The sequence below is a fragment of the Pelodiscus sinensis genome, chromosome 27, assembly GCF_049634645.1.
Source record: "Pelodiscus sinensis isolate JC-2024 chromosome 27, ASM4963464v1, whole genome shotgun sequence".
Taxonomy (NCBI): Eukaryota; Metazoa; Chordata; order Testudines; family Trionychidae; genus Pelodiscus; species Pelodiscus sinensis.
In genome coordinates this window covers 3,116,521-3,681,164 of record NC_134737.1, presented here as the reverse complement: position 1 = coordinate 3,681,164, position 564,644 = coordinate 3,116,521, and the positions used below count along the sequence as shown (strand labels likewise).

At 46.1% G+C, this 564,644-nt stretch overlaps 15 protein-coding genes and 1 long non-coding RNA gene across 49 annotated transcripts; 8 read left to right on the top strand and 8 right to left on the bottom strand.

Moving 5' to 3' along the window:
• The first annotated feature begins 129,017 nt into the window (after positions 1-129,017).
• CAMK1G (calcium/calmodulin dependent protein kinase IG) lies at positions 129,018-257,153 on the top strand. Of its 5 annotated transcripts, XM_075910044.1 has the most exons (15): positions 129,018-129,077; positions 131,800-131,904; positions 156,218-156,445; positions 227,496-227,613; positions 240,542-240,670; positions 241,740-241,814; positions 245,379-245,517; positions 246,397-246,520; positions 249,242-249,317; positions 249,727-249,839; positions 251,122-251,200; positions 251,842-251,929; positions 253,347-253,762; positions 254,307-254,435; positions 256,508-257,153. In XM_075910044.1, the coding sequence occupies exons 3-14, from the start codon at positions 156,349-156,351 to the stop codon at positions 254,395-254,397; spliced, it is 1,545 nt and encodes a 514-aa protein (XP_075766159.1). In that variant the 5' UTR covers positions 129,018-129,077; positions 131,800-131,904; positions 156,218-156,348; the 3' UTR covers positions 254,398-254,435; positions 256,508-257,153. The 5 variants fall into 5 exon arrangements, with proteins under 5 accessions (XP_075766159.1, XP_075766161.1, XP_075766160.1 ...); XM_075910046.1 differs by lacking the exons at positions 129,018-129,077; positions 131,800-131,904; positions 156,218-156,445 and adding exons at positions 200,785-201,029; positions 201,883-202,070; XM_075910045.1 differs by lacking the exons at positions 129,018-129,077; positions 131,800-131,904; positions 156,218-156,445 and adding an exon at positions 200,785-202,070.
• On the bottom strand, positions 231,624-241,949 carry LOC142820879 (uncharacterized). Its single transcript, XR_012897830.1, has 4 exons — positions 241,801-241,949; positions 234,448-234,622; positions 234,009-234,157; positions 231,624-231,755 (listed from the first exon to the last, which is right to left on the bottom strand). It is a non-coding gene; the product is annotated as an uncharacterized LOC142820879 (long non-coding RNA).
• Positions 257,154-258,072: 919 nt separating the features above from the next.
• Positions 258,073-391,069, bottom strand: LAMB3 (laminin subunit beta 3). Of its 8 annotated transcripts, XM_075910038.1 has the most exons (26): positions 391,052-391,069; positions 312,588-312,722; positions 311,678-311,742; positions 310,735-310,889; positions 293,224-293,338; positions 291,947-292,020; positions 291,025-291,216; positions 289,273-289,336; positions 288,625-288,806; positions 286,730-286,850; positions 285,577-285,765; positions 285,311-285,466; positions 282,138-282,326; positions 281,872-282,027; positions 280,879-281,075; positions 277,779-277,890; positions 276,374-276,746; positions 274,422-274,579; positions 272,558-272,766; positions 270,449-270,652; positions 269,093-269,237; positions 265,707-265,914; positions 264,221-264,362; positions 262,932-263,108; positions 260,751-260,904; positions 258,073-258,592 (listed from the first exon to the last, which is right to left on the bottom strand). In XM_075910038.1, exons 3-26 carry the CDS (start codon positions 311,724-311,726, stop codon positions 258,459-258,461), a joined length of 3,855 nt encoding a protein of 1,284 aa, XP_075766153.1. In that variant the 5' UTR covers positions 311,727-311,742; positions 312,588-312,722; positions 391,052-391,069; the 3' UTR covers positions 258,073-258,458. The 8 variants fall into 8 exon arrangements, with proteins under 8 accessions (XP_075766153.1, XP_025038229.2, XP_075766150.1 ...); XM_025182444.2 differs by lacking the exon at positions 391,052-391,069 and having other exon boundaries at positions 282,138-282,329; XM_075910035.1 differs by lacking the exons at positions 312,588-312,722; positions 391,052-391,069 and adding an exon at positions 312,259-312,300 and having other exon boundaries at positions 282,138-282,329.
• On the top strand, positions 328,380-329,546 carry G0S2 (G0/G1 switch 2). Its single transcript, XM_075910087.1, has 2 exons — positions 328,380-328,537; positions 328,950-329,546. Exon 2 carries the CDS (start codon positions 328,970-328,972, stop codon positions 329,276-329,278), a length of 309 nt encoding a protein of 102 aa, XP_075766202.1. The 5' UTR covers positions 328,380-328,537; positions 328,950-328,969; the 3' UTR covers positions 329,279-329,546.
• Positions 341,584-354,140, top strand: LOC102459148 (11-beta-hydroxysteroid dehydrogenase 1-like). Of its 2 annotated transcripts, XR_012897829.1 has the most exons (8): positions 341,584-341,774; positions 341,866-341,957; positions 342,660-342,790; positions 343,433-343,544; positions 345,195-345,380; positions 346,516-346,659; positions 349,525-349,801; positions 354,042-354,140. XR_012897829.1 is itself a non-coding variant. In XM_075910050.1 (6 exons), the coding sequence occupies exons 1-6, from the start codon at positions 341,870-341,872 to the stop codon at positions 349,743-349,745; spliced, it is 882 nt and encodes a 293-aa protein (XP_075766165.1). In that variant the 5' UTR covers positions 341,585-341,869; the 3' UTR covers positions 349,746-350,598. The 2 variants fall into 2 exon arrangements, 1 of the variants encoding a protein (XP_075766165.1); XM_075910050.1 differs by lacking the exon at positions 354,042-354,140 and having other exon boundaries at positions 341,585-341,957; positions 349,525-350,598.
• HSD11B1 (hydroxysteroid 11-beta dehydrogenase 1) lies at positions 354,176-364,713 on the top strand. 3 transcript variants are annotated; one of them, XM_006118760.4, is made up of 7 exons: positions 354,176-354,314; positions 355,939-356,027; positions 357,059-357,189; positions 359,320-359,431; positions 360,606-360,791; positions 361,710-361,853; positions 363,024-364,713. In XM_006118760.4, the coding sequence occupies exons 2-7, from the start codon at positions 355,943-355,945 to the stop codon at positions 363,242-363,244; spliced, it is 879 nt and encodes a 292-aa protein (XP_006118822.1). In that variant the 5' UTR covers positions 354,176-354,314; positions 355,939-355,942; the 3' UTR covers positions 363,245-364,713. The 3 variants fall into 3 exon arrangements, with proteins under 3 accessions (XP_006118822.1, XP_006118820.1, XP_006118821.1); XM_006118758.4 differs by lacking the exon at positions 354,176-354,314 and adding an exon at positions 355,684-355,820; XM_006118759.4 differs by lacking the exon at positions 354,176-354,314 and adding an exon at positions 355,768-355,824.
• On the top strand, positions 367,095-392,888 carry TRAF3IP3 (TRAF3 interacting protein 3). Of its 4 annotated transcripts, none has more exons than XR_012897828.1 (16): positions 367,107-367,421; positions 372,789-373,200; positions 374,414-374,549; positions 376,131-376,188; positions 376,470-376,494; positions 377,006-377,035; positions 377,579-377,674; positions 383,165-383,236; positions 384,324-384,464; positions 385,142-385,279; positions 385,958-386,093; positions 386,972-387,034; positions 387,520-387,634; positions 388,690-388,749; positions 389,335-389,483; positions 392,075-392,188. XR_012897828.1 is itself a non-coding variant. In XM_006118763.3 (16 exons), the coding sequence occupies exons 2-16, from the start codon at positions 372,856-372,858 to the stop codon at positions 392,749-392,751; spliced, it is 1,647 nt and encodes a 548-aa protein (XP_006118825.2). In that variant the 5' UTR covers positions 367,118-367,421; positions 372,789-372,855; the 3' UTR covers positions 392,752-392,888. The 4 variants fall into 4 exon arrangements, 3 of the variants coding, with proteins under 3 accessions (XP_075766158.1, XP_075766157.1, XP_006118825.2); XM_006118763.3 differs by lacking the exon at positions 387,520-387,634 and adding an exon at positions 392,668-392,888 and having other exon boundaries at positions 367,118-367,421; XM_075910042.1 differs by lacking the exon at positions 392,075-392,188 and having other exon boundaries at positions 367,105-367,421; positions 389,335-392,068.
• Positions 392,889-392,895: 7 nt separating this feature from the next.
• Positions 392,896-396,441, bottom strand: C27H1orf74 (chromosome 27 C1orf74 homolog). Of its 6 annotated transcripts, none has more exons than XM_075910053.1 (2): positions 396,422-396,441; positions 392,896-395,092 (listed from the first exon to the last, which is right to left on the bottom strand). In XM_075910053.1, exon 2 carries the CDS (start codon positions 394,960-394,962, stop codon positions 394,162-394,164), a length of 801 nt encoding a protein of 266 aa, XP_075766168.1. In that variant the 5' UTR covers positions 394,963-395,092; positions 396,422-396,441; the 3' UTR covers positions 392,896-394,161. The 6 variants fall into 6 exon arrangements, with proteins under 6 accessions (XP_075766168.1, XP_075766169.1, XP_025038234.1 ...); XM_075910054.1 differs by lacking the exon at positions 396,422-396,441 and adding an exon at positions 395,959-396,256 and having other exon boundaries at positions 392,896-395,082; XM_025182449.2 differs by lacking the exon at positions 396,422-396,441 and adding an exon at positions 395,817-396,255.
• A 5,102-nt stretch (positions 396,442-401,543) lies between these two features.
• Positions 401,544-419,987, bottom strand: IRF6 (interferon regulatory factor 6). Of its 3 annotated transcripts, XM_075910049.1 has the most exons (9): positions 419,915-419,987; positions 416,330-416,380; positions 414,447-414,623; positions 412,493-412,697; positions 410,582-410,704; positions 404,386-404,532; positions 403,745-404,137; positions 402,916-403,034; positions 401,544-402,172 (listed from the first exon to the last, which is right to left on the bottom strand). In XM_075910049.1, the coding sequence occupies exons 3-9, from the start codon at positions 414,618-414,620 to the stop codon at positions 401,951-401,953; spliced, it is 1,383 nt and encodes a 460-aa protein (XP_075766164.1). In that variant the 5' UTR covers positions 414,621-414,623; positions 416,330-416,380; positions 419,915-419,987; the 3' UTR covers positions 401,544-401,950. The 3 variants fall into 3 exon arrangements, with proteins under 3 accessions (XP_075766164.1, XP_075766162.1, XP_025038231.2); XM_075910047.1 differs by lacking the exons at positions 416,330-416,380; positions 419,915-419,987 and adding an exon at positions 414,758-415,638; XM_025182446.2 differs by lacking the exons at positions 416,330-416,380; positions 419,915-419,987 and adding an exon at positions 414,817-415,638.
• A 20,203-nt stretch (positions 419,988-440,190) lies between these two features.
• On the bottom strand, positions 440,191-455,510 carry GUCA1A (guanylate cyclase activator 1A). Of its 6 annotated transcripts, none has more exons than XM_006118766.4 (5): positions 455,324-455,510; positions 450,187-451,098; positions 445,096-445,245; positions 444,323-444,413; positions 440,191-443,764 (listed from the first exon to the last, which is right to left on the bottom strand). In XM_006118766.4, the coding sequence occupies exons 2-5, from the start codon at positions 450,382-450,384 to the stop codon at positions 443,604-443,606; spliced, it is 600 nt and encodes a 199-aa protein (XP_006118828.1). In that variant the 5' UTR covers positions 450,385-451,098; positions 455,324-455,510; the 3' UTR covers positions 440,191-443,603. The 6 variants fall into 6 exon arrangements, with proteins under 6 accessions (XP_006118828.1, XP_025038236.1, XP_075766171.1 ...); XM_025182451.2 differs by having other exon boundaries at positions 450,187-450,734; XM_075910056.1 differs by having other exon boundaries at positions 450,187-450,710.
• Positions 455,511-455,664: 154 nt separating this feature from the next.
• On the bottom strand, positions 455,665-466,215 carry CIMIP3 (ciliary microtubule inner protein 3). The gene is made up of 2 exons (XM_075910058.1): positions 466,043-466,215; positions 455,665-456,086 (listed from the first exon to the last, which is right to left on the bottom strand). Exons 1-2 carry the CDS (start codon positions 466,082-466,084, stop codon positions 455,670-455,672), a joined length of 459 nt encoding a protein of 152 aa, XP_075766173.1. The 5' UTR covers positions 466,085-466,215; the 3' UTR covers positions 455,665-455,669.
• Positions 466,216-473,133: 6,918 nt separating this feature from the next.
• Positions 473,134-504,816, top strand: LOC102461299 (uncharacterized protein C6orf132). Of its 5 annotated transcripts, none has more exons than XR_012897879.1 (7): positions 473,134-473,402; positions 481,346-481,461; positions 491,850-491,925; positions 492,876-496,044; positions 497,469-497,560; positions 501,133-501,282; positions 504,280-504,816. XR_012897879.1 is itself a non-coding variant. In XM_014571377.3 (6 exons), exons 1-6 carry the CDS (start codon positions 473,267-473,269, stop codon positions 497,692-497,694), a joined length of 3,600 nt encoding a protein of 1,199 aa, XP_014426863.2. In that variant the 5' UTR covers positions 473,134-473,266; the 3' UTR covers positions 497,695-497,828. The 5 variants fall into 5 exon arrangements, 2 of the variants coding, with proteins under 2 accessions (XP_014426863.2, XP_014426862.2); XR_012897881.1 differs by lacking the exon at positions 504,280-504,816 and adding an exon at positions 497,684-497,762 and having other exon boundaries at positions 501,133-501,204; XR_012897880.1 differs by lacking the exon at positions 504,280-504,816 and having other exon boundaries at positions 497,469-497,762; positions 501,133-501,203.
• A 282-nt stretch (positions 504,817-505,098) lies between these two features.
• On the bottom strand, positions 505,099-512,033 carry WDR77 (WD repeat domain 77). The gene is made up of 10 exons (XM_075910305.1): positions 511,751-512,033; positions 510,623-510,808; positions 509,334-509,475; positions 509,197-509,246; positions 508,444-508,514; positions 507,233-507,287; positions 506,915-506,986; positions 506,692-506,800; positions 506,067-506,135; positions 505,099-505,556 (listed from the first exon to the last, which is right to left on the bottom strand). Exons 1-10 carry the CDS (start codon positions 511,857-511,859, stop codon positions 505,403-505,405), a joined length of 1,017 nt encoding a protein of 338 aa, XP_075766420.1. The 5' UTR covers positions 511,860-512,033; the 3' UTR covers positions 505,099-505,402.
• Positions 512,034-512,093: 60 nt separating this feature from the next.
• ATP5PB (ATP synthase peripheral stalk-membrane subunit b) lies at positions 512,094-519,391 on the top strand. Its single transcript, XM_075910306.1, has 7 exons — positions 512,094-512,210; positions 512,300-512,342; positions 513,840-513,985; positions 514,862-515,025; positions 516,711-516,836; positions 518,355-518,534; positions 519,219-519,391. The coding sequence occupies exons 1-7, from the start codon at positions 512,183-512,185 to the stop codon at positions 519,288-519,290; spliced, it is 759 nt and encodes a 252-aa protein (XP_075766421.1). The 5' UTR covers positions 512,094-512,182; the 3' UTR covers positions 519,291-519,391.
• Positions 519,392-519,543: 152 nt separating this feature from the next.
• On the top strand, positions 519,544-535,775 carry LOC102461537 (uncharacterized). The gene is made up of 6 exons (XM_006118768.4): positions 519,544-521,690; positions 525,243-525,294; positions 525,724-525,853; positions 533,251-533,345; positions 534,454-534,533; positions 535,528-535,775. The coding sequence occupies exons 2-6, from the start codon at positions 525,258-525,260 to the stop codon at positions 535,576-535,578; spliced, it is 393 nt and encodes a 130-aa protein (XP_006118830.2). The 5' UTR covers positions 519,544-521,690; positions 525,243-525,257; the 3' UTR covers positions 535,579-535,775.
• An 8,231-nt stretch (positions 535,776-544,006) lies between these two features.
• ADORA3 (adenosine A3 receptor) lies at positions 544,007-549,900 on the bottom strand. The gene is made up of 2 exons (XM_006118822.4): positions 549,056-549,900; positions 544,007-545,437 (listed from the first exon to the last, which is right to left on the bottom strand). Exons 1-2 carry the CDS (start codon positions 549,403-549,405, stop codon positions 544,807-544,809), a joined length of 981 nt encoding a protein of 326 aa, XP_006118884.2. The 5' UTR covers positions 549,406-549,900; the 3' UTR covers positions 544,007-544,806.
• Between the last annotated feature and the right edge of the window lie 14,744 nt (positions 549,901-564,644).

Below are 564,644 nucleotides of genomic sequence, written 5' to 3'. Positions count from 1 at the left end.
TAGCCTAAGGAGTTAACACTGCAAGAGGTAATCTTGCCGGCAGATTGCCTCCAACATTATGCATACGAGATACCTGTTCCCTAGGCTTTCTCCACTTTACAGACATGCCCTGATCAATGCCAGCCTGTGCGCTATCAGACAAACAACATGCTCACCCAGTTGCAAGCCCTGGCAAAATCCAGCTCTGAACCGTAAGCAGCGCATTCCCGCTTCCCTGCTGCAGAGCAGTTTCCTTTCATGTTCAGTGGCGGAAAAGTGGTTTACTAACCTCCCTCCCTCCGTTGTTGGCCCTAGGGGAGGCACTGAGCATTTCCATCCTGCCTACCCAAGACATTATCGCAGTAGGTTAGGGGGAGGTGCCAGGCATGCAAAGCGGCCGCCTTGACAGAAATACATTGGAATTTACATAAGTAGCCTCCTGGCTGAGTCCAGGGTCTTGCCCTTGCAGGATGAAGCTGCACGTGAGCAGGGACATGACAGTGCTTAGCTTATCTACACTCCTGGCCATTCAGAACTCACAGTCCTCCCTGCCATATCCTCAACCAATTAATGGCCATCATCATCATGATCAATGCTATTGATGAAGTAGGGTCCAGAAAGGATCTATCGCAGGCGTTTCCCAACCACTAATGACAATGGCAACAATTTTGATTTGGCAAAGTACATACGTGCCTGACTTGAAACACATGACTGAAATGGGATTGCGGACGTTCTTAAAATTAGGCTGCTGCTTAAGTACCTTGCTTAATTGTGACTGATATGAATGAGTATCCTTTCCTCTTACCCAGTTACATTTCTGCCCTCCCATCATATGTCTGAATGGTTATCCATAACACACCTCCATGAGCCATCTATACAGCTCCTAAGGGAACACCGGGAGGACAGATTCTTATTCAAGTTTCATGAGGCTTGGTTTATTTTGTTCCCTTGGTCTTCATTATTTTTCTTCTTGGATCATGAAGTTGGCAGGCTGGGAGAGCAGCTCTGTTTGTATCAAAGCGCTCTCCCCAAACACGGGTGTTTGTGTAGGCTCACCGCTTGCCCGTCGCAATCCCCTAAAAGGCCGTGCATCTCAAACTACCCTCCGGCCCCGATGCTTTCATTTTATATACCGTCTGCTCTTCCTTTGCTCGTTCCCTTCTCTTACTGCCCATAAAAATCATTTTGCAGCAGCACTCGGCACTAGTGATGGGTAAGCCTAACACAGCATCGTAGAAATTACAGAGGCTAGAGATTGATTAGATCATCTAGTCCATCCCCACTGGCCCCATGGACCGTGTACGATTGCTCCCTGAAGGACGCTTACCGATGCTTTATCCCATTCTCTGACATGCACTAGCATTGACAGTTGTCTAGTAATCTGGAGTCAGATTTCCCAACAGAGGCTTCTAGCTTCCATTGCACATGGATTCCAGGCATCAGCTTCATCCTGCTAGTGAGCTATTATTAAGGCATGGTACCTTATACCTCATCTCTGGTAGCAGTCCCCACGGAAGTTAAAAACCACGCCGTGCACTTTGACAGGCTAGAAGAGATTAATGTGTTGGCCTGGCCAGCTTCTTTCTCTCTCTGAATGAAATGGTATCTGATGCCAAGCCTTCCTTATCTATGTATCTATCTACCTACCTACACACCCATGTGCCCATCACTGTAGTATCTAAGCAACTAATGATGAGATGTGTTACACTGTGGAGGAGCTCCCCAATGGTATTGGTGGAAGCCCAATCACTGCAGTAGTCTAAAAGTAGATGAGAACAGAAGACTAGCTATATAGATAATCTCATTTTGTACAGCAATGCAGTCTAGATAAGTCTGATAAGGCTCTACTTTTGGAGGACTAAATTTCCCAGACTGATTCTCCTCTGACATACATTGCTGATGTAGATAGTTGCAGAGGGGTCACCGTGTTAGTCTGTAACTTTAAAAACCATGAGCAGTCCTGTTGTACTTTAGGGCATGTCTACACTGGGGAGTTATTTTGAAATAACTCCCTTTATTTTGAAATAACAAGGTGAGCGTCCACACTGAGGGGGCATGAGGGGGTCACTCACCACCGTAGCGGGGATCCGTCGTTTGTCCCCGGAATCAGCCCATTCCGCCTGCCCAGGCCTCCGCTCACGGGCGTTTCCCCTCTGGAACCCTTCCGTTCACATGTGTCTCTTCACCACACTGCCCTCCGGCAGTGCCCAAGTCACTCGCTCTGAGCCCCCCTTCCGGGGGTTTGGTGTCTCTCCAGCAGGCCTGTCCGCAGGCCTAGCAGGCTGGCCGGTTGGCTGTCCGAGCGCCCTGGCCCAGCCTAACTCTCTAGCCCTACCCTAGCTCCAGAGAGCGTCCTGCTCCCTCGGCAGCCAGGCTCACGGCCTTGCCGCAGGCCTAGCAGGCTGTCCAAGCGCCCTGGCCCAGCCTGACTCTCTAGCCCTGCCCTAGCTCCAGAGAGCGTCCTGCTCCCTCAGCAGCCAGGCTCACACTGGCTTGGCTGACGCAGCCCTTCCCTTTTATAGCCCCCAGCTGGGCCTTAATTGGCCAATGCCGCCCAGCTGGGCTGAACTCCCTGGGCCTGCTCCAGGCTGGGGTTTGGCTCTTAAAGGGCCAGTACAGGGCAGCTGCCCTGTTACACACACTACCAAGACTGTTATTTCAAAATAATGGGCTTGTTATTTCAAAATAACAACTCCTGCTTGTGAAGAGGAATAAGCTTATTTTGAAATAGATATTTCAGGAGTTATTATTTCAAAATAACCTGGTAGTGTAGACATTGCCTCTGACACTAATACATTTATTAGTTCATGAGCTTTTGTGGGTAAAACCACAAAAAGCTTCATTAGATGAGTTGGAGTGGAAATTACAGAATCCAAAGTATAAATAACAGCAAAAGCAGTTCCCTGTCAATTGCAGGACCAGGGTTAATGAAGCTAATTAAGTCGAGCTGGATGCATCTCATTCATAGCATGTGATGTGGAAATGCAAATATCAAAGGCAGGGAAATTGCCTTTGTAGTGCATTAACATTTATTCAAGCCTAAGTTGATAGTGTTGAACTTGTAAATGATCTCCAGTTCAAATGTCTCCCTCTCTAATCAAGTCATAAAATTCTTTTGTGGAAGAATGGCTACTTTAAAATCCACTACTGAATATCCAGGGAGGTTAAAATATTCCCCTACAGGTTTATGTGTGTCACCATTCCTGATGTCTGATTTGTGTCCATTTGTCCTTTGGTGTAGACATTGTCCAGTTTGGCCAATACAAATGGCACAGGGTGATGTAGATGAGCATTAATTCCACTGATGTCTATGGAATTATACCAGTGAGCATTGGGCTCTGTAGCACTTAGCTGCACCAAGAACTGGGAGACTACAAGTCATGTAGCATCAATATTCACAAACAAGAGGCACAAACTAAGCAGGAAAAGCAGAGTGCTGGGGTCAGAGTCCCTTCAAAGCAGGAGGGATACCAACTGCCAAAGTTGGAGAAGGCAGTCCTTGACATACTAAAGAGGACACCTAAAATACCAATCCAACTGGTGAAGGGGCTTGCAAGAGTTAAAAAAAAATCACAAGTTTAACAATTACAGACCCACTTCATGAAAGGGGACTTGAGAGGGGCAAGCAGAATGCAATCAATGGAAAAATCAGAATACAAACTGGCAGCAGAAGTGGCAATATGTGTGATTAGCACCTGGAAAGGGCTTGCAAACTGCTTCTCATTTACATGCAGTGAAATAGACTCCTCTAGCTCAGAAGGGTTCGCTTTCGCCCAACGTAATTATCCCCATGTGGATAATTGATCCTACAGCAGGCTTTTCTCATTTGTAACGAACTGTGGAGATGAGAGCCTCCCAGTTACCCAACCATCAGGGTTGAGAGGTAAGTGTGAGTGTGCTCTTATTGGGACAGTTCCGCTGGTGATTATACTACATAGGAACGGGGCAGAAAATTCCCCTACCATCAGTGTGTCAAGAAATAGTCATTCACATTTAAAATGTGCCAGTCCTGCCATGGATGCATGCTAAATACTAGGCAAAAATTATATTTTACCCCTCACCCTTGCACAATTAATTAAGCTTTATGGCAGCCTATGGGGGATATAACTGGTAGGATACAGATGGATAAACTGAGGCACACCATGGTAAAGGAAAACGTCCAATGTCATAAACCTAGTTAATTGACAGAGAGAGAGACAGACAGACAGAGTGAGGGACAGAGATAGAAGGAGACTAATAGATTCATCCAGCTAGTCTGGGGCACATCGTCAGGAGTCCTAATGTGTAGGAATCTGCAGTTTTGCACAGTTCCGTAATTAAAGAAACACATCATCTGTTGTTATTAAATTTCATTTTCTCTTTTTAATCCACTGGTTAATTTAATAGACTCATAGAAATGGGGAAGAGTTCTCAAGAAATTACCTTGTCTATCCCTCATCCCTGATTAAGTACCCCTAGATAATCCTTGCCAGATGTTTGTCTAACCTCTTCTTAAAAACCACCTGTGATGGGGAATATGGTCCACTGAGTGCATCCTTTAAGGCTATGTCTAGACTGGCCCCTTCTCCGGAAAAGTCATGCTAATTTCTAACTTTGGAATAGGGAAATCCGCGGGGGATTTAAATATCCCCCGCGGGATTTAAATAAACATGTCCGCCGCTTTTTCCCAGCTTGGGGAAAAGCCGGAAAAAAGCGTCTAGACTGGCGCGATCCTCCAGAAAGGTAGGAATAAGAGATCCTCCGGAAAAGGGCTTTATTCCAGATGATAGCGCCAGTCTAGACGCTTTTTTCCGGCTTTTCCCCAAGCCGGAAAAAAAGCGGCGGACATGTTTATTTAAATCCTGCGGAGGATATTTAAATCCCTCGCGGATTTCCCTATTCCAAAGTTAGAAATTAGCATGCCTCTTCCGGAGAAGGGGCCAGTCTAGACATAGCCTTAATGTTTTAGGTTATCAACATTTCCAGTGAACTCAAAGGCTATGTCTACACAACCAGGTTATTTCAAAATAATAACTCCCGAAATAACTATTTCGAAATAATCTTATTCCTCTTCACAAACAGGAGTTATTATTATAAAATAACAAGCCCCTTATTTTGAAATAGCAGGCTTGGTAGTGTGGATGCTCACCTTGTTATTTCAAAATAACTCCCCAGTGTAGACATGCCCAAAGAGGGTAAAAATCCATATAAAGGGAAAGAGGATGAAAGTTACAAATTGTTTCAGTCAAAGCTGTGGAAAACTCGGTGGATTCCCTAGATTGCTTTTTCTGTGTGTGAATATTTGCTCATGGTGTGCACATAAAAAGGTCCCTAAAGGATCTTGCTTCCAATAATTTCCCTCTGTTTCAGTTCTAATGTACAAAAGCTTTAACTCCTGGGACAGGATGAGATCCCCTTAAGGACTCTCAAGTTTCGTATTGATTCTTTCTCTATTGAATTTGTTGCTTTGGGAAACACAAGGACATAAAGAAAAACAATAAATAACAAACTGTTTAATTTAAATACCATTTGTAGTAAAAGTTTAAAAAAACACAAACGGGAAAGAAACTGAGACAATGATTTTTGTTTGAATAAGATCATAATATGTGAAACATGCAGTATAAACCGACAAGGGAAGAAGATCGTTGTTTGAATAACACCAATATAAACATAGATGCATAGAAATTGGCAAGGGAAATGGAAGATCCAAGCCCTGAATCATGTTGATACACCAATAAATATCATAGAAACCAGAAAGAAATTGAGAGTGGATGATTGCTTGTGAAATGTTTAGAGATACTATTTGCTCAACATTATTGAGGGGAAGAAAATGTGAGTCTAGTGCACCTTGCTTGCTTTCTAAGCTCATGTTTCTTCCATTATTCATTTTCCTTTTTATTTTCCCTTGGATCATCGTGAAGACACAGCATTTTGCTTAGTGCTAATGAGATTTGCATTGCAAACACCTTTATAATAATTATTCCGTCTTGTTAAGGGGCCACATTCATCCCCAATGTAGATAAAAATACATTTGAGTTTCTAGGGTTGTCTAATTCCATGCACATAGAATGCAGCACTGTCTATCCTCACTCCTAGTCCGTGGTGGTCTGTTTTTGGACAGAGAATTCCTACAACACAAATGGGGGTCATTCAGTCACCTTTTAATGGGAGTGAGGCATCTAGCTAACCTCTGTGACTTTGACAATCTCCACCTTTGCCTTTGATTGGAAATAATCAATCAATCACTAGTACAATCACATAATGTACCACTTACCATTAAGGGTGTAGACTTTTCCTAAAGCGAGAAGCATTAGCCACAGAATTCCCCGTGGTGCTAATGAGATTTGAATTGCTAACATCTTTATAGTAATTATCCCATCTTTTTATCTGGGGAGCTCTACGTGTTTTACAAATATGAATAAACTGATCCTTGCAAAGTTCCTGTGAGAAGCACAATGGACGATAATGGGGAAAACTGAGGCATGGGGTGATACAGGAATTTTACCAGTGACCCTGAAAACACCTGTGGCTGCGGTGAAGTTCTGAATTGTATTCCTCTCTTTTATCCATCCTTAAATTGAGATTAACGGTCACTCTTTATATGAAAGTTCCAATTGTAAATGGCTTACAAAGCATTAATAAATTATTAACTGATGTTAAAAGCATGAGATAGATATTAGCCGGCATTATAGACAATTATAAGCACATCAGTAGGAGGTGTTACAGATAGTAATAATCCACAACTACAAGCGATCTATTGAGCGGTTGGAATATATACCAAATGAATGAATCATTTATATAAACATCTATTAACTCTTTATGAACTTTTCATAAATGGGAGATTAATATAAAGCCTGACAAAAATATGGCCAATTTTGAATAGTCAAATGCTGCCATTTTATTAAAAAGTACTGTAACAATTGATTATGCAAAATCAATTATTGATCATCAATAGAGCACTAAGTGATGTATAATAAGCATTTGAAAAATGAATTTAGCTAAAGATTTTACCAGCAATAAAGGCTACATGAGCAATAGCTGCATAATTACATTTTATGAATACAGGAAACCTGTAAGGAATGCGTTGAGATTTAATTGACATTTAACAAGATAACTACAGCAAGTTAATTAGAAATTATCTGCTAAAAATGTGAATTAACTTTAAATAATATTTTAGCTTGCTGCAGTATAACTAATGTCTTGTTATATGCCAATGAAATGCCTAAATGAAATAGTTCTTTCACTTTGGGCCTTTCTAATTCATTTCCCACAAAATAAAGCTTGATTGTCAACTCCTTATTTGGTCTCTTTTTTGGTATAAAAGGGATGAGTTGATTTGCTTAGCAAAAGCCTCATTTTAGGTTCTCCCAAACTTGGTTTAAATAAAAATTCTCCCATGTCTATCATTGTGCAAAGCTATTGTTGCATTTAACCTCAGTTTTGCATTTGGGTTTGAATTCAGAGTAAAAGTGTGAAGTATGGCACAGCCATCACTGGATTCCAAGCAAAACGATGCATCAGAGATTCTAACAGCTAGTAAGGGATGGAGTGTGTAGAATAAAACCACTCACATTCTACCAGTATTATATTGTCAGCTGACAGCTGAAACATAAAATACATGGCAGGTTCATGGCACAACCCCATTCTTTTTACATTCTTTAGGGGCTGCAAACAGGATATACAACTAGCTTAATCAGCCAGCACCATAAGGATGTTCTGGGGCAGGCAGGGGTTTGGGTGGAGTGCCTGGCTTCCCAGCAGTCTTGAGTCAGTGACAAAATCTCTAAGGGTATGTCTACACTACAAAGTTAATTCGAACTAACGGATTTTAGTTCGAATTAACTTTGATAGGCGCTACACTAACGCTCCGTTAGTTCGAACTTAATTCGAACTAGCGGAGCGCTTAGTTCGAACTAGGTAAACCTCATTCTACGAAGACTAAGCCTAGTTCGAACTTACTAGTTCGAATTAAGGGGTGTGTAGCCCCTTAATTCGAACTAGTGGGAGACTAGTTAGTTCGATTTAGAGCTGTCCTGTAGACATACCCTAAAGTATCACCATGGTGCTGTGGATCAGACATTGGATGAGGAGTCAGGAACCTGAAGGGTTTTTTTCTGGCACCAGCTGTTGACCTACTATGTGATCTTGGGGAAGCCTGTTTACCTCCATTTGTTGCTTTTCTCCCACACTCTCCACTATGTCTTGTCAACATTGGAAAAACAGGAGGGGTTTTATTTTTTTCTGTTGTCTCCAGGGAAAACAGTGGCTTGAATAAGCCAAACAGGATTTGATCCAGAAAGGGGATTGTCAGAGGGTGCATTTACATTGCAACATAACCCTAGGCTTTCAACTAACACTCAAGCCTAACTCCTCTTCCATCTTCGTATAAATTGCAACCTGGTTCCAAGGACCCCGTGGGGGTGGAAGGGCTGAGTCTGGGTCAAACTGGGATCAAGCATTCAAGCCCTATTGCTTTGCAATGTAGACACTGCCCCACTGGGCCTGTGCTCTGTCCACCAGAAGTATTCCACAATCCCACAAGATCAATTTCTTTCTCAAGAGAAGCTTAGGGGAAAGTCACATTTTCCCACACTGCACCATGACCAAACGGCTTACGTGACCACATTTTTGGAGGATGCTGACAAGTCTGGAATGTGAGGGTTTGGACTGAGGCTATTATAATACAGTATGTATGTTGGAACCCAGGTATTAATAGTTCCTCACCTGGAGTGTCCAAAAAGTGTAGAATCTGAGGCTTTAGGTTAGCAAACCCAGGGTCTACTAACTCAAGTACTACTAACCCTGCTCTGAAAATGCAATGCAGAAATGCCCAACGAGATGAAGAGAAGAATTTCAAAGGCACAAGGGGCAGTTATATGCTATGGAAAAATCAATAGACGTGGAGTACCTCATTTCTATTTCTGCCTTTGAAAATCTCCCCCTGAGTTTTCATGCTGCCCTAGAAGGTTGCTCTTAACAAATCAAGATAGACTAATAAAAGGGAAATGCAGTTAATCATCCCCAAGCAGTGCATGGAACTGGAACACCCCAACCGCTAAATTTTAACAAGCATCCCAAAACAAAATCACAATGGTCTTATTTACAACATGCCTTCTGCTTCCTAGCCAGTCTGACTTTCTCTCTCCCTTTTCAGAGCTAGATTCCTGTGCCTTAGACTGTTGTTTTTTATCTGCTTCCTGGCCTTGGGAGATGACTTATTTGCCAGTTTGCTACAGCTATATCTGCAGTGGGGCTTTAAGACTGGTTCAGGGCTGTTCAACTTTGGAAGCCCCGGGGGCCACAATGATATTCACAGCACACGCCGAGGGCTGCAACTTAAGTGTGGTTGCATATATGTGCAAATATACACAAATAGCTTCTTTCACACTGACGGGCATGAATACAAAGATTAAGGCAAGGCTACACAACACACAGGCCCCATTTAAGTCTGTTCTGCTGTTATTAATAAAATGCAATATTTACTCTAATTCCATCCATATGACAGCATCTTTAGTGAGCAATGACTATTAAAATGCATATCAACAGACTATTAAAATGCATATTGACTACTTTTTTGTTTTGGCTCCCACCAGTGGGCTGCGTGTTGAGACCCATGTAAATCCAAATTGCACCGTGGGCCACAAACAAGTGGGCCGCAGGTTGCATGTGGTCCATGGGACAGATGCTGAGTAGTCCTGCTCTAGCTAGTTCTTCCAAAAGAGTCTGATGGACATGGCTCAGGTGCAGATTCCCTGATATGGCAGAAGCAGTAACGATCCTTTAATATGTTTCAGAACGCAGCCAAACTCTCTCGGAAATCCTCCCCATGTAGTTCTAGTGAATGACTGACAGTATGGGGGTCACGGTAATTGGGTTCTCTCCCATGTCCCCCACTGAAGTTTTGGATGCTTTGATCAATTTTCCTGTGAAAGTCCTTTAAGGAAACTCAAGCAGATAGTGATGCAGGTTCCCATTTTTCCTTTTCACTTTTTCTTGGTCAGCCAAGATTGATTTTTCTGCGTGACTGGGGGAGGTCTAAGGTTAAAAGGTAAAAGGGTAGATTCCCCTTAAAATGTAATATATATATATATATATATATATATATATAGTATCACCTCGGACCCAGCTTACAGCTGCATGGATATTCAAACGATTTCCCACCGGCAAATGGAACAGATGTGAACTTGGTGGTTCTGAACTCATGATGGCTCAGTATTATTGAACAAGCAATACAAACTGTATATGTTTGTATTCATCATCACAATCAGTGTAGACTGAGAATTTTCTACCACCACCGGGTAAGTAAATGGACCAAATTCTGCTCAGCAAAACTATCAGCACCATTGAAATGACTCCTCGGTCCAAGCCCAAGGTGGTGGGTTGCCCTTAGTGACTGGTAGACTTCCAAGGGTTCAGAGAAGCATGCTAAAGAAATGGAAGTTTATTCCAATCACTCTGATCAGACAAACAGATCTGGAAGTCCAGGACTGTATTCACCATCATTGCTTGATTTATAAAACACCTGGAATCAGATTGTCCTAGATCTTAACCCTGATTAATGAGATGTGACTTGCAACAGCTCCAGAAAATGCCTTCTATCTGCAGTTGGTCAGGAAATTAAAGTCCAGTTCAACAGTGTTGACTTAGCCATAGTGAACTATGTATTCGTGTCCTCCAGGCTGCACTGTATTATACCTATGAGTAGATCTGAGTGAATTGTTGATAATAAAGTTTGGTAGCAGTTTTAAAAAAAAATCTAGGAAAAAAATCCACATGGGTGTAACTGAACCTGAAGACTATGTCTACACTTCAGGCTTCCTGTGCAAAAACTGTTTTGAAGAACTCTTGCGCAAAAGGTCTTGTGCAAGAGCACATCCACAGAGCCACATGCTTTTGTGCAAGAGCGTCCATGGCAGTGTGGATGCTGTCTTGCACAAGAAAGCTCTGATCGCCATTTTAGTCATAGGGGTTTCTTCTACAAGACACCCCTGTTGCCCATCCACACTGCCTTCTTGTACAAGAGCTCTTGTTCAAGAGGGCTTATTCCTTGTAGAGAGAGGAATAACTCTTGTGCAAGAAGCCCTCTGTTCCGACACTTTACTGTACATTTACTTGCACAACAATGCGCGTGCAGTGTAGAAAAGCTGCTGTTGCAATGTGTGAAAGCCTACCTGCTGAGCAATGCAATTCATTGTGGGAACATCAGTCTGCTCCAGTCAGTGCATTGGCTTCCTGCTGAATATCAGATGCAAAGACTAGGTGGCTCCTAGCCAGCAGCCCGGCAGGGCCCTGAGGCAAACTCCCTGTCTGCCACAGTCCCAGGCTGCTCAAAATGACTGGCTGCTCCTTGTGGCGCTCTGCTCCAGGCACCAGAGGGAGAGGGAGGCTTTGCATACTGCCCCTCCTTCCAGCAAAATCTCTCAGCTCCCGTTGGCTGTTTTCTGGCCAATAGGAGATGGAGATTTTGCTGGGAGGACAGAGGCAGTGCTCGAAGTTTCTCCCTACCACTGGAACTCAGAGCAGGAAGCAGCCAGTCTCTTAAAATAGCATGGGGTGGCTCTGACGTGGCTGGCTGCTCTGTTCCTGATGATTCTGACAGGGCTTCCTGCAAGCCAGATCCAGTGGCTTGGTGGGCCAGACTCAGCCTGTGGGCCATATCTTGGCCACTCTGGGCTCACAGGGAACACTGTGTGGATGGGCAGCAGGGATTATCTCAAGAAATTTCTCTCTCTTTCCATGGACAAGGCTCTAATGCTAGCTACATGAGAACATTTCCCAAGAACAATGGAACTAGCCATGTCAAGAGGGATACTAGTTGAAGCAAAGACAAAGGTCCAGATCCTCAAATCATTGTAAAATAAAGTTAATGGCACTACTCCAGTGTATGTCCACTGAAAATCTATCCCAGAGACTTCTTGGCAGGTGAGGTTTAGCTGTGGAATTCCCTCACATGAGAGCTGAGAGTGATCACAAACCCACACTGCTTTCAAGAAAAAACAGCAAGACCTGGAGAGTGAACTTGGGAGTAAATAATACTGGGGACAGAAAACGTCTTTTTTTGTACTAAACCTTCAAAAAGGCTTAGGCTGGGGTTTGAGCTTGATTTTTTAGCTCAAGTTGGCAGCCTGCTTCATCCAAACCTCTTCCTGTCTCCCTACCTACAATTCTTCTACATGAAAGGAAAATCAGAGTGCTGCAGACCAGCCAAACCTTTGCTTACTAGCAGTACCCGTTCTCCTCACTTTCTCAGCAAAGACATCTTTTTTTAGCCTGTTATGTTGGCCTGGATTGAGTAGAACTGGTTGGCTTATTCACCAAAAAGATTTGAACTGATAAAATCCATCATATTTCTTTGAATAAATTATTTGCATATAAATGTTTTCATTATTCAACCATTTCAGATGGCCCATTAGCATTCAGTGAATAATATATCAGCAGCGTTTTCCATCAGTCACCAAATATATTATTTGCAAATAAATTTGTTCATTATTCTACCTGCTTTAGCTCTAAGCACACTTCTTGGAGAACAGTGGCTCCCTGGAATAGCAAATAAGCGCAGGGAGCAGTTTGAAGGGCTGTGTTCTGATCTTTCTTACTCTAGTGTGAATCTGAATTAGCATCATGCAAATCAGTGGCCTTTCTCCACATTTACACACATATAACTGAAATCAGAATGTTGTCCAAAGTGTTCCCATTTGTTGAAGGCAGCACAACATTTCTCAAGACTCAGAGGGTTAGCCGTGTTGGGGTGTGTCTACACAACAGGGCTTAACTCAAAATAAGGTACGCAAATTGAGCTACGTCAATTGCGTAGCTTATTTCAAAATAGCCCATTTCAAAATTGGGTGTGTCTACACAGCACTTATTTCGAAACAGAGCGCTCTTCCTCTGACTCCCTTATTCCTTGTACAATGAGGGTTACAGGAATCGGGAGTAAGAAGTCCTCCAGCTTCACAGTATTTTGACACTATTTCGAAATAACTGCCTGCTGTGTAGACGTGGACGAAGTTATTTCGGAATCGCACTAGTTATTTCAAAATAGTGTTGCAGTGCAGATGTACCCTTGGTTGGTAGCTTTAAAAACAACAAGTAATCCTGTGGCACCTTAGAGACTAACAAAAATATATAGAATATCATGTATTTTCGTGGGCAAAACCCACTTCTTCCACAAGATCATCTCATCTGAAGAAGTGGGTTGTGCCCACAAAAGCTTATCATACTATATATATTTTTATTAGTCTCTAAGGAGCCACAGGATTCCTCATTCTTTTTAATATTTCTCAAGGCACTCAGAACATAGTCCAAGCCAATAGCTTAATAATAATCAGCTTAGTTTTCCAGCCCACAAAATTTGAACTCCCTTCAAGGAATCTCTAATTTAAGCAAAGACTCAGCTCCTGGATTTTTTTCAGGGAGAGAATGTTCGTGTAAGGGCTTCCCACATATCTCCTTTTCTTCCCTAGCCAGTCAGCCCTATTTCCATGCCCTTTCAGACATAATACATTCAAATAAAGGCAGAAAGTGACAATGTAAGTCTCATTTGTACCTGGGCTGAGGAGGATAAAGTCAGTTAGAACTAAATGAAGACTGCACTTGTGTCAATTTTTAAGGAATAATTGAGAAGACACACACGAGAGTTTGCTGCTCTTTCCCACCCTCCTAACAAGGGAGGGCTCTTTTGTCAGGCAGCACAAAAAGTTGCTCTCATTAGAACAACTCATCTTTTTCTGAAACACCGCTCAGGATTCATGGTCTGACTCATATGCTGGTGCCTTTCAGAGAGACGAAAACACAGAACGTAAGCCTTCATTTCCAGAGGGGTAATTATCAAAGCACCACGATCCCCTTACTGATGTCTGCCATGGAATGGTACAGGAGTTGGTCCCAGTGTGTTGTTAATACAAATCCTCCCCTGGCTGCCTCATAATATTGCTAGTACAAATAATTGGTAATTTACGCAGATGAACAAATCAGACACACTGTAATTGTAGGAGGGGGGGAACAGAACAATAACGTTAAGGTAAGTAATTGACTCAGTATCACATATTGTTCCCCCAATGAGCCTTTCTTCCTCCCCAGCGTAATTGTGTAATGACATTTATGGGTAATAGGCTTGTGACATTATAAATGACACTTCTGTCAGGATTGTCAGGCTGTGACAGCCGCAGTGACAGCTCCAGTGAGATATTAATCACCTCTGAGGCTTGAAAGTTGCTCATTTATTGCTGCCAAATAAGATCTTGCTATGGAAATGGAAATACTTCCCCCCTTCTCCCCACTTCCTCCCTAAGGGGTATCTCCCCTAAAGACCATCCAGAGAAAGGATTTCTGAATCATGGATTGCAGCCGTTTGAATGCCCAGCGACTCAAGAAGAAGATGATATTCCCTGGCATGATGGAGTGACCTATTCAGTGCACTTAGCCTGCTCTGGGCTGTCAATGGAGAAGTCACTGTGTAGGGAGGGGAGAGCACATGCACTGATAAAGCTGGAAAACTTAGCACGTGGCACAGATAAAGCTGGAAAGCAGATCACTTTTTCAATGCACTTTTGTAGTGTGGATGCTCTCTTTTGGAAGTTTTCAGACCTCTTCTGAAAGAAGCCTGTAGTCTAGATGTAGCCACTTTATTGACTCCAACTACATTATTTACATAGCTGGAGTTGTGACACTAAATCTAACCTTCTGGGTCTAGACTGGGCCTTAGGCCTTACACAAGGAGGTTCAGGACCCTGTGAGGTCTAGTCTAGCAGGTGCTGAGTGCTTGTGCCTCTCACTGAAACCCACTCTGAGTACAAGCTTGCTCAGGGAGAGAATTGCTTTTTGTTTTCTCCTTTCCCCATCCTCATATACTACCCCCTTGCACGGGCCTGGTTCACAGAGTCAAGGAATTGGTCAAGGAATTGGCTGTGATAACTCAAGCTCAAGCAGTAACACTGCAAATAAAGGACTCAGTTCATACCGGCTTCAATATTTCGAATGATTGCTTCCCTAGGAGCTTAACAAGACATGCCCTCCCAATTCCATCTTATACCGGGCCAAAAAGGAGAGAAAGGGGTGCACCTTATGTTCAACTTACAATGAGATATATTTACTCTTGACACCTGGTGGATTTCAAGGAGCAGTTTAGTCGCCCCTGGATGTGACGTTGATTTCTGTTTTACTTTCGTGCGGCTAATGAGCAAAGTAAAGCATTTTGCAGCCGTAACAGGACAATCCGGACTTCTGGTGCTCTGAAAGACTTCAGTGGTAATTATTCTCATAATATGCACGTAAGATTAGATTGCCAGTGTAACGTATATTTTGTTTCAGCCGCAATGACAGTGAAATCTACAAACAGACTCAGCTTAACCGAGTGTGACTGCAATAGAATCATTCCACAACTCTAATTAAATTACATAATGTTCTAGGTGGAAGTTTGTGTGCTGGAGATGAAAGAATGAAGGTCTGAACAATCCACAAAATCACAACATGCATATTTCAGCACTGGGATTCTTTTTGGCGGGGAGGAATAAACAGAAGTTATTTCACTTGTGTCTTTCAATGTTATTTGAAACTCAGTCGCACGATTCTCCTATATTTAATCCGACGTTTATTTTCTCATTCACAGAAAAGGAGGAGGAAGGAGCTCAAAGGGGAAAATACGGCCTGAATACAGAGAAGTGGTAATAACGGCCTGTATTCCCTTAGCAAGACCATCATCCACTCCTACAAATACTCCTTTCAAACCCTCACAATGTTTCTGAGAGGTAGGTTGAGATCCAGACCCCATGTTACAATGCAGGGAGCTAAATCTCAGAGACAGGGCATGGCTTGTGTTTGGATCATGGTACAGAATCTCTGGCAGAGATACATAATAAAACCGAGCAGCCCTAAGTACTAATGCACCCTGCTCTAGTTACGTGTCCCCAATATCCTTCCAGTGCTCAGAACAAAACCCAGGCATCCCGATTCCCAGTGCCAGTCCTGCTTTAACCACTAGCCATCATCCAAAATGCAATCAAAGTCGGGTCTCTTTTCCAAACTATTCTTCAGAGGGACAAATGCCTGGATTCCAACTTTGCATCATAAGTACAATTAAATAACATTTCTGTACTTCTCCAAAGCATTCCTGGCCCAGCCTGAACTCACTGTTGATTCCACTGAAGAGGTTACAATAGAATGCAGAGCTGAAATTGCCATGAGATTCTTTTCCTATCTTTACTCACGTCCAGGTTCGCCCATATATCCACTTTAACTCATTATGTCCTAAATGTCTCTGATATAGTGCCCACACGAGGGTGATTAGGGGCATATCTACTGCATAGATCACCAGAGCATGTTGAACCAACAGATGGTAGTTGGATAAATCAAGGTGTTTTCTTTTCATACTTGATATGTGAACAGACAGAGCAATGATAGAGGTTCCAGAAACAGCATCTGCAGTTTGTTTTCAAAATTGTTCAGGGTAATGTCTCTTCTGCCCTGCTGGATCCATTAGTCATTTTCCTGAGATTAATTGATACAACTAGTACTGTGACCTGTTCTTAGTTAGACAAAGGTACTGGTTTTCAGCATACACCCGTGCTTTACTTTCTAATTCAGATTGGCCAGCTAGTAACACCTTGTTTGAATATGCCTCATTAATAAAACCATCAATGGTGGATCAGACTCAGGGCCAGACTTTCTCCTCCTGTAAATCATCACTCCTGATGTCAACAGAACACAATAATTCATACCAGGGGAGGAATTAGCCTGGAGATCCTGATCCCCGTTAAATTCAATGTACAGAGCTTTTGTGGCCATGTGGCATTTCTGGATTTAGTACCAGTCGTACATCCAGCCTCGTTGTCTCCCCACACCTTATTTTAGCACCCTGGCACCTGATTGCCAATCACAGCACCTTTGGATATCATGTTGTGTTCCATCTCATGTATTAGAGATCCACCACAGGGCAAATCCAAGCATGGGCCATCATTTAACAGGGTTGAAAAAAGAGCTAGATAGATTCATGGAGGTTAGGTCCATCAATAGCTAGACTGTCAGGCCCAACGGGTAGTGATCAAAGGCTCGCTGTCAGGTTGGCGGTCGGTTTCTAGTGGAGTGCCCCAAGGATCTGTTTTAGAACTAGTTTTGTTCAAGAACATCTTCTGGCAAGGAGTTCCAAAGGTTGACTGTATGTTGTATGAAGAAAAACTACCTTTTGTTTGTTTTAAACCTGCTACCTATTAATTTCATTTGGTGACCCCTAGTTCTTGTGTTATGGAAAGGAGTAAAAAACTCTTTCGTTATTTACTTTCTCCATACCAGTCATGATTTTATAGAGCCTATAGAGTTCATATCAGAGGAGTAGCCGTGTTAGTCTGAATCTGCAAAAGCAGCGAGGAGTCCTGTGGCGCCTTATAGACTCTCCGAAGTGTTGGAGCATAAGCTTTTCGTGGGCAAAGACAAAAGTGGGTCTTTGCATCTGACGAAGTGGGTCTTTGCCCACGAAAGCTTACGTTCCAACACTTCAGTTAGTCTATAAGGTGCCACAGGACTCCTCGCCACTTTTATAGAGTTCATAGATGCTGATACCAGACTTGCTTCATTTGGCTATATTTGGAGCTTTGGTGAGAGAACTAATTCAATTTGCTGGAACTGATGCTATGATCAAAGTTAAAAAATCAACATTTAGGATGGGATTTTTCAAATATGCCTATGGGAGTTATTTAAATATATTACTAGTGTTAACCAAATCCTCCTGACTTTCAATGGGAGTTAAGCTCTTTGCTGCCCTTTATGCCACTGAAAAGCCGAGCCTTAGGGTTTCATTAATAGAATAGTGGATTTTAAGGCCAGCATGGGCAATTATGACTATCTAGTCTGACATTCTGCTTAACACAGGTGAGATAATTTCATCCAGTGATCCCTGTGCCAAGCCCAATATGGGTACGTCCACATAGCAGCGTTATTTTGGAATAACTGATGTTATCCAAAATAACAGAGTACACGTTTGCACTACAAGCCTTTATTTCTAAATAATGTTGAGCAGGAGGACTTCTTACTCCAACTTGTGGTGACCCTTATGTCACGAGGAGTAAGGGAAGTCGAAGGAAGAGTGTTTGATGACAAGTTGTTTGATGACAGGGTGACTGTACATAGATGTGTGCCCTCCATTTGCAGGTGAGTTTGTACTTGGCAGGGCTTGGCTGCACCTCTGTAGCCACAGCCTGTGCTACTGAGTCCCTACTGTTCTTTATATGTGTGCTGGCTTTCATTGAGCTGCAATGAGTATGGGTACACAAGCAGGAAAACTCACATCCCCAGCTCACAGTGTAGACATAGTTAAAATCATGATGGAATGCAAATGTGCTCCTAACTCACCTAGGATTTTTTTTTTAATTCATATTCCTTCTGCTCCAGATTACAGGAGAAAATCCAGAATAACTCCACTGGCCTCAAGTTCAGCCCATGTCAAATTCAAGACCAATTTCACCTTAGCGTAAGCATGGAGGGAGCAAGGGCAACTTCCATGGAGGATTTGGAGCTGAATTTAATTGTGACATAACCCAAAAAGCGAGCTCTCCTAACAATGCGGCTGCAAATCGGTGAGAAAACAGATCTGAGTCATAAGGCAACGGAACTTTCATTGATTTAGCATGCAGCAGATGGGCAAAGCAAGAATCACAAGACCACTGAATGTTCAATATTGCAACCTGCAATGATATTGAGTAGCGCCTCCTCATGAAACTGGTCCTGTTTCTGTGATCTGCTTTTAGATCGTGCAGAAAATGGCTTCCGTGTATTTCCCCCCAGGAGCCTCTGACTTCAAGGGAACCACTCAGTGAAGACATTTCTGACTCAGAGGGTTACTTCTGCAGGGAAGCAGATTGAGTTTATGCATACGGAGCTCAGAGCAGTTAAGGGCTGCAAACAGCCTGCATTCATGCTGTCAGTTGCAGGACTGGGCCCTAAGTTAGGGCTGGATACTAGTGCTCTGGCTCATCTTCATGAGTAACTAATTCTGCAAGAGGGCCCAAACCTGGTCTACACCTGGACATAGCTCAGGGGCATGAAAACCTCCCGGAGTGCCATAACTATTCCAGCCTAACCCTGGGAGAGATGCAGATGAGTCAATGGAAGAATGCTTATCAAAGTAGCTGCTGTCACTCAAGGAGCGGGTGTTGCTAAAGCAATGGAAGACCCCCTTCTATCACTGTAGATTGTGGCTACACCCTGGGGTTGGGCTGGCATAGCTACTTCTGGGGGACAACTCAGAGAACCAGGTTTCTACTCCAAGGGATTGATTCTCATTTACAGAGGAACCGCTTTATGCTACTTTAGGAAGCATAAAACCCTTAGAAATCATAGTCATTTACACTTCCTTTAAGTCTGCTTTAGACTGCATCAACATGCAACTCAGGTGTAAAAGGAGAATTAGAAGCAAAGCAAATCAGGGCTGCAGAAGCTGGGCCTTACAGGTCATGCATACTTGCATCATACAAGTGCTAAATAGCATTAGGCTTTGTCTACAGTAGCACTTTGGACTGCAAAACTTTTGCTGGTTAGAGTGTAAAAACCACACTCCTAACCAAGGTTCCTCCAAGTTTTTCCATCCTTGGGTGGAACAAATTTTGTTATATGCACTGATGAATGTGCAGATGTGCACCACCAATAGAAACACGTGTTGTCCACTATGAGGGGCTCTGCTAATCCGCAGGGCAGCACCTGAATCTAAGCTGGGCAGCCACCCAAGCGCTCAGCTTACAGGGAACACTGCCCCTAGCCAAAATAAATTTCACCAACAAAACTGTCAGTGTGGACAGCGCAAAGTCCTCAGGAGACACTCTCCTCCGACCGTAGTTACCACCTGTCATCGGGGGTGGTTTAATTATGCGTGGAAGAGAGCTTCTTAGGCACCCAAATTCCATAAGAATTGGGCTGAGTCACTTAAATTCCTTTAAAAATTCCACTCATCATCATCACTATGTTGTTACTAATTATTAATTATTAATTATTATTATTATTATTATTTATTATTATTAGTAGTATTATATCCCAGGCTACCGGGATTGATTCAGCTAATGGACAAACAAGTGTAGATCTAGAGAAGTGAATGGACAGGCTAAAGAGAGCAGGCTCGCAGGAGAATAAACAAGCCCAGCCTGTCTTTTGGCAGCAAATGATAAAAGATATCTAGCTGTCCTGGCTCTAAGGAGCCAGTGGAGGGGTGCTAATGCATCACCAGATACAGTTGAAAAGCTTACAACAATCTGGTTATATTTTTTAATCATCTTGCATTTTAGACCCTTAAAGTACAAATATGGATTTCAAACATATCAAGGGAACAAATTAACTTAGAAAAATGGCCACACTTTCCAAGGTTGCACCTGCCATGAAATTGCTCCAAGTTTGCATTTTCCCTTGGTCTCCCGTGTGTCATTACAGCAGATTGATCGCCCTCCTCTCCCCAGCAACTCCCCCATTAGAGGGTTATTGTATGGAAATTAATGGGCGGCTAGAAACATTTCTTTTGCAGCTGCAGTGGTAGGAGTCAAATTTGATTAAGGGCTTGAAACCCAGCAGACTGGAGTGTTCTCTTTGGTTTAGTTCCCTCTTTTATTATCACTGGTGTCAAGCTTTGTTGTGGTAGCCGTTCCCCTGCCACTCATACTGCAGCCTGCTGTAATAATGGAGGTTATTATTTTTATGCGTCCATCTATTTATTTTAAATATACATGGCCAGCTGCTCATTTACATAATGTCCCTTTGTAACACCTTCCAGTAGGTATGAATGTAATTGGAAGTCACTTTAAGACCCCTTTGCACTGGTAGAGTGTTCTAAAGGGGCAGAGGGTTAAACGAGCACCAGGCACATGAATACATCTCAGTTCAATTATCCTATTAACAGTAATATTTAAAGTAACCTGTGATGCAGACCAACTTTCTCTCTCATGCACCACGCCATTTCTTACCTGTCCAGTTTGATTCAGTTTCAGTTGTCAGTTGGAAAAACAGCACGCATAGCCCCGGTCTGCACTAGGGAGTTATTTTGCATATGTCTACACTGGAAGGATATTTTGGGATACCAGAGGTATACCAAAATACAGGTGGCCCCTGACTTGCGACACACTTGGTTCCCGGGGAAGCGTTGCAAGTTGGGAGCATTGTAACTTGAACCCTCATTTACGATAGGCGGGCCAAGGATATAAGTCAGGGGGTTTTGGCCCCTTCCACACTTACAAAAGTGGTTGTAAGTGTGGGGGGTCATAACTCGGGTAGTCAGAAGTCAGGGGTACTCCGAGTCTTTTGAACATATCTACTATTGTGAAATATAGCAGACCAGCTATTTCAGCATCCCTGTAAATCTCTTTCCCTGAGAGATAAGGGATATCTCAAAATAGTGTGTTATCTCAAAATTTGGTACTGTGTAGATACACCAAATTTTGAAATAGAATTGAAATAAGACACACAATTTACGTAGTGCAAATTGCATATCTTATTTTGAGCTAAGGGTGCAGTGTAGACACACTCTTTGAAATAACTCCCCTTATTTCGAAATAACAAGCAGAGCGTCCACACTACCAAACCTTTTATTTCGAAATAACAGGCCGGTTATTTCGAATTAGTAACTCCTGATTTCCAGAAAGAATAATGCTTATTTTGAAATGACGGTAGCATGGATGCTCTGCTGCTGCTATTTTGGAATAACTATTCCCCAGAATCATTCAAAGTACAGATTGTACTTTCCTTGATTCCCTGGTTGGGCAACATTCGTGGTCTCGCACCAACCACAGATGTTCCCAGAACACAGAGCTCAGGAACTGGGCGGTCTGGTGGTGAGATAGGAGCACCGTAGGGGGCACCAGTGACTCAGCTGGGAGTGCAGAATGTGTGTGTGGTATGTGGAGCTGGACAGGTGGCACAGGAGGGAGTTCTGGCCCCAGAGGCAATGGTGGTGCTCTGGCCCTAGCTGCAGAGCTAGGTGGCTGTGGAGCTCTGGCTGTGGCACTCCAGCCCCGGCAGCAGTGGTACGGCAGCATCTAGAGAGTACTGGGGAAGCAGTGGGGTTAGCCTGGAGGCAGCCCAGCCCAGGTCAGGAGAGGAGGGACCTCCCCTGGTCCAGCAAATCCCCTCGTTCGGAACCAGCAAGGTCCATTCTGTAATTACTCCCCAGTGCTTGCTGGAGCTCTAAGTCGAGGTAGCACATCCACATTACGGGAGCCAGCCTCGGGCTCATTTTGAGGCTTCCCTGCAGTGTGGATAACCTAGTTCAAAACAGTTATTTAGGGTATGTCTGCACTGCCACCCTAGTTGGAACTAGGGTGGCTAATGTAGGCATTCGAAGTTGCAAATGAAGCCCGGGATTTAAATATCCCGGGCTTCATTTGCATCTTGCCGGGCGCCGCCATTTTTAAATCCCCCTTAGTGCGGACTCCGTGCCCGCAGCTACACGCGGCACAGAGTAGGTAGTTTGAATTAGGCTCTCTAATTCGAACTACCGGTACACCCGGCAAGATGCAAATTTGCAACTTCGAATGCCTACATTAGCCACTCTAGTTCAAACTAGGGTGGCAGTGTGGACATACCCTCAGAGAGATATTATTTCAGAATAATTTCCTACTGTGGACATGCCCATACAGAATAGTTCTTCTGCCAAGGTGGACAGGGTGTGTGTGTGTGTGTGTGTGTGAGAGAGAGAGAGAGAGAGAGAGAGAGAGAGAGAGAGAATCAAAGCCACCATGGAAGCAGGGATGTAAAATGCCAGGCCAGCTAGAAGAGCAAAAGATTATATTCTGCTTTATTCATGCGCCAATTTTTCCTGGAAACAATGCATTGGGCAGGCCCACAAATGCAAGGAGGACTGTTTCTTTTAAACTGATTCCACCATCAATCACAAAGTCTTTGAAAACAATGAAACGTCACGCCATGCCAACTAGAATTACAATCTTGCCATTAAAAAAAACAACAGCAACAGGAATCATTCAGACGGCCTCTGGCATAGAGCGTGAGGGAGCAGGGCAGAGCTAGAGGGAGGCAGCTGTGTGCTTCTGACAGCCGGGCACTGGGGACTGGAACACCTGGGTTCCCTTCCCTGAGGATTCTGTATGTGACCTTTGATACGTCACTTAACTGGCCAGGCCTCAGCATGCTCAGGTGTAAAATGGACTCGATGAACAGAGCGTGTACCAAATCATCATCTGGTGTAAAGCGGTGCAGATCCATTGAGGTCACAGTTCACTGCCACCAAGAATCTCTCTGGGCCTTTCGGTTCTAGTGGAGAGAATTTGCAGCTTTAAGGCCTCACAGAATTTCTCATGTCCCTCAGCGACTGGGTCATCTGTTGTCCACCTTTACCCTCATTTTTAAAGCCCTGAGTGCTGATTTCTGTAGGTAATAGTTGATAGCACTGTAGTCTGAACTCTGCTGGTCATGAGCAATGTGACGCCGGTGAAGGCTCTGACAGCAAAGCCAACTAATAGAATAATGCCAGGCTGCTGGCTTTCATAAACCGTAAGGAAGAAAACTATCCTGGCCCCTCGTAGTGAACCTACAAGTTTCTTGCGGGCGGGGGAGCGATAAGAGACTGTCAAACCTGACAAGGAGAGTCTTCATCCAAGCCCTAAAGGCACTGTCTCTAATGGGACTGATTTTCTCCATGTGGAAGGTACAAATCTTCTCACAGCATTAAACAGGTGAGACTGCTTCGGAGGGGCGAGAGTTTGGAGGTCGAAGACCCTCTGCCCCATCCTGCACCAGTCAGCTAGATGTTCTGCCCTACTAATAATGCCAGCAAGGTAGCTGCCCTGGGCTTCCACACCACCCACATGTGCAGTAACACCTAGCTTCTGCTGTAAGCTTCCAACCCAGTTCCACTTCTCCCAGTCCCACTCCAGACTTCTTCCGCTTTGCTCCTTTCCCTGGAACCGTGTTGGAGACATGCTGCTTCTGAAGCACCAGGAAGAAACTCGCAATGATGGAAATGTATTTCTTTACAAAACAAAACAAAACAGAGACAAGCTGACCCAGCCTCCAGAAACTAAACTCTGGGATGAGACGGGAGGCCAGAATTAGAAATGCAAAGCTGAGTTTCACAGTTCCTGTTTGCCCATATTAACAATGTGCATTGCCATCCAGTTCATGGGCTGCACGTGGCCCAGCTAAGCTTGTGGGGCAGTATGTGTTGAAGATTGGGCGAATAATTTTTTTTTTTTTTTGCTAGCAGTTCCAAAAAATCTAATAGGAAAGGCTGTGTCTGCAGTAGGAGTTTATTTCAAATTCACTAAATATGACTTCTGGGCACCTGATTTTATAAAGTCAAACTTCCAGGTCCTTACTACGGGGAACAATGGAATGCAGTCTGAGGCGGGCTCCATTAATGTGGCTGTACTATCTCAGACTCAGAGACCCAAGAAGCATGCTGGGGAGCTGTGGGATTCCTCCCGGAGGCCAGTTAGTTTGAATTAGCAGCACTGGAGCATCCATACTAACGTTATTTTGGACTTACAAGTTCGGGAATAACGTTATTCCTCATGCAAAGCAGGAGTACAGAGTTCAACTTCCATGCCTTAGTTTGGAATAATGGGTATGGTAGTATGGACACATCCCTTACAGATTTGACCTTGGTGGGGAGGGGTATTTTGGACTAAGAGCCTAGTGTACACCAGGCCAAAGGGAGGGGCTGAACCAAATCTGAAATGGTCAGAATTGTTGATGAATTAAAAAAGTCCATTTTGGCTCAGTGCCACAGCAGGAATTCAAAGCTGGGCCTTCCCCATCCCCTGTGAGTGCCCTCGTCACTGAGCTAAAGCAAGGTGGTGACCATGGCAGCTGCAGCAGCACTTCCTCCTTCTCCTCTGGTGGCTTCGAGACTGGCCCAAACTGTGGCAAATGGCTTCAGGGGGATCAAAACTCCATTTTTCATCAAATGATCCAATTCACCTGAGAAAAGTTGCCTGGCTCTACCAAGAAGTTCCACAGCTCACCTCACCGGAGTCCAACATCTGGGAAATGCTGATGTTTGGAATTGAACCTGGGACCTCTGGAGCTTAGTGCATGATTCTCTGCTGCTTGAGAACTGGTGCTCAGCTAAGGCAGTACAGCAGTGTTTCTTAAACTGTGTTCCACGGTGGGGAACCAGTGTGCTGCGGAGAACAACAGAATTCAAAATAGCCACCCTTAAAGGGGCAGATGACTTTTTTTTTTTTTTTTTTGCTCCACAAAAAAATCCTTGGTGTTCCTCATAAAGAAAATTATTGTTTGGTGTTCCTCGGTCATAAAATGTTTAAGAAACACTGCTGTGGAGCAAACCCATTCTCTCTCTGTAACTGGACTAAGTGCCGCGACATGGCATGGCACATCACACCACACCACATGCAGTAGGTGTGTGGGTTACACTAGGCACCAACAACCACCCTCTAAAGTCTTTAGGGGTTGTGGACCTCAGAAAGCTGGCAGAGGGATCCTAACGGTGGTTTACTTAGGGCAGAACGAAAGCACCGCTGTTTTGGTAAAGCATGGAACCTTCTAAGTCTTTAGGCGCAGATGGCCTTATGTTTTGAGACTGGCTCCAGCTGTTCTCTCACAGACACTGCAAGCTTTTTTATCCTGCCTCCACTTTAAATTTATTTTGCCCCCGTTGGACTTTGCTCCCTTTCCACAATAGTTTTCAGCAAAGTTCAGAGCAGAAATCTTGCATGAACCATTGGCATCCCAGAATGGGTTGTCTAAATTATGTGCAAATAAACTTTGATGAGAAAAACTCAAGACCACTGGGGTTGCAGAGGACGAAGCCAGGAAGTGCCACCTAATGATGGCGAGTCAGCAAAATGCCACACTGTGCTGCATGCAGCGAGTCCATTATGGCATGGCACAAGTACCAGGCAGGTTGGAGGCACAGCATATGCAGAGTAATTGACTGGGAAATGTGTCAGGGACCTTGGTTGGGGAGAAGTCGCTGAGTGATGCTTTTTGGGAAAAAAGAATAAGTGATCATTTGCAGGATTCAGGAAACTGCTATTTCAATACCATTCATCAGGCAGCTGCAAAGTACATGATAGAGCAGCGGCAGTAATGTAGATTGGACGTCGCACATCTCTGAGGTCTCAATAGAGCTCTCACCAAAGCTCAGTTACCGCAGTAAAGCGGAGACATTCGGGGAAGGCAATATGAGCACACTGGTAAGGTGTTTCGCGAGCAGGTGTTTGGCTGAAGACCTGGCCGATGTTGTTCTTGTGCTGCCAAAGACAGGAAATGTCAAGAGCAACATTTATAACTTGGATACGAATATCAGGAAAAAATATACACAGAAAGGGAGCTATGAAAATCTGGTCACCAGTCAGCATGCTGCCACCTGCCTTTTATGCAGCAAATGAAAACAGTGACGGGAATAAAAAAGCTCTGGGTGAATGCAGATAAAACAGAAGGCCACTGCTGGCCAAGCTTATATCCTGGGAAATGAGTAGCCACCGAGAGGAGGATAGAATCCCAGATTGCCACACGACTGCTAAAGCTACAAAGCACAAGCAATGGGCAGATGATCGGCACTAATTTTATTATTAGCCTCCTTGGCTGCAACTGGCAGGGCTGTCAACAGCCTGCTCACTGCAGCATGAACAAGCTCCTGACACTTCAAATATGTTCCTCCCAGAACTTGTATGTCCACCTTTCTCTTGGTTCTGTGTGGGCACCCAACACAGCAATACCTGAGTGCAGTCCAAGGTTAATTAGACTGGTGAAGAGGGGCCACTACAGGACTTCATAGAGACTTTGGTTCTTTTCTCTTTCTGGGTTTTCAGGAAACTGTTTGAGGTAGTTTCTATTTTCCATTGTTGCCAGGAATGAAATCTGTGAGAAAAGATACTGAGGATACATCTACACTGCACACTTATTTCAAAATAAGCTGTTCCAGAATAATTATTCTGAAAAAGCTTATTTCAAAATTGCACATCTACACTGAAGGGAAGCCACAAAGGACTTCAAGAAGGACAAGTGCAGAGAATCCCAAGCACTGTGACAGGCTGGGGACTGACTGGCTAAGCAGCAGCTCGGCAGAAAAGGATCTGGGGATTACAGTGGATGAGAAGCTGGATATGAGTCAACAGTGTGCCCTTGTAGCTAAGAAGGCTAATGGAATATTAGGGTGCATTAGGAGGAGCATTACCAGCAGATCTAGAGAAGGGATTATTCCCCTTTATTTGGCTCTGGTGAGGCCACATCTGGAGTATTGTGTCCAATTCTGGACCCCCCACTATAGAAAGGATGTGGAGGCATTGGAGAGGGTCCAGCGGAGGGCAACCAAAATGATAAGAGGGCTCGAGCACATGACCTATGAGGAGAGACTGAGGGATTTGGGTTTTTTTAGTCTGCAGAAGGGAAGAGTGAGGGGGGATTTGATAGCAGCCTTCAACTTCCTGAAGGGAGGTTCCAAAGAGGATGGAGAGAGGCTGTTCTCAGTAGTGATTGGTGGCAGAACAAGGAGCAGTGGTCTCAAGTTACAGTGGGGGAGGTCTAGGTTGGATATTAGGAAAAACTATTTCCCTAGGTGGGTGGTGAAGCACTGGGATGGGTTCCCTAGGGAGGGGATGGAATCTCCATCCCTAGAGGTTTTTAAGTCTCTGCTTGACAAAGCCCTGGCTGGGTTGATTTAGTTGGGATTGGTCCTGCCTTGGGCAGGGGGCTGGACTTGATGACCTCGTGAGGTCTCTTCCAGCTCTATAATTCTAATTCTAAAATTAGTCCGAGGCAAGATTCCCTAATGTAGATGTCCTATCTCAATTTAGAAGCCCAGGAGCGTCTAATAAGTTAGAATGGATCTAGTGAGGGCTATTGCGAAATAGCAGCAGTGGAGCGTCTACACACGCCTTATTTTGAAATAGCTATTTTGGAATAGACATTATTCCTCATAGGATGAGGTTTACAGCTTTCAGAATAAGCCATTCATTATTTTGAAATTATTTCAATATAACAGAATGGCTGTGTAGACGCTCGTATTGTTATTTTGAAATAATGCTGGTTATCTTGAAATAACAGTGCAGTGTAGACTCACCCGGAGATCCACGTCTCTGTGGAGACCTGTACAAATACGATCAACAAAGCACAAACCACTGAGGGTACGTCTACACTGCACGCTTATTTCGAAATAAGCTATTTCAGAAGAAATACTCCGAAATAGCTTATTTCGAAATAGCATGTCTACACTACAGGGAAGCCACAAAATTAGTCAGAGGCAAGCTTCCCTAATGTGAATGGGCTACCTCGATTTAGAGCCCCAGAAGGTACTGGGGTGTAATTACTTTGAATGGCCCTGGGGAAGAGCTATTGAGAAATAGGAGCAGCGGAGCATCCACACTACAGCTATTCTAAAATAGCTATTTCCGAATAGGCATTATTTCTCATGGGATGAGGTTTACAGAAGTCAGAATAAGCCATCTGTTATTTCAAAGTAACGTAATTGCTGCATAGATGCTTGCATTGTTATTTCAGAATAACAGCCATTGTTCTGAAATAATGCTGCAGTGTAGACTCACGCGTGAATGTCCCAAAGCAAATCCTAGCTCAGCATCCACTAGTGGGACTCTAGGCTCAGATTTGTGTGGGCATTGAGTGTTATTCCAAAAATCTAACTAGGAATCTGGAAGGAGCATTCTGAGGACAAGTGAATAAGCAGCACCAGGAGGCCAAATCTGAAAACACCTGAAATGAGGAAGAGTCTGAAACACATTTGGAGTTTGCAGTTTGAACTCATCTCTGTCTGTAGTACCAGTATTACACTAACCTCTTCCCCAGTATTCTCTGGAATCAATTACAGCTGTGGTTGATTTCAGAAAACCATAGGTTTTTATGTCTCTTTTATATGAGACCATTCATTAAAGGGCTGCATGGCTTTTCCACGTTTATGCTCTTACATGGTTCCAGAACAGCTTCCAGAAATGTATTGAAAACAAAGACATCAATGAATTAATAAGTTCATTATTCCACAATCAATATTCAATTATATTGTTTCAATTTGGTGTGTATAACATTGAGAATGTTTCTGCATTTTCCATCTTGTTTAAAGTATTTGTTGAAATGGAGTGAGTGCAGAACAGCTATTGGGTTAAAACAGTTCAGTTAAAATTATTTTTAAGTAGTTTAATCCTATAAACATATTACATCTCGTAAAATTAATGCTGAGTCGGCTTGGTTTATCACCTCAGTCTCTTCACAGTCCATTGATTAACCAGATGCCAGGAGTAGTACATTCTCTTTACTGCTTTTTTATTTTACTGTAGCAATACCATTATCTGTTCAGTCCAAAGATTCTGATTAAGGCTTTTCCTGACAATTGCTTCCTCTTGGACTTCTTAGCATTTCTAGATAATTCTGCAATTGATCCTTTATAGGCATTTTCATTGCTTAAGGATAATAATACCCTAAAATATATACTCCTGTTCCAGGAAACATTCTTCTCATTAGCTAAGTATATTAAGCAATAAGGAAATCTCCTTTACCGCCTACAAAATAGCATTCTGTTATGTGACTCAAGCACAGGGTATGTTGCACAGCAGACACTAAGGCCTGGCCTACACTTAAAAATTAAACCAACCTAACCGTGTTGCTCAGGATTGTGAAAAAATGTTGCCCCGTGTATGACAAAGGCAGGTTGACCTGTTGCCCTGTGAAGATGTAGCAAAATTGGCAGAAGAATTCTTCCGTTGATGAAGCTACAGTGATGCAGGTCTGCCAATGTGATGAGGGGTGGGAGTAGAAAGGGGGCAACTGCCCAGGGGCATTGGTGGTGGCCGGAGCCCCGGGTCCTGGCTAGCAATGGAGGCTGCAGAGGGGGTGTGTATAGTGTTCTCCAGGTGGTACTGAAGGCTGCCAAATCCCAGCCCTGCCCCTCCCAGGGGCGCAGAACAGCCTCCCTCCCCACACATTGCCCATGGGCCCTTCAAGGCTGCACCTCCCCCGGAGAAATGGATTATTTAATTGCCTACTATGGTGGGAAACCCCCGTCTGTTGACATAGGCAGTGTCCACACTATGGCGCTACACCGGCAGTCCCATGTATGTGCCACTGTTGAGGTTGCAGAATAGCGGTATCCTAAGTGTTGCATGTCTGTCCCAAAGCTGCAGGTTCAAATAGTCCCCACCATGAGAACGTGCTGGAGTACCTTGCAAGGTGTTCATTCCTTAGGTCCTTAGAAAAGCCTCACCCAGAACATTCAAACAGATTTAGCTTTCTGTGATTTTATGCCACATTATGATAATTTCGAGGATCATTATCAACCTTACCATGATACTAAGACTCTTGGATGATCTGGTTTTTCTCTCCCCCTCCCCCCACACTACTGCAGGGGTGATAGCTCCCATGCTATGTATGCATGCCTTGTGCTTTACCATGATTCCTATGCAGAGCAGAATGTACATGCAATGCAGTGTCTTCCATCATGAACAATTCATAGAAAGAAGCTGAATTTCAGTGTATTCCTAGGTAGGGCATCCACAACTGCACGCAATGACATCTTGCTTTCAGCAGTACCAGTAACGATGTCCTTCCTATTCAAAACCTGGGAAACACTCATCCAAGTAGATTAGGATCCACCCCTTGCTAGATGACATCAGGATGAATTCTGTTCTCATTTAGATTGCTTGTAAATCAGACTCACCCTTCTGAAGTGAAGGAAGTTAATGGAATTACATGAGGGCCTTGTGACTAGGCAGATCTGTATTAGTTCAGTTAAATCAGTTTAGTTCAACAGATGCAAAAACCTGGGTGGACACTCTTCAATCAGTTTTAAAACTGCTTACATCAATTTAGATTATGTCAGTAAATAATCTACTTAAGACAAATTGATATAAGTCATTCACATGGAGGATTGCCCCAGGTTAACCAAACTACAGTAAAAATCCAATAGTCCGGCATCCAATAGTCCGGCACTCCTGATAACCTGGCATCAAAATGGCAAGAGCCTAGTGAGTGAGCTTTGGCAAAAAATGAGTCACAAGGTAACAGCGGCAGCAGCTGAACTGAGCGAAAAGCGTAAAAAAGGGTTAAAAAAACTAAAACATTACAGTATACTGTATACAGTATGTACAATAAAAAGGGTTAAGAACACTTTATATACAGTATATACTGTATACAGTATATACATAACCAGTTTATAGTACCTCTTGATACTCCAGCATATCTGATAATCCAGCACCACCTAGGTCCCATAGGTTCCGGATTATTGGAAGTCTACTGTACCTTGACTAAACCAGTGCAAATAAGTGCAAATGTATATATAGGCAAGGCTTAAGATGAGTGGATTTATTTTTGAATTATAGCTTTATAAATGAGACCAGATTGCAAATGTGTTGTTTGCAATCCATCTGAATATATAGTTTAAAATACATAAATAAAGTAAATGTTATTTTCACCACTAGGTCCATGAGAAAACCTTATATGTTAACTTGTATCTGAACTAAATGTCAGTTTCAATTTTTATTTTTATCCATTGCAACTAAACAAATTCTTAAATTCTAGTAGTATTTTTATTTCATTTATACTGATGATGGTATTTGTTTATTTTCTTCCTAGAAGGTGCCCTTCAGAGCAGAAAATTACCCTAACCCAAAGATCTTTATTACACATTAGGATTATGAATGTTATAAGCTCTCAGAACTTCTGTATATTAATAAAAGTCCTAATGGGCACAAGCTCCATTACAAATATAAGGGCTAATTAAAAATGCTTCCTTCATGCACAGGAGCAGTGGCAGTAGTGGAAAGAGAGAGGGAGAGATTACCAGCAATAAAAATTGAACAATCCAGGCTCCCTCACTGCTTCTGCCAAATACTATGGTTGAGGGTATGCAGGGCTCATTTAATTCTGGGATTCTTTTAACAGTTGTGGTCATCAAGTCTGCCTCTTTCCCAGTGTCATTGGCTAGAGTTGCAAGCAGTTTGTTGATGGGTGTGAGTGCTGGAGAAATAGGACAATATTGATGCATCAATGAGTGGGAGGAGTAGCCAAAGAACTTCTGAAATATTTGGGCTCCCTCAGAAAGATATTGCCTCTGTCTATAATCCAAAAACCCAGCAGCACAGTGGAAAATAACAATACTTGCACTATTAGTAAAAGCAGAGAAATAGAAGCCAAGACTCCAAGGTTTGGTCTTTTTACATTCTGCCCACCAAAGCTACCATGAATATTTGTCCCATCCCTGGCGTTGGGTGTTCGTTGCTCGATAAAATACGTTTGGTCCAAAATGAAGATAACTCTTAGGATTTTGGATATGAATACTTGCCACTGGAAATTTGCTCTTTTGGCAAAGGTCTCAGCCAGTAAACACAGTCATGGGAATATTCCTGGAGCATGGATGTAAACAAGATGCTAACTCAGCCAAAGACAGCTAGTTTAAGAATTGAAATAAATGTTCATGAGGTACTCGTAAGTGCACCACTCCTACTTTAAGAGAGTAAGTAACCTTGCTGAAAGCACCTTCTGCTTTAGCTCATTAGAACCATATTTAGTCTTCATTCCAAAAATTAAAGCCAAGTGAATTTTTCCTTGTGTCAGCTGTTTCCATAGAACCTGAAGAGGTGTATGCTTTTGACTAGATATGATGTGGAACTCAGGAGCTTACGTTTTCCTGAAGCTAAAACACATTGCAAAACTGTGAGTGAACCTACAGAAAGCAAGACAAGAAAAAAATGTATCACACAAATTCCAATGAGTTGAAAGTTCCACATTAGTGGTCACTAGATGAAATTAATAATCAGGAGGTTTAAAACAAGGAAGAGGAAATATTTCGTCACACAGTCAACCTGTGGAACTCCTTGCCAGAGGATGTTGTGAAGACCATGACTTTAACAAGGTTCAAAAAAGAACTAGATAAGTTCATGGAGGTTACGTCCATAAATGGCTAATAGCCTGGATGAATAGGGTTGGTATCCCTAGCCTCTATTTCCAGAAGCTGGGAATGGATGACAAGGAATGGATCACTTGATTACCTGTTCTGTTTATTCCATCTGGGGTACGTGGTATTGGCTGCTATGGAAAGACAGCATACTGGGCTAGATGAATATTTGGGTTTGTCCCAGTATTTCCATTCTTATCTTCTAATAATGGGAATCTAAAGCATTAATTTTTATCAAAGATGCTAGATCCCTCATTGGGCCATATGATGCACCTTGGTATACACCTTCTTCATGAAACCCCAACTTAAATGGGTTATTATTGGTTTGTGTTATATCACACATCCATAAAGACCTGAAGTGGTTAAACAAATGTAATCCACCTAGACGGCTCCTTTGCACGTGGTATCAAAACAGCAACCAAGGCAAAAGTCCCTTTCCACTTGGCTATAGCTATAAACTGAATCAGGATCCTGAGCACCATCAATTCTGAGCATTAGTCACTGAGCATGAGCTGTTTCTACCTAATTGTCTCTGAAACATTCCAAGCCAAATCTTTCTGGAGGCCTGAACTTGCAACCACCAAGGATATGGCAATACCAGCGATAAGTATAAAAACATAATGGGTTCTGATAGCTGGGCTGAAAATTAGCTTTAGGGTCTCCATGCATTGTTTTCTTAATGATGTGAAACATAATCGCCTCAACTGTAATAAAGATGAATTACTTTTTCATAAAATAATGAAACTCTGGTAAACACTCAAGGTTTAGCACTTAATTTATCCCCAGTGCTCATAGAGAGATTTTCTTTCCTACCCCATTTTTAATATTCTCAGCTATTAGATTTCAATAACCCACTCCGTAGCTATATGTGTGTCTCATTTCCCTGGACAGACAAAATAGGCTATAACTTCCTCTCAGTTAGAACACTAATGTTGTAATTTAGAACTTCTGTCAAAATGAAAGATCTTTCCAGGGATTTGTGGAGGGCCCATGGCAACACTTCAGCACAGGGCTGGATAATGAAGTTTTCATTATTAAATAAAGATATTTTAAGAATGTCATAACCCATAAATCCATTCTTCTATAATGCACGACTGCGTTACTTTGTTTATTTCGCATGCAAAGGCTCCCTCCCAGCTTTCCCCCTCTCCCCAGTTTTGGGCTACCTTGTGTTCTCTCTTAAGTTGCCATGGAGATGTATTGCAGTATCTCCTCCAGCAGCTCTGATGCCCGGTAGTGATTGGACGGGAAGAGCTAAGTGCCTGTGGGGAAGGCAGGGCTTATATTCTTTTGTTGGCAGATAGTCTAATACCCTGCAATTTAATGTTACCTTAAAGAAATGCTAATGTGAGTCAGAGGGTTCGGAAGCATTAGGAATGATTGAAAGGGATGCTTTCTAATGCTGAACGGTGCTTGGTGCGATGGCCCTTTTGTCTCTTCATGATGTGGCCAGATTGTGAGAGGCTACAGGGCACGTGCACAGTGTCAACCCCCTGGAGTTTTTCAGCCTCATCCTGGACAGTGGTCTCCATCACAATTCATCCCACCTTTGTTCTTGGGCTGACACCAAGCCTTTGTTCTTGGGCTGAAGGAGCAAAGCAGCCTGAAGCAGGGGTGGAAAAGGAAGAGGGGCTAAACCGTGGTTCCACGTGATGTTTTCGTTGGGTTTGGCACGGGAGGCAATGAACAGCACCTCTCTGTGTGAACTCTGCCCGGCTGAGGTTTGCGGGTAAAGGTAAAGTGGGTGCAAGAAGCAGCCTTTCTCTGTAGAGTGCTCCTTTGGAACCCATCAAGCAGCTGTAAATGCCCCGGGGGTTGGAGAACCCCCTGGGAGTATGCCTGCTAAGGGAGTTTTACAGTGAGGGCCACTAGAGTGATGACATAAACACAAAGAGCCGGGCCTTAAGCAGCAATGAGGGAAGACCCTGATTTGGAAGTTCCTCCTTTTCATAGAATCCCAGGGCTGGCAGAGACCTCAGGAGTCATCCAGTCCAATGCCCTGCCCAAAGCAGGACCAACCCCAACTCAATCATTCCAGACAGGGCTTGCTCAAGCTGGGACTTAAAAACCTTTAGGGATGGAGATTCCACCCCCTCCCTAGGGAACCCATCCCAATGCTTCCCCACCTTCCCAGGGAAATAGTTTTTCCTAATATCCAACCTAGACCTCTCCCACTGTAACTTGAGACCATTGCTCCTTGTTCTGCCACCACTGAGAACAGCCTCTCTCCATCCTCTCTGGAACCTCCTTTCAGGAAGATGAAGGCTGCTATCAAATCCCCCCTCACTCTTCTCTTCTGCAGACTAAACAAACCCAGATCCCTCAGCCTTTCCTCATAGGTCATGTGCTCTAGCCCCCTCATCATTTTGGTCGCCTTCCGCTGGACCCTCTCCAATGTGTCCACATCCTTTCTATAATTGAGGACCCAGAATTGGACGCAATACTCCAGATATGGCCTCATCAGTGCTGAATAAAGGGGAATAATCACTTCCCTAGACATGCTGGCGATGTTTCTCCTAATGCGTCCCAATATGCCGTTAGCCTTCTTGGCTACAAGGGTGCCCTGTTGACTCATATCCAGCCTCTCATCCATTCTAAGTCCCAGAACTGCTGCTTAACCAGTCAGTCCCTAGCCTGTAGCAGTGCTTGAGGGTCTTTTATTAAGGTCCTGGCTGCAACATAACTCTCTGGTAACTGTGGTGGACCAAATACTCTGTAACCACACCACAGATGAAATGGGGGCTTTTGAGAACAATGCAGGGACATGGCTTTCCTGGAAACCCACCAGGGTGGGCAGGCTCTGCCTCGCCCAAAGGGATGCAAAGAGCTACCTCTCCTCCCACCTCTTTGCAAACTCAACCTCTGTCAAGGGAGAATGTGGCTCCACATCTGAGAAGGGCCTGGAGAGAAGAACTGGAGGCCTTGGTGCTTGTGGGGATGACTTGGTGAAACTATGAGGAAGCAGAACTACAAGCACCATATCTACTTTGGCAGAGTTCAGCAAACAATCTGATAGGAAACTGCACTGTACAGTTATGGGTGTGTCTAGACTACAGGGTTTTGTCGACAAAAGTGGACTTTTGTCGACAAAACTATACCTGTATCTACACTACCGCTGAGTTCTGTCGACATAATGTCCAGTTTTGTCGACGGCGGTAAACCTCATTCTCTGAGGAATAACGCCTTTTGTCAACAGAGTTCTATCGACAGCAGGCGTTATTGCGTCTACACTGTCCTTCGCATCTACACTCTCATCTTTACAAAGCGGCTTGCTTTGTGGACAGAACTGGATGTAGTCTAGAGCTCTTTGTCGACAGAAGCTTTGTCAACAGTATCTGTTGACAAAGCCTCTGTCGACAAAAGCCTGTAGTCTAGACGTACCCTATGTGTTTACAGGAAGCTTTTGGCATTCATGGGGGATACATCTTTCAGAACACCATGAATGGCAAAATCTGTGAATACTGGGGGCAGAGGTGTTCCCAATACAAAATAACCACAGTTTCCATATAAAATGATGTAATAATGCAATAGATTAATGCAACGATGTAATAATGCAATAAACAGATGTAAATTCTAAAATTTCCCAGTACGGCATCACTGCAGCTTCAATTTCCTTTTCACTTTCAGGCTTCGTTTCTACCGTGCACTGAAAAAGCATCCTCACAGTGTGCCATGTGCTTGGGCTGGTGTGGCGCAGTGCCCTGCAAATATGTGAAACTATGGAAAGTGAAACCGTAAATGGCGAGGGCTTTCTGCATATGTAAAATAATCAGTCAATAGAAAAAGCGCCAGTAGATGGTGCTGAAAGATATGTGGCAGGAAGCCTGGATTTTATAGAACTTGCAAAAGTGGTTGTGGTATGCTATACATGGTTCTTCTATGAATCTCTTTATATCAGCTCTTGAAAGCAGAAAGTGCAGAAATTTTTCAAAATGAAAAAGCTTTTAATTGGAAAGTAGCCTTTTTTCAAACACATAACCATTCTCTAAAAATTATGGGTATTACTGAAGTTTTCCATTTTTCATGACATTTCCCACTATGTTCTTGTGAAAACAGTTACAAAGCTTTTCAGCCACATGTCACTACTTGGAATGAGGAGTATAGCTACTTCGGATTAGGAAGCCTAATCCGAACTAGCTACTCCGTGCCGTGTGTAGCCGCGCGGCACGGGGTTGGAACTAGCCGGCATTTAAAAATGGCGCCGGCCGGCTTCATGCAAATGAAGCCTGGGAAATTCAAATCCTGGGCTTCATTTGCAATTGCGGATGACTACATTTCCCCCGCTAGTTCGAACTAGCGGGGTAGTGTAGACATATCTTAGGAGACTATGGGTTTGTAAAGCACATTGAGATCTCCAGATGAAAAGTGCTCTCTAAGAGCTAGGTATTATTGTAAAACTCAAGCTAGCCAATTGGAGTCAACTAACAGGGGCAGTTGACACCTTGCCCTACAGCTAAAGAGCTCTGTGCTTCCTTATCATGTCACCGAAACATCCAGCATTTTCAAAAGTGCTATATTAAACACAGTAATTTAAAAAGCAAATGAGAGAGTAAATGACCAAGGACTTTCTTTGAACATTCATCATTTTTGCATTGTGCTCTAAGATTGTATCGCTCTATTTTAGGGTTCTATCTGATCATCCATTCATGTAGAATCTGAGTGTCTTCTATGTAAAATCAATAGCAAAAGCAAAACCCATATTGGACTTTTTCCTATACAAGTTCAAAATTCTGCTTGGAATATAGGAAATATTTGTGGGTGTGAGTGGGGAGGATTCGTGGCAAAACTTAAAGCTATGCATTCTGACGGGAGAAATTTAAACTGAAACTAAAAAAAAATAGTTCAGGAGGTTTTACTGCAGTAAAAATAAAATATTTTCCAGCACCTCAAATTCTTTTAGCTGGATCAGCTGGCATTAGTGTAGCCACTTTCTGACTTTCGAACACATTCAGGGGAGAAGATTATGAATGATTTTAAAAGACAGGTCTGCTCGCTTATCAGTTCTCTATATTAATTTCTGGAGTGAAAAACAACCCTTAAATGCTATCAGAACTTGAATTAATTGAAAACAAATCCACCTTCCCCCAGTGCTAAGCAAATAGGAAAGTTTTGTGTAATGGCACTAGTACTTCTGGTAGGAGTTTGCTAAGATTCCACTAATTAAAAAAAAATTCATTTGAAGATAGTTAATGGGTTCTGCATTTCAACAAAGCATTAGGAAGGCAATATTTATCTGAACTCGGGGGTCTGTGCTGATTGCTGCTCCATTAGTTGTGAATCAATTCACCGAAGAAAAATGTCCATTTCATTAGCACAAAAAAATAGTACTCATTGGCCACAAAATATATTTCCTGGAATTGCTGTGGGAGCCGGGACAACACTGTGCTGAGCTCAGAATGTTGGTGCAACCTGGGTGTTTTAACTGTGGCCATGAGAAAGCTAGATTCAGCCTGGGGTAACTTTATGGATTTTGCTGGAGCTATAGCAAGAGTATATTTGACCCAGGGCCTGATTTTCAGGAGTGATGAGCAATGTTCCTTCTAATCTTTTTTATCCATGTATGGATTTTTTTCCATTCATGTGCAGAGTAATTTTATGTGCACCAAGACATGTGCAAATGTGCACCACCATTAGAAACACAAAGCCGAGCTGTGAGTCCTCTGCTAATCAGCTGGGCAGCTTCTGAATGAGCTGTTGCACAAGTGTGCAGCGTACAGAGAACGTTGGCCCTGAGCATCTCCAGCTCTCACTGGCTTCTTCTGCAGTGCTCCACACTTCTAAGAATCGAGTCTTGCAGTACGTGGAAGTCTCTGCTTTTGGAGAGGGCAGTTTGAACCCAAGTACAACTGATGGCATCTGAAGCCATGGCCTTGGAAAAACTCAGCAGAAGTTTTTTTTATTCTCTTACCAATCACTTCTATGACAAAACCTGAGTGAAGATTGCCAAATGCAGGGTATATCGTCAGTCAAATCTGGATCCACATTTTGTATGCTCGTACAGTTGGGTGGAGAGTTACTACTGGAGTTTTCATTTGGCCGATTTTAACAATATTCTTTGTCAAATTAAATAGCTATCATCACCAATGATTCCCCATCATCTCCACCACAAGTAATAAAGATTCTGCAGGCCAAATTCTCTCAGTGCCTCTTGCCAAAGACAATAATGTGGTTATACCAGTGTCAGTAAGGGCACAACTTCACCTTGCAACTCAAAAGTACTAAACAATTCTGCTATGATACATGAGCCAGAATAAAATCCAGCTCACTTTCCTGTGGTTGCACTGACTCAGTTGGGCGAGCAAGAATCAATGCAATGATATTAAGGAAGCATTTTTTGCTACTCAAAGCAGCAGATGAAGCTAAGGAGATACTTTGAGTAAGAAGGTTCATAAGAGAGATGCCAGTGGAGAAAACATAAACGCGCACAAAATGTGCAAGATAATGCAGTTTTCTTCTTACTTGTTGATGGAGCAGTTGAACCAATTTCTAGCATGCAGCCTTGCTATAATATTCACTAATCATTTATGTTGTTATCTTTTTACATTATGAGCCATTTCTGTTCTTCTGTAGGTTTTTTTCCCTTTTTATCAGGGTTCTTTATTTTATTTTAAGCAATTTTAACCTCATTTCTGCAGTGCTGATAAAGTTGTTAGTTTGCACAAATTGGTTTCAATGACAATTTTGAGATGAAGATAATGTCAGCTTTCAGAAAGGAATCTGTAGGGTTCCAAACGAGCCTGAATTTTTGACCTTAAGTCCTCACAAGATAAAGCTGGAGAAGAGATAAAGGCTCAAGGCAAATTAGGACCAAAGGAAATGTAAGATTTAGATAAGTATCAGCAATGAAATCTTGCTTTCTTCTTCCTTTTTTTTTTTTTTAAACATGAGAGATAGTACAAACAGGCAAGAATTTCCCTAGGGAATAAAGGAGCCAATGGCTCTCTCTGGCCACTAGGTGTCTATATTGGTCCAAAATCATTGACAAGTGGAAAAGAGATCAGAGAAAGCTAGAAAAGAGATACTAGGTCATTGAGTGGATCAGCCTGAGATTGCTGGGGCCTGAGAACAAGGTAGATCCAAGACAGGACCTCTATTCCAGCATATCCCTGCATCACTCATAGGGTCCTCAGTCCTGAACTCACCTTTCTTTCTTTATGATATCAAAGTTCAGGCTCTTCTTGTTGCCTTCACTGGTGAATGTAATCAACATGGGGCTAGTGTCTCGCTGTGGCTTTGTCTAGACTACAACTTTTTTTCGGAAAAAGGTATGCAAAATGTGCTCTGCAATTTGTGTACCTTTTTCTGCTTTTTTTTTTTTTTTTTTTTGGAAGAGGCTTTTCCGAAATCTGACCTGTCTACACTGGGCCAAATGTCGGGGAAAAAAACCCTAATTCCCCGTGGAATGATTAAAACTGTGCTCCCAAAAGAGCGTGTCTGCTCTTCCACAAAGAAAAGCAGAAGAGCAAACGTGTTCCCTGGTTGTGGTGGAGATTTTTTGGGATATCTCCAGTATCTAGAAAAAATCCACACGGTCTAGACCAGTGGTGTGCAACCTGTGGGCTGTCCTCTCAAAGGGTCACAGCAGTGGGTCAGCCACCATTTTCTTTTCAGAGCTTGGCGGGGGTGGGGAGGGGCGGCTGGTAAGCAGAGCCCCGATTTATTTAAAGGGGCTGCAATCTTTTTTTTTTCCTCAACCAAAATTCCTGGGGCTTGCGCCGGGAAAAAGGTTGTGCACCACTAGTCTAGATGTACCCCTCGTGTTGGGGAAAGTTTATGGTGCTGGAATGCTAGGTGTCTGCCAAATACTGCTCTTGGAAGCTACTTATGAAAACTGATATATTAATGAAATCACTGGGTTCCAGGTTAATTCCCAGACTGTGAAGAGGACTATTTCCTGCTTTCAACTCAACTATAGCCAAAGCAATGTGAAAAATCATGTTTACTGGGGTATTTCTGCATAGACAATTGGCCAAGCCCAAGAAATACCTAGGCATGTGACAATTTAAAAAAAAATCAAAATTTCACCCACCTTTTTGGTAGCACTGTGTTAATTCAAAATTTCATCTGACTTTATAGAAAGCTGGGATCCTGCCTGCCATTATGAAATTCTGTTGACACTATTAGAGCCCTGGTCATAGAAGTGCAGTTTTATGGTGAGATGACTAAAGGCATCTTTTAACAGCCATTATCCCTAGCATAAGTCAAGTAGGGATGATACAGGTTGAACCTCTGTGGTCCGGGACTCTCTGGCAACAAGAGAGGCAGCCTCTAGCCACCGGAGGCAGGGAAGCCCCTGCCAGCCAGGAATGAAGAGCCCCCGCTGGCTGGGGATGTGGAGTCGCTGCCGACTGGAGGCGCAGAGCCTCTGTGGCCAGGAGAACAGAGACACTGCTGGCCGGGGGAAGGGATCCCCACCAGCTGGGGAAAGGGAGCCTGACTGAGGAAGGGTAGTAGGTGGGAGTGGAGCCCTGCCAGCAGCCAGGGACAGTGCACTTGCCGGGTGGTGGCCAAGAGGGCCCGAGGCCTGATCTCCCCCGGTCATCAAACTCCCTCCTTTGAGACCATCCAAGTCCTGAGAGTGCTGCATCAGGGAGGTCCAACTTGTATTGACTCTCCCATTGGAACATGCTAGTATCTTGTAATTCCCCCCCACACACACACACACACCGACTGTGAGTACCATTGGTGAGACCATCCATACACACATGCACAGAAACATCTGTAGACTTAGGGTAGGATTCTGATCTTATTCATGGCCATGAAAGAGTAAAACTGATGAAGTCAGTGGACACAGAAGTCACACAGTCAGAAACAAGCCATAGGCCATTATGAGTGGCTGATCACAGGCAGGCACGTGAAACCATGTTGAAACCTCAGCCAGGAAAAGCAAGGATGTGGAGAATCAGCCAGCTCCAGCTTGGAAGAAGAACATCAAGGAGCTAAGACATAATGCAGGATGATGGAGCCACAGCCAATTTGGCTATGACCACTTTGTGTAAGAAGGTTGAATTGCATCTGTCCAAAATGCACAGAAGAGCCAGTAGTGACCCAGAGAAGCAAGACTTTGACATTTTAATTGCTCCTCCTACTTTTCTAACATTTCTCCAACACCAGCATGTTTCTGTTCAGACACCATAAGTATAATAAACATTTTTAAAAACCCATTGATACAGTTTTCTTACTTTGCACTGATGTGAAATTACAAAAGGTACTGGAGAGGGAGGACAAAGAACGAATACAAAGAGACACTTTTCCACCTTTTCCTGGATACGGAATGTTGAGTAACTCATCCACCCCAGGCAAAAGCCAATTTTGGGGAAAACATGCCTCACCACTTTGTTAGGAGAAGCCTTTCTTCCAGGCTTCATTGTGAAAATTCCATATGAAATGTTCAGTAGTTGCAGCTGGCTAATTAAAGCAAAGCAATGAGACTCTGGGGGTAATAATTAAGCCTTGGTCAGAGTTCTGTGAATGCCACAGAACAGTATTTGCAAACATTTGTTTGAACACAAGCTGGAAATTAGTTTCAGTGATATACACAAACACTCTCTATTCACATATCCTGACCACTGATGCAATTGAGCTGTTGCTTTCAAGAGTATTTAGGGAAAGAATCATGAATACTCATGCAGACAGGTACTCCAATCTGAATATTCTCAAAACATTTGTTTGTTTCCATAAGTCCTGGTCAGAGTTCCCTGTAAGCTAGGAACTTGTGCAGCCTATCAGCAGAAATTCATATGCCACCCAGATGACTAGCAGAGCATTCACAGCAAAGCTTTTTGTTTTGTTTGGTGGTGCACATGCCTTGGCGCACATAAATAAAATGATTCTGCGCATGAATGAAAAACATCTGCATATGAATGGAAAAGTTTAAAGGAAACATTGGTCCTTGTATAGGTGACTTTTCAAATTGCACTCTTGCTAGCTATTTTTGGAATTGCGAATCATCCTATCAGTAAGGAAACCTAGACAATACCATGCTGAAAATTACAAAGATCGGTAGAGAGCATTGGGGGTTGTTGGAGGACACTAATAGAGTTTATTAGCATTTCCACTATAATTCTCAATCCAGCACTGTTTGGCTGTAATGAAGTCATTTAACATATTTCTCAAAGCTTTCTTTACATCACCCAATTTATTTAAAAGCCTTTTCAATTCGTCTCTGTGCAAGTAGCTGTTTATCCAAAGGCCACGGCAAACCTCTCCTTTATGGCACACACTGCTATTAATATTCTCTTTTGAATGATACCAAAACTTCTTTATCAGAAAGGACTGAACTTCATGTGCATTTGATGGTCCAAACTGCCACTGTCAAGTGCTGTAGCTACGTAACATATCAGCTGCCGCTGAGTGCCAGCTATTCTCTCGCCACAATGTGAGGGTTATGGGGAGGGAAAGGAAGAACTGGAGGTAAATCAGAGAACTCTGAGGGTACGTCTAGACTGTGGGAGCGGGGGCGTTCAGGATACCAGAGGTATCCCAAAAAACCTCGGCCGTGTCCAGGGAACATGTCTGTTCTTCTGCTTTTTTTTTGCGGAAGAGCAGATCCACTCTTTCAAAAGCCCTGTCTTCCTCGTTTCTATGAGGAAGAAGGGCTCTTCCCATTGTAGAAGAGCCAAATTTCAGAAAAGCCTCTTCTGAAAAAAAAAAAAAAAAGCGGAAAAAGGTGTAGTCTAGACATATCCCCATGGGAGTTCCCATATGGAAGTGCTAGAACAGTGATCCACAACGTGGTGCCCATGGGTGCCATGGCGCCCACCGGGACATTTATGTGTGCCTGCCTAGTGACCAGGGCCAGCCCGAGCCATTCTTGCGCCCCAGGCACCCGGCGCATGCGCGGCCTCCACCCTCAGGCGCCCGGTGGACCTAAAAGATTGGGGACCACTGTGCTAGAAAGTCAGCAGCAGCCTATACGGGTGGTGGGTCTGGGGGCTTCCCAGAGTGCTGAAGGTCAGAGATGGTGGAGGAGACCATGGTGGAGCTTTGTGTTACATAGTGTTTCTGCACGCTCCCAGTCAAGCTCCTACTCGCCACTTACTCTATAATCCCATCTCTCAGCCCAAACACCTTTGACAAGCTGGATCTTGAAAAAAAAAATAAATCCTGACAACATTTTTATTTGCATAAACATTATTCATCCGCTCTGTGCCATCTCCGTTGCTACAGAGTGCTGAGCCAAGGCAATTACTAAAAATGGATTGAATTTTGGTGGGAAGCATTCCTTTGCAATAGCTCTGGAAGGCAGAAGTACAAGCAGCAGAATGTGGGCATCAGCAATGAATTTTTTTTCTGTTGCATTAATGTTGCAGCCCCGACTTGTAGAAATGCTCGTAGTTAGCGGGGGAATCCTACATCCGGCACCCATTCAATTCTCTTAGTCACCCTACCAGCGAAGGAGAAAGCTGTGGACTTTTCTGATGTTATCATTTCTCCTCTAGATTGTAGACAGAGACCAAAAACTAATTTAAAAAAGCTATTGCTAGCCACTGAAGTTATATATTCCAGTGCTATCAATCACTGTTTCTGAATTAGGAGACAGCCATCCGCATTTTCTTTTGGGCTTCTGCTGACTTTGTTTCTAGAATATATACGCGTATGCACATTTACGTTGAGATACTAAGTTTATCTCTTGAAAAAGCACCACTTTCTTGGGCTTGGTAGTCCCTGTAGGAAAGCTGGCTAATAATATCTCCAAGTCTTTGAAGATAATTCATACACTGCTCAGTAGCTGTAATAATGTAGGTAAAAATTACAATATGATTCAAGCCCTACACATTAAAAACATTTGTATTTTATCAAACTAATAAATCAGACACGGATTGCAACTTCTGGCAGAATCTGGATAATTGGTGCAACTTCTCCTCCTGAAAACACAAAAGAAGGAGAGCACTTGAAAGAAGTCAATATATTAAAAATTATGGAATCAGCAGAGTTTGATGAACTTATCTGACATTCCAGGATTCACCCTTAGGTGTTTGACGTGTGTGAGAAATGAAGTTGCTCTGAAGTGACCTCTTTTTCTTTCTTTTTTAATGACTCCATTATTTCGCTAACATTATACAGAGCAATTTCTTTCTTAAAGTCTCTGGATTGTAGTCCTTGTCCTTTTGGGGAAGTCATTGTGTGTTGGCAAAAGTTTCATACCTGAATGAGATGTTTTTTACAGCAACTATCCATACTTGATTTATACATTTTTATCAGATAACTGCACCCTTATGTATACCAGTACACATGCATCTAACCAGGTTGCACACAGAGATTTTTTTTAATGGGTATTTTCACATGTTTGAGGGTGCATCCATTCTGCTTTCATCTAACCCCATATTTCCTTTCAAAAAATCAAAACAACTGCAACACAAGATAGTTGCTGTAATTCTGGTGATATTATACACAGGAAAAGGATGGTGTGAGTCTGGTTAGAAAAAGATCAAGAGTCCAACTTGCTGAATTATAGTTGCTAGGATCAGGTCTGTAAGCCTTCTAGAAATGCTTACCATATTTTGTGTTTTAGAAGCCACAAGAAAGCAGACAAATCAGTATGTATTGATGATTGTGTACAATCAGTAAACATTTGCCACTAGGGACACATGTGGTTTCTTAATCCTCACTCATTGTGTCATCTTGGACAACTGCTTATAGCTTAAGCTTCGATGTCTGTAAGTCGGGGATAGGGATAATTACCTGTTGTGAGCTTTATTTTGTATTTCTAAAATGTTCTGAGATCTGCAGATTAAAGTGACTATGAAGACAGTGATGAGTTAATAGATGGATGATAAATGTAGTGGACAAAATATAACAATTGTCAATGACAGTTCTTCTATGAGGATTACACATATATGGTACCTTCCTTCACTCCTTCCCAAGGTTATGGATTCAGTTTTTGTAAGTCAAAGTACCAAACAAAGGGGGGAATGCAATGGAGATTTACCTCCATTTAGCCAGGACTCGGGTATTGTGTGGAAAATGCTCCACACTTCTTCTACCTGAGAATTAGCCAGAGCGTAACTCCCAGACCTGCTCCTCCTAGGGAGATCTTCACTGTCAAGCTGATTGGTGATACATTTCAGTGAGTAGATTGCTGCAGGCAAGGGAGGAGAGAGATTTGTAAAGGAAGGAAGAAAGGAGATTAAACCCTGATCAAAATCTGTGGTTGTCTGTGCTGGGAAGGGGCGGGGGAAGGAATGAAAAGCACATGAGAAAACGGTAGCTGCAGTATGAAAATGAATGAAAAAGTAATAGGCCAAAAATCAGAAAGCTCTCTACCACTTTCCCATTTCTAGAACAGAACTTCACAGAGGTTCTGAAATGGCAGGATGTTCCCAGGTCTGGGTGGTGTGAACCACAACTGGGACCAGAATCAGACATGGTGAAGTACTGGGAGAAAAGCTCTACCCAACGTACATCTCGCTCAAGCAGAGTGGGGATATAAGAGACCCCTCTATTTTATATAGCTGCGCAGAGTCTAGAAGGGAATACAACAGGGGCCTGGTTTTTAGAAGTGCTGAAAAGCAAAACTCCACTGGAAGCCAATGAAAACTGTAGGCTCTGAATGCTTCTAATGAGACATTTTCACCACTGGAGGAAAGCCATAGGGTTTTGTGTTTATTTGCTCTCTGATGTTCCTCATTCTGAAAAAGGTTACGCAGTGGCAAGTGGCAACTTATTATCTTAATAATTTTTTGTGATCTAAAGGACACACCTGAAATCATATGCTGAATGACGCTGGAATTCCAAGAGAAACATCCGTATTGTGGCATTGTCACCGAAAGGGTGAATCAGAGTGATCGCGAGGCAGACAAATGACAGCTTTTGTGCATGGCTGCACATATTCATATCACAAAGGGACATTTATCAAATACTCGCTAAAATTAACTCAACCAAAAACTCACTGTGTTGTGAAGCTTCAGGGGGTAGCCTAGTTAGTCTGTACAGGATAAACTTAAAGAACAACCACTGGTCTGGTAGCACTTTATAGACTAACAAAACATGTCGACGGTATCATGAGCTTTCGTGGGCATAGCCCACTTCTTCAGATGACTGGAGGTTTTTTTCCTTGTCTCAGCCCATCATGTGGTCAGAGGAAACTGCACTAATCTTGAGGCATGAGCAGATCTTGCAAACATTGTCTCTCCTTTCTCTCAGTCATGAGATTCTTCAGAAATATCCTGCCTGGTTGTTATCTCTGGTGTGGTTTCATAGAGATCTTGGAGAGCCGGGTGGAACTGGAATGGATTAAGTTTTGCTCTGATTGTGGTGCAGTAATTTACAGAATGTTTAAAAGACAAAAATGCCATATTGCCCATGGGTAAAGACTTTTCACAAAAGAGTCTCTCCATATCTGACCTAAACCTCCCTTGCTGCAATCTAAGCCATTGCTTCTTATCCTGTCCTCAGAGATTAAAGAGAATATTTTTTTCTCCCTCCTTGTGGGCTGTGTCTAGACTGGCCAGTTTTTCCGGAAAATCAGCCGCTTTTCCGGAAAAACTTGCCAGCTGTCTACACTGGCCGCTTGAATTTCCGCAAAAGCACTGACTTCCTACTGTAAGAAATCAGTGCTTTTTGAGGAAGTACTTTGCTGCTCCCATTCGGGCAAAAGTCCCTTTTATGTAAAACTTTTGCGCAAAAGGGCCAGTGTAGACAGCAGAGATTTGTTTTCCGCAAAAAAGCCCCGACCACGAAAATGGCGATCAGGGCTTTTTGCGGAAAAGCGCATCTAGATTGCCCACAGATGCTTTTCCGCAAAAAGTGCTTTTGTGGAAAAGTGTCCTGCCAATCTAGACGCGCTTTTCTGAAAATGCTTTTAACGGAAAACTTTTCCGTTAAAAGCATTTCCGGAAAATCATGCCAGTGTAGACGCAGCCACTGGGTTTATGGTGCATTACAACCTTCTGTAACCCACTGAGAGGCCTTTATCCTATGACTGCAGAAGTGGTAACTGCTCACTCTGACTTGAACAGTCTCTTGAACATATGTTAACTCCTTTCGCTGTTCTACCTTGCATATACTCTGAGGACCTTTCCCAGATCGGAAGAACAGTTCTGTGCAAGCTTGAAAGCTTGTCTCTCTCATCTGCCTTCACTATTTAATAGACAAGCAATCATTTCATGTACAGGAGAATGATTTTCAAACCAGACCTCCATTTCTGAAAACAATTTCACATCCACAATTTTGGGCATGAAATTGAGCTTGGATTTTGCCCAGTCACCCCTGGCAGGTGCCAGATGGAAGCCTACTTTGAAAATCAGATCCATCACGACCCAAAAATATAGATAAGATGTTGCATAACCACAAGGACAGTGTGATGTAGCTTCGGAAGTCATGGGTCCAAATGGAATTGGCCCATGTTCCAGATGGAAGGAAGTTCTACCAAAAAGCCCAAATGAAATCCTGTGAACCTACACAACAACAACTAACTGCAGCTGCTGATCACCCGTAAGGGATTTCACACTGGGGAGGACATCACACAGTATCAATGAGAACTAAAAGAAAATAAACGATGTACCCTGTGAATATAGGAAGACAGTAAATCAAACAACAGCTCCAGGCTTGCTTCCAACTTCCAAAAAAGTGTGGGGTGAATTTTCATCTGACATATTCATTCAGCTCATTATAGAGACGGGTCAAAGAGCAAAAATAAGATCTAGAGAAGAGGTTGGATTTCAAACCATTCAGACACAGTGGATGTAAAAGTTCATTTCATGGGATCAAAAAAGAACTAGATCAATTCATGGAGGATAGGTCCACCAATGGCTGTTAGTCAGGATGACTAGGAATGATATCTCTGGCCTCTGTTTGTCAGAGGCTGGGAATGGATGACAAGTCGGGATCACTCGATGGTTCCCTGTTCTGATCATTAGCTCTGAAGCACCTGGCTTTGGCCACTGTCGGCAGACAGGGTACTGGGCTAGATGGACCTTTGGTCTGACCGAGTCTGGCCATTCCTATGCACAGAAAGTGTTGCTGGAACAACAGTGGAAATGCAGATGCTGAAGGTGAAACTCATGTATTTGAATTGTTTTGAGAGTGCCAAGACACACAGCATGGTGTCGCCCACTTCCACTAGTTCCAGGACCTATGTGCTCAAATATTATCTGGTTTGTGCTCTGTTTAGGAAAGGGGGGAGGGGATGGGGAATGGAAAAATCTAATGAAATAATAAATACAGAATACACTGCTCATGAAATACCCTACTTGAGCAACTGAGCTTTGGGGGAGGGAGGATCTTCTGACCTAATATTCGGCACCGGCAACACTATCTAAAAGAAAGCAATGTTTTTAGAAAGTTGACACCCTAGAGGGGAAAAATAAATCATGAGATTAAATTACAGCAGAGAAAGTCTTCCAAACTCTAATTACTTTTGCAATTTTCCCCTCAGCCAAATTGAATGGTTTCACACTGAAGTAATGCAAGAATGAATGGTATTATACAACACTACAGTTTTGCTTTGAATGTTGAGGGTCATTCAACCCCCCAACTTGGATTTGAAAGTGTACCTAAGCATAGACAGAATGAAAACAAAGCTAATTTTCACACAAGCTAGACAAACTGAAACCACCAGCAGTTTTCAACTCTTTTAACTTCAATTGCTTGACAACACTGTTGAAACGACTGCCTTTCAATTGAAATAATTATATTTAATGAGCTGTAATGAAGGTTTGGACCAATTTCAAATGGACTTTATTCAAGGCTTTTTTATCAGAATTCATCAAAAAAAGGGGGTGGTAATGCTGACGGTAAAATTGTGAACCTTTTCATAAAATGTCATGTCTGTTTTGCATCAGAACTGCGTTTTCTTTCCCACGTTTTGATTAATTCGTGATTCCACTTCTTTGCTGTAGTCTTCACCAATGGAATGTTGCAAACGGTACAGGTTCAACCTTTACAGTCCAGAGTTCTGTAGCCTGGGAATATCTGTGGTCCAGCATTCCCCGGAGGCTCCCGGGCTGGAACATTCATGGGAAAGAACAGCTCAGCAACTCCTCCCCTGCCTCCCAGAGTGCAACAAATACCTCATTTGCAGCACTCTAGCTCAGGGAGGGAGTGGGAGGAGAGGGAACGGGGGGGGGGGGGCGGATGCGCAGAAGAAGGGGCCGGGTGGTTATGGAGCCCCATGGCCAGGAGCACAGCCCTACAGCTGATGTTTGGGATCAAGAGAGCAGCCCTGCAGGGGCCAGCAGCAGGGCCTGGGAGTGCAGCCTGGGGGACACAAGGCTCCACAGCTGCCCTGCCTCTTCCCACAAGTGCCCTCCTGAAGTCTCCACTCTGTGAATGTCGGCTCCTCTGCTGCTGCCAGAGTGAATCCCTCAGCTGGCAGCAACAGAGGGTCAGGCATTGACCTCCCCTGGTCCAGCAGAGTCCCTGGTTGGTGACCGGTCGGGTCCCAAGGGTGCTAGACCAGGGAGGTACAACCTGTAGTAATGTAAATATACTGCCCGTAATCTAGTATGGCAATAGAGAATCCATCTCATTGATTAGAATCTTGATCTTTGCCTCGTGATTCTTTGTTAGCATAGGTGGGTGCTGAAAGTACTGCTCTCCAATGGAACACCTCTTTGCTTAACTCTACTAACCAGGGGGTTTCTACGGAGGACCAGTGGAGTCTTAGAAACATTGCTTGTGAGTTTCACCAGGAGAAATTCATTGAGCTGAACCTCTGCGGGGGTCTGCTTATGATGATTCCTGGAGTGATACTGAAACGTCTGTTGCTATCAAGAGAAAGGGAGGCGAGCGAAGGGCAGCAGCCTGCAATCCATTGGGAGCAGCTAGTTTAAAGCAGACACAAGAGACACAATGTATGGGAAATTCAGGCCCGATGATGCTCATGGCAGCAGCAGCACCTGGAGACCCCGGCCCTTTAAATTACCACTGGAGCATCGTGCAACACGCTCCAGGTGGCTCTAAGGGCTGGGGAGGGGCACTGTGGTCCAGGCAGTGCTGAGGGCTGATGGCCCCTGGCCATGCCCCTTCTACTCAAGGTCCCACCCATTCTGGGAATGCAGAGCCAGTCCCCCGCATACACGCCTTGCCCAGGGGCCTTGCGCGGCAGCCGGCTCCCCTGCTGAAATTAATAGGAAGCATTAACTGGGATCAGGTTTGCAAATGCAGAGTGTATTTTGGCAATTTAGAGTTCACACGACTCTCATTACAGTACTTCATCTGAGCGAGCACCTCAAGAGTGAGAACCAACTTTCTATATTTTACGTCAGACCAGTAATCAAGGCCAGGTTCCTCATCACTGAGTGGCACTACTGACTTCAATGGCATCACAGTAGGGATGAATTGAATATTCTGGGGTCAGTTCTCAGATGTTATGAAGTCAGCAGAGCTACACCAATCTGCAAAAGGCTATGAAAAGATTGGGCCCTTTAGCTTCGCATTTGGCCATTTCAGCCCATCGCTATGAGTACTTGAACAATTCCATAGTATCGAACACACAAATATGAGCATGACAGTCATTGGCAAATGGAAGCTGCTTACTAAAAAAGTTAACGAGCAAAATGAAAGTATTAATAGCCAATAAACGACACCGCTAATTTTCTGAGATGTCCGAAAGTGAGCGACAAGCAGCATATATACAGATCATTGGACCCAAGTCTGGAATGTGTCCCAGTCTAGATTAGGCCACACTTCTTCAACATCCCATGGTTTCACTACACTTCTTCCATGAAATCATAACTTTTAGTAGATAATCATCAGGATAAGTGGAAAAAACCTCTAGCTTTAATTCAGATCTTACATGAGAAGTAACAGAATTTTCTAATGTGTTTTTAAACGTTTTATTTAAATTCTAAGTGTTATATTACAGAGCAACATGATGGTATGAGAAAAAACACAGATTGTTCTTTCTAGTCATGCTAATTTTGTTTTAAACTACTTAGTTTGATAATGGGGTTTTATTAATATGTTTGATTTAACCATGCGATCCAGTTACTTAAGTGTATTTACAATGTGACTCTAAATAACACTGAATGCGCTTCATGGTGAGGTACCTTAATTGAGTTTATAGATGTGCTCTGAATTCATTATGGTTCGTAAACGGCTTATAAGTGCATGATGCAACAATAACTAAATATTTTCTAATAATCTTCAATAAAGACATCCTACGTGTTTCTTTTTCCAAAGGAGGTTTAGCTAAGTTCCTTTTTCTAGGTAATTTCTGCCCCTGCTCTTTGGATTATTGAGGTACAAAGAAGGTTTTATGAGACTGACTAGCATCTTATGGCATTCTTGGAAGGGGGTATGATACAACCAATGATGGGATGACCCCAATGCAAATGCCTACCTGAGTTAGGATAAACCATTCTGAGCCGAAATTTTCATTAGGACAGTTAAGGCCAGCTTTAACCAGGGCTAAAATGCAAATAGGCAAAAATCCTAATTTAAGGCAATTTGCTCTGTCTATGGTAGAAGTTCAGCCAATACCAAGTTCCCATTGATTTCAAAGGCAGGAAGGTTAAGCCTTGTATATAACTCACCAATGCTAGAGTTATATGGGATGTCTGGAAGAACACCTCCACATGAGAAGTCTTGTCCAGTCCCCAATGGATCAGCCAACCAGAGTCTTTCATTCTGCCTTAGTGCATCAGGGCCACTTCAATGCAGATTAATCTCTTAAAGGGGAGACAGGATTTGACACTCCCGCCCCCAAATGTATTTATAAAGTTGCTTTTGGTGGTGCTTAGCTTTTTTTTCAATGTAGACATCAGTAACTAGAGATTCTGCAAACTGACGTTTCTTACTCAGATGCTGCCAGGAGCCCTCCAGTCAGCTTGTTTCTATTGATCCCAGTTTCACTGGTGGCTTAAGAGAGAAGTCATTAAGTACCGGTAACGATTGCGTGCTAAAAGGATTACCTCTTAAAACCACAAGAATCAATGGGAAAATCATTCGGCTAAAAGTTCCATTGATAACTTAAGACCCTGAACACTCAATGGCATTGTTCATGGCCTTAACATCTCACATTTTTCTTTTTAATTATCTAGTGAATTAAAAACTTCTGAAATGACTTAATTACAAGATTTACGCTTCACTAAGGGTTCAGTTGTAATTATAGGTTGTTAGAATTTTTTTTAAATAAAATCTTAATTCCAAATAATTGAATCAAAAACATAACGATCATGATACAGGTTGAACCTCTTTAGTCCAGCACCCTCAGGACCTGACCAGTGCCAAATTAGAGAATTTGCAGAATCACAGCAGGTCAATATTGTCTAGAAGCATTATCAACACTGCCACTGCTTACTGGGCTCTTAGAAGGCATTTAGGGGTAAATAAGAGCTAAATAACAGCACAGAACACTGAGAACCAGGACTGGTGTCTGTAACAAACTTTAGGGGACCACGGGAAACTTGGCCACACACATGAAAAGTGGGCATCCAGCCAACTAAAATCATGCTGGACCATGGATGTTGCTGGACCAGAGAGTGGTGTACTAGCTGGGTTCAACCTGTTACAAAAACTAAAGTATTCTGCTTTGGTATCGAAATTTGCTTTATTGCCTTATATAAGGAGAATAAATAAGAAAACCTTGTTTCCTTAGATATTGTTAAAGTCTAAAAATGTTATTACCGTAGAACCTACAGCTTCTGACCAATGGCAAGCTCCCCCTCTGCTTCCCCCCCCCCCCAATTTGGCTAGGTGCTGTGCAGAAATATAATAACAAGGCAGTCCATGTCCCAAAGATCTTACAAAATATTCGGCCACTTGTAGGTCAAACAAAGTCAGGAGAAGACAGCATGCCAAAAAGTAAAATGTAGCATTTTCAACCTCTTTCCCATCCTTTGTCACTTGCTTTGTAGCCATCATGGGAGAAGTGATGTTTAAGACATTATTTAAAAAGGGACAAAGCTGTGGCTTGGTGGATTTTACAGGAAACTCCTCCCAAAGACAGAGGGCATCATGCTTGTGATGGTCTCTTGAAAGAATAAAGCTTCTTCAGACTGTAACGCTGCATGTTCATACACAGCCAAGTAGTTTTCTTTCTGACAGTTTTTTTTACTTGAACCTTTGTATTTCAAAGGACAGGACCACTTGAAATGAGGCATGCAAAGCAGAGGGAACACTGATGAGCAGAACAGAAACCATCCATTTTAAAAGGGTGACTCTGATCTGGAGATCTGTTTGAATTTCCTAGAGAGAGGATGATGAACGAAGCTCCAGAGGCTGCATGCATAGGTAAACAGCACAGATGTTCAGCAAAATGATCAAACCAACCACAGGAAAATACATATTTGAGAGGACCACAGCTGTCTACTCCTAGATGCCCCAGAAAAGAGAGTGGCATTATTTTGTGAGCAGCAGGTATGGAGTGAGATTGTTGTGGGATTTTTTTCTTCATCTCCCACTATTAAAGTGTGACTTTGTTTAATAGTAATTGATCGTTCTGATCCTGGGATTTTTTTTAAAACATGTCAGCATGACTTAAATCCTTCAGAGGCAGCCCTACAAAATTCTGGTATCTCCTACATGGGTATGTCTACACTTTGGAATTTGTTTTCCTGCTTGCTTTTAAAGCCTATCAACTCTTGTAGGAAAACTCCTTGGAGGACTGGAATGGGAGATCTATCAGCCCCCAGCAGAAGATACCTGCCCAAAGAGAACCTTTCTTCCACATGTGATAGGCCTGGGAGTTAAAAGGGTGCAAAACAGAAAAAGGAGAGGATTAAACAATCTAAATAAAAATCTCTCCCTGATCTCAGTTGCTCAAGTGTCAGTCTCTTGTGGAGTCATACAGGGCACTTGCTAACGGATCTAAAGGTGACAATATTATTACAAGGCAATTTCAAAAACCTGCTGGAGAGAGAAGCAGCAGAACTTGATTTCAGTCACAAGTCTGACACCTGCAATAGAGGTTTAAACAAAGATCTTAACTGGATGGGCTGCTACATTCCACACCCTAATGACATAAAAAGCCAAGCACCAGGTACTTAGAGTACTTAGCACCCTCTCCATCAGCCTCATTTACCATGGACTCTCTTGATGACAATATATACTTTTTCCCTCCTCATTCTCTCTTTCTCTGCTATTTATTTGTCCCCTGGACCTTTTAACTCCATTCATCTAAAGAAGTGGGTTGTGCCCGCAGAAGCTCATGATACCATCGACATCAGTGGTCCCCAATGCAGTGCCCGCGGGTGCCGTAATGCCCAACGGGGCATTTATGTGCGCCCGCCGAAACATCTGAGCTGCCCCCCCCCAGCGTGCAGCACATGCCCAGTGCCAGCCCCGGAAGCGTGATGCTTGGGTGGCCCCTGCCCCGGGCACGCAGCACATGCGCGGTGCCAGCCTTGGGCTCAGGGTGCGTGGTTGGCCCCACCCCTGGGTGTGCGGCGCATGCGTGGCCCACCCCCAGAAGCGCGGTGCATAAGCATCCCCGCCCCCGAACACCCAGCACGTGAACGGCCCGGCAGCCACAAAAGGTTGGGGACCACTGATCTACATTTTTGTTAGTCTCTAAGGTGCAGGACTATTGGTTGTTTTTTAAGTTTATTCCATTACAGGGTAACACAGCTACCCCTCTGAAACTTTTGAAATCTGTGTAGCTCTTTAGTCTTCCACAGGGCTGGCCCTACCAGGAGGCGAACTGAGGCGGCCGCCTCAGGTGCCAGACGGTGGGAAGGTGGGGCACCACGAGGACCCAGAGTGTAGAAAATTGTGTCTGCTGTAGGTGCATATGTAGGGAGCAGAGCAGTACCATGAGAGGAGTAGAACAGGAAGAAGGCAGAATAGAGACCTTTCAAAGTATGGGCCCAAGCGAGGGGGAACGGGGGTGTCATTTGAGCTCCCCGCCTCAGGTGCCAAAATGTTGTGGGCTGGCCCTGGTCCTCCAGCAAAAAATAGCAGTCATGATTTGCTGGATTTGATTTTCTTACTCATGCTAATGGAAACAAATATATTGTTCCTGATTTACCTCTATGTAAATGAGACAATAATTTAACATAATAATTGTAATTCAAAAAACCAAGAGAGACAAAGACAGAGAGAGAGAGAGAGAGAGAGAGAGAGAAATACCTTTCCTGGAAAATAAGCCTTTCAGGCCTTCTTTTTTCATAATAAATAAACAAAGAAGAGGCACCAACAGAATTGTTTTTCTTCGACACAGTTGTTTCACCTTTAGCAATGCCTCTGTTTTAGGTGGCTATAGGAAAGCGATGCGGGGACAGAAGCAAAATGAAAAACATTGGAAAAGAAATGGAAGGCCAGAGAAAAATAATAATGAGAAAAAAATGTCACATTAAAATTTCAGAGCAGCACCAGCTGCTGCTGCCTCTGCCTAGAGGTTGAATGGATCCAGACAATAGCTGAGGAAGCGTGTTGCTTCTTGTGAGCATTCCTGTGGCAGAGACAAGCCCAAACAACCACAGGAAAATTCCTTCCTCTTGCAAATCTTACCTCCCCGTGCCTCATTGTCTCTGACTTCGCTGTTTAAAAAAAATTAAAATGGAAATAAATAATACACAGGTGTTGCGAATGTGGCCATTTCCCTTTGCAAGGCTCAGAGCACAGCCTTTTAGATCTGAATAAAAGCGAAATGTGTGATGAGGCAACCCAGACCTCTGATACTATAGCAAGCTACAGCCCGATCCTTCTGCCATGAGTAATTCTTATTTCCAAGAGACCCCTCATGTATTTCAACTGCGCCATTAATGCAAAGGAGGAGTAGATTACAGGAGCCAAGGTTTACTCGCTCTTTGCTTCTTCTAGCCTCTGTAAAGAAAGTCAGCGAGGAGGGCGGAGAATGGGGAGTGTTTGCAAATCCTCATGAAAATATGAGGACAATAAAAATCAGACTGGACATTACTTCTAGTTGCAGCATTTGCTGTGTGATTCTGTACAGATGCTTTTGCTCTCCGCTTCTCTGCAGTGAGAAATAAATACATTTTGACTAGGGCTTTAAAGTCCCATTGAATCAGTTACAGTAACAGGTTAACTGCTGAACTGGGATCCCGCTGGTGGAGGGCCACACCTGTCCGGGTGGATTGGAGCAGGCCTCTGCTCATGGCAGAGTTACTTTTCTTTTCCATGTCTCTCTTGGCTTCTAAATTTGGAGCATGTGTATCATACTCCCATTTCGAGGCTAAATTTCCAGGCTGGTGTAATATGGTGGAGCTACAGCACTGGTGAATTTGTCCTTGCACAGATTTTACATGTAGCTTGTGGCACAGCATTTCACTGATGTGTGGAGACAGAATGCTGACATTGCTGGATGAACCACCATACACTTAGCGATTATGTGAGAAAGCATTTTCCAGATTCAGAACTTCAGTGAATAGTTGACTATAGATGTAGCAACAAGCTTTCCACCTGCATATAGCTTTATCAATTATAGTAGTAACAGGGGGTATGATCATTTTAAAAAACCCTTATAAATAACAATACATTATTTACACAATATTTTCACCATTTCAGCCATTTAGAGAAGTGGTTACCTTTTATGTAATTTTGGAATTTCACTGAAATATCAAATTTCAAATTTAAAGAAAAAAGCGTGGAAAATATAAATTTTCACTCCCCTTTTTTCATAATGTTTCTTAGCATGGAACCTAAGTATCATGGGGATGAGTACCTGGTAATAGTTACAGATAGAACATAAAGGTAGCAAAAGCAGATGATATGCAAAAAACCCACAAAATATCTATTTTGGTTCAATTCTATCCAGTGACCAAAAGTTAGGATGTTTATGAGAACTTTCCAAAATTCAGTAAGCTTATTTTGAAATTTGGCGCTGTCTAGACAGCGCCAAATTTCAAAATAAATCACTGTTCCAGTGTCTTCCCTAATCCTCGTGCAACGAGGTTTACAGGAAGCCAGAATAAAAAGCCTGTTATTTTGAAATAATGGGCTTCTTGTGTAGACAGCACAGAATGCTATTTTGGGATAACTGACGTTATCCCAAAATAGCACCGCTGTGTAGACATACCCTCATTCTTAGATAAAGCAATCATTTCAAGGTAAAGGAATGCCAATCCTTTTCCACCAAACAGTTGTAATCCTTTGTTACTACAGAAAAACTCTTCCCCTACCCTCTCCTAACAGATGGGCCCCAAGATAACCATAAATAGAGAATGTGAGTCAATGTAAGTCAAGAAGGGTGGATTTAGTATATTAGCTATATTATTACCTGTGTAATTTACACACACACAAATCTGGGTGTAATAATATATTAGCCATTACTCAAGGGGATTACAAACACCAGCTAACTTCAGAATGGCTTTCCTCCTGAAGTTTTCCAGAGAGTGAATTTCAAGCTTAGAAAGTCCATGAGGAAGTCTCTCCTTCAGCAGAGTGAATTCTTCTCTACATATTTCATGGCAAACTTGGCAGTTTGGAAAACTGGAAGTGGATTGTGCCCATGAAAGCTCATGGTACCATCTACATGTTTTGGGGGGCTATGACTATACTGTGCTCTCTTGCTCAAGAAAATATGCAAATGAGGTGAAGCAGTGAATATTACCAAGCCTCATTTGCATACTTAATGAGTCGCCATTTTGCTCAAGGGGCTTTTGCGCAAAAAGGAGCCATCCACGTGGTTCCTTTTCCCCCAAAATGCCCTCTTGGGCAAGAGTCATTCTGCCACTTTTTTTCAGGCAAAACGGCTCTTGTGCAAGAGGGGGGTTTTGCACAAAAAGGAGCAAAAATGGTGGTTCATTAAGTATGCAAAAGAGGCGAGGCAATATTCACCGCTTTGCCTCATTTGCATATTTTCTTCTGCAAGAGAGCGCAGTACTGTATAGATGTAGCCTCAGTCTTTAAGGAGCTACTAGAGTATTCGTAGTTTTTAAGTTTTTTGGGGGGATGGAAGTAAAGAATGCCAGGAGCAGTGGATAGATGGACACAAAAGGCTCAGTTCCACAGATCTCTCCTCGGATCTCCTTCCATCCTTCACATGCTGATCTGAGCTGACAAGAGATGAACAAGAGGCAAGATTTTGTTTTTGCCTTTTGCCTCTTATTACCTGCACAGAAGTTTAGAATGTACCCCCGGATGCTCATTCATTCCAGAATAGAATGAATAAGGATTTCCTTCTTCCTACATGAAGACCTCTGATGTCTGGCATGTGCTAACATCATGGGAATCTAAAGTTCCTGGTGACTATAGAGAGACACTGTCCAGTGAAACTCCTGATTGGGGCTGTTGGTAAAAAAAACATGGTCTGTAGCCCTTTCTCTCTAAGGCTGTGTCTAGACTGCAGTGTTTTTTCAAAAAAAAGTAGCCTTTTTTCGAAAAAACGTCACCTGCGTCTAGACTACAGCTGCGTTCTTTCGAAATTAAATTGAAAGAACGTGGCTTTTCTTTTGATAGTGGTAATCCTCATTTCACGAGGAAGAACGCCTTTTTTCGCAAGTGTTCTTTCGAAAAAAGGCATTCTTGAATGCAAACAGGGCTTTTTTGAAAGAGAGCATCCAGACTGCCTGGGTGCTCTCTTTTGAAAAAGCGGCTCACTTTTTCGAAAGAAGAGGTTGCAGTCTAGACGCTCTCTTTCGAAAGAGGCTTGCAGTCTAGATGTAGCCTAAGTGAGCCCCACCAGCATTCCTATGGACGTGATGTCTATTATCATAAGCGCATGAGCCCATTTTGGCCCACCATTTCAGTGCTAGCTCTGCCTGACTGTGCTTCTGGAAATTCTGCACAGCATCTGATCGCAGGGAGAATTATATTCTAGAATGGCCACTAGTGAGCAGCAAGCACAGCCCTAGGGAGCAGATGTCGGGCCAGACACTGTGGCCTCAGAGCAGCCGCCACCCCAGCCAGCACCAGGGAGCAGACACCAGCTAGGCTGCATGACCCTGGTCAGCCTTGGGGAGCCCCTCCACTCCTCCCAACCCTCTGCCCTGACTCCTGCACTCCCTTCCCCACCCTGAGCACTTTTGACTCCTCTCCTCCCACATCCTTGGCCCCCTGCCATGAAGAACTGGGTAAATCTAGTTGCTTTATATTTCTTTACACAACCTCACCCTACACACACAGCAAGAGGAAGCTCATAAAATGTCTGCTGATTCTTATGTTGCTTCAAAACCAAGAGGCTTGTAAATCATCTCTAAACAGGGTGCCTGATGCTTTTCTGCTTCTACCATGTATTATGTGAGAATTAATAAGTAATGGGACTTATGGGATGAAAATCAGGAAGATCCATAGGGCAGGTGATGGAGAGCATAATTTAACGGGTCAATGAAAAAGGACATTAAATCATGGCCAGATTATACTGGCATTCACCAAACGCTTTCCTCATATTGAAATGCCTTTCATAAAATATCGAAATTCCTTTCTTCAGTGACAAATGACGGCTCCTTCAAGCCAAAAGCAGTGAAGGCATTGGACCGGAGCTCTGTTTTTCGATTAATAGGACTGCTCCTTGCACCTTCAAAGTTCTGTCTGATCATACCTGAAAACTCTTTCCTGGAGGCATCCATTCTTAGGTAGGCTCACTTGTACTCTCCTTTTCTCTACAGCTTAGATTCAAACTTCCCAGGTTATGTCTTCCTCGCCAATGCCCGTCATTTTGCATACCAGACTAATATGGAGATCCATAGCTCTTCCATCCCCTGAATCCTTGGACCTGGCTTCCCCTCCTTCCATAGAAAGTCCAAGCTTTTGCTTTTACTTTGCAAGCATTCCACATTTCCAAATCCCACCTACACCTCAGCCGCCATATCCCATCTCCACCTACACGCCTTTCTGGTGTCCTGGCTTCTCCCCTTTGTTCATTTCACCGCTCAAGCCTCTCTTGATGTTGTGCCATGTCTCCCATCCAGTTAAAAATACACCCCCCATACACACGCACACTTCTTCAGCACAGCCTTCCACTCCCAATGGCCATGTGGCACTTCACGTGCCTTTGTGGCATTTGTTCATATTTATAGCCTCTTGTACCACCCTCCAGGCAGAAACTCTGTTCTCTAGTTTCCACTTTTGATTGACTGTAAGGACTCAGGGGCATACGAATGACATACAAGTGAACGTTTATGACAGCAATGCTAGACAGCATAGCATAGTACAATGTTTCTCAACCATGGAACCACACCGGTCCCTGAGCTCTCCCTGGCACAGTTTAAGAAGGCAGCAAGCAAAACCCTGGTATCATAAAGGTTGAAAAACACTGATTTAGTGGATAGGCTACAAGACTGGGAGCCAGATGACCTGAGCTTTAGTAACAACTCAGCCACTGATTTTTTAGGTGACCTTTGTCAAGTCACTTCACCCCTCTGGCTCTGTTGTCCCTCCTGTTCTTTGTCTAATATACTGTAGAGCTTTTCTGGATAGTGGGACCTGATATTTAGACCCCTCATCTAATATACATTTTAGGAAAGGCAAATCTACTTCAGCTGTTCCAGGTTATTCAGAGATGTAGACTTAGCATGATAGAATGACATAATAGAATGACATAATGCTTGGAAAGTCATATATCCATTTAAATGTGGTGTGGTATGAGAGTTAGGAGTATTATAGCATCAGTAGTACTTTATATTTTGGTGAGCACATTCACTTATATGATGTCTTATTCATTTTGTGAAATCCACCATTGTGCATTATGTTTACTTTCATAATAGTTCTTAGTAGGTGTGCAGGCCTCATGCTGGCCTTATGCACACAGGTGTATGCCACCTTAACGGACCTTCAGAAGATTTTCCCCCCTCAAAGAGTGGTACATGTGACAATGAAGAGGAGAAGAATCTAAAAGGTTTAGAGTAATGGAATTATGTATTTGCCTTTCAATGATGGATAGCTACTTTCAAATCCTTGCTCAGTTTACCAGTACTTGGAGGAAAAATTGCATAGGGTAAACAGATGAAAATTGATGTCCACTTAGGCATCAATAAGGAGATTTCAAACCACTGGTTTCCTGTGCAGATCATATTGTTAGTCTCAAACACATTATAGAACATCACCCCATGCAGACTGTAGATCCACAATGCTGTAGTTTTCCAGAATGTTTCTGACTTCATTCTGGAAAATGACAGAATTGTATGGATTATTACTTAAGGAAGAAAAGACCCAGCTTTTGGCAGACATAGCAAAACAAAATGGTTTATTCATCATCGAAGGGGAGACAAATATCCCAAAACAAAACAACAATCAGAGTAGACAGAGAAAAGTAGTTGTAGTAAGAAATTTTACCTCTCTAGGGAATGAGATGTGCAATGAAGGTGACATCGCACCAGCTATAAAGTAACACATGTCAAAAGCCACACACAGCTTTCATGAACTCAGAAATATTTGGAGAAGTAGCCTGATTGGCCCCGATACAAAAATACACGTCTTTAATACCCAGTGTCGTCTTCAAGTTGTCATTGTCAAGTCCAAGTTGAGTCTCAAGTCACTACAGTTCAAGTCTCAAGTCGAGTCTCGAGTCCCTAAAGTCACTTTCGAGTCAAGTCCCAAGTCGAGTCTCAAGAATTAATTTTAAAAATGTCAAGTTACTTTTGTACACGCCATCAATATTGGCATTTTCAGACAATTTTTTCACCAAGTTGATTTAACAAAATTAGCAAGTCTTAAGTCGAGTCTCAAGTCACGAACAATGAACTCGAGTTGAGTCTCAAGTCGAGTCACCTAGGCAACTTAAATCGGACTCAAGTTCAAGTCGTGGGACTCGAGTCAACAACTCTGGTAATACCAGCATCATGTCTGTCTTCCTTTATGAGCTAGTCATGGAAATCTACCATGAAAATTGGTAAGAAGATCAGCTTATTCCAAAGTAAATGCTTGTGGAAGATCTTGAGTGTCCATTGGACAGAATTTCTTGCAACCTCAGATATTCTAAGATAAACAAACCAACCTAAAGCATCAAACATGGTAAAAGGATGATGATGAACATATTTAGAGCTGACTTTAAATATGATACCAACACAATTTCCCCAGCAAGTGATAATATGGACACTGCTGGAGAAGAGGAAAAAAAGGAACTCTAGACAAACAATATGCAAAACAATAAAAAAAGATGCCAAATCCATCAACATGACACACAGAAGCCTGAACAGTCCTTCACAAAACTGAAATGAATGGTGGAAATTGGTGGATGCCCTAAGCACCTCACACCAGATCTACATTACGGGAGAAAGTTGACCTAAGATACGCAACTCCAGCTATGTGAATAGCATAGCTGAAGCTGACATGCATTAGGTCCAATTTCCACAAAGACCCCACTGTGGGAGGACAATGGGAGAAACTCTCCCATCAATTTTCCTTACTCCTCACCACCAGTGGAGTACCAGAGTTGATGGGAGTGCCATCAGCAGTTGATTTAGTGGGTCCTTACTAGACCTGCTAAATCAAACCCTGAGAAGATTGATCTCCACAGCACTGATTTCCCGGTAAGTGGAGAAAGCCCTGAAGGTGCAGAAGGAAAAAAGAAGAAGGAAGAGAAACAGATGTGTCAGATGTGGAGATGAAATACATAGGCTTCCTACCATACATGAGTTCTGAAACGTCCTGGGCCTAATTCTTCTCCTTGGGCTAGTTCCCCAGATGATGTAAATTAGCGTAACTATTGACTTCAATGCAGCTATGCTGATCTACAAAAGCTGAGAATCTGGCCCTTGACTTCAGTAAAGTTACTTTCCACTTCCACCTGTTTAAGTGCATAAAATCTACTTACACGCATTAGCACACAGCACATGCTGAAGTCTGGTGCAAAATGGCTTAGCACTAAAATTCTATCTTATATCACATCATTTCTTATTCCTATTTAAGCTCATGGTAAAAAGTATTTTTTGTCTCACAAAGAATTGTTTTGCATTTTTAGACCTGGGGGAATTAGACAGGGCTAAGCAATTACCAGGAGACTTCTATGAGTCGAATAGAATGGGACTGAATAAGCAGAAAGCCATACAATGCATTGCGATAAGGAAACTAAAGTTAGGGAAATGGCTAAAAGAGATAGTCTAGCCATTATCTGGGTGGCAGATGTTTAAAACTGTCAGTTCTAAAATACTAGGACGCCTTTATAAATCAACATTTCCTGTGGCCCATAGGGGAAGAAACCTGTCTCAGCTCACATCTTTTCATCTATTTATAGATATATTTTCTATTTGGATCCTTATTTGAATTGCACATTTGTAATAAAATTCAGGCATCTCCACTGCTGTCCGCATCGGCTGAAAGACTCCTGGAGATGGGAGGTACTAACGTTGAGATAAGCCATTGGAATTCAGAATCGAGAAGCATTTTGGTACCATATTAAGAGTGGAAAAGTGACAGAGAAACATTCATGGCTCTGGAAAAGGAGGGCCTAGATGCATTATGCCATGGACCCAATGGGTGCCACCAACCCATCGCCTGTCAGAACGTGAGCTTTAGGAATAACAATAATTTAACAGGAGATTCAGCCTCATAATTTGTACTGCCCCCTGGGGGTGAGTGAGTAGACTGAGCATGCACGGAGAGTGTGACAGAGAAATATAGAAACACGGCACTTAGAAATGGAAAGCTTGCCTTGGGATCATGCTAATAAACTAGAACCCAGCACCTCCAAGTGTGAGTTCCAGCTCTGCTGTTTCCTGGGTAAGCTCAGACAATCACACGCACATTGATTTCAATGGGAGTCAGTCACTTAAAGACCTTTGAGGATCTATGCTTCAGCTCCCCTTCTGTAAAACTGAGAATGGTACCATACATTTCTCCCTTCCTTTGACTACCATGACAATATAAATTGTAAGTTTTTCCAGGCAGGCGCTGTCTATGTATAGTGCCCACCACAAGCTGCCTGCTCTTGGCTGTAGTTTCTAGATGGTACTCTAGCAGAAATAATGAACTATAAAAACATGTAGAAGCTTTACCTATCAGCTAAACCACTACTGCACTTTGAGAGGGATCAGGGTCCAGATTCTGATCTCTATTCCACTAGTGTAAATGTAGAGCAACTCCTTTCAATCATGGATTTAAAAGTAGTCATTCTTCTACAAAGGTATTTTACCACCCAATTACAGAGAGAGACTGCCTAAGTGACACTGTCAACTTGGGCTTGAATAAAGATATTAACCAGTTAATGCACTACAAAGGCCATTTCCCTTGCCTTTGACATTCACATTTTCACACCAAAAGTTATGAATGGGATACACTTACTTAGCTTCATTAACATGGGTCCAACAATTGGCAGGTACTTCTTTTGCTGTTATAAATGTCTTGGATTCTGTTATTTCTACTCCAACTCAACTGATAAAGTGGGTTTTACCCAGGAAAGCTCATGATCTAATATATTTGTTAATTTTTAAGGTGCCACAGGACTACTTGTTGTTTTTAAAGTTACAGACTAACACAGCTACCCCTCTGAGACTTTTTTCCTCCCTGTTGTCTTTAGTTACTCCTGTTTTACAGTCACCAGATGAACAGAAATCATAATCTGGCACCAGAAGGATAAAGCTAAAATTGTATGGGTTCCGCTCTCTGAAAAGTCATCACCTCTAGGTATGAGGACAGTTCTCCTCAGCAGTTCATACAGGAGTTTATTGCAAATTGTCACTTTATATATAGAGGGAGAGTCAGAGAGAAAGAGAAGATTCTTTCTCCTTATTTGAAAAGAGACAAAAGCTGGGCCCTACAGGCAAATGTAATGAAAGATCATCCATCTCCACATCAAAATGAGTCAATGGCTTCCTATTATTATTTTATTCCAGAAGGGTCCGTGCAGGCAGAGGCTTGTTGAGGTCTCAGCATGAAAGTTATTCTGCTTCTTTGAAAGGGGCTGATTAATGTGAGATTGTGGATGAAGAGAAAGTGGCAGCAGACGAGACTCGAGAGGTGTGTGTGTCCTCACAACGTACGTGGAAGGGTGCAAAGAGTAGATCTATCCGTGCAAATATTACCAACATCACTGACAAAATGATGAACTTGGGGGCCCAACAGGGGATCTCACACCCATGTTCCCCAGTTGCTTTCACTAGCTCCTCCCAAACTGGGACCCCTCCTCCTTCCAAAGATGGTTTTATGTTGCAATGATTTATATAACCGCAGGAAAAGAGGAGGAGGAACTAGCAATGGAAGATGCTCCCATCCCACCCCACTGGAACTGGAAAACACCCACCAAAGAGAAATGAAAAAAAATCACATGATTTTTACTGGACACCCAAAAAAAGCACAATTTTTCCTACACAGATTTGCACCGTTCTCATGGAATTTCAGTTCCCAGACATAATGAGAGCTGTGTGGAACTTTCATGATGCAACCTCAAATGAGGCAAAAGGCAATTTTTTCCCACAACCTCAGTCCTAGGGCCCTATTCAGTGATGTACTGCTTCGCGATACAAATTAACTTAAATTTACTTAAGGCTACCTTGCATTGCCATCTAGCTACAAAGCAACCCGGGCCTATTGGCAAATGTTTGAGACACTGGGCCTGAATTTTGATTGAAATTGAAGCTAAGTTTCAACCGATCTTGGGACAGTTTATGGTTTCAGATGGCAAGTTCAGTTGACTCTAAGGCCATGTCTGTACTTACCATGCTGGAGATGGATCTTCTGGCATTTGATGTGGTGGGTCTAGTTAAGACCCCTTAAATCAAATGTTGAGGGCAGTACCAGCCATTACGGGTACTCCCAGCAGTTGTAAGGAGTAAGGGAAGCCAACAGGAATGTGTGCTCCCATTGGCCTCCCTCTGTGAAGACCGCGCCAATTTTGGCTTAAGGTAAGCTGACTCCTTTAGTATTGTACATAGCTGAAGTTGCGAACCTTAGACGGACCCGACCTTCCAGGTCTAGTGCATGCCTGGCCTTAGTCTGTGACACAAAGTGCAACTCAGGACTCTAAAAAAAATAACAGGAGGTTTTACAACGTGCTCCTTCACACCTTCCTCTGCTTCTTTTTAAGTCAGTTGCAGTTTAGCCCCAATGAAAACAGACCAGCGGTAATTTTCAACAGCCCCATTTTTCAACCGACTTTTGAAAATCCCATCGGATGTTTTTAATCAACAATGACCTTCCCCAGATTCTCGTGCTCTGCCTGAGGTTCCACAATTAGTAACATAACCATGGGGGATTTTATCTAGGAAACACAGGCCTTGCCAAAGAGCATCTGACCCTCATGAAGTCAGATGCTCGGCCAACCTTGCTCCCACTGTTGATCCTTAGAACTCAAAGCACTTTCCCTAAGAAGTCAGAATTGTGCGCCTTACACATGGGGAAACGGAAGAACAGCGCTAGGCAGTGACTTGCCCAATGTCACCCATCAGGCCAATGGCAGAGTCGGGAATACAACCAACGTGTCCTCTGACCCACTCCAGTGTTCTACCCAGTGCAGGTTGAACCTCTCTTGTCTGGGACACTGTGGTCTGGCAGGACCCTGGAGGTTGCTGGACCAGAGAGTCCCAGCTGGAGAAGTTGCCTGCAGCTGGGCATAGTTAGTTTGGTAGGCCAGTAGTCAACAGGGAGCCCAGCAAGCAGCCTGGCAATTGCCGAGCTAGTGGGCCCGAAGTGGAGCCCCATTGGAGGTAGGGAGCCCTGGCTGGTGGGCGTAGAGAGGGGCTCTGCTGGGGGCAGGAAGTTGCACCACTAGCCCACAGGGACAGCAGCTCTGATCAGAGCCTGTCTGGGGGCTGGCAGCCACAGCAGAGCCCCTACAGGGCTGGTGGGTGGGGTCAGAGCCCCGACAGTATTGCATGAACAGCAGAGCCTAGCAGGCAGGCAAGGGGCAGGTGTGCTGACGGGGCAGGATGGGAACCCCAGAGGCCTGACTTCCCCTGGTCTGGCAAACTCCCTTGTTCGGGCCTGCTCAGGTCCTGAGGTTGCTGGACCAGGAATGTTGAACCTGTAGATCACATGGCCCTTGAAAGGAATTCTGTCTTCTGTAGTAGTTCAGGACAGCAATACAGTAAATTCAGGACTCTCTGGTGTGGTGTTTTGACAGATCTCCTGCTCCGTCAGCAGGGACGACCCGTGGCTATAGGTGGACTCAGCCGCTGCCACCCGGGGCGCCTGAGGATCATGTCACGGCGGTGCCTGGAGCGCCCACCGATGACGTCAGTCCATTGATGGCCCTGCAGGCGGCAGTGCCGATCATGCATTCCTCGTGGGGCGCCAGCTGCCGCAACCGGCTTCGGGCCACTCCTGTCCATGCTCTCTTTCTTTCTCAAGGGAATTTGACATATCAGTTACATTTTTCTGAATGGGAGGCAACTAAGACATGAAAAAAATGTTTTGGGAGCAGAAATTCCCCCTGCAGAGATCCGATCCAAGGCCTATCCAGCATTTTAGCCCTTTTTAGCCCCTACTTTGAGGGCTTACATGGGACTTAATTGGTGCATTGGCTTTCCACAGTGTTTGAGTTTTAACCAAATGAGCATTTACAATTGTACAAAGCTGCACTAGAGGATGATGGATTTTTTTAGTTCCCTTCATTGCAGGCTTCAACAGATGCAACCGAAATAAAGTTCTTTCACTGGAGGGCAGAAGAAGACTTACAAGGATTTCATTTTAAAGCAAGTTATTTGTAAGGGTAGATCATCTATTATTGAGGATAAAACGCCGGGAGGAGAGCACTAAATGGCATCGCAGATATTAATGCTTTGTAAATTCTGCAGTTTCATTACTTTCCATGTTGAATATTGAGGCAGTAATATAGCATTAGGGGCTGTGACTGTCTATCTTTTCCTTGTTCTTGTAGGGTATTTTAAAAGGACTTTTAAAGGCCTGAATCATGAAATAGCTGGGCCTACATTTTCTATAAAGAACCTCAACATGGCACCTACATCTTTCTCTCACCTCTGGAATTTGTAGATTTAGGTCAATGAAAATTCCACTGACGAGTCTAAGGATAGAATTAAAGACTCATACGGTTAAGAAAACCAGCCACATTCTTCGGTCTTTCTGGCTATCTAAGAAAACGTGTAATGCCTCGGTCAGTGTACCTGAGTCCCTCTGGACCTGACCCACAGCAAATTACAGCTTGCTGTCTGAAGGACCTTTCAGCACAAGCTGTAGAGATCATGCTTTGATGCCTGGATGTCCCTGTTTTGCTTCTTGGTGTCCGGCAAAATGGTGATGGTCCCAAATACTCTGTACTGCCACACCTTTCATTCTCAGCTTGCTCGCTGGCCCAGAGTCTATTTCAGTGCCCTGGGAGACAAGGCCCCGATTCAGCAAAGCACTTAGACATGGATTTCAGTGCTTGGCTGAAGAGGGATGAGATTAAGTGCTGGAAGCTAAGCACCATGTCTGTGCTTTGCGGAGGACAGATATGGCTGCACCACAATTGCTACTGTGACGCTGTTGTATCATTCCGGCCCTGTCAATGGGAGCAGGGAGGGCAGAGAGAGCCATTGTTCTGGGGCCTGGTGATTCAAAAAAGCCCAGGGCTCCAGCTTCCACTGCCCTGGATCCTTTAAATCTCTACTGGAGCACCGCACAGCATGCTCCCGAGAGTTCTCAGGGCTGGCTGGAATGGGGGGCGGGCAGCATGATGTGCTCTGGGCTACACTGCTGGCTGCCCCAGCCCCGCCACTCTTGACTAAGTCCGATGCTTCCTACTTCGAAGAAAGGGAAGTTTCCACCAACCCAGCTCTCCAAGCGGCGATAGCTCAGTCAGCAGAAGAATCCTTCCACGGTTAAGCCGACCTCACTCCGTCACACAAGGTGTGGACATTATCACAGCCTTGAGACACATGGCTAAGTCCATTTCAGTTTCTACTGTGCGCCTGGCCTGAATCAGGGCTTGTGTGTGATCAGCGCTTGGACTGAAGAAAGGGAGTGGCTCTCGCTGTCCACCGAAGCAGCGTTTGCTTCCAAAAGAAGTCACTCCTGCTTTCTCAGAACTTGCAACCAACTCTCTGCCCAGAAGTCAACTGCAGAATAAGGGCCTTAGGTCACCAGTACAGATGGTTGCAAACTTGTGCAAAGGAATAAAGAGACTGCAAAATTGGAGGGAGGGAGATTTTATGCATAGAGATTTCTATGGCTTCCATCGCTAGAGTATGAAAACAACAGACCCCAGTAAAGATGTGTGAGTTATTGTGAATATTATTGTTAGTATCTACTGCCTATTTTTGAGCTCTATTGGGCTCTATTGCCTGCCTAGAAGACAATATGCACACATCTAGAAAGTGCACAGGGACAGCCCTCATTCTGTTATTCATATTCATGCTGACTTGCTTGTCTCCCTTGTTTAATTACAGTCTGTTATACAGATCTAAACACAGTCAAACTTTAATAAGGTCCTTAGGAGCAAAAAAAAAAAAATTAAAATAAATTACGGGGTGGTTGTTTTTTAATTAAACAGAGCATATTTATCATAACTGCAGAGGATGTATTAAACATAGGATTGCAGCTACGGTTTACATTTTTTTCCTCCTGTTTGGTTTAGCATTCATCACAAGCACAGTACAGCTTCTTAAAAGCAGCTATTATTGGACTTATTAAAAGTCTCGGCAATATTCATTTTAGGAAGATTTGGGAAGTAGGAATTAAAGCAGAAAATCTCTGGTAAATTACGTACTGAAATTATCTTTAAGAAAAATAAAAGCTGCTCTCTAAGATTCGAACTAACATTTCTCATTTCTGACCTGCAGAGATATTTTCTGATTTTTGCAGCAGAAGCTGGAGCCTACCACTTGATTTTTACAATCTCACGGAGAACAAATTTGCTTGGAGCTTTCATGATAAGTGGGGCTGAAATTTAGGAGTGTTATGATGCATTTTTACTGGGTGATTCCATTTTATTGCACTAACGTTTTTCTAAGGTGCTGTAACAATTGCCCATTGTTCTATCTTCAGTTTTCAGTGGGGCAAATCCAAATGAATTAGCAGGCTTATACTGAATCTGTCAAGAAGAGAAATATACTCCAGACCCCAGAGACTAAAGTTTATTGTGCCATCATCAGCATCTCACAGAAACTTTAACAGCAATTCACTCTTGCCACTGTTGATGGAGTTGCATGATCATAAGAAAATAAGCAATATACAGGGAAAACCTAATTGTAAAAAGTCTTGCACACACTCCAACCATGCTGGCATCTCTATACTGTGACTCTGGTGTTCCAATGGTATCAATCCAGAATAACTCCACTGACGTCCACAGAGTCACACCCTTGTCAAACCGATGTGAGTTCAGGATCAGATCCTATGTGTTCCTTACTGCTCTACCATGTGTAATGCTACCTTTTTTTTCCTGGGTGTGGTGGGGGGAGAAAGCTGCTATAGGGAGCACTTTCACCCTAAGAGAGTTAATGTGTCACTGTTATTAATGTAGCTTTAGAAGAACAGGACAAATTTACCTGCAACTACGTCTAACTGGGACACGGCATCCTCCAGATTCCATGTGCCTCTTGTCAACAGCTTCTTTTGTGCAACATTAAGTTTTGATTTGCCTTGGATCAGGTACATTTAACCTCCAGGTACAGCTGTCAGTTAGATTAGGGTGTGTGTATGTGTGCACGCGTGCTAATGTGTTTAAAAGGTGTTTAGAATAGGAACGGTAAGAAAATACAGTGAAGAGGGAGATTTACAATAGGGTTGGATATTTTCTGCTTATTTTCTCAGTTGAGGGTTTTTTTTTTTTTTTTTTTAAATCTTAAGTCCCTGTCTACATTTGAGCTAAGTCTGGGCAGGTCCCTTATGTCTGGAATGTACCTTAAAACAGCCTTATCTCTGGAAGTGATCATTAAATGGCAGGTGGTGGAGACCACTTTATTTATTTATTTCATTTCTCTCTCTCATGTTTTTCCCCCCCTCTGCCTCAGGCTATACTTTTCTGAATCTCAACCAAGAAACTTCTTGTGGCTCATGCACCTGGAATCTATACCTCTCAGTCACTGATGGATAGAGAAAAGAAAAAGAATAGAAAAGAAAAGATGAGAAGAAGCTGTAGCTAAGAAGGAAGACAAATGTCAGAAATATTTTAAACCTTTAAAGTTATTTAAAATTAATTTCCCTTCAGGTCACCTTGACACTCGTTCTTGATCTCAGAAAATTCCAACGGCATTTGAAACATATTAGCAATCACTGAGTAGGATGTTCCAAGCTGTGTTCTGTGATCATTGTTTTCAGAGCCCATGGAATGCCTGTGGTTTTTAAAATTCTGTCCTTAAGTGTCATGAAGGGAACAGTGGGTTGCTGAGCACACTTGGGAACTTGCCTCCAATTATTGGTGCCCAGAAATCTAACACTGAACAATTACAAAAACCTGGCCTGATGGGTGTTGGTTCAGAATTTGGTAATTGCAAGAGATGTTTAGGGGCATTTTAATTACATCTGAGATAAACGTTGCACTTCCATTTGGGGGGGGGGGAGCGGGGAGGAGGGCTTTGCCAAAATTCTCCCTGTCAGGCTTACTTTTCAGGTTTAAAGAGTCCAACAACAGAGGTCCACCTGTTTCTAAACCATGTTGAGGAGCAGTGGGTTTGGGCATGGATGTGTTTAAGCCTGGATTTGAAAATTCCCACCATGTTAAGAGCAATTAGAGCTGAGGTTTGGGGTTAGCATCTCCACTCAAAAATGGTATAAATGCAGGTCTGGCATGTCAAAAGAGATTATGTCCTGTGTAACCTCTTCGGTTAAATCAGGGGGTTTCCAACTTATTTTCTCATGATCCAGTTGAAGAAAATTGTCAATGCTGTGACCGAACAGAATATGACTGCAGTGTGGGCTCCGGGGTGGAGCTGAGAATGTGAGCTTTGGTGTATAGGAGGGGGCACTGGCTTTGGGGGGGGGGGGGGGTCAGGGCTGGGACAGGAGGGACCTGCTGCGACTGCTTCTGGGGCACAGTGCAGTCTGCAGTGCAGGACAGGCAGGGAGCTCACCTGATCCCCCTGTAGCAACAAGACCCAGCGCCCGACATTCCACCGCCCAGTACCAGGTCACATCCCCTAGTTTGAAAACCCCTGTGTTAAATCACTTCAAAGGCTGGTTATCTCCTGGCATAATTGCTCCATTGCCTGATCCTCTTTATAGGGTCATAATTAAAAAGGATAAATTATTCACAGAAGGCACCTAACCGGCTTATATGCTCTTGTCAATCACACTACACAGGCAAAGATACATCTTGAGATGCCTAAATATCTTTATGAATCTGGCCCATGATCCAGAAATGAACCAATTCTGTGCCATGTTCTATCTCCTTTGATGTACTGTGGCAGTACAAATCTGTCCTGCACTCAGACAATATTCAACCTAAAGTCTAGAGGGTTTTTTCAGCCCCTTTTTTGGTGGTGATTGCAACTTCTCATTTAAGTTTGCACCATCAACAGAGTAAACGCCATTTCGTTCATCTATGTCAGGGGAGCTCACATGGAGCTGAAATTATTTATCAAGGCTGACACACAAGGCCAGAATTTTCAGGAACAGTCATGTTAATCTGTAAGGCAAGTCCCTGAACCTAGCTGTACCATGCCTCAGTTTACCCAAATGAAATACACATACCATATTTGCCTACATCACGGTGGTGTTCATATTTGTAAAGTTCTTTGTATTTTGCAGTCCCCCCATCTGAGAGCTATTGCACAGCAGCTATTTGAACCATTGCAGCTCGTTAACAGCCTGTAACAACAGAACAAGTTAGGGTAGCCAGTGAAGAAGCTAGGAGTACGGGAGATGAATAAGGAGGCAGCATATAATTACCCCAAATGAGATTCGGTTAGGATGCTGGATTATCAGCAGTGCTTTTGTGCGTGAGACCTTCAATGGCTGCAGCTATTCTGGAGCTCTGCCTCAGACTCCAACAGAGCTGAAGGGACACTCAGCTAATCAAGCAAAATGTATGCCGAAGTCTGGATCTCAGGTTACCACTTTGCTGGAGCTCAGGTCATTATTAGAAATCCTGCACTCTGTCTCCATTGAATAGAGAGCCGTAGAAAGAGTGCCCAGCTCCCAACAAGGCAGCTGATGTAATCTCACCTGAGGCCAGACGACTTTCCAGTGGCATGCACGATAAATCCTATAAGTGCTGAAGTAAGTGAAGCAAGTAATTTAAGAACCAAAAGGATTCTTCTCCCACCTTCTAGCCACCTCTCAAGCATAAAACAAAGGAGCTGCTCACAGCCTTTTCCCCTGCAAGCACATTCATGAGGAAGAACTAACTTTAAGTGATGAAACAAAAGGAAAATCTATGCAGCACTTTAAAGACTAACAAAATGGTTTAATAGGTGATGAGCTTTCGTGGGCCAGACTCACTTCCTCAGATCATATTCTGGAAGGGAACTGGCATGACCGTATATACCAAAGGAATAAAAAAAGTGAACACCAGGGCTTTGTCTGCATTGGCACCCTTTTCCGTAAAAGGGATGCTAATGAGACACTTCGGAATTGCAAATGCCGCGGGGGATTTAAATATCCCCCGCGGCATTTGCATGAACATGGCTGCCACTTTTTTCCGGCTCGGGGTTTTGAAAGTAGGAATAAGGGATCTTCCGGAAAAGGGTTTATTTTCCACAAGATCCCATCTAGACTGGCGCTTTTCTCCGGCAAAACCCCGAGCCGGAAAAAAGCGGCAGCCATGTTCATGCAAATGCCGCGGGGGATATTTAAATCCCCTGCGGCATTTGCAATTCCGAAGTGTCTCATTAGTATCCCTTTTACGGAAAAGGGTGCCAATGTAGACACAGCCTTTATGTTTCTTTGAGGAGTCGCAGCTTCCTGCATGTATATTGAAGCTTCCTCATCCAGCTCCCTTTCCATCTGTCCTGGCAATCCAAAATCTGAGTTTTAAATAGAGGTGGTCAAATAACAGACATCAGAAATGTTGCTGTGATTTTAGAATCAATTAATGGGCTACATCTTTTTTAATTGTTCACCCAACTGTGGTTCCAGATTGCTGAGCCTTAGGAATTCCTCACATATCCTATTAGAATACAACTTTTCTTCTATATCAAGGCAAGTTGCATCTCTCTGTGAGGTCCGTGCCAGCTTGTTTATAAGTTAGAATAGCCTGGGGACTTCTCTATCTTGTGCCAGGTGGGTGTGGTCCCCAAGTGACTAAAACTGGTGGAGTGCAGCTCTCCTCCCCTTGCACATGTCTTCTATCAGGGCAGTTGGCATAGGAGAGGGTTATGCCAGCTTTGCACCAGCTAAAGAAATTCTCAAAAAAACCAGCTCCTTTTAGCCATTGGAGCAACCCAAAGGAGCTGGTCCTGTACTTCTATTTGTATCTCAAATGTATTTGGAGATGATTCTTCCTGGCTCTTTTCTCCCAGCACAAAAAAAGAGAAGTTTGCTGAAAAGTTTGTCAAATGATCCTCATTTTCTACCTTCACTCAGGTTCATAAGGAATTGTTTGGTGGGAAAGGGTATTTTTCATTCCCTAGATCACTGTTCCAGCCCATAGCAAGAGGTTGCGCCTGGCTAGGATTGCAACCAGACATTATAGACTAAACATGTCCCTGTGGAATTTCCTCATATTTTATTGTTTTGCTTCTAGTCTGAGACTTTTCCTACCTGTTTGCAGCCTGAACCATCATTCTGCAGTGAGATATAAAGTGCTATAAATATTGTGGATATAATCTCTAACAAAGCATTAGCAATGAAGTAACTGCCTAAATGGTGCTCCAGTGATTCTCAGGGGCATCTCTCCAATTTTGCTGCAGGATTGGAGTTTTCTATTGCATTGCAAACCAAAACTAGGTAACACTTCACCTGAACAAGGCCAGTAAAATGGGCAGGAAAGCTAGGGGTATGTGTTTAGTTGAGTCTTACACACAGAATCATTCCTTCTTTCCTTGTATTACTGCCAGCCCTGCTACTTTCTGACTTAGTCTTTAGCTTCTTTGGCTCATGTATGTATTGTTATCTTGAAGACATTTAGAGTTTGAGACAAGGGCTTGACCTTCAAATATTAGTGCACCATTGACTGCAATGAAGCAATGCTAATTTTCAAGCAGCTGTGAATCTCGCCGCATTTGTTCTTTAATCAATTCCTTCCCTTCTTTCTTATATTAAAACTTTGAGAATAAACTCAAAGGGTACGTCAACACCACAGAGCTATTTCGGGATCCTGAAAGGATCTATTCCGTGTCTATTGAAGCAGCCCGTTATTTCGAAATAGATTTTGAAATAACAGTCAGCTTGTCCTGACATCCCGGGAACCGTCATTAAGGGGAATTTCATAGCAGTGAATTATTTTGAAATTTGGTGCTGTGTAGACACACCCAAACTGATCTGCAGATCTGTCAGATGTCAAGCTGCCACATGTCACACATGGAATCAGGCTTCAAATTCATCCCAATGTTTGTAGCCAATCTTCAAACCAGGTGGGTTTGTGCAGAAACTGCAGGCAAGTTCTAAAAGTTTCGCTCTGCTTTCTAGTTACAACAGGAATTTGGGAAGAGAAATTCAAATCCAGGTAACTAATAATCTCCAAGCCAGGCAACTCATCACCCCATCTCTCCTTACAGAGGAACGACCTTTATTAGAAAGATACCAAACAAAAAATGATTTTTAATTTTATCAGGGAGACAAAGTCATTGCCAGAGACAGCCTCTGGCTAGATGAGATGATCAAGTCAAAAGGGAGAGCAGTGAAGCACTCACACAAATATGAAGCTAATATCTTTTTTACTCTTAGGGAAAGTGCTGTTCAATTTCTGGGGCTCCAGGCATGTACAGCTGGAGTGGAAATTTAAAGAAATTGCATCAACCTGGTTCCCTTCCCCACATCAAGGGCAAGACCCTTAGCTGTGAAAATCCGTTTAGTTCAATTGAACTAGGCTGATTTACACCGTCTGTGGAACCAGTCCCTAGTCTCAGACTGTAAAGTAAAAATACAAATGAAAATAAATCCCTTAAAAAACATTACCCACTCCCAACACTCAAGGAAAATAATAACAGAGCCTTAGAACAATGCTGTATACTTAATATCAGATTGTGCTATGTTCTGTGCAATGGAAAATTATGTGCATCTCTTATTATTGTTTTTTTTTTTAATTTTTAGCAAAACTAGATGCTTCCAGCAGTTTCTTTTAAAAAAAACGCATTAATTTGGATTAGCTCTCCAGAGTTTTCTTTTGGGCAAATGTTTGTTTAGATAAATTAAAAATTCAAAAGGAGGCAGTTCTGAGGCTTCTGATTCAAAAGTCCATCTCTCACCAACAAAATACTTAAGTGCGTGCTTTACTTCTCCTTTCACTTCAATGGCACTTTAGAATGGGCTTAATGTTAATCAAGCTTGTGTTGAAGAGGTTTTTTTTCTGAACTGGCTCCCAAGGATGTACATGCCACTAACATGCCCTATAAGAACAATAAGAGGGTTGTATTTTTCCCTACCCAGGTTTTCCTCAGAAGTAGAAACCCAGATAAATAAGTAATGAATGGGTTCACCTGGCTTGACCCTCAGTCAATGTGACCATGGTAACATTGAACGAAAGCAGCCCCTGTTTATGCGAGGCACAGAGTAACAGTTGCTGAAGGCTTTGCGGTATGTTCTGCACATGTTGCATGCCTGAAGCCCTGATGCCAACGAGAATGCCAAGCGCAGGATATGCCCTGTTCCAACCCAGCAGCTATTACCCAACATTATTCCATCTCCTCCAACCTCTGCAGGGAGCCCTGCAGCCTTACATGCTGTTTCTCCAGCCATTTGGGTACAAGGCGTGATAACGAGCCCCCCTCACCAGTCGACAAGATCCAGTGTTCCCCCCGGGGAATGATCATGCTGTAAATCACCTCAATGAGCTTTCCTCTGGGCCAGATTTCATTCACCTTCACAGGATGGCTTCCCACAGCCTGCGACCTTGCCAGGTTTTGCAAGTACAGACAGAGCACGGTTGGTGTGAGATTGTGAAACTGAATACACCTTTAAGACAGGGGGTGATGTCAGATTCCCCAGGCTGTGCCTGCTCCCTTCTCGGCAGTAATTCCCGGACAAAGCGTGTCCTTTCATGTTCACTGCCTAGACAAAGGAGGGAATTAATTCACAGGCTGTTTTTATTTCTCTGCTGGATAGGAGGGATGGGCAGCTGCTGTAAAGCGTGAGCAGTGGCACCGTGAGTTGGCGGAACACGAAGGAGTGTGGGGGAAGGGAAACTCTTGCACAATGGGTGGCAAATACTCAGAATACAAAATAAACTCAAGTAAGACCTCTAGGCAATTACAAATGAAGGGCTTTGCCCATGGAGTTAAACATTGTTGAGGGTAGACCCTCTTCTTGAATCACTGACGTGGCTCAGAAGATGACAAGCCACTCTGTGGGAGGGTGTTTACTTGGTCATGGAAGGTGCTCTGGTATTTAAGGGTAACCCGGTAAAAAACTGGACAGACTGATTAGAAAGAGAGACCCTGCCACCACTAGCTCAAATCAGATAAGATCAGCTGCAATTGGAAATGAGCGTTGGTCCCATTGTTCCATACGTGAAAACATTCCGAAGGGTGTCTGAATCCAATTCCCGATACACACAAAGTCCAGGATCCCATCTTGCTGACAGCCTCAAGAGAGAAGCTGGAGCCTCTCTCGGATCTCACTGCATTTACGCCAGGATAGCGCCAAAGACTTTAGTGCAATCACTGGTTATTTACGTCAACATTAGAGGGGTCTGAAGCAGGCCTCAGGTGTCCGACCTCCCCTGTCATCCTTGCAAGGAAGTTTGGTGCCAGGAGGTTTGTACTGGTTGGGCCTGCTGCTTCTCTTGCTCACACTGATTTAAATTTATCATAACCCAAGAGAGGGGAAAGGATTTACACCAGTTGTTAATGAGGCCGGAATCAGGTCAGGCCCAATGCTGGTACTTGCCCTGGGACAGAAGCCAGGGGACTTATCCTAACCCTCTGTGGATTTCTTGTCGAGGAAGGACACAGAGACAACAGAGATGGCTCCTGTAGCAGCCTCTTATGCCAGGGTGTACTCTGTGTTCTGCCCTGGTGTAGCCATTCCAAAGGGGCTGCAGTCCAGGGGTAAATTCTTTTGCTTCTGTCTGTGTGGTACAAGCTTAAGAAGCTCAACATTAGGCAGCTCACATTTCATGGTTGTTCTCATTGGGGGCAGCGGGAATTCTCTTGTTCTCAATGAGGGGAGGGGAGAATTATCCATTGTTCTCCCAGGGGGAAGAGAAACCTCCATTGCATTCAAGGAGGGAGAGGGGAAAGTATCCCTTGTTCTCAGAGGGAGAGGCTGAGTATTGGGAATTTTGAAAACCTTCCCCTGTTCTGGGTCCAAAGGAAGGATTTTGTTCCTTGGGGCTATCAATGCAGCATTTTCCAACTTGCCCGAACGAAAGTCAATGCAAAAAAAAAAAAAATGAAATGAAACGAGAGGCTTTTAGCTGTAAAACATCTCCATTTGCAGTCTGGTGCAGAGCAGTTCTGGGCTAGGCTGCAGGATGCAGTATGTATATTTATATTTAATATTGGCCCCTTACACGTCAAAAAAAAATAAATTGCTTCTCAGTGAGAACATGAAATACAAGATAATCTGTCAGGAAATGCAAGCTAACATCTGATTCAAAATCATTAATAGAACATTGGCAAGCTGGGATTACCAATAAAACCCCGCTAGATCAAGGCAGAATGGGGCTTGCAAACTGGCAACCTGTAACAACACAATCTCATGAGGTGCAGATTTTGCTGAGAGTTCGAAATCTTCAATTTTTAAAAAAGGCAAAGAGATCCTAATCAAACCTAAGCCTTGCCTCAGCCGTTACCGTATTATCATAAGCGCTGAGATGTCACCTTACAAAGGAGCCCATGGAAATATGCACTGCTACAGGGGGAAAAAAAAGCAGAATAGGAGCAGACTAAGGAATCCTTGTGGGGGAAGGATTCATCCTGGCATGGGCAAACAGAGTAGCTTGCAGTTCTTAAAGGGTTTTCTTTTCCCCAGGGTGCGGCCAAAGTTATATATGCAGTCAGAATGCTCCGCGTGGATATCCCCTGCAGCTATGCATCCCACAGAGGGTGCGGCATCAAATGAGGGAAAAAGAAAAATGGAGCCCAAATGACATATGGAAACAGAAGGTACCAGCAAATCAGACACATATTTGTTACTGTTCATAGGTGTGGCACATTTCACCATGATTCAGCAGAACACTTTCACATGTGCTTAACTTTAAGGCTGTGCTTCAGGGCTTGCCTACACAGTTTTTACATCCGTTGATACTAGAATGGTTAAAGCAAATCCTCACCCTCCCCCCCCCCCCCCCCCAATGCAGCAGCAGGCAATAAGTGGTCAAGGGGCTGCATGTGGTTTGCCAGGGTTAGGTGGGCCACCAATGCTTTGCTTACCACTGCATCCACAGGTATGGCTGGTTGCAGTTCCCATTGGCTGCAGATAGCCAATGGGAGCTGCAGGAAACAGCACACACCTGGGTAAATTAGAGCTAAAGAACAACACACAACTTTGTGGGACCACAGGAAACTTGGCCACACCCATGATAAGTGGCCATCCAGCTAACTAACATCCATGCCAGACCATGGATGTTGCCAGACCAGAGTGTGCTGGACTCGAGAGGTTCAACCTATATTGTCAGTGCAATTGTATTGGCAGCCAATAGCCATCTGATGGTCACTGAGGGTATGTCTACACTAGCCCCTTAGTACAAACTAGGGTGGCTAATGTAGGCATTCCAACTTGCAAATTTCAATATCCCGGGCTTCATTTGCATGTTCCCGGGCAGGCGTCATTTTTAAATCCCCTTAGTTTGAACTGACTGCCCGCAGCTACACGTGGCAGTCAGAAGTTAATCTGAACTAAGTCCTTAGTTCGAGTTAACTGTTATACCTCATTGCAGGAGGAGTAACAGTTAATCCGAACGAAGGTCTTAGTTCGGATTAACTTCTGACTGCCACGTGTAGCCACGGGCAGTCAGTTCAAACTAAGGGGATTTAAAAATGGCGCCCGCCCGGAACATGCAAATGAAGCCCGGGATATTTAAATCCTGGGCTTCATTTGCAAGTTCGAATGCCTACATTAGCCACCCTAGTTCGAACTAGGGGGCTAGTGTAGACATACCCTGATATCCCTGTCCCTGCAAAGCATGTGTGCTGGGGGCTGCATTTATCTTACTGGTAATAACCAAGAGATGGGTGGGCCTACAAACCAGGTAAGGTCCCTCACCACTGGAGAAGTCTCTTGTTGACCCACTACAGTAGCAACACAACCTTTTTCTCATGAGACACCAGCAAGCTTTAAACTTTCATGCTATGCCAGTAACGTGGTTACCATTCACTACTCCCATTTGTACGTGCCCAAAGGCTCACTGGCTGCGGGATGCTTAGTCACAAGAGAAGAATGAGGCCTCGAACGGAATTGTTGATTTAGACATTGCACGAGCTAACCTGGGTGTTCTCTGCAACACACACACTTCTGCACACAAATGCACCGTGCAGAGCGCTGCTCCTGACTGAGATTTTCACCCCTTTATCCTAGGTGTTCATAAAAGTATCCAGCACACTGAAAGGAGCGTGACAGTCCCAGGCGACAGCTGGTGCATCTTTATTTGGCCTCTGCTTGAACATGCTGCTCCTTTCGCACAAGGTGAGTCTAGAGAGGGCCACAGAACAAGTTGAAACAAGGCAAACCTGAATGAAGCAAAGGGAAGGGAGCGTTCCCAAAGGCGTGTCTTTGGAAGTGCTGCTCGGCTAAGCTAGCATGTGCCTTCATGTCTGTGAAAGGGAAGGGCTTGACTTACTCACTTCGTGTCAAGAGTTAGCTGAAGATTTGATGCTTGACATGCTAGGACAGATACAGGGAGCAGGCTTACAGGAAGATTTGTCACTGTTTGATGGGCACAAAATGGACGTATTGGAAAGAGGTTCCTCCCCCCCACAAAAAAATAACTCTGAAGGGAAAAGGTGGAATGCCACAAACAGGAAATAATGTCCCAGGTGAGAGGGGAGGCCATCTGGATCTGGATTGAAAAGAGACTGAATTGAACCAGGAATGAATTAATTACTAATTCATATTAACTATTATTAGTTATTATTAATTATTATAAGCTTCCCAGCTGATCTCAACATGGTCACTTCAGCAAGGCATGCTCTACAGCAGCTGGGGTCAGAGGGGCATGAATGTTCCATGCGCAGAGAATGTCAGGCAGCAATGCAATCAGTGACTAAGAGAGCTCCAGAAAACAGTGCTTGCACTTTTACATCTTCACACACCTCTATGATCCCTGGCGGTTTCCAGTCCATTTTCCAGACCGAAGGGATTCAGAAAAGTTCCAGATCAGCCTCTGAAAGCAAGGATACTTAACTGCACTAAATGGCACTGTTTCGCCTTTCTCCCTCACTAGGGTCGAGTTCTTACAATAGACATGCATTATGGAGTGGCAGTCCTCTGAAAAGGACAGCTGATGCCATGAACCAGTGTTTCTTGTAAGCTGTGTGCTTGGGCAAACGCTCAGGGGAGATTCAAAGGCTGCCCAATTGATTAGCACAGCGCTCGGCTCGATTTTTTTGTTTCGACTAGTGGTGCACATTCCCACATACCTGGGTGCACATACAACAATTGATTCTGCACATGGATGGAAAAGATTAGAAGGAATATTGGCCAGGATCCTGCCTGAGATTGCACACAAGGCGTGAAATTAAACGTGGTCGGCATTGTAGTTTTAAAAGTTCAGAGTGATTATTAGAATGACCTGGAAGGAGAGACACATGCACACATAATGATTGCACAATCCCCATGTGATGATATACATTACTTCATGGGAAAGTACATGTTCCTTAAGAAACAATAGCACGGTTACATTTACTCCTGGGAATGCTACTGTTTTATCGTCTCACAACTGAGTAATCCATTTGTCACTGGCTCAAGGCCCTAAATGGTTGCTCTTGAGTAAAAGCTGAGCCAGCAGAATTCTTATACTCTACCTGAGCCTAACTTAAACCTGGTTTTCAGTCCTGGGTGGTGCTCAGCCCTTGTGCTAACTTTCCACATGGGGATAAATCCCACCCAAAAGAGTAACTCTGGTGTAAGGGGACTGAGTGGTTCACAAGATGCTTAATGGTTAGATTCACCGGTAGGAATCCAGCCCAGTGAAGAAAGGTTAAAAGGTTAATTACTTCAATACTCAGTTAATTACTTGGGGTACGTCTACACTACAACGTTAATTCGAACTAACTTAGTTCGAATTAGCTTAGTTCGAATTAACTAATTCGAACTAACGGATCCAGACTAAAAAACTAGTTCGAATTAGCGTTTTGCTAATTCGAACTAGCATGTCCACATTAAGTGGACCCTGAACTGGGGTTAAGGATGGCCGGAAGCAGTGCCGGCAGGGCATCAGAGGAGGACTTAGAGCGTGGAGATACTGTCTCAGGCTAGCCGAGGGCTGTGATTAAAGGGTCCCGACCCCCACCCCGGACAGACAGTTCTCAGGGGTGCCCCGCTTGCAAAGCAGTCCTGGCTTGGATTGCCCGGACTACCCACACTGGGCACATCACAACACTTGGCCATCAGACCGGCTGCACTTGCCACAGGCTGCCATCTGGGGAGAGGGGGCAATAGGGGGGGCTGCAGGAGAGCTTCCATCCCCAGAAGCCCACAGAGCCAGCCCAGTCCTCCCCATTGGGGGCTCGTGCCCCATTCCTCCCTTACCTCCTTCCACTTACCCTTCCCTAGCCTCTCTTCTTGATGTACAAAATAAAGTACAATTGTGTTCAAAAATGGAATCTGTCTTTATTGAACAAAACTGGGGGAGACTGGGAAAAGGAGGTGAGAGAGGGGAAGAGAGAGGCTGGGAGAGGGGAGGGCAACTAAAATGATCAGGGGTTGGGAACAGGTCCCATATGAAGAGAGGCTAAAGAGACTGCGACTTTTCAGCTTAGAAAAGAGGAGACGGAGGGGGGACAGGATAGAGGTCTCTAAAAGCAGGAGTTGGGTGGAGAGGGTGCATACAGAAAAGTTCTTCATTAGTTCCCATAAAGAAGGACTAGAGGACACCAAAGGAAAGGAATGGGTAGCAGGCTTCAAACTAGTAACAGAAAGTTGTTCTTCACAAAGCAAAGAGTCAACTTGTGGAACTCCTTGCTGCAGGAGGCTGTGAAGGCTAGAACTAGAACAGAGTTTAAAGGGAAGTGAGATCAAGTCATGGAGGTTGCGTCCATGGTGTGGTATTAGCCAGGGGGTAGGAGTGGTGCCCCTGCCCAAGGTTTGTGGAAGGCTGGAGAGGGATGGCACGAGACAAATGGCTTGGTCACTGTCTTCGGTCCATCCCCTCCAGGGTCCCTAGGGTTGGCCGCTGGGTATTAAGTTATTACTCTGTGAAGCAAATTTAACATCAGTGGAGGGGTGCCCGCCTGTACCAGGGCTGAGGTTGTGCCTAAGGTGTGCACGCAACTATCTTGGGTCATCTCAGGGTTTTCTGCATTCGTCTCTCTGGCTGGGGACAGATGAACCTGGATCTCCTCCAACTGGGGGACATGCACCCCTCCCCCGGCTGTGCCCACGGACCTGCAGTGGCCACAGAGAGGTAATTCTCACCTGGCCCCAAGCTGCTGTGGTGAGAACAGGCTGGGGTTGTCCTCTCTTCCTGGGGCAACCTGCAGCCTGAACCCCCTCCTCCCTGCCCCAGCCCAGAGCAATGAAGCGTATACATTTTCATTATATTTTCCACACACAAAAAAAATTGACTTAAGGACCCACGCAATTCCAGGTATATCTATTATCATTATGAAACAAATTGACTGGAATAAAACCATTGTGTTTACATTTCAGTGTATAGTATTTAGAGTAGTATAAACAAGTCTCATGTGAAATTTATTTTTTGTATTGACTTCACTAGTGCTTCTTATGTAGCCTGTTGTACAACCAGACAAATATTTAGATGAGTTGATATACCCTGGAAGATCTGTGTAACCCTGGGTGAGAACCATAACCGTAGGCATGAATAGGGCAAGATTTATTAGGCTTTGCTGCTTCTGAAATCAACCCCAAAGATTGCAACATCCGCTTACTAATATGCCACTATGTTTGTACATTAGCCTGCTGTCTGCAAAGTTGGTTTAGGGGTGGGGGGTTGGTTTAATTGTGAAATCAAATATTCCATAATGGTGTATTCACACACTGAGCAGGATTGAACAAGATTGGCTTCTGGGGCAGAGGAGATTGGTAACAGGAAGGAAACTAGAATCCAACAATTTTGTTCAAATATTTAATTTTAAGTACAGGAAGCACAGTGCAAACATTTAAACAAGGAAGCTCTTGCTTTCCTTTTGTTTGTTTGTTTGTTTGTTTGTTTGCAGAAGCAAATATGCATTTCTTGGACTGAAAATGTGTGTTTGCTTGCAATGTTTTTACAGCGCCTTGTACAATGGGGCATGTATGCAGTCTAGTTGCAAGCACAAAATTATCAGGAACTCTGTGACTATTAGGTTCATCCAGCGACCTGTTCCTAAATAAAATCGTGGGTTTCAGAGGTGCTCGGTAGCTGCATTTCCTACTGTCCTGAGGGTGTTCAGGCAACCTTGGAAACCAGAACACTTAGCTAAGGTATCCAAATATGGCTTTAGAAGTGGGATTTTCAATAACACCTAGGGTCTTGTCTGCAGGAGATTATTTCCCATTTATCAAGTTCAACTGGGCACCTGATTTTGCATATGCAAAGTTCCATGTCCTCATTATGTGGAAGCATCAAATGTAGTTCCAGGCAGGCTCTGTTAATGGCGACATGCTAACTCAGACTCAGGGGAGCTGCAGGAGGCAAATCAGTTTGAATTAGTGGCACCGGAGCATCCACACTAATGTTATTTTGGACTTACAAGTCCAGAAATAGAATTATTCCTCATGAAAAGAAGGAGTAGAGAGTTCGATTTCCATGGCCCCTTATTCCAGAATAATGGGCTTGGTAGTGTGGATGCATCGCTTGCAAAATTCACTTGGGGAGGCTAATTTCAGACTAAGGTCCTAGTGTAGAACAAGCCTAAAAGAATTATTGAAAGTCAAGGGGAGCTGGGTGCCTATATCTCTTTCCCTTCCTGGATGCCTATCTTTAGGCACACACATACACCCACAAATGCAGATATATAAAAATTAGGCCTCTTTATATATACAGGGTCACCTTCACCCATCACCACAGATGCACACCAGCATAGCTCCATTGCTTTCAGATGATATACTTCTGATTTACGGCCAGCCTGAGTTCAGAATTAGGCCCCTACTGTTTTGAAAGCCACATGGGTTTATTACTCACAACTCTCACAGTAAACACAATTATGCCTTCAATCTACAGACTATTTGACAATCTAGCTATTTGACTCTCTCCTTAACCTACAGAAGCTATCAGATGTCTAAGGTACCTCTTATTGTGGTATCTAACTTCATCAGTGTTGCTCTAAAGAGTAGAATGGAAAATGTAATATTGCCTCCATATATTGCAGGTAATGTCTTTCTAAATAATCGAATTCTTCACTAAGTGACATTTTTTCTCTCTCTCTGTGTATGTTTATAAAGTATAAAGAATAACACCAATAGAGATGTACCAATATATTTGCTTGAATTACATCAAGTTCCTGAAATATTCTTTCTCCCGCTCGGTATTTCCCTGGTTATTTATTTTATTTGATTGGGCGCATAGCGCAGACGAGCCTGTGCATGTCTTGGAAAATGCAGGCAGTGCTCTCCAACTATAGCTGCATACCAGAGCAATATAGGACTCCTCAGAACGGCAGCTCATACAATACCAAATCATATTTTCAGGGACATAACTCAGGCATTAAAATTCCAATACCTAGTTTGTAGCACGCTGCAAAAATTGGTAAGTGGGATCAGTTTACTCGGGCATGCAGCTTCTTCGGAGTAACCTTCTCCAGGAGCGTTGGGGGAAAAAACAAATCACCATCAAGCAAGAAAACTCATCTTTTCTGCTTAAAAGGATGCTTGCTGTCAGGGCGGGTATCAGGAGCTCTGCACGCTCCAAACTGAAATTTGTATTTCATCTTACCAGTATTGGGTTGCGGCCAGACAACAGGGGTCAGCTTTAAGGTTTCATTTTTAAATCAGTGATTAGTTGCAGGACTATGCCCAGTGAATTCTTGTCAGGGGCTAAGACACAAAGACCAAAGTGTGTGTGATGGGTTTTCATTGGGAAGTATCTTATGAGTATCGGTGCTGGTTTGTAATGGTGAGGGTTGCTTAGGAAAGCTAGTCTGAATGAACAAGTCTCCTGGCATTCTATGTTCATTGATTAAGGACTGAGCTGGACCCACTAGTTTACTGTCATAACTTACTCATGGCATAGAGTCTGAGCTATGTCTACTGAATTGACATTTCAGGATTGCTTGTTAGGCCCGGTCTACACGCGGGGGCAAAGTTGAACTAAGATACGCAACATCAGCTATGAGAATAGCATAGCTGGCATCAACATACCTCAGTTTGACTTACTGCGGCATCCCCACTGTGTGGAGGTCAACAGGAGAAACTCTTCTGTCAACTTCCCTTACTCTTCCCAACCCAGTGGAGTATCAGAGTCAACAGGAGCGCAATCAGCAGTCGATTTAGAATGTCCTTGTTAGACCCACTAAATCAACCACCAGGAGATTGATCTCTGCAGTGTCGATCTCCTGGTAAGCAAAGACAAAGTCTTAGTCTGGTGGCTTATTTGGGAGTCGGCCACAAATGTTGGGCTGTGCATGGGGGTTTGTTGCAAAGCACATCGTTAGTTTGTTTTTGTAGGGTTGCTCACACTGCTGAGTTATGTGCTGTGATACTTATTCCAGGAGTGTGAGAGAGCCAGTGACAGATACAGAAGTAACATAGAATATTGCATTTTAATCAGTTTCTGTCCTACAAACACTGCAGTAAGTGGCAGAGTCCACATGGGCAACTGGATCATTATCATACACTCTAGTCATCACCCTCTTGAAAGGACAGAAAACAAAGGAATCCGTAAATAGTTAAACACAGTCATTCTGACTTCCCTGCACTTATAGAAAAGGAAAAGGCTCAACACCTTCTGAGCCCAGAGCACCATCCTACAATTAAGCTGCAACTAATCCTTAATTGTTTTGCTTGAAGATTGTTCATCTCTTTCCTTCCTGGCCGTCCCATCTGAGCTTCTTAACCCAGTCAATGCAATTGTTACCGCTATAGTCTCCTTTCCCTGAAGGTGGTTTGGGATGACAGAGCCAGTTGATGCACTAGGCTTGGAACTTTGGTCTCCCCGCAGGATTTGTTCTGCCACAATTTAGTGGGCACAAGGTGAGATTTTTAAATCAAAATATTTACACTAGTACAACTCCTTGTGTGGATACAGCCCCCTTCCCCTCCCTAAAGGGCACCTGGGGGGTGAGAGGCTTGGGGCTGAGGCAATCCCGGCCATCCACTTCCACCTACCTGTTGCTTCAGTCTCTTTTCTGTATAGTTTTATGCATTCTTACATTAATTGTGTTCATTTTTTTAATTGTATCCTTTGGTATATATGGTTGTGACTATTTTCTTCCACTATTTGATCTGGGGAAGTGGGTCTGGCCCACGAAAGCTCATCACCTAATAAACCATCTTGTTAGTCTTTAACGTGCTACATTGTCCTGTATTTTGCTTCGATATTTTCAGTGAGTTTCTACAGTGCTACTGGACCATGGTTGTTTTTTTAAGGTTTTTTTTTATCTTGGAGGAGTTCTGGTTACAAATCCCTGTACGAATGGGGGAGGGGGAAGCTTCAGCTCTCCTCCTCTCCCCCCTACCACTAGCCCCTTGCCTTGCTTAAATGATGATAAGAAGCTGCCTACTAAATTTGGTGGTCCTACCTCTTACCGTTTTGGTCAAGTTCTTGAACACACAGACTCGCAGACAGACACACACACGTGCAACAAACTCTCTCCCATATATAATAGACAACTGCATCATTGCTTGCAGGGCTCTACCGCTTCAGCAATTCCCGGTAAAGTCAAAGGAACATGGTTGTTGGATGGGCACAAGGCAGAAGCAAAGTTCAGTTATTCCATGTTCAGTTGCTCCTGTTTAACATTAGTCCATTTTCTCATAAGTCTTAGATCCCCAAACTATTTGTTTTTCATTGTTTCTCTATGTATAGAAATAAAAGAAAGGCCACCCATCCTATTTGTGAAACCAAGAAGCAATGAAAGGCAATACCCTTTAGTACAGAGGTGGGGAAACTTTTTTGGGCTGTGGGCCACTGACCCACAGAAAAATCAGTTGAGGCCAGACAGCATGGGCTCCTCAGTACTGAATGGGAGGGAGGGCTGAGTCTCGGGGGCTGGATACAGGCAAGCCAGGGGCAGGATCTGGCCTCCAGGCCTGAGGTTCCCCACTCCCGCTTTAGTGAGTTTTGAACCAGCCTGCTCCGTAGGGTGTGCTTGGAACCCGCAGCAGCTAGACTTCACGACAGTATGGCGGGAAGGCCAGTTACCAGTTTCCCACTTTGCTGCAGAAGCAAAAAGGTCCTTTCAAGGGTCTCGGCACCCCGCAGGCATGCTATTGAATGCAGTTTGGGTTTGCCGTCCTATAAACATTGGTGGGAAATATATTGCTAATGTGATGTGTCACCAGGATCATTTAACAAACCCAGAGGGCTTTGCGGAAACAAGGACATGTCACCTAGAAGGATTGGTGCAAAAGAGCAGGTGTTATGGCTTGCTGCCCTGTTCAGATGAATGGGGCCTTAGAAGAAGGTAATATACAGCTAGTCAAAATGTTTGATCCAAAATCTGTTTTCTACAAAAAATAACCTTCCCCACCATCAAAAAATAAACAATAAAAAAAACCCCAAATACCCATCCCTTTTCTTGGAATGTTGCATGTTTTTCAATACTTTCTGATTTTTTGACAATACATTTTTTAAGGCAGCATAATTTGGCGGGGAGGGCAATGCAGGCATTCCCCACGTATTTGGCAATTGTAAAGTGGGAACAAAGAGGAGAAAGTGAAAAATGGAACCCTCCCCCCAACTTTTTTGTCATTACAAAAATCGGAAAAAATCTTACTTTTTTACAAAAATTAATTTTTTAAAAAATTTCTCCGGGAACATGCTATCCGTGTCTAGTTAGTAATGAACAAGGGCTCGATTCTTTTTTACATCTTTTTCAAACTGGGAGTGGCTCTGCCGAAATCAGCATGAAGTCAGACCTGTGTGAAACTAGCATAACCAAGAGCCTGAGAAAGGAGCCGTTAAAATGTAGTGGAAATGTTAACATGGGTGATATTTATTTTATTTCTTAAGTATCCTTGTTGGGCATCCCCGCATGGGCTAAAACTGGTAGGAAGATAAAAAAGAAGCCTGATATTTCATAAACTCAATAAAAGCCTAATAGCAAGAATCTCTCGGACTCCTTTTACACAAACATATACAAGTTTGCACTGGGTTTAGTTACACAGGTGCAAACCTGAGTGTTGATGCTTTTAGTCAGGTTAGAAATGGCTCTCATTTTAACTCAGGTAATATTAAGATAAGCCATTTAAAAATAGATTTAAGAGCATCCACATCGGGTTTTGCACCTGCTAAACTAACGTGGGGCAATTTTGTTTGTAGAAAAGGACTAAGAGTAGTTGACAGATTAGCTGACATTGGTAAGAAAGGCATGAGAGTCACAAGATGTTCATAATTGCAGGACACTACTCTGAGGGTAGTACCCTCCCCCTCAGCAAACACAGAATCCCTGGGAGCATTAGTAGTGCAGGAGCTAGGCATAGGCCTTAAAGAGTAAATATAACAAATAAATTAAGGGGTTCTGTGACGTGGTTGACCAGGCCCCAAAGCCTCCTGCTGGAGGCTTTTGTAGCCTTGCCACACCTCAGGAAGCCATAGATATGTCCTCCAGGCAAGCTAGAGTAGTGCAAAGGAAGCAGCCAATCAGGGCCCAGCAAGCCGGTTAAAAAGGAGATGCTGGGCCAGCATGAGGGAGTTCCTCTTTGGCACTCAGCAGACTCAGAGTTGTCTGTAAGGCTGTTGTCACAAGGAGTGTGGGCACACACACTCACCAAAGGGGGCTGCTTGCATGAGTTGTGTGACACGGATTCACAGCTTCTTATACAGTATGTTCCCCACTGTCAGAGCAGCATCCCACGCTGGAGATTAACATGTGTGGAACTATTTTAAAAGTTTATAAAAGTCTGATCAATATTTTTGGCATGTCCAATGAACCAGCACCTAACATTTTTACCTTCATTATATTGAGCATTAGTTTTCATGTTGGCAAATATTCCATTGCAAATTTCACACTGTTTTGAGTAATAAATGAAAGGGGCTTAATTTTTAAAAGTAAGTTTCTTCATCCTATTGCTAAAGCGCCGATATGCCCAAATGGGTACCCAAACCAGAGATGTGATTGTCCCAGTGTAGAGTCACAGCTTCAAGCATCAGGATTGCAATACATTGTTGCGCTGAGCAGATGTATAGACCTTTCTATTCTTCTGCAGTCTGACTAACAAAGGACTTTCAGAAAGATGCACGGATTGTCAAAGATGATGACTGGTGTTAAATACGATTCCTCCAAAAGAAGAAAATAGCCAAACATGTTAACATGGAGGAGCAAGATTCATTTCTAAGCTGCAGAACCACCTGTATTAAGTAATGTCAACTCCAAGATATTTGCTTTCCGATGAGAAGGTGAAGTAAAAATGGAATGGGGAGAGGATGGCAAAAGGAGGTTTGTTTGATTGGTAGGAAGAGGAGCTTTCTCTGAATTTTGCAAACGAGCAATTATGGGAGAAGGTATTTTAAAAGAATAGATTTTGATGAAAATTGCAGCTGACTGATCTCTATAAATATCTTTTGGATGGAGTGTAAAAGTGATGATCCTGGTTATTTATAGCAATTAAATATCCATATTATTTTATTATATATAAGTGGAGGTATCAGAACTTGTGTCCTGAAAACATTCAAGCATGAAAAGTTGTTATTTTCCCCCTGCAGTTTCCAATGGATACAGTCATAAACAGATATATAGTGTTGCTAGATTTGCCCCATTCCTCCCAAGAGGTGGCCGCATTTCAGCAGGGGGTGGAGTGACCATGGGGTATCAGTTATTTAGAGCCGGGAAGCACTTTGGAATTCAGGATACTAGAGAAAAGATGAAGATGAAGACTCTCTTAGGATTGTTTGAAAACCCCAGCCTAATATTAATACTGTATTACCGTTTAATTACTTAACTGAAAGAATACCGCTCACATCCAAGCACTTGAAAAAACCTGAGATATCTTCATCTGTAATGCTACCTTATTTTACAATTATTGCTGCTCTCTGATTGTCTCCTTTCACTGATTTGTGTATTTATCTATGCCTGCGAGGTGGAGAGAACCTCAGGATTATATTGCCGAGGCTTTGCTCTCCAGTTTGCAGTTACTCTGTTTTTCTCTCCCTCGCTGCTTTGGGAGTCTGCCATGGCCACCCTCACAGAGCACACAAGCAGGTGGACAAATGCGCTGAGGGTTCCGCAGTCAAGATACTCGTTATAATCTTGAGCCGAGGACTCCTTGAGCTGTGCTCTTAGCCATGGCCTCTGCATGGACTGATATCATGCTTGCCAGCCCTGCAAAAGAACGGGCTGCAGTTCTCACCGCCAATTGCAGTTTTTCAGAAAACCCAGCGGAATGGTAGGGGATAATCCTACACTGGTCAATGAGGTAGATAGCATATGACCAAATACGTCTCCTCCATTCCTTCACGTCTAGGAGGGCTACATAATCTTCTCCTTGTGCATCTGGGGCATGTTGTAGGGGGAATAGTAAAGGGGGCTTGGCTACATTGCAGAACAATCAAGATATGCAGATTGTGCGAACGAACAATGAAATAACTAGAGCTTCCATCTACTGTTCATTTTCCAGAGATGTGACACAACCAGAATGCAAAGTGTGATGAGTCCAACTTACATTCCTGTTCCTGAACAGCAAGCTCCTTTATATCATAGCTTTTCTCCAGGCATAAATAAATTTGAGGGAACAAAGGTGGGGGGAAAGCCTCAAGTAATTACACTCCACCTGCTTGTGGACTGGATTTACAATGGGCAATTCCAAGAGATGTGGCCCTGAGCTTTTCTCTGCTGCGTTTGATGTCTCAAGCCTGCAGAAGAAGTAAATAATTTGATTCCATTTATTGGACAAATTTAGAGGTCAAACCTGACAAGCCTTCAAGACCACACAGGTTTTCTGCTCCCCAGCTGAACTGTGGAATGCGCCTGGGAGATAGAACTGGAGAAGAACTCTGACATACTTCTATCAGCAAATTTTGTAAACCCAGCAGTTTTATGATGTGTTGGCAGCTCATTCCCCTTAAACTACATATACTGAAAGCTTTACAGGATTGCTACTTAAAAGGGCTGGGGTGATAGAGTAAGACTGTGTTCTATTTTTCATTCTGCACCCATCACCAAAGTGTCAGTATTGGGCAGTGGTTGTAGTAAATTGTAACATGTATTTGCTTTTTATTTTACAGTAATAAAACAGGGATCTAATTTTGTAGACAAGACTGAAATCTGCTCACTTATACCCTGTGCAGTGGTCTAATTCAGTGGGGAATATGCCTTTCATTGGTTCAGACAGCTGTAACAAGTATAAAAGAGAGCCATGGAAAAACTGAGGATGAATATCAATAAAACTGTCGTAATGGTGAAAATCTCTCAAGAGAGGTTGTAGAAACTTCACTGCTCACCATCAGTTAGATCTCGACTAGATAAAGTATGGAAAATTCCACTTGGGCGAACATTGCTAGGGGAAAAAAACCCTTCCATAAATATGTATTCAAATTTGTAAATGAATTCATAGCGAAGTATTTATATCACTCCTTTTTCATTTGTCAAGAATATTCCAGCTGATGAATTTACTTGTAAGAAATGTTGCATTTTTAATAAACATTGCAGATCATGCACATTTTAAATTTGTAATCATGGATGGTCGTCACACTGAATACTCTGTTGTTAAGAATTATGCCCAAGCAATCAGGAAAAAGAAATATGTCATGTGACCTGTGTGCCTAATCAAAACAGCTTACATTTTGAATACCCAGTACACACAGTGAACAAAATAAAGACCAAGAATAACTGACTGGAATTTTTTGGTGAATAATTTTGAATAATGGGTAAATTCCAAACAAATCAGTTTATAATGCTCCATTATAAAACCAGCCTTTCATACAGTTAACACCTCCCTTACATCAAAAGCTAAGAATGGGATACTTACAGCCCACTCAGTTAGCCTCATTAGCACCCACACTACAATTGACAGGTAATTTTTTTATTATTCCCTTCTTTTTCTATTATAAAATCTGGGTTCCTGGTTTTTCCACTCCAGCTCATCTGAAGAAGTGGGTTTTGCCCACAAAAGCTCATGATGCGATAGATATATTTGCTAGTCTCTATGGTGCCACAGGACTACTCATTGTTTTTTAAGGTTATAAATTAACACAGCTACCCCTCTGAAGCAAATCAGTGTCTGTGAGAGGACAATTGAGAGATGAAAAAAAGAGGAGAAATTCACTGAAATAATAATTCATAGATTTATAGATTATAAGGCCAAAAGAGACCATGGTTATCCTCCAAACTGACCTCCTGTGTAACACAGGGCACGTTGCATTATGAATTATCCATACTTGCTCTATGGAGAATATGCATGTATTGATCTGACTCACCTAAAGCAGACAGATGTGCTTATAAAAAATCCTGAATAAACCTGTTCCCCGTATGTTTTTGCCAGTTGTAATGTTTAGTTCTGGGAAGTTTGGCCTGCAGATGACTCTCACATGTCAGTTGTGCAATTGTCCTTGTGTGGGAAAGGACTTTCTTACTCTTTCTTGCTATTTTGCACTGCAGTACAGCCCACAATTTGCTAGAAAATTTCCATACAAAGAAGGCCCCCTACCCCAAAAGACATTCTGTTGCACATTGTTATAATGCACTTCTGGAAGCACCTTCTTAAGCCATTTTCTCGCCCCAAACTGCTCTGCTCCCATGTAGGTGGATTTACAAAGCAGCTCGTTTTGTTCAATGCTGAGCTCTTTGAAAAGGTGCCCCAAAGTGTTGCAATGGGAACTCCTGACTACAGGGGACTTTTGAAAATCTTGCCCTCATTCCGATCTCTAATTGGGAGCAGAACTCTCCCTAAAATCTGAATGTCAACCACTTGAGAATCAGACCCTGTGCTTTTTGGAAAATCTGGCCCCTGGTGCTATGGACTTTGCAAATGCTCAAAAAAGATGGCCCCTGCTCTGAGAAGCTCACACAAGTTAGAGACTGACAGACAAGAAGACAGTGGTTACTAGGCTAAGGCTATGTCTACACTGTGTTTTTTTGCGGAAGAGGATAGGCAAATGGATGCTCATTTGCATACCTTCTTCCGATTCTTTTTGCAGAAGTTTTGCCACTAAAAATTCCCGTGTAGATGGGGCCATTTGTCGGAAAGCCTTCCTTTTTCATAAGATCCCTTATTCCTCAAAAATCAAGGTTTACAGTATCTTGCCAAAAAGGGTTTTTTCCCGACACATGGCCCCATTTGCACGGGACTTTTTAGCAGCAAAATCTCTTCCGCAAAAAGAATCGGAAGAAGATATGCAAATGAGTGTGCCATTTGCATATCCCCTTCTGCAAAAAAAAAACCCCACAGTGTAGACATAGCCTAAGAGGAACAGCAACTGGGAATTTATGCAAGAATGAATAAGAATCATTGCAAATAGAAAGGCAGAGGAGGAACACTTAAAAAGGGACCTAACTGAGGATATGTTAGGGATCTTGCAGATTTGCTCAGGGGGGTCGCATCAACAGCCAAAACAATTTTCTTCCAGACAAGCACTCGCTGGAATTCAAATGTGCACATGGCCATGCATTGGAACACTCGCTCTTCACGTCACAAAGCAGCATTTTGTCCGAGTTCTCTGTAAGCAGGGATCCTGGTGCCACTGCAGGTTGGCTCTTGCTGGGTTAATGAGCCTTTTGGAAAGATTAATCTACAGTCTTAATCCTGCAAGTGCTTGCTGGTCTAGGAAGCTGACCTGGATCCCGTGGAGGAACCCAAGAAAGGGGGGTGATGAACGCCTGCCACACAAGTCAATCAATGAGCCTTGTACAAGGTGATACTAATAAATGCATCTGCCACTCCTTTACAAGATTAGGCAACCTCTCTCTCTTGTCCTCCACTCACATCAGCACTTGGGGGCTTGATTGGAATCAAAGACCCATCTTCAGTGATCAGAAGGAGCGCTGGAATCATAGGGCTTGCTTTAGTCTTTCAAAGGGTGGAATTAAAAAGCCACTCCAAAGTTGATTTGGCTCTCTTTGAAAGGAGGCGGGGAGGGAGGGGAGGGAGAGGGGGAGGTTTGCTGTCAGACATGGAGAGCTGCATTTATGCCCCAAGGGGTGAAAGCTTTTGAGAGGTGGAGTCAGGTAAAGTGGTTCTGTTCTTCATTGGCTGATTCTGACAGGTAACCGGAGCCCTCTTTTACAGTAGTGTAAATAAAGTCTGAGGGACACCACCTTAAAATGGACAGAACTTTTCTTTTCCATCTCTTCTATTTCACACCAAAGTATCTTCCGTTGTTGTTTTTTTTTTAAGAAAACACTATTTCATTCATATCTGTTCCTCTTCTTACTTCTTCTCCCCCACCCCCATCTGCACCAAAACTTCTCTTTCTAAACCTACTCCTCTGCTTTCAGTCTGTCTAGATGGACAAGATAACTAAAGACGTAGCACATGCTTTCTAAAGGACTATTTATTTTCTATTTGTTTGTTTTATTTTCTCTGGGACGCTGTTTCAAAGGAGAAAAAAGGAAGAAAATCATAGTTTGATTATTTTTTTAATTTACGTATCCAGCATTTTATATTGCTTTTCTATCTCTTTCATTCTCACATTGCTTTATTTTGGTTTAAAGTTAAGTAAAGCTGTTTCCAGACTGACACTCTACTTAGTTTATCAATGGACAGGTGAGTGAACAATGCTATAATGTGTTCTGATATATCATACCAAACTCTGCTGCAAACTGTGAGAGTTCATTGGGTGGGTGAGGAGTTAATTTTTCCTGCAGCATTTTGGAAAGGTTTGGGAAGGAAGTTGGTTGTAAGTCCACATATCAGGAATACTGCTTATTTAGCTATTCCAAACAGCACAAACATTTGCCATTTTGCTCTTTGACAAACTGATGTCACTTGTCATTTTTTAAACATTCATAATGGGTGTTTTAAGTCAGATATAACAACTGGATTATACATAACAGCAAATGACAGATGTAGCTCTCTAGTAACCAAATTAGTTCCCAGGAGTTAAGAATGATGTTCAGCAGCATTTGACCTTTGGGGCAGTGTAACTCAATTAAAATCAACAGTGTCATACCAGTGCAAATTAATGCTAAATTTGGCCTATAGCCTAAACTAACGTATTGAGTTTTAATTTCAGTTTCTCACATGGGTTGATTTTTCCCCTTATTCGTATTTTAATAGTAAATATATTTGAATGTATTTTTAATTAAATTGTTTTAAAAGTATTTCCTTATATTACCAGAGATGTCGTGGTATAATATTAGCTTGAGAAAAAGTCAAAGATGTATGAGAATACTAGCCCTCAAGAATGCCTGTGTATCAATTTGTTATCTCTCTTTAAGGAGAAAAGGATTTAAAAGCAGTCTTGATTTGGTAATGTTTGTAAAATACTTTGACGTTGACAAAAAAGCTGAGTATTATCACTGATTCTGAAATATGAGACAGACAAATAATCTGGATTATTTCTTGAACTGTGGGATTTGCTGTTTGATTTTATGGAGCTAATGGGCTATGCATTTCAGAGTCACCTCTCCATGGGACCTATGTATCGTATTCCCACCAGAACGATTGACTACTATGCACAAGGATGGAAAGAAAAGACATCAGACCTTTTCACAGGCTTTTAAAAGCCGTGGGTCTTAAACTCTATGAATTGCTTTTGGCCATCTCTTAAAAGCAGAGCGCTTCCAGGGGTAACTCAAGTGGCCATACCATGAGAGGTTGGCACATTCTAACTCATTCATGTGTCTGTGCAAGTAACTCATAACAAACCCAGATAAGAAATCGTCCCTTTAAAACAGGTGGGGAATCTAAGGGCCAGGGACCAGATGCGGCCCCCGTCTTGCCAGAGTCCGGCCTCTAGAGCTTGGAGCTCCCCTCCCCACACACACACCATTGTGGAGCTCACGCTGGAACTCCGGCTTCCCCGGCATCCTCCCGCAGGGATGGAGCCCACAAAATTTACTAGCTTGGGCTCCCCTAGTCACTGGTGTGTGAGGGGAATGTGGGAAATGTCTTTCTCCTCAGTTGGGGCCATGCCAGTGAGGGTTTGGAGGTTTGGGGGGGGGGGGGGGGTTCTTCTCACTTTTGTGCAGCCCCTGGCTAATTTTTCTGTGGGTCAGTGGCCCCTGACACAAAAGAGGTTCCCCGATCCTGCCATCAGCAGCCATTTTCCTCTTTTCAGTGGCTGGACTGGTGTACATGTATTTAGCATGAAAGCGTGTTGCAAGAGAAGCAGGAATTGACCAGAGGCAGTAGGCTGAGATCAGCAAGCAAGAGAATGTGCATGAGATATAATAGTATTCCACAATGACCCCGGAATATTTATGGAACGTCACAGATGTTAGCACTTCTGAAAATTAGCCTACTAGGCTCCCAATTCATAAAAGTAATTAAGCCCAAACTTCACTTTAAGAACCAGCTTAAGTTTCGTTGAAGTATACTCACTTAAACACTTCCCTAAACTGGGGCCTTGGTTATAGACATCCCAGAAAACATCCAAACTCTCCTGGGAAACTCTGAACTTTTCAATGACTGGCTGCCTGTGAGCCTGATCCAAAGTCCTATGAAGGCAACACGGTTTTAGATCAGACCCTATAGCTTTTTCTCTCCATCTCTCTTTTGGTAAACAATTAAAGAAACTTTCACTCACTTTAAAGTTCAACCAAAGTATGCAGCACAGTCTCGTCTGACCTTTAGTTAAAGGCCCATCACTTTCAAGGAAGCAATGAATCTTTGATGTTCCCTAGGGTGTGTACATAAGACAGATTTCAACCTTAAATCTCAAAAAAAATTTCTGGGTCCAGCAAACCCCCAGATTTAAATGACACCATAACCTTTAATACACTGTGATTTGGCAATGTAAGATCTGTTGGAGGAGGGCCCCCAGAGCAGGTATATCCAGTTTTTTAATCACTGTTTTTAAATGTACGTTTCTTTTCACAACCACCTTCACTTTTATCTTCTAAACTGTTCCTGAAGGAAGCACTGGAGTGAGGCATTCTCTTTCTTAAGAGTTTGGTTTTTGGCTGGTTCCAAGGGCCCATCCGCACAAAGGGTTAATGTTCTGAAAGCCGAGCATGAGGTGTTTGCTGTGCCAAAGCCTGCCAGAACATGCCTGACAAAGACATTTCAAACAAGTCAGGATGGCGTGGAGGAATTTCAGCCGATAAGTCCTTGTTTAGGCCACCTTGTGCAGGGCTGAGCTAAAAGCTTTTTACATGTCTTGACAGAGCAGAGGGAGAGGCTTTCAACATGACAGCAGGTTTGTATTTAACAAAAAAAAAAAAAAAGGAAGAAAGAAAAAGGGCCCCCAAGCGGTTTGCTCCTTAAATCCCTGAATCAGCATCTATGTGGTTTGATAAATGCGGGAAAAACAAGCTCTGTTCGCTGTTTTTGTTTTTTCCCCAATCTAACAAAACATTTCAGTTAATCTCTAGGTTAAATCAACCTCTCTATTTTCTGAACCCCATATTTTCAGAAAGTTATGGGTCAAAATTTCTCAGTGCTTCCTAGGAGTACTTTTATTTTTGAATGGCATTCAGGTATCTAATTCCCTTCGGCAACGTTGAAATGTTCAAGCCTAATGTCACTGTAAATGCCTTCAAAGAAGGAGAGTAATTTTTCTGTTGTTGGGGGAGAGGAGGCATTGGGAAGTCCAGGCTTGGTTCCCGCTGCTGCCACCTGCTCGCTGTTGTGACCATGGGTAAGTCACTTAACCTCTCTGTACCTCACTTTCTCAGTCTGTGAAATGGAAATAATAATATATGTGCCTACCTCATCCAGATGCTCTCAGGATTAATTTAATTAACAGGATGTCTTCCCCCAGTGTTTTTAGTTCCTTAGGTGAAAAATTATATGAAAGCTTCCAATATTAATTCTGTAAGAGGTAGAAATCAGAACATTTCCAAAAGCGACAAAAAAGGTCCATTGGTGTTCAGTTCCTCTCTTTCAAAGAGACTTTGAAATGCCTCAATTGTACAGACACCGACCTTTCTTAAACTTAATCAAAATGACACGCTGAACACCCTCTGATTTTTTTTTCATGTAGATTCCAAACTTCTCGGGGCAGGGTGTTTGTTTTCCAAAAATTTTTATATAGCACCTAACACAAAGAGGATCTCATTCCTGATTAGGGCCGTTGAGCACCTCTGCAATATAAATAGTGCGTTTCACAGCTGTACTAAGATGTCAGCAGAAAACAGTGAAAGGCTGAAAGTATAGCAACCTCCGAACAAGAGTTGCTTTTCTTCCTGTGCTATCAAGCTCTACTTGATGGCAAAACCTCAAGCAATCAAGCTCCAATTCCTGTAGCAGCCTGTTTACAAATGAGACCATTTCTTCCTGTCACGATTAAAAGGAAGGATTTAGCATTAAGAGTTTAGGGCTTAGTTTTTCACTGTTGATAAAGATCTTAGAACAAAGGTGAATGTATAGAAGCAAATAACACCTGCACACATGGCTCAGTTTGTAAAGATTCATGAATTTTTAAGGTCAAAGGGACCGTTATGATTATTTAGGCTGACATCTTGCATATTACTGGCCCGAGATTCTTGCATGAAGGCCTTGATTTCTGGTTGAGCTAGAAAACATCATTTAGAAAGGCATCCCATCATGATTTAAAGATCTTCAAGTGATAGATTTTCCACCACATTCCTTGGTAAGTTGTTCTTAATATTACAGGTTATATCTACTGGTTACATGGACAACATGGTTATTTGCTAGATAGTCGTGGAATGGAAAATCACTGAGCTCAAGTCATAGCGACCTACAAAGGAACTGGTTGCAAAAGTTGCCTTCCTGCTATTATGTTCACGTATGTCACTTGAATGTTTCAACTGTACCTGCTATGTTTCTTTTTAATAATGTGTTCTGTGTTTGCCCAGCTTTCAGAGTGAGTTAAGAATGATCCATGAATTCTATTGTCCTTCATTCCACCGGAGTCTGTCTCATACCTAATCAGATTTCAGTGGCGTGAAGCACAAGAGACATGGAGCTGAATCAGCAACAAGAAGAAGGAGCACACTGACTCATAAGGAGGAAACGTAAGCAAACTGTCCAAACAAATATCAAGTGCCCTGGGAAACTGACAATGAAAGGAGAATTGCACCAAGCATCTTAATGAGCTGTTTATCCTTTGAAAGTCTCCAAAAATTATTTTGAAAGTGTATTTACAATCTGCATAGCATGTAAAGATTAAAAAGCCTGCAAAAGACCACAAGCTGCTTTCTTGAAAGCTTAAATGAGCCATTGGCAGGAAATTAAATCCTTATGTAGATAAATTAGATGGGTAACCCTGTTTCTTTCAGTGATCTTCCCTCTACAATGGCACATGCTTGCTAGGGAAACTGGAATGTGACTTTCCTTGGTGCACAATGCTGTGTGTTTTCTAAAGAGTCCTTCCCTTTGCAATCTACCTGCAACACCTGTTTCCATCTGATTTTGCCTGCAACGGCACCTTCAGAACCTGGCAACAATCTATTAAAAATGTTAGGCCCATTTATTTTGTAATAAAAGGAATGTAAATAAGATTTAAGTTGAAGTAGGTTTCGGATTCTTTAGTCGGTGTGTGTAATATATCTTTTATGATGTCATTGTAAATTCCTCAAAGGTTAATGCCGTTAAACATATCTGACACATAAAAATGTCACATCTACCACTAATCATTCACCAAGTATAATTGCCTTTTCATCGCTCTCTTCTCCCAGAGATGTATGCCCTTCCCCCCCCCTCAAAATTAAACTGAAGTCTGACAAATTTAAAACAAAAACTAATTATGTCCGTGCACCATTAAGACATATTTGCAAGGTTGGGTTTAGTGTTGGTTTCCAAGAATTTATCATTCTGCATTATGTCTTTGCTCTTTAAAAGCATTCAAAAACCTGCTTGCAGGTGGCACTCCTTACTAATCCCAAATACGGCAAGGGTTTTGTTGTTCAGCAAACTAACCCCAATGGCTACGGTAGAATAAAGTCAGGCTCTCAGAGTCAAAAGAAGGGTGACAACTCTCCAGAGGTTTGCAGTCACTTGTCAGAAGACTGGCTGTTAAGCAGAACTTCTACTCTGTCCAGGGACAGCACACAAAACAATCTCCCTCTTCATGCTAATTATTATTAAAGTCACAACAGATCCAAACTTGCAACATATTTTCAAGGCATATATACCGTGATCCTTCCTTTCCTTATACATGAATCTATAATTTCTTTTAAGTCCAAAATAGATCTTATGTTTAAGAGCACTTCAAACCAATAGTTGCACTCTCTTAGGCACTTATATACCCCCTCTAGTATCCAAACACCCAGTCTGCCTTGCATGTATCCTCACAGTGTCCCTAACTGATGATGATGAAGTGGTCTTTGTCCACAAAAGCCTATGCCCAAATAAATATGTTAGTCCTTAAACTGCCACAATAAATAACATAATCATTTCTATATTTTTAATTGTTCTGCTGGAGTCTACAACAGGGATATAATTAATAACAATAATGCTTCACTCTTTTCATCAGTAGCCACACCTGAAAGTACTTAATGAAACAGGGCAGGCTCAATATCCCCATTTTACAGACAGGGAAACTAAGGCACAGAGTCGGGACATGACTTGCTATTAGACACACACCCTAGGAAGGTGGCAAAGACAGGAGAAGAACCCAAGTGTCCTGAGTCTCCACTCTGGTTTCTATCCAATAGGAATGACTGTTTCCCTAGTTCTTTGTTACATCCTATTGTCTGGTTAGAAATCTCTGGATGTGATTTATCCTTTTTATTAAATCCTCCTGGAAGTATTTTCCTTTAAACGTGCAACTATTATAATTGCCAACAGACTGCAATGGTTACAGAAGTCCTTCTGCGGTTGTTTCTAATCAAGTGGTCACCCACTAGTCGATCGGGATCGATGGGTAGATCTTGGCACCTTTGACAGGTGACCCTGACTGGTTTGGCCAAGAGGTTATCAAGCCCAGTACTGCAGGTGCCCCTCCATCCAGACAGCTGCACACCTGCCCTTTGCCTTGGAGCTGTCCCCTCAGGAGCCTCCTGCTTGCTGTGCAAGGCAGGGGAGGGAGAGGAGGGCGCTGATGACAAGGTTTTCAGATGACCCCGTTTTCTTTCTCCACACAGTAGGGCAGGGAGCACAACAGGGCTTGGGATGGAGTTTGCTGGCTGCTTTTGGGAGTGGTGCAGGGCCAGGGCAGGTAAGCCTGTCTTAGCCCCACTGCACCACCACCCAGGAGCCATCTGAGGTAAGCAGTGCCCTGCTGGAGCCCACAACCTGAAACCCCGCCCCAGTCACGACCCCCTCCTGCACCCCAAGCTCCTGCATCCCCTGTATCCACACAGCCTCCCAGAGCCTGCCCCTAGAATCCCCTCCAGCACCCCAACCGCCTGCCCCAGGCTCAGCTCAGAGCGCCTCTCACACTCCTAATCCCTTAATCCAAGGCCAGAGCCTGCACCCCAGCCTGGGGAAAGTGAGGGAGAGTGGGGGAGGGAGGGAGGATGGAGGGAGCAGGGGCAGGAGCCCCAGAGAAGGGTCACAAAGGAGGCGGGGCCAGGGGATTTAGGTTTGAGGTAGATCTTGGATGGCACTTACATTCAAAAAGTGATCTTGTGCTTTAAAAGTTCGGAGACCTCTGTTCTAATCCCTTTCTCCAATCCAGTCCCTTTCCGCACAGCTAATTCCTGATCATTTTTTAAAAGAAACTATTCTACATTTGCATTACCCAGGAAACGCTTTTATTCAGGGCATCACAGCGAGGCTGAGATCTCAAAGAAACGTTCCTGGAACAGAGTCGGATGATGATTAATGAGGGAGTTGACAAGGATGTACTTGGCAATACATACCATTCCCTCTCCTTCCCCATTAGCTTGTTATGGAGACATAAAGGCAAAACATAAGGGCAAGTCTGATAGAGCCCACATGAGATGAAAGATGTGGAGCTGCCAGTCACTTATCAATGGGTGATAATGAAGTTATCTGTGAGGGAGCAATGAGCAGGATGTTGTACTAGGACTGAAGACCTAGAGCGGCTGTTCCCAGCAATGAGGTGTGGCCGGTGCCTGCAGGGACGACCAGGTGCAGACAGAGCCATCCAGAGGGGCAGAGACGGGGAACACAGGGCACCCAATTTCACAATTAAAATGTAGGAGTCACCTATGCCAGAAATACACAGCTGCAGCTGTGCGCCCTGGGACAGTCACTCCGCCACCCCTCCCTTCCAACCTCCCCCCCCCCCCCCAAGTCTCAGTTTTCCCTGTGTAAAATGGAGATGTGGACACTGGCCTTCCTTTGGAAAAAAAAATTGGCTTGTTCTACACTAGGGCTGTCGTCTGAAATTAGCCCCCCAAGGTCGATTTTGTAAGCGGTGCATCCACACTACCAAGCCCGTTGTTCTGGAATAAGGGGCCATGGAATTCAACCTCTGTACTCCTGCTTTTGATGAAATATAACGCTATTCCCGAACATGTAAGTCCAAAATAACAGTAGTGTGAATGTTCCAGTGCTGCTAAATCGAGCTAATTGACTTCCTGGGGCTCTGAGTCTGAGATAGCGTGTTCACATCAGCGAGGCCCGCCTCGGACTACATTTGATGCTTCCCCATTGTGAGGACACAGAACTCTGAATTTATAAAATCAGGTTCCCAGAAGTTGAACTTAATAAATTTGAAATAATCTAGTGTAGACATGGCCTTTGGGAAGCATGGATGCAAAGCTCTCAGTGTGAGTCAAGTAGCAGTAGCCAGGGGTTGGGGGTCCATTATATATCACGGATCAGTTTGTTCTTCCCACACATGAGGCTAAAACACACTGGCAAATAGCTTTCCATATATTAAAGCTGTGACTGTAATGAGACAGCTGACATAAACCAGTAGAGACATGCATCCTTATGGGTAACTCTTTGTCAATTTACTTGTGTAGTTAGTCAGACTCCTTTAATTTTGATGAAAGATGCTATATAAATGAAAGATCATTATCAAAGCGCACATGGCTTGCTGCTCACATGGATGTGACTCTAGAGACAAAAGAAGAGATCCCCACCTTCTTCTGCAAAGTAATAAACACCTGCTTATGGATTTTATAGCTACGGACCTATGGCAACTTGGCCTTGTTGATTGAAAACAAGAGGAAAAGCTGGCAGGCAGCATGCAGATTCAGTGCAGGGATCTATACACCGAAGTCCTGGGAGGAAATCCAGTAGGTCCAGAATTTCACCCTTAGCCTCCTTGTGTGTGTGATAAGCCAGTGCTCTGAGGGAACAGAGAACCTCTGTGAACCTGATTCTCCCATCATTCTTTCCCAGATCTCACACTGCCCTCACTGCCAGAAGCTGGGACTAGAGAAAGGAGAATGGATCACTTGAAATTGCTCTGTTCAGTTCACTCTCTCTGCGGCATCAGGCACCAGCCACTGTAAAAAGACAGCATACCAGGCTACATAGGCTATTCTTAGTACCACATGTTTGTACATCACTAAAAAGGCTAGGTTACTAGTGTGATTGTTACAGCATTTGGCTATGATCGATCTTCTGGAGATCAATCTTCGGAGTTTGATTTAATGGGTCTAGTTAAGACCCACTAAATCGAACTCATAGGGCACCACCACTGGCAGCCGGTACTCCTGCTCCTCTGAAGAGAAAGGGAAGCCAACAGAAGTGTTTGCTCCCATCAGCCTCCCGCTGTGGGGATGGAGAAGAAACTTGAATTAAAGCATGTTGATTCCAGCTATATAATCAACATAGCTGGAGTTGCATATCTTGATTTGACCTTACCCATTAGTGTATTCTTGTATTTGTTGCTTCTGCTGATGAGACTTGTGTCAAAGAGGCTTTGCCTTGACTGGAATCAGACATAAGCAATTCTGTTAATCAAGGCGTTGGTTCAAGTTTTCCCAGCCTTCAGAAGATCTGTCTGCTTAGTGCTGTGACTTTAAATAAGCCAGTAAAAAGCCTTTTCATTTTGCCCTGCATACATCTGCACAACGAAACATCCCCCTGCTTCTCAAAGGATACCCACCCGTATGTGCTTTCAGGCTCATTAAGGATGTCACTTGAATTTTAATTCAGTGCATAGCAGACCGTAGACTCTGGCACCAGCTCCTGCTGCCGTTTGGTGGAATCCAGCCCTGAACAGCATCTGTCACTGCAGCTGATGGAGGAGAGTGGGAGGGGGAAGAGGCCTTGACACTCAGCACTGGTTGCTCTTGAGTGTATTTTATTGAAGTGTTGATTTCTGACTTCCCCAGATCTAACGTCTCAGTCTGCACAATATCAAGGCAAAACAAAGCCAGCTGAAAGCATTTTGAAAAACCAGATCCTTCAGAGGAAGGTTACATGTTAGCCGAATCGGGGATTAGAAATGGTGCTCTCCTCCTCATTCTCTGCCATTCAGTCACCGAAAACCTATGTATCTCTGTTCAGTTAACGTGCTTTCCAGTGCTACGGTCCTTGGTGGAATGCAGCAGGTAGGTATTTGGCTACTGATGACTTGACACCACAAAGCCTCCTTTTCCCATTGATGGCATGTACTGCTCTAACGTGAATGAAGCTAGACCAATTTACAACATATAGACACCATGCAAAAGATAATCACCAGATCCTCCTCATCAATACAGAGTTAGGAAGAATGCTTACAACTGCACACACTTAGGGTGTGTCTAGACTACATGGCTCTGTCGATGAAGCCATGTAGATGAGGCAGGACGACAAAGGGAAATGAAGAGGCGATTTAAATAATCGCCACTTCATTTAAATAAAAATGGCCACCGTGCTGTGCCGATCAGCTGTTTGTCGGCACAGCGAGAAAGTCTAGATGGGGATCTGCCGACCCCAGAACCCTTCGTCAGCAGTGTGAAAGCAGGCTCTTTGCTGGCCAGGCCTCTTGCGCATATTGCCATTTGAGCAACAGGTCAACTTCCCCTTGATGGAAAATGTTTACACTATGTAACTTAAAAATCAGCAAAGAACAGGAACCGAAGCCAGACATGAAACGTTCATGTAAAGTTCGTGCTGGTTGTGCTGGCTCTGCCATGCCTGATAAGGCAGAAAGGGAAAAACAGGAAACCATCTCACCCCCCCTTACTCCTGTCACTTAACAGACAGGGTCTGCTAGCCTATCACAAAAAGCACGCGAAAGTTTTCTCTATAAAACAGCTTCCCCTCCTGTATCAAATTGAGGAATCCCGAATAAACATTGGAAGGCAGAATACGAGCCAGGTCTGAGGACTAATCACCCAAGGGCCACCTCCTGCTCACCGAACCAAATGAGTTCCTGTAGAGAGTAACGTATACAAAACATAACGTATGCCAAATATGTTGTTGCTATTGTTGTAGTTTGTGTGTCTGTGAATGTAAGTATCGTTATCTGAAATTGTTTCGAGGTATTGTTAAGTAGTAGTGTTAAGAGTTTTAGATAAATTATTAGTCTTATAAGTAAGACTGATGTAAATGTAACTGTTAATAATCCCTAGTCCCTTGTTAACAACTATCGGGATTTAGGAAAACCTCAGGGAATTTTCTTTACTGTATTTGTTTTGCTTATTAGTAATTCTAATAATTATTTGGTGCCTATGTATGTACAAAATTAATAAAATAATAATTTATACGTAGAAGTCCTTTAATAAAAGTTTAAAAGATATTTAGTAATAGTTTGCCTGTTTCTGCACCTCCCTAGGACTAGCCCCATTCCTGAACCTTTTACTTTATTCCACAAGCAGAACCTTTATGCCTTGTGAAACAGGCATAAATCGCCGCTTCATTACCCTTTTTCGAGTAAACTAATCTACATGGTTCCATCAATGGAGCCATGTAGTCTAGACGTACCCTTAGAATCAAAGGCCAGGTTGTCATAGAATCGTAAGGCTGGAAGGAACTGAGAGATCATTAAGTCCAGCCCCCCAAGAACCATCTTTTAGGCCATCCTTTTAACTACAGATTGAACCTCTTTAGTGCAGCACCCTCAAGACCTGACTGGTACCGAACCAGAGAATTTGCCAAACCACAGAAGGACGGTATTGTCTAGCGGCATTACCAGCACTTCCACTGCTTACTGGGCTCTTAGAAGACATTTAGGGGTAAATTAGAACTAAAGAACCGCACAGAACACTGAGAGCCAGGACTGGTGTCTGTAAACAAACTTTATGGGACTGCGGGAAACTTGGCCACACCCATGAAAAGTGGACATCTGGCTAACTAAATTCATACTGGATCACAGACATTGCCGGACTAGAGAGTGCCAGACTAGAGAGGTTCAACCTGTATTAGTTTATTACTGTATTCAAGTTCACTAAAGTAAAAACAATTCCATTCTACTATAACCCCTCAACTCCCTTTCCTATTCGCAGAGTAAGCGAATGGCCTGATCTCTAAATTAAACGTTACATTGTGCCTGGTGTTAACTTTTCACAGAGCGTTAGAGCAATGGGGGAGAGGGGAGGCTTGGATGAAAAGCCCTTTAGAAATCTAGATTTGATTGACAGACTGATTCAACCTAATTGCAGACATTCTCCTAATTGTACACTTAATTACTGACACTGTGGCAAAAGATTTCTGATGCAGCACCTGGAAGGCAACCTTACAAGTGCCAGTCAAACCCAGCTGCGCTAGATATCAGGGAGGGACTGAGAATTGCTTGGAGCTTGTAAGGGGAACAATCATAATATTTTAATAATATATCATTAGTGTTTCACACTCCCTCCACACACACACATGCACACATAGAGTCATAAGTCCCTTTGTAAGGAAGGAATCTAACACATGAGGAACAGGGAAGAAACAAAGGGTGCTAATTACGGAGATGTGACAATTAAATCCCTTTGGGGACTTTCTCTCTATTTGCAGTTCTGTAAGCTAGGGGGAGGTAGTGGACGATGTTTCTGGATGCAAAGCTACAGCTACTGGTATTATTTTAGCACCCTGAATCCAGAAGCTTTTCTGTACTAAGTGTGTAAGAACAGGGGTTGTTCAATGCGGTGTTGGCACAAAGGTCAAGCCAATTTTAGGCCATTAATGCTCATTCCTGCAAAACCATATGCATGGACATCAAGGCGACTGTGGAATAAAGCTAAGTCTGTGGCTACGTCTACACTGGCCCCTTTTCCGGAAGGGGCATGTAAATTTCACTAGTCGTCGTAGGGAAATCCGCGGGGGATTTAAATATCCCCCGCGGCATTTAAATAAAAATGTCCGCCGCTTTTTTCCGGCTTTTAAAAAAGCCGGAAAAGAGCGTCTACACTGGCCCCGATCCTCCGGAAAAAGTGCCCTTTTCCGGAGGGTCTTATTCCTACTTTGAAGACATTCTCCTAATTGTACACTTAATTACTGACACTGTGGCAAAAGATTTCTGATGCAAAAGATTTTCTGAAGTAGGAATAAGACCCTCCGGAAAAGGGCACTTTTTCCGGAGGATCGGGGCCAGTGTAGACGCTCTTTTCCGGCTTTTTTAAAAGCCGGAAAAAAGCGGCGGACATTTTTTTTAAATGCCGCGGGGGATATTTAAATCCCCCGCGGATTTCCCTACGACGACTAGTGAAATTTACATGCCCCTTCCGGAAAAGGGACCAGTGTAGACGTAGCCTGTGTGTTTCAGAAGGTAATAAGCACATACCTCGCTGAAAGCACACACGGTCCCACTGCAGTCAACAGAACTACTCATGTGCCTTAAGTTCACATGCCCAACCACAGTCCCATTCTTTCACCTACACCAGGCATGAGGAACCTTTTTGGAGTTGTGGGTGGCTGACCCATAGAAAAATCAGTCGGGGGCCACTCACAAGTGAGAAGCCAAAAAAAAAAGGATGTGCCCCCCAACTGAGAAGAAGAAAAAAGACACTCCCCGCATTCCCCTCACACACCAGAGCTTAGAGGAATCCAGCCTAGTAGATTTTGTGTGTTCCAGCCCCACAGTGCGGTGGCAGAGGGGCTACCCAGTGCTGGAAGTGGGGTGAGCCTGGGGGGCTGGGTCCAGGCAAGCCGGGGGCTGGATCCAACCGCCGGGCCTTAAGTTCCATCCCCCTGAAGGAAAAGCACAATTATCCTTAAAGTTATCCTTAAAGGTCTCTTTCTCAATGATTTAACACAAAACTTCTGCCTGGAGCTTTCTCCAGCCTCCCAACCTCCTACCTTCATGCTACAGTACACATAGGCTCACCAGGACCTGCTCCTGATACACACTGAAACAATTATATATTCCTCCCTTGTAGAGCTCTGATGCCTATGTGCCCAGCAAACCTCCATCCATGTGCCTTGTATACTGGAGTATGAAAGGAAGACAGAAGCAGCATGTCGGCCAGAGCTGCTGAATCACAAATTCAGTCTTAATGGCACGTACTTCTCAAGAGGGGTCGTGCTACCCAAAGCCGCTGTGTCTGAGTTATGAGGTGAAAACGCTGCGACTGAGCTCCAAAGGAAAGGCAAGAACACATAAAAATGCTAGGATCAAAGGGAGACAGAGTGAGCAAATGGGCTGAAACGAGGAGAAGATGCCATTTGCAAACACGGGGTCGAAATTGCAGAGATGTGGTTTATTCTCTCTGAATTCACTCTTTGCATCAAGAGGCACTCATAGCAGCTGTCTGCCCCCATCATTAATGGCCTTGTTAAACAGACACTGAAAAAATCGGCCAACCTCAAAACAAAGCAAGGATGGAGCTGCATTAACTGTGTTAGGACTCTATATGGATATTAGTGCCTTAAAAGAATGGATGTTTCTCAAAAACTGATCTGAACGCCAGGTCTTTTGGGTCTGGGAATATCACTGAAACTTACAAGATTCCGCCTTTGTCTTGGTTAGAAAAATTACCAGGCCAGTCCTTTGGTGCAAATTTTCATTACAAGCATGTCCCTTTTTCCAAATTTCATTTGATTTGCTTGGCTCCAGTGTGTGTTTTTTAAAACCACTTCTCAGGGGCATTAGTTTGGTCCATCTGCACCCAAATTCAATCAGCAAGTGACTGGTAATGCAGCCGCAGAGTTGAATCTAGCCATCCTTCACCCTGGCATGTGTCAGAGGAGTCTGTTAGCTGCTCTGTCCTATTCCAGCTGCCAACAATCATGCAGTGCCAGCAGCTGAGAAAATGGTTTGGCCTATGTTTGTGTAACATGACTCAGAACGCTGTGAATTTGACACAATTACTGTTAGCCATTCAGAAAATGTCTGGCTGGTGCTGCTGATCTCTTTCCTCTTCTGTTAATCTCTAGAGCAACAATTAGGCCTTTCCCGTGGGATGCGGGACACCCAGATTCGAAAACATGCTCTGGAACAGACCCGACAGATATTTTTTTTCAATTCATTAAAAATTCTGAAAAATTTCAGATTCACTTCAACATAACCTGATTCCCCTGCCCCCGCACACACACTTATTATTCAGAATTCCCACCAAATGGAACAATCCATTATTTAGCCAGCTGTAAGGCGGGTTTGCTGGATTTACATCAGCTCAAAGACGCTTCCTGCTAGGAGAACTCTCAGAAGGTCACATCTGGCTGCCTCCGATCTCTGCACTAACTGAGCAGAGCAATGCAAGAGAGCAGAAACTTAAAAGAAAACCTGGCCTTTTGATTTCAGGTTTACACTGGTGTAAATTAGAGGACAGGATGTGTGTAAGCCTCATTGACATTAAAGGGAGCTATTCATACCTTTTGTGCAGAAAGGTGAATAATGAGCGTATCCTATGGTACATTTACATTACTAAGATGGTCTCCTGCTGAGAGGAGCTTGCAAAATGAGCAGGTTTTGTTGTTGGCAGTTTCTCTAGATATAGAGTGCAACGTGTTAGTACTTCAGGGTAGGGGTTGCGTCTTTGCCTGTTTCTGTGAAGTGCACAGCACACTTTTTAGGGTCCTATAATGAGGTGGCACTCACCTCCCTCTAGTGCCCCCGTTAGGCCGAGTGCAGATTCCTGTATTGCTTCAGTTTCAGCCCTTTTGGCTACTCAGCCCTCTGGCTGAGTCATACTCCTGTGTGAGTCACTCAAAACCCCTTCCGGTGTACACCTTACCAGGGCCCATCTCAATGCCCACTGTAGAGTCCCTCAGTCTATTCCCTTATCTCAGTCTCAAAGTAGTCTATATTAGCTCTCCACACAGCGCTCTCTGGGGTGCTGCTGCTCCTTCAGTCACCCACTCACCCCTGGTCTTCATTCCTCCAAGGCTCCAGAGGTCACTGGGCTGACTCTGGCCCTGTAGCTTCTTTTTATAGGCCTTCCTGGCCCCTAATTGGCTGGTTTCTCTGCAGCCAGTCTAACCTCCTTGGAGGACTTCTCTATGCCCTTTTCTGGCCTCAAGGCCTGGTCCAGCCTGTCACAGGTACTTTAAAAATAAGTAATAAATCCTGTGAATCAGGAATGTCACCTTATATGCTAGTTGGCCCGAATAACGATGAAATGTTGTTGGAGGTCAGTTTTCTAGCACACAACACTAGTGGTTGTCTGAAAAGGGAAAGTATTTCCAGTGAAAATTTGCAAAAGAAAATTTGTTTCATCCTCTAGGGGTTTTTGTAGTAATTTTCCAATTTATTTACCAATCCACATTCCCCTGATAGTTTTTCATTTAAATTATTGGAGGTTTTTTTCTTCTAACCAAAATGTTTTGACCATCACCCATATGCTCTCATTATTATGGGCATGTCTACACTACAAAGATATTTTGAAATTACTTAAATCAACTTAGCTTTCAATTTAACAAAATTGAAATAGCGTGTCTTCACTACGGGGAAACCTCAAAATTAGTCTGAGGCAGGCTCATTAATGTGGATACGCTACCTCAATTTACAGCCCCAGGAAGCACTGGGGAGTAATTACTTCGAATTACTCTGGGAAGTAGTTATTTTGAAATTGCGGCACCGCAGTGTCCACCCTACTGCTATTTCGAAATAACAATTTCTAACTTAGGGTATGTCTACACTTGCTCCCCAGTTCGAACTAGGTATGGAAATGTAGCCAACCGAAATTGCTAAGGAAGCGGGGATTTAAATATCCCGCACTTCATTAGCATAATCTCGCCCGCGTGCTATTCCGCTCTCCAGATGATTCGAACCAGGCTGTTCCCTCTGGGCGGCCCGTGCTGGATGGGGAGTGCGGGGCCCAAACGACTGCTTGCACCGCTTGTTCCCCCGCGGTGACCCAGCTGAGCAGTGCAGAAGTCAGCCAAGTGCCACGGCGGAAGGGGAAAGGGGGCGGGGCCTGGCCATGTACGTCATCACCTCACCCCCCCTCCATGTCTTGTTGTGGCGCTTGTTTGACTTCTGTGCCGCTCAGCCGGGCCACCACAGGGAAGCCCAAATGGCTGCTTGCTGCCCTGCAGCGTATTGGCTGAGCGGCGCAGAAGTCAGCAGAGCACCACAGCGGGAGGCGAAGGGGGGCGGGGCGGTAATGTGCGGTGTGACAGCGGCTCCAGGCCCCGCCTCCTGGCCGTGAACGTCACTGCCCCCCTTCGCCTCCCACCGTGGCGCTCGGCTGACTTCTGCACTGCTCAGCTGGACCGCCGCATGGGAGCAAGTGGTGCAAGTGACCGTTTGGACTCGGCAGTCCCCCGAGTGAGAGGCAGGAGGGGAGGAGAAGAGAAAGAAAGAGACGGAGAGAGAGTCAGGAGGCAGAGGAGAGCTGAGAGAGAGAAGGAGGGAGGTAGTAGGAGGAGGAGAGAGAGAGAGAGAGACCAGAGGCTCAGGAGAGAAAACCGACGTGGAGGAGAGACCTGAAAATCCCGTCTTATGACAGGCTAATTGGCTAGTTTTGAAATAATGGGCTTGGTAGTGTGGATGCTCTGCTTATTCATATGACCGACTGGGTTATTTAAAATTAAAACCTGTGTAGCTACGTCTACACTGCAGAGTTTTTGCGCAAAACCGACTGTTTTTGCGCAAAAACTCGCGGAGTATCCACACTCTAAGCACCTTTTTGTTCAACTACATTTACAGTAAATCAGAAGAAGAGAGGGCTTCTTGCGCAATAGTTATTCCTCTTTGTAGGAGGAATAAGCCTTTTTGAGCAAGAGCTCTTGTGCAAAAAGTTGTGTGTGTGGACGGCAAACAGACTATCAAAAGAAGCACAGGCCCTTCTGTGAATGGCAATCAGAGCTTTCTTGTGAAAGAGTGTCCATGCAGTGTGGACACGCTCTTGCGCAAGAAGTTTTTGCAGAAGATCTCATCCACAACAACCTTCTTGTGCAAGAAGCCTGCAGTGTAGATGTAGCCCTAGTGTAGACCATGGCTATGGTAATGATGGACAGATTTTCAAAGGCACTCAGAAGCAAGCAGCACGCACACAAGTCATGTTGTGACCTACAGCTTGGTCCCACTTGTGGATGCAAAGCACTTTTGCAAGGCTGGCCTAAAGTACCTGTTCCGCTTATGTCCTTGACAGGCTTTTGTTAGATGAACAATGAGATGCAGAGAAATTGCTTCAATGCAACAAGCAACCACCCCTGCTTTCACACATTTATTCCATCCTATAAATAAACGAACAAAACCCTCTGCCAAAGTCGTGCGGGTAATTAGAAGTTTGCAAGAAGCAGAAATATCAGCACCACCACAATGATGGGGACAAACCCCCTCCACATTCCCTGATTATAAGCAAGGCACACGAAGTATAAATAATGTAGGGGAAGCATGTCAGCATCTGAAACAAAAGTCAGACAATTAAGCTCAAACATTTCTGAAAACGCTTTAGCCTGGATTACTAATGAATGATCAAGTGTCTTTAGAGAAAGGCATTCACACAATGTAATAAATTAAAACAACCTGTATTTTTTCTCACTTAATTTTGAGAGTAATTTTTATCTGTCCTCCAGAGCTCCCTAATCATTTGGAAAAGATAAAAATACAAGAATCGTGAAATGAATAAAACCATGGAGGAATATAATAATGAACCAGAAAAACATCTAACTTCTTCACTGCTGCCATGTATTAGTCAACAATATAAATTTACATGATCCGACTGGAAGATTCCCTGCTATGTGAATGAGAATAACTGTAAGAGGGTAGGAAAGAACAATATAATTTGATTGCTTTGCTAATGTGCAATTGTACTGGACATGTTTCGCACTGCTAGCAGACTTTTAGTAATGTGCCTAGATTTAATCAAACAAGCCAAGTAGTCCAGCTATTGTCCAAAATGATGCACCTGTATGCAATTAATGGCACATAGCACTTTCCATATATCATGGAGGTTTTATACCTGCCTCTGAGGCACCCCAAAAGGACACTAGGCTATAATCCATTCTGAAAAACTGTTCTGTTGATAGTCATTGTAAGGAAAATTAAAAGGGTCAGAGAGAGATTTGGCTAAGTTAGTGATACTCCAGTTTTTGAAGGCAATAGAGGTATGCTAATTTACACCAAAGGAGAGCTAGCCCATAATCTTTTCCCCCTCTTTAGATGACCCTCTTGAAATGATATATTTTTACATCTTCAGCTTTAAAAGTCAAACAAACATTTTGGCAAGGACAGATTGTTATTGCTACAGGCAGCCATCCAAAAGGGCTGCATTTTATACAAGAAAATGAATAATAGATCATGCCAAGAAGTATCAACAATCTACCAGACTTAGGAACAAGTATGGCATGCTCAACAGACATGGCCAAATTCTGCTCCCTGCTATTCTGGTGTGAAACTGGAGTTACTGCAATGATTTGCAAGTGGTTGCCAATTTTTCCAACTGGACAGACCCGTCACTGTTGGTGGCAATGACGTCCAATCCATCCGGTTGGAAACGTTGGGAAACTCAACTCACTCTAGCTTTACACAAGTGAAAATGGAAGCAGAGTTTGGCCCATGCTAGCCTGGAAGGAGCATTCATGTGAGCGCACACGTATAGATAGTTGGGGAAAGAATTAGCACAGGCCCAGAGGCTTTAAGGAGAGTCAGGGGCACTTGGTTTGTTGAGCTGGTAACAGATAAAGTTGCGCTAATGTGAGTAAACAGCAAAAATGAAGTAAGTGCAGTCCCTGTTCAGGTCCTGTCCTCACAATATTCTACTTCAGATGTAAATAGCTACAACTATCTAAGGGGTGCCCAGGGATGACTGAAACAGTTTGAATAAAACAAGAACCATCTTGAACTACTAGCCACTGATGGACTTATCCTTCATGGATTTATCTAGCTCTTTTTTGAACCCTGTTATAGTCTTGGCCTTCACAGTTCCGGCAAGGAGTTCCACAGGTTGTCTGTGTGTTGTTTTAAACCTGCTACCTATTAATTTTATGTGGTGACCCCAAATTTCTTGTGTTATGAATAAATAACTTCTTTATTCATTTTGTCCACACCGGTCATGATTTTATGGGCCACTATCATATACCCGCCTTCTACCTCTCTTTTCCAAGATGAAAAATCCCTTTTTTATTAATCTCTCATCATATGGCAGCCATTCCAACCCCCTAATCATGTTTGTTTGCCCTTTTCTGAACTTTTTCCAGTGCCAACATATCTTTTTTGAGGTAAGGGCACCCAGTATTCAAGATGTGGGCATGCCATGGATTTAGATAGAGGCAATAAGATATTCTCTGCCTGATTCTCTATGCCTTTTTTAATGATTCCCAAAATTCTGTTTTCTGCACACTGAGAGGATGTTTTCAGAGAACTATCCATAGTGACTCCAAGATCTCTCTCTCGAGTGGTAACAGCTACTTTAGTCCCCATCATTTTATATGCATACTTGGGATTACGTTTGTGAATATGTATTACTTTGCATTTATCAACATTAAATTTCATCTGCCATTTTGTTTATTCCTACCCTTTGTTTCCTGTCTTTTAACCAGTTACCAATCCATGAGAGGACCATCCCTCTTAACCCATGACAACTTACTTTGCTTAAGAGCTTTTGGTGAGAGACCTTGTCAAGGACTTTCTGGAAATCTAAGTACACTGGATTCCCCTTGTCCACAAACTTGTTGACCTCCTCAAAGAATTCCAGTAGATTAGTGAGGCATTATTTCCCTTTACAAAAACTGTGTTGACTTTCTCCCAACAGATTATGTTCATCTACGTGTCTGACAATTCTGTTCTTAATGATTGTTTCAACCAAATTGGCCTGAAGTTGGACTTACCATCTGGTAATTGCCAGGATTTCCTCTAGAGCCCATTTTAAAAATTGGCTTCACATTAGCTATCTGCTAGTCATTTGGCATAGCAATTGACTTAAAGGATACATTACAAACCATAATTAGTAGTTCTGCAATTTCACATCAGAACTCTTCAGGAGTGATAAGTGGGTTAAAGGTTGGCTGATTTACCTAAAGTACTGCTGTGGTTTTTAGTTCCTGGAGGAGAATACAATCATACATCATCCATTCACTATAACCTTGGACCCCAAAGATTCTGCGTGGGTTTGCAGCCTTAGTCACAGCTCCCCCATAAAGAAATGACACACAATCCCAACTCACAGCCACACACACACACACACTTTATACCATAAGGTCTTTCGAGAATATTGCGGAAATTGACATATGGGTGGCAGTGTTCGTAAAAAGCCTCCACTGCACATGCCACTGTGAAGGAGGGCAATGCGTTATCTAGTTTGTGTGCACAAGTGAATGGTAAACCTGAGCTGGGGTTTTGAGGACATTTTTGAAAATGTGAGCCAGTAAGTTTGATGTGTTTTGCTCCATTTGTTGTTGCTAGGCATGTAGGCAAAGGAAGTTTCCTTTTGACTCCCTTCCTTACTGCAGAAATCGCAGCCTCAAGTGGGATAAGGCAAAAGAGAGGATCAGTTTCTTTGCATCCAACCAAGACTTGCCCGTGAACTTCTGCAGCCAAGTGATGTATAATTTGATTTTCGAATTCAGTGGCAGTGTGGCTCTCCTGCCTCTCTGAACTTCAGGCTTTATAGTATGTGTTGTTTGATGGAGGCAGCCCCATAAATGTAATCAGTACAAAAGGCTGGTGCATAATTTCAAGCTATAAAAAAAAACTCCAACCAACATCCAGATTCAAGAGAAATTGTTTTACCTCCTCATAAATGCAATTTGCTCTAAACACCTGGAGTGTCGTTAATTTACCTATGACATGTTGCTACACTTAATTGCCTTTGACAATTAGTAACATTTCAACACCTCTTTTAATGGCCCAATTAGGAAAAATGCTTGTCTCATGTGCACTAGATAGGAGAAAATAGATGGGCAAAGTTCCAGTGCAAAACTCCTCTGCAGGTATTTTAATGGAGAGTTTAAAACAAAACAACAACTCCAAAACAAGCAATTCCAATTCTGTGTTTTACTCAAATTATAAAAAATGTTGTATTTGTTTCTCCTCTGGATTTGCCTCTCTCCATGAAGCACAATAACAACTAGCACTGTGAGCACTGCATTGTTAAATTAATTACAGGGAAAAGCGTTGAACATTTGCTTCTCTCCATTTCTTGCACTTAATGTTTTATCGATTACTTTTGTATACTAAACAAACAAAGTGCATTCTTTGTAAAATAAATCTTATCTCCCAACTGGCGCGGCAGGGTGGGCATATAAATGGAGAAAGCACCATTATTTGCAAGTGCACACGTGGCTGCCTCTCTAATAGAAATGTTTGTGAGAACAAAATCTTTTCCAAATCTCTGTGATTGAATCAGATTGTGGAGGCTGGCTGTATTCTGACTGCTCTGCTGTCCCAGAGATGAGCAGGTAACTCCATATGCTATTCCAAAGTAGACACAAATAGCTTGAGGCTGCTCTGTCTTTACACTGAAATTGCCTAGGAGCCACTCCAGTTGACTGAACGAGCTTATTTTGGTGTTAAGGCCGTATGATACAGACCACAGTCAGTCCCAATAGATAGTAATCCAAGTGTCTTTACTATCGTTTGTGTTATTCATCCCAGTTCTGTTCTGAGTCATGTTAACCAGGAGAAACACCTTCTCTTTCCTGTCTTTCCCTGAATCAGTTCTGCCCACGAATCTCATTGCACCTTGCCTAATACCTACCACCCATGACTGCACCATTGAAGTCAATGAAACCAGGTGGAAGAACATGTCTCTGGTGTTGGCTGGTGCGAGTGGTGCAGCCTGAAAGCACCCCCTTCCAGAGTGTTACGTGTGTGCCCCCATCTGACTTTTTGCTCCATTTTCGGTTGTCACCCAGATTCCGTGCCTCCCTGGGTGCTGTGACCATCATTTTAGGTTGCACCATCCCTCTTGAGTTGAGGGGACTTGGTGCCTGGGTACCTGGCCCTGAATGAGAAGCCACCAACAATAGCCATCAACAACTGGATGGCCCACTAGCTTTACCTTAGCGGGACGTACCAATGGAAGAATTGACTATTAAAGCTCTGCTCCCAGCTGCCCACAGAATATTGGAAAACTGAAAAACCCCAGGGCAAGCACAGGAAGGAGCAAGGTGCTAAAAACGGCTTTTAAAAGAGACACTCTCCCTAGCCCAGAAGACCATCCCAAGGAAGAGACTGTTGAAGCAAAAACACACTTCTTTTTGTTTAGGCTGCTAACAACTGATTGCTTTATTGATTAGTAAAGCAAAGTGAGCCAAACGTGGTCCCAGCAAAGTCGGGCCCAGTAAAGCTGGCTAATACAATTAATTTTAGTATTTTATACCCTTAACCAAACAAGTTTGACGTTAGGGCAAGAAATTAAAAAGAACTTTAAAAATGGTTTCTACAAGACGAAGGAGCAGAAGGCATGCAAGAGGGTTGAGAACCCCTGAAGGATGCTGACCAGAGCCCTTGGGCATGGTGAGAAAACTGAGGAAGGGGGCTACACGCCATGGTTAGCTGGTTTTGACTAGCTCTGTAATATTTGTGCTTTGTATCACTAAAACCTTTACAAAGCCTGCATATTCCTTTAAGTGGAGCACAGTCCCCAAAGAGTTAAATTATAAACCAGCATGCCCAAGCCAGTGGAGAAAGCATGCATGAGCTGCTGGGGAGACTTGGGAGACAGGGGTCAGCACTTGTTTTGGAGCACAGAGCAGCTTTCCAAGAAGGAACAAGAGACAGGGACTCTGTACCATGCATGAGAGGCTGGATTAAGCATCACAGTCTGGATGCTGCCGAGATGCATGCTTGGAAGCCTTTAGGAGCCAATGGCCAGGTGCAACACAGGGGAGAAATAAGCTAGATGTGTAATACACACATGCACATGTAACCAACACTGGCTGGATTTGAACTTGGGATTTCTGGAGCTGAGTATAGGAGCCTCGACCCTCTGAGCTAAAAGCCAGCGGATTTCCAGCCTATGCTGTAGAGGTCTCTTGATCTTAGCTGTTGCTGTGGTCTAGGTGCCACTGCATTGGTCAGTGAACCACACGAGGTGTGTGGGTTATACGCACGCACACACCAGTTTGCCATATAGACACACTCCTGGGTGGGCATAGAACAGACACCTGGGCATTTATATTGCTCCAGCTTCCTGATCCCCATACCGGTGTCCTCCATTGCAGCCTCATTCAGATGATCCCATGAGGTGTAAATTACTAACAAAGGTGACTGATGGTAGGTTCTCCCTTCTCTGCAAGCTTCACTACATGTGTCTGAAAAATGGAATGCCAAACTTTGGCCAGATGAATTGTGTTTTCAGGATAAACCTGGAGGAACTTAACTGATGCAAGTGGAGTGACTCTGGATTCACACCCATCCCTCAAAGAGCAGAAACTGGCCTAACAATAAAATTGTCCTGTCTTTACAGAATCTTGCTTTCCAGAAGGGGAAGCAACCTCATGACGACAGAGCTGAGCAATGAAGTGAATCACTGAAGCTATGCTGGGCCCTTATAATGAGTAACATCAATCACAAACCCACCATAGCAGGTATGGGGCAGGCATGAAGAGGGATTTCCAGCTAACGGGACATTCTCACTGCCACAATATATATAATGACAAGCAAACCGTCCCCTTCAAACATTGACATGCTCAAAATAAAACAAATTTTACAAGGACATTTGCCATAAGTATTTCCAGGTTCATACCCTAAGCCCGTGGTGGGCAACCTCCGGTCCGAGGACCACATGTGGCCTATCAGGGTTTTATATGTGGCCCACAAGGTATGTTGTTTATTGTTACCCAGGCACAGGCTTGGCAGATTCTTCTGGTTTCCCATCCATGTCATTTTTTTCCCTACTGGTGTTACTAACGTGACACGCACGTAGAGCAAGGGCACATGAAGTGAGATGTGTGCTGATCGTACATCATTGACTGTGAGAGCTGCATGTTCCTTCTGCATCCAATCGCAGCGCTGCTCTGGTACAATCGGCACACCCCGCATGTTCTAGGCGCACAAGCACAGTGAGCAACCCTGCCTGTCCCGGGAGAATGTTTTGGTTACAACGCTCTTGTGATCCACTGCGATGAAGAACGGCCACCCATGTGGCCCACTCACTAACTTAGCTTGCCCATCACTCGTTTTCCTGACTGATATCCAGCACAGGCATGTGGCCTCTCTGTTTTTTGATATTCTACAGTGGGCACCACATTCTGAGCCTGATGAGAGAGAGTCACAGAGGGGCCTACACCACATATTGCAGATCTGCTGTAATTGGGGATGCTCACATCTCAAAATAACTAGTATTGTTACTTATTCTCTGTTGTTTGCTTCGTTAGTACAAGCTCGGCAGGTACCTGGACAACTTTGCACGCCAGTGACTTAAAGCTTGTCTTTCAATTGTTGGCTTTCTATTTGATCATAAATGAACCACACTTGCGGAGATAGCTGACTCAAGGCTTTACAGAGCTGGACAGGTGTCTCTGTGTTTATTTTGATTTTGTCTGTTTGATTTCGCTTTAGCCTAAGGCAAGGCTCTGGGTGAAATTCACCACAGAAAAAAAGGAGACACACAATTCACACCAAGGCAGGTTATTTCTTTAAGAAATGTACTGGTTTGGTTCTAAGGGTAGAAATGGGTTTTGTTCTCAACGCAGGGAGAATAACAATGTTCCTGTAAACAAAGGTCCTAGTTCTGCTCTCGTTTACACAAGTTATCCACTGGTGTGTTGCCATAAGCGTCAGTGGAGTTATTTCTGATTTACACCCCCTAGTAAGCTGGAGGAAAAACAGATCCAAACTCACTCACCATAAAATTCCTTCGAACTGGCTTCTCAACAAGCAAATAAATAACTTAAAGGGAGTCTGGATGTTGGACAGGGTTTATGAATAAAACAATGTTTTATTAAGTTGCTATTAAATTTCAATTGACTAGCAATTGGAATACATAGGAGCAGACATATTCCTGAAAGTAATTGGTTTTCCACATCTGCCTCCCTTTCTAATTGGACTAATTACTGCGGTGTAGAATCATGTTCACTGCTCTCCAGAAATCAGGAAACCCTGATTTACAATGAGAGGAGGAGCAATTAGAGGGAATTAATTCATAAGGCAACATCTAAATAAATCATATTAAGAGAAGACAGCGGTACAATTATTGTGACTGGTGGAGAAACTTCACTCTCTAGCCTCACCCACAAAGCTCAGTCCTTCTAAGAATCTACCACGGCTTCTCCAGTTTCATGAAGCATGTACGACCGATTTTATTTGTAAGGCTTAATTGAGGCATAGTGTCAAAACCAATATGGCCTAGCACTCCTTCTGCTGAGAAAAACAATCAAATCCTTCACATCATGATGTTTGTCCTTTGCCTGAATTATATGTATGTTCAACTAATCTGGATAACAGATGCCAGCTGCAACTCCAAACTAGAGGCGTGTGAATTTTTAATAGATACATTTCCCCTCCCACCCCCACCAATACACTAACCACTCTCTCACAGAAAGCAGTCTGCACATTCTAGGTGATAGTTAACAAAGGCTATTAGCAAGGATAGCATGTTGAACCCCAGGATTTCAGATCATGATCCAGCCTCTTCTGTGAATAATTCATCTCCCTCTGTATGCACTTGCAGTCTGTGGTCCTACCATGTAGCTGGAGATCATACATCTCTCTGCTATTCTGGCAAGCAGTGAAAGGTACTCTGCCCAAGGTGATCTCCCCTTCATCTGCTTGTTATTATTAGTCTTACCCCTAGTGTCATTCCCATCAAGTCATTAGGGCCTTTGATGTTCTTCTCTCAAGCACCTCCTGCTAAGAATGATGCCTGCTTGGGTTTGTGTGTGTGTCAGCTCGCATCTGAAAAATACACAGTGCCTTGGATAGTTTTCTCTTTCTGACGGGCAAGTGATATTTCACAGATTCATAGATCGGAAATCCAGAAGGACTGATTATTATCCTCTAGTCTGACCGCCTATGTAAGAGGCAAGAGAGCGACCTCAAGATAATTTGTAGAGCACATGGTTCTAAAAAATTCTTATTTTGATTAAAAATGGTTAGTGATGAACAGTTCACCGCAGCCTTGGTAAGTGGCTTGAATAGTTAATTGCTCTCACTGTTAAAAAAGTCTGTCTTTGCAGTCTCAGTACGTCTAGCCTCAACTTCCAGACATCCATTCATGTTGTATCTTTCTCTACTAGATCGTAGGCATTATTAAATATTTGCTCCTCCTTTAGATATGTATAGACTGTGATCAAGTCACTCTTTCACCTTCTCTTTGTGCAGCTAAATAGACTGAGCTCCTTGAGTCTATTACTATCAGGCAGTTTTTCTATTCTTTAATCATTTCCATGGCTCTTCTCTGAGCCCTTTTTGATTTTTTCAACATACTTCTTGAGTTGTGGGCACCAAAACTGGTCACACTATTCCAGAAACAATTGCACTCATGCCAAATACTGAGGTCAAGCAACATCTCTGCTTCTACTCAAGCTTTGCCTGTTTATGCATTTTAGAATGGCATTCACCCTCTTGGCCCCCATGTGAAAAAGAGTTCTCAAATTTTTATGATTGATCCCAAAAATTCTGGGAATCTCTTACTGCAAAAGATTTCATAGTGGGATGAATCCTCTCCCTGGCTAAAATGCATCAATTTTCATAAAAGGGATTTTCCATTTTCCTGCCAGCTATGAGAGACTGTCCACTGTGCGTGAAATTATGTCCCAGAAGAACTCAGGGAAAAAACTTCCATTGATTTCAATGCAGTCAGGAGTAGCCCAAAGCCCTTTGGTGTGCCAGTAAAAGTCTGTATTCTGAGTGGGCAGCTGGGATTCCCCCCTTCTCCCCTCCTCCCCCCGCTTTTCTCTGGCTAGTTGTCTCCCCTGCCAGTTCAATAGTATGATCCGGCTGAAAGAAAGTACATTTCACCCTCCCTCTAAAAGTTTCCCCTGTCGTGGAGAGGAGAGTAAAATAGAATAATTGTATTAAAAGGCACTTCCTGCCTGGAGGAGAGTTGGAATGTTAGAGATCCAACTTTTCACTGTGTCATTCACCCTGCTTTTGTCTCTGTTGCTGTCCTTACAGTCATTTAATTCAGACAGTGTTCACATGGCCCTAAGTGCATCATAGAATCTTAGAAACCTAGAACTCCAGAACTGGAAGAGACCTCAAGAGGTGCCAGGGCCATGCATACAGTTGGCACAAAGGGGGCATTTATTTCTTTTCCATTGCTAGTAACGGCTGGTAGCTGGCCAGTTGCTGTGTTCACCAGGATGTGAGTGTTGTCAACATTTATCAGTGTGTTGGCTTCATTGGATAATCACTATATGAATTAATAGTGTGCAGGCCCATGCCAAAGACACCTGTTCCCTCTTAATGTTCAGCTCGTCAGGTTGTATTATATTGTGTCCCGTCACATATGTGAGCATGACAGGACCTAGCATAATATGCTGTTAGAGTTTATGTCTGCAATGTGACACATTATAAATCCCTCACATCGGAAAGCCAACCTTCACATGCCGACAATTATCCACTTTCAGCAGCTGCTCAATCCATGCGGACTCAGGGCGATAAATGGTGAGTTCAGACGAGTGGAAAGGTATCCATCTCAATTTGCCATGTGTGATGGGGTATGCATACCCCGCACTGGAGCAGGGGGAGTGAAAACCCTGTGGGCGGAGGAAGTCCCGCCCCTTCAACCAGACTGGGCATGCTCCAAGTGCTGGGGCAGCATAAAAGCAAGAGAAAAGCTCAGTCTTGGCTGGCCAGCGAAGGATGAGGACCTCCAGCCAGAGCTCCCGAGATGCAGCAGCCAGCGACCCAGACAGCGAGAATCAGAGTCCCAGGAGATGGCCGCTACGCGACCCCCATGGAATCCCAGGGAGAAGCCACTGCCAGGGAACTGAGACACCCAGCTGCTATGTGGGATGCTGACCTGCCAGAATCAATAGGAAGTGACCCAGGGAGGGTGCAGGAGCGGCCTCTCCCACGCAGGTATACTCGGCATGTTTCGGCCGGATTCCCCACCGAGGGAGTGGCAGACCGTTCTGCAACCCACAGGGCCCTGGGTTGGGATACGGTGGAGCAGGGTGGGCCTGGGTCCCCCTACCAGGTGCTTGCCCCAACACTACAGATTCTGGCCATACTGCCCAGAGACAAAGGCTGCATATAGCCCTTAGGCCATATCACCCTGAGGTAAGAGAAACTTACTGACTTTGGCCCTTAGGCCATACTTCCTTGGAGTAAGGGCTACTCTCAGATTCTGACCAATAGACCACACAGTCCTGAGAGAAGTGACAACATTATTAACTTGAGCCACTAAGCCTGACTACCCTAGATTGCAGGTGGATCTTTATGGACTATAGCGACTGCTGATGACCCTGTAGCTGACCAGATGGCATACGCACCCCAAAACATCCTCATCCCTGTTATGGGGTGTGCATACACTGCCACACCATGTCACTGCCATGGTAAATAAATACCATCATTTGTTATAGTGCTTGCTTGCTACTGTACAATTGGAACAGGGAGGAAGAAGGCATTAACACAAATTGTGGAAAAAAGCAAAACAAAAAAACAAAAAAACCCTCAAACCTTAAAACACAGCCCTGTAGCTGCATGGGTTAGTTTGACATTTGTATTTAGCGGCCTTAATTCTTGCCATTCTTATTTTTTTGTCATACAAGAGACCTCTCCTTCAGCCTTTTCCCCAGGATTATCATCCCTTTCAAGAAAGATGTGGAGAAATTGGGGCGAGTCCAGAGAAGAGCAAGAAAAATGATGAAAGAAAAGGAAGACATTGATGTCGGTCCATTCCTGGTTCTGAGATTACTGCCGGTTCTCCCACAACAAAACCCAGAGGGACTCCAAGTTTCTTATCTGACAGAACATCTACTGTACCACGTTGGTCGCCCATGGGCCTAGCTTGCCCAGTGGAGGGGGCCTAGGATCCTGCGGGGCTGCCTCCCAGATAGCCGCGCCAATGAAGCTAAGAGGAGCCGTGAGACCAACCAGGCTCAGTGAGGGGGATCTGAGGCCATTGGCCTTCCGGGTGGTTCACCAATTGAATTCCAGATTCACAGAGCGTAACACAATGTGCAGTCCTAGATCCCCACAAAGGAAAGGGTCTGCAGCCCCCTCTGGTTCCTGGGAATGGCTCAGGGCTTCTCATGTCTCTCCCCTCTGCCCTTCCCCAATAGAGGGAAAAGGGGTCTGGGTTTCCCCTCTGAAATGGGGGGTTAGTGTGGGTGCCTGGGCCCTCCCTCTCCATTGGGCACATGGCCCCATGCCTCACTCAGGATCCTCCAGGTGTTCGCGCAAAGGGCTCTGTGGTCTTAGGCAAAGGCCGGCCCTGCTCTCAGGCCTGGGACAGCTGCTGGTCGCAGAATCTCCCCTGCAGCCAGGACTCCTGTTGCACCTTCTGCATCGCCCCAGGTCAGTCTCTCGCTCTCTGTTGTCTCTTTCGGCGTGAGAAGGTGCATCCCCTGGGCACACGGAGAGGGCATGGGGCTCTGGTTCGCTCAGCTCAGTGTGGCGGTCGGTCCACTCCTCGTGCCCAGGAACCTAGAAATCCACTCGGTTCTCAGGCCCATCAGGGTTTTGGTCTGTTGGCTTCTTTGCCCCTTTCTGGGAGGTGTCCTGGATGACTCTCTGGCTGTCTTCTGACCGGAGTTCCTGTCTACTGCCTGATAACCGTCCTGCCAGTCTGCCTCCCAGCTCTTCGATTCTCCCCACTGCTGTTACCCGCCAGTCAGCAGTGGCTGGCAGTGCCTGAATTAACCCTTTGGTTTCTGAGCTAGTGCGCGGGAACATACACCCCATGACAGGCTCCCTGTGAAACGTCTCCTCCAGCTGGAGCAGGTTCTGCAGGGGCAGTGGGCAGTGAACAGTGGGCTCTACACCTCATCAGAAATGCCCCAAAACGTGCAGTCCCTGCAGAGCCCCATGCACCTGGCGAGAGGATGAGATGGGGTGGAGCTGGTGCATCTTGTTGGCCGTGATGTCCTCCTGTCTCAAGAGCAGCAGCACCTGTCAGAGTCTTGGATGCCCCCAGGAATCATGGAGGATGACATGTGACAGACACCCTGGGATGGACTCGTCATCTTCCTCTCTAGTGATCTGCACTGTCACACCCCTCCCACCCCACTGGAAGAGGAGCTCCTGCTTCCATTCCCTCCATCTCCCCATGACAGCTGTCCCTTAGCAGCTTCTCATTGTTGGATTTCTCTGTCTGGTGTTGGGAGCTGTGCTCTTCCTTTCCCATTGGGTTGCATCCCTGGCCCAACAGCATAGCAGGGGTACCTACATGGTAATGGGGAGGGGACCAGATCCTAAAGTGAGCAGGAGAGAAAGGAGACAGACAGGCTCAGTCTCGGAGGATCTGGCAAGTTTCGACAGGGCTCCCATCACCCAACGGGGGACAGTCTCAGGTGGGAGGTGGATCATTTCTCCAGGGGTCCCATTGGCTGGCTTCTGTCAGTGTCACTTCTATTGGGTCCCATTTCCCAGCTGGATTTCCTTCCCTCTTGTGTAGCAGCAGTTTGTAGAGCTGGTAAATCCCCTCCCTGGCCAGCTGACTCATGTCCCAGACTGGATCACAGTCACAGCTAAGCCACCAAATTCCCTGGTTGGGGACCTGTGCTAAGGTCCAAGAGAAGGGAAGAGAGGGGGCTGCATCAGTGTTCTCCTGTCCACTCCCAATATCCCTTGGGCCAGGAGTCTTTCTCCCCCAAGGGGCCCTGGAGCAAAGGGATGTGAGGATTTGCACCCCTCAGCTGCTCTAGGAGGACAAGAAGGGGCACAATTCGATGCAAGAATCTGGCTGGAACAGGGTTTGGAACATGGTCCCCTTAAAGGTCCAGGATAGAATCAGAGAATCTTAGGGCTGGAAGAGACCTCAGGGGTCACTGAGTCCAGCTCCCTGCTCAAAGCAGGACCAACCCCAACTCAATCATCCCAGCCAGGGCTTTGTCAAGCCAGGGTTTAAAAACCTCTAGGGATGGAGACTCCACCCCCTCCTTAGGGAACCCATCCCATGCTTCACCACCCTCCTAGGGAAATAGTTTTTCCTACTCTCCCACCTAGACCTCCCCCGCTGTAACTTGAGACCACTGCTCTTTGTTCTGCCATCTGTCATTACTGAGAACAGCCTCTCCCCATCCTCTTTGGAACCTCCCTTCAGGAAGTTGAAGGCTGCTCTCAAATCACCCTCCCTCTTCTCTTCTACAGACTAAATAGCCCAAATCCCTCAGCCGCTCCTCATAGGTCATGTGCTCCAGCCCCCAATAATTTGTGTTGCCCTCCGCTGGACTTTCTCCAGTGTGTCCACATCCTTTCTGTGATGGGAGCTGCAGAAAACCTGGGACTGACATTTCCCAGATGTAGTGCTTTTAATGAGGTACCTTCTGCATGTCTGACACATGGCATAAAACATGCTCCATTTTGGTGAGAGAGAAATTGCAGAAAAGTGGAGGTTTTTTTCTAGAAATAACTTACTTGGGTTCAGGGATTTGGCTGGAAGGGGACACACACACAGTGAGCGGGACATGGGACGTGCAGGGGAGGGGAGGGAAGACAGGAGGGAGATCGTGGGAAATGGTCAAAACCTGGCCAGGGCGTGGGCCCTAGGCAGGGGAATTACTGCCTCCCGAAGTGGAAGCTTCACCCTCCACCCCTGCTAGCAACTCCTATTCCAATGTACCTTTGTTTAACAAGGGGACTTAAACTCTCCAACATATGGAGACATAGATCTCTCTGTCTGCTCTGTCACAAGCATGTGGGGGAGGCTACATAAAAAATTACTGAACTTGTGGGGAGAGTGGGCAGGTTACTCCCCTTTCAGGCGTACCCTCCTGTGACAGGGCATCTGCCCCGCACTTGCCCTTTAAGGGCAAAACCCAGCCCTGAGTGAGGGCTGAGAGGGAAGCCCCAGTGAAGGCAATTATTGCTAATGAGGGCCCAGCTGGGGGCTGTATAAAGACGAGCTCCTGCAGGGAGAAGGGAGAGCAGGAGGGACCTGGTTGACTGAGAAGCAGGAGGCTTTCTGGAGGTAGTGCAGGGCTGGGGAAGGTAGGTAAAGCTGAGGGGGGGCTCTGGCCAGGCAAGCTCCCAGGCTTCAGGGCCTGAGGGTGTGAGGGCTGCAGAGAGGCAGCCAGGGTAGGCAAAGGTAGCAAGTCCACATACCCTTGCAAATGCTGAGTGGCCATGGCAGGCTGCAGTTTGCCCTGGAGGTGTGGGCTAGGTGAAAACTGGCAGTGGGTCACTGAGGCGAGGAGGGTCTAGGGGAGCTAGGTGTTCCCTGGGGGGCAGAACTGCATGTTCTCAGGCAGGGGAGGACCCTGGAGTGCAGACTGACAAACACCCCCTGGAAGGGGGGCTGAGAGACACTGGCGTGGGCACTGCCAGAGGGCAATGTTGGAGGGACACTGTGGTCCAAGAGGGGTCTGGACTGGAGAGTGAAGTGAGACCACAGGGAGACACCAGCCATGGGGAGGCAGTGCTACCAGCAGGTGGTGCCATGGTGATGTGATTCCAGGGTCTCTGTGATGCTTTTTTGCCCCCTCTAGGTACAGAGATCTCACCGGGGGGCTGTCCCTGAACTGTGCTGCCAGTGGGAGCAGCCAAACACACAGGTGCGTCTACACTGGCATGATTTTGTGCAAAAGTGGCTGCTTTTGTGCAAAAACTTGCCAGCTGTCTACACTGGCTACTTGAATTTGCGCAAGAACACTGACTTTGTAATGTACAAAACCAGAGAATACTTGCTCAAGGGGGCCAGTGTAGACAGGGAAGAATTGTTTTGTGCAAAAAAAAAAAAAAAAAAAAGCCCCGATGGCTAAAATGGCGATGGGGGCTTTCTTGTGCAAAATTGTGTCTAGACTGGACACGGATGCTTTTGCGCAAAAGCACTTTTTGCACAAAAGCATCCTTGCCAATCTAAATGCTCTTTTATGGAAATACTCTAATGGAAATGTTTTTCCGTTAAAAGTATTTCTGCAAAATCATGCCAGTCTAGATGTAGCCACAGTCTGTGTGTGTGTGGGGGGGGGGTCTTATGAGTAGGGACAGTAAGTCACAGGGGGGCACCATAGCCTCTCCCCCCTCCCCACACTGTGATTCCCCTGGGCTGGCATCTGTGCCTCAGTTTCCTTCTCTGAAATCACTTCATCTCCTGCTCCCACCCCCCAGGTGTTCACACCCTCCCCTGTCACCTAGATCCAGCCCTGATCCCATATTTCCCTTCCCCACCTCCAGACACCTGGCACTCCAGGCCTGATGTGATATCCCCTCATCTGCCTTCCCTCTCCTGCCCATGGCCCCTAGCAGGCCCCAGGCTGCCTGCACTTCATCCCAGAGGGGCCCAGCCCCAAAGTGCCTGGAGCCCTGATCGCCCCACTCTTCCCCCTCCCCCAATCTTTCTCAATCTTCCTCAGGACCCACCCCCTCCCCCAATCCCCACCATAGCCAGGCACCCCTGCCCAGGGGGAGGGCTCTCAGATGAGCAGAGGAAAGTGTCCACAGTGGCTTGTGGCAGAAGCATTGTGCCACGGCCTCCATCCCCCATCAGCCACTGCAGGGCCAGTGCCTGCTGTCCTATAGGGATGTCACTGTGTAGCTGAGTACATGATTAACCGATAAACCTGGGTCCATTGGTTTATCTTATTGACTAAATGAAATCTTTCCCCTTGCTGTCTCTGTAGCAGCAAAGGTGGGGGAGCAGGCTCCAACCCTCCCTCCTGTGCACTGCTCTCATAGAGAGGTGGCAGCACAGAGGGTGAGGGGGGCAGATGGGAGCCGGTACGTGCGGGAGGCTTTCAAGCCAGCCCCCTGTGCATGTCAGTTATCAGAGGTGGTGGTGTGGTCCCAGGCTCGCTGTGGACAGAGGCTGCTCTGTGGGATGCTGGTGCAGCCTCCGAGGCACAGCACAAGGTGACGATGGCTCCCCAGGAGTGGGACTGGGAGCACACTGGCAGCCAGCCCCAACCCCGGGAACTATCGAATAGTTGTGTAACCGATAACATTTTGTGCAGTTACACGACTATTCAATTAATGTTTAGGAGGATACTCTGGATCTCCTAGAGTGTTCTACCCATCAAGCACACAGGTGAGTGTGGCCTGCTCCCGAGGAACCCAGGGAGGAAAGGGGGTTACATATGTTTAGTAAAATCTACCTTTTACAGTTGAGAGAGTGCTGTTGTTTATTGAACCTGGGTGGTGTAATCCAATTGTGGAAGAAAATTGGCATGACCAATTGGTATATATGGTCATGCCAATTTTCTTCCACTATTTGATCTGAGGAAGTGGGTCTGGCCCACGAAAGCTCGTCACCTAATAAACCATCTTGTTAGTCTTTAAAGTGCTGCATAGTCCTGTCTTTTGCGTACAGATGTGGTTGCCTCATCTCAAAAAGATATCTTGCATTGGAAAAGGTTCAGAAAAGGGCATCAAAAATGAACAGAGGTTTGGAATGGTTTCCATATGAAGAGAGATGAAAGACTGGGACGTTTCTGCTTAGAAAAGAGGGATAGGATAGAAGTCTATAAAATCATGAGTGGTGTGGAAAAAGGGGGCAAATGACATATAAATAGACCCAAAATTTATTTATTTCTCTTTCATCTCAATATTTTAAGCCAGTCTTGTGTGGGTTGTTTTGGTTTTGGTTTTTATTTTTTTGTTTTAAATTTGACTCCTTTGAGGCTCATCTGCCTGAGGTTGGCCATGTTCCCAGGACCAAGAATTTTAAGTTCATGTAGCATCTATCGGAGGCTAAGTTTAATTTTTGCCATTCCAGGAAATTGAGGAGGCAGCAGCTGGCAGGAGACTACAGAGTTAGAAGAAGGTTGGCTAAGATCTGGCTGAGACAAGTGGCCTGGAGACACAATATTTTTATTCCTGGGTAAGTAACTGGATTTTTTTATACACAAGTATGTACAAACAAGTATCTGGCTTCTTAATGCCAGGGATGCTGATGTTTGGCAGACATACCATGCATCTGGGTTTTCCCGAACATGATCTCCTTGTATTCTTCCAGTCTCCACCCATGCAGATGTCTGAAATATGGCAAACTTCCCTGAGCATCTACAACGGCTTCCATAGAAGCTGTGGGAAAGAGTCCGCCAAGAACTACTGGCCATGGTAGAGCTTGGGGTTGTAGAGGAATCCCCTAGTGCAGCGTTTCTCTCACTGGGAGTCCCACCCCATAGGGGGTAGCAAGAGCAGTGCATGAGGGGTCATTTGTAGGGTCACCATACATTGGGATTTCTGGGCCATGACCTCTTTGTTAGTCCTTAGGTCTCTGTTCAGGTGGACTTGGGAACTAAGAAGGAATGTCCATTATTTCTATTTGACTTCCGAGCTGGGTGACCTACCAGAAGCCACTGCTCTGCTGCTGACCAGATGGAAGGCAGTTCCAGCCCAGCAGCAGTGCAGAAGGAAGGGTGCCAATACCATACTATGACACCCTTCCTTCTGTGCTGCTGCTGGCAGGGGACTGGATGCTTGGAGAGTGTCAATTGGAGAATTTCAGGTATTGCTGTGTAAAATGTCATATTATTCTAACAGACAGTGCAACCCCAGAGCAAGCTGCCTGTCCTGGGAGTGGCTGGCCTAATGGATAAAGGCATCAACCTCTGGAGGCTGGGTTTGTGGGTCCAAGCCCCACCTGTGCCTGCAGTGAGGGTTAAGGGCATAACTGGAAGATATGGCCATGCCTGAGGTTTAGTGGCCTAATAGGCAAATCATCAACATCTGGGGCTTGGGAGTGTGGGTTCAAGTCCTAACCCTGCCTAGACTCAAGCAAGCTAAGATGAGCTTTACAGCAGCAGTTGATTTATCTAGTACCGACATGATACATCAACTGTTGAGCACTCTCCAATACATTCTTATACTCTACCAATTCAAAACGAGTAGGTGGAGTCAAGGGGAGAGCATCAGATGTTAACATGCTGCTATGAAGATACTTCACAGCCTTTATTTTAGACTTCTAGCTGCAAAGGACTCTACATTCCTGTTCAAGGGTCAGTAACAATATTCCTCTATAGATCTCAAAGCACTAAGAAGATAAGCATCATTGTTACAAATGGAAGAACTATCACACAGGAAATGGCTTCCCTCAGTCCTGGAACAGCCACTGACTTAGTCTGACTTATGATCCAGTACCTTGCATACTGGGATACATTGGCTTGTTCTCATTAGCTACTTTGGAGTTATTTATACTTAGTCACTTGCTCCATCCTGATGACCACGCTCAGTTTCTTTACACAGATTAAGCTATTTAAAGTCAATTTCCCAATAATGATATTACAGGCAAGATATTACCTGCTTTGTTTTTTCCTCCTGGCTTCTTAATGGCTGAGGTTTACTGAAAAATTACATATTGCAGTGTAATTCAAAGGGAGTGCATCTTTCTGGAACATTGTGCTTAAAAAACAAAGGCGAGCTTTGTCAAGTCACTGATGTTCCCTTTTCACTGAAAAGCTTTCCATCTTACTTACAAATTATAGTGTTTTTCAATGCAAATGAACCACTAGAGAACTACTGCTTTTTCTTTACCCAGATTAGCAGGTCCCATTGACTAGACTGAGCAAATAAGCCAAACATAGCATCCGGATGCAATGAATATTAAAAATAACGAACCTGTTTAATTATTGTGATTGGTGAAGTATGAGCTTATTAAATGCTTCTGAATTGATGGGATTTGATGCATTTTTGCTTTCTGAATGCAGAGAGACTTTTTTCTGATCCTTAGTCTTACGATATACTCTTTGTTAAAATTAACTAAGGGGATGAAATGTAGCTACACATGCTCACATACCTCTGGGAAATATCTCGTGCTGGAGAAACAAATCATATGTGACAGAAAGTAGAGGCACTTGCTAGAAAACTGTGAATGAGAGCGCACAATCGACCAATTTCTGTGCAAATTACCTGGCTTGTTCCAGCTACTTAGAAAACAAATTTAACGTTAATTCAATTCTGCTCCCTCCACCCCCAGTGTGTCACTGAATTTATGTTCATCTTACAATGGAAGATGCATGCAGGAAAAGCCTAAGGTGCAGTAATAATCATAGTAATTGTTAAGTACATGGGAAATGCCAATCCCTGACCAAATGGTCCTTCTAGTCGAGTATTCTAGACTCCTTGATGGTGGTTTAATTTCATTTAATCCTTAGTATTGTGATGCTGAACATTCAATTCCAGTCCTCTTTGAAAACCAGCTCAGTGAGCCACGATGATACATTGTAGGAAATGGACACATCATCACTGGCCACACTAGAGATCACTCTTCTGGTGTTTGATTTAGTGCATCTAGTTAAGACCCACTAAATCAAACACTGAGGGCGCTCCAGTCAATGCCAGTCCTCCTCAGTTGTGAGGAGTAAGGAAAGCTGATGGAAGTGTTCACTCCTGTTGGCCTCCCTCTGTGAAGATGGCTCCAAGCTCGGCTCAAGGTAAGCCAACTCCAGCTATGTATCTTACGTAGCTGGAATTGCATACTTTGACCTGACTGTCAAGGTCTAGTATAGACCTGGTGCTGTGAGCATTTTGAGAGAAAACTATATGGCACTTTTCACCCAAAAGTCATGAAGCCTTTTACAGTAAAACTCCAATAGTCTGGCATCCAATAGTCCGGCACTCCTGATAGTCCGGCATCAAAATGGCAAGAGCCTAGTGAGTGAGCTTCGGCAAAAAATGTCACAAGGTAACAGCAGCAGCAGCTGAACTGAACACAAAGGGTAAAAAAGGCTTAAAAAAACTAAAACATTACAGTATACAGTATGTACAAGGGTTAAGAACACTTTATATACAGTATATAATCTATATAGTGTATGTATATATAAAACCAGCCTCCTGATAGTCTGGCATATCTGATAATCCGGCACCACTTAGGTCCCATAGGTTCTGGATTATTGGAAGTCTACTGTACTATGGAGAGTAAAATCAATTTACAAATGACTAACCTGAGGTTCAGGGAGGAGAACTGATTTACCCAAGGTCACCCAGCAAGGCAGTAGCAGAGCCAGAGACTCTATTCCAACGTTCTTTCCACTGGCTCTCACTTACTCCCCTGGCTTCAGGGGGTAGCCGAGTTAGTCTGGACAGGATAAACTTAAAATACAACACATGGGCTGTGTCTAGACTGGCACTTTTTCCGTAAAATCATCTGATTTTGCAGAAAAACTTGCCAGCTGTCTACACTGGCCGTTTGAATTTCCACAAGAACACTGATGATCTCGTGTAAGATCATCAGTGTTCTTGCGGAAATACTGTGCTGCTCCCATTCGGGCAAAAGCCCTCTTGCGCAAATCATTTGCGCAAGAGGGCCAGTGTAAACAGCACAGTAATGTTTTCCGCAAAAAAGCCCTGATCGTGAAAATGGTGATCGGGGTTTTTTTGCGGAAAACTGCGTCTAGATTGGCCATGGACACTTTTCTGCAAAAAGTGCTTTTGCGGAAAAGCATCCTGCCAATCTAGACGCGATTTTCCGCAAATGCTTTTAATGGAAAACTTTTCCGTTAAAAGCATTTGCGGAAAATCATGCCAGTGTAGACGTAGCCACGGTGTGGTAGCACTTTATAGACTAACAAATCATATAGATGGTATCATGAGCTTTCATGGGCACAGCCCTCTTGTTCAGATGACCCTAGCTAATTTGACTTGACAAAATTGTTCTAGAGAGCCTGTGTTCCTTTCTCATAGAACAGAATGAATTGGAGTGTTTGAAACCAGGACTTTAGTGCAGCTTACAACTAGGACAGTCGCTGACATTTAGATCTGAGTTCAAACTTCTTCCAAGTTCAGCGATGCTTAGAGCAGAGGACAGAAGGTGAAAAGGTTTCAAATACCTAGGAAAACCCTGTTTTTTTTCCCAAGGTACCTTCAGCTTCCATTGACCTCACTGGCCTCTGTATTTGTATCATATGCATCTTTATATCCTTCTGCGTATGGAAGCTAATTACTTTGAGGGGGGCTTCTGTCAGTCCTGAGCCCAATCTTGGGACCTTTTTTTCCCCATAGTACTTCTTTCTTCTTCTCTTCTGACTTTGACGGTGACTATCCTCAGAGAAAGGCACAGAGATGGGAACTGCACTTGGATTATACAGGTCCCATCACTGAATGTGATACGTTCAACCCCCTGCAGCAATTATTTCATGCTTCCTGATTCCCAACAGCATCTGTTTCTTCCTTGAAGACATCTTCTGCTTTAATTAGAGATCCTGGACTGTCTCAAGATGGAAGGGCAGGGAGGCCAATAAGCTCTTCTGGTCTGTCCCCTGGTTTGAACCTCTGTCTTTTAAACCACTGTAATGGCTATTGATGCCAGAAGATTACCTCTCTGCCCCTTGGTGTGTGCTCAGAAAGGTCAGGGTCCAATGGAGAGAATCAGGATTTTTGTGCCCCTGAACAGGGATTTCCACTCTGCTTCTTGAGGAGTTTCACATGTTTTGGCTCAGTCATTCTGCACCTGTTTGCCATCTTGTCTCCTGCGTTCTGCCAACTGCTTCAATTCCCTTGAGGAAGAAGCTGGAAGCACTGAAACACAAAATGCTGTGATAATTACATTGTCAACATCTTTCCTCCAACCAGCGTGAAGGCATGGTTAGGGATTAATCTGAATTCAACTGCTCCCGTATCTCCATAGCTTCTTGGAAGCGAACAAAATTAGCTACACCTATGAAATACGACAGGTGTTTCACGGTCGTCCCAAAGTGTGGTGTCCTGATATGGATAGGGAGAAGGGGTGTAAGGCAAGGCAATAACTGCTTCAAAGGCCCAAACTGAAGCATCTCTGGGCGCAGGGAAGATTTCTTCGTTATTTTTTGCAAAGATTTACAGAAGTGACTAGTGGTTTCACTGGGGATGCTTTAATGGAGCCTGGCTGTCAAACAGTGGGTGCTTCAGACATGGTTCCCCAAATCACTAGCCACTTCCAAACCTTTGCCTTTAATACTGAATATTTGAATCTTAGAATACTAGGACTGGAAGAGACCTCGGGAGGTCATTGAGTCCAGTCCCCTGCCCTCATGGCAGGACCAAATACTGTCTAGACCATCCCTGATAGACATTTATCTAACCTACTCTTCAATATCTCCAGAGATGGAGATTCCACAACCTCCCTAGGCAACTTATTCCAGTGTTTAACCACCCTGACAGGTGGGACATTTTTCCCTAATGTCCAACCTAAACCTCCCTTGCTGCAGTTGAAGCCCATTGCTTCTTGTTCTATCCTCAGAGGCCAAGGAGAACAATTTTTTTTTCTTCCTCCTCCTTGAGACACCCTTTTAGATACCGGAATCATTCTGTACACAAACAAAATAGAGGAAATGATGGTTCCGGAAGTCAGGAGTTCTGGGGTTTTGCTCTGGCCTGCCACCTGCTTTAGTAGCGGACCCTGGACAAATCACTTGAACTGAGACTCTGTGCCACCGTTCCCTTTTCTGTTAGTACAGGATGAATCCACATTAATCTGTGGAGAGACACTGGTTCTACGCCAGGATAACTGAGACCAAACCTGGCTGCAGTGGGGAGTTGCCCTGTTTTTAGGCAAGTGACTAACCTTGGGTGCCACCACAGTAGAGCAAAACCCCTAGCAGAATGGACAAAGCCAGTATTAGCCCTGGAGAAACCAACCCCTGCATGAAACTAGACCAACTTGCAGTGGTGCAAACAGCAGCCCTGCCTCTCTGCAGTAGGGATCTGTACTAGTACATCTGCACCAGCAACTGGCATAAGATACTCCCTATAGGCAAGGCCTGTGGCTATGATTTATCCTTGAGTTCCTTCCATATAAACAGGCTGCTGGGAAGGGGAGGGCAACTGCCCTGGGCCCTTTATATCACTGCTAGAGCCCCAGGTGGTGCACATCCCACCCCTTCTGCCTCAGGCCCCACCCCTTCCAGAAGCATGGAGCAGGCCTCCTCTCCCAACACACGTTGCCCTGGGGCCTGGCAATTCTGCCTGATTCCCTGCATAAGAAAGGCCAGGTGGGGTCAGACCAAAGGCCCACCTAACCCAGTGTCCTGTCTGCTGACAGTGGCCAATGCCAGGTGCCCGAGAGGGAATAAACAGAACAGGGAATCATCAAGTGATCCCTCCCCTGTGGCACATTCCGAGCCTCTGACAAACAGAGGCTAGGGACACTGTTCCTACCCATCCTGGCTAATAGACATTGATGGACATGAATTTTTCTAATTCTTTTTTTAACTCTGCTAAAGTCCTGGTCTTTATAACATCCTCTGGCAAGGAGTTCCCCAGGTTGACTGTGTGTTGTCTGAAGAAACAGATGCTGTTATAAATGGTTGTTGTTGGTATTATGGTAGTGCCTCAGAACCCCAGTAAACATTTCGATTTAAAACTGATGCACTGGTTTCAGTAAAACTGCTTCACTCTAGACAAAGCCTTAAACCATTGATCTTATTAATGCACTGTTCTTAATGACCATCTCCATGCTAAGCACTCTCGTGAATGTAGATCTAGGATCAACTTTGCTTTTATGTCATTTCTTAGTACACACACTACTCCATGCCCATTCTGTGCAGCATCCATTCTCGTATGATGATCAGATGGAGGGGGCTAGATCTCAGAAAAGTGAATAGAACTCCTCCTGCCCCACTCCTTTTAATGAAAATGTTAGTGTTGCAAAGAGTTTTATGAAAAATAACTCCTGATTATGCTCAGTGGATAATTTTCTGAACCTAAATAATATGTTCATCTCAAATTGCTGATGAAATACAGGAACCTTAGTCTAATCCTGAACCATGGAGATTAGATCAATGCATTAAAATAATGAGACACACTCTCGGAATAAGAATGTCTTTGTCTCTGAGTGCTCGGTAATATTCTACGCTCAAGGAGCAGTCAGACAGCAATTCTGTGAGCCGAGTGCTCCTTTGCTGACCTTTAGAGTTACATGCTGAATCACAGGAGTGCATGACAGCTGTTCTTGACACCTTACCATACAGATTTAAATAAGAGGGAGGATTCTCCATTCTTGGTGGCACATTTCGCCCACAGGGGGAATGAAGATTCCTCCTCTGGATTAAACCATTACCCTTGCAAGCAGGAACTACCAAAATTATTGAAATTCTAAGGGGAAGCTTGCGAAATATTATGATGCACATTTGTGATGTAAAGTCAGCTCAGGAGAAAGTTATGACGTCACATAATTTCAATCACGCTACTGTATGTAACACATGCTGGCTAAATGGGGTTAAACCAAAAATATATGAAATAATACGTATTTGGCTCCTATTACTATAGTGTTTTAGTGCTTTACAATCACTAATTGCAAAGTAAGGAAATATTACCCCCTTTACACCTGGGCACTAAGGCACGGGATAGGTTAATGGACTTGCCAAATATGACATAGAAAGTCTGTGGAAGATGTAGGAATTGAGCCCAAAACATATGAGTGACAACTGAGTGCCCTACTTTCTAGACATCCTTCCTACCCTATTGCCTCTTTTCATAGAATCATAGAATAATAGGACTGGAAGGGACCTCGAGAGGTCATCGAGTCCAGCCCCCCGCCCTCAAGGCAGGATCAAGCTCCGTCTACACCATCCCTGACAGATGTCTATCTAACCTGTTCTTAAATATCTCCAGAGGGAGATTCCACCACCTCCCTTGACAATTTATTCCAATATTTGACCACCCTGACAGGAATTTTTTCCTAATGTCCAATCTAAACCTCCCCTGCTGCACTTTAAGCCCATTACTCCTTGTCCTGTCCTCAGAAACCAAGCGGAACAAATTTTCGCCTTCCTCCTTGTGACACCCTTTTAGATATTTGAAAACCGCTATCATGTCCCCCCTTAATCTTCTTTTTTCCAAACTAAACAAGCCCAGTTCATGAAGCCTGGCTTCATAGGTCATGTTCTCTAAACCTTTAATCATTCTTGTCGCTCTTCTCTGTACCCTTTCCAATTTCTCCACATCTTTCTTGAAATGTGGTGCCCAGAACTGGACACAGTACTCCAGCTGAGGCCTAACTAGTGCAGAGTAGAGCGGCAGAATGACTTCACGAGTTTTGCTTACAACACACCTGTTGATACAACCTAGAATCATATTTGCTTTTTTTGCAACAGCATCACACTGTTGACTCATATTCAACTTGTGGTCCACTATGACCCCTAGATCCCTTTCCGCCATGCTCCTTCCTAGACAGTCGCTTCCCATCTTGTATGTATGGAACTGATTGTTCCTTCCTAAGTGGTGCACTTTGCATTTCTCTTTATTAAACCTCATCCTGTTTACCTCTGACCATTTCTCTAACTTGCTAAGGTCATTTTGAATTATGTCCCTATCCTCCAAAGAAGTTGCAACCCCACCCAGTTTGGTATCATCTGCAAACTTTTGTAGCTAAGCATCAAATATTTAAATTGCAAGTAGGGAATATCATGTAGGTAATGAGGAAGTCTCATCTCCCCATTGTAGAAAGCGGATGGACAGTCAGACTGATCTGAAATGGAATCCTTTCTTCTCTTGCCGGTGAGTGGACCTGTATAACTCATTTCTCAGTGCCTCCTTTTTTCAATCTTTAAAACAGGTGAATTCAAACCTTCTTCACAAGTATGGTGAGCGAGGTTTTGGCATATTGATTTGAAAGACCTCCCGTTCTGGGCGCCCATATTGAGGCATCTGAAAGAAGCGGAAAAAATGATGCTCCTTTAGAGTGTCTCTGGTTGAGTGCCCCAAATCACGGGTTACTTTTGAAAATCCTGGCCACTGTAACTCTTAATTAATTGTTGTGAAGTTCCATGGGATCCCTGATGAGCCAAATGCTATTATTTGAAAATATATAGTTATACAGAGAAAAGTATAGTGAATTTGGGGCAAATTTTTGCTGTAGCTTAAGAATGTTCAATACAATATACCTCATATCCACCACTAAGCTTCAATAAGAACTCATGTCATTACAGTTACTTGATCATTTCCACGGAGCAGAACATAATCAGGATTATCTCATTTATTCACATTTTTGTCTGACTTTTTTTTAAAAAAAAAGAGTAACCTCTATCAAAGGATATTTCTTTATACAGTTTTGTTTTATTTCTTCCATGTTAAAATGATCTCCTCCTCTACAGTGCATTTATTTGAAGGAAATACAAAGGAAATTCTAACATCAGCTCCTTCCTAATCAGCACCATTATCAAACAAGTCACATTTTGCCAGTTGAAAGTCAAACTGTTAGCAAGGTCAGCTTGTTCCCATATATGACTTGACACACACACACACATATATATTTAAACAGATGCTGCATGGGCTGTACTAAAGACAATTCTTCCCCTCAGGTACAGACTTAATTTGTAATTATGTTGACGGGAACAGAAGGGGATACCACTGTGATATCCCCATTCTCAGTGTAATGCAATATTCCACAGGAATAAAAAAGGTCTTATTCCTGGCCCTTTAAAATCATTTAAGTGCTGGTAAATGTAAACTTTGCCTGCAACTCTGAAGTTTCTTGATTTAGAACTAGGGATGTTCAACATAGGCACAGGAAAACCGGCGACATTCTATTATTTTGCTTGACTATCTATCTGAGATTTGTGTGTGTGTCTGAGTCCAAACTATGTGTCTGCCTATGAGTCTGTTTGTTCAAGAACTCTTCCTCAATAGTAAAAGCTAGGATCAGCAAGTTTGGTAGGTGGCTTCCTCTTATCCTGTGGAAGAAAACATTGTCCTCACTCTGCGTTTGTAAGCAACAAGTAGCCAGAGGCAGTTTTATTATGAGCTGCAGCAAGGGAAAAACTGTTTCGGATGGGGGGGAGCCTCCCCCTTCCGAGGCAGATCTTAAAATACAAGCAATTATGAAGCAGTTTATATACTGTCTATTAGATATAACAACAATAACAATTAGTCTCCTTCCCATTACAAACACCAATGGCTAACAGTTATTTAGTTCCACCCAGATGCTCCTTATCTCAAGGTCCCTACCAGAGTCAGCATTCTATCCTTTTCTCCGTATGGAGGCGAGAGGCAAAGGCAGCGTCTAATTACAGATCTCGCGTTGTCAGGCCACAGAATTAGCCTGACTCTTGTTAAGAAGACCAAGATGGCTGCACACAAATTCCCTTATTCCCTTTTCCTGCCTCCATATCCTAACTTAAAAGCAAAGTCAGACTTTGGTAGTGCCAGGAAAATGGGAAGTGGCTGGAATGGGATTGTTTTCCATAGCATGGAAATGGGAGGACAGAAAGAGAAGGCATGCGATACTCAAAGCGAACACCAAGGGAGTGGACAATTAAGTCTTTGTGTGTGTGTGTGTGTGTGTGTGTGTGTGTGTGTGGCTATAAGAAAGAGACTATAACTTACCACAGACATCCTATCCATAGTCTTAAATATGCTTCAAATGAATTGAAATTATAGAGATTTTGAAATGTGCCCATCAAGTGATCATGAAAGTGGCAACTAGCTTTCTGGCATGCAAGTATTTTACTGAATCCAATTAGAAATATATTCATGGTATATGTGTGTGCGAGGGAGAGTTATATTTACAAATAAAAGCAGCCAAGCCCAACATTGGATTGAAATTCTGTAAAAGTCCCTCTTCTTCCTTTTCTTCTATTCTATTTAAAATGATCCTTAACTGTTTGCCTTGATGCCCTGGAGTTCTAGGAAACAAAATGCAAATAATGTGACTGTTTTCCCAAGGAAGCAATTAAGAAACTGGGTTAATAAGAAATCAAGTTGTTTGTAAATTGTTACTATTTAAAATGGGCTCCAGGGAAATCACAATCAAATAGGACATTGCATTTCATGCAGACCTTTGCTAGCTGATCAGCTCCACCTGTGATGTAAATCAGATCAATTAAAAGTTATCCAGAGAAAATGACACGTGTTTTAATTTGCCATGTTTAGCCAGAGAAATTTTGTCATGTAACAATTAGTGTTGTCAAGGAGAACATGCTTTGTTTGTGAAGATGCAGAATGCTTGCTTGTGTTCACTGGAGGGTCAGGAAATGGGTGTATGTAACAGATTCTGACTCACTGCGGTGGCACTTCCTGCTGGTCACTTCAGGAATTAGCTCAGTCCAGCCTCAGAGTGCCCTCTCCTGGTGGTCTCACCCACCGTTGCCTTTTTGTCTGATCTCCACCAGTCATCCAGACCCACCTCCCTCCCAGACTGCAGCATCCTTCCCTCAGGGTCCTGCCCCGTAGCAGCACCCCCATCCTCTTGGATCTTCTCTTCCCAGGAAACCCCAACCTTCTATACCCACCTCAGTGACCCACTGCCAGACATTTAGGTCCTGCCTCGGGTGAACTGCACAGTCTGACACAGTCACTCATCATTGGCAAGGGGTGTGGGCCTGCTGCCTTCTGCTCTGGTTGCTCCTCTGCAGCCTAAGTACCTTTCTGGGCCCCTATAGTTGGGCCTTCAGCCTGGAGTTTATTCAGGTCTGAGTTCCCCTTGCTCACTCTGCCTTCTCTCAGTAATGCTCTGTCCAAGTTACCCTGCTCCTTTTGGGGTCTGGGAAGTAGGCTGTGTAAGCCTGCCCGAGGTACCTCGCTAACAGGCAGCTAGCACCCTCTCCCTCCAGAGACTGAGCAAGAGTGTGCTTCTCCTGGACAGCTATCTTTTTATACTGCCTTGCTGGGCTCTGATTGGCTGCCACAAGCCCTCTTCCAATTGGCTCCCAGCCTCAGCCCTCTCCCAAAGTTGTTTTCAGTACAGTGCGGGGCAACCAGAATGTACTTGAGTACAAGTGGCAAAAGCAGAGGAATGTGTTTTGATTGGGACTTGTCCACACTGTAGATTTATACCCATTATAGCCATTGGCAACCAGCTAACAGGATAGCTTTGCCAGTCAAAGAACCAATTCTGTACAAGCAAAGATGCTATTTGCACTGGTGATAGTTATGCTTTTCTGAGACCAAGGTACATTTAACTGGTGAAAGCCAGTGGCTTATGGAAATGCAAGTTGAAATGCCAAAACTGCAGTGATGATTAGCCAATGAAGGTTAAAAACAGCACAAATTATAAAATTTGCCATTATGACAAATCCTCTGTACCGGCCTGAGTCTCTTCTTGCTTACACTGTTTTCATAAGACTGTATTTCAATGATGCTTTTCTTAAATCCTGGCTCTTAAGACATTGTGAGCATTTCAGTCTCTATGTTCATTTTAAAATAGAATAAACTTCTAACCATCAGGGTTGTGCAGAATAACTTGAAAATGTGCCCCAAAGGCTCACAAATATGATTATTTTTAATCATGATTTTAAAGCCAGTTTTATGACTTTGGAGTTGGGTGCAAGAGGCTGTAGTTACCAATAAGTGCTATTGACTACTGTGCTTGTTTTTTTTGATGAGTTCACACAGAGGGTTTGTGTTGCATTTTTTTTTAACTGCAAGTATGTCTAACATCCAAGCTGTGCAAAACACTCAACACAAAAGTGCCTGGGCTGAGATGTTGTAACAAAATAAATGGTTGAGGGAAGTCGAGGCAGAATGGGGACACAGAAGGGTGGGGCTTGAAGTAGAGGAATTGCATGGAAGGCAGATACCAAACTAACACCTTGTTTTCTAATTGACTTTAGTTTTGTATTATTACTACAGTATGTGGTGTGTGTGTGTGTGTGTGTGTGTACACATATGGTATATTGTGCTATGTATTTATAGTGTCTGCAGAGTTGGGTTGATCTTAACATATAAAAGGTTCACGGGAACCACACTTTTTTATATATGAAAAAGCCTCTCTCCCACACAGAAATCAACAGAAGATTGTATTATCGCCATGACACATTCCTTTCCCGTTGCTTCCTCTCTCCTATAATTATTACAATTTGTTTCCTCTGATATTTCTGTAAAGCTTGACGAAACACTGAAGTTATGGTGAGCTACACAAAGGCCTCCTTTGCATACTAAAGACATTGTTATCACTTGACTAAATTTGGAAAAACATACCACTGTGAATGTCATTAGAGGTGAATTCCACTGCTTATTACAGGAGGGTGGTGACAAATAGGTGGAGGGAGGGTTATAAAACTGCTGCAAGCTTCCTTTCCAGTCTTGTCTATGTTCATTCTACTCCTCCTTGTCTCCTTCTACCTGTCTCAATGCCTTGATGATCCAAACAGCCAAGCACAGGAGTTGATTTCTTTCCAATGGCTGAAGTGATTCTTAAAGTTAGATTTTCAATGTGTTCATTGTTAAAAAAAAATGCAAAGACTCACCTTTGGCTCTCCGAAAAGCTTCTGGCTTAGAAAGGTTTTCTCTCCAAGTTTTCTGCTTGTTCAGTGATTACAGCAGGGGAGTGGAGGAACTGTGATGTGGCTTGGTGGCATGAAGATGCCTTTAAGAGGCAGAAATAGCCCTGAGGGAACATGATCCTGTAGTCAGAGAATTAGCTTGGTTTTCTGTAGATCTGGGTTGAAGTTATCGCTCTGTCACAGGCTTGTTGTGTGCTCATGGGCAAGGCATTCATTCTTTGTGCTTCAGTATCCCATCAGCAAAATAGGAAGAAAAATAGCCCTTTCCTACTTGACCAGGAGCACTGTGAGGATAAACATATTAGCTATACTTTGGTAATGGAGGACACATGAGTACTGTATCTAGACAAATAGATGCTCTGTGTAAAGTGGTTACAAGTATACCACAGAGCCAGTTCATCATTCCCTGAAGGCAGGCAGGGGGTCTGGATGGAATGTTCTGTACTTCAGCTCTTCTCTAAATCCCAAAGTTTAACCGAAACAATCAGTGTTCAGAATGATTCTTCCTGTGGGGATTTCAAAGTGGCACTGAAATCCATCACCCCATTTTCATCAGGTGCAGTGGCTTGTGTCACCCGCTGAGGTAAAAATAATGAGATGAGGAATAAAGAGAGAAAGATAACTTAGAACTTGAATCTCTTCCCTTTTGAATACTAAGCAGTGCCTTGATTTCCCCATGCGTCCGAAAAGCTTTATATTATGGGTCTATTGGTGGCAGCAACAGAAGGAACCTTGAAGGCCTTAAGTTAAATGATTGGAGTTTACAGCTGAGTAAAGGGAGGATGATTAATAGGGTTTTCTTTCAGCAGGCAGTAAATCTGAAACTCTGCTCTGAATATACCAGTTTGGCATGGAGGGGTTGGCACAAATAACTATCTCACTACTAAAAGTCTCAACAAGGGTGTACTGAGACATCTGTTGTCACCTTACTCCGACCTTGTGCTCCCCACTTCTGTCTTTCTCCACCTCTTCTCTCTTATAATGAGCCCCTGTCCTGAATTTCCCTATATTTTTGTCATGTGTACTAGGGGTGCTGTGTTTACACCAGGTGTGAATGTGCCCCCAACTTGCTGGGATCTAGCTCCCGAGGCTCAGGACTCCCCCCTCCCCCCAGCATTGGGAAGCCACCATTGGTCCTCCAGCCCCCCACCACCTCCCCTTGGGGCTGAAGCACTCAAAATCTACTAGCGGGGCCCCCCAAGGCTCCGGTGTGCGAGGGGAGTGTGGGGAGTGTCTTTCTCCTTCTCAGCTGGGGGACACGTCAGTGAGGGTTTGATTTTTTTTCCTTTGCTTCTCACTTGTGTGAGGCCCCCAACTGATTTTTCTGGCCCCCACCCAAAAAAGGATCCCACCCCTGGTTTACACCAATCCATGCCCCTAATATAGACCCACTTCAACCAGATTAATTGTTGCTTAAACTGGTTTTAGTTTTCACTGGTAAGTTACCATTTCTGTATTAGAGAGTTGCACTGATATAGCTAGATCCAGTTTAACGGATTAGATATAAAAGTGAGCAACTTTTGTACCACAGACAAAAACTAAGGCATGCGACTAAGCAAGCCATTAGCAGAAGGACCTGAGTAAAATCCTGGCCCCATTATTAAAGTAAATAGGAAACTCCTTTCCCCATCCACGCACTGTTTCTTTGCTATACTGTGATAGCAAGACAGTGAGTATGCAGGGGCAGGTAGTCTGCTCATCAGAGCAGAAGTGTCTACAACTGAACCCAGGAATGGTCCTAGCGTGCTACAGACTAACACCTTTTTGTGCACTGTGTCCAGATGTGCAGGTTCGAGGCCCCAAATGAGTGATTAATGTCTCCTGGGTCAGGGGAGGGTAACAGAGTTGTGGGGTGAAGGGAGGGCATATTGCTGGCATTCTTGCATTCATGGATCTGGATTTTGCATCTCTCTAAACACACTTGGTTGCTTTTTTGTCCATGCACCTGATGCAGTGGTTTTGACCCCTGAAAGCTCAGGCCCAAATAAATCTGTTAGGGTGCACTTACACAGCACCCTAAACTTGAAATCAGATACGCAATTAGCACTATACATATTGCATATCTTATTTTGAATCTATTTCAAAATAGCTCATTTTGAAATTTGGCGCATCTACACAGCACCAAATTTCGAAATAACGCGCTATTTAGAGCCATCCCTTAACCCTCGTGCAATGAGGTTTACCAGGATGCTGATATAGCATGCCCATTATTTCGAAAAAATATTTCAAAATAATGGGTAGCTTGTGTAGACGCAGAGTAGCTATTTCGGGATATCTTCAGTATCCATGCAGTGTAGATGTACCCTTTGTCTCTAAGCCCTGGTCTACACTAGGACCTTAGTCTGAAATAACCCTCCTGTTTGAATTAGCAAGCGGTGTATCCACATTACCAAGCCCATTATTTTGGAATAACAGACAATGGAATTTGAACTCTGTAGTCCAGCTTTTCATCAGGAATAACACTAATTATGAACTTGTAAGTTCAAATAACGGTAGTGTGGATGCTCCGGTGCTGCTAATTCAAACTAATTGGCCTCCAGGAGGCCTCCCGCAGCTCCCCAGCAGGCTTCCTGGGGCTATGAGTCTGAGGTAGCACGGCCACATTAAGGGAGCCTGCCCCAGACTACATTTGATGTGAGGACACACGAATTCGAATTTGTTAAATTGGGAGTTCTTAAGTTGAATTTAGTAATTTTGAAATAATTTCCTAGTGTAGACATGGCCTATGGTGCCACAGGACTCCTTGTTTTTGCAGATACAGACTAACATGGCAACTCCACTGAGACTTTGTTGCAAGACACAATCTGACATCCAGTGGGCTGCCACGAATCCAGCTAAAACCTGCCTCCTTGATAAGAGAAAGTCACACGCCCCAGCTCTGAGTGCTCTGGTCTTCATATAGCAAATCCCTTCCACACACATTCAACCTGAGACCTCCAAATTGTCCCACTGAAGTAAAGGAGCCAAAGTGCTCAACACCCACCAGGATTGAGACCTGAGTGAGTGAGCACAGAACCACTGAACACAATGATTAAGTACTAATTCATTCATACAGTGTCATAGGCAAGGATGATATTCATAACTCCTACACTTTTCTACATGATCCCTGCTCCCAAAGAACTCAATGGTAACAGTACAGGATAGTACCCTGTGCCTATCTTTTAGAGCATGTGAGCATTGTGAATTTCCTGATGCTCTTTTTCTTAGTCTTCCGTTTAGTTTCTCATAGAAGAGACCCTACGGGGCAGCTCTAAAACAGGTGAAAATCTCCCTTTCTCCTGCCCCCACCCCAAAAATGGGTGCAGTCAGTGTGATTACTCATATGGCCAAGGACAAAGACCAAAATTTACTCAAATTATTGAAATTTAATAAAGCATCTCAAATCAAAAAGCTAATAAACAGGGCAGTAGAACTACCAGTGATGCTGGCAATAATTTAGCAGAAATAACATAGAGTTCTTCATTAGATACTAACAATAATAATGACAAACGCGCAACATGTCCTGTCCTTTGGAATCCATCAAGTGTTTAATCATCTGCAAAAGTTCCCTTTCCTACACATGCTAAATATGCTGGGCCACGTTCTGCTCTCAGTTTACACTCGTGTAAATCTAGCATAAATCCACTAACTCTAATGAAGCTACTCCATTTACTTGCTATATCTGGCTGCAGAATCTGGCCTATGCATATATTTCTTTTAGTATTAGTAAGTTTTTATTTTTAAGCAGGAGAGGACTGTTGATAAATTGTATCATTAATTGCTTGGCCATACTTTGGTTCACTGTAAAAATTTATATGAGAATCCAAATAACCAACATGAGTTTGGTTTGTTGGTATGGTACAAGAAACAGAATTTATAGCTTGCTAATTTAAGAACAGTTTTGTGAAACGATGTTATATTCAGCCTACCCAGAAGATGTGCTTTTTAAGTTAAACATTTTAGCTAGTATTAATGATTTTATAGGTTATACACTTTCACATGTTACTAAAATTTTACCCATTCATTGTTTTTTTTTTTTATTTGTTTTGGGGAGGGGTTTTTATTTTTGGATACTCACATTTCAGATACTGGGCCATGCAGGTACTTTTCTAGCTTGTGCTAAGACACTGACCAAATGTATTTTGATTTTGAGTTATTTGCTTATATCAAATGATTACTTTAGCACAAGAATAAGGAAACAGGTTTATGGTATATGCCAGTTAAGGTTATAATCACTGTTACAATATTTGTATTTTGTGTGTGTGTGTGTGTGCGCGCGTGTGTGTATGCATATGCATAAATACAAACTTTCCAAACTTGCTTTCCTGTTGATAATTAGGCCATGTTATCTCAATGTCTGTCATGCTTCCTATGCTGACAAAAGAAGTCCTGGCATGTGCTAGGAGATACGCAACAGGGGATCAACACAGGGGTTCAGTTCAGTGCCTCTGAAGACATCAAGGGATGAAGAGCAGGTGACTGTAGTGCTGTTGTTCTCCCTGTCAGTCAGACAAACAGTTCATTTTGGTGAGCTTAGTTAAGATGAACTATAATGGGACTCAAAGATAAAGCCCTGAAGTAAGGACGAGGATGCTGTCTCCAAGAGGGAAACCTTCTGGGGCACCATTCACTACCAGAGCAGGGAACAGGCTGAAGAAACAGATCCAGAGACACTACAGGGGGCACCAAGATGTACCCCTGTTGAATGTTGTGAATGTGAAGGTGTTTGTGATCCGTACATAGGGTGTGTGACTCAACCTGACGGATGATTTGCCAAGAAAGCTTCAAACAGGGAGTACAGGCACATGCACTCGGCCAGAATGGGGCGCTCGCGAGAGGTGAGGGACACTCCATTATAGGGAGGTGCTGCTGACTGGGCGCTTGCCTGCAGCAATGCTCTCCCCCTCCTCGATTTGAAACAACTGAATTCTGATGACCTTCAAGGCACATGACAAAGTTGCAGAGAGATTTGACGCTTTGGGTTTCTTGCTGGGGAGGATGGTATCTTTAAAAGAGCACTGCTGTATATTTCTTAGCATTTCTAGCAGTCTTTATATACATAATTTAAAATACTGAGGTAAGTCACCTATAGCAACAGAAATGTTTTTAAGCATGGCCTTTATACATAGGGACTTTTGGTAATTTGGAGAATTATTTTTATACGTAAAACTGATTAAAATCTTTGAAAATATAAATATTCCCCCTTCGGCTGTCACAGGTTTGCAATTCCTTTGTTCTACAAGACAAAAGTAAACAATGCTACACTGACCTCCAGCGGAGGCCCAAGGAAAATGCATCCGGCCCTTGCCCTAAGGGAACGGAGAGCTTTTTGTTCCCAGTGACATGGAGCACGGACATTGCTGCATATGGGAGCACTGCAAAGGAAGTTACACCTGCGATTAGCTGAGATGATGCAGTAATAATATATTAAAACTAATGGTGTGAATGATCTCAAGCCATTACTTTCGACAGCAATGACAGCAAGAACACAAACAGAATCCAGGAAGCTGTTTGCACAAGACATTTCTATGATGGATAGGAGCATTGGGGCTGCTGTTGTAAAGTAGACAAGTTCTTTGATGCAGAGACACGTCTCATGTCTTGACTTGGTGCCAATGTGAAGAAAATTCAGCAGCACATAATGCGTTTGTAGGCCTAGGCTTGGACACCTGGCCATTTAGAAAGGTCTCATCTAGCAAGGGACAGTTCCGGGCTCTGGGTATATAGCCCATTTACTGGAAATAAATGCAGAGGAAGATACCCAGAGGCCTTCGTGTACTTGTCATTTAGTCCTTACTCAGGCAATTTCACAGTGAAGGTTTTAGGCTTTTGACTAGATCTAGGGTGCATAAAAATGTAATAATTAGCTCTAAGAATTCTTTTTTTGTTCAGTTTTTTCCATTTCCCTTCAGTAGTTGTAATGGATGATGTGTTCACAGGACAAAAGAGTTGTGACATCATTTATATATAGTACTTGCTATCTTGGGTGATATCCTTATTTTTTATTGCACATGTAGCCTATTTCATGATTTTGATGCACAATCTGTATGAAGGAATTGTCCCTGTCATACAAAACTGACTGGCAACCCTCTGCCTCGGATATACATCTGAGGGCATAATTCTAGGAGGCTTGAGGAAAACCTAGTTCTCAGAAAGTCTAGACGCTTCCATGAGATTTTTACAAAGGTCCCACAACATTCTAAGAGGTTTTTTAAAAAAATCTGCACACAGAATACCTGAAACAAAGGGAAAATTGTTTTACTCCAAATATTTTCCCTTTTGTCACTAGCAGCAAAACCAGCACCCCAACCACAGTACCCCCCCCCCCCCCCCGACCCTGGGCAGTTGCCTGCCCCTACATCTAGCCTTGATTCTAGATAAAATGCTACACCTGTTTGACAGCATGGGAATTAGATGTAGCCAGAGATTTTCAAGTTCTCACTTCTGAGGCTCTGAAGTGCATGGATATATATATAAAGGCCACCTCTTGATCTTTCGTCAATGTTTGATTACGTGTCCCAGAATTACACTTACATGTGTGGTCCCTGACAATGAAGGCTTCCCCATCTGCATTTGCAGTTCAAAGACTCTGCTCTCCCCTGCACAAGGCAGCCTAATTCCTCATAAAACAAACATAGGTCCTGGTGGTTCTTTGCCTTCTGTCAACACAAATCAAGGTCTTTTGCACTAGACTTGTTATTTGATCGTCATCTTATTCATGACTTTTGGAGACAGGCGTTGACTTCAAGGCATGGCTGGTCTAAGATTAATCTTCTCACTTTTCTTTTCTTCATGGAAAGTAGATCATTTCAAAATCAGAAGGGTCACCGCTATCACCGTCTGCTGTTGATGAATATGAGGAGAACTCTGTTGACACATTAGTAATGTTGGTGCTAGAAAGGATGCTAGATAGTAGGAAAGATGTATCAGTCATTAACAGAAAAGCCCCCGCTAAATGCACAGGAATGACCTTCAAATTAAAAAGACAAACAGCAGCAGAAGGGAGAAGTTCGGTCACATAATGTATGCGCTGGCTCTGATTGAGGAAGAATTCCCCTTTGCAGAAGTCAGAGGGTACTTCAGCACATGAGTCAAGTTAAGCTCAGGCTGAAATGCTTTCCTGACCTGAGGTCTCTCCCCTGATCGATCACTTAAGCCCCACCTCTGCCAGGCTACCCAAGCCAATGGAACCTTGCATCATTTCAGAGCCTCATGGAAGTCAATGTCTGGAACCTGAAGAAAAGTCCGTGCAGAAGTCTTTGAAAACTGGAGTCTTAGAGATGTATTTGCCTCAGAGTTTGTGCCATTCTTCTGGGGGAGCATGCCTCCAGGGCAAAAGACCCCTCTATAACCTGAAGCAGGTAGTGAGGAGTTATTTCTTAGATCAGAGTTAAGCAACTGTACGTCCTTTTGTCAGCCCCCATTTGGCTTGTTCAGCCGGTGCCTCGATATGTATTTTGTTAAGAGTCCGTCATTTTATGGCCCACCGCTCTGAATGGGCATAACTAGAGAAAGAACTTGAATTAAAACTAGATAGATGGACATACAGGCTGTGTCTAACTACATGGCTCCGTCGACGGAGCCATGTAGATGAGGGTTATAGGCAAAGGGAAATGAAGCGCCGTTATTCCTCGTGGGATGAGGTTTACCGGGGCTGCCGACAAAGGGCTTTGATGTCGGCAGGGGAACGTCCAGACTAGCGCGCTGAGTGGACAAACAGTTGATCAGCTGTTTGTTGGCTCAGCGCGGCAGCCATGTAAATTTAAATGAAGCGGCAATTATTTAAATCGCTGCTTCATTTCCCGTTGCCAAAACAACAAATCTACATGACTCCGTCGATGGAGCCATGTAGTTTAGACTTACCCACAGAGCCAACAGACCCGGGTTGTCAGCCGGTCAACAATGTGCCCTTGTAGCAAGAAGGCTAATGGCATTTTGGGGTTCATTAGAAGGAGCATTGCCAGCAGATGTAGGGCAGTGATTGTTCCCCTTTATTCGGCACTGGTGAGGCCACATCTGAAGTATTGTGTACAATTCCAGGGCCCCCACTACAGAAAGGATGTGGACACATTGGAGAAAGTCCAGCGGAGGGCAACACAAATGATCGGGGGCTGGAGCACATGACCAATGAGGAGAGGCTGAGGAATTTGGGCTTATTTAGTCTGCAGAAGCGAAGAGTGAGGGGGGATTTGATAGCAGCCTTCAACTTCCTGAAGGGAGGTTCCAAAGAGGATGGAGAGAGGCTGTTCTCAGTTGTAACAGACAGCAGATTGAGGAGCAATGGTCTCCAGTTGCAGTGGGGGAGGTCTAGGTTGGATATTAGGAAAAACTATTTCCCTAGGAGGGTGGGGAAGCACTGAGATGGGTTCCCTAGGGAGGGGGTGGAATCTCCATACTGAAAGGTTTTTAAGCCCCAACTAAAGCCCTGGCTGGGATGATTTAGTTGGGGTTGGACTCGGTGACCTCCTGAGGTCTCTTCTAGCCCTAGGAGTCTAGGATTCAGGTAGGACTGAACCTGTGACCTTAGCGGCTAGAGCCATGTGCCTTCACCGCATGACCTAAAGCTAATTGGCTCTCAGCTAAGGCTGCAGAGCAGACTTCACTCTCCCGTCCCAGTAGTCTCAGTGCCCCTGGGTTACAGAGAGCTAGCTACCGTGGTGATGGAACCCTCTGCAGTGAGTTGGCAGGAATGTAAAAATAGTTTAGGCTGGCGGAACTATTTTGGATGAAGCAAATGGCTTTCTATACCCACTGGATGCAATCAGAGCCTGGTATAATGTTTGGCAAATTCAGGTTTATTTTTGGACTTTCACATATTTATAAAATGCAGCTACTCCACTAGCTCTAGGTGGAATTGCCGCCATTCCATTGCTATTTTCTCATCCCGATATTCTCTACATTTCTGGGGTCCTCCCAGGGCCAGAAGCTGAGGGTCCAAAATATCAGGAGAGATCCTGTTCCTGGGAGATTTGTGGATCCCACAGATCAGATGGCACCTGATCCAATCGGCCATGAAGCCCATTGCAGACTTTGGTTTAGATAGGCACTGAGACTTAGTACAAAGAATGGGAAACCTCTGAATTGGCTGAATTGACCTATCACCTCTGTGAATGAGCATTCAAGTTCCACTATTAAGACTGCCAGCACTGCTCCTTGGTATTTCAAGGAGATGCTGTGCTATTGCTTCTGCCATCTGGATCTACACTTTCAAATAGTTCCTTTACTCCATGGGATTCATATGTAGAATTAACACAAGATGACGACATGCTGCAGCTCCTCCTGCATCGTGTTCTTGTGACACCATACAAAATGCCATGTGTTAACATTGCTTCTGCAAACTCAGGTGGAAACAAGATATTCCCATCCGTGATGCTGCTTACAGCGTCTCCCGTTGTGATAAGATCTGTCCGTGTGGGAATATTGCATCTCACAAAGAAAATAAAACCAATCTCTTTTCTTTTCTTTTCTTTTTTTGTAAGATTTCTGCTCCTCTTATAAGGAATCTCATTCTATTTCTTCCCAGGGAAAAAAAGTTAGGAATGTTATTTTTGGCCTGTTTCTTATTACAAGGAAAGGGAGAGCAGAGTAACTGGTCCATAAGAATCTGTTAATGTCCCTGGGCATCACTCCTTGTTGAAATAATGCTGCCCAGAAAGGCAATGCCTCCTCAGGCGGAGAGCACTAACAATACCGCAGCATCTCTACGTGCTACTGACGGCCCAGTATTAATGGAGGAGATCATATATTGGCTTGAATCAATATTTCCCTGGCTTAGTAAAGATCGCCATCCATCAGTTCCCCTTTCACTTGATAAAATCCTTCCGTGTCACTTTTACTTAGACTGATGAGATCACAATGCCCCTTTCCAGTGTGACTGATGGTGCCTGAATGAATAATTGATCCATAAATTACCACTTCTGGATCACAGGGATGAGATCCGTGGCTGCCAAGAACACTCCCCAAACACCACAATCATAAACAAAACCTGACGGTAATTAATTAAGGCTTAGTTTTGCCACCTTTACACGCGCTGAGCTGTACCTGACTCGATGAGTGGTGCAAACTCCCTTAAAGAAATCCATACAGCCATTCATTCAGCCTCATTTCAATCTCTCCTGAGATTTCCTTGCGCCAGCAGCCCTACAGAATGCTGCCGCGTGAGAGAAGTGAGGCAGGCGGGGAGGTACATGGTTCAGATAGTTCATCTGGGTGGAAATATGTTCATATTATTTCTGTCTCCACCTCTCCACATGTGCATTGATTTATGTCATGCGCCCATTGCATCTTATTGCTCGCTTAAGCCCCAACTTGTTCCATCAAGGCAGAACTCTTCCCCTTACAGCCGCCCAGCCCCTGCTGTTTTCACTGGGGCTTTGTGCGGGAGCAGGGACTTGTCTGCATGCAGTTTATAGCAGGATCTGGGTCCAAGACTAGAAACTCTTCAGTGCTGGGACTGTCTCTGCACTGAGCATGTGTTTGGAGACCTGGAGGGGAAAGTCGACCTAAGATACACAACTCCAGCTATCTTAATTGTGTAGCTGGAGCTGACATACCACTGCGGGAGGCAGATGGGAGCAAACGCTCCACTGGCTTCCCTTATTCCTTGCAGAAGGAGGAGTACTGGCTGCCAGTGGGGGCTACCCTCAGCATTCAATTTAGGGTCTACACTGGACCCGCTACATTGAATGCTAGAAGAGCAACCTCTGGAAGGTTGATCTCTGTAGTGTAGACATACACAGATTATATTCCTGGCTCTGGTACAGGCCTGCGGGGCCACAGTGGGAGGGAGGAGGTCATTTTACTTAGACTACAGACTGTTTCCCTATTTGCAAAATGGGGGTAGTAACATTTGAACTCCTTTTTAAGGTGATTGAGCTCTACTGATGTAAAGAACTAGGTAATATTGCTGTCATTGACTGTCTGTAGAGCACTTACCACTATGGGGTTCTAAATGGGTGTCTAGGGGCGACCGTACAAATCAGTATTAACAATAATTTCCCATGCCATTGCTTCTAGCTATTACACAGCTGCTGCAGCTTCCTTCTCTTTAAAGGACAGAAAGCAGTGTCAGAAGCCCGGGCAGCGGCAAGTCATCCAACTACAAAGAACAGTGGACGGAGGTTACAGGCTGATGGGCAGCATAACCAATGTGCCCCTCTTGCCTCATTTGCTGCTCATTGACATTGGAAAAGCTGGAAGCAAGCAGGGTGCCTGGAGAGACAGATGATGCAGCACAGCTTCAAGGTACCATGACTTGTTTTGAGTTGGCAGCGTGGCAGGGTTTGTTCTAAATGAGTTTGCTCCTGGCAATGAAATATGTGAGACAGGGCTCCAGGGGAAGAAAAGGTAGCAGGTCTCCATCACCAGGCCTCTGCTTCAACACCTTCTCTTCATCCATTTCCCACTCCCTTCTCCCCTGATGGCTACTTCTCTCTTGCTTCCCACCTTTCCCCCACTCCCTGTGACTCATTGGGAATGATGGGATACAATTGGGAGTCACAGGTTACAAGGTAACAATCTGAAGTTTAGCCTGGAAGCATGGGCCGGGGATGATCACTCAATAGGGGAAGGCAAACCTCAGCCCCACCCCATCTGCAACCTCCACCCTTGTGGAGTCTCACCATCCTATTGGGAGTGGTGACATCACCCTTCTTGACTAGCCAGGCAGCCGCACCATGGCCCCAGCTCTCCCGACCAACTGCAGAGCTGTGTCACCACCTGAGCATTCCCCTGCATCCAGAGAGCTGGGCAGCCATGTCATGAGTATGACTATTTGTATGAGTAATTGCTAGGGTTACAACTATGTTTTTTTTTTTTTCCCCAAAGTGTGTATTCTGCAGAAATGGATCAGGCCCTCAAAGAAATGTTAAAACAGTTCTCCAGTCTGATCCTCATCGCTTTGGGTACGTCTAGACTACAGGTTTTTGTCGACGGAGGCTTTGTTGACAGATACTGTCGACAAAGCTTCTGTTGACAAAGAGCATCTAGACTACATCCAGTTCTGTCGACAAAGCAAGCCGCTTTGTCGGCATGACAGTGTAGACGCAAAGGACAGTGTAGATGCAATAACGCCTTCTGTCAACAGAACTCTGTCAACAAAAGGCGTTATTCCTCGTAGAACGAGGTTTACTGCCGTCGACAAAACTGCCAACTTCTGTCGACATTATGTTGACAGAACTCAGCAGTAGTGTAAACGCAGGTATAGTTTTGTCGACAAAAGTCTGCTTTTGTCTACAAAACTCTGTAGTCTAGACACACCCTTTGAGCTTTCCTTCTTCTTCCTAAACCCTTGCCCTCCGAGTGGAACTAGAAAAAAAAATCCCTTTTTAAAGGTTTTTCCTTTAACCAAATTTGCAATCTTATATTTACAAGTCTATTATAAAATGGAAACAAACTAGGTTTTAGCTGCCATCTAGTGGAATTTTTATGCAGAGTACGTGGCATATTACTGTAGAATAGACTGTGGATGCAGTTATGTATGGTGCCACACTTCTTAATTCAAACAACAATAGAGAGACTAATTGGGAAAAATATTTGAAAAGTCATAACTCACAGCTGTTAGGTTTTAGCCACTGTTTCAGATAGCTCCTAGTGCAATTATTGTGCCATTAGAAGGCCATGCTAAAGGAATGGAGGAATTCCACTTCCATTTCTACCAGGAGGTTTGGGGTAAATTATGAATGTTTATGCCCTGGAATAAATTTTTTGTGGGGTGCCCAGCCCAGGACCACAATCTTTACTCATGTGAGACAGCACGGCAAGGATCAAGTCCTAACATCACTGTATCAACCCTGTTTAATTCAGATAGTAAATCTACGTTCATTCTCCTTTGTGAGCCTAACACTGACAGTTTGCTCAAGTGTGTGTGTGTGTGTGTGTGTGTGTGTGTGTGTGTGTGTGTATGAAATGAGCCACCTTTGCAAAGGGAAAAAGAAAAATGAACAGATGGTGGGAATTTTTCAAAGAGAAGCATGAAGTTATGTGGCTAACAATGAGCAAATCTGTGGAAATTGAAGGGAGAGTATATTAGCTATTGTGGAAAGTAAATGCCACCATTTCTAAATATAGTGCTATGTTTAATTAACTGAGAGGTAGAACTATTTAATGGGTTCTGGGCAGTGTACACTGTCCATGCCACGTGCTTTGTGACTAATACATAAAGAATGTAATGGGATAGCTCCAAGCATGTAATGCAGCATTATCGGGTTTTAGATTTGCTTCTTTTTATAGGCGTAATGAACAACGTTCCTTTTGATCTTTTCCATCCGTGTGTGGACTTTTTCCATCAATGTGCGGAATAAAGTTTTACATGCACTGAGCTTACTGGGAACATTGGTAATGAGCGTAAATCAGCCCAAGGAAGCAAATTGTCAATAAAAAATTAATAACATTGAGCAGGTACAATTCATAACTTGGAGACAGCTGGATCCAGAACCTGCTGACATCAGTTGGAGTCTTTGCTTGGACTGCAGGGGTGTTTGAATCCTACCCAAATGCTTACATTAGGGATAATTACCCCCATTTTTGCAGACGGGGAAACTCGGGCTTTTGGAGACACTCAGCTGTAACAAAGAGGACTGGGGTCGTGCCAGGAATGCAATCCAATCTGCTAGTCAACCGACGGTGCCTTTCATTCCACCGTGTTGCCTCTCACTATGGGATGTTGCCAGTGCTCACACCAGTCACTGAGCATGGATCTAATTTTTGCTTTACAGGTTGGACCACCCTGGTCCAGCAGCCTCGAGGCCTGATTGGTCCTGAACAAGGGAATTTGCTGGATCAGGAGAAGTCTCCTACCACCAGCTCCATAACTCACCACCCCTCCCTGCTGCTGGCTCTGCTTCTACTCCACATGACTCTGGCAGGGCTGCCGAACGCTCCCCCGTACCTTCGACCCTGCTGCCACCAGCTCTCCTGCCACAAGGCTCCTGGCACAGGGGTGCTCTGGTCCAGGGAGATCTCTGGGCCTGCCAGAGGCAGAGCCCGGATGTTGCTGGACCAGAGAGTTCTGGTGTAGGCAGTGCAACCTGTAGTAGCTTGCCATCTTCCTGTAGCCTGCTCTGCATCTGGGCACGGTGATAGGAAAGTGTTGCAAGACCCTTTTGTCTTTGCTTGGCCTGCCCTCCCTTGCGAAATCACATTTACAACTGTCCAAGATCTATTGTTTCACTGGAGGAACAAGACATGCACCAGCTTATAAATGTTCCCTAAAACCACAGTGGTTACCAGCGGACAACTCTCAAAAGCCAAGGCAGAGCAGTTTGTTTTACAATTAATGTGCGAGCTGCAAGCCCGTCTCCTTTTGTGCTCAAATAATTCAAGATTTTTAACGTGCTTTGTGGCATTCTAAAGGTCCAGCTATTACAAACCCCTCTCATTTTTATTGTCTACTCATTGTATAGTGAGTTCAGCCAAGACTTTTTGTAATCCAAGGAAAGATTTATCTATCCCAGGAGCATGGTTTGCTCTGCTGCTTCTATGGCTCCATTTGCTTCTATACATAGAAAAAAGGACCAATGTTCAGGGGACAAGGAGCAGTGTTACCTGTAAGTTGAGCATTTGGGTGGCCAACCATTCAGGTGATGACCAGGTGATTAGCAGAGCACCCACGGCTTCTACTGGTGGTGCACATCTGCACATGCCTTGGTGCATATAACAAAATTTATTCCCCACACAGATTTAAAAAAATGGAAGGAACCTTGACAAGAAGGTCCCTTTTAAAGCTTTGCATCTGAACTGGATCCAAAATCATCAGGGAGGGCTTGGGGCTGGTAAAATCCTCTCGCCAAAACTGAGTAGAACCTCTTTCTCATACTTTCTTGAGGCTGGTCCAAATTTTCTATCTAAAAGATTTTTTCAGTGGGAAATGGCTTTCCTGATAGGACTTATCTATTTCTTTCATTTTTCAGGTTTTCATTAAAAAATAAAAACCAAAAACATAAACCAAAACTTTTTTTGACAAATATCCTGAACAAATGTAAAAGAAAAAAATTGACAAAACAAAGCAAAACTTGTTTTCAGCAACAATTTTTATTGGGAGGAGAACCTACAAATATTTCCCAATGAGCTCTGAATCTCTATACATAGGCAAAAAGTCCAGCAGCTTTCAAATTATCACTGAGCATTTATGCTCAGTTTCTTCTCTCTTGTCCATACATTTTCTTACGTTATCCTCTTCCAAAAAAACAACTGTCTGGAGGGTTCATTCACCTTAATTTTTACATGGCCATTGCAGAATTCCCTCAGGACTTCATGGAGCATTAATGAATGACTGAATGAACAGAATTGCTCAACCACATGGAGCAAAACAATGCTAACCTCATGGGCTTCCCTGAGGTAGCAAAGATTAGATCAGTAAAAGATACTTCCTATGGCATAATGAACAGTTTCAGAGCAAAGGAATAGCTAGAAGAACTGGACTAGCTTGAAGGAGCTTTGGTAGAAAACCGCGGGAACTCCTAATTTCTGCATAGTTCCCAGGTTGCCCCATATAACAGTTCCTTAAGCTGCCTCATAATATGAGTTCAGGTATGAAATATGAGCATTAAAGACCCAGGAGCCTCTCAAGTTAGCTACCACTGATTGGTGGACATGAACTGAAGCTGTGCAAATACATGTCTGTGTGAGCACTTGAGGCACCTGACACCTGCGCTCTCTTGCTAGACTAGATTATCCCTGTCTGAGTGAGCAGGGGTTACAGTGAGCAGGGAGTTGCTGCCACTCTTTGTGGTCTGACAAATAAAAGCAGGACTCAGAGGCTTGACTCTAATCCTGCTTGGCAGCTAGACAAATAGGTTATGTCTACACTCGCTGCCCCTTCTTGCGCAATGCCGTTATTCCTGAAAATAATCAGCATAGCAGCATTGCACAAGAAGGTTTTTCTTGTGCATGAAGGGGCAGTGTAGACAGCTCCTTCTGGTGCAAGAGTCTCTTCTGCAAAAATGGTGACTCATTAGGTATGCAAATGAGGCTCGGTGATATTCCATGCTTAGCCTCATTCGCATATTTCTCGCGCAAGAAGCCGTGAGTGTAGACATAGCCATAGGGTACGTCTACACTACAAGGTTTTTGCGCAAAAACTGGAGTAGCGTCCACACCTCAAGCGCGCTATTGCGCAAGTAAATCAGCAGAAGAGAAAGCTTTTAGCAGTACGGTTATTCCTCTCCCCACAAGGTATAACTCCTTTTTGCGCAAGGGTTCTTGTGCAAAAAGGTAAGTGTGGGTGCTCCACAGGAAGAAAGAAACTCCTATGGGGAAAAAGCACAGGTGCTCTGATGGCCATTCTGTGAATGGCCATCAGAGCTTTCTTGTGCAAGAGCATCCATGCAGTGTGGACATTCTCTTGCACAAAAGCACATCGCTTTTGGGATGCGCTTTTGTGCAAGAAGTTTTTGCGGAAGATCCCCTGCAAAAGCCACAGGTGCTGGAATGAAGAGCGTGGGGGGTGCTGCAGCATCCCCTGCTTTGAAGGGGATTCCAATATATACAAGGATTACAATTTGGTTCAGTGGCTCCCAGCACCCCCACTATAAAAATTATGAGTGAGCAGGAGTTAGTGAGCGGGGAGTTGCCACTGGCTCCATACTTTGAAAAACCTGGCCCTTAATTCCCAAAACACTCCTGAGCACTAGGATGGCCAGCTAGTTTTAAACACAAAGGGCTTGTTTACACGATCTCCAGAGGGTCGATCTTCTCCGTCAATCTTCGAGAGTTTGATTTAGTGGGTCTAGTGTAGATCCCCAAATAGAAGGCTGAGGGCAGCCCCCACCAGTGTTCTGTACTTCTTATTCTGTGAGGAGTAAGGGAAGCCAACAGGAGCGTGTGCTCCCATCTGCCTCCCGCAGTGTAGACTCTGCAGCGGCTCAGTGTGAGGTAAGCCCAATCCAGCTATGCATTTTGAGTACTTGGATAGCGTGACTTAATCCGACCTGCCTGGTCTAGTGTAGACCAGACCCAAGAGTCCTCTTGCTCTGGTTCAGTGGTTCCAACCTAAGGACCCTGCAGCCCTGAGAAAGTTTGGAGTTTTTTTGCTTGAGCATCTGTCTACTTCTAGAGGACAAGAAATTTGGTTCCTGACAAAAGAAGGCCAAGTCAACACTGGCAAGTTAATGTGCAGGGGAATCCACCCCCGGCGCTGTAACTCTCGAGGTGTTCATGCTGGCACAGCACCGAGCGTGCGGTAGTTCGTCAGTGACTGCACGTAAAAAGTGTAGAGCTTGCTGCACTCTGCAGACAGCAGTCGGGAGCCGGTGTGGACACCGGGGTGTAGTTTTGTATTTTTACTGGCCTCCGGCACCCTTCCCACAATGCCCCTTCTTGCCTCTCTGGTCATCTGTTTGAACTCTACTGTCCTGCTCTCCAGAGACTCACCCTCAAACCCTCCCTTTGCCTTCTTTTTGAAATTGGAAAGTCCTGTTTGCTTGGGGACACCTGCTGTGTTCTCAGTGCATCTCCCCAGCTGGCCATGCCTGCTCTGCACACCAGGAAACCCTCCTGCTTGGAAACACAGGGGCGAGCTCAGCGCACAGTCCCGTGGAAGTGGCTTTCTGCCGCCACGGCTTGCCATTCCAGCCTTGCATGATGGTGCGATCCCACCCTTCAGTGCTTGTTTGCCAAGCCCAAAAGCAGTGCTCCACTGTGGGCTGCACCTCCGTAAAAGCCACAAGAAATCTCATGTCAGCTGCACGGACTCCCCATCATTACTTTGCCACTTGAGGAGCCACTCAACTGCCATGCCTGACGTGCTAGTGAGATCTGTCAGCATTTTCATCAGCAGCTGCAGATCCATTCCCACTGACTGGGGAGGCAGAGTGCCCAGCACAGAAGCCATTGAAAGATGGCACCCAATGCAGAAGGGGTTGCTAGGATATGAAGCGATGCACCATGGGGCATTGGGACAGGAACCAGGATGCCCCATGCCTCTCTGCAAGCCTCAGTGGCAGAAGAGGACAAGGTGCTCTCTGGGATAGCTGCCCAGAATGCTCTGCTCCGAAAGCTGCTGCAAGTGCCGTAAGCTGACTGTGTGGATGCCCAGCCATGTTTTCCCTGCTGCGCTCAGTGCGCTTTCCATCTGCCAGTGTAGACATGGCCGAAAAGCCAGCCCAAGAATTACATAAGGTTCACCAAGAAGGTTCAGCCCTCTTTATTTTCCATTGTCATTGACTCCCTGACTTGGCCAGCACCGGCAGGAAAAAAACTGAAATGCTGCAAGCAATATTATTCTCTTAGGACTGTTTCTCAAAGTGGTCCACAGATCCATTCTGCTAACTTGGCTGCTCCGGTTTGTGTATTTACCATGGATCTGTGGACCACTTTGAGAGAGACTGTTTTAGGATTGCAAATCATGTGTGATGAGACTCAAAAGATTCCAGCAGTTAAAATAAACTCCCAAACCTGGCCCACTGCTTAGACATTTGTTCATGCTCTAGCATCCTTTTGGGGAGGGGGCTGTAAAGGGGTAAATATAAATCAGAATATTGTTTAATATATCACAGCACTGAATGGTATTTTTTTCTCCAAGCACAAGCAGGCTTTCTCCTTTAAACAATGTCAGCCAAATGTGGCCCAGGTGCGGCCCAAATGACTTGAATGAAGTTGAATTTAGTCCTGCTGAGTTTAAATCTTGTGCACCTGCTTAGCAGTAGCCAAACACAGCTCTGTTGTAGCAACACCAATTTCAACAGGATGAATTTGGCTTCTCGGGTTTGTGTTTTTACTTGCTGTCTCTGCTTCTCCCCTTGTTTAAGTATGCAGAATACAAGGAAGCTTTTGGAACAAAGAACCATTCATTCACTGGGTGACTTCATTACTTTGCTAAATATCTTTACTGGATTTCACGTGATTCTCGGCACTCCTAATTGAATAGAATACTTCACCAACTTAACCTTCTAACAGGGGGTTTCAGTGATAGGATATTACACAGACTTTCACATTTCTTGGGAGGGGAGAAGGGATGGGAAGGGAAGAAAATTAAATTACTTTGCTTAGTGCTCTTAATTATCTGGAATAATTACCTCCAGCCAATTCTCAAACATAAACTTTCCAGAGATCTCAGTAGTGTAGTTGGGGTAAAGAAAAAGGAATTGAGTTTAAAAAAAAAAAAACCATTTTGGACATTATTTAGAAATACCTAATTAACCTTCTGAGTGAAGAATCCAATCAAAGCTTCTCCAATAGATTAATTATTAAAAGCCGCTAATGAGGAGAAGGCTTTTGAGTGCTCACTAACGTGCCACAAAGAGGTGTATATGTTTCTGTCTCCAAAGCACCATTCTGACATAGAACTGGATAGGCTAAATAGGGGAAAAGAGAACGAGACGGGGAAACATTATTATAATGGACTAAAAAAGGTGACTGGACTCACAGGGAGTATTTAGATACCTAACTGCCCTTTTATGTCCGAAGTCCAATCTTTAGGGTCTACTGACATTCACACCGGGTTAGCTACACAAAGGGGACTTAGACATTGCAATATTGAGTGTCACAACACCTACGCGCTAAGGCTACGTCTACACAACAAGTTTTCTCGGCAAAAAATATGCACATGAGGGGCTCATTTGCATGATTTGCAATCTCATTTGCATATTTTCTGCCAATCCATTTTTGTGTTGGGGTTTTTGCGCAAAAACAAGCTGTGTGGACAGTTTTCTTTTTGCGCTAAAACCCTTTTTTCCGCAAGATCCTTATGTCCCCAAAAAAGGAGGTATACCGATCTTGCAGGCAAAGGGGTTTTCGTGCAAAAAGAAAACATCTGCACGGCATGTTTTTGCGCAAAAACCCTTAGCACAAAACCGGACCGGCAGAAACTATGCAAATGAGATTGCAACTCATGCAAATGAGACCCTCATGTGCACATTTCTGGCCAAGAAAACTTGTAGTGTAGATGTAGCCTGTGTGCTTAGAAAATCACAGCTGGGATGTAGGTTCCCTGTATGAATGGGGAGAAATAGGCCCCACAATAACCATCGTGCTAGCCCACTGAGGGGAGACACCAGCTGTCCCTCTCAGAGATAGGCGACCAAGTCCTGGCAGCAAGGAGGCGCTTAATCCCATTTAGCCATCTACGAATGGGAGCCCACATCAGGGGGTATGTCTACACTACAAAGTTAATTCGAACTAACGGATGTTAGTTCGAATTAACTTTGATAGGCGCTACACTAGCGCTCCGCTAGTTCGAACTTAATTCAAACTAGCGGAGCGCTTAGTTCGAACTAGGTAAACCTCATTGCACGAGGACTAAACCTAGTTCGAACTTACTAGTTCGAATTAAGGGGTGTGTAGCCCCTTAATTAGAACAAGTGGGAGGCTAGCCCTCCCCAGCTTTCCCTAGTGGCCACTCTGGCCAACACCAGGGAAACTCTATTGCCCCCCTCCCGGCCCCGGACCCCTTATAGGGGCACGGGCTGGCTACGGTGCCCGTGCCAGGTGCAAGACTGCCAGCACCCAGCTAGCAGACCCTGCACCTGGCACAGCTCGAGCCAGCCACCCGATGCCCCCCAGCCCTCCCCCTCTTCCCGGGACCAGGCTGGCGGCTCTCGGGAGCCTGCCCAGGACCGCAAGAGGCGGGCACCCGCCTGGTCTAGTGCGGACATCGTGGACCTTGTCCACGACCTCCACACTAGGCACAGGAAAGTGGCCATCTAGGGCAGGAGAGCTGCCAGCCTGGCCACCCAGGAGCAGGTGTGCATGAAAATCAAGGTGGTCCACTGAGACCCCCGACCCTGAGCTTACTATGGCCGTACTGGGTCAGACCAAAGGTCCATCTAGCCCAGTAGCCTGTCTGCCGACAGCGGCCAATTCTAGAGACCCTGGAGGGGATGGACCGAAGACAGTGACCAAGCCATTTGTCTCGTGCCATCCATCTCCAGCCTTCCACAAACTTTGGGCAGCGACACCACTCCTACCCCCTGGCTAATACCACTCCATGGACCCAACCTCCATCACTTTATCTCACTTCTCTTTAAACTCTGTTCTAGCCTTCACAGCCTCCTGCAGCAAGGAGTTCCACAGGTTGACTCTGCTTTGTGAAGAACAACTTTCTGTTACTAGTTTGAAGCCTGCTACCCATTCCTTTCCTTTGGTGTCCTCTAGTCCTATTATGGGAACTAATGGAGAACTTTTCTTTATGCATCCTCTCCATACCACTCATGCTTTTATAGACCTCTATCCTATCCCCCCCTCAGTCTCCTCTTTTCTAAACTGAAAAGTCCCAGTCTCTTTAGCCTCTCTTCATATGGGACCTGTTCCAAACCTCTGATCATTTTAGTTGCCCTCCCCTCTCCCAGCCTCTCTTCCCCTCTCCCACCTCCTTTTCCCAGTCTCCCCGAGTTTTGTTCAATAAAGAGAGATTCTATTTTTGACCACACGTTTTCTTTATTTTGTACATCAGGAAGGGGGGCTAGGGAAGAGTAAGTGGAAGGAGGTGAGGGAGGAATGGGGTACGAGCCCCCGATGGGGAGGACTGGGCTGGCTCTGCGGGCTTCTGGGGGTGGAAGCTCTCCTGCAGCCCCCCAATTGCCCCCTTTCCTCAGATGTCAGCCTGCGGCAAGTGCAACCGCTCTGATGGCCAAGTGCTGTGATGTGCCCAGTGTGGGCACTCAGGGCACTCCAAGCCAGGACTGCTTTGCAAGCGGGGCACCCCTGAGAACTGTCTGTCCAGGGTGGGGGTTGGGTCCCTTTAAGCACAGCCCTCGGCTAGCCTGAGACAGCAGCTCCACGCTGTAAGTCCTCCTCTGATGCCCTGCCGGCACTGCTTCCGGCCATCCTTAAGCCCTGTTCAGGGTCCACTTAATGTGGACATGCTAGTTCGAATTTAGCAAAACGCTAATTTGAACTAGTTTTTTAGTCTGGATGCGTTAATTCGAACTAAGCTAATTCGAACTAACTAATTCGAACTAAGTTAGTTCAAATTTGCGCTGTAGTGTAGACATACCCCCTAGGGTGTCTTGAGGGAATGAGTTAGGCTGTTTTCTGTGGAGTGAGGTGGGACCTGTTTTATAGCTTTAAAGCCAGGGGTTAGATGACACGCTACAGGGGGAAGGGCGGTGTTCTGCGGCTGTGGGATCTATTTCTGTTCCTTTCTGGTCTCACAAATCTGGGCAGAGTTCCTCTGGGTAGCGCCTGCAGGCGCTGTCTGGGAGTCTGTGCAGTGTCCCGCTCCGGCTTCCTCGTTCCGAACCTGTGGACCCCCCCCCCCCCCCCACTCCTGTCCCAAGCATTCGTTTAGATCCTGAGTCCAGTGTCCTTCACGTCAGGCTGGGGGAGGGGGCTTTAGAAGGGGGCGGGCCCACCTCCCAGGTTTCCCAACAGGGCCTGTGGGGTGAGAGATCCAGGTTTAGTTCCCCCCCACATGCACCTTGGCATGGGGAAGAGAATTTCAGCTGGGGGTGATGGTCCTAACTCCTGTTGAAGCTGTTTCTCTGTGCACACAGCGTGCAAGAGCCATAGGACTCCCACCCCCCCAATAGCAATCTGAGCAATGCAAAGTGCTACTCCAAAACGTCCCTTACTCCTCGTGGAGGGACGTCGGAATAGTGAGTCTGTTATATTTCGAAATAACGGGCGTGCTTAAAGGACGTGGAATAGCTATTTCGGGATACCTCCGAAATAGCGCTGTAGTGTAGACGTAGCCTGATAGTCCAGGGCTGTCAGTCTCTATTCTCAGACACAACAGCTAGGGAAATAAATGTCAAACACTGCAAAGGTTTTTTTGCTTTATCTGAACTGTTTGTAAATGTAGGCTTTTAGCAATACAACTCCCCCCTCCCTCCACCCCCCATCCCTTGCCTAGACCTTTCATGGACACACTAAACCAAAAGAGAACGTTGCTTTATTTTCATGTTTGAATATCTTTGACAAGAACAATGCTTTCCAAATATCTAATAGGGCCACGCGCAGTGGGGTGTCCTAAATGTGATGCAAATTAATGTTCCCTATTTGGTACCGCTGAGCTAAAGCAACTCCATCTCATCCAAACCTGCATGAATCTGGATAGCTCAGTAATAATAAGTGAGAACTTGGGCAGATTCACCGCCGACTTTCGAAAGGGAGCTAATCAGGAGAGCAACACTTTAAATCAGGAATGGGAAAATACAGATTGGTTAGGGTAGGCATAGACAAGTGTCTAGACGGCATGTTGTCCCCGTGCAAATAAACAGAAATGTAAGAGGTCAAAGCAGGAAGTGAAGAGATGAGTGTGAATTTACAGGGAAAGTTAATTGAATTTTATTTTTCATTTGCAGAAGAGCGTGTGTTCAATAACTGACATGTGAAAAATCTCCAGGGGGGCCGGTGTTTCAGATGAAAGAGCTGTCACCAGGTGCAAACTGCTTTCCCTGCGAAAAACTGAGTCTTAGGACTGTACCAGGCCATGCAGACTGACTGGATATGCAAAATCATTTTTAGGCATTATGTTCTGAATAACACAAGCAACACAATGATCCTATTTAGTGCAGGCAGAGTTTTATTTTACGTCGACATTGGTCAGAACACTCACCAGCTGCAGGGAACTTGAGAAAACTTGACCACAACGCTCTGTTCACTTACAAATTATGCATCCTTTTCGAGTTCCATCAGGTTGTCATTTTCCACTGGTCGGTGGGAAGAATTGCTGCCTAACAATTAGGCAGCTGTTCCAGAAGTCAGGCCTTTGGGTTTTCTCAGCGATATCAGTCAAGTCACTTTCCTTCTTTGGTATTATTTTCCCTCTTGTGAAACAGGCTAATAACTAGTTCACAGGGATGTCAGTTAACATTTCAGACTCCTGCTCGAAGGTGCTAGGGAAGTACAGAGTCGAAGCAGTATGGTATAATTACTGCTAAGCACTGCTTCCACTGCATTGTGCCAAGGATGTTTATGTTTACTCTGTCTCCCTGCCAAACACACACATTTACTCCTGAAGATGTGTGTGTAGAGAACTCGGTGCCCTACCGATCATCCCCAAGGTAGATGAGTTTAAATGCAGGATCTGTGCTCTAGGGCTCCGTCAAAGCAAACAAAATGTTACCGCTAAATTGGCATCCCATCTGTTTCTGCAACAGGAGCATACAGGAGAAGGAATAAAGGTGAGTAATAGACACCCTGCAATGGATATCCCACCAATTCTGTGGCATGGGAAAAGGGGGGTTTCATTTTTCATTTTGTCTACTGCGGGGCTTTTTTTCCCCTTCAGAGAGCATGCTTGATGGTGTGGAAAGGCAAATGAACAAATATTGAACCTTGGAACATTAATAATTTACAAATGAGCTATGGCAGATAAACTGGGTGTTCCCACCAGAATGCCTAAATGCAAGTGAGTTTCTGATCTGAATGACTTGCAGCGAGGGAATGGCACAAAACCGAACACCCCTGCCCCACACTGCCCCTTCACTGAGGGCCCCCCACTACCTGTTTGCACCATCCCCTCTTGCTCTACCCTATCCTCACTCACTTTCACCTGGTTGAGCAGTGGGGGGCCAGGGAGGGCTCCAGCTGGCCATGCAAACTCTGAGGGGGAGCCAAGGATGAGAGGTTTGGGGTGTAGGATGGGGTGTGGGCTACATCTGGGGAGGTGGGCTCTGGGGTAGGGCAGGGATGAGGAACTTGGGGTGTAGGAGGAAGCTCAGGGCTGGGACAGAGAATTGGGTGTGAGGGGTGCAGGCTCCAGGCAGGAGCTTGGACGCAGGAGGGGAATGCAGGCTGGGGCTGGGGTACAGGAAGAGGATTGGGGGTTCAGGGTGCTTATTGCAGCTCTCAAGAAGCAGCCATCAGGTCTCTGCAGCCCCCTAGGCCATGGTGAGCCATCAAGAAGACTCCCCATGCTACCCTCACATGTATAGGCACTGCTGCTGCAACTCCCATTGGTTGCTGTTCTGGGCCAATAGGAACTGCAGAGGTGGTGCCTTCAGGTGCAAGGATAGCGGACCCAAGGGCAGTATGCAGAGCCTCCCAGGCCACTCCTGGGCCTATGCACACAGGGACCTGGCAGCCCACTTCTGGGAGCCATGTAGAGGTGAGGCAGGAGGGAGCCTCCCTCAGGCCCGGGCACCCAAAGCAGCCCTGACCAGACTATTAATGGGCTGGTAGATGGTGCTGGCTGGGGCTGCCAGGGCATTCAGCTGGGCATTCTGGCTGAAATCAGGACACCTGGCAACCCTATTTGCAAGCTAGACTAGCTGATTATCTAGGCAGATGGTGTGTGTATATCTCAGGGGGCATAGTTGGTACCATGTATCAGTCCTAGTCCCATGGCAAAGAGAGCACTTCCAATCTTTGTTCCTCTTGTCCGAGTACTAAGCGCTGTTCTGAGGCAGGTGGTTTGCCCACAAAGCACATGTTGTGTAACTCAAGAAACTGTAATGAAGTGATAGAGATGTAGCCGTGTTAGTCTGGGGTAGTTGAAGCAAAATGCAGGACAATGTAGCACTTTAAAGACTAACAAGATGGTTTATTAGATGATGAGCTTTCGTGGGCCAGACCCACTTCCTCAGATCAAGTAGTGGAAGAAAGTAGTCACAACCATATATACCAAAGGATACAATTAAAGGATACAATTATACCAAAAAAATTATATATTTTTTTCATCATTTTTTTTAATTGTATCCTTTGGTATATATGGTTGTGACTACTTTCTTCCACTATTTGATCTGAGGAAGTGGGTCTGGCCCACGAAAGCTCATCACCTAATAAACCATCTTGTTAGTCTTTAAAGTGCTACATTGTCCTGCATTTTGTAATGAAGTGAAAGATTGAGCCAGCAAAACATTCAGTACCTGGGAAAGTTCGGCTCACATGGGGAGTAGGCAGTGAGCAATGGAAAGAATCTGCTTAGAGTTTCACTACATTTCAAGCAAAAATAACCAGCGAGCACCTGGCTGATGTCTCTGCTTCATCTGCATCCAAAAATAACAACACCAAGAAGAAGAGGAATTAATTTGGGGACAGCTAAAAAGGTGCCAGTCTGACAATAGCGGAAGTTAATGTACTCGCAGGCAGCCACTTTTCAAGTGAAATGCAGCAACTGTTTAGAAGTTCACGGCATCATGACACCCTCTCAAATGTTATAAGCAAAGCTGCTGTTGTGGAACTTCATTGAGCTCAGGCCAGGACCACACACAGTGATTGGTGAAATTGTGTCATCTGAAGAAATGGGTTGCATCCATGAAAGCTCATGATACCATCTGCATGTTTGGTTAGTCTTTAAGGCGCTACTAGTCTGTTTGTTTTTTAAGTTTTTCTTGTTACAGACTAACTTGGGGTTGGTCCTGCCTTGGGCAGGGGGCTGGACTTGACCTCCTGAGGTCTCTTCCAGTTCTATGATTCTATGAACATGGCTGCCCTTCTGAAGCTGGTGAAATTGGGTGAGCCTTGGAGACATGTCTGAAGAATGTGTGGAGGAGGAAGGAGATAAATCTGTGGGGAGCGTCCCCTGATCACTATGACATGTCTGCTCACAATGGACACTGGTAAACCCACATGGGTGTACAGCTCAATGAGAAAGACTGGGGGCAGAGGAAGCTGCGTGTGGCAGTACATATAATCACACAGAGGGTGATCAAAATGAAAAATGCCTCTGAGACACAGTATTCGGTACACCTTCACTCTGCTACACCAGGCCCACACTCAGAAGGGGCTGGTAATGACTACACAGTGGGGGCCCACAAATAGGTTTGGGGCCGGGCCCCACAAAACATCAATGCAGCCCTGGCTGGAGCCTGGGTTGTAGGACTCACTGAGATGGGAAAGGCATGAAGCTCAGGCTGCAAACTGAGTGTGGAAGTCTACACAACACTGAAGCAGCCCTACTAGCACAAGTCAGCTGGCCTGGGCCACCATGGGTTTTTCTGGGCAGTGCACACACCCCCATAACTGGAGGAGGCAGTTTTGGCAGGCAGAAGATAATTAGCTGAGTCAATGCCCTGGACAAACTCCAAATCCTGAACAGTATCAATAAATCTTTCCAGGATGATATGTCATCTGGAGGATGTTGCCTTCATGAACAGAGTGCCCCTTAACACCTAGCAAGAGCTATTTCTGAATCAGAAGAAAGAATACCATCTAGTGTTCAAGCCACAAAGAGCACTTCCTCTCACATTTACACTTTCCTTTAAAGGTCTCTGATTCAAGCAATGACCCTGTCTGATCCCCGTTTAATTTATTTTAGAGCTTAGGGTCAGAGCCAAACCTCACTGAAATTAAAGAGAGTTTTTCCATCCTCCACAAATGGGTTTTCGTATCCAGCCTGTACACTGATCACAGTACAAGCTGTCATTTGTTATAACATGATAATACAGCAATAGCCAGAAAGCACACCGCAATTCCATTCACTTTGACACCCGAGACAGCCTAAATTCCATCCCATTAGAGCAGTTTGATTAGTGACATGCCATTTCCTATGTCATTCCCTTAACAAGAACATATTAAAAACCATCTTTCATATCAAAGGATTTAATAATCCGATGTACACTACTTCTAGCAAAGTTAACTAATCATAGTGGAAGGAGAAAATATTCTTCTGCATGAAAGATGCATCTGCCCAAATGTGTATGTTAAGTGTGACTAATGCCTTCTCCAATCTAAGCTTTATGAAGAATAGGCAAATTATATATAATAAATTGTGAACTCTTTATTTATTGGAATCTAAAGTCCTATAACTCACTGCAGATGATGAGGAAGAATCTTGGGCAATAATTTAAGCAAAGGTGACAAAAGAGATTCTGTGTTGGATGAAAAAGCTCAGCTCAGTAAAACTTATTTTATTAGAAAAATAAACAGAAAGCATTTGAGCCAGAGGAAAACTAATAATGTGATAGGGAAAGAAATTTCAGCCTAGTGAAATATGTGGAAGTCTCTAAAATGTGAATGTTGCACATAGTATAATCTCAAAAATTCATTAGTTTGTATCAAGTTCACTCAGTGTTAACCCTTCAGAGGCCTTCTTTTTCCATTTTATACTACTTTTGCCCTACAAACTCAGCCAGATTCTTCTGTTTTAGCAAGCCCTGAACCCTGTACCTATCTCCAGATTCAATAATCTTGGAGTCTTTAGCAAGATCTACTTTACAATATGCACCAACAGGAAGCTTGAGTCATAAAAATAAATAGGTTGGAATGTTCACATTAAAACTGCACTTGCACAAACACGTGTAATATCGGGGGTTCTGGGGAACACTGCTGAGAGTGTCAACTCAGGGTTTCCACTTAGAGCAGTGTTTCCCAATTTTTGTTTTCTCGAGCAAAAAAAAAAGCTTCTGTGAGTCTGCTCTGTCTCTTTAAGAGAGGGTGGGGGCGTGTCAGCTCTTCATGGAACCCTTGCTTTCACTTGGGGTTCTGCAGAACACCAGTTAGGAAACACTGGCTTAGAGATAGGGCTCCCTACAGCCCTTGGGATCTGACCGGTGCCGAACCAGAGAATCTGCCAAACTACAGGACGTCAATGTCGTCTAGTAGCAATACCAACACTTCCACTGCTTGCTGGGATGTTAGGAGATATTTAGGGGAAAATTGGAGCTAACTCACAGCACAGAACCCTGAGAGCCAGGACTGGTGGCTGCAAACAAACTTTATGGGACCACGGGAAACTTGGCCACACCCAAGATAAGTGGACATCTGGCTAACTATGCTGGACCGTGGATGTTGCCAGACTAGAAAGTGCCATATTAGAGAGATTCAACCTACAGCTTTATTCACTAGTACTTCTTTCAAAGCAGGTTGATCAAACCTCATGTTGCTGCCTTCCAGAAGCAAATATTTGAAATACAAGTCCATATCCCATACTCCTAACTTCAAATACAAAAACGGTACATGCATATGAATAGTATAAACAGAATCAGCAAATCATACGCTTTTTATAGACATTGCACTTGGGACCTATTGTACAAGATTTATTGCAAACATATAACCGTGGTTACAACGATGACTTATATGTACATATTACAACCCAATAACATCACAATGTGTACCCAGTTTGCCAGGGTTTGTGAATCTTTCAATTATGGTATGGCTTAGATCAGACTTAAGCAAAAACTTCTGCATTATTTTAGAATAAATCCAAGTAAAAGAGCATGTTTTTGGCCTTGTTTTCCTTTCAGTAATCTGAGTAGTATGAACCTGATGGAACTTGTGGAACTAAAAAGAAACTAACCTGAATAGTTCCGAAGAAAATATACTAAATTTGTGTACTATACTTTCTGAGAACTCTTTATATTGAGAATATTAGCAGTCATTTGCTGTAAATCTGCTGTACCACTGGCTTTTATCATTCCATGCACAAAGATCAGAATCCTATGAAACTTCTTAGCTATAAATAATACATCTGCTTCTGATTTTTCTCCCTCTAAGGTGGCATCACAGATGGTCCTTCTCTTTTGTATCTTATACCTTGGTAAGGAGGCTCCACAAAGATAGCCTTTCTTCCCCAATGCCAGCCTTCTCAGAATGGATACTTAAAAGCGATTCTTATACTTTTGCAATATAAATAATAAACGGATTTCATTCTGAGTGGAATTCAGCAGCAACAGATGACTCAAATAATGCATCAGAATAAGGCAGGTGGTCTCTTGGCTGGCATCTCAAAGCTGATGTGCATCTTTTATGAGGACAGAGGTGTCCTTCTTAGAAAACCTATTGGTATAAATCTCAGCTCCTTAGAAGTTCTAGCACTTGGCAATGCCGTTAGAAGGCCTTGTAACACAGGCCTTGATCGTGAAATGTGGCAGGAAGAAGGATGGATTTATGAATTTGTGTGAATGACCCTAGCTCTTGTTTTTATTTTCAAACCTGCATGTTAATTTCAATGTGGCACAATTTGTTTACTGCCAGCCTTGCCAAAAGAAAGTTCTGGGATATCTCTGGATGCTGGGGAGTGGAATATTTGTTCTGAAATATCTCCAAGCCCACTTCATCATCTGCCTAGTATTAGGACTAAACCTTCTGCGACCTTTTTAAACCTAATCGGTATACTGAGTGGAGGCTTGTCTTTACTACACGGTGTATTGATGCTGCAGCATTTGATTTAGTGTGTCTGCTTAGATGTGATGAATTGACCTCCAAGTGCTCTCCCATCTACTTCAGTAGTCCAGCAGGATGAGAAGAGTAGCTGAAGTCGATGGGACAGCAGCTCAGTAATGGGGCGAGGCCCTAAGGACAAAAGGGCCATAGATAAGTCCTCCAAGAGGCTAGAGAGAGTCTGGAGGAACCAGCCAATCAAGGGCCAGGGTGGCCTACAAGAGGAACTGCAAAGCTCAGCAGTAGTCAGTGTAGGGCAGTGTTGAAGGAGAACAGCATTCAAGGCTGGCTGAGGAATTTGTCTCCAGGAGGGGAAGCCATGGAAGCACCACTCTCTCTGGGTGGAGAAAGAGACTGAGGGGAAACAAACTGAGACACAGACTTGGAGACACCTGCAGAGAGCACTGGGATGGGTTCCTGTTCAGCATGTAACCCAGAAGGGGTTTGTGATTTCACACAAGGCTCTGGGACTCGGCTGGAGGGCTGAGTAGCTGGAAGGCTGAAGAGTGAAGGCAATGCAGGAACCCGCACACGGCCCACATGAGGCATTTGTGGGAGAGGAGTGCCGACCAAGCCCCAGCTGACCTTACTGCGGGAGATACTGCGGTAAGTACATGGACTTCAACTAATAGGGTTACCAGATGGTTTCAGAAAAAATACTGAACCAAACAAAAAAGCCAGGAAAAAATTTGTCAAAAAAAAAAAAAAAAAAAAAAAAAACCCCAAACAAAACACCGTGGCCCCTTTAAAAACGCGTTGTGAGGCTTTTTGGCCCTAACAGGCTGCTGGCAGATGCCTGCCATCTTGCCTCCCTGCACCGGGCTGGACAGCTCCCCGGTAAGCACTAAGGTTGCCAGGCTGCCTGGGATTTTTGCCACCTGATCAGGAAAAAAGCAGAAAGTACCGGACATTTTAGGTGTCCGATATTTTCTGAATTTTTTTACCAGACAGGAGGCAAAAATAACAGACTGTCCAGTTCAATACTGGACACCTGGCAACCCTACATGTAGCTGAGGTTGCACAGGTTAGATCAACCGGAGGGGGAGGCTTAGTGCAGACTAGGCCTGAGTTCCAGTTTCCAAAAGCATTGCTCTTGCCCCTTTTGCATGCAGTTTGTGAGCTTTGTGTCCTATGCTACTGACTCCGAATTGTTCAGCTGTGTGTCACAGCACAGGAGGAAGGGCCCTGTGCTTTCAGCAGTGGGGAGGGGGTGGGTGAGGGGGAGCAGGACTTGCTGTCAATCTGCATCCCCACATGACCATGGTTTGTACAGCAGAATGACAATGGAACAGTTCTAGATCATCCATGGATTTGCTACACTGGTGTGAGACTGGAACTGAGCTCTTGTGAATGCCACGTGATGCTGACAATTAAGAAACTGCCTCTAAAGACATGTAATACATTGGTGAGTGGAGCTGGCAGCATGCCATTGTCCTCTAACTGATCCACTGTGTGTCAGCAGCTTGTTACTGCTGAAAACTATTGGAGATTCTCCGTTGAGCTCAAGTGGCAGGATTCTGTGCTATTAGAGAGGCAGGACAGTCTGCATTCTATCTTCAGTGTTGCTGTGAATTCATGGGCAGTACAGACACCACCCTTAACTTCCTAAGTGGATCTCGTCTATTGCAGAATCTTTAGCCACAGTGAAAAGCAATTTACTGCCAGTGTCCGCCTTTCAATATCATAAATAATGGCTGGAAAATCCATCATTTAATGAACTATTTTTTTTCCAATGTTCTGCAACATTCCTGTTCATTTTGGTTTTTCTTCTCTAGCCGACAACATTAAGGTCTGATGTTTTGCTTCCCTATGGATAGAAATCCCAGTGATATTCACATCATGTTTTTATCATTTCTCCTGCCCACATTCAGTTACTCCTAGCTGCTTACAAAGCTTGCATTTTCAAAGGGAGAGAGAAGTATTTAAGAGGTCAGTGTCTATTATCCACTTACACAATGTAATTTAAAGTGATGTCAGGTCACCTTAATATGTACAGTCATTATCTGACTTATATATTGTCAAATTTTATAGGAGAGAGCCAGAAAGCTTATTGCAGGAAAGTGAGAGGTGTTGATTTAAGCGTATAGCTTGTCTAAAGCTGATTCACTGCTCTTAAGGATAACGACATTCTCTTTAAACAGTATGAAAAGATCATTGAAACAGACTGGCATGTATTCCTTATGCTTTTGCAGATGTGTTAGCTGCCAGCAAGTATCCTATGACAATTCCCAAATAGTCAGAGAAGAGAGATTCTGATTTATTACCTACATCTACTGATAGCTGTGGGTGTAGGCAGTATTGTGGCAAGCGTGTTGGCCCCATGACATTATAGAGACAAGGAGGGTGACAACAGAAACAGGTCCAATAAAAGATAAAGATTGAACCTCTCTAGTCTGGCACCCTGGGGACCTGACCGGTGCCAAACCAGAAAATTTGCCAAACCACAGGAGTTCAATATTGTCTAGCAGCATCACCAACACTTCCACTGCTTGCTGGGCTCTTAGAAGACATGTAGGGGTAAAGTAGAGCTAAATTACTGCATAGAACACTGAGAGCCAGGACTGGGGGCTGTAAACAAACTTTATGGGACTGCGGGAAACTTGGTCACACCCAAAATATGTAAGAATGGCCATACTGGGTCAGGCCAAAGGTCTATCCATCCCAGTATCCTGTCTACTGACTGGCCAATGCCAGATGCCCCAGAGGGAGTGAACAGAGCATGCAATAATCACATGATCCCTCTTCTGTCTTCCATTTCCAGACAAACAGAGGCTAGGGACACCATTCCTACCCATCCTGGCTAATAGCCATTGATGGACGTAACCTCCATGAATCAATCTAGCTCTTTTGTGAACCCTGTTAAATTCCTAGTCTTCACAACATCCTCTGGCAAGGAGTTCCACAGGTTGATTGTGTGCTGCATGAAGACTTCCTTTTGTTTGTTTTAAACTTGCTACCTATTAATTTGAATTGGTAACCCCTAGTTCTTTTATTGTGGGAATAAGTAAATAACTTTTCCTTATTCACTTTTTCCCCACCAGTCATGATTTTATAGAACTCTATCATATCCCTACTTTGTCTCCTGTCTTCTAAGCTGAAAAGTCCAAGCCTTTTTAATCTCTCTTCATATGGGACCCATTCCAAGCCACTCATCATTTTAGTTGCCCTTTTCTGAACCTTTTTCAATGCCAATATATCTTTTTTAAGATAGGGTGACTATATCTGTATGCAGTTTTCAAGATGTGGGCCTACCAGGGTTTTATAGAGGCAATAAGATATTTTCTGTCTTATTCTCTATCCCTTTTTAAATTATTCCTAACATTGTTCGGTTTTTTTTTGACTGCTGCTGCACATTGAGCGGATGTTTTCAGAGAACTATCCACGATGACTCCAAGATCTCTCTCTTAAGTAGTTGTAGCCAAATTAGTCCCTATCATATTGTATGTATAGTTGGGATTATTTTTTCCAATGTGCATTGCTTTACATTTATCAGCATTACATTTCAAATGCCATTTTGTTGTCCAATCACTTAGTTTGGTAAGATCTTTCTGAAGCTCTTCACGGTCTGCTTTGATCTTAACTATCTTGAGCAGTTTAGTAATAATAACAATAAGTAGACATCTGGCTAACTAAGTAGCTTATGTGAACCTCCCCAGAGGTGGCTGCATTTCATTACCAAGGTGCTCTTATATGTTGGCATATGTCATGCTCCCTGGAAATCAAGGATGCCATTCAAATTGGCTTGGGAGAATTACATTTTTTTATATAATTTTGAGGGATAATATTTATGGTTACTTTACAACTTTTTTCACAATTAATTTCAAAATTGCTGGAAATTATGAGGTAGTATCAGACAATAGGAGGATAAGGCAATTATTTAATGACTGTAGATGTGGAGATTCAAAAAGTTAAAACTTTTATAACCATTAAAACACAAATTTCCATCATTGCATGTCAAAATATACCAAGTAAACATTCTTCAACCAAATACAGGTTGAACCTGTCTAATCCAGGACTCTGTTCTATCAACATCCATGGTCCGGCATGATTTTAGTTAGCTGGATGCCCATTTATCATGGATGTGGCCAAGTTTCCCGCAGTCCCATAAAGTATGACAACCACCAATCCTATCTCTCAGTGTTCTTTAGCTCTAATTTCCCCCTAAATGTCTTCTGTGAGACCAGCAAGCAATGGAGGTGCTGGTAATGTTGCTAAGCGTAAACATGGTTTTTATGCTTTACCTATTTATTTCCTTCTGCCAATACAGTAAAACTGTGTAACAACACTAACTCTTCGTTATGAAGCCTGGGCCAGGTGTAGGCTTATATAGGGTGTATCGGTACAGTCAGACATTTTTAAGCAGCATTGCAAGCTTTGTTCTGTTAATTCACCTCAGCAAAATAAAAAGGGACCCACTTGCTACAAAATTGACCTACTATAGGGCAAATGATGATGGCAAATTCTCTGGTTTGGCAGCAGTCACGTCCTGAGGGTGCTGGACTAGAGAGGTTCAACCTGCATAACAAGTTTGCAAGCAGCATTTGTCTTACTTTGGTCTATTTGTACATTTCAGTAATTATCAATGAAAATATCTGTTAGTCACAAAATGATGTTTGTCAACCCTTACCAATTAAAAATCTCATCTTTCTAAGACTACATATGCATGTAAAAATAATATGATTACAACATAGAAATAAGGCACAGATTTTTAACAGTGAAAGTAATGAACCGTTTGAAGAATTTATCCAAGGTCATGGTGCATTGTTTTTGGATTTTTTTTAAAGATCGGATCTAGTTCAAAAGGAATTATTCTGGAGATGTTCTGTGGCCTATATTGTACTGGAGGTCAGACTAGATGACCATAAATGTATCTTCTACCCGTGAAATCTATTCATCATGTCTTATGGTAGAGCTAGAAAGTTAATCCAGAGTTGGCAATGATCAACTTTCATTTGTCTTGCCTCTGCATTTGGATGCAGGATTAGGAGACTTTACGTTACTACTGTGAATGCCTCTCCCATATGGATGCAAGAGGCAGTCTCAAAACAACTGGATTCGTTTTATTACACTGTGTTAGAATTCCAGGCATTTTAAACATTTTGCCCTACTTTGCCCATGTTCAGATCTGTGATCATCGTAAATTCCTGCCCGCTAACCTCATCCCCTGCAGATTTTGGTGTTAGGGCTGGTGATAGGATTTCCCCCCTCCCTTTTTCCATTTTGAGATTTAGATTTAAGGTGACAGTGTTGTTTTTTCTACCTCTTTTAAAGCCAGGCATGCCCTCTCTCTATTATTAATTCCTAAAAGATTTACCCAGCTTTGCTCAGGTCCTTAACTCAATTAATTTTTGCTTTTTTGGAAAACAAAATGAAGATGTCCAGGCTTCATTTGAATCATTGCTCTGAGGTAGGGTGGGAGAGGCAGGGTTCAGTCTGCAGGCTGCGTGGGGGAGAGAGGACAACCCCAGCCCTCACTCATTGCAGCAGCTTGGGGCCAGGTGAGAAGCACCTCTCCATAGCCACTGCAGCTCCAGCGGGCACAGACTGGGGTGGGGTACATGTTCCCTGGCTGGGGCAGGTCCAATGACTCTCATCCAGCTGCTCATCTACTGTAATCCCAAGGTCCTTTTCTGCAGAACTTCCGCTTAGTCAGTCAATCCCCAGCCTGAAGCAGCTCATGTTCTTGTTGAACCTCCTCAGATTCATTTTGGTCCAGTCCTCCAATTTATGTAGGTCCTTCTACACCCTCCAGCATATCTACCTTTCTCCAACTTAGGCTATGTCTAGTCTGCAGGCTTCTTTCGGAAGAACCTTTTTTTGGAAGAGATCTTTTGACAAAGCTTCTTCCAAAAGAGTGTCCACACACAAAAGTGCATCGAAAAAGTGATCTGCTTTTTTGAAAGATAGCGTTCACACTGAATGGATGCTATCTCGCATGTAAGCTGTGATTACTATGGATGGAGGGGCCACCAGAGCACCTGTGCTTTTTCCTCTTTCCTCTTCTTTTGAAAGGATTCCCTCTTCCTCATCCACACGCACCTTCCTGTGAAAGAGCTCTTTTGGAAAAAGGCTTCTTCCTCGTAGAAAGAGGATTACCAACACCAGAAAAACCCCTCTGTTCTTTCAATTTACTTTCAGAAGAATGTGATTGCAGTGTGGACGTAACTCAGGTTTTGTCGGAAAAACAGCCATTTTTCTGACAAAACTCTGTAATGTAGATATACCTAGAGTACCATCTGAGAACTTGTTGAGGGTACAATCCATTGCCTCACCCAGATCATTAATGAAGATGTTGAACAAAACATTAACACATTGAAATTAGGGACCAGCAGACTTATTTTTCAGCAATGTGTTGAACTCAACAGTATAGACACAAGAATGCTGGTTAATCAGGGGAGATCTTCTCTACTTGGTGATACAGAGTAAATAGTGGTATTTAACATAATGCACCATTGTGTACAAAAGTACCAAACAGGTTAATTTGCTTTATATAAAAGTAATTTTCCTGCTGAAGTTTAGAAGAAGCTGTAAGAGCTGCTTTCTGGACTGAAATATTCTTCTGTGTAAACTCTGTATTGAAAGGGACATGTGAATTTGGCCCTAATCTTTTATAGTTCTCGGAATAAATGTTCAGAATTATAACAGGGTTGAAATTTCTCATGTATCCAGGTTGGGGAGCAGGAGAGCAAGCAATCTCACAGATAGGCAGGTCATGGGAGAGCAACATTTCTAAGAAAAACATCACACTATGGATTGGAGACAATAGATAAATGTAGCTTGCAACTAGATTCAGGGCCACTTCACAAGCTTTGAGTACATCAGCTTTAAGAATGAATTAATCCTCCACCTGTTGCAACAATATGAGAAAAATCTTAGGAAAGGTGTGCAGTGCTGGGTTTATTCAGTCTTGACCCAAGACTAAATTATTTACTTTTCAACAGCTGATAGTTTTGCCTAGACCAAGGGTCTCAAACTCACGGCCCACAGGCCATTATGGGCTGGAACATATTCTCAATCCAGCCTGGGAGACCACCACAGGGAGTGCAAGGGGATGACCAATGACTGTGGTTGATCCTCTCTCCCCACCCCGTGCCAGGCCATCAACTAATATCCAAGGCCATTTTCCTCAGAGGGGCAGGATGCAAAGAGGGGAGAGGGCAGGGCACTAGCAGGAAGGGATGTGGATTGGGGGACAGGTTCGGACATGCCCCACCCCCCAGACTGCTGGGTGTCCTGGGCTCGATTGTGAATATTCTTTGGCCCGTAGATGCCCCACACGCCATAAGTCTGAGACCCATGGTCCAGGTGAAAGAATACATTGGTAGCCAAATACAAATCTGGGCTGATTTTTTTTATCTTTGGTTATCTGACTCCATTTATATCCTGTTGCTAGTGATATGGAATAAATCTGACTAACTCAGTCAGAGAGAGATTTGTTTTTGCTGTTCTTTGCTTTTCTCAGAACACTAGAACTGGAAGGGACCTTGAAAGATCATCAAATCCAGCCCCCTGCCCTCCTGGCAGGACCAAGCACTATCTAGATCAGGGCCAACCCATTCAACAAAGCGAGCTGAAGCAACGGCGGACAAAATGCTAAGACCCGCACGAGAATTTTTTTGAGCAATTTTTGTTAAGCAAAAAAAAAGGACGCTGACCCTTTAAAAGAAAAAGACAAGGGTTTGTGGCCACATCAGGCTCCTGTCAGCCGCCATTTTGAATCACTGCACCGGATGGCTCCCCTGCCCCAGTGAGCACAGGGAGCTGGGGGCCAGGGACCATTAGGTGCAGGGGCAGCTTCGCAAACTGCGGGGGAGGCTTTGCGAGCTGCACTTTAAGGGGGGGAAGAGCCACATGCGTCTTGCAAGCCGCGGGTTGGCCATCCCAAGCTAGATCATCCCTGATAGATGTTTGTCTAACCTGCTCTTAAATATCTCCAGCGATGGAGATTCCAAAACCTCCCTCGGCAGTTTATTCCAGTATTTAACCACCCTGACCACTTTACTATACATAAATGAATTGGAGCGCTCTCAGTAAGGACAGGCAGTGTGGGGTAGTATGATGAATAACCCAGGCTACGTCCAGACAGCGGCGCTATTTCAGGATACTGGAAGTATCCCAAAACAGCAAGTTTTTCCTAATGTCCAACCTAAATTTCCCTTGCTGCAGTCTAAGCCCATTGCTTCCTGTCCTATCCTCGGAGGTCAAGGAGTACAATTTTTCTCCCTCCTCCTTGTAACACCCTTTTACTTACAGCTTTGCCTACGCTTAATCCTGTTTATTTGCAGCTCACAAATATGCAAGTACCTCACAAATGAAACCATCCACCCAGCACTCTTGTGAGGTACAGAAGTATTATCCATATCCCCAGTTTTGAAATCTTGGAATAAATGTCTTGTAGAGCTAGGAACAGAATCCACCTCTCCTGAATCAGTCCAGCGCCTTAGCCATAAGTCCCTCCTCATTTTCTCTTGCTGAAATTTTCAGTCTTGTGTCTGAATGTCTCTCCTTCTATTAATATCTCCCTTTTGGGGTAAGGGATTGGGGGGCATTTAACAAAAATAACATTGTGCCATGTTACTCTTGCAAACCAAACCCTGTCCCTCTGTTAGCAGCCAGAACACTCTCTCAGGCTCTTGCAATAAACATACAGAACAGGAGTAAGTATAAGAAAAGGCCACATGCTGTCATTAGCCATGACAATAATGAAAAGCCTTTATGTTGACAGAGGCTAGTTCAGTTTGCAGTTCAAATGGTGTATCCTTCAGAGAAGATGCTGTGGGTACATTGTCAAACCCTCATTCTGATCATTGTGATTTAGCTTGCAAAAATAATATGCAGCAGTGCACACCCTTGAGTGAATCTCTAATTTTTAGGACTGAGGGTGCATCTACACAGCACCCCTACCTCAAAATAAGCTATGCAATCCTCGAAATAAAGCACTATTCCGACAAGTCCCTTAACTCTCGTGGAATGAGGGTTACAGGGATGCTGGAATAGCATACCTGTTATTTTGAAATATATTGTGAAATAACATGCGCATTTAGAGACTTGAAATTGCTATTTTGGGATACTTCTAGTATCCCAAAATAGCGCCGCTGTCTAGACGTAGCCTGAGTTATTCATCATACTATCCCACACTGTGTGTCCTTGCTGAGAGTGCTCTAATTCATTTATGTATAGTAAGGTGGTCAGGGTGGTTAAACACTGGAATAAATTTCCTTGGGAGGCAGTGGAATCTCCATCATTGGAGATTTGAAAGAACAGGTTAGACAGACACCTGTCAGGGATGATCTAGATGGTGCTTGGTCCTGCCGTGAGGGCAGGGGCCTGGACTCGATGACCTCTCGAGGTTCCTTCCAGTTATAAACACATTGCACCTGATACCATGTTATACTTTATACAGTCTGGATCCAGAAGACACATATTAGCAAACCAGGAGGTTTTCGAGAGTGAGGGTGATAAGTGAAAGAATATTTAATATGTGCATGACTTGACTTTATATCTTATCACAGAATGAAATGGCAAGTGATTCTAAATGAGAAAGAAAGGAGACCGGTAATGATAAAATGGTTTGCTACTTTACGAGTGTGGTATAAAGACATGTCTAATGAATATAGGCAAAGTGAGCATAATGGTAATTGACCTCTGTGACAGGGCGCTTGTCCTGCACTGGCCCTTTAAGGGCAAACCCAGCCTGGAGCAGGGGCTGGAGTTTAGCCCCAGCTGAGGCCTCCTTAGCTGATTAAGGCCCAGCTGGGCCTTAATCTAAGAGGATGGGCTGCTGCTCTGAGCAGAGATCAGTGAGAGCCTGGCTGCTGGGGGAGTAGGAGGCTCCCTGGAGCTAGAACAGTGCAGGGACTGGGCTCTGGCCAAGCAAGCTCCCAGACTGCAGGGCCTGAAGCACGACCCACTGAAGAAACAACAACCCCCGGAAGGGGAGCTCAGAGACTGACATGGGCAGTGCCGGAGGGCAGTGTCCTGAAGAGGATGCCGTGGCCTAGAGGGGAGAGGGGAGACACCACCAGAAGGAAGGCATCCATCTGGCCAGAAGGAGCTAATTCCCAGGACAGACCACTGGTGGCGCTGTGGTGGTGAGTGAGCCCCCTTGTAACCTCAAACATAGATTGGAAACGGAAATAGATGCTGGTATAAATTGTTACATACGTGTTCAGATTTTAACTTTATTCATGTGTCAAAAAGGTTCCTTGTTGTGTGGGCTGATAATGGAAAATACATTCAGAGAAAGTTCCCTCTTTTGGACAGAGCACCATCTGAGGTTTAAAATTGCCTCCAAAGATGTACACAGGTAACACTTTGTTTTCCCCGCTGGCCTCATTCAATTTCATGGCAGACACAAGCCAACAGAACCTCTGAATGAAGCACGCAGAACACAGCAGAAACTGAAGATGCCCCCTCTCTGTTCATGCTGGCATGCGTGGCTGTTTTTGTTTGTCTGTTGCCAGTGTGACATTGACATAGACACCCTCTGTTTTTGTTTGGTTTCTTGATCTGCTCTTTTGTCCCTGCTCCTGACAAAAAGGTTCTACTGAGAATGAAATCAGCAGTTCAGAGGCAAAGCCCCTGCATGCACTTTCACGAGTACGTGAGTGGAAATAAACCAGCATGTGCTGGACTGCAGCATTCACTCCCATGATCTATCCTATTTAAAAAATACCATGAGCGTAATGCATGGATCACCATATTGTGATATGGTGCCTTCTGGGTTGGACACACACTGTGACATATTTTCATGTGTCACACCAATCATTTCTGCTTGGGCTTCACTGGGGCATACAAACTAGGCTGTTACATGTAGGAAATAATGTATATTCTGGCCTATGCACACCTTAGGACTATGATGGGATGAGTCATCATGTCTGTTTTTCACCATCTCGATCAAGGATTATTGTGCTCTCGTCAAACAATAAAAACACTTGGAATTTATTCTGTGTTCCAAGTGGTGACTTTAGAGAAACCAGCAATAGTTTTCCCTCCTTCACCCCCACAACCAAAAGTATTTTGTTGTTGTTTTTAGAAAAGAACAGGTGACCCAGAGGTGGATGGGATAGAAGGGTTCTTCATTGCAGATACTCGTTCCACCTCCAAATACTGGATCTGAATGAGCAATAAATTAACCTCAGGTACACCTTTTTATCTTGGTATATAGACACACTTCTTTATTACATCTCCCAAAGTAAACCTTACTTTAGTAATGTAAACACCCATATAATGCATAATCATAGCCATGTGATTAATATAATTATACCTGCCCCGTTTACTGTTTACAGTTTTTTAGTTGAAAGCAAGCAGTTTCACATTACAAACTTCTTAAATCAGCAACTTACAAGGGGGGAGGAGGGAGAAGGAGCTGTGGTCCTGACTATATTTCAGAGCAAGTGGGAAGGAGGGAGGAGAGGAAGATAACAGTTATAGACAAAGAGTATTCCTTAGATGTTACATCTTTGGTGCAGGTATGTGCTTATCCATCCCAAGCAAGCAGGAAAGAAGGGAAAAGGGGCATTAAAATATGTCTGTAAATCCATAGGGATAGCGCCTGTCCATGCTGTACCCCTGTTGCCATGGTAGCAATTACCTAGACCCCTTATTTAACTCTTACACACCCCAACAATCTCCTCTTGAGAATCAACAACCAGTCCTGTAGCATCTTAGGGTACGTCTAGACTACAGGCTTTTGTCGACAGAAGTTTTGTTAACAGATACTGTCAACAAAGAGCATCTAGACTACATCCAGTTCCGTCAACAAAGCAAGCCGCTTTGTCGACATGACAGTGTAGACACAAAGGACAGTGTAGATGTAATAACGCCTTCTGTCAACAGAACTCTGTCGACACAAGGTGTTATTCCTTGTAGAATGAGGTTTACCACCATCTACAGAACTCAGCAGCATTGTAGACGCAGGTATAGTTTTGTCAACTAAAGTCCAGTTTTGTCAACAAAACCTTGTAGTCTAGACACACCCTTAGGCTGTGTCCAGACTCCATGCCTCCGTCGACGGAGGCATGTAGATTAGCCAGATCGGAAGAGGGAAATGAAGCCGCGATTAAAATAATCGCGGCTTCATTTAAATTTAAATGGCTGCCCCGATCTGCCGATCAGCTGTTTGTCGGCAGATCGGGAGAGTCTGGACGCGATGCCCCGACAAAGAAGCCTTTCTTCATCGACACAGGTAAGCCTGGTTTCACGAGGCTTACCTGTGTCGATGAAGAAAGGCTTCTTTGTCGGGGCATCGCGTCCAGACTCTCCCGATCTGCCGACAAACAGCTGATCGGCAGATCGGGGCAGCCATTTAAATTTAAATGAAGCCGCGATTATTTTAATCGCGGCTTCATTTCCCTCTTCCGATCTGGCTAATCTACATGCCTCCGTCGACGGAGGCATGGAGTCTGGACACAGCCTTAGAGACTAACAAATATATAGAGAGAGAAAGAGTATCATGAGCTTTCATGGGCAAAACCCACTTCCTCAGATGAGATGACCTCGAGTCATCTCGAGCTCATCTCATCTGATGAAGTGGATCTTGCCCACAAAAGTCTCTCTCTCTCTCTCTCTCTCTCTCTCTCAAATTTTTCCTGTGGGAGGACAGAAGGATGTCGTCATGTCAGCGGCAACAGGCCGGGGTGCTAGGTGAGAGTGAGAGATTTCCCCTAGTGACACTGGGATGCCGGGGGAGGAGGCAGTGGCAAGGTGGGCCCCTTGCACAGTTACAATGAGCGCTGGTTGGGGTGCACGGAGCCCCGCAGCTGGGGGAGCTGAGGGAGCTAGGAGCGCTGCTGAGAGGAGGGGAAAGCCAGGCCTGGCTGCAGCCCATGCTGTCAGCAGGCGCGGCACAGAAAAGCCCGGAGTGTGGGGCAGCAGCCACACCACAAAGGGCTCTTTGTGCTTGCCTGCCTCCCTCGCAGGCGAAGCTGAAGCGGAAGAAGCCCTGCGGGGAGCATGGACCACAGCGGCAGGATGCGGCAAGCTCCCCGCTCGCCCTGCTAGCAGCTCCCTCGTTCCTGCCCCTCCACCCAGCCCCCTCACTCTCTAGATCCAACTTGGCCCCCCTGCAGCAGGGAGCCCACATTGGTGCTCCAGCCTCACAGCCCCAGCCTCTTCACTCATCACCCTGCTAAGATTCCACGCCCCCAGCCCCCTCACAAGCCCCCTCTGCTGAGACCCTACACCCCCAGCCTACTCACTCATACCCCCACAAGCCAAGATCCTGCCCCCTCACTCGTGACCCTGCCGAGACCTCACGCCACCAGCCTCCTCAAACACAGCCTCCACTGAAACTCTTTACCCCCAGCCCTCCCCTGCACCCTCCTCCCTGGTCAGACACCCTGCCCCAGCCTGCATCTGCACCCTCCCCTCTGGCCAGGCACCTAACCCCAGAGAGGGAGGTTGGCAAACGTAGTGAGCAGGGGGCGCAGCCCCCTAGTGATACTGTGCGTATCTACATTTGTGAGTCTCTACGGTGCTACAGGACTAGTTGTTGTGTTTAAAGTTACAGACTCACACGGCTCCCTCTCTGAGACTCTTTGGAATGTTAGCTTTTACCTTAGATCAGGGCCTGGTACAAAGCACAGTCCCTCTTCCCTTCTAGGGACCCCCCGACTGTGAGTAGAGGTGGGATAGATCCTGGGCAGGTGTGACTGGTGAAGCAGCCTACTTCCAGCCCCAGCACTCAACCTTCTGCTTGGACCTTCTCATGCTGCCAAGAGCTGCGTTTCAAGTAGCCCACATTAGGAATACAGCACGGACTGACCTGAGTTGTCTTTGCCTGTGGGCTGGCATCATGTACATCTTCCTCTCCACTGAGATGCTTCCTCATCTCTGTTGCTTTCCAAGGCAGTAAGGGAGTTTTCATGGCCAAAGTTAGAGTTTAAGTTCCTTACTCTTCACTTATTACCCTAGTGCAGCCAATGTTCAGACTTCATGAGTTTTTTCCCTCCCCAGATGTACCACATCAAGTTCTGCTTTATGATGAAGCCATAATTAGCCCCTGGAGAAGGCATCTCCTTAAACCTCCATAATTAGTACTTAATTTCGCTAAAGCTAATGAAAGGCCCCTTTAGGTTCCTAATTGGCTGCTATGTCCTATTAGCATTCACTTTGAGCATGAATTGCCAACTAGGGAAATAAGTTACTTTCACTAGAGTAATGCAGTGGTCGGGGATGTGGGCAGCTTATCAACCCAGAAGTGGAACGGGAGGGTGTCTTGGACCACTGAGCAAATATGTTTCACTCCTGCTGTAGCTGAAGAATGTAAATTAAATCTGCTGACAGGTGTCACTCAGGTTGGAACAACATAGGCATAAACCCAAATCAGCTGTGTTCAAGGTGCATGGTGTCATGTATGCCCCGTGTTACAGACATCTGTAGCATGCCAGTGCCATAATTAATAACATCCCTGGCTAGGTTTATGGATAGGACCCCCAGGTGTAATATCATGAACATTTCCCATTTGAGATAAAAGACCAGGCAGAGAGATAAGAGCAACCCCATAAACCTCTATATACAAATGTACTGAGTCACAGTGGGACCATATTGACCCTCTAGCTTGTCTTGCCAAGTTATTGACCCGTTCAGTACAAAGTTATGGTCCTGTCTCCGATTCACTAGGCTCAGAGAAGACACATTCCAGAGATGGTAAAAAACGGCCAGTTGCCAATCTTGAGTATTTGAGTTTTTATACAGAGTTTTGGTATGTCTACACTGCAGAGTTTTTCTGGAAAAACAGTTCTTACGTCCACACTGCTATTGTGTTCTTTTGACAGAAAGGCAAAAGACTGGAAGGGTTTTTCCAATGGCGGTAAACCTCATTCTATGAGGAAGAAGCCTATTTCCGAAAAAGGCGTGTGTGGATGGGGAAGAGGGAGTTCTTTCAAAAGAAGAAGGCTCCAGGAAAAAGCATAGGTGCCCTGGTGGCCACTCCACCCACAGTTATCACAACTGAAATGCGAGATAGCGTCCAATCAATGTGGACACAATCTTTCAAAAAAGCAGATCACTTTTTCGTTGCGCTCTTGCTATGTGGAGGCCCTCTTTCAGAAGAAGTTTTTCCAGAAGATCTCTTCCAGAAAAGCTTTTTCCGAAAGAAGCCTGAAGTCTAGATGTAACCTGTGTCTGTCGGATGGGGGGAAGGAATGGCCCTGGTTTGGCTGGGGGTGGTGGTATAGGGGGAAGGTTCTGGGTAAGTCTGCTAATGTGTGTGTATACATTATTATTATTATTTATTAATTGCATATTAATAATCCTGAGACCTGACATGCCCTATGACTGGGAACTATGATTCTAGAGAACTCTATCTGATCAGTTACGTAATCACTCTACCACATACTTTCAACAGGCTACTTTATAAAGCGCTTTCAGATGTCCAGAGCTTTACTGGTACTAGAGAAAATCTTTCCCATGTTCATTAGTGTTTCAGGGCAGTGTGGGGTGGATTTCTGATGGATGCCTCCCCCACATACACACGTGGATTTCTGATGGATGCGTGTGCACGCACACGCACACGCGTGCGCACACACACACACTGTACAGGAATTCACACACTTTGAATGAATGTTAGAATTTCTCCAGCAAGGATCATTCTGAATCATTGTAAATGAAATAGTCCCTCTGAAGAACTGGGAGACATTCATCTGAAATGCACTAATTCGTATTACAAAGGTATTTTGCAAAAACCAGACAAACAACTTTGCAAGCTTTTAGTGTTCTTTACAGGCAAGTATCTCTCTTGCAAGTAAGGGCATGCTACAGAATGGCTGGCCTCCCTGTGAAAACAGAGTTGCAATAAAAGAGACTCTGACTAGATTTATTTAGAGACCTAATTAAGCTCTAGAGTAAATGTGCCACTGAACAGCTTAATTAGCAGTATGTTTATTAGGAGCTAATTACATGATCCCTAAGCCTTTTTAATTAATGATTGCCACTTAGCCCAGAGAATCTAATTGACCAAGGTTAAGGAGAACATGCCAAATCTGAGGCAGAATCCTTTAGCTAATAGACTTAGTCATTTACTGTTACTTTCAGAGTACAAACAGGGACCTAGTAAGAGCTGCTTATCACAACAGAAATTCAGTTGCATCCAACACATCCACAGGGGCATCCCCAGGTAGGAGAAATGTCCCCCCCATGCATACCATATGGAAGCAATGAACAAACCATTTCAGATAACATCATTGTCTCCTCGTTTTCACCATTCTGAGTCTGAACACTGTACAATAAAGCCTTTGTACCACAGCATCTTCTCCCTTAGGAATCTAAAAGCCACCTCCGAAGAATTAATCATGATCTACCATAAAACAAACATGATGCATCCATGCTGACACAGTATGGGTAAGAACAGCTATGATTAAGAATGAAAGTAATGCCTAATTTTCCTATTAATTCTTCCAAAGCACAATCTGTCCTTTATACCTGAAATGGAATTTAAGTGTCTAGACTAAGTCTCAGGCTGGCTTGAATTATTTTTGTGTGTAACATCAAAAGCCACCTGCTGAAAGGATTACAGGAAGATCGGCTTTTAAGCCCTGTCTCACCTAATTCTAATGCTGCTTTTTCTGCCAGTCCTTTGACTGACATCTATTAGCAGTTTAAACAAGATTTCCATGCCCGTGATGGCTTGCAGAATCTTCTCTTGTGTTCTTGCTGGGCATCATGCTGTCATTCCATCTCTTCCCTGTTCCATGCTATATTTCACTCAGTACATCGAGGGATTCTTGAACTGTCTACATTTCTGATTTTCATCACACTAATCTATGATGGTGCACAGAATTGTGATGTGCATAAGCAAGAGCACAGGCATGGAATTAAAGGTGGCTATGTAAAGAATGAGGCCATGTCTTCACTAAGAGGAAGATCGATGTTGCCGCAAACTCAGAAGGCACCCCAGTCAACAGCTGGTTCTCCTGCTCCTGCAAGGAGTAAGGGAAGCCAACAGGATCATTTGCTCCCATTGGCCTCCCATTGTAGGGCTAGCAGGGAAACTCAAAACAAGGTAAGTTGGTTCCAACTATGTAATTAACACAGCTGGCGTTGCTATCTTGAATCCACCTTCCCCTTTAGTGTAGACTTGGCCTTACAGACCGATGGATCTTATTGATAAAGCTCCCAAACACTGCATCTGAACTCTCCATTATGTGAGGGCTTTTTTCGGTTGCTGAAGATTTAAATATGACACTTGCTGAGATAAAGATACAGGCAGATGTATTAAAAGAGCAAATTTCATGCTGAAACTCAACTCTGAGAATTGGAAGAATCGGGGGATTATTGCTTTTTTTTGTGATTAAAGGTTTTGTGTCTCAATGAAACTGAATAGAAAGCAAGCTTTCAACTGTGATGATTTTAAAGTGAGTGCATTCTATTCATGTCTGCTATAGACCTTTTTAACCTTATTTATCAGGCACTGTATCTTAACCCACAAATACAATCCACTTTAGACACTGTTTTTACAAGTTTTCATCTCTTTCGGAATCTAATGGCTCACCCACTTCCAAAAACGTTTCGTTCGGGTGAAGGGGCTAACAGGGATGCAAAGTCTTTGGCAGCTGTATAAACAAATTCGATGTCAGCTTGAATGAAAATGCTCTTTTGTGTAGAAATTCTTGTCAGTATGATTCAGCATGGTCTGGAGGGATGAGCAAAGGAATAGGAGTTGAAAGATTTCCCTGCTTCTATGCCAGATTCATTTTATAGCTATGGACAAGTCATTTCTCCATATGTAAAAAGGATCATAATATTTACAGTGCCAGCTTTATCTGGCATTCATGGGGAATGGGGGTTGCGAGTTAATCTAATGTGCTAATTACTTGAGCTTTGCACCAATGCTTCATGAATTCTTCACCTTAGTCATAGTTGTAGGACAGGTTAGGTAATGACCAGTACTGATACACAGAAGCAGGACACAAACAAACGTTACTGCCGCAAAATTACAAATCTGACTTCCTCAAGGGCTGGAAAATGTAAGAGTTGCTGATTTTGTTTGTTTTTTAATAAAGGCTCATATTTAAACACTTCTTGGGGTTTTTAAATTTGTTTTAAAAGAATAGAGTAAGAAATTAGTTTAATCCAAAAATATCAAAATGTAAGTAAATATCCCCTTTAGACTATTGATTTGGCTCAAACAAGCACTTAGAGTTTGCAATCTACTGTAGCGTGGTGGATTGGTTCATGTCCTAGGATGCCAAAGCTACAGATTTTATTCAAGAAATCCACTGTAACATAATGGCCAAGGCAAGGCCTTGGGATAGTGGAGAGCCTGGTTCAATTCTTCCCATAACATAAGAACTTGGTATCACCAAACGAAATTAGCAGGATTAAAACAAAAGGAAGTCTTTCTTTATGCAGTGCGCAGTCAACTTGTGGAACTCCTTGCCAGCAGATGTTGTGAAGACCAGGATTTTAACAAGGTTGCAAAAAGAACTAGATAAATGCATAGAGGATAAGTCCATAAATTCTTATTAGCCAGGATGGATAGGAATGGTGCCCCTACCCTCTGTTTTTCAGAGGCTAGAAATGGATGACAGGAGATGGAACACTTAAGACTACCTGTTCTGTTCACTCCCTCTGGGGCATCTGTCATTGGCTGCAGTTGGCCGGGCACCGGACTGGATATACCTTTGGTCTGCGCCAATATGGCTGTTCTTATACCTGAAGACTAGAATACATTTTCTGAAATAATTAAATTGGAAAATGATGCATGCCAGCAGTTTTCTTGTAAAGTAACTTCCAGGCCTATTAGATTGTTCCTTGATGCTTTTTTAAAATGTGCATATTATCTTCATATTATATATTGAAACCCCAGAGAAGGTATCACAAGCTTAATAGACATACTTAAATTTAATGTATGTCACTTATGCATTTTGATGTCTACCAAACAAAAGATGAAAGTCACATCAGAGCCAAAATCAGCATTACACTTTGAACATATGCAGCACTGTGATATCTAATGTCTACCACACCAATCTCATTTTTCAGATAGCAAAAAACAAGGTTGCATCCCATGATTCTATGGCCTTGAGTACAGGGGGATATATGGATGCTTGGCACAATACAAACTCAGTCTTTGGCAGGTTGCATGTCAAAACTGTGTCACAACATGTGCCTGTTTAAAATAGGTGAGAAAATTTTACAGTGTGTTAACCAATAGACTGGCAGAATGTAAATGAACTTGGTGGTTGAAAGATGTTTGGTTGAGACACTTCAAATAACAATACAACTCCATTGCCTCCCAATGAACTGTGTGGGATTGGTCCAGTAACCTGTTAACACACTATCACATATGAAAGTTATTTCAGATTCAGGCACAAAGTTTGTGCTGGTTTAAATGCTACAAACACCACTCTGAAAAACAAAAGCCAAATGACAAATCCTTCCCAAAAAATGCCACTGTTTTCCATTTGCCTGACTTGCCCATACAATCTTGCTAACAAAGTTATCTATCCTTGTCTCTGAAGATAATTGCACTTGTGGATCAAGTCAGGTATCCTATCAAATTGTTATTTGAATTCCTCTCAGTGGGGAAGATTCTGTTCTATTAAACTTTAATAAACAAGCCCCTTGTCTGGTCTTCTGTCACTACATCCAAGTTACTTTACATGCTAAAGATCTGAGCCCATTCCACCTTCCTGCTGATAAAGTGATATTCACATCTGCACAATTTTTCTCTTCATAGCTATGACTAATTGCTTTGCATCTCGATGCCTCTCTGATCATTACTAACCTACCTTGTTAATTTCATAGTGCAATATTGGAAGGCTGCTAATAGTGTCTCTTTATACTTCCACTGATCATGCTCATTGCTCAAATGAAGATGCTAATTTAAACTTTGAAAAATGGAATTTCTTGCTACACTGTGGGTACAGTAACTCTTATGATGCTCCATTCACAGCTATGGCCAAGATTAAAAATTATTGCTCCTAATCTAAGGCAGACACATTCTGTGGGATCAGTTGCTCACATTCTTTAACAGCAAGACCAGCACCCTAATTAAGTGTCATATATTTTAAACGTGAAATCTTTAAACTCCCCTTGGAAAATGCCATCATAAAATAGCTTACATATAAGTGCCACATATATGGAAAAACTTTATTGTTGGAATCTTGTATTCTAAAATCTGTCTGAGATTACTCCAGGCAGGCTTTATCTATAGGGCTAAGCAATAATTTGGAGGAGTTGGGTCAAACCTTAGAAAAAAAGTGGCATTTGGGAAGCTTTCTGTAGATGGCAGATTCATCCATCTAGAGAAATGTCTAGAGCATTATGACTGGATCCTGAATTAAAATGTTCCTAAGCAGCCTCCCTTTCAGGTTGCATTTCACTATATCTGGTATCTCACTTACTAATTAGGTGGGTTTTTAAAGCAGTGACAGCCCATCAAGACCAACTGTTACATCAGAAAGACAGGATACGTCTTCTGCTCCTTGTTGTTTGCCACATGGATAAATATTCAAAGTCCTGGCATTGATAAAGTTCATTTGAAAAGATGAATGGTTCACTCAGGAACAATTCCAGATGGGAAATGAATTGAACACGTGGGTTAGAGAGCTATGAAAGATTTTAAAATATAATTTACGTAATAACTGCTTTTGTAATATACCATTAAACATCAGATACTAATAAATACGTGTTATGAGCCTCCCTGAAGTTGCTGTGAGTTTTAGAAAGTGGATGAATTGTCTGTGGTGGTGAAAACTGCCTTCCTTTCCCCCCACTTCCACCTCATCAGAACAATCTTCATTTGAACTTATTAGCCTCTGAGGCATGAGACAGAGATATTCTTATTTCCCTTGTATAAATCCATGGTATGCCCACATATGGAATACTGCGTACAGATGTGGTCTCCTCATCTCAAAAAAGATATACTGGCATTAGAAAAGGTGCAGAGAAGGGCAACTAAAATGATTCCAACTAGGGGTTTGGAACGGGTCCCATATGAGGAGAGATTAAAGAGACTGGGACTTTTCAGCTTAGAAAAGAGGAGACTGAGGGGGGATATGATAGAGATCTATAAAATCATGAGTGGTGTGGAGAACGTGAATAAGGAAAAGTTATTTACTTGTTCCCATAATATAAAAACTAGGGGCCACCAAATGAAACTAATGGGCAGCAGGTTTAAAACAAATAAAAGGAAGTTCTTCTTCACACAGTGCATAGTCAATCTGTGGAACTCCTTGCCTGAGGCGGTTGTGAAGGCTAGGACTATAACAGGGTTTAAAAGAGAACTAGATAAATTCATGGAGGTTAAGTCCATCAATGGCTATTAGCCAGTATGGGTAAGGAATGGTGTCCCCAGCCTCTGTTTGTCAGAGGGTGGAGATGGATGGCAGGAGAGAGATCGCTTGATCATTACCTGTTTGATTCACTCCTCTGGGGCACCTGGGGTATGTCTAGATTACATGGCTCCGTCGACAGAGCCATGTAGATGAGGTTTCTAGACATAGGGAAATGAAGCGGCGATTTAAATAATCGCCGCTTCGTTTACATCAAAATGGCTGCTACGCTGTGCCAATCAGCTGTTTGGCGGCACAGCGCGGTAGTCTGGACACTCCACGGTCGACAAGGGAAGACCTGTTATGCCTTGTGGAATGAGGTTTACCAGGGTGGTCAACGGGGGCTTCCTTTGTCGACCGCGGAGCGTCCAGACTACTGTGCTCTGCCGCCAAACAGCTGATCAGCACAGCGCGGGCAGCCATTTTGATGTAAATGAAGCAGCTATTATTTAAATCGCCACTTCATTTCCCTTTTTCGAGTACACTAATCTACATGGCTCAGTCGACGGAGCCATGTCGTTTAGACGTAGCCCTGGTGCTGGCCGCTGTCGGCAGACAGGATACTGAGCTGTATGGACTTTTGGTCTGACCCAGTACGGCCGTTCTTATGTTCTTATGCATGTGAGAGAGGCAGCACCTTTGGCAGCGTAGAAGGCTCTTCAGTGAAGGTTTGTCCTACCTGAATCCTGTCAGAACACCAGCCAGGACCTGGAGAATAGAGGGACTGAGGTGAACCAAGTAGCACTGAGCACAGTGCCAGCCTAGCGTACTGAACACAATGCCCTTGCTTTCCTCGTAGTGGATGGGGGCCACACCCTGAAAAGAATCTCCCCGGACTCCTCTTTCTGGCCTTCACACTACACCCCAGCCTCGCCAAGCGCCCTACAGACCAGGACCCACCTACTCAAAGAGGCACCAGACCCTGCCAGGACACCAGATACGGACCCTGTTGGCAGCAGGATGGAGCCCAATGAAGTATGAGAGCACCCAGACTGTGTAGGGGACCCTTTGCTGCAGCGGGAGGTAGGGTCACCCAGAAACTGCGTAACAACTAAGGCAGTGTTTCTTAAACTTTTTAAGACCAAGGAACACCAAACAATATTTTTTTTTTAATGAGGAACACCAGGGATTTTTTTGTTGAGCCAAAACAACAACAAAAAAAGCTTGCGCCTTGAACACCGCTTTTACACTCAACAGCAATATTCGCTCACTGCCTTATGAAGTCTCCTAGACTTCTGCCTTTTTGCTAGGGAAATGGAATTTACTCTGTTTACTCATATTGGTGGAAGTGATACATTTAATACCTTAACAAGCACGGATTAATGTCATGCAGCTGACTGACAGCAGCCATAGCAGCCACGCCAGCATTAGGGGCAGGGAGGGCCTTACCCTGCCCCGCAATTCACAGTGGGTCCCTTACTGCTTACTGTTTTGTCCTTCAATAGTTCTAGCCCCTGGCTATGTTATTTTTGACACAAAATACTGAAGGGAAGGGCCTTGTCTGTGCAAGACAGTGGAAGGTGCTGGCCCCCATCAGCTGTCCTGGGTAACAAACGAGGGCTGAGACAGCAGTGCAAAGAACTGGTCAGGGTGGCAGCTTTAGGGCAATTCTCTCCCCTGGCAGGCAGGATCCCCAGATCAGCAGCAGAGACAGCCAATCAGAACTGGCCCTGCAATGCTCCTCCACTCTGGCAAGGGGCGCAACCGAGGCGCGGAGCTTTCCCAGGCGGTTGCAAGCCGGGCGCAGAAGCACGTGAGGAACGTGGCTTGCCCCGCCTCATTTCCAGCCTCGTCACCGTTCACTCACCTCTTCGCACCACCTGCTGCATCTCAGCAGCTCTCGCAGCCGTTTCTTTTTCTTCAAACAGCCACGGCACACCTCTGAGTTCTCCGTGGAACACAGTTTAAGAAACAAGGCTCTAAAGTATTCCTAGTTATTACAAAGTATTTCACTGATCACTGAGAATGAGATCAGTATATCGCTGTGTGAGTTTCACTATTAGAAAAAGCCGACCACTAAGGAAAATAAAAAACACTTAAAAAATTGTATTCTGCAAGGAGCACAGAATTACATTAAACTTACCCCAGAGGTACTAATCCAGAAATTAAAATCCCTCTGCCAACTCCTTAGAAATCCCATATGTTCTGTGTCTAAAGCTTCTTGGGTTTGGGGTTTTTTAATATTTGCCTCAGTCAAAATGACCCTTTCATTGGTTGTATTGCACTGCTCTCTGCTGGCATTATGCTGGGATTTTCTGTAATATTGCAGCTGAATAATGATAATGACCTACAGCCTACACTTGTTTCTTGACCCCACCAATTCTCACAGGCCAGCAGGGTAGGCCTGTAGGTACAAGTTGAACCTCTGTAGTCCAGCACTCTCTGGTTTGGCAACTTCCATGGTCGGGCGTGATTTTAGTTAGCCAGATGTCCACTTATCATGAGTGTGACCAAGTTTCCCGCAATCCCATAAAGTTTGTTTACAGCCACCAGTCCTGGCTCTCAGTGTTCTGTGGTGTTGTTTAGCTCTAATTTACCCCTAAATGTCTTCTAACAGTCGAGCAAGCAGTGGAAGTGTTGATGATGCTGCTAGACAATATTGAACTGCTGTGACTCGGCACATTTTCTGGTTCAGGTCCCGAGGGTGCCGGACTAGAGAGGTTGAACCTGTGGTCAAACAGGAAACTTCCCAGATACAGTAACAAGCTATAGGATTATTTGCGTCAGTGTCAAGCTCCCAGAAGTGCTGAGCTTTTGAAAAAAGAATACATTTAGGGGGTGGGGAGTTATTTTCCTTCTGCTTTGCTTGGCCACATATTCAAGTAGAAGGGCAAGAAATGTCCTGTTTCTCTGAAAGTGGAAATGCTGGCTCAGCATGATTCCAAATACCATATGACACATGAAAAAATAATGAGGGTTGGCAACAATGTTGGTGATTCTATCTGGGTTAGCCCCCAAAGCAACCCTTCCTCCCCCTGCATGATTTTCAGGGCACTGTCTGTCCAAACTTTGTCTGATTCAAGGTGCCGCCTTCTTAGCGGATAGGGAACTTTCACTCATTGGAGATGCTGTTTATCCGCGGCAGCATCTTTAAGGCAAATGCCGAAGCAATGTAGCCTCCTTGCAAATCAAGCCTGTCTCAGGAGGTTGATTTCTAGCTAGGTCCTTAAGACAGTCTGGTTGCATGTTCAGTCTATGTCTGTCATTGGCAGTCTTACCACGGCACCATCTGATTACTTACTGCATAGCTCCAATGCACCGGATGCATTTTGCCCATGAAATGTTAGTCTTTGAGGTGCCAAAAGGACTCCTTTTTGTTTTTGCAAATACAAACTAACATGACTACACCTCCATGACTTGACTGCATAACAGCATTCTTTGGTAAACATGCTTTCTTAGGATTGTCTTGGTCTTCCATCTTAACAGGAAATGTTTCTCAGCTGAAATGTAAAACTGTGGTCCTGGGTCCTGGTGGCTTCCCAATATCTCATGGCTCAGCCACCATTCCAAATTGCCTACGTACAGTTTTCCTGATTGAAATGCCCTTCTTTGCCTGCAGGTCGACAATCCCCCCCAAAAACAATTATCTTGTGCCCTGGCTAATACGGTATTGGCCTGTGAATATTGAAATGATTTGGGATGTCACTGCATGCATGTGCATTGTGTAATGCCCACTAGAATGTGCAGCACTGATGTGACTTAGCCCATTTTGATGCCAGAGTAAGTCACATGGGTGCATGTGTTTGCATCAGTGTAACTGCTTAGTGTAGATAAATTCCTTGACAATTGCACATACCCCTCAAAGTCAAGTTTGCAGACAAGGGTCAGCATACGCAGGTGTAAGCAGGATCTGAAGGAATGCATCCCTTACAGCTAGCTAGCAGTGAGGAGAGGCCCTGGGTGTGTCTATGTAAATACAGTTTGCTCCTGCTTTGTTTAGATTTCTTAGGTTTTCAGCAGTTGGGGTGGTATTTTGCTCATTTTGATCAACTTAATTTGTGACCCAACACTGATGATAAGACAGCTAAAATATGGTGACGAGTGTCTGTCATTTTGTGAGAATACAGAAAAGTAGGACTGTGCTAAATTGTTGTGTGTGAAAGTGCTCACAGTTAGCAGAAAGAACCTTGCTAATCATGGACTGGACTTTCAGAGCTCTATGAGAGAGAAAGGGGATGAAGGAAAGTTAGTCTGGTTAGGAGGCTGCTTGGCCTGGCTTAGACCCTCTTTGCCCCACAGAAAAATGTTAAATGGGCATCATTAGGTACCTCTTTCTTATGTCACTTGTGTTGGAATTGAGTTTCTTCTATACTGCTTGCTAGGAGTTGAAATCACAGGGAGCCGAAATTACTTGAGACTGATGAGCAAAAGTCACAGCCAAGAAGTGGACAGCAGTGGATGGTGGCTGAAAACCAGCAGGGCGGCAGTGGAGAGATGCGATAAGAGGCCTTCAGAGCAGTGGCAGCAGCATGATGAGCGGCTAGTAGGGCGGCTGCAGAGAGCAGTGAACATGTGGACGGCGCGTGACCAGTGGAGTGAGTAAGATGCCTCTATACCTCCCGCCATCCAGGGTAAGAGCTGAACTCTGCGGCTGCACCTCTGAACTTAGGTTCTGCTCTGACCCATGGCAGCCACTGTAAGTGGGGTGCAAAGAAGGGCTGGGCATGTGAAGGGGACATTTAGATTGCTGGACTTAAGACCCTGAGAGGGAAAGGACATTTTTCAACCTGCTTGGGGTGTGACTTTTACTTACGGCTTTTTTAAGAGCTCTGCTTTGGTTACTTCCCTCCTTTTTATGAAAAGTTTCCTTTCTACACTCCGACTCTGTGCTTACAAGAGGGGCAGCATTGCCTCTCAAAGGTGCCCAAGGGTGGTGTGTGAATTTCCCAGGTTACTGGGTGGGGAGTTCAAGCTAGTTTTGTGTTGGATAAATGAAGAAGAACCCCTATTTATTGAACCCAGCCCTGGCGGCTGCTGGCTGCACCTGGCAGAAGAGTCACACCGAAATTTGACCTGATGCTATGAATAAGCAAAGGACTATAGTCTTCAAGGCTATCAAACTAGCAACTTTCACCAGCCATTAACATTTTAATTCAGGAAATCACCCTCCTCTGCCCCCGCCCCAAACAGACACAATGAAACAGAGCGATTATTTAGGGTAAGCTGACATCATGCTGGGAGTGCAGGGATAAAAAAAGTGTTCATGGGGTGGGAGTCTATAGGCCAGGAAAATAATCTGTACCAGTGCCCAGTTTCAGAATGAAGCTTGAGACGACAATATCCCCTGAGTCCTGTTGTTACCATCTCAAGGACCTTTTGACTGGAACAGGAATCCTCAGCTGCCTGACTTATCATACCCCGTCTGCTTTCCAAATCACACCTTCATGCTGGTGTGCAATTGTGGGTTTCTTTGGCTCTTTACAGAATATGGAGACCCTGGAACTGCGCCTTGTTCCTTCCCTTCATATTTCCTGGCGCTTGCTTAAGATCATGGTCCCTACTGGCTGTCCAAGCCTGATACATTGCCTTTAAAGATGCGACCCAGATGCCTCACTCAGACTCAGACCTGCATTTCTCCAGATTTCAGAGTTTGGTACACATCCTGGGGTGTGGTAAGATTTTTTTTTTTTCCTTTTAGAGATAAAGCCACACACATTGTGTGCAGTGGGGCAAAGGGTTGGATGTTTCCTTACCATTCCTCCTTCTATTCACAACCCACAGGTGTAAAACATACAGAGGTTCAGAATTCAGAGAAAATTAGATGTTTCACCAAACTCTTGTGAACCGCAAAGTTTGGGGCATTGATTCTATTGTCTATAGGTTCTTCTCCTCCGAGTGGGGTCTGAGCGTCTTCCAGTTGTACAGTGAACAATGTGACTAACACCTGTCATGTGTAGTGCCTCTCCCCAGGGGGAGGACTGTGTGTGCTGCAGGGAAGTGTTTGACTCTTGTGTGTGTTTTTTAATGTCCAGACTACTCTGTGTTTATGTAAGACAACAAGATATATGCAGCGTTGCCCAAGTCTGGGACTGACCCAGGGTGGTGGGGGCCTTGTGGTCCACCTCCCGGCTTCTCCCCAGGGTTGGCCCAGGGCAGTGTGGGTGTGCAGTCTCATCAATAGCTGGTCTCTGGGGGCAACCTGAGGTGGCAGAGGCCGAGCAATGGCGAACAGCTGCTTCCTGTGGGAGGCCAGGGTAGCATGAATGGTGCTGCTGGCCAGCACCAGTTCTCGCAGGCTGGGCACTTGCCTTCCCCTTGTGGTCATCCTTGAGTATAAATCTCCCTTCTATCACACCCCTCCTGTTCCATTTGATGGGAAACAAATCGCATTCCTTGCACATTCCGTTGCCCTGGCAAAACCAAACCATGACCTTGCTTTAGGTTATGATATGAGGAAACTGCCTGCCAAATTCAGTGGTCCTAGCTCTTACTGTTCAGGAGGAGTTCTTGAACAAACAGACTCACAGATGGGCAGATAGAAACACAGACAGACAGATGCACAAACTCTAATATATATAGTAGATAGAGGTCAAAGCTGGTATTTTTGGCACGGGGTGGAGGAGGTTTGGGAGGGTTCTAATTCCTGTGGGAAATAGTTCCATATTCAAATCTGGCAAAAACTGACTAGTGTGGGTTAGGAGGAGAGGGATTATAGTTTTTATCCATATGGCTTTAACTGTTCCTAGTAAAACTCCTTTGGATAAACAGAGCAGTTGCCTTATCAGTGGTGATATTTCTTACTAACTGGTGCAGCCATCCAACTACGTTTTGCTCATTCAAATTCATATTGGCTTCCAAGTGAAACTGACATCAACAACCAAAAGAGAAGTCCACTGAGATTCCTCTCTAGCAAATTACTGCAGTCATCACGCATATTGATAATCACCTGAACTGTGAGGGGCCTTGGCCTAATTATCAGAATAATTAAAAAAACAATTCGGCATTCTGATGATTAGAAAATCAGTCAGCTGTAAGAAAACACCGTTTTGGAGTGGCATCTCTTTTGTTGCAAAATTGCAACACTTTAGATATGGTTGATGGACGGTGCTCACAGCAATCTATAAAACCTTGTTTCTTGCAAACTGATTACTGGAGTGCACTATTGATGGGGATACAGTGTCGTAACTTGGGAATTTAATATGACTCACAAATTCTGCACTTGGGCACTTAAATGAACACTTAATCACTTGAAATGAGTAATAGGGCAGATTTTCTATTAAGGTCTGGACCTGATATGCAGATGCTTCGGCATGCAAATGCACCCACTGAATTGTGCTCACACGTCTGTGTCTCATTTGCAAGCACAAATACCATAATTTGGCTTTGCAGCTGTGGTGACAGTGCATCTAAAATTACCACCGGTGTCTAGCTCTTCGTTTGAGCAGTCAGCCGTCGGGATTCCATGTGTGCACACAACTTCTGAGCCCACAGTCAATTAGCATATTAAATTTGTGGTGAATTTCTTGTGTCCTCCCCGGATAGGTGTACTCTTCGTGGTTCCCAGTAATAAGAGTGCAATAGAAATAAATGAGACATCGAGGTAATAAGAACATAACAACGACCATACTGGGTCAGACCAAAGGTCTATCTAGCCCAGTGTCCTGTCTGCCAACAGTGGCCAATGCCAGATGCTCCAGAGGGAGTGAACAGAACAGGTAATCCTCACATGATCCATTCCCTGTCACCCACCTCCAGACAAACAGAGGCCAGGGACACCATTTCTATCCATCCTGGATAATAGCCATTGATGGACATCTCATTGGCTTCCAGGATAGAGGTAGATCCTTAGCCCCTGCTGTGGTGTCTACCTGAATCACTTATTTCCCCAAACCCTGTCGACTGAGTTTAGCTTGTGTTAAAGCAACCAAGAGGGAATGATGCTGGGATTGTGTTTCATTTCAATTCTTTTCTTTTGCCCCCTAAGCCAAAACATCCTGCTGCCCTGTTGCTGGTCTCCCTGGCAAAACTCCAGTGGTGTTTCTCTGGGTTTTTTAACTCCTCTCAAGATGCACAAAAATGTTGCCTGGCAGAGCCTCAGCTGCTGTAAATCAGCAAACTGCTGTTGTCTTTGCAGGGGCTGGCCCCTGGCCTTGGCTGAGAAATCCTGAGCTGCTGTAAAGTGACAGTCTAATAAGTGCTGAGCATTAGGAGCAACCTCTGATGGAGGGCATTGGAGCTGACCCTTCTCGGGACCCGGATCTAAAAGCATATTTCATCCCTTCCCACTAGTCCCTGTTTCTTCTTACCCAGTTGCAATAGCGTATTGTTCTTCCTGATGTTAGTTGAGGAATGCGATGAAGGGAACAACCCCTTTGCCTGTTCAACTGCTCTAATGTCAGAAAGGATCTGGGAGAAGGGATACACAGTGAGGTGGCAAAGTGTGCCGATGATTCAAAATCACTCGGGATAGTTCAGTCCAAAGCTGGTGGCAAAGAGTAACAAAGGGATTTCGCAGAACTGGGTAACTGAGCAACAAAATGACAGGTGAAATTCAGTGCTGATAAGTGCCAAAATAATCATAGAATACTAGGACTGGAAGAGACCTCGAGAGGTCATTGAGTCCAGTCCCCTGCCCTCATGGCAGGACCAAATACTGTCTAGACCATCCATGATAGACATTTATCTAACCGACTCTTAAATATCTCCAGAGATGGAGATTCCACAACCTCCCTGGGCAATTTATTCCAGTGTTTGACCACCCTGACAGTTAGGAACTTTTTCCTAATGTCCAACCTAAACCTCCCTTGCTGCAGTTTAAGCCCATTGCTTCTTGTTCTATCCCCAGAGGCCAAGATGAACACGTTTTCTCCCTCCTCCTTATGACACCCTTTTAGATATCTGAAAACTGCTATCATGTCTCCCCCCCCCCCCAGTCTTCTCTTTTCTAAACTAAACAAACCTAATTCCTTGAGCCTTCCCTCATAGGTCATGTTCTCTAGACCTTTCATCATTCTCGTTGCTCTTCTCTGGACCCTCTCCAATTTTTCCACATCTTTCTTGAAATGCGGTGCCCAGAACTGAACACAATAATTCCAGATTGACATACAACATAGAATAACAGAATACTAGAACTGGAAGGGACCTCGAGAGATCATCAAGTCCAGTCCCCTGCCCTCATGGCAGGGCTAAGCACTATTCAGACCTTGTTGGAGGTACTGTGAAAAGTTCTCTGAAAACCTCTGCTTAGTGTTAATGGGAGTCAAAAAAGCTAACAGAATGTCAGATACAATTAGGAAAAAAGACGTAGTCAGAAAATATCATAATACCTCTGTATAATTCCATGGTATACTTACATTGTGAATACTGTGTGTAGTTCTGGTCACGTCATCTCAAAATAGATATACAGACTGAGCCTCTCTAGTCTGGCAACATACGTGGTCTGGCATGATTGGAGTTAGTCAGATGTCCACCTTTCATGGGTGTGGCCAAGTTCCCCACAGTCCCATAAAGTTTGTTTGCAGCCACCGGTCCTGGCTCTCAGTGTTCTGTGCTGTTCTTTAGCCCCAGTTTACCCCTACGTGTCTTCTAAGAGCCCATGAAGTAGTGGAAGTGTGGGTAATGCTGCTAGACAGTGCCGGACTAAGGGGTGGGCGAGCTGGGCAGCTGCCCGGGGCGCCTACCGATGGGGGGTGCCTGATGGCAGCTGTAAGGGGCGCATGATGCCCCTTATAGCTGCCATCAGGTGCCGTGTGCCCGGCTCCCAGCAGGCTGTAGTGGCCGCCCGGGACAGGGGCCGCGTTAACCCCCACAGTGCCCTTCCCCCCGTGTCTGCAGGGCCCTGCACGGCCAGGCGTGGCCCACCTGGGCGGCCCCAGGCTGCACGCCAGCGGTGGTGGCTGGGCAGCACATGTGCTGTGTGCCTGCCTGTGTGCTCCAGGGGTGGGCTTGTGCATGCACCGTGCACCCAGGCCTGCCCGGGGCGCTAAAATGGCTTAGGCCGACCCTGCTGCTAGACAATACCGACCTCCTGGGGTTCAGCAAATTCTCTGGTTTGGCCTCCGTCAGGTACTGAGGGTGCTGGATTAGAGGTTCAACCAGTATTAGAATTGGAAAAAGTACAGAGAAGGGGGGAAATGACCAGGGGTCTGGAACAGATTCCATATGGCGAGAGATTGGAAAGAGTTGAGTAATGGGACTATGGCAGAGGACTATAAAATCATGTACGGGTGAGGAGAAAGTGACTAGGGAAGCATTATTTACTCCTTCCCATAACACAAGAACCAGGAGTTGCCCAATGAAATTAATAAGCAGCAGGGTTTAAAACAAACCCCGGGAAGTATTTCTTCACCCAACGCACAGCCAACCAGTGGAACTCAGTGCCAGGAGATGCTGTGAAGGCCAAAAGTATTGCTGGGTTCAAACAAGAGGGAGAGAAGTCCATGGAGGATTGGTCCATGGATGGCTATTAGCCCATGGGGTCAGGGATGCAGCTCCATGCTTGGAGTTCACACTGCCAGAAACAGTCACTTGATGACAGGGGGAGGGATCACTTGATAAATGTCTCTGTTCTGTTTATTCCCCCTGAAGCACCTGGCATTGGTCCTGTAGCAGACACAGGGGAGGTGGGTGAATGTAGGGGGCGGGGAGGCAGGCCCCCAGCTGCTCCAGGCCCTGCCCCTCACAGGATCCATGCTCCCCGCACCATGGAAGCAAGCCTCCAGCCCCCCACGAGAGCCACCCCAGCCTGGAGCGGGCAGGCAGCGCATGATTCCAGCCTCACTGATCCCAGAACTCAGGGAGGGCTCACTGCCCCAGCGTCCCTAGCACAGCTGAAGCCAGGGAGCCATGATGAAGCAGGGGCTGTTCAGCAGTGGGGTGGGAGGGCGAGTGTGGGCAGATCCATGCCCAGCAGTCTGGGAAGGCAATGCCTTCCCCTGCCTCTCGTACCCACCGCCCCTGGGCAGACAGGATACTGGTGCAGAGGAACCATTGGTCAGACCCAGTATGGCCCTTCTTATGTTCTAAATCAAGCCCTGGCAACAGCATAGTCTTTTCTTTGAACACCACTCAGGGAGCAGCCCTGGACTGAAGAGCCTGTTTTCCCAGAACACTAACATGTGGGGTTAAGAGGCACCATCTTGATAAATTCATTTAACGGTATAGCACGGGGGGGGGGGACTTTTTTTCTTCTCACTCCTGCTCCCCCCCCCCCCCAGATTATTGAGGCTGTTTTCAGTATTTCTCTGAAGGCCAAACTCTGAATACAGATGGTGCAGAGAAACTCTATAGCTCTTGTCTAAAGAGAGCCATTCTGCTTGTTTCTGTGCTTGATCATCCTTCTTCAATGGCTATTTCTAACACTTCCTCAGTACACTCATGTTCCGTCTAAAGCTGCTATCATGGTCTTTGCATTGTTTCCCATTCTGAATACAGAAAATACCACACAAAAGCCTAAAATCGCAGTACAGTAACTGTTGATTTTTTTTCACGTAGCTTACTTTTCAACCGTGTTCTCAAGGCAATCGAGTTATTCTGAACAGTAATCATTTAGAACAATGTGACTGACATTTCATTGTCATGAAATTAACCAAATACTGACTGCCTTCATTCCACCATGGACTCTAGCCATCAGTGTGAGAGAGGGTAGAACCAATGTTAATTCCCCAGCAAGCAAGGGGTGGTTCTACATACCGTCACGAGGGGGGAATTCTCAGCACCCCAGAAAAAAAGAGGGAAAGCTATCCCCTGCTTAGAGAGGGGAGGAGAGCTGAAATTCAAGCTGTGGAGGGGGAAAGTTTCCTGGGGCATATGGTGGCTTGCTTTCAATTACAGTTTTAGCGTTGCTCCTACTAAAAGTCCTTTCTGCTTTGCCTAATTTCTTCAGAGTTGCCCCCAGTGGCTTCCATTAGGCATTTTGTACGGTGCTTATCATTGGGATATCTGAGTGTCTCACTGAAATTTGGCTGTGGTTAAGCATTCCCTCTAGTCCAGGCTATCCCCTTTTTCAGCAGGGTCTTGGCTTACAACACTATTTCTGTAAGGCACATTTTGTTGTCGGATCTGGAGCTAAAGCACCGCATAGTGTCACGTGGAATATATTTTTTATCTGTCTGTGAAGGAATGCAGTAAAATTAATGTGAGGTGCCCAGATTTATTGACCACAATGTTTCCATGAGAAAGACATAGGCTGAAACCTGAACGCTTGCCTCTATGCTACCATGTGCTTCTTTCTTGCAAATATTGCATATGATGCGAGTATGTTATTGTTTCTATGCTTGTAGCTTTTTAAAGCCCCCAAACAAAGTTGGTACCCCATCATACAAGGCACTGTTTATATGATTAATAAGAGACTGTCTCTGCTTTAAGGAACTTGTGATCTAAACAAACAAGAAAAATAAATGTGGTGAGAAAAGGAAATATTTTGCAAGTGGGAAACTGAGGCCCAGACAAAAGTGACTTGCCCAAGGTCACAAAGGAAATCTGTTGCAAAGTCAGGAAATGTGGCCACATGTCTTGAATTGCAATCCAGTGTCTTAACTGAAAAACTGTAATTCCCTTGGCTTACTGGATTTCTAATTAAGCTCTGCTTTGGTATTTTCCTTTAGTAAAATGATTTTAAAATGTGAGATGCATAAACAGATGTTAAAATAATAAGACCAGAATGGGAAGGATGGTGAAGAGCTGAGCTGTGAATGCAATAGAGATGAAATGCAATTAATAATGATGAAAATGCAATTGATCTTTTCCCTTCAGACCGAGATGAAGTATGAAAACTGGCAGTCCTTGTGTTTCACTGAGAATTTTGTTTGAGCAAGGAGTACACATTTGGGCCAAACGTTCATAGAATCAATGGATCCAGACCAATTGAAGACACCTAAGACGCCTGTCACTTGGCTTTTAATTGAAGATGTTATTTGATCAGAACTAGGCTAATATCGGACACTAGAGGGCAGCATATGCTTACACATTTAGGGGGCTAGTGTAGACTGCCTCTTTGTGCTCTCCCAGGCTGGAAATTTTCATGATGAAATCCATCTTTCTTAATTATCACTGCAAGGCAAACTTTTGGGCGGCTGTGCCATTTATTTTGGATTGGGATGCAAATTTCTGAGACAGAGTCCTGCCAGTTCATCTCAAGCCGGTGAGGATCCTTTAGCATTTATATAGTCCAGAGCTTTCCACTAGAAGGGAGATTTTTTTACAAATGCAGCATCATTTTTAACATGAGCATTTCTGCCAATGAAATATTAACTCTGTAGTGTGGGGGAAATGTTGAAATATGTAACCAGCCCAATGGAATGCTTTCGTTCCTGGACTCACTGAAGGATTGGCCCTCAGTATTCTGTGTATGACACAACGAACAAAACTGACGTCTTCTGATGCTGGAAGAAGTGTGGGCTAGACTTTGACGTACTGGATTGGGAGCCAGGAGACTAGAATTCTATTTCCATCTCTGCCCACGGACCTGCTACATGACCCAGGGCAAATCACATCACCGCGCTGGTCCTCTGATTTTCCTCCCAGACTGAGCAAATGGTGGCCTAAAAAGAGGCAAGAGAATGTTACTTGCACTAGCATTCAGTATGTGTGTTTGTGCACGTGTGTAGACACGTCTAACACTCATGTTGAGGGGGCTCAGGAAAAGCAACAGATGGGGGGGTGCATGGTCAAGTGAGGGAAAGATGGTTAAACTTAGCATGTGTTTTGTGCAACACACAGCACAATAAAGCCTAGATTCCGTGTAGGACATGCAGATGCTACTGGCATACAAATAATCATTGCAGGAGAAATGCAGAATACTAAATTGAGGACCTCCTGTTCATCTGGTAATGTTTAACTGGTTAACCAATTAAAGGGAAGGTGTGCGGAGTGGGGGGAATGTTCCAACCTGGCTGTGCTTGAGAACCCCCTTTCCCGCCATGGGCAGGTGCTGCTCCGGCCGGATGGAATGCTCCCCGCCCATAGTGGGCCCCAGGGGGCTGGCGAAGCCTCCTGCCTGGGGTAGGCAAGGAGCTGTTCCAGCCCCCACTGGTTAACTGGAACCGGTAAGCCTCCCCTGTTATGGGTGCAGCTTACTGGTTAATCGGTTAACCATTCTAATCTCCAGTTCATAGGCTGAATGGGGATGTAAATCTGCCAGGAGTTTAGCCAATAATATTTGTATAGCCATCTCCAAATATTCTAAAGTGCCTTAAAACTCTGAAACAGTAGTTCATATTGGCCATATTTTACTATACAGAAGCTAAATTCATGGCACGGTTGAAAACTACACAGAAACATTAGCTGGCTTAAAATAGCTCGGACTCCCTGCCAATAATAATAATGCCTAGCTCCTGTGATAGCACTTACATGCAGAGAGTGCAGTGTGCTATACGGAACGTGAGCATCACTAGCCCAGTGTTACAGATGGGCAAGCTGAGGTGCGGAGAGGCTTGTCCAAATTCACCCAGCAGGTCTGCAGCAGAGCAAGCAACAGAGCAGAGGACTACGGAATCCCAGTGTGCTGCTCTTTCCACTAGGCACCACTGCCCCTCTCTGAACATTTCCCATCTCATGCAAAAGACAGTCCGTCTGTTTTTATATGGAGAAGTCGAGTATTTGAGAAAATCCAATGACTTTGTATCCAAACATTGGTCATTTTAGGGAGGGGGGGGTGTTTTGTGCAGAATGCAAAGTGCTTTCCTTTTAGAGAGGATGCTGCTGCTGTTCTCAAAACCAATTAAATGCAATCCTTTGCTCACAGCAGTGGCAGAGGCATGGGTGGCCCTGAGTAGGCTGTGTCCCACCTGCTTTGCACCCAGGACCACCCCCACCAGCAGGACTTACTCCCCCCATCCCTCCTGTTCTGCTCCTCCCATCACCCATCCTTGCTCCCTACCCGAAGTCAGGGACTGCTCTAGTTAGTCCTTCTGTCTATGCCACTGGCTCCCAGGAGGGGATGAGGCTTGGTAAAGCCATGTCTGTAAAGTGCTTTGGGATCCTAGGATGCAAGGTGCCAGGTATTACTGTCACTGCCAGAGTAGGGGAAAAGACAGAGAAGCACACCCACAGACAAGCATATCCTGATGTCAATTTACTCCCCTTTAAGTGCTGCCTGGTTACCATCTCATGAAAGAAATCTCTTGCATTCCTCCCCTTTAATCTCAGTTTATTGCTAGCAGTGAACGTGTCTCTAAGCCCCACAGACCTGTAGGAGCGGAACAAGAGACAGAACTAGAGCTGCTTCCTCTGTGATCCTTTGGGTAAGCAAAGCATTTCCTTAACTATTTGCCTTCCTTGCTTGTTCTGGGCAAAAAAAGACTTTAGGTTCCGGACAGTATTTTCTGTTTTAAGTTCATTTTTCTTATACCAAAATAGTGCAGTATAGTTTTGCAGAAACGGATGCTCTAATTTCTCGGCTCTCATAGGTTACACATGGGACTTGTAATATGGGTAGCATAGTTTTACTTTTAAACTATTTAAATTCATCTGTTTACCTGGAAAATGTAATTCAGCAGGGGAAGACTCCAAATTAACTCCAAATTTTGGTATCAGTAGCAAGAATTTAAGATGTTTCATGTAGGTTTGAGTTAATGCCTAAGAATTGGGGTTCTCTGCCGTTCACTTCCTCATGGTACTGTTTCCTCAACCCATCTAACACTACCAGGGTCCATCCATTTATTTACATGCAGAACACTTACTTTGTTGCATGTCACAAAACACATCCTTTTGGCTTTTCTCTTCCCACCCCATTCACCTTTTTGATGTGGTTCTTGTTCTAAAGACAAAACCACCGCTTCATTTCCCCCCCTCTCATGACTCGTTGTCGCAAGATTATGAATCAAGTGGTACGGCGGGGTTTGCTCAGGAAATGCAGAAGCAGATTGTCTGCAGAGGGCTCTGCTGCGGTGTGATATGAAAGCCAAACCAAGTTCTGAAGGAAATATTTAAGCAAGATTACAACAACATACGAATTTCTACGCCGCGATGCGTCATTCCCTGGCTCAGCCTGAACAAAGCAGCCGTCCTGTTTATTGCTCTGAAAGAGCAAAAATGTTAGGTGGGACCATAGCAATTACTCATCATTTACAACACAGACACTTGTCAGCATGAAGTAGAAAAAGGGTTCAATATTCTCCGGCCCTACATGGTGGGCAGTGGGGTTCCTAAATACATTAAAATAACACTTAGCTCTTCAAAAGGCTTTACAAGCCGTAACTACTCAGTGAGTATTTCCATTTTACTGTGAAAAATCAATATACTGAAAATAAAGAGAAAGCCTTTTGTTCTTGCGTTGCCAAAAGGGAATGGGGAAAATGAACAGAGAAGTCTTTTTTCACTCTGACGTCTAGGATTCTAGAAGAATGCATTTTCCAAGCACTTACTCAGACTACTCTGCTCCCGTTTTCTCTGTGTGTTTTTTTCTTTTGATGTGAATGGAAGATATACAGGAAACAAGAGTGCCAAGAAGAGACTGACAAAAGGAATACAGGCATACACGTATATGCAAAATTGTTAGGGAAATATGCCAGGCCAAGCACACAATTGGCTTGCTTAGCTTTTATCATAATATTTAAATTCTCTGTGGAAAAATGAAACCAACACAAACAAACTAGTAGGAATACAGTAATAAGCATTAATTTGCACTGTGGTAGTAGCCTCAGGAGAAGGCAGGGAATCATTTGCGCTTACCAATGAATGAACAAAGTGAAACAAAGACTGTCTGTGTCCCACACCACTTTCTAGAATTAGGGCAAACTGCAGGAGGTGCGTAAACAGACCCGGGAGAGAAGAGTGGAGGACGAAGTAGCAGGGAACATTGTATAAATTGCCAGTCACAGGTCATTGACATCCAAGGATTTTTGCAAGACTTCTGTGTTGTGTACAGTATCCTTCTGCAACTAGTTCTTTAGCAATGAACTGGCAGGGGAAGGAACCAATGTCTGCAGGGGACGGAAGGATTTTGAAAGTCTGCTTATTCTAGCATGAGACAAGGAAGACGGGCGCTTCATCTGTCAGGTGCTTACACAATCCCCGCATCTTCAGTGTATCTAGCCTTATAGGAATGTCGCCTATGTCACTGTTATCCACCTCTGTGGCCAGGAAGAGGCTGACAAGGCTAGAAGTATGAATATGAGAAATGACATACTCAGGCCTGGTCTACACTTGGGCTGCGTCTAGACTGGCATGATTTTCCAGAAATGCTTTTAATGGAAAAGTTTTCCGTTAAAAGCATTTTTGGAACAGAGCGTCTAGATTGGCACGGACGCTTTTCCGCAAAAGCACTTTTTGCGGAAAAGCGTCCATGGCCAATCTAGACGCGCTTTTCCACAAAAAAGCCCCGATCACCATTTTCACGATCGGGGCTTTTTTGCAGAAAACAAATCTGAGCTGTCTACACTGGCCCTTTTGCACAAAACTTTTGCACAAAAGGGTCTTTTGCCCGAACGGGAGCAGCATAGTATTTCTGCAAGAAGCACTGATTTCTTACAGTAGGAAGTTAGTGCTTTTGCGGAAATTCTAGTGGCCAGTGTAGACAGCTGGCAAGTTTTTCCAGAAAAGTGGCTGATTTTCCGCAAAACCTGGCCAGTCTAGACACAGCCTGGGGGTTTAGGTTGAACTTGGCCACATTTGGTTGATTTTCTAAATGAATCAACATCATCGACCCCGTTCTGTCAACTTTAAGGACCTTTAAAGTCTATTTCAGTATTCCTGCTTTTCATGAGGCGCAACAATGCATTTGACATTTCATGGTCGACGTTAGGCTAGCATTGACACATCACTGGAAAAGTCGACGTTCTTGGCCTCCGGGAGGTATCCCACAGTGCTCCGGTCTGACTGCTCTAGCCAAGATGTCCAACTCTGCTGCTCTCCGGGTGCACAGAATTTCATTTCCTGTGTGGCCAGGTGGGTGGCGAGCAGCCCTCTGAGCAGGCAGCACACCTGAGCCATGCTCTTGACCATGAATGTCCAGGGTCACAAACGGGCACCAGCCTGGAGCATTCTGGAGATCCTGGGCCCCGTTGTTGCGTAAGGAGAGGAATCGATTCAGGCAGAACTAGGAAGCAGCAAAAGGAACACTGGTATCGATGCCGATATCGCACAGGGCATGGCCGAGAAAGGATACAGCAGGGGTGCCCAGCTGTGCCACGTGAAAATAAAGGAGCTGAGGCAGGCATGCCAGAGGACAAAGGAGGCAAACGGACAGTCTGGGTCATCACCACAAACATGCCGTTTCTATGAGCAGCCGCCTGGGATCCTCGGGATGATTCGACCAGCTTCCCAAGCCAGTCCGGGAATTCCTGCCAATACACTCCTCAGGCAGCAGCAGTGGATGAAGAAGAAGAGGAGGAGAATGGTCCCCAGGCAAGTGGTGCTTCCAATCTCATTGACAGACAGGACCCTTATTTAACTTGGGAGCCAGTCCCCTCCTCCCAGGACGTCCCCCTGCCAGGCCCTGCTGGGGGAAGGGCACTGCAGGTGAGTTCGTATTTTGAATCACACCATGAGCAGGTTAAGGCAACTGGGTGCGATCAGTGGCAGCCACACTGCCGACCCAGCGAGGACTCCCCAGAACAGCTTGCTAACGTGCCTGGAGACGGAGCGGGAATCCTCCCTGCACATCCCTACAAAGCTCTCCAAGGGCAACTCTTTCACCCTCCTCCTGAGGTTTCTGGGGAGGCCTGGCTCATTCCGTCCTGCCCGGCAGGACACCTTCCCACACCCAACCAGCAGTTGGTGGTCCGGCGTCACCACAGCGCAAAGCTGTGCAGCGTAAGCGCCAGGTTTCTGGCCAAGTTCCATCAGCATCTGCTCCCTGTTGTTCTGTGGGGGTATGTCTACACTAGAGCACTAATTAGAACTAACTTAGTTCGAATTAGCGCATCTAGACTTAAAAACTCGTTCAAATTAGCGTTTTGGTAATTCGAACTAGCATGTCCACACTGAGTGGACCCTGTCCGAGGTTAAGGATGGCTGGAAGCAGTGCCAGCAGGGCATCAGATGAGGACTTAGAGCGTGGAGCTGCTGTCTCAGGCTAGCCGAGGGCTGTGCTTAAAGGGACCCAACCCCCACCCCGGACAGACAGTTCTCAGGGGTTCCCCGCTTGCAAAGCAGTCCTGGCTTGGAGTGTCCTGAGTGCCCACACTCGGCACATCACAACACTCGGCCATCAGCCCGGCTGCACTTGCCACAGGCTGCCATCCGGAGGGGGGGGTAAATCAAGGGGCTTCAGGAGAGCTTCCACCCCGAGGAGCCCGCAGAGCCAGCCCAGTCCTCCCCATCGGGGGCTCGTACCCCATTCCTCCCTCACCTCCTTCCACTTACCCCTCCCTAGCCCCCCTTCCTGATGTACAAAATAAAGGACACATGTGTTCAAAAATAGAAACTCTCTTTATTGAACAGAACTCGGGGAGACTGGGAAAAGGAGGTGGGAGAGGGGAAGAGAGAGGGTGGGAGAGGGGAGGGCAACTAAAATGATCAGGGGATTGGAACAGGTCCCATATGAAGAGAGGCTAAAGAGACTGGGACTTTTCAGCTTAGAAACGAGGAGGCTGAGGGAGGATGTGATAGAGGTCTATAAAAGCAGGAGTGGTGTGGAGAGGGTGCATAAAGAAAAGTTCGTCATTAGTTCCCATAATAGAAGGACTAGAGGACACCAAATGAAATTAATGGGTAGCAGGCTTCAAACTAATAAGAGAAAGTTCTTCTTCACAAAGCAAATAGCCAACCTGTGGAACTCCTTGCCACAGGAAGCTGTGAAGGCTAGAACTATAACAGTTTAAAGAGAAGTTAGATAGTTATGGAGGTTGGGTCCATGGAGTGCTATTAGCCAGGGGGTAGGAGTGGTGTCCCTGCCCAAGGTTTGTGGAAGGCTGGAGATGGATGGCACGAGACAAATGGCTTGGTCATTGTCTTCAGTCCATCCCCTCCAGGGTACCTAGTGTTAGCCGCTGTCGGCAGACAGGCTACTGGGCTAGATGGACCTTTGGTCTGACCTAGTACGGCCGTTCCTGTGTTCTTATGTTCTAAGCTCAAGGCTCAGGGTCGGGGGTCTCACTGGACCACCTTGATTTTCATGCAAACCTGCTCCTGGGTTTGCATGTGGCCTTTGGTGGCCAGGCTGGCAGCTATCCTGCCCTAGACGACCACTTTCCTGTGCCTAGTGTGGAGGTCGTGGACGTTGGAGGCCTCCCCCAAACCTCGATGAGGTCCACGATCTCCGCAGTAGACCACGTGGGCGCCCGCCTCTTGCGGACCTGGGTAGGCTCCTGGGAGCCGCCAGCCTGGTCCCGGGAAGAGGGGGAGGGCTGGGTGGCATCGGGTGGCTGGCTCAAGCCGTGCCAGGTGCAGGGTCTGCTGGCTGGGTGCTGGCAGGCTTGCACCTGGCACGGGCACCATAGCCAGACCGTGCCCCTTTAAGGGCTCTGGGTGCAGAAGAGTTCCCTGGTGGTGCCCAGAGTGGCCACCAGGGAAACCTGGGGAGGGCTAGCCTCCCACTAGTTCGAATTAAGGGGCTACATAGCCCTTAATTCGAACTAGTTAATTCAAACTAGGCTTAGCCCTCGTGCAATAAGGTTTACCTAGGTCGAACTAAGCGCTCCGCTAGTTCGAATTAACTTTGTAGTGTAGACATACCCTGGGAGTCAAGGAAGACTGATATTGCACGCGGCTGCCTGGATGGAGCTAGGGAAGCTGCTATTGTAACTGATACCCCAGCATTTGCTCATCCCCAGTGAAGCATGGCCTGAGACCCTGTCCTGTGCCCCTCCCCACTCCCTCCAGAATCTTGCAGGAAGGGAAAGTTGTGCTCTCCCAGCAAATGGGAGTTGCCAAACACATGTCCCTGCCCTGCCACACCCTGCCACCACACTTGGACCTCCTCACCCCCGCAGGCTCGAGCCTCATCCTGTGCCTTATCACGTCTGCCACCCACTTGCGTCCAGCTGCTCCACAGTGGTGTACCTGCTGCATTGTGGCCGCTTAAAAGCCTCACTAGTCTTGTGCTTAACACATCGCCATTGTCTTTGGACAGACGTTCCCTTATGCCAAGAGATGAGCTGTCCATGCTCCGTGGTTTATCTCCTGCACAGTCCGCCCTTCCGTGTTTGTGAGAGCAGGTGCAGCATTGAGAGTGCGACACACTTCCCCGGCTCCGAAGGCGAAAGCACACTCAGGACGACGTGTTCAAGGAGCAAATGCAAGCCGCCGTCGTGGCCAGGGAGTGAGTGGAGGACAATGCTGCTGCAGGAGAGGCACACGGCGCAGGAGGGCGTGAGAGCGTGCAGGGAACACGAAGGGAAGAGAAAGTCTCGGTAGCCATGGCGGAGGTGAAGATGCACATAGTGGACTTCCGGCACAGCCAGATGCAAAGGCACCCCCGCCAGCCCATCTTCACCAAGTTCCATAGCCTCCATTCCCAGGGGCCCTATCACACAGGAGAGGGGGAGTCAAAGGCAGGCTCTCATTCAGCCCACAGGGATGCACCTCGAGCAAAAGGCTCCTGATTGTGATTGCTGCACGGGGGGGGGGGGGTTGTAATATGCCACTTTCCCTTTTCTCCCCCCACCCCAGCCAAGCTTCTGCCCTGAACTCTTTTTCTGTTCCTGCTTCCTTGTGTCACCTAAGTAAAAGCCCCCGATTTCTCAATGGTCTCTTCAGTGCTTGTGTTGCATGGGGTGGGGGGCTACAGGCAAGCACACTGAATGCAGGGGGCACCTTCTGAGGAGCAACAGGCATGATTGTCATAGCGCTATCTGGCTGGTTTTCAAAGCCTCTCGGATAGGCCGGGCCCTTCCACTTGCTCGCCTTGTTGCCCTGGTGTCTGATGGCTCACCTTACGTGGCCGGGCACTCTGCCTTGACCCCCTGCACTAGCCTAGCATGACGCTTTCCCCTCACTTCCACCGCTCCCACGGAGCCCACAGCAGGCTGCCACGACAAAGGGATGCTGCTTTGGCTGAGCGTTAACTGAGTCGATAAACGGCACCCCCTTCCCTTCGAACACCCACCAGGCCATTGCACCGCTCTGCCCTGGCTTGACCGGTGGCTCCTTGCCGTGGTCCAGGCACGACAGTTAGGGAACCCCATTCTGGCAAAGCCACTCTGCCTTGCACGCTTCCCAGAGTCACTAGCCTCTGTAGCAGAAGGGTATTGATTGTCTTGGCTCCTTGGATCACAACAGCCCCCACTGCAGATTTCCCCACTCCAAACTGATTGCCAGTTGACTGGTGGCTGTGTGGGGTTGCAACCGTCCACAGGGCTATTGCCACGCACTTCTCAGCTGTCAGGGCTGGTCTCGTTCTGGTATTGCTGCACTTCAGGGTTGGGGAAAGCCATTCACAAACTTCAAAGTGGCCTGCCACGTGGGAAAGTTTTTCAGCCACTGCTGGGCGTCCCAGAGCGGCATCACTGTGTGATCCCACCAGTCTGTGCTTGGCTCGTGGCACCAGAACTAGCCTTCCACTGGGTCCAGAGGAGTGGATGCCACCTGCATCTGCCAGTCGCTCAACTCAGGTGCTTCACAGCATTGTATGTTCATGGCACCCCTGGGGATCTACTGCTGGCCCTGAATGCTGGAGTTTTGCTGCCAGCCTCGTGCCCTGGGTCCCAGCCGCTGCTCCACAATGCAAGGGTTTTGCTCCCGGCCTCAGTTTTGGGGGCGGGTGCAGGGCAGGGGTAAGGGTCAAATGTCAACCCCCACACTCTTAAAAATGTGCTCGCACCACTGCCTACAATCACCTTGCTGCTGTGGTGACGGGTGTTCAGTGGCCTGAGAACAGGGATTGCGGCTGTTAGTCCATTTCTGCATGGACAGTTGGTGAAATCACAGAAAGCATTGTTAGAGCTGGAACCACATGGCCCGGCACTGCACAGTGGGCGGATGGGATTGGGATTGAGATGCTGAGGGGTCCCTTTAGGGAAACATATTGGAAGTGTCAGGGGTGGAGGAAGCTTTTGCTGCTGGTGTCTGCATTTCTAAGTGCTAGAGCTGGGTGAATAACTCATAAACCATCATCTCTTTTGACCAATTCCCCGGCTCTTTTTGTTTTGCTTTAGAATTAGCTGGCTACAAAGCACAGTCTCCCTCATTCCATTCTAGTCCGGCATTGCAACTTGTGCATGTGGATGCATCATATGAAAACCACTTTCAGTCAATACTTAAGCATGCATGCTTCAAATTCATTTTTGTCAGTGATTTTTTTTTACAGGGAGCAAAGGTGAAAGTGTGAAAAGAACGGTCTTGAATGAAAACTTGCTTCCAAATGCAAACAAATCTATGCAGATAATATTTTGCAATAATTGCTCCACGCTGCTAAGAACACTTCATCAGCACTAATTAGAGAAACAACAAAATAGGGCTGCTACACACAGGACTTGCATTGCTATAAAGTGGATAAAAACTAAGTCTGACTTGGCTTTTAAAGAGTTTATGGACACAAGCTGTCATCAGGTGAGCAAAGCCCACAGGTAAGTGCTGAATGTGCGGGACTGGGAGATGGGTTGGAAATGGGGGGGACTACGGCCTATAATGGCAAGGAGAAAGGAGGGTCAGGGCACAACAGGGAGGCAAGATCAAATCAGTATCTTAGATGCCTATATACAAATGCGAGAAGTATGGGTAATAAGCAGGAAGAACTGGAATTGCTAACCAATAAATACAACTATGATATCATTGGTATTACAGAAACCTGGTGGGATGGGACGCATGATTGGAATATTGGTATGGAAGGGTACGGCTTGCTCAGGAAGGACAGACAGGGAAAAAAGGGAGGAGGGGTTGCCTTGTATATTAAAAATGTACACACTTGGACTGAAGTGGAGATGAACGTAGGAGATAGCTGTGTAGAGAGTCTCTGGGTTAAGCTAAAAGGGGTAAAAAACGAGGGTGATATCATGCTAGGAGTCTACTACAGGCCACCTAGCCAGGTGGAAGAGGTGGATGAGGCCTTTTTTAAACAATTAACAAAACTATCCAAAGCCCAAGATTTGGTGGTGATGGGGGACTTCAACTATCCAGACATATGTTGGGAAACTAATACAGCGAGGCACAGGCTATCCAATAAGTTTCTGGACTGCATTGGAGACAACTTTCTGTTTCAGAAGGTTGAAAAAGCTACCAGAGGAGAAGCTGTTCTGGATTTGGTTTTAACAAATAGGGAGGAACTAGTTGAGAACTTGAAAGTGGAAGACAGTATAGGGGACAGTGATCACGAAATAATAGAGTTCATGATCTTAAGGAAAGGTAGAAGGGAGACCACCACAATTGAGGTTATGGATTTCAGGAAGGCAGATTTTGATAAGCTCAGAGAACTTGTAGGTAAGGTCCCATGGGAAGCAAGACTGAAGGGAAAAACAACTGAGGAGAGTTGGAAGTATTTCAAAGGGACGTTGTTAAGGGCCCAAAAGCAAACAATTCCGCTGTGTAGGAAAGATAGAAAATATGGCAAACGACCAGCTTGGCTTAACAAGGAGATCTTGCATGATCTCAAAATAAAAAAGGAGTCATATAAAAAATGGAAACTAGGACAACTAACAAAGGATGAATATAGGCAAGCAACACGGGAATGCAGGGGCAAGATTAGAAAGGCAAAGGCACAAAATGAGATCAAACTAGCTACAGGCATAAAGGGAAACAAGAAGACCTTTTATAAATACATTAAAAGCAAGAGGAAGACCAAGGACAGGGTAGGCCCACTGCTTAGCGAGGAGGGAGAAGCAGTAACAGGGAACTTGGAAATGGCGGAGATGCTCAATGACTTCTTTGTTTCGGTCTTCACCGAGAAGTCTGGAGGTGTGCCTAACGTAGTGAATACAAGCAGAGAGAGGGTAAGTTTAGAAGATAGGATACACAAAGAACAAGTTAAAAATCACTTAGGAAAGTTAGATGTCAGCAAGTCACCAGGTCCTGATGAAATGCATCCCAGGATACTCAAGGAGCTGATAGAGGAGGTATCTGAGCCTTTAGCTATGATCTTTGAAAAATCATGGCAGACAGGGGAGATTCCAGAAGACTGGAAAAGGGCAAATATTGTGCCCATCTATAAAAAGGGGAATAAGAACAACCCAGGAAATTATAGACCGGTCAGTTTAACGTCTGTCCCAGGGAAGATAATGGAGCAGGTAATTAAGGAAATCGTATGCAAACACTTGGAAAGTAATAAAGTGATAGGGAATAGCCAGCATGGGTTTGTGAAGAACAAGTCATGCCAAACTAATCTGATAGCTTTCTTTGAAAAGATAACGAGCCTTGTGGATAAGGGAGAAGCGGTGGATGTCATATACCTAGACTTTAGTAAGGCATTTGATACGGTCTCGCATGATATTCTTATTGATAAACTAGGCAAATATAACTTAGATAGGGCCACGATAAGGTGGGTGCATAATTGGCTGGATAACCGTAGTCAGAGAGTTGTTGTTAACGGTTCTAAATCCTGCTGGAAAGGGATAACAAGTGGAGTTCCTCAAGGGTCTGTTTTGGGACCCGTACTATTCAATATCTTCATCAATGATGTAGATATTGGGATAGAGAGTACTCTTATTAAGTTTGCAGATGATACCAAACTGGGTGGGGTTGCAACTTCTTTGGAGGATAGGGACATAATTCAAAATGACCTTAGCAAGTTAGAGAAATGGTCAGAGGTAAACAGGATGAGGTTTAATAAGGAGAAATGCAGAGTGCTCCACTTAGGAAGGAACAATCAGTTCCATACATACAAGATGGGAAGCGACTGTCTAGGAAGGAGCATGGCGGAAAGGGATCTAGGGGTCATAGTGGACCACAAGTTGAATATGAGTCAACAGTGTGATGCTGTTGCAAAAAAAGCAAATATGATTCTAGGTTGTATCAACAGGTGTGTTGTAAGCAAAACTCGTGAAGTCATTCTGCCGCTCTATTCTGCACTAGTTAGGCCTCAGCTGGAGTACTGTGTCCAGTTCTGGGCGCCACATTTCAAGAAAGATGTGGAGAAATTGGAAAGGGTACAGAGAAGAGCGACAAGAATGATTAAAGGTTTAGAGAACATGACCTATGAAGCCAGGCTTCATGAACTGGGCTTGTTTAGTTTGGAAAAAAGAAGATTAAGGGGGGACATGATAGCGGTTTTCAAATATCTAAAAGGGTGTCACAAGGAGGAAGGCGAAAATTTGTTCCTCTTGGTTTCTGAGGACAGGACAAGGAGTAATGGGCTTAAAGTGCAGCAGGGGAGGTTTAGATTGGACATTAGGAAAAAATTCCTAACTGTCAGGGTGGTCAAATATTGGAATAAATTGCCAAGGGAGGTGGTGGAATCTCCCTCTCTGGAGATATTTAAGAACAGGTTAGATAGACATCTGTCAGGGATGGTGTAGACGGAGCTTGATCCTGCCTTGAGGGCGGGGGGCTGGACTCGATGACCTCTCGAGGTCCCTTCCAGTCCTATTATTCTATGATTCTATGATTCTATGATCATTTTGTCGCTGAATCAATTTCTCTTTCAACAAAGTTGAATTAACCTTTGAAATCTCGTGTTGGGGGGTCATAAAATCTTTGTGTCCCTTTTAATTAAGATAATAAAGTAGGCTTAGTGGGAATCAAAAATCTAAACTGACTGTCAAGAAAAAAGATGCTGGAAGCTAATGTCTCATAAGTGCTGCCTATCTCTCCTGAAAACTTCTTTTTTTCTTTAACAAAATATTCCATTTTCTCTCCCAAAGATTCAGCCAAGTCTTAAAGCTTTTATGGAACACTGTGATTGATCCTACATAGTGAGGAATGGAGTATCTTAAAAGGAGTGTTTTCAGCAGCCGATGTGATTCTGCCTAATGAAGAATTTTCAATGCATTTCCTTAGTATGCTTTTCTTGGAAGAGCCTCTTCTAGGATCCAAGGGTCAATGCTGATTCTGGAGATTTCTTTTCAACCAAGCTGAGAGTCTCATTGATTGCTTTCTAATGTATTTCCAGCTCTGAGCTGTTGGTTTATAAACTCCTGAGTCTTCTTAATAAGATCAAAGCTAACAGTTCTGTTTCACCTTAGTATCATGAGCTTTTGTGGGCACAACCCTCTTCCTCGGGTGAAAAATATGGAGCAAGAGGCACAGAGGATGAATTATAAAACAGAAAAAGAGGGGAGAGGGGTTGCTTTAAAATTCATCCTCTGAATACACACCTCTCTGAGTTGATACTGCACTTTACACCTTCACAAACACTGATTCTCATAACACCTCTGAAAGTGGCAGTAGTGGTATGTTTACTTGTGTTATGGCAGCACTATGCAAAGCCTCCGTCCTGAAGAGCTTACTGTCATAGACAAGGGCCAGAGCTAGCCCTAAGGTATGGTGAATTGGGGCTATCAGGCTGGGCCCCACACTTTGGGAGAGGCCCATGGGCTGGTGCAATTTGCCAGCATGGCAGAAGTCACCTCCGCTCAAGATCCTGAACCCTCCTAAGGGGATCCCTGAACTGGGCAGACAAAGGGTGGGGGGTGAAACTGAGGCACAGGGAGTAGTGACTTACCCAGCAAGTCAGTGGATGTCATAAGACCTAGGTTTCCTGAGTGCCAGTCATGTGAGCTGGAGCAATTGAGACAGAGAGGAGAGGAATAGGCTACGGCCACATTTACAGGGGCTGCCAAAATAAATGGCCAGAGTTTCAGACACGCTGAGTCACCTTCACCTCCCATCAATGTTTTAGTTAACTAGCCTAAATCTAGGTACTTTAGTCTAAAAACAATGGCATAAGTGCTGGTTTTCAACTCTGTAGCAGAGCAGGGATAAGAACCTAAGAGCTGTTGCTTCCTAATGTTGTGCACTGACCATTAGGACACACTGCCTCCTTGGTGCACTCACAAAAGGAAGGTGTCATCATTGTCAAGTTAAAGCCCTCACTAATTTTATCCTTCTTGAATCTCAGAACGTTAGCGGTGTACAACCAAGTATAAATATATACTACTTGCATGGGCTTGAAACCAGCCCAAGCTGTGTGCCTTAATGGTTAGTGTACTGTCCTAGCAGCTGCTAGGCTGGTGGTTCTAATCCCTGTTCTGCTATTGACTTGGTTGCTTTTAGACTAAAGTACCTAGCTGTAGGCTAGTTAGCTAAAATGTTGCTGGGAGGTGTGGGTGACTCAGCATATCTGAAACTCAGACTATATATATATATCTATGTATGTACAGGCAGTCCCCGACTTACGCGGATCCGACTTATGTCGGATCTGCAGTTACGAACGGGGCTGCCCCAGAGTACACGGACTGCGGGACCTCGCGGTCCTGCCACCCATGTACTCTGGGGCTTTGCTCTGCAACTCCCTGGTCTGCAGACCAGGAAGACACAGAGCAAAGCCGCGGAGGGGCTCGGGCAGCGGGACCCCGCTGCCCGAGCCCCCCCCCCCCCCCCGCGCGGCTTTGCAAAGCCGCGGGGAAGCCGGCGGCGGGGCAGTCCAGGCGCGCCTGGGCTGCCTCGCTGCCCGAGCCCCCCCACGCTTTGCAAAGCCGCGGGGGGGCTCAGGCACCCCAGGCGCGCCTGGGCTGCTCCGCTGCCGGCTTCCCGGAGGCTTTGCAAAGCGGCGGGGGGGGGGGGGGGGGAGCTCGGGCAGCGGGGCACCCCAGGCACGCCTGGGCTGCTCCGCTGCCGGCTTCCCCGAGGCTTTGCAAAGCCGCGGGGGAAGCCGGCAGCAGGACAGCCCAGACGCCCCGCGGCTGTCCTGCTGCCGGCATCCTCAGAGGCTTTGCTCCCCGTCTCCCTGGTCTGCTGGTCTCCAGCAGACCAGGGAGACAGGGAGCAAAGCCGCAGAGGACCCAGGCGGCGGGACCGCGGTGCATCTCGGTCCGCCGCCCGTATCTTCCTGGTCTGCTGGGGTGGGGGGGGGGGGGGTGCAGCTAGTAGCCCCCCCCCCCCCCCCCAGCAGACTAGGCTTTTTTTCCGGACGCCTGTGGCAGAGCAGCTGGGGTGCTGCCGGTTGGTCCCGCAGCGCCACTCTGGGCGCTACTAGTCCAACCCAGCAGCACCCCAGCTGCTCTGGTCCTGATTCAGCCGCTGCTGGTCAGTTTCAGCAGCGGCTGAATCAGGACGCCTGGGGCAGAGCAGATGGGGTGCTGCTGGGTTGGTCCAGTAGTGCTGAGGAGCGGCGCTACTGGAGCAACCCAGCAGCACCCCGGCTGCTCTGTCCCAGGCGTCCTGATTTAGCCGCTGCTGAAACTGACCAGCGCTGACTACAGGAAGCCTGAGGCAGAGTTGCTCTGTCCCGGGCTTCCTGGAATCAGCTGCTGATCAGTTTCAGCAGCAGCTGACTTGGGGACGCTTGGGGCTCTTAAGTTGATTCTGTATGTAAGTCGGAACTGGCGGTCAGTTTCAGCAGGGGCTGAATCTGGACTCCAGTTCCGACTTACATACAGATTCAACTTAAGAACAAACCTACAGTCCCTATCTTGTACGTAACCCGGGGACTGCCTGTATTCTGTGGCTGGAGTCCAGTTAACAAAGAGAGCTGCATAAGCAGCCCAGAATGGTAAATGGGTTGAGAACCAGTGTTTTAAGCCTACAGTAATTGTCATCTAAATTCATGTGCTCACATCCCCAGACCTTGCACTTTACATGCAAATGTGCAGGCAGCCTCCAAAATGAAGAGATTGCACCCTGTAAGCTGTGTGCGTGGGTGGCCCCCCAGGAGAAGTTCAGGTGCTGCCCAGCTGATTAGCAGAGCAACCTGCCGCTGGCAGAATGTGTGTCTAATGGGGGTGCACATCTGCATATGACTCAGTGCACATAAAATTTATTCTGCACAGGGATTGAAAAAAATCAGAGGGAACACTGTCTGGAAACAAGTGGAATGGTATTCCTTTATGTGGTGAGGGCTAAGCCAGAGCTAATGTCTACTCTTTGTTTTCTTTCCGTGTTCCTTGCTGGATCAGCCACTAAGTAGAGCTTGATTGTTGTCTTGCGTGGACTGGGAATAGCCTGAGCTCCATGACAGCGGTTGCCCATGCTATGCCTGGGTTATGGTTAAGCACCAGGCACCCTGCCTCCTGAACAATCACCCTGACATCTTCTATCGGGAGCAAAATTAAGACCAAAATGCCAACTTTTTTCTGTCACATGACAGTTTTTGTTATAGCCACAATTGTGATGTCAGCAGCTTGCAACTCCACATCAGGAAATACTGGGATTTCTACGTAACATTCCATTTCCCGTGCAAATATTCCCAGGAAGGAAAAAAAAAGAGAGATCCAGGGTATACTACTAGCTAGATCAGCACACTGGTCAGTAAATTTCCCCTGAGTCAACACTAGCTCTTTAAAATTAGATGTGACTGAAGGTGCAGGTTATATTAGAGCTGCTTGCTGGCTTGCATATTGAGCTAGGTTAATCTATTAACTCAAGGGTGCTTTAGCAGGCTAGCATTAGCAGCCATGCAGGAGCATAATCACAGTTTTATAGCTCCTGAATATTCAGCAAAATAGCAACATTAGTAATTGACAATCTCACACATTTGTCACTAAATGAATCTCCCCAAATGACAAGTCCCACCCTATGAGTGCTAGATTTCTAGCCAAGCCTCCTAATATTAGCTATAATACATATTTGGCATCTGATGCATTTTGCTATGTAAGAGCCAATAGACCTTGAAGTCTCATCTGCTTAGGGACTAGCCATGTTAGTCTAAAGTGCTACACAGTTTTTCCTTTTGTTTTAGCAAGATCAAAGACTAACAAGATGGTTTACTAGGTGAAAGCTCATCACCTATTAAACCATCTTGTTAGTCTTTAAAGTTCTACATAGTTTTTCCTTCTGCTTAGGGACTGTGGGTGGCGTGCACTGGGTGATTTTCAAGGAGAGTGATTATTTTGTGTTAAATTCTCAGAAAAACAGTTTTCCTTTGCACTTGTATTTTTGTACTGGGAATTGTGGGTAAAATGCTTTCATCATGATATGTAGTAGTCACATGATGTGTCACATGATATGTCACATGATTTTGATTGCAAATTTGACTTCCTTGCATCTTGGCTTTGACAGACCCAAAAGGAAATCTTCAAAAACCTCCAAAGCAAATGGGTACTTTGCAGTGGTTTAAGTTTTACCCTCCTCCCCTTCTACTGAAATAGCTGAATTATTTCAGCTGACCACTTTTCCTTGCTTCCTGGCAGAATTCCCCGCTTCAGCTCTGGAGAAAATGGGCCGCAAGGAAGTGGATGATACCCGTTCCTGGAAGAAACAGACCAACAACATCCGAAAAACATTCATCTTCATGGAGGCACTGGGATCGTAAGTACTGGTACCATGGCTAATCTCTGGCCTCCCCCAATTGGAAGCAAGGAGAAGGGAGAAGGGGGGGTCTGTTGGAGATGCAGTAGAAAGATAGGTAGAAAAAGGCTAAATAAAGTTCAAATGTTTGGGGCAAATTACCACAGCCATCCTAGTGTCATGGAAAGCTGTTGCTTCCCACAGATTATCCACCCTTCTATTACACGATCAGCAGTCTTGTGCTTTATTTCAAGTGAGGCGCTTTCTTGCTTAAGAAACACGTGCTTTACTGCTTCTGCCCCAAGCTCTGCCTCGGTGCACATAACTCACTGTATTCATTCCCCATATGGATGGAAAAAATTAGAGGGAAATTTGGACAAACTCCTGGGGTCTACTCCTGGCCTGACCTAGCTGTGCTGAAGTAAGAAGACAGCGTGTATGAGCCTGTTGTCTCCAAAGGGTTCTGCTGATTTCCTTGGACTACGAATAGCGAAGGGGTGGTGATGTCTGAGAGGACGGTTCTGAACCAGGACACATGCTCTCTTGGGGGTACGCAGAGGGCTTTCAGGGGCTATGTCATCTATTCCAGTGTTTCTCAGTCTGGGGACTGCAGCCCCCATGGGATTATGGGACAGGTTTGGGGGGTTTGGAAATGCAAGGCTGGCAAGAAGGGCAGAGGTGCAGATCCCCAGACCACAGGGGAGCCCTGTGAGGTTAAGTTACAGGCTTCAGCCCTGGGGGGCAGGGTTTGGGAAGACAGAAGTGGGAAACAGATTCTGGTAGCACAATTAATTGTACTGAAATGTGGGGGTTGGCCTAGATGAGCTCCGGAGGTCTCTTCCAGCCCTGGCTGGCTCTGATACTTTGGAAGTACAAGTGTACCCCAACCAATGCACTGTGTAATTCTGTGGTAAACACGAGACAGTCGGCCGTCTTTCCGTGCCAGTGGTGTGTGTGGAGCTGTATGTCTGACTTGGGAAGAACTAGGTTTTGAAAGTGCGGTGAATCTTGGGGATACGCAAGACAAGCAGACTCCTGAAAGGGGCACAGTCGTCCGGAAAGGCTGAGAACGTGTGTGTGGATGTGAACTCCCAGGAGAAACTCAGGCTCTGGACAGCTGTGGCCACTCTGCTAATCAGCGAGGTGGCACTTAAATCTCTCCTGCGCAGCTTCCCAAGTGCTCACCTTACAGGGGACACTGGTCTTGTGTCTCATTTCCCTGCCCTGATGACTGGCTAACAACCCTGTCGCAAGGAACAGGCGGCTAAGCACAGTGATAACAGCTGATTAGTGACTTTGCTGCCTCTCTGGGGCTCCCAGCCAATGACAGTGCTACTGTGTTTCTATTAAAGATGGTCCACTGTAATTATCAGTTAATTGGGCTAAAGTAAACCCTTAACATAAGCAGCCCCCTATGGGCCAGGGGTTAGGGTGCTTGCCTGGGCTGTTAGGGACCCTGGTTCAAGGCTCCTGCTTTCCAGTGAACACCAAAAGAGTTGAACAGGAGGCACTTCTGTACCTTTCCTCTTGAACCCCTTCCCCTTTAATTAACTATTAATTGGGCCAAAGCAGTCACATAAAGCAAGAGGCTCTCTGTAGCACAGAGGCTAAAGTAAGTGCTTCTATTGTTGAAGACCTGGGTTCCAGTCCTCCCTGGGCCTTGGGAGATAGACTCTGAGCATTGGGAGCTCGGAGACTTCCTTGTTAAAGCTGGTCCATGTGAATTATCTGTTTATTGGGCCAAAAAGAGTCTCCTCCTTACAAGCAGCTCTTGGTAGCGCAGTGGTCACAGCAGTTGCCTTTGAGGCTCAGGTGCATGGTTCGAGCCCTCGTGTCCCTGAGGAAGGTGCTCTCTTTGTGAACAGGAAGCTCTGTCAATCTTTCCTGTTGGCGCTGCTCCCCTTTACTTAAGTATGGCCTGAGGCAGCCCTAGCTTTAAGATCACTCTGTAGCCCGGTGGTTGCGTGCTTGCCTAGAAGGTGGGAGATCCTTGGATTTCCTAGTTCGAATCCTACCTCTGCCCCTTTAGAAGGGGTTTGACTGGGGAAATCCTCTCTCCCAGGTGACCGGGGAGGTGGCAGATTCCTATTTAGGTCCCTGCTCCGGGTGGAGCCATTGTCTTAAGAATAAAAGACGGGACTTAGACTGAAAGCTCTCACCTCTCTGGGGGGTGGGGTTAGGTGGGGGTGGGGGGTGGGGTGGGTGGGCTAGGGAGGGGGGTGGGTGGGTGGGGTTAGGGGGCGGGTGGTGGGGGGGCGGTCCCTGGGAGGCAGGAGATACCCGCTCCAGTCCCTTCGCAGAGGCGGGACTGGAACTGGGATCTCCCACCTCCTGGGCAGGCCAGGACCACAGGGGGCGAAAGAGAGATCAGAGTTTTATTAAAAAGCCGAGGAGGCAGCAAATAATTTTCCAAAACCCTTTGGGTCACCAGGAATAGGGGGAATAGAACTCACAGCTCTGGCATCCCAGGTGAACACCCAAACCACCACACCAGAGAGGGCTTCACAGACCAAGTCTCTGCTTGGGCCCAGTTGACAAATAAAGGAGTGCTTTTCAGTAGCCAAGAATAAGGAAGCAGGCTCAGCCTTGGGGGACTTGAACCAGGGTCTTTCACAGCCCAGTCATGCGCTCTAGCTGCTATACTACCAAAGGCTTCTGGGGCTAAGCTTTTGCTTTGACCTAATCAATAGTTAACATGGAACCCCTCCAACAAGAAAGCCAGACAACCCTGTTCAAAGCCACTCCCTCTCAGTAGGTAGCTGGAGGACCCCCAACCACTGTATTTAATAGCCCAAGTGCCCCCCCTCCCACACACACACACTGTACTATAAGCAGCTTCTTTGCTCAATTAATATTTAATTCAAGAGGAAGAACTTCAGGAGTAAAGGAGAACACTAACCATGCACGTGGAAGACTTTACCATCAACAGGAGTAGCTTAATGCCTATGCTGCTTTGGCCCAATGGATAATTAATTAAGGCAGGACACCGTTGACAGGAAAGCCGGAGAGAGACCCACCTCAGAATGCCTCCAACGCCAGCACTTCAGTGGCTCCCTTGCAACACATTAGCCTGCCGCTTACATCTTGTCTCTGCTACCAACAGAAGGGGGCTTGGTCCAGATGCCCCTGGAGCTTAGGTGGCTGGTTCTCAATCAGGGCCATGTGAACCTACATTCTATGCTGGGCTTCCCAGGAGACTCACAAGTGAAAAACAGGCTCAGGTATCTCACTAGTGTGAGGACAAGAAGGTGCCAGGGCAGTGGGAGGCTGCTTAATCAGAGCAAACTGCAGAGAATGGGGCAGGCAAGCTCCAAGCCTGGTGCCTATGACTAATAACGAGATTCACCAATCCAGCCGGAGCAATGCTTGTGAGGGAGGGAAGGAAGGGTCATGGCTCCCCAAACACCATGAGGGGCAAGAGGTTCTTCTATGCTGCTCGGCTGTGCCAGGAAGAGGAGACACTGTGCAGCAACAGATAATGGGATGGGGTGGTGCTGCATCTTTCTCCCAGCTCCTATGCATCCTCTAGCTACACTGCTTGCTGCCCACCTGGTGAAGCGCAGGTGAACAGCTGCCCCCACTAATATGGGCTGGGGAGAACCCCCCTGGGTGAGGAGTGGCAGAGGGAGGAGGTGGGGCTGTGCCCCCTTTTCATCCCACCCACTATTTGTCAGCAACAAAACAGCTTCTACAATCCCTTGCTGGTCACTCAAAGCCAACATACAGTGCTCTTAAAGCAGCCCAATCTAATATGAGGAAGATGATTGACACTTTTGGTCTGCCTAGTCACCCCAAGGGATCAGACACATCAGCAGGTCAGTGAACATTTCGTATCTTACCCAAATACACGCTTGCAGCCCATGCATGTGAACTAAACAAATATTTATTTTAAAAAAAGAAAAGAAAGGAAAGAGTATTGGTGAAAAGATCATGATACATACAGCTAGGATCAAAGTCCTTAGGGCAGTTTAAACCATGGCATTCATTCTGGAAGAACTTCTTGCAATGCAGCAGCTCTGCTGTTATAGTCCAAGGAGGCGGTCAGTGTCCAATATCAGGGCAATCCAGACTGGAACTGCAGACCTCAGTCTCGTGACCCAACTTACATTCATCAGCAGAAAGTGATTCTCCATTAAACAGTTCATAGACATTTACCTACAAACCTGGAAGAGAAAGATAGACAATGGTGTGATTGCACCCACATTTCATCTAAATGTTAATATTCACTTTTGATCTCTGAATCACTAGAATATAACAACAGACAGGCACCGTTTGGTTACATGGCTAACCTCTCAGAGGTTTAAACAAACACAGACCTATGCAATCGCTGTCTCCTTCCAGCCCCCTCAGGATAATATTTGTATTTCCACTTCTAATCCATCCAACATCACTTTGTTGGCTTTTTATAAGCAAAGAACTGAGCTGCCATTTGTAGATTTTCCTAATATGTCCTTAAAATGTTGCATTCGGGTCATTTACACTGCTTGTTGCTTAATCCTATTCCAATCCACGTAGTGTATCATTTGATTGTAAAAATGAGAAAGCAAGCTCTTTTCCAGGACCAGTGTGCCGTAACGCTTCACTGCTTTTGTGTCTGACTTTGTAAGCAAGTCGTTTTTAAAGTGAGGTGAAACTTGGGATACACAAGCCAAATCAGACTCCTGAAAGGGGCGCCAAAGTCTGGAAAATTGGGTCCCTCTGTCCTAGAGTCCCAGCTATTATGCGGCTCTTCAGCATGGTCCTTACCCTTGAAGTAGCTGAATGGCCGGGAGTCCTTTCCTGATTCTGCTCCAGCCTCTCTGAGTGACTGTGGGCAAATGGTGGTTCACCTCTCTAGGCCCTGCTTCCTGCATTTTTAAACTGGAGATGATACCACTCATGCACTGGCACTGAGGAGAGGGAGCCTGGCCCCCCATATGCAGCCAGCTGTGACTCTCAGAAGCAAGGAGAGCAGGTTTCTTAGTTGACAGGGACACAGCATAGAACAGACTTTGTCAACACAGACACCAGAAGAAACCAGTGCAACCCATCTTGGGAGCGGGGGCCCCAGAGCCAGGGTCCCCTCCCTGCATCCTAAACCAGCCAAGATTAACTCACACACTCAGCCACCAGTCGGTCCCGGCCTCGTGGCAGCCCCACCTCCTCCCTTGTCCAGCTTCCGAAACAAAAGGGGTCACCTGTGTGCACCCCCTTCCCAGGTTCCAGGTACAGAAATCCTCAGCCATTGGGCTTGGCTCCCCAATTTTCCCTTCAAATCTAGGAGCAATGGGTGGTTTGGGAGACAAGCAGCTGTAGTGACAGAACTGCTTAGTTACTTTCTCTTATATTTACAGACCTGTCAGTGAAGTTGGCTCATGCTGACAGCCAGCCACAGACGAGAGGTTTTACACTCTCAGAGGAGTAGCCGTGGCTTTGGAAATGATACTAAAAGCAATTTGGGTAGCTTCTATACACAGAGCGGTTGCTCCTTTTGGGGTGCCTGAAAGTATCAGGAGAACAGACTCTCTAGAGATTTCTAAGTCAGTCTTGTGTGCTCCCCTCTTTTCCAGTCTCCTTTAGGGGCTCATCACCAGGCAGCTGCGTTACTCGATTCCTCTGTTTCACCCATACTCTGCTTCCCGGCTCATTCCTAAAATGTATCACTGAAGAGAGCACGGAGCCCAGTTCCCTGGCTCAGCCCCACACTGCGGAATGGCAGGATATCCCATGGGTTCTTCTCCTTGTGCTTGCTCGCTGCCAGCGGTGGAGATGGGGGCAGGCAGCAAAGTCCCATAACAAATCATTAAAATCATAGAATCCTAGGGCTGGAAGAGACCTCAGTCCAGCCCCTTTCCCAAAGCAGGACCAACCCCAATTAAACCAACCCAGCCAGGGCTTTGTCAGGCCAAGACTTAACAACCTCTAGGGATGGAGATTCCACCCCCTCCCTCGGGAACCCATTCCAGTGCTTCCCCACCCTCCTAGAGAAATAGTTTTTCCTAATATCCAACCCAGACCTCCCCCACTGTAACTTGAGACCATTGCTCCTTGTTCTGCCATCTGTCACTACTGAGAACAGCCTCTCTCCAGCTTCTTTGGAACCTCCCTTCAGGAAGTTGAAGGCTCCTCTCAAATCCCCCCTCACTCTGCTCTTCTGTAGACCAAATAAGCCCAAATTCCTCAGCCTCTCCTCATAAATCCACTTCTGCATTTGGATGAAGAGCAGCAACCCTGCCTTGGCCCTTGACCATCTATCTGTTGCAACTCTGAATGAACAAAACTTTCATAGCCATATGCTGTAGGGCGGGGGGGAATCAGGAGAGATGGCAAAATGAAGTGTCTGCAGCCACAGACTGCCTGCAAATATCCCAGAGGAAAGGCAGAAAATAAGGGAGCCCAGAGTTCAATTTTACCACATGTCTAATGAGGAGACTCACCCAGACACAGGATATTTGCTCAGTTTAGGTTCCAGTCTGCAGACACCACCACGGCGATGCTAGTAGGGGAAAAGTCTGCAATGAATGCAAAGCAGCTCTGGTGTGACGGACATGCTCTCTCACTTCATTAAGGTCCCACAGGCAGCTCTCTGGAAATATGAAAATAAATAAGCACAATTAATCAGCTGCATAGCAATGGCCTAACATCTGAGGTCCCTGCTCCCCAGAAAATCTGATCAATTTCAGTGAAATTGACAGCAGAATCTGGCCCCTGCCATAAGTCCCCATCCAGACTTTTTGACTGCCCCTGATTGTAACCAACCTCGATCTGAGCCCCCCAGATGAATGGAAATAGCTGAGCTCCAGCTTCTAGTTGTACTGCAGATTGATATGGCCAGTGCTCATGATTAATTCTCAGCGTGTAAGAAAAGATGCTCACCTTTGATCCTTCCTGTCACATTAGCTTGTCTTGTCCGCCCGTCCTAACCTGGTTTGTACAGCTGCTGTGACACAGGCACTAGAGAAGCACGTCTTTAAAAGACAGCCCGGTGCAATGTGGGCCCTGGTTCCTTGACTGGAATCCTGAAGATGTTACTATACAATACATTAACAATCTGGGGAGAGTTTTATTGGATTAGGATTTTGAATGGAGACGTCCCAGAGCTCAGAAATACTTTGATGCATTTTCCATTTGCAATGCTGGCAGCCAAGCAAACGTCTAATATATACAGGCCTGCCAACAAGAGGGACGGCAGTTGCCCCAGGGCCCAGTGATTCAAAGTAGACACCACCACGGCTACTGCGGCAGAAGTGACAGCTGGAGCCCCTGGCCCTTTAAATCACAGCCGGAGCACTGCACTGTGCGCTCTGTGTGGCCGTGAGGGGCACCACCCTCTGGGCAGCGTGGAGGGCTGCCTGTCCCGGCCTCGGCTCTTCCACCTGAAGCCTTACCCCTTCCGTGAATGCAGAACTAACATCTCACACCTTGCCCGGGGAGGCAGTCGGCTCCCCTGAGTATCTATTCTGATTTTTATTGTAGTTGCTTGGAAACTTGCCTTTTCTCTCCTCTCCCCACCACCCACGACTCCATCTACTCTGTTCCGCCTACTCTGCCGACGACCTGCTCCATGCTGCGCGTCACCTCTCTTGGAAGCAAACAGCTTGGCTCGTTCTTGTGTGTACACAAAGCTGGGAAAACTGCGTAAGGCCGTGGCGTGGGAATCGAGCGTCTTGTCAGAGCAGAACATAAGAGTGGCCAGACTGGTCCATCCAGCCCAGTATCCTGTCTGCTGACAGTGGCCAATGCCAGATGTCCCAGAGGGAGGGAACACAACAGAGAATGAAGCTCTCCTGTGACAGGAACCTACACCTGAGCTGTGCAATTCAGCATTGTCTCTAGAGCAGCGGTTCCCAACCCTAACCAGATGGGGACCCATTTTGACAATTCAGGAAGACTTGGTGACCCAGGGCAATTCAAAAATGTGTGTTCCTGGGGAGACACCTGGCGACCCTTTTGAAATGTAATGACGACCCATATTTGGGTCCTGACCCATAGGTTGGGTTGGGAAACCCTGCTCTAGAGTTAGACTGGTGCTGCGAATCCTACGTTGCACGGCCAGCCCCAGAAATGAGTTAAATCAGTGGTTCTCCACCACGGGTACGCATGTGAGTACGCAAAGGTCTTCTGGGAGGTACATCAGTTCATCTGGGTATGTGCCTCATTTTGCACCAAGCTACATAATAAGCACTAGCCAAGTGCACACAAACTAAAATTTCATGCGCCGGAAAAAAGCGGCGGACATCTTTATTTAAATCCCGCGGGGGATATTTAAATCCCCCGCGGATTTCCCTATTCCGAAGTTTAAAATTAGCATGCCCCTTTCGAAAAAGGGGCCAGTGTAGTCGTAGCACAAATGATTTATTTGATTTTGTAAGCAAGTCCTTTTTAAGTGAGGAGAATCTTGAGGTGCAGGAGGCAAACCAGCCTTCGGAAAGGAGCACAGCAGTCTGGCGAGGTAGAGTGCCCCTGAGTGAAATTACCTAATAGCACTACCATAGAGTGGAGCAAGGGGAGTTGCTAGTAGGAAACAAAAAGCCACTGTGATGAGCCATACATTTTTTATAGGGAGGCCTAATTATTTGTTTGGGAATGAAATGGGGAACAGATGCTCAAGCATCTGATCTGTAGGTTGTTCGTTTCCTATCACGGTGTTACAAAGAAAGATGGTATTAGAAATGAGGGATTTGTGTCACATGCAGTGGGTGTTTCAGTAGGGCAGCGTTAATTAGCAAGGTAGAGAGCTGAGTAAAATAAATGGAGATCTAGGTAAAAAAAACAACCTGAAATAAATGGGGCAGCAGTATTCTCGGAAGCTCAAAGGGTTCCAAATGCAATAGAGACCCTGAGAAGTCGATGAAGCCATTTAAATGGGTTTCCAAGGGAGACAGTCATTTCAGACAGAGTGGGTCAGAAAACCCCACTTCTTTTGTTATATCTTTTTTTCAAACTGAATCCCGTTTGTCAGGATTTCATTCCCCATGTGACACTCCTGCTAGGGGGATGGGCAGGTGGAAGCAGGAGTGGGCTTGTCCGTACATGTCGGAAGAAGAGTATGATATAGAAGAGACTGCAGGGTGGTTATGGAGCTGACAAGTGTCCCAGTGCGAGATGCTGGGTGCTGATAACTCTGGAAAATCTGGGGAAGGGAGGCTAGGCTCATGGGGTGCACGGGAGTCAGGGCAGAGGGTTGGGGGCGTGGGGGTGTGTGTGCAGGAGTCAGGGTTGGTGAGTATGGGGGTGCAGGAATCAGGGTTGCAGGATGTGGGGTTCTGGAGTCAGAGCAGGGGGCTGGGAATGTGGGGGGCTCGGTGCAGGAGGCTGGGTGTGTGTTTAGGGGTTAGTGCAAAGTTTGCTTGAAAAATGGGGCTCCTACAGCTATAGGTGCACAGGAGTGAGTTAAAGATTGGGGACCGGGACCTCAGGGATCTGAGGGCAAGGCAAGATGGAGCATTCAGTGGTGGAGTCTGAGCACAGCGCCAGCTGCTGAGTTTAATCTTGAGAGTGAACTGTTTTCCCCTTGCAAATACTCAGTTTGACGTCTGTCTGGAGAGGGCCTGTCGCTTGGCAGAGTTCTGCGCTGAGACAGCTCCCTTCTGGAAGGGAGGTCCAGAGAGCACAGCCCAAAGCATGGCATTGTGACAGTTACAGTGTCAAGAGAATAAGCCTCCTTCCCCCCAACAGTTCATTAAGATTACGAGAGGATTCTTCTGTGTCAGATAATCACACCTCAGTGCTGGCTAATCCTCAGTGTGAAACTCCACAAGCCAAGCCCATAACTTTTAAGCTCCCTAGACTTGCTAGAAACTGGCTGCTTCGTAAACTTTTCCTTGATTTCTGTATCTGGTATGACTGGAAAGCCTCTTGGACCATCCCTGCTCCAGGGTTAAGGGTTCATGGTTCTGTGCACAGGGCCAAAAGACAGAGAGCCTGTATTGAAGGTAGCTTAAAGCAGTGATGCTCTGATTTGAAACGTAGACCCTTGCACTATTTGTTCCTTCTGACTCCTTACCCTGCTAGGACGCACAGTGCAGGAAAGGCCATGGAAATGGAAGGAGAAAAGTTTTTTTTCTTTTCTTTTCTTTTTCCTTTCAAAAAATTGGCTCCTTCACCGTAACTGGCTCTCCCCCTGAGGCTGACTAGGACATGATCTGCCCCTCTCCGAGCTAAGCTGCCCAGCTGATGTGGGGAAGGGCAACAAGGATATGTCAGAGGCTAAGATACACAGGCAGGACCATGAGTCGCCTGACTCGGGGAATCTGCTTTCTCCCTACTGCAGGCGAGTCATGCCCCCCACAGCTTTCATCTCTCTCTTCTTGTGCTATGAGTCGCTGCCGCTGGCTAGCAGCTGAGTAGAAAATCAGCCAGATGGGGACCACTCTGTTTCACCAGGCTATCTGGACAGCCTGCTGGGCCCGTCATGGAGGGGGATGGGAGAGTGGCCTGTTTTCTCTTCTTTCCTATTATTTTCATTGCAGTCACATCTACCACGGAGAATGTGCCCCCACTGTGCGGAACGGACACGTGGCAAGGGACAGACCTCGCCCTGAAGAATTTACAGGTGTCACAGACAAGACAGACAGAGAGGAAGAGACTTGCCCACAGTCAAAGAGCTGGGAGCAGACCCAAGGTTTCCTCAGTGCCATTGGATCACCCTCTTCCCTTCTCCAGCGCCCTTAAATGCTCAGAGCTGTACTGGTTCAGAGCAAACACCAACAGGGCAGGGAGGGCTGCCAGCTTGGCAAAGCAGTCGCTGACACCGTCCTCTGACCCAGTTAGCTGCCTAATGCCAAACCTTTAACAGGATTGCCGGTTATAAATAACTCCCCCTTCATTGTAACGAGTCGAACTCTGGTCTGTGGGATGTGCTGGGTACATACCCATTGCATTGTAACTCAGCGCGTACAGTTTTAAGTGGGTTTGTGCGAGCAGCCAGTGCCGGAGCCATCCCTGCCCAAAGGAAATGTGCAGTGAACTGGTTTTATCCAGAGATTAAAACATTGGATCGGCAGGACTCGGATGAATGCACTGAAAAACACCCCGCGTAGGTTTCAAACAATTGGGATGGGTTCTGCCTTGAGCAGGGGGCTGGACTTGATGACCTCCTGAGGTCTCTTCCAGCTCTAGGATTCTATGATTCTATACACAAAGCTCTCACCTAACTGGCATGCAGCCGCTTCTGGGGAGGGAGTCCGGGACTCGGTAGCCCTTCTGTGCCAGTGACATTTCAAAGCTGTGTTTTGAGCTGGGACAATGGAGGATAACTTCCTCAATCGGAACAGCAGAGAAATGATGGATGTTGGCTGGGATGCCATGAATACCCCTGTCCTGGCAAAAAAACAAACAAAAAGCCAGAGGATCTTAAAAGGCAAAGAGCAGTCAGGGATTTGGGTTGGTGCCTCATTACACAGTTGCCAGTTCAGCCTTCTTGCTGGGATTGCATTAGCGTGGGAGAAAGCTTGACTGTAGGTCCCAGCAGCTTATGATGCAATGACTCTGAGAAGGGCAGTCAAAAGCCATGTCCTTGGATGCTTGATCACTGGAAGCCTGTGCTGTCAAGTAGTATGTGGCATCTGCCATTCCCAAGATGGACTTAATCTGCTGACAGCGGAGGAATTGTCTCATGGGCTGAAATGTGCACAAGTAGCCACTTGACTGTCTTTGCAGCCGATGTGGTGTTCTCCTGAATGCTGCTATTGTGATTGTGTTCAATCTCGCATCCTTTTATCCATCGCTCAGGAAGGTTCTGTGCATTTAGCCCTTTCTCTACTCACTGCCTCCTTTTCAGACAGTGGCCAAAAACCGGGGATCTTCACACTCTGGAACTGAAACTTGCGAAGGGGTTCTCTACACAATAGGTCAAACCATGATCCTGATTTGGAACACACCTGAGTCATACCTAGAGCTGAATTTTTCAGCTTTAACCTGTCTCTGTTAGCGACACCTCTGCCCCCTTTCAGAAAAGATTCTTTGTTAGGTGTCTGCAGGCACTGGTCATTTTATGTACACCATAATAAATATGCTGAGTGCTACATGTTAAAGCCACATGAACCTCTGCAGGCTTGGTTAACAAAAGGTGCATTCAAATATATTCTTTGGTTCTTGCCTCCCAAATATTGCTGAGACCTGACACAGTCTTAAATTGTACATTTCAAAATGGCAACATGAAATTAATAGAATTTTGAAGCCATCTATACTTCACAATAATGGTATCAGAAATATGTAACGCTAATTACAAATGCCATCCACTTAGAATGGAAGCATTAATCTTTGCATTCATCTTGATGTTGGAAAAGGTTCCGAAAGGGCAACAAAATGATTAGGGGGTTGGAACAGCTGCCATATGAAGAGAGATGAAAAAGACTTGGACTTTTCATCTCAGAAAAGAGGAGACTAAGAGGGAATAGGATAGAGGTCTGTAAAATCATGACAGGTGTGGAAAAGGTGAATAAGGAAATGTTATTTACTTGTTCTCGTAACATAAGAACTAGGGGTCACCAAATGAAATTAATAGGCAGCAGGTTTAAAACAAACCAAAGGACGCTTTTCTTCAAGCAGCGCACAGTCCACCTGTGGAACTCCTTGCCAGAGGACATTGTGAAGACCAGGATTTTAACAGGGTTCAAAAAAGAACTAGATACATTCAATGGCTATTAGCCAGGATGGTTAGGAACAATGCCTCTAGCCTTTGTTTGTCAGATGCTGGGAATGGGCGACAGAGTAGGGATCATGTGACAATTCCCTGTACTGTTCATTCCCTCTGGGATACCTGGCACTGGCCACTGTCGGCAGACAGGACACTGGTCTAGATGGGCCTTTGGACTGGCCCAGTCTGGCTGTTCTTATGTTCTCATGTTATTATATTATTTTGCTTTTTTTTTTTACTTCCTCTTTTCCCCCATATGTATTTGCTTCCAGCTCATTGCTATGCCATCTATTGAAACCCACTGGTCTTTCATGTGGATTTTCTCCACAGAGGTGCCTTTTCAGAAGTGTTCCTAGTGAAGCAAAGGATCACCGGGAAGCTCTTTGCTCTGAAGTGCATCAAGAAGTCTCCTGTCATCAGGGACAGCAGCCTGGAGAACGAAATCGCCGTGCTGAAGAAGTGAGTATCGTTTCGAACGTGCCATATGGGCAAACTGCTTTCCCGCGACATGCACCATTAGAACCAAAGCTGTGCAGCTCCCTGAGCCTCACGGCCCTTTGCCACCACTGTGGTGCACACGCTCCTATCCATCGCACGAGATGAAAGGAAGCTAAATGATACTGGGTATTGGTTTCCATTCTCTGGAAAGGGCGGGGGGTAAAGTTTAATTACTCATTCCCCTTGCTGAGCCCAGGGGAGACAACAGGGTCGCCAGGCTCTGTGTTCCAGGAAGAGGCAGGGCCTCAGGCAGAAGGCGCGGGGCTGGAACAGACAGCCCCCAGCACCATCCAGATGGCCTGGCATTCTCTTCCACTCCCGCCAGCCCTCAGAGCTGGCCAGTGCAGTGCCTTGGAGCCCACTGCCCAGTGCTCTAGCAGAGAGTCTAACAAGCCCTGGGCTTCTGTTAGATTCACTAGGACTTGGGGCAATTGCCTCCTCCCCACCCACACATCAGCAGGCCTGGCCTAGCCCATCAGCGTTGCAGGAGAACCGGAAAAAGAAACACGCTAAGATCAAGCAGCATGAAGAGTGACCAGAAAGGTTTCCCATCTGCCTAAAAATAACAAAATATGTGTTATTGTCCTTTACTGTTATGGGCCTTGTTCTTTACTGCCTAGATGAGTGTTTTCGCTTAGCTCCCATTTTACACTGGTGTAAATGGCGACACAGTGTGCAAAGCAGGAAGGCATCGGCCACAGAGTGTCTTTTGGACAGGACTAAATCAAAGGGCATTAGCAAGCTGTTAATGCACCTCAGCCAGACCCGTGTAGACAGTTAGTTCATCTTCAATAGGCTAGCTTAGGGTCAATTCACCCCTGGCTTGCCACAAACCAATGTTCGTGCAGACATCTGATCTCACTCACGCCTGCCCGTATGAAGAGTCGCTCTTTGGAAGTGAGTAGAATTTTGCCCAGAGAAAAATGGGTGTAAAGCAAGAGGAAAACCAGACTGTGACTTTCAGTTTGACAATGCATCTTTATCCGCCACAAAGAGGTTTGTAACCCCGGTTTGTCTTTGCTGGTTGCAGAATAAAGCATGAAAACATTGTGACTCTAGAAGACATTTATGAAAGTGCAACCCACTATTACCTGGTCATGCAGCTGTAAGTACCTCACGATACACCTCTGTCTGTGCTGCGTAGAAACAGCAGTAACATTTTCCCTGATGCCGTGTGTCCATCTGAGCAGGCCTCACGCAGGATTCAAGCATTCAAATCTGAAAGTCAAATGCACAAAAATATCCACTCAGACAGATTCTTCATTGGTGGACTGTGAACAACAGTTTGAGATATACAACTACTCAGGGCATTTCTTCATAGTGCACGAGCCTTCTTTTATATTACAGGTTGAACCACTCTAGTCTGGCACTCTCTGCTCTGGCAACCTCCGTAGTCCGGCATGAGTTGAGTTAGCGGGATGTCCACTTATCAAGGGTATGGCCAAGTTTCCTGCACTCCCATAAAGTTTGTTTATAGCCACCAGTCCTGGCTCTATTCTGTTATTTAGCTCTAATGTACCCCTAAATGTCTTCTAAGGGCCCAGCAAGGAGTGGAAGTGTTGGTAATAATGCTAGACAACCCTGACCCCCTGTGGTTTGGTAAATTTTCTGGTTCACACCAGTCAGGTCCTGAGGGTGCTGGACTAGAGAGGTTCAACCTGTACTATCCAAATTCAGATCAGCAGCTAAGTCACCATGGTGATTTAGCAGGACAGGAAAGCTATGCTATGCACGGCGCAACATGGGCAAAGTGTCGGCAGCAAAGAAAGCAGCTAGCGGCGGGGAACACCTGTGGCTGAGGGATTAGGTGTAGATTCCTCTAATGAGGATTGTTTTACACAGATTAACTCACAGCCAATCCCGTCACGTGGCGGAGGCTGGAGACAGCCCAGCACACAAGGCGGCAAGTCAGACGGGAATCTCCCTCCCCATCCTTGGGGTCCAGAAAACTCGGTAGCCGCCTCCAGGCAATTTGGGCGCAATGAGCTTTGCCAGTTGTGCTGACCAGCTGGTTGGGAAGCTGCATGCAGAATTACACGAGTGAGTTACTTATGGGGCATTTCAAATGCTGGTCTTAGATTGAGGAGCCAAACGGGGGCCATCAAGGCAGAAGGGTTCAGGGCAACCCCAAGCCTTGCAATGGGTGTGTGTCACGGGGCTGGTCCCCCGCCAGCCTTAGGGGCAGTGGTACGGCTATGCAGTCAAGTTGCAATCACCTCCCTTTGTCTCAGGGCAGTGTGACCTAATGTGTGAGGAGCCAAAATGGGGTGGGCCTCTTATGCCGGGCTGTGTGGCCTAGTGGCCAGAGTCAGAGCTGTCCTGTCCATAGGACAGTTCGGGGCAGCTGCCTCAGGCCTTTGTTTTGGAGGCCCTGTGACGGCCGCCTCAGCCATCCTATGGACACAGCCCATGGCAGCCCAGGAGATTACTGGGGGCCCTGACGCAGGGTGGCAGTGGGGGGAACCGGAGCTACCCAGCAGCCTGCTCCGCTCTGCTCTGTTGTGCGCTGCCCTGCTGCCCACCTGCCAGCCAGCTGGGCTCCGCTTCACAGCGGCAGCAGGAAGCAGAGAGCCCCGGGGAAGCAGAGCCCCATGGGCTGAGAGGGCAACGGGGTGGGGTACAGTGGAGCAGGCTGTGGGGTCACTCTGGCTCCTGCTGCTGTAGTGGGGGGGCCACCCCTGCTGCCACCTAGTGCCTGACCCCTTAGTAAGCCCCTGGCTCATGTTACCCTGGGAAGGGGACTTCAGGCAAGGGGGCAGAGCAGGAGCAAGGCTTGGGGGCATGGGTGGGGTGGGAGCAGAATCAGGGTGCGGGCAAGGGATTTGCCCAAGACCCCTTGTCCCCCTAGGAACGGCCCTGGTCAGAGTCCATGTAGCTGCCCTCTTGGTCAGGGCTGTGTGGCCTAGTAGTTAGATTGGTGGGTTGCCACGTTGGGGTAGGTGACAGAGTAGATGGACATGGGCTTTCCCTTCTGCACCAGGTCCCAATCCAAGGCCTGCCCCCAGCTTGATGGGTATCCTGCTGAAACACAACAAGCTAGGCCCCAGTTTTATGACCCTTTCCCCGTTAAGTTCCCCTGAGTCACTTCTTACCTGTTCCTCCGTGGTTTGTGGTCCTTGGATTCCCATGGCTTCCCCTTCCTCTGGGACATCGGGTGCCTGCGGTTGTGGGTCCTCTCTGGCTGGCCGGCCTCTGCACCCACACCGAGGGGTCCTGCTGCTGCTTGGGGTCACAGCCACCAGTTCCAAGGGGTCCTGCTGCCAGGCTGGGGGCTCTGCTGTCCTCCCCAGAGTCCCTGCTGCCGGAGGGCTCCTTTGCCATCCATGGTCCTGATGGCTCTGCAGCAAGCCCCATGCCCAGGGCTCCACAGCTACCCCCAGCTGTAGCCCCAGCCCGGGGCAGTCAGGGGAAAGGCCAGAGTAAGGCAGGGGGTGTTGAGCATGGTTCCAGCACCACTGGCCCACAGCAGGCAGAGCAGGGTGAGACTCTGATCCTCTTCCCTGGCAGAAGTGCCCAGTGAGCGGAACGGGGCCAGGAGCAGAGTGGGAGGGGCCAGGGGCAGAGTGGGAGGGGCAAGGAGCAGAGTGGGAGGGGCCAGGGGCAGAGTGGGAGGGGCAAGGAGTGCACATTTTTATGTCTCCCTTTTTACTAGGGATGTAAGCAAATAGTAGACTACCCAATAAGCAAACACTTATCGGGTAGTCGAGCAGGAACTCGACTAGTCGCTTCCCACCCCCCTTGCTGCCTCTATCAGAGAGAGGCAGTAAGGGGGGGAGCATGAGCTAGTGCTGGGGGGAGCCGGTTAGGGTTCCCTGCCCCCAGAACCATCTCTGCCGGCAGCAGGAGAGGCAGGGGGCAGCGGGGAAACGGTGCAAGCGGGGATTGAAGCAGTCCCACTCGGCCTGTCCCACTGCTGCTCCTCTCCCTTTGGAGAGTACAAGAGCTGCTTGTGGCTCTTGTACATTTCAGAGGAAGAGGCACAGAGGGGAACCCGTGCCAGCATGACTGACATGGGTTCCCACTGCCTCTTTCCCTTTGAAATGTGCAAGAGCTGCAGGCTTCAAAGGGAGAGGCGCAATGGCATAGCGAGCGCCCCCCTTATCGACTAATCGATGGAAATTCCATCGACTACTCAATTAGCTGATTAATTGAAATTTAACATCCCTATTTTTACAAGGCCCCCTAGCCATAGCAGGATATTTCTTCTCCTCCCCCACGACCAGCTAGGGGGCAGCCCCATCATTCCTACCCTCACCCTCATTGCCCACCCGCCCAAAGGGGGACCCACCCATCCTGACTACCCCACTGTCCTGAAGTTCCTTCCATAGGAACCTGCAGGGCTCATCCCTTCCCTTCGGCCGACAGCCCCAACTGTGCTGGACCACTCCCCTTTATATCAGTGTCCCAGCTGGAGCATGCCCAGCAGAGCTAAAAGGAAAGGGCCTTCCCGGCCCACTGGCAAGGATTAACCCCTTCTGATCCAGTACCATGCTGGCACATCTCAGCACAGCATGGATGTGTTCATTGGCTTCTCAACCACAGCGATGCTGTAGATAAAGCTGTACGTGTCTTGCACATCTAGGTGGAGTAAAATTTCCCCTTCTTCTGTCTATGGATATTTTTTATCTCCACGCATTAACTAGTGGTGTGTGTACTGTCTCCCCTTCAGGGTGTCTGGCGGGGAGTTATTTGACCGAATTTTGGAACGAGGTGTTTATACTGAGAAAGATGCAAGTGTGGTGATCCGACAGGTCCTGGCAGCAGTGAAATACCTCCATGAGAATGGAATCGTTCACCGCGATTTAAAGGTAGGTAAATATTGCGCTCCTTGGAAACAGCACTGCCCTGTGAAATGAGCAATGCCTGCAATGCAGCACTGACGGGTTCACTGGGGTACACCGGGAAATCCTGCAAAAGCAAGCTAGCTTTTTAAGATCACGTCACAACCACTATCATCCCTAAGGATTGACCCTGGAACTTTCATCATGAAAAGCTCACAAGGCTCTTATGAAAGGAGTGGTGATAATAGGAGCAGGTTGCAACAAACACACCTATCCATCGCGTTGTGCTCAGTGAGTGTTAACTTGACTCCTAAATTCCACAGAGCCAGCGTTTGCACTCGATACTGCAGTGACTTTCGAGAGGTTTTAGTCTCTGAGTCATCCTGCTGTTGCTTCTGCTGGCCTAGAAGTCAGACAGCTTCTGGAAACGACAAGTGAATTATAGCCAGGTCTACGTGACATGAGAAAGTTGACCTAAGATACACGACTCCAGCTAGGAGAATGGCATAGGTGGAGTCAACGTACCTTAAGTTGAATTTCTGCAGTGTCCCCATTGCGGGAAGTTAACGGGAGAAACTCTCCCATTGACTTTCCTAACTCCTTGCAACCCTGTGGAGTAGCAGCGTTCACATAGGTGCCATCGGCGGTTGATTTAGCAGGTCCTTGCTAGACTCACTAACTCAAACCCCAGAAGATTGATCTCAGGGTAAGTGAAGACAAGCCCTATGTTTACAACCCAATTAACTTCAGGGCTGTTTTGCCTTTAACTCCAATGGCTCTTTGGCCTTTATTTTAATTTTTGTGCATGAACTGAAGAAAAAAAAGGAACCTATCATTTGTAGATTATAGTTCCCCCTCTTTGATTGTCAGTGTGGCATTTAAAATCTGACCATTTCTTACCGACAGCCTGAAAACCTGCTTTACCTGACTCCCGAGGAAAACTCCAAAATCATGATCACAGACTTTGGTCTGTCTAAAATGGAGCAGAATGGCATCATGTCCACAGCTTGTGGGACTCCAGGATATGTTGGTGAGTAAAGGGCCTGGGAGGGCTTTTCCTTGATGACCGACAGGACACAGGCCCTCATATGCCTCTTATTCACTTTCCAGAAGAAAGCAAAGAAGTAACATGCTTAGGCATATTGTAACATGCTAATAAAAATACACTGTAAGGGCTGCAGGCGAATCAGATTAGGGACATAGTTTTTAAGGGTGGCAAAATCTCAGCAGGCTTGAAAAGGGAAAGAAGGTGTCCAACACACATTTAAAAAAATTAGAGTCGAATCTTGAAGTTATTCAAGAATTCACTGTATACTTAAGAAAATCATTGAAAGCAATGAGATTTTGTTAACTGAAATCAACGGGAGTTTTGCTTGAATCAGGATTTCGGGATTTGGCCTAGCAGGTAATATTTTGGAGGCATTCCCTTGTGTCTGGTTCGCAGAAGATGTCTGAGAGACCACCTGACCTCATGGCTTGAGAGCGCCAGTATTTCTGCAAGCTAACCCACCTCTAAATGACATTCGAGCCTTGTGCAAGTCACTGCTCCTTCCCTTGTCTGATTCCCCATTTGTAGAATGGATTTACTTTAGGTCTAACATCTAGTGGTAGGAAGCCCATTCTATGCTCTGGACCTTTCGCCCATAACCTGAAAATCACAAAATAAACAAGTTAATATAATGACCCAACACAGGGGTAGCTGTATTTGTCTGTGTCCACAAAAATATTGAGGAGTCGCATGGCATCTTAAAGACTAACAGATTTATTTGTGAGCAAAAACCCACTTCGTAAGACTCAGGGCCCATATATCACACAGGGCGGTGTTACAACACTTTCATGTCTGGATAGCATTCTGAAGCCATAAAATTCTATGTAAGAACAAGCAGGTCATGGGTTGAATCACAGAAGTTCCTTTAGGGTTGTCCCGTAATGTGCTGATCATGTGACAGGTCTGCCTTCCTGCCCTCTGGGGCTCTACACCACTTTGTCCTGCTGGAACACATTCTCTGGTCTCCCCCAGTCAAGGCACAGAGTTGGGGTGACCACCCCCCTGCAGAGCAATGCAGACACTGAGCCAGTTCAGCTCTGGGAGGGTTCAGCTCTAAGAGCTCAGCAGCACCCAGGAAACCAATCCCCAGAAAGGACCATCACCCCCAATTAAATCCACCCTACCCCATGTAAAAGTTTTACATGGAGAAAACTTCAAAGGAAGTCAGCCCCCTTTATCAGTCCAAGAGGGATATGCACAGTGGTTGTTCCCCTCTCCCCAGGAAACAATTATTTACACTGAGCTTGATAATAAACAAAAGGGTTTTATTAAGTACAAAAAATATGATTTAAGTGCTTGCAAGTGAAAACTGTCAAATCAAAGTAAGTTACAAAATTAAAATGAACAAAAAAACCCTCAGCTAGTTCTAATCCACTAAGAAACTTGTTACATGAAAATTCTTACCTTAAACAGCTGGTCTTATCTCAGGTGAAGAGCTTCTAGTCAGAGTCCACCTTTACTGTGACCCGGGTCTACAGCTTCTTCAAAGTTCTTTGTATCCCCTTAGGGTAGGCCAGGCAGTTTCAAAGGCCAACTGAAGAGGAAGGCTGATTTTTTCCCATTGCATAAATAAACTTACCCCAGGGCAGGAATTCTTTGTTCAGCACCCCTCATCTCCATGGAAAAATACCAGGTTCAAGAGGGATTCCAGTACCAGGGGCATGGTCACATGTCTTTCCAGGACTAACCACAGTTTGGGTATACAGGACAAACCAGACTATTCACATGTCATTGATTCGATGACTGAGCCATTCGTTTCTGGGGCATCAGTAATGGCCCTCAATAACACATTTAGAATTATAAATAGATCCACACTTTGTACTTCTAACTTCACATACAAGAATGATTCATGCATAAAAGTAGAATGTATACATTCAGCAGCTTGTAACTGTAAAATTGATAAGTTACATGACCTGCTTTGTATAAAGCATCTTCGAGTTATACATATTCATATCCATAAGCCAATTTTCATAAAGCATGGGGGGGGGGGGGGCATGACAACAACAACCATTGAAAAATGGACAATGTTAATTCTCCATCACTTTCAGTCTATAAATCAACACTGGAAGGTTTTCTAAAAAGAAGGAGGCTACAGCTACACCAGAAGTTATAGACTTGATGACACATTACTGAGTGAGCTTCTCTGGCCTTTGTTATGCAGGTCAGACTAGATTATCATAATGTTCTTTCTGGCTTCAAAAATCTATGAGTTACTCATCCTGCCTCTCTGCTGCTTTGGATTTGTTGGGTGGCAAATGCACAGACATCTATGTGTTTCTATCCACAATCATTCAGGTCAGGTCTACACTGGAAGAGAAAACTGATGCAAAATACGCAACTCCAGCTACGTGAATTGCGTAGCTGGAGTCGACGTGCCTTGCAATGATTTTCTGGGGCAGCCCGACAGCAGGAGGTCAACAGGAGAAACTCTCCCATCAACTTCCCTTACACTTTGTGACAGCAAGGAGTATCATGGTCAATGGGGGCACGGTCAGCATTCGATTTAGAGGGTCTTTACTAGACCCACTAAATCGAACCCCAGAAGATTGATCGCTGGAGCATCGATCCTCCAGTAGGTGGAGACATGGCCTAACCCCTAAAAGCCTGGCACACCAGGTTTATGATTGTTCAATGTAAAGTCATTTGTTGTCCTGAAATGGTTTATATTCCCTACAACTTTGATTTGCTTTTGATTTCCTGTAGCTCCCGAGGTCCTAGCACAGAAACCATACAGCAAAGCTGTCGATTGCTGGTCGATAGGCGTCATTACTTATATCCTGTGAGTATGAACCAACAACACCTTTGCTTTTTGACAGATGCTCAGGATTCTTCATTGCTGCGGCCCCTTGTGCGGCACCACATATGCTTGTGCAAAGTCCGCCCTGGGCATTATTCCTTCAGTAGCATAAAATTATCAGGCATCCTCCTTCGCTGTGCTTTCTAGGTTCAGTTTCATCTCATCAGCTGCACACCCACTGGGGTTTTGTCCTGCCATTGCCACACTGGGGCTTTCAACCTTTTTCTGAATCGTTACCCTCAAGCCGTGCTGCATGGTGAGGGTTAATAGTGCATTCTCCTCCCTTCATCCCTTATCCCTGTGAGACACGCCAGTTGCCCCCAGTAGAGTTCAAAATGCTTGTGCATGCCAAGAGAGAGGCGCTAATCAGCTCCTTGCTGTTCTGCTCCAGGCTGTGTGGATACCCTCCCTTCTACGAAGAGACAGAATCCAAACTGTTCGAAAAGATTAAAGAAGGCTACTACGAGTTTGAGTCTCCATTTTGGGATGATATCTCGGAGTCAGGTACCTCTCATCCACTGCAGAACACCTTACTAGCACTCTGTCCCCTCTCTGGCATGCAACATCGGCCATCTAGAACTCTCCTGATCATGTAGTGGCTGAGCTCTACCAGGGAACAAGAGGGAAGGAGAGTTTAGAGAAGCACATCCTAGAACATAAGAACAGCCATATTGGGTCAGACCAACAGTGTCCTGTCTGCTGACAGTGGCCAATATCAGATGCCCCAGAGGGAGGGAACACAACAGGTAATCCTCCTGTCTCCCACTTCCACACCATTCCTACCCATCCTGGCTAATAGCCATTGATGGACCTAACCTCCATGAATCTATCTAGCTCTTTTTTGAACCCTGATAAAGTTCTAGCCTTCACGCATCCTCTGGCAAGGAGTTCCACAGGTTGACAGAGTGCTGAGTGAAGAAAAACTTCCTTTTGTTTATTTTAAACCTGCTGCCTATTAATTTCATTTGGTGACCCCTAATTCTTATATTGTGGGAATAAGGAAATACCTTTTCCTTATTCACTTTTTCCACACCACTCATGATTGTATAGACTTTTATCATATCCCCCCTCAGTATCCTCTTTTCTAAGCTGAAAAGTCCCCGTCTTTTTAATCTCTCTTCATATGGGACCCATTCCAAACCCCTCATCATTTTTGTTGCCCCTTTTCGGAACCTTTCTATTTGTCTCATTCTATTTGCCACAGCAAGTTGTTTTCTTTGCTTCCTGGCCACCGTAAGGGTTTCCACACACCTTTCTCTGAAGCAGGGCTGGGTAGTAAGTGGCCCGTGGGCTGGATGTGGCTCATCAGGGTTAGCTCTGGCTGGCTGCCAGACACTTTGTTTATCTGAATGTCCGCAGGCAAGGCCGCTCACAGCCCCCATTGGCTGTGGTTCACTGCTCCGGGAATGGGAGCTGTAGGAAGCGGTGATTCAGCCTATGGGCTGCTTATTGCACACCCCAGCTCTGAAGCGTCTAGGTCTGGCCAGGGTCAGAGATGGGAGACTGAACCGGGGTTGCCACAGGTCTGATCCACTCTGACAATGCTATATTTTAGCAATAAAGCTTGACCCATCTTCAGTTAATATGTTCCCCTAAGCAAGCTATCTCCCCTGAGCATACATCCATTTTACCTTGGGGAGGGTGTTACAAGAGTGTGGGTTTAAACATGGAACATTAGACACGTAAGCAGCATGCTGGACCTGCCAGAGTTTGCTGGGTCAGCTGTAGGATTGTTTCTTGTAAGTGCTAAGACCTGATCCTGTCTCTCTGATTTCCCCACTAACAGCCAAGGATTTCATCTGCCACTTACTGGAGAAGGATCCAAACGAGAGGTTCACGTGCGAGAAAGCTTTGAGACACCCCTGGTGAGAGCAACATGTCACCTACTATCGTAACATTGCTACCTGGTAGCAAATGGAATTCATCAGCCTCGTCATTTAACCCTAGAATGCTCTCTGTAGCCTATGGAACGGTGATGTCTTACTAATCTCTAGTGTTTTCTTTGCAATCTGATGGGAAATGTTGTCTTGGTTCTCTCTTGTGCCGAAAGAAAGTGATAATTAAATTGGCTATTTGTGCACAGTTCGCCTTCAAGATCAGAGAGAAACAATCCCCCTCTGGTTAGGGATGTAAAAGGTTAACCCCTGCTTACCACTTACCTGGAGGGCTGGGTATGAGGAACCCTCCCTCCCACTGCAGCCCGGCTGGCCAAACCAAGCTTCCTCCCCCACAACAGGCTGATCAGATCCCAGCTGCACCATTAACCCGTTAAACAATTGCAATTATATTGTTTAACCAGTTAACTCGTTAAATGGATATTTACTTCCCTAACTCTGCTATTTCTTCAACTCTGAAGTGTGTGTTTGTATTATGCTGTGTTGCTGTTTTTCCTTTGGGTTTAATTACTCTTGATTGATTGTACCAAGCCGTTAGCTGCCTCCAGAATGCGGAATGCCTCTCAAATGCCATCTGCCTACGAGCCTGTTTCTTGTCTCCCCATCTGCAGGATTGATGGAAATACAGCCCTTCACCGTGATATATACCCATCTGTCAGTGCTCAGATCCAGAAAAACTTTGCAAAGAGCAAATGGAGGGTAGGTTGTTTGTTGTTGGGAGCTAGAACCATTTCCAAATCACATGCCAGTGGCTACCATGTAGCCATGAGTGCACCTTAAACTGCTTGGATGAGCACCTCAACCTTGGACCCCTTCTCCCAGAAATCAGTGTGGATATTTTACTTGATTATATTATGAACTACTATTCGGTGGTAGGATCGAGAGGTCTCAGCTGAAAGTGGAGCCTCTCTATAGTGCTGAAATTGATACAAACACAAGATCCCACAGAGCTTAAAATCATAGAACCAGAAGGGACCTCGAGAGGTCATCAACATAAAAGCAGCCAGACTGGGTCAGACCAAAGGTCCATCCAACCCAGTGTCCTGTCTGCCGACAGTGGCCAATGACAGGTGCCCCAGAGGGAGTGAATACAACAGGGAATCATCAAGCAGTCCCTCTCCTGTCACCCATTCCCAGCCTCTGACAGAGGCTAGGGACACCATTCCTACCCATCCTGGCTAATAGCCATCGATGGACCTAACCTCCATGAATTTATCTAGTTCTTTCTTGAACCCTGTTAAAGTCCTGGTCTTCACAATGTCCCCTGGCAAGGAGTTCCACAGGCCAACCATGCGCTGTGTAAAGAAAAACTTCCTTTTGTTTGTTTTCAGCCTGCTGCCTGTTAATTTCATTTGGTGACCCCTAGTTCTTCTGTTACGGGAACAAGTAAATAACTTTGCCTTATTCACTTTTTCCACACCAGTCATGATGTTATAGACCTCTATCATATCCTCCCAGAGTCTCTCCTTTTCTAAGTACAAGTCTTTTCAACCTCTCTTCATATGGGACCCTGTTCCAAACCCCTAACCATTTTTGTTGCCCTTTTCTAAACCTTTTCCAATGCCAATATATCAAGTCCTGCCCTCTGCCCTCACGGCAGGACCAAGCACCATCCCTGATAGATGTCTGTCTAACCTGGACCCTAGGGTGAGAAGAGGGAGGATTATAGGCTCCTCTTTACTCATGAGGAGCAGAGGTACCCAGAGACTGCACTTTGCTTGCGGGTATTGAATGTAGGTTTCCTGCGTCTTACTGCCACTCTGGCTATTCTTGTGAGATCGGCGCTGCTGCCCGGTGGCAGCGAGTTTAGGAGAACAGCCTCTTCCGTGGCATTTTAGTTACTTTGTTCCAAATTTGGGTTCATGCTTGAGCAGACGCTTGCAGCCCTGACCTGCCTGTGAGCAAGAGCAGCCTGTTCCCCAGCTGCCTGATCAAAGAGGCGGCGGGTGAAATTCTCCTCTGCATGTTCTCATGCCAGGGTTGAACATGGCCCATCTGGGCAATGCAGCAACGTAATTGTAATAACTCCCCATGAAAGATCTTTAGTCCATTCACACTGCAGCATCCAGGGAGCTTGCAAGATGGTCACGGTTGTTTTATGTCTCCTCTCGCTCAGCAAGCCTTCAATGCTGCAGCCGTTGTGCGCCACATGAAGAAACTCCACATGAACTGCCACGCACGGGCTGACACCGATCTTCCGGTCATCCAAGTGTCAGAAGGATCCAGACTCAACAGCCCGGAGGTCAGCAGCCAAGAGGCGCCCAGTCAAGACAAGAAGATGCTCATCCCCACATTAGCGTGTCAAATGCCTCCCAGCCAGCTTGACCAAAACACCCGGATGGCACAGAGCAAGTCACTAGATCATTTGGTTAATGGGTCACTGCCTATCAACCAGTGCTTGATCCTGCCGGTCAATCAGAGCTCTCCAACTAGAACTTCTTGCGGGTGCAGTTCAGCCTGCGGTGGGCACGAGAAAGTGAAGTCGGTCTTCTGTTCCGAGTCAGTGCTACTTAAAAAAGCTGCCAAAACCCAGTAGGTAGCCACGTTGTCACTTCTAACTTCTGAGACAGGTTTATCTTCACAGCACAGTTCCTGCAACCAGCTGGCACTGGGCTTTCTAGAAAGGTGGCGGGTGCATTAGGTTGCACGCACCAGGTGTGGGTGGGAAAGAGGGGAAGGTGGGGAGGGCAGAGGAAAATTTGCAAAGTGGCTGGATAGTTGTGGCCAGCCAAACCTCCTCCCACTCTCTTGGAGCACAGCCTTGGACATCAAGTTGAGACACACTGGTGACATGGCAGATCTTACCATGTTCCAGAGAGCTTCCGTCTCCATCATCCTCAATCTGGTGCTTTTCCATAGTTTGGAAGGACCTATGGGTTTGGGGTTTGTTTGTTTGTTGCATTTGCAAAAAATACTGGTCCTGCTTCTCAGCTGGCATTAATCAGCCAAGCTACACCAGCTGAGTAGCTGGCCCACTATTTATATTTAAAAATAGTTATTTCTTCTCCGTGGAAGAAAGTACCTGGATGTTGCTCTTCACTTTCTGCATTTTCTCTCTTCCCACCCACCCAACCAGTCACTTCAAATCAGAGGTCATCGTTCCAGTGAAAACCAGTAACCATTCGCACCGTGGTACTGGGCAAACTGGTGTGTGCTTGGTCATGTGATTGGCAGGTCACCCGTTTGAGCCAACACATCTGTTACGGTAAGTGCAGCGAGATCAAAATGACTCAGGCTTTAGCAGGAGGAAGCAAAAAGAGTCTGGATCATAAAGAGTTTTCTGGAGTAAGTTGTAATCCTGGTTGAACGGCATGGTGGCTGCAAGAGTCTGACACACTGAAGCATCTTTCAACTTCTCTTTAGACCAGTTGTGTTAATACAGGGGCCTGACTGATGCCCACTGGAGTTGCTCACATCCCGTTGCATCAGAATAGGGCTCTGTCCTGCAGAAGAGACGTAGAACGTAGCCCTGCCATCCTGAACTATGCACAAGCGGGAGTTCTTTAACTCAGAGCAAAAGCAAACCGGACAGGTCTGTGAACTGGCTAAGGGGCCTTTCCTCAGCCAGTAGTGACAGTCAGCTGTTGCCACATGACCGCTCCACGGTGGCCTATCTAAAATGCGATGGAGGGAATCTAGGTCAACTCAGAGGAGGTAAATGTCCACCTCCCACAAACCTCTAGCCCAGTTGGCCCTTGCTGGCTCCGATCTGAGCATTCTCAGCAGGCATCAAGGACTGATTGGGCCAAGGGCTTGGAGGACTTTCCCCTCCTTAGCTGGGGTCCAGCCAGGTGAGGTCTAAGTCACGATGCGGCCCCGCAGCCTGTGGAACCCTGCTTTGGATTAGAACGTGGTCACTTGTCAGGGATACAGGAATGTCCACGTGTGCGTGGAGGTGGCTTTCTTGCCTGCTGAGGAGATGAATCATGGAATAGTCAAGCTGATGTTTGCTCTGCTGTGAGCAAGCACTAGGAAGTGTGACTATGACACTGCGCATGAAGGAAAGCGTTCCCCAAGTAAAAGGGAGAGCGTAAGTCAGCTCAGCTCTCCTCCCAAGTTCAGAAGTCAGCCGCACATTATATTATGGTTCCAGTTTTTATATCAAGAGTGAACAGATGATACTTGCACAAATACTAAGTGTTACAGGTGGCTTTAAGCACCTCAGTAGGAGGCGTTATCAACCTATTGGCGTCTATGTCAATTTATAGCAGCTGGAATAAATTGCCCAGGGAGGCTGTGGAATCTACATCATTGGAGATTTTTAAGAGCAGGTTAGGCAGACACCTGTCAGGGATGGTCCAGATCAGTAATGGGCAGCTGAGGCTAGTGAGTAGGCTGCATGAGCGGCCCTCCTTCATCTCAGTGGGCTGCAAGATTGTCCTAACCAAGGTAGTCTCCAGAGATCGAGTAGTTTTGCTCCCTGCGCTTGCCTCCCTAGAATTTGCAAGGGGTGCCAATGGAACCAGAGCAGCACTTTGGCACGCGCAATCTTGTGTGCAATCCGCACGCACCTCCTGTCACATGCCCTGGCTTGAAGTGCCTGTCACTTTAGGAACACCGGTAGGGAAAAAAACAACATGGATGGAAACCAGGAGAATCTGGCAACCCAGCACATGGGCGAAGGTAAACAAAATGTCTTGCATGCCACACCTAGCACCCCAGTGGGCTGCATGTGGGTTGTGGGCCACAGGTTGCCAACCGCTGTTCTAGATGGTGCTTGGCCAGGCCGCAAGGGCAGGGGACTGGACTTGATGACCTCTCGAGGTCCCTTCCCATTCTGTGAGTAATCCCTTATTAATCCTTTCTCAAGTAGGCTGTGTCTAGACTGCAGGGTTTTTTTGAAAAAAGTAGCCTTTTTTTGAAAAAACTTCACCTGCGTCTAGACTACAGCCACGTTCTTTCGAAATTAAATCGAAAGAACGTGGCTTTTCTTTCGACGGTGGTACTCCTCATTTCACGAGGAAGAACGCCTTTTTTTGAAAGTGCTCGTTCGAAAAAAGGTGTTCTTGAATGCAAACAGGGCTTTTTCGAAAGAGAGCATCCAGACTCACTCGCTGCTTTCTTTCAAAAAAGCGGCTTGCTTTTTCAAAAGTACTGCTTGCAGTCTAGACACTCTGTTTTGAAAGAGGCTTTTTCGAAAGAGGCTTGCAGTCTAGATGTAGCCGTACAGATCAGCGGGGTCAAGATGGCCCTGGTGCTGTTTGTGAAAGGAATGTGTGCTAAAGGAAGTCTCCACAAACAATTCCAGCCGTGACACTGAATTTTCTTCCATTCCAGAAGGGCTGGTTCATGCATTTCTGCGCTTCAAAGCCAGACAGCAATAGCACAAACAAGAGGAGAGGAGACTGATTCCTGGCAGCCGCAGACGGAGAGCTTTTTTCTCAGAGGAGAGTGGCCGTTTATCAGAGAGCTGCACGCTTTCACTCCTAAGAAATCCTTCAAAGCAACAACCTTGAAGAGCACCTGGCTTCTTAGAACAGGGAGCAGTTGTTTTAGACAAGGGAGGTGTACGGGCATGAGGCTTCTGCTAGCACCTTCCATCTACATGACACATGTATCATTGCATAAGGCTGTATCTTGCTTCTTTGTCTCTATTGTATAGTTGTTCAATGCGGAAGACAGGATAATTCTTTTAATGCAAAGCCAGATGGTGTTTATTTAGTCATGGGCATCCCCACAGCTTTTACAGCCTATGCCTCTCTCTCCTAGAATTTCTTCTCCCTTCCAAGCTTCAGCATGTTTAAATCCAGTGTCAATTTCCTGTCCTGGCTGTGACGTTTTCCTTTAAGCTGTGAAAGGAGAGAACCTGCTACCACCCCCTGTTGTCTGAGGATAATCCAAGAGAGGTCTGAATTCCCTGCTTCTGAGTCTGTAATTGTGGAATAAACCCTGTGCTTAAGAAAGCTGACTTTTATTTTGTAAAGTGAGCCTTGGCTAGACATGAAAGTGATCTCTTACATCCCCCTAGGCAAATTCCCACCACAAATGCACAGTTGTTCCCTACTATCTTCTGCCTGCAATGTATTGTGTTGAAAATATGCATGGGGTAACAAAGTCAAACCGGATGGTGTTTAACTCCACCTTGGAGCACCACTGCTTTTTCATGTGTGTAAATACGACTCTTATTATTTTTACTCCATTATCCACTCATAAAAACATAAGAACAGCCATACTGGGTCAGACCAAAGGTCCATCTAGCCCAGTATCCTGTCTGCCAACAGTGGCCAGCACCAGGTGCCCCAGAGAGGGTGGACTGAAGACAATGATCAAGCGATTTGTCTCCTGCCATCCCTCTCCAGCCTCTGACAAACAGAGGCCAAGGACATCATTTTATCCCCTGGCTAATAGCCTTTTATGGAACTAACCTCCATGAATTTATCCAGCTTCTCTTTAAACTCTATTATAGTCCTAGCCTTCACAGGCTCCTCTGGCAAGGAGTTCCACAGGTTGACAACACGCTGTGTGAAGAAGAACTTCCTTTTATTAGTTTTAAACCTGCTACCCATTAATTTCATTTGGTGTCCTCTAGTTCTTCTATTATGGGAACTAATAAATAACTTTTCTTTATCAGCCCTCTCCACACCACTCATGATTTTATAGACCTCTATCATATCCCCCCTCAGTCTCCTCTTTTCTAAACTGAAAAGTCCCAGTCTCTTTAGCCTCTCCTAAGAATGGTCTGAAATCTTGCTTGGCCTTCGTCCTGCCCCTCCTGTGACAAAATTGCAATATTCCTGAAACAAAGCTGCGGGTTGAGGTTTTTGTTCAAAAGATGAAATCTGGGTTCTGAAAGGAATACGCTTCCCATCTGGTTTGCAAACCTCATGCAAGAAATAACTCCCTTCAAAAGGCTTGTATTTTATTAGTTATTGGAGTGAGATCTCCCGCTTTCCCAGAGTCACACTAGGTGAACATACGAACGTGCAGACTGGGTCAGACAAAAGTCCATCTAGCCCAGTATCCTGTCCTCTGACAGTGGCCAATGTCAGATGCCCCAGATGCCTTCAGCCAAGCCAGGTAACATTCATTCTGTCTAAGGGAGCTTGTTCTTCTTGGCTCCATGATGGCTATTTTCTAAAGGCACAGCAGTTCTATTAGCCAAAGCAAAAATATTGAGAACAAGACAATTCTGCAAGACAGGAGAGGGGACTGAATACTGTCCGTCATTGTCTGAACTTTAGATGGGAAATGCAAGTACATGACGAATGGAGCCCCAGCAGCTCGTCCATTAGCAGATGATGTAGTATGACATTTTTTTGTGGATATCATCCCTGATCTTTTTCACCTTCTCCTCCAGGCCTGCGAGGTTGGCTGACTTGATGATTAATGCATTGTTGCTTTCCCGAATTTCCATTTCCATAGCTGAGGAGAGAGGCAGCTGCGGTTAGGGCAAGATAGTCCAGGAAAATGACATTCTACCCTAAGGCCCTGGGTTTCAAACTTTTTTTCCTCATGACCCAGTTGAAGAAAATTGTCAATGCCCAACAGAGCTATATCTTTTGACTAGAGTGAGGGCAATGGGGTGGGGACAGGATGGGGTTGGTGTGTGGGGGGGAGAGGGCTCCATCTGAGTGTGCAGGCTCTGGGGGGAGGGATAGGATGAGGGGTTTGGAGTATAATAAGAGGTTCTAGGCTGGGAGGCAGGGCAGAGGGGTTCAGGGTGTGAGGGGGAGCTCTGGGTGGAGGTGGGGGTCAGAGCAGGCTCTGGGGTGGGATGTTTGTTGTATAGAAAGGGGCTCTGGGTGTGGGGGGTCGCTGCTCAGGGTTTGGGTTTCGGCTTTCCTCTGCCAGCTCCCAGGTAGCCGAGCAGCAAGGGTGCTAAGACAGCTTCCTGCCTGTCCTGAGACTGCGGGCGGCACTGCACCCTGGAAGTGGCCAGCAGCAGGCCTGGTTCCTAGGCAGAGGTGCACCATTAGCGCTGCGCGCTGCTTTCGGCCCCCAGAGCCAATACCCAGGGTGGAGGCAGGACAGGGAGCCCTAACCAGGCCCGCCTAGGAGCCGGGCCCACTGCTGGCCGCTTCTGTGGCACAACGGGGTCTGCAGTGCCAGGACAGGGAGGAAGCCTGTCTTGCACCTTTGCTGGTCACCTCATCAACCTACAGCCGGGTGACCCAGTGTCTGACATCCCGCGACCCAGTGTGCAGACCCATCGTTTGAAAACCGGGGCCCGAAGTCATTCATCGCCCCTCTGAAAATCCCCAATGTAAGTCAGCAGAGCACGGTCAGCATCCAACGGAACAGCCAAACGCACTAGCTGTGCCTAGGACACACCCAAACCCAGTCAGTGAGTGCATCCGAAAGCCACCCCTCCGCTGTCTGGGACTCCCCAAAACATCTCAGTCACTTAACCCGCCCTCCTCCCCCTGCCCCGCACAAGGAAGCTGCTCCAGACAGTGACCATTGAAGTCAATGGCAGTTCTGTCACTGACGTCAATGGGAGCAGAAACAAGCCCAGCCCTGCGTGTGTCGGAAAGGAAATTGCACGCTGGCCTATTTAGCAACGTCAAGACTCCTTGCTGAGTTCCACAGCAGGAAGCACCTCGCACCAACAATAAGCAGCAGCACCCTCTCCAGTCTCTGCCTCGGAGAGGCACCTTCGATGAATGGTGTTCCCAAGAGCCACTGCTTTCTCACGGAAGGCGGTGCCAAAGCTCCGGCTGGTAACTACTTGGGCTCAGGGCCATTCTTGAATGGTTGAAGCCTCATAGCCAGGGCACTAAAACTGCCCCCTGGCTGGCACCCAAAGCACGCGGAATGAGGCTCTGGGGAGCTTGAACTGGAAATGCATGCATGGAGCATCAGCATAGCAGAGGTGAAACAGAGGCACAGACAGAAGGTCTGTCGGGTTTTGAGTGGCACAGAGGCGTCGGAGTGTTGGCTTTTGCTCTCCAGCTGCAACGCTCCCAAAATGTCCACGCTACTGGCGTGGTGGGTGAAGTGACAGCAGGGCCCAAAGTTGTCCTGGTGAGGCCGGGGATGAATCTGGCTTGAGATTTCTATTCCTCGCCCCCATGATGCTGCACTGAAACATTATCTAGCAGCAGCAGAAGCCGCCACTGGAGCAGAGCAAAATGAGAAGAGAAGTGACAAGGGTGGGGCCGTTAATCAGTCCCTTTGTCGTGAAAACCACAAAGCTGAATCCTTTGTATTCAGGGCTCAGTGTGGCCAGTTGTTTAGGTTTCTGTGCCTAACACATTTGTACTCGCAAGTTCTTTACTTAGCAAGATTAGGGGACTGTGTACATGACTAATTACATTACATTTTTGGGGCCAAGCAGGGTTTAGTTAGGGGTGATTCACCTTGCGGATTACCAAGCGCCTTCTTACATCTGCACTATGGTTTTGGATCAATGTAGCTACACCGAGTTGAAAGAAAGGGGATGAGGAACCTACTGTCGACAGAGTTCGGCTATGTATCCACTCCCTCTGTGTATTAAGAATAAAAAGCCTCACTTCTGCTTCCATTTCTCTCTTCTCCATTTGCCACTAGGCTCTGACAACAGCTGCACAAATTCACTTACTTTCCATCCTGAGCATCATCGCTCCGGTTTCTTCAAAGAGCGCTTTTGCCTCCATGTCAATACTTTTGATCCTGTTGCCGTGTGCTCCTGGTATTGAACTCTGTCCCAGCCGCCTCTTCAGCTCACTGTATTTTTGCTTTACTTGTTCAAATCCCTGTGGGAAAGGGAACGAGCTGTCAGGATGAACTCAAGCAAATAAATGAGGTTCAATCGATAAATGAATTCTAGACAATCTATTGCGGCTTTGTGTTATAAATGGCCGTTATTGCCATTATAGAGATATTAGCAGATTTATAGAGCCCTGCAAATCCATGGACTTCCACTTTTATATCCACAGGTATCTGTATGTGTGGATGTGGATGCGGATATCAAATTTTGTATCTAGAATCCCACAAATTTGCAGACGTCTGCTTTATATCCACAGGTGTCCATATCCGTGTATGTCAATGCGGATATCCACAGCTCATTTTTGTGGATACAGGTGAGGCCACAAATTTTGTGTCCACACAGGGCTCTACAGATTTACCCAGCATTGCCCAGGTTTGTAATTTGGGAGTTCCATCAAGTGTATTTTGTTTCTTCAGCCCTATAAACTCATCATTTGCTATGTTTTACCTAAAAAGGGCTATAGTCAGTTTGATTCCCAATAACATTGTCTTCTAGTTTTCAAACCTTACGCATTGATTTAGCTGTGCCAAAAGAGAGCACTACTCCAAATTTCTCCATTTTAGCTCTTTTCTGTAAGGTTTATTGAGAAGCAATCCTATTGCAAGTTCATTCTATTTTTCTGGCTCATCTTGGTTCAGTCTCTTTCAACATTCGCTCAGTTGTGTCAGTGTTGAGGACTGTACTTGCTTTAGAGATTTTGTCTCATTTCTGTTTGGTTTTATGAAAAGTAATCCCATTCCAGGCACATCCTGTTCTCCTGGCACAACCAAACCCTTACATTGCTTTAAGTTATAAGAAGAAGCTGTATGCTGAATTTGCTGGTCCTAGCTCTTACTGTTTAGGAGTTCTTGATCAAACAAACAGACAAACTCTCTAAAATGATTGTCGATTAAAGACCATAATAATTTTACATACTGGCTTCCAATGCCTTTATAGGAGCCAGTATTTCAGCATCATCTGGAATAATGTAAAGTACTGGTCACCCCATCTCAAAAAGAATGTTGCAGAAATAAGTGTTCAAAGAGCAATAAGAATAATCAAGGCAAATTCTCAGAGAGGTTAAAAAGATGCCAATATAGAAAGGACATGATAATAGCATAGCAAATAATGAGTGCTTTAGAGGAGAGAGAGAGAAAGAGTTCTCTCTATTTCATTGCACCAAGAAGGAAACATTCACTGCAACTGAGAAGTGAGAAATTTAAAACCGATAAAAGAAAATTCCTTCTCACATGTGTAATTAAGTGGTGGAGCACACTGCCTTGAGAAACCACTGACGCTAAGGACTTAGCTAGAATAAAAAAGGGATCAGACATGTCTATGGATAACAAGAATATGCAGAAAAATCTCAGAGGGGTAGCCGTGTTAGTCTGTAACTTCAAAAAAATGAGTAGTCCTATGGCATCTTAGAGATAGATAGATAGATAGATAGATAGATAGATAGATAGATAGATAGATAGATGGGGTGTATGGAGATAGAGAGCGAGAGAGAGAGAGAGAGAGAGAGAGAGAGAGAGAGAGAGAGAGAGAGTATCATGAGCTTCTGTGGGCAAAACACACTTCCTCAGATAAGCTTGCACTCATAACACTATATATATTTTTTTGTTCTTCAAGGTGCCAGAGGACTACTCACCGTTTTTGAAAAATAGGGAGAGTAATAATAGTTAATGCTAACAATTTTTGGCAGGGATATTAAAACCTCATGCTTCAGGACTTAAGTCAAGCTAATTGTTAGACTAGGAGGGGACCTCGTGTGGGGCAGATTATTCTACATCTGCTCCTGGAAGGTTTTTACACCTTCCTCTAAGCTATTGGCAGAGCTAAACAGACTAGCTGGACCATAGGTCTGAGCCATTCTGATAATTCTATGTTCCCAGAAACAGAGTAATTCACTTTCCCGGCCCCATTCAAACACGTTCTGCACTCATGTGGCTTTTCACCTGCCTGAGCACAAGAAGTGAGTGAAGGATTATGGGTCAGAGTCATTCTTAGGCTCCTACCAGCCCTCCCTTGTACCTGCTGAGTGCTCCATGCTTGCACACTGGCTTCCTGTGCTCTCTGCTGAGCCTCTGTCGCCTGCAACCGGTTCTGTTCAGCCTGGTGCCGCAACTGGCTGAGTCTCTCGGTGAAGTTGTCCAGCTGATCAGTTATGCCTCTCATACTCTTCTCCATTGGACCAAGGACAGACTGGATCTAAAAGCCAAAGGTGTTTGGTATTTTAAAGAAAAACTCGTCCGAGAAAATAACTGACACTCTATCCTCCTCACAGGCGCTGGTATGATTTATCATGGGTCTGTAATACAGACTCAGTAGGGAGTACAGCCCCTAGGCAGGGTTCCACCATGAGAGGCACTATTCCACGCAGCAGAACAAAGACCGTCACAGAGCTCACACCTGTGCGTCACAGCAAGAGTGACAAGGGGCACACGCAAACTTGGTGGGCTTCAAACTGTTTTTCTCACAACCCAGTTGAAGAAAACTGCTGATCCCTTGACCTAACATAATTATTTCTTTTAACTAGAGTGCGGCTCCGGGCTGAGAATGAAGGGCTTGGGGTGCAGGAGGGAGCTCAGGGCTAGGGCAGGGGATTTGGGTGCCAAGTTGGGCATGGACTTACCTCCAGCGACTCATAGTCAGCAGAGCCGTGGGGATTCTAAGGCTGCTTCCCGCCTATCCTGGTACCTCAGACCACGCTGTGCCCCGGAAGCAGCCAGTGCCAGGTTTGAGTCCTTGGCAGGGGTGCACAGACAGCTCTCCACACTGCTCTTACACACAGGCACCATCTTCCCCAGCTCCCTTTGGCTGGGAACCAGCCAATGGGAGTATGGAGTCAGTGCTCAGGGGGAGGGCAGTGTGTGAAGACCTGTTACCCCCACCTAGGAGCTGGATCCGTTGCTGGCCACTTCTGGGGTGCAGTGTGGTCCGTGGTGCCAAGACTGGCAATTCCCACTAATCACCTGGTCACTCTACAGTAAGGCAACCTAGTACCTGGCACTCTACGACCCTGTACTGGGTCACGACACGTACTTTGAAAACCACTGGGGTAGGGCACAAGTTGAACACAAAGAGAAAAACAGTCCAACTTTTACAGCAAGCCAATTTTGCTAGGATCCAGCTTCTCTGACACACTAGGGGGGCATCATTGTGTCAGCGGGACAGGATGAAAGCAGGAGAGGGTGAAGGATGTGATTAATAACCTGCCTTCAATGGTGAGAAGTTTTGCAGTGAGTTCCACAAGCATTCCGAGGAGCAGCGTGAAGGCCGGGCAGCGTTACAATGCTAGGAACGCCGCATGCACCACTCACCTCATCAATGCGAAGTTGGAGGAGCCTAAGGGAAGAGCTGGAGCCACTCAGAAGATCCTGGGCTTCCAAGAGCACTGTGTTTGCTTGTCTCAAGTTGTCCACCACTTCTTCCACATCGCCCTCAACAGCGTTGGCTCGGTTCCTGGGGAAATGCAATAGGGAATCGGAAGGAAATCAAAACTTTTTCATTTTTATACTTGTTGTTTTATATCTATCTATCTATCTATCTATCTATCTATCTATCTATCTATCTATCTATCTAAGTTTATAATAATTTTATTATGTTTATTATTTTTATAATTACTTTTTTGTGGCTTAAAAGCCAAAGGACAGTAGAGGGGAAATAAGATGGACACGTAGTACATCTTGTAAGGAGATGCTATAAAAAGCTTGTAATAGAAGCCAGAAGTTCTGAAGTTACTGTGCTCTGACAACTGGACCATGCTGCCTTCCCAGAAGAGAAGCGGCGCTGTATTTCCTAGCACTGGGAAGAGGAGACAAGATGGGAATAGCCCCCTTTAGAAGCACCACTCTTTCTAATAATTGGTAAAGTGAAGAAAAAAATGATTTAAGGGGAAAGAAAGTGCCCATTTAGTTGCTTAAAGCTTTAAGTCAGCCAGCCTGAAGTCAGACTTTTTACTTTCCCCTACAATATCAGCACACCAAGCCAGATTCTCCAAAAGTTACCACTCTCACATGGTGTCAGATGCGCTCAGGGGGTTTACACTCTGATCCCATTCACCATCTCTCTAGAATGTTGCATGCAATGGAGTCATCATGAGAGAAACCCGTTTCAGCTCTACAAGGACACTCTGATTTTTTTTTTTAACGGGACTGTAGAGGAAGCCTCCCAACTTTCATCAGGATAACGATTACTCCGTTGAATCCTCTAGCCCTCCCCCTCAGTAACTGTGTCATTCTAATGGAGGCCCCATTACTGACTCCCTGGAAATAGATGTTCAGTTCTATTATCTCTCATGAAAGGAGCCGAAAAGAAGCAAAAACGGTTCCCATCAGCCAGGGAAAGATCTCTCCACCCCAGTATTTACAACAAAGGGATGTCAGAGCATTGTTAATACCAGCGGGGTTTATTGTTTGCATTGTGATCTCCACTAGAGGCACCAGTCAAGACTGGAGACCCATTTCTCTGGCACCGCACGGACACAAAAGCTGTGGGGCTAGACTCGGTGGGTATAAACCAGCACTGCTCCACTGAAGTCCCAGCAGATTTACACTAGCTTAGGATCTGGCCAGTAGTCAGCTATCCAACCGTGCTGGCACTCTCCCACCCAGGCACAAAGCAGGAGTACCTGGGGGTAGGAGTTGCTGAATGGCCCCAGAGAGAACAAGCAGCAGGACTGAAATGGAAGTGTGCCTCTTCAGCAGGGGCTTTCATCACTCACTGAGGAACGTGAATCCTGCAATTGCAGTGGACTTTGGAGCAGGTCCACAGACTCTCACCCCATTAGTGTAAAGCCCCGCTTACCTGGCCTGCTCAGCCTCTTGCTGAAGCGCCTTGGCCTTCGCAATATCCCCGGCCGTCTGGGTGAGTATGCTCTCAGGACACTGCAGCTGAACCGCCAGGTCTCGGATCTCCGTCATTTTCCTCAGCACTGCGGCCGTGTCCGTGGGGAGGCTGAGCGAGAGCACGTAGTCGCTGACCTCCTGGATGGTGGCCGGGTTGGTGGATGGGTCTAGAGAGTTTACAAGCAAAGATGTCGGGAGGAGAGGCGAGAACAGTGCACGGGCGGCATGGTGCAGTGGCCTGGCAGCACAGTGCAAGAGCCAGAAATCCTGGGGGTCGACCATGCAGCAGGGGATTGTAAATGCCAGGTGGAGGGGTTACGAATTCCCAGCCCTGTGCCCATTCCTCTAGCCAGATTACCACTCGCTTAGTCTTTTAGTATATTCCCCATTTTACACTCCCTCCGGTGGGCCCCTAGGCTGCATTCTGCTAGAGTCACCTGCTCCCCAGATAAGACATTCTGTGTGTCCCAGCTATATCTCCCTCTTTGTGGATCCTACCAGGCAGACAGGGGTCAGCAGTGTGAAAAAATCCAGAAGTGATTCTTTGACAATTGAGCCCTCTGAGCAAAGGAGGAAAGGCCAGATTCAGCTTTGCACAAGCCAGCGCAGGGAGCCCCGCCAGCTAACCCCAGGCATACACTAACCCCGTCACCTGGAAGAAACTAACAAGTGGTTTCGATTTATTGAGGACACTGCAAAACACTTCAACCAAGCTTCCAGCCAGGGTGCTGAGACAGTACCTTTGATATGGAGAAGCACTGGGATGGGTTCCCTAGGGAGCGGGTAGAATCTCCATCCCTGGAGGTTTTTAAGTCTCAGTTTGACAAGCCCTGGCCGGGTTGATTTAGTTGGGATTGGTCCTACCTTGGGCAGGGGGCTGGACTTGATGACCTCCTGGGGTCTCTTTCAGCACTCGGATTCTATGATGCTATGATTCGACAAAGAAAGCTATGAAGCTCAATGGGGAGCAACAGACTCAGTGGCATATCCAGTGTAAGCCTTCTCCTAGGTCACCACTGACGGTAACAGATCTGGGAGAGAAGAGACGTGCACAGCCCAGAGGACGTTAGGTTGGTGATTAGCTAGGGCTTGGTCATCTCTGTAATACCAGACTGTGCTGAGTGACCTGCTTTTCTTATTCAGCTCATGCTCACGAGGTTGATCCGTTATTAAAATCTGCTTATGAATTATAGGTCATCCCATGGCTAGTAGGGCACGATACATTCTTTAACCCAGTTAATAATCAGCACCATAGAAGATTTGCTGGAGTTTATTTCAGCTCAGCAAGTGCTGCTGGAGAGCTGGCCTAGATCGGACTGCTGTGCAAAAGCCATCATCACAGCTGGTGCTAACAGAGGGCTCTCAAAGGCTGTCTTGGCATCAAGACGAAGGAGAATGTGTTCGGCTTCCAGGGTGCATCTAGATTACAGGGTTTTTTCAAACAAAGTGGCCTTTTTTCGAAAAAAAAAAAGTTCCCCTGCGTCTAGACTGCTGCTGTGTTCTTTCGAAAGTACATCGAAAGAACACAGCAGTTTTTTCGACTGCGGAAAATCTCGTTTTACAAGGAAGAACGCCTTTTTTCAAAAGTGCTCTTTCAAAAAAAGGCGCTATGTAATGCAAACTGTGCTTTTTTGAAAGGCGCTATGTAATGCACACTGCCTGGGTACTCTCGTTTGAAAAAGCGGCTTGCTTTTTCGAAAGTACTAGTTGTAGTCTAGACGCTCTTTTTCGAAAGAGGCTTGCAGTCTAGACATAGCCCCAGATGCTAGGATAGACGCTAGGATAGAGGTACAATGGCAGTGGCAGACATGTGAAGAAGTCTCTTCCTGCTGCCACCGTACTGTCCCTACCCTGGAGATGGAGTGCTTGGTGCCCAGGCAGTGTTCCCTGTAAGCTGTGCGCTTGTGCGGCCACTCAGGAGAGATTCAAACGCCACCCAGCTGATTAGCAAAGCACCCACAGCCAGGTTTTGTGTCTACTGGGGGTGCACATCTGCACATTCCTCGGTTCACATAAAATTTATTCTGCACATGGATGGAAAAAAATCCATATTTCAATGGAAAAGATTAAAAGAAACATTGGCCATGGCAGCTAGCTATCAATCCAGCACTTTTCACCTGGGCTAAATTCAGCTGATTTGTTTTTCGCTGTTTTCTCTGCTTTGGGAAAGGAGAATGATTCCTGAACAGAGGCAGGAAGCAGGGCCAGATTTCTCATTACGGGCTGCAGCACTGAAGGCCAAAGTCTAATTATTTCTGACTTCTCCACAGCCACTTATGATAATGTCACAGATGAGGCAATGGAGTAAATCTGTCCCTGGTATAACTTTATGGAGGTCACCAGGTTTACACCAGTAATTAATGTAGTTCTGTGTGAAACAGTCAAATACAAGCGCTGACTGCATTCAATTTATATCAAAGTTAGAACATTTTTGCATGCAAGTCTGCTGTTTGGGACTCACAGTGCATTAGTCACATTAACACGCTTAGACATAGCAAAAGCAGCTCTCCCTTTCAAAAAGGCAATATCGGTTTAACAGTGTTAGACTAAGAATATTAACCACATCTGGCAGTGTGAACTGATGCAAGGATGGCATTGGGAGTTGTAAGGGATTCTTAGTACTAAGAAAACTGTTCACACAAAGGCCCGATGCTTGTTCTCAGGTCCCACTGAAACTCGTTATGCAATTCCCATATTTAATTGCAAATGTTCTGAAAGCTCCTGGGCTGTTTTTTCCCAGCAAATCTGAGGCCAATTCATTGTTTCCTTGTCACACGGATCAGGTGAAACAAATTTTAACTCTGTTTTGGGCTTCATTGAAGCTCTAAATACAAAACAAACCTTGAAGATGTTCAGTGTGAATGGATCAAACCCAAAGCAAATGTTTGTACCAGGGGACAAACCCCTGGGTTTCATACTGCTGTCGTTACTTCCCCTGCTCTTCCGAAAACACAGCTACGGAGCTAGAGCCAGAGGGGGCCTCAGCAGACTAGCGATTACCTAACTCTTTTGCCAGGATTCCATTTCTCCATACCAATGAGAATTCCTCTCATGAGATTTAAAGATGGAGAATACAAGGCCTGATTTTCAACAGCTTCCTTAACTGGACTCAGAGCTGGTACATCCAGCGTAGCCAGCAAACAAGGCTCCTGTCCCAGTGAATAGGTGTAAGTCAGGTTGGAGGAGTGACTCCCTTGCCTGTTCTCACTCTGCTTTGTTCTGGTGGATGACGATTTCCAGCCACAAAGGGACAAGCGTGGGCATGCTCTGGGCTCAGTTCAGGAGTCCTGTAGAGCTTTCCCCTCAGGGTCCTGCCCTCACATGCCTGAAGACTGTAAGATTTACCTGACAGGAAGTTGCGGACTTGCTGGATGAATTGTTGGATGCGTTGGACGTCTCCTTCTATCTGGGTCCTGGTTACGCTCACTTGGTCCCCGACACGTCGGGCATTGCTTTGGATTTGGTTGGCAGCTGTCTCTGCTGCCCTGATCTGCCAACAACAGTGCCCCCCGTCAGGTCAGTTTGTATGTGGCACAAGACATCCTAGAAAGTTCACCTACCCTGCCTGGTCTCTGCCTCCAACTCCCTGGGTGACCTTGGGCAAATGCTTCCACCGCTCTGGGCCTCGATGGCCCCATTTTCAGCGGATTGGAGGAGAGGCTTGAGGGATAAAGATTTAGGATGGGATTTTCAAAGCCGATTGTCTATGAGATTTGGCCTCCTAACACACTAGTCCTTTAGGAAAATTCTGCCCTTGGCATGTGCAAAGTACTCTCAGACTAAAGGCGGTGGGAAGGCACAAACGTAGTTAATACATCCATGCAGGGTTCTAACTAACGATGGTGCAGAGCGTTGGTAGCATCGGCGCAGCATCTAAAGGTGAGACGTTTACATACTCCACCCCCTCTCCATCTTGCACTGCTGCCCTGGAAATACAGTGAGAACAAGAGTAACTCACACACCTAGGGCGGGTGACTATCCCCAAGCACTGGGAACACTTGGGCTACGTCTACACTGGCAGCCTTTTCCGGAAATGCTTAAAACGGAACAGTTTTCCATTATAAGTATTTCCGGAAAAAGCGCGTCTACATTGGCAGGATGCTTTTCCGGAAAAGCACTTTTTCCGGAAAAGCGTCCATGGCCAATCTAGATGCGCTTTTTCGCAAAAAAGCCCCGATCGTCATTTTCGCTATCGGGGCTTTTTTGCGGAAAACACTACTGTGCTGTCTACACTGGCCCTTTTCCGGAACAGTTTTCCGGGAAAAGGACTTTTGCCCGAACGGGAGCAGCATAGTATTTCCGGAAAAGCGGCTGATTTCTTACAGTAGATCGTCAGTGCTTTTCCGGAAATTCAAGGGGCCAGTATAGACAGCTGGCAAGTTATTCCGGAAAAGTGGCTGATTTTCCGGAATAAGTGGCCAGTGTAGACACAGCCTTGGAAAAGAGCTGTTTCCTGGGAATTTCAGACCTTTGGCTTAGAGGGAGCTGGGACGTCCAATATCAGCACAAAATGGCAACTTTTAAAAAGTTCTTCTGATATTTCCAAGCCACCAAGGAAATTCAGAGAGGTTTGAGGTGAGTTATTTAATCCATCCTTAGGTAAACATGCATGCCAGCCCCCTCTCTGTGTAATGCAATCTGCCCCTCCTTGCTGTTACCTGTGCAAGCAGACACCTTGAGCACCTCGTTCCTTGTACCTACCATCTGCACGGTCTGCTGGAGCTGAGTGTTTAAGCTATTGAGCTCTCTGGTGGTCTTCTCGGCAGTTCTGGTTGCGCCTCTTGACAGCGAAATGATCCCTCTGCAGCTGAGACCCGGTCCACACTCCGTTGTGCTGTCCTGCGGACACAGCTCCCCGTCGCAGTGCTCAGGGGTGCAGGCCTCGGCTCTAACCCTGCTGCAAATCTACACACAGAGAGAAGCCTCATGCTGGTGAGAAGGCTGTGAGGAGATAAACCTTCCAACACAGATGCTAAGAGAAGGGGTGTATTTGTATATCCGGGGCACCCTATGCTTTAGGAACTATTTCTGGTGTAGCATTCAGCATGGGCATAGGAGAGAATCATAGAATCCTAGAACTGAAAGGAACCTCGAAAGGTCATCCAGTCCCATCACCTGCCCTCACGGCAGGACCCAGCACCATCTAGATCATCCCTGATAGATGTCTATCTAACCTGCTCTTCAATATCTCCAGCGATGGAGATTCCACAACCTCCCTAGGTAATTTATTCCAGAGCTTAACTACTCTGACAGTCAGAAAGTTTTTCCTAATGTCCAACCTAAACCTCCCTTGCTGCAATTTAAGCCCATTGCTTCTTGTCCTAACATCAGAGGCCAAGGAGAACAATTCTTCTCCCTCCTCCTTTTAACACCCTTTTGGGTGTTTGAAAACTGCTCTCCTGGCCCCTCTCAGTCTTCTCTTTTCTAAACTAAACAAGCCCAATTCTTTCAGTCTTCCCTCACGGGTCATGTTTTCTAGATCTTTAATCATTTTTGTTGCTCTTCTCTGGGCCTTCTCCCATTTCTCCCCATCTTTCTTGAAATGCAGTGCCCAGAACTGGACACAATACTCCAACTGAAGCCTAATCAGCACAGAGTAGAGCGGAAGAATGACTTCTCGTGTCTTGCTCACACCACTCCCATTAATGCATCCCAGAAACATGTTTGCTTTTTTTGCCACAGTGTCTGTGTGTGCAGACATGGTGACAGATGCATGTAGGGCAGGCCTGTAAAATAAGATGTGCCCAGGAACAGTTTATGGAGCACAGTGCGACAGAGGACACACATTTTGTGGAAGAGTTTAAATAGAGAATAGACAAGAGAGCGGTGGAAGGGAGGCACAGACAGCTGTATGTAACTCTGGGAGAGCATATCTGTATTTATGAAGTATGCACTCACTCTTTGGCAGCTGCCAGTGGCAAGGGGAAAAATGGCATAGATTCCTATCCCTCATTTATCAGGTCTCTGGACAGCAGCAGATGCTCCATACAATACACCTAGGTGTCTAGAAATAAGCTGAGTGCCAGGGCACGGTTGGTCTCCAAGTTCTATGTGATGCCCTGTACCTCGCAGGGTTGGCTTGTACAGAGGTCTGAGAAGTCCTAGGGAACGTGTGTGTGTGTGAGTGGCAATAGGGCTGGATCACATGTCACCGCCTCTCATGATCTATTCAGTGAGGCGGCTGAGAGGAGCAGGCCGGCAGGACTCAGTACTGAGGCAGGGACTGGCATTTTCCCCCTTCCTGCCATGGGCAGGGATATTTCACCTGGGGATGGCTGTGGTGCTGTGAAACGCAGTGAGAGGAATGGGTGATGGTCTCCACGGCAACAGGCATCCAGAGACGCTGCCGTGTGTCTCCATGGCGATAGCAGAAGCAGCGTGGGGAGGAAAAGAAAAGGAAACCTTGACCAGAAATCAGCCAGGGGCAGGATGCAGTAGGAGCCGCTGAGGGAAAGTGTCACCGGTGGAGAGGCCAGGCAGTTCCTTGGTGTCTGTTATTACGTTGCCTCAGCCCCGGGGCCCACACACTAAACAAGGCAGAATGATGCACCCTGCTAGAGACCCCAGGATACCATGCTAGGCTGTCTGGGTCACGCTGGAGTCGGGCAGGCTGGGCCCTCTACCCTGTGTGCACTGCCGCCATGTCTTACACACGAGCACCTCCTAGACAACCCAGTCTAGGCCGACCCTGCAACCAGAGGAGTGACCACAGCACAAGTGCAGCACGCTCCGGCATGTCGGCCTGTCCTTTGCCAGAGAGGCTTTGACCTCCCCATTCCAGGCCGGCGGCAGGACCCACGCCTGAGTCACCTTGTTTATAGTGGGCGTCAAGTTGGGGAAGGAGGCCATCTCGCCCCGGAGGGCTTCCAGCCTGGAGGTGTGGTTTGTAAAGTTGCTTTCCAGACTCTCCGTTGTTCTCCGGTTCTCCCTGGATCGAGCCAGAAGGCTGGAAGTCCCTGTTATGCGATGGTTGGCGTTGGTGGAGTTCTGGTAGGCAGAGCTGACAGTCTGGAAGGCTCCTGCAGGAATCAAACCATGCGCAACGTGAATGGTTTTCATGACTCATCAATGCAGCAGGGCTCCCTAAACCAGGGGATTGATTTTCCCTAGCCGGGGAATGTGCGGTGGAGATGGGGGAGGATGCTGGGAGAGCGGTTAGTCATGAGGACAGAGATTAATGACCTTTTCATTGATTGCTTCCCTGCCAACTGCCCTCTCCCTTGTGTGCCAAACAAAAACCAGATCAAAATAAATCCAGGTACCGATTGTGGGCTGCATTCCAGCTGCTCTCAGTATGCCTATGGATTTCTCACTCCAATCCTGCGGACAGAAAGGGCCTAGAGTAGTCCATGGGGCAGAAGGAGGAGGAGGAGGCTGCTCTATCTCATGCCCATTTAGCTTGGACCACAAGAGACTGTCCTGGTAGCATGGCGTCACACGAGTCAGCCATTCCTTGGCCATTCCCATGTTCCCCTGGACAGAAACCCTCCACTAGAAGCCAGATGGCCCAGAAGCGTCTGCAGGAACATTGTGCCTCTCCGTGGTTATTCTCCTTCGCTGGAGAGGAGCAGCACAAAGCGGCCGTTGGGAGGAAAGGATCCGGAGCACAGAGGGAGGACAAGGAGGAACCCTTACAGGACAACGAAAGAGCAAACTCACTTCAAACTGAAACAACCCCCCGGTAAAACCTGGGGTTGACAATGTGGGGTGAAATTGCAGCTTTCAGCTGAACCCAACTTCTCAAAGGGAAGCTCACCACAAACCATCAGGCTTTTCTTGGTTTCCGGCTGAAGCCACTAAGTTTCGGAAGTTCTCCATCCATCCCCACCAATGTGCCCCACTGGCTTGGTGAAGGGAGGCCCTCTTTGGAGTCATGACAAGAAGAGTCCTGCTTCTTCTTTTTACAGAACCACAGACGTGTCCCATCTGAGCCCTCAAAGGGAGCCGCCAGAGCCTAGCCCTTGTTCAGACAGCCCAAGATTGTTATAGACAGATCTCTACCGAAGCAGATGGAATCTACCATAAGCCTCAGAGGTCATTCTCTGCTGCTTCCGATCAGTGTTTTGCCAGCAAACCCCAATGGAACTACACAACGCAATGAGTCAATGAGGGAAAGTAGAAACGAATAAGAAATCTTTTGGGAACTAGCTGTAGCAGAGAGATGGAGGCAATCCACCAATACTATCATCACAAGGGTTAATTAGCTCTTCCCAACCGTTTCTCACAGCCACCTGGCTCTCTTTCCTACCTCATCACCTCTTCCATCTGTGCAAAAGCTTCATTAGTTCAACTCCCTTTCCATCCCGGTGACAAATTCTCAGAGGGGCTTTTGTTTCTCTTTTTTAATTAAGCTTGGGCTGTCTTTTGGGAGGAGAGGAGCTCCTTGAGCATCCAGAAGAAAGTGTGTACTGTCTGGGAGAGAAATTAGCTAGACTGCTGAGATACCGGTAGCAACACCTGCCTGTGGCTGACCTGTCTGATGCCTAAGTTTTGGAGACAAATTCTATCAGCTATAGGTGCAAAATTGGGAGGTTAGATATAAAGAGCATCTCTGACCTGCATGACTATCTGCTGATCCTAACTGCTCCTCACCCATCCGACTGGTGGAAAAACAGCCAGAAGTCAAGTCACCACTGATGGTAGAGTACAACTGCACTGAGCCAAAACTGCCTACCTAAAAGGTCTTTAATGCGGCTGGCTTCAAACTGGGTCTTCTTATTCTGGTACTGCCCGTTAATGAGAATCAGTCTCTTCTCAAGGACTTCAAGATCATTGGCCAGAGAGATGACATCCCCAAAGGGTAGGTAAGGATTTATACCCTGGGCCTGCCGCCTGGAATCGAGAAAGGAGAAAATAAAATGAATAAGAGAACGCCATCTGTCTGTCTTAGGTGTACAGGGTGAACCTCCCTAGCCCAGCACCCTGGGGACCTGACTGGTCCCAGATGCGGGATTTTGCTGGACCTGGGGAAATCATTTCTGGCTCTCCTGTTCCTCCCCCACCGCCCTGGCTTGCAGCTCAGCTGAGCCATGCACTGGTTTTCCTGGATCCCACTCCCCCACAAAGGCAGAGTGGCAGATTCCCCCAGCAGCCCAGCTGAGCTAAATGCTGGGCTCCACCACACACACACACCCTGCAGCATGCTGGGACTCACCGACCCTGGAACACCAAGGTCCGGTAAGACCATGGATGTTGCCAGAGCAGAGAGGTGAAATCTGTTTATAGAGGTGAAATCTGTACCTCAGGTAGAGACCTCAGTGGAGATCGGGGCCCCATCCTGCAAGGCCCTGCACACACACAGCGAAAGGGAGGTGAGAATCCCTACCCCAAAACCTCACCATCTGAATAGATACCTGACAAAAGGTGCCAGGGGAAACAGGCTTAAGCAGAGGAAAAGATTTCTCTTGATTATACAGGAGACTGGTGGCAAAGCCCGGAATGGAACCCAAGTGTCCTCCACCCTAGGTCAGCTCTGTCTCTCCACCTCCTCTGCCTAATCCTCCTGGGCCACAACTTCACTGGGATGGCCTATGCAAACAGAGGGAATGAGGGGCTCACAATCTACTCTACTCTGTGGATTAGAGAGACAGATACATGTTGGACCTCTCCAGTCCAGCACCCTCAGAACCTGACCAGTGCCAAACCAGACAATTTGCCGGATCACAGGAAGTCAGTATTGTCTAGCAGCATTACCTACACTTCCACTGCTTGCTGGACTCTTAGAAGACAGTTAGGGGTGAAATAGACGTAAGAAGCACAGAACACTGAGAGCCAGGACTGGTGGCTGCAAACAAACTTTATGGGACTGTGGGAAACTTGGCCACATCCATGATAAGTGGACATCTGACTAACTACAACCATGCCGGACTACAGAAGTTGCTGGACCAGAGAGATTCAACCTGTAAGTTGGCAGGATGAACATAATTGGCAGGACCTCCACATGTTCTGATCACTGGGCCAAGCAGACCTATTGGAAACTGAGGAACAGGCAAAAATTTAAGTGGGATTAAATGTGTAACACACTAAGGGTATGTCTAGACTGTATCCCTCTGTCGGCAGAGGGATGCAGATTAGGCAGGTCGACATTGCAAATGAGGCAGGGATTTAAATATCCCGTACCTAATTTGCATAAAAATGGCCACCACGTTTTGCTGACTTAACACTATGTCAACAAATGCAGCAGTCTAGAGGGGGAACCGTCGAGAAAGAAAGCCTTTTTCGACAGATCCCTTATGCCTCCTGCAAGGAGGTTTACAGGATCTGTCAAAAAAGGCTTTCTGTCTCAACAGATCCCTCTCTAGACTGCCGCATTTGTTGACAAAGTGCTGAGTCGGCAAAACACGGCGGCCATTTGTATGCAAATTAGGCATGGGATATTTAAATCCCTGCCTCATTTGCAATGTCGACCTGCCTAATCTTCATCCCTCTGCCAATAGAGGGATGCAGTCTAGACATACCCTAAGTCTGTATGTTGTACCCCTCTCTAGTAGCAGAGCCACCCAGGATAAGAGCCTACTACTGCAGCCAGCCCAGGGAATTCTTTCTTTAGCTCAATTGGCAGAGGCTCCTGTGGGGGTCTGGGCACTGTGAGTGAGTCATCTGTGCCAGCGAGGAGCAGTTCTTTACCTGATCGCAGTGAGCATGCTGGACACCTGACCCAAGCCCTGCTCTGTCAGTAGGGGGTTGCTGAAGATGTCCTGGATCTGCTGCACATTGTGTTTTGCTTCTGCGATGAGGGTGTTGAAGCCAGCTCCCCCCATTCCCAGCTGCAGTAGCAAGGTGGAGTTTCTCAGGCTGGCTCGGCGCAGGTCAAAGCGGCGAATGTCGCTGTCGTAGGCTTGGAAGCAGGGGTGGCATGCCTCGCAGTGCGGGGTATTGCTGCAGTAGCCCCGCTCGCACTGGTCACACCGAGGCCCGGTAAACCCAGCACGGCAGAGACAGCTGCCCGTGGTCTTGTCGCACCCCAGCGCGTCCGTGCCCTGGAAATTGCAGTCACACTCTGTGGGGTGGAGAGAAAAAGGTGAATGCCTGTGGCAGGCAAAGCAGCGCTGCTAAATCAGATCTCCTTGGTATTCCACTGCCCCTACAGGGGTCCTCTCAGGAAAGGAATTAGTGTGGTGAGCCCCAGCATGCAGAGACAAAGGCAGGCCAAGACAGCAGGAGGCTCTGTCTACACAGAGAAGAGTTGGTGGTAAAAGTGCTGTCGAGGTACAAGTCACCAAAAGTGAAAACTAGTCAAACCAGTTTTTCTGACTCCCATTGTCGACATTTCCTGGCCACATGGCTAGCTTCCCTGTCAACAGATAGAGCAATGCAGTGTGGGTAAGAATCCCACTACGTAGTGTGGTGGGAAAGCAGAGCTGATCCCTGCGCTTCTTGGGATTCCCTCGTAGCGATGGGAGCTCGCTGTGCTGAGGAATGTCAAAGCAGCACAGCCGTCTCTCCAGCCCTCCTCCTGCAGCAGCAGCCTGCCGCTGTGTCCCTAGCAGGGCAGAACAGGAGCATTTTCTCTTTGCTTCTTCCCCAAATGGAGCAGCTCACTCAGCTGTCAGACACTTCCCAGAGCTTTGAAAGGGGAGGGGGTGCATGCCTGCAGGACAGCAGAGCTCACAGAACACTGAGCAGAGCCACTAGGGCAAGGCATTGTGGGATACTGGCAGAAGCCAGTTGTCTGGACAAAACAAGCAACAAGTCCATGCTGGCTCTTTGTCGACAATGAAGGGAGGGGAAAAGACAAAAGTCTCCCGCAGGGCTGAAATTTTTTTGTTGCCAAAACAGGATGTTTTTCCCAACAAAGTTGCATTGTACTATAAACGCTCTCACTGTTTTGACAACAAAAAGTGAGTTTTGACGACAAAACATGCCAGTGTAGACAGGGCCTTAGACACATGGAGGAACTGGAAATGGAGCAGAGAGAAACAGGAAGGCTGTTCCAGAGGGGAATGTCCTTGTCTGCCAAAAGCAGCTAGACATTTTTAGAAACACATTTCCCAGGGGCTAAAAAACAGTGCTAGAAACCGATTGTACACACCTCGGCATCCTGTCCTGGCATCACCGTAGGAGCCATGTGGACACATCTGCAGCTGGGCAGCAGAGCATGTCCGCCCCCCGAAGCCTTCCCGGCACTGGCACTGCCCTGTGAACTGCAACAAGAGAGGCACATGAGAGTGGACTCAGCTTTGAACTACGTCTGTCGGGGACAGGAGGAAGCCCTCTCTCGCTTGTTCTTGAACCAGCAAATCACACCTCTGAGCAAAGTCTTCTTAGTAGCAGGGGTGCAGAGTTCCTGGCAATGGCAACCCCATCCTTTCCCGAGGGAGACTCAGCTACATCTTCAGCCCAAGTTTTTCCCTTTCTCACTTCCGTGTCATGTCTCTGAGTGGCTCCCTTCCACCGCAAGGCACTAACACTGAACTTAGGCACACCCAAGTGCCTGAATCATAGAACCATAGAACACTACAACTGGAAGGGCCCACGAGAAGTCATCGAGTCCAGTCCCCTGCCCTCTCGGCAGGACCAACCACCGTCTCTTCTAGATCATCCCTAGATGCACCTCCACTCCTGTTGGCTTGAGCACTCTGCTCCTGCCATGTATCTTGGAAAGCCCTGGCACAGATCCCATGGCAGCGCTGCTGCGTGTTCTCCTCCCTGCTCCATGGAGACCGAAGGGCAGGCTCTCCCTGACCCAAACCCTTCTGCTCCGACGCGGCGGCTCAGAATCTTTGCTAGGCCCAGGGCGAGACACAAAGAATACGGAGCTGGGGGTCGGCTGCCACTGGGCAATGCAGGCCTTCCCGACTGGAGACAATGCAAAGGCAGGACAGCACCACATCCCACACTGACTGTATGTGGAGGGGGCGGGGGATGGGGAGAGATTGTCAGCTGTTTTCAAGGAGGGAAATGTGAGTCCTTAGAAACGTGTCCCTACATTGCTGGGACTAGTGGCCACAGCCTGACTCAGCTTCTGAATCACCCTCCGTATCTCTGAGCCCTGCAGCACCCAGGGGAGAGGAGAGGAACGAAGCAACACTGCGTTTCATTTCCCTCGCTTTCCACTGTGCACGGCCGGTTGTGCGGAGCTGCAGAAAGGCCCCGTTCTCACAACTGTATCAGGCGACAGTCTTCTATGTCCAGTGTGAGATGCTTAATTCACTGCACGTTCCTCTCTTCCAACACAGGGGCTGTGATTAAGGCCAAAACGCCGGCCTGCTCTGCTTTCAGAGTAGATGATTTTGCAGGAGCTTATCCTGCCCCATACAAGGGCTGAAACTTGGGGTCAAATCCATACTCTCCCACAGATTTACTGTGACTGCCTGCCCCTCCCCGATACACACACACACAATTCACTTGGCCTCCCAGTGCCTCAGTCCCCCATCTGTAAAATGGGAATAATAAGCCTCCCTCTGTCAGTATCCTCTGTTTAGACTGTAACCTCTTCCAGGCAGGGAATGTCTTATTACATGTTTGGGCAACGCCTAACATAAGACGGCAGCTGTCTCCACTAGTGCCTAGGGGTGTTGGCCACACAAATCATTAACTACTTGAATCCGGGTTTCCAACAGCCCCAAGATCGAGATGTTCCAAGCTCAGGTGTTGGTTCTGTCGATTAGAGAAAACCACCACAAACACTGGATCTGGGTTCAAAGTCTGGAGCCCAACAAAGCTTGGCCCCCATTGTTTGGTTTTGAGACTCATCTCGGAGTGTCAGAATGGGCCTATTTTTCCTGGTATGTAACCTGAATTTTCCTTGCTCTCCTCTCCCTGACTAATGAGAATAATTGGACCCCCTTCCCACACATCTGAACAGCTCCTATTAGGATTTCTTTGCTAAATAGCAATTCTTTAGGACGGCTTAGTCTTGGTAATTACCAGTTTGCCTTGTGACATTCTACCAAGGGCATGATGGGCTACAGACAATTGCAGGGTGCTTTAGAAATACACGTGGCCCATGCCTAAGGGGGAGAGGCGTGTTCCAAAGAAAAACCGGCAAGAAGAGGCCATTTAATAAGCGCTCTCAGCTCTGTGATCACTTGGTGGCACTATACCGTGTCACGGTGCTACACCACAGGGGCACTGGCATGTACTGCTGCTTGTGACAGCCTTCTGCTGTTCTAACAAAACCAGCCAGCCCCCTTCGCTTCCCAGAAACATCCATTCAAGCCAAGAGCTGGCCCAGCTGCACTGACAGGATTCTTTTTAGAGCCGACTGAAAAACAGTGAGGAAGAAGAGGAAACTGCAAACAATGTGCTGATTTTTTCCCCTAATTCTTCTCCCATAAAAAGTCCATCAAAATTTTGAAATTCATACAATTTCAGCTCATTCTAATTAATATTATTGTCCTCCACTTATCTGTCTATGGTATTTATATGATCTCTATTACTGTAATGCATACACAATGCACAGTTAACCTGTGGAACTCCTTGCCACAGGATGTTGTGAAGGCCAAGACTATAACAGGGTTCAAAAAAGAGCTATGTGCATTTGTAGAGGACAGGTCCATTAGTGGCTATTAGACAGGATTGGCAGGGATGGGGTCCCTAGCCTTTGTCAGAAGTGGGAATGAGCTACAAGGGATGCATCACTGAACCATCCCTAGCCTGTTCATTCCCTCTGGGGCAACTGGAAATGGCCACTGTCAGAAGAGTGGAGACTGGCCTAGATGGATCTTTGATCAGTTCTTCTGAGTCATAGCGGTTTCAGATACTATTGTGAAAGCCCAGTAGGACTGTTCTTATGTTGTATCTGAAGTGCACCCTAACTGTTAACATGTTTTTCCTCTTTGAGCACTGTAATCTTGATTTTAGAGATGGAACCATGGCACGCAAAGACTAAGTGACTCGCCCAAGGACACACGTGCGACACATATTTTTCAAATCCTAGTCTAGCATCCTGAACCATCATCCCACCCACAGCACCAAGCTACTTGTGCTGCTACACATCCAGGGTCATGAATGCTTGAGGTGCAGTTTGGGACGAGACTGTAGCAGCCACCGAAGGGGCCCAGAGTGCTCCCTGGCAGCGTGACAACAGATACAACGACCGTGCCCTTTCGCACAAGGCCTGGCCATGCCCAGGGGTCCAACACGGCAGCTGCCAAGATGGCTCCCTCAGATGAAACCGGGGTGGGTACCTGGTTGCACTGGGGGCTGAAGGCGTTGCGAGGGTCACAGTCGCATGGCTCGCAGCCTTGGCCGCTGGCGATCTTCCAGTGATTGGCCGCACACTGATCACAATTGGTGCCCACCACGTGGGGCAGGCAGACGCATCTCCCCGTCTCGTCGTCGCAGGGCGCGTCCTGGCGCGTCCCCAGCAGGTTGCAGGCACATTCTGAAAGGCAAAGAGGCTGGTTCAGCCAGGGCGGTCATTCGACCTGCAATAAGCGGAGAGGCTGGCTGCTCGGTACCTGGGATGTTTGCGCAGAGAGGGCGCAAGAGGGGGATGAGTTCAGAGGATGGCAGCACAGAGACAAGGTCTCCGCAGGCTTCCCCCCAATATTCAGAGGCAAGAAGAGGCAGCTGCTGCACCCCTCCCTGTGCCAGGGGTCGATGAGGCAGGTGCCATATACTTAGTTTAATACAACAGTGTCCAGCCAGACATTGCACCATGACATTTAGGTCCTGGCTCCAAAACCTCTATGTCCGGGGGGCCCCGTTCTCTTCCCTTTCCCATCTAGGGAAGTAATTTCATCCCTGTGCCAAGGACAAAAACAAGCCCGCACTGCCCTAAACAGCTCCCGAGGCCTGTCGCAGAACCCAGTGGGAGAGGCCCGGAGCAGAGAGGGGCCCATGTGGCTCTGGAGCCCCTACCTCTGTCCAAATGAGCACACAAGAGTGGGAGTTCATGCCACCCCCAACGCTCAGCACCATTAGCACCAAGGCAGGCGCACCAAGGCATGTTCAAATGTGCACCACCCGCAGAAACCCGCCTGCTCCCCATGCCAACGTGCGCATCTGCTTTCACAAATCGTTCATTTCCCAGCCAGAAAGGAACGTTTCATCACTAAATCTGGACTCCTGCATAACCCAGGCCAGAGAGCTCCCTCTTGCCCCCGCATGGAGCCCGGTCGCTGGACTCTGACCCCAGCACCCTGCAGGAAGGGGTGGCTGCCTGCGTGCTCACTCACTGTGGCATCCCAGGGGGTTGGCGTTGGTGAGCTGAGTGAATCCAGACTTGCAGAGATGGCAGCGGTCCCCTTGCACGTTCTCCTTGCAAACGCAGCGCCCGGTCAGAGGGTCGCAGGCGGACCCTGGCACCGTGCCATCCGGGTCGCACTCGCATGCTGAAACACACACACCCAATTCTTAAACAACTGCAACAAGAAGCCCACGGAGCCATCACTAGATGGGGAGAGTGGGGCAGGGCCAGCCCTTCCCGGGGGATGCCACTTACGCAGACAGGCTTCTGGGTGGGTGATCTCTTGCCGCCGGTTGCGGAAGAAGAAGGTCTTGCAAAGCTCGCAGTTCCTCCCGGCGGTGTTGTGCTGGCAGTCGTCGCACACACCCTCGCTCACCTCACCGCTGGCTTGGTACACCGCTGGGTCAAAGTGGCACGTCTCCGAGTGACCATTGCAATTGCAGCCTACTATGGGAGGAACACATATATATATGGGAATATAAATGCTGCTCCATTGGGAACCACCACTAGCTGGAGTTCTTCCAGCTAGGTACGAGGTGGCACTCCATCCTTGTGCATCACATTCACAATCACTTCACCATACCCTCGCACTGGGAAAGGGCACTGGCAGGTTATGACTAGAGTCCTGCACAGATACATTTTGCATCCACATCTGCTTCTGCAGCTGCAAAATGAGCTGTGGACATAAAGCCGGTAGCCGCAAATCTGCAGGGTTCTAGAAGCAAAATACAGATCTATATCCACAGCGGTAGCCACAAAGATGAGCCACAGAGAGCTGCATCCCCACCCGCGGCTGTGGATACGCACGGCTAGAAAGTGGGTATCTGTAGAAGTGCAGGGCTCTAGTGATGCCTTTGAGGAAGGCGGTTGCCAAGACGGAACGCTCCTTGGAGCACAGGGAGGGCTGCCCAGCGTGTCAGGGCCCTAATCCTGATGGGGGTACTCTAGGCACTCCAGCAATCCTACGGCATCGCAGTGTACAATAAATCACAGGAGCAGACATTCCCGGGACTGACTGTGCAGAAGCCAGTGGTTTGGGATCAAGGTCCATTATTATTCTAACCCTATTCCTAAGACATCACAGTGTACAATAAATAAGGGGAAAAGAGCGCACACGGAAGGGATAAGAGGGGGATGGCAGCACAGGAATACGGTCTCCACTGGCTTTCCTCCAATATTCAGAGGCAAAAAGAGGCAGCTTCTACACATACTTGGTTTAATACAGCAGCGTCCAGCCAGAGATTGCACCATGACATTTAGGTTCTGGCTCCAAAATTTCTGTGCCCCTGTTCTCTTCCCTCTCCCATCTAGGGAGGTCATTTCTTGCAGTCTGTTGTGGACATTGTTCCCCGTGCCAAGGACAAAAGCAAGCCCGCACTGCCACCTGCTGGCACAGAGAGCCAGCCTAGCCCCCACGCCGGGCTGTCCTGAGCAGCTTCTGAGGCCCGTCGCAGAACCCAGTGCGAGAGGCCTGGAGTAGTGAGGGGCCCACGAGCCTCTGGAGGTCCTGTCTCGGCAGGGCCGTAACAAGGGCAAGGCGAGTGAGGCACTTGCCTCGGGCGCATCGCTGAGGGAGCGCAGAAAAATAACACAGAAAACAAATTCTTTTCAGACAGGAGTGACTAAGCTCTTTTTGCTCATGCCTCGCGCCACGTCAGCGCCCACGCCCACGCCGAGGTCGGTCAACGTCGGCCACTCCTTAGGGGCACCATTTCCTGAGGGGGTGCAATTTTATAGTCTTGCCTCAGGAGCAAAATTAACTAGTTAGGGCCCTGTGCCTCTGTGAGCACACACGAGCGTGAGTGCGTGACACCCCCAACGCTCGGCACCGTCAGCCGATGATGCCCATCCGAACAGGCTTCACGCCTCCTTTTGCTGCCTGTAGCCCAACTAGAAACCTGCTCCCTTCTGTCACAAAGCCACATGTGGGTCCTGCAGCTTAGCAGGCCTGGGATGGAAGTTTCCATCCCTGCTGTACCCATCTTAGCATAGCCTGGGACCCTGCAAGCCCAAACAGCAGCCGGTCTTTATCAGCTCTAACCCATGCCTTGAGCTGGGAAACTACTGAGCCATAAACAAGTTTGGCCTTGGTCCCAGCTCATACAAGTGATAATAATGGCATTGAGCCAGGTACATGCACACCCGGTAAACAACTGTAGTAGAACTAGTGTAGGAAGCTCCATGCCCACTGAGTCTCACCAGGGACCTAGACCTTGAAGGGTGTCCTGAATCCCCCCAGCCGGAGCCACGTCCACTGTGGCTGGGCGTGAGATGACCGGAATGGGACTCCCCGCAAACCTACACGGGCATAAGCATTTCCCAGTGCCTGTTGCTCACTTCTATGCATTGATTTGCCTGTGCTGATGGGTTGCATTACTTTGCAGTAGCGGTGTAACCATCTGTCAGTATTAAGCCTGCAATAGCAGTGAGGTAGTGGGATTACTAAAAGCAACTTTCTATCCCTAATCAACTCTGTCTTGAAGCGAATCCACAACCTTGTTGGGCCCTTGGCCCTGTGACTTGACACCTTCCACTGGATGGGGCGCGACCGCCGCAGGGGCTGGGTTTGGAAAGCCTTCGCTGGTGGGAGTTTTGTTCTGCAAGCCCCACACTGAGGCTGGCTTAGAAGCAAACCCCATTCAGCACTTTCCAGGAAGCCATGTAAAAGGGCTGGGCTGGACCCAGTATGCTCTCATTTTTATCATCCATGTGCAGAATATTTTTATGTGCACCAAGGCATGTTCAAATGTGCACCACCACCAGAAACAAAAATAACCCCAGCTGTGGGCACACTGTTAATCAGCTGGGCGGCATCTGAATCGCTCCTGAGTGGCCGCACAAGTGCACAGTTTACAGGGAACACTAGTTGGACCCACTTTTCTCTCATGCCCCTAGAAGCAGGCAGCCAGCATGTATCCGGAGGCCACCGCTCCAAGTTCAAGCACTGACGGAAAGCTCAGGGTGATTCTGATTTGACCTAGACAAGTGTGTGTCCTCCACCAGTGTTCCCTGTAAGCTGTGAGCTTGTGCGGCCACTCAGGAGAGATTCAGATGCCACCCAGCTGATTAACAGAGTGTACACGGCTGGGGTTATTTTTGTTTCTAGTGGTGGTGCACATTCACACGTGCCTCAGTGCACGTAAAATTATTCTGCACGGGAATGGGAAAAGTTCACACTGGCATGAAAAAGTTTAGAGGGAACATTGCTCCCCACCCTCTTAAAAAGCCGCCTGCTCCCCATGCCAACGTGCGCATCTGCTTTCACAGATCGTTCATTTCCCAGCCAGAAAGGACTGTTTCATCACTAAATCTGGACTCCTGCATAACCCAGGCCAGAGAGCTCCCTCTTGCCCCCTCATGGAACCCGGTCGCTGGAGTCTGACCCCAGCGCCCTGCAGGAAGGGGTGGCTGCCTGCGTGCTCACTCACTGTGGCATCCCAGGGGGTTGGCGTTGGTGAGCTGAGTGAATCCGGGCTTGCAGAGATGGCAGTGGTCCCCTTGCACGTTCTCCTTGCAAACGCAACGCCCGGTCAGAGGGTCGCAGGCGGACCCTGGCACCGTGCCATCCGGGTCGCACTCGCATGCTGAAACACACACACCCAATTCTTAAACAACTGCAACAAGAAGCCCACGGAGCCATCACTAGATGGGGAGAGTGGGGCAGGGCCAGCCCTTCCCGGGGGATGCCACTTACGCAGACAGGCTTCCGGGTGGGTGATCTCTTGCCGCCGGTTGCGGAAGAAGAAGGTCTTGCAGAGCTCGCAGTTCCTCCCAGCGGTGTTGTGCTGGCAGTCGTCACACACACCCCCGCTCACCTCACCGCTGGCTTGGTACACCGCTGGGTCAAAGTGGCACGTCTCCGAGTGACCATTGCAATTGCACTCTAGTATGCAAGGAACACGCCATATAAGTGCTGCTCCTTTGGGAACTACCAGCAGCTGAAGTTCTTCCAGCTAGGCACTAGGTGGCACTCCATCCTTGTGCATCACATTCACAATCACTTCACCATACCCTGGCACTGGGAAAGGGCACTGGCAGGTTATGACTAGAGTCCTGCACAGATACAACATTTTGCATCCGCATCTGCTTCTGCAGCTGTAAAAATGAGCTGCAGATACAAAGAAGGTAGCCGCAAATTTGCAGGGTTCTAGATTCAAATGTGTATCTGCAGCCACATCTGTAGCCACAAAGATGAGCCACAGAGAGCTGCATCCCCACCCGCGGCTGTGGATACGCACGGCTAGAAAGTGGGTATCTGCAGAAGTGCAGGGCTCTAGTGATGCCATTGAGGAAGGCGGTTGCCAAGACGGAACGCTCCTTGGAGCACAGGGAGGGCTGCACAGCGTGTCAGGGCCCTGATCCTGATGGGGGAACTCTAGGCACTCCAGCAATCCTACGGCATCGCAGTGTACAATAAATCACAGGAGCAGACATTCCTGGGACTGACTGTGCAGAAGCCAGTGGTTTGGGTTCAAGGTCCATTATTATTCTGAACCCTTGAGCTGTTCTGATAATTGGACCCGGATTTTTGCCCCTCTCTAACTACTGCGATGCAACTGGCTTCTTACGATTCGGAAAGTCCTCAGCCTCCACCAGAGCTGGGTGTGCTTTTCCGAACTGAGCACAGACAGCAAGGGAGAGGGGAAGCCATTCACTCTGGCGTAGGTCTAATCGGGGGAGCTGCCCATTTTTCAACGTCGATGAGACGTAATGAAGAACCCAGGGGATTAAATTCAATGACCAGAGTTACATAGTACAAAGCCCAGCGGCTCTGTTGGGTTCGATGAGAGCAGCGGAGGGCGAGAGGAAAAGCCTGTGAGCACAGTTGGAAGAGAGGACAGACGTACGCCGGCATTCGTTGGGATTGCGGTCCTCTGCTGGTCTCCAAGGCTGCTCGTTGTAGAAAGCTGCGCAGCGGTCGCAGTGGGGGCCGGCGGTGTTGTGCTGACACACACACTGTCCGTGGACCTGGAAGAGAGAAACACAACTGCACAATTCATTCGCAGTCAGACTTTAGCTCCCGTGTCTTATCCCTCTGGTCTCTTACGGTTTGTCCACACTTACCAGGTTGAAGCACAGCCAGGGCAGCACATTAAACTGAAAGTGCAGCCACAGCACAAGTGCAGGGAGAGAGCTCTCCCAGCGCTCTATGGAACCACCTCCGTGAGGGGAGTAGCTCCCAGCACCGGTAGCGTGGCCCTCAGCGCTGTAGCCTGGTTCACACTGGGGCTTTACAGCGCTGTTACTTGCTGCGCTCCGGGTCTGGGGGAGAGGGTGTTTTTTCACAGCCCTGGCCAGAAAGTGACAGCATTGTACAGTGCCAGGTAGACTTGGCCTTACACACACACACACCCCTGCCACGCTGGCAGTAGCAACTGGCCCTGGCTCCACTCCTCGCCCTCCTCCCCTCCCTTGAGGCTCACTGACAAAGACGACAAGGCCTCTTCTTCCTGTCAGCCTGCCGGATCACAGCAGTGGGGGAAACTGCTTCTAGGAATTATTTGTAGAAATGGCCTAATGCTGTTAACACCAATTCCCCCCAGCCACACACTATCTCATGGCAGGGGACTAGTACATACAGCAGCAGGCAGAAGCCTTTAATGCTGAATGTCATTTAGGAATGGTCTTCTGGAGCAAGGGAAAGTGCAGGTTTCCAATGGCCCCGGGATAGAAAATGCTGTTTCACCCTCACTTCTATGATGTAGATCATAGAATACTAGGATGGGAAGGGACCTTGAGAGGTCATTGAGTCCAGTCCCCTGCCCTCACGGCAGGACCAAGCACCGTTAGACCATCCCTGGCAGGTGTCTGTCTAACCTGCTCTTAAATATCTCCCGAGATGGAGATTCCACAACCACCCTGGGCAATTTATTCCAGTGTTTAACAACCCTGACAGTTAGGAAGTTTTTGCCAATGTCCAAGCTAAACCTCCCTCATTGTAATTTAAACCCATTGCTTCTTGTCCTGTCCTTGAGCCCTGATTTACACTGCAGAGTTAGGTCAATGTAAGACGGCTTATGTCAACCGAATTCTAAGTGTCTGCACTAAAATGTCTCTCCTGCGGACATAACTCACCCCTACCCCAACGTAACTCCATCTCCACAAGAGGCATAAGCGCTTAGGTCGACGTTGATAGGTCGAGGCAGAGTCGGGGAACACACTCCATTGTTTACAACAACTTGCTGCCTTTGAGAAGCCATCCCACAATGCCCCAGACCAACAGTAAAGTTGGTGTCAACGCTCCTGGGGAGGACACGCACTGTCGTCATAAAGACCACAGCGTGGACGTGCAACAGCAGTTTAATTGCCGCTGCGACGGAAACGCAACATGACTTTGGTTTGGAGCGTAAACTTGCTCGGAGGAAGAACCTATGCAATCCACAAGCAGGACCTCCTGCGCATTTCCACCTTCCTCCTTGAGCATTAAAACGTTAACCACAGCCTGCTTTGCCTGTGCAAAAAAGAGCCCAGGTGAGTGCTAGACACACACCCCACATGTCCTCCTGGCTCAGGCAACATGCACTGATGTTGTCCTTCAGTTGGGATGGGGTCTGGGGTAAGGGGTCCTCCCTTCTAAGTGCTGACCATGCTCTGATGCACCACTGCCTGTCCCTGGCACTAGTGTGGAGGACAGGAGGTCAGGACTGGGGCCGGAGCCTGGTGTTAAGAGCAGAACCCAGGCATGGTACTGAGAACCGACGCATCGAATCACTTGCCGCCTGGTTTTCCCTTGTGTTCTCACCTGCATCACGGCACTGGGGTCCCTGGAGGGGGCGCAGCGCTCGGCGTGTCCATGGCAGAAGCAGCTTCCCTGCACCTGCATTTCGGACACAGCGTAGAAGGCGCTGGGCTGGCGGTAGCCCTGGTGGGGCAGGTGCTGTAGTTGAGTGAAGTTCACTCTCAGGTTGGTGAATTCGCCCAGGTCTGCATGGGAGAAGAGGACAAATGAGGAGAAAGCAGCAATGAAGTCACAGAGCAGCAGGGCAGGGAAGTGCCTGGTGCAGAAAACACCAGGTGTCAGCTGGGCCCCTTCTTTGGCAGCATCGGTACAGAGGCCAGGGAGAAGAAAGACTAAACTATTCTTCTCCCCTTGGGAAATATGTCTCCACGGCAGGCCTGCATGCAGCATGTCTGGGGGATATCGCACAGAGACATCTACTGCTCTGTGGGCTCATTGTTTAGAGCAGCGCACCCGCCACCAACATTCAAAAACAGCACCTGACCGTGCCACATCTTGCCCAGCTTTGCAAAGGCTGACTTAATGCCACCGGGTGCTTCGCTAGACCCGAAGGCCGATCACCCTCCCCTTTGCACATCTGTAGCTTGCAGAAGCCTAAGCAACCCTGCAATCCTCCTGCCCCCCAAAATATAAATGAGGAAATGTGCATACTACGAATGCTTTGGCTGCGAGATGTGGTGATGCCGGCTGCCAAATCCAGGGGGTTGAATTTGACCTTAGGAGAAGAACACAGAAGCAACAATTAAGATGGTTAAAGGGGGGAGGGGAGAATATGGGTCTTTCTTTTCACCTACCAACCATCTGAACAATGAAATGTCTGGTCAGGAGCTGCCTCTCCTGCAGAGAAGCAGTTCCTAGGTACCATGCTGGAGGGCAGATTACCATTGCTGAGGAGTTAGCAAAAATGCCACCAAAATGCCCAGCTGCCTGCAAATCATTAAGGGTATGTCTACACTTGCTCCCTATCTCAAAAGAGGGATGCAAATGTAATGGACCGAAATTGCTAATGAAGCGCGGGATTTAAATATCCTGCGCTTAATTAGCATAATTGCGTCCGGGCACCATTTTGAAATCGCATTATTGAGAAATAAAACACCCCATGTAGCAGGATTATTTCAAGAGAAAACCCTTCTCTCAAAATAACTGTTATACCTCATTGTATGGAGAGAAGGGTTTTCTCTCGAAATAACGCTGCTACACGGGTTGTTTTATTTCGCAATAATATGATTTCAAAATGGCACCCGGACGCGATTATGCTAATTAAGCGCAGGTTATTTAAATCGCACGCTTCATTAGCAATTTTGGTACTCTACATTTGCATCCCTATCTCGAGATAGGGAGCAAGTGTAGATGTACCCAAAGTGCCTTCACTCTCTACTTCCCCAAGAACACTCTCTCCGGTCACTGGCCAGTCTCACCACTGGACAGGACATCAGTGGAAGGATCTCTGCAGCTGGGTGGTGCCAGTGCCGAATGGTACTCCATGCATGGACAAAGAACGCTACTTGGAAGGAGATGGGGCTACTGGAGAGTTGGGAAAGCGAGATGTTGGAAAGGGAGTTGGCTACAGGATGTTGCGTTTTTTCCATGTTGGCACAATAAGGAAGCTGAACAATCAGTTGGCTTGACTCCCGGACTACATGACTACATGACTAGGGCAAAAACATTCCCGTGTTTTATTGTCTGAAGAAGCCCTAGAGGGTGGAGGCGAGCTCTTCCATTTGTCAAACACAGAGCGGTGCTTCGTTCAACAGCCCGCAGTGGCCACAGTCTCCCTCCCTAGCTTCTCCTGTCCTTTTCACATCTCCCCGCTTTCCTTTTAATCCAACAGAGAAGAACAATTCCCTCCACTGCACAGATCCCTGGGTGAAATTCCATGGCTGGTGCTACTCAGGGGCTCTGACGAGCTGATCACGTGGGCCCCTTCTGACCTGTGACTCTATGACATGCAGGGTTGGCCAACACCAATCATGGAATCTTAGAACAGGAAGGGACGTCGAGAGTTCAACAAGTCCAGTCCCCTGCCCTAATAGCACAGCCAAGCATCCCTGACAGGTGTCTGTCTAACCTGCTCTTAAATATCTCCAGGGATGGAGGTTCCAATCCATAGGCCATGAGCAACCAGAGGTTCCATAATCAGCCCACGCTGTATTCATGTTGAATATGAAATGCAGCCCAAAGAATCTCCTGGTATGCAACGCTCCCAAGGGCTCCCAAGGGCTTAATGCTGGGATCAAGACAGAGCACTGCATGCCGGGAACACAAGTCTTCACGGGGCACCCCTCCCTATCCAAGATGAGGGTGGCTGAAATCTGCTCTAGCTTATGGTCTTCTGGGTCCTGGCAGGCTACTAATCTGGCCCTCCCTGTGGGCCTGAGGCAGGGAGGATCACGTACATCATACCTTCCCCCCGTGCAGAGGGTGCCCCTGGTGGGTTTGCAGTTCCTGACAGCGGACGTCCTGCCAGCTCTGAGGGGAGCCCTGGGGGATCTGTGGGAAAGCGGCTGTGCAGTCAGAAGCCAGGTACTGATAGATCGTCCAGGTCTTGCCGAAGTCGGTGGAGCGCTCGATCAGCATCCCGGCTGGCAGAGGTGCCTGGAGGAGAGAGGGCGGGGATGGGGGAAAGAAGGCACAGATCATAGAAAGCATACTCCTCCCCACAACAGAACTGCCTTCTCCTCTCACAGCCCTACTTCCTTCTACAAAGCCTCCCCGGCCTGGGCCAGCTCGCTCCCTCGCCACTGCCCCTAGCCAGAGCCTGCTCCAAATCAACCCATCTCCCAGTGCTTGTGGCCTCCCTGCTGGCTGGTTGGCTGGCCTGATCAGGAACCAATATGGATGCACCCATGGAAGATCATGGAAGCTGGGTGTGGAGTCACCTCTAGAAAACAGCCAGTTCTTTATGGGTGATACAAATATACTGAAAGAAAAGAAAAGAAAAGAAAAGAAAAGAAAAGAAAAGAAAAGAAAAGAAAAGAAAAGAAAAGAAAAGAAAAGAAAAGAAAAGAAAAGAAAAGAAAAGAAAAGAAAAGAAAAGAAAAGAAAAACCAAGCAAGCAAACAAACAAACAAACATGTGTGGGGTGAGTGTTTTTACACTCACTTTCCAAATTAACTTTTTAAAACAATAATAAACTGAGCTCTAGAAGGAGCAGAATATATACTGGTGCCCTCATGCCAAGAGGGAGACATTTATTTGTCTGTCTGTCTCATCCGGAGCGTGGAGGGGGCTGTAGTTTTTACATTCTTCTCTGCTTGCAAGGGCCTATGGGCCCCTGCCATCAACATTTGCAGCCCAGTAACTCAAATGCAAGTTGCACACGTACCTGGAAGTCCAGCAGAATGTTGCTGAGCTGGAATTTTTTGTCGAGATCCAGCTGCAAGGAAACCTGATTCACATCTGAGGAGACATAAGAGGACAATTTTTGAGAGCTGCAGACCACAGGGACTTTAGAGAAACAAAACCTTCACCCATCAGAGCCAGGTCATTCATTTTCCTCTTTCCCCATAACCTGCCCAAACCAAAACCCTGTATGCTGAATTCACAACCCTCTCCTTGGTATTTCCATCATTAATAGCCACAGGGGAAATACTTCTGGTGCTTTCTAAATCACTCTTGTTCTGGTTTTATCAGTGATGGGTTCCTACTGGAGCCCAGAGTCAAACCACCACTTTGAGACTGTTCCGGTCCAGATCCAAATCCAGATCCACACTTCGTGGAAACAGATCCTCAAGCTGGTGTAACTCAACAAACATCCCTGGATTTCAGTGGGATTATTTATATCAAAGGTGCGTGTGAGAACTTTCACCATTGTGGTTGGAGCTGCTGGTGGGGAATTGCCTGTTTAAATGTTTTGGGTATTTTTAATCAGTAGATGCCAATTTGTCAAAACAGAAAGTTTTGGTAGAAATTTATCAGTTTGGATGAACATTTTGTTGAGATGGTTTCTCAGGGCTCATCTCCACTTACTGGCAGATTGCCACTGTGGAGATCAATCTCCCAGGGTTCGATTTAGCGGGTCTAGTAAGGACCTGCTAAATCGAACACTGATCATACCCTCATAAATCCAGTACTCCACCAGCTTGCAAGGAGTAAGGGAAGTTGACGGGAGAGTTTCTCCCATCAATCTCCCATAGTGGGCATGCTATGGTAAACTGATCTAAGGTACGTCGACTCCAGCTACGCTATTCATGTAGCTAAAGTTGCATATCTTAGTTCAACTTTCTCCTACCTATAGTGTAGTTCAGGCCTCAAGTGCAGAATGGAATTCCAGAGAAGTGGAAATCCACAAACCCACCAGGACAGCCAGCAGCCTAGGACAGGGAGCAGGGACTTGAAGCTGATTTCCCAACCCCATTTTCCCAGCAGCTGTATTGAGAGCTATAGATACGGTCCTAGCAGACCATGTGCCAGGCATGTATAACGGCAGTCCATAATGGAGACTTGTCGTTATGCTAATAAGTGGTCCATTATGTATAAAGCCAAGTAACACTGGCTGGCAGTCCCCAAGATGTGACTGATCACACCCACAAGGTGTCTGGGAAAAGCAGTTGCAGGTTCTGGGATGCATCCCAGCAGCTTGGAAGAGAATCCAGTACTGACCATTCTGGGACTGCCACCAGTGCATGTGTCCTTTGGAGGAAAGTACATTTTCCACTCGGTGACTGTTGTAAGCGTGAGGTATGCGGGAGTCACATCGGCAGCATTTCATCCTCCACTGGAAGGAAAAAGGAGACAAAGATCAGATCTGGACTGTGGGCAAGGGCCTGCAGATTCTGTAGCAAATGGAAACTAAATGCTGCTGCAAACTCTCTGGGCTATTCCTAGAACCTCGCTGAAGATGTGAGATAAACCCGCATTTTCTATTATATCAGAGATGAAGAGAGCTTAGTGAGTAAAGATCATCCCTTTTCTCATGTTGCTGGCCACCACCAAACTCTGAGGCTACATCTACACTACGAGTTTTTGCGGCAGAAAATATGCTAATGAGGGACTCATTAGCATGAGTCGCAATCTCATCGGTATACCTCCTTTTTTGAGGCATAAGGATCTTGCACAAAAAGGGGGTTTTGTGCAAAATGGCCCCACTGCTTGTTTTTGCGCAAAAACCCCTAGTGCAAAAATGGATCGGCAGAAAATATTCAAATGAGATCACAATTTATGCTAATGAGTCCGTCATTCGCATATTTTCTGCCGCAAAAACTCGTAGTGTAGACGTAGCCTAAGGGAAAACATAGGAGTTTTCCAGCATTGCAACATGAAACTTTGAGACTCGAACAAGCCACCCAAGACTGAAAACTGTACACGGTGCAGATAAATGGGCCATACTTGAGAAGGCAGCTTCCCACTCACTGACTACGCAACTTGTGAGGAATTTAGGGGCTTTTGGGCCAAAGAGTCGAAAAGCAGCTACTCATGAGGCAGGTGATTGTTGTTGTTGGGAGCCTATCATGGGCCTGAGCAGCATGTGAATGCACTTGCCTCTGTCAGGACTGGCAGGTGTCAGCCAGCTCCAAAAGGTGTTGGAGGTAGGGATGAAAGAGGTTAACCAGTTACCCGGCTGGCTGGACCGCACCTGTGGCACAGCAGGCTGGAACAGCACCCAATGGCTAACCAGTTAAACAAATAATTTAACTGGTTAACTATTTTAGTGGGTTTTTAATGTCCTTAGTCAGAGATTTGCTCTGGCAACAAGTCCAAGTACTCAGCACATAATGAGACCATAAATCCCATGAGTTCTGGAAGGAGTAAGAAACTCGACTTTTACTGTTCTTTATTTGTATGATGACTGTGCTTGGAGAACTCCCAGTCAGGGCCCAGCGCCCCATAGTACTGGCCACGACACAGACACGCTGACTAATACACACACACAATCCCTACCCCAAAGCATTTATAACCTGTGTAGCCTAAGCGATGCTTAACCAAGCCTGCCTCGTGGCATTCCAGCTTTTCTCTGGAATTTGTACCTGGAGAGGCTGATGGGGAACACTCGCCTGTCTTTCTCCTGACCTTGGGGGCTGTTTCCCCCTATCCTGAGCCTACATGTTTTGTATAACTTTTGGTTGCAACAAATCTTTTGAATACAAAGTTTGTTGCTGAAAAAATCCTACCAACTCTACCCACCCGTTCTCAGCGTTAGTGAGTCTCTTCCACATCAGCCAGTGGGGCTGTTTATTTGGGTGAACAGAAAAGGCCTTTATCTAAAATGCGACAGCTTAGTCCAGCCTCTTCTGCTCCCGGCCGAGCAAACAGCTTAGTGGGTGAAAGGTTAGTAGGTGGAAAGTCAAGCGGAGCAAAGTTCATCCCTTAATTTGAGAGTGTAATTCAAGAAGCAAACTGAGATGAAATGCCACAGCAGTTGGGCCACTGTGGGGTATGCACAAAGGATCCATCACAGACTGGTTTCTAGAGATGGAGATAAACAGGAACTACAGGGGGCCCCACAACTGTGCAGGGTCAGAGCAATCAGGAAATACGATAAACAAAGTTTGACAAAGCAGCAGCAGGGGAGTCCATAAAATTAAATTGGGGAAAACGGTTTAAACAAGGAATACAAGGCCCAGCAGAGGGAGGACCATGGCTGGCAGGTGGTACACCTGATCGTGAGCAGGCAAAATGAGACTCCTTCCTTTGAGAGTTCTCAGCCATGCTTGTAGCTGGCTCGTTACTTCACACTGACTCAGTAAACATTCTAGGCTTCAGAGCGACACGCAGACTAACTGACGACCCTTGAACTTAGCACAGAGTTAGATCTTCACCATGATAGGTCAGTGCTATCACAGGAGACCCTCATGATTAATGGAAACGCTATTCCTGGCTCATCGTATCGCAGGGGTCTACTGTCCTGGCCTGGGGGTGGGTTAGCGGGGACCAGGAGCCATGAGGAACACACCGGCCCCTGGTTCCCCACAGTTGACCTGAGACGCGATGAATTCTCAGTGGCCCCCAGCAGCTGTAGCGAGTTCCCTGCACCTGCCAAACTCACCAAGGGAGTCAGGAGCCATGGGCTCCCAGTATTTGTGAATTTCACCATTCGCGGTGGTGTCAGAAACACATCCACCACAAATGGCGAGGAATTAGACCAAAGAACCCAAGCAACAGGGTGTGTAACAGAACAAATTCCAGGCTAGAGTCTTAACTACTGGACCTTCCTTCTTCTCCTTCCTGACCCACAGAGAGATTCTGATGTATCCCTAAGTCTGGGGTATAAACAAAGCCCAACAACTCAAAGGAAGACCCTTACCCTCAATCTGCCATTCGTTGCCTGGGTTTGTCAGGAAACACATGAAATCTAGCAGGGTTTTCAATGGAAAACCATAGATCAGCCCCGGATCTATTCCACATTGCTTGAAAGTGACACAAACTGGAGGTCAAATTCAAACCTGACACTGCTCTGTTGAAGACAACAAAACCTCTCAATTAATGGAACTGCCGCTGCTCCCACCAGATCTGAATGGAGCTTCTGGTTTGATTTTAGTTTGTACAAAAGTCCAGAACCAGGAGAGTTGCAGGTAGATCTGCAGGTAGACCGTTAAAATAAGAGAGCTATGTGGCTATTGACAGAGTTGTTTCTGTGAATATTCATCCCTATTTCCAAATGGATTCACGTCAGCTGTGTTCGCACCCTTTGTGGTCACTTTCTGTAAATACCCTAACATGGGAGTGTCCTTGCAGGAACAGCTGTAGAAACAGCCCATTTTAAACTAAAGTGGTAAAACAACCCAGAAAATGGCATCTATTCAAAAGCAGGGACAGCTGCCCTGGAAGAAGGGAGTAAAATGGCGCAGCCAGAAACACATCCTTGCCCCCTGCACCTCCTAACCGAGAAGTGTACCAAAGACTGCCCCATGCTCTGGGTAAACTAGGACCTAGCCTGTCGCCCTCCTATCCCAAACCTTGGGGTGGGTGGGGGGGGGGGGAGGAACTACACAGTGGAACTAGCCAGAGACTCCAGATAGGTAGAGCAGCTGAAACTTTTGACAGTTTTGACAGAACTCTCTCTGCCCGATGCTGATTGGCTGTTTGCCCTCGCCCTCCATCTCACTCACGATCTTTTCCCCGTAGCACCCTCCATACTTGACCGTCTTCTCCCCTGCCCTGTACGCCTTACTAGGGATGTAAAATACCATTCAGTTGGTTAACCAGTTACATGTAGTATTTCACCAGTTAACTGCTCCAGCTGCTCCAGCCCCCACTGGTTAACCGGAACTAGCAATTATCACCAATTAAGAGTGATGCTTACTGGTTAACTGGTTAACCTTTCGCATCGTTACTCCTTCCCCTCCTTCCCTCCAGCATCCTCTCTCCCTTCACTTTTCTTTCCATTTAGAAGATCTCCTCCCTCCCAAAATTCATGGCATTTGCCGCCATCAGACAGTGTCCTCAACTTGAGTGTTATACTCTTTCCCCCACCCGAGGTCTGTCGGCTCTATGAGGATTAAGTGCTCTTTGGAGCCAGGACCGTGCAACTCTAGTTTTGAACAGGACAGTTTTGATTGGTTCTTAGGCACTACCCTAGTAAATACGATTAATAAGAATAAAACACTTCCCATTCATAATCCTGAGAGTTATGTTCACCCACTCTAGGAACAGGAACAAATACCATTTATCCAATAATAGAGTTCATATTTCAGATTCTGATTACTCACAAATTAATCACAGAGATGCTACAGACCAGGGATAATCTGCAAAAATTAACAGAAAATATCCAATAAAGATTAAACGTGAGAAAATTGCTGATGTGATGAGAGACAGCCCGAGGGAACAGACCGGCCAGATTCATCATACAAATTATTCATTAGGAATTATGCTAATCATTAGGTCTTTGTTAAGACCATGTCATACAGACTTTGGCACAAGAAGCTCCTAGCAGCTGAAACACAATATTGGGTTTAGCAATCAAGCTTTAAATGCAGCTCCATATAAAGCCATAGTAAAAAAACATCTAGGTCAGACTAAAACCACTGAAGCTCAGCTCATCGGGAATTTCTTTCCTAAGCCAAGCTCTGTTTCAATTTACTGGCAAAGACACCCCCCCCCCCCCCGCCCTCCCGCCCACACACAACCCCCTTCCCTTGGTGCTTGAGTGACGTGGCGCTCTTGAAATCCCACCTGTTTTTGCTCAACATCACTCTGTTACTGTGTGAAAGGTCTGCCTGCCGCAATCAATTGGAGCCTGGCATTGGCCAAAAGCAGCGTCAAGGCCCTGGCTGAGCTCCCCCCAGCCCCTTGCCTCCCCACCAGACCGAACACGTCCTCACTGAGAGACCAAAATAATCATGACATGAGGCAGCAGACGAGAGTGTTGAAATCTCACCCGCCTTTTTTTTTTTTTTATCTAAAATTAATGTTGGAAGCGAAACCACATTTTGCTGGCTCTAGACAAACTGGGTAACTTTTGCATTGCACAAGAAGCGCATTTTGCCATGAATCTTGAGCTGAAAGCAGAAACGTATGTGTCTCAAAGTTCCCCAGGACAGAGGGAATTACTGGATATTGCAATAGGACTGTAGATTACACAGAGAAAACCTTTTTCCATCTGCTTCTCTCACTGCACCATTATAGAGTTCACTATAGATTTGTTTAGGGTTCATTTTCCCAGGATACATGGATAGGGAACTAGACTGGAAGGAGATAAAGATTTGTTCCAAGCCCTGCCAGAAACCTGCTGTGTGATCTCGGACAAGTCACTTCACCTTCCTATTTTTCTGCAACTGGGTGCACACAAATGTAGGCACAAGTTGTGCTCACAAAAGGAGACCGAGGGAAAATTTGCCCCAACGTTAGATGAGAGATTAACGACGGGTAGATAGAATTGCATGCACTTAAGTGAGGCCTCAGAGCTTGTGTCTGGGTATCAGAGATTGTGTGTTAAGTGGCTGGTTTGCACATATTCTGAGTGAGGGTACGGGTGGCTTTGTGTGCATGTCCAAAGCACTAACATCTTCCTACAGAGGCAAAACTAAGCTGTCAGAAGCTTTGCACACCTCCACTCTGTCCTTGTTTTCCAGTGACCTTGTCAGCCAATGGCTGCTTATCCTCGCAGTGCAGGTTAAGGGTAGGGAGAGGTTATCATGCCACTTAGAGAACTGTAAGCTGACAGACCGGCCAGAAGTATTTTAAATAGCTGTAGCTGCCAATTTATTACTGGCTTAGAGCCCCTAAAATAGAACCTCCTGGTGCATACACCAATATAAACTAGAATTACTCATCTCTCAGGAAAAACGGAAAACTTCCTCCCTGTCCAGCCCTCTCTGGCCGTGGTATGGAGACCCATGATTTCTCTTGACTTCAGGGCTACATTTTTGACTCAGCTTCTAGAGGCATCAATGTCAGTTTGGCTGCCAAAATCCAGCCTCCCCTCTTGGGGCCTTGCATGATGAGAGCTTTTATGAAAAGTGTTATTGGCTAGTCTGAGCTGAAAAACTTCAGGTATTTTTTAAAATACACAGGCTTGTCAGGAACAATAGCAGTGGCCAGCTACATCATCTCAGGACAAGGGCTCCCAATGAAGCTGGGTCATGTATCATTCCAATGTATTTTAATTCCCCATTAACAGCCAATATATGAAAAAATTATGCCAGACCTGTGTGGGTAGTCTCATTACACCAATAAAGCACCCCATCAAAACAGAGACTCCCCAAAGCTTTTCAACAGAGAGCACTGAATAAATACTGACCAATACGTCACCCTTGCTCCAGCTCCAAAGATCTGAGGAGGTTGTTTTCGTTTGGCATCCCACCCCGGCTCCCAACTTGCACTTTGATTTTCAACCAGGATGCCCTTTGGTTCTATCTGAAGCCATAATTCTGCCCAGGCTTGTTATAAATTGGGCTGATATCAGCTGAGGTATGAGCAAGCTTTTTAGCTAAGCCGGCATATGCTAGGGTCTGTAATTACACCCAAAACCAGGCAACACTCATTCTCACCACTTACAGAATTTCCCTAATAGCCTGAAAAAAGAGAAAACAGTTTTGTTATTGCCTACGCAGCTACTGAGTTGATCTGATATTTCTTCTGAGGCTAATACAGGCCAAAATCATTGTGGTCTGATAACCTGAGTGAAATCCATTAGGTGATTTATGATTGATTCTTTGTTGGCAAGGCGGGACAGATAATATTTTTACTAGAACATTTACCTGGCATTGCTTGGGTCCTTAACTCAAATATTTTTTGTATTTCTTCATTTAAATCATTGCTTTGGGGTGGGTCGGGGGATGAGGGGTTCAGGATGGAGGCTGCCCTGGAGAGAGAGGATGACCCCAGCCCTCTCTCACCACAGCAGCTGAGGCCAGGTGAGAAGTACTCGCAGCAGCGAGCACAGCGGAGGGGACAGACAGACAGAGAGACACACAAACAGACAAAATCTCTCAAATATATAGTAGATAGCTGTCCCCCAGCTTTGCCCCTACTGGCCCAGTGGGGTTATAGCTGTCCCAGTTCCCATCCCTGGCCCTTTGCTGCCCCCTTGTAGTCATTCTGCAATATAGCTGTCTCTGCTACCAGACTCCTCCCTTTCCATTTTATGAGAAACACATCCCATTGTCCTGGCACAATCAAATCCTGGCCTTGCTTTAAGTTAGGGTAAGAGGAAGCTTGGGCTATTGCTTCTTGTGCGCCATGTCATCTGTAGGTAAGCTCACTGCATTGCTAGGAGAACAATTCGGTATAAGGAACCACTTGGATCAAAGACTCAGCTTTGCTTGTTTCCCGTGGAACCAGCTTTTCCTCAGTGATGTCTAAGGTATTACACTGAGCCTTTCCCCAAATAAATATTCCAATAAGACCTTGGCTCCCAAAGCTGTGACAAGAACGGTCCTCTGCTCTGAGCCTAATTCATTTGGAGTCTGATTCATTATCATATTGAGAGCTTGGCAGTTTAACCAGAAGTCACTCGAAGACAAGAGCGCAATCATTTCAGGTTAATGGCTCTCGCTTCCTCTGGGGAGCTTAATCATCTCTATATTTTAGCATGACTCCCTTCCTGCTTTCTCACAATTAACACACAGCTCCACAGTGGAGGCTTATCATAAGCATTTCTAATCAAGAAACACGTCTAATAGCAAACATCTTAAACAAACACCTACAAAGTATTTGAGGACGACTGCATGAAGCCTGATCACAGCAAGAACAGACATGTGGTGCATGCATTTCTAACTACTTAAGACCAGACCTGTTACTCTTCTTCATGGGGAATAATACTTTGCCCCAGGACTGATTTCAGTGGCGGATAGAAAATCAAGGAAGGACACACATAAGGTTTCCTTTCAAAAACTAACTGAGGACATCATTTACATTTAAAAGAGAAGCTTTTTAAAACATGCAGAAGATAATATTTTTGTTAATGAAACCCTAATAACCTGTGAAACTCTCTGACACTAGATGCTAACAAGGCAAACATTTCTATAAACCTGTAACTAATCATAAGAATGAGATTAGCTCCTACAGTTACACTAATCATGATAAACATAAGATGCTCACATCTTTGTTTATAAAGAGTATCTGGATATAATTGAAAAATACATCCAAAACACTGAAGTGGCAGGACATATTCACCCCATATCTCATAAGCCTAATACATCTGGGGGTCTAATTAAGCAACACTCCGTTCATTAGCTTTTCTGAAAAGCAAACATGTGAGCACCCATTTTGATCATTTAGAGTCAGTTCAGTCATCAAGTCCCCTCAGCAAAGTATGATTTAAGATCTGCTAGCACACCAATCTAAAGGAACCATATAGTTTTGTTTAACCACACATGCAAAAGTATGTTGAGCAGCCATCAAATGGTAACAGCAAGTGGCCCAGCATTGGGATCAATGACATATTCCCTTTTACTGATATCTTCTATTAGGCAGTAGCCAAAATGTTTAAGCGCCTGGAGCAAGATGGGTGCTAGGAATGAACCAAAGACTGATGGAGAGAGCTCTGCGCAGATACAAAATTTGCATCCGCATCCATATCTGCAAAAATGAGCTGCAGATATCCCCATCTGCAGATGTGGGTATGCATGGATATAAGTGCTCTCTTATCCGCGGATATCCGCGGATTTGCAGGGCTCTACTGATGGATGAGGTGCAGCAGCACCTTAGCAGATTGTCCGTGTATAGCTCTCATTTGTCATTCAAAGATTCTCCCCTGTATTACGGCCCCCTAGCCCTGCGTTTTGGGGATTAGGTGTATCTCTCATCAGAGATATCACTTCACACTTCCTCCCCTGCCATGCCTACATTACACAGTCCTGTTATCACTCCATATCTCACCACGATAAAGATGTCTTCTCACTCTTCCCGGCTGTTATGCATTGACTGCTTAGCAAGATAATGAAGGGACTATCCTTGACCTTATGCAAACAAGGTTTGAGTATTCAAGGTCTTTCATACAATAAACCTCTTGAGAAAGTTTGGGTGGCAGGGTCATCCGTAATCTTCGCAGATTAGCAGCCTCACCAAGGAAAGCTGAGACCCCAGCAGCACCTCCCAAATGTGGATTTGTTTCTATCCAGCATTGTGTGCATTTCAGGAGATTTTTGCAATGAAGTGCAAGGAACTTGGGGTGCTGCAATAAACAACTACCACAGAGCGAGCAGCAAACTCACATTTATTTCTAAGATGAGGCTACTCTTTTATGCCTTCTGTGCTCTGCAGTCATGCAGGAAAGTCACAAAGATTCTCAGTGGAGCACGGCTAGCCCGATGCCCCATCAACTGCGCCTCTGCATTGTAGCCTGTATAATTTCCTTATGGTTTTGATTATATGCTTATTATAATAAGTTTCTGTGGATTATATTGGCAGTTTGGCTGTATCGCCATTCGCAAGAGGCTGACAGGCCACATTGTGTATACTGAGCTAAGGCAAAGCCAGCATGCACACACTTGGGACCTTTCACCCAGATCGCAAAGTCAATGGTATATATATTCTAGACCTTTCACCTAGATAAAGCGACCTTCAGTGGTATAGGAAGCTTCCAAGAATACCCTCAAACTTAGCAGAAAAACCCGAAATAACTGGTTAAGACCAGACTGAATAACCGGGTAGGACAGAAATAACAACTGAGACAGACATCCACAAAAAGCCCACAGTAACGAACTGACGAGTATGATAACAAGTTGAGATCAATGATATACTGACCTATTAGAAAAAGACACTTCATCATTAGTAAGGTGAGGAAATAGAAATAAGGAGAAAAGGGAACATCCCCTACTGAATATGCATCAAACATAAGAACATCAGCATAACCCATGATGAAAATGCCATCCTAGCCTAGGGGCGGTAGAAGAAGACAACATAGGCCTCGGGTGGTGCCGGAGTGAGTCCACTGGTGATGATGGGGAAGATGAAGGTGATGAGCAGGAGGATGGCTAACACCTCGGTGGAATGGTGTGAGTATAGGGGATGGAAATCGAGACATCCCCCATCTCCCTTATGGAATTGGGCTGTTTGTGCAAAGTGTATTAATAAACTATACTTGTAAATACACAAGAGTTCCAATAGGGTGAGTGTTGCACCTGTGCACATCAGTGGTCCCCGTCACGGAATAATTAAATACTGGGCCTGATCCTGGGATAAAGGATCTGACAGCCCTAATGGTGGTCACTGGACATTCATGCGTACTTTTAGATCAGGCAACAGCGTTCATATCAAAGCAAGCTGCAGGGCACCGGCGCCCACCCCAGTGCACTCAAGAACAGCAGATCTTGTGATTAAGGGGGAGAGTTTCAAAGACCAAAAAAACCCAGCTAGACACTGACCTCCCATTGAAAATCACTGGGAATTGGGTACCTGCCTGCTACGCGTGTTATGCCTCAGAGAGGTGTGAGTTCAACATCTACCCCTGCCATACACTGACGGTGTGACCACAGACCCGAGACATGTCACAATCTCTCTGTGACCCTCACCACATCCTTTCTTGGCCACTTTGCCCATCTTAGCCAGCAAGCTAATGTCTCTCACGGGGGGGCCCTGATCTTGACAGAGGCCTCTGGCTGCCACCAAATACAAATAGCAAATAGAAAGAAAGGGTAATTTGGGGAGGGGGCTTGAGATTTTGGATTTAATACAGCAGGTCGTTCCTGTGACTGGAAAGGGAGCCAAGTGAAGACGCAGCAGACATAGGGTAAATAGATCAGCAGGCCATGCTGTTGAGCCAAGCTTCACAGGAATACGTGATTCTGGGAAGGAGCCCAAAGCCCTGTAACAGGGGGTGTAGGCTCAGGAGTGAACTGAGCCCCCATCAGTCAAATCCCCTGAACTGGGCATTGACGGAAGGACAGGCAGTTGCCGGAAGGCCAATTAACTGACTGCAGATACAGTTTGGGGGCTAACTGGTTGGGACCATCCCCAGCAGCTGGGACTATATCAGCTAGTTTTGTGCCCCTTCCCAAAGCACGTAGGGACTGTGGATGTACCTAAAGAACCCAGCAGGCCCAGACTCTGGTAGTGAGGGGACAATAAAATACAGCGGTGGGGAAAGAGACCTGGTTTTGTCTTGATAAACTGCTAAGGCTGGAAAGGCCTCTCAGGGGATCACTCTCTGATAAGCCTGTTGAGGTCAATGAGACTACTCACATGCTTAGCCAAATGGCAGAAGGAGGGCCCTCCTCAATCCAGGTGAAAGCCGAGCCCTGTTGAAATCCATGGCAAAACTCCCATGGATTTGCACAGGGACACAGTTTTCCACCTGGGGGTTGAATCAGAACTGGCTCTGTGCAGGCAGGCCAAGGAGGGAATCATAGAATCATAGAATACTAGGACTGGAAGGGACCTCGAGAGGTCATCGAGTCCAGCCCCCCGCCCTCATGGCAGGACCCAGCACTGTCTAGACCATCCCTGCTAGACATTTATCTAACCTGCTCTTAAATATCTCCAGAGATGGAAATTCCACAACCTCCCTGGGCAATTTATTCCAGTGTTTGACTACCCTGACAGTTAGGAACTTTTTCCTACTGTCCAACCTAAACCTCCCTTGCTGCAGTTTAAGCCCATTGCTTCTTGTTCTATCCTCAGAGGCCAGGAAGAACAAGTTTTCTCCCTCCTCCTTGTGACAGCCTTTTAGATACCTGAACACCGCTTTCATGTGTCCCCCCTCAATCTTCTCTTTTCCAAACTACACAAGCCCAATTCTTTCAGCCTTCCTTCACAGGTCATGTTCTCTAGACCTTTCATCATTCTTGTTGCTCTTCTCTGGACCTTCTCCAATTTCTCCACATCTTTCTTGAGATGTGGCACCCAGAACTGGACACAACACTCCAACTGAGGCCTAACCAGCGCCGAGTAGAGCGGAAGAATGACTTCACGTGTCTTGCTCACAACACACCTGTTAATCACCATGGAGATTGCCCTCCACTCATCACTCACTAAGATGGCATCCCTGGTGAGGAGGGAGGCATGTTAAGTGGGGAGTGGGTGAGGATGTTAGAGAGAAACCCTGTAATCTCCACTGGGATTTTACTTTGTGTCAGCAAACATACAGTAAGAACACACCTTTTTTTCCTAGTTCAGACAAGACAGCTTGTAGTTGGGACATGTTACTCGCTCAAGGCAAACTCGTGGCTCCCCCTTAACCTTTGCCATCATGTTGCTGACACAAGTTAAAATATGAACTGTCCGGTCTTCACCAGGAATTTACCTCATGTTAATTATCTCACAGGAGCCAAGACTTACCCTGTCCCATGTGAAATACTATGCTGAGTATTTAGATAAATTAACAATATGTGGGCCAGTCCAAATCCCAAGGAAATCAATACGATTCTTTCCATTAATATCAATGGCTGCTGCATCATGCTCTAGTCTCCTTTTCCTAGCACCAGCCTTCCCTTGGCAATGATTTGTTTTAATTCATTGTCTCCCACTTTTCCATCCTCCTCTCCCAAGTTCTAAGTGTTTTTCCGAGGAGCTTTTAGGTTTGTCAGAGTCTCCTCCTCTCTCCCTTCTCTAAGAGCTATCGACCCTTATTTGCTATAAATGGCATCACTGGACTTCGCTCTGTGCCTGAATTTCAGGTCCTGACCTGGCAGCCAGTGGGTATGAAGGATAAAGGTTAGAGGGAATCACAGTCAGAACACTGGAGGCAGACTGCAGAGCGGGGGGCTGGGATGAGGCCAGCATCAAGACTCCAACCAGGATTGCAAAAGAGCACACATTGGGACAATCCAAACTGGCACCAAAATCAGACAGCACACAGTGGCCAGAAGGCAGGCCAAGGGGAGGGAGCCACAGGGGAGACAGAAGGAGAGCAAGCCCTTATTGAACGACCTCTGCTGAGGCTGCAAAACAGACTCTAAAATTGCAGCTCTTTGGCACAGAAGAAGTCACATAGCACTGCTGTCTAATAAGCGTGCACGGGAATAAAAATGGGAATGAATAGAACAAGCTTTGGTATGGGGGAGGGAGAAATTCACTGCATTGTTTCATCTTATTTTAAGGCAGTAGGGGTATTTCAATAGGGAAACGATTAGGGAATGCGGAGTGGTCCTACGAGCAAAAGCTGAATAAGTCATGACACTCATTGGTCACTGAAGTTGGGAAAGAAGGTGACAATGAGTGTCCACACTGGCACGTTTTGCCCCCCAAAACTGCCTTTTATTAAAAAAAACAGTGAGGCTACATCTATACTACGAGTTTTCTCAGCAAAAAGATCTGTATACCTACTTTTTTGGGGCATAAGGATCTTGAGGAAAAAGGGGTTTTACACAAAAAGAAAACATCCACGCTGCTTTTTTTTGTGCAAAAACCCCTAGGAAAAAACAGATTGGCAGAAAATATGCAAATGAGATCATGACTCATGCAAATGAGTCCTTCATTAGCATATTTTGGCTGAGAAAACTTGTAGTGTAGACATAGCCTGAAGCGTACACACTGCAATATGACTTTTGTGGGGAAAAATACCCAGTTTTGATGACAAAAGCATTCCACCCCCTACAAGAGACTTGTCTTTATTGTCAAAAAAAGAGCTAGTGTGGACTCTGCTGTTTGTTTTGTCCAGAGAACTGGCTTCTACCACTATCCCACAATGCCTGCCCTGGTGGCTCTGCTTAGTGTTTTGTGATCTCTGCTGTCCTGTCAGTATGCTCCCCTCCCCTTTCAAAGTGTGAGCTGCTCCATTTGGGGAACAAACAAAAAGAACAAATAATTGGAATGCTCCTCTTTTGCCCTGCTAGGGACACAGTGGCAGGCCAACTGCAGCTGCAGGGGATGGGGACAGGCTGCTGTGCTGCTTTGACATTCCTCAATGGGGAGAGCTCATACAGCTGCTCATGAGGCCGCTCTGAGCAGCTGAGAACGCTGTGGGAAAATGCGGCGGAAATTCCAAAAAGCTCTGCTTTCCCACGACTCTGCTCTGTGGGATACTCATCCACCTTGCTTTGCTCCAACAGGCAGAGCCAGCAGTGTGGCCATGAAATGCCAACAATGGGAGGCAGAAAAACCGGTTTGACCAGTTTTCACTTTTCCAAGTCCACAGCGCTTTTGTCACCAAACCTTCCCAGTGTAGACATAGCCTGAGCCTATCCTTTCTGTAAGGGGATGCCAGGGGAAATAAAGAATCACACACAAAAAACAGGGGAGATTTCTCCTCTAAATTGTGCTGCCATCTCAGTTACCTCAAACCAAGGGCTTGCTTCTGCATGATACTAGGTGTGACCTGGCCATCGTTACATTTCTAAGGGATCTGAGGCACTCAGGGCTTCAGGCAATAGGGCCCTAAGGCTGGTTCCGTTTGAGCTGCATTTTTGGAAGCAAAGAATTAGTGTCTGGATTGTTATCGTGCAGTGGGCTTGGTTCTGCTCTCTCTGAAATCAGGTGGGATGAGGGAACATCAGGATTGAAATAAGAGATTTTTCAGGCCACCAGGGTCCTCTGGTCTGAGCTGTCCGATGCAATCCAAAGATTCTCACCCAATAATTTCCACATCAAGCCCACAACTTCTGTTTGGATTACAGCATACCTTTCAGAAAGACTTAAAAACAGATTGCAAAGGAAAATGTATCACCTCCCCAGGTAAGTCAATGTTGTTATACTGGTTTAAGCTTCAGCCTGTTATATCTACCATATGCAGACCACCAACTTTTGGAACACCTTTGTTCCCTACAACAAAGGACAGGGATGGGGAACCTAAGCCCCAGGAGCCAGGGGTGGCCTGTGGCTTGCCTGGATCCAGCCCCTGAGGCTCAGGGCTCCCCCTGTAGCACTGGGGACCCCACGCTGGAGCTCCAGCCCCACCCCACTGCCCCACCGTGGGGATGGAGCACACAAAATCTACTAGCATGAGCCCCCTTAGGTTCCCGCGTGGGAAGGGAATGTGGGAGTGTCTTTCTCCTCCTCAGTCGGGCACCACATCAGAGAGGGGTTCTTTTTCCTTTTTTTGCTTCTCCCTTGTGTGCAGCCCCGACTGATTTTTCTGTGGGTCAGTGGCCCCCGATCCAAAAAAAGGTTCCTCACCCCTGAGCTAGGAGAACATATTATTTATTTAAGGGGAGGTTTCAACAGCACCAGAGGAGTTAGGTACCACTGAAAGTAAATGAGAGTTGGACACTTAACTCTCATTTGTGAACGTCTCCCCCCTTTCCCCACCGCCCTCCTTTATTAAAACCAGGGGATAAAGTTTCCAAGCTTTGCAAACCCTCGAATCCCCAAAGGCATCACCCATCCCTGCTTACTTTAAATCGAGGGTCTGCACCGTGAGCACATGCAGTTTCTTCCACAGTAAGTTAATCGTCAGAGGTCCAGTCCAGACAGAAATGCTCACAGCTAATTGCTGCCCCATTCCTCCCCAAATAAAATGTCCCCTTAAGTGCATTTTGATGGGATTTTGTGCCCAGCTGTCTGGCCTCAGAGCTTCCACCCTGGGCGAGTCTTGGACACCCATCAACGTCTGTCATGGAAGTTGAGTTTGGTTAGATAAGCATCCACCAGATGCTCCTCTGAACTTTCTGGGCCTGCAAGATCTCACAGAAGATTTTAGATACTTCCTGTTCCCTCTGGGCTCCCAAATGTCATGAGAAGAGCACGGGGTAGGAAGTTGTGTAGGGCTTCACCCAAATATTGTGGAATGGGCCTGCAGTCAGCAATGACACAGCTGAGAACGTGACATTTATGACCCATACTGGTACAATTCAGCCACTGTGTGTCATTGGGAAATGGGGAGAAAAATCAACCTTGCTAGGAAACCAAGAAAGAAAATGCATATTTATATCATCCAGAGGTCAAGACAACAGACAATAGGGCTTATGTCTGTTTCATTCACACCCCCAAAACAATTCTGTGTAAAGGCACCCAGACATACGGACAGACATGCACACATCAGCCCAGCAAACAGATCTGCCTAAAGCTTTAGATACTGCACCAGAGTCAAGAGTTCAGGTCTGAGATTAGGCTAGGTTCTATTACATCCACACTATGGCAAGTAGTTTGGTAAAAGGTCCTATTTCCAATTTCAAACACCTACAGAAGCGTGGAGATCTTTGCACTCATGAACATGGCTGCCAACAAGTAACCCCCATGAATTTCCTCTCATTTGCCAGGAACTAATGCCAGAATGAGTCTGATTCACTGGAGCTCGAAAAACTACTCTGCGAAATACTGGCCAATAAAGGCCCATCACTACCTCCCAAACATCCCTCCTTTATGAGCCACACTGTCTTTCACAGACCGCAACTTCCACTCCAGCGCTAAACCCTCTCTTATCTGCACTTCCATTAGTGGCAGTTATTGAGATTAGCAACCACAAGGATTTAGGAAATGGTCCAGCTAAGGAAATTAGCTCCACAAAGAAACCTCTTGCACAAAAAAAAACAGCCACTCACTTGGTTTAGGAGGTTGTTAAAGAAAGACAAAATTAGCATAGCTTAGTGAAGGGCTTTGATCCATCACAGCTGAATTTCAGTTGAGCCCCAGGAGAGGAAAAAATCTTTGAGGAAAGCTAAGCTAGAGAGTTAACAATATTTGAATTAAGTCTGAGCTGATTCAGTTCTATGTAAAAGCCAAGGAAACTCGATCATTGGAAACTCAATGGTTTGCCATAGTTTCCACCTGAAAATGTTGCTTCTTACAACAATTCCTACTTTGAATTTCACTTTGAGCTTTTGGGTTCTAACAAATCCAGATGATCAAATGTATCCTGCATGAATCAATCCTGTTATACCAGTCATCATCTACACACACGAGTTGTCTCCACGGTGGGAGGTCGCCGGGAAAATGCTCTCATAGACTTCCCTTACTCCTCACGACAGTGAGGACCATCAGTGCTGATGGGGCACCATCAGCATTTGATTTAGTGGGTCTTTACAAGACCCTACTAAATCTAACCCCAAAAGATTGATCAACAGCGTGTTGATCCTCCGGTAAGTGGAGATGTGGTGTACACTGGTGTAATTAATTCCCCCAAAGGAAGGGCAATAAGATATAATGTCTAAGACACTCTTTCACTGGGATAATTGCATCCACCCTATGGGGTACACAGAACATATCAGTACAAACATCACACTCCAAACTGAAACTGTTATACCAGTACAAAAGCTGTGTGTAGACCAGTCATAAATGGCTGAAAGGACTTACTCCTCTCTGGCTTATAGTGAGGAAACCTCACTTTCTGTACTGTCTGCCAGAGTTAGCAGCACTAGGTTATGTTTTGATTTGGGTTTATTATCCCAGCCTTTGGCTGGATAGTTGGGGACCATTTAACTGACCTCTCTGTGTCATTTTTAACATGCCCATGATATAAAATACTGTCTAGCTCAGGATGCCTCCTCGTGCCAGCTGCAGAGCACGTCACCCTTTATGAAAAGCCCCCTTTCCCAGCACCTAGCAGCTGCTTGGAGCTTTCCAATGGCAAATCCCTACAGGTAGGATTAGAACAGTGGCTATGGTTTTGGAAGACCTGTGCCGAACTCTTAGCTTTGCCACCAACTCCCTGCATGACCTGGGTCAAGTCACAGTCTCTCCATGCTGCAAAACAGAGATAATAGCACTGTCCTGCCTGGGAGGATAAAAATATTAAAGATTCTAATATGCTCCAGCACATCTAGACAGAATACAGCAGTGCTCTGGGGCAGGGGAGGAGGGGACAGGACTAGCATTAGCTTCCCTGAGAGATGTCTGTGAATGCAGAGTTGAACATACTTCCCCATGGGATGTGCAGTACGTCTCGGGCTTCACGAGGCCACACGTGGAGGAGGCTTTCAAGTGATGGATTCTTCCTACTAGCAGGTCCCCGGCAGGGGGGTAGCAGGCGCCGTGAGAACAGGAGCCCTGTGCTTCCCGGAGCAGTGGTAATGCTACAACAATACAAGAACAAGCTTTGAAGAATGTTATAGGCAAAGCCACACAATCGCCATTTCTGGTGGAAGTACCTAGCCTAATTAACAGGCTTCCTCTGAAGTAAGGGAGAGGAACGAATGGGTGGATTGCTTGACCCCCAGCTGAGGTTGAAAACACTCAGCCCAAATGGGAAAAAAGCAAACTCTTTTTCTTCCTGAGTTGCACATAAGGCAAGTGGATTTTAAATAACCGGCCCTTCAAACTCTCCTCTGCCGAAACGCCTCCCAAAAACGTGCCATCGGTTAGGCTGCGGGTGTGTTGAGATTACTGCTTACCACGTTGACCAGTACAGTTTCACTGATTCCTTGTGCTCTGTTTGGGACAGGACTTGCTTTTTGTTTGGTTTCCACAGCATCTCCTACCATGAGGCTCTTGGTCCATGACTCTGAGATGCTATGGCAATGCACGTAATAACAGCAAATACTTTTATAACTTCACAGCATCTCTTAGGTTTAAGAGGCAAACACACTAAATGCCTAGCCACTCGTTAAAGTCTAAATCAATTATGTCTCATAGGAAACCCCAATGGACTACCCTGTGTAGTAATGATCTCTGCAGGAAACATAGGTAGCATTTACAACCAACTTGGCTGAACAAGGGTTTTACAGGAGCTAAGGGCAACGTGACTTGTCCCCCACCCACATATCGTGGCTACACTCCCTAAAGCGGCAAAACCAAAATGGAACAATTGCAAATATTAAAGGAGAGGCCTCCTCAGTGTGGCAGATTTGATGGTCAAGCTTACCCAGGAAAATGAAGCATGTCCACACAACGGGCCAGTGGGGAGACTCCATGCCTCCGAAGACTCACCTGAGGCAGAATTTGCAGCATGAATGAAACAGTACAGGGAATCACTATCTAAAGCACAATTCCCCCTCCTTTCATCTTCTTCCCTTCCCGTTTTACAACCAGGGAGCTTCTTGACTTCAGCAGAGTGTGAAAGGACCCATCCCTTCTGGTTGCCCAGAGTGTATATTTACATCACAGAACGTGGAAAACAAATGGGCAAGCCCCAACTTCTGTTTTAAACCTTTTAGTATAAATACCAACTCTCAAAAGACAGGCAAGATGCTCTTCAGTGAAGTAATCCGTTCTATCTTAGTGTCTTTATTTTAATCTCGAAGATGACCAATAGGTATACCAGGACTATTCACTCTGCTAGGATTTTGTTTCCGTGTCTAACAAGCAGCCTACTTTTTCAGAGATGCTAAGAACCCACAGATCTCATGGATTTTCATGAGAGTTGTCTGAAAATCAGGACCTCTGAGAATCAGGTCCCAAATACGCAGCAAATCGACCCATTGGAACAAATTAATATACTCTAACCCGGCCATTTCTTCACCTGCCTACACTGCAGCTCTGTTTGCCGTCCTGCCCTTTGCCCCTTCTTTGTCGGGCTTTATTCCAGCTCAGATCTCACCCTTCCTGCTGGAGGTTCAAAGTCTTTGATGGGTTTTGCAAAGTTTAAAAAGCGCAGCGAGTTGGTGCACTGTGCAAACACTTTCCTTTTGTGTAACTTAATCACAGGCATGCTCTCGGCGCCTGCTTTCAGCCTGCCTGCCCGCAGATCTCGACACTTCCATTTTCCCTGTGTAACACACCTGGCTGGCAGAACTCACTGCCTTTCCTTGTCTCCTAGGCAGTATTGTACATACCTGGTGTAGCGTGAGATGTTTCTTTCCTCTCCCCGTTCTTGAGCAGCCGCTATGAATTCTCACCCCGGAGTTCTGAGGGGCTACCTCCTTTCACTCTCCGCTTTTAAATACAGCCTCACCTGAGGAAGGAAGTTCCTGTGGGTGCAGCAACAATAAAGGGAGTGATTCAGGAATCCTCAGACATACACACCCATTTGCCCTGTAACTCATTAGACACTCCCTAGACAGTGTGCACAGCCTCAGACTTTGCATTGTGAAAACCCCCCACAATTAACCAGCAAAGGGACTCAGTTCTACGCATACACACTCCAGCTTTCAGAACACTGGAGGAGTGTGAGCTTCGCCACTTTCCAGCTGTGCAGAGAATTCTATTCCAGAATGCTTCCCAGCAGCGCAGATGTGTACCTGGAGGGCATGTATCCTGACATGACTTTGGGGATTGGTGTCGTTATTGGCCCCATTTTACAGATGAGGAGTTGAGACACAGAGAAATTAGGGGCCACATTTTCAAAGGAGTTCAGTTCCCATTTGGCCAAAAGAGGCCAGCATTTAACACGTCAGATTTAGAACACAGAGCTTCAGACTCCCAAAGCCCATTCTAGTCCCTCAAATGCACCCTTCCCTGCTTTGGATCCAAGTCTGGTCTCATTTACACTAGATTTCGATGAGCGGCACCACTCTTGGGCTACGTCTACACTGGCACCCTTTTCCGGAAATGCTTAAAACGGAACAGTTTTCCGTTATAAGTATTTCCAGAAAAAGCACTTTTCCGGAAAAGCGTCTATGGCCAATGTAGACACGCTTTTCCGGAAAAAAGCCCCAATCGTCATTTTCGCGATCGGGGCTTTTTTGTGGAAAAGACTACTGCACTGTCTACACTGGCCCTTTTCCAGAACAGTTTTTCCAGAAAAGGACTTTTGCCCGAACGGGAGCAGCTAGTTTTTCCGGAAAAACACTGACAATTTTACAGTAGATCGTCATTGCTTTTCCAGAAAAGCAAGTGGCCAGTGTAGACAGCTCGCAGCTTATTCCGGAAAAGCGGCTGCTTTTCCAGAATAAGTGGCCCAGTGTAGACACAGCCCTGGTGTACACGGACACCAGTGTCACAGCCTTTGCATGTCAAGTTGCAGATGAAGAGTGTGGGATAGCCCGGAAGGCCTTGTTTAGTTCTGAGCTGCTTTGCCAAACCTGCCTAGCGTTGTGTGAACACTACTTCATGCAGAGTTGGATGGAGACCCACCAGCTTGCTGCACACAAGAGACCACCCAGTCATTTGGAGAGCAGTAGCTTTCAAGCATTGCCTCTGAGTGCCACATTTGAACAGATGCAGAGAGGCAGAAAGCTGTCTGTTCCACTGCCAGTTCTCTAGAGCAGGGGTGGGGAACTTTAGGCCTGGAGGCCAAAGGCAGCCCCCAACATGCCTGGATCCAACCCCACAAGGCTCAGGGCTTCTCCTCAGCATTGGGGAGCCTGCGCTGGCACTCCTGTCCCACCCCCACCCCCGCTGCTGCACCACAGGGCCAGAGCTCACAAATCTACTAGCCTGGGCCCTCCAGGGCCCTGAGGGGAATATGGGGAGCTTCTTTCTGCTTCTTGGTCAGGGGCCATGTCAATGAAGGTTTGTTTGTTTGTTTGTTTGTTTGTTTGTTTGTTTGTTTTGGGAGGGGGCTTTTAGGGAGAAAGGGGTCGCTTCTCACAAAGAAAATCAGGTCGCTTCCCTGACTGATTTTTTTGTAGGCCAACAACCCCTGGCCCAAAGAGGTTCCCCGCCCTTGCTCTTAAGCCATGCATTTCTCTGCCCTGAGATCCAAGCCCCATGAACATGAATGGCACACCAATGAGGCCCTTACAGTCACTTAAACAACCATCCCAATAAACATCTGATCTCTAGCAGTTAAAGCTGCTGCACCAGAACATCAGCTGTTAAAAAATTATTTTGACTTTTAGGTCAAGATCCTCAGCTGGTTTTGCGGGGGCTGTGCCAATTTGCTCAGAGGAAGGAGCTGGCCCTTACAACAAAGGTTCAAAAATAACCTGTCTCCTAAGGCTACATCATCTGAAACCTTAGCTCAGAGGTTTCTTCTTTTCATAGGTGTGCCAGGTATGCTGTGCGAGCAGACAGCAGTCTGGGTGTGCCTGCTTCAGTCGGGCTGTTCACAGGCCGATTAATAATGGTGTAATACCACATTTCTCACCCTGGAATCTTAATCCGCCGAAGCCTCACCCCAGCAGCTCATGGCATGTCTGGAGAAATTAGCAGGAAACAACAGAATCTGAACGGAAAAAAGGGACTGAAGCATCCCCTCCCCAGTGTAAATGCGGTGTCTGCACATGAGTGGCTTTTAGTAGAACTGCCCCTTTGAACGGGCTAACTTAGACGGGGGAGGGTCCCAAAACTCCACATCCAAACCTCACGAGCAAATTCACCCACAATAACTCCACCACCACTTTGCACTCATGTAACACCTTTCAGCAGGTCTCAGATAGTAACATTAACAGTGACCTGACAAGGCTAAGAACCAGCCGGGTCACTATACCTATGAGGAATGCCCCCACAATGAAGCTAAGAGCGTTGGTACCTCAATAAATGCTGCACTGTACATAAGAACATCAGAACGGCCAGACTGGGTCAGACCAAAGGCCCATCTAGCACAGTATTCTGTCTTCCAACAGTGGCCAGTGCCAGGTACCCTGAAAGGGAATATACAGGTGAGCATCAAGTGTTCCCTCCTCTGTCACCCATTCCCAGCTTCTGACAAACAGAGGCTAGGGTCACCATTCCTGCCCATCCTGGCTAATAGCCATTGATGGACCTAACCTCCATGAATTTATATAGCTCTTTTTTGAACCCTGTTCAAGTCTTGGACTTCACAGTATTTTCTGGTGAGGAGTTCCACAGGTTGACTGTATGTTGAATGAAGAAATACTTCCTTTGGTTTGTTTTCAAACTGCTATCTGTCCTCTTCATGACCCTCATCCTGTATGCCTAGCCCCTGGGTACTGAAACAAAGGAAGAGGGAGGTCTGGTGTCCAGGCCACTGAACTTGAGAGATGTGGGTTCAACGTCTACCTCTGCCACATACTTTCTGCGTGACCTGGGGCAAGTCACTGAGTCTCCTTTAGCCTCAGTTTTCCAGGCACAGGATGGGGCTACTTGCTGACCGCTGCTAGGTTCTGAAAACAAATTTGTGAATCTTTGACCTGCCAGGGAACCACATATGAGCCTGAGCACCCCGGAGAAGTACTTAGGTGATCTGTTTCGGTGGGAGCTGGATCTGGCCCGCAATACCCCACAAAGAAGATGTTTTTCTTTGTGTTATGAAACACCCAAATCCCATGATGCGAAGAGCCAAACACATGCAGAACAAAAAGGCAGCTCTTGGCCTCAAGGCGCTTACCATCCAAGTCTTGAACTCATCCTTTTAGGGTTTCCTCTGTCGGCCCCTTCCAAATCCAAACTGGGCACCTTGGCTTGCCAAGGGTCCCCGTGCCCGGTGTGCTCTCCCCTCCCATCTGGAAATCCAGAGCTGTGGAGCATTGGCTGCCACATACCACGGTGATTCACAGCCTGATAAGGGGATGCTAAATCCCAGCCTGCCATAAAAGCCAGGCCCAGTGTTGCAATTCTGAGGAACAGACAGGGCGGAGCAGAGACACAGAGAGAATCCCCAGCTGCTTCGGGGTCTCTAGAAAACGTTTGATTCCACCCTCCTCCTCCTGCCCCAGGAGAACAGACAGGAAGTAAACACACACCTGGTGAGTCAGGCTCTGCAGGCTGAACAGGGGCAAAAGCCCCATTTCAGAAAGACAGCAAACCAGGCCCGGAAGCGGAGCGCAACTAGGGCTTTGGGAGTAGGATGCTCCTGGGATGAGAGACCAGCCCGGGACTCGGGAGAGCTGAGTTTGACTTGAGCAAAGTGGATATTCTCCATGCCCTCATCTGCACAATGGGGAGAGTAGCACTGACTAGTAGATAATAGAAAGACAAGGGAGGGAAGTGAGGCCTTTTATTGGACTAACTGCTGTTGTTGACAGAGGGGAGCATTGGAGCTCTGGGTAGCTCAAAAGCTTGGCTCTCTCACGAACAGACTGGGTCCAATATAAAGATATTACCTGTCCCATCTGGTGTGTCTCATATCCTGGGACCCACACCACTACCATAACACTACTAGCAAGAGTAAATAACAGGGAGTAAAATATATTAAAGACTGGGGGGATATAAGTACCTAAAACCACTAGAACTGCAGCATTGTAGGGAAATGTTGATTGATTGATTGATTGATTGATTGATTTAGAGGGAGCGTCCATGGGTGGAAAAAGGAGTTTAGAGTAGGGATGTGAAAGGTTAACCGGTTAACTGGTAAGCATCGCCTTGAACAGGGGGGTTCCAGTTAACCGGTGGGGCTACAGCATCTCTCTGCTTACCTGCTCCAGCCAGCAGGGGGCCTGCCATCGACAAGAGGGCCTGGATATGTGGCAGGCAGGAGCCGCTCCGACCAGGGTAGAGTAGCCCCTGCCTATCGTGGGGGCACTCCAGTCCCACCAGGCTGGAGTGGGGCAGTGCCTACCTCCCCCTTTAAATCGGTTAATGGGCTAAACACAATATTTAACCAGTTAACAAGGATTTTACGTTCCTAAATTGGAGGGACATAACCCCAGACAAGTTTTGAATGTTTTTTTTAGTTGTCTATAGCAATTGTGTACTACCATCATCTCCTACAAGCCAGGGTTAGGCCCAGTCACCCCCAGAGAACAGACCTTCAAGAAAAAAATGAGTCTTGGCAGGAAGTGGCTTTGGTGATTCAATACCCAGCACTCTGAATCAGCAAAGAGACGGTGCCCCAGGGTGGTTCTGCACTGCTGAAAGTGCCCTCTGTGGGATGCAATGGCCTCACGGCCACCAACGCTCTATGGCGCTTTTCCCAGGAGCCTGGTGTCCTGGCTGAGCTGCCCTGTGGAGATTTCGGTTTTGCTTCCCAGCCCACCCAGGGACACTTCATTTGGACAGGGCATTGTCCACTTGCGGCCCTACTCCACAGGGCAGTATTGCTGCAAGCAGCCAGACAGCCTCCATCCTCCATCTCGGAGACAGCACTTCCCGCCCGGAGGCGTTCTCTTAGGGTTGCCAGATAGTTTCACGAAAAATACCGAATGTGGCGGGGAAAACATTGGTTGGAAAAAAAAAAAAACAACCGCACCATAAAAAAAAAAAGTCATGGTGCCTTTAAAATCCCCACACTCCCACTGCCCCCAACAGACGTGGCAGGAGAAGAACGTCCGGTATTTCCTGGTTTTTTTTTTTACCAGACAGAAGCTGCAAATACCGGACTGTCCAGGCCAATATCGGACACCTGGCAACCCTATGTTGTCTGTCGTGGGTGGCTGCCCCCTGAGACGTAGCTGTTTACAGACAGAGCGGCCACGCCCAAGCTGCTGCTAAGGGGACAGCTTATTAACAGACCCCATCCATGTTACACTAGCCACAGCCAGCAAACATGCTGCTCGTTTGGCTTCCACCACAACGTGGGCGAGACCAAAGTGGCTTGAATATAAGTGCTCTACAGTAGGGCCAGCCTGAGGGAAAATGGCACCCTCGGCAAACCTGTGTTTTGATACCACCCATTTCCCTGGCGGCCACGGGCTCCTCAGTCGCTGCACTCCCATCCTGTGCCCCCTTCGCCCCATGCCCCTGCATTGTGCCTGCTTTGTCCCCAATCTCTGCACAGTGCCCCCCCCCCATCCCAACTCCTGCACTTCCCACCCACTTTCCAGCTCCAACCCCAGCCCTGCGCTGCCCCACTGCCTGCCTACCCAGTGCCCTCCACCCCCCGGGCACATGTGAAACACAATCCACAAATCATCATGTCACTTGTTTGACGTCGAGACATGGCAATTTCAGACACTATTATCAAAGCTGAGGTGCTAAAATGAAAAATGTCCCCTCCTACTCCCTCTGTTTCTCTTCCCATTTTAAATAGGAGCTGGTTGGGGGAAGGGGGATGAAAACCTAAATTTTTCATTTTTTGTCAAACTTTCTTTAGCATGTCCTGGGTTTTCAGAGACAGATGATTCTGGTTTTCTAGTGAAAACTCAATAAATCTCAGCTAAAATGGATGCTTTTCTATGAAAATATCCATTTTTTAACAAAGATTTTTCATTGAAAGAAAAGTTTCGGCACAAAATGTTTGACTTGCTTTAATTTTATGGCCTCTTTTCTGTTATTCAGGTGCCTCATCAGGTCCCACTGCCTTTGCTTAGGATTTGACTGCCGTATGAGTCAGATGTTGGTAAGTACCCTTAAACAGGATGCAAACAGGCCTATTTATTATGTCCGGCAGACAAGCTATGAAATGAACCACCCCTCCAGTTAGCAATGGCTCAGAAGGAACCACTGTTTGTCTAACTAGTAAATGGGCAAACATATACTGTAACCAGATATTAGTCAACTGATTCACGCAACTCAATTGCCCAAATGGCAGGGAATGGACTATTTTGCAATGGAGGTAAGTTATAATAGCTAGAGAGAAAACAAAACAACACTCCTCATTGTGTGTGGAATTATTTTGTCAGCAAAAGAGCCAACAAGCAGTGGTTTTGCTGCTGGACTTTTAGCAACACATATAGGGTTGCCAGGTATCCGGTACTGAAGTGGACAGTCCGGTATTTTCACCTCCCATCCAGTAAAAAAATTCAGAAGATACTGGATACCTAAAATGTCCGGCATTTTCTGATTTTTTCCCGGCCAGAAGGCAAAAATCCCAGGTGCTTACTGGGTTCCGCAGGGGAGCTGTCCAGCCTGGCACCGGGAGGCAAGGCCACCTGCAGCCTGTGAGGGGAAAAAAGCCTCAAAAGCAAAGCGTTTCTTAAAGAGGCCACGCTGGTTTTTTTTCTTTTTGCTCAACAACTTTGGTCTCCCCCCTTTTTTTTCCTCAATAGAATTTTTTCCCGGTGGTTTTTTTTTTGGGGGGGGGGGGGAAGTTCGATATTTTTTGTTAAACCACCTGGCAACTCTAAATAGACGCATCACTAAACGCTGCCTGGAGTAGACAAAGCCAAAGAATAAATGCAAGGGTTCACTTTGCCTACCAAACAGACCAGAAGCCCAATTGAAACTGAAATTGCAAACAGCAGGCATAGTGGACAATTACCCATTTGCCCCTTCTAAGTGCTGATTTTGTACACGCAAATGAGGGCTTTGCCCATGCAACTCAAGCAGCCGCTCTGGAATTCTGTGCTTTGCCTGTGCAATGCTTCTGATCCCATCTCTGCAAAAGGGGGGTTGCTTCATTTGTTTTGCACCCGTTCCTGCTCTCAGAATCCCAGACCACATACTGCTAGCAGACTTCCTTACCAGTCCCAGCAACTGCATTTTCCAGACACTATGGCCGATATTATGTAACTTCTACTCCAAGTGGGCAGCCATCAAATCGTTTACTTACCTGAACACGTGTTTATTAGAGACAAAGTCCAAAGGCATCTGACCCTTGCCCGTATATGGGACATGTGGAACCGGGAGATTTGGCAATGGGCCTCCTGCTTTAGCAATACAAGCATGAAAACAGAGCTGTGCAATATTTGGGGAAATTTCGCTATCTGGCAGAAAGTGGGCATCTCCCTGGGGCTGACTGGGCTGGACTGCTCTCGGCAGTGAGAACTCTGGGTGCAAGATGTTTGTGCAAAAACAGTATGAAACTGAATCGTCTTTGAGACTTTCCCTCCAACTGTATAAATAAAGCCTTTTGGAGTCGTGAATTGAAAAATATCGGACTTGGGTTCAAACTTATTGGTATGCCAGATACAAGGTTTTTGCATGATCCATGTGTCAGACCATGATGGCCCGGTGCAGACACCCAGGCATGCTTTCAAAAGCACACCATCTCTCTCTACCTCCCAACCACCCACCACACGCACACATTTCTCTCAGGAATACCAAGTCCCACATGTGCTGGAGCACTTTCTTGTTTGTTGATAAACCTGTACCAGTTTAAATAAAGGCGGGGAGGCTGAATCGATTTAGTCCACGTCTTCACTAAAGGGAGATCAATGCTGCCACGATTAATCTTCTGGAGTTCGATTGAGCAGGTCTAGTTAAGACTTGCTAAATCAAACTCAGAGGGTGCCCCCCATCAGCGCCGGGACTCCTGCTTCTGCCAGGAGTAAGGGAAGCCAGTGAGAGCATTTGCTCCCATCAGCCTCCCACTGTTGGGACAGTGGGGAAACTCAAAACAAGGTATGTCGACTCCAGCTATGTAATTAGTGTAGCTGGAGTTGCGTATCTTGATTCAACCTTCCCTTTTCGTGTAGACCTGGCCTTAGTTAAAAGGTGCACCTCTGTGTGCAGATATGCTTGCACGAGTTTCGACCTGCCCCTGCTTGTGTTGGGTTAGCTTTCACAGATGTAAAAGCCTTCACCCTAGGGATGTAAAATCCATTTACTTGGTTAACTGGTGAAATGTAATGTTTAACTGGTTACCTGATTAAAGGGGGGTCTTGAGCGCCCCCCCCCCCCCCCCCCGTAGTGCAGTCCTCCTGCCACAGATATGGGCTGCTCCAGTTGCCACAGTGGGCAGGAAGCTGCTCCAGCCCCCACCAGTTAGCCATTCACATCCTTACGTTCAGCCCCAAGCTGCACCTGTTTAACTAAACAGATTCAACATTGTGCTTTTGCCCATGCTTATACTGAGCAGTAATAAAGGATGTATTGGTCTGACAGCTCACACCAACATCTGCTACTGCACAGAGAGGCCACCTCCTCTCCTTCCTTCAGCACCCTGAAAGTTTCTCATCCACGGCCTGACACGGTGCTAGCCAGAGCGCGCTGACAGCATCCCAATGCAACATGGCGTAACTTCAAGCGTAGACAAGCATGGGACATCATACGTAGCTGCTGATGTCCTTTCAGTGGTGCTGACGGCTGGACCACAGATGATATCAAAGCATCTAACATCACTAGGGCTTTACTACAAGCTGTGGAATGTTTACAAACATAAAAGGTCACTAAAGATCAACGCAAAGGAACTCAATGTCAATATAATTTTACGACTTTGGGATCATTAATGAAACAACAGATCAGGAGCCAGACCTATGTTCCTGATGCTCCATCCCTGCTGATGTGTCTGCAGGCATGAGCGACACAAGTACCGGTGGGCCTTATCATAGCTGTAAAGATTACACAAGGACACTTTCCTCGCCACACAGGTCTTTGATCGCAAAGGTCACGGATAAGGCTCCGGCATTTTCCTCTCTGGGACGGAGTGACAGGGTGGTAGGTCCAACTTTGGCAAGAGGAGGGAGAGAACAAATTGAACAAATCGAGGATCCAAACTGGTCTGACGTGTTCAGGCACGCACTCATAAGGAGGATGCAGAGCAATGTTCCCTCTAATCTTTTCAATTCATGTGTGGAATTTTCCATCTATGTGCAGAATAATTGTATGTGCACCGAGGAATATGCACCACCTGTAGAAACACAAACCTAGCTGTGGGCACTCTGCTAATCAGCTGCACAGCCCTGGAATCTCTGCTGAGTGGCTGCACAAGCACCCAGCTAACAGGGAGCACTGATGCAGAGGTAGAGATGGGCTAGGGCACTAGTCTGGGGCTAGGAGAGTACACCTACATTGTGATTAAAAAAATCACTCAATCTGAGCCTGGCCAGCTGACTACACACGTCTGCATACATCTTTGGGCTCCGGCTGGAGCCCAGGGTCGGAGATCCTCCCTCTCCAGGCTCACAGAGCCCTGACACTGAACAGCTACACTGCAGTTTTATAGCCAAGCAGCTGGAGCCTTGTGAGCCCAAGTTACCTTCTCCAGGCTAGTCACAGCTGTGGATCTTTTGCACACGGTAGCCAAACCTTCACGTTTCTGTTCCTAGCTCTGCCACCTACGTGGTATGTAGCTTCAGTCATGTCATTTCCCCTTTCTGCTTTTGTTACCCCTCATCAGGTACGTCACATCGCCTCTCTGAGCCTCAGTTTCCACATATGTAAAATGGGATAATCAGGGGGCATATAGTGAGCTTTCATTCATTCCTTTTTGTCAAGGTTTCGAGCTGTTGAGTGTGCTGTATAAAGATGCACAAATGCCTGGAGACGGACTCTGTAGTGCTTGTGTTCTTTATGAAAACATTGCTAAAGGGAATTGTGAGGTTTGCTAGCTTCCTGGGCTCTGCTTTCTAGCAACGTCAGTTAGGGATCGGAACAAATTACCGTCACTCTCACCGGGTGATGCTTACCCGGTAACGATTAACCGGTGCCCAAGAACAGCCTGTGGCCTGCCACGGGCAGAGGGTTGCTTCAACCCTGCTGGGTCCACCGTACCTTGGGCTGGGCTGGGAGCCGGGAACCCTGTAGAGCCAGCAGCCTCACGGGGCCAGCAGAGCTGGGAGACCCATCTGGGGTTGGGAGGCGGCAGACCGGCAGGCTGAGGGCTGCTCCAGACAGACTGGAGCAGTCCCCCACCTGCCAGGGATCCCGCTTAATCAATTAACCAGTTAAATCTAACCTAAACCTAAATGGGATTTTACATCTGTAATGTCAATCCATTGTACCTGCACATGACAGTTCCTTCCCTGGCCGCTTACTACAGCCTCTGAATTGCAATATTTACTTGACTGAAATGAAAACTGAAATCTGAATAGCAAATGACTAATGCCGATTAGCAATTAAGCCCTCACATCCTATACACAAGCCCCAAATTAAGCACGCATGACCAAATAGAGGCTTATTAGCCTACAACTATGAACTGTATTGTCTTGTGGACAAAACCTGTGATTTTTTTAAAGTGTGTGGCTATAAAATACAAAACATTTCCCTTCTTATTCAACACGCTCTTCTAACCCAGAAGCATTTTTCCGTCTGGCACTGTAGAACAGGGACCGAGAGTGGATTTTGTTCTCCCTCAAACATAGCAATATTTTGTTGCAGCTGCTGCTGTATATCTGATATGTCTAATGGAAAATTACCACTCACTTATCATCACCCTTTGCTATGTGCAATCCCACTAAGCCAAATCCTCAAGATTTTAGCTAACTTCCAGCCCTCCACATTCCTTGCCCGTTGCTAGCTGGATGAGACAGTCTGGTTCAGGTTGCATTTATTTAGTTTTAGATTAATTGCTTTTCCAAGGTCAATATGCATGGATTCTTTTTCCTAGGGAACAATCACTATCTCAGCCTTATTCTCCTTGAGAAGCCTTTAGCTTGGATTAGGCATGTTGCGTTGCAGTTAAAATAGATTTATCCTTATTCTCTGTAACAGTTATGCCAGTGCGTCTGGCTCTCGAGTATTGCTAGCTTTACAGAAATTTAATTAAAAAGCACATGATTCGTATTTATTTAACTCCATTTGCAGCAGGGTAAAACAGCAGCCTGGAGAGAGAGTGATTGTGTCGTTCCTTTGCTTGTTTTGTTTTTGCAGGTTGGTTTCATAGCTATTATTTGTGCCCCTTTACTGCTGGTGTTACCCCCCTTTCCTGTTCTATTTATTTTTTCTCACCCTGAAGTCCAGTGTTTTACAAACTTTCTCCGAGACTAGGACTGTTCAGCTTGGACAAGAGGAGACTAAGTGGGGGAGAGGGGGGAGATATGAGAGAGGTCTATAAAATCATGAGCAGTGTGGAGAAAGTGAATAAGGAAATGTTATTTACTTGTTCCCATAATATAAGAACTAGAGGCCACCAAATGAAATTAATGGGCAGCAGGTTTAAAACAAATAAAAGGAAGTTCTTCTTCACACAGCACACAGTCAACCTGTGGAACTCCTTGCCTGAGGAGGTTATGAAGGCTAGGACTATAACAGGGCTCAAAAAAAAAGCTAGATACATTCATGGAGGTTAGGTCCATCAATGGCTATTAGCCAGGATGGGTAAGGAATGGTGTCCCTAGCCTTTGTTTGTCAGAGGGTGGAGGTGGATGGCAGGAGAGAGATCGCTTGATCATTACCTGTTCTGTTCACTCCCTCTGGGGCACTTGGCATTGGCCACTGTCGGCAGACAGGATGCTGGGCTGGATGGTCCTTTGGTCTGACCCAGTCTGGCTGTTCTTATGACAAAGCTTTCCTTTCAGATCTTTCCTCAATTCCCGAATCTTTAAAGAGGGAAGGAGATTTGTTCATCACCCTTCTAGGTTACAGAGCTCAGAATTCAAACTGCTCTTATGTCCATTATACCATCTTCCCGACTGCCCGTGATGTTCACTGGTTTTGTTGTGCTCCCTGCCGTGTGATTAACACACTGTTCGATGTCACGCCCGTAGCACCCCGACTCTTCAGACATTCACATGAATCGTGGACATTAACCCTCTGCCTGACATGCCTTCCTGGGGTAGCTGCCACTGGGTTGATCTAAGAATTCTTCCATTGACCTAGCTTCTGCCTCTCGGAGCGGTGGATTAATTCCTCACCTACAAGTATAGAAAAACACCTTCCATCGGTAGCAGAGCCGTCTACACAACAGCACTATTGCAGCACCACAGGAGTTGTGCTCTTGTGCTGTAGTGCTGTGCTAAACTGGTTCAGTGTTTGTCTACACAGGAAAGCAGCCCTGGCATAACCCAAAGTGTGAACGTAAACTAAATCCTGTTAAGATAAACTGAAATAAGAGAGTCCAAACAGGGGTTTGCCCCAGTCTGAATTAATTGGCAACAAGTTTCATTTAAAGACAAATAACCCACTAACACCAAAATAAGAGCAATCAGACAGGGGTTTGCAAATGGATTCAAGCTGGTGAAATGTTCCTGTGCCGAGAAAGCTTAAGTTAAACCTATGCAAATGCTTTAATTGGGCACTCAAAATTAAGAGTAGCTAAAACTAGTTTAATTTAGCATTAAGATCATTAATAATAGCCGGTCTTAATCCAATTTATGTGTCCACACAATGAGGCTGCATTGACTTAACTAATGTGATGTAAAAACCAGTGTCATTAAATATATGCAATTTGACCGGAATCTCACAGAATTCATTTGTTTTTCTTAACTCCAAAGGGGCTGTCGCTTTGTGTGAAAATCTCAGCTGTCTTTTTAAAAATGAAAGTAAAGACAATGGGAAGAAAAAGTGAAGAACCAACCATAAGTGCTCAAAACCCAGATGGCAAAGAAAAAAAATTGCATTTTTCTCATGGTTTGGGGGAATCTGACTCATCGTTTTTGAACGCTTGGGATGGACAGTAGTTTTGATCTGCTCCTATAACATGCGAGGCTCTGTACAAATCCACGGCTACTGCCCCCAGGTACTGACACAAAAAGCTATGAGCAGCCCTCCCCTGTCACATCAGACTTTATTCCTCAAGGAGCCAGTAGAGTCCTGTCTTGCCAGACAGTGGCTGTACAGCAGTCAACAAACAATCTGGTAATAATTACAAAGCCCCTGGACTTTTTCTATTTGCTGTCTCCTCAGCATTCTTCTCTGCAATGCTCACTTTTCGATGTACTGATGGAGAGAAAATGCCATACGTATAGTAAGCAGCTGTAAAACATGTTGCTAGGTGGGAGGAAAAACTAAAGAAGATGCAAAGGGCAACCACAGAGACCAAAATGAACCCGCGGGTTCTATTGCCACTTTTGCAACAAACCCTGAAATTCGGTTTCTGATGCACTTGGGGGAATCAGGGCATAAAACAACAGAGCAGTTTCAATACCAGAATCTTTCAAAGCTCCTTTCCCAGGCTGACGGTAACTGTCCCCAGCAGCCTTTGGGAAGGGCAAGAGAGTGTTACAAGGGTGAAGAAACTGTAGCCCTGCTGTGACGTGCAGGATGTGTGGGAGCGGAGTGACTCACGGACCAGCACTCACTCATGTATTGAATGAAACTCTTGCCCAGAAATAATCTTCTAGATTTCAGGCACAAATATCTGCACATACTAAGTGCTGCATATTTACACAGGGGCCCACATCAGACTGGTGGCTTAATGCCTGATATAGGTCAGACAGGGGGACAAGCCACCTTTACGCTCTTCCCCCAATCAATCTTTAGCCCATAGATCCCCAAGACAACTCCAAGTTGCACTGACTGCCCCCAGCCCCAAGACCATGCTGTCTCCAGCCCTACACCAAAAGGTCTGAGGAGGAAGAGTCATCGTTCCCAGCTGGTGAACACTGTCTTTTCAAAGGAATAGTCCTGTGACACTGAGAGATTAACAACAACATATAGGATCATGAGCTTTCGTGGGTAAAACCCACTTCTTCAGATGAGTTGGAGTGGAAATAGCAGATAGAGATATAGATTTAGATATAAATACAGAAAAAACAGCAGAAGTAGTAGTTGTAGGACCCATGTTAATGATTAAGTGGGCTGGGCGTGTCCCATACATAGCTTTTGATGTGAACATGCAAATGTTAAAGGCAGGAGAAACTGGCTTTGTAGTGCGCCAACCAGTTAATGTCTTTATTCAAGCTCAGGGTAACTGACAGGACTACTCAGTTTTAAAGCTGCAAACTAACACAGCTACCCCTCTGAGACGGTCTTTTCAGCTGCTTTATGCAGCCGGAGCAGTTCAGAACAACTTGAATAGGGCCGAGGGGCTGGCCCTATACTGTACCACTCCAGTCTGGCTCCGACCAGAGAATTCTGACCACGTTTCCTAAGCGGCTCTGGGGGAGCAGTCGGCAGAGTTTCACTGCCTCCTCCTCTTGGGTTTAGCAGGCATTCAGATCAGCAGCCTAGGGAGCTCTGTCGGACAAGGCCATGTCCTCTCTGTTGCTCAGCATTCACCAACCCAGTGGGTGACGTAGTCGGCTTTGCACGGCTGATGCAACACACTTACGGAGCAGCCGAGGAAATGTCAAAGTGCGACAGACTGCGACATGCTTTCCTTGAACATCATGTGCTGTGCTTTGACTCCACACTCATTTCAATAGGGAAGATTGCTGGCAACTGACCCTCTTTTGCTTTTGAGACAGGCAAGCCAGGGGAGAAACAACTTTCAGCAAGTGGGGTGGGCAGGATGCAGCAGAGAGGGCGGGTGTGTCTACACTACAGCAACACGGGAGCAGCCCTAGACGAGCTGCCAGCAACTGGTGCCCTAGGTGAAACACGAGATCGGCGCCCCTGCCTCCAAAGCCCTCAGCGGCCGTTTATCTTGGCGCCCTAGGCGACCCGACTAGTTTGCCTGTATTGACGGCCACCACTGCTGCAATACAACTACCCCTCTGTAGCAGAGGTGTTTGGGCAGAAGGGTGTTTTTCCATCAATCCACCTCCAAGAGGGGGTAGTTCGTCTACTGGGAGATTTTGTTCTATGCAGCCCAGGCTGTAAGACAGTCCGTATTCGGCTCCATATTCTTACCAGCTGCTAGTTTTCTGCCCCCGCTTTTCCTGCCCTTGCTTGGCACCCCTGGGCCCTGCAATTTCAGACAGTCCCCAAAAGAGACAGCTCCTGCACTGCCCCTGCACTTCACACCGCAAGGGCCCCTGTTCTGACACAGGGTCTCTCTCCCCAAACGTGATCAATCCCCTTCCCAGGGCAGTACCCCCATTTTAAAGCCACACGGCCTCCGCTTCCCCCCACGGCAGGCAGGGACCCGGCGCTGCTTTCCCAGCTGTGCAGGGGAGCCCTGGACAGACAAGCGGTGGGGAGGGGGCTGGTCCTGCAGCTGCCCCGGCCCCCCCAGGCTCCAACCCAGCCCAGCCCTGGCCGGCTGCCCGGCACCGGAGCGTGCAGGGACGTTTGCTACGTGACTCGCCTGCTCCCCGCCATCCCCTGGGGCCCGGGGCTGGATGCGGCTGCGAGCTCCGGCCGGGATCCCGCCCCGCAGCTGGAGAGCCCAGCCCCGCGGCACGCTCCGGGGGCGTGCACAGCTCTGCTGGCCGCCGCTGGCCGGGGGCGGAGCCGCCGCCCGGGCGCTATAAGGCGCGGGGCCGCGGGCTGGAGAGCGGCGGTGCAGTGACAGCTGAGCGCGAAGCCGGATCCGCGATCGCTCGCTCGCTGCTTCCCCGCAGGGCACAGCGCTTTGGGGGTAAGTAGAGCGAGCTCCGGGGCTCGACCCACATTCTGGGAAAACAGGGCTGCAGGCTCGGGGGGCAGCCGGGCGGCTCTGCCTAGAGACCTCTCCCGGGGGTGGCATTCCCGAGAGGGCTTTGCATGGGTGCCCATCCCCGCCGCGTCCAGGCGCGGGTGCGTTTTCCTAGAGTGGACGCTAGGCAGCTCCGGCAAGAGCTGGCTGAGGGGCAGCCAGAGCCAGCAGGGAGCTATCGGGACAGCGGGCAGGGCCCCAGGTTGCAATAGGACAGAAACTGGAAGTTACTTTCATGGCTGCATTTGTGCAAGAGTCCCTGCCCCCCTAGGCAGATGCTGCTTCTCTTGGAAGCACCTCACTAGCTAGCAGCTGACCTGTGTCCTTTTGTTTTTCTCCCCCTCTTGCTCACCAGGTGACTTCCCAGCCTGAGGCATGGAGACCATGCAGGAGTTGATTCCCTTTGCCAAAGAAATGCTCCGCCAGAAGCCCACCAGCAAGATGGTCAAGATCTACATGCTGGGCAGCGTGCTGGCCTTCTTCGGGGTGGTCATTAGCCTGGTGGAGACGGTCTGCAGCCCTTTCGCTTCGGAGGAGCAGCTACAAGAGGAGGAGGAGAAACCTCCCCAGACAAAAGAGCCCCCAGAAACCAGCCCCCAGAAACATGGCGACGTGACTGTGGGGAAAAGCAAAGCGAAGGGTGCAATGCAGAGGGACTCCGTCATCAGACCGTGGGCTTCATGAGACAATCCAGCCACATGAGGTGCACAAGACACCTGTGGCCTGCTGGCTTTCCAGAGGCAGACTCCAGGAAAGCAACCCCAGGGACGCTCGAGAAGCGATTCTTTTATTTGCTGCCATGCAGCAGTGGGAAAAGGCCGCCTGTTGGCCATGGACCCTTTGGTCGGTATCAAAAGGTGTGAGGTGCATGGCACTTTGCATCCACCGGGGTTTTATTAGGAGTAAACTTCAGCTATATTTTGCATTCTAAATAAATATTTTATATACGTTACCATGCCTCTTTGTTTTGTAAATCTCCCAAGGGAGATGGAGTCTTAATTCAGTTACCCCTGCTGAAACAAATTCGTTGTAGGAGCAGCTTAACTGTTGTTGCCTTCCACTGAATACAAACACACACTGCAGTGTGACACCTGTGGTGGTTTGTTTTTCTGCTCCCTGGCTTTTGTTTGCTAAGACCTGCAGGTTTGGGGCTCCTACCTCTACCCCAAAAAACAATATACTGACTTCTTAATGCAAAACAGATACTGCTCACATCTCTAGATCTACAATTGTACCTTGAGATCGATTTTGGGGGGGAGGGGGCGGGTTAAGGAGGGAGGCAGAGGGTGTGTAGCCACATGTTGATCCCTGTGAGATGGGTGTAAATGTATCTCTGGTCTACTCTTTTTCTCAATAATAAAAAGAGCCTGATTCCCACCTCCATTTAATTGTGATGGTGCCTCGCTCAGGGACCTTGCTGTACATTGCTTACATAGCTCTCATAAGTACCCCATGGTACAGAGATGGTAACTGAGACACAGAGCAGTAAAGTGATTTGCCCACGGTTACCCACCAGGCCAGTAGCAGAGTTGTGGACAGACTCCATGAGGCCTAATCTAGTGCTCTACCCACTCAGACACACTGCTCCCAATTTCTCACCTGGAAGGCAGCACATCTTTGACCCCACACATTTTAATTAACAAGCTGCTATGTTACCACAGTCCTTTTAAAAAATATGATGGGTGTCCAAATGCTGCATAGAATACAAAGCTAGCCAACTCTCCCAGTCAGAAGTCATTGGGCCATCCAAATATGGAAGGGGCATGCCGTTTGAACTGCTGGTTTCTACTTGATAGACGCTGCAATAGTATGCCCAATCCCATACGTGAAGCAGGGTAAACATTTCTCACCCTACAGCCCTGCTGGCTACATGCTGGAGATAGGCAGGTTGTTTGCATGTTTTCCTTATGCTATGTCTAGATAAGACAGAGATAAAAGGGGGTAAGAAAGCAGGAAGTAACATGCTCTCACTAGAAAGACCATGTATAATTTTCTAAGTGCTAAATTTATTTTAAAAACATCCATCAACTTCTACCTTTCATCTGCGTAACCAGCACCTGCTGTCAAAAAGGGCCTACCATCGGGGGAGAACGTCCCTAGGGCTGCAAAAACTTCACATTCTGAATTAAACACCAGGGTGCACCTACATTGTCCGTCTGGGGGAAAAAAAACTGGGGGAAAAGTCAACCTAAAATAGCACTTGAGAAATACGGTGTTATGTGTCAATCAAGCATTCCTCAGGCTTCTAGTTTCCCAGACAAGACAGACCGGCCAGTGCCTCATTCACGTCTCTGGGTGTTGCATGTGCAAAGGGGAAGGCACAATTTAGCTTGAAGCTGAATTTAGCTGAACCATGTCCCAGAATAATGCCAGATCAAGGACCCTGATTGTTTTGCAGCATATATGGATCCTTATGAGACAGAAGGCTTATTGCCGTGGAAAGGAAAACTTTGGGGCCATACTTCAATCCCCTTGCTCGCCTTGCTGCCCAGTACTGCACCTTACTTAATCAGCTCACTGCAATCCAGTTTTGTTGTGTTTTGACAGCTCCTAAAACAGCATGGGCCTGAGCTATGCTTGGGACTTGTAGGGGCTACCGGTTTGGGTATGGTTTAAGTGAGAGAACAACTGAGTCTTGGCCCGTGTTCCCCATACTCTGAGCACTTGGGCAGTCAACCCAGGAGAGATTCAAATGCTGTCCAGGTGATTAACAGAGCACTCCCAGGTGGCACCATGTGTTTCTATTGGTGGTGCACAGCTACACAGGACTAAGTGCAAATAACAAAATTTATGCTGCACATAGATGGAAAAAATAGACGGAACACAGGTTTTAACTGTAGTTAAGTCTTTTTTGGCTTCACACGCTCTCAATATCTTTTTCATTCACAGGACTAGAACTATTTCACAGATAACACCTGGTACAGGATAATGGGGAAACCTAGAAAATGAAGAGAAACATTTCTTCTTTGCTGTCATGACAGGATATCCCTGGGATACAGAGTTCAGAGACTGAGCCTATATATTTGTTAGTCTCGACAGTGCTACGGGACTGCTCATTGTTTCTAAAGTTACAGACTCATGCAGCTACCCCTCAGACTTTTCTGTTGAGTGATCTGAATCTAATATGAGCCGGTGGTTATTTTTATCACTCCTCCCCCCCCCCCCCCCCCAACACCATGCAAAAGTGTATTTCATTTTGCCCATGACAGCTGGGAGAAGGCAATCCTGGCTTTCCATCCGTTCCCCCTGTTGAATCAAAATAGTGTTGTCTAATTTTCAGGGTTTAGGAGCTTAAAGCAGAGAGATTTGTGCAAAATAGCTGCACCTTAGGCAGCTAACTGGATTAGACGGCTAGAATAGCCATGGTTACGCCGGTATGTCTAGAATCTTCTGAGCGAGTCCTTCCTTCCAGGATGTTACCTTCTGATCTACCGTGATCCTGGAGGTCATTCCCTTGCAAGTATTTCTCCTCTGAGATCCATCAGAGATTAGGTCTGTATCTCATTGGCTCTGCAACATGAGTTTGCACTTAGTGCCCAGAAATCACTGGTTTTCTATAGCAGTGCAAGTTAGTGTCAGTGACTAACGTGCCATGCAAAAATGACAATGCAAAGTTTTCCATCAAGCAATGTGCTGTAATTGCAGCGCTTGTGAATTCAAAATAATGTCATGGTAACAATGGAGGGCTGCAGGAAACGCCAAGGAAAGAAGAGCAGGTTTCAGCAACCTCTCTTTGCACATTACGACTGCAATTTTCAAAGGGGCCTGTCATTTTGGTGGTTCAATTTTTGAGCCCTTAATTTCAGGCACTTGGCAATTTCATGCCCCTGGCCTCAAGGCACCCACAGCCAGGAATGCTTGTGACAGTTTTGGGGCTACACAAGCAGCACAAATACAATCTTTTGCAACTACATGCAATAAGCTCACTGTATCTGCCAGACACCGAGAACAAAGTGTTGTAACTGCATCATAAATAATCTTTTGCAACTTTTTTTTTTAATGTCAGTTATATCCCAATAGCCAAGAGCACTGGAATGGAATTGCTTAGAGTCTCAAACTGCTAGCTTTTCAGAGCTGCCTAACTTGCTCTTGGCAGGGTAGGCTCCGCATGGTTCAAGAGCCTCCCAACTAAATTTGGGACTTGAGCAATCAACACCTGGAGAGAAACAAGCAAGAGGTTTTTTCAAGGGTACAGGGAATGTAGCTGGTGTGCTGGGCTCCCCCAGGCCTCCAGTGTCAGGGCCTGGGGGCTTATCTTTCACAGGAGTGAGATGGGGTAGGTCAGTGTTTCTCAATCAGGGGTACTGGTGAGAAGTCTGGGGGGTGGGAGGACATGTCAACAGCTGTAATTTGGAGAAAACTGAAATGTTGTTTTAAGTTTTACAGCGCTGTATTATTTTGGTACTTTTTACATCCCAACATTTCATTGCCTGCCCTGCTATGATTAAGTTGTTTAAACCAATGTGTTGCAATGGTAGAAAAATAAATTGTGTGTCTGAAAACTGTAGGTACTGGGGGTACTTTTTTTTTTTTAAAAGGGGGTACTTCATAAAAAAAAGGTTGAGAAACACTGGGTTTGGTCAGCTATGAAAACCACAAACATCCTATTCCCCCCCATACTGGCGATGTGCAAACGCCCATGGTCCTAGTGAGCGGGGAACTCTCCTTGAGCCCTTCAAACAGGAATAGCATCTGAAACCTCCTCCGGACTGCCTTATAGGCCTTCCCACTCTCTACTAAGCACTGTCCCCATTTGGGATAAGGTTTACCAGCGAGGTGAGGTGCTCTGAGGAGAGGCGTGCCCGTCTCTTTGGACAAGTGCAGGCAGAGCTGTTCCCCTCCCTTCTCCTGGGAAAACTCGCAAGGTGAGACAGCTTTCCCTCAAATCCAGGTGCACTCCTCTAGGGGACAGACTGCCTCATCCCATCACCTCATCCAACTGCAACAGCTGCAATGGCCTCATAAAGGCTGGTAACACACCCAGGGGCTGCTGTGGAGACAAAACCACACAGAGATGCAGCAAATTCATATCCACTGGCCACTGTATTTCAGCTAACGGGCATGGGCCAGTTGCTTGTTTTTCTAAATGTCCTTCGTGCTCTCTCATGCATTCGACAGTTTCCCAGATCACCTCCAGAAACAACCAGTAGGGTTGCCAGATGGTTTCAACAAAAATACCGGACACACTTGACATTATATCACAATCTACATTACATCTTAGTTAGAAAAATACCAGACATTTTCTCATTTCTATTTTCTCAATTTGTTTCCAGAACAGAAAGCTCAAATACTGCACAGTCCGATTCAAAACCGGACACCTGGCAACCCTAACAACCAGTGGTTTGGGAGTGCTGAGTGAACTGACTGTCATCCCAGGCATACGGGCAGTCCTTCGGAGAGTGGAAGGCAAAGTGGACAATTCAAAGGGGCGCCTGGCCCTTTAAAGTGCCATCAGAGTGCTCCTCCACACAGCTTTGAGTGCTGGGGGAAGGGTGGAGAGGCACAGTGCCGTGGTCTGCCCCTTCCAGAAGCTGTCCACCCACCCCACACCCATTTGTTTTAGAGAGCACAGTCAGCTCCCAGAAGCCAAAGCTGTAGCGTTCCTTGCAGCCGTGTTCACACCTGAGATTGCCCAGTGATAGGGACAGGGTGGGGGAGGCTTTTGGTGTGTGGGGGGGGGGCCCTTCTTGATGCCCTACTGTCTACACTGTCCCTGCAGTTAGACCTTCACCCACAGGGCTCGCCTCGATGGCTACGTCGACACAAGCACATTTGGAACCTGTTTCTCAGAGCCCGTTCAGCTGCCCCAGGACCAGCAAAAGTTCTAGGGTGCCCAGGGCTCAGTCACTCCCGACACCGGGTTCCTGAAGGCCACGGATGCTGAAAAACAAACACGACGTTGTCTTGGGAGTTCAGGTGCCACGGCCCATTCGCTCTGGTGCCTGCGACCACCGGGCCTCGTAGCGCCATAGTGATGCTGAGTCCCGCCTTCAATGACTCAAGGCTAGGTTGTAATCAATAACGACAGGGGGGAAGTGAAATCCCATGTTCCCGAAGCCTCTCGTTAGTAAGCACAGGAAGTCTGGCTGGAGACATGAGCTTTTTCTTTACCATGAACAGAAACAAAACTGCTTTAAAAAAAAAAAAAGCTGTTTTAATTTCTGCCCAACTGTTGCAAAACCCTCCACTTTGCCTTGCCTGTCTACATTTCTTTCCCCTGTTCACTGTGTTTGCTTCTAATACTCAGGCCCGGGTGGACTGTGTGGGGAGGGAAGCTGCAACTGACCACCCATAAAAACACACCTTTACATTTTCATGAAACAGGTCTGGCCTTACCATGAGGTGAACTGAGGCGGCCGCCTCAGGTGCCAGACTGTGGGCAGGTGAGGGGGGGGGGAGCGCCATGAGGACCCAGAGTGTAGAAAGTTGTGTCTGCTGCTGGTGCATATGTAGGGAGCAGAGCAGTCCCATGAGAGGAGTAGAACAGGAAGATGGCAGAATTGAGACCTTTCAAAGTTTGGGCCTGAGCGAGGGGGCATGGGGGCATCATTTGAGCTCCCCACCTCAGGTGCCAAAATGTTGTGGGCCTGCCGTGTCATGAAATCATCCTTCTAATGGGCTATGGGTCTCAAGGAACGAAAAGCACCCCCTGTACACAGAAACAGCTATGTAGTCTGCATGCTGCCAAAACAGCTCCCTCAAGGGCACTCTCGCTTGCTCTCACACGTGCTTTACGATCAAGTTGCTGGTGTGTGGCTATGCACTGCGCATGTCTCTGAATTAATTTAGAAGCTACAGATAGAGAGGTGGCCCCTGGCACACGTGTGGGTGTGAGAAAAGTGACGAATAGTTATAAGATCTGCCCCTTTGGCAGGCCTTCCCAAGTGTGGAGAATGTGTTCATAGCAGCAGCTGGAGAGGTGCTATTTATGAACAACATTGTACATCTGGAGAGCAAACTGTGCTGCCTCTGTTTGGCCTCCAAACACATGAAACCGAAGTCACGCTCCGTGGCCAAAGGAAGATGGTGGCTGTTCAGAGTGAATCACGTTGCAGCTACCCGTGAGTGATAGCGAAAGTGCGATCAGAGTGGAACACAACAGGTCCATCATATCTCCCCACTGGAAAAGTCATTGAAAGCAAATGGTTACATTGTTCACAGCACAAATGCCAGGGAAGTGGTCGTGAACACATTGCACAAAAGCCATTTTCCACTGGAAAACTGTTTCGATGCAAAATACTCAACTTGGTCCTGAAAAATGACATAGTGACAAAAGGACAACGGAACGTCAGCACTTTCCTCAGGAAGGCAGTGTTAGTCTATAATCCACAGCACTGCCTTTGATACCCTGCCAAGGCGTGATCTGGGCAGTACCATATTAATTACACTAGCAGCTCACATTAAACCAGGGAGATGTTGCAAGCCCCTGCCAGGACAGAGAAATAGACACTCAAGAAAAACAGGCAGGAAATAACAATGCAAGGTCAAACCTGGAATCTGACATGCTTTAGGAAATGCTGCTAAACTTTTCTTTCCCCCATTACCTCCTCCTCATCAGATACCCCCATCCCAAAACGAACAAGTCAAACAGCCAAAGAACCAACATTTAAAAACTACCCTAAGCAAAGTTTTTACCCTGAGAAGGGAGAGAGCCAGGGACTCCATGGAGCTAAGGACTTCACTACAGATAGTCCCCGACTTAAGAACGAGTTATGTACCAAGCACTTGGTCGTAACTCAATGTGTTCGTAAGTCGGACCACATTCATTTCAATGGGGCCGCGCTATTCGTAAACACGGATCGCTGTTCGTAAGTCGGGGCCGCGCTTAATGGGAGGTTGGTCGTAAGTGCGGCTGGTCGCACGTCAGTGCGTTTGTAAGTTGGGGACTACCTGTATTGATTTTATACGGAAGGCAATCGGACAGCAAGGGGCTGGGAAGCAGTGTAAAATCAACCATTAAAGTAGGGGGATTAGTGAGGGGCGCTAAACCACAGGTGCCCAAACAGGAGGGGGGAACCTGGGTAGGGTGACAGAGCAAATGAAGGGAGCTCCCATTTCTGCATAGCTCCCAAAACAGGCTAATATGACCTGGGATTGCGTCACATACTCTGCTGTCTGGACAGGGCCGTGATGGGGTCCTATGCAGAGTGATTAAACTGATGCCCCTGTGCCCAATGGCAGCCTATAGTGTGGGCAGGAGAGGGGGATGATTTTTAGAGATGTGGTTTTATAATCATCAATAGCACACTAATGAAATATTTTAAATCGCATTTTCAACTCAGGTCCTGTTGACTAGCCCAGTCCATTCAGACACTGACAGTATGTACCTGGGGTTGGCAAATGCCTGTTACATGGTGTCATTGTCAGTTTAAGTGGCTCTTTCACAGGTTCGATGTGCTGCTGAGAGCTCTGGCAGGCTGTGTCACTTGTAAGTTAGCTAGATCCTCTCTGGAGGAAGCAGAGCCACAGAACACGGATAGGAAGTAAGACCCAGCGGTGCCCCAAATTTTCAGGGCCCCTACTCAGTTGCATATGGATAAGGAAGGCTCTGTCTTTGGAGACACCACACCAGGAATACGGGGACTCCACTCTGTTACAGGTAAATGTTCAGATAAAGTGACAGGATGGAGAGCTATATAAGGAACAGAATGGACCTCAATCTGTCCAGTTTGGCAAAATAATGGGCAGATTCTAATCCTCGGTAAGTATTGGAAAGGAGTCCTGTGCCAAGCCGGGGGTTGGGGGAGATGAGGGGGAAGCAACTGGCATAACAGGAAGCAATTAGAAAATGGGATATTTGGACAAATAGCAAGATGGCAAAGACTCTTGAGTGAGAGCCAGGCTGCAGAAAAGCCTCCCAGGAATACGAAGGAAGATCCACTGTTTCAAAGGTGTAAATTCACCTGGGTAAAAGATGAGGAAATGTCCTGTCCTGTCCTGTCCAGGGGACAAACCTGCCTTGCTGGAGAAGGATGGGACCAGCTGGGGCATTTTCCACCTCCAGATCCCATACAGAGATGGTAAATCCAACTCACTAGCTCCCCACGTTTCCATACCAACCAATGCCACCAATGGTTTCCTCCGGAAAAAAGCCCAGTTAATGGGAAATATTATGGGGACAGTAGCCCTGTTCCACTTGCCCAAGGTGTGTATTAGCCCCTCCCCCTGCCCAGCTGTTGCAATTCGTGCCAAGAGTGGCAGGTGGGTTAGAGATTGAAAGCAGCAGCACGTCAGCCTTATGGGGGGAGGGTCAGGTCCCAGCTGACATGGCGGGGCAGCCCACAAACCAAGTGGGGCTCTCAATCCTACACATTTCACCAGCCCTGCCCCTTATGTTGTTTTCACCATTAAAAAAAGCTGTCGGGGCAGAAGCTCCTTCCCCGCCCCCCGCCCCTTCACAGGCTTCTGTGTGTGAGCCCCAGCCCAAACCCTAGCACCACCTGCACCGCGGGGCTTGCTGCGGATGGCTGTACTGAGACACCCAAAAGCACTGGAAATCAGGAGGTTCCTGGCTCCAATGAGAGACCTGGGGTGAGGCCCTTTTCTGTGCCTTAGTTTCCCGGCCCACCTATTGAGATTGCAAGGCCATTGGGGGCCATGGCAGTCTCGCGCTGTATGTTCACACAGTGTTTTGCATGACGGGGATCTGAGCCATGGCCTGTCAGTGCTACAAACAACAATCATACCGTGGCCCCACCCGCACAACCCACTGATCGGCCCTCCCATTGCTGCAGTATCTGAACACCTCACCATCTTTAACCTTTTTACTATCACAACACCGTAAAGGAGTAAGGAAGTGCTAGTATCCCCTTTGCACAGAGGAGGCAGGGACAGTCTAAAGGCCAGATTCCCAAAGGTATCTCGCATTGCAATCTGTGGAAGTTGGGCACCTGGAAACCTTTACAAATCTGGCCTCGCGGACATTTCCACAGTCCCCCAAGAACTCTTTGGCAGAGCATGGAATTGAATTCATGTCTCATAAGAATGGCCGTACTGATTCAGACCAAAGGTCCATCCAGCCCAGTGTCCTGTCTGCCCACAGCGGCCGATGCCGGGTGTCCCAGAGGGAGTGAACACAACAGGGAATCATCAAGCAGTCCCTCTCCTGTCACCCATTCCCAGCCTCTGACAGAGGCTAGGGACACCATTCCTACCCATCCTGGCTAATAAGCATTGATGGCCCTAACCTCCATGAATCTATCCAGCTCTTTTTTGAACTCTGTTAAAGTGCCGGTCTTCACAAAATCCTCTGGCAAGGAGTTCCACTGGTTGATTGTGCGCTGCATGAAGAAAAACTGTTTGTTTTTAAACCCTCTATCTATTTATTCCATTTGGTGACCCCTAGTTCTTGTATCAAGTAAATAGCTTTTCCTTATTCACTTTCTCTACACCTGTCATGATTTTATAGACCTCTCTCCTATCCCCCTTAGTCTTGTCTTTTCTAAGCTGAAAAGTCCTGGTCTTTTTAATCTCTCTTCATAGGACAGCCATTCCATACCCCTCATTATTTTTGTTGCCCTTATCTGATCCTTTTCCAGTGCGGAGGTGACCACATCTGTACACAGTATTCAAGCTGGGGGCCTACATGGGGCCCTTGCAGATGGACCATTCTTCCCCCTCCACAGATGTTAAGTGCACAGGTGCTGCATATAACCAAGAGCTCATTCTTGTAATATTCTGCCAACGGAGCCAAGTGGCCAATCCCATGAAGGAGACACCGGGGAAGCAGCAGTGTTTCCCAAAACGCAACGGTTACTTATCTGACCCGAACATAAACTAAGAGCTTCTCATCCACCGAGCAAGGAGTGAAGTGAAATCTACAGATAAGAACAGCGCTGCACTGGCAGCTGGACACACCTACTGAGTAATGTTCACCCAAATCGCCTGTCCCCTGAAAGCTACCACAAAGCACTGTGCCTGGCTCACCGCGTAGGGCTCCTCGTGGGTTCTGGGCTGCACACGCAAACATGGGTTTGCTCTTGTAGGTTTGCTCCTGAGCACTCAACAGCATCCATTGGTTGGAGACAGAACTGGGGTGCTTAGGGAGGGAGAGTGCAGTGCTTCAGGGTAACTCCTCAGCCCTGCGGAGGAGGATACACACGGAGGTTTCTCAGAACAGATGTGGAGTGGGCAGGGGCGGACTGGTCTGGCGGAATACGGGGAATTTCCCGGTGGGCCGTCATATTCACCCGTGACGAGCCACCATTGCCCTGCACTCCGAGAGGTTCTGCGTCCACGCTGTATGCAGTGCATGGAGCCTGACCCGCCACTTATGCTGTGTGCCAGAAAGGGGGTAAGGAGGCAGGGCTTGAGGGGGACACAGGGTGATGTCACGGGAAGGGCCGTTTCCAGGCCTATTCTGATTGCCAGTCCACTCCTGGAGGTGGGTATAATTGCTGGCCTCACCGGAGGGACCTCAGGCACCCTTCGTATTGTGCATCTGTCCCTCAAGCCACATTGGCTTGCTGATGAGGCTCTTGGCCCTGGACGCGGGACTTTCCCCGTCATAAATGGACAGGGTCCAGAGAAGTAATCTCATCAGTAAATTATGCCCAGTGGCAAGGCCGCCCCGTGGCACTAAGCCCAGACCTGCATGTCACAAGATGTACTGTACCATTCTGTACTGTCTAGAAGATCCCAGAGCTAGAGCTAGGCTGACAGTACTATAAGACCTCTCTAATTGATTTTACTGCAGCCTGACACACCGAGTCTTTGGCTGCTGTTCAGCAGCTTCCTTTGAGTTTTTTCCTCTTTAATCAGACAATGAATGGAGGGCCAGCAATAGATGCTGGACGGACACTCCTGGAGAGCAGAGACCTGCCTTTACCCGCACAGCAGGGGGCAGCAGGCAACGCAGCAGGACAGCTTTTCCAGCACTGTCCTTCTGCCTTTCCCCATCTCTGGAGGGACCAGGGGAATTCAGTCCAGATGCCGAACCCCTGGCTCTTCCAGAGAGACAGACACTTAGTGGCAGTGAATTAGCCCCCTAGGATAAAACCAGCTAATTTGGGAAAGCATCATCCAAGCAGCCTGCTGTCTCCTACTCAGCACCCACACGGCAAACGTTTGCCTGATCGAGCCTCTAAAGGGTCTGTCTACACTGCATGGGCGGCCCAGCACTGGGAGCACAAGGCCTCCTGTAGCCCCTGAAAGATGACCAGATTGGACGGGGAGACAGACTGGTGCTAGCCACACTGGAGCATGCCTGCCAGCGTGAGCGGTGGGGAGGGGCTGCTCTTAAGCCCACCCGACCCTTGGGGCCAGAGCGAAGGTGGCTAGCCTGAGTCTCTGAGAGCGGCAGTGTTTACACAGCTAGGCCTGCCCACAGGGGGACAAAGGGGAAGTTGTCCAGGGTCCTGGCGATTCATAGGGGCACTGGAGCTCTGGGCCTTTTAAATCACCGCCAGAGCACAATGCTGCACGCTCTAGGTGGTTGAGCGTGGGGAGGGAGGCACCGTGCTCTAGGCAGCGCTGAGGGTTGGATGCCACAGCCCCACTTCTTCTGAGGCCCCGCCCCTTCCAGGAGCACAAAGCCCCTCCCACACACACACACCTTTCCCGCGGAGGCTGTTGGTGCCCCTGTGCACAGCTGTTTTTAGCACACTAGCCTGAGCCCTGTTAGAGCAACTCCATCTCCACAGGTTGGGAGGCTCACCCCCCGCTGCAAGGCGGACATAACCAAAGTGTGTGAATTAAATGATGCCCAGTCAAGATCTCTGCAAGCCTGAACCAATATCCTCAACTGGCGGATTTCACAAGCTGGGATTTGCTTTCCTTGTGCCTGCACTGCAATAAAACAGTCAGATCTTTGGGGCAGGGTCTCTTTCCTCTCATAGATCTCAATAGTAGCCAGACACAATAGTGCTTAACCGACAAATGGTAATACAACGCAGCCTTCTCCCACTGTCAGCAGGCAGCCTCCGATGTGCCCTACAGCGAAGCATGATGCTTTCCAGCAAGGACACACCTCTTCCGGGGTGCTGTGCAAAATTCCACATTTTAAAGGGACAGGAGACAATAAAGTAGCTTGCCAGATCCTAAAGCAAAGCTGTCCCTTAGGCATAGACTGAACAACTCTGACGAGGAGCAAATTAAAGGTGTTGATGGACCCACAACACTGATTTTCCAAAGTTTAAATCTTTGAGGAGTTGCAGTGATTTCACTAACAGACTTTTAAAGGGTAGGCATGACTGCTTCTCTCTGGAGCCGCTCTGTGGAAGAGGAATTGTTTTTTCTCTTCTCTCATGCTTTATTTTTTCCTGATTCTGTAGTGGGATGGGTCTCTGGAGAAAGATTTCCATTCCCTTTGTAGGATTGGTCTTGGCCGTTTATTTGTATTCAGCATGGGAGGATTTTAAACCCGGTAAGTTATTAAAATGTAACCGAAAAAAAGCAGTTTGAACATTTTATAGAGGATGTGTACAAAGCCTGAAATGAAACATGTCTGGGCATTTGTAACTCGGCAGATAATAGAACATTGTGTTTTGCAGGGCTTTCAAACTACACCAGGCAAGTAACACACAAATATTTTTCTGAGGAAACACATGAAGTGGGAGTTTTATTATTTGGATTTTTTTTTTGGGGGGGGGGAGGATTAACGTTCAATTTCAAATGATTAAGTTTGTAAAAAAAGAGCTAGAAAAAGGCTATTTTACAAATTTTTAATTTATCTATAGATAGATAGATAGATAGATAGATAGATAGATAGATAGATAGATAGATAGATAGATAGATAGATAGATAGATAGATAGATAGAAATTTTACTTATCACCAAAAAAATTGATGTCCTGATTTGAAACGTGATAGTTTTTAAAACAATGTGTCTGTTTTCTGGTTTATACTGATTTATTCACATGAGGAATTACAACAATTTGTCTTACTACAGGTTTTTTGGGAAAAGGCAGAGAGGTTACTTGGTGCAGGATGAGCCTGCGAGCTAGCACGGGTTGGACTGCCTTCTTGAGCACTTTGGTTTCCTGGAGGGCACGGAGGGGGCAGAGGTGGCAGGGGGGGATCTTTCTCTGGTCCCCTGGTAAATTAATATCCCTGTGCCATGTTATCCAGAGATGCTGAGGGGAAAGCGAGTGATCATCACTGGCGCCAGCAGTGGAATTGGAGAGCAGATGGCTTATCACCTGGCACAGATGGGAGCCCACATTCTGGTCACAGCCCGGACAGAAGCCAAGCTTCAGAAAGTAAGTAGTGAGCAGACACGTGCCCGTGAAGGCCAGTCTTATGCCCCCCATATAGATACACAAGTGCAGGCACATTGGCCACTGCAGTTACATGAAATGCACGTTGGTGCGCACTCGCACATGCAGGCATGTGAGTGCACCAACACAAGTACATACCCATGCTCATGGTGATGCACACGTGCACTCTCCTTATACATGTGCTAGTATCCATGCTCACACTCAGTCGTGTGCACATCATCATATGAGCACTAAGACACAAGCAGGCCCTTTCACCACATTGCAGTAATACCCACACGCCTCCAGTCTCCCTGCAGGCACAGAATTCCACTGAAAAGCAGACTGTAGTGAGACATAGCAGACAAATACGTTACCCAAAGCAGCTTGGCTATCAGCTACCTCCGCCAGTGGAGGGATTTTTCATGGTATACGCACTTTGAAACCCCAGGAGGTGCCGATCCCATTTTCGGCTCCTTTTGTGCCCAATGCTTCAAGGCAGAGCGAGTGTGTTCAAGTGAGCAACACTTGGCGGGCAGAGTGCAACACGTTCCCTCCACAGAGTGGCGTCTATCCCACAGCAGATGGAATGCACCAAGGTGGTCAACGGGAAATGGGTTTGTACAACATTCTGGTCACATCTTCCAGGTAGTCACCCGGTGCCTGGAGCTGGGCGCAGCCTCCGCGCAGTACGTGAGCGGCAGCATGGAGGAAGAGGCATTTGCCACGCATCTGGTGGAAGAGGCTGAAGGGATGCTGGGTATGTTCTCAGGTCACTGCCTGGAGACCTTTCATAAGTGACAAGATAGAGCAAGACGCGACACCACTTCTTAGCCAGGTTTCTTTGGACCAGTGTTTCTCAACCTTTTTTTTTTTTTTTTAAATAAAGTGCCCCTTTTTTTTAAAAAAAAAAAATTATGACTACCCCCAGTACCTACAGTTTTCAGACACACAACATTTTTTTCTACCATTGCTACCCATTTGTTTAAACAACTTAATAGTAGCTGGGCTGGCAATTAAATTTTTGGGTGTAAAAAGTACAAAAATAATAAAGTGCTGTAAAGTTTAACACAAAAATTCAGTTTTCTCCAAATTTCGGTTGTGTTGGTGTATCTCCCGGAATTCTCTCAAGTACCCCTGAGGGTACTCGTACCACTGGTTGAGAAACACTGCTTTGGACCATATGAAGAAACAAAATACAGTAGAAGGGGTGTGGAAATGGCCTTCATTCTTCTCATGATATCTCTGTGTCTCCGTGAATGTAATGAGAAGAATGAAGGACTACAGGGTGTGCATATGCACATCTGTGCATGAGTGTAATGGGAAGAATGAAGGCATGAAGGATTATATTCCTATTTGTATCTCACATTCGCAAATGGCCCATCCATACACCATTTAGTTACTATATCAAGTTATATGTACAATCATTATTAAAGGCATAAACCGGCCCCTCGTGAATGGGTGACAAACAGGACAGACCCGAGCCAACCACAGCCTAGGCAGCTCTGTGCAAGCATTTGCCACAACTCTGCCAAAGCCAATCTAGCAAAGCGGTTCTGTCATATACGCTGAAGGCTGGGACTTGGTGAATTCACACCAATCCCATTTGTATGGGTAAACAGAATCTTGATTTTGACCCAACACTGCAGAGATGAAAGGCCTCTGCAGGGACCCAAGAGCCTCCATTAATTATAATAATATTTGTATAGTATGATGATGATGATGATTTACTAGCAGATTTATCCAGTGCTGTTTGGGTCCTTAACTCAATTAAGGGTTTTTTTTAATGAAAGGACTATGTACATGATTTTTTGAAATGGTTGTATTTTTCAAAAATAGTGTTATTTTTATGAAGTTAATTTTAGTAATTTTTTTAAAATAGGAATTGCGTGAAGTGTGTTTTTTTCTTCAGACCTATAAACTCTTATCATTCACTGTGTTTCAACAAAAAAGGGCCCTAGTCACTTTTCAGACCTTAAGAATTGATTTAGCTGTGCCTATATGGAGCAGTACTCCAAATTTCTCTCGTCTCTGTATGGTTTTATGAGGAACAATTTCATTCCAGGCACATCCCATTTTCCTAGCACAAACAAGCCCTTACATTGCTTTAATTTATGAGAAGAGGAAGCTGCCTGTCAAATTTGGTGGTCCTAGCTCTTAGCATTTAGGAGGAGTTCTTGATCAAACAGACAAGCTCTCTAAAAAATAGAGTAGTTTATATCTCACTACCACTACTACTACTACTAATAATAATAAACAACTTATTTCATTCCTGGGAATCAGTTCCCGCAGAGGTTCAGAGTGACTGTAGGAAAGGATAAGTAGCTTATACAACCAGTGTGCTCTGAACTTCCTTCAATTCTCTTTCACCCTGAACTAAAGCACCCCTGGCTCTCCCCTTTGCTTCCAGGAGGCCTCGACATGCTGATCCTCAACCACATCGGCAACTCGTACTTCAACTATTTTGATGGGGACGTGGAGCACATGCAGCAGCTTCTGAGGATTAACTTTCTCAGCTACATCGCCATGACAGTCTCAGCGTTGCCCAGGCTGAAAGACAGCAGGGGCAGCATCGTGGTGGTTTCATCCATGGCAGGTGAGCAGTGAATGAGGGCAGAGATTGGGGGCTGGTTTTCAGAAGTGATGAAGCATCCCAGAGTTACCCAAGGGAGTGAAAAAAACTCAGCAATGCATCTTCCTGCCCCGTCCCCATTACTCTTTGATTGGGTTTGGCTCCCCCTAGTGGCTCATGAGTAGCAGTCGTGAACAATATTGGCATTACAATCTGAATGGAACAGACTGGCTCTCTTTTTGTATTGGCTATTTGACTGACTCAATGGCATCATCTTGTCTTTGTGGATCAAGTTCAGTAGTCAGCTGAAGGGGATAGTTTGCTGGCTATGTGAAGTGTTTTGTGCCAGGTGTCCCCCATTATAAATTTGCCATCTGTAGTCAACTGAGCTGCTGAGCTAAGTTGAGGATCCAAGGACCTAAAGGGCCAATGAAACTTAGCTCAACACTGTAGGTGATTTCTCTGGGCCACCTCTGAGCACATCAGTTGAGAGCATTGAAGTTAGGCAACTGTGAAATCACCTATTCGTGAACATTTGGCTGAGCTATTCGGAGGACTTGAAGGCTATGTCTACACTGCACAGTTATTTTGGAATAAGCTCTTCCAGAATAGTTATTCCGAAATAGCTTATTTTGAAATAGCAAGTCTACACTGCAGGAAAGCCTCAAAATTAGTCTGAGGCAGGTTTCCCTAATGCAGATGTGCTATCTCGATTTAAAGCCCAGAAGGAATAACGTAGAATGGCCCTGGTGGGGGGCTATTTTGAAATAGCAGAAGTGGAGCATCTACACACGCCTTATTTCAAAATAGCTATTTCAGAATTGGCCTTATTCTTCATAGAATGAGGTTCACAGAAGTTGGAATAAGCCGCCCGTTATTTCATAATTATTTCAAAATAATGGAATTGCTGTGTAGACACTCGCATAGTTATTTTGGAATAACAGCCATTATTCTGAAATAACTCTCTTATGTCTACACATCAAGGTTAAAGCCAATAAAGTTTGAATGTTCAGATCCCTCCCAACCTGCATCTTTGAGGCATGACACTTGACTGGCGTTCAAAGCGTTTGGAAAGAATGTTACATCTGGTGCAGAATCAAAGCTTTACTCATCTCTGTTGCAGACCTTAACTGTGTCAACATTGCTGCTCTGTGTCTAGGTAAAATTGGGTTTCCATTTACCGCTCCCTACTCTGCCACAAAGTTTGCCCTGGATGGGTTTTTCAGCTTCTTGCGGCAAGAATTAATCCTTCAGAGCATTGACGTTTCCATCACACTCTGTATCCTCGGCTTCGTTGATACAGGTAGGAGCCGGATGGTGTGGCCCCTGCTGATTAGGAACGAGTCACCCTTCAAGTTCAAATATTTTATCCCAACTTTCAAGTTGGTTCACAACTCTCCCCTCCCTTTTTTTCTCCTCTCGTCTCTTCTCCACCAATGCTACTTGTCAACTCCTCACAAATATTCTTGTCTTCTTGTATGCCACCCCGAATACAAGGAATGTCCTCTCTGGATGGACACTACTTCTGCTCTCCCCCAAATCCCAGCCTCGCTCTGGTCTACACTGAAATCTTACACCAGCGTAACCATCTCAAGCAATGAAAAAAATCCACCCCCTGACTGGCATAATTATGTTGACAAACAAGTAGTGTAGATGCAGCTATGTCCACAGAGGAGTGCTTCCCCAGATATAGTTAATGTCGTAGGCCATGGTTCTCAAATTTTGTTTCACTTGTGGACCGCTGGAAAATTGCTGGACCACTCAATGATCCTTCACAATACTCTTTGTACCGTTAGCTAATGACTGTGAAGCACAGTGGATAAGAGTGCTATATAATACAATTTTATTAATAATGAACTTTTTTTGTTCCACAAATAAAAGCACATAACTGGTATTAATATCAGTTGGGGTCTCCCCTGCTTCCCACCACAGTAGCCACAGAGCAGCTGAAGGCTTGGAGCTAGGGAAAGTGAACCCCTTTCTCTGGCTACCACAGCCTTGCCCATCACAAATTCCTCCCACCCCCTCTTCTCAACCCACTACCCCCTCCCATCTACTCCCCATTCCCAGCCAAGACCACACATGTACATGTGCAGTTCCTCCAGCACCAAGCACCTAATTAGTGAAGCCACGCCTGCGCACCATTAATTAGGTGGCCCTTCGTTCCCTTGTGTGTGGCCACCCAGGCACGCACCTCAGAGGGAGCTATCTGCAGACCACCTGGATCGAGCTTGCTGACCGCTGAAGGTCCATGGACCATAGTTTGAGAACCTCTATCGTAAGGGGAGGTGCAAAACTCACTCTGTCATTCTAAACTATGTCTCCACTAGGGGGTGATGTCAGCACATCTCCTGTGACTTAACTAGAATAGTAACGTCTCTGTAATGCAGACATACCCTCAGCCCCGTTTCTGACTAGCCACTTCAAAGAAATCAGTGAAGGAATAATGGCTAGGCCCAGGGCCATCCTGACCTATATGCAGAATATGCAGCTGTGTAGGGCCTCCAAAAATTTGGGCCACCACTGGGTCTTACTATCCACACATTTGCCTCTTCCTATCCCTGTCCTGAGGCTCGGCTTCCTTCCGAGAGGCTCTAGTTAACTTACAAGTGACACAGCCTGCCAGAGTGATTAGCAGCACAGGGAACCGGGAAAGAGCCGTTCGAGTGGCCATGAAGCCATTTAACAGGTATTTGCCAACTCCAGATCTAGACTGTCAGTTTCTGAATTTGCTGTGTCAGTCGACAGGACCTGAGTGTGAAATGTGCTTGAAATCTACTTCATTGGTGTGTTGCTGAAGCGTATAAAGCCACATGGGTATGTCTAGACTACGTGGGTTTTTTTCGAAAAGAGATATGCAAATTTGGCACTAATTTGCATATCTTCTTGCGATCGCTTTTTCAAAAGTGGGTTTTTCGAAAGTGAAAGTAGTCTAGACACAGTTTTTTGGGGGAAAAACCCAATTTTTTTGAAAAACCCGCTCTTCCTTAAAAAAAAGGAGGTTTACGCGGTTTTTCAAAAAAGGGGGGGGGGGGCGTTCAGAAAAAAAGACGCCCAGACTACTTTCACTTTTGAAAACCCCACTGTTGAAAAAGCGATTGGAAAAAGATATGCAAATTCAGTGCTAATTTGCATATCTCCTTTTGGAAAAAAAAGTCATCTAGATGTACTCATCACTAAAAATCCCCATCCTTTCTTGCGCCCCAGGCTGCCGTCGGGCACAGGGCACCAGTTTAGTAGCACTGCGTAGGGTCCCATCAGTCCTCAGGATGGTCCTGGCTAGTCCAGCATCAGATGGACTAAACCAGCTTAGGCCCCATAACGCTAATGGAATGGCGCCAATTTACCCCAGCGGAGGCTGTTGCTGTATATTTAGGGGCAGATGTAATTACAACATGAATGTAAAACAAGTGAAAGCAGACACACGAGAAGGGCTTAGAAAGAGGGAAGAGCAAAATTTACCACATTTTGCCAAAAGCTCTTCTTCTGGTGAAATGTCAACCTGGATTTTGTTTTGCCTGGTTTGTACAGGGTGCCGGGTGCCGGGTGTCTACCAAAATCACTGGCATTGCAGTGACTCCCTCTCCCTATCTCTTACGTTGCTCATCTGCTTAAATCCTAAACTCTTCGGGGCAGGGACTGTAATACCTCTGCATCTGTGCAGGATTTGGAACAGGTGGAGCTCTTCTCTGGTCTTGACTGGGACCTCTCGAGCTGCCCCGATGCAGATCACACACAACAAGGGAAGGTTTTATGTGCTTTTCTCCAAGGCTCAGTAAGCCGCGCAGGGCTTAATTAGGGATGCAAAGTTCTTTTAAATTAGTTAACCAGTAAAACATTAAGTTTCACTGGTTAACTGATTAATCTGAGGCATGGGGGCGTTCTAGCCCACTACACTCGGGCTGGAACAACCCTCTGCCTGCAGCAAGTTGCGGTCAGAGGGCTGTTCCCACTTAGCAGTTAACTATTACCCAGTAAGCATCACCTGTTAAAGGTGATGTTTACTGGGTAACTGGTTACCTGTTCATATCCCACGGCTCAATTGATGGTACTTGGCTTAAAAACAATTAAAATAAGCAAATCCAAGGTGGGGTTATCTGGCCCTGGAGGTGCGGAGCTCACTGGCACTGCAACCCTAACCAAGTGTTCTTTCGTTCTCCTGTGCTAGAAAGTGCCGTCACGGCAGTTGCAGATGTGGTACTGGTGACCCCGGCTCTGAAGGAGGAGTGTGCGCTGGAAATCATCAAGGGGGGAGCTCTCCGCCAACGGGAAGTGTACTACAAATACGCCGCCACCAGAATCCCCCTCCTCATCCGGGACTGGGCTCCGGAGTTCCTGGACTATCTGATCAGAAGAAGCTACAATGTGGAGAACCTAAAGAAAAATTAGTCTCAGTTCCCCAGAGTCCTTCCGTTCCTACCTGGAGGAGCTAAGGATGCAGGAGCGTAGGTGCAGGGCTTTGGGCTGTAACCTGGGACAAGGGGGTGCCATGTGGGAGGGAGTGGAGTGCCAGGTGCAGGCTCTGGCCGGGACACATTTACCTTAGGCACCTCCCCTTCAGAGGCCCTCTGAAGGCTCCCTGACGGCCAGCCCCTGTATGCCGCTCAAAGCAGCTGGCTGCAGGAGCCATGTGCTCTCTGGGTGCCACATACTGGGGAGCAGAGAGCTTTGCATGCTGCCCTCAGCCCCAGCACAATCTCGCAGCTCCCATTGGTCAGAAACTGGCCCATGGGAGCTGCCTGGGCCATGCTTGTGGCCCAGGCAGCACACGGAGGCCCTTCCTTGGGGTGTGCAATGCACAAGAGCTTTGAGCGGCATCCAGGGACAATGGCATGCAGAGAGCCTGCTTGAGGGTCCCGCTGGGCCATGGGATGGCAGTGGGATAGATGCATTTGTTTGGCAAGCTAGATCTGGCCCGCAGGCTGTATTTTGCCTGCCCCAGCCATATCCCCAGACCCAGTGTTCCCTGTAAGCCATGCACTTGTGTGGCCACTCAGGGGAGATTCCAATGCTGATGATTCGCAGAGTGCCCACAGTTAGGTTCTTTGTTTCTGCTGGTGGTGCACAGTCACACATGCCTCGGTGCACTTAAATATTTATTCTGCACATGGATGGCAAAGTTTAGAGGACACATTGTCCAAACCCTGCTTTTAACTGCAACATAACTTGTGCGGCTCCCAGCTTTGCCTTTGGGGTGGGGAATTTGTTTATAAATAAAGGTAGCAAAAGGGTTGTCATTCAAGTAATTGCAGGATCGTTAGATGATCATGAAAATATTGCCAGGTACTCTACTTAAAAGACAGGAACCAAAGGGTAGGAGTAAATGGTGGTGTGCCAGAGGTCTGTATTGGGACCAGTGCTCTTCAGAAGTGATCTTGAAAAGGGGGTAAACGAAGAGGTGGCAACATTTGCAGCTGATTCAAAATGACTCAAAATAGTTAAGTCCAAAGCTGACTGCAAAGAGTTACAAAGGGATCTCTTAAAACTGGGTGATTGGGCAACACAAGGGCAGGTGGAATTCAATGTTGATAAATGCCAAGTAATGCACAGGGGGAAATATAATCCCAACCATACATGCAAAATGATAGGATCTAAATCAGCTGTTACCATTCAAGAAAGGGATCTTGGACTGATTGTGAATAGTTTCCTGAAAAAAAATCCACTCAATATGCAGTGGGAGTCTAAAAAGCTAACAGAATATTGAGAATCATTAGGAAAGGGATAGATAATAAGAAAGACTCTATACAATGTCATGGCATGCCACATCTTGAATACTGCAAACAGTGCTGGTCACCTGATCTAAAAAAAGAAGGCTACATTAGATTGGGAAAAGGTACACAGAAGAGCAACAGAAATGATTAGGGGTAAGGAACAGCTTCCATATGAGGAGAGATTTAAAAGATTGGGACTTTTCAGCTTGAAGAAGAAATGACTAAAGGGTGGAAGGATATGTTAGATGTCTAGAAAATGATGAATGGAGTGGAAAAATAGAATTAAGGAAATTATATTTACTCCTTCACTAACATAACACAAGAAGCTTCAGAGGGGTAGCCGGGTTAGTCTGTAACAGGAAAAACTTAAACAACAACAAGCAGTCTAGTAGCACTTTAAAGACAAACAAAACATGTAGATAGTAAATGCTCAAGATGCCATCGACATGTTTTGTTAGTCTTTCAAGTGCTACCAGACTATTTGTTGTTTTTAAGTTTCTCGTAACACAAGGTGGTCACCTAATGATATGTATAGGCAGCAAATGTAAAAGAAAATAAATTATTTCTTCATTGTCAACCTGTGGAACTCTTTGCCAGAGGATGGTGGAAAGGCCCAAACTATAACAGAGTACCAATAAGAATGAAATAATTTCAAGGAGGAAAGGTCCATCAATGGCTACTAGCCAGGCAGGGCAGGAATGGTGTCCGTAGCCTCTGTCTGCCAGAAGCTGGGAATGGGTCCCAGGGGTGGGATCAGTTGATGATTCCCTGTTCTGTTCATTTCCTCTGGGGCATTGGCCACTGTTGGAGGACAGGACACTGGGCTAGATGGGCCATTGGTCTGACCCACTATGGCCTTTCTGATGGTCTTACATACAACCCAGTTGTATCTGCCCCCTGCTGTACCCCACTAGAGCTGAGAGAGAGCCAGGAGTCCCGACAGTCTCTTTCTCTCTCTCAGCAGAGTTAGTAACAAAGTAGGAATGAACATTACAACGTTAAGGCTAACCAGTGTCCCGTGAGTGACTTGCCACAAGGTGTCAGAATATGTTAGTGTTAGCACTGAGTGGGTCTAATATTTATTTGATTTTCTTTCTTTTATATAAGAATTAGATACAGTGCTCCTGTCAGCTAATTGCTAAATTATTTGCTGGAAAAAAAACACACCCTAGTTTGTAAGTTCCTCAGAAGCCCCTGGAAAAAGATGTTTGTGGGGGAGGGTGGATAGGGTCCCCCCTCCATTTGCTGCTTGACTTGTATTAAGCATGCTCAGTAACACTGCAGAAGCTGCTGTCCTCAGTCTGTCCCCCCATACCTGCCCACTATCAGTGTGCACCGTTTCCCCGCCTTCCCCCCTACCCCCACCAAAATCTGAAATGGCACCCAGGGGTGCCATATGCCATTCCTGGCCATGACAGGATACAAACGCAGGCACTCCTGCTCCTGCTGCTGGGAGCATGGTGAAGTCATGCTTGTGGAGAAGATTTTTTAATTGGGCACCTTTGCATTTCCTACTCTAACTCTGCCTTAGGCTCACACTGCTCTGCATTTGAACAGAGTAAAAGCCCAGCTGACCTGGCCAGTGAAATGCAATGCTTATGGCCTTTACCCGCACCCCCCTGGCCTCATTGCAGTCTGTATGAGACATTTCTATTTAAAGGAATTAGGCTCGACTGGTTGCACCGTTGATAGTCTATGTATGTGTCAGCTGCCCAGGAAGAGACCCTTGCAGAAGGGAAAGGAGTATACTCTATCCCATACCTCCCTCTCCTGGCAGATAATACCCTTGCAGAAGGGAGAGCTGAAATGCACAGAAGGAGGAAATGCCTTATCAATATTAGGATGGCCCTTTTGATCAAGCACGCTGGGGCAAGATCATTTTCACAGCAGAATTCTGTCTACATTTGTCTTGAAAATCTTTGGTTTGAGTTTCTTCAGCAAACAGGCAGCACTTTGTGTTTTAAATGAAGATGGCAATTCCTTCCTGTTTCTCCAGCTCCTGGAGACCGCGCTGTAACGTGGAAAAACTAGTTTCCTGTCCCAGGAAAAAAGACAATTTCTACTCCAGAAACATAACATGATTACTAGGGATGATAGAGTATAACTGACGAACCGTTTAACCCATAAACTGAGGCTTATCTGTTAACTCAGCCAGTTCTGTGGGGGTGGCTTCACTGTGTCAGGGCAGCAAAGTCTCCTCCCCAGGAGCCAGATGGGCAGGGACTGGAAGCCCTGCTCTCGTGGAGGTTTTGCTGAGGCTCTGCAATGTGTGTAACCCCTAAGATTTTTAGTAGCTACACAGTTCCCATATTTTTAACATCCCTAATGTTTCCTCATGACCGATTTCCTTCCAAAGCCAGGTGGCCTCATTTTCAGAGGGGCTGAGTGTCCGCAGCCAAGTAGGAGCTTGTCCACACTTAAAGGGGAATCACTAAATTGACCACCCATTGCTCTTTCATTAACTCAGGTACTCCTCTGAAACAAGAACCTTAAAGGAACTCAAGAGGAGAGTTTGTCCCATCAACACCTTGTAGTGGAGACTCTCCGGCAACTCAACCTAAGGGACGTCGACTCCAGCTACAGTACTCACGTCGCTGGAGTTTCATAAATTAGGTTGACATTGCCCCATTGCATAGACAAAATACTTAAACTGGATTCAGAGCATCCAGACAGGAGCTTGAACCACTGAGATGACATCACTTTAAAAACTCATTTTAGTTTGGCAGGTGCAATTTTTTTCCAAAGCAGATAAGGCCTGAGTTTTGTTAATGTCTACCAAGACAGAATATGTGCATATCTTCTCATTCACTCCCCTCATCCTCCACCCATTCACTTTCCCATTCTCCCCCTCAACCCACCAGATTTCTATTTCTAGTTCCCTTTTAAAATGTTTATTCTCCAGGTCTCCCCCTTTCTCTTTCTTTTAAAAAGGTTGTTGGCAGTCACTGAACATGTCTTTACTTTCTTGACTCAGCCAATCAGCCAGAAATCTTCCCCTGCGGATCTCGGGATCTCCGCTGCCAAAGGACAAACCAAAAATTTCAACAAAACACCAGCTGAAGATACATTGCAACTGGTTTTCCAAGAGGAACTCATTCTTTTCTGGTACAAACCCCTCCTCTTTTTCAATGTGTAAACACAACGATGCCCTCCAAAGCAAGGCTAGGGTAAACAGTGCAAAAGGCAATCCACTCCAACCATTGGCATTTTCGCAGACGGGGAGCAAGTCTGCAGACTGTCTTTAAAGGTGAGCATATTTTCTATCATGCAGGCACTCACGAACAAGGTCCAAAGATTATACATGGGTACTTTTCTCGGACGCAGCTTTGCAGAGTTTGCCTGGTTTTATGGTTTGACTCTGTGGACTCCCCTGGTTTAGAAAGTGGATTGTTTTTCCTCTTTCAGTTCATAAAAGAAAGGATTTGAAAAGGATTGTGTTTGGGAAACAATTCAGAAACCCCCCCTCTATGTTTGAGTTTTCCACTGGAGCTGAGTTGAGCTGACCTTGCTCAGATTTGTTTTCTTGCAACTCCCCAGATAAATGAGGTTTGATATGGCTCACAGCACTTGTCTGCCTAGAAATGCACTGAAAACACTGTACTTTGCCTCGCTGAAATGCAAATTACTCCCAAAAGCAAACAAGTAGCAATAACTTTCCATTAATTTTCTATAGAAGTTTAGGTGTTGATTTACTTCTTTCCCCTAACCTTACAACCTCCAACCCCAATCCAGTCCACCAGAACTTCCTCCTCTTCACCTTTACACTCCTCCTTATGAAAACCTTCTCCGAATCCCTATTTCCCCAGGGAAGCGTTTCCACACACACCCCCTTTCTAATAAGGGAGAAAAATAGCTACAAGACACATCTCGTGTGACTGCTTGTCCATTGTTTTTCAGTGAATCCTTCCCTGCATGTCTGTGTCATCTATGTATGCTCCTTAACATACAGTCTGTGTTCTTGTATAAGTATAAATGATCTAGCATGTGGTGGGTATTGTACAAATAAGTGGTTGTATAACAGAATCCTGCATAGTTTGTACTACAAACACTAAAAAGTTTGGTCGAGATTCTTAGATGGTCCTCATTTGAGCACTTCCTAATTGTTAATAGGGTTGTCAGATACTTTCACAAAAAATCCCAAACATGGCGGGGAAACCAAACTCGTTGAGGAAAAAAAAAAAGGTCACTGTGCCATTACATCTCCCCACTGGCCTTACATCCAAGAAAAACAGAAAATACCGGACGTTTTACATATTTTGTTTTTTGTTTGTTTTAAAACCAGACAGGGGCCACAAATACTGGACACAAGACCCCCAAGAGGTCGGGAAGTATCATCCCCATTATACAGACAGGGAAACCAAGGCAGGTTGAGATTAAGCGCCTGCTTGAAAAAGTGTCTGTGAGAGCCAGTATATGAATTCAATTGTCCTGAACCAAACTTCACAAACCCACCCCTTTTTTCTCAGAGGCTGGTTCTTTTTAGAGAAAGGATATCCTTCCTTCAGCATGCTCAGAGGACACTACGGCAGCCCATGGCAAGAACAGAGGCAGTAAGGAATAGGAGGTCCCAAAGGACACTGTTGTTTAAAGGTTAATAATTGTTAACCTGGAGAAAAAGTAAACCAAGGCTAAAGGTTTTGTCTACCCTTAACCTGGTTCACATTGGCGCTTTATAAGCCCTGTAACGTCTTGTGCTGGGAGGAGGGCTTCCACACCCCTGAGCCAGAAAGTTACAGCGCTGTGAGCTGCCAGTGTAGGTTTGTTTTCAGAGCTGCCTTTACTTGCTCCCTATGCTTCAAAATATTCATACATCTCTGCTTCTGTGGTGCTGGGACCTGCAGTGTTCATCTCTTACGCTTGTTTTTCTGCAGGAGGATGGGGCTGTTGCTAAAGATTCTTCTTCCGCTCGTGGGATTATTCTTGGCCGTCTATTTTTATTCAAAGGAAGATTTTAAACCAGGTAAGGGATTCAAGCCAATGTCCTTTAAAACCAGTGGATCTGCACTGAGGTAATGCTGCAGTTCTCTTTCAAATTCCTGACTGTAGACTTTTGAAATGAAGCATGTCCGAGAATGTCACCTGAAATGATATTGTTTTCTCTAGCAGAACATTGCAAGTTATGTAATACACGTTGAACTTCTCTAGTCCGGCACCCTCGGGACCGGACCAGTTTCAAACAGGAGAATTTGCCAAACTATGGGAGGTCAATATTATCTAGCAGCATGACCAACACTTTCACTGCTTACTTGGCTGTTAGAGGGCATTTAGAAGTAAATTAGAGCTAAGTAGCACAGAATTTTGAGAGCTGGGACTGTTGGCTGTAAACAAACTTCATGGAAACTTGGCCACACCCATGAAAAGTGGACATCTGGCTAACTAAACTCATTCTGGATGGCGGAATTTTCTGGACCAGGAAGTTCTGGATTAGAGGGGTTCAATCGGTAGTAGAAAAGGGCAGGCGTATTCTAGTTTGCAGTTGAATAGAGGGGATTTATTTGGGGCAGAAGTTTCTAAGGCAAGATATTTGTAATCAACAAAGTCGAACTTAGAATCCAGTGCATGCAGAGTTTAGCACCATGAAATCTAACATGCCTCATTTTCAAATTCACGATGGGACTCAGCCACAGAATTCAGCTGCGGACAATGGAGCCATACTGATGTACACTAGCTGAGGAAATGGGTTTGGGGGCTACGCTTGCCTCATTGGAGCAACAAAGATCAGTTGTGAGTTCTAGATCCAAACTTTAAATGCTTTCGGAGCCCCGATTTTAGGTGATTAGAGTGTGTAGTTGTCCGAGTTTGGTTTTAGCTTGCTTTAGTTGTAGACACTCAAGTGTAGACAAGATCTGAGAGGAAGAGGACGGGTGGAACTGAGGCTGTACTTGTATGGTTTGGGTCAGGAATAATTGGTTTCACTAGTCTTTTGGGCGCAAGTGTTTTTGTGCATGAGGTTAGTGGGGCAAGTAACATTTGCCATGCGCTACTCTGCAGAGATGCTGAGAGGAAAGCGAGTGATCATCACTGGCGCCAGCAGTGGAATTGGAGAGCAGATGGCTTATCACCTGGCACAGATGGGAGCTCACGTTCTGGTCACAGCCCGGACAGAAGCCAAGCTTCAGAAAGTAAATGGCTAGCCAGTGCTTCCCAATTGTATTTGGCCACGGAACCCTTTTAAATGCAAATGAATTTTGCGGCACCCCTAAGAACAGTCTTCTATGTGGATCAGGATGTCAGAGCAAACAGGGAATTGGCAGAGGAGGGGAGCAAGTGAGCAGGTTTGGGTGTGGGGTCTGGGCCTGAGGGGGGACACTTGCCTGGCTTGGCATCCCGCTGCAGCAGGGGAAGCCTCCAGGCAGCACGCTCTTGTTCCCCCAGCAGGGGGGGCGGGAGAGGGAGCTCAGTCATCCCCCGTACCCCCGCATGCAGCGGGGATCTCAGCGCAGCTGCAGCACCAGGTCAGGCTTCCCGCTGGCAGGGCGGCGGTGGGGGGGGTAGAAACCCCGACCTTCCCCTCTAGACCAGACTCTGCCGCTTCCCCAGCAGGGTGGGAAGTTGCACGGGGAAGAGAGAGTGGCAGCGCATGGGGGGCAGCGAGCCTGAGCATGCCCTGATGGGGGGGGAGCAGAGCCCCAGCTGAGTTTTGCACGGCCCCTGCCGTGGTGCAGGCAGCAGTTTAGAAATGCCGAGGTCCGGGAGCGGCTACTTGGCACCTTGGACCTGGCCACCCCTCCCCTCCCGGAAGCAGCGGCCACTGTAACAAGCCGCCGCCTGTGTACGAGGAGGAGGAGGCTGTGTGGCACTGGAGGCTCCATGGGATGGGGCAGTCCTGCGGGGTGAGGAGGGGGCCGCGTGGTGGCGGAGCAGCCGCTGTGGGTGGTGCAGCGGCCAGAGAGGCACGCCGACAGAAGCCCGCCCCCACCAGCACAGCTCCAACAAGAGCTGCCTACGGGCTCTGCAGAGGGCCGGGGAGTCGAATTTTCTCACGGAACCCAGAGTTTCACTTCACAGAACCCCACTTGGGAAACACTGGCCGAACACTCCCGTTGCACTTAGCTCCCAGGACGACAGATACATTGCGTGGACGGGGATACCTGATTAAAGAGGTTCACATGCTCAGACTCATACCCAGCTTGTGCAGATGCAGTCACGTCTCAATGACGGTGATACCATATTTTCCAACAGAAGCCTATTTTCCAATTGCCACCCACTGCCGATTCAAAGTTTGTTTTTCACTGACCACTGCCAGGTTTCTTACACCTTCATCTGGTGTCCCTGGTGCTGGCAACGTAAGACAAAGATCACTCATGCCAATTTTCTTCCACAATTTGATCTGAGGAAGTGAGTCTGGCCCACGAAAACTCATCATCTAATAAACCATCTTGTTAGTCTTTAAAGTGCTGCATAGTCCTGTATTTTGTTTGGACATAATTATGTCCCTTTTCCTTCCGCTCATTAATTTTTCCCCAGTTTCATGTCTCTTGCCCAGAAGAAACTGTTACTGAAAGTTGAGAGGTCTATTTGGACAGGCCATTTTTGAGCTACGAGCTTTTGAGAAAGTAATGATTTCTCACTTCTTGTTACTTGTTCTTACTGTTTATTCCAGTCAAACACTGTTAAATGTAAAAGCTCCATGCTTGTTCCAAGTCCCGCTTCTGCAAAGGGACTTATCTGCCCCGCTCCTGGCGTACATGCAGAGACTAATTAGTGGATTGCATTGAAGGATCGATAGTTTATACATAGCTACTTGGGAAAAACTAGTGCAAAGAGCTGATTAGAACCTTGTCATTTTTACCAACATTCAAAATTTTAGTTACTTAAATTTTTAAGCGAGAAACAGAACTGTAGAGGGCACGTTATTTTCTTACATAAATATTGACAGGAAAAGGTGACCAATATAATTACTAATCTCTGATTGCTATGTCCGAGTCTCCGGTGTCCGGTGCTAATACAAGGGCTGTGCAAAAATAACCATTTGCTAAAATACCATGAAAAATGTGACACTTTATAGCCAAATGTTTGCAGAATTAGGGCTTACCCAACTTTTTTCAGGCAGAGGCCCAGGACCAAAAGGCTGCATGGTGTAATTCCATTGCTGTCCACATATTCACACCAGCTAGGAATCTGACTCTATGCACCCACGTCGGACAACCTAACCGCCCTGTCCATGCAGCCAGGTATCCCTTGAAACTCCAAAGGATACTCCTGCTCTAAATGGATGGGGAGCCCCTCTCTGAATGTTGCGTTTGTCTCAGGTTGTCGCACAGTGTCTGGAGCTGGGCGCCGCATCTGCTCACTATGTGAATGGCAGCATGGAAGACATGAGACTGGCAGAGGCTGTAGTGAAGGAAGCCAAACAACTATGGGGTATGTTAAGTGGTGGTGTAATGCCGACAGGCGGAACCAAACCGGGGACCTCTGGAGCTCAGTGCATGAACCACTTGAGCTAAAAGCCAGCTGGCTCTCAGCTAAGGCTGCAGAAGAAACCCATTCTCTCTCTCTGTAAGTGGTCTCAATGCCGCTACATGGCACAGTGACCCACACCCCAGCGGATGTGTGGGTTATACTTGCTGTCTGGAAATCTCCCCTTGCTCCTTCACAGGCAATAGCAACAAATAACCCCAGTCTTATTTTCACTTCCCACTAACTCCCAGGCTATCCATGTAGGTCTCCAGAGAGGAAGAGCCGTTGAACTGTTTCAGTGTTTTGAGGAGATCTACTATGGTCAATCCGAAGTATACTCGTACTTGAAGCATTCTTATTAATATTGCTGGCAACATATGCTAGATAATGTGGTGACATTGTTTGCTTGTCATTTTTCACAGGATGTTAGAGACTAAATAAGAGGGTTGTTTTTTGAGATGTACTTGCAGACTCAAACCACTGATGCAACACAATGTGAGGTGCAGTTAATCTCTGGAGAATAATAAGTGCCCATAGCTATTAATTAAGGGTATTTTCTCCTTCCTTGAACCTAGTAAAAGGTCTATGCTATGCCGTGTGTCCTGGGACCAAATGATGAGGGCACAAGTTCATTAAACAGGTTCTTCGTTTTGGTCCAGCCCACGGGCTGTGGGTCAACCTAGGGATGGGGGAGCCAAGCCTCCAGCCATGCCCTTTCTGCCTGAGATCCCACTTCTACCACCAATGGTGCCCATGGGAGCCAACTCCCCCCAAAGGAGCAACCTCCACCCTAGGCATGACTCCCCCCCCCCCAAGCTCAGGCCGCTTACGGCCTGGCCCCCTAACTCTTTCCCCCACCCCTAAGCACAGGGAGAGCAGGCAGCACATGGCCCTGGCTCTTCAGAAGCATGGGGCAGGTGAGTGGGCAGGCAGGCAGGCACCTCCTCCTCTGCCCCAGCCCCAGAGCACATGGAAGGCTGGCAATTCAGGGCTGACTCCGAGGCAATGAATGGGGGCAGGACTCTGCGGGCAAGGCCTCCCAGGCAGTTTGAGAAGGCATTGCTTTCCTCTGCTTCTTATACACCCCCTGCCCTGCCTTGGTCCAGTGGAGGCTAAAAACGCTCCACTTTGCTTTCAGGGGGCCTAGACATGCTGATCCTCAATCACATCGGTTACACCTACTTTAACTACTTCAATGGAGACGTGGAGCACATACGAAAGCTCCTGGAGACTAACTTTCTCAGCTACGTGGCCATGACGGTCTCGGCCCTGCCCATGCTGAAGGAGAGCACGGGCAGCATCGTGGTGGTTTCATCCAAAGCAGGTGAGAGTACACCAGACAAGAGGCCCTTAGGTTCTGTAAGGCTGGGGTCTTTCCTTCGGTTTAATTCCTCTTGCCCTTCCAAGGAAGCCTCCTGTGAAATTGCTTCTTGAACAGGGGGGGGGATCAGCCGAGAAGACTGAAATAGTCTTCATGATTTATATACTATATTCCCTTTGACTCCACTTTGCTGCTCAGCTTCCCGGTGGAGGAGAAAGCTGTGATGCACAGTCTGGAGGAGGGGGCTGCTCCAAGAGCAACTTGTCTTACGTACGTACATACGCCAGTGTGAAAATGAGATGGTCAGACAGCACACGGGCAGACTGCTTCCAGAAACCTGAGCCTACCACTAGTGCCTAGTTCCCAGAGAGCAATTCTGCCTTTAGAATTGACTCCCATCTTCTGAAGCTGCCTCTTCACGCAACCAGGCACAACCAAAAAACAACACCGCCCCTGTGTGTCTTCCTAACAGTGAACACTCCTTCGCACACTAAGCAAAAGTCCTTGTACGACTGCAACACAACTACATAACATCTGCCATCACGGTGCAGTGTGTTTGTTTGTCTGTTACTTACACATTCACTGTTCTAAACATGGACACGTGTTCTATGCAAGGGTCACGTTTCTCATGAGGTCATTCAGACCACCTATTGATAATACATTTATATCATCCCAGGCCATCATATATTTTGTCCACACTACATATTACTATGCTAGAGATGTTTTAGAATCCTCTACCATACCCCTCATGCCAAGTCTAGTGTTAGTTGGTTTACTTATTATACCTTGCAGCCTATTCACATAATTAGTTATCATGAGTCAAAATATGACATCAGCTGAAGGATAAGGAAGATAGAATGACAATGTTTCTGTGCACTGAAAGTATTTAGACTCAAACTTCACTGTTGCATGTCTCTCCAGGTAAAATTGGAATTCCGTTTGCTGCTTCCTATTCTGCGACTAAGTTTGCCCTGGATGGGTTTTTCAGCTCCTTGCGACAGGAATTAATCATTGAGAATATCAATGTTTCTATCACACTCTGCATCCTGGGCCACATTGCTACTGGTACAATCAACATTGTTATTTAGCCTTGCTAATTTGGAGCTCTGCACATACACTATCTGGGCATAAAAATATTACTCACATTCAGAGAGTAGAGAATGCTGACATATGGATGCTTTTTTTCTTTGTTAGTATGAATGTTTTTAATGTAATGCTATACTTTTTAAAAGTAGTTTCATTATTCTCCTTAGGACTCTTTACAAACTGAACCCAAATCTCCTAGAAATTCGCCATGTCACCTTCAAAATGAAAGAACTATTGTTATTTAATTCAGAGTATTGCCTTAACTTTCATGCAAACCTATTCAGCGCTTCTCAAAACTGCAGCAGCACTGATTTTATAGTCACAAGAAGTTCAGCCAAAATATGAGGGTCTCAAACTTGTTGAGGTCATTATTATTTTATTTTTACAACATATTTTATTTTAATTTTGGCAAACAACTAAAAGGCAAGGTACAGAATTTTCATACACATCTAATTGACTTAGTAGCTGAAGTCCTGTTTTTAAAAGGCACTTAGGCACTCATGACTCTTAAGTCATTTTTGAAAATGGGATTGGAGTACTTCTGAAAATTTTATCTTAGCCTTGGTAATAAAATTAGCAAAAATAAATAAAAACAATAATACATTTCCATTCTATAGATATTCAAAAAGCAGGGGAGAAGTAATACATCTCACCAAGTTTCTTTTTTAGAAGGTAGCAGGTTTAAAACAAACAAAAGCAAGTAGTACTTTATGCAAGGCATAGCCAACCTGTGGAACTCCTTGCCAGAGAATGTTGTGAGGACCAGGACATTAACAGGGTTAAAAAAAACCTAGATAAATTCATGCCTAGATAAATTCAATGGCTGTTAGCCAGGATGGGCAGGAATGGTATCTCTAACTGCTATTTGTCAGAAGCTGAGAACAGGTGACAAGGGACGGATTACTTGATGGTTCCCTGTTCTGTTCGTTCCCTCTGGGCATCTGGCATTGGCCGTTGTCGGCAGACACTGCGCTAAATGGACTTTGGTCTGACCCAGTCTGGCCGTTCTAAAAAATAGTTTAGTTCATCTCAACACCTGGGTTTTTTTAATCCAGGTATTTAGTAACTAGGTTTCAGAATGCGATTTCCATTGCGCTGCCCAGGTTTGTGATGACACAACTGTCTTTCTTGCATTTCCTCTCCTCCCAGAAACTTCTCAGAAAATGGCTTCCCACGTGTTACGGAGCCCAGCTGCACTGAAGGAGGAATGCGCACTGGAGATTATCAAGAGTGGAGCTCTGCGGAAACGGGAACTACACTATCCGTACAGCTCTGTGAAAATCCCCCTCTTAATACGAGACTGGGCCCCAGAATTTTTGGACTCTCTCACAAGAAATAATTTAAATGTGGAAAATGTGAAAAGAAGTTAGGTTGTCACTTGCACCAGGACCTAGAAAATAGAGTGAATGGCATGAACTTCAGGTGAAGGGGATATTTTGTTTTCAGTCTCAATATTTTGGACACTATTTTCAAATGCATCTGAATGACTTGGCAGCAACAAATCCGATGGACTTGCAGTGAGGCTTGTATATCTAAGGCCCTCTGGTGCTTCTGAAAAATCGGTTTCCTTTATTTTTATGTTTTCCGTCTGGAAATGAGATGATTGGGCAAACCAGCAAACTCTCCACTGAGGGAAGAACAGCATTAGCAATGGCTGTGTTCATGGTTGCTGGGATGGGTTTGGACTTTGAACCATAGCAGTCATTCTTAGACAGGGGTGGACAATAGGAAGATGGCCGTTCACCAGGGTTATCTGCTGGTGGGCCACTGCTGTGTCGCAATAGGTAGGGGTGCTTGCAGGTCCTGCTGGCCACAGACCACAGTTCCCAGCCAATGGGAGCTGTGGAAAACAGCTTGGAACAGGACACCACTTCTTGCAGCTCCCATTGGCTGCAAACGGTGATCTGCAGCCAATGGGAGTTGCTAGCACCCGTTCCTATAGAGGCACAGGTAAATACAGTACAGTGGCCTGCCAGGGGCTAACTCTGGCAAACCACATCCAGCCTGTGGGCTGGTTTTTGCCCACTACTGTTCTTACATCTCCCAATGCTGCAGACAGCTCAGGCTGTTTCAACAGCAGCCTTCCCATTTTCTCTGCTGCAGATTGCTTAAGAAGAAATCTGCATTTTAAATGCTCTTGCAAAACCCAGGGTGAGCAGCCTCAAGCATCGCATCTCCCAACATCCTTTCAGGCTAGATACTAATCATCATCATTCGCAGCGTTGAGCCGCATTATAGTGGTGCCTAGGAGCCCAGGCAGGGATTGGAGCCCTATTTTGCTGTGCATTGGACGCACACGTCGGAAGATTTCCGGTCCCAAACAACTTACAGTTTTGCACACAAGAATGCCCACATCTAGAGGTCAGTTCTGCATTCCATGAACACCCAAAACTCCAGTCAAACCTGACTTCAAGTTCCTACCCACTTCACTAGTTTTTGGGCAGAATCTTCCAAGTTCAGAGATCACATCTTTCAGCACGGACGTGCAGGCACATCTGTGGCTGAAAACAGCTGCATTTCAAGAGACCCGTCCAAAAATCTTTGCAATGGGTGGTAGAAAACCTATAGCAGCACCAAGAACATAATAGCTTTAAGAAACCGCAACCTCATTTTTAAGTTCTTATTGATAACGTACATCAGGAAACCATACTAAGAGCTATGAAAACTATTCCTGTCACTGACTGCTGGGCGTCAAAAGCACAGTGAACTTATGCTTCTTCAAAATTAAGTGCAGTGGGATAAAAACTTACACGGAGTCCCACAAATTATCAAAAATAATCATGTATAAAGCGTAATGGAGTAACAGAGGATGTGAATAAAGGAGACTCTGTGAAAGGTGTATTTTACGTATTTCTCTCCAGTTGTTTACAATGGTTTGACGTATTACTTAGGTTGTTTGTGATTTTACATAATTTCCCCAAAGTTTGGATCTAAAAAATACAAATAAAGCAACGAGACACAATCCAGCAAGCTCCACAGGGGCAGGAAGCCATCATGGGAGCTTGAATGAAACACAGATTTGAAAAGGATGAGTGTTTATTCTTATGCGGCCGAACGGAAAGCCCACGTAAATCAAGAGGAGGCTTTCCATTGATTTCAATGAGCTTTGGATTGGATTTGTGGGCAGCATTCGGCTTTGGTTAACAACTATCAATGTGCTGAAATGTTGCCTGGCTGTAGGATGGAGAACGAGCACATGCACAGGCCTGGTGGCCAAAGACGTCCCTTTCCCTGGGGTAGTTCTTTTATTTGCAGTGAAAACGGCAAAGCTCAGCCTGAACATTCTCATCCAAGCAAGGGTGTCCCTAGGTTTCCCCCTCCCGCCCACATCCACCTCTCTCCTGTGGCAGGTGGAATCACCCCATGCTCCTCACACCGAGTCAGTATCAATGAGTTCACACTGCCACCTGCTGATAGCAGAGTCTGGGTACATGGGCACCTTCCCATCTCAGAAGTGAGGCAAAACAGGGAGGGCAGGTTCTTTGTTCCCCACAGGGGATGCCCACTGGAAGATACCCCAAGGGATGGAGGTGCCTCAGAAAGCAATAAGGCCTGAAAGCCATTGGGGTAACATTGGACAGCCCATTCCAGGCACTCTAGTATTGCAGAGTGACGAGGCTGAACGGTAGCCAGCATGACTTTGGGCTACGTGCACAGCAAATTGGGTGGGCAAGGAGGCTGTTGCTCCTGAGAACACCTGGAACAGTGCACGGAGGTTCCCGGCCCAATGCCTACCAGGATAATGGAGATGGACAGCCGACATTCCCCTTGGACAGCAATAACTGGAGCCCTCTGGGCCAAATAATCCCACAGGACGTTCAGAAACTTAACATATGCAACGGAACAAGGGTGTTTTCAGTAGGACACAAATACAGAGAAAGCAAGGGGCATACAGGAAATCTGGTGTCCTGTCCCCAAGAGGGTTTATTTTGGGATACCGAAGGCAGCGCTACAGGAGAGTCTCACTTTTCATTTTAGCACTGTTTAGCTGTAGAAGTGGTTCAAGCCTCACAGCTGGATGAGTCCTGAGAAAATAAGGATGGAGCAGTCCCAAGGAAAATGGCTGCATTAAAGTTTCCTGTTCTTCCATTTTTACATGGACATGCCTGTTTGGTGCAGCCACTAACACCTGCGTCACTCTGGCGTTTGTGAATTCTGCCAGTTGCTGTGGGGCACATTTCGTACTGCACAAGGCAGTTTGAATGTAAACTAGGGGCTTGGAAAGGCTGCCAGATGGAGAGATTAAAAAGACTGGGACTTTTCGGCTAAGAGAGTAAGGAGTGTGGGTATGATAGAGGTCAATAAAATCATGGTTGGTGTGGAGGAAATCAATAAGTAAAAGTTATTTACAGTAAAACCTGTGTTATCCAGCACGCTCAGGGATTAGAGCATTCTGGTTATCTAAAAATTCCAGTTATCTGAGGGTCCCATCAACCTAGGAAAACCAATGGGCAATAATAGTAAAACTCAAGTTTTTGATATTGGTAGTTTTGTAGTGAGACAGTTGGTCTCACATTTCTATTTTGAGTTAAAGATGATTAGTACTTCTTAAATAAAAAATTGGTAAGCCAATCATGGTCAACCAAGCCAGGCCTGTGCGCCTGAAGATGTGACAGTACTGTGGCCAGTTAACAGAGTGCCAGATAAATATTTCACTGTACTTGTTTCCATAAACACAAGAACTCGGGGGGGGGGGGGGGGGGAGGGGTCATCAAATGGAATGAATAGATAGCAAGTTTAAATGAACAAATGGCAGCTTTTCTTCACACAACTCACGGTCAACCTGTGGAACAACTTGCCAGAGGATGTTGCGAAGGCCAAGACTTTATCTGAGTTCAAAAAAGAGCTAGATAAATGTATGGAGGATAGGTCCATTAATGGCTGAGAGCCATGTTGGGTAGAAATGGGTGACAGGGAGGGATCACTTGCTGATTCCCTGTTCCGTTCACTCCCTCTAAGGCATCTGGCATCAGCCATGGTTGGAAGACAGGACACTGATCTTGATGGACCTTTGGTGGCCGTTCTTCTGTAATGCTACCTTCCTTGCCTACCCCAGGGTTCTTCGTGCCAAAGACAGCAGGGCAGAGTCAGCCACAGAGCGCCTGGAACAGCTCCTGGGGATGGCAGAGCCTCAAGGTGCAGCGACTGATAAAGGGAGGAACAGCCCCGGACCCCGGCGATAGTAGAATGCAGCCTGGCCCACAAGCAGATAACCAAACGACTAGCCTGGACTGAGCACCAGTGCTCTAAGCTTGTGCCCTTGCCTCCCCTACCATGTCACAAACTCAGCAGAGACAGGAACCTGTGTTAAGTGTTGCGGCTTTGAGTACATTTCCTGTTTCCAAAAAAAAAAAAAAACAACCATCATACCACGCAGCAGCAAAGAGAAGTCATTCAAACGAAGATGTCAGTTGCAATGCGTTAGCGCACAGTAACCCAGGGCTCACCCTTCTCCTTTCTGCCTTGGGACGTATCGGAGCACGGGGAGCACAACAGGGCCTCTGAACCTCTGGTGAATCCACTCAGGGCTGCGCTGGCTGAGCAGAGGTAAGAACCTTTAGATGTGTGGCTGGCAATGGATGTGCAGAAAACGCTGGCCCTGTGAAGGGAGGCAATTTGTGGCTTTTCCCCCTGGTTTCAGCCGGCATGATTGACACTGGAGATTGTAACATGAACCGGCAAGGTTTTTTTTTTTTTTTCCTTGAAGTTATGAGTGTTACAGCATGCAAGGGAGAGATAAAGGGCACGCTCGTTAATTAGAAAGAGTCCTTTTGGGTTGCCACCGAAGGAAATAAAACCCATAACTCATCAGCTTTCTGAGCGTGGGGCAAGTAATAGATCACACATTCCTTTGCCTTTCTTTCTTGCGCTAAAAGTTGGAAGGTACTTTCTGTATAAATCAAGCGTAAAAGCAAGTCCTGCTTCCTGGGATGAATACTGAACAGGCTCTGAAAGAATGCAGTCAGAGCAGGTGAGAAGGTAGCTGAGCTGCTTGTAAGAAGAGTCTAACCAACCCGGTCTTTTTGAGTACATAAGTCCTACACCCGGATGCATAGGTAGTAGCTCCCACATTCAACACTGGACTGGGTCATTTTTAAAATATATAGATAAAAACAGAGAAAAATCTCCTTTGCAGGGCCTAAAAAGTTTGGGGGCAAGTTGTCTGCAGGGGAAGGAGTTTCCTACTGTAGCAGAATTTGATTCAGTTTTGGAGGAGTTTCACCTCCGGCATGTTGGTATAGGCCCAATCACTATTCATTTCAATGTCTACGAAGCTGTTCACCAGCTTTACCCACACCCTCCTGCGGGAGGGGTGCTGCGGAGACTATGCGTGAAAGAGAAACCCCAGAATGAGGGCCACAATGAAACCAGTAAGAACATAAAACTGTGTAGAAACAGCATTTTAAGGATTGTATAACGTGAGTTCCCCAGTTCTGTTATTTCTCCAGCTGAAAGTTTGCAACGATAAACACCAAGTAGCAGGTTTTGATGAGATGCGGAGGGGGGAGGAGTGGGAAAATTACGTGAAAAAAAATGAGCTTTTTTCAAGGACAGGGAGCCGTTTGAGAGTCAACAGCATCTCCAAACAAATAATGAAAACAAACAAACCAAAGTGCAGGGCCATTCAGAAAGTGAGTCCTTTCCATTTTGTCTTGGAAGTCCTTGTTTCCCTGATTAGCTGGGGGAACGTTTACGGTGATGCGTTCATGGCCAGGTTCCATATATTTTTTCTACATAAAAGCATGATCCCTTTTCACGGTCATCAATAGCCAACTCATATCGGAAGGGACTTCCTAGTCTAATGGAAAAGACTTCAGTGAAATGTTTTGGCTGTGCCATCACAAGAAGAGTGCTTAGCTGTCCTGGTTCTTTAAATGTAGCTATAACTATGTTATGGGGCAGGTTATTATAAACGTCCCCCCAACTTTTCCTCCCCTTCCCCAAAATCTTGCAGACTTTTAATTTGACACCACTAAATGCCCTTCAAAGCCAGTGGCTTTCCAGTTATTTGGGACAAAGAAATGCTAGCGAAATGGCTTTAGGAGGAACAAAGTTAAACCTGTTTATTTTTTCAGAGACTAAATTTCCCTATTTTCTCATCACTTTAGTTGCCACTTTTTCTTTCGGACAGCCAGGCTCTCTGACTCAACAGTGGTGGGAGCATGACAGGTACCTAGACAGAGAGTGTCCAGACCTTTGAAAGCGCTTGAACAGGCTTTTGATCTCATCTAGCTACATCTCAATCTGTCTTTCAGCACTGAATGTGAGGGTGCAGGACGCTGTTATGCTTATGAAGACATTAAGGACTTTATCACAGGGTTGCTATAAAAACAATGTAATATACGTTGATGAGAATCTGAAAAATGTTTGCTATGAATGGATGTGGCTACCCACCCTTAGCTTCTTGGCCCAGTGGTGTGGGTACCAAGCCAGAGACTTTTGAAAATCTGGAGATGGGAATTTGCTTTTTTCAGTGGAGTCAGCAAGAGGAGAACTATACCCTGGGTTTCGATCACGTTAGCTGGTCAAAATAAAATGGATATGCCATCTCAGGGCTGCAGTGCAATTCCCCTCCCAACACCCAGAACTGTACACATCTCAGGGGCATTAGGACCCAGGGGTGCACTTTACTGTCTACCCCCTGCCAGTTAGGCATCCTTGGGAAAAAATTATAGGAAGAGACCAACCTGGGCTTCCTGCCATAGGGGTAGAAGCAAAATTGGCCAAAGCAGTGTTGGCTGTTGGATCCAGTTCTTCACCACCCTCGGACTCTTCACTTCAGCTTCTCTGCACACCTGCCTCTCGCCTTCCTCCTCCACCCTGCTCCCCTCGCCCGCCCTTTCCTGTTTAGCTGATCACCTCCTAATTCCTCCAGCGCTGCCATCACACTGTCCATTTCACTGGTGTGTTCTGCCTCTCCCCCAACTCTGGGTCTGTGCAGTGCTTAGCATAGCGAGTGCTGGTCCTTTCATAGACGCATAGAACACTAGAACTGGAAGGGACATTTAGAGGGTATCAAGTCCAGTCCCCTGCCCTCACGGCAGGACCAAGCACCATCTAGACCAGAGTTTCTCAACCTTTTTATAAAGTACCCCTTTGTCAAAAAAAAATTGTAAGTTTCCCCAGTACCAACAGTTTTCAGACACACAACATTTTCGTCTATCATTGCAACACTTTTGTTTAAACAACTTAATCGTAGCCGGGCGGGCGATGAAATTTTTAGGTGTAAAAAGTACAAAAATAATAAAGTGCAATAAAACTTAAAACAAAAATTCAGTTTTCTCCAAATTTCAATTGCGCTGACATACCCTCCCCTCTCCCCCAAGACTTCTCTTAAATACCCTAACGGTACTCGTACCCACTGGTTGAGAAACACTGATCTAGACCATCCCGGATAGATGTCTGTGGAACCTGCTCTTAAATGCCTCCAATGATGGAGATTCCACAACTCTCCTAGGCAACTTATTCCAGTGTTTAACCACCCTGACAGGAAGTTTTTCCTAATGTCCAACCTAAACCTCCCTTGTTGCAATTGAAGCCCATTGCTTCTTGTCCTATCAGAGGCCAAGGAAAACAATTTTTTCTCCCTCCTCCTTGTAACACCCTTTTAGGTACTTGAAAGCTGCTATCCTATCCCCTCTCAGTCTTCTCTTTTCCAGACTAAAGAAACCCAATACTTTCACTCTTCTTTCATAGCTCACGTTTTCTAGACCTTTAATCATTTTCCTTGCTCTTCTCTGGACCTTCTCCAATTTCTCCACAGCTTTCCTAAAATTTGGTGCCCAGTCGTGGACACAGTACTCCAGCTGAGGCCTAATCAGCGCAGAGCAGAGGAGAAGAATGACTTCTCGTGTCTTGCTCACAACGCTCCCATTAATGCATCCCACAATCATGTTTCCTTTTTTTTGACATAGGATCACACTGTTGACTTTTGGCACAGCACAATAAGCATGAGCCATATTAACTAAGAATCTCAAGAGATAGGAGAAGTTTGCATAAGAATTGTCCAAATACAGCAGGCAAAAAAAAAGAGAGCAAAGCGTACAGTTGGTCTGGAAGGCAACAAAGTGAAGTATTTCAGCTGACAGCCATTCCTGTCTGCTGGTGCATTCATCCAATCCCAAACTGCTCAGCAGAATGCCTTGCATCCTCACATGATCAGCCAAGCCACATTTCTGGAATGTGAATGAGGATTATCCCTCTGGATTAAGGAGCAGGGAAACTCTGTGCTAGCTAATAAGGGGTAAGAGGGAAAATGTGATGTTTTTAGGGGTCTTGTCAGTGTCTGTGTCATGTGGTGTTCTGTGTTCTCCCTTGATGGTGAAGAGGGAAAGACCCAAACACCATCCTTATGGCTGCAGCCTGGTAAAGTAAAGAGGGAAACTTGCAAGTGAGCAGAGACTTCTGTAGGAGGAAGCAGAGAGAAGGTATTATCATGCGTTCTGAACATGTTCACAGTGTCAGGAGGCTCATTCTTAGGGCAGGCCTCTGCTGCCGTCTACCTGCTTTGCTCGAGCTGTAAACCAAAGAGAAATGGAGGCAAACGCACCAGGCCGAGCAGTGCCACTCTGCTCTGCTTCTGGCTCTCCCCTCGTCTGAGCATGTTTCTACTGGGCGTACACATGAATGTATTTAATATTTACAGTCGACAGGGACAGGCGGCAGGGCCTGGAGACACGTAAGGACACGGTGTTACAGCCGGCTGAGTCTTTGTGAGGAAACAGAAAGGAACTGGAATGTACCATTTAAGTCAAACTCTTGCAGAAGGTGGGCGGTGAAGAATAGGAACTAAAAGAATCAGTCACTCTTCAGTGTTAGGGGGACCGTTCTCTTCAGATGGAGGGAGCTCTTAAAACAGGTGAGACAGAAATAACTAGATATTGCAACTCTTCTGTAGAAAAGGCAATGCAGTATGGTAACACAAGCTCCATGTCCCAGCTCTCTCTGAGCATGCATAGAAGGCAAACAGGGCTTAGAAATACATGCAGCTGCACGAAACATAAATGACAGAATAGCCAACTTCCTACAGCAACAGTCAGTTTTTGGAACAGACTGGAAGACTATAGGGACGTGGGAAAAGAACACAAGTTCATTCTTACAGAAATGCCAGGAGCCGTTATTCTTACTGTAGTCTTATAACTGGGAGCAGGAGGACAAAACCGAGCAAAAGAAAATGTAGACTAGCAGGAGGGATTTGATCGTGGCCAGATCTGATGCTGCAGAAAAAACCTCCTAAAGAAGGTGGTGGAAGCTTCATCTCATGGAGCATGATTGAAACGGAGTAGAGAACTGGGAAATTTACTGCAAGGAGCAATCCTGTATTAGCTCGTGTGTGGGAGGGTGGTGGGGGGGATAGGGAGATGGAGAAGATGGGGCAGAGTCTACATCTAGACTACAAGCCTCTTTCAAAAAAGAATCTTTCAAAAGAGAGTGTCTAGACTGCAACCACTTCTTTTAAAAAAGTGAGCCGCTTTTTCGAAAGAGAGCACCCAGGCAGTCTGGATGCTCTCTTTCGAAAAAGCCCTGGTTGCATTCAAGAACGCCTTTTTTTGGAAGAGTACTTTAGAAAAAAGGCATTCTTCCGCGTAAAATGAGGTTTACCGCGGTCGAAAAAACCACCAAGTTCTTTCGATTTAATTTTGAAAGAACGTGGTGGCAGTCTAGATGCCGGGGAAGATTTTTCGAAAAAAGGCCACTTTTTTCCAAAAAAACCTGTAGTCTAGACACCCTCCCCCCTGTGTTTAGCACAATGCCTGTGATTTCATGACACAACTCTGACAACGATGTCACCTGCACACACTGAATATGGGGACTATTCTTAGAATTGGTGTCGCTTCCTACATTTATTCAGCCTCCATCCTGATCATTGGCTCTCACTTGATCACTTCTCTCCCCCACCTTTGGTTTCGTCAGGAAGGAGCTTCACCAAAGTAGCCAGACCCTCACAGGTTGGTGTGTTGTGCGTGGAGCTGTGGACAGGATGATCAGTCAGACGGAGAAGTCCCCGCGCCGGTGCAGGCCCTTGAGCGAGAGTTACGAGGAGAAGTGCGAGCGCCGGCATGAGACTCGCGAGAGCTTGTGGAGGAGGAACAATGTCACCACATGCCGTCGCGTGGGGCAGTATCGGAGGAAGGAGGCGGAGGAGCAACCCCAGAGTCCTCGCCAGAAAGAGTTCCTGAAGAGAAGGAACTTAGCTACTGAAGAAGGCAAGAGACAAAGGAGGTTTCCTGCTGAGACACCGGCATCCCTGGGCCAAGAGCATGCAACAGGCATATCCAAAGAAGCATCCTCCTGGATGGATCTGAGGTCACCCATATCCCTCCAGGTAACAGCCACGGCTATGACACAGTCATACCTTTCACGGGTGGTTGGCTGTCTTCTACGGGCCTTATCCAATGTCCACTGGAATCAATGGGGAATCATCTGTTTTCCTACCTAAGTAAAGTTATCCAAGGGACTTTTAACTAAAATGCATAACCAAGGCAATAAAATAGAAGCACAGACATGCCCTGGGGCTTCTCTACATGACATGAGTGTGGAGGACAGATATTTACTTCATGCTGCCATCTACTTCTTATGGTCTCCAGGTTTAATTACAAGCCAGGCAGTGAGAATCTTGGGGCAGATTTTCATATGCTTGCAACCCATGTGCCGATAATTCAGGTTGAGTCTTTCTAGACTCTCACCCTAGCACCTGCAGGAGTCTCTGATGAGCAGAAGTCGATCTTGGAGAGACACCCAGATAGAACAGAATGAAGATTTAGGCCTATAGCTCGCCAGCTGCCAGCAGCAGTGTTAGCCAGGAAATAACTCAGAGCATCAAAAAGCTCTTTTCTTCCTCTCAGTGCGATTCATGAAGCAACTGCCCTCCCCCGCCCTGGCCTCCCAGAAGCACTTCCTTTCCCCACACACCTCGTCTTCCACTCAGTGTCACAGTCGGCCAGCCATGAGACGGTTCCCCACTTTACCTTGGTTCCCACATTACCCGATTCCAGTAGGAGTTGTAAGAGCTTACATGGATCCTTACACGGACTCCAGTGGGACTTGTAAGCGCTTCCACGGATCCTTACACGGATTCCAGTGGGAGTTGTAAGCGCTTGCACGGATCCTTACACGGACTCCAGTGAGAGTTGTAAGCGCTTGCATGGATTCCAGTGGGAGTTGTAAACTCTTGCACGGACCTTTACACCGATTCCAGTGGGAGCTGTAAGCACTTGCACAGATCCTTACATTGACTCCACTGGGAGTTGTAAGCTCTTGCACAGACCTTTATACCGATTCCAGTGGGAGTTGTAAGTGCTTGCACGGATCCTTACACGGACTCCAGTGGAAGTTGTAAGTGCTCAGCATCCTCTGAAAAATTAGGCCTTGCACCCAGTCCCCCTGTAAACCTCCATCTCCACTCATGTTATTCCTCAGGTCAGCCACACTATCTGCCGTGTTTTAAGTGACACCATGAGATTTGGCTCAGTGCTTTCCCTTTTTGCTGCTGATTTTTCATAGGCCAATATATAGATTGAACTCTGATTTCATTGCAGCTTCACAGCACCGCCGCATCCCATCACCAGCTCCTCCAGCACCGTCCCACTGATCCTCACCCACAGAACAACTTGCTCTCCTGTGGCATCTCATCAGAAAACATCCTCCCCAGATACATCTCCAGGAGCAGCCGAGGTACAAGAAGCTGGGCTAAAGGAGACCTAGGTTTTACAAAATAGGACTCAAGATGATTGGCATCCAGGCTGCTTTTTATTTAAACTGCCAAGGTCCAAAGGAAACGGATGCATTATTTTGGTCGGGATACCCAAAGCAGGCAGAGAAAGAGGGTCTCAACTGATAAAAAAATCCAATTTAACCTGCACCTCTGAAATCAATTGGGTGTTTTGCCTTTGAATTGTATGGGAGTGCAGGATCTGGAGAGCCCTGCGTGGATACACAATTTGCATCTGCAAAAATGAGCCGTGGCTATCTGCATCCACATCTGGGGATGTGAATTCCTGTGGCTACGAAGCAGGTATCCACAAATTTGCAGGGCTCTACATAAAAAAAAAATGTATTTCTGCAAAAATGAGGCATGGCTATCTGCATCTGTATCGGGTGATGTGCACACCTGCGGATATAAAGCAGATACCTGCAGATTTGCAGAGCATCAAGGATCAGACATGCCAAAAGAGCTTCTGTTACTAGAAGCCCTGTTCACGTGGTTAAGGGGGAGTGGAGGGGGGGCTCTGTAGCAGCCATATCAGACTTTTGCCCCTTTGCAAAGCACATGTGAGAAGATTCGTTAGGTGCTACTCTTTGTGCGGAGCCAATATTGTAGCGGTTTGCTAAACTTTTTTTCTTATGAACCAGTTGAAAAAAATTGTCAATGCCCATGATCCAACATTAATTTGACAAGAGTGGGGGCTCTGGCGGGGCTGAGAACTTTGGGGGGTATGAGGGGGCTCTGGCGTTGGGGAGGCAGGAGGGGCTTACCTTGAGCGGCTCCCGGTCGGGGTGCAGCAGAGGACCTACAACAGCTTCCTGCCTCTCCTGGCACCACAGACCATGCTGCCCCCAGAAGCAGCCGGCAGCAGGTTCCCAGGCAATGGGAGCGTGGAGCTAGAGCTCAGAGTAGGGGCAATGCACGGAGCCCTGTGCACTCTTCACATACACACCTAGGAGCCAGGCCTGCTGCGACTGCTTCTGGGGTGCAGCAAAGTGTGCAGTGACAGGACAGGCAGGGAGCTGCCTTAGCCCCCACTGCTCACCTGATCCCCCTGCAGTACCGAGACCCTGCGCCTGATATTCCACCACCGAGGCCTGGGTCACGACTCAGCACCTACCATAATGACTTCAGTGTCCCAGCCTGTGGCAAAATGGCATCGTGCCACAGAGGGAGCCATCGATCCATACAGATACAAAATGGCGGCTCTGAACTCCTGTGATGCTTAACAACATCACGGCACTTTTCTCAGACACTGGCCCGTTTGCCAGTCACTATGCCACATTTTATCTTAGGTAAATGGCCTAAATTCCACTTTGCCTCCTGCCCAAAATGGCTACGTTGTGTTGCTGTGTGCAGTTTACAGGGTCATGCATCACCCCAACAGCAGGCGCATTTCGGTGCAGGTTGAAATGATCCCCGTACAGAGCTGGCAGTGTACTTTATGAACCGTCACAACAAGCAGCGCAGCTGTGGATGTGGGATTTATACTAGGTATCGGCTGAGAGTTTAGATACTAGTACCCCACCCTCTCCATTTTCTCTTCACAGGCACTCAGACATTAACAGATTCCAGAGCAATAAAGAAAGACTCAAGTCAACAAACAGAGTAAAGTATTTTGTCATCTTTCCTCTTAGGAGCACGTTCTTCCTGCCTCTGCAGGGCTGGGGATTCACAGATACTATAAAGACATTTTGACGTACTCACAGGCAGGGTGCCGCACAAGTGCGAGGAATCATTATTATTGGCATTATTTGTTGTTCTACCAACTTGTCATAGGATTTCTCCCTTGCTTAGCAAGTGATTTCATTGTGCCCATTCTTGTGATCTTTTTCATACACCTGTACCATGTCCATCTTAAGAAAAATCTTTTTTTGTTTTCATTTTAGCTGTGGAATAGCAGTATTAGATAAGGTAAGCAAAACATCACACAGAAATGCCTATTAGAATCCTGTTGTCCTAAGACACATCAATATTGAAAGGGCCAAATTCTGCACTGCTTGGGTTTGAATAGTGTCATTGCAAGTAGATTTTGTTCCTGATTGGAATGTAGATGACCGAGACTGCTGGAAATTAATGAGAGGAAGATCTATAACAGTGCATTTAATGCAGTAGACCGACACAGTCTTGTTCCAGGGAAAGCACTAACCATATGAGAAAATATCTACTTTGGGGTTAGCCGGTAAATGACAGAACAGCTGTATTATTGCACAAGTCTAAGTACAGCAAAGGTCTGTGCAGTTTATTATCCTTGCCCAAAGAATGTGATAACTTAAGATTCCAATTTAATGCTTGTTAGAACTCATACTACTGATCACAGTTGCTTGCAAAATCTTTTCCTTTATGGACTTTTAAAAAATATAATCAAATAGAAGGTTTGCACAAGCTGAATCTGCATTTTACTGTACTTTTCTTTCACTTTTAGGAAATCATTCAACTTTCCAACTACCTCAGGGTAAGCCCCAAAATCATAAATTCAGTTCTAGAAATGGGTGGTGAGTGGGAGGAGGAAGCTTTGAAATGGTATTATGCACCTAGTTTTAAGGTGTTCAGGGGGGGAAAAAGAGCAGCTACTGAAGCCCAGGCTTTGTCTATACTATCTGGGAGGTCAAATTAAGATAGGCAACTCCAGATACATTAACTGCACAGCTGGAGTCAACGTGCCTTAACCGGACCTTCCGAGCTGTCCCCACAGCAGAAGGTCGATGGGAGCAAGCAATTTCCCTTACTCCTCACAAATCAAGGAGTACCAGCATTGACAGGGGCACCCTCTGTGTTCGATTTAGCGGGTCTTTACTAGACCTGCTAAATCAAACTCTGGAAGATTAACCGCTGCAGCGTTGATCTTCCTGGCAATGAAGACTTTGCCATAGAGAGGCGCAAAAATATCTGAGTCCTAAAGGGGAAAGACGCTAACCCGAGATGTCCAGGTGAACTAGGGTCACAGACACACATTCATAGCACCAATATTAGCCTGGCTTTCTCGTTTTTCCTACAGGAGGCGCTACAACGAGAGCTGCTGCTGAAGCAGAAGATGGTGATTTTACAGGAGCTTTTATCCACATTGCTGCAAGCCTCTGAAAAATCTTGGAAGGTACCAACTGCTGCTTATTTCTAGAGACTTTTAAGGTTATGCTAGGATCTGCCATATCTGGGTTCCATGCATATACAGAGGAGAACGCCATCAGGCCTTGCTCATTTCTGCCAGCTGAATTCCAACTCCGCTTCTGGGATGATTATTTTGGGATGATCCTTCTCTGCTAATGGAGAAGGGATAGCTCTGAAGTAGAGCTATGTCAGTCAGAGGACAGGACAGTGCTCAGAACTGTTTGGCATGTGAAAATCATTCCCCTCCCACTCCAATATTGTTTCTGTTTAGGGTCAACTGAAAAACAAAATTTCCGTTGTTGTGGAAGCTTTCTTTTTGTTTGAAGTTTTCATTCTCCTCCTCTCCCCCCGCCCCCTCCACATTTTCTTAGATGACAAATGTTGGGATGAACCATACATTTTCATGACGTTTGGACACATTTTTTTTTCAGAATTTTGGAGATTTGAAACTTCTCCCCCATTTTCTGTTACTCATGTTTGCCACCATTTTACAGCAGAAAAAAATCTGAGATGTCGGGGGAGGAGAAACATTTAAAAATCTTAATGTCCCCCATAAAAAGCAAAATACAGAAGTTTTCACTCTGAAACAAACTTTCATTTGTGGTAACAGAGGCAGCCAAAAAAATAATTAAAAAAAAAATCTAGCCAACTTGAATTTTTCCATACAATTTTTCATTTAGCCTGAGATATTGGGGGCAGGCATTAAAAATCTTAATAACCCTCCCATAAAAAGCAAAACATAAAAGTTTTCACTTTGAAACAAAATTTAAATTTGGGGGAATAGGAGTAGACAAAAAAAAAAAGATTTTATCCAACATGAATTTTTTCTTTTAGATTGAAAAGCCATTTTTCAATGGAGAAAACACTGCTTTTTGTTCAAGCAACCCCATGTTGTACCATTTTGTGCTGAGAAACCAAGGGGGAAAGGAGGGATTTTAACAAGGAGGTAGCCTCCATAAGCTCTGCAACAGCTTGTTTCTGTGTGTTCTCCTGCCAAACGATGCCAAGACTCCCCTAAATAAGATGCCAAGAACGAATGCAGAGCCAGACGGAGCAGGTTCCTCTGTTTAAACTACCTGTGTACGTGAGAGACTTTCATTCTGGTGAAGGTGCTAGACTTTCCCTCCTGGAGCCTCAACATCTCTGTTTATCCTGCCAGAACCGATATCGCGGACAGCAGCAGCGCAAGTGTCTCCCATGCAGCCTGTCTTAATTCCTTCTTGATGTACGTTGGAGGGAGCCTCTCCAAAGCAAAAGGCCGCCCCGTTGAGCCTGTCAGTCAGGAGGCAACCTAGTGCCAGCTGTGGTGACAGTTTATTTTAGATGGACACTCATTCACGCCGCATGGGCCAGCAGAACACTTAAAAACACTCTCAATGTTAAACATACCCGGACGCGTTCTGCTGAATTTTGGCCTCCACATGTAACCCACACACCTACTGGGTGTGGTGCACTGTCCCATCTACTTAGGGTTGCCAGGTGTCCGGTATTGGCCCAGACTGTCCGGTATTTGCGGCCTCTGTCCAATAAAAAAAACAGAAAATACCGGCTATGTAAAATGTTTTACAGACGGAAGGCCACTTAGGACATTCCCCCACGTCTGGAAGGGAGAAACATGGGGATTTAAAGGCACAGTGCCTCTTTCTTGTGTGGGTTTTTTTTCCCCCCTCAACAAGTGTGGTCCCCTGTTTTTTGCTCAACCAGTTTTTTCCCTACCATTTTTGGTATTTTTTTAAAGTATCTGACAACCCTACGTCTACTGGCACCGAGACCATTTACAGAGAAAATAATGAGTCTGCTGTACAGCCTTAGCTGACAGCCAGCTGGTTTTATGGCTCAGGCCGTAGAGGCTGACTCACTAAGCTCCCAAAGTCCCAGGTTTGATTTTGTCCACAGACAACCAGGGTCTCCCAGCATTACACACCGCCCCTCTTCCCCAACTCTAACTCCCATGGCTCACCAAACAGGCAACAATTTCTGATCACAGCTGACCCACAGTAGCTGTGTAACCAGCAGCCTGGAGGGGGCATTAAGCAACAGTTTGTGTAAAGTACAACCAGTTATGGACTCCGTCAGAAAGCAAATTTTAAAATAGAGATTTAAAAACAAGCTGCACCCCGAAATATTGCTGTTCAAAAAGTTAATTTTGAACGAGGCTAGGGGGAAAAAAAAAGATCTGAAATAGTTTTGTCAGAGTCAAGGAGCCAAATGATTGGGTGCAATGGAGGAAAAAAATGTGTTAAGATGTACTGCGGTTTGAGACTTCCTCCGTAAAATGCTTCTGACAAATATAATACGAGCAGGAAAAAACACGCTGACACACAAGCTGGCAGGAAGTAGCCATGAAACCTCAGATTAGAAACAGGTGGGTGCACTTTGCTTCTTAATGTCTTTGCTATAGAAAATAGATTTCTCTGCTCCCTCTTCTTTTAACCTTTTGTGAGATGATCAAAAATAATTTGTTGCTGGTATTGCATCTAATAGAGTAGATGAAAGTTAGGAATTGGTCCTCTGGAAATAGTTTATCACGGTCCAGGAGGAAACTGCCCAGAGAGTCTTCTACTGCAAGACCATGGCCGGCAAATGAAATTGCCAGAGACTTTCAGGGATCCTCTCTAAAGCAAATTAAGTGATGGTTGCTGCATGTCCATAACTAGCTGAGACATCAAACCAGCACTTTAGAACCAATAGCACCTATAACAGATAGTCTGAAGACAAAAGAAAAATGTGATCATACTCTACAACAATGATTGGGTCACAAGTATGCTGAGAATCCCTATGACATATTACTTAATATTTCTAGGTGCATCTAGAGCAATATACTGAACGTGTTCATCAGTACAATTGGAATTTGTTCAACAGTTAGACCAAGGGGCTACATATCAAAACTATAAAGATCAATTTCTTCTGGCTTTTAGTCTCAGCTCTACCACTAATCTCCAGCAAACATCTTAACCCATTTGTGCCTCTCCGTTTCCTTGTGTGCAAGAAGCAGATAAAAACAGGGCGGTTGTAAAGCTTAATCACTGTTTGCAAAGTACTTTCAGACCTTCAGAAGTAGGGTTAATTTTCATATTGTTACAGTAATCAGTAACGACTTTTTAGACCTGCCTTTTAAAGTGTAAAAACACCACCTGAATATATATTTTCTGATCCCCCAAAATGCTATCTGAGCTTGGGGAGTTTGGGACATTTTCTGGGTTGTTTCCACCACCCCCTGCTGCCACTTTCAGGACTTGCTTTTCTCCATTTGAATTGGCCTGGGCATGAAGTCCGAGCAAAGAGAATGCAAAGCTTAAAATTGCTTCGGTAAACCAGGAATTTAAAATGACAGGTTATGAAAAAGCAAAGAGGGAGGGAACATTAGGTGCAATCTACCAATCACGAAGCTAGCCAGGACACCATCAAAAACACATTGCAATTTGCTGATGGCTGAACAGAGATGTGGGGGTGGCGGGTGTTGGTTCCAAGTATTTTGGAGTGGCCACTGACTTTGGATGCCCCAATTTTGGGGATCCCAACCTGAGGATCCAGAGTGCCAAGCATCCATAGCGTGTATCGATGCTACCAAGAACTAAAATTATCCAGGCTCTGAAAATCAAACCCCGGGGTGGCACGAGGATCAAAGCATCCAAAAATCAGTGCCCACTTTCACAACCACCGGGCCTCCAGCTGACTTTGAGCTCCCTTCTATGCCTCCGTCAGGCTGTTGGAGTTCTGTGACAAGGGGGAGCTGCCATGTTAAGAGAACTCAGACGTGAGGAACAACCCTAATGTAACCATGAGACTGGAAAGCTGAGAGGGGCATGGTGGTGTCTCCTTAGCAACCCCTCTGGACGGGTAAACACAAGCTGAGCCTGGTCAACAGTTTTAAGTTTCGCCAGCGTAGCTATACTATAGAATCCTAGAATACTACAACTGGAAGGGACCTTGGGAGAGTCCAGTCCCCTGCCCTCATGGCCAGATCAAGAACTAAATCATCCCTGGCAGGTGTCTGTCTAACCTGCTCTGAAATATCTCCAGTGATGGAGATTCCGCAACCCCCCTAGGCAACTTATTCCAGCGTTTAACCACCCTGACAGAAAGTTTTTCCTAATGTCCAACCTAAACCTCCCTGGCTGCAATTTAAGCCCATTGCTTCTTGTCCTTGTTTCAGAATAATTTTTCTCCCTCCTCCTTACAACAGCCTGTTAGGTACTTGAAAACTGCTCTCATGTCCCCTCTCGGTCTTCTCTCTTCCAGACTAAACAAGCCCAATTCTTTCAGTCTTCCCTTGTTGCTCGTGTTCTCTCAACCTTTAATTATTCTTAGTTGCTCTTCTCTGGACCTTCTCCAATTTGTCCACATCCTTCTTGAAATGCAGCACCCAGAACAGAACACCATACTGGAGCTGAGGCCTAATCTGTGCTCCAGAGATGGGATATTTTTGCGCACCTGTAACTACCACAGCTGTACTGGCAAATGCCCAATGTAGACAGATACAGTTAATCATGGCCAAAGAGCCCTTTTATAGCGTAGAACTTGTCTGTCTCCCATATGGCCCTCCATGTGCATTTACACCTAGAGTGGGTGAAAAACACTCCCACTCCGTCTTGGCAGTGTTTTACACCCCTTTGGCACAGGCTTAAAAAAGCTGCCAGTAAAATCTGGCTTAAATTGCACCCTCGCCTTCTTTTTTGTGTTTCAATGGGCCTCAAAGTTGTTATATGAACTGATGTCTGGAATCATTGGGCTTTACACTTGCCCGAACATCTGTGTGTTGACACAGAACCAAGGAATCATAGAATCTGAGAACATCAGAGATGGCAGAAGATAGTCCAGGCGAGCCTTTTGCTAGAAGCTTTATCTGGATTTGCATACAGCCTGCACTTCACACCCCGCTGCAAAACCTGACCCACACTGGGGAAAATACATGATGACTCTGTTTCCCTGTTCCTCTTACCACCCCTCCATGAAGCTCATTGTAATGCAAACCCAGTCTGTTTCCTATGGAAGCCAATGAGCCAAGGTGCGGGCTCCAGCTAGGGCCGTAAGCCAAAATGTTGTCGCAAGTGAGAATTATGAAGCAGAAAATGAGCCTGTGGGAAGGAGGACTGTTCAGCAGTTCTGTTCTCAGTACAGATTCATCCAGAGTAACAACAAGACTTTTCTGGGAGATCCTGCATTCCTCTAACTAATAAAGCTGGTTAGGAAAAAATGGGGGGATGGAGGAGGAATTCCAAGTGTTTCTCTCTTTTTTTAAACCCCTTTTTCACTGCTTTGGGTTTCTAATTTTTTCCCACTTATTTTGCAAATTCTGAAAACTAATTTAAATTTTAAACTTGGAAAATAACATAACCAGCCCTGAATATGACACCAAGAGCAGAAGAAAAATCAGAAACACGAGTGAGCCAAATGACAATGGATTCACTGAGACCCCTGCACAGGTTGTTGTATAATTCAGTATTCCCAACCTTGCTTCAATTGCTTCTTCCAGGGTCAACTGAATGAAGACAAACTGAAGGGGAAACTGAGGGCCCTTGAAAATCAGCTTCACGCTTGCACCCAGGTAACTTACACAACTTTTTTTTTAAAGCGAAGAGAATATATAGAAAGAAAAGAACTTTGCGTGCACATAAAAGCACAGAACAATGTAATTACCTCAGGTCTGATGTTCCAGAAGGTTCTTATTAAATAGAGTCAAACAATCGTTATGTTGTTTGCTGCAGCTTTTTGTTTTTACACATGTACAGGCTGAACTTCTCTAATTCAGAACTCTCTCATCCAGAAACATCCGTCGTCCAGAATGATTTGAGGTAGCCAGATGTCCACTTTCCATGGGTGTGGCCAGGCTTCCCGTGGTCCCCTAAAGTTTGTTTTCAGCCACCTGTCCTGGCTCCCAGTGTTCTGTGCTCTGATTTCGCTCTAAGTTACCCCTAAACGTCTTTTTACAGCCCAGCAAGCAGTGGAAGTGTTGGTAATGCTGCTGCTAGACAATACTGACCTCCCATGGTCCAGAAAATTCTCTCGTTTGGAACCAGTTAGGACCTAAGGGTGCCAGACTAGAGAGGTTCGATCTGTACACACTAATGCTCCGATCCAGTGAGATCTCTGAGACTAGGGAGTAGACCATCCACAGTAGTGATGTTTGAGACATTTAAAATTGAATCAGGACAAAGCTGTGGAAAAGAAGCGAGAACAATTCTGAACTGGACCCTGGTGGATTTGTTCAAATTTCTAAGCTTTCATGAGAACGGCCGTACTGGGTCAGACCAAAGGTCCCTCTAGCCCAGTAGCCTGTCTGCCGACAGTACCAATGCCAGGTGTGCCCAGAGGGAATAAATAGAACTGGAAATCATCAAGGCATCCCTCCCCTGTCACCCATTTCCAACCTCTGAGAAACAGAGGCTAGGGACACCATTCCTACCCATTCTGGCTACTAAGAATTGATGAACCTAACCTCCATGAATCTATGTAGCATTTTTTTGAAACCTGTTGAAGTTCTGCCCTTCACCACATTCTCTGAAAAAGAGTTCCACAGGTTGACTGGACTGCACATTGTATAAAGAAATACTGCCTTTTGCTTGTTTTAAACCTTATGTCTCACCAGCGGGTTAAGAGCCCATTGATAATTCAGGTCACTTGTCCCTTTAAAGAATTACTCAAAGGATAGCCTGAAGAAGATCCTGTTAGAGATGGAGGACCAAAAGCAGACTTATGAGCAGAAAGCAAAAGAGTCTCTGCAGAAAATGTTGGAAGAGAAACTCCAAGCAGAACAGCAGTTACAGAATACTCAGGTGAGGAACCAATCCCACAACACATGCCCTAGCTACATTTTCTGAAAAATGCAATTACACCACCAGTTCAATCGTGCTGGATCCAAGGCTGCTCCCGGTGAAACCACTGGTCACAACCCTTGGCTTAAGTGACAAGAGGATTTCTTTTCCATCTTCAACAATTGTGCAAAGTGATATATTGTAACAACTGAACAAAGACGGAAGCAGTTCTCCTCCTCCCCAGCCCCCGCCCTACACTTATCAGAACATGGCCTCGTAAGTGCATGTGGGTGTGTGGGGATGTTATCTAAGCTGTCTTGGTCAAAGAATCATTGATTAAATATTGTGGGGGGAAGGAGAAATGCTACTGCTTTGAACAGCTGCATAGTTGGTAACATCAGAGCTCTGGGTGAGTGCCCTTTGGGGGGCCTTTTTGGAACCAAAATCCTACAAAATTACATCAGCAGCAGCATGGATGGTGGGTGAAAGCCCAACTGGAGAAGGCAAGTCCTAGCCCTGCCCCTTCCATCAGAGGCCCTACCCCTCCCACCACCACCCCCTGTGGAGTAGCGTATCTTGATTCAACCTTCCCTTTTAGCATTAGCCTGGCCTATAAAAATCACCCCGTGCAGCAGCGTTGTATGTAGCTCAGTCCTGAACTAACCTCGCTGAGTCCTGGATGGTGTTTTGTTGTTCAGAGGACCCTGGTAGTCAAGGAAGATGACTGTGCTCTCTGGAAAGAACACTATGACACATTACAAGCAGAGTGGAGTGAGACCGTGATGAAGCACGCTCAACTGGAGAACAAGCTGCATGCTTTGCAGAACAAACTGCAAGTAAGTTCCTGCTCTACTGTATGGTTGCCTTGTTGCCTCTGCTGGTCTGGGCAGGCTATCAAAGACCACGGATGCATGACCGTCCAGGGGTTAATTCTAACACAACTTCACCATCCATGTCCTTTCTAAATCACAGTTGTTAGGGGACCATTAGATTTTCCCCAGGCTGGAACTTGGTCTAAAACATGGATAAACTCATTAAATCTCTATATAGTATCATCTGCTCCACATGACCTTCACCCTCACGTCCGGACTATCTAGTTCAGGTACCTGGATTCCCCTTGAAAGTCAGTGGTGCAGAGTCATTGTCTCTTTCTGCCCCGCTTGGTTGCGTAGCCTTTCTGCGCACTGTTAAATATTCCACTTCCGAAGAGGCAATATTGCAACTGGAGGCCAAACAGGTCCCCTCCTGGTGGAAGCAATTGCATACACAAAGACGCGCTTTTAGGGGTGCAAAGCTTCCACAGGCCAGAGTCGCAGGGCACTTTGAAAATGAGGCCTTGGTTGAACAAAGCTGGGTTGTTATTTACTAGCCAGGACCACATTTTCAGAAGCGTTGAGCATTCAGCTCACTTGGATTTCTGACAAGCAGGCCCCGCCGGGTGCCTCTGTTGAATTGCGAAGTATAACTTCTCTCCCGACCCATGCCCTGAAGCTGAGGTTCTTTCCTGCATGCAGTGGGCCGACACCCAGAACGAGCAGCTTCACCAGGCCCTGCACAACTTGGAGAATGAGCGTGAAGATCTCCATTTGAGAATCGAGGCTCTACAAGAAGACAACAAGCTCAAAATGGAGCACACTAGGGCAATGCAAGGTACTGGCTTTGAAAAGAGACGAGCAGGATCAGTAATAGCAAAGGTCTTTCCTTGACAGGTTACCTGCAGGACATTCTCTCTTTTTTAAAATCCCAGTTGTTAAAGCCCAGCATAAAAATCCTTTCTTTAAGCATCTTGAACATCTCCACTTGGAAGCAGATTCTGGTTTCCAGTTGGGAGAACAGATTAAGTATTATCCCATATTTCTCCAACTAGTGACACTGAATTATAAGGAAGTCAGGTGACTTTCCCACAAGGAGAGATCGTCTGGGAGCCAAGAAGTCTGGGTTGATTCCTGAGCTCTATGACAGACTCTAGTTTAGGGAGAGTCACTGCAGCTCTCTGCCTCAGTTTCCCTACCTATGAAATGGGGATATCACTAACCTACTTCATGGGATTGTTGGCAAGTTCTTTAACACTCAAGCTGCCTGGGCATTATGAGGCCCTAAATAAATGCTAATCATATTGGCAACCAGCAGCTCAGACAGACACTGAAATCCAGTTATTACTCATGTGGCTATTTTAAGTGTAACAAATAAAATTAATGACCAATAAACTAGCGGCAGTCCCATCTATGTAATCAACTAATGTCTTACAAAGCAGCATATAAACTAAAACCAAAACCGACAGCCTTATTAACAGAGTGTGAAGAACTGCAGAAAAGCTGCCAGCACTGGTTAAATTGCATTTATTTGTGAAATCCCTGGAGTCTTAAGGAAAAACCATTAGCTCGTTAAGGCTCTCAACACCTTTCTTTCCATTGTACAGAAGTTGTACAGATTTGGAGAAAAGTAAACCTGCAGCATTGCCTCAGATTTCCTTGGATTTTTTTTTTTAAATCATCCCTGACTACTAATCAGCAATTTGTCAATTTCAGGTCAATTGCAAAATGAACAAATGCAAAAGATGGCGCTGGAGGCCACGATCACTCATTTACACAGTAAGTAGCACTGCACAGACACCAGTGGCAGTGTTTGGTTTATTAGTTATACACGAGCCGGTTTACCCATCACCCATAGATGCCGTGATTGGCTCTAACGGTGACCAGGTTATCAGACCGTTTCAGCTGATTGATGCTGCAAACAAAAAATCCCGTGACCTGGAGGGAGGGCAAAAAAATATATCCCTCCCCCTCCTGACACTGCAGCCTGATCATCTAGGCACATCACCAGCCCTTGATCAGTAGCAGCACACAACCTCATTTTGCAGTGCGTCTTTGATGCAGACTTTATCCCAGATTGTCTGACATCTAAATATTAGCAGAGCGAGAAAAAGTACAAGAGAAGAGGGCAAAGGAGATTGTTTTCGCCTGATATGGGGAAAGAGATGGAGATACAGTGGAGGGCAAAAGAAAAGCCATTTCTGGCAACAGGCGATTCAGAGGAGACGGCTCTCACTGAAATACAACCTGGCTTCTGCAATCAGGATATTGGGACTGGACAGAAGGGGAAAAGGAAGAGGAGAGACAGACACAGACAGGCTTTGAGGCTGGAGCAAAACCAGTTAAAACACAAGGGCCCTGCATTTTCCAGAGTGATCAGTAAGTGACAGCCTTTTTGGGTACACAGCCTGAGATGCCTTAAAGGGGGTTGATTTTCAGACAGTACTTGGCACCTGCCTAAGAACATAACAGCAGCCATACTGAGTTAGACCAAAGGTCCATCTACTGAGCATCTCCCAACAGCGGCCAATGCCAGGTGTCCCAGAGGGAATGAACAGAACAGGGTACCATTGAGTGATCCCATCCCATCATCTGTTCCCAGTTTCTGATGAACGGCAGCTAGAGACACCATTCCTGCCCATCCTGGCTAATAGCCATCAATGGACCTAACCTCCATGAACTTAGCTAGTTCTTTTTTGAATCCTTGTCCTTCACAACAGCCCCAGGCAGAGAGTTCCACAGGTTGGCTGTGCTGCATGAAGAAATACTTCCTTCTGTTGGTTTTAAACCTGCTACCTATTAATTTCATTTGGTAACCCCTAGCTCTTGTGTTATCAGAAGGAGTAAATAAATTCACTCTCTCATAACCAGTCATGATTTTATAGACCTTTATCACATTTCCCCCGCATCATAGTCATCTCTTTTCTAAGTCATCTCTTTATTATAGTTTCAACCAATTTGTCTGGTACTTATTGGCCAGAATAGAGGAGCCAGTGAAGCTGCTGACAGGTTCCATTGCACTTCTCTGTACACTGAGAAGGAAGCCACGCTCGAGTCAATATTAAATAATCATAAGCAAATAAGATTTCGCCTAAGTAAACCTGTCCAGACTTCACAGCATCTGTGTGGGTATTTCTTACAATAGCAATGTCAGCAACAGAAGACGTAATTCTTCTGCTATAGGGTATAACTGTACAATCCCTGGGCTTTTAACAGAGTACTCTGCATGTAACCCGTGGCAGAGTTTTCCAAAAAATTATATGAATGAAGTGAGTCAAGCCCAGCACACAGTAGAACCAGTTTACAGTGAACTAAAAACAAACAAGGAGGGCTCAGATTAAAGGGACAGATTAAAAGAGTATGAGGAAATGCTCCAAATGAAACTGATTTGTGCACATAGTTTGGGTGACCATCATGGCTTATTCTATTTGCAGACCTGTTGCAGAACCAGTCCAAAGAGCAGAAGGCTCAGGAAGAAGTGGTAGGAAGAAAAGGTCAGCAAACTTTGTAAATCAGACTCTAGCTACCCCATGTGCTCCTAATCTCCCACGAAAAGGTTAAACAGTAACTTTGAGTGAAAACCACTTATCGGTTTAGTGTAAAGGAATTGTACTGTTCATAACAGCTTGCTGTGTATTCCTGACTGATACCAAATTTAGCCTCAGTCTATTCAAATACATGTATCTGTGATGGCAATGCCTTAAACAATAAATTGATTTGATGTCAACACTCCTTAGAGGCCATGTACTTGATGTGCTCTATCACTTATGGACACAGAGAAAAACTTCATCAAAGTTTGAGGAGTTTTGACTTCTCCCTTCTCTCCTCCCCAAAGGTAGCTTACTTTGCCATGCTACGATCAAACACTTAATGATTGTTATAAATATAAGTATTCTGAGTTCACACCCACAATGGAGCAGTAAGAATGTGAAACCATGTCCCATGTTCATTTCCAGTTGCTTTGCAATCTGAATACGCGTGTAAATGTACTGAATTAAAGATAACCAACTTGTAGAACTAGGAAGGTGCAGACCAAAAGCCGGGAGGCATTTCTCATTGGAAGTCTGGCTGTTTTTTAGATCAGGTTTTAACTATGCAGATCCAACCCCCCTGCCCAATCAGAGACAAACAAGGTGCTTTGTTAAATCACCCTGAGGATGAGGGAGAGGAAAATCTGAAGGACCAGATACAAAGGAGGACAGCCCAGCTGATTGCCAAGGAAAAGGAGGTGAGGAGGTGATACAAGCTGTTAATGAGATTCAGTGTTCTCAGAAGGAGATTAATCACTGCTTTGAAAGGCTTTCCAGGCAGAAATAAAAAGAGGGAGGTGGTGATTTTTAGGAGTAACCAGGCCAATAGCATTTATCTGTGCGTGGAGACTCAGTCACTGCATTTTGATTCTGACCTCAGCTACCCCCACCTTCCTCGAAGTAGTTCCAGGTGAAATAATAGTCATGCCGTGACCCCCACAAGCAAGTCCTTTGCACAGACCCCCTTCAAGTCACAACATAGTTCATACCCCAAAGAAAGCCCTCCCCCACAGAAGCAGAAAGGTATGTCAGCCTGGCATGCAAAGTTGAATAGCCTGTGCCCAGAGAAGCTATCAAAATAACTCATTGCATGGGTACTATCTTCCCAGAGACTTTCCTCTCCTCCCCAAGCTAGCTCCTTTGAAACTTAGCTCCTGTACCAGAGAAGTGAGTGACAGAAACAGAGCTGACATCCACCAAAGGCAATCAGCCAAGTCAAAATGCCCGTAGGCATATTTCAATGCACACACAGGTGTGGGAGGCAAGAGCAGAGCTGGACAACAAACACCCACTCCCACAAAGCACAATGCAGCCGGGCAGGGCACAGACATGGGGGCAGACGGGTGTTTAAGGAGCAGAGAAAGCAAAGGGGGCCTGTAGGCATCCGAGTGGGGGGGCAGGTAGAATCCTCAGGTGTTTCCCAGGGACAAGCATGTGTCAGCAAAGCCCCTGAGGGGAGCACACCCCTGTCCCCCCACCGTACACAGCAGTTTCCATCTCAGTGGGCTTCCCCTGACCACAGAGCTGCTATCACAGTCTGTCCTCTGCAATCAGAAGCCCTGGCATCTGCTGGAAGGGCAATTACCCCTTCGCCCCCCTCCCCAAACACGCCTGCACATGGTCAGATAATTACAGGGAGGGCTCTGGGGAATTCAACTGCTGTGCTTTCATCTCTTTCTCCTCCCTTATGTTCTCCTCAGCCCCACACCCTTCAGGGGAGCTGTTTGGGTGGGGAGGGAGAGCTGTAGGGTTTCATTTCTCTTTTGGCTTATATATAGTACCTAGGCTGAGGCCCTAAGGGCCTTGAATTTATAAAACAGGATTTTAGCCTTCTCTGTGGTAGATAGGCAGGGTTACCGTCAGGGCTCAGCATGTCTCCCTGAACCCACACTGTGGCAACAAGCACCAGACATTGCTAATTGGGTCTAACTCAGCTACCCCCACAGGGAGGGAGGTGGCCACATCCCATCAAGAAAGAGAGGAGAGGAAGCCCTTGCTTTGCAAAGAGTTTTTTCCAGGTGCCATTGCACACCATGGTGTGCCCCAACACAGCGTTGTGTTGCACCTCCCCTAGACCACTCCTCACACGCTGCAGCCTGGAAACAATCCCCACAGACACCCAATCCACTGGGCATTGCCACCCACACAGCAGCACCAAGAGATCTCCACTGGGCACACCTACCACTGCCAGAACCTTGGGGTTTGGGGAGTCACTGAGAGCACAATTCCCCCCCACACAGAAAGGCAAAATGTAACAACTACTTACCTGCTGGCAGAAAAGGAGAGGTGTCCAGCAGCAGCCTGTTCCAAAACAGCCCTCTGAGGCCTGCAGCTGCTTGACTCTGCCTAATTTAAAGGGTCACGCCCAGAAAAGCATGCTGGGAAACAAACTGGGAAACAAAAAATTTCTGGGCAATCATGCAATGGGGAAAGCTAATAATGAGGAAATTGGGGGGAAGGAAGGGCTGCTTCGATGTGATGCGTTTCCCTCCCCTTTCTTACTCAGTCCTACTGACTTGGCTCCTGCCTTCCACATTGGTGAAGCTCTGCATGAACACGGGGGGGGCGTTCCCCTGCTGCTGCCGGAGACACTAGGGCTTTGTCTACACTGGCATTTCTTGCGGAAGAACGGCTGTCCACACTGCACGAGCGTTCTTCCAGAAGTAAATTTACAGTCTAGTGTTGTAAAACAGGGCTTCTTCCGGAAGAGTTATTCCTCTCCCCACAAGGAATACGCCCTCTTGCACAAGAGCTCTTGCACAAGAGGGCAGTGCAGACAGGCAACATGAATTTCTTGCACAAGAAGCCCCTATGGTTAAAATGGCCTTCAGAGCTTTCTTGCGGAAGAGAGCGTCTACACTGCCATGGATGCTCTTGCGCAAAAGCACATGCCAGTGTAGACGCTCTCTTCTGGAAGAGTTTTTGCACAAGAACTCTTCCGCAAAAGAGTTCATGCGCAAGAAGCTGCCAGTGTAGACTTAGCCCAGGAGGGGGTTGAGTATGTGTTGGTTGAGGGGGAACGCTCATTTTCCCTTCCCCCGTGACTCACGTACTGCTGAATGGTGCCAGGCTAAGACCCCAGGAGAGGAAATACACAGGCAGCACATGCTTCCCCAGGCACCGCTTAACACCAAACTGCAGTGCTGCCCAGGATGTCACACTGCGGGAGGTGGAAGGGAAACCCGTCCTCCACCACACGGGCCCGGCTCCACTGCAAACGTCATGGAGCCCTGCCCAGTTCTTGGTGCCCAGGGGCTGTTCCCTAACACTTGTCTGCTTTTGTTTCCAGTGCGCAGAGCTCCACTCTGAGCTGGAGGCCCTGAGTGACGAGTACCGCTCCTGCATGACCAAGTTACGGCAGTGCCGGGACGAGCTCAAGCTGTTCCAGAGCAAGCAGTCAAATGTAGGAGTTCACCTTTACTCTGCCCACTGTTCCCTGCCACACAGATTAGGAGTCATTGGGCACGTGTGCAGACTCCAAGTGTGAGCCAGTTGTGCCTCAGTTTTGTTCTACTCAGGCTCTTCTGCTGTATGCACCCGTGTAGTGCCTGCGCCCTGGCCAGTTGTGTATTAAGCACCATGGCTCCGCATCCCTCCCCTTGGTTCCCTCCTCTCCCCAGGCGCAGGTCCATGGGAGTGTCTAGTTTCAGTAGGATTTTTTGGGGGGGGTGAAGGATGGGGGTTGTTTGTCTTTCATTTAAATACAGATTGCTTTGTAGTTATATTGGAGAAAGCCAAGTCAAGGACATGTCAGAGCAGGCAGTAAGGTTTGTGATGGCACCAGGACAGTGGGGGAGAAACAGCGCCCGTGTTAGAGGGTGAATTTAAAAGTCCCTTTGTGTTTGCACCGATTCACTAAACACGTCTAATTTTCCCTTTCAGAGACAATGTGGCCCCTGGGTCCCTCTCCTCATGGTGGTGGTAGCAGCAGCCGCAGCCGCTTTCTTAGCTAATTTTGTACCCTGAGAATCCATTTCAACTACCTCATCTCGGCAACTGACTCAGCTTCATTCATTGTCACGGGGTGGGGTGTTTCGGGGGCATTTGAGCTGGTCTCACTCCTCCAGGACTTCGCACTGGTCCAATAAATGCCATGAGATCGTGCTGGGGCTTGGTTTGTTTTTTTTAATTGGACAGTTCCATGTCTGCGTGGCAGCAACTGTACGTTTTTATTGCATAGAAACAGACACGTAAAACCTCTCATTGCTGGGGGAAGAACTTGAAAGTAGACAGTAAACCCTGAGCCCCATTTCTCTCTGCCAAGACGGCCTCAGTTCTTATCCAGTTCCTCTTCCCCTCCCACACCCCTGCCATCCTCCAATCCGGACAAAGCAACAGAGGTTGCTGATTTGTTTTTAATTACGTGTGGGGAGAAAAACTGAGCAATGTCAATACTGACTTGTTAATCTAAGTCAGCGCTGGTGCTTCCTGAAATGCCTTTAACCGCCAAGTTCTGCTGCTTGGAGAACAGCCCGTATCTCAGATGCAAACACACAGTCGTGCCGTTACCCAAGTAGTCTCTCAGAGGCAGGTTACATTCGGTAATGTAGTAACAATATTTATCAAACTTCACCTATTCAAAGCACTGTCCGCATAAGGAGTCTTTTTTTTTAATCCTCACAATGCTTCCAGGAAGTAAATATCGCCATTTTACAGACGGGGAAACCGAGTCACATAGGGGAGAAAAATGTCACCAAGCGGAGCCAGAGATAAAACCGGAATTAGGCCCCATAGCTTCTTGCCTCCTGCCCCTGTGCACACTCCTTAGGAGCAGGGGTTCATGCGATAGGGCAGGGATGGAATTACCACTGGCCTATGTGGAAGGCAGAAGGAGGTGGAGTTCCATTGTGCCATTAGCGTGAGGTCACTAGGCCCTGCCCTGCAAACACACGTTGGTATAAGTGCACCACTCAGGGGGTGCACCAGCCATGCTCCTGGGGTAGAGCGCTGTGCTGACTAGGGACGTAAAATCCTCGTTAACCGGTTAAAGACTCACTGGGGTGAGCTGGTGCACCCCTCTCTCCCCCCAACAGGCAGGGGCTACTCCAGCCTGGCCTGAGCACTGCAGCCGGAGGGGGGGTCCACTGCGAGGAAGAGGCTGCTCCGGACACCTGAGCAGCACCTGCCTGCGGCATGCCCGGGTCTGCCATGGACAGGGGCTGCTCTGTACAACCGGAGCCCCATGGGTTAACCTTAACCAGTAAGCATCCCCCGTGAAGGGTGAGGGTTACTGGTTCACCAGTTAACCATTCACATCCCCAATGTCAGCAGATGAACCTTTGTCTATACCGGAGTGTTAAGAGTGCCACTCAAATGTCATGCCTCGACCCCGCCCTCCCCTCCAACCTGTAAGGAAAAGAAATGAAGCAACTAGATTTACAGAGCAACCGCAGGGAGAGAAACCACCTCTGTGGAGATACAGAGGTTTGCAAAGTCATTCTGTGCACTAAACGCGTCCTTCAGGTTTCCACTCCAGGCATCCAGCCCCTCCTTCATGGCAAGATACAGGTTCTCTGGGACGCTGAAGGAATAAATTCGAACTCGGAGGTCTTTACTTATCCTACAGCACAAGGCCTGGACAGTAAAAACTCTCAGTGGGGTCAGAGACAAACAGTTGTCAAACCCGCGCTCGGTGGTGAAAGTGTAGGAAGCCGGGTAGCCCAGGAGAGCACCAAAGATGGTGCACAGATTCCAGTCCGCAGAGAAGATGTCACTGGTGGTGACTGGCTGGGATGAGACACCTGCCAGGGTTTGAACATGAACCAGTATTTCAGCAATGTGGCCTCTGATAGACTCCACGTATTCTGGCGCACAGTGCCCGGGACATGTCTGAGAAGCTGAGACGTCGACGAAGGGCACTTGGTTTGTAAGTAGCAGCGTCTCCAACCACCGTGCGGTCTTCTCCAGGTTGAGTATCAGGACGTTGCCTGCTATGTTTAGAAGGTGCAGCCGATGCCTCGTCAGGCCGATGCTGTGGACCTGCTGAAGGTAGCTCTTGATTTTGTCTACTCCGACTGAACTGTAATCGTACAAGACAGCAGGTTTCAATCCAGAAGCTACAGCTAAGATCTCCCCAGCCAGGTGCAAGGAGTCAGCCGGAGACAAACCTTTCTTCCTCCCTGGTCTCAGGTTCTGCTGAGCTGCCGCAATTAGCGACTGAGGTGACAGAGTTGCCATCTGCTTTCTAGCTTCGGGATTATTTGGGAGCTGGCTGATCCAGAGTGAAATCTTGAATCATGGTTCTCTACACCACCACAATCTGCTTTTCTATAGCATTCTGCTGCCCTGAGTCACTTCCTGAAAGACACTGAAATAGACATTAGTATTTTAAAGGAATCTGATGTATTTGTGAACTTCAGAAAGTTAAGACCAACAAGCAGTCATATGATAGATCAATAGATAGGTAGATAGATTCATGAGCTTTCGTGGGCACAACCCACTTCAGATGAGTGGAACAAAAGCTTTTGGGGTTTTTTTTTGTTAGTCTCTAAGGTGCTAAGGGACCACTTGTTTTACCCCTCGGAGACTTTTAAACATATATATATCATATCAGTGGTCTTCATGGGCAAAACCTACTTTTGCTTTGCCCTTGAAAGCTCATGATATCATATATTTGTTTGTGTCTAAGGTGCCATGGGATCATTCATTTTTAAAGTTGCAGACTAACACAGCCACCCCCTGAGACTTTGGAAAGTCAGATTGGGTTTTTTTCTGGCTTTAATGCCCGCACTAGGAAATATACCCCACAAATCCTCATTTTTACACCTTTTCACCCTTGTGAGAACTAATAAAACCCCATTCAATCCCATCTATCCTGAACAGGGCAGAGACAAAAATGCCTTATTCCGACCTACTTTCTAACAAAGATTCTTGGGACAGTACTCTTTTCCCACCACCCTCTAGAAGCAATCTAGGGACTCCACTCCAGGTTTGGGGGCTTTAAGAGACGGAGGAGAACACCACAAAGGACAGCCCTACAGTTTAGAGCAGCAGGGACAGGATACAAGCCCCTGACGCTGGAGATCTCGCACCTGGAGTCCAAGAGCTGCAAAATATTTGCTGGTGGCAGCAGGGTCTCCTCCTTACTCCCAACTGGACCAAAGCGCACAGGCGAGGGGATGAAAGGGAAGCCCCGGAAAGCCAGCATCGCAGAGCGGGCTGTCCTTAGCCTACCTCTGCATGCAACCCCCCGCCCGGGGACCCCAGCCCGGCGCGGGTCAGTGTCCCCAGGAGCCCCGCCTGCGCGCGGGCGCAGGATGCGCGTGCAGTCCGCGCTGCGCGTGCAGGGAGCGCCCGGGAGCGTCCCCGCTGCGGGAAGCCGGGAGCAAGGGGTGGGGACCGGCTCAGGCTTCCGCTTCCCGCATCAACAGAGGCCGGGCGAGCCTGCCCTTAAAGGGACAGGACAGGCTGTGCTAGGCGGGCGCACGCTCCTTGCAAGCTGCGCTCAGCCGGCCCCAGAGCAGGCTGCATCGCAGCCCTGGCCGGCAGGGGTCCCGCGGCAGAGATAGGCCCCCCCACATCGCACACGGGAAAAACACACTGTCCCTGTTGCATTGCGGGCTTGGCGGCTGGGGTGGCATCGCAGGGGCATCCCGGAGGATAAAGCCTAGGGCTGCACCAGCAGCGGCCGAAGCACCTTGCAAAGCTCCCTCGAGGGCGATTTTCCTGGGGAAAAGATTGCCCGGGTAGAAGGTCGATTGGCGTGTGCATGGACTAGGGCAAGTCGGGGGTGCCACGCAGCTCGTCTTCTCCCCACCGGGTATTTCTCGCTGCCTGCGCAATTTGCAGAGCTGCTTTGCTGCCCCAGCCACGCCACCTGCAGCCCAGGCTGAACCGCTCTAGTCCAGCCACGTCCGTGGTCCAGCATGATTTGAGTGAGCTGAATGTCCACCGTGGCACAGGTGTGGCCAAGTTTCCCAGGTCCCCTAAAGTTTGCTTACAGCCACCCGTCCTGGCTCCCAGGGGTGTGTGCTGTTCTTGAGCTCTAACCTACCCCTCCCTGTTTTCTAAGAGCCCAGAAAACAGTGGCAGTGCTACTAGGGTTGCCAGATAGTTTCAACAAAAATACCGGACACACTTGACATGACATCGGATTTAGCAAATACCCAACACTTCTATTTTCTCAGTTTGTTTCCCGAACAGAAAGCTCAAATACTGGACTGTCCCGTTCAAAACAGGACACCTGGCAAACCTAAGTGCTGCTTGCAAATTCTCTGGCTCAGCCCTAGTGCCGGACTAGAGAGGTTGAGCCTGTACTACAGAAATACAAGGCAAGCACAGGCAGCTGGGAGACTCACCCACGCAGCTGCTCTAGAAAGAAGTGGCCACAAGCCCCAGTGAGCTTGAGGCAATAATGGGTTTGAGGCCCATCTCAATGCACCCCCCCCCCCATCACCTGCCCTCAGCAGCCCCCACCCCTCCTGCCTCCAGCTGAGCTCCTTGCCGTTGAGGGGAGGATGAGAGAGCCCAGGGAACGGGGCTAAAAACCCAGCAGTGCTGCCAAGAGACTATCCAAGCTCCTAAGAGCCTGAGCCACAGCCACAATCTTGCCTCCAGAGATAGGATGAGCACCCAGCCTCGTATCTGCCATTGCCACCCTTTAGGGGAACCAGAGGAGGTCCCTCTGCCACTGCATGCACCCTATAATTTGTGGACCCTGGTGTGACTTGTGCTATTGTAGGCATACTACTGTAGCAGGGCTTTAAAAAAGGCTTCCCCATTACATCACCCCACTTTCCTCTGTGGCAGCCTGCAGTCTGGTAAACTTTCTCCACACCCGCTGAGCTCCCTTTCTTCTATGCTCATGAAGCCTAAGTCTGGTCAGCCCCCCTCATCCCCTTTTTAGGAGAACAAAAGACTTACTCTAGCACAGGAGGGAGAGGATCGGTAACCCTCAAAACATGCACCAATTCAGATTTTTATCCAGACATCATGTTCTAAAAACCCTGAAGACCTGACAACAGCCTGAGGTGGGGGGTACATAGAATAGGTAAACCCACAAGCACTTCAGAAATGTTAAGAGTTAAACCCTTGTAAACATCGCCATGGCAGTGTTATTTTGGAAAAAAGGAGAGAGGCAACTCAAAAGACAAATTAAATGCATTTCCAAACTTCAAATCATTTGGCGTTCGTGTACTTGGTTCGTGCTTTGCCCATCTATTACTGATAAGCACAATTCATTTAAGGAAGTTATGCTCCATGACCTTTGAATGCCAGTTCATACACAAAGAGAGATAATGCTGTTTTGCCTCTAGGCACTGTGTGTTCAGGAAGCAGCCCACGGTTTTTATTGTGTTTAAATACACCAGCTTTCTTGGGTTACAGTAAACCAGTAGGCTAGTACTACTCATAGACTCATAGACTCATAGACTTTAAGGTCAGAAGGGACCATTATGATCGTCTAGTCTGACCCCCTGCACAGTGCAGGCCACAGAATCTCGCCCACCCCTCTTAGAATAATCCTCTCACCTATGTCTCAGATATTGAAGCCTTCAAATACTTTGAAGGCCCCAACATGCAGAGAGTCCTTCAGCTGTGATCTGTGCCCAATGCTACAGAGGAAGGCGAAAAACCTCCAGGGCCTCTGCCAATCTACCCTGGAGGAAAATTCCTTCCTGACCCCAAATATGGCGATCAGCTAAACCCTGAGCATGTGGGCAAGACTCACCAGCCAGACACCCAGAAAGTTCTCTATAGCAACTCCTATCATCCCTCCATCGACCTATTTCCAACTGGTAATGAATGGTCAATTAGTTACCAAGATCATGTTATTTCATCCAACCATCCCCTTATCATAGAATCAAAGAACTGGAAGAGACCTCAGAAGGTCGTCAAGTCCAGCCCTCCGCTCTAGGCAGGACCAATCCCATCTAAATCAACCCGGCCAGGGCTTTGTCAAGCCGAGACTTAAACACCTCTAGGGATGGAGACTCCACTACTTCCCTAGGTAACCCATTCCAATACTACCACAATACATTTTAGTAGACTCAAGTGTTGACACTGCCATGAGTTCGTTTATCCATGATTATGGTAGAGCAGGATCAGCGCAGTAAAGGTCTGTGCACATTTGTTATTTTGCCATAGTTCACATCCTCTGTTAGGACACCTAACACCTCGTTTCTGCTGTGATAGGAAAAATAGCATGTCGCTTTGTTTTACACCATCGTTATATGATTTGCTTCTATTGCTGACTGCTTTCTGAATATTCGTTTAATTTTAAGTCAACTGACAAAGGCACCTCTTGCTTTATGAATTCAAATAAGCATACTCAGAGCGGGCCTAGTTCAAATGGGGAGCTGTAGCCCAGGCTGCTGGCAGCCACACACAGGGCACAGGGCTACAGCACTGCTCTCCCAGTAGCACCAAGAACTCCTAGGCCAGCAACACCACCCCCACTGGTATCCGCAGTCCTCTCTTCTCCCACAGGCTGGGCACCCGGCTAGGTGGGAGGCTGCTGCCATGTGCAGCCCGCAGCTTTGGGACATGCCTCAGGTTGAATGCGCTGCTCAGGCAGGCAGAGCCAAAAATAAAGTGCAGGGTCATGTGTGGGGGGAACCCACTGCACACACCTTATGCCGGTCCTGAGCACTCTGCTTGTCTCTGTTCATAAGTAAGGGAAAAGACTATGCTCTATCGGAGTGGGTCATTTTTGACTCAACAGATTCTCTCCACACATCGAGCAAGGCAAAGCTGTTGAGTTAAGAGATGTATAGTCAACTGTTCAACATCTGTAAAGGCATGCAGAAGCAAGGCGACATGAAGTTACAGGGAACTGCCTGTCCCCAAATCTATTTTCTATCAGAAAACAGAACTTGCATGATCTTTCCCTTCTTTTCTGGTTATCCGTTTGTATTAGGTAACTTAATGCCTTAGCTATTTGGTAACAATCTCTCTGAAATAGCTTCTGTGGTTAAATTTCATGTATTTCATAATCACTAAAGCATGCATCTCAATGCCTTTGCCTTCCCCCCCCCCAGCATCTTACCATCATTCTCTGCTTTAAAAGGGAGAGAAGTGAACTAAGCATGTTTAAAAGGGGAATACATCAAATACACGTAAATAGACATAAAGCATTTACAATTTTGACACTATTAACTCCGGCTTGAGAAAAGATTAACTGGTTAATGCACTACAAAGGCAATTTTCCCCACCTTTGATATTCACATTTCCACATCAAATGCTATGAATGGGACACATCCAGCCTGACTTATTTAGCTTCATTAAACACTGGTCCCACAATTGACAGGTAACTGTAGTTGATGTTATAAATACCCCAGATTCTATAATTTCCACTCCAATTTATTTGAAGAAGTGGGTTTTACCCACAAAAGCTCATAATCTAATGTATTTTGGTTAGTCTCTAAGGTTCCACAGGATCGCTCATAGTTTTTAAATTCACAGACTAACACAGTTACCCCTAGGAGATAAAATACACTCAGATAGAAAGCTGGACAACTGCCCTTTGTTAAAAAGTGCAGTACAACAATGTCATATTCATCTCCTAGGAAACATATGTACACAAATACATTGTACATTAAATATGAAAACTCTTAATTTTTAGCTTCACAATAGGTATTTCTTTCCTATTTCTCTCCTTTTAAAATTAAACTTTACTAAGTTAAAACCTAGTTAGAAAGGAACAATTTTACATTCAGTATTTCTGGTTTGTGAATGCTATATTCCTGCAATTGAGTGGCACTTGCTACTAGAAAATGAAACGAGCGCATGGATAGCATTTTTGGGACCATTAAGGTATGTGGCAGTGTTATGTGTATTTCCCTGACAAAGCCCATGATTACATTACACCAATACTCAGACAAGCAAGAATTTGGTTCCTAAGGCCAGGTCTACAATGGCAGAGTAAATTGATGCAAAATACTCAACTCCAGCTATGTGAATTGCATAGCTGGAGTCGACATACCCTGCACCGATTTTCTGGCATGGTCCCACAATGAGAGGTCGACGGGAGAAATGGTCCTGTCAGCTTCTTTCACTCCTTGTGACAGTGAGGAGTACTGGCACAGACAGAAGCATCCTCAGCATTCACTTTGGCAGGTCTTTACTAGACCCACTGAATCAAACCCCGGAGGATCGATTGCCAGAGCATCAACCTTCCAGCAAGTGAAGACATGTGCTCTTGGAAAACCAGATGCATAATGTAATGATCAAGCATGCAAAACACTTACCTAAAAGATACTTCACGAAAGGGAGATTCAGGAATATTTAAAGCAGCACAACTGCAGTCAGGAAACAAAATAGGCAACTAAATTTAAGTTACACCTATTAGTCTCTTTTCTCCTATTTACATGCGAGGCCATTTGTACCAAAATATAGGTAGCTGGGTTTGTGACGACTGGAAAAACCACATAATAATTACCTGCCATGCCTAAAGGTTAGGGACTCATGTAAACATTATGTTTAATGCTGAGAAGTTGATGGTCATGGTACATGTAGACACCAATAACATAGGGAAACATTTGACACTGGAGGCTACATTTTGGCAGCTAGATAAGGACCTCCATGGTAGCATTCTCTGAACTGAAATTACAGGATCAGAAATGTAGGGCTAAAAAGGGACCTTGAAGTGTCAACAAGTCCAGTCCCTTGTTCTAAAGTCTGTAAAGTTAAAACCTTAATCTTGAACAATACACACTTACTAGTGAAGTTATTAGGTATCAATATAAAACATGACAGTATATGAAGCACCAACTAATAGATTTCTGCTACAGAAAATTCAAAATTACTATTTCAAATCTTGGCCTGTTATTTCTCAAAGAAATTTTAATGGCGAATAAAAAGCATATTGATAGTTGATCATTAAAACCACTTCTTTACATTGATGGACTAGTTTATACACAAGACTGTATGCATTAGCTATTTAAAAATATTTAAGATGTTCAAAACTGTAATTTTATACATATTAGATTGCTTAAGCAAACTAGCTGGCGATAAAAAGTGTAGAGTAACTAAAGGTTCTGCTTCAAAGCCTTTCATTTTAGACTCAAAAAAAAGTGAATTTCATAAACTGTTGAGTTTTACCATCTGTATACAGGATTTACACAGGTTTTATTTATAAATGGCAAGGCACTATTCAAAAATATCCTTTCTTATGTACATAGAAGAAACCAGAGAGTGGAGCAGAGTTAAGTCACACACCAAAAATACATCATTGTGCTGGGAGCGGCTGAGCAATATGCATAGCTGGTGCATGCACCGGCCAGCCCTCCTGGTGATTCTGCAGGAGGCGGTACAGCTGTTTCAGGTGGGCGACGATGTTGTCTTTAATGTCGGGGGTGGAGATCTGAAGCCGCACGCTGCCGCTGTCGAAGGAGCGTGTGAAGTCCCCGGAAAACATTTCATAAATCATCCGCGCGACAACTGGAATGACCTGTTGAAAAGAAAGCACCGCTATTTTAGCCTAGCGAGGATGACGTAGTAAGGCTCCAAAATACTCAGGTTTACCAAGGCACTTGAGTAGTAGTAGACTCTTTATCCATAGAATAGGGATGTTAAAAGTCGATTAAATAAGGAACCGTGTAACAGTTGAAATTTTCAGTGGTTACATGCAATACTCTCTGCACTATAACGCTTAAAATAAGCTTTATACTGCAGAGCCTGCAGCAAAGCCTCCCTAGGAATAGAGCCACCAGGCCCTGCTGGCCCAGCTCCCGGGGAGGTGGCTTCCCTGCCCTGCTGCAGAAAAGCCACCTCCCAAAAGCCAGCTGAGTTTAACCATCACCATTAACTGATAAGCATCAGCTTATCGGTTACACCATTAGTCAGTTACATGCCAACACCCCTACCATAGAAAAACTTAAACTAATAGTCTTGCAGCACCTTAAAGACTAACAAAATGCATAGCTGGTATCATGAGCTTTTGTGGGCACGACACACTTCTTCCGAAGTTTCCCTGTCACCCGGCCTGCAGTTTACACCGAAACATCCCATGTCCCTGTAAGTGGTTTCCATTTTACTTTAAAAGCCAAACAAATCCTCCAACTTGCAGTTCTGGTTTCTTCTCTCATGAAGTCTCACACATGGATATGGAGAAAAATCTATTAAGGAAATCTGTATTTGATTCAGCCTATTGTTCTCGCAGGGGTTTGTTCTGAAAAGTCACAGCGTCCTTACCTGAACCACAATCAGCTTTCTCTCTCTAGGTTTCCCATCAGGCCATTCTTCTCCAAAACAGAAGTAGATCTCATAAGGTGGCTGTTTTTCTACCTGTCCCTTCTGATGGGCAATCAGCTCTAAGGAAAGAAGGAGTGGGATAACATCCAAAGGTTTTATGTTGCCAGTGGTCAGAGCGTCCTGCCATCTCAGTACAAGTGCTTACAACACATCCTGGTCAGAACCTCCACTTCTATTGCAGAGGGGAAATGTTTTCCCTTCCACCCTCACTGCTCAGAACTTCTTTTGCTCTCCTGGATAGAATCGTAGAACTGGAAGGGACCTCGAGAGGTCATCAAGTCCGGTCCCCTGCCTTCACGGCAGGACGCAGTATCATCTAGACCATCCCTGACAGATGTCTATCTAACCTGCACTTAAATATCTCCAGAGATGGAGATTCCACAACCTCCCTAGGCAACTTATTCCAGCGTTTAACCAACCTGACAATTAGGAAGTTTTTCCTAATGTCCAACCCTAAGGTTCTCCAGGAATTACACTGGCTGCCAATACTGCTCGATGAATGAAACAGTTTGTTTAGCAGTAGATGATACCTGTTTCCTTTTTCCTCCTCACCCTAAGCCTAATCCAAAGGCCATTCAAATCAGTGGAAAGGCTCCTGTTTACTTCAGCGGCCAGTGACTGGGGACTCGCATGTACTCAGGCCGTCAAAATGAGGATTAAGGCTATGAAGATCGACCTGCAGGCTGAATTTTCCAGCCTGAGCTGGAGTAAGGCTGTCGACCGAAAGGCCAGTACTCAGGATTATTGCCAAGCATTTCAGGTTACTTACCACTTAGAAACGTTTCCAGGCAGAAGAGTTTGACTTTCTTTTGCCTCTCAATCAAGTTTGGTGCAATGGAGGAAGGGGCGCATGGCCCAGACCAGTACACCTTGCACTGGCAGAGCCGAATGGCATAAATGGCATGGCCGCTGACCTCCAGAATCAGTCCCCTGTCCATAACATCTAGTAGCCGACTTGTGAAGATCTTCTGCTTTTCGTTGGTGATTTGGTCTGTCCCGGGAAACTTGACTTGCTCCAAACTAATAGGTCCGAACAGCTCCTCTTGGTCTGGCATAGGGCCCAGTTCTCCGTAGAAGAGTCTGCATCCCTGGGGGTTGCTGACGGTCGTCGTCTGGCCAATCTCTTTTCCTCGGTACTCAAACTTGATTTCTAGATCGGTCACTAAGAGATAAATAGTTAGGATGACTGTTCCAATTCAGCAAAGACTCTGGCATGCACCAGCTAAGACAGGACAGAAATTACGGCAAGGATAACATTTCAATTTACATTAGAGCTAACAAGGTATATTCTAAATATGTACAGTTGTCTAGGTGCAGAAGTGGAAGACGTCAAAATGCAGTAATGGTACAGTAATAGAGACTGTTTCAGCCAAGGGGGCAGATGCACTAGAAGTCCACAGATACACTTACTAGGAAGAGAGCTAATCCAAAGCTCAGGAGAGCTGAAGAAGTCATGCTGCAGAGCAGACGGAGGCATCTCCATGTCTAGAGGTTCATTCTTTGGCCACACTGCTTCAGGGCTGCAGTTTCCCACGCTGGCTGGCCCCATGGGGGAATCTACACAAAAGAATCACGTTGAAAACAAGTGTATTTAAAAACGGTGACAATTTGCATTCACCTGCAAAAATCTAGCACGACTTTTTTTTTTTTTTAATATTTGACTTACATGCCTGGTCCATTAATACACATAGGCAGAGATTTCACTCCATTAATAAATTCATTAGATACAACATATTATAGGTGTTGTAATAATGCTTGTTCTAATATGGTAGTACCCTGTTAACAGAAAGACCCTATTACTATAGAATACTAGAACTGGAGGTCATCTAGTCCAGCCCTCACGGTAGGACCAAGGACCATTATAAAGCATCCCTGTTAGATGCTCTAGATCAGTGGTTCTCAAACATTTTGATTTTTGAACAACACACACACACACACACACACACACACACACACACACACACACACACACACACACACACACACACACCAGCAAAACCTGCTGAGCAAACAAAAAAAAAAAAACAACAAAAAAGAACTGACCAGGGCAGCAAAACTTGATGGGGGGAGGGGACTGGGCTGTCTTGTGCCCCTCCGGGAATTTCTTCACACCCCCTAGTTTGGGAACTGTGACGGCGCGTTGGGGTTCCCCACCTCCTGCACCCCGAAATGGCACAAACAGACTGCACCAGCCAGTGGAATTGAGGGTGGTTTATTGCTCCTCCAGCACAGCGCAGCACAGATGTAATCTGGTTACAGGAACTGGGCTAGGATGCCTCAGGCCCCCTTGAGATGGGGGAGACTGGGCCCCTAAACTCCAGCCCCTTCCCCTAGGCTCTCCTCCATGCCCTCCGACAGCCAGCAACCAACCCACTCACTTCCAGCCCTGCCCCCAAGCCAAGGCAGCATTCACCTTCCTTTGTTCCTCTCCATGGGGGGTGTCTGGCCACTGGTTTGCATAGTGACTCATCCTGTTTTGCTGGGTCGTGGTACCCACGGCAGCCAGTGGGGGTTCCCCCAGAGCCAGCAGCATAGAAGCCAGCCAGGTACCCCCACTACGTCACAGTTCTCCCCCCTCCGAGAGCGAACTGAGCAGGGTCACTCCGCTCGTGACCTGGGGAAGTTCGGGTCCTCTGCGTGGGAACCCGCCCCGGGGACATGGGTGCTCCCCTTGACTCGGGCCGGCCGTGGCGAGGCCCCACATGAATTGGCTTCCCTCTGTCCACTCGCCGCCCCGCTCCAGGGCGACTGGCGCAGGCCTGTCCTCGGGGGTCACACCCACCCTTCCGCTGGCCTTGATCTCTGGCCAGGGTCTCTCGGGCCGGGGCCATGAGCCCAGTGAGCCTTCTCTGGACAGCCAGGGCGGCTTCCACCCCCGATGCTCCATCCAGGGAGGACTTCCCCTCCCATAACTCTCTCAGCAAGCCCAGAGGGTCTATCTGGGGTAGAGACCCCCAAGCCGCTTTCCTCCTGTCTTGGGCCTTCCCGCCCCTCTGGCAGGAGTCACAGGACCGGCAGTACCGCTGCACGGCTGTAAAGATTCCCGGCCAATAGAAGTGCTGGAGCAGCCTCAGCTGGGTGCTCCGGATCCCCCGGTGGCCCCCAACGGGGGAATCGTGGGCCAAATACAGCAGCTTGAGGCGATACTTTCGGGGGACGACCAGCTGCCGCTGGACCCCCCATGCCCTCACCTTCCTGGGGGGGAGCCACTCACGGAACAGGAGCCCACGCTCCTGCAGGAATCTCTCCTGGCCACCTCTCCCCCGGGGCTGAGCTGCATGGAGGCCAGCCTGGTCCCTCAGCCTCTGCAAGGAGGGGTCTGCCTGCACCTCAGCCTGGAATTCAGCTGCTGAGGCAGGGATCGGGACCTGTTCCCCACCTTTGTCTAGGTCCGGAGTCCCAGCCTGGCTGGACCCCGTGTCCACTGGGATGGGACCCTGAGGACGCTGCCAGGAGTCCTTCCCTGGACCCACGTTGTCAGCCCCCCGCTGGCTCTGGCTCCAGGTAGTGACTAGAGCCCGCTGGGATTCATGGGGCCACTCCTCTAGGTCATTCCCCATCAGCACCTCGGTGGGCAAGTGCGGGTGCACCCCCACTTCCTTGAGGCCTTCCTTCGCCCCCCATTTCAGATGCACCCGGGCTACAGGCACCTTAAACGGGGACCCATCTATGCCCTTCAGGGTCAGCTGCGCGTGGGGTAGTATCCGCTCTGGGGCCACTATGTCGGATCGGGCCAGAGTCACCTCTGCCCCCGTGTCCCAGAAGCCCGTCACCTTCCTACCATCCACCTCCAGGGGTATGAGGCACTCGCTCCGCAGGGGCCGTCCTGCCCCCACCCGGTACACGGAGAAATCCGCCTCCTGAGAATCAGACCTCCCAGGGGAGGTGCACTGAGCGTCCTTCCCCTCTCTCTGAGCTGAGGTTTGCCTGCCAGCCCCTGCCTCTGGGGCAGCCTGCCCTTCCTCCCGCCCCAGCCAGTTAACCCTGGAAAGTCCCCGGTCCTGGGACCTGGTGCACTGAGCCCTCTTGTGGCCTTTTTGCCCACAGCGATGGCAAGTTAGGCTTTGGGCTGTCTCTGTCCATGCCCTGGCTGGTTCTCTGGGGCGCAGACGACCTGTTCCTTGGTCTCGCCCCGTAGTTGACTCCCTCCGTCGCTCAGCCGAGATCCGGCCTCTGCGCGGTTCCCTCTCTCTCCGGGACTCCCGTTCACACCCGGACCGGCTCTCCGTGAACTCATCCGCCAGTCTCCCGGCCTCCTGGGGGTTCTCTGGTCTCCGGTCCTTGAGCCACAGCCTCAGTTTGGGTGGGCACGCTTCATAGAACTGCTCCATCATGACCAGCTTGAGCAGCTCCTCTGCGGTCTGGGCTCCGACTCCAGACACCCACTTGCGGCAGTATTGCGCCAGGCGGGAGACCAGATCCACATAGGTCTCCCGTGGCCCTTTCTGTACCCCCCGGAACTTCTTCCTGTACATCTCGGGGGTCAGCCCGAACTTGTGCAGCAGGGCCTCCTTGACTCGGTTGTAATCCCCGGGCTGTAGGTCCTCCAGCTGACTGAGCACTCCGGCCGCCTCCTGGCTCAGTGCGGGGATGAGCTCCTGCAGCCAGTCAGCTGGGGGAACCCGTTGCAGTCCACAGGCCCTCTCAAAGGCACTGAGGAACCCGTCTATGTCACCCATGTCCTTCAATTGGGCCACCACGGGCCTCTCCAAGCATCTGGCAGTCCTGGGACCCTGGGGCCCATCCGCACTTGGCGCAGCCGGTGCCCCACCGGTTCTCCGCTCTGCCATGGCCAGCTCATGCTGCCGCTGCCTCTCTCGATCTTGGCGATCCCTTTCTCGGTCCTGGCGGTCCCTCTCTCGGTCCTCTACTTCCAATTCCTTGATCCGCAGCTGGATCTCCAGCCGCCGCAGCTCTGCTTGGCTGGCCCCTGCCCTAGATGGGCTGCAGCTTGCAGGCCTCCTGGGGGAAGCTGTCTCATCTCTCCTGTGGGTTCCAGCGCTCCTCCCCCTCTCTGAGCCTGACACACTCTCAGGGGGGGTCTGGCTGCTTCCCCTGGGGACAAGATCCTGGCCCTGTGGCTGGTCGTTCTCTTCTAGCTGAGCAATCAGCTGGGCCTTGGTTGCTTTCTGCACAGGCAAGCCCCTCTCTCTGCACAGCCCCACCAGCTCTGCCTTCAAGAGTTGGGCGTAGGCCATCTGCCCGCTGGGCCCCTCGGTGCAGACTCACCAGTCTAGTGCTGCAGCGCCCCACGATTCCCAGGAACCGCTTCGCTCTGTCTCCAGCACGCCTGGCTCCAGGGCTCTTGCTTCTACTGTGCCTTGTCGCTTGCCGCTGGAAGCTCCATCCACGGGGTGCAGTGCATCCCACTTCTGACACCAGTGTGACGGCGCGTTGGGGTTCCCCACCTCCTGCACCCCGAAATGGCACAAACAGACTGCACCAGCCAGTGGAATTGAGGGTGGTTTATTGCTCCTCCAGCACAGCGCAGCACAGATGTAATCTGGTTACAGGAACTGGGCTAGGATGCCTCAGGCCCCCTTGAGATGGGGGAGACTGGGCCCCTAAACTCCAGCCCCTTCCCCTAGGCTCTCCTCCATGCCCTCCGACAGCCAGCAACCAACCCACTCACTTCCAGCCCTGCCCCCAAGCCAAGGCAGCATTCACCTTCCTTTGTTCCTCTCCATGGGGGGTGTCTGGCCACTGGTTTGCATAGTGACTCATCCTGTTTTGCTGGGTCGTGGTACCCACGGCAGCCAGTGGGGGTTCCCCCAGAGCCAGCAGCATAGAAGCCAGCCAGGTACCCCCACTACGTCACAGGAACCCATGCTCTAGATCAGTGGTCTCCAACCTTTTTACACCCAAGATCACTTTTTAAATCTCAGAACAGGCAAAGATCTACCGCCCCACCCCTTCCCTGAAGCTCTGCCCCTTCCTCGAAGCCCCACCCTCTCTATTCTCCTCCTGTCCATCACTTGCTATCCCCAGCCCTTACTTACACACTCTGATAAACAGTTTATTTTTAAATTATGCGATACATACAATTAAAATCACATGTTTATAGTTATGAAATAAATGGTCTGGTTTTTATTCATGATATTTAAATCTAAAATGAAGTATTTATAATTATACATTTTGTGGGGACAGAGTACTGCGGCTGGGGGCAGGGTGCTGGGAGGGCAGAGGACAGAGTGCCAGTGGGGACAGGGTTCTGCAGCAGGAGACAGTGCCAGTGGGGACAGAGTTCGGGGAGAGGGGTCAGGAGTGGGGACCGAGTTCTGTGGCTGGGGCCAGGGGAGTGGAGACAGCATTCTGTGACTCGGGAGTGGGGTGCCAGTGGAGGCAGAGAGTCCCCTGCATCTCCCTCCTCCCAGCATTCTCTCCCCCCCCCCCCGCCCGGGAAACCAGCGCACCTGCCCCGGGGCCAACCCTCCCTACCCCCGTGCAGGGAAGCCCCACGCATGCTTCCTGCCCAGGGGCTGACCCCCCCCTCTCCTGAAGGGAAGCCCCGCACGCGTGTGCCTGCCCCGGAGCCAACCCCCTCCCCCGCGCAGGGAAGCCCCACGTGTGCTTGTCCCCGTGTGCTTGGCATTGAGGTAAGTAGTGGGGCTTCTGGGGGGTGGGAGGGAAATGGGGGCGGGGCGGACAGGATGCCTCGCGAGCTACTGGTCGAGGCCTCGAGATCGACCAGTAGCTCGCGATCGACCTGTTGGTGACCACGGCTCTAGATAGATAATATTCCTGAAAAATGCCTGTAAAAAAGGCTAGCTGTTTTCATGAGATTTTTGTTCACATATTTACATGCCAAGGATCTGGAAACTTAACATCCTAAATAGTTTCAAAACAATTTAGTCCAGTAATGACTGCATTTTTATTAACATCTAGACCAAACTGTGGCACAGAATTAATGGAATGTGTAGTCAGTTTATCATAATGATAACTACAGAGGGACAGATGCATGAATAAGAACATCTGCTCTCATCCCCTTGCTCCCCGATAGTCTGTTAAGTGAAGAAGCTGCTGTAAGGCAAAACTGGTGCAGCTGTGTGTTCTTACAGCCGCTAATCACAGGACTAGTGGCACATGCACAATGAATTTCCTTACACTGCGCTTCTCCCCTGACTTTACCAGCATGCTTCCGCTGGACCTGACACAAATGCCTGCTGAATTCCTAGTTGATGACTTCAGGCACTGTCAGACCGCATGGTCCGAGACTGCCAAAAAGTGCCAATTAGAGCAGCAGTTGCATGCTGCCTATGCACTGAGAGCTGGGCTGAGCAATCACAAAGCATGTGGATTCAAACAGCTCTGAGATGGTAAACTTCAGGCAGATAGCACTGTATAAGCACTTAAAACTTAAAAAACAATGCATAGTCTAGCAGCACCTTAAAGAGTAACAAAACATGCCGATGGTATCATGAGCATTCGTGGGCACAACCCACTTCTTCAGATGACCGGAGTATTAGAAGTTCAGATCCAAAAATAAATAAGGAAAGAGGGGAGGAGGAAAAAATAGAGAAAAAAGAAGGGGGGGGGAGAGAGAGAGAGAGAAGATGGTTCAAATAGTTACAAGAGGTGGATAGACATTGTATCCTGTTCCACTAACCATTAATATTAAGAAATGGAAAGGTGTCCTGTATGGGGACATGTTGAGATGGGTTGAGTTCCTCTTCCTCCTCCTCCTCAAGGTCATTATCTTTCTCATCCCATGGAGCAGACCCAGTGGAGCCTGTATGCAACCATACAGTATGGGGTTAGCAAGCAATACTCAACTTCATTAACTATGGGAAAAAGACATAGAACATCTGTTCCCTCTTCCACCGCAGCATGGGACAAACAGATGCGCTTGCTGAAGCACCAAGAGAACCATCTCTGTTACAAACTTAAGTCAAAGCTTAGTTTCAAGATAGGTGGCAAAATTCATTACTGGTCAGACTCCACGGATGTGTTGAGTTTTGCCCAATGTGAATTTATGTTCTATCTTCAGTTCTATCCCCTTTACTTTGAACGTTGTTACAACTCAACACACACAGTGACGATGGCTGCCAATTCTTCATCTCTGGCCCATTTCCCTCTTCTTTCCAAACTGACATTTTTCATTGGTCAAAAGGGTCCTGCTCACAGCATTCTGACACCCACCCCGCCCCGCCCGAGAAGTCTTGGAACAATCCTCCACTGTGCTGCACTGACTGGTAAATACTGCAGATTACAAACTAGTTTTGTGGACCATCAGTTGTTAACTTGCATGCTTTACCAGTATCAGAAATGTCGGGGGCATGCGCGGGAATAAAACAAACTGAGCCTTTTGGAAGAGCACTTTCTATCATACCCCCCATCACCTCTCCAAGCAGCCCCAGGAGGTCTGTCTGTCTCTCTCTCACTCTCTCTCACACACACACACCCACACACACACACCCCGAGTGGCTAAAGGAGTTCACTTTCTCATCCCACCCACCCAGATACCCCACACACACCCAGCCACTGTGGCCAGAGGAATTCTGTGCCCTCCCCCACTCTCACTCCGGTTATTGGGTGCGCCCCTGCTTCTCCCCTACCCCCTTACCTGGGTACAACCCTGAGAAGAGATAAACATGATTTGGATGCATAGTATGCATCAACCCATGTGTGCTGAAGAGGTAGGATGCAGGCTGAGAGGCACAACCAAGGACTGTGCAACATGCAAGATAGTATGAGGCACAGGTACTGCACAAAGCTCTGATCAGGCCCTCTCCATAAAGATATAGTGGAACTGGGAAACGTACAGAGAAGGGCGACAAAAACAAGTAGGGCCCTGGAACAACTTTCCTATCAGGGGAGATTAAAAGGATTGGAACTTTTCAGCTTAGAACAGAGACGATGAAGGGGAGCTACGACAGGTCTATAGAAGCCTGCATGGTGTGCAGAATGGGAATATGCAAGTGGGATTTACACCTGACACATCACACAAGAACCAGGTCACCTGAGTGAAATGAATAAGCAGCAGGTTTGAACACTATAATCAGGAAATATTTCTTCACACAACATGCAGCCAGCCTGTGGAACTTGGTGCCAGGGGACACTGTGAAGGCCAAAACTATGTTAGATAAGTTCATGGTCCTTAGCCAAGGTGATCAGAGACTCCACCACATGACCTGGGTGTTCCTAAACCTCTGACTGCCAGAAGCTGGGACTGGACAACAGAGGATTTTTGCCCCCTTTCTGTCTATTCACTCTAGAGTACATGGATCCAGTCACTTCATAAGACAGTATCCTGGGCAGGACAGACCAGTGGTCTAATCCAATGTGACCATTCCTATGTAAGGAGCTAAACTCACCCTAGGAGAATTTCTTTAATTTCAGCAAATGCCAGGGATGAACTTGGGTCTAAATCTGCTCATCTACTGAGTCATCAGGGACCTTCCACCCATCAGCAATGTTTGCAGCAGTAGATGAAGAGTCAATACATCAGTGGAACAAGACACTTATATTGGACTGATGCCTGCGTAGTAAACAGCACCACCCTTGCCCTTTTCCTCACCTGGATTAATGATTGATCCTTGGGATGGTGGGATATCACACACTTCATAAATTTTAATGGGGTTCATGGGCACCTCTTTCGTGCCATCATACATCAGGTTGAACTCCCGGCTTTTGTTCAGAGCGCATCGGAGCTGCGCTTTCCATTTTGCAGGGTCTGGATCATCAACTCCTTCCTGGTACTTCCCTGTTTCCACAGCCCAAGCCTGGGGGCAAAGTACACAGTGTTCATCTGAGTCCTGTTGTGATGCCAGTTTTTAATCATGCCAGGTTTCCAAGCAAATGCATTGTAAACACTGTTTTACAAGAAACCTAAGCTGCAACACTTCTTAAAGCCATTAGCAACTGAAGTGCCTTTATTCCCCTGGTTATCATCTTTCCCCCAAAACACAAGTCACAGATTTTTATGAGTGACTAATGATTTGAGTCCAACTTGAGACACCTCAAGGAAGTCTGATTTACATAACGCTGAGCACGAGTGCATTCTGAAAATCTCAGACAATGTTCTCACTAATCTTTTCCTTCCATGTGTGGAATAATTGTATGTGCATTGAGGCATGTGCACCACCCGTAGAAACAAAAACCGTAGTTGTGGGTGCTCTGCTAATCAGCTAGGTGGCACTTGAGTTGCTCCTGAGCGGCCGCACATGCGCCCAGCTTACTGTTCTCAAGTTGGATTCCCAAAAGTCATTAATCACTCTTGAAAATTGGGGCATAGTTGGTTAAGGAAGAACAAGCTGGTTCAAAGAGGGGGCAAAGCACTAGTCAAGATACTAGTTCTTTTAAACAGCCCTAAATGCTGCCTGTGTAGTGTAACATCCTGCTAGTCCTGTGATTCCACATGAGACTGCCTTGGGAGAATAAAGTTACCACAATGGGGGGACAAGAGAGGTTCACTTGAATGTGTTCACTCCAAGTTATGTAGCAATCCATTTCAGATCAAATTCTGCACAGAGGAAACATTAACCTAAATGGAAGTGTGCCATTAAATATTTAGAACAAGCTAGCCACTTCCCAGGCAAGGTGGTTAGTAGAGGGTACAAGCCTATTAAAAATCAACAGGAACTAGGAAATCATCTACAATAATGGAATTAGGCTGGTTGTTTGAAAAAGACCAATGAATATAGTGACACCTTTAACAAGTTTCTCTCACAGCAAAATTCCCAGTCAGGTGCATGCAACATGCCTTCTAGAGTCAAAAGAATTGAGTGCACTTAGGGTATGTCTAGACTGCAAGCTTCTTTCGAAAAAGCTTCATTCAAAAGAAGCTCAAAACCCAATCGAAAAAGCAGTTTGCTTTTTCGAAAGAGAGCATCCATGCAGACTGGACACTCTCTTGAAAGGAAGCCCTGATTGCTATTCACAGAATGGCCACCAGGGCACCTGTGCGTTTTTCTATTGCCTCTTCTTTCGAAAAATGTCCCTGTTCTGCGTCCACGTGCTGTTTTTTGAAAGAGCTCTTTTGAAAAAGGCATTATTCCTCATAATTTGAGGTTTCCCAATGTTGAAAAAAACCCTGTGTTTTTACGATTTCATTTCAAAAGAATACGATTGCAGTGTGGATGTAGGTGAAGTTTTTTTGAAAAAGCAATGTAGTTTAGACATACCCTTACATGGCAGAACATGACTACAAATCATTATTAGAATCACTGCTCAATAATCATTCCAAACAACTCTCAACATTGTTTCCAGCCTCGAGCTGTTGTTCATGTGATGGAATTCACAGAATCATAGCTAACCAAAAGGTGTGTTCACTTTGTTTAGGAAGTTAAGCACCAAAGCTTGTGTATTTCGTAGCAAGTTTCTGGCCTGATTTATCAAAGCTAGACAGTAAGAGAGTAAAGCATCAGAAAGGATTTGTTTTTAAACAGTTTGTGCAAACAAACAAGCAAACACGATTCAAATTGCTTAGAAATAGCTGGACAAGCAGTGGAACATCCCTCCCTCCCCCCTACCTTAAAGATGGTGTTCTCCTCTTCATGCTGAGGACTGTGTCGAGTTGCATGCTTCCAGGGGATCTGAAATCGCTTTGCTTCTCGATTAAGCCATACGAGGCCAGGATACATACCACTATCTACCTGGGCTACTAACCAGGGTTTCAAACGAACTCTGCGGGGATGTAAGGCCATTATCTATAGAAAAACAAAAACCAAACAGTAGGAAAGCAACCAAGAATTAGCTGAGTCTCTTATTCACAGCAGGGCCAGTAGACACCACGGGCCCCAGGACAAATGTGTGTGTGCGGGGGGAGGAGGACATTCCGCACCCTTAGACAGTTGAGGGCAGTCAGCCTTGAGAGCCACCCAGACTGCAGCGCCCACTCACCAGCTTTCAGGGTCATGCAAAGGCAATGCTCCAGCAGCTAAGGGCTGGGGAGCTCCAGACTTCTCTGAATCTCTGGGCCTCAGAGCAACTACCACTTTTGCCCCTCCCACTCCCTACTTACTCACTAAAAAAAGTTAGCACAGTTTTTTTAAACTGAGCCACAGAAACTAAATCAGGAATCCACATGGGATGGCTTAATTAGTTGTGTCTCTTCTATATTTATTTGAAAGCATGTCTTAAATATGTGATAGCTATTAGGTTTACTCAGAGTATATTATACTAAAAAAGTTACTAATCTGTGACTAAAATAGACCTTAATTTTTTCAAACAGCTTGGGATAAATCATTATAAAAGCCAAAGTGTTCTACACTAGAAATTGGTGTGTGATTTGTGTTAATAATTGAACAAAGCGAAGGATAAACCCCAATCAGAAGGCTGTTTTTGATGCTACAAAGCTTCTTATGCAAGAGATAAGGGCAAAAACAAACAGTGAAAGAAGAGATATTAGAGAGTTTAAAAAACTCTTCAAATACTTCAGCTAATTGAACTACGCAATCAGATTATCCCACAATATTCTTTTTCTTCCTCTTCTCTCCTCCTACCCTCTCCCCCACCAAAAAGGATTCAACAATTGTAAAATAGTGTTTTAAATGGGTCAGTTTTAGAGTGGAGGATAACAAATACAGTCATTTGCAGTTCAAATCTTTCAGGTATTTGTGAAAGACATTTATATACCTCATTCAATATGCCAAACTATAAACTAACCAGTACATTTGTAGTTTGGTTATACAAGAGCTTTCTAAGGAAATTAAACAAGAATAAACCTTTGCAATTCAAGGAACACTATTCCAATCTTTAGGTTTTGTGATGAAAAAATTATTAAACTTGTTAACAAATATACCTTCTTTTTTAAAAGTGTGTTGAAATTTAAATACTCATCTACTCTGTTTGCAACACAACATCGCAGTACTTTACCAGTGTATGAAAACCAGATGTGAAACAAAAAGTAAAAACCACCTAACCTGTATTACTACACTACTAACAGCTCAAAATTAAAGTAAATAACCAGACAAGGAGAAAAACAGTTAACACACATCACATGAAAAGTACATATAATCAAGATTTACATTCTATAAAAAAACTTAAGACATTTAGAATACAGAGAGCATTCTTCAGAAAACAGTTGTATTGCATATTCAGTTTCAGGCTCAAATTACTTGTACATGTTTATCATTTGCATCTTTGTGTAGTTCAAAGCTTTTCCTTATATCTTTTTATCTGGCCTGATTTTTAACATATAAAACCTTGATCCAAAAGGACTTAAGTGTTAGATGTTAGATCTTACAACAGAAATATATTTCTCCTAATCAAGAGAAGTTGTAAGATATATGATTCTCTCACAATCTACTGATGATTATTAATATAAAAGTTACAAAATATGATTTCAGCACAAGGCAAATGGCTCTAAAGAAACTACCATATGACTAAATATATCAATGTATTGTAGAAATACCTGCAAGTCCAATTCCAAGGCACGTGATACAAGTGATCAAAGAAAGTTAATCTGTAACCAGAACAGAGTTTGTTTTATTAAGTAGTGAAAATACTCCAATCCTGTTGCAAATTGCTATGTAATTTAGATGAAAAAAATAGATTAAAGATGCTTGTTTGAGACTTTAGATACACCATTGTTAATAAAATAACACCCACGCAGCATAAAATAATATCAACGGGAACTCAGCTATCCACCAAAAAAAGCTCCTTTCTGTTCCTTTATTGCTCTGGAAAACATACCCTCAGCTTTCTTCAGAAAACGTATCAAACTATAAGGTCACCACATTCCGTCTATTTCAGACTAAGGGCTTGTCAAGTTAGCGTGCAGCCAGCCATGTCGTCACCCTACAGCACACCAGATTGCTTCACACTAACATATCATGTGGCACACTTCCAAGACTTTCACTGCATTGTAACAGTGACCACATGGGACCTAAGTGCACTACAAGCAGGTTCGTGTTGTAGATTCACATCCTAGTTTACCGCACACTATTAAAACAAAGAGATTATGTTGGTGAAAAAGACAAAATGCAATCTAGTGAATTTTCCAAAAAAAAAAAAAAAAGTAACATTACACATATGTTCACTCCTAGATCTACTCCCATCCACACACAAAACACCCCTTAACTCACCTGTGGTAGCGTGGTACTGCAACTTGAGTTAGAATTAGCCCATTAGAAGGTATAGCAACTCGGAAGCTTGGCTTAAGGTACGCAAATCCTTAAACCGACATACCTTAAACCAAGCTTGGCGCCATCTTCACAGCGGTAGGCTGACTAGAGCAAATGCTCTTGTTGGCTTCCCTTACTCCTCATGACTTTGAGTATTGGCAAGGATGAAGGCATGCTCAGCATTTGATTTATTGGGTCTTTACTAGACCCACTGAATCAAATGTGACAAGAATCATCTCCAGCACGGCAAGTGGAGATTTGGCCTGAGTTAGCACAACTCCACAAAATATTCCAACCACTCCATGTGGCTCAATTGTTATGCTCTCAGGTGAGTTAGGCTCAGGTGTAGATAACTCAAGTTAACTCTGCAGTGAATATGTAGCCCTAGCATCATTACAAGGACAGATCATTTTAAGATTTATAACACCATACTTAAGTTTTCCCACTCCTGAGCGATGTAGCTAGGACCATCTTACTGTAAAGGGTAGAAAAAGCTGCCATCCTAGGCTTTCCAATTTTGTTTGGATGTATTGCTAGAGGTTACATCAAGACATGCTCTTCAATTAAAGATTAATCTTTAATTCCAGGGAACTCGAGGACAGTCCTGGAGAGTTGGCTACCCTGACCCCAATGTACCAAGATGGCTTTCTGGACAGGCTATTGATGTTGTCCTCAGTTCGCACCATATTCCCCTGGTGCAATGTTTGGGTTGCAAATACCGAGCTGATCTGAACTACCTTTAAACAGAAGTGAAACTGACTCCCTTTTCATTGCCTACGCTAAGAGAGGCCACAATTACACAGCAAATCACTCAAAGGAAACTGGATTAACTGGGAACAGTCATTCCTACTCCAGGGTCTCATGGTCTTCCTCCCAGATTTTCCAAGTATATTAGAGGAATAAACTTCCCCGCAAGGGACAGCAAAGCACAGTAAGCTACATCACTGAAGTGCTGTCCTCTGAGCCACTGATTCACCATCATCACTCAGATCTTATCTACACTGGGAAATTTTGCAGCCGATTCCTACCATTGCTAACACTGTTACAGCTCCATTACCGCTAGCCAAATTGTGACGCCTAGAGCAGACAAGCTACTGGCTGCCACTAGTTTTATAAACACCAAACAGATACATATGGTCAGGAGAACAGTGCTTAAAATGCCAGTGGCCAAACACTGATGGAACATCATTTTCCAAATGTGGGCCAGTCTTCAGCAACAAGACACTAGATTAGGGGTGGGCTGCCTATGAGAATTCCCACATGGCTAAAGTCTTATCTACTTGGGGAAACTGAATCACCATACAGAGAAGTCACAAGGCTGTCCATGGCCTACCTAATAAACCAGGGTTTCCCAACCTATGGGTCGGGACCCAAATATGGGTCACCATTACATTTCAAAAGGATCGCCACATGTCTCCCCAGGTGGCTCCGCCCCCTTTCCTCCCCCTCTTTTCGAAGTGCCTTTTGTCACCAAGTCTTCCTGAACTGTCAAAATGGGTCCCCATCTGGAAAAGGTTGATAGAAATGTAGCTGTGTTACTCTGGTGTAGTTGAAACAAAAAACAGGACTATGTAGCACTTTAAAGACTACTAAACCATCTTGTTAGTCTTTAAAGTGATACCCAGTCCTGTTTTTTGGAAAAGGTTGGGAATCTCTGGAATAGACTAAGACAAGAAGGGTCTCCTACACACAGTGGGTAAGTGACCTAAGGCTTTTTATAGTCTAGGGAAAATTGTGCTTTTAATGATCAACTTAACACTAGCATAGGTACAGGGTACCTTTACCTGTGTTAACTGAGTTAGAACCTAGCTATAACTTCTGGTGTAACAGCACCGGCCAAGTAAAACCAACCAGCCAAACAAAAAGAAACCTGAACTCTTTCCAACAGGGCAAGACTGCTGCAGTCCCAAACCTAACCTCAAGGCAACTCCGCAACCTTCAACAACCACTTCTAAAATCAAGAGAGATCACATATACATAAGATGGACAACATCATTTTCATATTTAAGCTAAGGAAGTGAGAATACTGCTGCATCTTTAGCAGGACACAAACTTTTAACATTAGACAGCTAGGTGTATGGTAATGACGGAAATCTTTCGACTCATGTAAAAAAAACCTGACAGAGTTATTTTTTTTTGGCAACAGGCAAATCCATAAAAATAACCCAGCCAGGATGGTTCAGAACCAGCCAGGTGGTAACCCTACTGCCAAGGCTATTGTTCAGCCTGCAAGAATCAGTCTAGACAAGTTCAAGCTGTCTGCACCCCTGCTCACAGGGGGTCTGAACCGGGTTAATCCAGCTCAGTTGAAAAAAAACAAACACACCTTCTTTCTTTTCCCAGTCTGGACAAGGCTTAGCCTGGGTCATCTCCCAGGGCAGATGGTGGTAGGTGTAGGCCATAGGGTGGGGGTGGCGTGGGAAAGGGCAGTAGACTGAGGGTTGAAGGGACAGGCTGGAGGATGAAGGCTGGGAAGAAACACGGGGGCGGGGTTAGGGTATGGGACTGAGACGTGGGAAGGGACAGGCTGGGGGGGGGGGACACAGCAGCAGAGTGGGAAGGGAAAGAGCCTGAGAAGAAGGGGCTGTGGGGGGAGGCCACTGGGTGGGGAAGGGGACCAGGGCAGGGGTGGCAGGGGAGGAGCAATAAGGCAGCATGGGGGGCAGGCTGGAGCACTGGGGCGGGGGTTGAAGTGGGAGGGCAGGCAGAAGCAGGCTAAGGGGGGTGAAGGCTGGGAGCGGGCAGGGGCAGCCGTAGGCACGGGAGGGTTTCAAGAGGGGGCGGGGGCAGGCTAAGGCACCGGGGGGTTGAAGTGTGGGGGGGGCTGGGGGCAGAGCAAGGGAGTAGAAGGGGGGGGGCTCTCGCTCACTCACCGCGCAGCCGGCCCCGGCGCTGCCCCAGCTCCTGGCTCGGCCGCGGCCCCGCCCTTCGCCGCTTACCTCACCTGGCCAGGTGCGCCCGGCGCAGCCGCAGCGCCCGCCCCGCCCCCGCCGCTGGGGAGGGGCCGGCCGCGCTCCGGGATGGGGAGCAGTGAGCGCGGGGGGCGGGGGGGGGGTCCGTGCGCGGATGGGGGGGCAGTGGGGGAGTTGGGGAATAATGAGTCTGGAGGTGTCGGGGGGGAGGGCAGTGGAGGGATCTGGGGTGTCGGGGGCAGTGGAGAGATTTGGGGGTGGGGGATGTTGGGGTGATGGGTCGGGAGAGGGTGTAGGGGGCAGTGGGAAATGGAAGGAGCAGTGGCAGGATTTTCCCTACACCCCCCATGGGGGTGTATACCCCCCTGAATTTCCCCAAGACCTCCCCCCCAGTTCTGTGAACTTTAGTGCCATACAGCCCACCTACACCCTTACCCTCTCACCCCTCATCAGCCCTGGCACCCCCTTGTACATTCTAACACCCCCCCCCCCCCAATTTCAATTCCTGGGGCCGCTACTGAGCAGTGGGGGACATTCAGTGGCTCCGCTGTTGTAACCTTGCCCCACTGGGTACCAGTTCCACAGGAAGCTGGGGGTGCAGGTTTAAGGGCAGCCCACATAGGGTCTCTCCATGGACGCATTGGGTTGCTGGCTCTCTGGTGCTAAATTCAAGTGTGTTTTTTTGTTACCCCAGGAATAGGAATCTGGGCTCTGGCTTCTACTCCTTGCTTAGACTGGCTGGGAGTTTGAGCAAGTCACTCTCCCTCTTCAGTTTCTCTGCCTCTGAGACCGGGAACTCACTTTTCTAAAGGGATCACAGAAGCTCTTTGGCAGGGCCCTCTCTGCTCTGCTGGAAGTACGTGCTTGTCTGCCCAGGAAAATTAAAGAAGTAAATATTCTTCAATAGCAGAATAACCCCCTCCCCCCAGCCTCCGTCTGGACACTGTTATGGAATAAAAGTGACTTCACTCCAGTAGAATTACTTTGCTTCAGTCAACAATCCGTAATTAAGCTTTCACTTTTTCTGGGAGCCTGTAAGAGCCAACGCAGAGCTCCTGCATCACCCACAAAACTGTTAGTTAGCTAACATACCAGTTCAGAGCCATGTTCTGCATGGGCAACAGCTGGGAAAATACAACACAGTGTCACAAGCTAGTAAGACCTGGAGTACAGTAGGTTTTTTCCTCTAAAATTCCTTAGTGAGAAAAGATGGCGGTGGCTGCTCACGTTTTAACCACTGTTGTCTAGGCCTGATCTGGACAAGATGAGAGGACATGGTGCTAAACCTGCCCTAACTCAGCCTCTGCCCGTGAAGCCGAACAACTGGTAACACCAGTGTGGGAGATGATAGGAAAATAACCTGGAGTCCAGGCAGCCATTAAGGACATGACGTAAAACAATGGCACTGCACAAGTGTAACCAACGGGAGAATTGGCTTGTGCAGAATCTTTACAATGCTGCCCAATAGACAAGTTTGACTCCAGACCCTATGATGAGATGGCAGGGCTAGCAGTTATGGAGGGGAAGCACATCCCCTCACTAATAAACAGCACATGTACAATTACTTAAAGTATTGCAAGTATGGCCAGAGGCTCCAGTCAGGGTGGGAGGTCGTATTGGGGAAGGTAAAAGACACAGATATGAAAACAAAGTCTTTATCCTGAATTGCAAATTATTAAGAATTATTCAGTCCTGTGATTCATAGAATCATAGAATTCTAGAACTGGAAGGGACCTCAAGAGGTCATCGAATCCAGTCCCCTGCCCTCATGGCAGGACCCAGAATTGTATAGACCATCCTTGATAGATGTCTATCTAACCTGCTCTTAAATATCACCAGAGATGGAGATTCCACAACCTCCCTAGGCAACTTATTCCAGTGTTTCACCACCGACAGTTAGGAAGTGTTTCCTAATGTCCAACCTAAACCTCCCTTGCTGCAGCTTAAGCCCATTGATTCATTCAGTCTCTTTTCAAAGTAGACCTGGAATTCAAGGGGGGGAACCCTTTAAAGGACAAAGAATTATAAGCAAATTAGATGCAAGTGCTCAAGTCCTTGGCATGTTTCAATATGTTCTTCTATTTTACTCCTTGCAGAAACTTGAACTTTCCGTCTTTTTCTCAATTTGACATAGAGAGATTTGTCCTAACAGATCCCTAGCACCAACGCCTAAGAAACTTTGAGATGAAGCACGATTAAGAGATGAAAGCACAGACAGAAATGGTATTCTCAGAGATCTGTAAAATGACTTCTTCCCTTCCCCACCTCATAATAAAGCTCTATTGCTGCTCATAAACATACCTTTGGTTGTGAGTCTGATATTTGTATTATTTCTCCCCAGCACCTTTATTGGCTTCAGTCAGCAAATGACGTCTCTCTACATTTCCTTACCGACTTTACCTTCCTTTTCCACAGTTGGACAGCAGTGAGTCAAGAGGGTGAATCTTGGTTTCGAGAGAGCAAGCTGAACATTACAAATCAGTTTCCATGAATCAGAAAAACAGCAGGAAATTCCCTTCTCCATACTTCCCACGCAGCTTACGCAGCACCTAATGATGTTCCTAATTTTGGACTATGCCCATGTTTTACCCTATGCCAAGGTGTTCTGATTATTTGTAGTTTCAGAACTTTTTAACAAGTATTGAAGACATAACTTGCATTTGTCTTGAGTCTTCTCTCATGTGCTTTATATGATTTTCATATAGAAATCACAACCTCTGCCACTAAAATGCAGCCACTTCTGGGGTAGAAAATGGCCACTGTTGAGCAGTACACAGAACCATTACTCCCACAACAAAAAGGCAGTCAACTGAGGAAAGACTTAAAGACTAGCACCCTTCTTGGTACTATCAGTTTGCATTACTGAATTTGATCATTTATTTATTTAACAGACTGGTGTGATACCGAGGCCCTGGGTTTAAATGGCGCGTTGGGGTACTACTGTAATATAATATTTGCTATCTTTTTTTTCTGCATATAAAAGCGTATGACAGTCCAAATCCCCTGGTGATGAGCTAGATTGATAGATAGATATGTATGGGGATGGATAAAGAGACAGACAGTACAAAATCACAGATAGCTTCTTGTGATCTGGCTCTGGCTATTGCCTAATTTTAGAGACAATTTTCCAACTAGTGAGTGTTGCATAAGACAAAGGGCAGCTCAACGGTTTCCACGGGCAGCTGGGGAGAAAGTAGAGCCTATAGAAGAAAGAGAAACAGTGAGCCTGGTTCAGAGTTTCTCCATTTCTGCACTTCGGGCAAAGAGGGGGCACAGATCACTTGAAGCCATCCTATATTCCGAGGCCATGATAGAGCAGCCTGGTCCTTGGGGTACATTAGAGATGTTTCAGGTATTCTCCAATTTACAGACTGCTTCCGGGGCCCCTTGGGCTTAGGAAAACAAAATAGCCATGACAAGTGAATTCTAGCTACACACCCTGATCTGTGCACCATGCCAGCAGCTGGGTACGGAGGTGGTGTAGTTCTTAGCTCAGCTCATGCTCACCTTACAGAGCAGTTAAGGGATCTTACTGTAAATGAGAAGGAGGCCACGTTATTTCAGAATCATGGAACAATACTGCCAGTGAGTTATGCTTTATCAGTCTTTCAGACTTACAAGGATTGGCATGGCTTTGCCTGGGGCAGCTAACACCTGGTGATACCCTCTATTCTCTTTGTTCCACATTTGTGCTCAGCAAAGACACAGGGGATTGCTAATGCAGATGCCAAATTGCTGAATCATCCTACCCCTTTGGAGTTATTTCCTGGATTTCCTCCAGGCTTCACCAAAGCAAGCATGTGGGAACACGCTCTGTCAATGAGCGACAGGGGAAAGAGCAGTCTAGTTGGCCTCATTCTAGCTGCTCATGCGCTGGGCAGGGTAGTGCAGCAACTTCTGCTGGTGATAGTTTAGGGATGGCTCATCTGGCAGACCTCACCCGTTCTTTTGCAGCTCAGACGCATAATAAACAGTGCTCCAATCTGTGTGTCATTTTATCCAGTGCTGGTCATCCCCAGAGAGTCATCTATTCCTTATCACGTGGAGTGCTGATCATTTCCCGAGTACCAGCTATATAGTGCAGTTCAGAGTTCTCTAGAGATCTCTGCGGTTTTAAAAACTAATAATCTGTGCTTACATGTACAGCAACTTGCACAGCTGCAGTAGTGCAGGAAGAAAGCCGCTGGACTGTAATCATTAAAAGCTGCCCCATAAAACAATATACAGGACTATGTAGCACTTTAAAGACTAACAAGATGGTTTATTAACCATCTTATTTATAAACCATCTTTATTTATAAACCATCTTGTTAGTCTTTAAAGTGCTACATAGTCCTGTATTTTGTTTCAGCTACACCAGACTAACACAGCTACATTTCTATCACTATTCCATAAAACAATATTATTCTGGCAGAACGGGGAGAACTCTTGCCACTGCAAAATCTGCAGTGTAAAAAAATCTGACCAGCTAGGAATTAGTGTATGCACAGGAGTTTTCATACCAGCAGCCAGAGTTTTAAAATTACTTGGGAGGAGCAAAAATAAACAGGGAGTAGCTATTGTATTTTATGGGAAAAGATCACAAAATTACCACAAGGGAAAACCAAGTTACATAATAAGGTAACATCATGTCCCAGTCATGTAGAACCATGTTTTATGCACACAGTAGCCACATTCCAAAATGCAGCAGTTTTACAAACGTAACAGCAGAAAATGATTAAATGTACTGCATTCTTGGCATTCAACCTTTTCCATAAAAAGATCCCAAGTTACAGCAGCATCTCTCTACAGGCCAAATAATTGCTCATCCAGTAATTTCTGCATTAAGCTCAGAACTTCTCGTTGAGCTATAGCACCCATTAAAGAAGATGTTTATTTTGATGTCATGTCTCCAAGTGATGGAGAACTCATCACATCTGTAGATCAGTTGCTCCAATAGTTAATTACTTTGATTGTTAAAAATGTGTACTTAATTTTTAGGTTTGCTGAGCTTCAAATTTCCAGCCATTGGAATTCCTGATGTTGCATGTTTATTTGGAGTTTATATAAACATGATTTGAAAGAGAAGAGTAAAGGTAAATATGTAGCATGTATTATTAATCACATATCAACATGTACAATTTACCTCACAGTTATTGGTATATAATGGCCCAGAAATAGCAACTGGCTGAATACAATCTCTTATTTTCAGTGAGAGTAATTAGTAAGGTTTTATCCAATACCTGATGAAAGCGTAGCTGATCTTTTCCACTACTTCTTTGCTATCGTTCTTTTTGGACTGGTCTCTTGAAATGCTGCTGCAAAGACTACATAATTTGGAATAATATGTGCAGATCTGTCACATAAAACTGACAAAGCTTTTGACTGTTGCCCAATCTTCTGACTGAAAAACTGAGCTGAAGCTGGGGTGTCTCTTCAAGAAAAAAAACATGGAAAAAAGAAAACATTTTCAGTCAAAAGTTTTATGTTTTGGTTGCAGTTTAAGTACATAGAATAATTGTGGTTTTCAAATGCCTACTCTTTTTTTTTTCCACTACCGCCTTTTCTGTGAAAATTAGCTCTATTCAGGGAATATTATTAGCCTAATTTTATAGAAACAGTACTACCTTAAAGCACACCAGAGGACTTTCAGTTCACTCCAGCAGGGTCTACCCAGTTGAGTTCACATGCAAAAGGTTAGTACACTGAGAGCCTGCATTGTTGCTCAGTGTAGACAATCCCCTCAGTGTAGCCAGCCTGTGAAATGGAGCTAATCCTGCCTACCTTGATAGGTGCAGTGATCTTGCAAACCCTAGTGCATATGTTGACACTGCTCATGGTACTAAAGTGAAACACATTCATAAGTATTTGCAGGATCACAGCCTAATTTCACTGGGCCAAATCCATCCCTGTTGATGCAGGAAAGTGGAAACTGGATTTCTCAGCACTATCCCGGGACGCTGCCTTTCAGTGAGATTCGTCTGGCATTTTTGCAAGGGGAAAGCAGCTTTAATCTCCATGGAGATTCCACTGGACCCCATTTGGACCCACACTTTGCCTGCCCTGAATGTGTCCTTCCCTCTTGTGCAGACTTGTATGTGAGTCAGCAGAGCGCTTGTAGATCCTAGCTTGGGAAGTGCTGTGGAAATGAAAAATAGAGACAGGTTCCTGCAAACTCTCACCAAAGCATTGAGTCACATCCTGGGGGCTCCTTGCCTGAGTAAAAGGTCATCCCGAGCAAGTAAAGAGTTACAGGGCCAGGAACTGTAGCTGGGTTTCTAAATGGCCTGGGAAGTGTGCCTAGCGGAGCTGTTGACCGTGTTCTTCCACCACATTATGAATTCCAGCCTACTGCTGAGGAGAGTGACTTTAATCATCCTGCCCTTTGCTATTATTACAATGTGGAGTCTATTGTTTCCTATTCTTGCTGTGCCAATCCTCTTAGGGGAGAATCCTTTCTGTGAATCAGGATTGCTCTGGCATATTTATAGCAATAGGTCATTTGTTTCCAACTCGCATGAAAAGACTGATTGGACTCCAACACCAGGTGTGGCAATGGATAAAGTTCCAGTATTGTCATAAAAACACTACAATAAAATAAAAATAATGCCAGCTACATACAGAAATGAGGGCCCAGTCCTTGGGAGTGATGTCCAGGGCAGGAACTGTGTTCTGTGTACATACGCACTGTGCCTAGCACAATAAAGCCCTTATTTTTAACTAGGGTTTGTAGGTGCAATTATAATATAAATAATTGATAATTAAGCTACTAGAAGTTGATGGTTCTCCTCCCTACAGGAGATGAACTATTTCATCACTGCATATTTTAAACACTGAAAGCATTTCAACCAATGACAGATACAGGATTTGTAAAAAATATATATTAATTTTCTGTTTTTTAATTAATACATGTATGAAACATCTTACATATGAACCATAAATATAGATATATGTAAATTATCCTGCTTTTTATCAATTCTCATAGCAAAGGTCACACATGACTAATAGGAATAGTCAGAATTTCATTAGTTAATCTTCATTTCAGGATTAACTTTGTGTAAAGTTACCCATATGCGTTAGTATTTGTAGACTCCGGGCCTGTAATAAATAAGAGTCAATTGTTATTACTAACTGGCCATAGGCATGCATACAGAGTGTCAGAGAATGAAATATTCATAAAAGCAAAATCCAGTGGCCAGATTTTTAAGCATGAGTCCCTGAAGGCAGGCACCTACATCTATATCGAATGCAACTAGGTGGGAATAATTTTCAGAGGTGCACCCTACATTTCATCAGAAGTCAATGGAAGTTTTGCAACTCTGAGACCTAGGTTTCGGAGCAGATGCCTAACTTTGAGCGATAATGGGAAATTTTGGACTGCACTCATCCTTGAGAGAAAATGTACCTGTACAAAGATTCCTGTGTTTTAAGTGCCCACACAGTGTTTGAAACTGTTCTGTGCAACAAATGACAGACAGATGGGGAACACAGAGTAATAGTGAGATGGGACTGGAAAGTGTAAATAGCAGTTGCAACATAGGGGAAGAGGCAATATGGTCATCTCCAAGTAATTTCCGTGTAAATTATGCTCTCTCTCCTAGTGGGGTATTATGGGTGAGATTTCCAATGAAGCACAAACCTCATGAGTAATGTAGATGTTTTTGAAAGTGTTACCTAAAAACTAATTTTCACTGGAAAAGGAGAGGTTTTATCATTGAAAATGTGCTATTTTTCAAACATTTCCCACCAAAATAAACCTGTATGTGGAAAGGGGTTAAAGTAAAAATACCTCTGTTTCATAAACATTTAACGTACTTCCAGCGAGGCTTAGAGCATCCATCCCAAAAAGAAGCTTTCCTGTGTCAGCAACTAGACACTACTGTTACAGTGATCATTTCTGATTACTTTATCATTCAAATCATGCACCGAGTCAGGGAGATGGGAATTATTCATCACTTTTTAGTGTGAACCTGAGCTTTCAAATGCTTACATTGACATGAGAAGTCATTTTGACCCTGCCTGGAGTTTGCTCTTAAATGAGTCACAGCTCTGGAGCACATGAAGGTCTGTGTGACGCATAGAGGGAATCTCCTAATGATCTTAGTTATTTTTATCCACGTCTGCTACCAACCACATGTACTAATTTAACTGAGGAAACCCACTGTAGGGTCCTCTAGTGAGGGAATGAGATTGGAGGGGTGATCAAAGACCTCAGTAAAAGAAAGCAAGCAAGCAAGAAAAGTGACAAATCAGAAATAGACAGTATCCATGAAAGACTGGAAAGAGAAACAAAGGTGGGAAATATCCCAAGAAGAAACGGAAGAAAGAAAAAGCAAGTGAAGGAGGAAGAGGAACAATATAAGCTAAAGGACATTAACTACATTTTCTTTTCTTTTTTTCCTTTCTGTCTCTCTCTCCTGTTTTTGAGAGCAACATGGGGCAACATTTCACCAATGAGGAAGGGGAACCGACAGACATTGACGTTGCCGAGTTGCAGGAATGGTATAAGAAGTTTGTGGTGGAATGTCCCAGTGGGACTCTCTTCATGCATGAATTCAAAAGCTTCTTTGGAGTCCAAGATAACCAGGAAGCAGCAGAATATATTGAGGCTATGTTCAAAGCTTTTGATAAAAATGGGGTAAGTGTCAAGGACCTGAAGTACCAGTGTCAATGGGGTAAGTGTCAAGGACCAGGCTCCATTTCCTTCTGAAATTTGGGAATTGTTTTGACTCATTACATCCCATTGTCATTTTTTATTGAACTTGAGACAAAATTAGAGACAGATTTAACAGGGTTGAACTGTGACAGCCCAAGGAAGAGCTCTAGCATAATGTTTCTCAACCTTTTTTTTTTATAAAGTACCCCTTTAAAAAAAAGTTATAAGTACCCCCAGTACCTACAGTTTTCAGACAAATTTTCTACCATTACAACACATTTGTTTAAACAACTTAATCATAGCCGGGCGGGCAGTGAAATTTTTGGGTGTTAAATGTACAAAAATAATAAAGCGCTATAAAACTTTAAACAAAAATTCAGTTTTCTCCAAATTTCAGTTGTGTTGACGTACCCCCCAGACTTTTCTTGAGTACCCCTAAAACTGTAGTGACTTGAGACTCGACTCGGACTTGACAATGACGACTTGAAGACAACACTGCTGAGCAGGCTGAGTACTGACAAGTGATTCCTACTTCCAGTGCTCTGCAAGAAGTGCACATTCTGGGAGGCCATCTCCTCTGTACACACCAAAATCCTTCTGAGGGCCACAAGCCGATGCGGGTATTACAGAGCAGGGTCTGAAGGGAGACAGTCCTGGGACTCAGTGGTAGAGAGTCTGGGGGCAGACCCTGAGCTTGGGTAAATTGGCGTAAGTCTATGGAAGTCCATGTAGCTGCAGCAATTTGCACCACACTGCAATTGCATTCTTTTGGGGGGGAAAAAAAATCAAAAGAACAGAAGGGTTTTTCCAACAATGGTAAACATCTTTCTACAAGGAAGAAGCCTTTTTCAGAAAAAGGCGTGTGTGGACGGTGAAGAAGGTTTTTGATTTTTTTCCCCCAAAAGAAGAGGCCGCTAGGAAAAAGGACAAGTGCCCTGATAGCCATTCTGTCCATAGCAATCACAGCTTACATGAGAGATAGCTCCCACACTGAATGCATGCTATTTTTCAAAAAAGCAGATAGTTTTTTCAATGCGCTTTTGCAGCATGGACACTTTCTTTTAGAAGATTTTTCAGAACATCTCTTCCGGAAAAAGCTTCTTCCTAAAGAAGCCTTCAGTCTAGACATAGCCTCAGTTTGCAGAACTTCCACTGACAGTAAGAGGTGGTTTGTGTTTGTGAATGAGTGAGTATGGGAGGGCAGAATTTGACTCATTAATTTTCACATTAACAGGAACACTGGCATTGGTTTGTAGTGAATACTGCTAGAATGAAACAAAAATGACCTATATTTATACAATGGGTGAGTGTACTCCAGAGATTCTAAGCCAGCTTGCACACCACAAAGAGTGAACAGCTCATTAAGAAAATTATTTATAGGCACTCCTTAGCTTGGGAGTTCTTATACTTATGATTAACCAACATATCTGCAGAGTTCAGATTGAACAGTGCACAGGAAAAAAAGAACATATTTATGAATTAGTTTATTTTCAATACAAAAAATTAAACCCCGGGGAAAATGTGTTGAATATATTAGACCTGTATTTTTTCCTCTTTGCAGCAGTAGGTGTAATCATATCTATGGGAGATTTGCAATCACGTTTCATTTTTCTGTGGCCTTTTACTGTAATGTTCTTGCTTCTTGTTTGTTTCCTGGTTTGTTCTTTTATGGCTTTATTGGTTTCTTAAATAGAGAGGAATAGGTGGAAACACAATAAGATTCATATTTTACTGCAGCTCATGTTTAAAACAAATCCATACGTGGTGGTCTTTTTTAAAGAAAATATACTTTAAAAAAGCTATTTCCATAGCTCAGAAAAGAGGAAGTGTTTTTTTTAGTTCTAAGGAAGTAGCTATGCATGCATCTGACGAAGTGGGTCTTTGCCCACGAAAGCTTGTGCTCCTACACTTCAGTTAGTCTATAAGGTGCCACAGGACTCCTCGCCACTTTTGCAGATTCAGACTAACACGGCTACCCCTCTGATACTTGTTCTGAAAACATCATTCTAAGTTCAGAATTATTACCAATTCCAGAGATATTCCTTTCACTTAAAATAAAGACTATCCCTGGAGCCAGTGGATTAGTTAGAAACAGTCTATAAATCCTGGACCACATGCGCAGATAGCATAAGATAATGTAGCTTTAGTGACTTCAGTTCTGTGTTGCTGAGATTATACTAGCTGAGGATCTTGATCAGCCAAATTCAGAAGGGACATGGAGTATGGCTTAAGTGATATCCTTAGACTCCTTCTACTCATATAGCTCTATTCATACCAAGTCTACTGCTAGCTGTTCTACGGAGCCCTGCTCTCCTCTGCCTTCCGCCTCTGTAGTTATTTACTAAGGACCAGATTTTGAACTCACAAGTTTCACATACCTATAACTGCTTGACTTAATTGGAGTTATTCCGTCTTTACACAGGTATGAGGGCCTGATCCAAAGCTCATTGAAATCAACCAATACTTTACCTTCATAGTAGGAATGTGTGGTTTTTAAATGCTACAGCTTGTGAAATTCTAGTATCCAAACCAACCTAGCACAACTTGATGACTGCTTTTCCATTCCATTTTTCAATTTCTTTTCAAGATATCATCTGGCTAATATTTTAATTCCTCATTACATAGTAGCAGCTTCCTTATTCTAGTCAGCCAATCAGATTGTGAAGAAAAAAGCAATGTTCACTTTCCCTTTTTCCATCCATGTGTGGAATAAGTTTTGTTATGTGCATCAAGGCATGTGTGGATGTGTACCACCTGTAGAATCATATGCTGCCGTGGGTTGTCTGATAATCAGCTATGGAGCATCTTAATCTCTCCTGCATGGCCACCCACGCACACAGCTTACAGAGAACACTGGTTGAAATCTCCTGTCCCTACTCAAATAACATATGCTAGTGAGAGCGTGTGTGGAATCATTATTAGATTTTTGTAATATTTTAATTCAATAAAGATTATTTATTTACTAAAGTGGTGTGTTTTCTTTCCATTTCCCACAATTTCTCATTTCTCTTCAAACTGAAGTGGTGGCCCATGGGATGTAAGGCAGAACAATGGGGGTGAAACTAGTAAAATGAGTCTCAGAATCAACCTTTTGTCTAAGAGAGAACTTTTAGACTACGAAGAATGAACTCAAGAAGGGGTAGGACTTTTCATCTTAGAAAAGAGGAGACTAAGGAGACTAAGGGAGGATATGATAGAGGCTTATAAAATCATGACTGGTGTGGAAAAAATGAATAAGAAAAAGTTATTTAATTATTCCTGCATATAAGAACTACAGGTCACCAAATAAAATTAATAGGCAGTAGGTTTCAAACAAACAAAAGGAAGTTTTTCTTCACTCAGCACATAGCTAACCTTTGGAACTCCTTGCCAGAGGATGTGGTGAAGGCTAGGATTTTAACTGGGTTCAAGAAAGAGCTAGATAGATTCATGGAGGTTAGGTGCATCAATAGCTATTGGCCAGGTTGAGTAGGAATGGTGTCCCTAGCCTCTTTTTTGTCTAGAAATGGGTGACAGGAGAGGGATCAAATGAGGGTTACCTGTTGTATTTCCTCCCTCTGAGGCATCTAGTATTAGCCACTGTCGGCAGATAGGACACGGGGCTAAATGAACCTTTGGTCTCACCCAGTATGGCCATTCTTATGGGTCTTCCATAACTAAATGGAATGGAGGCAGAAAAATATTCAGCAAGGGGTGACCCTGCAGTTACAAAGAGATGGACTAAAGACTTAGCAGGTCTCTTCCATTGTGTAGCTGCCAATCTACAGCATGCCAGCAATAAATGCATTTCTCTTCTAAATTGGATTCGATACTGCAGCACTCACAAAACCAGGCCCCATGCGAGATGGCAATGGGATGGCCACCATTGTGGGTGTTGAGCCAGCAGCCTCTAGAGCGAAACAGTCAGGGTCTACAGCAGTGACCTGTATAAAGACCTGGCAGAGATCATCCCAGACAAGAGGTTAACTCCTAGCTGACCAGCTTAGAGGAAGCAAGCCCAGTTGAGCCAGAGGGCAGTCCTCCAGTGACTCTGCCTGCTGCCTGCCCATAGCACTTGGTCGTATACAACTGTCAGGGCTAATCAGAGGAGGAGCCATTTAGCCTGGACCTCAGGCTCAAAAGGGCAGCTCAAATTGAGACACTTGTTATTTTCTCTTGCACAGAAAAAGGCTAGAAAAGTCATTAGTGTGTCTAGATGGGCTATTTTGATTAGCTGGCTCATCTTACTAAAATACAGCATGCTATCTTCTGTAAATTCTAGTGCAAGGACCTTGCTAAGAATGGCAGCTCAGGACAAGGAGGACAAGAGCTGGTTAAACTTTTTAAAAAGTCCCTAAATGCATATTCTGGCTAAAAGAAGACATAAAGGAGCCAATTTGCCACTCTGTTACATTGGAATAAATCAAACAATGAAATGAAGAATCAGCCCCAATCTCTGTCTCTCTCCATAACCACATGAGCCCCTGAGGTTGTGGCTTATACAGCTCGACATCCTCTAATGTGATCTATGTCATCAAGTGCCATCAATGCCCCACTGCTGTGTATATTGGCCAAACTGGACAGTCTCTACGACAAAGGATAAATGCACACACACGTCAGACATCTGAAACAGTAACACACACAGACCTGTAAGGATGCATTTTAACCTGCTTGGGCACTCATTAATGGATTTAGAAGTAGCCATTCTTCCACAAAGGAATTTCACCAGCCAATTAGAAAGAGAGAGAGAGCACAGAATTGATATTCATCTGCAAATATGACACTGTTTCACTGGGCTTGAACAAAGACATTCACTGGATGTCGCATTGTAAAACCAGCCTTCCCTGCATTTAATACCTCATTTTTACATCAAAAGCTAAGTATGGGACACTTCCAGCCTACTTAATTAGCCTCATTAGCACCAGTCCTACAATTGACAGGTACTTTTCCCCTTCCTTCCTCTCCTCTTTTTTCTGTTATAAATTCCAGGTTTCTGTTATCCCTCTCCAGCTCACCTGAGGAAGTGAGGTTTGCCCACGAAACTCACGATACTACAGATATTTTTGTTGGCCTCTAAGATGTCAAAGGACCACTGATTTAAGGCTACAGACTAACACGGCTACCCCTCTGAGGCTGTCTGTCATCAGTGGCATTGTCCTCTTTTGTCCAAAACTGGACACCGGAACTGTAGTGCCCATGCTAAGTCTATAGGCACTAAATGCTTTGATCTCCTCTGAACCTCAGTTTGACCTCTGTGTTAGCTCTTGCTGTCAGCTACTGTATTAATCCATTTTCCAGACTTACTGCCGAGCTGAAATTGGATTTGCCTGATCCGATTTCTTGTTGGCCTAAATTGGGAAACTGGAGAGTAGGCATTGAGGCTTGCTAGAGACAAATACCACCTGACTTGTTGAGTTGATCATCCGTTGCTCCCATTTTTGATGTTCACTGAAGTTAGACGGGCCTGAAGGTGGAATCATGAGGTTAGCAAGCTGCAGTGTTTGCTGGTGCAGAGGTAGGCTGTGCAGGAGATGGAACAGGGAACAGGAGCCAGGAAGAGTTATCGTACTCTGACGTGCTCTGTGCAGAGAGATTCTCCAGGAACTGAGCATCACCTCTGTCATGGGGTGTGGGAGAGTCATCGGGCCCTGCACCCCATCCGCAGTGAGATGTGACTGTCAGCCCACGAGTAGAACAGAAGGTTTATTGGCTCACAGGGACACAGTGTCGCATAAGATGGATGTTAACACTGGGACCCAGAGAAGTACAGGTTTATTCCTCTCGAGGAGAAGGGGTGCTGGGCCCTTCTCCCCACTTTTCCTGCTCTAAGCCCCTTCTCTCCTCCTCACCCAGCCCAGATTGACTCATCCCCCAGGCCTGGTGTCAGCCCTGCCTACCCTTTGTCTCCCTTCCTGCACAGGAGTTGTTATCTCCTCTGTCTGTCCCTCAGGTGTGAGAGGCCAAATCCACTTCTGCAGTGAGTCATCCCCCTTCCTCCAGACAGTGTTGCCCTGCCCAGGACAGTGGGAACCACACAGCACACAAAGCAACACAATCCCCGCTCCGTCACAACCTCATTTCAGGAAAGACGGGGAAAAGTGGCGAAGGTCCAGGGAAGCGAAACAAAAATGATTTAAGGTCTAGAGAACATGAGCTAGGAGGGAAGACTGAAAGAATTGGGCTTGTTTAGTTTGGAAAGAGAAGACTGAGAGGGGACATGACAGAGGCTTTCAAGTACCTTTAAGTAAAGGGTGTCACAAGGAGGAGGAAGAAGGATTGTTCTCCTTAACTTCTGATGACAGGACAAGAAGCAATGAGTTTAAATTGCCACCAGGGAAGTTTAGGCTGGACTTTAGGAAAAACTTCCTATCAGGGTGGTCAAACACTGGAATAGATTGCCCAGGGAGGTTGTGGAATCTCCATCGCTGGAGATATTTAAGAGCAAATTAGACAGCCACGTGTCAGGGATGATCTAGATGGTGCTTGGTCCTGTGATGAGGGCAGGGGACTGGACTTGATGAACTCTTGAGGTTCCTTCCAGTTCTAGTGTTCTAGGATTCTGTGGCTAAGCTTTGATCAGGAATTGTCTCTGCTTTAAATGAGAGATGACCCCCCCCAAAATAACTCCCGATTCAGGATCATATCCACATCTGCAGCCCAAATTCCTCTGTATGGGGGTTGGTCCTGCGCAGGGCAAAGGTTCAAGTCCTTCACTAGTGTAAACTATCAGGGACAACCAGTGAAGCCATGGCAATTTACCCCGCATTGAGGACTTGCCTCCAATTGCAGACTGCTATGCACAGCGGCAAGATGAGAGGACACAGGTTTGCATTAGTGAACACACGGCTGGATGGGCAGAAGATCATCCCTGCCTGGAAGAAAGAGTGAGACTGGAGAAGAAAGCAGGCTGTGACCAGGGCAAGGACAGGTATGTCTCCTCTGACATGCCTGTTATCTGTCCCCAGACCCACAGCCTTGGAAGATAGGAAGTGAGCACAGCAGGGCCCTGCTCTGAAGGGAGGATCATGCCAGTATGCAAATCAGCTGTGCCCCATGTAAATATCCACACAATCTGCTGCCAACTGCAAACAACTTTTGTAAGTCTCCGGATGTTCCATCTTTTTCGTGAAACCCAGTTTTCATTTTTAAAAGAATGTTAAGTTTCTAGCCCTCGTGACTGTGGAGAAAAACTGGAAACTATGAAGCAGGTTCACCGTAAAGTTTCAGAATCCAGCATGGACATAAAGAGCCCTGAACATATGCTATTTAAAAAAAAATTAAGCCAATTTCATGACATTTTAGAGCCTGACTCTTGATTTTGGATCATGTAGGATTGGCAATAATGCAATCAAGAGCCTGTGCGTAGCTAAGTTTGTAGAGACCTAATTTAATCTGTTTTATGTCCTTTTCTGTAGCCTCACACCATAAAGTAATCGGGTGTAAATGGAGGCATGTTTGCAGCTTGGATACATTACATCTTTATTTATTTATTCTGGATTCCTTTTGCCAGTGTTCTTCACTCTTCTGCAGCACTAAACCAGGAAAGAGCAAATGCAGCAAGGAGTCCTTGCTTAATCTCCTTCCTGATCTGCTAGGTGGGATTTCTAATTGATGCAAGTCCCCTTGCCAGAATTATGCAAGTGATGTAAATTAGAAGAGGGCAGAGAGGAGATTCTGATGTCCCCTATTACCCAAGTTAATTTTCAATGGGAGTGAGATTATTGTCTTAATTTTAGAGGACCAAACATGTCATTTTTAACAGGGCTGAGTGAAAATTGGAGGAGAGGATGGGGGTTCAGCTAAGAAAGAGTTATTCTTATGACTGAAGAGCCAAAACAACTAATCTCCTATATGACAGGCATACTCCTAAAATTTAAAATAACCGTATTTCTTGCAGGATTAAAAGCTGCATTGTTTGCAATCAGCCCACTTTTGCATGTGGTTCTATTTCCTCAATAACTCCAGTGGGATTTTATAATCAGTATGATCTCCTAGCATGGGGAGGAGACAGGGGATTGCTTTGGAAAGATTACAGCAGCAGGCAACGCAAGTGATTCTGACTTTGGTCAGATGGTGGCATGGTTGCTCCACTGTAGCAATCTGCAGCTGCAAGAGAAATTCCCTGACGATGGGGAAAATGGTAAGCACTTTATTATTTGTATGGCAGCAGCACACAGAGGTCCTAGTGGAGATCTATGCCCATAATGTACAAACACATTGTAAGAGACAGCCACTGCCATGAACTTTATAAACTTAACAAGTGAGGACAGACATATGGTGGCTATTATCCCTAATTTATAGATGTGGAACAGAAGGCCTGTACTGACATAAGCAGCTAGGCACAATAGAAAATCCTACTCTCTGCATCTTTAGGTGCCTAAATATCGTTAAACATCTAGCCCTAAGGAACTTGCCCTGGTGAACTGAGATCCAGTGAGCCCCATTCCCTCGGCTCCTGTGTTTTGCCCACCACCCTGACCAGTTTGTGTTTTATTAATTTGCTCTTAGTGGCTGGAAGGAAGCTTCTCTAGTGCTCCTAAGTCACTTGGGTAACCACGCCAGCTTATCTACCAGCAATGCTAATACTACATCAGCTGATAATAAGTGAACAAAGAGCACTGGCAGTTGAACAATCCTTCAGTGGTTGCTACCATTTTGCTGTTCACTAAATTGCTCATGAGCTGGGTCAAAATGATTCCCAGGGTTGTTTCTCTTTCTTTTTAATTTGCTGTCAGAAACTTTGGAAAGCAGCACCTAGAGCCAGAGGGGAAAGTTTGACACACAAGCATCTACCTTCAGAGTCACCCCCTCAAGTGGTTTATTTGGCATCAGGATAGGTTAGTCCTTAGAAGTTGCTGGTTAAACAGAACTTTTGTCTATGCAGGTTTTTATGGGAATCACTGTCCTTTCTTTCATAGTTGAGGGTATGGAGCAAATAAAGGCCATGTTTCCAATGCATAAGACAGTGAAATTCAATTTCATCCTTATGCAGCTGGCCAGAACAAGGTCCATGCATCATTTAGATCCAGCATAAATTCTGTTTTGAGTGTGTAAGTGATGCATTAGGTCCTATATGAATCTCCTGCCCCACAGTAAATTCCACCCACAAAGCTCATATGGAAATGTATATGCCCAAAAAGCAGCTCATTCAGGATCTTACTGTAAAGCAAAATTTTGCTCCCAGTTTCGCATTGGCAAAAGCTGTGGTCCTTGGTGATCTGTTCTTTGACCTGAGTTCAGCCTCACCTATGATTACTTCCCCTCTCAGTCCAATGGCCATGTGACTGGAGTGTGTGATTAGGGGCCAGGCCTGCTGGGGCATATAATTGCAGCCTACAGGTAGTCAGAGGGAAGATTTAAAGGAGAATGTAGTAAGGTTCATTGAGCTGTTTCATGCAGAGAAATCAGGGTGGCCCCACTTTAGTTCCCAAGGTAAAAGGCTTACAAAGAGCAGGCCTATTTCTGAAAGCCAGGGGGAAGCCTCAACAAAGACAGGTCTAGGAACCCTGTACCAAAGGCTGACAGGCAGTGGGACAGCAGGTAGAAAATTTGGGCTGCCTTGAATTTTATTAATGAGCCAGACTCCAGAAACAGGGTGACTAGGAAGATGCCTGAAGGGTAATTATTGTATTAACTGTAGCAGAAGGGAAACTGAGGAATTGGAGCACCGGAAGCCAGACTGACTAACCCTTTTGAAGCCAGAATAACATCAGTACAGTCAGCTAGCCCCAAAGCCACATGGGGTTCAGTGAAGGCAGGAGCAGAATCTGGCCCATCTTGAGTCCAAAAACCACAGGCCTCTCTTCTCTGGGACCATGTTAAGCTGTATTGTCGCTTTAATCCCCTGAATAGAATTGCTCTTGATGTATACCAGGGAGTTAATATATCCTGCTGGGAATAGAAATGTTGATTTAAAAAAATAAAAAGCCCCAAGTGAAATAATTTTACAAAATTATATCTTTACTTCTTCTTTAATTACACTATAGGATCAGAAGTATAAAACTTAAGAGGCAAAATGCAGTCAGATGCACAAATAAACCCCAGAAAAATCAGAAACTGCTCAGACATGGCCAACAGCTAGTGCTAAATAACAAAACACCGAACGTGGGAAAAATAATTGCTTCCAGTGTGCAGTGTTGCCTAGTCACATGTGTGTTTGTTGCTGCTGTGGGATGAAGCAACTCTCCATCCCGTGTGCACATAAGAGAGATGAGCAAATGATGAACAGCCATCCCCACTCATCCACTGCAGAGCAGGGTCTGGTTATCCATTAATTACCAACCTTTCCTGTGTGTAGTATGGTTACAGGGGGCAGCCAAAATGTTGCCTAGATCCTGGCATTAGACAGAGAGAGGTTATTGCATTAGGTAATTAGCACACCCAAGTCTTTTTCTGCAGAGATGGGAAATGGTTTCCAGGAAGGACATGAATTGAATATTACTGGGGAAAGATGTCATGTTGCATTTGGCCTGTCTCTAACCATGGATTCCTTTGAACTGCACCTGGACATTTCACTACCATTGTACAAAAAATGGGCAATCACTAAAAGGTAGCACAGAAAATTAAATCATGTATCCACCAGCTTGTCAGTAACGTGCATTCCTCCAGCACAAAATTATCCATGCAGACCTCTGGGTTGGAAAAAGCAAATCCTTCTAGAAGTATTAAACTAGGTCACCTTCCATTGGATCTTGTGTTTGATACCTAAGCCTACATGGGTATCTGGCAGAGTGGGCTCCACATACAAATTAGACACTTTGCTCCATTCTGATTTGCCAGCAAAGAAATCAACAATCACACAAGTAAACATTCCTGTGTTTTAAAGCAGCAGGAGTGTGAGAAGTCTTGGGACAAAGATCTGAGCCAGTCCCACTGCCAAGCCTTCCATAACTGGAGCTTGCAAAGTGACAGTACAGGTGTCATCTGATTATCAAGCCATATCTACACTAAACCCTCCCTCCTCCATCAATCAATCTTACACAACTTTAGCTATGCAAATGCCTTGACTCTGACTACTCTTCTTGTCTTTGTGGATGTCAGGGGGTTCACACCCCAGTGTGCCTCAGTGCCCCCTGACTGTCCTCATATAGCCCCTCTCAGGGCAAAATACAGTCTGTATGGGTTGCTCATCATAGGCATCAGGGTTGTCTCACCTGCCCTGCTTACCTAGGCTGCATCAAGGTCCACCTCCAATCCAGGGCTTTGCCTCCAGCCCCTAGCCAGGGGAGCCTTGGCTGGCCCTCCTTCAGCTATCCCCAGCTCATCTCCCTTCAAGGAGCTCTTGCCTCCTCCACAGTTAGCTCTCTACTGGCTTCCCCCCTGAGCAACCTGGGCTTCTCTATATATACGTCCCAGCTGGGCTCACACTCGCCCTAATAATTACAGCTGGCTTCTACAAGCCAGTTGTGCTGCCCTAGTTGTTTGCCAGCTGGACTATCTCTCTAGTCCCAACTAGCTCCAGCTGGCCTCTTTTCTGCTAGCCCCGGCTCCGGGCCTGCGTCCTGGTGTTAAAGGGCCAGTGCAGGGCAGGCGCCCTGTCACAGTGGAGTACCAAAGTTGTTGATGGGCGAGTGCTCGGAGATTGATTTGTTGCATCTAAGCAGCCAAGATAAATCGACCCCGGTGGACCAATCACTGCAGCATCGATCCTCTTTGTAACAGAGGCAAGACCTTAGAAGTGGACACCCACTGGTTTCAAAGCACTCTAAACCCCATTTGTTATTCCCAGAGCTCAGGCACCTGCCTTGTGAAGTTGGAGGGCATTCTGGCTACCAGCATGCAAAAAAATAAACCAGAGGGTGTCACCCTCTGATCTAGACAGTGCTTGGTCCTGTCTTGAGGGCAGGGGACTGGACTTGATGACCTCTCAAGGTCCCTTCCTGTTCTAGTGTTCTAGGATTCTATGATTCTCACTCACAAATGTCTATATTCAAGAAGCAGTGGCCAGATCACACATGTAAACATCCCCACAGCAGCTGGAAACTGGAGACCAGATTGTTAGTCTTCACAAATCGTGTGTGTGTGTGTGTGTGCGCGCGCGCCAACAACCTTTTCTAAAGGTATTTGCCAAACATTATGTTATACTGTAGTTGGCTTAGCTAGAGAGGTTGTATGCCTCTGGATTTTTCCCCTTCCAAATTTTTTGTAAGAATCATTAATGAGGTTGAAATCTTCTGTGAAAAAGCTCTTCCCCCTGCCTATAAAATTGGGCCAATTAGTAGAGTTACACTGGTGTAAATCCAGAATAACAGAGAACAAAATTTGGCTCATTGGGATCAATAGTCAACTAGGAAAGTATTCTGCAAGACCAAAGAGTAGACACTATTTCATTGCCCTTTCTGTACAGAGGAGACATACACAGGTGTTTCTACGGGCACAAGAAGTCACTGTCATGGCTGCCTTTTCAAATTCCTTTCTGGACAAACAGGGCCATGCAAGTATTCAGACACTAGCAAAAAGGCACATTTATGTTTGGTTTTTGTTTTTTTACATTTTAAAAGGAAGAAAAAAAGTCCCTACTGTCAACACTTATTTTTCCAGCTCATGCTGTAGGGGTTTATTAACTGTGCATTGTCTTTAGTTTAAAGACAGCCTCAAACCAAAGGATGAGGGACATAACCTCATTGGGCTCATCTGTTTACATGGCAAGCATCAGGGCTACTACTACCAAAGGGCAGTTGTCTCAACGTACCTATGGAAGGAGAGGACCCAGATAATTTCCCCAGGGGTTGTGGAATCCCCTCTATTAGGGAGTTACGGTGGGTCTGTGATGGGGTAAGCCAGCCCCGCACTGAACTCACATTGGCTATGTCTACACTGGCGGGTTCTTGCGCAAGAACGGCCGTTCTTCCACAGAGGATCCACACTGCCCGCCCGCTCTTGCGCAAGAAAATTGACAGTAAAGTGTGGGAAGAGAGGACTTCTTGCGCAAGAGCTATGCTCTTTTCTAACAAGCTCTTGCGCAAGAGGGCAGTGTGGATGTGCAGCAGGGGTTTCTTGCGCAAGAAGGCCCTATGGCTAAAATGTCCATCAGCGCTTTCTTGCACAAGACAGCATCCACACTGCCATGGATGCTCTTGTGCAAAAGCACATGGCAATGTAGACGTATTCTTGCACAGGAGTTCTTGCACAAGAACCGGCTAGTGTAGTCATAGCCACAGGGTTTAGTCAGGTTACCCTGTCTAAAGGAGCTCTGGCCCCATGACCCTGCTGGGCATGCTCAGCTTGTAGCCCAGCTATAAAAGCCTGTGAAGAAGGTCAATCTCAGCTGACTGCTGGAGGAGAAGGACCTCAGAGGGGAGCTCCTGCCCAGTACCAGCCAACCGCCTGGAGGGGAGACAGCCGAGCCACTCGTGCGCGTTGGGACGACTCCACTGGTGTCTACAGGGAAGGAACAGCCCCTGGGGTATTAGAGGACCCAGAAAGAATGTGGGAGGAGAACTTGTCAGACCACGTAGGAAGTGGCTGGGAGGGTGCAGGAGCAGACCTTGGCGCATTTCGGCCGGATTCCCCGCCAAGGGAATGGTGGGCCATCCTGTCACTCACAGGGACCTGGGCCAGGACTCGGTGGAATAGGGTGGGCCTGGGTCCCCCTACTAGGGGTGTCGTTCCTCCCCCTCTCTCCCCAGCAACTTGCCGTCGCAGACCTTTCAGCCCTGCCTTAAAGGGCCAACCGGTGACTCCAGAGACTCCGGCCAGCGGGCCCTGCCTTAAAGGGCCACCCGGTGACTTTGCGTAAAGACCTGGGCCAGGGGCCTTGTGTTAAAGGAAGTTTATATAGAGTCTCAAGGCACTACCCCTGCCTGCTGGAGGGAGCAGGAAAGTTAGCCCTGTGACAGGGTCAAAGCAAAAGAGATTAGACTGGCCACTCTCAAGAGTCAATTTTTGCTCCACAGCCCATTATCCCTCTGGGCAGATTTCACCCAGGTTAAAATACACTTCAAGAGGAACGTTAACACAAAACCCATGCCCCACTATTCCGCTAGAGTCAAGCTCTGCCTAAGAGCCCTGAATTTCACCCTCTCGTTTGAGTTGTGAAGTGATTTGTTGAAGCAACTTGTTGAAGCAACATCGGGCTCTCCTGCCACTTCACTACATACAATTTGCTTAGGTGACCAGCTCCCTTTTATTCCTTTCAAAGGCATAATAAGGAGACAAATTATCCTGTCAAAAAGATTGGGTTTGTTTTCCTTGTCACGTATGTGACCCGGGATACTGCTCTGTGCGCATGTGTGTGTTTTATTTTACTCTGAGTCTACATCTAGACTACATCCCTTTTTCGTAAAAAGGGATGTAAATTAGACGTATCACAATTTTTATGCTAATGAAGTGGGGGAGATTTAAATCCCCGCTTCATTCGCATAAAAATGGCTACCGCTTTTTTTCCGCACGGAGCTTTGTCGGAAAAAAGCGCCAGTCTAGATGCTGATCTTGCAGAAAATAAAGCCTTTTCCGAAAGATCCCTTATGCCTTATTTCATAGAGCCTTGGTGTTAAAGAAGGCAGGTCTAAGAGTTAAGTGAACACCTTGTGGGGCCCCTTGCACGGGGCTGAATTTCTACTCCGCAGCAACGCGCCTTCTGAAAGTGTTGTGACACTGCTCTCGCCTTCCTGGAACACATTCTTCTCTTCTCTCCCGGAACAAGAGCAGCCCCATCCAGAGGCACCCAGCTGGCACAAGGCCCGGGAGGCACCATTCGGGAAATCCCCGGCATCATTTGATTCCAGAGCAATGAGCCGGCTCGGCAGCTGGTGCTCTTTAAATGCTGATCTCTCCCTTTTACGGAGGCAGCAGTGGTGGCCACGGCTGCCAGGGCAGCCTTCCCCCAATGCCGAATAGCTCCTGTCACTGCTGGACTGCATGGCAATTGGTGTCACGTGTTTGGAGGCGCTCCTGCCTCCCCGGCGAGGGTGATATTCTCACATAGGATGCTCTTGTCATGGGGGCAGTAGCACAGCTTGCCAATTTCCCCACCCGCACCCCCGTTTTTTAATACTGTTGGACAATAACATGAAAGGTTTTTTTTTTAAAGAACTGTCTATTTCGCTGCCTTGTCCGTCTCCTCCGCGGCCTGCGGGTTCTTCCCGTCGTTCTGGATCATCCGGACAATGTGCGTCAGGTCCAAGCTTCGGGTGAGGATTTCAAGGAGCACCTCGTCCTTCTGGACTCCCTCCATAAACTCCTCCAAGGAGAGCTCGCCTGTGGGCAGGGACACAGGCAAAGAGGGGTCTGTTAAATCCTTCACCCGCTTCCGCTGACTCCACCTACCTTCAGAGCAAGACCCAGAGGAACTACGTGGACACAACATAAGAAAGGGTGAGCCAAGGTTCTCAGCCCCCTGCCAAATAAAGTTCAACTATCTGTGCAACATCCTCTCCACAGATCCAGTCGCTTGCTAAATCCCACCTTCTCCCCAGCCACTCCGAATAGAGACAGCTTGCTGCATGCCCAGATGGTTAGTGGACAAAGGACCTTCTAACCTACGATTAAAAGTAGGCAATGTGTGAACACTTAGAGTTCAGGGAAGGGGAATGGGAGAGAAGGAAACGGACAGGTTACCCAGTGCCAGTTTCTTGTTTGTTGAGACACTGAACAAAATTTAGAAGGACTGAAGGCTAGATTTCCCCTCCCATCCTAAAGCTTATGGGCCAGATCTTCAGCTCTCTTTTTTGGGCTCGCCAGGAGTTTGTAGTAATTTGGCAGGAAGAATTATAGTTAGGGGGTTTCTAGTCAGAGCAGTGCTCTCTCCATCCCTACCGTCTCCGTTGATATCGATTTTATTGAACACCATGTCTGTGAATTCCTCCGCTGTCATTGTTTCATTACATCGGTTAATGGCTCGAATAGCCTGGAGGCAGAGGAGGACAGAAAGAACATGTATCGAGCATGTTGTGTAGATTGATAAATCCCTGGACAGTGAGTAACGAAGGGGTGTAGTATAAATTACCAAATTTTCATCCAGTGGGGGATGGGTCCTCTACCAAGTACATTCAGAAAAAGATTCAAATCAATTTAACCTACATTAAGTCCATTAAAAGATTAAGTAGTTACAGAGGCGCACTGGGATAATTCACAGACATTTGACCTCTGGAAATCCTGCCTCAAATCCTTAGCTTCAATTAAAGGGCCAGTCTCAGCCTCGTCTTAAATGAATGTATTTAAACAGGCTGGCCTGGACTGCTGTAGGTGACACCTGGAAGTTACACCGGGAGATTTGTAGAGGCCCAGGGGATTCCAGTCCATCAGAACAGCCGCCGGGACAACACCTGGCTTGGCACGAGCCACTGCACAACGTCCCAGGTCACACCCAATTGAGCCTGCAGGTCCTTTTCCCTAGCATTGTGAGTGGACTACAGAGTTGGCCAATCCTTGCTAATTTGCCAGTTGACTGAACGCAATTACCTCGCTGGCTTGGAATGTCCTTCCTCTGGGCATGCGTCCTTGTGGCCTTTCTTTGAATATTTGTTTAATGGCTGATCTCCAAGGCGCTAGGACAATACAGTTACGGGCTGAGCGGAAATTTTTCTCACCTTAATGATATTCAGTAATTCTCCTCGGTCAATGCAACCATTCCCATCCACGTCATACAGCTTGAAATACCATCTCAGCTTCTGTTCCACTTTTCCCTTCAGGACCAGGCTCAGAGCTGCCACGTACTCCATGAAATCAATGTAGCCATCCTAAAAAACAAAAGAACAGGGCTATCTCAGAGGCCAGGAGGAGTCAGAGAGTCATGGCTTTAAAGGTTCTGCCTGGCATTGGAACAGCTGACTGCATGTGTGTAATAAAACTGGGATATTACTTACCTTTCTCTAACTACTGGAACAAATCCTAAGCTGGTGTATATTGGCTGTAGTTCCTGCAAAGTCAATAAACGATGTAATTTATACATGCTGAGGATCTGGCCCAGTAAGTGTAGAAGCACTTTCAAATAGAATCATAAGACTGGAAGGAAGCTCAAGAGGTCATCAAGTCCAGTCCCCTCGCTCATGGCAGGACTAAGCACCATCTAGACACTCCCTGAAAGCAGGTATTTAGTCTACTTTTAAATCTCCAGTGATGGAGATTCCACAACCTCCCTAGGCAATTTATCCCAGTGCTTACCCACCCTGACAGTTAGGAAGCTTTCTAATGTCCAACTTAAGCTTCGCTTGCTGCAATTTAAGCCTATTGCTTTTTGTCCTATCACCAGAGGTTTAGGAGAGTAATTTTTCTCCCTCCTCCTTATAACAACTTTTTAGGTACTCGAAAACTGCTATAATGTCCCCTCTAAGTCATCTCTTTTTCAGACTAAACAAACCCAATTCTTTCAGTCTTCCCTCATAGGTCATGTTGTTTAGACCTTTAATCACTTTTGTTGCTCTTCTCTCGACCTCCAATTTCTCCACATCTTTCCTGAAACATGGCATCCAGAACCGGACACAATATTACAGTTAAGGCCTAATCCATGCAGAGTAAAGCAGAAGAATTACTCCTCGGCTATGTCTACACTGGCAGCTTCTTGTGCAAGAACAGCCCTTCTTGAGCAAAAACGTGCCTGCTGTGTACACTGCAAGAGTGTTCTTGCGCAAGTAAATTTACAGTCTAGCGTTGTAAAACAGGGCTTCTTCTGGAAGAGTTATTCTTCTCCTCATGAGGAATAAGCCCTCTTGCACAAGAGCTCTTCCACAAGAGAGCAGTGTAGACAGGCAACATGAATTTCTTGCGCAAGAAACCCCTATGGCTAAAATGGCCATCAGAGCTTTCTTGCGCAAGAGAGCGTCCACACTGCCATGGATGCTCTTGCGCAAAAGCACATGCCAGTGTGGACACACTCTTGTGGAAGATTTTCTGCACAAGAACTCTTCCACAAAAGAGTTCTTGCACAAGAAGCCGCCAGTGTAGACGTAGCCCTCATGTTTTGCTTACAACACTCATACTAATACATCCCAGAATGCTGTTTGCTTTGTTTGTGACAATGTGGCACTGTTGACTCATATTTAGCTTGTGGTTCGCTATCAGAGCTCCTTCCTAGATAGTCACTTCCCATTTTGTGTGTGTGCAACCAATCAGTCCTGCCTAAGTGGAGTACTTTGTATTTGTCCTTATTGAATTTCATCCTATTCACCTCAGACCATTCCCTCAGTTTGTCCAGATAATTTTGAATTATAATCATGTCCTCTAAAGCACTTGCAACCACTCCCAACTTGATATCACCCATAAACCTTGTAAGTGTACTCTCTGCTATTATCTAAATCATTAATAAAGATATTGAGCAGAAGCAGACCCAGAACTAATCCCTGGGGAACCCCACTGGTTATGCCTTCCCAGCATGATTGAACCATTAATTACTACGCTCTGTAAACGATTATCCAACCAGTTATGCAGCCACCCTTATAGTAGCTCTATCTAGGTTGTATTGCCCTAGTTTGTTAATGAGAAGGGCATGCAAGACCGTATCGAAAGTCTACATATTATGACATCTACCACTTCCCCCCATCTACAAGGCTTGTTACCCCACCATAGAAAGCTATCAGATTGGTTTGACATGATTTGTTCTTGACAAGTCCATGCTGGATTTGTCAAGATCACCTTATTTTCTTCCATAATATCACCTTATTATTTTTCATATGTTTGCAAATGGATTCCTTAATTACTTGCTCCATTTCTTTCCTGGTACAGAAGTTAATACAACTAGTCTATAATTTCCTGTGTTGTCCTTATTTCCTTATTTATATATGGACACTATATTTGCCCCTTTTCAGTCTTCGGGCATCTCTCCCATATTCTATGATTTTTCAAAGATAATCGCTAATGACTCCGATATCGCCTCAGTCACCTCCTTGAGTATTCTAGGCTACATTTAATCAGGCGCTGGAGACTTGAAGACATCTAACTTGCCTAAGTAGTTTTTAACTTGTTCTTTCCCTATTTTCAGTTCTGAACCTCCCCCATTTCACTGGCATTCACTGTGTTAGGTGTCGAGTCACATTTAACCTTGTCGGTGAAAACCAAAACAGAGAAGTCATTAAGCACGCCATTCCTTCATTTTCTGTTATTAATTTTCCCACTTTATTGAGTAACGGTCCTATCCTGTCCGTGGTCTTCCTCTTGCTTCTAATGCATTTGTAGAATTATTTTTGGTATTGATAATATTTATCTGGCCCCCATCACTGTAGTAAATGGAGCTCCTCACAATCTTTTGTGTATTTATCTTCACATCACTTCTTTGAGGGATGGTGGTGTTGTTATCCCCATTGTACAGATGAGAAAACTGACCATAGACAAAGTAATTTACACAAGTTTGGAGTGAAGTCGAGAATTGAACTCAGATCTCTATGGAGAGGACCCTAACCACTAGACCATCCTTCTTCTTTACCCAAATCATTTAGTGAAAAAACATAAGCAAGTTCAGATGAATTATTTTATTAATAAATAATAATAATAAATAATATTATACAATGGACTGCAGTGATTTCTGGCCAATAGCAGTGATGGGAAACCTAGCTGTGTGTAGGTTGGCAAAATATTTATTTCCTTAATTTAAACATCTGACCAGCTTAGAAGCGAATTAAACCTAGAGAGCTAGTCTGTGCTATGGGAATCTCTTTACGCAATACAATGCTATCTCAGGAAGCAAAGAAGAACAGGCTTATCCAGATTAAATCCGATGGGTTACCCAACGCTCTCCCAGCCATGTGTCTATGTAATTCTTTTCACTGCTAATGGGATTTGCATGCAGACGTCAAGGGAAGAAAAGAATTCACAAAGAGCATGTAGCATGGAGTTCTGTACTGTAATCTTTCCCCTCTAGAAACCTGGGTCTGGCTACTTTTAGCCTCATTTTTTCTGCTTAGTTACATTTGCCCCTTACTAAATCATCCCCTATAGCTAGGTGCATTCAGCTGGAGAGTCCTTAGTCCTGAGGAGGTTATAGGTCAGGACTGAGATGTATTTGCATAGCAGCTGTGCAGGAGGTGTCTTGGCTCTAAGTAGTGATCTCCAGCATTCACAACTTCTTAATTTGCCACATAGTCCCACACATACTTCACATGAAAAATGGCACATTGTACAAAATACTCAGGAATTACGGACCATCTATTGTCATGGAGTCAACCCATTGCCTCTGAGGTCCCAGTTAAAGAACAGATCATCTGCTTTATTCCACAGTCACAAAATCCTGATTAGGTATAAACAGCTGCTCAGCCTAATTACCAACCTGTATTTCCTGTCCACTGATTCATTAATGAGGTGTACATTCAAACATGGGATGCCTTAGTCAATCAATGTAAATACTGACGTAAAGACTTTCAGTAACATTTTCAAGTCTTTTAAGTACAGATGAACCTTTCTAGTCCAGCACCCTTGGGACCTGGCTGGTGCCGAACCAGAGAATTTACTGGACCACAGGAGGTCAATATTGTCTGGCAGCATCACCAATGCTTCCACTGTTTACTGGGCTCTTAGAAGACATTTAGGGGTAAATCAGAGCTAAAGAACAGCACAGAACACTGGGAGCCAGGACTGGGGGCTGTAAACAAACTTTATGAGACTGCGTGAAACTTGGCCATACCCATAATAAGTGGACACCCAGCAAACTAATGTCATGCCAGAGCATGTATGATGCTGCACCAGAGAGCTCTGGACTAGAGAGGTTCAATCTGTACCTACAATTCAAATAATTTAAACTTTGAAAAATGGAATATTCCTTTTGGAAAGATCCCCTTGTCTTTCAGCTACATTCATATAACAGACTCATATGGGACATTCATGTCAAATATTTTCACATTAGGGATGTAATAGTGTAGTCGATTAACCAATTAATGGATAAGCAAAAGCTCATAGATTAATGCTATAGGCTACAAACATTCCCCCTCTTCCGCCAGTACATTTTTTAGCAGGCTGGCCAGCAGATCGGCTCATGCCAGACCCCCCCCCCCCCCCCGGACAGGGGCTGCTGCCACCCCGCACTGTTACCTCTGTATCAGAGGCAGCAGCATGGGGTGACAGGCAGCCCCATCCATGAGGGAAGCTGGTTTTTAAACTGGCTCCCCTCACGAACCAGCTCCTGCCTGGCACCCTGCACTGCTGCCTCTGATACAGAGGCAGCAGTGTGGAGTAAGAGGGGGCTCCTTGGGAGTGGGGCTGGAGCGCACTGGCTGCTGGTCCTGCCCCCAGGGACTACAGAATAGTCGAGTAACCAATAAGAATTCATGAGGTTAATTGACTATTCAATTAACCAATATTTAACATCTCTATTTCACATAAATATATTTCTATGAACTTGATTATCTGCCACCTTGCAAATTGTGCAGACATTGACAATGCTGTGCAAAATGCCACCAAAACTGGTTTTGGTGAGTGGAAAATTTGGATTTGGTAGTGGTTTTTAACCCCCTTGACCCAGATGCAAATGACTACAGAACACATAAGGCAATGGAAACACAGGGCATATTTATACATTATGATGATGATTTTCATTTGTATTATCATAGTACCTTAGGAACCACTAATCATGAACTAGAGCTTTAAAGCAGAAGAATCTATCTATCTATCTATCTATCTATCTATCTGTCCGTCTGTCTATCAAAACATACATACGCATAGGTACATACATATTAGACAGAGACGGTAATATTTACCTTATTAAAGTCAAATGTCTCAAACATTTGCTCAATGTATTTGTTTGATGCTGGACTCAGGTTTTTCAAGCCGAAAAACTGCTTGAACTCATGCAGGGTGAGCTGGCCTGAGGGACACTCCGTCATGAACTTCTTGTACCATTGGTGGCACTCGGTGGCACTCAGTTCTTCCACGGCTTTCCCATCCATGTTCCCCATTGCCACACAAAGAGACGGTCACGTTTTTCAGGAACAATGGAAGTTTTGTAGGCTTCTCCTTCTCGGTTGTGGGGAGTTCGGTTTGGTTTGTTTGCTTTTTTCAATTCTACTTTTTACCTTTCGGTTTCAAAAGCAGTTGATGTCCCAAGAGCAACACTAATTAGAGGAACAAAATACCCATGCACAAGATTTGTCTAGTTCACTGTCATGGGTTACAGAGCTGCCAAAGGCCCTTCTCCAGAGTGAGTTTCACACTCCCCAAAGCAAAATTAAAATTGCAAAACCCTCTTCAAACCAGGACCTGATATTTAAGTATGTGGCAAATCCTATTCCAGCCAATGAAGAACAGCCTGAGATGGGATCCCAGATGGCAGCCAGAGTTCAGGGTTAAAATAGAAAGGAGGAAAAATAAGAAACTCTTGCAGATTACAGGTAAGATTATCATGACAGGATTTGCTCCAAGTGTAATCTCCTAATCCACTTCATTTCTGATTTTGTGTCAGCCCACGTCAGTGATGACTCTGACACTAACATCAGAACAGACAAAGGACACCGGAGGCCCTTTGTTAGACTGTCCTTTCACTTCTCCCCTCGAACTCATTATAGCCAGGAGGTTTCCAAAAGCGGCCAGCAATCGGATCCTGAAAAGACAGGCTGGGGAGAAGAACTCTCCAGAGCTTGTCACATGTCTTTCTGTGGGTTGATTTTCATGGCCTAGGTAGGACAACACCAAGGAAAGAGAATCATTCTACACACTAAACAGCCCTGCTAGCAGGGATTAAGTCCAGGAGGCAAATCTCCAATAGATAAATTGTCATAGCTCTGCTGATTTCAAAGGCACTACCACCCTTTACATCACCAGCTAAGGGTCTGCCACCACTAGAGTAAAAATAAGTAGAGCTACCTAGATTTACAACAGGCAAAGGTCTGCTCTGCAGTACAGGGCTATAAGGTGCCCCCGTATACATCTGTTCTGCACTAAAGTCACTAATGCTTGTAGGAACTGATGCGTTATAAGTTCATAGACTCACAGAGCTGGCAGAGACCTCAGGAGGTCATCAAGTCCAGCCCCCTGCCCAAGGCAGGACCAATCCCAACTAAATCAACCACTTCCCTAGGGAACCCATTCCATATCTTCACCACCCTCCTAGTGAAATAGTTTTTCCTAATATCCAGCCTAGACCTCTCGCACCGTAACTTGAGACCGTCTCTCCTTGTTCTGCCATCCATCACTACTGTGAACAGCCTCTCTCCATCCTCTTTGGAACCTCCCTTCAGGAAGTTGAAGGCTGCTCTCAAATCCCCCCTCACGCTTCTCTTCTGCAGATTAAACAAACCCAAATCCCTCAGGCTCTCCTCATAGGTCATGCGCTCCAGCCCCCTCATCATTTTGGTCGCCCTCCGCTGGACCCTCTCCAATGTGTCCACATCCTTTCTATAGTGGGGGGCCCAGAATTGGACGCAATACTCCAGATGTGGCCTCAGCAGTGCCGAATAAAGGGGAATAATCACTTCTCTGGATCTGCTGGCAATGCTCCTCCTAATGTACCCTAATATGCTATTAGCCTTCTTGGCTACAAGGGCCCCCTGTTGACTCATATCCAGCTACTCATCCACTGGAATCCCCAGGTCCTTTTCTGCAGAACAGCTACTTAGCCAGTCAGTCCCCCAGTCTGTCACAATGCTTGGGATTCTTGCGTCCCAAATGCAGGACTCTACACTTGTCCTTGTTGAACCTCATCAGATTTCTTTTGGCCCAGTCCGCTAATCTATCCAGGTCACTCTGGACCCTATTCCTGCCCTCCAGCGTATCTACCTCTCCCCTTAGTTTAGTGTCATCTCCCATTCCCTGCTCTTAAGTCACACCAAAAAAACACAACCCAACTGGCACAAATGAAAGTCAGGTGCAGGAAAAAAATTCCCCACTTTAAGATTTTTTGCTATAAGTCCAAGTGTACTTGGACCGTATCTTAGACTTAGGGTACATCTACACTACATGCCTCTGGTGACAGAGGCATGTAGATTAGACTGCCCGGCATAGGAAAATGAAGCGGCAATTTAAATAACCGCCGCTTCATTTAAATTTAAATGGCTGCCGCGCTGAGCCAATCAGCTGTTTGTCCCTCCTGGAGGGAGGTCGACAAATGCCTTTGATGTCGACCATGGAGCGTCCAGACTACCGCACTGAGCCAACAAACAGCTGATTGGCTCAGCACGGCAGCCATTTAAATTTAAATGAAGCAGCGATTATTTAAATCGCCGCTTCCTTTTCCTATGCCAGGTAGTCTAACCTACATGCCTCTGTCGCCAGAGGCATGTAGTGTAGATGTACCCCAACAGTGAGGACGGCCTGTACTCAAATATTTTTCTCTTCTACACACAGCAAGGCAAAGCAACCCAATTTCTGCACATGGCCTCATGCTTCTTTCCTTGCATTTATGCAGTTATGAATAATAAAAGAAAGGCTCCGAATTAAAGGTGTACAGATTGGTTACCCTTCACCAACTCTTTGTCAAGGACATTTTCCAGAAGCGTGACAATGGGCAGCAGAAACGCCCAGCGGGGCAAACATCAGTGAAAAATCTGGAAGAATAAAATAAGGCTGAACACAGGGGTAGAGGGTGGACAGAAATATTAGGAGGCTTGATATGGGAACGTGCAGCCGCAAAACTTTTCCCAGTCAGCTACAAAGCAAACTGTGCTAACCAGGAAGAGGGTGCGGAGAGCTCTTCTCGTCCGCGTGCCTTACAGGGCTTTGCAAACATTAGTCCGTTAAACCTCCCAGTCCCTCCCAAGACAGAGTGGTAGTATTTTTCCAGTTTTTACATATGGAAGAAACCAAGCTACGCAAAAGTGATTCAGAGGCACCATCAGCCATAGGACCCAGGGTCTGATTCTTCATCAGCAACTTTAACCATTGGACTGCACATGTTCCTCACACTTGCAATGGGACCAGAAGCCCTGACCACCTCCTACACTGCATACCTGCCTTGTCTGCCGGTGATGGAAGCAGCATGGCTCTGCCGAACACCTCCCTCCACTTTCTTCCCTGAGCTATTTATGGCACAGATGGTTCCCGGCCCTTCCAGGGAGAAGGAATGCACAAGACACGTTCCTCCCTTGTGCAACCAATGTCAGGGCCTGGAACGAATGCATTCTCTGCACAACAACCCCAGAGGGGGGCAATACCCCGAGAGGGGGAAGAAGATGTAGGGCCAAGGGTTCCTTCTGCCTTTGCCAGGAGGAAACACCGGCCCGATGGAAGAGCCAACAGCACTCCCAGAAAGGTAATAGAGTGACCTTCCTCTGCATGCCACCTGTGGAATTCCCTAGTTGCCTACACCTCTTCCTACTCATGGGCAGTAGGATGCACCTTGGGAAGGGCCCACTCTGTCTGCAGGGCACTACAAAGCACTTCCTGCGCCATGAGTGACAGAACTGGGTGACTTATGCAAGAGGGATTAATATCCAGGGCAAGGAAACACCTCATGCTGCTGGACGAATTACTTTTGGCTTTGGGAATCAAGGGCAACCCGTACAGATGGGCTGCTACAAGCACCATTTAGGGTCAAATTTCTGCCGTGGGTTACACCTACAACATCCACTTACTCAAATCCAGGTTCAATGGAATTACTCCGGGTTTGCAAAGAGGGAACAGATTGGGCCTCGGGTTCACAGTGCTAGGGGACTGCCCTCTAAAAAGCAAAAGAGGTCTTGGCTCCTGACTGGACTTACAAGGGAGGACGGGGAGCGAGGAATTTACCATTCCCCACTGCTGTGTCCTAGCGTGGCCTCGGCCTGTAAGCTGTCTGCTCGGCATGAGGGTACTCATCACGCTGGCAAACCCCAGTCCCCAATGATGAATGGAAGGCAGAGGCTGGACCTGAGAGATACACAGACAGCCAAAAATAAGCTACTAACAAAAGGAAGTGAGGGCTTGTACCGCAAGAGACACCGGCGTGCTAACAGTATATGAAATACCAATGCTTTGTATGAGCTTCCCCTGGAGAGACTCAGGTCCCCTGGGAAACAGCCTTCACACTCATATTCGGTGCTAAAGGGGCAACGTATGAAGCAAACGGAGGCAACTGCTCCCCTGTGCAGTCTTGACAGCCCTTGGAAGCTAAGCTGTTACAGCGCTAAACACAAACGAGCTTTCTGCCTCCCTGAGCACAATGCCAAACCATGTCTGCCAGGCCTAGCAATGAAGGGGTTCTTATGCTCCCCAGAGTCAGACAAAGACTTAGGGAAACCAAACCAAGAGACCAATTCCATACGTCCTCGGTTGTACACCGAGCCAGCTCACTCTGGGGCGAGACTTCTGGAGTTTAGTCTGTTGTGGCTCCAGTAGAATTCGTATTTCATGTACCTCACTCTTGAGTGTCAGTGCTTCAATTTAAGGGGTCATGCCCATGACCCAACATAATGTGACTGCAGTGTGGGCTCCGGGGTGGGGCTGAGGATGGGAGCTTTGGGATATAGGAGGGGGCTCCTGCTTTGGAGGGTCAGGGCTGGGGTAGAAGGGGCTTGCCTTGAATGGCTCCCAGGCAGCGGTGCAGCGGGGGTACTAAGGCAGCTTCCTGCCTCTCTTGGCACCACAGACCATGCTGTGGCCCAGAAGCAGCCAGCAGCAGATTCCCAGCCAATGGGAGAGTGAAGCTGGTGCTCAGGGCAGTGGCAGAGCGGGGAGCCCTGTGTGCTCTCCCTCCCACACACACCTAGGAGCCGGGTCTGCTGCCGGCCGCTTCTGGGGCACAGCACAATCTGCAGTGACAGGACAGGCAGGGAGCTGCCTTAACCCCCTCACTGGTCACCTGATCCCCCTGCAGCAACGAGACCCAGCGCCTGGCATTCCACCATCCGGTACTGGGCCACAACTCCTAGTTTGAAAAACTCTGCTCTAGGCAACATATTTCTCAGAGAACAACACATTCATCACCTGGATCAGTTCACCCAAGCTAATGGCATCTTCTCTAACGCCCGTCTGCACTCCATTGCTCTCATAGGCACCAGCTGTAATTTTAATATGCGCCATTAAACGTGCCCCCTCGTGGCTAGTTTGGGTAACTTAACTGCAGCGGTAGGATTACACTGTTGCACGGCATTCTGGGAGGATCTGTGCAGCGATTATAATAGTCATTTGCTATGCAGCTGTGAAAGCTTAGCTCCTGCAGTATCTCTCCCGGTGTCCTGGAGCCATCCAGGTAAGTTGCACCTTACCCGATCAACCTACGCACTGCACTAGAAAAATCTGCACAAACGAGAGGCTTGGGCCAGGCACATGGTCACTTTCCTTGCTTTGGTTTTATTGCAACCAACTGTGGCTTTGTCCCAACAATGGGTCTCCACTTGACGATGTTTGCGCACTCTACGTCTATCACCTTCCTGGTGTGATCAGTGTCCTGGCAATACCGGTACCCGCAGGTTGGCTTCTGTGCAGTGTAAAACGGAGCATACGAATTAGAGTAATTCGATTTATAGAAGACAAACTTGAGTGAATCGGGGTTATGGCTCCCAGGGTGTACGACGAAAGGAACAAACATAGCGGCTAAAGATTGGTCCTTACGATAGCCTATTGGAGAGGACTGCTCCTTGGATGTGCGCAGCGGGCAAGAAAAATCTTGTAATGCTTTGGCTGTTTCTCTTCCTTTTGATCTCTTGCAGGGATTGATGGGAGGGCCAGGTTTCAGAGCCCTGTTGATCTGTGAAAAGTCATGCAAAAAGAGACATTGCAATCCTTTTTTTTTTCTTGCACAGAATTCTAGCAATTTCATGTTCTTTCTCTTTACCATCTACCCAAAAATAATAGTCCCTTCCTCCATCCCTGCTCCGTCAACCCAATGGCGTTATAACTGTTCCAGTCCCCTTGGTGCCCCCTTGTGGTCATTCTGCAGTATAACGCCTGCCTACCAGACCCCTCCCTTTCCATTTTATGAGAAACAATTCCATTCCAGGCACATCCCATTCTCCTGGCACAACCAATCCCTGACCTTGCTTTAAGTTAGGATAAGAGAAAGTTAAATAGCAAATTTGGTGGTCTTAGCTCTTACTGTTTAGGAGGAGGAGTTCTTGAACAAACAGGCTCACAGATGGACGGACAGAAAGACAGTCAGGGCACGTCTAGACTACGTTTTTCTTTTGAAAGAAGATATGCAAATTTGGTGCAAATTTGCATATCTTCTGATTGCTTTTTCGAAAGAGGGGTTTTTTTTTCAAAAAAGCAAGCAATCTAGACGCGGTTCTTTCAAAACCGCTGTAAATTCTTTGAGGAAGAGGGTCTTTGAGGGTTCCAGATGTGCCCACAGATGCACAAACTCTCTAAACTACTTAGTAGATAGAACAACTTTAACAAAACAGATGGAGAGGCCCCCCACTCCAGGATAGCACATACCCCACTGTTTACGGCACTCACATAGGATGTGGGCAACGGGCATTCAAATTCCAGGTCCAGAGCAAAGATTCAAAACTGGGTCTCCTAGGTCCCAACTGAGCACTTTAACAAGTTACAAGAGGGGCACGGCACCTCCCTTTTATGAATGTTACAGCGTTAAAAATGACCAACATGAAATGCTTCATTTGAAGCCAACGTTTTCCTGCCTCTTTCAATTTGCAAGAACTTCCTCCCCGCCCAGGCACTCACGCCAAAAATTCACTTTCACTATTTTAATTTTTTTGAGCTGTCAGCGAAGCGAAACCACCAGTTAATAAGGATGCAAAATCCTATTTAAAATGTTAACTAATTAAACTGAAGTATATGTTTAACTGGTAAACTGGCCGACCATGTTGCACTGTGGGCTGCTGGAGCAGCAGGTAACCCCAGTAAGCACGCCGGTAAGGTAATGATTACTGGTTAACCGGTTACTCCTTCACATCCCTATCAGTTAAGTTATTTGCAACTCCTTAATCACACTGTTGTGCCTGCTCTTTGTCTCCTTGATGCCTCACCATGCAATGCATTTTTGTGCCACTTGTATGTGGGTTTGCAGAGCCAAGCCACAACCTTGGCACATGCTTCAGTGGGCCTATTTTTATTTTGCACACAAATATTCAAAAGAGGAAAATGTGAATCCATAAATCTTATCAGCAATCTATACAGATCTACGTGTTCCTTGTGTCTTCAGCCAACAATGGGCCCACACCCAAAATATGCTGCCTAGCTCACCCTCTTATTCCAGCCGCACATATTTGGAAACCTCCAGCTTCCAAATTTGCACTCAGTGATCTCTTTGCAGAAGGTGGGGCAGGCCTGATCACACATACTACTTGTGCTCATGTATTTTGAACTATCCCTAGCATGCAGGAATAAAGGGCCAGAGGATAATTCTCTGGCATAGATGAGTCTCAGTTCTATACCCAGGGATGGTTTATGAAGCCATGGGATTCTTACTGCAAACAGTGTGAACAGATTCACATTTAAGGCTACATCTACACGGCACCTCTCTTGCGCAAAAGCCTATGCAAATGAAGCACGGATTAGCATATTGCCACACTTCATTTGCATAATTAATTAGGGGCATTTTGCACAAGAGGCTTTTGCACAAAAAGGAGCTGTGTAGATGGCTCCCTTTTACGCAAAAACCCCTCTTGTGCAAGAGCTGTTTTTCCTCATTTTTTTCAGGAACGGCTCCTGCACAAGAGGGGATTTTGCGCAAAAAGGAGCCATTTACACAGCTCCTTTTTGTGCAAAAGCCTCTTGCGTGAAAATGGCCCCTAATTAATTATGCAAATGACATTCAGCAATATGCTAATCCGTGCTTCATTTGCATAGGCTTTTGCACAAGAGAGGTGCAGTGTAGACGTAGCCTAAGTGTGCCACGTTATCATCGGGCTAAAACATAGCATGCAAACATGTTCCTCCGCTCGCAGAATTTAGACTTTCGTTTCCTCCCAAAGCAATTCATTCTCTTGTCAGAAATCATTTATTACCAACTTTATGACACACACATCCGGGCTGGGATACTACTGCACAGGGGGCAGCGCACGGGTAGCAAGAGAGCTCATGTGACTGGAAATGGGAATGCTCAACCCTTTACTTCTAGGTTTGAATTCAGCCAGGACCAGATGTTGCTACAGGTTGAACTTTTCTTCTCTGGCACTCTCTGGTCCAGCAACATCCGTGGTCCGGCATGATGTTAGTGAGCTGGCTGTCCACGTATCATGGGTGTGGCCAAGTTTCCTGCGGTCCCAGAAAGTTTGTTTACAGCCCCCCACTACTATCGCTCAGTGTTCTGTGCTGTGATTTTGCTCTAATTTACCCCTAAATGTCTTCTTAAAGCCCAGGAAGCAGTGGAAGTGTTGGTGATGCTGCTAAACCAGGGCTACTCGACATGCGGCCCATAGGCCACATGCGACCTACGGCCCATGATGAGGTTTGGGTTTACGCGGGCCTCAACATGCGGCCCACGGGTGGAATCCTTTGAATGTGGCCTCCACTGGGAAAATGCTCCACAACGGCAAGGCATCTCCCAGGCAGGGTGAGCAGTGGAACAGACGAGTACGGGGTATCAGCGTTTCTAGCCTCCAGGGAAGAGGTGCCGGGAGCGCAGGGAAGTGCTTTGTATTCATGCCTGTCAGTGTGAAAGAAACTATTTGCATATATATTTGCATGTATATAGAACCACACTTAAGTTGCGGCCCTCGGCATGTGCTGGGAGTATCACTGTGGCTCCCGGGGTTTCCAAAGTTGAGTAGCCCTGTGCTAGACAATATTGACCTCCCATGGTCTGGCAAATTCTCTGCTTTGGCACTGGCCAGGTCCTGATGGTGCCAGACAAGCAAGGGTCAACCTGTACCCTCAAACTCATTTCTCAGAGGCTAATGACCAACCAGATGGTGGTCCCAGTTCCTAACAGGGATGTTAAAGTGTATGTGTGTAAATGTGCAACCACTGGATTTTGTAGTGGTTACACGTTTACCTGCAAGCAGGGGAGGCAGGCAGGAGCCAGTGCCCACAGGAAGCCAACTTTTAAGCTGGCTCTCCCCCGAACACCAGCTCCCTCTTGCCCTCCCCCCCCCTTCCTGCCTCTGATACAGAGGCAGTGGGAGGGGAGGGTGTGTGTGCAATCGTTGGGATTAACCAATAAATCCAGGTTTACCAGCTAATCATGTAAATGACAACACACTAACATCCCTAGTTCCTAATGGATCAGATACCCACTGACATCAGATTGCTTCCCTAACATCAGAACTGCAACCAGCTAGAACCCATGCTGGCATGTCAGGGACCAAGCAAGCCATAAATGCCTCTCTCAGCTCTGGAGGGGATCCCTCTCCGCTGAGGCGTACCCACGTGGTGGCACGGGGAATGCTTGCCTGGCTGTGTGTGTTCTGTGTAGCCAGGGCTGGCCTTACCATGAGGTGAACTGGGGGGGCACCACTAGGACCCAGAGTGTAGGAAATTGTGTCTGCTGCTGGTGAATAGGTATTCTCTCTGCTCCAGATGCCCAGAGATGCTGGAGTGTGTGCTGGAGGAGGGAGGGCCCAAGAGACATAACAGGAAGGCAGGAGAAAAGGGGCCATGGGGGCTTCATTTGAACTCCCCGCCTCAGGTACCAAAATGTTGTGGGCCAGCCCTGTGTGGGGCTGCCAATGCCACACCTTGTGCTAGTGTGAAATTCTCTGAAAGAAGGAAAATAGAACGAGGGTTTAAATGCACGTAGGGGTCAGAAACGCAGGTTGCCTGGGGAAGGTACAAACATCCCTCAGAAGTAAAATATGCCTGGCACATCTACTATATATTTGAGAGAACCTATCTGTCTGACTGACTGTCTATTCAAGAACTCCTCCTAAACGGTAAGAGATACGACCACCAAATCTGACATACAGCTTCCTCTTATCCTAACTTAGAGCAAGGTCAGGGTTTGGGTGTGCCAGGATAATGGGATGTGCCTGGAATGGGATTGGTTCTCAGAAACCCTACGGAAAATAGAACCACTAGGCAGGTGAAAGGGGCTGGCTGGGGGTACCCAACCTTCCAGGACCGCCAAGTCTCCCACTCCCTAGGTGCCCTTTAGGGTTGGCAGCAGGGCTGAAGCTCCCCCTCCCCTGATTCACATGGGAACATAGCCAGCTTCATCAAAGAATGCAGGGAAAGTGCACAGTTTGCTCCATACCTCACTCTGGCTGGGGAGCGTAGAGGGGCAGATGAACCTGGACCTGACCCAGCTGAGGGACATTCACCTCTCCCCCAGCAGTGCTCAATGGAGCTGCAGCAGCCACGGAGAGGAGCTTCTCAGCTGTCCCCAAGCTGCTGTGGTGAGAGAAGGCTGGGGCTGTCCTCTCTGCCTGGGGCAGCCTGCACACTGCACCCCTCCTCCCCGCCCCAGCCCAGAGCAACGATTGAAATGAAGCCTGGACATTTTCATTCTATTATCCAAAAAACAAAAATTACGGGGGAGAAAGACCTGAGCGAGGCCGGGTCAGTCTTCTAGCACAGAGCTAAAACCCTGAGGCTACATCTACACTGGCGGCTTCTTGCGCAAGAACAGCCCTTCTTGCGCAAAAACTTGCTGGGTGTCTACACTTCATGCACGTTCTTGCGCAAGTAAATTTACAGTGCAGCGTTGGAAAATAGGGCTTCTTCCAGAAGTTATTCCTCCTCCCATGAGGAAGAAGCCCTCTTGCGCAAGAGCTCTTGCACAAGAAGGCAGTGTAGACAGGCAACATGAATTTCTTGTGCAAGAAACCACCATGGCTAAAATGGCCATCAGCGCTTTCTAGCGCAAGAGAACATCTACACTGCCATAGATGCTCTTGCGCAAAAGCACATGACAGTGTAGACATGCTCTTGTGGAAGACTTTTGGCGCAAGAACTCTTCCGCAAAACAGTTCTTGCACAAGAAGCTGCCAGTGTAGACATACTGAGCGTACTGAGTGGCTCTACATCTCCCAGCAATTCTGTTCCTCCCAAACTGCCCCGACACTCACCCCAGCTCTGACTTTGTTGCACCTGGGAACCTGAAGCTTTCTTGGCAGGGACATGATGTTTTTTGCCTTTGCTACTTAACCATGACTTAGAGCGGCTTGGGATAGGCCACTTTTCTCAGAGGAGGCTTGTGATCCCTAGAAAGGTCAAATGGGAACCACGTTTCCCTGGCACAATTATTACTTGTACATCCTAAAAAAAAGTCTGTGGCGCCTCGCTTTATTTTTAACCATGTAAAGAGGTTTCCATGACGCTGTGGCTTATTCAACGGATTTATTTTTGGCCTATCTGCCTCTGACTACTGGGACATAAACCTATTACTCACCTAACAGGGAGATCAGTAAAATGGTTACATAAATTAAATTGCCCACTGTCTATGAGGGAAGAGGGAGGCACCCCATAAAGTTACCCCCAGTTCCTATCACCCACTCCCCAAACAGCCAGCTGCCAGAGGCCTGGATACCCTCACAGCATGACCCTTTTCTTAAAGGGTCTGTTTCTGAGGCTATGCCTACACTACAGAGTTTTTTGGTATCCCAGAAAAACTCTGCCACGTCCAGGGAGCACGTCCGCATTTTCGGAACAGTTTCCAAAAAAGCGAGCATGTTCTTTCAGAAGTCTTGTATTCCTCCTTTTATGAAGAATAAAGGCTCTTCCGAAAGAGGAGGTTTTCCCCACAGTTGGCCCAGTGTAGATGGGCCAAATGTCGGAAAAGCCTCTTCAAAAAAAAAAAAAGCGGAAAAGGGTATGCAAATTGCAGTTCACAATTTGCATATCTTTTTCCAGAAGATCGCAGTGAGACATAGCCTGAAAGATGCTCAGATTCAGCTGTGTCTCCCAATGGTTAGTACTTCCATTTGGCTTCCATTCAATGGTGGCTAGTGGGGAGAGAGAAAAATCTTCCCTTCTAAAATATTCCCAGAATGCCACTAAAATTCAGAAGCGTATCCGCTTCCTAAGAGCCTAATCCCGAATGCATTGAAGTCACGATGAAGACTCTTGGCTGGACCTTGGATCTGACCTAGCTGCAGTTTGCAAGTGAGAGGTTAGCATGTTCCAGACTTATGGACCCACAGGCTTGACACATGATTTGGGGACTCCTCTTCCCCACTCTGAAGCGTCTTGACTTTGTGGGGGGATGGCATTTCCTCCGGGAACGACAGTCTCCAAGTGGGCAGTGTCCCGAGTGCTGGGCGGGTGACAGGCACCGGCGGTAACAACAAACACCCACTGCCCATGCAAGGGAGATCATAGGCAGGGGAAGGCATTGCCTTCCCAAACTGCCTTCCCTGGCCCTGTCATGCTGCAGAGGAGTCCCCCAGACCCATCCCCCAGCCTGCTCGTGTGATGCCGGAGACAGGGGCAGGCAGGCCGGGGGTCATCAAGCCCGTAACTTCTAGGGGAGCTAGCTTTTAAAAGAAATCCAATCTTGATTTAAAGATGCTAGATATGGAGAATCTACCACAACTCTAGGGAATTGTTCTAGTACTTTACTACCAACTGTGATGTAGTGTCAGGCTTGGGCTAGAACCATGAAGGGGACAGACTAAGGAGGGGCTAGAATCTAGGGGCTCAGGGAGCCCATCTCAAGGGATCAGAGGCATCCTGGCCCAGACGCCTGTAGACACATCACGTCTACTCTGTGCTGTATCCCGAAGAAGCAATAAACCTCCTCTATTCTACTTGCTGGTGGAGTCTGTTCTTGCTGCTATGGGGGTGCCGCGTCGGAGGAACCCCGACACATCATCACACCAACACTCTTTAAAATGTCCACCTTGGGTACTAAGACAGTGAATACATGTTGGGTGCTGAGCTCTTCTGAAAATCTGGCCCCAGATGGACCTTATTTTCTTGCTCATCTCCCCTGTAGTTTTCACCTCTTGCTAAAGTCCGTGCATGGAGATGGAGGCCTGAGATTAGTAAATATCAAAGATGCTGCAGGCAACTACCACACCCTCTAAATCAACCACATCAGATAATAAAATTTCAACATCTATTATATTCCTGATCTAAAAGACATGATTGTGGAGAAAAATGAAATACAAGGGGAAAAAACTGAAGCAATAAGTGGTGACTATAAAGGAGATCTTTTGCTTCCCAGTACCAGCCACCTAGCATATTCAAAAATCATGAGTCAGATTCTGAAAAGTATGAGAGTGACTTTAAAATCACACATTTTAAAAAAATGGAGGTTGGGTACTTTTTATGTGCTTTCTGGTTTTTGAACTTTTAAGATGCATTTGGATCTTACTTTCAAGCTTTTCTCTGTAACCCTGACAGCTAGAAACTTTTTTTAAGGAAAGCTGAGATTCTTGTGACATCAGGGTTGCATCTACACAGCACCCTAAACTCGAAATAAGATATACAATTTGTGCTACGCAAATTGCGTATCTTATTTCAAATCTATTTCGAAGTAGCTTATTTTAAATTTGGTGTATCTACATAGTGCCAAATTTTGAAATAACACACTATTTTGAGCCATCCCTTAACCCTCAATGAGGTTTACCAGGATGGTGAAATAGCACACCCATTATTTCAAAAAATATTTACAAATAACAGGCAGCTTGTGTAGACACGGGGTAGCTACCCGAAATAGCTGTGCAGTGTAGACATACCCTTAAGGAACCGGGATTTCAAGAAAAACGCCAGCTATCATGAGAATGGAGATAAAATTGTGAGGCTTGGCAACATGGGTTAAAACTAAAACAGAAAGGGGGAAAAAAGACTCCTCTCAATTCATAGGGAAAGACAACACAGGAAGTACCAGAGTCACCTTGCTTGGGTTCATCTGTTCTCAAGCATTGGTCGGTGACTAAACCAGAAGACATGAGGCACTTTGCATTTCCACAAACATCACAGCTCTTTCCAGAGCAGCAAAACAGTAGGTGTTCCAAATTCAATGTATTTTCTATGTTATCCAGCTGGTTTCCAAAGACCCTTTTGATAGCTTACCACAGCAGGTGACATACACCTAAGTAACCATGCACATGCACTTTTGAGATGAGGTTAAGGAATAACAGGAATTGCATTAGCCTAACAGCAGGTAGCACCAGGTACTTCAGGAGAAGGCCGTTACATAAACAAATATTGCTATGAATGAGAAAGCCTTCAAGGGACAAAAGCCAGCTTACATGTGCCAGCTGTGCAGCACGTTAGCAGTGTCCCTGGCAGCCCAGATGTATCATGGTTTGCTGCAATCCAGGTTTAAAAAATGGCTCCTCTCACAATTCATAGGGAAAAATAACATTAGGGATTTAAAACCTGGTTAACCAGTTAAATGTTACAATATGTTTAACCAGTTAACCACTTAACTGGGATTCCACAGGCAGAGGCTACTCCAGCCCAGCTGGACCTGCAATGCCACGAGCTACTTCAACCAGGCCAGGCCAAGCCTGCCGCAGGTGGGGGCTGTGCAGGCTGGGACCACTGCATCACGAGTGAGGGGCTGCTCTGGCCGGGCCACCAGTTAACCAGTAACCTTACTGGGTGATGCTTACCCAGTTAACTGGTTAACCAGTTACATCCCTAGATAATACACACATAAAGTACCATTCACCCAATCCCTACTGCCAGAATGGTAGGGATGCTGCAGCAGCAGGTTGAATATTTGGTGTTAGGGCTGTGGAAGGAACTCAAAGAAGATGAGGAGTAGAGATAGGTATGCAAGGAGCACACTGCAGGGTTTCTGTGGATTGACAACCTCTTCAAGGCTGGGACCTTTCCACATACTCATCAGGAAAGCACCCAGGACAAAATTCTCAAAATCATCCCATGTCCCATTGTCAATAGAGATTTAGACACGTAGGAGCCTAACAGGCTCCTAAATCAGTTTGGCTTTGCAACGCTGAGTGCAGCAATGACAAAATACCTTTAAAAATTGTGGTGTCTATGCCTACGGCCTAATCTCCATGTAGATTGTGTGCCAGAAGAGCCATTTCGGCTAGGAGTGTACTAGGGGGAGTTACGCCAGTCCAAGCCCTGGTGTGGGTTGAGTTAGACCAGCACTAAGGTGATTATACTAGTATCTTATATTCCTGTCCCATAAAAGGATAAACTAGGCCAACAGCCACATATTGACAGCTATAACTGCATCCACGTGACAAGTGAAACCATTGGCGTTAAAACCGTGTGTAGACAAGGTCAGAGTCACTTCTGAAAATGGAACTTTCTGTCTAATTCTCTATTCTAGGAGTGGGGAACCTAAGGCCCTAGGAGGAGCTGGATCTGGCCCCTGTCTTGCCTGAATCTAGCCCCTGAGGCTTGGAGCTTCCCCCCACCCCCACCCCAGCAGTGGGGAGCCCCAGCTGGTGCTCCAGCCCACCCTCTTGCCATCCTCCCATGGGGCTGGAGCTTACAAAATCTACTAGGCTGGTCCCCTCCGGGCTCTGGTGTGGGAGGGGAATGTGGGACGTGTCTGTCTCCTTCTCAGTCCCGGCATGTCAGTGAGGGGCTTTTTTGGTTTGTTTTGGGGGGTTGTTTGTTTTTGCTTCTTATTTGTGCGAGGCCCCCAAGTGACTGGTCTGTGTGTCAGCGGTGACCTCCTCCCCTCCCCCCGCTCTCCTCTATCCTCGAATTGCGGGTGGCCCCTGCTCTGACCATCCCCCCAGGCTGAACGCTGCTGCTGCACCTGCCCTGCCGCGCACACACGTGGGGGACCCCTGGGCCAGGCGCTCTCTGCCCAGCGGGGCCAGGCCGGGGGATTCTGCCGAGCCCATCGGCCCGGCGGGCTCCTACCTGCGAGGGACCCCCCCCTGCGGGGATCCCCGGCTGCGTCATCCCGCCGCCGGGCAGCCCCGCCCGTGGGCTGCAGCCGCTCTAAGCCGCCCGGGAGCTGCCGGGGGAGCCCGGCGCGGCAGCGCGCATGGTGGCCGGTCGCTCTGCGCGCAGCCCGGCGCTGCGGGGCCGGGCCATTGTGACTCGGGCCAGGCGTCAGCTGGGGGGCCGGGAGGGAGGCAGCGCTGGGGAGGGCGAGACGAGCTGCTGAGTGTGCTGGTGGCTGGAGGGGAGGAGGGACCCTGCCTACCTCTGGCAAGCAGCGTCCCCCGTGGGCTGCCGGCTTGTGCCGCGCTCAGGGGCGACTCACCTCCCGCCCTGCCGCCGCTGAGCCGCGCGCCCGCAGGCTTCGCTTCTCCGGGTGGTGCACACCCTCGGTGCACATGACAAAAAGCATTCCGCACAGGGACGGGAACGAGACGAGCGACCGTCGGTCCCACGTATAACCTAGCAGGAAAGAAGAGACTCGAACAGCTAATGAAAGGACCCGGGGCTCCCCTTCCAAACGGCAAGGCTACAAGGAGCCCTGCGGCACCTTACAGACCAACAGATTTGGCAGGGCAAACGCTGAAGCGGTTTTACCCGGAGAGTTTATGCCCCTAGCAAATCTGTTTGTAAGATGCCACAGGACTCCTTGGTGTTTTTGCAGATACAGACTAACAGGGCCACGCCTCTGAGAATGTTCACAAAGCTAAAAGAGTTCACTTGCTTCCAGTATGTGATGCCCAGCAGCTCTGCCTTTCTGAGCGTTACAATCCCATAAGGATAGTTTGTCTAGTGAACCACTGGCAGGAATAGCAAGGACTGCTCAGTGCAAAACTCTACTTTGTTCCCATGCGCAGCTGCCATTCTGATTATAGACTTTTTTTAATTCATTTTTTTTTACTGAGTGAATAATTCTGGGGTAAATGATCCACCCCCATCCCCATATGGATCTTTTTTTTTAAGCATCTCTAAGCGTGTGTCTAGACTACAGGTTTTTTTTAAAAAAAAGTAGCCTTTTTTCAAAAAAAACTTCACCTGCATCTAGACTGCACCCGTGTTCTTTCAAAAGTAAATCAAAAGAACATAGCAGTTTTTTGATCGCGGTAAACCTCAATTTACGAGGAATAACACCTTTTTTCGAAAGTACTCTTTCACAAAAAGGTGCTAGTAAATGCAAACTGTGCTTTTTCAAAAGAAAGCGTCTAGACTCTGTTTTGATAAATCTGCTTGTAGTCTAGATGCTCTCTTTCGAAAGAAGCTTGTAGTCTAGCCTAAGAAAAAGCCTCTTTCGCATGTTATCAGTGATGAACCAGATTTACACTAAAGTAAAAGTTCTTCAGCTCAAGAATTGCACATTCAGAATTGGCTTACCGTGACAAATGGACCAAATGTTATCGTCTCAGCCTCTCGCCAGCTATTTACTTTCATAAGAATAGATAATTCAGCAAAATCACTCAAGAATATACATATCGGGAACATATTATTAAAGGACTAATTCATTCTGTGGTAAAAAAGTACTTTGCAAGTTTTATGCCTGACTAGTTAATAATCACTAACTGCCTGAAAGTGAAAATCTTCTTTGTTTGAAAAATTGGCTGTGAATACAAGCTGTTTTTCCAAATGTGGATACACTTTTGCCCAGTGCCAGATTATGTTCATTTCCAGTATTTTCATGGATGTTCTCATGCATTATTCAAAATTCATGCATATTAAGAATGCAGATGTTAACACTTAGCATTCCATTTGGATGTGTTCACATCTCCAAAGCCCTATGTTATCTAACCCCATTAACAAGTCTGTCTACTTGTATGTATATCAAGTAATCTGTACATTCCTATTTAGTAACTCTACTGTTCACTTGAATTTTTTTTTAAAGCATTTGAGACATTTTCCTTGGGTTTTATAATCCATTGAAAATTTCAGATATTTTGCTTGGTAGTCATTTATAGATGCAATGCCACACCTATGAAATATAACATTGATAATGCTGTCAAAGCCACAATGATTGCTTTGTTCCTTGGCTGTCTAGGAGCTATAGCATCAATTTCTTACAGCTAACTCTGAGAAGAGAGAGACTACACCTCTGCAGGGGCAGATTGCATAATATATTTACACAAGTTCCTGGACAGATAACAAAGTTTCTTGTCACTGTTGCCTGAATAACACACTTCATGCAATCAGAGGTATTCCACAGAAGTCTTGTGTTCCTGAAACAAAAAACAGGACTATGTAGCACTTTAAAGACTAACAAGATGGTTTATTAGGTGATGAGCTTTATGTAGACTCTCTTCTCAAACCCTACACAACCAACACTCCCAGCTATCTCCGACATCTCTATTACTATTCTTTGTGATCCTGAGTTAGGGAAGCTGCCACAGGTATTGTGTTTTAAGCCATGAAGCAAACATGCACCTGCCTTTCCTAAAATAACTCACTGAGGAAATATATCAAACTTTCTGTATGGCATTGCTGCTGTCATGGCAGAGGTGTTTGGGAAATTGGGAACACTATAGATGGAACCTCCCTAGCCTGGCATTCTTTGGTTCGCCAACCTCCATGGACCGGCATGATTTTCGTTAGCCTGATATCCACTTATCATGGGTGTGACCAAGTTTCCTGCAGTCCCATAAACTTTGTTTACAGCCACCCTCAATATTTTCTAAGAGCCCAGGAAGCAGTGGAAGTGTTGGTAATGTTGCTAGACGATATTGACCTCCCATTGTTCAGCAAATTCTCTGCTTTGGCACTGATCCAGAGGGGGCCAGAGTTGAGAGGTTTCACCTGTAGCGACGTCACAGGTTACTAGAATGTCAAATGAAACCCCATACATTCCATGCCTGTTGTGTTCTCTCTGGCAGCCTGCAGGGTTTGTTTCCTAGCAGCATTTATTATTTCTGACTAACCATCAGGAAGTTGGTGGGGTTCTGCACATGTGGAATGTTTGAGCTGTCTCTGTTGGAATTCTAAACATCTCTCTATTGATAGCTGAGGTGCTCATAAATAGACCAGCTTTTCATGGACGGTGTCATTGTGAAAGTATAGGTGTGACTGGTGATATGCAATTATGGGATGGATACGTGGAGGCAATACAGGGGTTCCTCCAGACAGGCACCTAAATACAAATGGTCAGCCGCTCCGAAGGAAATGCTATGTCTCTGAAGCTCCTATGTTAAAATCAGACTATTTTTAGATAGGTGCCTAATTTTAAGCATTTGCATATGTTTGTGGAAAGCACTGCCCTCCACTGGAGAAAATGTTCCAGGCCGTTGTCCGCTGGTCCCTTTATTGCCTGAGTTAGTGGAACTGCTCCCTCAAATCACATCACAACCCACATTTCTGCTGCTGAATTTTAGTAAAGCACAAAAGAAGCCATTCCTACAGTCGATAATGGGCATTCTTAGGCACAGAATTGCCATCAGGGCTGCTCGTGGAGACAGGGAAAAACATTTAACGGCTGGACAAAGAAAAATAATTGCAGACAGAAAGTATACAGCTCCATAGCCAGAGAATGCAGATGCCTCTCCCCAGCCCCTGAGAAGCTCAGAGAAAACTTGATGGACAGGTTCTCAGCTGAGAGGAGTTTCCAGAGAACCAGAGTTTTCCCTCCTCAGCCTTGTGCTTTTCTTCATGATCTGCGTCTAACATGCCCTCTGCTTAGTATTTACTTAGTTCATAGGTCACATGTGTTTACTTTTATGCAATAAAAACAGAGAAGAAATGCAGGGGGAACACACACACAAGTACAGTGGTAAAACAGAACAGAGTTAAGAATAGATTTTATTTCCTCAATCAAAAAAAGAACGGCCATCCTGGGTCAGACCAAAGGCCCACCCAGCCCAGTGTCCTGTCTGCCAACAGTGGCCAGTACCAGGTGCCCCAGAAAGGGTGGACCGAAGACAATGATCAAGCAAATTGTCTCCTGCCATCCTTCTCCAGCCTTTGACAAACAGAGGCCAGGGGCACCATTCATTACCCCCTGGCTAATAGCCTTTTATGGACCTAGCAGTTACAAACGGGGATTTTCTCACCCCGGAGGACTGGAGCTGCGGGACGCCTGGTCCCGCCGCCCGCCTCCTCCGGGGCGAGAAAAGCTGCTCCCCGTCTCCCTGGTCTGCTGGGGGAGCCAGCAGACCAGGGAGACGCTGAGCAAAGCTGCGGAGGACCCGGCCGGACCCGCAGCGCTTCCAGCTGATCTGGAAGTGGCCGCGGGTCCGGCCCCGGGTCCTCCGCGGCTTTGCTCAGTGTCTCCCTGGTCTGCTGGGAGGGGACGCAGCAGATCAGGGAGACGTGGAGCAAAGCCCGGGGCCTGTGGTAGAGCAGGTGGGGCGCTGCCGGTTGGTCCCGCAGCACCGCTCCTTGGCGCTACTGGACCAACCCGGCAGCACCCCAGCTGCTCTGCCCCAGGAGTCCTGATTCAGCCACTGCTGATCAGTTTCAGCAGTGGCTGAATCAGGACGCTTGGGGCAGAGCAGCTGGGGTGCTGCTGGGTTGGTCCAGTAGTGCCGAGGAGCGGCCGCGCTACTGGACCAACCCAGCAGCACCCAAGCTGCTCTGCCCCAGGCGTCCCCAAGTTAGCCGCTGCTGAAACTGACCAGCGGCTGACTACAGGAAGCCCGAGGCAGAGTTGCTCTGCCCCGGGCTTCCTGGAATCAGCTGCTGATCAGTTTCAGCAGCAGCTGACTTGGGGACGCCTGGGGTTCTTAAGTTGAATCTGTATGTAAGTCGGAACTGGTGTCCAGATTCAGCCGCTGTTGAAACTGATCAGTTTCAGCAGCGGCTGACGCCAGTTCCGACTTGCATACAAATTCAACTGAAGAACAAACCTACAGTCCCTATCTTGTACGTAACCCGGGGACTGCCTGTAACCTGGAAAAGAGCTGCAGTGTAGACGGAGCCTCAGATCCCACAAAGAAAAGAGACAGAATCATCAGGCAGGTGAAAGGAATTGACTGGAGGCCTGCCCTCCACCCCAGGACTGTCCCAGCCTCAGGGACACACACGCCATTTAGGGAGGAAGGACTGAAGAAGCCCTTCTCTCCCCTCCCCCCCAAGTTCATATGGAAACATTGCCGGCTGTTCCCCTTCATCAGGGAGTGAGGGGAAAGTGCACAGTTTGCTGCATTCCTCACTCTGGCTGGGGAGCGTAGGAGGGCAGATGAACCTGGACCTACTTCAGCAGAGGGAGATGTTCCCCTTCCCCAGCTATGCCCACTGGAGCTGCAGCAGCCATGGAGAGGCACTTCTCAGCTGGCCCCAAGCTGCTGCGGTAAGAAAGGCCTGGGGTTGTCCTCTCTCCCCGGGGCAGCCTCCATCCTGAACCCCTCCTCCACAGCCCAGAGCAATGATTTCAATGACGTGTGAACATTTCCATTTTATTTTCCAAAAACTAAAAATCAAGTTAGGGAGCCAAGCAATGCCGGGTAAATTGTCTTGCTTACTATAATAATGAAAACCTACATATATTTTGATCCTAGTAGCTGACTTGGATGTATAAATAATGCTAATACGTTCTTCATCGCTTTACAGCAGTGTTTTCAGAGTTAATGTTTGAATGACTTTTTGAAGGCATAAAATGGCATGGAATTCCCAAGATTTATAATTAACTGACGTTATTATTCATTAACTTGCAATATTTATTTGTCCTACATATAACAGCTTTCAATGTTGGAGATTAATTCAAAGAATTATACCTATTTTTTGTACTTAAGACAAAAATCAGGTATATAGTGTTATTTACCCTTTTCCAAAATACAAAAAAATGGGGTCACATGAGGAAATCAATGAGCAGCAGGTTTAATATAAGCAAGAGGAAGTACTTTTTCCACACACTGTACAAGTCATCTGTGGAATTCCTTGCCATGGGATATTGTGGTGGCCAAAGGTATAACTGGGTAAAAAAAAAGGAACTACATAAGTTCCTGAATGATATATCCATCAGTGGCTATTAGCTAGCATGGGTAGAGAAGCAGCAAGATGCTTGGAGCCAGAAGGAGAAGACAGCAGTCGATCATTCCAACTGCCCTGTTCTGTATACTTCTATATCTTGACACTACGGTACTAACCACTGTCGGGGCACAGGATACTGGGCTAAATGTTCTTATAGTTGGGGTCAAATGCCATAAACTTTAACTAGTTCTCAGACTGATTTAGGCCAGTCCTATGGAATCAGCCGCACAGGCAGGCTCTTCTACCTAGACACAGTTCCACTGAAGGAAAGCATCAGGAATTTGCACAGGGAGCGGGGGCTTGCCCTTCAGTATGGTTCAGCTTGCAGGATCAGGCTCTTACTATTAGCACACTATCTAAATTAAAATCTAGCTGTGGAAAATACATGATGGTGCAAAGAGGTTAATCAGTTGTCCTAAGACAGCTGTTAATTATTTCTATTGCAGTAGCTCCTTAGGATCTCAAAGTAGGATTAGGGCCCCATTACAAGAGGCACCCTACAAGCAAGAGAGCAAATACAGTCCTGGGTCATAAGAGCATGCCCCTCAGATGTAGACTTCATGCAACAGAGGAATAAACAGACAAGAGGTGAGCAAAGCAGCAACAAGTGAGGAGAAGGAAGGAATCATAAAAAGAGAAAAATCACAGACTTACCTGCTTCTGCTACCCTGACTCAGTGAATGTACTAGCCTGACCAAGATGCTTAATCAACTGTAGCACCACACAGGTGTGACTGACTCTGCATTAGGATTTATTTTTCAGTGCCCCCGAAGAGACAGATAAATGGGTCGATGAACCGGGAAACAAAGTCACAAGTTGACTAACACTTTTTGCTGCTAGTTTGTTTCTGAAAAGCAGCAGGGAGAAGGGGAAGTGAACATGATCTTATCAAGACCAAAGAAGAGCAGATGGGCAGTTTTACAGCCCTGTGGGATCCTCTCCTGGGTATCCAAGTGTTTCCGAGAGCTCTGGGAAACATCCCTGAGCAGCAGGAGCTGGAGAGTTTAACAATGGCTCCTTGTAGCAGGAAGACAGAAACGTGACCCAGCCTGGAGCTGCTGAGGGGTGTGGCCAGGTAAGAACAGCCAGCCCTACCTACTCAGGTGTTTACCCTTAAAGCAGCTGAAAAGGTAGCTCCGCAGATCAGCACCTGGCGTAGCTTCAGCTGGATAGTGATAGAGCAAAGTGAAAACATGTCTTGCTAAAGGAAACATTAGAGACTTGAGCAGAGCACGGCAGGTGATTTGAACAAAGATGAAGAAGAGCCAGGGCACGTTTAGCAAACTCTTTGGGAAGAAACATGCCAACACCAACAACACTTCCCTCTATACCACAAATCCAGCCTGGGTTTTCTCTCAAGAAATCACCTCTAATGGCCAAGGTGGTCCCGGTGAGTATCTCTCTTTATTTGGGTGTTCAGGAGAAAGGCAATAAAGAAATCGGATCATCCTCTGGCCTCTCTAGCCTCCTGATTTGAATCCAAGCAGTGGCTGGCTAATCCTGGTATGGAGCAGACAACTGTGATGGACTTGTTAGGGAGCTGTAGTGTGGACAGTATGAATGCTGCTAGACAGAGCACTTTGAATCATTCAAGCAGTTTGGGAGAGCATGGGAAGTATTTGTTAGAGCTAAGCAGCTTCATAGAAGACATGTTGGAACCTGTGATCCTCAGAATGGGTGGTGATAAACTCAGTAAAGAAATGCCAAAGGCTTCTGAACAAGTTAAATAGCTAACCAATCTTGGGAAATTCTTCCCAAGAGGCATGAAGACCCTGGCTTAATATGTGGGAGATTCTCAGAGCTCTGAAGAAGGTGGTCTGTGGCTTGCTTTGTTCTAGTCTTTGCTAACCCATTTGATCTGCTCTTCCCTAGGTATTAAATGAACTTCTGGACATGTATTGGTAGCCAGTGTGCCTTGTTTTTGAGAAACTTGAAGTTTGTTTGTTGTGTGGATTTTATTTGTATCTCATTGTAGATTTCACATCCTGGAGGCTTAGGTGGGATAGTGCCAGATAAAATATTTATTAGAGCTGAAACAAAGTACTGAGAACAGAATGTGGATTTCATTTTTAGATTCCAATACAAAATTGTAAACTCAGAGGTGGACGTATTGTTTATCTAGCTCTGTAACTTTTCTTAGTGTGTTAGCTAAAGATAGAGGCTTTATGTCAGGGGTGGGGAACCTTTTTTGGGTTGGGGACCTCAGACTCACAGGAAAAACAGTTCGGGGCTGCACACAGATGAGAAGCAAAAAGGAAAAAAACCCTCACTAATGTGTGCCCTCCTACCCCCAAGAAGCAAAGACACTCCCCACATAACCCTCACACAGCAGAGCCTAGGGAGGCCCAGACTAGTAGTTTCTGTGTGCTCTAGCCATGGGGGGGCTGGAGCTTACATCCAGGGTGTGTCTAGACTACAGGGTCTTTTTTTTTTTTTTTTTAAGTGGCCTTTTTTTTTAAAAAAAAACTTCTCGTGTCTAGACTGCTGCCGCGTTCTTTTGCAAGTAAGTCAAAAGAACACGCCAGTTTTTTTGACCGTGGAAAACTTCATTTTACAAGGACGAACGCCTTTTTTCAGAAGTGCTCTTTCGAAAAAAGGCGCTATGTAATGCAAACCGTGCTTTTTTGAAAGAGAGCATCCAGACTGCCTGGGTACTCTCACTTGAGAAAAAGCCTCTTTTGAAAGAGAGCATCCAGACTACAATCAGTACTTTCGAAGAAGCGAGCCGCTTTTTCAAAAGAATCTTTCGAAAAGGGCCTCTTTCAAAAGAGGCTTGCAGTCTAGACATAGCCCCAGACTTTACACTGGTGAAATTCAGATGAGCTGATAATAGGTACTATTTTAAGTGTGATGAGACTTTATTTGCAACTGTTCCCTTCTAATTGTCACTATAAATCCAAAGAGGGACTTGCTCATTTTTCCTGTCAATGGGTTTTGTTTTAAAGTGGCAGTGCTTTTGGTTAACTATCAAAGCAGGCCTCAGCCCTGTGCCTGTATCTTTCAAAGTCAATAGGACTAGAAGCACAAGGGACTCTGGCTCACACTCAGAGCTGTGAGTTTTGAAATACCTCTCTCATAAATAAGAGTTGCATGATCTGGCCATTAGTAGCTCTAGCACTGTAATACTTTATCTAAGGCAGTCTATGTACTAAATTGAGGGTGGTGTGTGGGTTTTTTGGATTTTATTTTTCTCTCCAAGCCAGCATGTTAAGACTTCTTGGAGTATTTATCCTAGGCCTGTTGTTGCCACACTGAAGAACAGCCTAGGCACAGATTTAGTTGAAGTTTGGGTTTATAAATCGTTGTGTTCCTCCTGATCAAAGCCCTGCCTTGTATCTTTGCCCCTTTCTTAGCACATTTACTGCATAGTTTCATAGGCTACAAGGTGCTCCACTGCTTATGCTAATCCCCACCCTAGTTTTGCATCAGATATATTGCAAAGTAAACACCAGTTAAGCAACAAGAAAAGGGTGTAGGTTTTGCGTGCATCTGACTCAGAGATTCCTGAATTTAGTCCCTAGTGCCACCCCCTTCCTCAGTTATGTCTACGCTAGCTTCCAGCTACACCTACCATCCATGATGCAACCATTGTAATTACAATATTACAGATTGTGAGTAGCCTCTGTCAAGTCACATAACTGACTCTTTGAGGCAGTTCTGCCTTTGGGGAAGGGCATCTGTTCAAACCCAGGATACTTCTAAAGCAAGGCAGTGTTACATCTGCAAATGTCTCCGGAATACATTCTGTAGCCAAAGGTGCCCAAAGTACAATCCAAGGAGCAACTGCTTCCAATGGGAGTGTTAAAATACAGCTCATATGCATGTAGTTGGAGAGGAAGGTCGGGGGGAACACTGAGCCATTACAACTTTTATGGCTGGTAGTCTTTAAACAGGAAAATCCTGTTTATCTGGCAAGAAACATAAGAACGGCCAGGCTGGGTCAGACCAAAAGTCCATCTATCCCAGTGCCCTGTCTGCCAACAGTGGCCAATACTAGGTGCCCCCAGAGGGAACGGACAGAACAGAGAATCAAGTGATCCATCCCCTGTTGCCCATTCCCAGCTTCTGACAAATAGATGTCCCAGAGGGAGGGAACACAACAGGTAATCCTCATGTGATCCCTCCCCTGTTTCCCACTTCCAGAAAAACAGAGGCTAGGGACATCATTCCTGCCCATTCTGGCTAATAGCCATGGATGGACCTAACCTCCATGAATTTATTTAGCTCTTTTCCGAACCTCGTTATAGTCATATAGACTTCATGACATCCTCTGGCAAGGAGTTCCACAAGTTGACACTGCATTGTGTGAAGAAATACTTTTTTGTGTTTGTTTTAAAACTTGCTACCTATTAATTTCATTTGAGTACAAGCATTTTCCTTTCCATGGCTTTTTTTTCTCTCTTCTCCCCCCCCCCCCCCCCCCCCCCCCATCAGAAGCATTCAGGCACATTTCCTAAAGATTCTTAAAAGTCTGCAAATTCTTAATAACTTTGTTGCACAGTTTGTGGTCTGCAATCCAGCCTCTTACTGACTTCAATTAGTGTCTTGTTTAGTTTAAGGCTCAAATAATTTTTGGAGCCCCTGGACCATTCAGTCTCTACTAAACTAATTGAACTGTTTGAGTCAAGAGCTCTGTGAAGTTGCTTTAGATTTGAGTGAGAATCACACCTTGAACCGTTTATAAAAGGAAACCGCTGTCGCAGTCTCTTGGGCCTGAACATTGACCTGCAGGGGAAGTTCTGCTTTTAAGGACCTCGTGTGTGTGTTCCCTTCCATGGTCCTTGTTGAAGCTGGAAGCATAACACCACTGTGCGACCTGCTCTGTTAGTGCCTGGCATGTGGGTGATGTGGTATAGTGGATGGAGACACCACCATTTTTGGGAACAACTTTTCCCTCTACCCAGGGAGGGTTGTCTCCTACTCTGAGGATCAGCTTGAAGACTGCATGCCTCTAGAGCACATTAGGCTGCTCTCAGCGAGCTCTGCCAACATGGCGACGGTGCTGGACATGGTGTGAGAAATGCAATCAGCCAAGCTTGCTGAGTTTTATCTTATTAATTGGGATGGCATTTGTGGCTGACTCACTGCACCCAGGCTCGCCCATGCAGATGTTGAAACGAAGAATAACGTGGCATTCCTGCAAGCTCTCTGAACATCTAGAAGCATCCATAATCTCCTTTTTCATCCTCAGCTACCTGGGGAGGGGTGGGGGTGTGTGTGTGTGTGTGTGAATACAAAATCCAAGCTTGGCAGAGGTGCACTGTTAATAGGACTGGTCAGGAAATGATTCTTCCCCTTCTCCCCCCCCCCCCCCCCCCATTTACTAAATAAATAAAATTGACAAATCTTTGATGAAAATTAACTTTTTTCCAGATATTTCTGGTTTCAAACCCAGAATCTCCTTGCTTCTGTTTTTCTCCAAAGAGAAGTGTGTTTTGCTTTCTGCTTATATAGGCTTTGGAGGATGTTGCAATTGCATGCAAAGCACGCTCCATGACAGACACCTGAGAACACGAACAATCCTTTGGATTGCGTTTTCTTCAGCTAACCATCTGGGGCATGTGTCAGACTGTTAGCATTGACAGATGGAACCCTAGGCAGATACAAAATTTGTATCTGCAAAAGGAGCTGTGGATATCAGCATTGCAGGAATCTGCATCCTAGATGTCAGATTCCTGCAGATATACAGTGGAGAGCCACAGATTTGCAGGACCTTCTAGCGGGAGGGAGTCTGTTGCTTCATGGTGATTGATTTGGTCATTGAGGGGGAAAACTAGGCTGTGAAGATACAACTGAGTTTTAGAGAATGGGTGTTTTTTTTCCCACCGGTTTGCAGGGCTACAAGGGCAACCAGCTAGTCCAATAATCTCAGATGCAAACTGGCTGGCAAGACAAAACACAAATAGGTGTCTCCTTTTATAGAAAGAGATTCTTGCTTGAATGAAAACCACAATGAGCTTTTCAGGCAAAAAAAAATGCAGCCCATCCCTTTCACTTGTTTGTGCAGATTACACAACCCTAATTTTCTAGCCATATAACCCACAGAAACGAAATGGGATCATTAGATGGTCCTCCCATGTGTAGGATTTGAACCTTCGATTCCTCTGTGGTGAGGTGGAATATTGGATATTTGGAAAATCTATTTCCCTAGTAGGGTGGGGAAGCACTGGGATGGGTTCCCTAGGGAGGGGGTGGAATCTCCATCCCTAGAGGTTTTTAAGTCCCAGCTTGACAAAAGCCCTAGCTGGGTTGATTTAGTTCGGGTTGTTCCTGCTTTGGGCAGGGGGCTGGACTCGATGACCTCCTGAGGTCTCTTCCAATCCCAGGATTCTAGATGTGAGCATCATGCTCCCCAACTTAAAAAGCTATTTACATAATACCCTAATGCCCTCTCTCCCATGGAAATGTATAACAATCTCATTGATTTCAATGGGAGTGGACTCGATTCCATGTTTATCTCTGTACCTATTTTATATACCTTTCCCTCCCCCTCCCCTTTGAAACCTGCCTGCTTTGCTTTAATTTTCTTGATAGCAAGTTATTCAGTAGCTGTCCTTCTGGCAAAGGTGGGGTTTACACCCAGTGGTGCCTTTGCCTTTTAATTCATGCTATTAATTAGCCACACAACTTCATTAAAATAAATTATGGGTTCTTTTTACCATCAGACAGCACAATTGGGAGAGAGGTGTGATCCAGTGTTAAAAGCAGAGGACTGGTTATTTGCCAGTTCTGTTCCAACACCTTCAGAGGTCACGGCCAAGTCACGTTAACTATGCCACACACATCTGTAAAATGGGGATAATGCTATTTCACTCAGAGGGTGTGTTTAGGCTTCCTTTTGTTTGTGTTATTTATCACCCATTATGTTGCTATAATATGTACTGGAAGGAAGCACTGGACCAATTCTGGATTTGATGGCAACAGCAACAAAGATTTTTTTTTTTTTCAGGGACTAAAGAAGCACTTTTGTTGAATATCGATATCTGGGTTTGTGTTCCACTTGTGGTGTTCGTTATTTGACTAGGTTCTCTATAGCGAACAACCAAAACATGGCCAAGGTATTTTCTCACTTTGTCCCTCCAGTGCATGATGTTTTATTTAGAAGAGATGTGTGGAGGTGCATTTGTACTTTGATTTGCTACAATTGCAAATTCACTGGAGACAGCCCCGTTGTAAAACTGGAGTTGGTGGGGGCAGAATTTGGCTGCATGTCTCCAAGTGCCCAACCAGAACAGGTTCAATCTAGTGCTGCATGCATTGACTAGATACTGTTGGCCAGAAATTTAACTTCGCCCCTCACCCTACCTCATCAATATCAATGTCATTGGTATGTGTATTAAACACTGTGAAGAGCATCTTTGGGTTAAACTTAAAAATCTGTGATAAGTTTCAGAATTTGTCTCAGGTGACCGGGGCTCGCGTTGTAGCACTAAAAACTTTTATGTAGCTGCTTCTACTTTGGCTATGAAGCCAAGCAAGATGGGGTGGGTTTTGAAGCTGGAACATCTGTATTGCTATTTTTAACACCATAGCACGACCCCTGCAAATCTTGTCTGCAGGCTCGGAGACACGCTTCCATGGGTTTGCTGGGTTGTCTTTTGCTTTTGTGGTTTTTTTTTTTTTTTTTCCTGTGTAGTAAAACATTCGAGTAAGTTACTTCTAAAACTGGCCCTAAATTGATGATGGTTCCCCCAGAAAAGTCTGATGGTTTCAGGTCTAGAAATGCCAGTTCAGTCCCTGCTCTTGACCCCACCTGGAGCATTGTGATCTCTGAACTCATCCAAAGCCCGCTCTAGGCTGCCTTTTAGAATGGCCTGGGCAGCAAAGTGAAGTGCAAGAAGGAAAGCCCTGTAGCTGCTGGCAAAACCCTGGTGTGTCCCCCTTCTTTCTGCAGGCTGTGCCCCTACAAATCCTTGTGGGGGAGAGGCTGATGGTTGCTCACCCTTTGCTTTGGTTGGTGTTCATGGCAAAGGGCTTGAGAAAAGCAGCGGCTGGTGAAGGTGGCCACACCCGGGGAGCTGGGATACTGCTGAACAACATGAAGGGCTCTCTCTGGGGCACGATTAAAAGACAGGACTCCATTGTAGAGATAGGGCAGCCTACAATACCAGCAGTAAAGGTCGCATGTTGGACCCCCCCCCTACTCATATGGATTTGCAGCTGTCAGGATGGGGGCAGGAGTGCAGGGTAATAGCTCAGGATTGAGGAGGGATTCCTTGACAGGGTTAGAGAGAGGCCGTCAGTGGATCTCAGTCACCTCCAGAATCCATCCATCCAGCACAGAAAAAGCCAGACGCTGTCTCTCAGCTTTGCCTACAATCTGGGTGCTAAGGCCAGTCAATGATCCAGCTGTGGAACCAGCCAAGTGACTTTACATAAGCAGGGGGGAATGTCAGAGAAAGTGTCACCGCCCAAGCGGCTGTTTTTTCTAGTGGTTTCTGAATCTCCTCCCTCCCAAAGGGTAACTCGGATGCCAGCTTTATAAGTCTGCCCCTCCCTAGCCCCCATGGATGTTTAACGCTGAATAGCAGTAAAAATAACCCACTCAGACTAGACCACGCCTGTTCTGTTTATCTGTGTTCTTTAGGCTCACATGCTCTCTTCTCGCCTTTTCTTATTAAGAAGTGTTTTCTTCCTACAACGAGAGCTGCAAGATAACCTGCTGTGCCATGGTGTTTTACAAGTGGTGACATGGGGCAGCTCCACTCCGTTCAATGGGCCGACTGTACAAACAACTGTGTGTTTGCAGGATCAGGGGCCTAATGACTGCATATTTATTGCAAGAGGAGCTGGTGAGAAAAGCGCAAACCAAGTCTTGCAGTCAGCTTCATTCTGGCTCCTTCCTCCACGTTTAATTTGTTGATGATTTCCATTTACCTTAATTATGGTCATTCTTTAGGCGCCTTTCCCTAAGGTGCCCCAAAGCTAATCAACACTGGAAACATGGCCCCTAAGCAAGTGAGAACCTAATTCTAAACTGACCAGCAGACTGACACCTCTGCTGTTAAGGAAAAGTCAGACAGAAGCTGACTTGCACCATGAAGGGATTCTAATGGACCACAGTAAGTATCAGAACCAAGGACCTTGATTTCCCCAAACACCCGAAAGCATCGACAAGCCTGTTCTCGTGGGTCAGCAAAACTGAGCTGAAGATGCCATGAGATCGGGCGAAACATCAGACTTTGGGTTTCTTACCCAAACAGATGGAATCCAACCCGTTGCCAGGCGGAGACCACCCAAGATTCACCACCCTGCTTCTTCGACAGTGGTGTTTGGTTTTGACAGCAGTGACATTTATTCCTGTCTCACAGGTCCTCTTCTCCTTATTTCTAGGTGATGTTGTGGAACTCTATTATGAGGATAATCCCCTTACTAGAGCGACTGACTCTGGAACAGCAACGCTTAAACCTCGCCCAAGAGTCCGACCGCTACTGACCTTCCTACCTCTCGTGAGTATTTTTCATGCTCCTAATTATTTTCCTGAATGTAGGGGTCTAACTGCACAGGCATTACAAGGTCAAAAGAGTTTGCTTTGCCAGACCAGCAAACGGTGTTTAGAGCCAGCTAGATGGGTGCGGTCCCTGGTCTATTTCTCATCCTCTCTGTGCAGGAAAAAGTCAGATGGGAAGCAAAACCACTTTTAATGATCGGTACAGGGAGGGACTGAGAGATGATCTGAGCCTATCCTTTGTCATGGGCATATGCAAACTCTGCAGGCAAGAAGGGGTGAGGTGAGGTAAGTTACATTGGTCTTGATAAACATTGGCATTTCTGGTGCAAATAGGAAGCTGAGAGCGTTGGTAGTAAAACTGGATCAGTTTGCGAGTGCAGTGTTCTGATTTGACTGGTACGCATCACACCTTCTCCTTGGCTCAGTGAGGAGATCCTCCTTAGTGAGGCGAAGTCATGAAGCAGTAGTGGGGAAAGAGAAATGGGCAGAGCTCTAAGCAGGGATGTATAAATGAGCAAAACCCCCTTGAGCTGAATGGAACAAAGGAGCAGTCAATGTCCTAATGCTGGCGTGTCCGTGGTGACATGGGACTGACGAACTTTGCAACAAATTGGTATTTATGGGTCTGTGTGTGGATATCGGTGTCTGTCAGTCCCAAAAGCAAATTCTCCTCTGGGTGTCTGATGGGAGAACTCTGTAATTCATAGGGATTAAATTAGTTGGGTTCTGCAGAAATGAATTGTAAAATCCCTAGAGAATCAGACCCTTTCTGCAGATTATGTCCCTGGAGGATGGTTCTAAATGACGCCAAATAAAAATGGTCACTGCACTAATCTATCTGATGTTGGTTTTTATCTGAGTACCTTCCAGCAGTGCATTAAGCAACGTGACTACAGGTCCGTCAGGTGGTGGTGTTTTTCCTCCCGTCCTCTTTCCAGGAGGAGCAGTGAGTGGAGTGCTGCATTCTAGTAGTTGGAGGGTGAATTTTGTTGCTATTATTTAAATATACCAGTTGGTATGTGCTTATATTGGAGAAGGCAGGTCAAAGAAATACATATGGCAGTTGGAGCAGAAAGCTGTTAGTTCCTAGGAGAGTTGATTCCTGCACGCCATGCCCAGGACAGGAGGTGCACACGCAACTCCCACCCTGATGAAAAGCTTGAGTGGTGCATTTAAATCAGCCCAAATTCAGCAAATGCCACTTGAGAAGGAGATGATGCAGAGCCCCCTCCTTGCCTACTTATCACGGGCCGCATTCAGATGGTCACATTGCTTTTGGCCCTCCTCCTTCTTCAAGGTGAGCATGTAGCTCACAAAGCCGAGAGGGAAGAAAGGTCGGTTTACACGTCTGCGTCAGGTTGAATTAACCCCATGGAAATAGCTTGTGTATTTGTTTTATTTCCCCGTGGAGCAAGCGACATACCTGCTCTCAACTCTGCCACAGCTGCTTAACATCAAAGATAGGGAGGGCACCAAAAACAAAGGAGAGGCTGCTGCTGTTATGCTGGCGTCTTGGAGCTTTTCCACCATGGGCGCGGCTGAGCGCTTTTCCCTGGGAGCTCTTGTGCTGTCTGCTCTCGGTGCATCAGTTTTGCTTGTCTGCACTACTAGGCGGTTCTCGCATGCCTTGACATAATCACCAGACAGGGGGCCCTTTCTACGAGCTCTTGGGGGCAGGGCTTCTCAGACAGGATTATCAGCACGTGCATAGCAACTGGACGCGGGCGCTGGAAGTTTGGAGGTACAGTTATCAGGGCTAGCTAGCGGGATTCCCCGAAGAATCTCTCTACCTCCAGAATCTGAAGCGGGAGAGCTCTCCTGGCTAATTCAGAAAAACATCTCCATTTGTACTGAACATTGAATATATTTTTCACCACATGGCGAGCCTTCCCCAGGCCCCAGTTTCATTAGTAGTATACAGTGGGGCACAACTGCCTAGGTCAGGGGTGGGTAAATACCCCTGGGAGTGGCAGTCCGCAGCCAATGGGAGCTGCTATTGCCCGTACCTGCAGATAAATATAGTGGCAGTGGCCTACCAGGGGCTAACCATGGTGAATGACCAATGTACCATTGCCCATCCCTGGAGGTGTATTATGGAGATGGGGTGTATTATGGAGATGGCTGAACTGCATGTAACATGCCAGACACGGGTCATGGCTAGAGGTTAGGCTATTGTCTTTACCAGATACTGGTCTGGTCATGCAAATCCAGTGTTCTTAGTCCTAAAGAGTGACACACTGAGAGAGAGAATGAGCCAGATTCGGTTGCTCCTTGTGCATCATCCGCATAGCAGTTGACTGCATTTTAAGTCGGTTATTACCCCTGTGCATGGAATCAGTTGCACAAACGTTAGTGGGGTTGCACAGATGCTGTTCTGGAGAGTGAGACAATGGAGCTACAGAGGCGTCATTAAAGGAACAATTAGTAGACTGTGGGATTACACAGGCGGTGTTGCAGGCATAATGAGGAGGCAATGGAGCTGCACAGGTGTCACTGAGGGCGTGGGGAGCCGCAGAGCTTTCCTTGAGGCTGACAGCACCAGAGAGAACCTTGCTTGACTGGCAGAGCTCAGTTGGAGTTTGCAGGGCTGGCTTTTAGTTACAAATTGAATCTTCAATGGAATCTAAGAGAAGGAAAAAGCAAAAGAACCATGTGCAGATAATTTTACAGAGGAGATACATGCTTGTGGTACAGCTGGCCTTCTGCTTTTGTTTGAAATGGGCCACTAGGGGAAGAAAACCAGGCCAGAGGGAATAAATAGGTCCCTGCAGCACAGATGTCCTTTGGAATAAACATGCAGAACCAGTCTCCTCTGCTTCAGCAATGACACCTTCTCGCCCGCTCCTGAGGCTGACCTTTCTGGTGCACTGTTGGGCTACAGGATGGGAGCCCTCTGACTCCAAGCTTACATTGCCCCTCATCCTCCAGCAAATGTTGTTTGTTGCTGCCCTTTCTCCCTTCCTCCCCCATAGTGATTCCTGACTTCTCTGTGCTCTCAGATTTCCCTTTTTAATAATAAAAGGCTAACTCTAAAGGGAGAAGCCAAAGGACTGAGTCACTGAGAAGGCTAAAAAGACATACAGCCCAATTTGCCTTTGTAGGCGGTGAAAACCTGCCCTGTAAGCCCTTCAAGTAGCGTCCCTCCCTCCCTGACATGAGAGAAATGCAAGCTTTCCTGCCTATTGAATATCAGCTGCTACACTTGCCTACATTCCCCCTACGCACACACCTGGCAAAACAGGATGGAGGTACTTTCTGGCCCAAGTGTTTCTACAGCTGGGAGGCCTTATGGGTGCACTCGGGGGGATGGAGGTTAATGAAGTTATCCTCCAAAAATGGGGGGTTTAGTGACTGACATTTTTGCAGAAGAACTTGGGCTTTTGGTATTGCGAGGGAAAATGTCTCTCTTTTTTCCTGTTCTTTTCCAGTCGGAGCACTGGGGAGATTTAAAATAAGAGGGAGAGTAAGGGGTTTCCCCTCTAATGTAGAGAAAAATTGTTGCATAATTTTTAAATGAAAAATGTAATTTAAACTTACATTTTAAGTGGGTGTTAAGTTTTTTCTTTGCATAATAACCTTGCCTTTCTTCTCCCCCATGCCCAGCTGTGACATAAAATGAACAGAGCTGAGACCCACTCTTCTTCCCCTGAGGCCTTGCTTTGACACGCCTCACAAAAGCAATTTACTAGTTTACAGCCCCCTCTTTGAACATGGCCACCTTTCTGCTTTGATTGGCTGACGTATATACAATCTTGAGTCAACATTGAAAGTGGCCTAGGGTTTGTGTACACCTTGCCCTGGACTTGTGCCCAGCTCTCGTCAATGTTTTTTGGCTTGACGGGTTTTTTTTCTCCCCTTCTCTCCCCCTCCACCCCAAGACTAACTTCCTGCCCACATAAACCTGTATGGCATTGAGCAGTGGCCTTGCTACCAGGCGCAATGTTTTCCAGGAGATACATTAACGAGAGGGCACTTGCAACTGTTGTACTCTTGGGAGCAGTACCCCTCTTTTCAGTGTTCGGCCGCCTACGCTTTGCAGAACTGCCTCCCTTCTCAGTGCCGGTGCAAGGTGCCACCTGGAAGCAGCCCTGAGACAAAGCCCACTAGCTAACCAGCAAGGAGGAGCAGCAGTGGAATGCGAAGGGCAAGCTTTCCTGGCTGTGCCTCCCCCCGACTCAGAGAAGGCACCTTGAGGGATTAAGGGAGAGCTTATTTTCCTCGGTCCAGTCAGCCCTCAGCCTCTCTGAGATGTTCGGTGGTCTTTTGCTGTGGACGCTTGCCACTGGGCACCAAAACCAACCTCATTCCAAATGAAGGAACTTGTAGATCCTTGTGATAGGAGATTGTGTGGACAGGCAAAATCAAGTCAGGCAGGGCTCTCTATAGCATGTGGAGGGCGATAGGCTGTATCTGATTCCATCAGAGAGGCGTGTTTTCATGTGACAATGAATGCTCATTCCAAGCAAGGTGCTCCGTGCCCGGAAAACCTCCTTCCACAAACCTGAAATGCTGGTTCTCAACACATCATCCGAGAAAGTGGAAGCGCCTCACCGTGAGTCAGAGGGAGGCTGAGTCAGGCTCATCATGTGTGTAGCAAACACCATACAGTTGCTATGGCCGGCCTCGTCATGACAGGCCACTGTCTTCCTCCGCTTTTGAAAGGCAAGCTTGTGCCATTGTGGGGGCCAGTTTTGAGAGTGGCACAGAGCACCCACAACTCCAGAAGAATTCCCTGGAGGCAGCAGATGCTCAGCCAGGACCTTTATGTAGCTCATTTTTAACACCTCAAAAAAATTAGACCCCCTACAATTAGTGGACAGTTGAAAATACAGGTCGTCTTGTTCGTTTCCATAGGGGCGTGTCCCCGTAATCGAACATGTGACGCATGCACCCCTCAGAATACAGGGGCAAACAAATGCTTAGAAATCACTCTGTTTCCTTGTCAACAAGCTACTATTTGCATTGCACTCAGGGCCAGCCCACAACATTTTGGCACCTGAGGCGGGGAGCTCAAATGACGCCCCCTTGCTTGGGCCAAAACTTTGAAAGGTCTCAATTCTGCCTTCTTCCTGTTCTTCTCCTCTCCTAGTACTGTGAATCTAGAGCAGAGAAAATACATATGCACCAGCAGCAGACACAATTTTCTACACTCTGGGTCCTGGGGCGCCCCCCACACATGCTCACACAGTCTGGCACCTCAGGTGGCCGCTTCAGTTCGCCTCATGGTAAGGCCAGCCCTAATTGCACTCCTGAGATTCAAAGCAATGTGTAATAGCTAAGGATTGCTGGTTTTCTATTTGTGGCCTTGGTTATATTTTCGTGACGGTACCACAGATGGCCATGCTAGCTTGTATGAAATGACTTTAGATGCCTCTTTGTTTGGCTTTTGTTGGCAAAGCTGCAGGCCTCAAGGAAATCCAACCAAAGTCATGACCAGCTGACCTCTTCAGCTGGAGAGGAGTGCTTGATGCCACTGGGAAAAGGCAAAGGGGGAGAAATCCTGAAAAGCTTCTGTTCTCCTTAGCCCTTTAACAAAAGCAAAGGTTCTTGCCCAAAAAGTTCCCTCACATTCTATTGTACATCCAGGAACCCCAGACCATAAGAAGTCTATGGAGCCTTGAATTCTACCATTGACACAGGTTGATACCCGAAGGCCTTAAAAGCAGCCAATCGGTTCACCACTATTAATGTGCCTGGCCAACTACATAATGACACGTTTTGGGGGCTGGTCTCCTGATTGTGGTGTGATCAGTTTAGGCACTGAAGGCTGTGGCTGGGATTTAAGCTGGTCTACATGTCCCCCGAGACTGATGCTCTGGAGGTCAGTCTTCCAGGGTCTGATTTAGCGGGTCTGTTACTCCTCATGACCCCATGGAGTTGTGAGGTTCACAGGGGTAAGGGAGGTTCATGAGTTTCTCCCATCAACCTCTCACAGCGGGGACACCACAGAAATTTGACTTAAGGTACACTGATTCCAGCTATGCTAGTCTCATAGCTGGAGTTGCATATCTTAGGTTGATTTTTTTTTCTCTTTTTTCCATGTAATGTAGAGCTGGCCTAAGTAATGCACACAGTGAGGAAGCATTAGCATGTTCCATTTTGTCAAGAATCAGAAGGAAATGCCGGGTGAGAGTGGGGGTAGGGAAGTTATTTGTCCTGTTCATTTATAGTCTCTTCTGTCTGGGAGGTCCTTGGGTTTCTGTGCAGGAGACTGGACTTGGTGATGTGTTGAGGTTCCTTCCAGTTTTGTGATTCTGATTGCTACTTCGCCTTGGTGATCCAAACACAGACTAAAGGGAGTGCTTTAACAGCGTCTTCCTCTCCTCCCTCCTATCTGTGCCGAATGTCATCTCTGAGGAATATGAACTTCCACCCTGGAGTGAGCGAGCTTAATAGCACTCTAGTGAGTTGGGCAACACTATAGACTTCAGCGGCCCTCCCTTCCTGGCAGAATTCATATAAATGGGAATGAATGCAGGCCAGGGCAGCTCTTGCAAAAACACCCCTTCCTTGATCAATAGTAGCAATTCTCCCAGTGGGTGGGGCTGAGAATCCGAAGCATTCAAGTGGCTGAAGGGGTGTGTGAAACCGCAGGGTCGATGGTCACATTTCAACCTACAGCCAGCAATGTTCTGGATCTGGGTACAGTCCAGGAAGGCAGGTATTTTTAGTAACATACATGCATGATGTAATTATCAGGCGGTACTGAGAACACAGCCCGAACCATTGCAATGTTTCCTTTGACTGCAGTAGGGTGTGTGGTTCTTAGAACAATATTTGGGTGACCTTAGAGTGCGGCCATGCACGCTTGCTGGTGGTCACTTGGACAATCTTCCAAAGCCAAACCCCGCCGCCCAGGAGTTGAACCCCAAAGCCCATGGAGCATACAGGCAGATTCCCTTCTTCCCCCCCCCCCCCCCCCCCCCCCTGTGTCTGCAGAGGCACTGGCTGGCGACCCCAGGAGGCTGCATGGGTAGGGTACTGATTCCCTGCATGCCAGCAAATACCAAGACTGCTAGGAGCAACAGCTGGGTGCAAGAGAGAGGGGGTGCTGCTTTGCCACCCGCCATCTCAGCCTAGGAGGCTGTTTGTAGCAGCAGTAAAATCCCCATAGCCTGAGAAACACAAGCCCTCATGCTGCAGGACGCAAGCCAACCTCTAACAATTAGAGGTCTGGGGGAAGCTTTCCCTATGGGCAGGTTATTCCATAACTGCCTACCATGAGGTTCTTGCCCCATTCTCTGAAGCAGCTGGTGCTGCCTGCCATCAGAGACAGGAGGCTGGCTCTGTGTGCCGCTACTCAGCAAATACCTGGATCCTAAACCATCCCACCCTGGTTTCTTGTTCCCACCCCGCGCCTGCACAGCTGGTGAAGAATCTCCACACATTTATGGTGCAGTTTGTGTGTGTGTGTGAGCTAAGATGGACCTTTGGCCTGTTGGGGCCTTGGGCCCCTACGGCAATCGCTTGCCAAAGCAACAGGATTGCCAAACAGAAGGCAAAGGGCATTGGCTGCATCATTACCTGGGGTGGGGGTGTGTGTGTGTGACTGCAATGGTGGAAACTCATCGGGCAGCGTTCTCTCTGCACAAAGGACTGTTGCGAGCTGGTGTACAGAGCTACCGAGAAGGAGCCACTGGCAGTGCACATCCTCCTCGTTTTATGGGCCCCACAAAGCCAGGGATGGGGCTGTCTATTCCTGGGCTCTAGTTGCTGGCTCTCTGTGAGCAAGGTGTGTCTCTATAGATAAAGAGCACTCCTGTAACAGGGTCTGTCTGACTGCTGTAAAATCCTCCCTACAGTGCCGTAGAATAACCCCATTCAGCCTTGTCCAGCACTGTTCTGAGTTGGTAGCCCTTGCCGCAGGGCGTAAACGACGGGCATGATGCCTGGCAAGGATGCACCGAGCCTGTGAAAGGTCTATAATGAAGTCTCGAGAGGGTACAGCTGGGTCTCAACACTGCTGAGTAAAGCGTCAGTCTCGTAGGAATTACTGTATTCCAGTCCGGGCAGGGCTTGGGCTGTAATTTTGCCGCATTACTGTCTGCTTGGTGCGCAGCAGAAACATTGAAGGCTTTTGCAGAGTGATTGTCCCAGTGAGTCACGGAGGGGCAGGTTGGGCTGTCTGTGTTTGGGAGGCATCGGAAGCCCTCGCTCAGCGTTTCAGCAAGATGAAAGTGCCCTGAATGAGGCGGCATCTCAGAAAAATGGCATGACCTGAAACTGAGCAAAACTTGTGCTCCCCCAAATGACTTGCTGAGCTTCAGGCTTGTGAAACTAAGATCCAGGTGCCTGGGCCAGCTCCCATTTTGCTGTTGTATCAAAATGCTTCCAAACTTGCAAAAATAGGGGCCACTCAGCAACTTAAGCTGGGCTTCCTGTTGAGTCCTCTGTGCTATGCAGGTGTTAGACACATAATTCTCTGTTCCTCCCACACTCCTATATGCTCACACCTTCACCCAGTTCCTAGTGCTCATGGAGTAACCTTGTTAATTTAAATACCCACCCGTAGCCAATTCAGGGTGTAATCCTGTGAGTTTGCAGGTCCTTTTAGCAGTGGAAGAGCCTTACTCTCTATTAACAATTATCAGACAAGCACAATACACATGCTAAGCACACAGTGCCTTGCTCACCAATCCTGATCAAAGCAGGTGAACATCTCCTGTTGGCCAGGCAAGGTCAGTCTCCTCTGCATTCTAGCTGCTGCACGTCACAGTCGTCAGAGGCTTCTTGGCAGCTCTGGTTTTCGGCTGTGTTTTGGAGGCGAGTTCCTCTTCCAGGTCTTTCCTTCTTCTTTCTGTTCCTCCTTTTCCCTTCTTGCTGGTCATCTTGGACCTCCATTTATATAGTGAAATTCGAGTCCTGATTAGCTAGACCTTAACCGATTATTTTACTAATATTGTACTAACCAATCCTAACATACTGTAATAGAATTCTCACCAACTGTACCCCCACCACCTTAGTTCATTTACATCGAGAAAAAATTAATTACCCCACAGACAGCAAAAATTAAAAATGATGGAGAGCATACAAACAATAGGAAAACGGGGACCATAGTAACTGATTAAAGATTTCACAACCCTAACTTGAGATGCAAAAATGAGTGGCAGATATCCACACTGACATCCGTGGATATAAAGTGGGTCTCTGTAGATTTGCAGGGCTCTATAGATAGTAGTTTCTTGCAAGACAAGATGTTCTTAAGTTTTCTTTAACCATCTTGAGATCTGATTGTTTATCTAGTGGCATTGGGTGCCATTGGGACACCTTCTTAACAGCCTGGCATGATATTGTTGTAATGCAACTGAGATGGAATGTGAGTCTGATTGCCTGCCTTTCTACTAATAGCTGCTGCTCTTTCAGTCTGACTGTAGCCTAAAGGTTACACCTTCATCCTTCCAATATGGCTGATTGTATCCATACACCGGGAGAGGAACACAAACCCATGAGGGAAAGGTACTGCCAATGGCACTTAATTTGTTAGGCTCTGCTGACCTCAACAGCGGCTGGAATTCATGCCATTTCTTCCATGAATGTGTGCTGTGTGCGAACGTCAGTGAACAGCTATCAATTCTTGGTGGAGACCCAAGTCCAGTGGCAGCCTGCCAATATAGGCAAACTAGGCGGTCACCTAGGGCACCAAGATAAATGGCCATTGAGGGCTTTGGAGGTGGGGGTACCAAGCGTGCGCCGATTGCGCATTTCACGTAGGGCGCCAGTTGCCGGCAGCACATCTAGGGCCACTCCTGCCCAAATCCTTGTATCCTCAGAACCAGTGTCGCATGAGCAGCCTATCTTCACCCCCACCTATTCTGGAGAGCTGGAATAAGGCAACCTGGAGTGCTAGTTACACTCCCAATAGGTGCAGTTCCCAAGTGCCAGGGCGATTGCTCTCTGGCAATAATGGATGTTCCTTTGCTTGCAAGAAACTGTCCACACATGCAGACAAACATGACTGCTTTGGTTACTAGGGTTGCCAGGTGTCTGGTTTTGAACCGGAGAGTCCAGTATTTAAGCTTTCTGCTTGGGAAACAAACTGAGAAAAGAGAAATGTCTGGTATTTTCTAAATCAGATGTCATATAGATTGTGATGTAATGTCAAGCGTGTCCGGTATTTTTGTTGAAATCATCTGGCAACCCTATGTTACAGGCATGTTATTAGCAACCAGCAGGGCTAGGAATATATAGGAATGAAAGCTGAGAATGGGACGATACAACATGGGTAAACTCATGCTCGGCTCTTTATACCTGTAATATTTTAGGTATTAATTACTGTGGTTGGTGGTGGTGGTGGTTGTTGTTATGGCAATTGTGGGAGCACCTTGGAGGCCCAGTCATGTTAGGTGCTGTGGAAACTGTTATGCGTTTTCTTACGCTCCATTTCAGAATGCCCAAGACACCCATGGAGTGGCAGTGCCAACCCCATCTGTGCCAGACGGCTTTGAAGAAAAAGCAACTCTAGGTAAGGTGTCCTCTCTGTGGAGGCATTCAAGCCCTTAAAATGACTGTAATGCACAGATCTGCTTTTGCTACCATCACTTTTCCTTAATCATGTAATTCGTTTGGCTGAAGATGATGTTCTGAGGGGTCAGGATTTGGCGGCCTGTGTGTTCATGTCAACCGAGCAAACTTTCAGGCAGGCTGACTTAAGGAGGATTCCAAGTGTCCTTAGGGAAGCGACTGAAATCCAGCTACCAGATGCTGTCATCCGATGGAGCCAACACCGGCAAAGCATGTTGAGCTAGTTTCTTCTGTGATGAGACCATGGCAACTATCAAAAGTTGTGTTGGGGTTTTTTTTGTTTTTTGGGTTTTTTTTAATATATAAAGTAATTCCACTGTTGACACAGAAATTTGGTTGCTTAATTTGTTCCCTTATTCAGCGGCAAGCTCCTAACTGAATTTTGTCTTGATAGTAGATAGTGATTATGATCATTAAGAACCCAGGAGACGGAATATACTTTTCTGCCAAGTATTACATAAGATCTTATGAGACCTGCAACCACCTAACTCTAGTCGTTTCCTTTGTGGTCCCCGTTTATCTGGCTTGATCAATTTACATAAAAATCCGTGCATCAGAAAAGACCAAGAGCTACACCAGTGCAGGATCCAATAAAAAAAATAAGTTGGTATCAGTGGCTAGCTTAAAACTCATGATTCCCAATCACAATTCCATAAGTTATAGAAGCATTTGATAGAAGTGTATTTAAAAATAATTCCTCCCTAATTTTCATAACCAAAGGAGCACAAAATACATCGCAGCAGTTGAACGGTTGCTGATTAAATTATTCGTAATAACGTTGTTGGAAATGAATTGTTTCTGGCTAGGTGTGAGAGAACATTTCTGGAGATGGTCTCTGAATAGGTCTTACCCATGTACAATGTGTTTTAACACCAGTGCTCTTCTCCATAGGCCTTGGGTCGCAAATCAATGGAAACTACAGAATGTACAGTTCAGTTGGAGACCTGCGCTCAAAGTTTTTCAAAAGCGAATATCTGGACAATGATATTCCTCCACCACCTGCAATGGCCCCACCCCCACCTCCACCCTCCATGGCACCCCCACCTCCACCCACGGAAATACCACTGCCTCCACCGTGCATGGCACCACTACCGCCATCACCGCTACCTCCAACAGCAGCATCTCCGCAATCCATGGCTCTACCTGTGCATTCGTCGTCCACGTTATCCTCTCCCAGCCGGCTGTCCCCTCCAGATTTTGTTCCTCCAGCCCCTCCACTCACATTTGTAGTACCTCCGGCACCTCCCATGCCACCTCCGGCACCTCCCCTGCTGCCTCCAGCGCCTCCCATGCCACCTCCTGCACCTCCCCTGCTGCCTCCGGCTCCTCCCTTACCACCTCCGGCATCTCCCCTGCTGCCTCCGGCTCCTCCCTTACCACCTCCGGCACCTCCTCTGTCTCCTTCTCCCATCTCAAATGTCATCTCCAAATGGAGATCAGAAATAGTCCTGAACACAAGGCAGACAGACGCCCGGGGAAACGCCAGCACTGCCTCTTTGTATATCACCACTCCACCAGCCTCTAACCAGAAGGAAGAGTCGCTGACCAAGTCTACTCCAGAACCTCACCTAACTTTCCCCAGATCCGTTAAAATACCTCCCGCTACCCCTGTCAGAAGTTCATCCATTGCCATGGAAGAAAAAGATTCCTGCGAGGACAACGGACCAATTTCCAGACAGCCTCACAGCCGCCCTCCCCTTCCACCAAGTTTTACCATACGACCAGCAGCAAAGGCACACTTAGCTGAAGAAGCGGAGCAGAAATCTACCTTGGACAGGCAGATGGTAACACAACCCATGAGACAAATCACAGAACCCACGAGTCCAAAACCAGAGTCTGAAAAGGATGTGGGTCCAAAATGTGAGCCTCCTGCTGCAGAGGAGAAATTCGCTGTGCCCTCCCCAGACTACTCCTCGTCTGATGATGACTGGAAAGAGCCCAGTAATCTAAACAAGCTGAAGCAAGAACTGTCAGCCCTGCTGTCCTCCTCTTCAAAAAGGGAGGAGAGACAGGTGGATAAACCTGTAACTCCCAAACCTACACACAGTATTACCGATCATGCTAGCAATGACAAGATCAGCGCTGCTGGGTCGAAACCTAAACCTACCTGGAAAGTGCCACAGTTTCCAGTAGGAGGGGAGAGTGATAAGACAGACAAGGTACCTACTAATTCACTCTCTGCTAAAGAGAACTCCGCAGGCACAGTCTTCTCTGCTCCAGACAATAAACCCCCCAACATGCAAGCAAACAGTGTTATGAAATTCAGGAACGAGCTGGAAGCCCTACTCTCCCCAGGAAAGGAAAGTAAACCACCCACCGGTCTTACAAATCACAGGCACAGTCCGAGCACAAACAAAGTTGCACTGAATTTTGGGAGCAGCCAGACAAATTCCGGGGACTCCACGTTGCCAACACCTATAGCCAATCCGCTCCCACCCCCAGCAGCCTCCGTGGAAGTTGAGAAGTCGCAGGAGGCACGTAAAACTCCCAGTGCCCTCGCTAGTAATAAGACGTTTGAGAACTTAAAGCCTGTTCCCGGATACCGGCAGCCTGGCCATGTGCAGAAATCTCCAGACCTGCCTCAGAAACCAAAGGACCAACTCTCTGTTCCAGCCTCTACTTCACCCTCCTCCGTAGAGCCTGCCTCTCCACAACCAGCCTCTGGGCCACAGACAGACTTTTCTCTCATCCAATACAAAACTCATCGGACCAAGACCAGATCCACAGACAGTCTCACCTCTCAGACCCCCTCTCAAACTGTGGAGGAGGGGCCAGTGAGTGCCAACAAACATGAGTCAGAAAGAGGCACTATCTTGGGCTCTTCTGAGAAGCCTCAGGTGCCAACAGAGCCAGCCTCTGCCTCCACGAATGCAGGCCAGGAGGAGGATATCCTGATCCACCCGGTCACAGGAGAAAAGGTGGAAAAAGGCTCTCCAATGGCTCTTCTCCTGGCTGCGAAACAGCGGGCCCAAAGAAGCAGGCCAACTGCCTCCCGCCAGAACAGCTACTTATCCAAAAAGCTCTCCGACAAACGGGGCAGCAGTAGCCAGTCAGAATCTGGCTCGACCAACTTCTTCTACCGTGAGTCGAAGCCTTACTCCTTCGTGGTGGTGCCAAAGACCCCACAGAAGGATCCCCCCAGCCTATCAGAGGGAAAACCGCATGATGGGATGGTCACAGGGGAAGGCAAGCCACTGGGCTTCTCGGAACCAGAGCAGAGGAGCTACAGACCACTGGACTTCTCCAGCACATCTGAGCAGTCCCGGAGCGCACACAAAATTAGCGCTGCGGAGTCCCCGAGCCTTGCCAAGCCGGAGAGGTTTGGCACTTCCAGTTTAGTTCAAGGCCTCCGAGAGTCCAGTTACTCGAGGCTGCAAGACCTGTGCCCCAAACCTGAGCACCCCCTGTACCTGCTCTCTTCACCTCCTAGCTCCTTGCCCAAGGAGAAGGAAGAGACTGGAGATAATTTGGATTACGAGATCATTCCCCCGCCACCAGAGTTCAGCAATGACGCCGATGGGGTCAAGGATGCTGATTCAACCGTGGCAGAGAGCCGTGGCCTCCCGGAGGGCAGCCAACCCTGGGAAAAGCAGCAGAACATCCGACCTCCAAGCTACGGCTATGGCAACAGTTATGCCCTGCCCCCCAAAACGCCCCCAGACGGCAGCGCGAGGAATAGTGGCTTCCGTCAACATTACCCAGGGGGCAGGCCCTCTGTTGGCCTTCCAGTCTCCAGCCCAGGCAGCCGCCCGCTGATCAAGAAGCGCCTCTATGTGTCTGAACCCGATAGTTCCTACACAAGAACGTCCACATCCTCCCGGAACGTTGGCACCCCCGGGACCTACAGCCAAAACGTGGCGGGGTACGGCTCCCAGGCTGCGGAGGGGATGCGCCGGGTTGGCTCCACCCACAGAAATGGCCCCAGCAGCACGCAGGGCAGGCGGATGTCACTGGAACCCCCCGGGAACACTCTGTCCTATGCCAACACCGTGAACAATGCCAAATATCAAGGGCAGAATGGGGACTCATCTGCAGCCAGCACAGCGGTGACAACCAGCAGGTAGGTTCCCCTTGCTGCGAGGACCGGTGAGCTGATGCTGTCACCACTAATCAGAACCCCTTGGTGGGAAAAGTGTTTGATTTGAATCTTGAGGTCTGATCCTGAATGCTGTGCACTTGTGCGGCCTCTCAAGAGAGATTCCAGTGCATGCCCAGCTGATTAGTTGAGCGCCCACAGCTAGGTTTGTGTATCTCCTGGTGGTGCATATTCCTCAGTACACAATTTATTCCACACACAGATGGGAAAGATTAGAGAGAACATTGGTCTGAACCAATGCTTCTCATTCTGGATCAGATGAAGGAAGAGGCTTTTTCCCAGTCCTGTCCATGGTGAGCTGATCACTTTTGAGAACATCTTTGGTGCTCTCTAACCCCGACCTGATTCCTCAGGCCTAGGCCGGACTTTCAGTTGGTTTTCCCTCAGACCCACGCATCGACTGGTTCCACACCCAGCTTCCTCAGCCCCCCTCAAACTGTAAATTGTTCGGGGGGTGTGAGGGTTTGCCTAGGAGGGAAATATCTCCAAAGTCAAGCATTGGAAAATCCGGATGGGCAGGGAACAGGACCACATCTTTCTCCACGTTTGCGCCATGCCTAATAGTAACAGGGTCTTAATTTTGATTTGGGGTATTGTGGGGGAGGGGAAACTACAGCATTATAGATACAAGCCAAAAAAAGCACTGGGGAAAAGTGGTGTCCTAGCTTCTTCCCAGAATCCGGAGGCCCTTCTGCTGGCCCAGCTGGGAGAGGAGTTCCCTTCTTCCCAAGGAGCATGCTCCTTAATCCGGAGCCTGTTCTGAAGCCGATTTAAAAGGGAGCAAGGGGATTCCAATGCCTTGGGATAGCTGTAGGGTACACCTGGTCCTACCCACCTCACACAACAGAACGGTGCCCGTTTAAAACAGTTCACTTGATAGTACAGGCGGTGCAGATGCAGTGGTGATTCAGGGATGTGAACAGGGAACTGGTAACTGAGTAACCGGTTGATGCTTACCAGGTACTGGCTAACTAGTATCCAGGAGTTGCCCAGGGCCTGCTGTGGGAGAAGAGCTGCTCCAGGCCCCCAGGTGTTGGGAGCCAGCCATCTGCGCACAGGGCTACCAGCCAACTGGGTGGGGGCGGAGGGGGACAGGAAGCTGGCAGCAGGTTTAACCAGTTAACGGATTCACTGGGATTTTACATTCCTAGGATGGTTCTGGCTGAAGCTGCCTCTAGCCAGTCTGTCCCTGCTAGCCAGTCTCAAATGCTATGGCAACAAGAGGCCCTAGAGAGACCTACAGCTTGTTCTCCCTGGCTGCAAGGCTGAAACAGAGCTACAGGAACTCCAGGCCACTCGCCTCCCTCCATCTTTGAGGCCTCACTGCTTTTGTTTTTATACATGGTTCCCATGGCGTTGGATGACTTCCTCTGTGTTTCCTCCCTCAGGCCTGTCCCGGGCAACTCACTGCACAGCGCTCCTGTGAACACCTTCACTGTCAGGCCTGGGGCCCGCCAGCCCATCTCCTACACGTACCAAGGTAGCCATCGATAAGTGGGTTCAGAAGGCTGCTTTGCCTGCTGCTTCCAGTTCTATTAACCTCCCTGCCCCCCCTCCGCCCCGCCGCTTCCCTCCCAGCCTGATCAAACTTGGTGTGATGCAGGATGGACTTGACCTGTCATGAAAGACAAGGCTCATCCAGGAGTAGGCAAAAGGATCTGCCGTGGCACCCAGAGTATCCTGTAAGTGCACTGCATGTAAAATATTGGGGGTGAGGCTGGGACTAAAACCCTTCTCAAAAAACTGATATGGAGAATAGTTACTGGAAAGGACCAGTTGTTGTCTTGGGAGTCACACCCTATTCCCCCTGCACAGGAGCATTGAGAATGCTCTAGCCTTGTCAGGGATTTTAAATTGTAAAAGAACGTGACCTGAATGCTGTTTCAATCCATGTGATCTAAAACTACTTTTTTTTTTTTTTTTCTTTTCTTCCCACTACTTGTGTTTGGGAGGGGCGCTCCCCTGGGAACCTGCATGATGCAGAGAAGGTGAATAGAAGCAAATATGCTAAAAACGGGATAGGGAGTTTGATCATAACAGAGGTATGTGCTGAGCAGAGGATGGACGGTCTGGAACACGGAAACTTTAATCCTAGCTCTGCTACAGACCCCCTCGCTAGCCTTGCGCAAGTCACTTAGCTGCACGTTTTCAAAAATGGCTTTTGATTTTTGAGGCCAGGCTTAACACCTCCTATCCGTGGGAGCTGCAGGTGGGTGCTTCAGCATTTCTGGAAAAAATCACCTTTGCACATTCTCAGGGAGCAGGGAGGTGTGCAAGTTTAGAAGCCACAATTGAGAACTGGGGCCTTGTCTTGATTTGGTCCAATAGTAAATGGTGCTAATGTTACATACCCCCTGCCTCAGCAGTGCTGAGCAGATTAACTGGTTATGGTTTGTAAAATGCTTTGGAGATTGACACTCAGTAAGTGATAATTATCCTTAAATTCTGTCTCTACGACTGGACTTCACTGTATATAGACTTTTACAGATCTTTTGCCCCTCAGAAGAATGCCCATTTAAACCCCATTCCAAACAGTTAAGCTACTGGTTTCCTATAAATGTATATTTTGGTTTTCATTTTAACCTACTTTGGGAGTCAGCTAATTTTTAATGTAGTCCTTAAAACAGCGGACGTGTGGTCTTTAATGTACCAGTCATAAATATTAATGGTTTATAGTATCTGTTTTTAGTGGTTTCTATATAGTATGGATGCCATCTTCTCAGCGGGCAAGCATGCTGCACTGTGCCTGCTTTCTTCCAGTTCAAATACCTGTCTGAACTGCAGTCAAAAGAAGATTATCCAAATGAGATGGGAGCCATGAAAGTAACTTGAGCTAAATGGAGACTTGAGCTGCTCTCTCTCTCTCTCTCTCTGCCTATATGTGCATGTAGGGGGATATAATTTCATTTTAGATAACCAAACTTTGGTTAACTCATTCAGTTGGTAGAAAATATATAAATGAAACAAATCTTCTATGCATCAAAATGTAAAATAAATGTAAAAACTTGTAGAGCATATTTTCCAGATATGGACATCAAACAAAAAGCACTTTGAGACATTAGTCAATTTTTGTTTAGAGCACTTTCTTCACTACCATGCAATACCTTCCTAGTTCACTGAAGCTTTCTCATGTAGTGTGTATGTAAAAGGTTATTTTTGCTACTGGACTTTCAATATTAAGAGGAAAAACTTTAGCTTGCACTGCAACTTTCAAAACAAAATTTTGTATGAATATTATTCTTGTAAATTGATGTGTGTATGTTTATTTGTAATTCATTATACCAATTGCCTGGCTTCTGGCCTTACTCTAGAGTGGCCCCATATATTGGACATACATTTAAGTATTCAGGACTCTTACTTTGCTACAATGAATTTTTAAGAACACGTGCAAGTTTAACATTGTACCTAGCACTTAATGGGATTACGTGTGAGAATAAAGCAAGATACTTCATACTGTCTTACAGAATTAGGGCCTGAATTTAGACTATTAAATATAGTTCCCATGTTAACATACAGATGAATTTCAAGGGCCTTTTTTAATTTAAAACTGTTTTTCCCCAACCTTTTGTTTCACACAGGCATAATTTTGATTCGGAATATAACTTGTTGCAAACTAATATTTTGGCATTGACACCTGACAACCTAGAATTGTGAATGTCAGCTTTCCTATCAAAACTAATCAAAAGTAAATTTGGGAAATTGAGGCTTTGCTCAAATCTATTTTCACCAAGGAACGGTCCTGGGTTGTTTTAGTGGATTTATTTTTGTTTTGCACAAAATCTTTATAAAATTAGCCTGGCTTCTATGAAAAGGGTCTGAAACAGGCTTTTTTTTCTTCCCAAATTTGAATTTTGTTTGCTTTTATTTCAGAGTCCCACTACATCCACCAATCTGTATTGCTCTTTTACTTCCCTCAAAAATCTTGTTAAAGTTAAGTACTCGCATTGTTCATATTGTTAAAGGAAAAATGACTTTCCTTTTAATTGAATATGGGTACCCATCCTTGCAAATAGATGTAATAGTTACAAAAACAGTGTGGCTACAGGCCTTCCAGTATGACTGTTGAAAAAAGCTCTTATCCTTACACTGGGAGAGGAACAGAAACCCACGAGGGATGGAGGGAAGGGTATTGTCAACAGCACTCAATAGTTACAAGAACAATAAAGTGGTGGTGGATTCTGTGTTCATGGATAGTATGAATTACAGCTAAAGCATGCTCTCCTTCCTGAATGCCTGCTCTGGCCATGTCTGTGCCCACTGACTTCAAGAGGAAAACGCTGTGGCCTACAAGGAGAGTCTTAGTTTGTTCAGACTAGGTCCCAGTGGGCAGCTGTCTATGTTGCAAAAAAGTCAGCATGAGTTATTGGCAACCCAAGCAGAGGGGCCAAAACCCAATGGGCAATGAAGAGAGACTTTTAGGGGAAAAGACTTGGCCGCCTCCAGATCAGGGTGTAAGCACTTTAAGACAGAATGTGCAGCTTACACGGTGTAGTAGATCTAGACAGGACTCTCTCTTCCCGGGCTCTAAACTGGCCGTTTTCAGCAGCTCTTAATTCAGCAGTGGGGTGTTCACTTTTTGCTTTTTTTAATATACAAACTACTCAGATGAATTATTAATTGTTTTATTTGGTCAACTGTTTTATCACTGCAGCAAGGTTGCTTCCAAAATGAATTAAATGGACTGTAGTCTGTATTATGCTGAAGTTTAAAACCTAATATTTTTAAACTACTTGCTTTATCAATGAAACCTTGGTCATTCATTCATCACAACTGCAGTTGTTTCTAGCAAATGACTATTTTACACATAAGCTACACTAGCAGTAGTATAACTGAAATTTTTACTTGTAAAATGTATACCAAGCTTTTATTTATACACTGTATTAAAATGTCACACCCACTCTGCCTCTCTCATTTAAATGTTTCACTTTTATATTTAGCTTGAAAGGGGTGGATTATGGCTGGTTGTTTAACTCAATGAAGGTTGTATTCAGCTCTCCAAGGGCATGTCTGCACCCGCCATGCTGGAGTTCGACATTTTGGCATTCAATTTAGCAGGTGCAGTTGAGATCCATAAATCAAACGCAGAGGATAGCTCCAGTTGGTGTCTGTACTCCTGGCAGTCATGAGGTGTAAGGGAAGCGGATGACAGCGTTCGCTCCCATCAGCCTCCTGCTGTGTGGATGCTGCCAAGCTCAGCTTAAGGTAAGCCAGCCCCAGCTTTGTATTCTGTGTAACTGGAGTTGCATACCAGAAGCCAACTTTCCAGCTCTTCTAGTGTAAACCTGGCCCAAAGAATTTAGAAAGAGACAGAAATCTGCTCCTACTATGTCTGGTGCAAAACAGGGAGTCCTTCAATTTTAAAATTTAAAGGGGAGGAAAAAAGGAGCAGCGTGGGGATTGCTTGTCTCCTGTCCTTGGTAAAAGACAGAATCTTTTCTTTTCCGCCTCTATCATTACCACTCTCGCTCTTTGTGGATTAGTCCAGCAGACTGCCTATAGCAAAACACCACAGCAGCCTGTTTCTCCTGTGGCAGACATGCTACACCATCCAAGGACTGAAAGGGTATAAGCAGTGAACTGTTTGTGCCCTGTTAGGGTGTGTCCACACTGCACCCATAACTCGAAATAAGCTACGCTATTTGAGCTATGCAAATGGCGTAGCTTATTTCAAATTTGGCACTGTCTAGCTATTCTGAAATGTCCCTTACTCTTTGTGGAATGAGGTTTACAGGGATGTCCGAATAGGAGCCTGTTACATTTTGGAATAACAATTTCAAAATACCTTCAGAGCTGCAGTGTAGACATGGCCTTAGAGGCCATCTCCCCCATTCTGGTTAGGGCACCTGGACAGAGAAGCTTCCACTCACTATTCCACCCTTGTTCTCAGGAACCTTAGGGTTACTAGGACTCTAGGCTTCAGAGCTGTCCGTCCAGCTTTTCAGCAGTACCGAAACTCCCATATGCATTTGCAAGTCCTAACACGAGTGTCTTTTAAAATGGAAAATGCTTGCATTACTCACGTTACAATGAGAAAAGACAGGCTTGTTTTAAACAGTGGCTCCCTCTCTTGACTTCTCTAAATTAAACAAACACATTTTTTTCATTACATTTAGTTAAGCAACTAGTTCTCTAAAGCTCTGGATAAATTCTGTATGTTTCTTTTAAAGTACACTATCTTTCAGCACTATATAAAGCTTGGTGCTATAAAACACAAAACAATAAGATTTCTGCTGACCAGTTAAGTTACTGGTTCAAGTTCTCAATAAGCAGATAGACTATTACATGCCACAAGTGCATCCTTCGCCCATAGAATGTAATCGCTTGGGGATGGAAAGTATACATTCCTCCATCAGCACAATGAGGATTAGATCTTAACTGAGGCATGTAGGTATTTCCACTGTACAATAAAAATAAGGGTGAGGCTGAAAAATGAGATAGGGTTTATAGTCAATTAAAAGTCTTAAAAGGAAAGCACAGCCGTACTGGGTATAGAAGACCTAGTTCCAACTGCAATTATTTCCCAGTTGGCTGATCTATCCTGATGGAGAAGACTATCAATTTAATACATAATTATCCGGCCCAATATGCACTTATGAAAAAGGCTCAATTTTCAAAGAAAGATCCTTTATGGCTCTCTTGGCTGTGCAATGAAAGCTCATGAGGTAACCCAATCAAACGGATGCTGCCCCCATGCGGTGGCATAGAGGGAAGCTTAACATTGAATTAAGCTATTAAATGTTTAAAGGGAAACAAAGCATTTGGGCACTGTTGGTGCATTAACAGAGGCAGCTGAGTACTCATCAGATAGTGCACAATTTTATAATACAGCCGTCAGGGTTTACACACACACAGTCCAGCATCACCTTTTCATAGCAAGTGAAATTTCACTTATGCTATGGGCGGTGAAAGACTATTAGTTTCAGCATTTGGTTTTAAAATTTCTATGGATTTTGGAGATAATGATCAGGGCCTTGCAAACCTGTGGATAGCTGCAGCTTATTTTTGCAGGTACCAATACAGATACAAAATTGGCACAGAGAACCCTGCAAACTTGTGGATTTCCATTTTATACCAGCAAGTATCTTCACACACAGATTATCCGCTGCTCATTTTTATAGCTGCAAATGCAGATGAAGTTTTTTTTTAATCTGCGCAGGCCTTTAATTATTGCCCAGCAAAATGTGATCGTGAGCAGCTGAGCCAACTGTACTTGCAAAATTAGAGAGAAGCAGAAATAGAGGCTCTTAAACACCATAGTCTCATAACAGCTTGTCATGGATTCTGGGAAGAGGGGAAGTAAAGGCAACAACTGTATCCTTGCAGTAAACAAGCTCTCACCTTGAGGTTAAATGTAGTCGGGTGTTAGTGATGCATAAGACCTTTGCACAAGGATGAATTTTATCTTTACTGGGGATAAAAAGCTTCAATGGTAGCTTCCACAGTTTTATATGCTTTCCTAAGTAGGCATACTTTACTGCAGGAGGGCCTTTATCAAGAAAAAGGTTCTACAATTCACATCTGGAACATGAAGACAAATGTATTTCCTATCCCTCAATGCAAGTCATATGTTCTAGGATTACTCTGTGGAGTGAAAACAAGATAAACAATGCACATCGATGAGCTAAGTGCCCCAGTGAATCTGTGCCCATTTAGAAATTAAAACTATGCTTTATTAAAAACTTGCCTTCCGTTTTCAAAGACATCCATCCATTTTACATGTAAACAGCACAAGTCTTGTTTCAGTTCTCACTACAGTATCACAGAGGTCCATGACAGTAAGTATGAGGTTTTTCCTCTTCCTTTATTTTAAAATTAAAGGCATTTGCTTTTATAACTCTTTCTCTTTTGAATATGCTACACCAAACTAGATCAGTGAAACATTTCTTTGTGTCGGAATTCATAAGAGAGCCAACTCGGCTTTAAATGACTAAATGGAAAAAAAAATTAAACTAGGAAATCTGTCTACCTGCCTGAACATTACCTATGGGTACTGCACCATTTGGGTCTGCTATAATCTAACGTGTAGATCTGGTGAAGTTAATATTATCCTTCATTTTGATTTCTTAGCTCATACAGAACAGCATAAACAATAAGGAGTCCCATGGCACCTTAGAGACTAACAGATTTATTAGGGCATAATGTTACACATTAAGAGGAGAAGTGGCTTCTAATCTAACTTTCTGTATCTTTGCCTCATAGTATGTGACCTACTTAAATTTTGGAGGCTAGAGAAGTGGGCAAGAACCCTGCATGGAGAACAAAATACCCTGACTGCAGTATGGAACAAGCCCAAGCATGGCAGATTTACAAAGCCACACCGTAGTGTACGGGAACAGTTTTGAAGGCATTGCACAAGTTAGGAATTTGGGGAGTACAGTTCCCTCCCCAGCACAAAAAGCCATAGTTACTTTCACAAGAGGAATGAGTAAATTTGAGCTTTAAGTGAAGTATCTGCCAAACAGGGAGGCTGAAGTTTTGACCTTGGGAAGCCACAGTGGTAACTTGTCTTGGTTTTCGGGCCTCCGTTCACGTCAACTATAATGCAGCCAACTGAACTACCACCATCTTTGATACAGACACATTTCTCCATAGCCTAGACGATATTTCACCACAAAGACACTGAAAGGCTGGGCTGGAGAACCCTGTGATCCGCATAGCACAGGTCTCCATCTTTTCTCTTATTGATTATCTGAACATTCAGCTCTCTATTCACAAGGCAGCAGAAATGACTAGCAAATTCTGTGTCTGTGTAGGGACTCGAATATAGGGAAGAGGCCGCCTCCTCAACTGCGCTGGAGGTTGTATTAGTCACAGTGTAGTCCTTCTGTCTTATAAATACTGAACCACGGCTTCCTAGTCCTTTGTCAGGATTAATTTACACTACTCTTACTGTTCCACTCATCGCAACTCAAACAAGGTGCCACACAAGACCTGACAGACTTTTTAACTAGTAGGAGAATTTTGTCTGTCTTCTTCTGTAAGTGGTTTGGTAAGTGAAGAAGAATAAAAGCCAAATCCTTTGTGGTTTTATTTATTTATTTTTACCTAATTGTCAGTTTCCCTGCAATTCCTGGAAAAAAAATCTAAATTCTCTGGTGCAACACGTTAAAATTTTTTATCACAGGTGAATCTGGTCTCTACATCATGGGGCAGTTTTTGTTATTAGCTCGTGCCTAACACAAAGTTGCTACAGGACCTGTCTTCTTGGTTGCAAGCCATAAGTTCAGAGACAGGGGATGTAGCCAGATAGCTCCCTGATGCATACCACGTGGAGGTATACCAGAGATCTATCTGGACCAGCAAGTTTATAAAAAAATTAGTCCTATACACTGTTACTTGCAGCAGCTTCGCTAGTCTGAGTTGGAACTGTGTGGTGTAGAACTTGATGGTCCCATCCCACGGTGGAGAGCAAGGTCTTGTTCACAGGAGACCATGCCAGGCCTCTCACAAAGTCCCGATGAGAGCGGTTTCTGAAACTGAGGAAAGCAGAAGATGGCATTACAGATACAGTTTTATGGCAACCATACTTTCAGGCCTCATTCTCTTTACATTACCAACCACTTAGCTGCACTGTCAATACTGGGAAATTCCAGCATGCATGTGGCCAGGCAATGTTCTGTGATCAACAACTGCTGATTGATAAGTTATCAGCTGCTTTATCAACCCCCCGTTCTTGCCCGCCAAACAGACATTTGGTTAAAAAAGGGAACTGCAAGAATCTAATTTTGTTTTTTGCCTCCAGCCAAGTCCATGACCATAAACATCAGAGGGTGCATTTGATCCATTTCTGCAGTGCTACCACAAAACAAAAACAAACTAAAACACCTAATCTCTCTTTACAATAGTAGAACAGAAGTTTAATATGTTCCTCCCAAAGGGCTATTATTTTTCCCACATATAAAGCACACTTAGTGATCATTTAATTTCAGTTAATATGAGGCTAAAGGTTCAAAATGAACTAAGTATTACATCCAGTTAGTACTTACAGCTCTGAAAGGCTGGAGTCAAGAACAGCTACTGAGCAGTCTTCACTAATTGAAGCTAGGAGGGGTGTACTATAGGGTAAAAGAAAGACCAAAGTTAAAACTGCTCCTGTAGACACATTCATGTTAGCTCTCATCTGAGCTAGCGGGCTAAATGAAGTAGTGTAGGCATGGTGGCACAGGCCAGATGCCTTAGATACATACACCTGAAAACTCATATATAAACAACATATGAAACAAATGCTTCTTGCTGGAGTGAACAGACCACCAGGCAATATCGTAACCTATATCTGCACAAGTTTCTTTTAGCAATATTTAAATATTCTATTAGTATTTTCTATATTTTAATCAGCATTAATGGGCAACATTCAGTTTCCACATAAACATGAGGACAAGCAATGAAGTTACAGGATTATTCAAAGGGGTTTAAGTATTACTAACACACATTTCGATGTGGACTTTACATATATGACATTATTTCCTGTGCATGCCAAATCAGCTTGACACGTAGCCTACTACAAAAGGCTGTGGCCACAAATACTGCCAATTGCTTTAGTTCTCACAGTCAACGGGATCTATCTATTAGCGTCTAAGCTCCCTCACTGCACAGTAACATGAAGAACAGCACCTGTGTGTAGAAAATGCAAACCCGGTGATAGTTTGGGAGTGCACAGCTGAACTTAGAGCAGCATCTGGGTTCTTTGTGTCTACAAGGGCAACTGTCCCATTTTCATCACCTTTAAAAGAACAAAGGAGAACAGGATTATTAGGAAAATGAATGGGTGAAAACCAAGTACATTCAATCAGAATCTGTGATCTGGATCATGGCAATCAGTAAGAGAGCGGCTTACCCAAAACAAACGTGTCATTTTGCTGTGGATGCCATATAACTGAGGTAGGGAGGTGAGCAGAGGCACTGCAAACTGTCAGTAAAGAAACCGTGGTGAGTGTAAAGAGAACTGAGAGCTCAGATAGTCCCATGTTATTTCTGCACCTTCCATTGCTGATTCACTAACTTGTTGTACTTATGTATTTCTATTTCTCAGCAATTGGCTGAGATAAATTTTACGGGATAGAACAATGCAAACATAATAAACCTTTGCAAATTTGGCCCCCTCTCCCTCCCCTCCCACTGAAAGATGCTATGTATTGTGCATCCACAGACTTACACATTCGAGTAGCTGGTTTGGGGCACCTGGTATCCCACAGTAAAATTCTGTCATCCTACAAATCCAAAGTTAATTGGGAGAGGAGAAAAAGAGAGAGGTTTTATACATTCTTTGCCCCCACAGATCACATCAATGCATTAAGCCTTAGACTGGGAGTCATGAGTAGTAATCTTTGCTCTGCCACTTGCTCTCTGCATGGTCGTGGGCAGAGCACTGTTTTCAGTTCCCCCTCTCTAAAAAGGGAACAATCAAGCTTACCTACATCCCCAGAGTGGGGATCAGTTTTTGTACAGTATTTCAAAAGGCAAGCACCACTGTGTAACTGCTCAGTATCATCAGTTAGTAGGGATGTTGAAAAGCAAGTAATTGGGTAACTGTGTAATTGCCGAAAATTTCAGCAGTTATATCCACCTGCAGTGTGGTGGCAGGCAGCTTCCTAGGAGCTGGTACACACTGGGAGCCAGCTGATAAAGAGCCAGCAATGCGGGGTGTTAGCAAGCTCCCCGGGAGCGGGACATAGAATACCGCCTTCATGTAATCATTCACGGTAACCAAAAAGCCCAGGCTTATTGGTTAACTGTGTAAACAGCTATCCTGTTACATGCCTATCAAAGACAATGTTATGTGTTTGAATCAGAATATTCCTGTAACATGAAACAAATCTCATTCAAATTCATAAATGAGCAGAGCACAGATTTTTTTTCAGGTTATTTCATTCAAGATTTTTTTTCAAATTGTGACAATGGCTAAAAGCAGAGCTTATTATGTAAAATTTTATAACAATATTGCACAGTTGTACAATTAATTACAAGACTACCTTTTCCCTCCCATGCCCTACGTTTAAGGTCTTTCTAAACTAAATAACTGTACACACTCAGTACAGATGCAATGCATCGATGCAGACTACCCTGAATTCATACCAGTGCAATTTCTGTATTACTCTCTTGTACCAGAACATTTAAACTGGGGTAGATATATCTTCAGTACAGAGTAAGCCTTAAAAACTACAGAGCAAGCCAAGAGCAAATTTCACTGTGGTCAATACAAATTATTACAGTAAGTTATGGACCAATGACTGAGCCAAGCTGGAATGCTTCAAGATAATCCACAAAGTGCTACTTATTGACTATGCAAATTCATGTTTTAACTACAGAGTAGATGGTCCAAATTAGATTTATGCTATAGAAATTTGGAAACATAGTTAGCTTTACCTCAGCACAAGACAGGAACACGGTATCCTTACCGGGACAAGTGGCCACACAAGTCACTGGGCTAGAATGAGCTATGAAGAAAAAAAGAATGAAGCTACCAAAAGGTCGGGAATGTGGATCAAGGCTAGATGAGAGGCCTAGCTAACGAGGGGTGTCATTTGGCTCCTTTACACTGCAACTGCCTGGACTTTGGCTCATAGGGATGTAACTCCTCCATCAGCACTGAATTCACACAAACTTGTACTATCAAGTAATACAGCTACAATTCTAGGGGAGAAATATTTTCAGCCCAACATACTTATCATACAATGGCTCCACAGAGAGGGGGCAGGAAAACAGTCACTTGTTAGTATGATGTTTGGGAAGAAATGAAAGCCAAGCGAGTGACACACATTCCTGGAAACACGTGGGCTAAAAACATTCTAGCAAGCCTGCAAACCTAAGGATAATCCCACAAAACAGACTTTGTAAACGGTTAAATCATACATACTGTCCATATACAATGACGTACCCTCCTTTTTCCTTGAAAACCAAGTATCACACATTATAATCAGGATAAGTATAATTGGGTTGCAGCAAGCAATCCCAAGTAAATAGTTTTGGGTCAACAATTGTCATGCAGTCACCAGCTAGGATACTGCATAAATGCACTCTGCAGAGCTGTGTCTATTTTATTAGATTTCAAGTTCAGACTCCCAAAGGAGTGCTTAGAAATAAATGTAAGCAAAATGCCCAAGTCAGTTTGGCACTCACCTCTGTAAGAGTGCAGCACTGTTTGCTGTGGGATGTCCCAAACCTTCACGCTAGGAGTAAGAATGCACTAGTTAGGAACAGCAATGATTCACTCAAAACAAGAGAGAAGCACGTTCTTGAATGAATAGGAAACTAACCAGAAGTCTTTGCTGCCACTAACGGCCTGAGTGGTGTTAGTGAAAACGCTGACTGTGGTCACGATGTCATCATGCTCGTATTTACAAAACTTGTTCACTATCAGAGTTTCATTCTCATCCAACTCCCAGAGCTCCACAGCCCCTAAAAGAGAACAGGGAAAGCCAACAATTTTACCAAGTAGGTTCAACCAAGAACCAAAAGCAAAGCCTGAGAGAGCATGCTTAGAGCCCTGAAAATTCACGAATATCCATTTTATATGTGCGGATGTGGATGCGGTTATCCGCAGCTCATTTCTGTGGATATGGATGAAGATACAAATATTGTATTTAGAACACTACAGATTTGTGGATATCTGCTTTATATCCACACCCATAGATGTGTATATCCATGGCTCATTTTTGTGGATACAGATGGGGCTCTACAGATGCTGTATAATCAAGAGCTCATTACCCAGAAGGATCTTGGGGCAAATTGGATGTGATCTAAATGTAAACAACGCCATAAACAAATCAATGAACAGACACACAAACTGAAAGAAAGTTTTAAAAAATGCTACCATGATCGTATGACAAGTATTAGGTAGCAGTTACACAGCGGTCTTTATTTTGGAAGCACATCCCAACACATGCAATCAAAAACCTTAACAATGCTTCATTATTACAGTTATGAGTGTCATAGAAGACACCAACCTACAGGATCTGGAACATCCCTCTGAGATAAATTATTATTTATTATGGCAGCTAGGTGACCCATACATAGCTCAGGGCCCCACAATACTAGGTGTAGTACAAACAGAACAAACAAAACAGTCCCTGTTGTTACAGATGGGGATGCTGGCACAGAGCAGTGACATCGCTTGCCCATGGATTTACAGTGGCGTCAGGAACACAATTCAGACGTCTTAACTCCAAATCTATGCTCAGGCTTTGTTTAAAGGGTTCAGAATTGCAATGGTCTCAGCTGAGAGTCAAGGGCAAGGGGTAGGAATCCACCAATACAACTGATTTTGCATTATCAGTCTGTATGCATACATTCAAACGTGAGCAAATTCTTGTGGACTAATCTGCAGGTTTGCTTTTTTTTTAAAAATGTATAATTCTGAGGAGTTTTTAATCCCAAACACACTCCCACTTCTGGCCAAAAGGGACCATTGAGGCAGTCCCCTTAATGCCTTCCACATGGCATCTCACACAGCTCCCTTTATCTGCACTAGGCTAACTACTGATCATACCCCTGCATTAATGTCACAGACTACGGCGCTATAAAAAGTCAATCAGCTTTAACTTACCAGAATCTGAGGCCACCAGTATTCCTTTATCCGCTATCCATTTCAGATCTGCCACACCTGCTTCTGTCTGAACTCCAGCAGAGCAAAAGCCTTCATTTGGGGCCCGTTTTGGATCCTTGAATACCCAAATGGAACCCACCCAGCAACGCCCACTCAAGCTTGACGCCCCCAGGAGAAGAGCTCCATCTGGAAAAGAAGATGATCAAGATGAAAGAGAGTCACAAATCCTGCAATTCCGCACATAGTGATCCGATACATAAAGCCTAATATGGAACTCAGGTTATCCAAACCAAAGTTTCATCTCGAATAGGAAGAGTTTGCCTCAGATAAGGCATGTTAACTAAGCTTATCCACTGTAAGGCCTTGTATACACTTACATGCACCCGCGATCTACTTCAGCTACTCAAAGAATGTACCTGAAGTTGACATTCTGCACGCAAAATGCTGCGGTAAGTTTGGCAGGGGCTGCTCTCACCTCAGTGCTGGCTATCTTTCTCATCTTGGTGGAGTACCAGCACAGATAGGAGCGTTCTTGGAAATCAATTTGGGAAATGATGGGGGGTGCAATGCTGATGGGGAGGGGGTGCAATGCTGCAGGCGGGGGGGTGATGATGGGAGGGTGCAATGCCGCGGGGGAGGGGAGTGTAATGATGGAAGGTGCAATGCTGGGAGGGAGGGGGGTGTAATGATGGGGGTGCAATGCTGCAGGCGGGGGGGACTGATGATGGGAGGGTGCAATGCTGCGGGGGAGGGGGTGTAATGATGGGGGGGTGCAATGCTGGGAGGGAGGGGGGGTGTAATGATGGAAGGTGTAATGATGGGGGTGCAATGCTGCAGGCGGGGGGGACTGATGATGGGAGGGTGCAATGCCGCGGGGGAGGGGAGTGTAATGATGGAAGGTGCAATGCTGGGAGGGAGGGGGGTGTAATGATGGGGGTGCAATGCTGCAGGCGGGGGGGACTGATGATGGGAGGGTGCAATGCTGCGGGGGAGGGGGTGTAATGATGGGGGGGTGCAATGCTGGGAGGGAGGGGGGGTGTAATGATGGAAGGTGTAATGATGGGGGTGCAATGCTGCAGGCGGGGGGGACTGATGATGGGAGGGTGCAATGCTGCGGGGGGGGGGTACCTGGCCGGTAATGGGCCCCGTCCAGGTGGCGCTCCATGCAGGCGGGCGCGTTGGGCGGGATGTTCCACTCGGGCCCGGCCCCCCCGTCGGGCTGCTCCGGCTCCTGCATGGCGGCAGCGCGCGACTCCCCCGGCCCGCGCGGACAGACAGCGGGAAGCGCCCACGTGCTGCTGCTGCTGCTCCCGGGAACCCCGGCTCGGCCCCGCCCCCTGCCGGCTCCGTCTCTCCTCTCGCGAGACTGGCCGCAACGCTCTTCCCCAACACCTTCTGCGAGAGGAGTTTGCGGTTCCTCTCGCGAGATTCTGACCACGGCGCGCGAGATTTGGGGGGGGAGCGTTCCTTAAATTCCTCTCGCGAGATTGTCTCCCCCACCGCCATCTTGCCGTCGCTGCCGGCGGGGTCACCGGGACGGAGAGGGCAGCTCCGCCGACGATGCTGTCCCGCCTGGGCCTGCGCGCCGGTGAGTGGGGCCGGGCCGGGCCGGGGCGGAGGGAGGCCGGGCCGGGCCTTGCGGGCCACTGACCGCTCTGTGTCCCTCTCCTCCCCCAGCTCCCGCTGCGCTGAGGGGCCTGGCTCCCGCCCTCTCCGTGGGGTAAGTGCGGCGGCCGGGCTCGGGGCCTGTGGGGCCGGGCTCCTGGGGTCCCTGGCGCTGGGGGGGGGGGGCTCCTGGGGTCCCTGGCGCTGGGGGGGGGGGGCTCCTGGGGTCCCTGGCGCTGGGGGGGGGGGGCTCCTGGGGTCCCTGGCGCTGGGGGGGGGGGGGCTCCTGGGGTCCCTGGCGCTGGGGGGGGGGGGGGCTCCTGGGGTCTAGGAATGAAGACGCTGGGGTCCTGTTCTTGGCTCTAGGGGTGGGCATGAGAGTGTCTGGCTAGGCTGGAAGTGACCTGTGCTCCGGAGCCTTGCAACTCCACGACAGTCGCTTCCGGTGAATTCTTGTGCTTTTCCTTCCGCACTGAGGTTGTGCTGGTTTAACTGCTGTGCCAACTTGAATAAAGGGATGTGTGTATACACTCTTCTAGCTGTTCAAATACAGGCATGTCTGTCAATCTTCAGACCTCTTTATAGAAGAGGTCATTTGCAACCTGGTTACGTTGGTTTAGATAGCTTGTGGCTATCTAAGTAACCAGTACAGTATACGTTAATACAGTTATTTCATTTCATAATGCTCAATGGAGTTAGGTTAGCTTAATTGGTATACAATGACAGAATGAGTTTCAGTGATGCAACTTTGTATTAATCAGGTCTTACTATTTTGTGCTACTTCTGCACAGCTATTTGAGTGTTGTTATCCTTCCTACTTTGGCAATACTCAGTTAGTATCCTATTACCCTTTTTAATGGGGTTCTAGAGGTTCGGATGCATGTGTTTGATCTTGGCCAAGATATTTAATTTCTCTGTCTTTTTACCTCTTACATTGAGGTAAAAGGTGGGTGCTTTTTTTTCATTTGTGCATCTATAATGTGTTTGTAAAGAGTTTTGGGATCCTTCACTTGAAAATTAAAGAAATGAAAAGTGTTCTTTGTAGAAATATTGATTTGCTACACTTTTCATTGTAAGGAATCTCTGCTGTTAATCTTCAGACAAGATTGTGAAGGTCTCCTTTTTTCTATGTGTGCACAATCTAAATGTGTGCCTATTTGCTTATCTGAAACTGGGTATATTTTACCCAATCTATACAAATAAATAAGTGTGTTTACCGAGGACACATTTGGATGTGCATTAACCAAAGTCCATTTTGAATGTTTGATATAAGAATGGATGTGACTAGATCAGACCAAAGGTCCATCTAAAGACAGTGGCCAGTGCCAGGTACCTCAGAAGGAATGCACAGAACAGGTAAACAAGTGAGGCATCTGCTTTGCCCATTTCTGTGATAGACCTATCTTCCATGAGTTTATCTAATTCTGTTTTTTAAACATTTAGAATCTATCATTAGTATACAGTTTTGATTTCTATATCACTGAGAAGATGTTTGGGGACCTCATCTAAGAACAACTGTCTTAATTTAATTAGAGACTTTTTTTGGTGGTGGTGGTGGTGGTTGCTGTTTTTGGAAAGGAAAACATTTCACAGAGTCCTTTTTTCCTTGCAGTGTATTGCATGCATCTAGACCGTTCCACACAGGTCAGCACTGTTTGGCTCCTTTACCACCTCTCCCTGAGAAAGGAGGGCAAGTTCGTCATGGGTTGATCCCGGAAGAATTTTTCCAGTTCCTTTATCCTAAAACTGGAGTTACAGGTATCGTTGTGGATTTGATTGTGATTCCGTGGTGCTGCACACTTGCTAAGGCAGTGTCTGAAATGTTTAGGTTTTACTGGTGCCAGTAGTGTAACATTCATTTAGGTATTGAATTTGCTTTTGTGATGGGAAAGAACATACCATATTTAAAATATTATACCAGTTACGTAAAATCATTATGTAAAATACATATTGTACTAATTTGATGCCGCATGAGGTAGGGATGTCAGAGAAAGGCAGCAAGGGGGGAACAGCATTTTCTCCACAGGAAGCAGGGGAAACAGCGCAAGCAGGGAGTGAAACTGGTCCTCACTTCTGCTCCTCTCCCTTTGAAATGTGCAAGAACCACCTGCAAATCCTGTACATTTCCAAGGGAGAGGCACAACAGGATAGAGAGTGCTCTCCTTATTGACTAACCAAGTAGTGGATGGAAATTCCATCAGCTACTTGATTAGTTGATTAATTGAAATTTAACATCCCCAGCATGGTGCTAAGTTTCCCTGTGGGATAGAGACCTGCCAACACCTTTGAAATTTGGGAAGTAAATAGCAAAGTATCTTAGATTTCAGCTTTTGATAAAAGATAAGTCTTAAGTGTTTGTCATTGGAACAGTTTTTGCAGCTGTTGGTTTACAGTAACCACTAAATTTGGAGGTTAATGCCCTATTCTGAGAGGATACCAGAGGTTACAGATTGCATATTAAGTGTTCCACAGTCACTTCCACATCTGGTGATAGAAGTCTTCATATGGCATTGTATTTCTAGGGAATGGTGTGAGATAAGGATGTTAAGTATTGACTAACAGACTATTCAGTTAGTCTATAGGGTACTGTCTTCAAGCGGTATTTTTAAAACTGTATCTTTTTATGTAATTTAGGACCCTATATGTTGGGGACTGGGCTCCTGTTCTACCTTCTCTCCAAGGAAATCTATGTAGTCAACCATGAAACAGTTGCTGGTGCCTTCATAGTGGGAATCCTCATCTATGCAGTTAAAAAATATGGGGCTGATGTAGCAGCTTTTGCTGATAAGCTCAATGAGGTAAGAAAAGAACATAATCTGACTTTATGCTGACTGTCAGCGCAACAGTTCCAGGTGTTCAAATCCATCTGTAAATAAAAAGTTTAAGGGCACTTTTTTTAAAAAGTTCATCAGTTCTTCTAATATTGAAGAAAAGTAATGGCTTTTTCATTGCTAGTTCCCTTTATACTGTGTGAACTGCCATGTAGGCTTTTAACAATAGGTGATGTGTGCCAAATAAACCTTAGGGAAGACAACTTAACCTGAACTCATGGATAGGTTTAATGTAGAATTGTTGTACAATAGTGACTCGCTTGTAACTGAGTGCTCTGATCTTTTGACTTCTAGGCTATTAACCCTGAAGAAAAGGATATATGTAGAATTTGAGTAAAATTTTTCAAAAGTATCTTAGGTCTCATTTGCAGCAGTGACTTGGATGCTTGGGAGCATAAGCCTCCAACTTTGAAATGTGTATGCTTCTTGGTTGATGTGGGATTTTAGAAATAACAATGCCATGTGGGTGCAGTGTGAAGCCAAGGCATTTGTGGCTTTGTTACAACTATTTCAGAATGAAAAAGAGACATTTAGTCTGAATTTAGAAACCTCATTGACTTATTTTTCCTATTTTGGGGGCATGCTTTGTTAGATCTGTACTCTTGTGTGTTCCTTGGCTCTTTTCTGCAAAGGCCTTTTATGCTAGAAAGGTTTTGCTGGTATCTCGACCAAGTCTTTGTCTAAGTGAAAGGCAATTTTAGACTTGACTTATACTGGTACAAGATTTTTATAAAGCGTATTTAGTAACATGGTATACACCAGGGCTACTCAACACGCGGCCCATGGGTGGGATCCTTTGAACATGGCCACCACTGGGAACACGCTCCACAATGGCAAGGTGTCTCCCAGGCAGGGTGAGCATTGAAAGACGCAAGAGGATGGGCTGTCTGGAACAGACGGGTTCAGGGTATCAGCGTTTCTAGCCCCCATGGAGGAGGTGCTGGGAGCACCAGGGTATTGTGGGAAGTGCTGGCTGCTTAGCCTTGTGGGCAGAGCCTGAGAGGTGCTGATTGGCTCCCACTGCCCACATGTGGGTTGGGCGCCGTGGCTGAAGGCTGAAGCTTTGTATTCATGCCGGTCAGTGTGAAAAGATATTTGCATATTTATGCAACCTCACTTAAGCTGTGGCCCCGACAAGGTGGGGGTGTTCGCTTGCACTTTTGCAGCTCTGCATGTTAAATGTAGTAAGAGCTGCTGGGCTCTTACTATGTATAAAGTGCGGAGACACAGCAGAGTTAGCTCCTTGGGCCAGTGCAAACCAACACTGAGCAGTCCTGGCTCAAGCTGGCTCTGGGACTGCTGCAGCTCTGCCTCCTCTGCCCTCCCTCTCCTCTTCACTGTGGAAGTGGAGTTGAGGGGAACCAGCTTTTAAGCTAGCTCTCCCCCAGCACTGGTTCTTGCTTCCCCCTCCCCCCTCGGGACGGGGAGCAGTAGTCACTTGACTAGTTGCTTATATCCCTAGTGTAGACCAAGCTTAAGCTTTAAATCTAGCAATTTGAATGGCAGTTACTGTTCTTGCCTGCCCCTTGTCAGCATCAGACCTGGTAAGTTACAGTTTAAGGAGAGGATGCAGGTTTGAACAATCAAATGAACAGTTGACTTTTCCTTTTCTCTCTTCTTAGTCTGGATTTTAAAGTTCCTTTTTATTTCAGGAGAAAGTTGCCAAAGCTTTAGCTGCGAAAAATAATTCAATCAACCAACTGGAGTCAATAATTGAACAGGAAAAGAAGGAGCAATGGAGGGTTGAAGGCCGTGGTTATCTCTTTGATGCCAAGCGGGTACATTATTATTAATAAAGCTGTGTACAGATGTATCTTTTTACGTATATGTAGCTCTCATGACGACAGAATCAGTATGTCTCCGTACTTAAAAAGCAGAAACATTAATCATCTGTACATTAGGTGAGGCACATAATAGGGTATTAAGTTGTATGACCGTTCCCATTGTAAGACCCAATTTTCAGTTGCATATAACTTTACCAAAATTATTCAGGCTTTTATTTTTCCATTTTTGGTGGCTGCTGTAGGCTGTTTGGTTTGGTTTTATTTTGGTTTTGGAAGACGCTTCCCTGAAAATGATTTAGCCATTTCTCTGGGAAGGAAGCTAAGAAAAAGATATTGTTAAAACTAGGCATACATCACCCTCAATGGGTAATTGCCCACATGGGCTGGGAGCCAGCAGCTCTGTAAAGCTGGAGCAGTCTCTGCCTGCTGCCTTTTATTCAGTTACAGATTAACTCATTAAATGGAATTTTACATCCCTGGTTAAAACATTCTGGTGACCTTTCATTTCAGAATTTCTGGAACCCGCAGGCTGGAGAGTAGTTTAACCAGCTAACCAATTAAAGGTGGAGTGTTTTTTTTGAAGGGGTGGGCTATGGTAACCTCTGTCCTCAGCAGGCCAGGTGGAGTTGAAGCAGCCAATCCCTGCCCACAGTGGGTAGAGAGCTGCTCCAGCCCCCTCCAGTTAACCAGAACCCGTAAGCATCACCTGTTAAGGGCAATGCTTATCGGTTAACCTTTCATCCATAGTGGGAAGCTTCTGTCTTGAGGATGTTCCTTTTGCAGTCTGTGACCCTGCCCAGATTTGTCCATACTATGATACATGGCCAACAGAGACTTCTTCGCTTAGCTACTAAATTTCTCAGAGGCTCCATTCATGCTGTAGCGCAGAGCTAGCTGAGCAGAACTTCCCTGGCAATTAGTTTTGGACAGCTGTGGCAGGGTTGGGTCTGAACTCCTAAGCTGAAATTAGGGAGACTATCTTGTACTGTCCTTCTGGGCCCAGGAATCGTGGAAGAGGAAGGTGCTTGATTTGAATAAAGAAGAGACAAGCCAGACCTGAAGGGGTATATATTGAGTGGAGTGGTGGTTGGCGAAGAGGGTGTGGTGACAGATCAGATGGGGTGCTACAGTACAGAGGAACAATTAGGACAAGAAGCTGGGGGTAATGGGATACTGAAATGGGCTGAAGGGCAGAGGGAGGGTGGACTGATGGCCATGGTATGGACTGGGACTGCCTGGAGAAGGCGAATGGACAAAAGACATTTAAGGGGACTTTCACTTTTTAGAGGCACTCTTCTCTCATAAGAGCAGGGGACTGAGTTTGGATTCTTGGGTTCAGTTTCTGTCTGAGTCCTTGGGGTGTCATTTAACTTCTCTGTGCCTTTTATCTGTGAAATATTTTAGATTCCTTCATAAGGCAACGTGTGGGTATATTATGAAATACAAGATTACCAGTGAAGTATATCAGAACAGTCAGAATGGAAAACTGAAGTGTATCTTTTCTCTAACTAGAATAACGTTGCTATGGTGCTAGAGACTAGCTACCGAGAGAGGCTGCTCACTGTATACAATGAAGTGAAGAAGCGGCTGGACTATCAGATCGCTGTACAGCAACTGACACGTCGTAAGGAACAAGAGCACATGATCAGCTGGATAGAGAAGAATGTTGTCCAGAGCATCACTCCCCAACAGGTACTTCTAGCTTCTGAGCCCCAGAAGTTCGCTGAACCCCAGTGCCCTAATACAGAAGATGGCTTTCCTCAATGAGTATTTCTTTGGATGACACTCCTCTGACTGCACCTTAGGCACGTTCCTTCTTCTCTGAGCAAAACCAATGAAATCCCTTTCCCAATTTGGTTTGAAGTTGTGGTTGCTGATTTCCTCTAAAAATCAGGCCCGGTAACTCCAATTCAGCACATGATGTTTCAATGGGCTGTCTCTTATGGGGAGGTGAAAACAGTTTATAGACCTAATTAAGATGGGGGGGGGGGGGGACACTTACATGAACCTGTCTTGTGCCCTTCAAAGGAGCTACTTTTCCCTGAGCTTACTGTTCCTTGAGATTGGTTGACCCGACACTTAGACATGACACTAGTTTTTTTTGTAAGATCAGATCTTAGTCATCTAGATCATTACTTGCTAATGCTTGAAGATAGGCTAATATTTGGGGATTTCCATCTCCCTTGCTTTCTTGTATGATTTATAATTTGCAAAGCCATCTGTAAGTTGGAACTGCACCCATTCAACCCCTGGCTTTAGTTTTTACCCACTCGAGTCTAAAGATGGCTGGTGTGCACAAATGGTTCATGTGAATGATTCTTTTCCCAGAATTGTTTCAAGTCTGTGAATGAAAAGTCTCTTCATTTCCTTTTGCAGGAGAAGGAGAGCATTGCCAAGTGCATCTCAGATTTGAAGATGTTATCGAAGAGCACACAGATGGCAGCATAACACTGCAGCATTGAATTTCAGTCAGCTTTGTGTGGCTTCTGTGATCTGCTGTTGGAAACTGTACATCTGTAACTCTCAATTAAAATCACTTCTGTACTCTCCTTGTCTCAGAAGTAGCACTAAACTAGCAGCCGTCCAGGCTGTGTTTATGACAGTGAATTCTGATGTGTGACCAGGTACCTATGTATTTGTACCAGTTTGTTTTTAAGCAGGAATTAGGATTCTGCCAATGAATAAAAACACAACTCTTCCTTTGTTAAAGCCAAACATTCCATATATTTTTGATTGGCTTTGCTACTGACATGCTGTATATTTAGGCAAGACGCTTCTTCTGTCTGCCTTAGTTTCCTCTTCTATAAAATAAGTATATGGGGAACGGGGGAAGTGAGGCATGGGTAGTAAACCAGTTGGATATCATTGAGTAATATGAACAAAGAACAGTTAACAATAAGTACATGGACACAGACAGCAATCCAAATGAGTGGTGTTGGTTTATTTGGTTCTGGTGGGAAGAGAGAAGGGAGACATACCATGCATGGTATGTTATGTTCCTCTTGTTCTGGAGGCAGAGAACTGGGGAAGAGAGTTCTTCCCTCCCACCTTTTTATGAGCTATTCTGTATTTCTAACACTGTCCTCAGTTTCCGGGGGAAACTAAACAGAAAACTTCCGGGTATTTTGGCACATCACATTCTGCTCTCTGCCTTCCAACCATGAACAGTACTTAAGTACATGGTCATCAGTCATCACATGGCTTGCCTCGTAAGCTTAAGTTCCCATGGTCAAGTCCTGCTCTTAGACCATAGACCACATTTCAAAGCACGAAATGGCAGATTTTTGTTATGGAGCAACTTATTCCCTTAAATGGAAACGGTTCGTCCAGTCTATGAATTAAGTGAATGCTTGTGTTGCTTTTCAAGTGCAGGTTCAAACTCTGAGTTTTCCTGTGGATCTTGAGGGAGACTGATGCTCTCAGTTGTGCATTTCTAACACCATAGCCCTGTTTTCTAGATTAACAGATGGTTCTCTTATAGAAACAGGGATGTGATTGTTCCCTTTCTTTAAAACTCAAGGAAATGCAATTTACTTCTCTCTGCAGTTCCAAGCTGAATTATAATGTTTATTTCCTGAATACATTCTGTAATAGAGATGACACTTACTACACACTGTCCTGACACTTGTTTTCCTCCGTCAGTCAGCTTTTACTACAGAACTGACTAGAATGTCTGGATATAGTTTTGTAAGGCAAAAAGCGCTTTGCAAACAGGAGTGAAATAGCTTATACTTCCAAACAAATGGAAACGACTGCTCTCATTCCATGTTCTACCCTACTTTCTCTCCATTCCACCAGTTGTGCTAAAGCAATATGTGCACAAATAATGAGTCGTGATGACATAAGCCCAACTTTGACTATTTTTTAAATTTCTGCAATATGAAAATAGTTTTATGGGGATATAAATGGACCCTAAATATTGAGAATCCAAGCACAACAGCTGCATGCCAAGTTGAAAGTTAAACCGCTGGTATAAACGTTGAATATCGCTAGGTAAATCACTTGGCCTCTGTTTGAATACACTCTGTGATCCATTTGTTGATTTGAATGTTTCACTGATTGGAAATTTGAAAGGAGCAAGTAGAAGGAGCATTCTCATTTAAAACTGAACATACAGCGCATTCCGTTGACTGATCTTTTCCAGGGTAAAGGCTTAGCCCTAAAGCCAGTCCCAGCTGAGCAAAACTCTTGAGAAATCTCATTCGTACTCAGCAATTCACATTACTTTGGGAAGTAATTCACAAGTTACTTCCTTTTGAAGCAGTAAGGACTATCCTTTTTAAATGCTGTGCTGGAAAGGGATGAGATCTGAAGGGAAATGGAGCCAGTAAAAAATTTTAGTTCACGTTTTCAATTTCTGAAAACTTAAGACAGGTTCTGTAAAAATTGAATCACCATGTATTTAAAAAAACTTGAGAGAGAAATTTGTAAGATTTGCAAAACCAAACCATTCTCTTCTGTTCAACTCGCTCATAATAAAAAGTAAATCAGAATTTAAAATGCTTTTTTGTTTGAACAAATACTGTGAGTTAGGTAGATGACACTTGATTTAAAACCTGTTTGCTTAATAATCCATCTTGTTTACGTAAAAGAAAAGGAATACTTTTTAGCACAGTGGTTTCTTGTATTATGAAATTTGAATGACTAAACTTCCTCATGCACGTGGCAAAAGACTACTCCTCCCAGGACAGCAGCTGCCTCTCTTTGTTTCAACATCTGAACCGTTGTAAAGATACAAAAATACCTCTGTGACTGATCTGCTTTGAAAAAAGAAAAAGAATACCTGTACCTACTAAAGCTTTGGAACATTTTCCTTGCATCCAGTGGGTAACAATTTTATTGAGGGAGGTAAGATGTAGTTACTTAATTGTATTTAAATTTTGATACATTACTGGTAAAAAAAGAATAGTAATAGGGGTGTAGCTGTGTTAGTCTAGTCTAACTAAAACAAAAAACAGAACTGTGTAGCACTTTAAAGACTAACAAGATGGTGTATTAGATGATGAGCTTTTGTGGGCCAGACCCACTTCCTCAGATCAAATTGTGGAAGAAAATAGTTATGACCATATATAACAAAGGGATACAATTTAAAAAAAAGCAAACCCACATAAAAAGGGCAAATCAAATTTCAGAATGGAGGGGGCAAGGTAAATGTCTGTGAGCTAATGATATTAGAGGTGATAACTGGGGAAGCTATCTTTGTAATAGGTAAGATAACTAGTGTCTTTAAGACCTGGTGTAAAGTGTCAAATTTAAGCATGAATGACAGTTCAGAGGTTTCTCTTTCAAGTCTGGTGTTAAAATGTCTTTGAAGCAGTATGCAGGTAATCAAGTCGTTGAAACAATGTCCTTTCTGGTTGAAATGGCAAGAAACTGTTTTTTCTTTGTGATACTGTCTGATATCCGTTTTGTGTGCATTGATTCTTTGGCGAAGTGTCTGAGACGTTCGTCCAATGTACAAAACAGACGGACACTGTCGGCACATGATGACAAATTATATTTCTGGATGAGCAGGAATGTGTTCTTGATCATATAACTGAATTGGTTAGGTCCAATAATGGTTTCAGCAGAATAAATATGTGGACAAAGCTAGCAACAGGGTTTGTTGCAAGGAAAAGTTCCAGGGTTGGTATTAGTGTGGTATGTCCTGTGGTTGTTGGTAAGAATCATCTTGAGCTTAGACAAAATACAGGACTATGTAGCACTTTAAAGACTAACAAGATGGTTTATTAGATGATGAGCTTTCGTGGGCCAGACCCACTTCCTCTGATCAAATAGTGGAAGAAAATAGTCACAAGCATATATGCCAAAAGATACAATTAAAAAAAAATGAACACATATGAAAAGGACAAATCACATTTCAGAACAGAAGGGGATGTGGGGGGGGAGAAGGGGGAAGGAAGGTGAATGTCTGTGAGTTAATGATATTAGAGGTGGGGAAAGATAGATGTCTGTGAGCTAATGGTATTAGAGGTGATAATTGGGGAAGCTATCCTTGAGCTTAGGTGATTGTCTTAACAAAGACACTAATTATCTTACCCATTACAAAGATAGCTTCCCCAATTATCACCTCTAATATCATTAGCTCACAGACATTTACCTCCCCCCCCCCACCCTCCCCTTCTGAAATTTGATTTGCCCTTTTCATATGTTTGCTTTTTTTTTTTTTTAATTGTATCCCTTTGGTATATATGGTCATGCCTATTTTCTTCCACAATTTGATCTGAGGAAGTGGGTCTGGCCCACGAAAGCTCATCACCTAATAAACCATCTTGTTAGTCTTTAAAGTGCTACATAGTCCTGGTTTTTGTTTCTGGTAAAAAAGAAATGGGTCACATTTATTCTAAGAAACCTGGACAGTAAAATTTTCTTTTCAATTAATCAGTGTTTTCAGATCTTTGGGCATTTTCATGCGTTCTGAAATTTCAAAGGAATACTTTTTCCTCTGCCTTTGTTGATTGTGTGAAGACTAACGCAAACAATAGAAGACTAACTGATTAGACAGAGGAAACATTAAGTGCTGTCAAATGCATGACAAAAACTAAGAAGAAAAAAATATATATTTTTCCTAACCTCTGAGTTGTATTCAGTGCAGCTGCAAAGTTGATACAAATTTTCATGCAGAAGCGTGTGTTATAAGATAGCTGTTTCCCTTTATTGAAACAGGATTTACTTTAGTTAGCATCTTTTAGCTATAAATACTGTTCATGTTAAGCATGGAAAAATATACTGAGTATGGCCTGCGTCCTTAGGAGCTCATAACGCTTCACTGCTGTTGCTTGCGGCTTCGATTCCTCACAAGAGCCTGCCAGCATATAGGCCACACACTGAGTGTCTATGTAGCCCAGTGTTTCCCAAATGGTGTTCTGTGGAGCCCTGGGCTTCTGCAAAGTGTGGGCCACTGACTACGACTATACGAGCAAAGTCAGGCAAAGTTGAAGCTTCAGCTGTCAAACTAGTTGCTTGTGTGGGAGTGTGCAGGCAGAGCTCTCGCGAATACTTCAGTATATTTGTGTGATTGCTTGTTTTAAAAATGTAACTGACAAATACATTGACTGATAAATTAATCTACATCTACAATATATAGTACTTAGGTCGATAATATGATAAGTTAATAGTCTCTACACCTAGAATTTTAATTGATACCAAAGTTCCCCATCAATCATTGGCTAAAAGAAGAAACTTTAAAGAAAAATGCAAGTAATTCAAGCATTTGTTTATTTTCCTTACTTATTTGTGGTCTACTTTTTCAGCTGCATATATAAGACTTATTTAGGGATTCTGTAAAATTCTTTCAAGTTTAAAAGGGTTCCGTGGCCAAATAAGTAAATCGATAAAATTAATATTTGGAAACACTGGTGTAAAGCCATTATACTAGTCCAGTAGTTTTGACCGCAACAACTTGACAGCAGCTACAATCCATGCTCTTGTCTAGCAGCCTTAGTTACTTTTTTTTTTTTCAGGGTGATGACAAATTCTCAGTCCCAGATTTTCCTTCAACCTGTGTCCTGTACTAGCTATCCCTTTCCGCGACTGTCTAGTCCTGTGCTGTCTGTTGCTCCTCTCTGGAGTTACCCAAACAATTCACAACACTGAATTAATTTTGATTGAAGACCAAAACCAGTTTAACTACCAATTTTAAGTGAGTTACAAGTTATGCTCTGCACTCTGCCCCAGCTTGCTGCCAGTGTTATTGGAGCTGATTCTTCACCCTCATGTTTGCTATACCTCATGTAGACACTGAAATGTAGATAATATTTAAACTCACAAGGATAGTGTGGGGCTTAATCGATCATGCATGTTGAGTTCTTTGGAGTCTCAAGAGAAGTACAAATTAGAGTGGACCTAGAGTGCGGGGCTGTTTAAACCCAGATTCTTAGTTTCCAATGTAAACATACAGGTTGGATGGCCCTAGTCTAGCACTGTTGGGACCTGATGGGTCCTGAGAGAGGGAATTTGCCAGACCGGAGGGGGTCCCTACAACCAGCCTCCCAGCCTGCCGCCCCTGCTATCATCAGCCTTGCCAAGGTTCCATGGCCACTCCTGCCCCACCCAGCTAGGGGTCCTTTGAGCTGGGACTCCTGTTAGCCCTGCTTCTGCTCACCAGGCTGGGGCTCCTCTGGGGACTAGTATGTGGCCCTCTGCTGCTGGGACTTGTGGCCATCTCCTGCTCCCAGGCACCAGGAATCTTTGGTTCACCAACATCTGTGTTACCAGCCCGGAGAGTCCTGGATTTAGGAGGTTCAAACTGTATTCATTATAATAATAACCTACACGCTCCTGGTCTCCATGAATCAGACTTTGGAATACATTGAGACAATCTAAAGAACTTAGAAATCAGAGACTTGGACCAGACCGAAGAGTTTTCTGAACAGTCCATATGTATTTTTTTGTCCTTAGTTACCAGAAGAAAGAATGGGAAGTTGGGGCTCAAAAAGCAATGAGCAAGCAGGTAACTACATCTTGAGGGGTGGGCCGAATGAACCAAACTCGGTTCTCAGTTACACTGGTCTAGCGCGGTCCTAAGATTCTGGCAGAGCTGCATTAGTGTAACCAATGATAATATGGGGCCCACTAGACTCATCTCCCCTTTGTGAGGCATTTTTAGTCGCCATTGGGCAGCAGCAATAAAGTTGCTGTGTACATCTCCTAGCATGCGTTACCATAGCCCTGCTCTCCTCCACGGCCATTTCATTCTAATTCCAATTAAGGAACTTTTAACATCTTTTTAAGAACATTTTCTCACTCTCCCGCATTCATAGTTCCCTAGTGGGTCATGGGCCTCTGAGCAGAACAGATCCCAAGACTGAAAACACTGTGACAGAAGGAAAACTTATTTTAAGAAAGAACACGTATTAATACTTTTTGTATTCACTTCTAGCACCATCGCCACCACCCATCATGACCAGTCCCAGCACCACTGCCAGCACCAGTCCCAGCACCACTGCCAGCACAAGTCCCAGCACAACTAATATAGCCATGATCACAGAAGATAAACACATATTTGATAAGTAAATAACTATATTTTGAGGCTTAATTATCATGGTGACATGAGATGATTCACAGGCTGGAAGAGGAGGAGTTGTAGGCAATGAATTTAATGTCTCTTGATTGTAAAGCCCTGCTCAGAATTAGCTACAGAGTCTGTGTATTTAGATACCTTTTGTTTGAATATCAGCCCTTAATACAATTCTAATAGCAACCACGTAACCAATAAGTTATAAAGAGTTTAGAATTAAGTGCTGCATCAGATTCCAAGAGAAGTGTACATTCAGTGCCACATTTTAATTTAAATGAGAAACTATATATGTTGATAGGCTGATGGGATGTGCCCAGTAGTGATGTTCAAGCTATTTAGTTTTTCAAAGTTTCATGGAAATGAAAATGTTCAGCCAAATTCTACTTTCATTGACACAGTTGTAAATCAGGAATAACTCCAGTGCCTACAGCAGAATAAGTCCTGATTTACACTGGAGCAAGTGAGAGTGAAATCTTGTCATTTATAAAGGTATAGTGAGCAGAAATATACCTCATGGCTCCTCGTAAAAGAGAGAAACTGTGAATAAAAACATCCATTGTTGTCTTCTCCCCCGGAGATATTCTCTACCCACAAAAGATGCAAGTTGCAACCTGCAATACATTTCTTACATCATCGGAATAGAATAATCTGCCTTCACCAAATTAATCCCTTCAGTAAATATCCCTATGGGCAGGTGATTGTATATATTTGAGTTTAAATCTGAACTGAGAGAATATGTTTTAAGGGTTTTCCCTCACAGGTTTGCCTTTGTTGTCAGGTTTTATGGGGGTGGGGGGTTCCCTGAAATACACCGTTTTTATGTCTTTGAAACTCAGGCTCCATAATAGTTGTGAAAAGCCAAAATGTTTTAAAACACTTCATCCTGTTCCCCTTCAAGACATCAACTTCCATGGTCTCCAGTACAGTGCTTTCCAATTGCTAGGTCAGGCTCATCCCTGGTGTAAGCAGGTGCAATTCCACTGCAGTCTGTGAAGTTATAGCAGGGCTGAATCTGGGGTGTTTAGATCAAGTCTTTTACCATTACTTAGAATTAATTAAGTTGCTGTTCTTGTTACCAATATGTATTCCTGTGAACTATAGCCCATAGGACTAACCTGCTTGCTTACCTATAAATCATAGAATACTAGAACTGGAAGAGACATTGAGAGGATATCAGGTCCAGTCCCCTGCTCCCATGGCAGAACCAAGCACCATCTATCATCCTTGACAGGCATTTATCTAACCTACTCTTAAATATCTCCAGAGATGGAGATTCCACAACCTCCCTAGGCAATTTATTCCAGTGTTTAACCACCCTGACAGGTAGAAAGTTTTCCCTAATGTCCAACCTAAACCTCCCTTGCTGCAACTTAAGACCATTGCTTCTTGTCCTATCATCAGAGGTTAAGGAGAATAATTTTTCTGCCTCCTCCTTGTAACATCCTTTTAGGTACTTGCAAGCTGCTATCATATCCCCTCTCTCAGTCTTCTCTTTTCCAGACTGAAGCAATCAGTTCTTTCAGTCTTTCCTCATAGGTCATGTTTTCTAGACTTTTAATCAGTTTTGTTGTTGTTCTCCAGATCTTCTCCAATTTGTCCACATCTTTTCTGAAATGTGGTGCCCAGGACTGGATACAGTACTACAGCTAAGGCCTAATCAGCACTGAGTAGAGTGGAAGAATTACTCCTCGTTTCTCGCTTACAGCACTCGTGTTAATGCAATGCAGAATCATGTTTGCTTTTTTGCAACAGCATCACACTGTTGACTCACATATAATTTGTGTTCCACTCTGACTCCTAGATTCCTTTCTGCAGTACTCTTTTCTAGGCAGTCACTTCTCGTTTTGAATATGTGAAACTGGCTGTTCCTCTTTAAGTGGCATAATGTCTATTCATGACTATTGAACTTTACCCTATTTACCTCAGACCATTTCTCCAGTTTATCCAGATCATTTTGAATTATGACCCTATCCTCCAAAGTACTCACAACCCCTCTCAGACTTTATAAGCATGTTCTCTCAGCCATTATCTAAGTTGTTGATGAAGATTAATTAAACAGAACCAGTCCCAAAACTGATCCCTGTAGAATCCCACTTGTTATGCGCTTCCAGCATGACTGTGAACCATTGCTAGCTACTCTCTGAGCATGGTTATCCCACTAGTTATGCACTAGGGATGTTAAAAAGCGAATAATTGGGTAACCATGTAACTGTGTAATGCGCCTAATGCCCCCCCCCCCCCCCCCCCACTCTGCTGCCTCAGTACCAGAGACAGCAGCACAGGGCTGCAGCTGGCTCCCTGGGAGTGGGGCGGAAGCCTTCATGTAACCGTTCATGGTAACTGATAAGACCAGGTTACCATATAAGTGGTTATACTATTACATCCCCATTATGCACCCATCCAGAGGTGAAAATAAGGGGGTATGCCCCTCCAGCAAGAGCCAGCTGGGGTGCTATTTAAAGAGCCGGGGAGCTATTTACAGAGGGTCTGTCTCACTGCTACTGTTTTCCCTTTAGCAGTGCCCCCACACAGACAGCCTTTAACCCCCTTGTGGCCAGATAAGGCCCGTCCCATGCTCTCCTCCCCAGGGGACACCAGCTAGGTAGGATGTGAGGCTGACAAATCCATCTGATCCTATGTTTCCCCCGTCTGACCTCCATGTTTCCCTTCCCTAACCTAAGTCCACAACTGTTCTCCCTTCCCTTCTGTCTCCTCCCCATTTATCCTCCTTCCCTCACTGCAGCCTTAACCCCTCCCATACATGTTCCTCTGTTCCCTAACTTCCACTTCACTCCCAGCAAGTGTTTGCATGTGCCATTTTTATTTTATTTTCAAAAATGGTTGTAGGGCTTTCTGAATATTCTGCTGTACGCAGATTACATTTCTCCCCAATACAAAACCCCTTTTGCACAGGCAGGCAGTAAGAACTTGCCTTTTTATTTCAGGTTTCTCCTCCCAGTCAGGCTTGATTCCATAGTGCCTGGATGATGCTCAGGTTGAATAGACATAAGACGCCTGCCCTGAGCCTCTCCATACCCACGCACACTCCAATAGGAATAAAACTGCATTAATTAACAGAAAATCAGAGATATTGCTTTAATTACATCTATTTTACATTCACAATATTTTACTTTACAAATCCCCTTCACGTTTCAGTTTTTACTTCTTTGACTTCTTGTCAAGTGTCGTAAGTTCATTTCTGGTCTGATGTGATGTCACCGTACTGTCTGGGCCTCACTCAGATAGATGGTAAAAGTGGCTCTCCTTGCGGAAGTGAAGCAGTTTTATGTTCAGTGTTTAAACAGAGATTGGGACAACCTCCCTCAACCTTTTTAGGTGAGTCTGTCATGTTAGGTGCGTAATTTGCAGTAGAAAGTAAGTGGGGGAAAAAGCCTCCTAAGAATATTCATGCCCCTCCCAAAGGGGGGACGGGTTGCGATAGGACAGTAAGAAATTTAAGTTATTTTCACCCCTGCACCCACTTTATATTAGGTTGTATTTCCCTAATTTATTGATAGGAAGGTCATGACCTTCCTATCTCAAATGCTTACTCAAGTCTAGGTATACCACGTCTACTGCTTGCCCCCTATCTGTAAGGCTTGTTATTCTATCAAAGAACACTGTCAGATTGACATGGTTTGACATGATTTGTTCTGTACAAATCCATACTGGCTGTTATTTATCACCTTATTTTCTTCCAAATGGATATTTGCAAATGGATTCCTTAGTTATTTGCTCCAGTATCTTCTCTGGCACAGAAGTTAAACTGACTAGCTTGTAGTTTTCTGGTTTGTCCTTATTTCCCTTTTATGGATGGGCACTATATTAGCCTTCCAGTTTTCTGGACTTCCATGACTTTTCAAAGATGATAGCTAATGGCTCAGATACCTTCTCAGTCTGCTCCTTGTGTTATCTAGAATGCATTTCATGAGGCCCTGGTGACATGAAGAAGTCTAACTTTTCAAAGTAATTTTTAATTTGTTCTTTTCCTATTTTAACTTCTGAATTAATTTACCTCCTTTTTCTCCAGCATTTGCTAGTGTAGGCATCCCAGCCTTCTTGGTGAAAACTGACTCAAAGAAGTTGTTAAGCAACTCTGACATTTTCACATTTTCTGCTGTTGTTTTTCCTCTTCATTGAGCAATGGACCTATCCTGTCCTTCCTCTTCCTTCTCATATATTTGTAGATTTTTTTTTTTGGCTACTCTTTATGTCTCCAGCTAGTTTGAGCTTGTATTGTGCCTTCACTTTCCTAATTTTGCCCCTACATACTTATGTCATTTTGTTTATATTCATCCTTTCTATTTTGACTTAGATTCTACTTTTTATAGGTCTCTTTTTTGATGTTTAGATCATTCAAGATCTCCTGGTTAAGCCAAGGTGGTCTCTTGTCATACTTCCTGTCTTTTCTACACAGTAGAATAATTTAGTCTTGTGCCCTTAATAATGCCCCTTTGAAAAACTGCCAAATGTCTTCATTTGTTTTTACTTCTTAATCTTGTTTCCTATGGGACCGTACCTACCAGTTACCTGAGTTTATTAAGGTTTGCCTTCTTGAAATCCATCGTCTTTAGTTTGCTGTTATTCCTTCTACCATTCCTTAGAATCATGAATATAGATTCTAGAGAAAATATAGATAGTTTTCGTATTTCCTTATGGCCTTGTTTATATGTTTATTGTAATAGGTTACAATACGTTTTATCTTGAAGTAGCTTGGCTGTAACACAAGGGACTTACAAGTCACCTCCTATATGTTGTGCTAAGCCAAAGTTAGCATATATATATATATATATATATCTGGGGCCTTCCTAGGGTATGTCTACACTACAAAGTTAATTCAAACTAACGGACGTTAGTTCGAATTAACTTTGATAGGCACTACACTAGCGCTCCGCTAGTTCGAACTTAATTTGAACTAGCAGAGCGCTTAGTTCGAACTAGGTAAACCTCATTCCACGAGGACTAAGCCTAGTTCGAATTTACTAGTTCGAATTAAGGGCTATGTAGCCCCTTAATTCAAACTAGTGGGAGGCTAGCCCTCCCCAGCTTTCCCTGGTGGCCACTCTGGCCAACACCAGGGAAACTCTATTGCCCCCCTCCCGGCCCCGGAGCCCTTAAAGGAGCACGGGCTGGCTATGGTGCCCGTGCCAGGTGCAAGCCTGCCAGCACCCAGCCAGCAGACCCTGCACCTGGCACGGCTCGAGCCAGCCACCCGATGCCCCCCAGCCCTCCCCCTCTTCCCGGGACCAGCCTGGAGGCTCCCGGGAGCTTGCCCGGGACCGCAAGAGGCGGGCACCCGCCTGGTCAAGTCCAGACATCGTGTACCTCGTCCACAACCTCCGCACTAGGCTCAGGAAAGCGGCCGTCTAGGGCAGGAGAGCTGCCAGCCTGGCCACCCAGGAGCAGGTTTGCATGAAAATCAAGGTGGTCCACTGAGACCCCCGACCCTGAGCCCTGAGCTTAGAATGGCCGTACTGGGTCAGACCAAAGGTCCATCTAGCCCAGTAGCCTCTCTGTCGACAGCGGCCAACACTAGGGACCCTGGAGGGGATGGACCAAAACAATGACCAAGCGATTTGTCTCGTGCCATCCATCTCCAGCCTTCCACAAACAGAGGCCAGAGACACCATTTCTACCCCCTGGCTAATAGCACTCCATGGACCCAGCCTCCATGAATTTATCTCACTTCTCTTTAAACTCTGTTCTAGTTCTAGCCTTCACAGCCTCCTGCAGCAAGGAGTTCCACAGGTTGACTATTTGCTTTGTGGAGAAGAACTTTCTGTTATTAGTTTGAAGCCTGCTACCCACTCCTTTCCTTTGGTGTCCTCTAGTCCTTCTATTATGGGAACTAATGAAGAACTTTTCTGTATGAACCCTCTCCACCTCATTTATGCTTTTATAGACCTCTATCATATCCCCCCTCCGTCTCCTCTTTTCTAAGCTGAAAAGTCCCAGTCTCTTTAGCCTCTCTTCATATGGGACCTGTTCCAAACCCCTCATCATTGTAGTTGCCCTCTCCTCTCCCACCCTCCTTTTCCCAGTCTCCCCCAGTTTTGCTCAATAAAGAGAGATTCTATTTTTGAACACAATTGTCCTTTATTTTGTACATCAGGAAGGGGGGCTAGGGAGGGGTAAGTGGAAAGAGGTGAGGGAGGACTGGGGTACGATCCCCCGATGGGGAGGACTGGGCTGGCTCTACGGGCTTCTGGGGGTGGAACCTCTCCTGCAGCCCCCCAATTGCCCCCTCTCCCCAGATGGCAGCCTGCGGCAAGTGCAGCCGGTCTGATGGACGAGTGCAGTGATGTGCCCGTGTGGGTACTCCGGGCAATCCAAGCCAGGACTGCTTTGCAAGCAGGGCACCCCTGAGAACTGTCTGTCCGGGGTGGGGGTCGGGTCCCTTTAAGCACAGCCCTCGGCTAGCCTGAGACAGCAGCTCCACGCTCTAAGTCCTCATCTGATGCCCTGCCGGCACTGCTTCCAGCCATCCTTAACCCCGGTTCAGGGTCCACTCTGTGTGGACATGCTAGTTCGAATTAGCAAAACGCTAATTCGAACTAGTTTTTTAGTCTGGATGCGTTAGTTTGAATTAGTTTAGTTCGAATTAACTAATTCGAACTAAGTTAGTTCGAATTAGTGCTGTAGTGTAGACATACCCCTAGATAGTAAAGTTAGCTCGTATATTTTCGGGTCCTTTTCTTAGATAGATGTTGATGAGCTAAAAGATAGGGTCCACATATGACATGTTTAAGCAGACTGGGATTTTCCTAAGTTCATACACTTCTAAACTTAATAGATACACCACAACTTGGAAAAATCGGAAAAACGACAGAAGTAATAAATGTGAGAACTGACCACAAAAGGGTCATGGTAGCAAACTGATGAATGTGATATTAAGATGAGATCAATGGTTTGCTGTCATGGGACAAGAACCTACCAACCCTCAATGTGATAACTGGGAATTCCTAAGTAATCTGTAAAATTAATACACAATCTAAACATTGGGCAACGGAACATGAGGGTCCATATCACAGCTTACATCACCTGTGATAATGGTTTGTAATGCTAGTAACAATGACACACTAGTTGAAATCATCTCATCATATCACACGGGGTTTTGTTTAGAGTCTTTCTTCTTCCCTCATGATTGGAATTTTGGCCCATTAAATAGCAGCCCACTGGAGACTTGTGATTTTGGTGTCCAGTAACATCAGTCTCAATTAATTCAATTGAAGTGCACCTGCTATTCTTGAAGTCTTGGTAACGGTAGCGTGGGACTCAGCAGAAATTCACGAGATGCTGAGATAATCCTGGCCCCTGTGGTAGCCAAGACAGACAGCTGGACAGAAGGACCTGTTTGTTTCTGACATGCTTCATTCTGTGCACTGACAGCCCAAAGTTCATCTACATCCTGGTGGCCTGTATTCTTGCTGTCCTGCTGACCATGCTGGTGTTTACCGTCATCTACTTGATCAGGAAAAGAAAAGGTAAGGGGTGCACAATGGAGACTGATGATTCACTGCAGGATATTGGACGGCCATAGCTTGTGGCAGAAAAGAGTTGGTTCTCAAGGGGCAGGTCCTAAAAGGTAGGTAGGCACCTGATTCACATGGAGAGGAACTGGATTTAGAGGCCTAACTACCATAGGACATGGGACTGAGTGCCTCAGGTATTCCACATTCAAATGATGTTGCTAGGGGTGCAGGTTTTTCAAGGAGTGCTCACTTTTCTTTTGAAACATAATGTTGGGAATGTTACATTTACACCGCATTCAGAAGCATGGTTACACGATCTCTCCTTGAATGCCACATTAACAGCAAGGACTTTTCTTTTTTACTAATTATGTATTTGGGGAGTGTTCATCGGATTGCGCCCCCTGGCTGCATGAAACAAAAACATCATGACAACCGTGAACGTTTGTTAAAAGAGGCGTTGGGTTAGCAAATCATCAGATCTCTCTGCTGACATGGTGCTGCCGTATTGCAGAGTGAGCATCTTTATACTGCCTATGACGTGTCATTTCTAGTGACTGGATTAAATTGAGAGAAAACGGTGATTATGCAAATTTAATCAGACACACATGTCTATCAATGCTAAAAACTGGTATAGAATATATACGAGTCAAAATTATCTGTTTGTAGCAGGGCTGGGCAAGATGCGGTCCATCTAACACTTTGATCTGATCCGTGGACTCTGCATCTGGCTGCTTTCTAGTTAAACCCTGCTGCTTGTGCCACTGAATTTCCAGGCAGTGGCTCAGGGAGCAGGAGCTTATTTAAATGGCTCACGGTTGCCAGTCGCAGTGCTACCGTGGCAGGAGCCAGAGCTACGAGCCCTTTTAAATAGCTGCAGCAACCCTGGGCAATTGCCAGGCAATGCGGTAGCGACAGGACTGGGAGCTGCAAGCCCTTTGCTGTGTTTTTAATTCACAGGGGAGGCTAGAAGAGTTTGCTCCAAATTTTCCTCTGCCCTCTGCCCTTCCCCTCCCCCCATCATCTGGATCAGTTCGTCCTGGCCTTAGAATGTCCCTAGTGGGCAGGGATTTCTTCTGGAGTTTTGCTGTGACTGGCACCTATCCCTCTGTCTCCACTACAGATCACAATAGACCCCTAAAGATGTCTCAAGAGCAGCGTGTCACAGATACTGTGCATCAGGCCCCTGCTGTTAACCCTCAGGTAAAAGTCGGAACTGTTTTCTTGGTGGGTCTCATGGTACGAAAATGCTACATTATTATAAATGTGAATTTGGGACTGAAAAAAGGTTGGTTTTTTTTTCATATGAATGCAATAATTACTCAGAAGTTCCTTTTGCCTTAAATTGTAGCCAGTGCTTTCCCTTGCAAGCTAGAAACACTCCTGCTATGCCACCGAAGTTCTCATTTTCCAATCTCTGCAGCATCCTCAGTCCCTAATAGCTTGCAGGAAGGCCAGAGACTGAAAGAGGTATCTGCTCTGATTCTAATGCTGCACGCCCCCACTACCCTCAGGACTCAGTCTGTCCTCTCTGCAGTTCCTTAGCAATGGGATATCCTGCCCTGGATGATATGTGACTCCAGCTATGTTAAATAGGATGAAATTGTGTAACAGATATAAGCCCTCAAGATTCAGAGTATAAACCAGTCACTGAGAGTGCATCTACATTGCAGGGCCTAACTTGAAATAATCTACGCAAATTGAGTTACGCCAATTGCATAGCTTATTTTGAAATTTGGAGCGTCTACAAAGCACTTATTTTGAAATAGAACACTCTTCCTCCGACTTCCCTTCCTCCTCATCCAATGAGGGTTACAGGAGTCGGAGTAAGAAGGCCTCCAGCTTGACAGTATTTTGACACTGTTTTGAAATAACTGCCTGCTGTGCAGACGGGAACTAAGTTATTTCGGAATAGCGCTAGTTATTTTGAAATAGTGTTGCAGTGTAGATGTACCCTGAGAAACTAGGAAGAAGCTTTTTCCTATAGATAAGTTATTCCATAATTGTTCTTATGATTCTGATTCCTCTGAAGTCTGTAGTATCGACTAGGGTCACACGGCAAGCTCTGTGTTCCCCATGCACAGGGACGAGCTACTTGCACTAGACTACATTTGAGAGCATCCTAGAAGTGAAAAGGAAGAGTAGGAAATCCAGGCAGAACTCCCAGCAGTTCCTTACTCTCCAATAACGTTTACAGGTTTCTACGTGTCCTGAAGAGATCACCTACGCCAGTCTGATTTTCAAATAATTGGAACTGCTCTGTAGTTTGTGCTAGTTACAGTCACATGAAGACCTCTTGTGCTGCAGTTTAAATGCAGATGGAAGTTCCGTCACGAGCCCTCAGTTCTGTTTGGACTCACGTTGCCGAATGTCCCGTGTAGAACATCAACTGCCTACTGGTGCGGGCTTGAAGAAAAAACACTCGTCTTTTATGTCTCCGTTTCCTCATTCGTCAAACAACACTGCCTGTGATGCCCTTCTCGCCTTTCATTCTGCTGGGTGACCTTCAGACTGCTTCTGAAATGTCTTTGCATGTGTTGATAAGTGACACAGTAAGGGCAGGAAATAATTCTCTTATCTCTACAGATCCATCCTGTCAGATGGTCTCCATCCCTTTCTCACATGTTATTACATGTATTTACGAGAAGAGTCAATTTAATTGTACCTCGTTTTCGAATTGTCTCTTGCTTTGGTGAACTGAAATAATGATCAATACAGGTTGAATCTCTTTAGTCCAGCACCCTCAGCATTTGGGTGGTGCAGAACCAGAGAATTTGCCGAACCATGGGAGGTCAATATTGTTTAGCAGCATTACCAGCACTTCCACTGCTTGCTGGGCTCCTAGAGGACTATTTAGGGGTAAATTAGAGCTAAAGAACAGCACAGAACACTAGGAGCCAGGGCTGATGGCTGTAAACAAACTTTATGGGACCATGGGAAACTTGGCCACACCCATGGAAAGTGGACAGCCAGCTAACTAAAATCATGCCGGACCACAGATGGTGCCAGACTAGAGAGTGCCAGACTAGAGAGGTTCAACCTGTAGTAAATTTAATACACAAAACTATGCTTCCTGTTGATCTTGAGAGGAGTATTTTAGAATTGTTTTTTTGGACTTCATGTCCTCTGTAAAATTTTAGATTCAAAGAAATGCTGTTATGCTTATGAAATTCCTGAACACGGTGGAGACATTAAAAAAAAACGGACCATTAAATAAATAGCAAAGGCACATCACAAAGTGGGGGAACACCAAAGATTATAATGGCACTTTGATCCATAACTTTTCAAGAACTTTACAAAAGCGGGTAAGAATGGTTCTCTCCATTTTACGCCTGAGGGAACAGCAGCAAAGTTACAAGGAAGTTCCCCCTCTCCCCCACTGCCTGATTTTGAAAGGCATTTCAGTTCCACAATCCATGGGAGTCAGATGGGGAGGGGGGAGCAACAGAATTGCTGGGTCCCTGGGCCAGGGCGGGGGGGGGGGGGGGGGGCCAGCTTCCATGCTTCCAAGCTTCCAAGAGTGGCGGCGCCACAGGCAGAAGGAGCAGACACACATGTCACACCACGCTGTGCCCCCCCCCCCTCCCCAGCCAGCCCTTAGCACTGCCCAGAGGTGATTTAAAGGGCTACTAGGAGCCCTGGGCCCTTTTGAATGACTGGGATCTGGGGCAGCTACCCCCCTTGCCCCGTGGGCAGGCCCGGAGTCAGGCACATACAGATTGCTCTGCTCAGGGCTGAAATGACTCGCCAGAGGCCACAGGACGTGGCAGCAGTAGAGCGGGGAGTGGAAATGACGCAGCCTGACACCCGGTCTTGTGCCCTGTGGCTCTGGCACTGAACCCTTCTGCACTTTGGTCAGGAGATAAGGCCAGATTTTGAAGTGTCTGGAAATTCTCACCCATTGCTCTGCGTTGAGAGAAGTGAGATTAAACCGCCACAGGATGACAGCAAACGATAAGGGATGAGCAGCTGTGCTTCGGAATGACCGAGCCTGAGATCCACTCAATCGGGACACAGAGGGGCTAATAGACTGGCCAGCCCCCTGGGCAAAATGGGGGGAGCTGGCTCCATGCTCCTGGAAGGGGCAGGGCTTCAGGTGGAAGGGGCAGTACTGGGCAGCCCAAGGTACTGTCCAGAGCACACTGTGGCACCCCCAGCCCTGCAGCCAGCCCTCAGAGCCGCCCAGAGCATGCCACGCCATGCTCCATCAGCAATTTAGAGGGCCCAGGGTTCCAACTGCTGCCGCTCTCACCAGCCCCTGGAGCATTTGACCCCTTTGCCTGCACCTGCCTGTGAGCCTGAGGGTACATCTGCGCTACACAGCTTTTAGTGACGTGGCTGTGGAAGGTCAAGGCAGGGGGTGCACAGAGGAGGCCTGAAGGTCACTGGGACTGTGCTGCCCTGAGGTGGCTGTTCCCATTGCTGGCTGGCCCTGCCAGCGGTGTTCCCCGGATGCTCTTCCTGGGTTCCGCTGGTCAGCGGGGCTCCTGCCTCTGGTGCAGGGGCCGAGGGCTGGGGCGGGGAGTGGTTTGTGCTGAGGCTTTGGGGCAAGGGAGCCAGGGCCCCAGCTCCCCCCCCCCCCCGTCACTCTGCAGTATAACTGTGCTCTCTGCCCCCTTGTGGTCATTGCGTAGCATAACTGACACTGCTTTGTAGATGTACCCGTAGGGTACGTCTAGACTACAAGCCTCTTTCGAAAGAGAGCATCTAGACCGCAACCAGTACTTTAGAAAAAGCGAGCCACTATTTCAAAAGAGCACCCAGGCAGTCTGGATGCTCTCTTTCGAAAAAGCAGTTTGCATTCAAGAACGCCTTTTTTCGAAAAAGCACTTTCGAAAGAAGGTGTTTTTCCTTGTAAAATGAGGTTTACCGCAGTCGAAAAAACTGCCACATTCTTTCAATTTAATTTTGAAAGAAGGAGGTGGCACTCTAGACGCAGGGGAAGTTTTTTTTTTTTTTTTAAAAAACCTGTAGTCTCGACACACCCGTAGTGACCATTTCTGAAAACTAGGCTGTTAGGGTGCATCTAAGCAGGGCTTAACTTGAAATATGTTACGCAAATTGGTCTATGTCAATTGCGTAGCGTATTTTGAAATTGGGAGCATCTCCACAGCACTTATTTTGAAATAGAGCACTCTTCCTCTGACTTCCCTTCCTCCTCGTCCAATGAGGGCTACAGGAGTCGGAGTAAGAAGTCCTCCAGCTTGCCAGTATTTTCACACTATTTTGAAATAATGTTGTTGTGTAGACGTACCCTTAAGTGACTTACCATGGAGGTCCCATAGCTTATTACAAACAGAATTCAGAATTGAATCATTGTCTTTTGGTTGCCCTGCCCATACACAGCGGAAAAACCATAGCTTCCCCTCCTAGCTAAGGAACAGGCTACATTGATTCTCAGACTATCCAATTGCTCAGTGGGTTCTGATTAGTTTACTTTTGTTTGTTTGTTTCTCAAACACACATTCCCTTGACCACTTGGTTTGAGAATTAATAATAATTAATGGCGTTTGGTGCCTGACAGCAGCTGACAGTTTAAACAACAGATAAACAGGAAGGCCTGAAAATCTGAAACCTATGCTGTGTCTAGACTAGCAAGTTTTTCCGGAAAATGAGCCGCTTTTCTGGAAAAACTTGCCAGCTGTCTACACTGGCTGCTTGAATTTCTGGAAAAGCACTGACGATCTCATGTAAGATCGTCAGTGATTTTCCGGAAATACTATGCTGCTCCCGTTCGGGCACAAGTCTTTTTCCGCTGATGTCAAGGTGCCCCCTCCCACCCTGTTTTCTATCTCCACACAGTAGGGCAGGGGGCACAACAGGGCTTGGGATGGAGGGAGTTTTCTGGCTGCTTTCGGGAGTGGTGCAGGGCCAACGCAGGCGTGAGCCCGCCTTAGCTCCATTGAGGTAAGCAAGGCCCAGTTGGAGCCTGAGGCCTCTTGGCCAAACCAGTCAGGATCACCTGTCAGAGGCTCCAAGATCTACCCGTCGATCCCGATTGATGTACTGCATTCACCTGCACACCAGGGAAGACTTAATCATCTGTCAGAGGCTGTGACAGGAATTACTGGTTCTGTACTTCATCAGGCCAAGGAATAGAGTGTTTTTATCAGTAATTTCCTTGGACAAACAGGACCGAACTGCTCCCTTTAAACTTTCCTATAACAGCCTTCACCAGGGAAAAAACCTTGGTTCCTACATTCTATCTTCTCTCAGACATGTTTATTAGAAAGTACAGATGCTACCAATCAACTATAGGCTGAACCTCTCTAGTCTGGCACTCTTTGATGTGGCAACTTCTGTTGTCCAGCATTTTAGTGAGCTGGCTGTCCACGTATCATGGGTGTGACCAAGTTTCCCACAGTCCCATAAAGTCTGTTTGCAGCCACCAGCCCTGGCTCCCATTGTTCTGTGCTGTGATTTAGCTCGAATTCACCCCTAAAAGTCTTCTAAGAGCCCACCAGGGAGTGGAAGTGTGGGTGATGCTGCTAGACCAATGGTCACCAACCAGTCGATCGGGATCTACTGGTAGATCTTGGAGCCTCTGACAGGGGATCCCAAGGGTTTGGCCAAGAGGCTATCAACTGCCAGAACTTCAGCTGCCCCTCCACCCAACTGTTATGCATCTCCTGTCCTTTGACTTGCAGGTGTACCTCTCCCCCTCCCCCATGAGCCTCCTGCTTGCTGTGCAGGGCAGGGAAGGGAAAGGAGCGGGGGTTGATGTCAGGATGCCCACTCTTCTGCTCTGTATCCTAACTCCACAGAATGGGGGTGGGGGCACAACAGGGCTTGAGATGGAGTTTGCTGGCTGCTTTTGGGAGTGGTGCAGGGCCAGGGCAAGGGGGTGCCTGTCTTAGCCCCACTGCACCACCACCCAGGAGCCACCTGAGGTAAGCAGTGCCCTGCTGGAGCCAGAATCCCAACCCCCTGCCCCAGTCATGAACCCCCTGTTGCACCCCAAGTCCCTGCCGTAGCCCTGCGCCCCCTGTACTCAAACTCACTCTCAGAGCCTATACCCTGAACCCACCTCTGCACCCCAACTCCCTGCCCCAGGCTCAGCTCAGAGCCCCACCATCACTCCAAATCCCATAGCCCCAGAGCAGAGCCTGTGTCCCAACCCTCTGCCCCTGCCTGAGGAAAGGGAGTGAGAATGGGGGAGGATGGAGTGAGTAGGGTGAGCAGGGGCAGGGCCTTGGAGAAGGGGCACAAAGAAGGCCCAGCAAGAGTGTTTGCGTTTGAGGTAGATCCTGGGTTGCACTTAAAATTCAAAAAGTGATCGCATGCTTAAAAAGTGTGAAGACCCCGGAGATAGACAATAGTCACCTCCCATGGTCTGGAAAATGCTCTGGCTTGCACCGGTCAGGTCTCGAGGGTGCCAGACTAGAGAGGTTCTATCTGTCCTGCTATGTAACGTGCCTTATCAACTGACACTTGTTCCTATTCAAGAGGTGGCATGAAAGGGTCCCAAAACTATTGTTGTTTGTGTTTGTATTCCTGCAGCAGGACCGTGTGGTACTAGGTGTTGCCCAGAGACAGGACAAAAAAAGCCCAAAGAACTGGCAATCTGCTCAGGCTGCTTTCTCCGACCCCGTGGGGTAGGACAGTGGGTGTAGTTTATGTTACTGTAAATGCCAGACCTCTGGAGAAGGGTAGCGTGATATAGGGAGGATGCTGCATGTGCATGTGGGCACCTCGCGAGGTAGATGCTGCTCTGATAAGTTGTGATTCGCTGTGACATTTCTACCCACCAGCGCTACATCCTGTTCTAACAATGGCATGAACCACCATCAGCCTGCAGTGACTCAGCACAGCCTCTTGTTTGTAAAGCAGTGGAAGCTGTAGCAAGACTTCCAAACTGAGGTCAGAAAATTTCAGCGTGTGCCGTGTCACCCTCTCCTGCACCACCACAGCGCAGCATGGAACACACTCTTTGCTCCTGATACATTTCACTTGGGTTTTTTCCTAAAGGACATTAGAAAAATGAAAAGACCCTCGCCACGGCTGGCTCATCATTCTACAAGCTCCCTGCTCCAATGATCAGTGTAAAAGAATTGTTCTTTTATGCATTACAGTAGCGCCTGCAGACACCAGCTGAGATCAGGGCTCGAATGTGTTTGCAGCCCAAAAAGACGAGGGGAAATTTTCCGTTTTTCAAAAGGGGAACTTAGCTACACACGGAATCGATAGTAGAGGCAGGGATTGAACCTAGTTCCCAGACTCGTGTTTTAACCACATGCCACCTTGCTTTTTTACAAAATGAGCTTTCCTTGCTTTTTTTGAGTTTGAACTGCAGCAGTGTAGTTCAGTTCATGCTTAAAGCTTCTTGTCCATCTGCTGCTCAGATAAGAGGAAGTGTGAGTCTCATTCTTTTGTCACTGCCCTGACTTCCACTTTCTCAGGGGTTAGTCCAAGATTTTTTTAGTGAGCTCCCTGGTTTCTGTGTGCAGCTGGTTTGCAGGTCTCTATTCCTTTGTCTTCTCTCCAGTACAGAAGTAGTCAATGGGCTGACCATGGGCCAAACCACCAAACCCTGAAATGATTTTATTTACCTGTTAATATGATTATTGTTTTTTTTTCTTTTCTCTGGCATCTGAACCTTGACTATAACTTAACCGAGAAATCTGGGCTTTGACAAACAATAAGGGTATGTCTACACAGCAAATTTGAGCTATGCAAATTGCAAAGCTTATTTCGTGTTAATTTCGAAATAGCTTATTTTGAAATTTGGTGCTGTTCCGAAATTTCCCTTACTCCTTGTGGAACGAGGTTTACAGGGGCGTTGGAATAGCATGCCTGTTACATTTCAAAATAGTGGTCTTGCTGAAAAGACGCAGAATAGCTATTTCTGGATACCGGATATCCAGAAATAGCGCCGCAGTGTAGACGCACCCTGATTGACCCTCTCTGCTCTAGTTTATCCTATTTACCACAAACACTTACGATGCTTCACCGTGTTGTTTCAGAAAAGGAGAGAGAGAGGGACAGTCAGCGGTCTGTTCCAACCACATGTGGTAACATGGATTCCAGTGTGAAGAGACAGCCAGGTGTGAATTTAAGTTCTTAGGGCATTAGGGTCCTGCTGACTGACCCCACTCCCAGCCACCTCTGCCGCTGGGGTTCTCTGGTCCAGCAACATCCAGAGAGTCCCACACCAATGAGGTTCCACTGTGCTGCATTTTCTCCAACTAACCCTGATCAACAACCCCTAGGAGAAAACGCCAAAGACAAAATGCCCCTGGACTCTCTTTGCTGGCTTCTGAAATGATAAAAGCTGCGATCCAGGTATGCCAGCTCGCTGGTATTCCCTGGAAAGAGCTGGGATATTGTGCTCCCGTGGCCTATTTGGTTGTCCCCCGCAGTGCTGCCTGTGATACGACTCAGCAGGACATGTCCACGGCTGTGGGGTTAAGTGAATTCCTTGTTGATTAAAGCCACCCTGGGCAGGCACTCCTCGTAGGGCTAAGGGAGCTCCATAGCCCCTTCAGCCTTTGGTCTTCTGCGGAGGCTGCCTGCCACCAAGGGGCCCAGAGGTGAGTGAGGTTTTGCGATACAGACACCTGTCTTCTAGTGAACATGCTGGCACTCAGTTCTCACGAGGCATTGAAAAGTCATCGGAGGCATGGATGTAACGGCGGCAAAAAATTGGAAGGTGAGGCTGGGGAAAAGCACTAGACCTGCAGCTGAGCTGGGTGGGAAACCAGGAGGATAGCAGAAAGCCGGGTGGGAAGGATGTTCCACTGGCGACCCCTCTGTGTTTGGCCTGAGGATCAGAAGCTAATCAATGGAGCTGACCAGCTCAAATCTGTCCCAGGCTAGCCGTGAGCATCAGTTAATAATAACACAACTACTTCTCATTATCACCCTGGGACAGATCTCAGCTAATGAACTAGAGTGAAAGATCTCTATCTCATTTGTCTGCAGTGAGAGCTATGACCCCACCACGAAACGTTCCGTTCTTTGAATCAAGATGGGAGATCTTTCTAAAGAACAAACAAAACAAGTAAACACTCTGGCTCACCCACAAGTTACAGGCACATACAGGAATCGCCGGGTGATAGTCTGTGGTCTGTGTTATGCAGGAGGCCAGACGAGATACTCATTCCTTTGGCCTTAAAAGTAAGATAATCGCTGTTGCAGACTACGTGCTTTAGAAAAACATGGCCAAGTTTGGACGAGAGTCTATTAATCCCGCTACCTCTGTATTTCTGGTGAGGTCTTTCTCGCCAGCACGTGTGGAATGAGTGAACAGAACACCGAGAGCATGTATTTTTCCCGTAAATGCACCAGGGTTATCACTCTGTTGAGGTTATTGGGGTATAACTTGCCCTGATATTTCAGCAGCCGTCCTTGATTTAGGACAGCTCTTTTGTGTGGTGCTTCCTGGTGTATGCAGGACTGTGGGGCACCTTGTTACCCCCTGCCCTTAGCGTGAATAAACCTGTCTCTGCCTGCTGGGGTCAGCTCCCCAACTCTGCTGTCCCTGGGCAACATAATCACTCCCTCTAGAGAAGGAGTAACGGAGTGCTGCCTTCCTGGGGTGGCCAGCCCTCGTGCACTGGACACTCCTGGTATTCTCAGGTTTACTGTGGCCAAAGAAAAGGTCCAGCCCAGCTTACTGGATCTATTTCTGAGCCCCGCTCCATTGGACGCAAGCAATGAAATTTTTCGTTGTTTAAATCAAATGCAAATTTATTTAACAAAGCATAACAACGTGAGTAGGAGCAAGTCGCAGCACTGCAAACAAACGGTTCCGTACAAAATGCAATCAGGGCATGGCATTCTACAGCTCAGACTTAGCTAACACAACGCTCTCCTGGCTAGCACAGTATTTCTCATCTAGACTTGCCGCACTGTCCTGCCGGGCTGCACTCCCAGCAGGAGAGATGCGTGTGGCTAGTTTGCCTCCTTGGTGAAGGCTTCACTGTGTGCCTTTGTACACCACGACAGACCCAACACAAGCCTGCTCTTTCTTCCCTCCTGTAGATTTCCTCCCGTGTCGATTTTCAGTCTCTCATTTAGCACCTGGTTCAATAGGCAAATAGGCTCCATTGTGCGGTACCCGTTACAAGACACACATTGCTGGGAGCCTCAGCAGCAGCGGCTGCCCAGAGGGGTCGGCAGGGTGGTGGAGCTGGCAGCACGTGGGGAGCCAGCTGGGATGCCAGTGGGCTGGGCCGGGCCAGGGCTGGAGGGGCTGGTGGCAGAGGGGCCAGAAATGACTTCCCCATGTCCAGCAAAATCCCTCATCCTGGACCAGTCTGGTCCCAAGGGTGCCAGACCAGGGAGGTCCAACCTGTACATAAGTCCTTAAATATTATCTATCCATACACATTGCAAGAGACCCGACTAGCAGGCCACTGGCTCTCGGTAGAGAAATGTTTTGCCATCCTTTGATGAATTATTATGCACATATGTGACCCAGCAAATCCCCGTAAAACCCACCCTAGGTGTCCTCTGGGCCCTCTGCCAGGTGACATCAAGGTGTCTCGGGCTCACACTCGGATGTAGGCTCCATATTAGGACTATCTGGGTTTGGAGCCATGCACAGGACATAGGTTCTTAAAATAAGAGTGTACGTGTCTTTGAACTTCTTTATCTTACAAGCATAGACAATGGGGTTCATGGCCGAATTGGAGTGAGACAACAGAATGCTCACATACATCAGCATCTGCGGGACTCGGCATTCGGCACAGAAATGCTTGATACTGTTTAGAATGGCCAAAGGCAGCCAACTGACGGCGAACAAGAAGAGGACGAGGGCCAGAGATTTGGCTGTCTTAAACTCCTTCCCATAAAACACGCCCGTGGCTTTCGCGTGGGTTGCATTTTGACTCAGCTTTGTCCGGATAATGTGGAAGATCTCGATGTACAGAACGCACATGAGGAGCAGCGGGATGAGGATCAGGCCGAAGAAGGAGAAGTAGACCATGTAGTCCATTCTCATCACAGAAGGGAAGTGACACTGAAGTTCATTGAGGCTCTCTGGGTCTTTTTGTGTGCTCCTCTGGTTCCATCCGAACATGGGGATAAACCCTGTCAGCAAGGACAGCAGCCAGCAAATGCCGAGGGCCACCCAAATCCTTCTTTTCGTGGTGATTATCCTGTACCTGTTGGGGGCAGAAACCACCAACCCAGTTAGATGGAAAGAATCAGCAGCCAAGAACTGACGCCTTCAAGGGCTGCAGGCTCCCTGGTGGCTGACGTGAGCACTCAGCTCTCTTTTGGGCGAGGTATCATATCTCGGGTGCTTTTGCCATATGTGTCACGATTGCCTGGTTGTAACCAAGTCTCACTCTTACCATTGGGCCTGCTTTCTCTGGGCTGGTGCAGAGCTGATACTTTCCTTTAACGACCTCTCCATTCGTTACTCTATTCCTCTAGACCAGTGAGTTTCAAAGGCTGGATCACAGCCCTGTACTGGGTTGTGGAAAGTCAGGCCCTGGGTCACCAGGTAGGGGGACCAGGTGACCAGCAGGGGGGCTAAGGCAGCTTCCTGCCTGTCCTGGCACTGCGGACCGCATTGCCCTCAGGAAGCAGCCGGCAGCTGGTCAGCTTCTAGGTGGAAGCGAGGTGCCAACTCACGAGATAAAAAAGCAACACAAGCCCTGAAATGAAGCCAGTCCCGTTGCAAACCAAGCCCAACGTGCCTGGTGACAAACCAGGAACCCTCCAACAGGGATGTGGAGCCAGAGTGTGGGGCAAGAGCAGCCTGTGGAGCTGGACCTGCTGCTGGCCACTTCCAGGGTGCAGTGTGGTGCCCTGTGCTGGGACAGGCAGGAAGCCAGCCTCACCATTTCACTGCATCACGGACCAGGAGCTTCCAGAGGTAACCCCAACAATTTCCTGTCCCAGTCCTGAGCACCCCAAACCCCTCCTGCACCCTAAACACTTCAGCCCCATCCCATAGCCTGCACCCCATGTACCCCACCCCCATGCCCCAGCCAGGGTCTCTATCCACATACTAAACCCATTTGCCCCACACCTCAGCCTGTACCCCGAATCCCTCAACTCTGGCCCCAGGCAATGCCTTCCCCCTCCGCACCCTCCCACACCTCAAACCCCACAGCCCCACCCAGAAGCCTGCACTGTACTCAGCAGATATAGTTATGCTGGGTCACGGGCATCTTCAACTGGGTGGTGAGGAAAAAAAAAGGTTGAAAACTGCTGCGCTAGACCACACTGCTCCTCTGCCCTGGGCACGTTTGGCTGCAGGGCATTTGCTCACAGAAATCTGGTCTGATGTTTCAATTTAGATAGGGGGAAAAATGAACTCCAACAGTTAAAGGTGTTCAACTCACCCAGGCCCTGCTCAACATGAAACCGTGTTAAACAGGGGTCTGGGTTTGGAACATGTAGACCCCTCCCTCCCCACATCTGCTTAATACCACAACAATCATACCATTGAACTTCTTTTAGACCTTCTTATTAAAGATACAGGAAAGAACTCAAGACCAGCGAACGCCTTTGAAAAGTAAAGTGGTAAGTCAGGCTTTCATTTTGCCTTCCTCTCTTGTTCCCTTCCCCTTTCGCTGGTTGTCAAAAAAACCCTCCACCATTTCCTGGTTTGACAGTATTTAGACGGTCCTTTCAGGAAAATAGAAGAGGTGAGCTAGGATGGGCTGGAACTGTCATGGATGCTGTTGGTGTTAAAGATCCATCCTGCTTCCGAGAGGACAAGCTTAGACAAAGCGGGAAAGAGAAGAATGCCAAAGATAGAAAACACAGCTTCTGTCTCTAGTGCTGACTCTCAGGGTACGTTTAGACTGCAAGCTTCTTTCAAAAGGAGCGTCCACATCTCAAAACCAGATCGAAAAAGTGATCTGATTTTTCAAAAGAGAGCATCCAGACTGCATGGACATGCTCTCAAAAGCCCTGATTGCTTTTCACAGAATGGCCACCAGGGCACCTGTGCTTTTTTCGATTGTTCTTCTTTTGAAAAATGTCCCAGTTCTGCATCCACATGCACCTTTTTTTCGAAAGAGCTCTTTTGGAAAAGGTGTTCTTCCTCATCATTTGAGATTTACCAATGTCAGGAAAACCGCTATGTTCTTTCGATTTAATTTTGAAAAAAACATGATTGCAGTGTGGATAGGTGACGTTTTTTTTCGAAAAAAGGGCAGTTTTTTCGAAAAAAACAGTGTAGTCTAGACATACCCTCACTGACAGTCATACTGCTGGAAAAACACAGGCCCAGCACATAGTCTGACCAGCCACTCTGAGACCTGGAAACTTTGTCTCAGTGTGGCAAAATAGGCTTGACTCATATTACAAAAGAAAAAACCTGGGAAAGAGCAGAAATATAGTGTGGAAGGAGACGGGCATCTTGGAGAGTTGGAAGGGGTGACACAGTCCCACATCCATGATGACATTTGGGGTTTAGTCAGTGACAATGGAAATAAAGACATTACTGGATCCCTCTCTCTCGGCCCAATCTGGTCATCACATCTGTAAGGAGGAGGAGGAAGGATGTCTGGGGACCACAGGGTAGCGCACGCAGTCATCATAAGGAAGCTCATTCTAACCCTTCTTTTATTGTTTAGTCAGCCAGATTGCTCCCTGATATCTCTTCTTTTAAAGATCTCATGGCTGGAATAGCCCCATCCCCTCATTATTTTGTCCATCAGTTACACCGAATTTCTGGCCCACCAGTTTTGATTTGAGAATGGGTCCCACGCTTCTCTTGTTAACCGTGCATAATCTTAACATGGTGCTTGAATTATATAGGTAGGCCTTTTGCTTAGACTAACACAGTCTTTCTGTGGCCCTTTTGCACCTTTACCCACCAATATGTTGTTGTAGGATAGGGGATGGTTTGTATTTTATGAGCGTTCACTCACATCTTACCGCTGACCTCACAATTCAAATAAATGTGTAAGCCCAGTTACTCCACCAGAACTCAGTACTGTCTGCCTTTGTGCCATCTTGGTATTTTTCATGCATGCGCTTGGCCCATGTAAGTTATAGAAAAAAAGGCAGATTTGTCTAAATGACTATTATTAGATGTTGCTGTTCACTTTATGCCCCTGTTTCATTTTGACCCTGGGCTGGCATTGCTGGTTGAGTTTGCGTGACCACCCCCAAAATAAATAAAGACACAGATAATATAAAAATCAGGCTACACACCCAACAAAATGACTAACAGATGAAACCATGAATATAAGAACAGCCAGACTGGGTCAGATCAGAGGTCCATGTAGCCCAGTCTTCCGACAATGGCCAATACCAGGTGCCCCTGATTTTCCAGCAGCAGTCTGATTCCTATAGGCAATTCTGAAATGATTGCTATTTTATATATATATTGAGGTAGCATCTAGGGGCCTCAGATGTGTACCAGGATTCCATTGTGCTTGCTACTGGGCTAGCACTGAGCTACGACACAGTCTCTCTCCCCCACTGATCTGCTTTTAAACTGCTTTTACAAAGAGATTCTCTTTCTCTTTTGGGAACAGATGTTCAAAGCGAGTTTGCTGCTTGAGCAACTTGCCCAATCTGAAGCCACCTCAAATAGATGGGGGGGGGGGGCAGAAGCAAAGAGCATCTGTAATCGCAGAATCATCGAAATGTCGGGCCAGAAGGGCTTGCAAGAGGTTGCCTATTCCACCTCCCAACCCTGAGGCAGGACGGAGTAGAACCTAGGTATTGAAGGGCAGGTCTGAGCTGGGGTGCAGGGACCAGGAGAAGCATTAATTGAACCCCCATTTAGTACGATCACCTGAGTGACTCACCTGGTGGGCAGCTTCACTCGCAGGTACCTGTCGATGGCAATAGCCAGGAGAGACAGGATGGAGGCATTCGTGAAAACCACCATCAGGCAGCACATGAAGAGGCAGGAATAGAAGTGGATGACCACTCCCAGGCTCACCACAATGGCCAGCGGCATGACGAGGATCCCCACAGCTATATCAGCCAGCGCCAGCGAGACGATGAAGTAGAAGGTGTTGGTCTGAAACGCTGGGTTCAGCTTCACCACCCAGATCACCAGGATATTGCCCACGGTGGCGGATAGCGCAATAATGCACTCAACGGTGATGTAAACAGCAGTCAGGCTGCTGTGAGACACGCTGCTGTTTGTCATGGCGAAGAGCAAGCTGTCTCCTTTGCTGGCTCAAGAAACCAAGAGGAACAAGCCCCAGCGGGATTTCCCTCCAAATGAAACCAAACCTCAGCTCTCCCAGTGACTTCCTTTACAATAACTTCCTGTGCAGAACTTTATGTCCCCATGGAATGAGGCAGCTAGCTGGCTGTTACCCCTCCTTAGCATCGCACAGGAGTAAATTGCACCCAGATCTCCATGATGTGCAATCCGTTTGGTCAGTGCCAGGACTTCTCTGTAGCCCCGTCAGTATCCTTCACGCACTCGGGAAATGTGCTTCGGGAGGGTCAGAAATCTTGTCGGGATCTGGCCAAAAATCCACCTGCCTTCTTCACTTGGTCTAGCGCTGTCACTTTTCAGTTACTCTATTTCAGAGCTGCAAGCAGGTTTTTTTTTTTATTTTAAGAATTACCCATGTCAGTCAACCACATCTGACTGTAGATAAGCAACTTCTACTCTTCTTAGGAAGTGAAGTAGTTAAGAGGAAGTCATGAGGATATTCTGTTTGATTTCAGCCTCCCACTTGGCTTTGAATGCATTTTCAGCTCCTGCTGTGTTAACCATCAACTAAGAGTCTGAAGAGGCGGGGTGCCTAGTTATCTTTGTGATGACCTTCTGAGACAGCTATGCACCAGGGGACACTGCTGTGACTAGGGTGGTCCTGTCATAATGCAGAGGCAAGGCCTTCTCAGTGGAAGAGCCTAGGCTGTGGAAATTATTAGCACTAGACATCAGAATCAGTTCAACCCTAATCATGTTCAGAGAGCAACACATGGTTTTAGTCGGTTCTTCACGTTCTTAGGCCACATCTCCACTTGCCGCACTGGGAATCGATCTTCTGGTGTTCGATTTAGTGGGTCTAGTTAAGACCCGCTAAATTAAACACTGAGGGTAGCTTCAGTTGATGCTGGTACTCCTGGCAGTTGCGAAGAGTAAGAGAAGCCAACAGGAGTGTTTGCTCCCCTCAGCTTCCCTCTGTGAAGATGGTGCCAAGCTCGTCTTAAGGTAAGACAACTTCAGCTACATGTTTTATGTAGCCAGGATTGCATACCTTAACACAATCTTCAAGGTCTAGTGTAGATCTGGCCTTAGTCTCTGCATCTACATAATATGATGACAGATACAAAGGTCTCCTTGCCATGAAACTGGCAAAGAATGAGTTCATGGCTAGAGGAAAGAAAAAGGAAAGAAGTAACAGAAGAAGGCAGCAGGGAACTAGGAGAGACAGAGTGATATGTTGGTAAGAATAACTAAACAAAGCTGAAAGCATGTGAGTTTGTTAGGGAAAAGCGTTTCTATGACCCTTAAATTTGCATTTCATTTAGACCTACAGATAGACACATGGTACCCTAGGGATGGCAAATATAACCCACAGTGGAATGGTGGGATGAAAACTATTGTTGATCCCAAACTTTTATCCAGGTCCCAAGAGTGTCTTGTAAAAACACAGAAATCCAGCCTGAGTGATACTGATATTTCAAGGTCCTTTCTAATGGTGTCTGCTCCCAGTAACATGTCTGGCCTTTAACTGCCAGCTTTGTAATGGTCTATATTGCTAGCTTCTCTGGGGAGTGCTTTCCTCTTCCGAATGTAAATAACAAGCCATGTTATGATAAACACAACGGACCGGGATATAATCATTGGAAGGCAACACATCCAACAGTCACTTTCTTAAGCATCCATTGTCTCTGAGCTGACATTGTTCCTGACAGCAGCAACAGTGCTGTGGAAGTGAAATCAACCCAGCCTCTTCCGTGGTAAGACAACTGGTGAAAACATACACTGAAAAAGCCAAGACACTTCTGCTTAGGAAATACAGATACTGCGCCACCTTCATCCTGTGTGTAGACACACTGAAATCAGTGGTGTCGCTCCGGTGTAATGCCGAGCAGAACTGCCTAGTGAATAGGCATTAATCTGGCTGCATTGGGCTGGGATTGAGGTTCTTTAGGGGCTAGGTCCAATGTCCACCAAAGCCAAGGGAGCAGATCCTTAGGGAACCTCAGTTATATCTAATCCATTGACATCAATCGGGATAGGAGGCCTTTGTAGATGGTGGTGCCATAGCCGAGGCTACTGATGCAGAGAATAAGCCTTAGTCAAAGACTCAGTTCTGACTTGCAATGAGCACACAGAAGAAGTCAAGGCACATGCCATTCACTTACACCCATGTGCTCCTAGAGCATGGGCAACGAGAAAGCCGAGGGCAAGGGGCGCATGCTAGGAATTAGCTAATAAGTAAGCACCACAAGCATCCAATTCAGCAGAAATGCCCATGGCCAGCTGTCTGCAGAACAAGCAGCAATTTCAGCCATAGAACAGTTCCCCCCCAGCCCAAGCATAGATCCAGGTTTCACTCACCTGTCCAGCCATAGGTAAAACTAAGTCTGGGCAAACCCTCGCTCCTCTTTGCCTGCTAAGCATGACCTCATCTCCTCATCTCATGTTATTTTATGTGGCCGGATGCGGCATGCAGCAGGTAGAGATGGATAAGCGTGTGTGTGCACACATAGGACAGGTGGTGAGCCAACCAGGGTGGTGACGGAAGGGTGTGCCTGAAGGCATGCAGTGTGGACACATGTTGGGTACATGACGGAGACTGTAAAACCCATACTTGTTTGTTATTTGCTACATTCATTTCCTGGCCATGCTGAATTGAGCTAGGTGTGGCCCTAGCGGGGCTAGTGCTATTAATTAGAGCAGTTTGATTGAAAACATAGCTGAGGGAGGAAACCCTCCAATTCGACATCGTCTTCTTTTCCTACCACCTGCGACAATAAAAGAGTAATCACCACATCCTGCCTTCGGCACAGCCCCACACCACCCTTGTGACCACTATCATCACTCTGACCCCTTACATCCTTTTCCAAAGAACTATTTCCTAAAATAGCCTTCTCACCTATATGTGCATCCGGCAACTGAACTGTGTTACTTTTCACCTGGCCTAATATACAGGCATGCTGCTTGCTTGCACGAGTGATCCAGACAGTTCTGCATCTGTATGAATTGCCCTCTTCATTATTTACCAAGCCCCCAATCTTTGCGTCCAGATTAAGAAGAGAAATTGGTGATGGGCAGGCCACATCCTGTGGAATGGACTGCGAGGAATGTATCGTGGGACAAGCATTAGAATGGAATCCAAAGGGAAAGAGGAAAAAGGGGACGTCCAAACGAACATGGCGACAAAGCTGCCTGGACGAAGTAAAAGCAGCTGGCTTAACATGGGATCAAATCAAGACTATCGCTAAGGATCGCAAGAGATGAAGAATGACAGTGGAGGCCCGATGCTCCATTAGGAGCCCAAAGGACTAACGATGATTAATATTTGCGTCATCCGCAAGCTTTACTAATGATGGTTGTTGATTTCCTTCCGGGTCACTGCTAAAAATAATGAAATGTCATAGGGTCAAGAAGTGATCTGCACAGGACCCCATGAGAGCCACACCCATTCAATGATGATTCCATTTACATTTCAAGAGCTGTCCGTTGGCCAAATTTTAACCCATTTAATTAGTGGCACATTCATTTTTTACCTTTCTAGGTTTTTTTTTTAATCAAAACATCATGCAACTCTGAATCTATTAAAGCTCCACTACTACCCTCATCAACCCAAAAATATATCAGGTTAGTCCGACAGGATGTATTCTCCATAAACCCACATTGATTGGCATTAATTATATAATCCTCCTTTAATTTTTATTAATCAAACACTGTAGCAGCTGTTCCATTAATTTGCCCAGGACTGAAATGAAGCCGACAGGCCAATAATTTCCTGATTCATCCCGTTTAAATATTTTAAATATTTGCTCAACATCAGCTTCCTTCTAGTCTCCTGGAGCTGCCCCAGTCTTTCAAGATTCATTGAAAATCAGCATTAATGGTCCAGTGCCCTCCGCTCTTTGAAAACTCTCAGATACAAAGAAGTGGGTTTTGCCCATGAGAGCTCATGATTTTATCTATCTATCTATCTATCTATCTATCTATCTATCTATCTATCTATCTATCTATCTATCTATCTCTCTCTCTAAGGCTATGTCTACACTGCATGCCTTTTTCGACAGAGGCTTTTTCAACAATATCTTTAGAAAAAGCCTCTGTCGAAAAAGAGCGTCTAGACAACAAGAACATTTTTCAAAAAAGTGTCTTGCTTTTTCAAAAGAGAGTGTAGACGCTCTCTTTTGAAAAAGCCCTGTTTTCATGCAATAGATGACTTTTGAAAAAAGGTGTTATTCCTCATAGAATGAGGTTACCGCCATTGACAAAACTGCCACGTTCTGTCCACTTACTGTCACCAGAACACGGCGATAGTGTAGACACAGGTATAGTTTTTTTCGACCAAAGCCAACTTTTGTCGAAAAAAACCCTCTAGTTTAGACACACCCTAAGATGCCACAGGACTACTCAGTGTTTTTTAAGTTGCAAACTAACACGCCTACCCCTCTGAGACTTTTCCTCAGATACAAGTTAGCCAGACCAACTGATTTTCTATCAGTCTAAGCTTATAGCAGCTGCTGTGTAACATCCTCTCGAGTTACTGTTGGTCTGGAAAGTGTATTGTCATCACCATTCTCATCTGATACGAATACATTATCAAGCTTTTTCCTGAATACGGAACAGAAAATGTACTGAACACTTCTGCAGTTTCCCCATTATTATTGACAGTTCTCGCATTTCTATCAGGTAACAGCCCAATCCCATTATTAGGATTCTTTGTGTCCTAGTATACTTGAAAGACTCCTCATTGCCTTTTACTCTGCAGTCCTAGATTTCTCCCTGTGTCCTTCTGTTTGTCTTGTCTATGTTCTATCATTCCAATCTTCTAATATGTGCAAATTGGTTTATATTCATGAGCATCAGCGTCTCCTTTTTTAATTTGTTGTGTGTCATGTTTGAGGTGTTGGTTGATTAACCTACATCCTTTCTCTATTGTGGGATTGTGTACTTTGGGTTATCTAGTAAAATATTCTTAAACATTTCCCAATTATCATTCACTTTTTTTTGTTCAAGTCCCTCTCCCTGTTGATTTGGCCCATAACTGTTTTCAGCTTTGTGAAACTTTTTAAGCACCCAGTATTTGCTTACTTGTATGGGCTTTATTTCTGTTTGCAATCAACAGATGTGGTCAAGTCACAAGCAATCCCTGGGAATGTGTAGCTCCTCTTTATCTCTCCAGATGAGATCTAGCCTAGAATTTCTCCATGCTGGGTGCAATTCTTCCCTGAGTCATTGCCATTGATAATGTTTAGAAACAGTGAGGATGTTTTAGTACTGGAGCATGACACACCCCTCCCGCACCAGCATATGTCACTCAGACCACAGTCCCCCACCCACTGAGCAGAACCACAAGGACTGCTGCATTAGTAGAGAGGGGCTAGGGACACCCCATCCTTTAGACACCCTCCTGAATCCAGAACTGTTCAGGGAAGCCCCCACCCTCAATCTGGGGCTACTAGGACCAAGGAGGCATCTCCCCTATTCTCTGCCATGGGGTCAGGGGAAGAGAGGAACTGCAGAGAGAAGCCCCATCCTGATTCCAGCAAAATTAGCCAAGCCAAAGCCTTTGGCCACTCAAGAGAACTATTTACAGTTCTGACATCATTTTCTCTCCCCTCTGCTGAATGGCTGTTTGCTCCAGGCCTCACAGTTTCTTCACATTAGCTACCCCGCCATCCTGGAGAGAGTCAGATGCTGCCCAGCTGATTAGCAGAGCGCCCGCAGCCAGCAGCAGCTAGCAGCTGTGTTTTTACTGGTGGTGCACATCTGCACATGCCTCAGCGCACATCACAAAATGTACTCTGCACATGGATGGAAAAAATTAGAGGGGACATTAGTGGGGAGTATGTAGGAGGTTATGTGCACAACATATAGACACGGTCAGCCAATTCCTTTGCTCCCCGCAAGCTCAGCCCAACCCGGATGGCATTCTGGGATCTTGTGGGAACATGGCATTTCTGTGTCAAGATTCAATCAGTGAGAGGCCATGCCATCGTGCGAGCCCATCTGAAGCTGCTCTGCGGCTAGATGGGGTTACAAGATAATGTTATCAGATGGCCTGTGAGTGCTTACAAATCTAGCAGATACCTGGAAGGAAGTCACTTTCACACGCATCTCGCTGTGATGCAGAGAGAAGCATTTTAGACTCCGATGGATAATGAAGGTTGGGCAGAGAGGGCAGACGGAATTGCCAGGTCCCTGGGCAAGGTGGGAAGGGCCCATTTCATTGCTCCCAGAAAGGGAGGGACCTCAGGCAGAAGGGGCGGAGATGGGGCAGCCAGCCCTCAGCGCTGCCTGGACTGCACCACGCCCTTCTCTCCGCCAGCCCTTAGCACCAGCAGGAGCAAGCTGCCTGGGGCTCCAGCGGCAATTTAAAGGACCCGAGGCTCCGGCTACTGCCTTGCTGCAGTAGTGGCAGCTGCCAGGAACCCCAGGCCTTTTTGAATCTTTCAGCCCCGGGGCAGTTGCCCCCTTTCCCTGCCCCTTCCTCCACCCGCCCTCAGTGGGCCTGGTTGGTGGATTGGAGTCAGGTTTAGTCTTTGAGTGGAGGAGCTATCACGTAGCCATGCCTGAATTGAAGCAATGTTGATTTATGAGCTACAAGAATAAATCTCATTCACTTTCCGTCTGGAGTTTCAAAGCTTCCTCAAACTCATGTATTTTTGCTGACACCATAACTCATGTGTAAGCCGGTGCTAATTCCAGCCTGTGACAATTCCCTGCCCCCCGTGCTGTATGATATTGACTGATGGATAGAAATATGCCTAACTCGAAGATGCTTTGGACAAAATACATCATGTGCCCTATCAATTTTAATGTCAGAATATGCTGGATCTCTATATTTTATTTTGTATGTATCTTTCTTGTATGTAAAGTTAGAAATACGGGGTAGGAAATGGTTTGTGGGTTTAAAGGTGCCAATGAAAGCCATGAAGGGTGTTTCCAATTATCTGGCAATCTTAACAACTGGGCAATCAATTTAATTGGCCTGTAAACAGCCTGGTTTTGTCTCCTAAATTTGAGCAGTGGTTGGTTCTGGAAAAGCATGTGATCAGACCAACTTATACTGGTCTACCAGTTTAACCAGGTAATTTTCCATGGAAGTGAGGGTGTAGACCAAAGGATTCCCGCCCAAGAAGGAAGTCTATTTAAGATGGAAAGCCTTCAGTCTCTTTGTCTTTGGCTGGCATGACACACACAGAATAATAACCAGGGACCTGAGTCAGAGTAAAAGATCTTCTCTGGCTGGAAGGTTTGCCTGGAATAAGAACAGTTTTAGGGAAAGTTTTAACTGTGTGCTCTTTTAAAATTTTAATTCTGTAACTCACTTTGATCCACCTTGTTTCAATATAATGGGCAGTGTGGTTGATATAAAATGTTTGCAAGACAGTAAAGATTGTTTCTTTATTTTTAATCATCATGTTTATAAACCCTGTATCCAGTTCAGTGCTCACCTACCAAAAGCCCTGTGCCCTCCACCAGTACCACAGACAGATGGAGGTGTCGGAAGGAGCAAGGTCTAAGATGGCATGTCTGAATGCTCAGCCCCAGTTCTTACCACGTGCTCGCTACATTAAGGGTTACATTTTCACAAGCAGTCACTGATTTGGGTGCCTCTGTTTTTTGGTGACTGGACACTAAAGCACCAGGATAGGATCCATTTGGAAAACAGCCAAACATTCCAAAGTTCAGTTATTGTCAAGAGCTTATTAGCCAGTCCTTGGCTATCACAAGTTGGTCCTTCAAAATGTAGACAGCACTTTGGGAAGTTTGGTCCCAGATCCCAGACCTTTTGTATTGCTTAGACTTGCTAATCCATGACCAGCACAGAATGACTCTACACGGCTAACCTGAGCTGAGGTTTTCAGAGCTTTTAGAGGATTTGGACACTTAATCAGAACTGGGCATCCAGCTCCCTTAGGTAGTTTTGAAAAATCTCAGACATGAACTCTCAGCATGAGGCTACTTTATACCAGTCTATCCAATGACGCTGCAAATGTCATGGCTGATCAAGGGATGGAAAAAAAAAACCCTACAGGTTGAACCTCTCTGGCCCAGTAACATCTGTGATCTGGCATGATTTAGTGAGCCGGATGTTCACTGATCATGGCTGTGGCCAAGTTTCCCATAATCCCCTAAAGTCTGTTTACAGCCACCAGTCCTGGCTCCCAGTGTTCTGTGCTGTGATTTAGCTCTAAAGTACCCCTACATGTCTTCTAAGAGCCCAAGAAGCAGTGGAAGTGTTGGTGATGCTGCTAGAGAATACTGACCTCCCATGGTTCAGGAAATTCTCTGGTTCGGCACCGGTCAGGTCCCGAGGATACTGGACTAGAGAGGTTTAATCTGTAGTTAAAAATTAAAACCAAAACCAAAAGAAAGCTATGGGGAATCTTTCTGACAAATAGCCACAAGATGTCAGCACTTTCCTGAAATAAACCAACCTGAAGAAAGTTTCACGAACTGATTAACAGGGAGGCTAGCAGAGGGAGCTATAGTATAACTAGTGATAGAAATGTAGTCGTGTTAGTCTACACGCACCCCTGGGCACCTCTGAGAGGCAGTGCTTCCCCACTCGCAAGCACTGAGTCTGAGTGTAGGAAAGAAACATTTAATGAAACAGAGAGAGAAGTCATACGGCATTAACTTGGGGAAAACACCACAAACAGCGTTCATAACCCAAACATGAGCCAAGCCCTGCCCCCCAGCCAAGAGTCGCCTGAAGTCCAAAGAGTCCGACACCCCAAAAGTCTCTGTCCCTGGTCTGTGCCATCCAGAGTCCCAAAGTTCACCCGCAGGGTTTCACCTCCCAACCTGGGTAGAAATGGGCGTGGGGGAATAGATAGCGGGCACCTTATACAAAACTCCGCCACGCTCCACCAGCTGTCTCGTCCCTCGCCACTGGATGCTCCGCTGAGCGCCTGCTGCCACTCCTTGTCTGCTGCCACCACTGGTCGCCGCTCCTCACCTGCCGCCGTTCCATGCCACGCCTCTGGTCGCCACTCCTCACCTGCCGCCGTTCCATGCCATGCCGCTGGTGGCCACTCCTCGCCTGCCGCCACTCCACGCCACGCTGCTAGTCGCCACCACTTCACTGGCTGCAATAGGTCTGGCTCTCAGCCAAACCAGTGATTTCAGCGCTCAGTGATTTCAACTCTTTAGCCACCAGCTGGACTGCCAAATGAATCCAGCTTTCACTGGACTAGCAAAAGAAAAGACTCCTCAGGGAGTCTGCTTTAGGTCAGTCCTTAAAACAAAGGGGGAAAGGTGCAGGCTGGGCCAGTCTTATAGCTCACACCTGGCAGGTGTGAAGCAGGCTGACTAGTCTAAATCAGCCTAGTCTAACTTTGTTCAGTTAGCCCTCACCTTTCCTGGGTGTTCAGTATATAAAGTGACAAGTACATTTTCAAAGGTTCCTTTTGGGTGTTGCCTAAAAAACTGGACAACGGTTAGATGGGTGGTGGGCTGTGACCAGTGCTATCTCTTTGTGCCTGCCTGTTGCACTCCCCTCCTCTTGTCTTGCCCTGAGATTGTAAGTGTTTTAGGGAAGAGGTGGTGGTTTTGTTCTGTGTTTGCATAGAAGTCCTGGTTTGACCATTTCCCCCTCTAAACAGTCCCGCCAATGGGGCAGGCCAAAGAAGGCAGGGCTAAGCAATTCAAAAGGGCCTGGGGCTTTCAGCCACCTGCACACTTTAAATCGCCACGGGAGCATCACGTGTTTGGTGCAGCGCTGAGGGCTAGGGTGTGGGCTGTGCTCCGTGCACTGATGGCTGGCTGGCTGCCCTGCCCCGCCCCTTCTGGCCGAGGCCCCGCCCCTTCTGGGGGCATGCAGCTGAGACTCCCCTCCAGCCCCTCGCCTGGGTGCCTGTTGTCTCCCCTGCCTCCAAACTACTCCTCCTTTTGAGAGTGCTCTCTTTTGTCTTCTCAGTTCTATTGACAGCAACTGCTCCTCCAGGCAGTTAAGCTACAAAACCTACAAAGAGTTGTCCTGGTCTTTCGCCAAAGAGCGAACGTCCGTGCTACGCATGGAGGTACCCGAGAATGTTACAAAAGCCAAACCTGGCCCTGTCGGAGTTCTCATTTCAGAGTTTAAAAGGCAATAAGGAGGCCGATGAGTGTCCAGCAGCTGAGCTCAAAAGCTGGGGTTACACTGGGACGAGGCTTAGCTGGTCCGAATTACACAAGGATGCCTCGCAGGTGTATTTGTACTGCACATTTCTTACTGCAGTGGTGCCTACTCATAAGGAAAAGCCCCACTGTATGTAACAGTGACTGATAAACTTTCTATAGGGTTTTATTTGAACCAGTCTGTAGAATTCAATAGACTTTTGATAGAGCTACAGGGTTTCTTAGCGTGGAAGCCCATTGGGACCAGAGCTTTCACTTCCTGTGTACATAAGCAGTGCCTACCTGGTGATGTTGCTCCCAGAATACAAGCTGTAAGAAGGGCAGTGCAAATGGGAGATTCAAAATCTACACATCAGTCGCACACGTGGGACCAGAAAAGAAGCAAATTATTACTGTGGGGTTGTTTTTTCTGTTTTGTGAGGGATTATTCCATGTGCAGCTTCCAGAAGGGTACATGGCACAAACGTAAGGCTCCAAGGCTGAATTTAATGTTACTGAGAACTATGAAAGGAGGAGGCCCTTCTTTAGTTATTATGCATCAGCCACCCTGCAATTCATAGAAGAAATAAAATCAATTAATGTGTGTGGCCAATCACACCACTGGCATATGTGGTTGCAACTCCACTGCGCTGCACCTGCCCAAGCACCGTCAGTGTCATACGCCCAGTAGTCTCACATTATGCCTGGCACGGGGACTGCAAAATACGCACATTCGCTTCAGATGCTTCCTCAGCCATGCAGCGTCTGTTTCCTGCCCTACATTTAAACAATCAGGTTGCATGACATTTTGACTCCTTTGCCATAGAGCAAATAAGACTCTCCTTTCTGCAGAGCTCCCTACCCACCACACACACACACACATGGCCTCCGCATGTCCGCTTCATGCACCAGAGTGAAACACACACACACACACACAGCCTTCGCATGTCAGCTTCATGCACGAGTGAAACACACACACACTCATACACGGCCTCCACATATCAACTTCCTGAATCAGAGTGAAATACACACACACACACACACACACACACACGGCCTCCGCATGACAGCTTCCTGCACCAGAGTGAAACCACGGCGAATAGAGGTCACATTTCTCCTCTTGCAGGCTTCCTGTTTTGCTGGGCTCCCACCTCCCCTTCCCACCCAGCTTCTTCAAAACCGGCTCCAGGAAACAGCGAGCCAGGGATTTTACAACTTGTGAAGTGATTAAAAATCCCCCGGCTCTGTGCAGCAAAGCAGAAGGCTGAGATTAGCAAGACGGCTCCTTGTGGCATTCAGCTATGCTGTATGTATTTTTCCTTCTCACTGTTAATAGATGGGATGAGGCCAAGGAGTCAGACATCTGAGGAAGGGCCTTCTCTTTTACTAGTTCTCAGTAAAATTAAACTCAGACTTGGAGCCTTAAGTTTGTGCCATGTACCCTTCTGGACTCTGGACCACATACCAGGATAATAGCCTGATACCGCTGCTAGCTAATGCAGCGAGTCTTTTAGCTCAATCAGTAGAGATTTGCACATTGGCCCTGAGTTAGGCCTTGGGGATGACCCCCTCTCAGGGGTGGGAGTCATTGAATAATCCCTTACAAAAAAAGAAAAACAACCCCACAGTAATAATCTGTTAATTACACCACTGTGGATGGGAGTGTTGACATCATAGCTGCCAAAACTGATAATGCTTTGCACAAGGGTATCTGTGGCTTGAATGATGGACTCTAGAACTTGTCCAAAAAAGTTTCAAAGGGAAAATTTTCCATCCAACTTTTAGAAAAATGTGATGCCCTCTGCAATAGGGATTAAACGGGCAACTGGTTAACCGGTTACTTGGGTGACGCTTACCGGTAAACAGTTAACTAGCACCAGGCCCAGCCGGAGAAGCCCTCCAGCCTGATCCAGCCCGGTGGGGCCCACTGCGACGTGCTGCGGGCCACCGGTTTGCCTCTGATCTCAGCTCTCACTGCGGCTCTTGCTCCTCCCCTGACTAGAAGGCGCCATGCTGTTAGTCTCTAAGCCGCCACGGGACCACTCCTTGTTTTTAAAGTGACAGACTAACCTGGCGGCGCCGCTGTGACTTTTCCTGTCACTCTCCCAGCAGTGCTGTGCAGTTGGCACACGGGCCAGGAGCACCGACTGCCTCGTGCTCCTGAAAGCGGCCGGGCTGGCGGCTCCATCCACAGGGAATGGGACGGAGTGCGCATTTCCTTCCTTCCTCTTATGCAACCGCTCACGAAACACAAGCCAATGTGGGAAAACTGCCCCGACAGCCACAGCCCCGCCTCACAGGCTGCAGCTGCTGTTGGCACCACACAGAGCCGGCTGTGACGAGCAGGCAAAAGGAGATCTTGTGGAACACTAATTGACCGTCTCCATGCTCCCTGGTACACAGCGTGCCTGACATGCTCAGTGGCCAGGGACTTCAGCGCAAGTGGAGAGCACTCATCACCTCTGGATGAGCCTTAAAGAACTTTGAAACTTTTTTGGACAAGTTCTAGAGTCCATCATTCAAGCCACAGATACCCTTGTGCAAAGCATTATCAGTTTTGGGAGCTAAGATGTCAACACCCCCACCCACAGTGGTGTAATTAACAGATTATTACTGTGGGGTTGTTTTTCTTTTTTTGTAAGGGATCATTCAATGACTCCCACCCCTGAGAGGGGGTCATCCCCAAGGCCTAACTCAGGGCCAATGTGCAAATCTCTACTGATTGAGCTAAAAGACTTGCTCCATTAGCTAGCAGCAGTATCAGGCTATTATCCTGGTATGTGGTCCAGCTTCCAGAAGGGTACATGGCACAAATTTAAGGCTCTGGAGCACTGCAGCTTTCAAGGAGGCCTAATTGCCACAGAGTAGGAGGGTGGCTACTGAGCGAAAACCAAAACAAACCCACTCAGAGCCCGGATCAACTGATTTGGGCTCTTGGGGTGTGTGCTGCAGTCAGGGGAGTGGACAGCCTGCACAGGCCTTGGGCGAGAGGGAGGGGGAGGGCTTCTTGCCCTAGGAAGGAGCGGGTCCTAGGGTGGAAGGGGTGGGGCAAGGGCAGCCAGCCCTGTGTGCCGCTCAGCATGCTGTGAGCCACACCCCCAGCCCTCAGAGCCACAGGGAGTGTGTGGCGCAGTGCTCTGGCGGAGATTTAAAGGGACCAGAGCTGGGGCTGCTGCTGCAGAAGCAGCATCCGTAACTGGGATGCCCAGGCCCCTTTGAATCAACTGCTCCCTTTGCACTCCCTGTGGGCAGGCCTGGCTATGGTGCTATAAACAGCTGGGTGTTCCTGCGTGCTCAAGGCTGGGAGATTGTCCCCTCCTAGTCAGGTTTCAGAGCCCAGGGGCATCTACGCTGCCGTACTAGCCCTGCCACAAAAGTCTTGCCTTGCCTGGAGGCGTTTTTAGATCACGTTAGCGAGTGGAATCGCCTTCATACCTTCCAAAACTGCCATGCAGACAAGGCAAGCTGTGCTTTCCAGTGTGCCAGCCTGGCTGAGGGAAAGCACAGGGGGCACCTGAGGGCTTTAACTTGGCCCTTGCCTGCTGCTTCGAATGTGCTCCTTAGACTAGTTAGAGGGCAGGCTAGGCTGGCACACCTCTGCATGCTAGTCCGAGGGGTGAACGGCTGGGGCTTGCTGGACAAGCCATTTTCCAGCTCCACTCTGTTTGCCGGGCAGCTCTACTGATCCAACAATAGGCTACCACGGTCCCCTCTCCAATTTGCATGCCGGGGGTCCTCCTACATCCTGGTCAGATAAGGATCGGGAAAGGAACAATACGTCTTAAATCTGAGCTGCGGCTCTCCGGGAAAATATTTCTCTGAAAGTGACACACTCTGATATGAAAACAAAAAACCCTGCGGTAACAATGATGCGATCATGTGACTTAAGAATGGCCACAACACCCCCTTCTCCCCCCTCCCCCCGCTTTGTTCTGGCAAGGATACTCCACGCTTGCATGGGAAAGAAAACGGCATTCTTCCAGACAGACCTGTTATCTCCCCCAAAGGCGGCTCAGGATACGGAGTCCTCGCGGTCCCTTCTGGAGACTGAGTACTCCCAGCCTCTCACCTTCAGGCCCATTTTAAATGTCTCACATTGGGCACCCAACAACAGGTGATTTTCATAGACTCATAGAATCCCAGGGCTGGCAGAGCCCTCAGGAATCATCCAGTCCAACCCCCTGCCCAAAGTAGGACCAACCCCAACTCAATCATCTCAGCCAGGGCTTGTCAAGCCAGGACCGAACAACCTCTATGGATGGAGATTCCACCCCCTCCCTAGGGAACCCATCCCAGCGCTTCCCTACCCGCCTAGGGAAATAGTTTTTCCTAATATCCAGCCTAGACCTCCCCCACTGCAATTTGAGACCATTGCTCCTTGTTCTGTCATCTGCCACCACTGTGAACAGCCTTTCTCCAGCCTCTTCGGAACCTCCCTTCAAGAAGTTGAAGGCTGCTCTCAAATCCCCCCTCACTCGTCTCTTCTGCAGACTAGACAAACTCAAATCCCTCAGCCGCTCCTCGTTGGTCATATGCTCCAGCCCCCTAATCATTTTGGTTGCTCTCGGCTCGACTCTCTCCAGTGCGTCCACATCCTTTCTGTAATGGGGGCCCCAAAATTGGACACAATACTCCAGATGTGGCCTCACCAGAGCTGAATAAAGGGGAATAATCACTTCTCTAGATCTGTTGGCAATGCTCCTCCTAATGCATCTCCTCCTAATGCATCCCAATATGCCGTTAGCCTTGTTGGCTACAAGGGCACCCTGTTGCCATGGTTCAGCATGTGTCCCATTCTAGTCTAGTGAGGTGTTTATAAAGCTTTGTGGCAGTGGCCGGAGCCCCAGTCTCCTTTGAATTGCCGGGCTCTCGGGGAACCACCCCATTTCCTCATACTCTGCCCCCAGTCATCAGGCCTGCGTGCGACCTGCACTCACTGAAGTGAAAAAGAGTCACCTCTGGTTAAAGGTGAGCCTTTGCAATGAGAAGAGTGGATGCTGCAGGTGCAGCCAGGAAAGCATTCAGGGTCAGTGGGAAAGGAAACTACTCTCTGGAGCATTTCCTGTCTGCTTTAGGAACCGAGCCCAGCAAAGCCGAGGGCCAGAGTGACAACTGGACTACAC

Coding starts and splice junctions, on each gene's coding strand:
- IRF6 (XM_075910047.1), bottom strand. CDS start 414,832: ATGACCCTGAAAGCTGGTGAGTGGGCGCTGCAGTCTGGGTGGCTCTCA. Junction 404,138..404,385: donor TTGGATTAGCTCTCTTCCTA/GTAAGTGTATCT, acceptor TTTATCTCTTAG/TGACCGATCTAGAAATCAAG. Junction 403,035..403,744: donor CCTGGAAACGTTTCTAAGTG/GTAAGTAACCTG, acceptor TTCTTTCCTTAG/AGCTGATTGCCCATCAGAAG.
- ADORA3 (XM_006118822.4), bottom strand. CDS start 549,405: ATGACAAACAGCAGCGTGTCTCACAGCAGCCTGACTGCTGTTTACATC. Junction 545,438..549,055: donor CGAGTGAAGCTGCCCACCAG/GTGAGTCACTCA, acceptor TGCCCCCAACAG/GTACAGGATAATCACCACGA.
- HSD11B1 (XM_006118760.4), top strand. CDS start 355,943: ATGGGGCTGTTGCTAAAGATTCTTCTTCCGCTCGTGGGATTATTCTTG. Junction 356,028..357,058: donor AAAGGAAGATTTTAAACCAG/GTAAGGGATTCA, acceptor GCTACTCTGCAG/AGATGCTGAGAGGAAAGCGA. Junction 360,792..361,709: donor GGTGGTTTCATCCAAAGCAG/GTGAGAGTACAC, acceptor ATGTCTCTCCAG/GTAAAATTGGAATTCCGTTT.
- LOC102459148 (XM_075910050.1), top strand. CDS start 341,870: ATGGGTCTCTGGAGAAAGATTTCCATTCCCTTTGTAGGATTGGTCTTG. Junction 343,545..345,194: donor AGAGGCTGAAGGGATGCTGG/GTATGTTCTCAG, acceptor CTTTGCTTCCAG/GAGGCCTCGACATGCTGATC. Junction 346,660..349,524: donor CCTCGGCTTCGTTGATACAG/GTAGGAGCCGGA, acceptor CTCCTGTGCTAG/AAAGTGCCGTCACGGCAGTT.
- CIMIP3 (XM_075910058.1), bottom strand. CDS start 466,084: ATGACGCAGCCGGGGATCCCCGCAGGGGGGGGTCCCTCGCAG. Junction 456,087..466,042: donor CAGGGGGGGGTCCCTCGCAG/GTAGGAGCCCGC, acceptor GACTTTTCACAG/ATCAACAGGGCTCTGAAACC.
- CAMK1G (XM_075910044.1), top strand. CDS start 156,349: ATGTGCCCCTCTTGCCTCATTTGCTGCTCATTGACATTGGAAAAGCTG. Junction 249,318..249,726: donor GGCGTCATTACTTATATCCT/GTGAGTATGAAC, acceptor GTTCTGCTCCAG/GCTGTGTGGATACCCTCCCT. Junction 251,201..251,841: donor AAAGCTTTGAGACACCCCTG/GTGAGAGCAACA, acceptor CCCCATCTGCAG/GATTGATGGAAATACAGCCC.
- LAMB3 (XM_025182444.2), bottom strand. CDS start 311,726: ATGGAGTCTCCCCACTGGCCCGTTGTGTGGACATGCTTCATTTTCCTG. Junction 310,890..311,677: donor GACATGCTTCATTTTCCTGG/GTAAGCTTGACC, acceptor GTATTGTTGTAG/CATTACCACTGCTCCGGGAA. Junction 264,363..265,706: donor CAAGAGGCTGAGCAGGCCAG/GTAAGCGGGGCT, acceptor GCATTTCCCCAG/GAACCGAGCCAACGCTGTTG.
- C27H1orf74 (XM_075910053.1), bottom strand. CDS start 394,962: ATGGCAACTCTGTCACCTCAGTCGCTAATTGCGGCAGCTCAGCAGAAC.
- LOC102461299 (XM_014571376.3), top strand. CDS start 473,267: ATGAAGAAGAGCCAGGGCACGTTTAGCAAACTCTTTGGGAAGAAACAT. Junction 481,462..491,849: donor TACTGACCTTCCTACCTCTC/GTGAGTATTTTT, acceptor GCTCCATTTCAG/AATGCCCAAGACACCCATGG. Junction 491,926..492,875: donor TGAAGAAAAAGCAACTCTAG/GTAAGGTGTCCT, acceptor TCTTCTCCATAG/GCCTTGGGTCGCAAATCAAT.
- GUCA1A (XM_006118766.4), bottom strand. CDS start 450,384: ATGGGGAACATGGATGGGAAAGCCGTGGAAGAACTGAGTGCCACCGAG. Junction 445,246..450,186: donor AGACATTTGACTTTAATAAG/GTAAATATTACC, acceptor TTTGTTTTTTAG/GATGGCTACATTGATTTCAT. Junction 443,765..444,322: donor AATCGATATCAACGGAGACG/GTAGGGATGGAG, acceptor CCCTGCCCACAG/GCGAGCTCTCCTTGGAGGAG.
- WDR77 (XM_075910305.1), bottom strand. CDS start 511,859: ATGCAGGAGCCGGAGCAGCCCGACGGGGGGGCCGGGCCCGAGTGGAAC. Junction 510,809..511,750: donor CGGGGCCCATTACCGGCCAG/GTACCCCCCCCC, acceptor CTTCTTTTCCAG/ATGGAGCTCTTCTCCTGGGG. Junction 505,557..506,066: donor GACTCCAGCCTTTCAGAGCT/GTAAGTACTAAC, acceptor TGCTTTCCTCAG/TTTCAGAAACCGCTCTCATC.
- LOC102461537 (XM_006118768.4), top strand. CDS start 525,258: ATGGGAAGTTGGGGCTCAAAAAGCAATGAGCAAGCAG. Junction 525,295..525,723: donor AAAAAGCAATGAGCAAGCAG/GTAACTACATCT, acceptor ATTCACTTCTAG/CACCATCGCCACCACCCATC. Junction 525,854..533,250: donor GATAAACACATATTTGATAA/GTAAATAACTAT, acceptor GTGCACTGACAG/CCCAAAGTTCATCTACATCC.
- ATP5PB (XM_075910306.1), top strand. CDS start 512,183: ATGCTGTCCCGCCTGGGCCTGCGCGCCG. Junction 512,343..513,839: donor GCTCCCGCCCTCTCCGTGGG/GTAAGTGCGGCG, acceptor TTTTCCTTGCAG/TGTATTGCATGCATCTAGAC. Junction 513,986..514,861: donor TCCTAAAACTGGAGTTACAG/GTATCGTTGTGG, acceptor TATGTAATTTAG/GACCCTATATGTTGGGGACT.
- TRAF3IP3 (XM_006118763.3), top strand. CDS start 372,856: ATGATCAGTCAGACGGAGAAGTCCCCGCGCCGGTGCAGGCCCTTGAGC. Junction 385,280..385,957: donor CTTTGCAGAACAAACTGCAA/GTAAGTTCCTGC, acceptor TCCTGCATGCAG/TGGGCCGACACCCAGAACGA. Junction 392,189..392,667: donor TCCAGAGCAAGCAGTCAAAT/GTAGGAGTTCAC, acceptor TTTCCCTTTCAG/AGACAATGTGGCCCCTGGGT.
- G0S2 (XM_075910087.1), top strand. CDS start 328,970: ATGGAGACCATGCAGGAGTTGATTCCCTTTGCCAAAGAAATGCTCCGC.